The 560,049-nt window shown below is 48.7% G+C and overlaps 7 protein-coding genes, 3 long non-coding RNA genes and 4 pseudogenes across 68 annotated transcripts, besides 64 other annotated features; 8 read left to right on the top strand and 6 right to left on the bottom strand.

Annotated features, from left to right (window-relative positions):
• Positions 11,178-11,517: a silencer, noted in NCBI's record as "silent region_16723". NCBI's record gives its function as "represses an Ori minimal core promoter by ATAC-STARR-seq in GM12878 lymphoblastoid cells {active_cell/tissue: GM12878}" and the evidence as "EXISTENCE:reporter gene assay evidence [ECO:0000049][PMID:35858748]".
• On the top strand, positions 11,357-30,504 carry ZNF354A (zinc finger protein 354A). Of its 5 annotated transcripts, none has more exons than NM_005649.3 (5): positions 11,357-11,460; positions 12,943-13,026; positions 14,891-15,017; positions 16,545-16,640; positions 28,395-30,504. In NM_005649.3, the coding sequence occupies exons 2-5, from the start codon at positions 12,994-12,996 to the stop codon at positions 29,954-29,956; spliced, it is 1,818 nt and encodes a 605-aa protein (NP_005640.2). In that variant the 5' UTR covers positions 11,357-11,460; positions 12,943-12,993; the 3' UTR covers positions 29,957-30,504. The 5 variants fall into 5 exon arrangements, with proteins under 5 accessions (NP_005640.2, XP_016865280.1, XP_047273600.1 ...); XM_017009791.2 differs by having other exon boundaries at positions 11,357-11,486; XM_047417644.1 differs by having other exon boundaries at positions 11,357-11,950.
• Positions 11,588-11,817: a silencer, noted in NCBI's record as "silent region_16722". NCBI's record gives its function as "represses an Ori minimal core promoter by ATAC-STARR-seq in GM12878 lymphoblastoid cells {active_cell/tissue: GM12878}" and the evidence as "EXISTENCE:reporter gene assay evidence [ECO:0000049][PMID:35858748]".
• Positions 17,757-17,957: a silencer, noted in NCBI's record as "peak5604 fragment used in MPRA reporter construct". NCBI's record gives its function as "represses an SCP1 promoter by STARR-seq MPRAs in K562 erythroleukemia cells {active_cell/tissue: K562}" and the evidence as "EXISTENCE:reporter gene assay evidence [ECO:0000049][PMID:32103011]".
• Positions 18,173-18,673: an enhancer, noted in NCBI's record as "H3K4me1 hESC enhancer chr5:178150344-178150844 (GRCh37/hg19 assembly coordinates)". NCBI's record gives its function as "activates a minimal SCP1, AML or CMV promoter by ChIP-STARR-seq in naive H9 embryonic stem cells {active_cell/tissue: H9 hESC(naive)}" and the evidence as "EXISTENCE:reporter gene assay evidence [ECO:0000049][PMID:30033119]".
• A 4,039-nt stretch (positions 30,505-34,543) lies between the features above and the next one.
• Positions 34,544-50,482, top strand: MSANTD5 (Myb/SANT DNA binding domain containing 5). Of its 3 annotated transcripts, XR_007058568.1 has the most exons (7): positions 34,544-35,077; positions 44,321-44,430; positions 45,835-45,919; positions 46,418-46,729; positions 47,069-47,196; positions 49,423-49,505; positions 49,946-50,482. XR_007058568.1 is itself a non-coding variant. In XM_017010138.1 (5 exons), the coding sequence occupies exons 2-5, from the start codon at positions 44,425-44,427 to the stop codon at positions 47,305-47,307; spliced, it is 642 nt and encodes a 213-aa protein (XP_016865627.1). In that variant the 5' UTR covers positions 34,544-35,077; positions 44,321-44,424; the 3' UTR covers positions 47,308-47,444. The 3 variants fall into 3 exon arrangements, 2 of the variants coding, with proteins under 2 accessions (XP_016865627.1, NP_001382365.1); XM_017010138.1 differs by lacking the exons at positions 49,423-49,505; positions 49,946-50,482 and having other exon boundaries at positions 47,069-47,444; NM_001395436.2 differs by lacking the exons at positions 34,544-35,077; positions 49,423-49,505; positions 49,946-50,482 and having other exon boundaries at positions 44,255-44,430; positions 47,069-47,444.
• On the bottom strand, positions 79,163-79,848 carry VN2R2P (vomeronasal 2 receptor 2 pseudogene; annotated as a pseudogene).
• Positions 97,462-98,661: an enhancer, noted in NCBI's record as "BRD4-independent group 4 enhancer chr5:178070356-178071555 (GRCh37/hg19 assembly coordinates)". NCBI's record gives its function as "activates an origin of replication core promoter dependent on BRD2, P300/CBP, MED14 and CDK7 cofactors, and independent of BRD4, by STARR-seq in HCT116 cells {active_cell/tissue: HCT116}" and the evidence as "EXISTENCE:reporter gene assay evidence [ECO:0000049][PMID:35650434]".
• Positions 110,731-111,930: an enhancer, noted in NCBI's record as "P300/CBP strongly-dependent group 1 enhancer chr5:178057087-178058286 (GRCh37/hg19 assembly coordinates)". NCBI's record gives its function as "activates an origin of replication core promoter dependent on BRD2, BRD4, P300/CBP, MED14 and CDK7 cofactors, with strong dependence on P300/CBP, by STARR-seq in HCT116 cells {active_cell/tissue: HCT116}" and the evidence as "EXISTENCE:reporter gene assay evidence [ECO:0000049][PMID:35650434]".
• Positions 111,174-111,468: a silencer, noted in NCBI's record as "tiled region #2786; K562 Repressive DNase unmatched - State 20:ReprD". NCBI's record gives its function as "represses a minimal TATA promoter and a strong SV40 promoter by Sharpr-MPRA in K562 cells {active_cell/tissue: K562}" and the evidence as "EXISTENCE:reporter gene assay evidence [ECO:0000049][PMID:27701403]".
• On the top strand, positions 114,966-139,352 carry CLK4 (CDC like kinase 4). Its single transcript, NM_020666.3, has 13 exons — positions 114,966-115,070; positions 118,600-118,760; positions 123,238-123,460; positions 124,582-124,672; positions 125,068-125,134; positions 128,173-128,289; positions 128,377-128,543; positions 129,126-129,220; positions 129,471-129,600; positions 133,558-133,640; positions 136,634-136,713; positions 138,082-138,172; positions 138,259-139,352. Exons 2-13 carry the CDS (start codon positions 118,600-118,602, stop codon positions 138,397-138,399), a joined length of 1,446 nt encoding a protein of 481 aa, NP_065717.1. The 5' UTR covers positions 114,966-115,070; the 3' UTR covers positions 138,400-139,352.
• Positions 114,998-115,607: an enhancer, noted in NCBI's record as "active region_23746". NCBI's record gives its function as "activates an Ori minimal core promoter by ATAC-STARR-seq in GM12878 lymphoblastoid cells {active_cell/tissue: GM12878}" and the evidence as "EXISTENCE:reporter gene assay evidence [ECO:0000049][PMID:35858748]".
• Positions 114,998-116,020: a biological region, named in NCBI's record as "H3K27ac hESC enhancer GRCh37_chr5:178052997-178053677".
• Positions 115,340-116,020: an enhancer, noted in NCBI's record as "H3K27ac hESC enhancer chr5:178052997-178053677 (GRCh37/hg19 assembly coordinates)". NCBI's record gives its function as "activates a minimal SCP1, AML or CMV promoter by ChIP-STARR-seq in naive H9 embryonic stem cells {active_cell/tissue: H9 hESC(naive)}" and the evidence as "EXISTENCE:reporter gene assay evidence [ECO:0000049][PMID:30033119]".
• Positions 122,018-122,288, top strand: RN7SKP70 (RN7SK pseudogene 70; annotated as a pseudogene).
• Positions 151,422-151,621: a silencer, noted in NCBI's record as "silent region_16721". NCBI's record gives its function as "represses an Ori minimal core promoter by ATAC-STARR-seq in GM12878 lymphoblastoid cells {active_cell/tissue: GM12878}" and the evidence as "EXISTENCE:reporter gene assay evidence [ECO:0000049][PMID:35858748]".
• On the top strand, positions 151,623-504,398 carry COL23A1 (collagen type XXIII alpha 1 chain). Of its 11 annotated transcripts, none has more exons than XM_006714933.4 (30): positions 151,623-152,112; positions 181,268-181,334; positions 435,097-435,141; positions 451,647-451,654; positions 453,666-453,692; positions 471,653-471,679; positions 473,260-473,286; positions 474,683-474,709; positions 478,692-478,808; positions 479,764-479,799; positions 480,268-480,294; positions 482,269-482,295; positions 484,449-484,493; positions 485,088-485,150; positions 485,619-485,663; positions 486,990-487,067; positions 489,419-489,472; positions 491,911-491,955; positions 492,810-492,899; positions 493,762-493,824; positions 494,185-494,241; positions 494,464-494,490; positions 495,563-495,625; positions 495,709-495,762; positions 496,048-496,074; positions 499,622-499,675; positions 499,888-499,974; positions 501,478-501,555; positions 502,837-502,875; positions 503,316-504,398. In XM_006714933.4, the coding sequence occupies exons 1-30, from the start codon at positions 151,819-151,821 to the stop codon at positions 503,316-503,318; spliced, it is 1,701 nt and encodes a 566-aa protein (XP_006714996.1). In that variant the 5' UTR covers positions 151,623-151,818; the 3' UTR covers positions 503,319-504,398. The 11 variants fall into 11 exon arrangements, with proteins under 11 accessions (XP_006714996.1, XP_011532990.1, XP_006714997.1 ...); XM_011534692.3 differs by lacking the exon at positions 151,623-152,112 and adding an exon at positions 165,710-167,121; XM_011534688.3 differs by lacking the exon at positions 453,666-453,692.
• Positions 152,277-153,177: an enhancer, noted in NCBI's record as "H3K27ac-H3K4me1 hESC enhancer chr5:178015840-178016740 (GRCh37/hg19 assembly coordinates)". NCBI's record gives its function as "activates a minimal SCP1, AML or CMV promoter by ChIP-STARR-seq in naive H9 embryonic stem cells {active_cell/tissue: H9 hESC(naive)}" and the evidence as "EXISTENCE:reporter gene assay evidence [ECO:0000049][PMID:30033119]".
• Positions 158,991-159,490: an enhancer, noted in NCBI's record as "H3K4me1 hESC enhancer chr5:178009527-178010026 (GRCh37/hg19 assembly coordinates)". NCBI's record gives its function as "activates a minimal SCP1, AML or CMV promoter by ChIP-STARR-seq in naive and primed H9 embryonic stem cells {active_cell/tissue: H9 hESC(naive and primed)}" and the evidence as "EXISTENCE:reporter gene assay evidence [ECO:0000049][PMID:30033119]".
• Positions 178,699-179,208: an enhancer, noted in NCBI's record as "H3K4me1 hESC enhancer chr5:177989809-177990318 (GRCh37/hg19 assembly coordinates)". NCBI's record gives its function as "activates a minimal SCP1, AML or CMV promoter by ChIP-STARR-seq in primed H9 embryonic stem cells {active_cell/tissue: H9 hESC(primed)}" and the evidence as "EXISTENCE:reporter gene assay evidence [ECO:0000049][PMID:30033119]".
• Positions 179,361-179,888: an enhancer, noted in NCBI's record as "H3K4me1 hESC enhancer chr5:177989129-177989656 (GRCh37/hg19 assembly coordinates)". NCBI's record gives its function as "activates a minimal SCP1, AML or CMV promoter by ChIP-STARR-seq in primed H9 embryonic stem cells {active_cell/tissue: H9 hESC(primed)}" and the evidence as "EXISTENCE:reporter gene assay evidence [ECO:0000049][PMID:30033119]".
• Positions 179,889-180,417: an enhancer, noted in NCBI's record as "H3K4me1 hESC enhancer chr5:177988600-177989128 (GRCh37/hg19 assembly coordinates)". NCBI's record gives its function as "activates a minimal SCP1, AML or CMV promoter by ChIP-STARR-seq in primed H9 embryonic stem cells {active_cell/tissue: H9 hESC(primed)}" and the evidence as "EXISTENCE:reporter gene assay evidence [ECO:0000049][PMID:30033119]".
• Positions 187,425-187,983: an enhancer, noted in NCBI's record as "H3K27ac hESC enhancer chr5:177981034-177981592 (GRCh37/hg19 assembly coordinates)". NCBI's record gives its function as "activates a minimal SCP1, AML or CMV promoter by ChIP-STARR-seq in primed H9 embryonic stem cells {active_cell/tissue: H9 hESC(primed)}" and the evidence as "EXISTENCE:reporter gene assay evidence [ECO:0000049][PMID:30033119]".
• Positions 197,654-197,948: a silencer, noted in NCBI's record as "tiled region #11707; HepG2 Repressive DNase matched - State 22:ReprW, and K562 Repressive non-DNase unmatched - State 21:Repr". NCBI's record gives its function as "represses a minimal TATA promoter and a strong SV40 promoter by Sharpr-MPRA in HepG2 and K562 cells {active_cell/tissue: HepG2 | K562}" and the evidence as "EXISTENCE:reporter gene assay evidence [ECO:0000049][PMID:27701403]".
• Positions 214,889-215,637: an enhancer, noted in NCBI's record as "H3K4me1 hESC enhancer chr5:177953380-177954128 (GRCh37/hg19 assembly coordinates)". NCBI's record gives its function as "activates a minimal SCP1, AML or CMV promoter by ChIP-STARR-seq in naive H9 embryonic stem cells {active_cell/tissue: H9 hESC(naive)}" and the evidence as "EXISTENCE:reporter gene assay evidence [ECO:0000049][PMID:30033119]".
• Positions 216,014-217,213: an enhancer, noted in NCBI's record as "BRD4-independent group 4 enhancer chr5:177951804-177953003 (GRCh37/hg19 assembly coordinates)". NCBI's record gives its function as "activates an origin of replication core promoter dependent on BRD2, P300/CBP, MED14 and CDK7 cofactors, and independent of BRD4, by STARR-seq in HCT116 cells {active_cell/tissue: HCT116}" and the evidence as "EXISTENCE:reporter gene assay evidence [ECO:0000049][PMID:35650434]".
• Positions 238,614-239,114: an enhancer, noted in NCBI's record as "H3K4me1 hESC enhancer chr5:177929903-177930403 (GRCh37/hg19 assembly coordinates)". NCBI's record gives its function as "activates a minimal SCP1, AML or CMV promoter by ChIP-STARR-seq in naive H9 embryonic stem cells {active_cell/tissue: H9 hESC(naive)}" and the evidence as "EXISTENCE:reporter gene assay evidence [ECO:0000049][PMID:30033119]".
• Positions 239,115-239,615: an enhancer, noted in NCBI's record as "H3K4me1 hESC enhancer chr5:177929402-177929902 (GRCh37/hg19 assembly coordinates)". NCBI's record gives its function as "activates a minimal SCP1, AML or CMV promoter by ChIP-STARR-seq in naive H9 embryonic stem cells {active_cell/tissue: H9 hESC(naive)}" and the evidence as "EXISTENCE:reporter gene assay evidence [ECO:0000049][PMID:30033119]".
• Positions 269,176-303,378, top strand: LOC124901148 (uncharacterized). Its single transcript, XR_007059080.1, has 2 exons — positions 269,176-283,920; positions 291,454-303,378. It is a non-coding gene; the product is annotated as an uncharacterized LOC124901148 (long non-coding RNA).
• Positions 272,554-272,705: a silencer, noted in NCBI's record as "fragment chr5:177896312-177896463 (GRCh37/hg19 assembly coordinates)". NCBI's record gives its function as "represses an EF-1alpha promoter that drives an FKBP-Casp9 reporter gene in an ReSE screen in HepG2 liver carcinoma cells {active_cell/tissue: HepG2}" and the evidence as "EXISTENCE:reporter gene assay evidence [ECO:0000049][PMID:32094911]".
• Positions 275,816-276,696: an enhancer, noted in NCBI's record as "H3K4me1 hESC enhancer chr5:177892321-177893201 (GRCh37/hg19 assembly coordinates)". NCBI's record gives its function as "activates a minimal SCP1, AML or CMV promoter by ChIP-STARR-seq in naive H9 embryonic stem cells {active_cell/tissue: H9 hESC(naive)}" and the evidence as "EXISTENCE:reporter gene assay evidence [ECO:0000049][PMID:30033119]".
• Positions 277,691-278,190: an enhancer, noted in NCBI's record as "H3K4me1 hESC enhancer chr5:177890827-177891326 (GRCh37/hg19 assembly coordinates)". NCBI's record gives its function as "activates a minimal SCP1, AML or CMV promoter by ChIP-STARR-seq in primed H9 embryonic stem cells {active_cell/tissue: H9 hESC(primed)}" and the evidence as "EXISTENCE:reporter gene assay evidence [ECO:0000049][PMID:30033119]".
• Positions 304,373-304,876: an enhancer, noted in NCBI's record as "H3K27ac-H3K4me1 hESC enhancer chr5:177864141-177864644 (GRCh37/hg19 assembly coordinates)". NCBI's record gives its function as "activates a minimal SCP1, AML or CMV promoter by ChIP-STARR-seq in naive H9 embryonic stem cells {active_cell/tissue: H9 hESC(naive)}" and the evidence as "EXISTENCE:reporter gene assay evidence [ECO:0000049][PMID:30033119]".
• Positions 323,009-323,898: an enhancer, noted in NCBI's record as "H3K27ac-H3K4me1 hESC enhancer chr5:177845119-177846008 (GRCh37/hg19 assembly coordinates)". NCBI's record gives its function as "activates a minimal SCP1, AML or CMV promoter by ChIP-STARR-seq in primed H9 embryonic stem cells {active_cell/tissue: H9 hESC(primed)}" and the evidence as "EXISTENCE:reporter gene assay evidence [ECO:0000049][PMID:30033119]".
• Positions 354,337-355,155: an enhancer, noted in NCBI's record as "H3K4me1 hESC enhancer chr5:177813862-177814680 (GRCh37/hg19 assembly coordinates)". NCBI's record gives its function as "activates a minimal SCP1, AML or CMV promoter by ChIP-STARR-seq in naive H9 embryonic stem cells {active_cell/tissue: H9 hESC(naive)}" and the evidence as "EXISTENCE:reporter gene assay evidence [ECO:0000049][PMID:30033119]".
• Positions 356,280-357,096: an enhancer, noted in NCBI's record as "H3K4me1 hESC enhancer chr5:177811921-177812737 (GRCh37/hg19 assembly coordinates)". NCBI's record gives its function as "activates a minimal SCP1, AML or CMV promoter by ChIP-STARR-seq in primed H9 embryonic stem cells {active_cell/tissue: H9 hESC(primed)}" and the evidence as "EXISTENCE:reporter gene assay evidence [ECO:0000049][PMID:30033119]".
• Positions 357,097-357,914: an enhancer, noted in NCBI's record as "H3K4me1 hESC enhancer chr5:177811103-177811920 (GRCh37/hg19 assembly coordinates)". NCBI's record gives its function as "activates a minimal SCP1, AML or CMV promoter by ChIP-STARR-seq in primed H9 embryonic stem cells {active_cell/tissue: H9 hESC(primed)}" and the evidence as "EXISTENCE:reporter gene assay evidence [ECO:0000049][PMID:30033119]".
• Positions 357,915-358,732: an enhancer, noted in NCBI's record as "H3K4me1 hESC enhancer chr5:177810285-177811102 (GRCh37/hg19 assembly coordinates)". NCBI's record gives its function as "activates a minimal SCP1, AML or CMV promoter by ChIP-STARR-seq in naive H9 embryonic stem cells {active_cell/tissue: H9 hESC(naive)}" and the evidence as "EXISTENCE:reporter gene assay evidence [ECO:0000049][PMID:30033119]".
• Positions 358,733-359,551: an enhancer, noted in NCBI's record as "H3K4me1 hESC enhancer chr5:177809466-177810284 (GRCh37/hg19 assembly coordinates)". NCBI's record gives its function as "activates a minimal SCP1, AML or CMV promoter by ChIP-STARR-seq in naive H9 embryonic stem cells {active_cell/tissue: H9 hESC(naive)}" and the evidence as "EXISTENCE:reporter gene assay evidence [ECO:0000049][PMID:30033119]".
• Positions 360,773-361,579: an enhancer, noted in NCBI's record as "H3K27ac-H3K4me1 hESC enhancer chr5:177807438-177808244 (GRCh37/hg19 assembly coordinates)". NCBI's record gives its function as "activates a minimal SCP1, AML or CMV promoter by ChIP-STARR-seq in primed H9 embryonic stem cells {active_cell/tissue: H9 hESC(primed)}" and the evidence as "EXISTENCE:reporter gene assay evidence [ECO:0000049][PMID:30033119]".
• RN7SL646P (RNA, 7SL, cytoplasmic 646, pseudogene) lies at positions 363,796-364,092 on the bottom strand (annotated as a pseudogene).
• Positions 367,627-368,126: an enhancer, noted in NCBI's record as "H3K4me1 hESC enhancer chr5:177800891-177801390 (GRCh37/hg19 assembly coordinates)". NCBI's record gives its function as "activates a minimal SCP1, AML or CMV promoter by ChIP-STARR-seq in naive and primed H9 embryonic stem cells {active_cell/tissue: H9 hESC(naive and primed)}" and the evidence as "EXISTENCE:reporter gene assay evidence [ECO:0000049][PMID:30033119]".
• LOC105377757 (uncharacterized) lies at positions 372,512-378,958 on the bottom strand. 3 transcript variants are annotated; one of them, XR_007059077.1, is made up of 4 exons: positions 374,462-374,552; positions 374,221-374,299; positions 373,225-373,397; positions 372,512-372,692 (listed from the first exon to the last, which is right to left on the bottom strand). It is a non-coding gene; the product is annotated as an uncharacterized LOC105377757 (long non-coding RNA). The 3 variants fall into 3 exon arrangements; XR_007059078.1 differs by having other exon boundaries at positions 372,641-372,714; XR_007059079.1 differs by lacking the exons at positions 372,512-372,692; positions 374,462-374,552 and adding an exon at positions 375,955-378,958 and having other exon boundaries at positions 373,319-373,397.
• Positions 374,111-374,695: an enhancer, noted in NCBI's record as "H3K27ac-H3K4me1 hESC enhancer chr5:177794322-177794906 (GRCh37/hg19 assembly coordinates)". NCBI's record gives its function as "activates a minimal SCP1, AML or CMV promoter by ChIP-STARR-seq in primed H9 embryonic stem cells {active_cell/tissue: H9 hESC(primed)}" and the evidence as "EXISTENCE:reporter gene assay evidence [ECO:0000049][PMID:30033119]".
• Positions 374,713-375,704: an enhancer, noted in NCBI's record as "H3K4me1 hESC enhancer chr5:177793313-177794304 (GRCh37/hg19 assembly coordinates)". NCBI's record gives its function as "activates a minimal SCP1, AML or CMV promoter by ChIP-STARR-seq in primed H9 embryonic stem cells {active_cell/tissue: H9 hESC(primed)}" and the evidence as "EXISTENCE:reporter gene assay evidence [ECO:0000049][PMID:30033119]".
• Positions 377,689-378,681: an enhancer, noted in NCBI's record as "H3K4me1 hESC enhancer chr5:177790336-177791328 (GRCh37/hg19 assembly coordinates)". NCBI's record gives its function as "activates a minimal SCP1, AML or CMV promoter by ChIP-STARR-seq in naive H9 embryonic stem cells {active_cell/tissue: H9 hESC(naive)}" and the evidence as "EXISTENCE:reporter gene assay evidence [ECO:0000049][PMID:30033119]".
• Positions 389,954-390,493: an enhancer, noted in NCBI's record as "H3K27ac-H3K4me1 hESC enhancer chr5:177778524-177779063 (GRCh37/hg19 assembly coordinates)". NCBI's record gives its function as "activates a minimal SCP1, AML or CMV promoter by ChIP-STARR-seq in primed H9 embryonic stem cells {active_cell/tissue: H9 hESC(primed)}" and the evidence as "EXISTENCE:reporter gene assay evidence [ECO:0000049][PMID:30033119]".
• Positions 390,494-391,034: an enhancer, noted in NCBI's record as "H3K27ac-H3K4me1 hESC enhancer chr5:177777983-177778523 (GRCh37/hg19 assembly coordinates)". NCBI's record gives its function as "activates a minimal SCP1, AML or CMV promoter by ChIP-STARR-seq in naive and primed H9 embryonic stem cells {active_cell/tissue: H9 hESC(naive and primed)}" and the evidence as "EXISTENCE:reporter gene assay evidence [ECO:0000049][PMID:30033119]".
• Positions 391,035-391,574: an enhancer, noted in NCBI's record as "H3K4me1 hESC enhancer chr5:177777443-177777982 (GRCh37/hg19 assembly coordinates)". NCBI's record gives its function as "activates a minimal SCP1, AML or CMV promoter by ChIP-STARR-seq in naive H9 embryonic stem cells {active_cell/tissue: H9 hESC(naive)}" and the evidence as "EXISTENCE:reporter gene assay evidence [ECO:0000049][PMID:30033119]".
• Positions 391,575-392,115: an enhancer, noted in NCBI's record as "H3K4me1 hESC enhancer chr5:177776902-177777442 (GRCh37/hg19 assembly coordinates)". NCBI's record gives its function as "activates a minimal SCP1, AML or CMV promoter by ChIP-STARR-seq in naive H9 embryonic stem cells {active_cell/tissue: H9 hESC(naive)}" and the evidence as "EXISTENCE:reporter gene assay evidence [ECO:0000049][PMID:30033119]".
• MRPL50P3 (mitochondrial ribosomal protein L50 pseudogene 3) lies at positions 396,499-397,199 on the bottom strand (annotated as a pseudogene).
• Positions 410,146-410,752: an enhancer, noted in NCBI's record as "H3K4me1 hESC enhancer chr5:177758265-177758871 (GRCh37/hg19 assembly coordinates)". NCBI's record gives its function as "activates a minimal SCP1, AML or CMV promoter by ChIP-STARR-seq in naive H9 embryonic stem cells {active_cell/tissue: H9 hESC(naive)}" and the evidence as "EXISTENCE:reporter gene assay evidence [ECO:0000049][PMID:30033119]".
• Positions 428,905-429,407: an enhancer, noted in NCBI's record as "H3K4me1 hESC enhancer chr5:177739610-177740112 (GRCh37/hg19 assembly coordinates)". NCBI's record gives its function as "activates a minimal SCP1, AML or CMV promoter by ChIP-STARR-seq in naive and primed H9 embryonic stem cells {active_cell/tissue: H9 hESC(naive and primed)}" and the evidence as "EXISTENCE:reporter gene assay evidence [ECO:0000049][PMID:30033119]".
• Positions 435,066-435,577: an enhancer, noted in NCBI's record as "H3K4me1 hESC enhancer chr5:177733440-177733951 (GRCh37/hg19 assembly coordinates)". NCBI's record gives its function as "activates a minimal SCP1, AML or CMV promoter by ChIP-STARR-seq in naive H9 embryonic stem cells {active_cell/tissue: H9 hESC(naive)}" and the evidence as "EXISTENCE:reporter gene assay evidence [ECO:0000049][PMID:30033119]".
• Positions 454,290-454,834: an enhancer, noted in NCBI's record as "H3K27ac-H3K4me1 hESC enhancer chr5:177714183-177714727 (GRCh37/hg19 assembly coordinates)". NCBI's record gives its function as "activates a minimal SCP1, AML or CMV promoter by ChIP-STARR-seq in primed H9 embryonic stem cells {active_cell/tissue: H9 hESC(primed)}" and the evidence as "EXISTENCE:reporter gene assay evidence [ECO:0000049][PMID:30033119]".
• Positions 454,835-455,378: an enhancer, noted in NCBI's record as "H3K27ac-H3K4me1 hESC enhancer chr5:177713639-177714182 (GRCh37/hg19 assembly coordinates)". NCBI's record gives its function as "activates a minimal SCP1, AML or CMV promoter by ChIP-STARR-seq in primed H9 embryonic stem cells {active_cell/tissue: H9 hESC(primed)}" and the evidence as "EXISTENCE:reporter gene assay evidence [ECO:0000049][PMID:30033119]".
• Positions 455,379-455,924: an enhancer, noted in NCBI's record as "H3K4me1 hESC enhancer chr5:177713093-177713638 (GRCh37/hg19 assembly coordinates)". NCBI's record gives its function as "activates a minimal SCP1, AML or CMV promoter by ChIP-STARR-seq in naive H9 embryonic stem cells {active_cell/tissue: H9 hESC(naive)}" and the evidence as "EXISTENCE:reporter gene assay evidence [ECO:0000049][PMID:30033119]".
• Positions 485,639-485,829: a silencer, noted in NCBI's record as "fragment chr5:177683188-177683378 (GRCh37/hg19 assembly coordinates)". NCBI's record gives its function as "represses an EF-1alpha promoter that drives an FKBP-Casp9 reporter gene in an ReSE screen in K562 erythroleukemia cells {active_cell/tissue: K562}" and the evidence as "EXISTENCE:reporter gene assay evidence [ECO:0000049][PMID:32094911]".
• Positions 494,027-494,076: a silencer, noted in NCBI's record as "silent region_16720". NCBI's record gives its function as "represses an Ori minimal core promoter by ATAC-STARR-seq in GM12878 lymphoblastoid cells {active_cell/tissue: GM12878}" and the evidence as "EXISTENCE:reporter gene assay evidence [ECO:0000049][PMID:35858748]".
• Positions 495,462-496,011: an enhancer, noted in NCBI's record as "H3K4me1 hESC enhancer chr5:177673006-177673555 (GRCh37/hg19 assembly coordinates)". NCBI's record gives its function as "activates a minimal SCP1, AML or CMV promoter by ChIP-STARR-seq in primed H9 embryonic stem cells {active_cell/tissue: H9 hESC(primed)}" and the evidence as "EXISTENCE:reporter gene assay evidence [ECO:0000049][PMID:30033119]".
• Positions 501,032-501,151: an enhancer, noted in NCBI's record as "active region_23745". NCBI's record gives its function as "activates an Ori minimal core promoter by ATAC-STARR-seq in GM12878 lymphoblastoid cells {active_cell/tissue: GM12878}" and the evidence as "EXISTENCE:reporter gene assay evidence [ECO:0000049][PMID:35858748]".
• Positions 503,152-503,201: an enhancer, noted in NCBI's record as "active region_23744". NCBI's record gives its function as "activates an Ori minimal core promoter by ATAC-STARR-seq in GM12878 lymphoblastoid cells {active_cell/tissue: GM12878}" and the evidence as "EXISTENCE:reporter gene assay evidence [ECO:0000049][PMID:35858748]".
• Positions 503,207-503,880: an enhancer, noted in NCBI's record as "H3K27ac-H3K4me1 hESC enhancer chr5:177665137-177665810 (GRCh37/hg19 assembly coordinates)". NCBI's record gives its function as "activates a minimal SCP1, AML or CMV promoter by ChIP-STARR-seq in primed H9 embryonic stem cells {active_cell/tissue: H9 hESC(primed)}" and the evidence as "EXISTENCE:reporter gene assay evidence [ECO:0000049][PMID:30033119]".
• On the bottom strand, positions 503,348-507,978 carry LOC112267937 (uncharacterized). 2 transcript variants are annotated; one of them, XR_002956238.2, is made up of 3 exons: positions 506,818-507,978; positions 505,416-505,600; positions 503,348-505,257 (listed from the first exon to the last, which is right to left on the bottom strand). It is a non-coding gene; the product is annotated as an uncharacterized LOC112267937 (long non-coding RNA). The 2 variants fall into 2 exon arrangements; XR_002956237.2 differs by having other exon boundaries at positions 503,348-505,600.
• Positions 503,881-504,554: an enhancer, noted in NCBI's record as "H3K27ac-H3K4me1 hESC enhancer chr5:177664463-177665136 (GRCh37/hg19 assembly coordinates)". NCBI's record gives its function as "activates a minimal SCP1, AML or CMV promoter by ChIP-STARR-seq in naive H9 embryonic stem cells {active_cell/tissue: H9 hESC(naive)}" and the evidence as "EXISTENCE:reporter gene assay evidence [ECO:0000049][PMID:30033119]".
• Positions 506,925-507,004: an enhancer, noted in NCBI's record as "active region_23743". NCBI's record gives its function as "activates an Ori minimal core promoter by ATAC-STARR-seq in GM12878 lymphoblastoid cells {active_cell/tissue: GM12878}" and the evidence as "EXISTENCE:reporter gene assay evidence [ECO:0000049][PMID:35858748]".
• Positions 508,980-509,389: a silencer, noted in NCBI's record as "silent region_16719". NCBI's record gives its function as "represses an Ori minimal core promoter by ATAC-STARR-seq in GM12878 lymphoblastoid cells {active_cell/tissue: GM12878}" and the evidence as "EXISTENCE:reporter gene assay evidence [ECO:0000049][PMID:35858748]".
• Positions 508,980-509,789: a biological region, named in NCBI's record as "H3K27ac hESC enhancer GRCh37_chr5:177659427-177659965".
• Positions 509,052-509,590: an enhancer, noted in NCBI's record as "H3K27ac hESC enhancer chr5:177659427-177659965 (GRCh37/hg19 assembly coordinates)". NCBI's record gives its function as "activates a minimal SCP1, AML or CMV promoter by ChIP-STARR-seq in naive H9 embryonic stem cells {active_cell/tissue: H9 hESC(naive)}" and the evidence as "EXISTENCE:reporter gene assay evidence [ECO:0000049][PMID:30033119]".
• Positions 509,194-534,872, top strand: PHYKPL (5-phosphohydroxy-L-lysine phospho-lyase). 35 transcript variants are annotated; one of them, NR_103510.1, is made up of 14 exons: positions 509,194-509,524; positions 510,150-510,347; positions 510,493-510,611; positions 511,917-512,076; positions 512,296-512,318; positions 516,587-516,661; positions 517,287-517,374; positions 517,452-517,568; positions 519,082-519,164; positions 519,436-519,661; positions 526,586-526,740; positions 527,131-527,220; positions 530,046-530,126; positions 533,101-533,542. NR_103510.1 is itself a non-coding variant. In NM_001278346.1 (13 exon segments), coding segments are annotated over 11 exon segments (1,230 nt in total). In that variant the 5' UTR covers positions 509,194-510,347; positions 510,493-510,556; the 3' UTR covers positions 530,096-530,126; positions 533,101-533,542.
• Positions 509,470-509,789: a silencer, noted in NCBI's record as "silent region_16718". NCBI's record gives its function as "represses an Ori minimal core promoter by ATAC-STARR-seq in GM12878 lymphoblastoid cells {active_cell/tissue: GM12878}" and the evidence as "EXISTENCE:reporter gene assay evidence [ECO:0000049][PMID:35858748]".
• Positions 528,931-529,040: an enhancer, noted in NCBI's record as "active region_23742". NCBI's record gives its function as "activates an Ori minimal core promoter by ATAC-STARR-seq in GM12878 lymphoblastoid cells {active_cell/tissue: GM12878}" and the evidence as "EXISTENCE:reporter gene assay evidence [ECO:0000049][PMID:35858748]".
• HNRNPAB (heterogeneous nuclear ribonucleoprotein A/B) lies at positions 530,853-537,483 on the bottom strand. Of its 6 annotated transcripts, NM_031266.3 has the most exons (8): positions 537,276-537,483; positions 536,970-537,201; positions 536,006-536,174; positions 535,126-535,284; positions 534,791-534,922; positions 532,569-532,686; positions 531,744-531,884; positions 530,853-531,463 (listed from the first exon to the last, which is right to left on the bottom strand). In NM_031266.3, the coding sequence occupies exons 2-8, from the start codon at positions 537,176-537,178 to the stop codon at positions 531,393-531,395; spliced, it is 999 nt and encodes a 332-aa protein (NP_112556.2). In that variant the 5' UTR covers positions 537,179-537,201; positions 537,276-537,483; the 3' UTR covers positions 530,853-531,392. The 6 variants fall into 6 exon arrangements, with proteins under 6 accessions (NP_112556.2, NP_001424886.1, NP_004490.2 ...); NM_001437957.1 differs by having other exon boundaries at positions 536,970-537,483; NM_004499.4 differs by lacking the exon at positions 531,744-531,884.
• Positions 536,510-536,919: a silencer, noted in NCBI's record as "silent region_16717". NCBI's record gives its function as "represses an Ori minimal core promoter by ATAC-STARR-seq in GM12878 lymphoblastoid cells {active_cell/tissue: GM12878}" and the evidence as "EXISTENCE:reporter gene assay evidence [ECO:0000049][PMID:35858748]".
• Positions 536,950-537,059: a silencer, noted in NCBI's record as "silent region_16716". NCBI's record gives its function as "represses an Ori minimal core promoter by ATAC-STARR-seq in GM12878 lymphoblastoid cells {active_cell/tissue: GM12878}" and the evidence as "EXISTENCE:reporter gene assay evidence [ECO:0000049][PMID:35858748]".
• Positions 537,080-537,299: a silencer, noted in NCBI's record as "silent region_16715". NCBI's record gives its function as "represses an Ori minimal core promoter by ATAC-STARR-seq in GM12878 lymphoblastoid cells {active_cell/tissue: GM12878}" and the evidence as "EXISTENCE:reporter gene assay evidence [ECO:0000049][PMID:35858748]".
• Positions 537,600-537,669: a silencer, noted in NCBI's record as "silent region_16714". NCBI's record gives its function as "represses an Ori minimal core promoter by ATAC-STARR-seq in GM12878 lymphoblastoid cells {active_cell/tissue: GM12878}" and the evidence as "EXISTENCE:reporter gene assay evidence [ECO:0000049][PMID:35858748]".
• Positions 554,645-557,511, top strand: GMCL2 (germ cell-less 2, spermatogenesis associated). The gene has a single exon (NM_001358008.2). It carries the CDS (start codon positions 554,717-554,719, stop codon positions 556,295-556,297), a length of 1,581 nt encoding a protein of 526 aa, NP_001344937.1. The 5' UTR covers positions 554,645-554,716; the 3' UTR covers positions 556,298-557,511.
• Positions 557,512-560,049: the final 2,538 nt, after the last annotated feature.

Below are 560,049 nucleotides of genomic sequence, written 5' to 3'. Positions count from 1 at the left end.
TCTTAATACTATGGTTTGAATATGGTTTGTTCGTCCCCACCAAATCTCACGTTGAAATTTGATCTAGTGTTGGGAGGTGGGCCTGGTAGGAGGTGTTTGGGTCATGACTGTGGATCTCTCATGAATGGCTCGGTGTCCTTCTAGGGTTATTAAGTTCTCCCTTTTTCAAGACTGGCTCAGTCCTCAGGGGAATGGATTCATTCCCTCGGGAGTGGGTTGTTATAAAGCCAGGACGCCCCATAGGTTTGAACATGCCCACTTTCCCTTGGACCTTCTCTACCGTGTTTTGACACAGCCCAAAAGCCCTCACTAGAAGCCAAACAGATGCTGGCACCATGCTTCTTGTACAGCCTGCAGAACTATGAGCTTAAATAATTCTCTTTCTTTATAAATTACCCAACCTCAGGTATTCATTTATAGTGACACAAAGCAGACTAAGACCTTTGGGATATTAAAAAAATACTTAAAATTTCAAAACAGGATTTCAAATGTGGCAGACAAATCAATGCTTCTAACACCAGAAATCCCACAAAGACTCTGTGTAAAATCTCATTTGGAGAGGAGCTTAAAATCTTACATGTGGGGCCCATTGTGTAAGAGTGAGGCCTGAGCTAACTGGCCTGGCTCTCCCTGTGACAAGCATGGGCAGCCAGACAGTAGAGCTGAGCCTGGGTCTTTTGTGAACACTTAGAAGGGGGAGCAGTGATGATTTGGAGCTTTGGCTGCAAGAACAATGCCCTGAAAAATGATATCTTAGACAAGATAGTTTCTGTCTTGCTCACAGAAAAGAAACCTGGAGATAAAGCAATCCAGGGCTGGTGTGGCAGCAACAGGGCCAGAAACGGGCACTGGTTTTGCTGTGTCCTGTGTGTGGCTTCTATTCCCAAGGCCACCTCACAGTCCAAGAATTCTACCTGGGTCTAGTCATTATATCACCATTCCAAGGCATGATGGAGGAAGGTGAGAGAAGGAATGTACCCCCTCCCTTACAGGATTTCCTGAACTTAGCATGCAACACTTCTTCACACAGCTCATTGGCCAAAACTAGTTACATCCTAAGCTGACTGAGAGGGAAGATGGAAAATACCATCTTTTAGCTAAATAACAATTTATCCTGCTTTAAAATATTCAGGATTCTTTTACAAGAAAGTAGTGGGGAGAGGATTTAGGAGGCAAAGAGCAGTTACTGCCACAACCAGTAATCCTTATGTCCGCCTGTTTCACAAGTTCTTGGTCCAGTCTCACATTTACTTTCCCTCACTGCCTGGCCATCTGACATAACTCTGCTCTAGCTGTTTTCTCTGTGTTCCTCTCAACTGTTGTTTGCTACTGATATGATTGCCAGTATATAGATAGAATCTTAGTCCACAAAGCATGGTAGATTAGAAATGGGATGTTACAATATCACATTTCTTTGTACCCACTCTCTTAGGGAATTCAACTTCTAGTTTTCTTTGAGGACCCTGCCCAAGAGACCTTACCTAGCACTAGTAATTCAAGTGGTTTCACTGTCAAAGAATAGACATATTTTTTCTGTCTCACTTGCTTTGATGCCTCCTGCAACCAGTGCGCAGTAGATGACGTATGTCTCAATGTATGTCTCACTGATCCCTGCTTCATTCATGGATATAGTTTATGCTGGCATTAATCATCTCATGCAATTCTAGGACTTCAGAGTCTGCCAACTAGGGCAGTGGGGTGATGCATTGCAAAGCCAATTGGTGTTTCATAATACAATCGTTTTGGTGGAATATCTAGTTCTCCAGGTGAAAGGTCCTTGAAGTTCTTAGTTTCTACTGATTTTAATTGAATCAGTTTAACCACATAGATGTGTTTTCATCCCGGTATGTGTGCAGACCATCAGGAAATGGAATCAGGAAGAATAAAGTGCCATCTAAGAAGAATGTAGAGTCAGGGCCGGAGGGAAGGTTGCTGAAATGTTGCATTCTCCTTGGAGGGGAGAGAGAGGCTGACTGCCCAAGCATGAATTGCAGAGATGCTGTGTAGGTGGGAGTGACCACTCGGTGGCCAGCTGTCAGGCACACATCTGAGCCTCAGCTCTAGAACAGCCAGGACTCCTGCTGGCTGTCATTACACCCCTAGTCATCCACTTTCTCTACAGTATGATTTCTTTAGTGGGAGAGAGAGGGAGAGGTAGAATTTTAGTTTTGCTTCTGGGAATTTCACAACAACTTGAGTATGCTCAGGGGATACTATTTGAATATCATCTGTCAGTGTGTGATAGGTCAAGAAAATTGAGAATTGTGAGTTTGGAGAATTATAGCAATCTTTATTAGGGTTTCATCAAGGCTCTTGACAAGTTTACACACGATATTCTTGAGGATGAGGAAATGTAGCATGTTTGAACCTGATTGAATTAGCATACGCAGTAGGTGCTGATTAATAGCGATGGGTGTCTAATGGGGGGGGTCACTAGGCTCTGTCCTTGTTTAATGAAGACACAAGATATGCTAATCAAGGTTTCAGATAACATGAAATTGGCAGTGATAACTAATATGCTAGAGAATAGGTACGATAATCAGGATCCAAAAACATCTCAGCAATCTGAAAAAATGTACTGAACCTAACAACAGGAAGGTTAGTGGGAAATAAATGCGACATCCTCTCTGGAATCCAAAACGTCAAGTTCACACATACATGTAGAAGAAGACATGCTTAGGTGCACCTGTTTGACCAGGATTTCAACTGCCATTCATTCATTTTCATACCCCCAGTTTACAGATGAAGAAACTGAAACTCGAAAACATAAGGCACTACTCTTACATGGTCCATATGAGGCACAGTCAGGATTGACTAGGGCTGAAGTTCTTAGCCCCTGCTCCATCACCTGGAGCCAGAACTATCACTTCCCTACTTTTACGAATATTCATTAATTCCTTCCTTCATTGGGCAACAAATAATTTTCAAGCCCTTTGTTTAGTGCTTTAACAAAATTCCGGGATTTAATGACGAGTAAGACAGACACAATTCATTTCCTTATGGAAACAATTAAATATTTCTTATTTGTTTCTTAACAATAAAGGGTGACACATACAATGGCAGAATAAAAATGGTATCGTATGTAATGCATGGGAATTCAGGGACGTTCACCTTGAGGGAGTGACATTAAGGCTGACATCTGAAGGATAAAGAGGAGTTAATCTACCAGACAATGGGGAGAGGAAAGAATATTTCAAAAGAAGGAACAGCATGTGTAAAGACCTGGAGGCAAAATGACATAAAACATTGAAGGAATGGGAGAAGGTTCATGACTACTCTGGCATAAAGGTTATGGGGTGTATAATGAGTGATGAAACTGGAGAGGGAGGACAGGGAGGATTGGAGAGGGAGGCCTGGAAGAGTTTTGCAATGCACTTAAAGACATTGGATACTATTTTCATGGGCTGGGAAACCATAAAAAAGTTTTAAGCAAAGAAGTGACTTAATCAGATTTTCATTTTGAAAGCTTCCAATTGGCTTTACTCTAGATGAGGGGAGGGCAGGACAGGAGCAAAACTACATGCCTGGTGACCTGTGAGGAGGCATTACAGGCATTCAGATGAGAGACACTGGTGGCCTTCACTAGTGAGAGTGCAGATGGAAAGAAGTGGACACACCTGAAAAATATACAGTAGAGAAATCAAGGATATGGTGATGGTTTGAATGTGGAGGCAACAGAAGGATTCAAGGGTGACTCAGCATTTGCTCTTGAGACAACTGAGTGGATTGTGAAGCCATTTTCTGATTTTGGGGAACAGCAGGAGAGGAGCATATTTGGGAGAGCAGGTGATGTATTCAGGTTTGAACATGTTGAGTTTGAGGCAACCAGGAGTTGTCCAAGTGGTTGGTGTACAGCAGGCAGTTGGATATAAGAATCTAGAACCCAAGAGAGAGAGGTGTGGGCTGAAGATACAGATTTGGGAGAGAAAAAAAAAACCCTGAGAGCCAACAACAAGAGTAAATTGAGTCCTCCACCATATTCGTAAAAGTAGGGAAGTGATAGTTCTGGCTCCAGGTGATGGAGCAGGGGCTAAGAACTTCAGCCCTAGTCAATCCTGACTGTGCCTCATATGGACCATGTAAGGGTAGCACCTTATGTTTTTGAGTTTTAGTTTCTTCATCTGTAAATTGGGGGTATAGAAACAGCTACTGCATAGTGTTTTTGTAAGAAAGAAGATGATAAAAAATAAAGTGCCTAGCAGAGTACCTGGCACACAGTAAGTGCTGAAAAATTAATAAGGATTATTATTGTTGTTGTTGCTATTATATTTTACTTGTTGTTTGGGTGAATTTACTTTAAGAGGGCCAGGTTGTCAGTGCTTTCTTGAGAGGAGGGACTGAAATTTTGTCACATGATGAATGCTGAAAGAGCCTAGGGTTGGTCAGCTTGCTGTGCAGGAGGTTTAAGGCAGCATTTTTCAACTACACAAAGGAATTCAAGAAGAAAAAGAAGATAGATGCGGAAATTAACCCTCCTAAGACTGAGCCAGAAAGAAGTTGATTCCCTGAACAGACCAGTAACAAGCTCCAAAATTGAATCAGTAATAAATAGCTTACCACCACCACCAACAACAGCCCAGGACCTGATGGATTCACAGCTGAATTCTACCAGATGTACAAAGAAGAGCTGATACCATTCCTATAGAAACTATTCCAAAAAATTGAGGAGGAGAGACTTCTACCCAACTCATTCTATGAGGTCAGCATCATCTTGATACCAAAACCTGGCATAGACACAACAAAAAAAGAAAACTTCAGACCAATATCCCTGATGAACATTGACGCAAAAATCCTCAACAAAATACTGGCAAACCTGCTCACTTTGGCAGCACATATACTAAAATACTGGCAAACAAAATCCAGCAGCACATCAAAAAGCTAATCCACCATGATCAAGTAGGCTTCATCCCTGGGATGGCTCAACATATGAAAATTAATTAATGTGATTCATCACATAAACAGAACTAAATACAAATACCATATGATTATCTCAACAGATATAAAAAAGACTTTTTCGAGGCTAGCCTGACCAACATGGAGAAACCCCGTCTCTACTAAAAATACAAAAAAATCAGCCGGGTGTGGTGGTGCATGCCTGTAATGCCAGCTACTCGGGAGGCTGAGGCAGGAGAATCACTTGAACCCAGGAGGCGTAGGTTGTGGTGAGCCGAGATCATGCCATTGCACTCCAGCCTGGGCAACAAGAGTGAAACTCCGTCTCCAAAAAAAAAAAAAAAGACTTTTGATAAAATTCAACATCTCTTCATGTTAAAAACTCTCAATAAACTAGGTATTGAAGGAACATGCCTTAAAATAATAAGAGCCATCTATGACAAACCTACAGCCAACATTGTAATGAATGGGCAAAAGCTGGAAGCATTCCCCTTGAAAACTGGCACAAGACAAGGATGCCCTCTCTCCCTAATCCTATTCAACATAGTATTGAAAATCCTAGCCGGAACAATCAGGCAAGAGAAAGAAATAAAGTGTATTCAAATAGGAAGAGAGGAAGTCACTCTGTTTGCAGATGGCATGATTCTATATCTAGAAAACCCCATAGTCTTGACCCAAAAGCTCCTTCAGCTGATAAGCAACTTCAGCAAAGTTACAGGATACAAAATCAATGTACAGAAATCACAAGCATTCCTATACACCAACAACAACCAAACTGAGAGAAATCAGAAATCAAAATCCCATTCACAGTTGCCACACATAAAATACCTAGGAATACACCCAACCAGGGAGATCAAAGATCTCTACAATGAGAATTACAAAACACTCCTCAAAAAACTCAGAGAAGGCACAAGCAAACGAAAAAAACATCCCATGCTCACGGATAGGAAGAATCAGTGTCAATAAAATGGCCATACTGCCTAAAGCAATTTACAGATTAAATGCTATTCCTATCAAACTACCAAAATATTCATCACAGAACTAGAAAAAAAAATTATTTTAAAATTTATATGGAACCAAAAAAGAGCCTGAATAGCCAAGACAATCCTAAGCCAAAAGAACAAAGCTGGAGACACCACATTACCTAACTTCAAACTATACTACAAGGCTACAGTAACCAAAACAGCATGGTACTGGTACAAAAACAGGCACATAGACCAGTGGAACAGAATAGAGAGCCCAGAAATAAGGCCACACATCTACAACCATCTGATTTTTGACAAAGCCGACAAAAGCAATGGGAAACGATTCCGTGTTTTATAAATGGTGCAGGGATAACTGGCTTTCCATATGCAAAAGATTGAAACTGAACCCCTTCCTTACAGCACATGCAAAAATCAACTCAAGAAGGATTAGACTTAAATGTAGAACCCAAAACTATAAAAACCTGGAAGACAACCTAGGCAATACCATCCTGGACCTAGAAACAGGCAAAGATTTCAAGACAAAAACACTAAAGGCAATCATGACAAGAGCAAAAATTGCCAAATGGGACCTGCTTAAACTAAAGAGCTTCTGCACAGCAAAAGAAACTATTATCAGAGTGCACAGACAACCTACAGAATGGGAGAAAATATTTGCAAACTATGCATCTGACAAAGGTCTAATATCATATAAGGAACTTAAATGTACAAGAGGAAAACAGCCTCATTAAAAACTGGACAAAGGACATGAGACACTTCTCAAAAGATGACATGCATGTGGCCAAAAAGCATATTAAAAAGCTCAATATCACTGATCATTAGGGTAATGCAAATCAAAACTATAATGAGATACCATCTCACACTAGTCAGAATGGCTATTAATAAAAAGTTAAAAAACAAAACAAAAACAACAGATGCTGGCACTGGCAAGGTTGTGGAGAAAAGGGAACCCTTATACACTGTTAGTGGGAGTGTACATTAGTTCAACCATTGTGGAAAGCAGTATGGCGATTCCTCAAAGAGCTAAAAGCAGAACTACCATTTGACCCAGCAAATCCTCTGGGCATATACCCAGAGGCACATAACACATTTTAGCATAAAGACACATGCATGCAAATGTTCACTGCAGCACTTTCACCATAGCAAAGACATGGAATCAACCTAAAGGCCTGTCAATGACAGACTGAACAAAGAAAATGTGATACATATATACCATGGAATATTATGCAGCCATAAAAAAGAATGAGATCATGTCTTTTGTGGGAACATGGATGGAGCTGGAGGCTACCATCCTTAGCAAACTAACGCAGGAAAGGAAAATCAAATACTGCATGTTCTCACTTATAAGTGGGAGCTGCATTATCAGAACTTATGCACACAAAGAAGGAAACGACAGACACTGAGGCCTATCGGAGGGAGAAGGGTGGGAGGAGGGAGAGGAGCAGAAAAGATAACTATTGGGTACTGAGCTTAATAACTAGGTGATGTAATAATATGTACAACAGACCCCTGTGGCACATGTTCATCTATGTAACAAACCTTCACATGTACCCTCAAACCCAAAATTTAAAAAAATTAGCCAGGTGTGGTGGCACCCACTTGTAGTCTCAGTTCCTTAGGAGCCTGAGTTGGGAGGATTGATTGAACTTAGGAGGTTGAGGCTGCAGTGAGCCCTAATTGCACCACTGCACTCCAGCCTGGGAGACAGAGTGAGATCCTGTCTCAAAAAAAAAAAAAAAAAAGGTAGAATTTCCCCCATGGGTCCCTAGAAGGGCAAGTAGGATGAATCAAAAGGAGTTTCAGAGAAACTGACCTCAGCTAAATATAGTGGGAACCTTCTAATAGCCAAAGTGCCAAAGTTCTTAGGATAGAATAGTTTTTTGCTTTTGTTTTTTTCAGAAGTACAGACTTCCTCATCTCTAAATTAAATTAAATTGCAGTTAGATGGCCGGGCGCGGTGGCTCATGCCTGTAATCCCAGCACTTTGGGAGGCCGAGGTGGATGAATCACGAGGTCAGGAGTTCAAGAGCAGCCCGGCCAACACGGTGAAACCCTGTCTCTACTAAAAATACAAAAAATTAGCTGGGCATAATGGCGGGTGCCTGTAGTCTCAGCTACTCGGGAGGCTGAGGCAGGAGAATCGCTTGAACCCAGGAGGCAGAGGTTGCAATGAGCCGAGATCACGCCACTGCACTCCAGCCCTGGTGACAGAGTCTCAAAAAAAAAAAAAAAAAACAACGAGTGATACCTGTTGTTGGGGGTAAGGTTGCATGTGGCCTTGCTGGCTGCAGAGCTAGGGCCTAATTTGAATGGGGTGTTTAGGGCCTGGCATCCTCAGCAAGTTCATTAAAATTTATGAACATTACATTACAACATTCATTCTCACACTTGCAACCATAAAAGAGATTATTTTCTTCACTGAGTAGGGCAGGGGGTTAGGATTTTTTATAAGCAGCCTCTCCAATAGCCTGTATCGGCCTCTAAGTCCCAAATGCATGCAACATGGTGCCATGGGTAAAGGGCACAGAACTGTCTGGGAGTGCTGTTGTGAGGTTTTGTTTTCCACTTCCCCTCACCCCATCATTATCCCTCCCCAGCTGAGATGTCTCCTCCCCCTCAGCCCTTCCTCCAGGGTCCAGCTTCAGGAAAGGCCCCGTGCTAAGTAATAAATAGGAGGTGCGCAGGATTTTAAATCTCACCACCTGGGTTTATTTTCTGATAGTAAAATGGAAGAAAAATAGAGTGAAACCTCCATGATTTATGGGCTCCCTTGCTTTCGGAGGTTTTCCGGTTGCATCTTTGTGCTATGCTTGACATTTATGATATAAGATATTAATATCTGCACAGAAGAGCTGCCGGTGCTAATTATTCAGACCTGCTCTGACAGCGAACTAGTGAGCAGCACTCATATGTCAGATCCCATCTATGCATTAAGCCTTTCACTTAAAATAGGTGGGAATGACGAGGCACTATGGGCCTTAGCTGTATAAACTGTGCAGAAAGTCTATAGGATATATTAGTAAATCAACTATGATAGGGCTGCTGAAAAGCAAGCCAATACCTGTCTGATAAATAGAATCCCCAGGAAAGTCTTTGATTTAGGAAATGTGCCAGAGACATAAAATGATATGAGGGAAAATGCAAATAATGAAACTAGCTTTTCCTAATTCAGAAAGGAAAATGTTTGCCTCTCCTTCCAGTCCTTCAGGTTGTCAGATGTGCCTTGTTTCTAGCAGCTATTTATAATATTAATCATTTTAACAGTATCAAACAGACTGGGTTTTTACACTTGATAAATTTTTGATGTTGAACCTTTGAAAAATGCAGTGATGTGATTTTTTTCTTCCTGAAGAGTTTCTCCCCAGAAGCCAGTGTTAATTTGCAGATGCCAACACATGACTAATGGTCTTATCTCAAAAGATTAATCCACACTAAATTAACATAGGACCAAGGCCTCAGGATTGTATAGCCTTTCGTCGTGAGAGATTCCAGGCTTTGTGATTCTGACAGACAGGCTGGCAGTTGTCTCCTCATAAGGGATGGTAGCTGGTTAGTTAATTGGTCAGTCAGTCTGCCTGGTACACCCTGTTACTGCCTGCCTAACAGTCACTGCCCTCCTCTTCTTTGTCAAGAACACCAATTTTGTTCAGTGAGCAATGCGCTCAGCTCCAGATGATGAGATATGATGGAGCTGCTTCAGTTCAGGTGAACTAAATTCCCTGTGATTGGTTCAGAGGTGAGGAAGTGACCTAATTCTGGCCAATGAAATGCAAGAGAAGGATGGAAAGGAGCTGAATGGGTTGGAGGAGGAAAAGGGATGGTGGCTTCTGGAAAAGAAAATAAAAGGTGATCATCATGTGGAAGTTAGTCCTTTTTGTTTCTGTAATTTCCTTCCTGATATTGGATGTGGCTGTGAGAAAACTGGTTCCTGGAGCAGCAGCTATGCTGGGCTCTTGAGTGGAGACCATAGCCAGAACTTTGGGTGGCAGAGCAGACAGACGGAAAGACACTGAGCCCTCGCTGATGTCATCAAGCCACCAAACCAACTGCGGTCAGTTCCTTCTGCCTACCTCTAGATCGCTTTTTAAACAAATAATAAATGTCATGATGCAAGCCACTGTTAGCAAAGGTTTCTGTATGTTGGTGCTGGAAGTATTGCTAATGATACAGCCAATTTTGCAAGCCTGGAAATTGTTTTCTCTCTTAAAAGCATTCATGTCATACATGCATATGGTAAAGCAAAATGTTGAAAAGTATATCAAGGTGTTAAATAGCAAGTGCAAGTATTATTCCAGCTCCCAGTACCCTCCTCAGAGGCAACTACTTTTTTTTTTTTTTTTTGAGATGGAGTCTCGCTCTGTCGCCCAGGCTGGAGTGCAGTGGCGCAATCTTGGCTTACTGTAACTTCCGTCTCCCGGTTCAAGCAATTCTCTGCCTCAGCCTCCTGAGTTGCTGGGACTACAGGCGCCCGCTACCACGCCCAGCTAATTTTTGTATTTTTAGTAGAGACGGGGTTTCACCATCTCGGCCAGGCTGGTCTTGAACTAACGTCGTGATCAACCCGCCTCGGCCTCCCAAAGTGCTGGGATTACAGACATGAGCCACCGCCCCCAGCCAATTAAACGTTTTTTTTAAAAAAATAAATGCAATGGAATGCAATGAAGCTATCAAAAATGCCACTGAGGGAGAATATTTATTGACAAATTCAAATGTTCAAGGCATATTCTTAAGTAGGGAAGCGCCAAACTTTCTAAATGGAGCCGGTGTTCTTTTTGTAACTGAGAAGATTTAGTTTAAAAAAAATATATATATATATACACACACACACACACACATATACATACATACATCCGTTGGCTTCACAGTAGCTGGCACCTCCCTCCCCTTTGCTTCAGGCACTTCCTGGGAGTCCTCGTCCATTCTCACCTCAGCGACGAAACCCCTCCACATACCCTGTTTCTCCTCACATTTATCCCCGAAAATGTTATATAATTATGTGTATGGCTTATTGTCTGCTCCCTACCCCCCAAAAAAATGTTCTCCAGGGCAGTGACGTTTCTTTCATTGATTGATACATGTGAAACCACTTGCAACCGTGCTTGGCACACAGCAGGTGCTCAGTGCCCCTCTGGTGAATAACTGAGGGGCACTAGGTCTGTTCTGGGCCGTTTTCCTGCCGCCCACGCCCTCCCTCCCGAAATTCCCACAGACACAGAGTTGCAAGTTACTGCCCTCAGCGAACCTCCCCTTATCTTCCCTATAACCAGGAACCTGGGGCCCTCCAGCTCACAGGGGCCCTCTTGTGGCATGTGGGCGCGTAACAGCTCAGCCGGGACCCCGCCTCAAACGCATGGAACTACACTTCCCCGAATGCAGGTGTCCTCTCGTGGACTCCATTTCCCAGCGGCCTCAGCGGCTGCCCCGCCCCTCCTGGTCCCCGGCGCGCCGCGGGGTGAGCGGCGCCGGGCCTGAGGTCGCCCAGACGCCGTCGGGGCGGAGCCGGGTCGCGAGGCTGCATCCCGGCCGGCGGTTCCGGAGCCTCGCGGCTGGGGAGGCGCGGCCCGGGACGCTCGAGCTTAGGGAGGTGAGCGTCGGCGGCAGGCCAAGCCGGTAGGAGGCGGCGCCCGGCACGGGGACTGCCTGCGGCTGCCGAGGCTCCGAAAGCCTTTGTGGGCGCTGGCGGGCACCCCCGCGTCTGTCACCGGCCCCCGCGCCGGGATCTGGACTCTCGCCCCCCCGCGGGGCGCTCCCTCGCCGTTGCTGGTGCACCCGCGTCCGGCTCGCCGTGGACGCCGGGCCTGGCGTTTCCTCCCGGGCCCGTCCTGCCCACTCCATGTGGGCCTCGCGGACTCGGGGCACCGGGACCCCGAGGGCAGGGCGGACGCAGCCGGGCCCCGGTTTCCGAGTCCGTCCCCAGGACGGCCACCCCTCCCGCCTCGGGACACCCAGCGCTTTCCTCTTCAGAGCTGGTGTTTGGCCGGGCGCGGTGGCTCACGCCTGTAATCCCAGCACTTTGGGAGGCCGAAGCGGGTGGATCACGAGGTCAGGAGATCGAGACCATCCTGACTAACACGGTGAAACCCCGTCTCTACTAAAAATACAAAAAAAATTAGCCGGGCGTAGTGGCGGGCGCCTGTAGTCCCAGCTACTTGTGAGGCCGAGGCAGGAGAATGGCGTGAACCCAGGAGGCGGAGCTTGCAGTGAGCCGAGATCAAGCCCTGCACTCCAGCCTGAGCGACAGAGCGAGACTCCGTCTCAAAAAAGAAACATCGTGTTAGAAATGGGATACATGGGGTCGGGCGTGGTGGCTCACGCCTGTAATCCTAGATTTTTGGGATGCCAAGGCGGGCAGATCACCTGAGATCAGGAGTTCGAGACCAGCCTGGGCAACACGGTGAAACCTCGTCTCTACTAAAAATACAAAAATGAGCCGGGCGCCTGTAGTCCCAGCTACTCGGGAGGCTGAGGCAGGAGAATGGCTTGAACCCGGGAGGCAGAGCTTGCAGTGAGCCGAGATCCTGCCACTGCGCTACTGCACTCCAGTCTGGCCAACAGAGCGAGACTCCGCCTCAAAAAAAAAAAAGCCGTTTTCCGTGGAGTCGGGAGATGATTCGTTGGCGGGAGAGAGAGGAACCGGCTGGGAAAGGCTTGAGGCGGAGGGAAGTCGTCCCGGGGCCGTCGTGGTGGGAGTCCCGGCCCGCCTCGCAGCGGCGTGAACGGGGCAGGTGCCCCGGCGCTGCCTCAGTTTCCTGAGCGGTGCAGTGGGTGCTGGCAGTGCCAGCTGGCGCCGAGGAACTCAGCGGCGTGGGGCGAGCCCTGGCCCTGGTGGGCTCAGCGGGTCGCTGCTGCCACTGCGGCTCCAGCGTCCCCTCCGTAAGCCCCAAGCCTGTGGGGCCTGGGCCTGGCCGGGCGGCCCAGCGCTGCTCTGGTCCGCGGGCTCCTGGCTCCTCCCGAATCCCTGTGAGGGCGCGCGGGGTCCTTCTCAGCGGGAGTCGGGGTTTTAGAGCTGCGGATTCCAGGGCTGGAAAGCAGAAGGGGTTCTTCCTGGCTCCCTTTTTCTTCTCAGATCTGCCTTCTGGAGACTGCGCCGTCCTCCCGGGAGAGCCAGAAAGAGGACATGGCTGCTGGGCAGCGGGAAGCGAGGCCCCAGGTGAGCTCATTGCCCTCCCAGATCCCAGTGGATGGATTTTCCCCACTAACTGGAGTTCTTCACCCGGGACCATCTCCAGCCAGGATGGAGCCCAAGTCCTTTTCTCTTGGAGGAGCTGGTCCGCCCTCATGAGTGGTGGATTCTGTAGGGAGGACCACCCACCCTCCCCACCCGTGTCTAGTGGTTCTCTTTTTTTTTTTTTTTTTTGAATCTCGCTTTGTCGCCCAGGCAGTGGCGGGATCTCGGCTCGCTGCAACCTCTGCCTCCCAGGTTGAAGCAATTCTCCTGCCTCAGCCTCCCAAGTAGCTGGGATTACAGGCTCCCGCCATCACGCCCGGCTAAGTTTTTTTTTTTGTGCTTTTATTAGAGATGGGGTTTCACCACGTTGGCCAGGCTGGTCTCAAACTCCTGACCTCAGGTGATCCACCCGCCTCAGCCTCCCAAAGTGCTGGGATTACAGATGTGCGCCACTGCACCCAGCCCGAATAAATCATTTTCTGTACACATTTATTTGTGTGTGTGTGTTTGTGTATGCATGTTACCATCTATGTTACCATTTTAACCTTTTTTTATTGTGGCAAAATATATATAACATAAAATATACCATTTTAACTTTTTAAGTGTATAATTCAGTGGTATTTTAGGTACTTCCGCATTGCTGTGCAGCCATCATCGCTATCCATCTTTATTGTGTAGATTATCACATTTATTTCTTAACCCTAAGGGGCAGGCATTAAAAGGCAGTTTTACAGAGTAGTTAAGAATGCAAGCTCAGTGAGACATCTGCTGGATTTGAATTACACAAGAAAAAACAAAGTCACAGAGAGGATACAAAATTTGTAGAAGTCAGCCGGCCACAGTGGCTCACACCTGTAATCCCAGCACTTTGGGAGGTCGAGGCCGGCAGATCGCCTGAGGTTAGGAGTTTGAGACCAGCATGGTGGAACCCTGTCTCTACTAAAAATACAAAAATTAGCCGGGCATGGTGTCTAGCACCTGTAATCCCACCTACTCAGGAGGCCGAGGCAAGAGAATCATTGGAACCCGGAAGGTGGAGGTTACAGTAAGCCAAGATCATGCCATTGCACTCCAGCCTAGGCAACAAGAGCCAAACTCTGTCTCAAAGAAAAAAAAAAATGTGTACAAGTCACACAGCTGGTCAGTGACTGTGTCTGTGTGACCTGGACAAATTTCTTATCTTGTCTGTGACTTTGTTTTCTCTTGTGTAAAGTGGCAACAATAATGGTATCGTCTTGATAGGATTGTTGTGAATGTTAAATAAAGATTATACACTGCAAATTAACATAAAGCTCTAAGATCAATACTTGGCCCATAGAAAGCCTTCAATAAATTATAGCTATTTTACTTTTCGTCATTACTATCCTTAAGCTTGAGTAAGCACATAGAGAGTACCTTCAGTTGCTTAACCTAACCTCCATCATTAAGTATTTAGATTATTCCTGGTTTTTTGCTCTTAAAAACACCATGAATATGTTTGTGTGTACTTTTGTGCACTGTTCATTATCGTACAAATAGAGTAATTGGTACTTTAAAGAGTATACTTTGAGGGTTCTAATATGTATTAGCAAATCGCCATCAGAAAGAGTTTTCTAATTAACACTCCCACTAATGGCCGTAATTCCTCTACCCATCTCTTACAGTGGCTGCACTAGGCCTGAATCTCACTGTGTGCTGCTCAGTATACATTTGTTACTGGCCAATTATTCATTAAACGAATGATCTGGAACCTTCAGAAGCTTGAATAGTATGGGAAGTGTTTCACGGGTAGCGTGTCTTTCCCACTGCCGCCCCCTCTGCTCTGTGAGGGTGGTCCTGGGTGAGCTGGAACGACTTGTCCTTACAGGTGTCACTGACGTTTGAGGATGTGGCTGTGCTGTTTACCCGAGATGAGTGGAGAAAGCTGGCCCCTTCTCAGAGAAACTTGTACCGGGATGTGATGCTGGAGAACTATAGGAACCTGGTCTCACTGGGTAAGGAAATTTTCCCTCTAGAAACAGAATTCAAAAATTGGGATATCTCAGCACCTCCTTCCCTGAATAAAAGCGGTTGGTCACTGAAAAATTTGAGCTGAGTGTGTGAGGATTGTACAAATCAGATCTTTATAAATAAACATTAAAAACCTATTCCCCCTTATAGGCATGAAATTGCCCTGTGTCTGGGAATGGAAGAGGTGGTATTGATAATCATTCCTCTCTCTCTATGTAATCACACACTCCAAGTTTGTCCATGATTCAGGCATCGTTTCCCAACGATTCTGTAGTTTGCTTGTCTCCCAACAGGGAGCTTCATTCAGCCTCTAGGCCTACCACCTGCCTTTCCCACTTGTCTTTTCCAGGGATTAGCAAACTTTTACTATAAAAAGCCATGTAGGCTGGGCATGGTGGCTCACACCTGTAATCCCAGCACTTTGGGAGGCCAAGGCGGGCAGATCATGAGGTCAAGAGATAGAGACCATTCTGGCTAACGTGGTGAAAGCCTGTCTCTACTAAAAAACACAAAAAAAATTAGCTGGGTGTGATGCCGGGCGCCTGTAGTCCCCGCTACTTTGAAGGCTGAGGCAGGAGAATGGCGAGGAGCTTGCAGTGAGCCAAGTTCCCGCCACTGCACTCCAGCCTGGGCGACAAAGCGAGACTCTGTCTCAAAAAAAAAAAAGCCACGTAGTAAAGACTTTAGGCTTTGTGGGCTGCGTAATGGTCTCCGTAACATATTTCTCTTTTTTTTTCCCACCATTCTTTGCACAGGGCCATACATAAACAGGCAGTGGTCTGAATTTGGCCCATGACCCGTAGTTTGCTGATCACTGCCATCCTTAAAAGGGAGTCACATAGGCCGGGCGCGGTGGCTCACACCTGTAATCCCAGCACTTTGGGAGGCCGAGGCGGGCAGATCACAAGGTCAGAAGATCAAGACCATCCTGGCCAACATGGTGAAACCCTGTCTCTACTGAAAATACAAAACTTAGGCGTGGTGGCATGTTCCTGTAGTCCCCGCTACTTGGGAGACTGAGGCAGGAAAATCACTTGAACCCGGGAGACGGAGGTTGCAGTGAGCCAAGATTGCGCCACTGCACTCCAGCCTGGCAATAGAGCGAGACTCCTCCTCAGAAAAAAAAAGCGGAGTCAGATAGTGTTTTCTCGTTTTAGACAAGCTACCTGGTACATAATCCTTTTCATAGATAACCTACTTAGAAATTCTAATCAGTCTGTATATCTTAACATTTCCTCTTCTATAGAAAGCTAGTGGTATCCTATTACCAATACTGCATGTTGATCATATTTTCCTAACCTATAATTAATTGTCCCAGAGTCATGTCCTACAAGTCACTTGTCTTTTCCTCACCCTACCGCCTTACCCCCTTACCTCCCAGGGGCACAACTGAAGCCCTACACAGAAGCTCTTTGTACCATCCTGTGAGTTCTGTATTTAAATTTGGGATAACTGTATCAATACAAAACCAAGTCTGATTTGTTTGGTTGTGGTTTTTTGTTTATGTGCAGGGCTCCCATTTACCAAACCAAAAGTGATCTCCCTGTTGCAGCAAGGAGAAGATCCCTGGGAGGTGGAGAAAGACGGTTCTGGCGTCTCCTCTCTAGGTAAGTGGGTGGCCCGAGGTGCGGAATGGCCGCAGACAATGGTCTGGTTAATGAGAGGAGGTAGGAACGTTGGTTGGGAAACTCCCTTGAGAATTCTCAGGCCTCAAGAAGTGATGGGGAAGCGGAAGCCCAGGCTCTTAGGCAGGATTCACTTCCCCATGAATCTCTCAGAATCTCTTTCTTACTCTTTCCTGTTGTTTTAGAATAGGGCTGTATTTTCATGTATTCATTCAGCAAACATAGTCTATTTAAGGAATTTCAAATAATCACTCTGGCTGAAGCTCAGGGTGTATTTGGGAAAGGAGGAGGTGAGGAAGGAAATAGCCTAGAAAGCTAGGGAAGGGCCGCGTGGTAAGTGCTTGGGCACGGTTCTAAGAGGTGGAAACTGTCCCATGGAGCACTGGAAATAATGGAAGGATTTGGGCAGGAATCATATGGTCCTTGGTATCTTAGAAAAGTTGGTGTGAATCAGAAACAGCTGAGTCTCCATCCGTGTAAGAACAGCTAAGGGACCTGTGAGCATCACCACCCTGAAAACAAGAGTCCAGGGACGTGGACAGAGCTCCCAAAAAGTTACAGAGCATTGTTAGGACGCCACCATTTATGTCTAATGAAAATTATGTGTATGTGTAATGTGCACATAAGCAGAGAGAAAGGTTAGGAGGACACACCTTAGCTGATGACATTAGTTACACTTGGAATGGGATTGAGAATGGGTCCATGGAAGGGGGCATTACTTACATGTAGTATTTTAATGTTTCACAAAGAGAATATATTTGTGACGTTCTTATGTGATTTGAATTCACAAGAATGGTCACTTTGGAAGCATCGTGTTTGAAAGTGAGGCAGAACGCTGGGCACGGTGGCTCACGCCTGTCATCCTAGCACTTTCAGAGGCCGAGGCGGGCGGATCACCTGAGGTCAGGAGTTTGAGACCAGCCTGGGCAACATGGCAAAACCCTGCCTCTACTAAAAATACAAAAATTAGCCAAGCGTGGTGGGGCAGGCCTGTAATCCCAGCTACTCCGGAGGCTGAGACAGGAGAAACACTTGAACCCGGGAGGCGGAGGTTGCAGTGAGCCGAGATTGCGCCACTTCACTCCAGCCTTGGCGACAGAGTGAGACTCTGTCTTAAAAAAAAAAAAAAAGGCGGGAAGCCTTGCAGAGCGATTGCAGTCATGGAGGGAGGCAGGAGGTGGAAGGGCCTGGATGAAGGCACTTGCCGTGAGTTCGTGAGGGAGGAGGCGGCGCCCACGTGATCAGGGTACAGGAGCAGTTGGGTGTGGGATGGATTTCACTTGAGATGTGAGTGAAGTCGTCAGGTGGGGAACCCTGGTGGGCAGGTGTGTAAGTGACAGGGCCGAGACTCAAGGGAGGTCAGGGAGCCCATTAGCATGATGGGCATTAGAAGCTTGGAGCTGGCCAGGTGAGGGGGCCAAGTGGAGGCCCGAATTTCAGGAAACAGCATTTGCGAGGTGCTTAAGCAGGAGGAATCTGACAGAGCCCGAGAAGTAATCAGAGTAGAGAAACGGGGAGGGGCCATCGTGGCAGTGGGGGACTGAGAGTGGTTGAACTGGGGGGGCTCTGGCTCTGGGGGATCAAGGTTGAACCCTCGCCCACAGCTTTGTATAGCATTGGGCAGAAAGGGACACAGGTCTCCTGCTTCTGGAGTGCACGATCTAGTGGGGGACAAGGTGAACACACTCATTGCACACAAGGCACAGAAGGACACATTCCAGTGAGGACCACGTGGGAAAGACACTCGGTGCTGTGAGAGTGCAGAGCAGGCAGGTGGCGTCAGCAAAGGCTTCCCTGTGGAAGGGCCTGGGATCAAAGGACTGAAGAATTGCTCAGGCCTAAAGAAAGGTGTTCATGAAGGTCCAGAGAAGCAAAGCCAGCGAGGAGAAGGTGGAGCACCCGAGAGAGAGCCACGGGCCCTGTCACAGGGTTTGGTTGGTGCTTGAGAGCCAGGCACAGGTTCTGAGGAGCCGTAAGTAGCCCAGGGCAGGCCTAGGCTGCTTTCTGCAGCCGCCAGCCCATGTGGAGAACCTGACGGCCACAGTGCAGGGCTTGTCAGGTCCAGAGGGCTCAGTGATGGCCCCTTATGCCATGGGCCCAGCAAGGAGCTGCAGGGCAGGCAGCCTCGGTCCCCACAGCCCCTGTGCTGGGGAGAGCTTTCTCCTCCCTGAAGAAAGGTGAGATTTTTTTATATGGGAACCACACTTGTTTATCTTTTTAACTCTCCTTTGGGAGAAATACACTACGTGGTCTGGCCCTGGCTACCTCTTCACTCTCAGCTCCTTCCACTCTGCCCTTCATTCGAGGCCTCTGATCACCCTTGGCCGCCCTGCAGTGTGTCATGGGGGGCGCCAAGCAGGCCCCCACTCAGGGCCTCTGCCCTGCTTTTTCTGTCTGGGACTGTTCTTCGTGGCGGTCATGCGTCCATGTGGCTCGCTCACTTCCTTGTGCTGCACAGGCTTCGGCTCACACAGGCACAGATCATCTGACACGCAGCCCTGCAGCCCCCACGCCATCTCCTCACCGTGCTTTATTTTCCCTCCTCGTGCTTAGCGCTGTGTAATAGATCTGTTTCTTCATGATCTGTCTCTGCCTCTGCATTGTAAGCTGCTGTGGGAGGGGTTGCCTGTTTCATTCACTCCTGTTTTCCAAGAACCTAAAACAGTCCCTGGCCAGGGTATGCGTCCAGTTGTATAATGAATGCACGAGTGACTTGGACTAGGTTAGTGGTGTTGGAGACAGAAAGAAGTGAACCAGTCCCAGGGATGTCCAGGAGATACAGCCAGCAGGACTGTTAGACATGGAAGATAGAGGAGATGGGGTAACAAAGAAAATAAAAGCAAACAAAAGGGAGATGGGGTTGTCAGGGATGCTTGCTTGGTTTCTGGTTTGTTCTGTGACGGTTGGTGATGTCATTCAGTGAGATAGGAACACTAGAAGGAGATCAGATTTGGAGATGATGTAAATTTGGTTTTAGATTAATTGAGCTGTTTTTGGTTGACCTAGTTATCCCAGTGGCGATGACAAGTAGTGTTGATTTCGGAGTACAGTACCTCAAAATGTAGACTGAGCTTGAAATGTAAATTTGGGAGAACCTGATCAATATAGGGTGATTGAAATAATGGGAGAGGATGAGTTGGCCTAGGGAGAGTGTTCACATTACAGTAAGAGTAAGAAAGAGCCTAAGACTGAATCTTGAGGAACTCCAGCATTTCAGGAAGCCAGGCAGAGAGAAATGAACCCATAGGGAAGACAGGTAAAAGCGTACTGTAAGGAAAATCAGGAGAGGCAGGTGACATTGGAGGCAAGGCTCATGATGGAATGGTAGCAGTAGATGGGGAAAAGTAGACGAATGTGAGGCAGATTTAGATGGCAGAATAAACAGGTCTTGGTAATTGATTAGATGAGGGGGCTGAGGGAGGGAGAATTATTAAGGATAACTCTTAAGGTTTTGATTCAGAGGTGGTGCCATTTACAGAGACAAGGGGTTGACCAGGTCGGAGGGAAGAATCGTGAGTGTGGTTTTAGGTGTGTTGACTTTGAGGCATCTGAACTGCTCTTTTGAGTAGGTCGTCTGTAAGGGGGAGTCGAGTATGGGAGATATCTTGCTTAGAGGATGAGTCTATGATTGAAGTTGCCTGTGGAAAGATGCAGAGTGAGAAGAACTGGGGGCCTAGAACTAAAGCTAAGGCACTCCAAGGATGATAAACTGTGGTACGTCCACACAGCTGTAAAGTGGAATGAGGAGGACCTCTGTAACTTCTACTATGGAGTGATCTCCAGAATGTGAGAATAAGTGCAGAACAGCACAGTTAGTACTGTTATCTAAGAAAGGTGGGTGGGAATACCAAGAAAAGTGTGTGTGTATTTACTTACACTGTCATGGAGCACATAATGTTTCAGTCAATGATAGCCTACATATATGATGATGCTCCCATAGATGATAATACTGCATTTTTCCTGTCCCTTTTCTATGTTTTAATATGTTGAGATGCACAAATACTTACAATTGTGTTACAGTAGCCTACAGTATTCAGCTAAGTAACATGCTGTATAGGGGTATAGCCTAGGTGTGTAGTAGCCTATACCATCTAGATTTGTGTAACACACTCTGATGACTGCACAACATCGCCAACAACGCGTATCTCAGAACATATCCCAGTCATTAAGCAGTGCAATTATTTTTTTTAGAAAGATAAAAGCAAAAGAAAAAAAAGGAGATCAATAAAAATGGTTATCTCTAAGGTGAAGGAAGAAAAAGGATGGAACAGGGGTAGAATCTATGACTTTTTGAGGTCTCAAAATTTTGACTTCAGAACTATAAAAATGGTTTATAAAATTATAAGACAAAATTAAACAAAAATGAGAAAGTACCCCCTACATATTGAAAGCAGAATGAAACAACCCTAATTGTGTTCCAGGTTGGTGGCTTAGCCACAAAAAGAATTATTTGAATTGCCTTTACATTGCAGCAGTTTGACTTATTAGTGTAGGTATTCTAGGGGCAAAAGTAACTGCAAGCAGTGGTGTTAATTTTGATGGATGTGCTAAGAGCGGTTTTGATGTTTTTACAGATGAAATGATTTTGCTGTCTGGGATGTGCTCTAGCATAACCTAGTGGACGAGATGAAAGGGTTTGTGTTAGTTTGCTAGGGCTCCATACTGAAGTACCACAAGCTTCGTGGCTTAAAACAGTAGAGATTTACTGTCTCACAGTTCTGAAGGTCAAAATCAAGATATTCGCAGGGCCCCGCTCCCTCTGAGACTCTGCATAGAATTCTTCCTTGCCTTTTGCTAGCTTGTAGCGATGGCCAACTTGGAGATCTCCGTGGCCTGCAGCTGCATCAGTCCTATCTGTGCCTCCGTCTTCACACTGTGTTCGCCCGGTGTCTTCACATCATCTTTCCTTCTGGATGCCTGTGTCCAAATTTCCCCAGTTTACGGGGACAGCAGTCACGCTGGATTAGGGCTCACCCCAATGACTTCATCTTAATTTGATTGAACGTGCAAAGACCATATTTTAAAGTAAGGTCACGTTCTGAGGTCCTGGAAGTTAGGACTTCTACGTCTCTCTTTTGAATGATGCGGTTCAGCCCATAACAAGGTTGTCAATAGAATAGTGTTGCTGGTTATTGAAACTGGCTGGAGATTCACTGTACAATTCACACTACTTTTACATATGCTGAAAATTTCTATGTTAAAAGCTTTAAAAATAAGAGTTACCACAACAACATTTCTAAAACAGCTTTTCTCTTTTCCACCAGCACAAAGATGATAGAGGATGTTTACAAATAGGCAGTACTACCCCCATCATGGTTTATGTGCAGTTCCCAGCAGATTGCTCCTTGAGTTCTCTGACTCTAGAAAACCTTGTGAGACTGCAAATGCAAGTGACATTTTTTTTTTTTTTTGAGACGGAGTCTCGCTCTGTCGCCCAGGCTGGAGTGCGGTGGCGGGATCTCGGCTCACTGCAAGCTCCGCCTCCCGGGTTCACGCCATTCTCCTGCCTCAGCCTCCCAAGTAGCTGGGACTACAGGCGCCCGCCACTACGCCCGGCTAATTTTTTGTATTTTTAGTAGAGACGGGGTTTCACCGTTTTAGCCGGGATGGTCTCGATCTCCTGACCTCGTGATCCGCCCGCCTCGGCCTCCCAAAGTGCTGGGATTACAGGCGTGAGCCACCGCGCCCGGCCGCAAGTGACATTTTTATAGGTGGAGCTTTTACTCTGACTAGCTATAGGATAAGGTGGGGGTGGATACTTCAGCAAATAAGTCTGGAAAACTGACTTGCATTCAAAGACTTGGGTGCTGCCTTCAGCCCTTGTGCTACCCCTTCATCTAGCCTATGGCGATTCCTTTCACATCCTATCTTATATGTCAATTCTTACGAAACACTCCAGCAGCGTCCTGCTGCACCCCTTTTCTACCTGCACCCTCACTATCTAAGGACAGTTGGATATGATTCTAAGCTCGTGTTCACGTCCATTTCTAGCTTATGTTTCTATTGTAGAAATTGTCACATTGTATTGTGATTACCTACTGATGTCTTCATTTCTAATGTCTGACTATAAACTCTCTGAAGAAATCAACTGTTCCTTTTAATTACTGGATCCGTAGGGAACTGTGGATCACCGATGCCTAGGATAGAGCCTAATACATAGTAGGTACTTTTTAAATATTTGATAAATTAATAAAGTAAGGCGTGACCAATGCTTTTTGAAATAACATGACCAATTCTGTGTATTAAGAGGGGTAAATCCAGTGGGAAATAATACTGGAAAGGCAAGAAACAGGTCAAAGGAATAACTTAAGATCAGGAGCAAGTCACTCTACAGTGAGGAGATCCTGAACTTAGACATATTCACGATGGCTTATTAGAGACATTTTAGTGATGAGATTTAAGAGAATGTGCAGCCTGGGCAACACAATGAAACCCTGTCACTACGCAAGATAAAAATATTAGCCAAGCTTGGCAGTGTGCACCCGTAGTTCCTGCTGCTCAGGAGGCTGAGGTGGGAGAATCGCTTGAGCCCTGGAGTTTGAGGCTGCAGTGAGCTATGATGGCACCAGTGCATTTCAGCCTGGGCAACAGAGCAAGACCCTGTCTCTCAAAAAACAAAAAAATGAAGATTTTGATGACTGCCTAGGGAAGAGAAATTCTAAGATAAAACTAAGAATTTACGGTAAATTAACTGAAGAGATGATGGTGTCATTTTGAACTGGAAAACATATAAAAAAGGTTTGAAAAGGAATGCTCTGGGTTCAGATTTGGACAGGCTGAATTTAAAAAGAAAGATACACAAGTGGAAATTCTAACCGGCAGTTGGAAAGACCTCTGTAAAGTATTTTTCAGGATAGTCGTACACATAAGAGGTGTGGGAGTAAATGAAATCATCCAGGGAGATAGGGTTGAAGAAACACTCTCTGGGTGTAGTGAGAGTCCAGGTGGAAGAGTCTAGACCTGATAACAGGAAGTGGTCAGGGCAGTGGCCATCAGCAAGATGATTCTGGCTTCTCAACTTCTGACCTAGGTCTTCACCTTGTTTAACAGGTAGCTGAGGACTGGGCTTGATTCTAGGAGGAAGCAAAGGTTGAACTGCACCTCAGGAGACCTATTTGTAGGCCTCTAGAAAGTTCTAAACAGATCATAAGGAAGAGTCAGGATATCCACAATCCAAAACTTACGTCTGCTTCTGTGAAAAACATGATTTCAGGACTAAAATATTGGCACTTTAGAGTTGGGATGAGTTTTCCAGAATTGATAATGGACTTCCGAGTCGTAATCATATCCATTAAAAAATAAAAGCTCCCCATGTCACATTTGCTTACTCTCCTTTAGAAACTGTTGAAAAGGGTTTCTGCTCTTGATGTTTCTATTTTCTCACCTCCCATTGTTTCCTCCATGCACTCCAGCTGGGCTTTCTTCCTTATAATTCCACTGATAGCTCTGTTATTAAATCCCAAACAACCTCCGTCTTGCCACAATCAGGATTAAGTTTTTAGTCCTCAAATTATTTGCCACAGTTATTCACTCCTCCCTGAAGTACTTCTTCCCTTGGCTTCTGGAACACTGTACTCTCCTGATATTATTCTTCTTAACCTCGTAATATTTCAGTGTCTAAGTGATTCCTTTCAGTTCTTCAGCTTTAAATCAAACCCACATGCTGCTGACCCCCAAATGCCTGTCTATAGCTCTGACCTCCCCCAGATCTCCAGAATAATAAATACAATCTAGTATTTCAGTATCTTCCTGCAACTCTATTAAGGCATCTCAGCCATCACAAACATACCAGAAACAGAATGCCCCCTCAGCCTTGCCCCTTTCCTGGTCTTCCCCTTCTAGCCTTGCCCCTTTCCTGGTCTTTCCCTTCTTGGTGGTTGGTGGCAGCTCTCAGAATTCTGGCTAGAAACCTAGGCATGATCCCTAACTTTCCTGTTTCCCTCTCAGCTTCCTGGGAGTCCTGAGTCTTGTTATTCTTGGTCCCGCTAGCTCTTCCTTCACTGTACAGCCTGGCATAGTCATCTGTACCTCCAGCCCTTTCTCACGTGAAGAGCTGCAGTAGCTTCTTCAGTAGCCTCTCCCCTCCCTGCTTCCACTGGTGCCCCAGCGTAGTCGGTCCACGCAGCAGCCAACTCAAATGAACACATAATTCCCCAGTGGCTTCCCGTAGGCTTAAATTCCAGTCCTTAGGATGACCTGGGCCTTAGAGGATTTGTCCCCCACCTCCTGCTCCACTCTTTTGTTTTTTATTTTTTGTTTACTTTTTTTTTTTTTTTTTTTGAGATGGAGTCTCACTCTGTCGCCCAGGCTGGTGTGCAGTCATGTGATCTGGGCTCACTGCAGCCTCTGCCTCCTGGGTTCAAGCAATTCTCTGCCTCAGCCTCCCGAGTACCTGGGATTATGGGCGTGTGCCACCACACCCGGCTGATTTTTGTATTTTTAGTAGATAACAGATTTCACCGTGTTGGCCAGGCTGGCCTTGAATTCCTGATCTCAGGTGATGCACCCACCTCGGCCTCCCAAAGTGCTAGGATTGCAGCTGTGAGCCACCACGCCCGGCCCCGTTCCAGGCTTATTTTATCATTTCACCATTTTCCCTCTTCTCGCTCTACTCTGGCCAGTCTCTCTGCTGTTCCTAAGTCAGCCTCACTTTTGTGTGTGTTGGTTCCTTTGCCCAGGGAGCTCTTGAGCACTTTCTTCAGCTATCCACATGACTTTTATTACGTACTTGTTATTTGTCCCTTCATCCCCCTCCTTCCCCAGCACATGCGCACACTCCAAAGTATAAGCTCCTTAAAGGCTGGAACCCTGTCTTATTGAATACATTATCTGCATTCCCCAGAACATTACCTGGCCCATAGTAGGCACTTAATGAGTACTTGTGAATGGAAAGGATGCTGCCAGCATATGTAAAGATAAACAAGTCAAGTCATGGAGTGCTCCTGAAGCTGCATGTAGTTCAGCATACCTGGCAAGAAGCCAGGGAAGAGGGGGTGAGGACAGGTGGATAAAGGTCAGATCAGATAGTACTCTATTCACCATGTTAAGGACGCCTAAGAGTCTTCAAGACTCTTAAGAGACTTCAGATGTGAATCATTGAAAATCTATTGGAGGACCTTAAGGAAGTTTGCCACATAGTAAAATATTGATCTTAGAAAGATTGGCCGGGCATGATGGCTCACACCTGTAATCCCAGCGCTTTGGGGAGGCTGAGGTGGGCGGAACATGAGATCAGGAGTTCGAGACCAGCCTGACCAACATGGTGAAACCCTGTCTCTACTAAAAATACAAAAATTAGCCAGGTGTGGTGGCGCACACCTGTAATCCCAGCTACTTAGGAGGCTGAGGCAGGAGAATCACTTGAACCTGGGAGGGGGAGGTTGCAGTGAGCCGAGGTCGCGCCACTGCACTCCAGCCTGGGTGACACAGTGAGACTCCATCTCAAAAAAAAAAAAAACCACAGAGATTATTCTGGCTGCAGTGTGGAGACTGAATTGGCAGAGGGCAAGACTAGTTAGGAGATTATGGTAGAGATAGTAATGCATGGCAAACAAAATACCACTTAAGTACCTGATCCCCGTGCTCAGGGCTGTAGCAAAGGTGAGGGACCTTTCTTTACACTAGGCCTAAGGCAGGTTCTGTATCATTGCCTTACAAGCTAGAATCCAAGTTGCAGAATCTTGCTGCTGCCTTCTTCCCAGCACATATATTAAGCCTAGAAACAACGACCGATATTCACAGGGAAAAAGCACTTCATTTTTGCCACTGCCCCCTCCATATATTTGGCCTAAATAATGTATTAAAATTTGATCACTTAATTTAGCAAGACTGAAACGGAGAAGGAACTAGGAAGGTGTTAAGCATAAAGTTAAGAAACTCTGCTTTCCCTTACAGTAAATAGTATAAAGATATAAGGCATGTGAAGTTAGTCAGGGAGGGTGTGTGGAGTGAAAAAAAAATCCAAAACCCTAGGGAATACCATTATTTAAAGAAGGAATGGAAGAAGAGTTATCCATGAAGGGAACTAGTAAGTGAACACTAATAAGGGAAAAGCAAGATGTATTGTGTTTGTTAAGCAGAAGTAATTTGTAGATGTGTGAAAGTGACTGTCATACAGGAATCGCAAATACAGTGAGACACAAATGGTCCCTTTAAACAGTTACCTCTACCCCAAGAGAAGATGCTAAGACTATGTGCATAACCGTTCCCCTGAGAGAATTTACTATCTATTGAATTGTGTTCTTATCCAATTTTAATATTTCTTCACTTCTGTTCTTTACTTTTCCATGTTAACCATGCTTTATCTTATATATCCATGCCTGTCTTATTGTTGATCTTTGACTCTTTTCAGCCATCCCATGTAACCTCTCTTGCTTGATGCATGAGTAGGCTGCCTTCCTATCTTGCACCTCTTGGCTCTAGGCCTGTCTTGTGGCACCTCTTGTCGATTAATTCAATAACAGGGCCCTCCTGTTTGAACTGGCCCTGAAACCTCTCTAATCACCCATGTACTGGCCTAGGAGGCAACTTCTACAAGGGTCTGAAATGTGTATGTGTATGTATGTATAACACATGTGCATATTTGTATATATATGAAGTATGTATGTGTATGTATGTATAACACATGTGCATATTTGTATATATATGAAATACGTAAGAATATTTGACATTGTTCCAGTTAGGAATGTATAAGTAATTAAGGCAGATTAACAAAACATACAACTTTTGTATATAATTGGAGTGCTGTCAAGAGGATCTGTAGGAAAATAGGGCATTCTGATCTGCTTGTGAAGAACAGTTACTTCAGAAAAGGAAAGTGAGATACATACAGACATAGATATAGAACTATAATATACTATATATGTGTGCATATATTATAAAGGTCAGTAATACATATGTTTAATACTCTGGTAAGTGCTATAGTAAGGAGAAGGGACCGTGGCTGCTCAGAGTCAAAGGATTGAGAGAGTCCATTTTTGAACTGAATCTGAAGGATATAAGGGAATTTGACATGGGGTGGAGGGACTTTCCAGATTAAGAATAATTATATAAAGGCTGAGCACAGTGGCTCATGCCTGTAATCCAAGCACTTTGGGAGGCCGAGGTGGGTAGATCACTTGAGGTCAGGAGTTCAAGGCCAGCCTGGCCAACACGGTGAAACCCTGTCTCTACTAAAAATACAAAAATTAGCCAGGCATGATGGTGGGTGCCTGTAATCCCAGCTACTCAGGAGGCTGAGGCACAAGAATTGCTTGAAGCCAGGAGACCGGTTGCAGTGAGCCGAGATCGCGCCACTGCACTCGAGCCTGGGCGACAGAGTGAGACTGTCTCAAAAAAAATTACACAAAGAAGATAAATGTCAAAAAAAAAAAACAAAAAAAAATTAGGATTCCATCATGGGTTTTGGGTCCTAACCCCAAACTTCCTCTTTCAACTCATGATCCCTTTATAACCCTTTTCTCTGTTCTTCATTAGCCAATTCTTCTGGTCACTCTTTCTCACCCTCTTTAAATGGGTTTGCTTTATTTTATTCTTCACCCTAGTACTTAAATTGCTGTCAATTATATTTTATTATACTGTCTAACTGTCCTATTTTTTCTTTTTGCAATTTTTTTCATACAGATATCAGGGTCTTATTTAAATGTCACCAATATTTATTCCTTCTACACTTTTAGTCTCAGTAGTCAGATGCTATGATATCACATGAAACATTTTTGATTTTTTTTTTCCCTCCAGGATCGAAGAGCAGTCATAAAACCACAAAGTCAACGCAAACACAAGACTCTTCATTTCAGGGACTGATACTGAAAAGATCCAACAGGAATGTACCTTGGGATTTGAAATTAGAAAAGCCTTACATATATGAAGGCAGATTAGAGAAAAAGCAGGATAAAAAGGGAAGTTTTCAGATAGTTTCAGCCACCCACAAAAAAATCCCCACTATAGAAAGAAGCCATAAAAATACTGAATTGAGCCAAAACTTCAGCCCAAAGTCAGTGCTTATTAGGCAACAGATACTTCCCAGAGAAAAAACACCACCAAAATGTGAAATACAAGGAAACAGCCTCAAACAGAATTCACAATTACTTAATCAACCAAAAATTACAGCAGATAAACGCTATAAATGTAGTCTGTGTGAAAAAACCTTCATTAACACTTCATCCCTTCGTAAACATGAGAAAAACCATAGTGGAGAGAAACTATTTAAGTGTAAAGAATGTTCAAAAGCCTTTAGCCAAAGTTCAGCTCTTATTCAACATCAAATAACGCATACTGGAGAGAAACCCTACATATGTAAAGAATGTGGGAAAGCCTTTACTCTCAGTACATCCCTTTATAAACATCTAAGAACCCATACTGTGGAGAAATCCTACAGATGTAAAGAATGTGGTAAATCCTTCAGCCGAAGGTCAGGCCTTTTTATACATCAAAAAATTCATGCTGAAGAAAACCCTTGTAAGTATAATCCGGGTAGGAAGGCATCTAGTTGCAGCACATCCCTTTCTGGATGTCAAAGAATTCATTCTAGAAAGAAGTCCTACTTATGTAATGAATGTGGCAACACCTTTAAGTCTAGCTCATCCCTTCGTTATCATCAGAGAATTCACACTGGAGAGAAGCCTTTTAAATGTAGTGAATGTGGGAGAGCCTTCAGCCAGAGTGCCTCTCTTATTCAACATGAAAGAATTCACACCGGAGAAAAGCCCTATAGATGCAATGAATGTGGGAAAGGCTTTACTTCTATTTCACGACTTAATAGACACCGAATCATTCATACTGGAGAGAAGTTTTATAATTGTAATGAATGTGGTAAAGCCTTAAGCTCCCACTCAACACTTATTATTCACGAGCGAATTCATACTGGAGAAAAACCATGTAAATGTAAAGTATGTGGAAAAGCCTTCAGACAGAGTTCAGCTCTCATTCAACATCAGAGAATGCATACTGGAGAAAGACCCTATAAATGTAACGAGTGTGGGAAAACATTCAGGTGTAACTCATCACTTAGTAATCACCAGAGAATTCATACTGGAGAGAAACCATATCGATGTGAGGAATGTGGGATATCTTTTGGCCAAAGTTCAGCTCTTATTCAGCATCGAAGGATTCATACAGGAGAAAAACCCTTTAAATGTAATACATGTGGAAAAACTTTTAGACAAAGCTCATCACGTATTGCACATCAGAGAATTCATACTGGAGAGAAACCCTATGAATGTAATACATGTGGGAAACTTTTCAACCATAGGTCATCCCTTACTAATCATTATAAAATTCATATCGAAGAGGACCCCTAGAAAGTAGATTTGTATGTGTGAAAGCCTTAAACCAAAGCTCATCGAAGAATACATCCTTGAGAGAGATGTAATAAATGTAATGGATGTGAAAAAAACTGTAATAATTTAGCCCTCATTAGGTATTTAATTCCATGGATAAACCTCAGCTATATAATAGATATGAGGAAAGTGTTTGTGCCTGTCAGACACTTAAAAAAATAACCTGAGATGAAGAATTTACAATTGAAGACATTGACTTTAGCCATTTGTGAAATGGGTTTGCTTTTTCCCTTTTCCTACAGACGTATATGCTAGATGTCACGTGATCATCAGAAACAGATATCCGAGTGGGTGGGGAGGTGTGCTTTAGATTTCTCATTAGAAGACCACCAAACTGGTAATATTTTTATAGCATTTTAATAGCTTGATCAAATTGTACCTTTTTAGAGAAAAGGACCAAAATAAAAGAAAAATGAATTATGAACTACCTCTCAGTCTCTGGGGTTTGTCCTTTTCCTACCCTGATGTCAAACTTATGCATGGATTTCATTAAAAAAGAAAAAGAAAAATCTGGTCTTTTGTTCTAGTAGTTGTGAATTTTCTACTCAACTGTCTTAACTTGGTTTTGGATTTTATTTCTCTGAAGTCATTTATTAGGTGTACCAGTTATATGCCCTGAACTGTATTAGATAGAAAAACAGGCAATAATTTCAGGTTTAAAGCTACTAAATATGTATGTATGTATTTATTATTATTATTTTTATTTTGAGATGGAGTCTCTGTCACCCAGGCTGGAGTGCAATGGTGCGATCTCGGCTCACTGCAACCTCCGCCTCCCAGGTTCAAGCAATTCTCCTGCCTCAGCCTCTCGAGTAGCTGGGATTACAGGCACCTGCCACCACACCCGGCTATTTTGTATTTTTAGTAGAGACAGGGTTTCTCCATGTTGGCCAGGCTGGTCTTGAACTCCTGACCTCAGGTGATCTGCCTGCCACGGCCTCCCAAAGTGCTGGGATTACAGGTGTGAGCCACCGTGCCCGGCCACCCTAAATATGTATTTTTTAAATTTATAACGAACACATCAGAAGAACTTTCGCAAATCTAACACCTGTGGCAAACTCTTGAAAAGGACATTGCTATGGTCTCAATGTTTATGTCTCCCCCAAATCCCTGTGTTCAAATGCTAACCTCCAAGGTGATGGTATCATGAAGTGGGATGTGTGAAGAGGTGATCAGATCAGAAGGGCGGAGCCCTCAGTGCCCTTATCAGAGAGCCCCAAGGGAGCTTGTTCTGCCCTTCAGCCATGTGAAGGCACAGTGGTAAGATACCTTCTTTGAATCAAGATGGCCATAACCAGACACCAAACCTGCTAGCACTTTAAATGGGTTTCCCAGCCTCCAGAACTGTGAGAAATATTTTATTAGTTACCTAGTATGATGAGGTTATTTTGTTACAGCAGCCCAAACAAGACATGTGAATTGTTTCATAAACTTAGTGTAGTGTGACAGATCCCCTACCAGGTTACCTAAGGGTTTATATCCACTACTTGAGCCCTGAAGTCTGGACAGTAAGCAGAGGCCATGGTGCCCAGCTGAGGAGCAAGTGTCCCTGAGAACCCAAACATCCCAGAGTATCTGGGAACACACTAAGCAAACAGTCCAATCACACACGAGGCAAAGAGCCAGAAAACTGGCTTAAAAGCAGCTTAGAGGTGCGAGGTGGTGCAGATCTCCAGAGCTGTCCTGCTGCAGTCCAGGAGAGCCCTGTATGGAAGTCATAATAAACTCATCTGCTCATCAAGCTGGACTTGTCTGAGTCATTCTTTGGTCTCTCGGCTCCTTCCCAGTTTGAGGGGGGACATTACAGTCCTAAGTTTTTCTCAACAGTAAATATTTTTTAACTTTGGAGCAGGTACTATACAAGTTTACAAGTTTTAAAACTGTACAAGTTTTAAGACAGACACAGGCTTTTCTTCAAGAAGCCATGAATTGGGAAGGGGATGGAGTTGGGCTAGCAAATGAGCAAGCAGATTATATTGCAGTTTTTGTTGTTTCAGTAGGCAAATAAGTTATGACAATATGTTCCACTATGAAAATATTGTAAAGATTTGCACAGGATGAAGAAAGAGACTCATGAAGAAAGCCTGGAGACATCAAAGCTTTCCAGGGGCAATGATGCCTGGGCTATATTTGGGGAGAATAGTAGGAACTCCGAGGGAGACAGAAGCATTCCGATTAAGAGGAAACAGCATGCGCCAAACCACAGGTGGATAATAGGACATTTGGAAAACTTAATTTAGAACTAGTGAGCAGGAAAATGACAAATGTTAAAGCTCGAGTAGAAGGCAGAAGCCAAATCACAAAAGGCCTTATTTGCCAAGCTAAGGAGTTTGGATTTTATGGTAAAATCGGTGGAGTCAAAGATGGTAAGCAAGGGAAATTCCATAGAAGATAAGCGTATGGGGTTGAAGAAAGCTGATGACTGATGCCACCCAGGAAATCTGGGCTGTTTAAATTCAAGTAATAGGTAAATGAGGGTTCCAACTCAAACAGGGACAGCATTGATGGAGAACAGGAGACAGATAATCATGTATTAGAATAAATAAGGCATGGTTTTCATAGGCAAATAGGTGAGAGTGGCAAGTGAGGAGAAAGCTGACTCACAGGTAGGGTTGCCAAACGTCCTGTATTTAATGATTTTGTCCTGAATCCTGTATTAACTTTGTTAGGATGCCTTAAATGTATTCAGGGTTTCTCCCCTCATTAATGAAAAATCAGCACTTTGAGCTACGGTTCTGCTTCAGTAATTGGCGCTTAAATCGCTTAAGTGGCAATACAAGTTGGAAATCATACCTCCACAAATAAAGATCTGAACCATCTCTTATGTTTTATCCTATGTGTTTGACTGAGGGAAGGCAAAAGGGGGAAGTGAGAATAAAAGTACTTGTTTTCCGTATTAAAGAAAGGAAAAGACTGTTCTTTTGGCCAAATTCCTAAGTTGTAAAATAATCCCCAATAATTAGATCTTTGGATCAGTACACGTGGTCTGAAAAATCAATGATGGCCTCGCTGCCAGCAGCCATGCTTCTGAAATCAACTTCCTGACAGCCTCCAGCTTCTGAATGCCACTTGAGTGCTGCTTCTAGACCACGGTTGGTCAGCAAGTCCCTCCTTCCAGTGACCGTGCTTCTGGAAGTTAGCCAGTCGACAACCGTCTAATTCCAGTGACCACACTAACACGCTTGAAAATCTAACAGTCCATAAACATCCCTGCCTCTGAAAATTCGCCAGTCCCAGACACTGAGCTGCTTAAAATTTTGGATAAGATCAGCTCTGGCTTTCTTCAGGGATCCTGTTACTGCAAACACAGTTCTCCCTTGCAGGCATGCATCAAGTTCGACTTTTCTGTGTCACATATCAAGTTCAAGTTTATTGTTAGTTTGTAAGCTTCCAACCTTTCAATAGCTCAGCCTCAATTTATTGGTAATTATGCTTCACTCTTGTGAGTGAGATGATCGAAATTAGTATTTTCAATTATTGTTATTAACTTATTTTTTATTTTATATTTTGTGTTAAGGATACTTAATATGAGATCTACCCTATTGCCTATTTTCATTTATGTATATTTGAATCAAAATGCAAGTATAAGTTTCATGATTAATTTTTAAAATATTTGGTATCAGAGAAAAGATGTTTTGAAGCTCTTTCTACAGTACACAATTGTTCATTCAGTATTGAACATATTGGAAAGTCAGATATAAGGCAGGATATACTAACAGCTAAGCCTAAGTGATAGATGATTTCCTCAAATAGTGCTAAAGAAACGGATAAAGTAACAAATTTTCCGATGAAAGGAAATTCAGATAAAAATAAAACAACCATAGCAGAAATTGTAATGACTTTCCACACTCAATCTTTTCAGCTCAAATGACCAATGGAAACACACCAAAAGTATTTCCTGCTTCCAAAATTGCAAACGAATTTTCAAGTGCCAGGATAAAATCTGCAGTAATAAAAATGTAATCTTTCTGTTTACTATTAGAGACTATATAAAAGATCTAAAATGTCTCTTTTTACAGTATAACCCCAGATGCAAATAATCACAATGAGAATTTTTTTTTTTTTTTTTTTTTTTTTTTTTTTGCCTCTGCAATGTTTTTCTTTTGAAAACCTGTGCTTATAAAGCTATCTTATCCCTTCTAGATGAGACCTGGGAAATTGAAGCTTTTTGCAGAAACTAAATTGAGTTAATAAGTCAAATTGTATTCCTTTGGTTGATATAATACAAATACAAATTTATGTAGATGTGTAGAAGTGCAAACAATTTTTTTTTTTTTTTTTGAGACGGGGTCTCGCATTGTCGCCTGGCCTGGAGTGTAATGGTAAGATCTCGGCTCACTGCAACCTCCGCCTCCCGGGTTCAAGCGATTTTCATGCCTCAGCCACCCAAGTAGCTGGGATTACAGGCACCTGCCACCATGCCCGGCTAATTTTTTTTTTTTTTTTTTTTTTTTTTTTGTATTTTTAGTGGAGATGGGGTTTCACCATGTTGGCCAGACTGGTCTCGAACTCCTGACCTCATGATCCACCCGCCTCAGCCTCCCAAAGTGCTGGGATTACAGGAGTGAGCCACCGCGCCCCGCCAGAAGTGCAAACAATTGTTATTCAAAATTAAAGCAAAGCCTGAAGTAGGCTGTAGAAGGTGTCCTATCCATATTCTGCGTTTCTGCATGATGCTACACAGACAACCTCTGATAGCCATCCTATTGACACTGAAGTCATCATGAAATTGTTCCCTTCCTCGGCATTTAAACTGTTTAAACTGAGCAGTTAAAGGACTTTTGTGATTCTGTTGTCATTCGATATTCTTCTATTCTTCATTCTTCAATTCTCTCTTTCATTCTCTAGCACTCAGAAATTTGTTGGAACCCCCAGTTTCAACTACAACATGCAAACGGCTTGGAAGTAGTCACCCCTATCCTTATAAGAAAAAGCTAGTCAAGCTGAAAAGCAGTGACTTTTATCTTTCTGAGAACTGAAGTCACAACTGTGAAATCTGGAGAGACGGGTGTATCCAGAGACACAGCTGAGATCTGTTTACTTGGAGCCCACTGGAGCCAAAACTGGTCGGAAAACTAACAGGTAATTTTGATGAATTGCTGGAGGTTGAATATGGACTAAACTGAGAATGTGGAACTTCTGGGTCCATAGTCATAACGGGTCCCGCATACCGCCACTGCCATTAGCTCCAGGAATCCCAGCAGATTCCCAAGGTCATGATCTGAGAAATATCCCCTGAGGGCTGTGGCAGAAGAAGGGGAATCATTGTGAAATACACCCAGAGTCTTCTCCATAAAAGCCGACACTCTAGGGAAAAAAAGCTTGCCAGAGTCTTATGCTAGCTGGAGGAAGGACATTCCCCATTCTCTCTATCCTTCCTGTCTCACCTAAGGGAGAGGAAACTGTCAACATGGCTCAACACTTTGAGGATTCCAGTAGATTGGAATCCTGCAAGCAGGAGAGGGAGGGCAGGGCAAGGAGGCAAAGTTATACCACTGGAGAACACTTGAGTAGGTCCCAGCCCTTGGACACACGAGTACTGACAGATTTAACTGGAAGATTATAGAATGCACCCCCTCTGCCACCATCCCAGCAGAGCCGCAGTGCAACAGCGCTGGGTTATAGCAGACAGAGCCACAGACTGTCCCCGAGGAGGACCATTTGGGGAAATTCAGTTACAAGTGGAGATGAAAGCAAGGATACTAGAGGAATTTGAAGCCCCTGGCACCTATGGCTAGGCAATTTCTACCAAAATTAATATAAATAAAGGAGCTAATGAAAATGATTACACATCATGAACTTCTGGGATTTATCCCAGAAGTCCAATGTTGGTTCAACATATGAAAATCAACCACACCACATTTAATAGAATGGGTAGGGGGGAATGTGTTTATCTTCAGGCGGAAAAAGCATTTCACAAAATGCAGCTAACTCTACAGTTACACCAAGGTTGGGATTTCAGCACTTCCTCTTTCACTGGAAACTCAGTGAGGTCGAAAAGAATTCAGAAATAATGGATGTTCATTCGTGCAAAATAAGACAACCTCTTTTTTTGTTTTGTTTTGAGACAGAGTCTCACTCTGTCACTCAGGCTGGAGTGCAGTGGTGTGATCTCGGCTCACTGCAAGCTCTGCCTCCCGGGTTCACGCCTTTCCCCTGCCTCAGCCTCCTGAGTAGCTGGGACTACAGGCGCCCACCACCACGCCCAGCTAAGTTTTTGTATTTTTAGTAGAGATGGGGTTTCACTGTGTTAGCCAGGATGGTCTGGATCTCCTGACCTCGTGATCCTCCCGCCTCGGCCTCCCAAAGTGGTGGGGATTACAGACGTGAGCCACCATGCCCAGCCAAGACAACCTCCTATTTTGCAGTTGGGGATACGGGGCCCAGAATCCTTCCAAATCCTTGTGCAAGTTGAAGGCAGTCACACCCTCACCCAGGTATCCAATCAAACCCTGGATTAGGCGCTGCCCTGAAGGGATTTGGCTGATGCCATCAAAGTCCCAAATCCTTAAGCTAATCATCAGGGAGTACATCTTGGAGGGTGAGATATAAGTTCTCCTTTTTTGCAGGGGAAGACACGGGGACCCAGAGAGAGCAGAGGATGTGCCTGAGCTCACAGAGCAAGTGAAAGTGCTGAGACTCAGTCTCAGACTCTCATTGAGAAGCAAGGTCTTAGGCCGGGCGTGGTGGCTCATGCCTGTAATCCCATCACTTTGGGAGACCGAGGCGGGCAGATCACGAGGTCAGGAGATCGAGACCATCCTGGCCAACATGGCAAAACCCCATCTCTACTAAAAATACAGAAAGTAGCCAGGATTGCTTGCGCATGCCTGTAATCCAGCTACTGGGGATGCTGAGGAAGGAGAATTGCTTGAACTTGGGAGGCAGAGGCTGTAGTGAGCCAAGATTGTGCCACTGCACTCCAGCCTGGGTGACAGAGCAAGATTCCGTCTCAAAAAAAAAAAAAGAAAAGAAGAAAACCAAGGTCTTGATACCCAGCACCCACTGCAAGTCATGGCCTCTTCCTTGACATTGGGGCTGGCTTCTGCCCCCAGGCCTTGTGCTCCCGTCCGGCACAGCGATGGTCACTGCCTGGAAAAGTGCCTGTGGCCCCTCTGTCTCCACTCTCCAGTCTCATCCCCTGTGCCTGCCTCTCCTTCCACGGCTGGGTTAAGAGTGTGGAAGTTCTCTCTCTGCTCTCAACTTCTGTTTCCTGACACTTTATTGCTATCCCTAAAATACTATATTCTTTTGTCACTAAAACAGTGACTCCTTATCTGCAAAAGCAACTCTTCCGGTTCTCATCCGTAGCTCAGGGGACACTTCTGACATTCCTGTAGACATCCGCAATTTCTGACTTGCTCCCCAAATCTCTTCTGTTGACAACTATTTCTGCCCAGGAACCCTGATATCACTACATACCCATTTGTTTTAGTCCATTTGGGCTACTACAGTGTAATTCCACAAACTGGCTATGTTATAAAAACAGAAATGTATTTCTCACATTGCGGAGGTTGGGAAGTCCAAGAGGAGGCTGTGGTAGATTTGGTGTCTGGTGAGGGCCCACTTTCTGGCTTATAGAAGGTGCCTTCTAGCTCCTTCTTCAGGTGGTGAAGGGGGAATCAAGCTCTCTTTGGACTCCTGTAAGGATCCTAATCCTATGCAGGAGGGCTCCACCCTCATGACTCAGCTAGTCTTAATCATCTCCCGGGGGCCTCATCCCCTCACACCATCACATTAGGCCATGGGGTTTCAACACATGAATTTTGGGGGTACGCAAGCATTCAGATGTGACACACTTAATTCTCAATTACTTTTGTCCAATGACTTCATTCCTTCCAGATCCCCTTGAATTGCAAAACTGTGGCTGTGTGAATTATTTGGGATTGGTATTGAAATAACTGGTGATTTTCTTTTAAAAATTTTTTGGGGTATATAAGTGATAATTTACTACATTCATATATTTGGTAAAAATTAGATCAGTATAATTGGGATATCAATCACCTTAAATATTTGTCATTTCTTTTTTTTTTTTTTTTTGAGACGGAGTCTTGCTCTGTCCCCCAGGCTGGAGTGCAGTGGCGTGATCTCGGCTCACTGCAACGTCTGCCTCCTGGGTTCAAGCAATTCTCCTGCCTCAGCCTCCTGAGTAGCTGGGACTATGGGCACGCGCCACCATGCCCAGCTAATTTTTGTATTTTTAGTAGAGACGGGGTTTCACCATGTTGGCCAGAATGGTCTCGATCTCCTGACCTCATGATCCACCTGCCTCAGCCTCCCAAAGTGCTGGAATTACAGGTGTGAGCCACTGCACCCAGCCAAATATTTGTCTTTTCTTTATGGTCAAGACTGTCAAATTACTCTCTCATAGCTATTTTGAAATATACAATAGATTATTGTAAACTGTAGTCACCCTACTGATCTATCAAACACTAGGTCTTATTTCTTTATCGAACTGTATATTTGTACCCATTAATCAACCTCTCTTCTCTCATAATGTTGAAAATAGAAGCAGCTCCAAGCCATGATGAAATTCACTCCCTTTATAGGCATATACTGGACCATTAGGCTTGAAAGTCGCAGGCTTTGCCCTAGAGAGGGGCCCTAGAAAGAATCCTGGGCTAGAATGGAGGACCAAGTCTCCTCAGGATTTTCTCTCCTGTGTTCCAGCTCACACTTATGAAGGGAGTGACTCATGCAAGCCAAGCGCATCACACTGTGGAGCAGGCCAAGCCCAAGCACCCTGACACGGGACCCTGCCCGTGGGCGCCCTCCGCACACCTGTGCACAGGGCTTGCCATGGGAGCGTGCCCACGCCTCACTCCTGCTGCTCCTCAGCAACAGGTGGACAAAGCAGCAGCCCTGAGGACCTGGCCTGGCCTCTCCTGTTCTGAGTGCACATGGCCTCTCCCTCAAGGCTGAGAGCCAGAGAGGAACATGATGTCTTCATGGAATCTGTTCTCTCGGGTGCTCTCTCGTGTGTCTTTGGCATGGGAAAGGCTGGGCTCTGTCTGCACAGTGGAATCGCCCTGTGTGTTTGTCTCCGTGACTGCTCTCTTCTCTGGCCTGTCTCTCACCTACTACTTCAGATCCTCTTCACACCATTTAGGGGAAAATTGACATGGGCCAGGCACAGTGGCTCACATCTGTAATCCCAGCACTTTGGGAGGCCGAGGCGGACAGATCACGAGGTCAGGAGTTCGAGACCAGCCTGGCCAACATGGTGAAACCCCATCTCTACTAAAAAATACAAAAATTAGCCGGGCGTGGTCGCAAGCACCTGTAATCCCAGCTACTCGGGAGGCTGAGGCAGAAGAATTGCTTGAACCCAAGAGGCAGAGGTTGCAGTGAGCTGAGATGGTACCACTGCACTCCAGTCTGAGCAACAGAGAGAGACTCTGTCTTGAAAAAAAAGAAAAATTGGCTGGGTGCGGTGGCTCACACCTGTATTCCCAGCCCTTTGGGAGGGCGAGGCAGGCGGATCATGAGGTCAGGAGGTCGAGACCAGCCTGGCCAATATGGTGAAAGCCCGTCTCTACTAAAAATACAAAAATTAGCTGGGCGTGGTGGCGGGTGCCTGTAGTCCCAGTTATTTGGGAGGCTGAGGCCGAAGAATCGCCTGAACCCAGGAGGCGGAGGTTGCAGTGAGCCAAGACAGTGCCACTGCACTCCAGCCTGGGCGACAGAGAGAGACTCCATGTCAAAAAAAAAAAAAAAAAGAAAAAAAAAGAAAGAAAAATTGCCACGTATTCTCTGCCAGCATTTCTTTCAAACTCCCTTGTTGCATAATACTTCATTGCTCTTAGATCGATTTCCCTTTGTCACTAGGGAACCTGAAAAGACTCCATTTCGATTTGCAAATAAAATACTTCCTTGGTACATCAGAAACTACCACTGGCTCACCCTGTCCCATTTCTTTTTTTATTTTTTTTTTTTTTAGTTAATCCAGGGAAGTTCTTTGCAATTTTTATTATTTTAAAAAATATTCGGCCGGGCGCGGTGGCTCACGCCTGTAATCCCAGGACTTTGGGAGGCCGAGGCGGGTGGATCACCTGAGGTCGGAAGTTTGAGACCAGCCTGACCAACATGGAGAAACCCCGTTTCTACTAAAAATACAAAATTAGCCGGGCATGGTGGTGCATGTTTGTAATCCCAGCTACTCGGGAGGCTGAGGTTGAACCCGGGAGGCAGAGGTTCCAGTAGGCCAAGAACACACCATTGAACTCCAGCCTGGACAAAAAGAGCAAAACTCCATCTCAAAAAATATATATTTTTAAAATAATAAATATATATTTATAAATATATAATATATAGATATATTTATATATTTAAATATATATATATTTTTGAGATGGAGTTTCACTCTTGTCACCCAGGCTGGAGTGCAGTGGCGCAATCTTGTCTCACTGCAACCTCCGCCTCCCAGGTTCAAGAGATTCTCCTACCTCAGCCTCCCACGTAGCCGGGATTACCTGCATGCACCACCATACCTGACTAATTAAAAATATATATATTTTAAATTAATCCAGGGAAACCTGTCCAGTGTGTGACCTGTGCGGACCTTCCTTCACATAGGGCACACCTCATTACTTTCAGTCACTTTCCCCCAGTATTCGACCTTGTTGCCCTACTAGTTTCCAAAAATCCAGCCAAAATTAATCATATATTAATTTTTTACACTGAAACACTGAAACAGTATCCCCTAGATTAGATGATTTTCCCAAATATTTAAAACTGAACACCCAGCTGGGCATCGTGGCTCACGCATGTAATCCCAGCACTTTGGGAGGCCGAGGAGGGCAGATCACGAGGTCAAGAGTTGGAGACCATCCTGGCTAACACAGTGAAACCCCGTCTCTACTAAAAAAATACAAAAAAAATTAGCCGGGCGTGGTGGCGGGCGCCTGTAGTCCCAGCTACTTGGGAGGCTGAGGCAGGAGAATGGCGTGAACCTGGGAGGCAGAGCTTGCAGTGAGCCGAGATCGCGCCACTGCACTCCAGCCTGGGCGACAGAGCGAGACTCCGTCTCAAAAACAAACAAACAAAAAACTGAACACCCATGTTTCCTCACCCTTGAAAAGACAAGCAGCCCTGAAAATGTGTGAAAACCATTTCTTTTAAAGTCATACTCTCCTGTCTAATCTCAAAGCTCAAGAAGTCTTTCCTAAATCAGGTCCCAATCTCCTGCCCTAGGCCCCAGAGATTCCGTGGCACTTACGTCTGTTGTCAGAAATAAAAAGGTCCCTGGCCTTCCGAGCCTCTCCAGGCTCAGCCTCTCCAAGCTCAGCCTCTCAGCCCGGATTATGCATCAGACCCACCTGGGACCCTCTGAGCTCCTCGTGCTCGGGATCAACCTGGATGGTCACACTGGAATCTCTGAGAAGGGACTCTCAGGATGGTCACACTCTCTCGGGAGTGCTAGCCTGAAGCCTGGCAGTTCTAATCTAATCTAATCTCCCACCTCCCAGGGGCCCAGTGAGGTGGGGCAGGACCAAGGTGGCCCCTGGACTCAGTGTAGTTCATGGCAAAGCCCGTGATACTCCTTTAAGGCAAAGAGCTCATGCCAGACTAGCGTTAGAATAACCAGAGGACTTTTCTCCACAGTGACCAGCCCAGGATAACTAAATTTGAATGATTGGAATTGGCCTTTGAGAAAGCCTTCCAGCTGATTCCATTGTAGAGTCAGGACTGGGAAGCTGTCCTATCACGGGATTCACCTGTAGACAAGATCCACAATTTCACTGAACGCATAGGCCAGTGGAAGAGCTAGACTTGACCAGGGAGTTGTGTTGAAATGTACTGTGTCCAAGTTGAGGAGAGCATGGCGAGGCAGCACCTGTGAGGAGTGCCAGGGATGGAGACGGCCCCCATGCCCAGGGCGACGGGGGCCTGCAGGAGGAGCGGGCCTGATGGGTGACTGGTGATGGGAGCAGAGCAACGAGCAGAAGCAGCAAAGGCCCCGAGGCCACACAGTGCCCAGTGTGTTCAGGAAATGGGAGAAGCCTGGAGCCCGGACAAACAGAGAAAATCAGCTTGATCTGAAGCTGCCCCAGAGCCATGGAATGAAGAATGTCTGTGCTGGAAAGCCACAGAAACAGGCTTGGTGCATATACCGAGGACAAGATAAGCAGGGTCCCCATTAGAAGCCACAGAAACAGGCTTGGTGCATATACCGAGGACAAGATAAGCAGGGTCCCCATTAGAATGCAACAGCTGTTGTCCATGGAAGTAACCTTGATGCCTGCACTATTTTAATTTCAGCATGAATAAAAAGTCAGTTAATGGTACTTATTTAGAAAATAAGGTATCAGGCTGGTTGTGGTGGCTCAAGCCTGTAATCCCAGCATTTTGGGAGGCCAAGGTGGGTGGATCACCTGAGGCCGGGAGTTCAAGACCAGCCTAGCCAACATGGTGAAACCCTTCTCTACTAGAAATATGAAAATAAGCCAGGTGTGGTGGCACGCGCCTGTCATCCCAGCTACTTGGGAGGCTGAGGCAGGAGAATTGCTTGAAGCCAGGAGGCAGAGGTTGCATCACTGTACTCCAGCTTGGGTGAGAGAGTGAGACTCTATCAGAAAAAAAAAAAGAAGGAAAGAAAATAGGCTATCAGTAATTTCTGATTGAGAAGAAGCTGTCACTGAGAAGATAAAGAATTCAGGAATTATTTCTGCATTTCTGTTTTTGAAACAGCCTGGATACAGTTGCCATTTATAGCAGGGCAGAAACCCTGAAGATGAGTTGAATGGGAGGTGATGCTGGGGGTGAACACGCTGAGTGCAGGCTCCTGCTAGATGCAGGGCTGAGGTGCCTAAAGTTTCTATTTGCCTCCAGCAAGACAGAGGGCTCGAGCCTGGGGAAGAAGACGGTGTTCATTAACATTTGGGGGAGAGGAAGGAATAACTTGGTCAGATTTTTGTCTCAGATGGTCCCTGAGGCAGAGTGGGGGTGTATTGGACAGGCCCAAAGTGGGAAGCACAGAGAAGAGTTTCCTGACCATATGGGCATCAGGAAATGGAGGCCTGAAATCTGTCTGTGGAAATGAAGAGATGGTGGTATTTTTAGATGACATGGAAAGAAGCAAAGATTAGTCTTAAGCCACATGGAGTTTGTTCTGACTTAAGGTACCACTAGGCCCAGCATGGTGGCTCACACCTGCAGTCTCAGCACTTTGGGAGGCCGAGGCAGGAGGATTGCTTGAAATGAAGAGTTCACAACCAGCCTGAGCAACGTAGTGAGACCCTGTCTCTACAAAAAAAAAAAAAAAAAAAAAAGGCCAAGCATGGTGGCACAAGCACCTGCAGTAATCCTAGCTACCTGCGAGGCTGAGGCAGTAGGATCACTTCAGCCCAGGAGTTTGAGGCTGCAGTGAGCCATGATCACGCCACTGCACCCCAGCCTGGGCAGCAGAGCAAGACCCTACCTCTAAAAATAAAAAATGGGTAGAAATAAAGTACCATTCACTGTAAAGCCCCCTTCCCTGTCTTCTCAGACGCTATCATGAGCTAAAAGCTGTGAATCTTAGGATTGTGCTGAGTAGAGTGGAATCAAGCCCAAGAGTTAAGATTTGTTCTGAGGGCATCCCTAATCCTGGACTGCATCTGAGATTCTGAAGCCAAAAAGCAACCTAGGAGTTGCTTCCCTCACATGCTGGGCACTCAGCACACTCCTTCTCCGTCCCCACCGTCACTTACTTGCCCAAACTATTAACCACCCTCCAATATCCCTCTGCTTCCTCATTTCTGTATATGTAAATCTCAAGTCTGTCCTCTTGTAAAGCGAAAGCTCTGTTCGCCTCTCTCTTCCCTACCCTAAACTCCTTTTTAATCTGAGCTTCTCATAGAGGGTCCCACATCCATAACTGCCATCCATGCCATCCATTCACCCTCAACCAGCTGAAGCCTAGTCTCTTCCCCTAATCCTTACATCGCAATTAATCCTCAGAGGTCAAACCCTAAGGACAAAGCTGACCATTCAGCACGAACTCAGGGGGAAGGGGTAATTTATCTATAGGAATGTAACAACCCATCCCTTTGCATCTGGAGATGCTGGTCTCAGAGACCCTTAGAACCCCTGCCGAGTTGATCTCCAATTTCCCTGTTGCAGTTATTCAATCAAATTCTAGTCTGGATGAAGGGATTTTGTGGATGTGATTAAAGTACTAAATTAGTTTATCTTTAGTTAATCCAAAGTCTCCAGGTTGGGTGGGTCTGACCCAATCACATTTAAGATATTTAAACATGTCCGATCTGCATTGGCTTCAGAGACCTCCAGAAGCCGACAGAAGCAAGCACATTTCCACACTCGGGTTCCTCCTGACTCTCCTAGGTTCCACTAGAGGAGAGTAAGTGCCAGTGTTCCGCCAACTCAGGAACTGACCAGACCCTGCAGGCACAGTGAGAAGACTCCCGGGAGAAAACTCAGGAGTAAAAATGGAGGCAAGTTGAAGGGCGCCCGCTTGCTGTTTCGTGGGAGGATGGCTGGGGTTGGCTTTCATTTCATTTCACAAGAATTTTTGCAGCCATTGAAATGTGTGCTGTTCCTTTTTATTTTTATTTATTTATATTTTTGAGACGGAGTCTCGCTCTGTCGCCCAGGCTGGAGTGCAGGGGCGCGATCCCGGCTCACTGCAACCTCCGCCTCCCGGGTTCAGGCCATTCTCCTGCCTCAGCCTCCCGAGTAGCTGGGACTACAGGCGCCCGCCACCACGCCCGGCTAATTTTTTGTATTTTTAGTAGAGACGGGGTTTCACCGTGTTAGCCAGGATGGTCTCGATCTCCTGACCTCGTGATCCGCCCGCCTCGGCCTCCCAAAGTGCTGGGATTACAGGCGTGAGCCACCTTATCCTCTAAGGCACCCGCTTCCTCTGTATGTTCAGCCACAGGCAGCCTTTGGAATTAGATTGATGCTTTGGGGGATCGTTTTGAATCTTTGTTAGTTGGTATGGGAAGAAACTTCAGTCTGTGGGTAATTTGACCCCACTGCTGAGGCGCTACTCTCCTAGCACTCTCTTCAAAGCCCCTTGGACTAGGCAGACTTTTTACTCCAGCTGCGGAGACTCAGATTCTTCACCGCCCAGAGTGACCCCAGGAACTTTCCAGCCTGCTCCTTTCTCGCGGTGTTTTCCCAGCCCAGGCAGTTTCCTCTCATTCATGCTCTGATCTGCTTGGACAGGGGACTTCCCAGTAGATCCACAGAGCTCTCTCTGCTTCCCTCTCTCCACCCTCTCCCCAGTACTGCTTCTGTGTCCTGTACTTGCCACTGTGAGGTCCAGCAGACTCTCCCCAAGTTCTCAACTCAGGAGAACACACGCTCTGCTTGATTTCCCTCTCCCTGCTCCCAGCCTGGAAATTCCGTGCGGGTTTGAGCTGGGTACTTGCAGGAGCCCCAACCCTTGTTTCCTGCCTTCACTCCACTGTCCCACGCGCCCTTGTCCAGTGTCTAAAACCACTGGGTTCATATCGTTCATCTGGCAGTTTACTTTTTAAATACAAGGGGGGCTGGTCGCAGTGGCTCACGCCTGTAATCCCAGCACTTTGGGAGTCCAAGACAGGCGGATCACTTGAGGTCAGGGGTTTGAGACCAGCCTGACTAACGAGGTGAAACAACGTCTCTACTAAAAAAACACCAAATATTAGCCAGGTGTGGTGGTGCGTGCCTGTAATCCCAGCTACTTGGGAGGCTGAAGCAGGAGAATCACTTGAACCCAGGAGGCAGAAGTTGCAGTGAGCTGAGATCGTGCCACTGCACTCCAGCCTGGCGACAGAGCAAGACTCTGTCTCAAAAAAAAAGAGAGAGAGAGAGAGAGATTCTAATATGTATTTATCTTTTTTTTTTATTAGATAGTAATACTTCCCACTGAAACTACCATAAACATCCAGAAAATGGAGCAGGAAAACACAGCCCAGGGATCAGAAAAGCCCTCAGGTACAGTGTCCTCAGAGTCTTACATGTAGTAGAGAAAATTTTCCAGCCCACCTCCATCTTCTCGAGTCTGATACGCTCATCCAAGCCCCAAGAGGGGGCATCTCAGGGGATTCCAGGGCTGCCCTCAGCATCCCCTAAGCTCCCTGCCCACAGCTCAGGTGACAGTAAAAGGCCCCACAGGGATGGGATGTGAGTCCCACATCAGGGGAGCACTCTCAGGCAGCAAATATGCCATCACACCCTGTCAGTAGCCTCTGAAACATTTTAAGGAACTTGAGCAAGACCCAGGCTCTCAGATGTTTCCTTGCCTGTCCCAGTGACTGGATGTGTCAGGCGTCAGGACTCAGGCAGATGCTGAATCTCTCACTTCTCATTTAAGGTCCTATTATCTCCCATAACTGAATAAAGTCAAGTTTGGACCTGTCCATGTAGAGGCAGGATCCTGCACATGTGCAGGTGAGTTATGCCAAGTACATCCATATTCCTCTTTCCTTCCAGTCCAGTCAGTTAAACCTTGGAGTGACCAGGAAATCCGGAGTTTCCTGCAAGAATGGGAATTTCTTGAACGTGAGGTGTACAGGGTGAAGAAGAAGTATCACATAGTATCAAAAGCAATTGCTCAGCGTCTCAAGCAGAGGGGTATCAACAAGAGCTGGAAGGAATGTCTCCAGATGCTAATAAGCTTGCAGGACTTATACTTCACTATTCAGGAGGCCAACCAGAGGCCAAGGTGCCAACCCTTGCCATGTCCTTATGGTGAGGCCCTGCACAGGATTCTGGGGTACAGATGGAAGATCAGCGTCTTCTCAGGTTTGTGTCTTTTGTGTTCATCTCCATGGTCTAGTGAGTGCCATTGTCTTCCCCCACCCCACCCCCACCATCCTTGTGCCCTGAGTAGAGCAAAGAATGATGGGACAGGCCCCTGCCCAGAGTCCCTCGACACACAGCACAGGGGACTTGCTGCTCTGATGGGCTGCCTGCCTCTATTTTTCCTTTTTATTCTTCCCCAAAGTAATAATTCTGAGGACTTTGTTCGTGGACTTGTTCAGAATGGACATGGCCCTGGGGCTGGGTGAGGTCACAAGCAAGGATTCAGGTACAGGGTGGGTGATGGCTTCATGAGCCCTCCATGTGTCTTCTCTCTCTCAGGTCCTCCCTGTGCAGATGTGGTTAACCTCGCACCTCCCGAGCACCCGCCCCAGGCCTATGGCGTTCCCATAGTCTTTCAGGAGCCGATGTGGGCCCCAACACCTGTGATCTATGTGGAAAATCCTCAGGTACCCGGATGGGAGCCCTGGAACATGAATGGTCATGTTCCATATATGTATCCTGCTTTGCCTCCGGCAGCCCCAGGCCCCCTGACACAGTGGGCCATCTCTACTGACTGATCCAGGTCTTGAAGACATTTAGAATCTGGATCCTGATTCATCAGAAAGACTGAAAAACAGCACAATCTGTGTGTGTTAGTGAATGACTCCTTCCTCTCCTCACCTGGTGCAATGAGAATAAATGTGAAATAAATGAATGACCGTGACCTCATCCCTTTCTGGCTTGTGCTTGTGGCTTGGGTTGAACCTTTAATTGTAGAAAGACCATGGGACAGGGAGGGAGCTCAGCCCCCCAGTGATCTTGGACCCGTCCTTTCATTCCTGCATCATGCTTCCTGCATGGAAGCTCCTTTGTAGTAAGGGATAACTTTTACCCCAGAGGTAACTGCTCAATCCTGCCTTCATTTCCTGGCTGTGTGATCATAGAATCTTTTTTTTTTTTTTTTTTTTTTTGAGATGGAGTCTCACTTGGTTGCCCAGGCTGGAGTGCAGTGGCATGATCTCGGCTCACTGCAACCTCTGCCTCCTGGATTCAAGCAATTCTCTGCCTCAGCCTCCTGAATAGCTGGGATTACAGGCGCCCGCCACCATGCCCAGCTAATTTTTGTATTTTTAGTAGAAATGGAGTTTCACCATCTTGGACAGGCTGGTCTTGAACTCCTGACCTCAGGTGATCCACTCGCCTTGGCCTCCCAAAGTGCTGGGATTACAGGCGTGAGCCACTGCGCCCAGCCAGAACTTTTATTTCATGTTTCTGAGCCTCCAGATCCTCGTATTAAAATTAAAGCTGATATCTTACTTCAGGAGATAGTTTTTGGATAAAAACACAGGTGGCATAATCACTGTGTGTTAAGTTCATTTTTCCACATTTGTGGGTGGTCTCATTGAGAGGTGAATCCAGCTGGGCTTCTGGGTCGGGTGGGGACTTGGAGAACTTTTCTGACTAGCTAGAGGATTGTAAATGCACCAATCAGCACTCTGTGTCTAGCTAGAGGATTGTAAATGCACCAATCAGCATTCTATAAAAATGGACCAATCAGCACTCTGTAAAATAGACCAATCAGCAGGACATGGGCAGGGGCAAATAAGGGAATAAAAGCTGGCCACCAGCGCCAGCAGATGCAAGGTGCTCAGGTCCTCTTTCGTGCTGTGGGAGGTTTGTTCTTTCTTTGCTCTTCACAATAAATTCTTGCTGCTGCTCACCCTTTGGGTCTGCACCACCTTTAAGAGCTATAACACCCGCGGTGAAGGTACGTGGCTTCATTGTTGAAGTCAGTGAGACCAAGAACCCACTGGAAGGCAGAAACTCCGGACATATCTGAAGGAACAGACTCCGGCCACACTATCTTTAAGAGCTGTGACACTCACCGCGAAGGTACATGGCTTCATTCTTGAAGTCAGTGAGACCAAGAACCCACCAGAAAGAATAAATTCCGGACACATTATTATATTTTTTTGAGACGGAGTCTCACTATTGTCCCAGCTTGGAGTATGGTGGCACAATCTTGGCTCACCATAACCTCCGCCACCTGGGTTCAAGCAATTCTCCTGCCTCAGCCTCTCAAGTAGCTGGGATTACAGGCGTGCGCCACCATGTCTGGTTAATTTTTTTGTATTTTTTAGTAGAGACGGGGTTTCTCTATGTTGGTCAGGCTGGTCTCAAACTCCCGACCTCAGGTGATCCGCCCGCCTCAGCCTCCCAAAGTGCTGGGATTACCGACGTGAGCTACGAACCCAGCCCGTGGTCTTATTTTTTAAGGAAACATTATTTTGAGATAATTATAGTTCTACATGCTGTTGTAACAAGTAGTACAGAGGGACTCTAGAGAGATCCCTTAGGCCCTATGTCCGGGTCCCCCCAGCTGTAACAGCTCAGAAAACACAGTATCATAACCAGGATATTGACATCGATACAGTCAAGAGAGTCACCAGAAGAAACCCTCTCACTGCCCTTTATGAGGGACATGCACGTCCCTCCCGCCCTCAGCCCCTCCTTAACTCCTGGCAACCGCTGAAATACACTTCCTTTTTATAAGTTTGTTATTTCAACAATGTTATATAAATGGAATTGTACGGTATGTAGCCTTTTGGGAATAGCTTTTTTCAGTTACTCATTAGAGATTCCTCCAGGTTGTTGCATGGATCAATTGTTAATTCCTTTTTCTTGCCATGTAGTGTTCCACTGGGTGGATGTAGAAGAAGCTGTTGAACCCTTCGCCCAGTGGATGACATCCGGGATGTTTCCAGTTTGGACTATTGTGAGTAAAGCTGTTATAATCCTCCAGATACAGGTTTTGTGTAAACACAAGACTTCCTTTGGGATAAATACCCAGGGGTACAATTTCTGGGTGTATAATAATTGCATGTTTAATTTTTTTTTTTTTTTTTTGAGATGGAGTCTTGCTCTGTCATCCAGGCTAGAGTGCAGCGGTGCAATCTCAGCTCACTGCAACCTCTGTCCCTGGGTTTCAAGCAACTCTCCTGCCTCAGCCTCCCCAATAGCTGGGATTACAGGCGCCTGCCACCATGCCTAGCTAATTTTTGTATTTTTAGTAGAGAGAGGGTTTCACCATATTGGCCAGGCTTGTCTCGAACTCTTGAGCTCAGGTGGTCCACCCACCTCGGCCTCCCAAAGTGCTGGGATTACAGGCATGAGCCACAGCGCCTGGCCTAATTTTTTTTTTTTTTTTTTTTTTAGAAACTGCCAAACTCTTTACCAGATGGCCGTGTCATTCTACATCCCCACCAGCAATGTATGAGTGAACCAGTTTCTCCATATCCTCACCAGCATTTTGTTTTGTCACTATTCATTAAAAGGCGAATAGAATGGCCTTCAGAGTGTCCATCGCAGAGGGCCTTAGCAGAGCTTAGAATGATGGGACTGGCCTCTGCCCAGGGCCCCTCTGCACAGCATGACAAAGCGGTGATATCTACTTATGGCTTCCATTTTCAGTTCCCTGGCGGCTGATGATACGGAGCATGTTGTATGCCTATTTGCCATCTGCATATCCTCTGCAGTGACATGGCTCTTCATGGTTTTGGCCATTTTCTAATTGGATTTTTGTTTTTACTGTTATTATTTGAGAGTTTTTTAAAATATATTCTAGATATTCGTTTTATGGGATATGGGTGTTGCAGATACTTTCTCCCTGTTTGTAGCTTGTCTTTTCATGCCCTTCTTATGGGCTTTCACAGAGAAAAGACTTTGTGAGGTACAATTTACCAACATTTTAATGGGTAGTGCTTTGGGTGTCAAATCTAAGAACCCTTTGGTTAGTCCTAGATCCTGAAGACTTTTTCCTATATTTTTCTTTTTCTTTTTCTTTTCTTTCTTTTTTTTTTTTTTTTTTGAGATGGAGTCTTGCTCTGTCTCCCAGGCTGGAGTGGTGCAGTGGCATGATCTTGGCTCACTGCAAGCTCCGCCTCCTGGGTTCACGCCATTCTCCTGCCTCAGCCTCCCGAGTAGCTGGGACTACAGGCGCCCGCCACCACGCCTGGCTAATTTTTTGTATTTTTAGTAGAGACGGGGTTTCGCCGTGTTAGCCTGGATGGTCTTGACCTCCTGACCTCGTGATCCACCTGCCTCGGCCTCCCAAAGTGCTGGGATTACAGGCTTGAGCCACTGTGCCCGGCTGACTTTTTCCTATATTTTTCTTAAAGTTTTATAGTTTTACATTTTGCATTTAAGTCCCTGGTACATTTGAGTTAAATTGTGATTAAGGTTTGTGAAGTTTAGGTTAAGGTTCATTTTGTGTGTATGTGCCTGTGAATGTCCAGTTGCTCTTCTCTGAAGAGGCTATCTTTTCTGCGTTGAATTTCTTTTGCATTTTTGTGACAAATTAGGTGGGCATATTTGTGTGGTTCTTGTCATGGGTTCTCTACCTTGTTCCATTGGTCTGCACTCTGCTAATATCACACACCCTTGTTTACTATAGCTGTATAAGTTATTAAATCATATAAATTAATTCTTCCTACTTTGTTCTTTGATTGATTTTTCAAACATTGAACCAGCCTCATATCTCTGGAGTACATCAATTGTCCATCATATAATTTTTTCATCTATTATTGATGTATTAGTAATGTTTTATTAATGATTTCTGCATCAGTATTCAAGAAAGATGCTGTTTTACAGTTTTGTTGTACTGTCTTTTTCTGGTTTTGGTATCAGGATAATACTAGCTTCATAAAGTCCATTTGCAAGTGAAATAAGCTAGCCACAGGAAGATAAATACTGCATGCTCTCACTTATATGTGGAATCTAAAATAGTCAGACTCATAGAAGAGAGTAGAATGGTGGTTTCCAGGGCTGGAGGGAGGGAGAAGTGGGGGGATGGGGGGATGCTGGTCATGAGTGTAAATTTCCGGTTACTCAAGATGAGTAAGTTCTGGAGATGGAATGTACAGCATGGTGACTATAGTTAACACTATTGTATTTTATACCTGAAATTTGTTTAGAGGGTAGATCTTAAGTGTTCTCATCTTACACACACACACAAAGGTTAACTATGTGAGGCGATAAATATGTTAACTGACTTGACTATGGTGCTCATTGCACAATATATACATATATAAAAAATCAAGTTTTAAAATCGATACCTTTTTTTGAGACGCAGTCTCGCTCTGTCACCCAGGCTGGAGTGCAGTGGCGCGATCTCGGCTCACTGCAAGCTCTGCCTCCTGGGTTCACACTGTGACATGGGGCTGGAGAGTTGATCTAAACTGAGGGAGGACAGTGAAGGTGTCCCTGGCCAGCTGAAGGCAAACTGCTTCAGGTGGGCCTTCTGGACAGGGATGGAGAAAAAGGTGTGTGTCAGATCAATAGTTACATACCATGTACCAGGATATGTGTTAATTTGCTCAAGCAATGAAACAGCATCTGGTACAGCAACTGCAATTAGAGTTATCACTTGGTTAAGCTTCTGGGAATCCACCATCATTCTCCAGGATTCATCTGTCTTCTGCACAGGCCAGGAGAGTTGGACAAGGATGTGGGGTAGGAATCACCACCCCTCCATACTTCAAGTCTTTGATGATGGCACTCATCTATATCATTCCTCCAGGAAGGCAGTATTGGTGTGTTTTTTGTTTTAGTATTTTTCTAGGTAGAGATGGCTGTAACGCCTTCCATTTGTCCTTTCCCATCACAATTGCCCTCACTTTATAGCTCAGGGAACCCGTGTGGAAACTCTGCTAGCTGCTGAACACGTCTGTTCCAACTACACATCTGGACCCGGGAAATGACCAGAGAATGGGTTCCGGGACCCGCTGGGCCCACGGTGAGTTGGACCTGAGTTAAAGCTCCTGGTACCAAGATATGGAAAAACCTCTTTGACTGTCTTATTTCACTGGAAAACAGTATGGAGTTTACTCAAAAAAATTAAAAATAGAACTACCACATAATTCAACAGTGCCACTTCTGGGTATGTATCCAGGATCTGGAAGAGAGATCTGCATCTCACGTTCATTGCAGCACTATTCACAGTAGCAAAGATACGGAAACAATCTAAGTGTCCACTGACAGGTGAATGGATAAAAAGAAAACTTGACACACATACACACACAGCGGAATATTATTCAGCCACTTTAAAAAAGAAGTCCTGCCTATCAACAACATAAATGAACCTAGAGGGCACTATACTCAGTGAAGTGTGACAGAGACAGACAAATACTGTATGGTATCACTTATATATGGAATCTAAAAAGAAGAAACATTTCCAACTCATAGAAGCAGAGAGCAGAGCAACCTGGTGGTTGCCGGGAAGGGAGGTGGGGGAGGAAATGGAGAGATCTTGATCAAAGTGTACAAACTTTCAGTTATAAGATGAAGGAATTCTAAAGATCTAATGTACAGCACGGTGAGCATAGTTAATAATACTATATTTTATACTGAAGCTTGCTAAGAGAGTAGATCTGAAGTGTTCTCACCGAAAAAGGGAGGGGGTAAGTGTGGGAAGTATTGGGTAAGTGCTGTGGTTTGGATATTTGCCTCCAAATCTCATAATGTGAAATGCAATCCCCAGTGTTGAAGGTAAGGGCTAGTAGGTGTTTGGGTCATGGGCGTGGATCCCTCATTAATGGCTTGGTGCTGTCCTTGAGGTCATGAGTGAGTTCTTACTCTATTAGTTACCAAGAGATCTGATTGTTTAAAAGGGCCTGGCATCTCTCTCTTGCCTCCTCTCTTGCCATGTGACATGCCTGCTCCCTTTTTGCCTTCCACCAACAGTAAAGCCTTCCTGAGGCCTCCCCGGACTCCCAGCAGTTACTGGTGCCGTGTTAGTGCAGGCTGCAGAACTGTGGGCCAAATAACCTGTTTTCTGTATAAATTACCCATCCTCAGGTATTCCTTTACAGCCATGCGAAACAGACTAATGCAGCATGCTAATTAACTTTATCATGGTAATAACTTTATTTTATTATTTATTTACTTAGAGTCTCATTTTGTCACCCACGCTGGAGTGCAGTGGCACCATCTCAGCTAACTGCAACTTCTGCCTCCCAGGTTCAAGCAATTCTCCCATCTCAGCTTCCTGAGTAGTAGCTGGGATTAAAGGCACATGCCACCACACCTGGCTAATTTTTTGTATTTTTTTGGAGAGATGGGGTTTCGCTGTGTTGCCCAGGCTGATCTCAAACTCCTGGCCTCAAGTAATCCTCCCGCTGTGGCCTCCCAAAGTGCCGGGATTACAGGTGTGAGCCACCAGGGCTGGCCAGGGTAATCATTTTAAAGTGTTAACATATGTGAAATCATCAGTTGTACACCTTAAATAGATACAATTTTCTGTCAATTATGCCTCAATAAATTGAAGAAAATAATTTTTTTCTGGATATATTTTCTGAAAACTAAAGTGATTTAAGTTACATAAACAGAAAATAGTATCAAACTGAAAATAGACCCAAATTTTAACAGTTTTTATTTTACTAGAAATAATACTCTTTAGTTTTTCATTTTGTTTTTATATGATCATATATTTCTTTCTTTTCTTTTTTTTTGAGACAAAGTCTCGCTCTGTCACCCAGGCTGGAGTGCAGTGGCGCGATCTCAGCTCACTGCAAGCTCCTCCCACGTTCACGCCATTCTCCTGCCTCAGTCTCCCGAGTAGCTGGGACTACAGGCGCCTGCCACCATGCCCGGCTAATTTTTTGTATTTTTAGTAGAGACGGGGCTTCACCATGTTAGCCAGGATGGTCTCTATCTCCTGACCTCATGATCTGCCCGCCTTGGCCTCCCAAAGTGCTGGGATTACAGGTGTGAGCCACCGTGCCCGTCCATAATCATATATTTCTATCAAAGTAGAGGGAAATCCGGCCAGGTGCGGTGGCTCATACCTGTAATCCAAGCACTTTGGAAGGGCGAGGCAGGAGGATTAACTTGAGCTCAGGAATTCAAGACCAGCCTGGGCAACATGGTGAAACCCCGTCTCTTCTAAAAAATAAAAAAATTTAGCCAGGCGTGGTGGCGGGCACCTGTAATCCCAGTTACTCTGGAGGCAGAGGCGGGAGAATCGCTTGAAACCGGGAGGCGGAGGTTGCAGTGAGCTGAGATCAGGCCACTGCACTCCAGCCTGGGTGACAGAGAGTGAGAGCTTGTCTCAAAAAAAAAAAAAAAAATGTTGAGGGAAATCAAATATACTCAAAACCTTCTCTTGTAGCAGAGTTCATGAGAGGAAAAAAAAGAAAAAGAAATTTTTTTTTGCACAGAGTCTTGCTCTATCACCCAGGCTGGAGTGCAGTGGGGCGATCTCGGCTCACTGCAAGCTCCTCCTCCTGGGTTCACGCCATGCTCCTGCCTCAGCCTCCCGAGTAGCTGGGACTACAGGCGCCCGCCACCACGCCCGGCTAATTTTTTTGTATTTTTAGTAGAGACGGGGTTTCACCGTGTTCGCCAGGATGGTCTCGATCTCCTGACCTCGTGATCTGCCTGCCTCGGCCTCCCAAAGTGCTGGGATTACAGGCATGAGCCACTGCGCCTGGCCCAGAAAATGAAAAATTTTAAAAATTATCCTAGAAATTGTCAAATAGCTGATTTCAGACCAATTATCTTGCTAAAGAAACGTAGAAAAGTCAGTCAAAACAGAAAACATATATTTTTGAAGGAATTAAGGAGCTCTTAAGGCAGCCAAGACGTTGATGGGGCTTCTTTTTTTTTTTTTTTTGAGATGGAGTTTCGAGCCCAGACTGTAGTGCAGTGGCGTGATCTCAGCTCACTGCAACCTCCCTCCGCCTCCCAGGTTCAAGCGATTCTCCTGCCTCAGCCTCCGGAGTAGCTGGGATTACAGGCATGCACCACCATGCCCGGCTAATTTTGTATTTTCAGTAGAGACGGGGTTTCACCGTGTTAGCCAGGATGGTCTCGATCTCCTGACCTCGTGATCTGCCCGCCTCGGCCTCCCAGAGTGCTGGGATTACAGGCGTGAGCCGCCGCGCCCGGTCACGTGATGGGGCTTCCATCACAGACAGGAGGGAAGCCCTGAGAAGCCAGCCTGGCCTTTGGAGTGACTTCTCCCCTGTGAATATTTGCCGCTTGGAAAGCAGGAGCTGAGAGGCAGAAAATCTGTGCACAGTAGAGACAAAAGCCGGAGTTCAGGGGCCGATAACACCGCAGGTATTTAGCTGTGAGCCTTGTAGGTTTACACCCTAGCAGCAGGGCTGAGCTTGACATACAGTGAAGACCAATTTGGATCCAGCTCAATGAGTGATTGGATTAAGGTGGGCTACCTCTTGCCTATGTAGATAATTAACTAAATGTAAATGGACTGGGTATTCTTGGAAAGAGAAACTTTCAACTACATGCATATAGTAAGAAAATATATATGTGGCCTCTGCCCCAGTGTCCTGACGCACAACTTCTAAAGCCCTCGGAATCTCCAAAGCAATTTTGTATGCTAATGACATGACGGGTGGCTTGGGGCTCCTGGACGGCCTCAGGACAGGGGCTGATTGCCAAGGGAACCAACCTGGTGATTAGAGATTTGGAACTTTTTGGCCCATTCCCCAATCTCCAGGGAGCAGAGTTAATTACCAACAACCAATGATTTAATCAATCCTGCCAATATAATGAAGCTGTCATAGAAATCCTAAATGATAGGGCGTGGAGAGCTTCTGCTGGCTCCCCTCCGTCACCGACTTGCAGACTCCCAAGGAGGGAGAAGTATGCATCCCCGACCCATTGGCTTTGAGTTTGGCCACGAGACTTGGTTTGCCCAATGACTAGTAAGCAGATGTTATAGTCACTACTTCTGAAGAGAAGCTTTAAGAGCCAACGCCGTTGCTGCTTTCTCTCTGCCAGAGAATGACAGTTTGCTCATTCAGCGCAGGTACTGGAATACCTCAGACTGGGGTAAAGAAGACATGTGTGTTACACAGGAACGGAGCTGCAGCTCACAAGTAGCAGGTAAGAGAAATAAAACCTGTCTAACGTAAGCTGCTTAGACTCGGGACCGTTTGTGATTGCCGCAAAGCTAACTGATAGAACTTGCATGCAGTAATATGCAAACATAAGGCATTGCCTTTGGGTCCAGACAGCAGGTGGCTAAGAAACCTATTGGATGATATCAAGTTGACAACCCATGTCGTGTAGTGGGAAACCTTTTTGTAAAACTGTATCCTGCAATATTATAGAAGGCATGGACCTAAAAAGTTAGCTTTAAGTAAAGAGGCTGAGAAATACATGATTACTGGTGTGGTTTATTTATTTGTTTATTTATTTATTTATTTATTTATTTTTGAGACAGAGTCTGGCTTCATTGCCCAGGCTGGAGTGCAGAGGCACCATCTAGGGTCACTGTACCCTCCGCCTCCCTGGTTCAAGTTCAAGTCATTCTCCTGCCTCAGCCTCCCAAGTAGCTGGGACTACATGTGTGCGTCACCATGCCTGGCTAATTTTTTGTATTTTTAGTGGAGATGGGGTTTCACCATGTTGGCCAGGCTGGTCTTGGACTGCTGACCTCAGGTGATCTGCCCGCCTCGGCCTCCCAAAGTGCTAGGATTATAGGCGTGAGCCACCAAGCCTGGCCTTGTGTGGTTTATTTATTAGTTGGTTCTGCATTTGACAAGGAACTCTGAAGGAAAGATGAATCCAAAAAAATTTAGCAAGCAGGGATTAAAAAGAAATGAGAAGACCCAAATAATCTAGGACTGGCAAGTGTGAAAGATTCAAATGTTTCTCATTGTATAATATGTTTCTCAACTATGTAAGATAAAGCTGAAAATCTTTGCACGAAAAAGGCTAAACCACAATCATTAAGATGGACAAAATGATTCACTGGAAAGAAGCTAGGTCTGTAATCCCTCAGAAGTTTCTTAACCTCAAAGTATTAATACTAGCTGACATGGAAAATGAGCAATGAATCTTAGCTTTGAGATTTGGGGGATCTGATGAGCATAACCTAATCAAGGCAATAAAATGGATGAAATCTTTCAACCATTTACTATTCCAAGAGACGATCTTGACGACTTCTTTCTCTTCAGTCCCTCCACACTTCTTTACTGGATTTGGACTCACTTGATAACAGTGTTTTCTACTTCAGTGAAAAAGGGAAGAAATGAAAAGAGAACAAAACAGAATTTCTACAGCTCCTATTACCACATGGACACAAGTACCCACATCCTCATCCTTCCTGTTACCACAGATCTGTGCTCTTCTGTACAGTAACCACTAGCTGCAAATTTAAATTAATTACATTTTATAAAATTTAAAATTCATGTATTAAGTTGCACTGGCCACATTTCAACTGCTTAATCGCCACAGCTGGCTCGTGGTTGCCATATCAGGCAGCACATATACAAAATGTTTTTATCGTCACAGAAAATGTGGTGGAACAGAGCTGCCATTCACTCTCTTATCTAAGGCCACAGGTGCGATAGTTCCCATCCCTCTATCCCACTCAGATACTCTGACCTAGTGAATTTTACCTCTCTCTTCTACCTTGTCCAACTTTTTCCTCTCTATTGATTCATTCCCATTATAAATGTGTTCTAATATTTCCAACTTAAAAATTTTCCCCAGACTTCACTTTACCCTCCAGCTAACACTTCATTTACTCTATTTTGAAAAAAAGAAAAAAAGTCTTTAAAGAATTTTCTAGATTTTCTTTCTTATATATATGTGCTCTTACCTTCCCTTAGACGAAATCCAATCTGGTGTTACTCCCCCACTCCCTTACCCTTAACTGAATCACAATCTATTATTCACAATGTCAAGGGTAAATTTAAAAACAATTATTGAAATATAAAACAGAAAAACATGACCTATTCTAAAGAAAAAAAGATCAAAAATTTTTAAATTATCCAGATGATGGAGTAGCAGATAAGAATTTTTAAGTAGGTATGATAACTAGGATTAAGAAAGTAAATAAAAACATGCTTGTGAACAAATGAAAAACTAGAATATCTCAACAGAGAAAAAGAAACCAGTGTGAAAATGAAACAATGTTTGACTTTAAAAATATACTATCTGGCCGGGCGTGGTGGCTCAGGCCTGTAATCCCAGCACTTTGAGAGGCCGAGGTGGGTGGATCACCTGAGGTAAGGAGTTCGAGACCAGCCTGGCTAACGTGGTGAAACCCCTCTCTACTAAAAATACAAACATTAGCTGGGCGTGGTGGTGCTTGCCTGTAATCCCAGCTACTCAAGAGGCTGAGGCAGGAGAGTTGCTTGAACCCAAGAGACGGAGGTTGCAGTGAGCCGAGATTGATTGTGCCACTGCACTCCAGCCTGGGCGACAGAGTGAGACTCCATCTCAAAAAAAAAAAAAAAATGCAGTATCTGAAAGAAAACTTCACTGGATGGGCTTCACTACAGATTGGAGATGACAGAAGAAAGTGTCAGTAAATTTGAAGACAGATCCAAGGAAATGCTTGTCTGAAGGATAGTGGGAAAGAAAGAAAGGGCTCTGTGGAAAACATAGAGTTTAAAAATCTGTGTAACTGGTGGGTTAGGAGGAGAGAAGAAAAAAAAATTTTAAGAAATAATGCACTCTTTTTTTTTTTTTTGAGAGGGAATCTAACCCTGTCGCCCAGGCTGGAGTGCAGTGGCGTGATCTTGGCTCACTGCAACCTCTGCTTCCCCAGTTCAAGCAATTCTCGGCTTCAGCCACCCAAGTAGTTGGAATTACATGTGCCCACCACCATGCCAAGCTAATTTTTGTATTTTTAGTAGAGACAGGGTTTCACCATCTAGGCCAGGCTGGTCTCGAACTCCCGACCTCATGATCCACCCATCTCAGCCTCCCAACGTGCTGGGATTACGGGTGTGAGCCACCGCACCCAGCTGCACTTGTCTTTTCAGAGGCTGAATACTATTCCATTTTAGGTATACACCGCATTTTCTTTATCTGTGGATTTGGAATACTTAGGTTGTTCCATATCTTGGCTGTCGTGAGTAATGCTGCAATAAACATGAGAATGCAGATATCGCTTCAAGATTCTGATTTCGATTCTTTCGCATATACCCAGAAGTAGGATTGTTGGATCATATGGTAGTTCTATTTTTAATTTTCTTAGTAAACTCATACTGTTTTCCGGTGAAATAAGACAGTCAAAGAGGACAAATACTGCGTGATTCCACTTGTGTGATATATCTAAAATAGTTAAACTCGGCCGGGTGCGGCGGCTCCCGCCTGTAATCCCAGCACTTTGGGAGGCTGAGGCAGGCAGATCACAAGGTCAGGAGTTTGGGACCAGCCTGGCCAACATGGTGAAACCTCATCTCTACTAAAAATACAAAAATTAGGCTGGGTGCAGTGGCTCGTGCCTGTAATTGCAGCACTCTGGGAGGCCGAGGCAAGTGGATCATTTGAGGTCAGGAGTTCAAGACCAACCTGACCAACATGGTAAAATCCCGTCTCTACTAAAAATACAAAAATTAGCTGGGCGTAATGGCAGGTGCGTGTAGTCCCAGCTACTCAGGAGGCTGAGGCTGGAGAATCGCTTGAACCCAGGAGATGGAGGTTGCAGTGGGCCGAGATCACGCCACTGCACTCCAGCCTGGGTGACAGAGCAAGACTCCGTCTTGGGAAAAAAAAAGGCTAAACTCATAGAGACAGAGGGTAGAATGGCGGTTGTCAGGGGCTGGGGGGCGGCGTAAATGGAGGTGTACTGCTCAGCAGGTGTACAGTTTCGGTTATGCCAGATGAGTATGCTCTAGACAGCTGCTGCACGACACCGTGCCTATATTGACAATACTGTGTTGTGGGCTTAAACATTTGTCAGGAAGATAGATTTCATGTTAAATGTTCTTACTACTTTTTTTTTTTTGAGGGGACAGAGTTTTGCTCTTGTTGCCCAGGCTGGAGGGCAAATGGTGCGATCTCGGCTCACCAAAACCTCCGCCTCCCGCCTCCCGGGTTCAAGCGATTCTCCTGCCTCAGCCTCTTGAGTAGATGGGATTACAGGCGTCTGCCACCATGCCAGCTAAATTTTGTATTTTTAGTAGAAACAGTGTTTTGCCAGGTTGGCCAGGCTGGTCTCGAAATCCTGACCTCAGGTGATCCACCCGCCTCGGCCTCCCAAAGTGCTGGGATTACAGGCATGAGCCATGGCACCCGGCCTTTTTATGTTTTATTTTTTTTGAGATGGAGTCTTGCTCTGTCCCAGGCTCAAGTGATCCTCCCGCCTCAGCCCTTCGGAGTAGCTGGGACCAGAAGTGCATGCCACCGGGCCTGGCTAATTTTTTCTTTCTTCTTCTACTTCTTCTTCTTTTTTTTTTTTTGTTTTTTTTGGTATTTTTGGTAGAGATGGAGTTTCGCCATATTGCACAGGCTGGTCTCGAACTTCTGAGCTCAGGCGATCCACCCGCCTCAGCCTCCCAAAGTGCTGGGATTACAGGCATAAGCCCCATGCCTGGCCTTCTTAGTACAATTTTTTAGAAACGAAATGAAACAATGTCCCTAGATTTTTCAATGAATGAAAGCCATAAATTTAGAGAATCACATTACAGGATTAAAGGAAACCTCACTTAGGCACATAATAGTCAACCTACTACAAACCAAAGATAAAGACAAAATGTTGAAATCAGCCAGAGGGAAATGGCACATGTCATACAAGGAAACAATAAATGAAAATTACCACTGACAGTTCTTTATCAGAGGGCAGAAGAGTTGGGTAGACCTCTTTAAAAGAGCAAAACTGTCAATCAGCATTCTATATCTAGTACAATTATTCTTCCAAACTGAAGAGAAAATAAAAATACTTTCAGGTAAAAGAAAACAAAGATGATTTCTTGCCAGTAGAGCTGCATTGTAATAAATGCTAAAGGAGGCTGGGCGTGTTGGCTCACACCTGTAATCTCAGCACTTTGGGAGGCCGAGGCGGGTGGATCACGAGGTCAGGAGATCGAGACCATCCTAGCTAACATGGTGAAACTCCATCTCTACTAAAAATACAAAAAAATTAGCCAGGTGTGGTGGTGGGCGCCTGTAGTCCCAGCTACTCGGGAGGCTGAGGCAGGAGAATGGCGTGAACCCGGGAGGCAGAGCTTGCAGTGAGCCGAGATCACGCCACTGCACTCCAGCCTGGGCGACAGAGCGAGACTCCGTCTCAAAAAATAAATAAATAAATAAATAAATGCTGAAGGAGATATTTTAAGGAAAATGAAAGTAGATGCAACAAAGCACAACAAAACGGTAAATCTATGAGTAGATATTTTTAAATTGTTCTCTTAGTTTATCCAAAATTTATATAAATAAAAAAGTATGGTATTGTATTGTGGTTATACATGTAACTGTGGTAATTTTTTTTTTTTTTTGAGACAGAGTCTTGCTTTGTTGCCCAGGCTGGGGTACAGTGGCGTGATCTTGGCTCACTGTAACCTCTGCCTCCCCAATTCAAGCAATTCTCCTGCCTCAGCCTCCTGAGTAGCTGGGACCACAGGCATGCACCACCATGCCTGGCTAATTTTTTGTATTTTTAGTAGAGCTGGGGTTTCACCATGTTGGCCAGGCTGGTGGTCTCGAACTCTTGACCTCAGGTGACCCACCCACCTCGATCTCCCAAAGTGCTGGGATGACAAGCATGAGCCACCGCACCTGGCCAACTGTGGTATTTATAATAACTATGTTATAAAGGATGGTGGTCAATGGAACTATAGAGCTGTAGGGTCTCTACCTATGATGTGAAGGTGGCATAATGTCAACAGTTATACTAAACGTTCTAATCAGTAGGCACAGATTGCAGTAATGAGTGAAAAAGGAAAGACTCAACCATTAGATGTCTATAAGAAATCTGCTTTAAACATAGGCATAGATATTTGAAAGTAAATGGAAGGAAATCTATAAACCATATAAACATAGCATATAGGCAGGCGTGGTGACTCAGACTGTAACCCCAGCACTTTGGGAAGTTGAGATGGGAGGATCGCTTGAGCCCAGGAGTTTAAGACCCACCTGGGCAACAAAGTAAGACCCCATCTCTACAAAAAATTTTAAAACATTAGCTGGGCGTGGTGGTACATGGCTCTGGTCCTAGCTACTCAGGATGCTGAGGTGGGGGCATTGCTTGAGCCCAGGAGTTTGAGGTCGTAGTGTGCAATACCCATACCTGTAAATAGTCATGGCACTTCAGCCTGGACAACATGGTGAAACCTTGTCTCTACAAAAAATACCAAGATTAGCTGGGCGTGGTGGTAGTGCCTGTAATCCCAGCTACTTGGGAGGCTGAAGTGGGAGGATCGCTTGAGCATGGGAGGTCGAAGCTGCAGTGAGCCGAGATGGTGCCACTGCACTCCAGCTGACAGAGTAAGACCCTGTCTCAAAAAACAAACATAAGCATAATATACCTAATACTAATATCAAATAAATTTTAAGGGCTGGGCACAGTGGCTCATGCCTGTCATCCCAGCACTTTGGGAGGCTGAGGCAGGTGGATCACCTGAGGTTAGGAGTTCGAGACCAGCCTGGCCAATATGGTGAAAGCCCATCTCTACTAAAAATACAAAAATTAGCCGGTCGTGGTGGCGCCTGCCTATAATCCCAGCTACTCAGGAAGCTGAGGCAGGAGAATTGCTTGAACCCGGGAGGTGGAGGTTGCGGTGAGCAGAGATCACACCACTGCACTCCAGCCTGGGCAAGAGAGAGTGAGACTCTGTCTCAAAAAAAAAAAAAAAGGGACTTTCAGATAAAATATGTTGTTAAAGACAAATATTTTATAATTATAAGAGGATCAGTTGACTAGGAAGACGTATCAGTCATAAATATGTATCCATCTAATAACAGAGCTTCAAAACACATGATGAAAATGGAGAAGGTCGAGAGACGAACTTCTGAAATGGCTGAGTTAGGAGCCCCACCAATCATCTCCACAAGAAGCAACAATATAACTAGATAAAATTGGCAAAAACAGCTATTTAAATGCTGAAAATGTACCAAAGGGGAACAACAAATTGAGAATCATTTACTCAAGAAAATCTACTGACGTTTGGTCAGAAGATAGAGAGTCTAGGAGTTCTCCAATCACTGCTCCCCTTCCCCTGTGGTATGGATGTTCTATCCAGCCGCAGGCCAGGTCCTAAGGATCGGGAGCTCTCCTGTCTGTCCATAGCAGAGCATGGAAAATTCAATGCCCAAGGGTGTTGTAAAAAACAATAGGGATCTTAGTGGCAAACAGTCACATAAAGCCAATATTGCAGCTATCCTGAGGTCAAGATATTGGTTGGGACAAGCATCCAAATGGCAGGCCAACCAGGAATTTAACAGGGATAGCCAGTGGACGAGACAGCCAAGGAGGGACGTTTCAGATCCAACTTACCCCGAGGGTCTGGAAAGATGTGTATACACTAAGTCGTGCTAGTTCAGGGCAAGTGAGGGAAGGCCCCAGTGATGGGTAAGTATGGGGTGTTAAAAGAAAAGCTTCAGCCAAATTAATTTAAAGAAGTTTAATTGAGCAATGAACAATTTGTGAATCAGGCAGCCCCAGAATCACAGCAGATTCAGAGAGACTCCAGGGATGCCTTGTGGTCAGAACAAATTTATAGACAAAAAAAAAAGAGAAGTGCTATACAGAAGCCGGCAGTGAGCTACAGAAACAACAGGATTGGTTACAGGCTGGCGTTTGCCTTGTTTGAACACTTAGAAATCAGCAGTGAGGTACAGAAACAACAGGATTGGTTACAGGTTAGCATTTGCCTTGTTTGAACACTTAGCAATCTATGAGTGTTTGAAGTATGACCTCTGGGATTGGCCAAGACCCAGCTACTGTTACAGGAGCATACTCCCAAGTTAGGTTTGCAATCTTGTCTGCCTATTAAGCTAGGTTACAGTTTGTCCACAAGGACTCAAATATAGAGATATGGAGTCCTTCTCAGGCCATATTTAGTTTGCTTTAACAGGAGCCTTTCAAAGAAGAAAAAATAAAAAAATTAAGTACAGATAGCAAATAAGCACATTAAAATATGTTGAATATCATTGGGCATTTGGGAAATGCAAATTGAAACCACAATGAGATATTACTACACACTTATCACAATAAACTAAAATTAAAAAACAAAACACCAAATGCTGGCGAGGATGTGGAAAAGTTGGATCTCTAGTACACACCCGTTGGGAAAGTAAAATGGTGCAGCCAGGCCGGGTGCGGTGGCTCACGCCTGTAACCCCAGCACTTTGGGAGGCTGAGGCGGGTGGATCATGAGGTCAGAAGATCAAGACCATCCTGGCCAACATGGTGAGCCCCGTCTCTACTAGAAATACAAAAATTAGCTGGGTGTGGTGGCACGTGCCTGTAATCCCAGCTACTCGGGAGGCTGAGGCAGGAGAATCACTTGAACCAGGGAGTTGGAGCTTGCAGTGAGCCGAGATCGCGCCACTGCACTCCAGCCTGGTGACAGAGCGAGGCTCCGTCTCAAAAAAAAAAAAAAAAAAGGTGCAGCCACTCTAGAAAAATAGTTTGGCAGTTCCTTATAAAACGAAACATGTATTTCCTATACAACCCAGCAATCACACTGTTGGGCGTTTCTTTGTGAGAGATGACAACTTGTGTTCACATAAAACTTGTACACAAATGTTGATGGCAGCTTTGTTTGTTTAAAAAAAATGAAATAACTTGAAGTCCTTCAATGTGTGTGTGAATGGTTAAACAAACTCTGGCACAACCATAGAGGAGAATACTTCTTAGCGATAAAATGGAATGAACTATTGATGTAATCACCAACCTGGGTGAATCTCAAGGCATTGTACTTACTGAAAAGAGTCAAGCTGAAAAGGTTACAAAGTGTACGAGTCTATTTATATAACATTCTCAAAATGAGGAGCTGTAGAGACGGAGAACAGATGAGTGGTTGCCACAGGACAGGGACTGAGGGAGAGAGAAAAACTGGATAAGATGTCATATAGTTAACAGTATTGTACCAACATCAATTTCCCAAATTGGTTTTGCACTACAGTAATATAAAAATGTCACCATTGAGGGAAGCCGGATGAAGGACACAGAGACATCTATTTATTATTGCAAATTCTTCTGCATCTACAATTACTTTAAAAAAATAAATATTTTTAAATCTCTCCCTGCAAAGGAAAATCCAAGTTGAATGGCTTCACTTGCAAATTCTGCCAAACGTCTGAAGAAAAAATATCAATCCCTTTGCAAACCTGTCCAGAAAACAAAGAACAGAACATGTGTCAACTTGTTCTATGAGACCAGTACTACCTAGTACAAAGCCAGACAAAGACATCACAAGAAAACTATGCTAAAGATTAATATCCCTCATGAATCTACAAAAATTCTCAACAAAATACTATCAACCGGAACCTACCAACATATAAAGAGGGTGATTCACCGTGACCAACTGAAATTTATCCCTTGTATACAAGGTGGGCTTAACCCTCAAACATCAATTAATGTAATGTATCATATTAATGGAATAAAGAAAATAAACCCATGATCATCTTAATAAAAACAGGAAAATAATGGACAAAATCCAACAGCCATTTATAATTAAAAACTCTAAACAAATCAAGAATAGAAGAGAACTTATTGGCCAGGCGCGGTGGCTCACGCCTGTAATCCCAGCACTTTGGGAGGCCGAGGCAGGCGGATCACGAGGTCAGGAGATCGAGTCCATCCTGGCCAACACGGTGAAACCCCGTCGCTACTAAAAATACAAAAAATTAGCCTGTAGTCCCAGCTACTTGGGAGGCTGAGGCAGGAGAATCGCTTGAACCCAGGAGGCAGAGCTTGCAGTGAGCCGAGATCTCGCCACTGCACTCCAGCCTGGGCGACAGAGCGAGACTCCGTCTCAAAAAAATAAAATAAAATAAAATAAATAAAAAAAGAAGAGAACTTCTTTAACTTAAAAGGGGACATATACCAAAAAACCAGCAGCTGATATCATACTGAATGATGAAAGACAATTCCTTCCTCGTGAGGAAAAGTATCTGTTCTTACCACTTTTATGCAACATTGTACTAAAACTTCTAGCCAGTGAATCAAGTGAGAAAAAAAATATTTAAAAAGAAAAGGAAGAAGTAAAACTACCTTTATTTACAGACAACATGATCATGTATATAGAAATCCTAAGGAATCCACCCGAAAACATTAGAACTATAAATGAGTTTAGCAAGTGTTTTGAGTTGAAGTGTGTCCCTACCCCGCACCCCGCCCCAAATGCCCTGCCACCCCAGTACCTCAGAATGTGAACTTACTTGGAAATCATGTCATTAATTAAGACCGGATCATACTGGAGTAGGGCGGGCCCTTAATTCAGTATGGCTCCTTATAAGAGGAGAAGAGATCTCAGCTCGCTGCAACCTCCACTTCCCGGGTTCGAGTGATTCTCCTGCCTCAGCCTCCCAAGTATCTGGGATTACAGGCGCCCACCACGCCTGGCTAATTTTTTGTATTGTTAGTAGAGACAGTTTCACCATGTTGGCCAGGCTGGTCTCGAACTCCTGGCCTCAGGCAATCCTCCCGCCTTGCACCCCAAAGTGCTGGGATTACAGGTGTGAGCCAAGGTGCCCAGCCTTAACAGATTTCAAAAGATTGAAATCCTACAGAATATGCCTCCGACTAGACATTATTCAATTAAAATAAAAAACAAAGGGTTATCTAGGAAAACCCCAAATATTTGAAAATTAAAGAATATACTTCAAAATATTCCATGAGTCAAAGAAGAAATCACACAAAATTAGAAGCATTTTGTAGAATGAAGCTAAGACAGAGCTTGGAGGGGAATTTATAGCCATAAATGCTTTGGTTAGAAAAGAATCTTTGAAATTCCTTTCATTCTTCCCCTTCTTGTATGTCCATTTTTTACATGTTTTCTCATTGTCCCACAGTTCTTAGATAGGCTCTGTCTTTTCCATTCCTTCTTCCTCTTTGCATTCCTCCAGGTGCACTGATTCTGTTCTCAGTCATGTCTAATCTTTTGGTAAGCCATCAAAGGCATTCTCCATTTCAATTATAGTGAGTTTTTCTTTTTATTTCCAGCATTTCCTTTTGATTTTTTCTTAAAGTTTCCATCTCTCTGCTTATATTACATATGTGTTGGGAAAAGCTGAGTGTTGGGAGAAGCTGAGGCAGGGCTTGCATGTCTGACATAATGTAAAAGAGTCTTGGAACATGTCCGGGGGCCAGGGTCTAAAACCTCTTGTGGCCTTTGGAACACCCAGTTCTGTGCTAAAGGGTGGAAGGCTGCCCTGTCACACCGTAGTCTAAGCCCAGGGCATAAAACCCCTCATGGCTTGGATACAGTCCAGGTCTCGTGGCTCTAGAATGTGTCTAGACTTGCTGGCTCCTTGCTCTTTGCTCTCCCAGGATCGATTGTATCTTGAATTAAAAGAACCTGCTCTCCATGATCACAAGTAGCAGAGCAAATGCTAAACCATCACAGCTGTAAATCATGTAAATCATGTGCTCGATGCAACGCGCCCTTTTGACCTCCACATTCTCACCACCTGTTTCTTTGTTGGATTACCAATAAGTAGCGTGGGGTCCCAGCGCTCAGGGCCTTCGCAGCCTCCATACACTAGTGATGGCCCTGTGGTCCCACTTCTCTCTCTCATAGACTGTCTTTTTGTCAATCCTTTGACTCCACCAGGCTTCGTCGCCCCCACGACCTGGTGTTGGGTCTGATCACCCCAACACATATGTGTTCTCACATCTTGTCTACTTTTTCCACTAGAGCTGTTGGCATATTATAGGTTTGTTTTTTGTTTTTTTGAGATGGCGTCTGTCTCTGTTGCCCAGGCTGGAGTGCAGTGGCATGATCTCGGCTCATTGTAACCTCTGCCTCCTGGGTTCAAGCGATTCTCCTGCCTCAGCCTCCAGAGTCACTGGGATTACAGGTGCCCACCGCCACGCCTGGCTAACTTTTTGTATTTTTTAGTAGAGACAGGGTTTCGCCATGTTGGCCAGGCTGATCTTGAACTCTTGACCTCAGGTGATCGACCTGCCTCAGCCTCCCAAAATGCTGGGATTATAGGTGTGAGCCACTGCACCTGGGCCAATTATAATTTTAAGATGACAATCTAATGACTCCAACCTCTGCCATATCTGAGTCTGGTCTGATGCTTGCTTTGTCTCTTAAAACTGTGCTTTTGTCTTTTAATATGCTCTGTAATTTTTTGTTAACAGCCAGACATTTTGTCCTGGGTTAAAGGAACCGAGGTAAGTAGGCCTTCGCTGTGAGGTTTTGTGTTTATCTGGCTAAGACCTAGGTTGCATTTACTATGCTGCAGGCATCAGAGGCTAACATTCCTTCTGGTGTCCTTGCTTTGCCTCCCCTGTTGTCTTTGGGTTTCTCTAGAGACCTCTTCCTACATAATGTCTGAGACACACAGTGTTTTCAGTTGTCCCCTGCTGAGCCCTACTGATGTGATGGTCAACTCTTGGGGTAGGGAAGCCTTCTGAAGTCTTAGGATTAGGTCTCAGCCTGCGAATGGGCCTGTGGCCCCTGGGCTGTGACCTTCACCACACTTCTCTGTTGTGTTTCATTTTCCCTTTCCATGAGACAGGGAGGCTGGTGTGGGTGGGCGCTGGGTATTTCCCTTCTTACTGCTCTAGTTACTGCTGGCGCCCTTGCCCCGTTCTCCTTGTTTTCTGGAGTTCTAATAACATTTATATTGAACCTTTTGATTGTGTCCCACATTTATCTTACACTCTCCTCTTCATTTTAATTTTTTTCTTTTAGTGTTTCAGTTTGGACCCTTTCTATCATTTTATTTTCTTATTTATTAGTCCCATATTCTTCTCTTTTCAATCTCTGCCATACCCTGTTCTATTTCCAATAAGTTCCTAATTATACATATTGTGTTTTTAGCTTTAAAAATGTCCATTTGACTCATATATGTATATATGAGTCCTATATATAAATTCTAATTCTGTGTTGAAATTTACTGCCTTTCCATCTATTTTGTCATTCTTTTCTATTCTTCTGAACATATGATTATTTTAAAGTCTCTTTATGACCTGTGTATCTGCTCCTAAGTCTGCTTTTATTCTCCCAGGCTTTATTCACAGGTTCTGTCTCTGCATTCCCATAACATTCACTAGTGCACTGGGCATTGTACGTGAAATACTGTAATAACCCCAGATGTCTTCATCTTCCACCAGTCCACCTTCCAGAAGGTAGACTGGGTGAGATCTGATCATCTGAGTTAAACAACAGACTGGGCTGAGTCAAATCTTTGTTGCAGTTCTGGCAACATTCAGTCAGTGTCTGCTTCATCCTGTTCTTTAGATTTGGCCCTCCTGAGCCCAGTGCATTTTTGTCTTCTGGGGCTTAGGGAATATGTGAATTTTTGCTTGGCCTCAGAGAGAACTGTGGCTTAGCTCTTTGTCTTTCCACTCATGCAGCTTCAGAATTCTGCACATCTCCCTACAGGGGGATCACGTTGCAACATTCAACGCTGGGCTGGATTGTCTGTCTCCTTATAGTGGCCTTCTTCCCAGGCCAGGCTTAGATTCTCAGCCTGTAGCTGGCGCTGGATAACAGATGCTTCCAGGGAAAGGCATTTTTGTGATCAACAGCCTCAATTCCCCATTCCGTCTGGGGCGCTCCACTCTCTCATTTTGTTCTCACAGGCCCTGTCCTTCGCAGGCCTTTCTTACCTAAGCACCAAGAGACAGTGAGAAATTCCCCTCTGCTTTTCTGAAAAGAATGAATTTCCACTTAGCTCTGAGAATGACAAATTTCCTTTCTCCTACAAAAGAACGAATTTTTCTTTTGCCATAGCAACAGGTTACTATATGAACCAGTGGAAAACCCATTCTAATTTGTCAACAACAGGGTTTTTACTTATTTGTCATTTACCAGTCCACACACTTCTGAAATGCAGCCAATCCATGATAGAAGAGCAGGCATCAGCCACAACCACAGTCTAGGCATCGTGCTAAAATTCCGACAACTCCTAAACACATCTGCCTCTGATGGTCCACAAATCCCTGAACTCCAAGTGAGATAGAAACCATTGTTCATGACAACAGATTCCTCTTCACTGCCCGGAGATCACTTAAGCCAGACTCCTCTCCACATGCCCTGTGGGAGAAAATGTGGGAAGCAGCTGTGTAGTGATTGCGAATATTTTTATCTAAGACAGACTGAACTCCAACTCAGTGGGTGTCCCAGAGTGTAGACGGGGCTATACTTTAGCCCAGCCCGGATCCCCAGCTCTGTGGTACGCAGCAATAGAGATGCTTAATTTGAAGTCTAAGGAATGCAGGTGGGTTGAAATTCATAACCCCCTCGAATCTATCTGCAAATCGTGTGTATATATGTGCAGTTTTCTGGCAAAAGATTTCACAGCTTTTATCACATTTTTAAGAAGTTAGTGCTTCCAATGGCTAAGAATGTCTCAAATGAATAAATGAATAAGCATATCCTGCATCTGCGTCTTCTAGGGTGCCACAAACATGGTTACTGAGTGTGGAATGCATTCACCCCTTCCCTTATCCACTCAATCTCACCGAGTGGCCCCCGCTGTGAGTTCACAAGGAGAGGAACTTTGGGGTCTAGGTGTGAGTCGGATGTGTGCCCTGTCTCCGGGGAGCATCAGGGAATCTGAGACAGAGGCTGAGCAAGGGAGCGACCAGAGCAGTCAGAGGAGAAAGGAGAGAGGTGGACGATGCCCACATGAAGAGGAGGCAGCATTTGAAATGGGCTTCGTCAGAAGGAAGTCGGGATGCCAGGCAGATATTCCTGGCAGAGTGGGAAGATACAGCATCTGTTCAGGGAAAGGAGGCTGTTCTGTTGGATCAAAGAACATCTTACGTGTCAGAAAAAAGCAGGAGATGGATATGGGATCAGAAGAACTGGATTCTAGCCCCAGTCAGCCCTAGCTTGTTGGGTGAGCTAGAGCCAGCCCTTCCCTCCCTGTGCCTCAGAGCCCTTCTGTGTACACTGGGGATGGTGGAACATGCCATCCCGAGAGCTCTGTGGTCTGTCCACTCAAGACAGCAGACTGGGGCTGTTGTTACTGCTATTATTACTGTCATTGCTCTTGTTCTTACTGCTGACCATGATGTCAAGTCTCTGTCAACTCAGCTCAGAAATTCTTACTGTGACCTCCAATGTGGTGTTGAAAAAAAAGAAATTCCTGTGACACCTCCACTTTGACGTCTAGACATCTCGAGCTCAGTCCAGAGCAAAACTGAGGGTCTTCCCCCGCAGACCTGCTGTTCTTGTCCACAGCCTTTCCTGTCCCAGCTGAAGGCAAATCTGCCTTTTCAGTTGCTCAGGCTGTGAACACTCGTGCCCTCTGATATTCCCGCAAGCATCCAGTCTGTGAAGGAATGACGGCTGGACCTTCCAGATATTTCTCTTCTCACCCCATCCACTGCTCCCCATCTGGTTCAACCCACGTCATTTCTCCCTGGCACTCTGTAACAGTCTCCTAGTGGGCTTTCCTGTGTCTACCTTTGTCCCTTAGTCTATTCCGTGACATGCTCAGAGCTCTGCACATTCTCCCCTAAATCAAGCAGAAACCAAAGCCCTAACACGAAAAATTTGTTCCACGTTGCCTTTGAATTGCTCCTTGACCACTCTCCCCTTTGTCCACTTTAACCCCACGGGCTGCAGCCCCAACATACCAGGGAAAGTTCCTCGCCAAAGCCTTTGCTCTAACAATTCTTTCAACCTGGAATGTGTGTCCTCCAGACAGCGCCGTGGCTGGCTCTGTGGCTCGCTCCGTGTCTTCAATCCTCGCTCAGCTCTTGCCTTCCCACAGACCTTCTCTGACCACCCATTTCCATGCTGTCACTGAACCTGCCCCTCACATTCTTAGACCCCGTTTGTCACTCCTCTTCTTCTCTAAGCCCTTATCACCTTTTAGCATCACGCATTTTGTTCACGATTTATTTGCACTGTCTGTGTTTGGCCTCTCTTGCTAGGACATTAGCTAGAAGAAGAAGAGACATTTGTGTCAATCACCAGTGAGTCCCGGGCACCTGCAGGCTGCGTGGAATAAAGTAGATATTCAGCAAATATTTGTTGGAAGAGTGAATCAGTGAATGAGAAAGAGGAAACTGTTTAACAAGTGAATAAACTAATGGAATTAGAATTTGATAAATCCCTACACTTTACGAAGCTCTCCAGGAACAGCCAAGTTGAGAGCAGAAGTGAGTGGGAAGAGGCATTTTCATGTTGGGGTGATGCTCTACATGTTTCTTACATTGCTGTGGCACTCCATAAGACAAGGGCGCAACTGTAGCTGCAGGAGTTACATTCCCGAAGGCCGGAAGACAGCAGTGCTTGGTGCACTGGCGGATGAGCAAGGAAGTAAGTGTGGCTGCCCTGCAGTGGAGGGGAGAACGCTAAGAAACGAGGCCACAGGCTGTCAGGGCTCACATTTTGCAGAGCCACGGTGTTATGGGTTGAATTGTATCTTCCCAAAATCCATGTGTCAAAGTCCTAACCCTCCATACCTCAGAATGGGATCTTATTTGGAGATACGATCTTTACAGGGGTAATCAGATTAAAAGGAGGCTATGACAAAACAAACAAAAATGAGGCCATTAGGGTTGGCCCCTCATCCACTATGACTGTGTCCTCATAAAAAGGGGAAGTTGGAGATAGGGAGAATACCACATGAAGATGAGGGTGGAGATTGGGGTGTTGCCTCTAGAAGCCGAGGAATGCCAAAGCTTGCCAGCAAACCACGAGAAGCCAGGCAGGCGGCGTGGAGCAAATCCCCTCTCACAGAAGGAACCGGCCCTGCCATCACCTTGATCTCGGACTTCCAGCCTCCAGGACCATGAGACAACACATATCTGCTGTGTAAGCCACATGGTTTGTGGAACTTGGTGACAGCGGCTCTTGGAAACAAACACACATGGCAAGAAGTTTTAGATTTGCTAGGCGTGAGGAGGAGCCTCTGGAGGGATCAGGGGTGTGATATTTTATTATTATTATTATTAATTTGTATTGTGGTAAAAAATGCAGACTATAAGCCTTATCATCTTCACCATTTCTCAGTGTACATGCAGTGCAGCAGTAAATATATTCACACTGTTGTACAACCATCAGCACCATCCATCTCCAGAACGTTTTCCTCTTGCAAAACGGCAACTCTGTACTTGTTAAACAACTCCCTGCTCCCCCTGCCCCCAGCCGCTGGCAACCACCATTCTGCTTTCTATAGAATGCTCTGTGTTAGAATGCTCTAGGTATCTCATATAAGCGGACTTATACGGTATTTGTTCTTTTGTGACTGGTTCTTTTCACTTAACATCATGTCCTCAAGGCTTCTCCGTGTTGCGCCAGAATTTCCTTCCTTTTGAAGGCTGACATGTTGAAAGATTGCACCGACTGCAGTGTGAGAACTGGTGGGAGGCAGGTAGAGCGGTTGGGCAGCCTGTCGGAGCAATCGTCGCTGCCTCTTCCCAGAGCCCGTTGAATGTGGCTGTGGATGGTGAGTAGGGATGACAGCTCATCACTGCCCCTGCAGCTCCTTCCACCAGCTCCCTCTCTGGCAATGGGGGATATTCACGCAGGGTGAATTCTAACTCCCTCCTCAGACCAGCACCTGCAAGTCGATCTGGAGTTTCCTAACCTGTGCCTGAGCTGCTGCAGGTCTCTGCGTTGCTGGCACGTGCCAGCTTTCTTTCTGGGGCTTGAATTGCTCACTGCCTTTAGCCCCCTGTGATATATGTGACCACATCCCCACGTGGCAGGTCCTCATCGCATGAGTGTCACTGCGTCTGCAGCTCCTTGGTCCCAGTGGGATCTGGAACATGGCACTTTGTCTCCTGGGGCCCAGCTTTCCTCATTCAGGCAGTGGGCCTGTATCAGCACCGATTCCATGTTAAAGAAGAATTTTCCTTGCTCGAGTGTATGACTGCTTTGCTGAAGCTGGTAGACTTATTCACTAAAAACAGCCTCAAGAAAAGAGGACCTTGAGCATAGGTGAGAGAGAAATGCGCTAACAATCCCGGGAGCAGGCTGCCTGGCAGTTTTCTACCACCAGATAAGAAGACTCTGGCTGTGCCTGCAAAAGGTCACAAGACACTCACCAAGACAGCAGTGATGAACTGCCTGCCTGGGGCTGCGCGCATAGCTGCTGTTGCAAAGAATGCTTTGATCATCATTTGCGCTTCCCTAACTTCCCTTAAAAACCACTGATCTAGAGACACAACTCAAAGAAGGAGTCTTTGAACACACATCACTGCCTCCTCCTGGATTGCCCACTTATCACATAAAGCTAACTTTCTTTTACTGAAGCTTGTCTCTTGAGTTTTGCCTTCAAGTGATGCGTAGCCCAGATGTGAGTTCACTTACAGGTCCCTCCTCCTGGCTGGTGTCTTGTAAAGTTTTTTTTTTTTTTCCAGGGTATTCTTTATTATTATTATTATTATTATACTTTAAGTTTTAGGGTACATGTGCACAACGTGCAGGTTTGTTACATATGTATACATGTGCCATGTTGGTGTGTTGCACCCATTAACTCATCATTTACATAGATATATCTCCTAATGCTGTCCCTCCCCTAGCCCCCCACCCCACAACAGTCCCCAGTGTGTGATGCTCCCCTTCCTGTGTCCAAGTGTTCTCATTGTTCAGTTCCCACCTATGAGTGAGAACATGTGGTATTTGGTTTTTTGTCCTTGCTATAGTTTGCTGAGAATGATGGTTTCCAGCTTCATCCATGTCCCTCCAAAGGACACGAACTCATCATTTTTTATGGCTGCGTAGTATTCCATGGTGTACATGTGCCACATTTTCTTAATCCAGTCTATCATTGTTGGACATTTGGGTTGGTTCCAAGTCTTTGCTATTGTGAATAGTGCCACAATAAACATACGTGTGCATGTGTCTTTATAGCAGCATGATTTATAATCCTTTGGGTATATACCCAGTAATGGGATGGCTGGGTCAAATGGTATTTCTAGTTCTAGATCCCTGAGGAATTGCCACACTGACTTCCACAATGGTTGAAATAGTTTACAGTGCCACCAATAGTGTAAAAGTGTTCCTATTTCTCCACATCCTCTCCAGCACCTGTCGTTTCCTGACTTTTTAATGATCGCCATTCTAACTGGTGTGAGATGGTATCTCATTGTGGTTTTGATTTGCGTTTCTCTGATGGCCAGTGATGATGAGCATTTTTTCATGTGTTTTTTGGCTGCATAAATGTCTTCTTTTGAGAAGTGTCTGTTCATATCCTTCGCCCACTTTTTGATGGGGTTGTTTGTTTTTTTCTTGTAAATTTGTTGGAGTTCATTGTAGATTCTGGATATTAGCCCTTTGTCAGATGAGTAGGTTGCAAAAATTTTCTCCCATTCTGTAGGTTGCCTGTTCACTCTGCTGGTGGTTTCTTTTGCTGTGCAGAAGCTCTTTAGTTTAATTAGATCCCATTTGTCAATTTTGGCTTTTGTTGCCATTGCTTTTGGTGCTTTAGACATGAAGTCCTTGCCCATGCCTATGTCCTGAATGGTGTTGCCTAGGTTTTCTTCTAGGGTTTTTATGGTTTTAGGTCTAACATTTAAGTCTTTAATCCATCTTGAATTAATTTTCGTGTAAGGTGTAAGGAAGGGATCCAGTTTCAGCTTTCTACATATGGCTAGCCAGTTTTCCCAGCACCATTTATTAAATAGGGAATCCTTTCCCATTGCTTGTTTTTGTCAGGTTTGTCAAAGATCAGATAGTTGTAGATATGCGGCATTATTTCTGAGGGCTCTGTTCTGTTCCATTGGTCTATATCTCAGTTTTGGTACCAGTACCATGCTGTTTTGGTTACTGTAGCCTTGTAGTATAGTTTGAAGTCAGGTAGTGTGATGCCTCCAGCTTTGTTCTTTTGGCTTAGGATTGACTTGGCAATGCGGGTTCTTTTTTGGTTCCATATGAACTTTAAAGTAGTTTTTTCCAATTCTACAAAGAAAGTCAAACGGAGTCTTGCTCTGTCACCAGGTTGGAGTGCAGTGGCACGATTTTGGCTCACTGCAACCTCTGCCTCCTGAGTTCAAACGATTCCCCTGCCTCAGCCTCCCAAGTAGCTGGGAATACAGGCATGCACCATCACGTCTGGCTGATTTTTTGTATTTTAGTAGAGATGGGGTTTCACCATGTTGGCCAGGATGGTCTTGATGTCCTGACCTGGTGATCCGCCTGCCTCAGTCTCCCAAAATGCTGGGATTACAGGCATGAGCCACCATGCCCAGCCTTGGAAAGTTTTTATCTAGTGTCTGGCATATACCAAACCCTCAATAAGAGTAAACAGTGACTATGGCTGTTAATATTGTTCTCCCTATATTGTGTCTGGATATCAGAAGGTGAGGCCATTATGTGTGTTCCCACAGTGGAGTCACATGGATGGTGAGTAGGGATGACAGTCAAGAGGGGTGCCCAGTGAGGGCTTCTCTCTCTCAATCTATGGGGTCAGGAGTCATCGTGGAAAGAGCCCTGGAGGTGCTTGAACTTCCTCCTGTTAGTGATCATGGCCATCACTCAGCTGCTATCTAAAATGATCAGTAGGATCAGCCTGAAACCTACAAGGGCTGAGAAGTCATCTTTGAAGTTAGAAACAAAGAAGGGTTAGCGATGGTGGAGGACCCTGAAGTCAGCACTGGGGAGAGTGAATGGGGGTAGACGCTGGGGAGGAAAAGCGGACTGCCCAGTGACTTTAACAGGAAAAGAGAACATGGGGACCAGGTCTGGGGCCAAGAAGAGGACCTTGAATGGAGCAGTGGACTCAAGTGGCAGCTGTGGGAGGCTTCTAGGTGCCAAGGCCTTTCTGGCTCCTGTGCTCAGATTCTGCTCCTCAAGAACAGTCAGGACTGCCTGGGGTGCCTGGGCCACTCCCAGCAAAGCTGAACTCCTCGGCCTCTCAGCCCCTCAGCTTAACCCCTGTGGCATCTGAGTGACCCACTTATCTCCAGCCTCATCCAGTCCTAACCAGGCCCCTCTCTCCCTGTTGACTGGCCACCATCAGCTGAGGTTGACTCCCACATGAGCAGGCACAGGCTAATCCACTAAGAGGTCTCAGTAAAGAATGAAGCATTTCACAAATGTGAGGAATGAGGCCAGGTGCAGTGGCTCATGCCTGTAATCCCGGTACTTTGGGAAGTGAGGTGGATAGATCCCTTGAGCCCAGAAGTTTGAGACCAGGCAACATGGGGAGACTCGGTCTCTACAAAAGTATACAAAAATTAGCCAGGTGCATTGATGTGTGCCTGTAGTCCCAGCTACTACAGAGGCTGAGGTGGGAAGATCGCTTGAGCCCAGGAGGTCAAGGCTGTAGGTCAGCCAAGATTGCACCACTGCACTGCAGCCTCGGTGACAGAATGAGACTGTCCCAAGAAAAAAAAAAAAGCAAGAAATGGTTATTGGGATAATATATGTTCAATTCTGTCTACTATCAGTCTGCATCCTAAGACTTCAACCTCATCATGCCCATTTAGATGACACCAGGCAAAGATAATCAATGCTCACCAAATATCAAGGGACGTATTTTGACACACATGAGCCCATTTCATCTTCGGAACAGTGCTACACACTGACTATTATTACCTCCATTTGGCAAATGAGACAAAATGAGGTTCAGAAGTGTTTTGTGAACTGTCCAAGGACATGGACTAAAGTAAATCAAAGAATGCATATGTTGGCACCACCATCTGCCCAGCTTCAAGGCGTGGCCTGAATCCACATCACTGTCAGGGTGACCAGCCATCCTGGTTTGCCTGGGACAGTTCCATCTTCAGCACTGAAAGATCTGTGTCTTGGGAAACCCCTCAGTCCCAAGCAAGCTGGGATGGTTGGTCACCCTAACAGTGTGCTGTTTCCTGGCTGATGACGGGATATGAAAGGGTGCAGAAAAGAGTCTGCTAAGTTCAATGCACAGTGAAAAGTACTGAAGCTCAGCAGGGCACAGGGGCTCACACCTATAATCCCAGCACTTTGGGAGGCTGAGGCGGGTGGATCATGAGGTCAGGAGTTCGAGACTAGCCTGGCCAACACGGTGAAACCTCGTCTCTACTAAAAATACAAAAATTAGCTGGGCATGGTGGTGTGCGCCTGTAATCCCAGCTACTTGGAAGGTTGAGGCAGGATAATTGCTTGAACTCAGGAGGAGGTCGCAGTGAGCCGAGATTGCGCCACTGCACTCTAGCCTGGGCAACAGAGCAAGACTCTGCCTCAAAAAAAAAGAAAAGAAAAGTATTGAAGCGCCGAAGGAATGCATGCATGGCTCAGGTATTAACAGTGTGTTCTCTAGTGGGCTCTAGAGACAACAAACAGAAGGAATTAGAGAAATATGTCTCAGGACTGTAGGCAACCAGACTGTTGTCTAAAGATACGGAGGGAAATAAGCAGCTCCCACAAAAGAACAAGGCAGAGAAATGATAAGACTATCCATGGCCTGATACGTGGCACACCAACAAGTCTCAAATGTTTTTGTTCTGAGGTGAGCCTCATGAGCATTGGTGTGTCCTGGATGGTTATGACAGGAGAATTCTCTCGTCCTGAGAGAATATAGATAAATCTTAAATAGAAACAAGATGTACAAGTATAGCAATGCTCCTTTTTTCTCCGAGATGCTCATGATTTGTGCAAACATAGTCAAAGCTCCCGAAAATATGCTGTTCCTCAAACCGTCCTTCTTTATAACCAAATTTTGGTCTGGTCTCAGCAGGGTTACGTAGCATTTAGGAGCAAATACGCATCCCAGCAGCCCCGGGCTGGAGGCCAACATGGAGACCTCCCTGACCCCCATGGCCTTGCCCCTGGTGCGCAGGTTGGCGAGCAGGAAGGATACCCGGTCACTGTGGGACCACGGGCATGCAGAACATTAGGAACTTGGCCTCACAGAAGGTATCACAGAGGTTTCCAGCTGCAAAAGTGACAGAAAAGCTGACCACAGCCAGGAAGCAGCCAGGACACAGTAGGAGGCAGTGACTGGCCCCTCACTGCCCTCCAGGCTGATGTGTCCAGGCTCAGATAAGGGCCTGCGTCTGGGGAGAGAGGAGGGTTCACTAGCCACCCCCATAGAGCATCACGTGGACCAGGGAGCAGGTGAAAATGCAGGAGTTAGAAGCTCTGGGTGCTATGAGCTGCCAGATGCTGCTCCCTGGCCTTACGGTTTTACAGACCAGAACCACAACGATCATCTTCTGACATAGTGGGAACAGCTCCTGGGAATATGATTCCAAGGGTGGATGGTCTGGAGAGGCAGGTCGCTGTGGTAGGACTGTCAGAGGCGTCCGAGCCAGAGCGACTCCATGTTGAATAGGGACTGGGTAAAACAAGGCTGAGGCCTCCTGGGCTGCATTCCCAGACGGTTAGGCGTTCTAAGTCACAGGGTGAGATAGGAGATCGGCACAAGATACAGGTCAGAAAGACCTTGTTGATAAAACAGGCTGCAGTAAAACAGCCGCAAAACCCACCAAAACGAAGATGGTGACGAGAGTGACCTCCGGGCATCCTCGCTGCTCCACTCCCACCAGCGCCATGACAATCTACAAATGCCGTGGCAACGTCGGGAAGTTCCCCTCTATCGCCTAAAAAGGGGAGGCATGAACGATGTACCCCGTGTTCAGCATATAATCGAGAAATAATTATAAAAACGGGCAACCAACAGCCCTTGGGGCTGCTCTGCCTATTAGAGTAGACATTCTTCTAATTCCTTTACTTTTTTTTTTTTTTTTTTGAGACGGAGTCTCGCTCTGTCGCCCAGCCTGGAGTGCAGGGGCGTGATCTCGGCTCACTGCAAGCTCCGCCTGCTGGGTTCACGCCATTCTCCTGCCTCAGCCTCCCGAGTAGCTGGGACTACAGGCGCCCGCCACCACGCCCGGCTAATTTTTTGTATTTTCAGTAGAGACGGGGTTTCACCGTGTTAGCCAGGATGGTCTCGATCTCCTGACCTCGTGATCCACCCGCCTCGGCCTCCCAAAGTGCTGGGATTACAGGCGTGAGCCACTGCTCCAGGCCTAATTCCTTTACTTTCTTAATAACCTTGCTTTCACTTTATGGTATGGATTCACCTCAAATTCTTTCTTGTGCGAGATCTAAGAACCCTCTCTTAGGGTCTGGATTGGGACCCCTTTCAGGTAACAGGACCCCCAGAGAAGAGCAGGGAGCAGAGGACACAAAGGGAATGAGGTGAGGAGAATGGATTTAGGTTGGTGCAAAAGTCATTGCAGTTTTGCCATTAAAAGTAATGGCACCAATCTAATAGCTGAGAGACCAGCTGTGGACTTTGACAATGGGAGTGTCTCAGTGCTTCACAAAGACCTCAGAACCAGGGCTGTGAGGAGAGAGAAGGACAGAGCTGCACAGGCTAGGTCTTCCCAAGGGTTCTAAGTCCAGGAAGGTGGTGGCCATGGGCAGCCAGCGATCCCTTGGCCTGCGGTGCTGGGCACATCTCACACCTCCCCAAACCGGGAAAGGACAACAGGGATGAGTTCAGAAATAGCATCTGGAGTCTGGGCACGGTGGCTCACACCTGTAATCCCAGCACTTTGGGAGGCCGAGGCAGGCAGATCACCTGAGGTCAGAAGTTTGAGACCAGCCTGGCCAACCTGGGGAAACCCCATCTCTATTAAAAATAAAAAAATTAGCTGGGCGTGGTGGCAGGTGCCTGTAATCCCAGCTACTCGGAAGACCGAGCTTGCAGTGAGCCGAGATCGCGTGACCGCACTCCAGCCTGAGCAACAGAGTGAGACTCGGTCTTAAAAAAAAAAAAAAAAGAAAAAGAAAAGAAAAAAGAAGTAGCGTTTGGACCATAACTAAAGCAGCCCAACTTAAACTGAGTGTCTGCTCAGCTCTTTCTAATGCCTGCTGTTTCCTGTCTCCTCCTCTGGGCCTACAACCCACCTCCGTGGGCTCATGCCCTTGAATCCTAGTCTGACTGTAACTCGTCCCTTCAGACCAAAGACATCTATTTCTTTTTATCTTTATTTACAGGAATATGATTTGATTATTTTGGATTTCTCTTCTTTAAACATCTCGGTCTCTATGTAAAGTTACAGAAATCAATCCATTGCAGGCACTGTGCTGAGCTTTCAGGTTAACTCTCTCGCCAAATACTCATGGGAAGCCTGTGAAGGAGGCCTCAGGTGTCCCAATTTACAGACAAGAAGGCTGAGGCTCTAAAAAATGAAGGACCTCGGCCGGGTGCGGTGGCTCACGCCTGTAATCGCAGCACTTTGGGAGGCTGAGGCAGGTGGATCATGAGGTCAGAAGATCGAGACCATCGTGGCTAACACGGTGAACCCCCGTCTCTACTAAAAATACAAAAAAATTAGCTGGGCGTGGTGGCGGGCGACTGTAGTCCCAGCTACTGGGGAGGCTGAGGCAGGAGAATGGCGTGAACCCCGGAGGCGGAGCTTGCCGTGAGCTGAGATTGTGCCACTGCACTCCAGCCTGGGGGACAGAGCAAGACTCCGTCTCGAAATAAATAAATAAATAAATAAATAAATAAATAAGGACCTCATCCGGTCCAGCCAATGGCTACCCTTTGCTGTTAGAAGAAAGGCCCGGGCCCTAAGATGCCCAGAGGATCCAAAATGAACTGGCTTGTCCAGCCTCACCCTGTACTTTTCTCTTCTCCTTCTTTATCCCAGCATCAGGGGTCTTCCTGCAGTAGCTCAGATGCAGTATGTCCTTCCCTCTGCCTGGAATGCTGTACCCCAACCCATCCTTCATCTCATAACCCACGCTCTCCCCATTTTCAATGCGGCTTCCTCCGAGAAGCCTCCTAAAGAGGCTGATCAGGTGCCCTGGGCCACGCCCTCAACACCTACCATCCTATTCTCTTCCTCACCCTTAGCACCAGGTTTTGACTAGACACATATTTTATAGATGTTTGCCTCCACGACCCCGGGAGAGGAAAGTCCACACAAGCAGGAATTATGCCTTTTTTCCCTCACTGTATTTTCCCTAGCACTGAGTACAATGCCTGGCCTGCTAGTAGGTAATAGTTATGATGTAAGTAATGAAGGGGTGAATGGATTAATTCTGTAGTCAGAAACGGCTTTTATTTCCAATTTTGACATTTAATGTACAAGTGAACTCACACAAGGGACATTTTCATTCTAAAGTTCAGTTTTATTATCTAAAATGGGGATCATAATACTGACCTTATAACATAAGCATGAGTAATATATGTGACAGTGCATGTAGAAGACCCAGCAGAAGCTCTGGCAGGTATTAAACACCAGCAGCTGGCGGCCGCCATCATTGTCACATCCATCATCATCTCCACCGTGACCATCGTCACAAAGGCTGCCTGCAGATGGGTGTGGTGGCTCTCACCTGTAATCCTGGCACTTTGGGAGGCCAAGGCAGGTGTATCACGAGGTCAGGAGTTCAAGATCATCCTGACCAACATGATGAAACCCCATTTCTACTAAAAATACAAAAATTAGCCGGGCGTGGTGGTGAACACCTGTAATCCCAGCTACTCAGGAGGCTGAGGCAGGAGAACTGCTTGAACCCGGGAGGCGGAGGTTGCAGTGAGCCAAGATTGTGCCACTGCACTCCAGCCTGGGTTACAGAGCAAGACTCCATCTCAAAAACAAACAAACATACAAACAAACAAACAACAAACAAAATCAAAGGCTTCCCTGTGATTCATCAGTCAGGTCCAGCTCTCTCCCTGTCCTGGCTAAATTCTGGATCCAGTGCCTTCCCAAGTCTTCTGCCTGTCAGATCCTTTTCCACCTGAGATTCGTCAGTCTCAGTTTGTGTTACTCTGACAACCTCAAATCACCTGTCCTGAAGATCACATTAATTAGGCACGAGCCCCATCTTCCCTGTGTGCACACAGGACCAGGAGGAAGACATGGGCTCCCTAGAGCTTCCCTCCCTCACCAGGCTGCCCACAGGAGGAGCCGACAGTCAGACATAGGCTTGGCCTCATAAAAATGAAACAATAAGGGGAGTTGGTCTTTGATATGCCAGGCTCTGGGGTTAGGTGTGGGGCATTTTCTCAGGATTAGTAGTCATGATCCCACCTTCGGTTCTCAGGTGAATAGTACCTCAAATTCTCTTCCTAATCCCACATCCAAACCTGCTCTCGAGTCTCCTGTTTCACTTGAAGTCCTCCTGATTCTGTAACAACCTACAGGGACACTTTCACAAGAGTTTTATAAACTCTGTAGTGAACAGATGGACGTTCAGACAGACAGATGTTTGGACCCATTGACATTCAGGAAGGCAGGCAGGGGGACATTAGGACAGAAGAACATACATTCAGATAGACAAATGTTTGGAGAGATGAACAGACATTTTGATAAACTGATGTTCCAACAGATGGGTGTGCCAACATGAAGATGTTCAGACTTAAGGATGGTCAGACACGTGGATGGGTTCTCATACAAACACATTCAGACAGATGGATGTTATGACAGATGGGAATTCCAACATACAGCAATTCCAACACATGCACACTCAGACACATGGATGCCCAGACGGACAGGCAGATGTTCAGGCAGACAGGTGTTTAGGCGGATGGACAGAGTTGCAGAGAGATAGACATACAGAGAGATAGACACTGGAACATACAGAAAGTCGGCTTGTCAGACAGACATTCCCACGTACGAGCATCTGACACACAGGGTATGTTCTGTAGGCACGCCTATCTGCTGGAATGGCCTCTGTCTGCCCAAACGTCCATTTTCCTCACTGTCCTGTCATAATGTCTGTCTGTCAGAATGCATATCATCTGTCTGAACATCAGTCTACAGGAACAAGCATTTGAACATCCATCTGTCACAACTGCTGTACATTGGCACGCCCTTCTCCCAAAACACCTGTTTGTCTGAACATCTGTCCACCTGCAGACCTTCAGATGGATCCAGTCTGTCTATCAGATACTCAGCCTATCTGCTTGAAAAACCATCTATGTGAATGTCTGTCCCTATGTCCATAAGTCCATCAGTCTGAATGTCTGTCTGTTCATTTGTCTGAATGTTGTTCTGTCTCAACAGCCATCTGTCTGTCAGGGCATCTGGGCATCTGTCCAAATATCTATCTGTACATCTGGCCATGTGTCTGAATATCCAGCTCTCTGACACTCTGTCTGTCTGATGCCCATCATTCTGAACACCCCTCCATCCTCCAATAACGTCTGAATTTCTGTTTGTCAGAACATCCACCTGTAAGAACATGTGTGTGTCTGAACATCTTTGTGACTGAGCGAACATCTGTTTGAGCACCCACCTATCTGAATGTTTCCTCCTGTCCATCCATCCACCATCTGTCCATTTGAATGTCTTCTCAGAATGCCTGTCTGCCAAAACACCCACCTGCCAGAATATCTGTTCACGTGTCTGAATGTCCATCAGTCAGTATGCCCATCTGCCACAATGTGTGTGTGAATCTTTCCACCTGTCCCAAGGTCTGTCTGTCCAAATGTCTATCTGTCTGAATGTCTGTCCATCTGTCTGAAAGTGATCTGTCTAAATGTCTGTTGGCCTGCCCAAATGACCTCCTGTCTGAATGTCCATCTGTCCAAATATCTATCTGTTTAAGCATCTATTGGTCAATGTGTCCATCAGTATGAAGAGCTATCCAATCATCTGTGTGTCTGCATTTTTGTGTGTGAAAACACCCATCGGTAGGAACATCTGTCTGTCTGAAAGTCTCTCCTTTGGGAACATCCATTTACATCTTTCTGAACACGAATCTGTCGGAATATCCATACGTTGGAAAGTCCATCTCTGACCATCTGTGTGTCATAACGCCCGTCTGTCAGAATGCACATTTGACAGTCTGAATGCCTGTCCATCTGTTTCAACATCCATCTGTTGGAATGTCCGTCTGTCTGAACTTCTGTCCATCTGTCTAAATGTCAGTCCGTCCAAACATCTGTATGAACATCTTCTGTTGGAACTTCTTGTGTGTCAGAATGCCCATCTGCTGGAGTGTCTGTCTGTCTAAACTTCTGTCCATCTGTCAGAATATCTGTCTCTCTGAATGGAACATCTGTCCATGTGTCTAATCATCTGTGTCTGAACATGCATATTTCTGATTCATGTGTCTGAACACCTGTCTGTCAGAATGTCTGTCCATCTGTCAGAATGCACTTGTCTGTTTTCTATTTTTTATTTTTTGAAACGGAGTCTCGCTCTGTCACCCAGGCTGGAATGCAATGGCACGATCTTGGCTCACTGCAACCTCTGCCTCCCGGGTTCAAGCAATTCTCCTGCCTCAGCCTCCCGAGTAGCTGGGATTATAGGCGCCCGGCACCACACCCAGCTAATTTCTGTATTTTTAGTAGAGATGAGGTTTCACTGTGTTAGCCAGGCTGGTCTCCAACTCCTGGCCTCAGGTGATCTGCCTGCCTCAGCCTCCCAAAGTGCTGGGATTACAGGTGTGAGCCACCCACCCAGCCAGAATGCACTTGTCTGAACATCTGTGTGTCTCTCTGAATGTCTGCGTGTCTGAACATCCGTCTGTCAGTACACCCGTCTGCAGGAAAGTCTGCTGAGGGAGGCGTGTCTCAGTGGGGCCATATTTGGAGAGCACAACCCTCCTCAGTGCTCCGTGGCTCTGCAGCTCCTTTGTTTACTGCTCTGGGACGGAGGGCTACCTCCCTTCTCTCACACATCTGGCTGCTGCAGGATTTCCATTTTTGCCATAGTGTAGGGGTATGTGGCCACAGGGTGGTAATAAGTACTTTTGAGATTTAAGGCCTGTTTTAATTTTTGTATGAATCGTCAGGATTCTGATTCAGGATTCTGTTTTACTGGTTTCCTTGTAGCACTTAAACAGTGCTGCCAAATCAGTTTGGAATGTGTCGTCATTGGAATGCAAAGCCGTACCTCACACTGGTCTAAAGTGGGTGAAAGCACCCCGGGTTAGTGCAGGAGGGAGCAGGCCTTCCTCAGAACTGAGGGTGCACACACCACGCACACATGCTGCTCTTGTCGGATTTTCCCGGCAGACACACAAGCGATTAGGCACCAAAATAGCCAACAAAAATTGCCTTTATTGGAAGGGCATGGTTTACAGTTCCCAGATTCTTTTTTTTTTTTTTTTTTGAGACAAAGTCTCACTCTGTTGCTCAGGCTGGAGTGCAGGGGCGCTATCTTAGCTCATTGCAACCTCCGCCTCCAGAGTTCAAGCAATTCTCCTGCCTCAGCCTACCAAGTAGCTGAGACTGCAGGTGTGTACCACCATACTCAGCTAATTTTTGTATTTTTAGTAGAGATAGGGTTTCACCCTGTTGGCCAGGCTGGTGTTGAGCTCCTGACCTCAGATGATCCACCCACCTTGGCCTCCCAAAGTGCTGGGATTACAGGTGTGAGCCACTGCACCCGACCAACGGTTCCCAGATTCTTAATCCAACAAGAGTATGACAGGCTTGTAGCTGTTGTCCGTTTCTTCCTGCTCACCTTTCTCATGGAAGGAATTTCAAAAGAAACCACGAGGTGTTTGTATGTGTTTATCTTTTGGAAGAACAGAAGTATGGGAAATGTATAAATTGAAATGGCTTCTAAACTAAATAGTTTTTAAAAAAAAGACAGCTATATTTTAGCATAAGAAACAGTATTAGATTGAAGAGATTCTCTACATAACACTTTGTTTAGTATAAACAGAAATTAATCTGTTCATGGTCCTAAATTGGGCTCAGAGTTTCTCTTAGTGAGAAACCCATCCGTTTATACTTTCCCATATGCCATTTTTGAAAGATTCTACCCTAGTAAACTAAAATTTTACGGTTTATGAATAATACTGTTAAGCTTCCTTTCGGTGAAGAAAGCTACTACTTTAGCTGTAGTAATCAAAACGGTATGGTACTAGCCTAAAAATGGACACCTAGACCAATGGTGCCGAGTAGAGAAGCCAGGAATAATGCTCTTCCCCATACACATGGTCAACTTACCTTCAACAAGGCACCAAGAAAATAAAACAGAGGAAGGATGGTCTCTTCAATAAATGGTGTGGAAAACTGGATATCCACAGGCAAAAGAATGAGACTGAACTCCTTTCTTACATCATACACAAAAATCAACTAAAAATGTATGAAGGATTTAAACGTAAGACCTGAAACTGTAAAACTTCTAGAAGAAAACGTAGAGGAAAAGCTCCTTGACATTGGTCTTGGTGATAATTGTTTGGACATGACAACAAAAGCACAGACAACAAAAGTAAAAATAAACAAGTGGGATTATATCAAACTAAAAGGTCTGCAGAGCAAAGGAAACAATTGAAAAGAAAACCTACAGAATGGGAGAAACTGTCTGCAACCCACATACCTGATAAAAGGTTAACAACCACAATATACAAGGAACTCAAACAGTTCACTAGCAAAGAAACCTCCAAATAACCCAATTTAAAAATGGGTACTGGCTGGGTGTGGTGGCTCACGTCTGTAATCCCAGGGCTTTGGGAGGTCGAGGCGGGCAGATTACTTGAGGTCAGGAGATTGAGACCAGCCTGGCCAACATGGTGAAAGCCTGTCTCTACTAAAAACACAAAAATTAGCTGGGCGTGGTGGCGCATGCCTGTAACCCCAGCTACTTGGGAGGCTGAGGCAGGAGAATCGCTGGAACCTGGGAGGTGCAGGTTGCAGTGAGCCGAGATTGCGCCATTGCACTCCAGCCTGGGTAACAGGAGCAAGACTCCGTCTCAAAAAAAAAAAAAAATCATAATCAGAGATCACCTCATTGGGAGGATGGCTATTATATTAAAAACGAAATGGCCGGGCGCAGTGGCTCACGCCTGTAATCTCGGAACTTTGGGAGGCCGAGGTGGACGGATCACCTGAGGTCAGGAGTTCGAGACCAGCCTGACCAACATGGAGAAACCCTGTCTCTACTGAAAATACAAATTAGCCAGGCATGGTGGTGCATGCCTGTAATCCCAGCTACTCAGGAGGCTGAGGCAGGAGAATCGCTTGAACCCGGGAGGTGGAGGTCGTCGTGAGCCGAGATTGCACCATTGCACTCCAGCCTGGGCAACAAGGGCAAAACTCTGTCTCAAAAAAAAAAGAAAAGATAAGTGTTGGCGAATATGTGGGAAAACAGAAACTCTGATACATTATTGGCGTGAATGTAAATTGGTACAGCTATTATGGAAAACGGTGTGGAGGTTACTCAAACAATTAAAAATAGAACGATCATATGATCCAGCAATCCTAATTTTGGGTATTTATCCAAAGGAACTGAAATCAGGATCTCAAAGAGACACTGCCCTCCCATGCTCGCTGCAGTGTTATTCACAATAGCCAAGATATGGAAACAACCGACATGTCCATCGACGGAGGAATGGATGAAGAAGCATGGTATGTATATGCAATGGAATGGGGTTCAGTCATAAAAACAGAAGTGACATTCTGCCACTTGTGACAATTTGGCTGAGCCTGGAGGACATCATGCTAACCGAAATAGGCCACATACAGAAAGACAAATACTGCCTGGTTTCAGTGTGATGAGGAACTTGAAATGGTCGAACTCATAGAAGTAGAGAGCAGGACGGTGGTTGCCAAGGGCTGGAGGAGGAGAAATGGAAAGTGATGGTCAAAGGTACAAAATTTTAGTTATGCAAGATAAATAAATTCTAGAGACCTACTACAGCATAGTGCCTATAGCTAACAATACTGTCTTGGATACTTAAAATTCGCTAAGAGGGCAGATCTTCTATTAAGTGCTCTTACCACAAAATAATAATGATAATAAAAAAGGGGGTGGGAGGAAGCTTGGGAAAGTGATGGGCATGTCTATGGCCTTGGTGGTGGTGATGGTTTCACAGGGGTATACTTATGCCTAAATTCATCGAGTTGGATACATTAAATATGTACAGCTCTTTATATGTCAATCATACCTCAATAAAGTGGTCTTAAAGGAACAAATACTTTTTATACTCCGTCTTTAAAATAATAAAAGGGAAAGTCTTATTCTTTTCATAATTATATGGCTCTTGGGAAAGATACAGTAAGCAGGTGTACCCTGCATGGCTGAGAAACTGAGTGGAAGTGTGATTTACTTTTATTTATTTATTTTTTCTAAGATGGAGTCTCACTCTGTTGCCCAGGGTGGAGTGCAGTGGTACAATCTTGGCTCACTGCAACCTCCGCCTTCCGGGTTCAAGCGATTCTCTTGCCTCAGCCTCCCGAGTAGCTAGGATTACAGGCGCATACCACCACGCCTGGCTAGTTTTTTGTATTTGTAGCAGAGACGGGGTTTCACCATGTTGGACAGGCTGCTCTCAAACTCCTGACCTCAAGTGATCCACCCACCTCAGCCTCCCAAAGTGATGGGATTATAGGTGTGAGCCACCCACCTCAGCCTCCCAAAGTGCTAGGATTACAGGCGTGAGCCACCGCCCGGCTGGAAGTGTGATTTATGTGTTTGATTTACTTCCATTGTTCTGTAACCCATTCATTCACTCATGTCTTGCACCCACTTTCATAACATGAGTTTAATAATTTGTAGCAATTGTCCTAAGGCTGAGTATTGGCTTCTATAGAACTCGTTTCCTTTAAGTACCTTGAAAAAGAATAGATGGAATTTGTAAGGCTTTTATGACTCTACATTAGAGGATGTTCAATGACTTATTATATTCCTTAATGGCACATTTTTGAAAAAAAGTTTGTTTTGTTTGCTTGCAAACATTCCTCTTATAGTAGCCTCAAATTAATGTATATTACTTTGTATATGAAAAGCTTCCCATCAAAACACTGAAATGCCACATGACGGTACAGAGGCCCTTACGATTACCTCTCACCTCAGCGGTATTCATGCTGATGACTCATTAACATCAGCATTAATGCTATTCTCTGTGTAAAGCTCATATTTTCATATAATCTGTTCCCAGAGAATCATCACTGTTAGCAAACAACAACGGTGCCAACAATAATAATAAATGAGACTAGTGGGGCTGCCAAAAAGGGCAGAAGATTCATGAGACTGGGATGCCATGGGACTTACAGCATGATGTCAACAGACACAGAAGATGAACTTTATTTATGATGGAAAAATCAAAAGGGATGGTTGTAGAAAGCAGGAATTATGACTGATGTCCCCAGAAGTGCCCCATGGGTACACAGGGGTTGGATGAAGCCCAGCAAGTGCAGTGAGGACTCTGCCAGGCACAGGATGCTCCCTTTGACTCTTGCTGGAGTTTTGATTTATTTCCTCCCCCACTATCTCCCCTCCATCCACCCCCATGACTGTTCTCAAGGATGACTGTGTGTTCACCCACTCACCAGATGCAACTAAATGGCACATGGTCAAAACGCCGATTAACAAAATGTTTGAACATATCTCATTTTTAAGCTGACAGATACCAATAAGGGTACCTGGGGAGGAGTGTATGGTCACAAATCTGTGGGCACACGTGTGTGGTGGACACATGTACATGAGTATACATATGTGCAAGTCTGTTACATCTGCATGTGTGTATTACTCCAGTGAGATACACTTTTGTCAAAAATGACATTACCAGGGGCACAGGGATGCCCTCTAGGACCTTGCTACTAAAATTGTGACCCTTGAACCTGGAGCAGCAGCAGCACACCACCTAGGAGCTTTTCATTTTTTAATTTTTTTACTTTTTAAACTTTTTTTCGTAGAAACAGAGTCTCAGTATGTTGCTCAGGCCAGTCTCAAACTCCTGGGCCCAAAGTGCTGGGATGATGGACGTGAACCACTGCACCCTGCCTTTGGAGCTTTTTAGAATGCAGACTCTCAGGCCCCAACTCATACCTACTGAGCCAGAACCTGGATTAACAAGATCCCTTACGCTTCATGTGTAGATTAAGTGTTGATCTAGAACAATATTTTTCAAAGAGCTTATTCGTGACTCATGAAATCATTTAGCCTGTTGTGACCAGCACTTAAAAGAAAGACAGAGAGAAGGAAATGGAAGAGGAGATAGAGAGGAGAATCAAAGCAAATCAAGAGGCGAGAACACATTGCACACAGAAAGGATCCGTATTGCTTCATGGACGTGTGGTTTCCAAGGTCACCATAGCAGAAGAGGAGAAAAGGAGGCCAAACACTGGCTCTTTATTGCCTCAACCTGAAAGTGATGCACCCACAGGCCATTGGCCAGAACTAGTCATGTGGATTCAGCCTCACTGCAAGGAAAGCTGGGAAATAGAGGCACTCATGGACGTTTGGTGAATACTAACAACTCTTCCACAGCCTGTGTGCTGGTTTTGTCTGTGAGGGCTGCTGTGGGATCACTAGCCAGGGAAGTAGTGCCTGGCACAGTCTGCCCTCATTAAATGTTTAGTGAATGAATAAATGTATATTTCCCATTAATTGAGATAGATGCGGAGATTACAAAAACAAATCTGATGTGGTTCCTGTTTTCGATGAGCTCTCAGGATTCTTCTTTCTTTCCCTCGTGTTTTAGGGGGAAACTGGCCTCTCTCCTCTTCAAAAGCTCCACTTGCCACCTGTGCCTCCCCTAAGAATGTCCTTTGGCCCTGTCTCCATCAACCGTCACTGTCTCCCTGACGACCCCCTTCCTCTCCACTGACAGGTTACCTCCTCTTGCTCTCCAAGCAGCCTCACATCTTCTCAAACCTGAAATAACCTCTCAGCATTGCTTCCCCTTCATCACTTTGCAACTCCCAATCACCCTCAACATACCACACCCAGGATCCTGGCCTCATCACTCGTACTTGATTAAAAATGCTTCCTCAAAGCTACTGGTGACTTCCTAATTTTTTAAACAGCTTCACTGAGCTGTATGTTTCATATACCATACACTTCACCAATGTGAAGTTCACAATTCAATGGTCTCTAGCATGTTTCTCTCACCACAAAAAGGAACCCCACACCCTTTAGCTTTCACTCCCCATACTCCCATCCTCCTCCCCTGACCCTAAACAACCGCTAATCCGCTTTCCTTCACTGTAGATTTCCCTGCTCTGTACTTTCATATGAATGGAATCATACCATGTATGGCCTTTTGTGACTGGCTTCATCCACTCGGCTTAATGTTTTCCAAGTCCATCCATGCTGTGGCATGTGTCAGCACGTCATTCCTTTTTATGGCTGAATAATATTCCACTGTGTGGAAAGACCACATTTTGTTTATCCATTCATCCATTGATGCACATTTGGATTGTTACACTTTTGGACTATAATGAATAGTGCTGTTATGAACATTCATGTATACGTTTTTTGTGAACATGTTTTCAATTCTCTTGGGTATATAACAGGAGTGGAATTGCTGGGTCATATGATAACTGTTTAATCATTTGAGCAACTGCCAGACTTTTCTAAAGTGGCTGCACTGCTTTACATTCTTATCCATGTGTGGAGGGTCTAATTTCGCTACATTTTTTTTTTTTGAGACAGAGTCTCACTCTTGTCGCCCAGACTGGAGTGCAGTGGCGTGATTTCGGCTCACTACAGGCTCCCCCTCTCGGGTTCACACCATTCTCCTGCCTCAGCCTCCCGAGTAGCTGGGACTACAGGCGCCCGCCACCACGCCTGGCTAAGGTTTTGTATTTTTAGTAGAGATGGAGTTTCACCGTGTTAGCCAGGATGGTCTCGATCTCCTGACCTCGTGATCCGCCCGCCTCGGCCTCCCAAAGTGCTGGGATTATAGGCATGAGCCACTGCGCCTGGCCTAATTTCACTGTATTTTGCCAACGCTTGATATTATCTAATTTTCATTCTAACCGTTCTAGTCGGGGAGGGAAAATTGTAGCTCGTTGTGGTTTAAATTTGCATTTCCCTGATAACTAGGGACTTTCTAATTTTTTTTTTAAAGTAGAGATGGCATCTCACTCTGTCACCCAGACTGGAGTGCAGTGGCACAGTAACAGCTCACTGCAGCCTCGACCTCCTGGGCTCAAGCAATCCTTCCACCCCAGCCCCCTGAGTAGCCGGGACTACAGGCATACTGAGCTAATGGACTTCCTAATTTTTTAAATCACTATCTTCTTATTTCCTATCTAACATAGTCTTCCTTTAGCTTTTCACACCACTCTTGATGCAATTCAGTTCCCTCCCTTATGCAGCTCCTGAGGTCTGCTCCTCTCTGGCATTCCCTTCCTGACTTTCTGGCCTCCTTCACGGACTCTTATTTCCACCCCACAAATTCTGTTGCTCCCAGGGCTTCGTCCTCAGCCCTGTTCTTGCTCTGCTGTGACCCTGCTAACCCTGTTCACCCCTGTGCCTCTCACCAGCACCCACATGGAAGACCCTTGAATGTAGACACTTCCCAGGTCTTAGTCCCCATTCCACTTCACACTATCCTTCATAGAAACTCAATGAAAAGTTCAATCCAATATCAATAAAGTGTCTATGACTAAGATGCACAGAAAATATTGTATACTATAATTAGTAATAATGATTCCTTCTTTCAAGTATCAGTTAAAAATAAGTAGATGGGCCAGGCGCGGTGGCTCACGCCTGATATCCCAGCACTTTGGGAGGCCAAGGCTGGCGGATCACTTGAGGTCAGCAGTTTGAGACCAGCCTGACCAACATGGTGAAACCTCCTCTCTACTAAAAATACAAAAATTAGCCAGGCGTGGCGGCGGGTGCCTGTAATCCCACCTACTAGGGAGGCTGAGGCAGGAGAATCACTTGAACCCAGGAGGCAGAGGGTGCAGTGAGCTGAGATCGTGCCATTGCACTACAGCTGGGTGTCAAGAGCAAAACTCCATCTCAATAAATAAATAAATAAATAAATAAATAAATAAATAAAATAAAAAATAAGTAGATGACTTGAGCCCAGAATCCCAGCTACTTGGGAGACTGAAGCGAGAGGATTGCTTGAGGACAGGCGTTCAAGATCAGCCTGGTCAACATAGTGAGACCCTGTCTCTACGAAAACTTTTTAAAAAAAAATTAGCCCAGCATGGTGGCACATACCTGTAGTCCCAGCTACTCAGGAGGCTGAGGCAGGAGGATTGCTTGAGCCCAGGAATTTGAGACTGTAATGAGCTATGATCATACCAATACACTCCACCCTGGGAAACAGAGAGAGATCCCATCTCTGAAAAACATTAAAAGGTAGATGGACACTAGTAATATTGAAAGAAATTCCCAGGGAAAAAGCATTGTATTATAGCATATTGTTTTCTCAGGTTCTTTATGGTATAAGGAGGCAGTTCACATTCTAGGCCAACGGTGAGTAAACTCGTGCTCAAAGAACCAGAGACTAAATATTTGAGGCTTTGCTGGCCACAAAGTCTCTGCCATAACTAATCAGCTCCACCTTTGTAATACAAAAGCAGCAGACGATGTACAAATGAATATGCATGACTATATATTTTTATCTTTTTTACTTTTTGCAAATTTTCAATACAGATAGGGTCTCACTATGTTGCCCAGGCTGGTCTCGAACTCCTGGGCCCAAGTGATCCTCCCACCTCGGCCTCCCAAAGTGCTGGGATTACAGATGTGAGCCACTGTGCCCAGCCATCATGACTATATTCTCATAAAACTTTAAAAACATCTGGCCAGCCAGTAGGCAGCACTTTATGGATCCCTGATTTAGCCATCACACCTGCGCTATACCCACGGGAGGAGGGCAAAGAACAGAAATGTACACCGTCTCCATTTAGGAACATTTCTACTTACTTGTTATTCCCTGGAACTAGTTACAAGGCCTTACCAATCTGCAAGAGTCAGAGACATACAATCTTTCGGCTAAGTGACTAGCAGCAGCTAACTATTGGGTAGGAGAACTACTACTGAGGAAAAAGGGGAGATTAGACATTAGGACTTTAGAAGTCTCCATATCAGTTAGCTAATTTTACAAGAGTGTGTATAACACCCCAAAACTCAGTTGCCCACAGTAAGCCTTTATTTCTCACTCACACATCTGCAGTGTGGCTGTGTTTGGCTGATCTTGGAGGGGCCCAGCTGGGTTTGAGTCCAAGCTGGGTTTTGGGTCTATGCTGGCTCCATGAGTCTCTCCTCCTCCCTGGACCAGTATGTATCCAAGGCATATTTTGGTTGAGGTGAAAGGCAGGAGTGTAAGAGGGGCATGGGAAACATGCAAAACACTGTAAGGCTTACGCAGTGGCCCACCGTCACTCTTACCTACATTTAATTGGCCAAGTGACATGGTTGAGGCCTGTACCAATAGAGCAGGGCATTATCCTCTTCCCATGGACGTTGATAGAGAAGGAGTGAATATTTAGTAAACAATAATGTAATCCACCATGCTCTTCCTCAACTAACAAAGGTGATTAAACATACTTATATCCACAGGATAACCCTGGTTTTTCCTGAATCCCTACGGTGTGTGTGCACACAACATAAGCGCACATGCACACACACACACACAAACAATAACAGAAAGCAGAAGATGACATATTCTAAAATCAAGAATATTAGATTACCATCACAACACTCCTCTATAGCTCCTGCATAACTAGTAATACTTTTCCTAGATTCATTTTACATTGAAATAAAGTGAGAACAGGTACTTTTATTAAATAATCAAACCCACTTATGTTGATTTAGTTTCTTTCTTTTCTTTTTTTGAGATGGAATTTCGCTCTTGTTGCCCAGGCTGGAGTGCAATGGTACAATCTTGGCTCACTGCAACCTCTGCCTCCTGGGTTCAAGTAATTCTCCTGCCTCAGCCTCCCGAGTAGCTGGGATTACAGGCATGCGCCACCACACCCGGCTAATTTTGTGTTTTCAGTAGAGATGGGGTTTCTCTATTTTGGTCAGGCTGGTATCGAACTCCCAACCTTAGGTGATCTGCCCACCTCGGCCTCCCAAAGTGCTGGGATTACAGGCATGAGCCACCACGCCCGGCCCGATACAGTTTCTTTTCTTAAGTCTCTCCAGTCACCTTTCCCTAGGCTTGAGGATTGGCATAGCAGGACAGAAGTTACGAGAACAATGCAGGCCCTGAAGAGAGGGCTCCTCTCCTTCAAGCTGTGGGGCATGTAAGGACATGGAGACGAGGACCAGTGGCAACAGAGTTCTTGGCAGAATTTCTTAAGTAGAAAGCATTTCTTATTTAGGGAAAATAAGATGAAGGTGCACAATGCCACTTCGTATCAAGGGTGGTGATGGAGCGGGGCCCACCCTGCACTAGATCCAGCCAGTTCTCCACATGTTCTAATTGGAAACCTGTGCCCCACAGTAGCAGATGTTTCCCAGCTCTTCCAACCACATTCCCCACAAAGTACTCTCTACCCTACAGGAAGGAGAACAGAAAGGACGGGAAGTGAGCTATTGGCTGTCAGGACACAAAGGCAGCTGCAACCTAGTTGAGGAGATCAGAAAGACCTACGTGATCCCCATCCAGCTAGAAAATGCTTGGGAGAGCAGGAGCTACCAAGCTCCCTTTCACTGAGCTTCCTCCACTCTCCCCTGAAATATCCTCTTCCTACCTCTCAGATTGCCACCCTTTCCCCATATGTGTCTGACAGCCGAAGTTTCCTGTGACTCAGCTCACAACATGACACTACCCCCGCCCTCCTTCTCAGCTACTTAAAAAGGCAAAGATTTTAACAGAGTCAGGTGGAAGAATATGCATCAACCCCAGCTGTAAGGATGAAGAAGCAAGCCAATGCTCCCATCACCCTTGCAATATCATGCATTACCATGATCCCTTCCCCTTCATTCACCATCACACACACACACACACACACACACACACACACACACACACACACACTGGGAGGGGCTGCAACCACTACCCCTTGTCACTCCCCAAAGGACCCACCGACCACCCCTGTCTTAGGCTCTGGCACACTGTCACTCCTACCCACATGTCTGATTATAGGCATGTCATCACAGCTGCTCTCAGTGAACAAGTTCATGTACACAGACGTCTCCATCTCCTCCTTCTGGGAGTAAAGCTCTCTAGGGATCCTTCTGCTCATCTACATGCCTTATAACTGACCCCCACGGTCGCTGTTCCAAACGTACTATGCCCCCAAATAGTAAACATGTTCTCTTCCCTGCTCTCACCTTTTCTCCCAGCAAGTCACCTCTGGTACCCTTCCTGATATTAGAGATGTTGTCCTTGTTCCAACGTCATGTCTCCAGTGCAGAAAAGGGCTTTTCAGGTCACCTTTGATGACCCCCAGACAGCCACCTGGTGTTCCTCCTTGAATCAAGGAATTTGCCTGCAGCAGCATGAAGGGGAATAAAAGAGTGAGGTGAGATTGGTGGGCTCCAGGTTTCCCACGTGTGACTCAACTAATCCCCAAACCTAAATTACAGGCTGGTGTGTAGAGCCTTCACCATGAAGGCCCTTGGCAAATATTTAGATTGGTTTTAAATAATCAAACAATTATTTATAGGAAGGCATAATAATTATATATATGTTCTCAGGATGAGTGGATAGCTGCTAGGTTTTCTTTCTTTTTTTAGATTGAGAGATATAATACATATACAAAAAGAGCAAATTAAAATATATGGTAGAAAGCAGGGCTCAACAAACTTCTTCTGTAACTAGCTAGATAATAAATACTTTCATCTTTGGCGGGCCATACATTCTGTCATAACTATTCGATTCTGCCACTGTAGAGGGAAAGCGGCTATAGACAAGAGGTAAGTGAATGGGTGTGGCTGTACTCCAGTAACACTTCACTTACAAAAACAGTCAGCAGGCCAGATTTGGCCTGTCTGGCCGTAGCTTTCCTATAGTGTCTTAGTCCATTTATGATGCTATAAGAAAATACCACAGACTAGGTAATTTACAAATAACAGAAATTTATTTCTCACCATTCTGGAGGTTGGAAATTCCAAGATCAAAGTACTGGCAGGTTGGGTGTGCCTGGTGTGGACCTGGTCTCTGCTTTCAAGATGGCGGCATGGACACTGTTTTCTTCGGAAGTGAGAAAAGCTGCATCTTCACTTGATACAACAGGTAGAAGGGGTGAACTCATCCCCTCAAGCCCTTTAATAAGGCACTAATCGATTCATGAGAGCACAGCCCTCATGGCCTAATCACCTCCTGAATGCTCCACCTCTTCATACTGTTGCTTTGGGTATTAAGTTTCAACATGAACTTTGAAGGAGACAAAAACTTTCAAACCATAGCACATAGAGTTGAAAACTCATAAAACAAATACAAAAGCAATCACTAAGCCAAGAAAGAGAACATGGCAAGTACTCACAGGACTTAGACATAAGAATAGTAGAATTCCAGAGAAGGTTGGATGCTCAACTCCAGTAGGTTTACTATGCCAAAGTCAGGATCCTAATTGGGAAGGAATAGGAGCCTGACACTGGAAATAGGGATATCTGTGTTGACGCACTAAAAAATCTTGCATTATTAGATTGCTCTGAACCTCCTGGGTCTGCAGAAGTGGCCCGTTCTTCCCTGTTAAAGGTCAGTGCTGCTTCCATGCTTGAAGATGTAAAGAAGATCTGGAGGCTTCTGCTTTAAAGGAAAGCATGCACCCTTCTCAGGATCAATCCCCTCTTCCCCAGTCCCAAGACCAGTAACTAGGGTCAAGCTACAACATAATCTGGCCAGGCAAGTGCTGGGCCTCTTAAGGGAAGGAAAGAACCGTAGGCAAAGGAACTGCAGGACCTTGCCAACAAGTACTTGCAGGACAGTTCTGCAGATGGCCTTGGACCAACCCAGTTCTCTCCTCTTTCTTACTTGCAGTTCTCAGGAAAAACCATAGAATGTGCTGGGAACACAACAATGTGAGATAAGGAGAAGCTGGCTGGAAAGGCCTGGGCTCTGTTCCAGTCCCCCCTACCCCAGAAACAGGATGTCCTTCAATGCCTTATTCCAGTGAGTCATGTTGCCCTGGGGCATAAAACCCAGGTTGCACTTTCTTCCATGGCCCTTTGGCTGCAGTCCAAGTGGAGCATACACACCACAGCAAGACTCCAATCCAACCTCAGGGGGCTTTCCTGAGCCCTGGGGATTAGCTTCCAATGAATCCTGGGCTTCCGTTGTCCCTTGCTTCCTATGAGTAAGTAACAAACCCTCTTCATGTAATTTATATGTGGGTGTTCTGTCTTACCAGATTCAGACAGTGTGGTAACTAGAGCACAGTGAACTTGCTTCACAGCACTGGCAGGAGCTGAAAGAGGAAACATGGGCTGGATCCCAAAGGTGCTCATTGAGAGCTGTGCAACAGAAGCCTGGGAGGGCGAGTTTATTGATACGGGAGCCCTCTGCTGTGACACAGGATCTAACACCGAGGCAAGGCCCCTGGGAGACAAAGCTAACGTGCTGCTACAGATGAAGCCTGGGGAAAGTGCCTGTCACCCTGCAGGAAGTGCAAATGCTGCAAATGCTGTGGAAAATGGCAGATGAGGGGAACATAAGACCCAGAAGGAGATATGCTAGAGGGTGTGCTCTACTCATCAGCTGACTCTGCCTTGTGAGAGGGCCTCGAAGAGGCTCCATCCTTCAAGGAGATAAGGAAAGTGCCGATGAGAAGGTCACCAGCATAACCGAGAAGCTCAGTGGGGGCCGTCCTCTGAGGCCAGCCATGACCATAGGAGAAGCTACTCGGGATTGAGACCCAGAGCGGGAAATGACTACGGAGCAGGTCTCAGCTTTGGTGTACACAGCCCTGTCCCTTGGGCTATAAAATCTGGAAGACCCTACAGTATTAGAGATATCTGTGATGTGGCAAAAACACCACGAGGAGAGTCTGTGCTTTGTTTCCCCACAATTCTACACTCTGTGGGTTGAGAGGTCTCAGGTCTCAGAGGGACGATGCAGAAAGACACAGAAAATGTCCCATTAAACTTCAAGCTACAGCTGACCTGTTGCCCATTCATTTGAGCGTCTTGTGCCGAGAGATTAGAAGGCAAGAAAAAGAGTCAAGATCCCGCCAGAGGTGACTAACCCTGATGATCAGGAGGAGGCCGGACTGCTGTTACACCATGGGGATGCGAAGGATAAGTGAGACACTGAGCAACCCATTCGGGTGATCTCGGTACCCTCTTTCCCAGCCTTTGTTTTTTTTTTTTTTTGAGACAGAGTCTCGCCCTGTCGCCCAGGCTGGAGTGCAGTGGGGTGATCTCAACTCACTGCAACCTCCGCTTCCTAAATTCAAGTGATTCTTCTGCCTCAGCCTCCCGAGTGGCTGGGATTACAGGTGTGTGCCACCATGCCCGGCTAATTTTTTTGTATCTTTAGTAGAGATGGGGTTTCACCATGTTGGCCAGGCTGGTCTTGAACTCCTGAGCTCGTGATCTGCCTGCCTTGGCCTCCAAAAGTGCTGGGATTACAGCCATGAGCCTCCATGCCCAGCCTCTTTCCCAGTCTTAACAGTAAATGGACAAGAAAGTAAGCCGTGGCCTGAGAAGGACGAGGTGACTAGAGGCTTAGAACACACAGGGTTGAGGGCCTGGGTTACCTTCCCAGATGAGCCGCCAAGACCAGCAAAGGAGCTAGCCACAGGTGCAGAGAATCTAAGCTGGAAAGTGGAGGGAGACAGTGGGTACCAGCTGTGGCCTGGAAACAAGCTGCAGCAGAAGGGGCCAAACCTCATCCCATTAACCCATCAGGAAAAGAGACCAGCCAGAAACCTGGAAGAGTAGCTCCAGATGGCAAGGGCTTACTGCAGTGGAAGGGTGGCCTGCAGTGGACACGGTGCTGTGCCGCCCATATCCCACTTCAGGACCAGTGCACTCACTGCTCTGGTTGCCAGCTTACAGATGAGTCATTGTCTAGAAACTGCCCTCAACCTAAGGAAGCTTCTTTCTCAAAGCTACATGCCTTCCCTGGGGTCAGCCTACCTCTAATGACTGGTCAACGTTGGAATATAAAGATCGGGACCTCCTAACTCAACTGGGATAACTGTGAAGGGTGACTTCAGACCCAGATTTCCTGAGAGGACCAGCTGAAGCAACACATGTGCTCACCTCAAGGTGCTCTTCCTGAGAATACTCCTTATGAAACTTCGTGCCACAAATATCAGAGTCTCGGAATCTTTTCCGGAGGCACCCGGCGTATGGAGATCTGTTCCTGGGCTCTCTGTTCTGTTCTGTTGGTTTACTTATCTATCCTTGTGCCGACATCATGCTGTCTTAGTCACTATAGGTTCACTACAATCTCTGTTAGAGCATGTGCTCTCGCCTTGTTCTTCTTCAAGTCACTTGGCGAGTCGTGGCTCTTTGTAGTTTTATCACTTTTTTTTAGAATCAGCTTCTCAGTTTCTACAAAAAGCCCCATTGGGATTTTGCTTATAATTGATCTAATGGATCAATTTGGAAAGAATAGGGGGCAGTATTTTTAATATTGAGTCTTTTACCCAGTGAATTTGGTATCTTTATGTAGGTATTCCTGAAGATCTCTTAGTAAAGTTTTATCATTCTTACCATAAGGTAAAATGGTAGAAATGATAAAACTTTGCTAAGATATATTGTTGACAGAAACATATTTGATTTTTTTACACTGATTTTATATCCATCAACTTTGCTAATGATTTACAGGTTATGTTGTGCATTTTCTCTTTCTTTCTCTCTCTTTTCTTTCTTTTTTTTTTTTTTTTTATTGAGACAGGGTCTGGCTCTGTTGCTCAGACTAGAGTGCAGTGGCACAATCTTGGCTCACTGCAACCTCTGCCTCCCAGGCTCAAGCGATTCTCAAACCTCAGCCTCCCGAGTAGCTGGGACTACAGGCCTGCGCCACCACGCCCAGCTAATTTTTTTGTATTTTTTGTAGAGATGTTGTTTCACCATGTTGTTCAGGCTTATCTCAAATTCCTGAGCTTAAGCTATCTGCCCGCCTCGGCCTCCCAAAGTGCTGGGATTATAGGAGTAAGCCATCATGCTGGGCCTTATTTTGCATTTTCTTTTTTCTTTTTTTTTTTTTTGAGATGGAGCCTCGCTCTGTCGCCCAAGCTGGAGTGCAGTGGTGAGATCTCAGCTCACTGCAACGTCCGCCTCCTGGGTTCAAGCAATTCTCCTGTCTCCGCCTCCCAAGTAGCTGGAATTACAGGCACGCGCCAACAGGCCCAGCTAATTTTTGTATTTTTATTAGAGACGGGGTTTTACCATGTTGAACAGGCTGGTCTTGAACTCCTGACCTCAGGTGATCCACCCACCTCGGCCTCCCAAAGTGCTGGGATTACAGATGTATTTTCCATTTTCTACACATGCAATGATAACATCCACAAATAATAACAGTTTTTTTTCTGCAATTCATTTATTTATCTTTCTTGTCTTAATGAACTAGATAGGCTATCCAGAAAAACATTGAGTAGCACTGAAAAAGGCTGAAGGTAAATGGAGAATAGCATAAGATATACCAGATTTTGTAAGGCCTTGTTGGCCGGAATAATGGTTTTAAATTTGTTTTAAATAAACTTAGAAAATTTTGATAGCTTTCTGTAGAGAAGTAATGAGTTCAGTATTTCTAAGACTTTTCCAACTTCTGGATGGATAATGAATTACAGGAGAATAAAGAGTGGGGGCCAATCTCATTCATGGACATAGACACAAAAAGCCTTTAAAAAATTGCAACAATGACCCAGAAAAGTATAGTATATAAAAGGTTTTTCCACAAAGTAGCTTAAAGTTAAACTCTAAATGTAATTTTATATTACTATAAAAATCATGCAATCATCTCAAAAGAAGAATAAAAAGCAAATAAAATGCTCACCAAGAATGTGAGTGTATGAATTTGAAATGGAAAGGAACCATCTCAATCTAATGAAAAGTTGCTATCAACACCTGTTACGGACAGCATTCTTAACAGCAAAATGTTAACAATATTTCTTGTAAGCTCTGACAAGACAATGTTGCCCACGATGACTGCTTCCATTTGTAGCTGTACTGGTCGCCTTAGGTAGCACAGTAACAGAAGAAAAATAAATAAGAGGTGTAAAGACCAAGAGGTGAAACAAGCCCATTATTATTTGCAGATGATACAATCTTTTACCTAGAAAGCCCCAAATAATTTAAAGACAGGAAATTAGACATGACGAGAGAATTTAGCAAGGTGACAACACATAGGATTAATATCTAAAAACCAGCAGCATTTCTTTACTCTAGCAACAGTTAAAACTGTGTGTCCAATCTTGTAGCCACTAGCCAATGTGGCTATTAGGCACTGAAAATGTAACTGGTTCAAATTGAGATGAGCTGTAAGTGTAAAATATATATCAGATTATAAAACCTTGGTACGAAAAAAAAAAAAAGAAAACAAAATACTTCATTAATAATACTGATATAGGCCAGGCACAGTGGCTCAGGCCTGTAATCCCAGCACTTTGGGAGGTAGAGGCAGATGGATCACCTGAGCCCAGGAGTTCAAGACCAGCCTGGGCAACATGGTTAAACCCCATCTCTACAAAATAATAATAACAATATTGATATAAATTACATGTTTAAATGATATTTTTGATATATTAGATTAAATTAAAACAGAAAATTTTGAATTATACCCATGGGGAGCTTCTAGAAGAACAGAGAGAGGACCTTTACACATTCTCTCCCAAAAGCAGCAACTAAAAAATAAATAGCAAATTACTAAAAACAATTACTTTGGAACTCTGGAAATTAAGCAAAGGCATACAACAAGCTGAAAATCATTTATTCAAGAGAAACTATTGAACCTTAGTAAGATCAACAAAGTGTGTGACACATCGTCTTAGAACTGCTCCCGTTCTCACTTCCCCCTGCCCTTGCCCCAGCTCCATGGTGCAGTGTTGGTGGGACTGGCTGCCTTACTGGTGCCAAAAGGGGCTGAAATGATTTGGAGCTTCAAGGAAAAGCTCTGTTTCCTTGGTTTTTTGAAAACAATAATATTTGGTAGCAATCAGAGGCCGGCAGAGCATGGAATCTCCTAAGGCTGTGATAACAGTTGGGGCAAGCAAGCAATCAGCAAAACATTTAAAAGGGAGATCTAGGGAACAAGACAGGCCCCAGTTTATACTCGCATGTGACCGACCTCGACACCCCGTACAAGCAGGAAGTGAAAGCTGAGGCAGATTTGTTAACCTGTTGAACGTTGAACACATTCCTCAACCCACACACAGGTTCCCTGGGCAATGGGTGGAAGCCTGGCCAGCTCAAATCGTTTAATCTTGTGTTAAAGAAAGAGCTGATGAAAGGGTCATCCCTTTAAGTATCAAGCAATTCTTAAAAGGGACAACCTTGCTTGTGAAAATAAAAAGAAACTCTGGCCCGGGAGCGGTAGCTCATGTCTGTAATCCCAGCACTTTGGGAGGCTGACGTGGGCAAATCACCTGAGGTCGGGAGTTCGAAACCAGCCTGGCCAACACGGTGAAACCCCGTCTCTACTAAAAATGCAAAAATTAGCCAGGCGTAGTGGTGCATGTCTGCAATCCCAGCTACTTGGGAGGCTGAGGCAAGAGAATTGCTTGAACCCAGGAGGTGGAGGTTGCAATGAGCCAAAACCATGCCACTGCACTCCAGCCTGGGCGACAGAGTGAGACTCCGTCTCAAAAAGAAAGAAAGAAAATAAAAAGAAGGCCGGGCACGGCGGCTCACGCCTATAATCCCAGCACTTTGGGAGGCAGAGGCAGGCGGGTCACAAGGTCAGGAGATCGAGATCATCCTGGCTAACACGGTGAAACCCCGTCTCTACTAAAAATACAAAAAATTAGCCAGGCGTGGTGGCAGGTGCCTGTAGTCCCAGCTACTTGGGAGGCTGAGGCAGGAGAATGGCATGAACCTGGGAGGCGGAGCTTGCAGTGAGCCGAGATCTTGCCACTGCACTCCAGCCTGGGCAACAGAGCAAGACTCCGTCTCAAAAAAATAAAATAAATAAAATAAAAATAAATTCTGAATTGTAATGGATGATTTTTATGACACTTGCCACTGCTATCTTTTGAAGTGGGTTTTGAAGAATTTTATTCTTTTACATAGATTTTGATCAAGAGATGTAAAATAATACTGAAGAATGGAAAGTTATTCCTTGAAAGATGGTATTATGTGCTTCAATGGATCAAATTGGAAGATCAGTTTTCAGTTATTAATTTTATGATAACAGATGTTCAATATATATGCAGTATGGATATATAGCTGTATATGTGTGTATACATATATAGCTCATATTAATGTTGAGAGTATTTTCTCATTAATGAGTTAATAGACAAGAGAATGAAACAAGTTGATACGACCACTGTAGAAACTATGTAACAATGCAAATGGAACGTAGATTGTAACTGCAAGGAATTTTATAAGCAAATTCTGCAAAACTAGGAACTGTTAAGGAGAGCCAAATCATCAGGGAAATACAATTAAAGAGAGAGCACTTAGATACTTAGAATTTATTTCAGATAGGAGGCCGGGCACCGTGGCTCACACCTGTAATCCCAGCACTTTGGGAGGCTGAGGCGGGCAGATCATGAGGTCAAGAGATCGAGACCATCCTGGCCAACAAGATGAAACCCGTCTCTACTAAAAATACAAAAAATTAGCCGGGCGTGGTGGCCGGTGCCTGTAGTCCCAGCTACCCGGGAGGCTGAGGCAGGAGAATGGCATGAACCTAAGAGGCGGAGCTTGCAGTGAGCTGAGATCGCGCCGCTGCACTCCAGCCTGGGCGACGAGCAAGACTCTGTCTCAAAAAAAAAAAAAAAAAAAAACAGGATTGACTGTGTATAAATATTTATTGGGGTGAACATATTTCCACAACATACTGAGAAGAAAAGTTATAACATCAAACTTAACTAAAATCTTGAAAGTGTTACCAAAACTAAGGCTGATTTGATAAAGTTTTATTGGAAGCCAAATGTGAGGATTGACCTGGGAAGACACACCAAGAAGGCTGGCACATTCTAGAGTGTGCTACAAGGTGGAAGGCTTTTATAAGAAAGTTTAGGAGAAGGGAGTGGACTCCTTCCCAGAGGAGTTGTACCCTCTGCATTGGAGGGTACAGTATAGAGATTACAATCATTGGCTACAGATGACTGCATGCAGGCTACAATGTTCTACGTGCAGGACAATCAGTAAAACTTCAGGATTCAGAAACAAATCAGTGTCTTGTTCAACGTCAGTGGGTTATGCATTAATTAGTATGTCAAGAATCTGAGGAACTCACAAGAAGATTCTTTGCTCAGGACAGAAGTTCATCAGGAACCACAAGTCCTCCCCAGGCAGGTTAATTTGGAAGCCTGCCAAATATGACCTGTAGGTATTAGAAGAATTCCCTTCGCAAACAGTGATAAGGCAAGGATGCCCATTATCATTACTTCTAAGGGAGACAAGGTGGTAAAATAGGAAAAAGAATATAGCCCTTGGATCTAGAAAAACTCTCACTGGTGGTGAACTGGAATGAGTTCCAGGTGGAGGTGAAACATTGGCTGATGCAGTAGCTGGAGGCACTCGAATAGCATGGGGGCAATGGCAATTATAAGAATTGTGTAAGAGTTGTCTGCTTTTGGTTATTTTTAAAACTTTGAGGCCAGGCTCAGTGGCTCACACATGTAATCCCAGCACTTTGAGAGGCCAAGGTGGGCAGATCATTTGAGGTCAGGAGTTCGAGACCAGCCTGACCAACATGGTGAAACTCTGTCTCTACTAAAAATGCAAAAAAATTAGCTGGGCGTGGTGGTGCATGCCTGTAGTCCCAGATACTCAGGAGGCTGAGGCAAGAGAATTGCTTGAACCCAGGAGGCAGAGGTTGCAGTGAGCCGAGATCATGCCACTGCACTCCAGCCTGGGTGACAGAGTGAAACTCCGTCTCAAACAAACAAACAAACAAAAAACTTTGAAGAAGGAAAATGACAAGCTCAGGTCAGTCAATTGTAAGTTAAAGCACATTGTAGAGACAGAAGGCCTGTTGCGGCCATAGGGAACATTGTGTTGAAAATCAGACCAAGGATTTAGCTGTCGGGTGGCAAAGCTGCAGAGGAAACGGAATGCCGAGCCTCAGTGGTCTCCTATTCCAAGTTCAGACCTCTGAGAAGCACATCTCCAGTGTGTTTCATATATTGTCCTTCCAATCTTTCCTCAAGTCACTTACTCAGTCGTACACGTGGCCTTGAAAATATGTAGGGTAGTTGTGGGTTTTTAAATATCCGCAAAAATGGTTTTGTAAATCGCGAGTTTTTTTCTCCACTCAACATTAAGTTTCTTAGGTCTGTTCATATGCTATACATAAATCTAGTTCATAGCTTTTAACCGATATGCAGTATCCATATATATTTTCTAGTTATTCATTCCCCTAATGATGGATCTCTACTTTGTTTCCAAGTTTTTCTTCCTATGACAAACAAAACTTCCATGAGCATGCTCACAATTTCCTCATGGAGTTCAATGAGACTCGCAGGAGGTTTTTATCCCATCCTTCACATGTCTGGCTTCCCCTTTTCCTTTAGCTTCAACTAAAACGTTACAGCTGCCAAGAGCCCTTTTCTGAGCAGCCCACCTAAAATAAGCCATCCTCAGTTATTCTTTCAGTCTCTAGTTTGTTTCTTTCATAGCACATGTAAAACATTGAAGTATTTTATTTATTTCCATTTTTTTCTCTCTCCCACTACATCCTAACCTCCATGGCGATAGGCACTTTGTCTTATATACTTTTGTATCTTTAGCGTCTAGAACAGTATGTGGCATACGTAAGTGCCCAATAAATACAGAAGGAAAGAAGGAAGGAAGGAGGGAGTCTGTCGGTCAGCTGGAGTGCAGTGGTACCATCTCGGCTCACTGCAACCTCTGCCTCCTGGGTTCAAGCAATTCTTGTGCCTCAGCCTCCTGATGTAGCTGGGATTACAGGTGTGTACCACCATGTCTGGCTAATTTTTCTAATTTTAGTAAAGACAGGATTTTGTCATGTTGGCCAGGCTGGTCTCAAACTCCTGGAATCAAGCAATCTGCCTGCCTCGGCCTCCCAAAGTGCTGGAATTAACAGGCGGGAACCACCATGCCCAGCCAAAAGGAGAGAGTTCTTGAAAGAAAATTTGAGAATGATTCAAAGGAACTTGGTTGGTTGGGACCTAAGGAGAGAAAGGCCAGTAAGAGATGACCCTATTTAATGGGGAATGATTTGGCACCTTCAGAATTGTGAATTCTGATACTAAATTTTAAGCTGTTTTCACTTCTGTGCTGTACCCACCCTCCAGTATCTCAGTCCCCTCTTATCGTCAGTGATATGTTCCAAGACCCCCAGTGGGTGCCTGAAACCACAGACAGTACTGAACTCAGTTGGCATCGATTGGAATACGTTTCTGTTCATGTCTCCCACCCACAAATGTAATCCCTTTTCCATCTTCACTAAGCACTCATCAGGCACTGTGGCTATAACTTATGCAGTTTGAGGTACAATAGCAAAACTAGCATGAATTTCTTTTTCCTTCACAATTTTACAAATAGAAGACTTGCTCTCGTTGTAGATCTTGGCAATCTCAGGATATGATTTTACTTTCTTTCCTTAAGTCGAGAACTTTCACCTTTCCACTTTAACGAAGCACTTTGCAGCCTCTCTTTGGCATACCCAAATTGCCAGCATCACTACTGTCGTGCATTGGGGCAAGAATTATTATGAATAAGGGGTACTTGAACACAAGCACTGTGATATCCTCCCAGTGGATCTGACAACCCAGATGGCTACTACGTGACTGTCAGGTAGGGGATACAGCAGGGATACACCGGACAAAGGGAGGATTCACCACACGGGCAGGAGGGAGCCAGGCAGTGCAAGATTTCACGAAACTACTCCCGACAGTGTGCAATTTAAAACATATGAGGTTTTATTTCTGGAATTGTCCATTTAATATTTTCTGACTGCAGTTGACTGCGGGTAACTAAAACCATGTGAGGTGAAACCGAGGATAAATGGGATGACATGGCTGGCTCTGGGTCCTCACCCAAATCTCATCCCAAATTTTAATCCCCTTAATCCCCACGTGTTGAGAGAGGGACCAGGTGGGAGGTGATTGGATCATGGGAGTGGTTTCCCCCATGCTGTTCTCCTGATAGCAAGTGAGTTCTCACGAGATCTGATGCCTTTATAAGTGTTTGACAATTCCTCTTTCACACACACTTCTCTCCCCTGTTGCCTTGTGAGGAAGGTGCCTGCTTCCTCTTCTGCCATGAGGCCTTCCCAGCCACGCAGAACTGTGAGTCAAACTTCTTTCCTTTATAAATTACCTAGTTTCCAGGAAGTTCTTTATAGCAGTATGAAAACGGACTAATACAAGGAGACTCTTGCATCCTCAAAGTTTTAAGCCTATTCCTCATTAAAGCTATGTATTAATAGGCTTTGGGAAATAAAGGACAAAGGATCTGTGTCCATAGTTGGCACAAAACTTTATGAAGTAAGGACAGCAATTGCAGATGAGATAGTATAGGGGAACTGAGAGATGGAACCAGAACAGAAATCAGAGTAAGCCGTGATGGGGGCTACCAGAAAAGTTAATAGCCTCTCCAGAAGTCATCAGAATACTCTGAAGGATGCTGTACTTCCTATAATTACATGAAATAGGACATTGATATTTATACATTAAAATAAAGAGTAACCCTAGAAGATTGAGAGACAAATATGTTACATATTTTCATACTTTTATGTAGGATTCTACAATGTTCCTTAAATATTTAGGATTTAGGTAAATATACTTTCTCTTTAATGGTTTCATTGGATGGTTGAATAGTAAACCCTAATTTACTAATGTGAATGAGAAATGGCCTCTAAAGCTGGGCGCGGTGGCTCACGCCTGTAATCCCAGCACTTTGGGAGGCCGAGGCGGGCGGATCACGAGGTCAGGAAATCGAGACCATCCTGGCTAACACGGTGAAACCCCGTCTTTACTAAAAAAAATACAAAAAATTAGCTGGGCATGGTGGCGGGCGCCTGTAGTCCCAGTAGTCCCAGCTACTTGGGAGGCTGAGGCAGGAGAATGGCATGAACCCAGGAAGCAGAGCTTGCAGTGAGCCGAGATCGCGCCACTGCACTCCAGCCTGCTCTTGCAAATGTCTCTGTATATCCAGGCTTGTCCAACACAGACCTATAGATTGTCCAAGACAATCACAGTCTTTAGTCTGATATCTGATCTACAATGATAACACAGTCAACCAGGAGACTTTTATAAGAAGGTTTAAATGCTGGGGGAAAATCACTAAGTAGATTCGTCAGAGAAAACACATCTGGGAAAATTTTTTCAATGTGATTTGAATCAGATCAGTGTTGGGGTACAATGACATAGGGTAATAAGTGACAGACATTAGGAAATCAATAAGACATTTTAGGGACTGCTCTGAAACCCAGGGACTCCACATCAAGCCAATAATTGAAGTTGACAGAAACAAATCTCAGTTCAATTCCTGATTTTCTATATCAATGGAGAGGGATGATATGGCTAACCCACTGCAGCTAAGAACCCATTACTGAGTCTGCTTAAATTGTTACTTCCTCTTTCAAGGGCGTTTGGGCATGAAATGGCAGGACATATGTTAAATTGTTGATATGCTACAGTTTCTAGAACCAATAGCATGAGAAGTCCTGAAGGTTACTGCAGTCTGTGTGGCAGTTGTATCCAAAAGGCACATTCGGCTGTGACTCAGCTCTGAGACCCTTTCCTTGGTGGTAGCAGAAACTGACAAGGAGGCTGGAAAGACCAGCCTATCATATTCCCCTACACAACCTCTGAGCTAAATCCCTCCCTGGACCCTTCCACTCCCCACCTCACATGTACACTGCGAAGTGTGCTGTGAACCAGAGAATGCTTCTAGCACCGTTTGGTGCCACTGAATCTTGCTTTATAGATCAGGAAACACTGGAGGCAGCTGGGATGTTACTCATCTGGGACAGTGTGGGATGCCTGGGAGACCCTTTGTGACTCAGTGTTAAATAGCAAATAAGGCACTGAGACTTTTAGTGACCTTGATGTGCTGGAGATAAACAGATCCATTGTGTCATCGTGAAAAGCCTTCAATGATATATTACCTTGGAGAGTGGTTTTTTAAGACACACCTTTGATCTTGCTGAAAGATGGACTCAGCATGTTTGCTCTAATGACTAAGTGAAGTAAGTTGCCACGTACTTTGTTGTGTAAGTTGAAGCAGTCAGTAGAAAGGATTAAATGCAAGAGCTTTGGAGCAAGCAAGATCTGGGTCTGAATCCTGATTCTGGGACTTGATAACTGATCTAGGGCAGATAACCAATGATCACTTGATAGGATTCAGATGATTAAATGAGATCATGTATATGAAGTGGTTAGCATAGAATGAGCATTTGATAGCTAAAAGCAAGTCTAATTAGTAAGTATCAGTAACCAGCAGCTAATAACAGAGGCTATAACTGCAAAGGTTTATACCTTTGTAAAGGTTACTCTATACGGTAATAAGCTTTTGTTTAATTTACACAATAATTTAGACTTTTACTCTAAAACCTGGCTCTCATATATGAGTGTTTTTGATGTCTGAAGTTAAGCATGTCGTATACATATCCTAGAATATGTGATAAGAATATTCCTTTGGTTGCTCTTCAAAGCTAAAAATTTCTTTTTTTTTTTTTTTTGAGACAGAGTCTTACTGTTACCCAGGCTGGAGTGCAGCGGCACGATCTCAGCTCACTGCAGCCCCGCCTCCTGGGTTCAAGCGATTCTTCTGCCTCAGCCTCCTAAGTAGCTGGGGGTACAGGCACCCGCCACCATGCCCAGCTAATTTTTGTATTTTTAGTAGAGACGGGGTTTCACCATATTGGCCAGGCTGGTCTCGAACTCCTGACCTCATGATCCGCCTGCCTCGGTCTCCCAAAGTGCTGGGATTACAGGCGTGAGCCACCGTGCCCAGCCAAAAAAATTCTTAAACTAGTTCTTTTTGTTTTTGCTTTTGAGACAGGGTTTGGCTCTGTCACCCAGGCTGGAGTGCAGTTGCACGATCTTGGCTCACTGCAACCTCTGCCTCCTGGGCTCAAACCATCCTCCCACCTCAGCCTCCCGAGTAGCTGGGACCACAGCCATGCACCACCATGTCCAGCCAATTTTTTTTCTGTATTTTTTGTAGAGATGGGATTTCACCATGTTGGCCAGGCTAGTCTTGAAATCCCAGGCTCAAGTGATCCACCCACCTCTGCCTGCAACCTGAGATTACAGGCGTGAGCCACTGTGCCCAGCCTTTGACTAGCTGCTTGGACACATCAGTTAACTCAAAGGTTTTTTTGGACATACTGTTCTTGTGTAGAGATGAAACCACTGGATTAGGCAGTGTTTCTGGTATTGGTAGTAGATTCTCAGAAATTTAGATAAACCTTTTCATTAAGTCTTGCCAGGTAACTGACTTAATAGGAAGGGTTGAGGCTGCCACGAAAGGGTGGTAAGCTAACTGGTGCAGTGATGCTGGGATGAAATGTCTACCTTTAACTTACTCACTTTGACCTTAAACCAACTGAGCAAAATGGCCCAAAGCAGCTTATGTAAACAACCTACAAATATTTACTGGGTTCTAGGCCTGAGATACCAAAGACAATATAAATCAGGTCCTTGTCTCCAAACTCAGCACAAAGCCACAGAGAGTGACTAGGGGCACCATAGTGCTGCATCACATAGCATAGAGGTGCTAGTCATTCTCAGCTTCCTTCTGATCACTACACACTTTTAAACATTAGACCTTTTGGTGGCATACAAATTAAAACACTAAAGCGAGATGAATGTAATTACAAAGCAGACTCTACTATTGGGTAACAGTGTGTGTGACGTCTATAATATAAAGGCCTCTGTAGGTGGCATTTCAAGTGGCTGCTTTTTAACATAGTGTTGCTTTTTTGAGCAGAATTGTGGGCTGTCCTGACCACACTTTCTTATAACCCCAGGAGGCAGGATCTCTCCTACTCCATGAAACAGGAGAACATTCTTTGGTGCCAGCTTGAATTTACATTCTCATATGCTGCAATTTGAGCCCCACTCTACCTTGTATTATCGCCCAGACCAGTCAGCTCAACATTCTATCTAATAGATTCCCTTGAGACGGGATGTGTAATCAATTGTAGAACCAATACATTTCACTCTTTGGGCAAAATCTGTTAGCATACCAGGTGGCTCCAAATACTCCACTATTTGAGGACTTCACATCTAACTGGAGTAGTCAGGAGCCGGGAAATGGGTGGGAACTCATGTCAGAGACAGCATCTTAAAGAAATGGCCTTTCAAGGATGAGTAAGATTTAAATTTGTAGATGCAAAAATGGTGGCTATTCTAGATGAAAATAATATCATTTGTTTCATTCTGTAGCATAAAGAGTTTACCCTTCCAGTTTTCCAAGTTTCTTTTCAACTTCGCTTCTTGGAGTGCAATCTCCATGAAAATTCAACTTACTTTTTGAAATGCTGTACAATCTCCGAGATTTATCTAAATTTACCCTACTTACCCAAACCAGATGGCACAAGTTTCTATCATGTTAGATCACTAAAGGTATTTCCGTTCCCTCCTTTCACCTAACAGGATAACAGGTCTCCCACATGCTACTGGGCTAATACCCGCAAGAGTTCAACCCTACCCTCCCAAATTTGATTTCTAGCTTTCCCTTTTATCCAGCGAATCCCCGTCAGAATACAGAAGCCAACCCCCACCCCGCCCGCCGTCCCCCCCCACGATCTTCAGTCTCACCTAAACCCTTTCCCTCACTTACGCCCTTCCTTGCTTTGACACCCTATTCTTGGTTCTCCTCCTCTGCTGATCATTCCTTCTCAGGCCCCTTTCCCTCTGGCCCTTGAGTGTTCCCCACAGGGCTCCGACTTTGACCCTAATATTTCTCATGTTACATACTTACACGGGGGAACTGCCTGAGGGTCCTCAGAACTGCAGAATACCTTATTTGAGGTAAGCAAGCCCCATAACGGACTATCACTAGCTCAGAGACATTTTTCAGCCTTGAATAAAATCAGCCCGCAGGGACAAAAAAAAATGGGGAAAACTTCGTTAGGGAAACTTCCAGCGACCTTAACTGCTCAGGAGGTAGGGATCCTAACAGGAAAACCTTGTCAGGAGTCTCCATTGAAACCTCCGGGTTTTTGTTTTGTTCTGAATAGGAGCACGTGCCTTGAAAAGATTAGCACCCCTTGAGCTTGTTTTCTGAGACAGCCTCTTTGTCCGAATCCACCTTAGACTGGAAGCGCCAAGTGGGCAGGACAAGCACCCAGTCCAGGGAACAGCCCAGGGACCAGCCAAGGCCCGCCCTAGGCGGTTTTGGGGCCGTTGTCGGGTGCCGGCTGCGGGAGTTGAGGTCCCGGGGGAGGGGGCAGACACGCGGTACACACTGAGGGCGGGACACGGGCGTTCCTTCCCGGTTCCACCCGAGCCCGTAGAGAACGTAAACACCCTCCCGGCCTAGAGGCCCCGGGACCGGGTGGGCGGGGGGGGGGGGGTGGAAATGCTTGGGCCGCGCAGCCGCAGTGTGGAGGCTCGAGCCCCGCTCTTACGTCACGTGGAGCCCCGCCCTTAGGTGGAGCGGCGGGAGCGCGCAAGGTTCTGTCACGCAGGCGCGTTCGCGCGGCGTAGGTGGTGCTAGAGGCGACTCGGGGGATTCTAGGGCGACGGCGCTGCCGCCATTTTGTGGGGTGTTTGTCGCAGCGGCCGAGGAGGGAAGACGGCAGTTTGGCGACATTTCTCGGCCGAAGGGCCATTTGCTTTTGCGGAGGTAGGGTTGCAGATGGTGTGTGCTGGGACAGGCGGCTGTCGGTCTTTAGGTCTCCGAGCCAGGTGTCGGAGAAACGACCGCGTTAGGGGCCTGGGCTTCTGGAGCTGAGTTGGGAGTTCTGCGAGGCGCTGCTCGGCTGGTGCACGCCGGCAGCACCGAAAGTTGCTCGGGCGTCGCGGTTCTGCCGCTGACCCTTCTCTGAGGGCCCTGGCCGCTCGCGTCGCGGCTCCGGAGGCCGTGGGCTCGCGGTCCCCTGCTGCCTGGCGAGCGCGGCTGTTGGTTAACCCTGTCGGGACCTCTTCCAGCCGGCGGGCGCTAGGACCTGTCGGGAGACCCTTCGAGAGCCGTCTCTGGCATTCGTGTTGTCGGAGATCAAGTCTTCCCCTGGATTCCTGGCCTGGGCCGTTTGTAGCGTTTCGGGGGTTTTCCAGAGTCAAGCATTTGCCCCTGTCTTGAGTGCGCCAAAGGCACTGGCCGGGTGCCCAGGAGCCGGGAGGTGGGGACCGGGCGTCCGTGCAAATCCAGGTGGTTGAGGGCAGTAGCTGCTTGTGAGAGGTGGAAATTTGCGGAGGCTAGTCCTCTGTGCTATGCTGAACACAACATTGTTGCAGCGAACCTGCGTTTCTGGTGGTTTTGCATCTTATTATCCCTGGTTGCCTAAATAGTCCAGATAGGCTTATCCGATCCTTAGGAAACCGCCCCGCAAACTGAACTCGCCAGCCACTTTGTCTTGCCTCATAGCTGTCCTGTGCGATTGTGCTTTTTACACACCCCTACAGGCTTGTAACCCATTAAATGCAGTCCTCTTGGAGCCATCCAATCCTAAACTTATAACCTGTTTCGATGTTTTTAAGCCATGTACGTAGCGTAAAGTTGTCAAGAACTACAGGATCTTAAGGGCAGTGGCGATGGATCTACATATGAGATCCATTGTGTCATTATTTTTTGAAAGATACCTACTCTAGCATGTGGGATGCTTTATTAGAGGCAGTGTCATGATTCTAGATAGCTTTTCTTTTTTATGTATGCGAAGGAACCTTACCACGTAGAACGTGGGTCGGGTGATCTTTGTGCCTCCAGATAAAATATTTTTGAACATTGCAGGGTGAGTGGGGGAGGTCAGAGGCTGGGACTAACAGCTGAATTACATTTGAAGTAGTGAACTTGAGAAGAATTTTGGACTCTCACAACGGAGCTCGTTCTTATTTTAATGTTTGCATATTAACTGATAATTTGAGAGTTCTGTTTTGCTGGAGGTTAGCTGGTTGTAAGCAGACTTACAGTAGAAGAGGAAAAAACAAAACTGAAGAAGATACATAAGTCTTGAAAAAAACTTCATAGTAATGGAGGGTCATAATAATAACGCTCGGTCATCAGATGTGATTTTGCTTGCTATGATTTAAAAATGCTTAACCAAGCTGAGTTCCTGATGTGGTTAAAATACAACTTTGGTATTTGACGGAACGCTTCAGAAGAACTGCACTTGAAATACACATTTTCTTTTTTTTTTTTTTTTTTTTTTTGAGACAGGGTCTCACTGTCGCCCATACTGGTATGCAATGGCGTGATCATGGCTCACTGCAGCCTTGACTTCCTTGGGCTCCAGTGATTGTCCCAGTAGGTGGGACTACAGGCTCGAGTCACCATGTGCGGCTAATTTTTTGTATTTTTTGTAAAGGCAGGGTTTCGCCGTGTTGCCCAGGCCAGTCTCGAATTCCTGGGCTCAAGGGATGAGGCGCCACTGCGTCCAGCCATAAATTTTTCTTGATAGCTCTAATGAAGAAAGTTTGTGTTTTGGCCTTTTGCCTCAAGTAAATGTGTGCTGTTATTCATGTCACGTTCCCATATGGAAGTGACTCCATTTGTATCAAACCGGAATGCTCACTTCCATTGAGACGCTAACAAGAGTTTTAGAATTGCTGTTTGGCCTGATCAGTGCCTTCTCTTCCTCTGTAAAGTGAGCTGAGAGCCACCTTAGAAGGATGCTTGATGGGTATAGAATTAGAATCAGCAAGAGAGTGAATTAAAATATCTGACTATCTGGTGGCAATCAGACTCTGATGGCGTGACACATACTTTCTTGTGGAATACCTCCCAGAAGAATTGAAGCTGCCTCACTCCAAAACCTTTAATCCATTTAAAATCATTTAAATTTCTGCTTGCATTTGTTTGCTTATTAGTCATTTGGGCAAGCTGAATGAGGTTAACTGAGTGGGTTTTACTCCATTTTAGCTTTTTTCAGCTCCTTGCTGAATTGTGAAATTCTTCTCTTTTTACCATTTAAACTCACCCTGTTTAGGAGAATTTGGACCTGACTGTTAAAACTTAACTGTTTTGGAAAATAATTAAGATGGGGAGAGACAGATAGGGGTTATATTGTTTGAGCGCAGATGCTGAGCCTGGAAGGAACCCAGGTTATGCACTGGAGTTTGTAAATAAAGTCAGCTGTCACCGTTATCGTTTGCTTTCACTGTGACCATGCTTCAGTGTGCATCCTTGTAGGTTGAGTTCTTTTTCAGAGTTACTCCAGATTTACTACAAATAGATTTTAAGGTTAAGAATAACTGCTGGATAAGAAAATGAACTTGTTGGATAGAGAAAATGAGTTCATAAAATCACATAAACATTTAAAAAAATTTTTTTTGTAGAGACAGTTTCACTATGTGTAGCGCAGGCTGGTCTCAGACTCCTGGGCTTGGCCTCCCAAAATTCTGGGATTACAGGCATGAGCCACCGTACCCGGCCTAAAATCACCTTTTTATATCTCTTCAGTTTCTCTGTTGAATATTGTGTTCTATCCACACAGAACTAATATTCTCAAAGCTTAGAGTCATTCTGAGATTTAGAGAAAAGAACTATGGAGAATTTGAGAAAAAGAAGCTTCATCATTGAATAGCTCTTTACCATTAAAACAAAGTCACCTCCCATATTTAGTATCCCTAAGTGTTTTTGTCTTGCACTTCAGTTATTTGTATTACAGTACTTTGCCAAAGCTGCATGACACTGATATTATTTCTCCTTAAATCAGCTCACATTTTAATGTTAACATTTTTAAAAGAAAATATGTCAATAACTTAATTGGAAAATCACTAATAAGTAGAAAGTAACAAAATAAGATAAATAAAAACGTTACTAATTTTTAGCTAAATACTCTTGTCTGCTGGAAACACTAGGCCTGAACCTTTTTATTTGCCCCCCCCGGCTTTTTTTTAATTTTTAAAAAGGCAGTTAGCAAGTGTTAGTTGAAGACAAGCACCAAGCTGAGAATTTGTCCTGGCTGTAATCAGAATTCAAAAAAAAAAAATGTCTTAAGGTATCAGTATTACCCACAATTTAATACTAGATCTCTATGCCTCTTAGCAGTCATCTGACATACCAGTGCCTTGGGAAGCATTACCACCTAAAAAGATTTTGGAGCCTGTAAGACCCTGTGTGTTGGGTTTTGATAACTTAAATAATATTAATATATAATAATTTACCTATCACACATCTGTAACCTCCACAATTCCCTTTTCATTTCTATCAACAGATGCGGCATTCCAAAAGAACTCACTGTCCTGATTGGGATAGCAGAGAAAGCTGGGGACATGAAAGCTATCGTGGAAGTCACAAGCGGAAGAGGAGATCTCATAGTAGCACACAAGAGAACAGGCATTGTAAACCACATCACCAGTTTAAAGAATCTGATTGGTAAATTAACTCTTGAACTACTAGCATTTTAGCTCTAATAGTTTTAAATGATTTGTCATTTGCTTATATAGCTTTCATCTGTCAAATTGTTTTATAATTCAGTCAACAAATATTCGTTTAGAAAATATTTGAGTACTTATTTTAGATAGGCGCTGAGGCTACAGCTGTAAATAAAACAAAGTTCTTATCCTTATGTATGTCTGTCTGCCTGGGAGTGGTAGGAGACAGTTGATCAGTAAGTGAATGTGAAATGTATTAAATAACATGGTGAGTCCCAACTGCCAGTAACGTGATTAGGGAGATGACACACAAAAAGTTAAGTAATAGTGATAGAATGCCCAATGAGTACCTTTAACTTGTATGTAGGAGGGAGATGGGTATGTTGTAGTGCTCATTGTTTCAGAAATAAGGTAGGGTTTTATAGGGGAGGAGTTATTCCAACAGAGAAAAGCAGCATGTATTATTAGTCACTTATACCATGTCGTACAGGTTATATTTGTAGATGAGGCCAAGGGATATGTTTGGGATTTTTAGAAGCTGGCTTTATTTAAGAACTATTCTTTTGCATAGGTAGTAGCTAGTAATTTGGGAAATGGCCTCAATAAAAACTTGCAACAGCATGTGTGCTGTTTTATTGTATTCTTACCAGTGTACAATTTGGAGGTAATATATTTATATAGAATTAAAGGAATCTTAAAGTTCTAAATGATTAAAGAAAGGCTAGGTAAGTTTTCACTCTTTCATTAATTTCCCTTTTTCGTTTGTTTTGTTGGTTCTGTTTTCTCGTTTTGTGCAGATGTTCCATTGGGACTGTTTACCAGATTGCTTTCTAAATTAGCCAGCTGGGGTTACTTTAAAAAACAGTATGTAATTTCTTTCCTTCTCCACGTTAACAGACTTGTTCTGCCAAACAGCTTATTTGTAGTCAGTGCAGACAAATCATGCTTCATACGCATTGTTATATAAGGGGAAGGGGGAAGGTTTATGACAGGATTTCAGAGACCAGAGATAATTAATAATTAATGTACAGTACACTAAAAAAAACCATCTGTACCCCACTATTAATAAATACAAAAAACCCTAAGGCTTAACGTCATAGTACTGGTTATTCATAGGATAATTATACGTTGTATATATAGAAAGGAAGTGATATGAGTGATGAACAGTTCATTTGTGCTCATAGTTAACTACGTAAACATGATACTGAGTCCAGTTAACCACCAGGCCAGTGCCTGCTTTGATATTTGTACCAGATGTGTTTGGTGGTCAGCGTTTACCATGATCCAGAATATTCTAATTTTTGAAGGTCAAAAACTTTGAGTGTTTTTATAAAATAACAAAAAACTGAAAAATGCAGAAAAGTATAAAGATGGTAATCTCTGTAGGAAATTAGTCCCCATTATTTAGCTGTAAAATTATAATTAAAAAAAAAATCTTTGTTTCTAAATCTTTGCCACTGATTATTTCCTGAAAATACACTCCAGGAAGAAGCATTTTTAAGTTAAAGCATGTGAACTCTTATTTCTTGCTACAGGTTCATATTTCTTTTTCTAGAGAGTTTGCCAAATTATACAACGTGCTCCTTCATGCTCTCACCAATCTTGGCTGTTTTGAAAGGCCAAGCATAATGTTTTGATTAAACTGAATTTTTAAATTTCTAACGAATTTGTCCGCTGTCATATATTTATTGATCATTTGAACATCTTTTTATTCTTAGCCTATTTATTAAAGTATTTTTATTGATTTAGAAGAGCTTTTTATTACAATATTTTAACCATTTGTCATATATATATTGCATAGTGTCTTTTCTTTATGATTTGTCTTTTGGAGGTAGCCTGTGAATTGGTCTCCCTTTCTACAGGCTTAGTTAATCCATTCTGCATTAGAAAGACTGATGTGGCTGTAAACCCTACCTTTATATATTGTGGTCAGAAGCCTGTAACATAAAGTATCAAGTCTTAAACCAGTGATTCTCCAACTTTAGTGTGAATAAGAATCACCTTGGAGGTATGCTGACCAGATTTACAGTCAGTGAGTATGACCTAAGGCCCAGGGTTACCATTTTTAATAAGAACTCCATATTTGATACTGTTGATAAATAGACCGTCCTTTGAGAAATAATACTCTTTAGCCTAGCACGCAGGGTTTTTAATGATGCTATTCTCAGCTTACTTATTTGTCTACATTCCCCTATGTGAAAATTGCTCTTGCTGGGATTGTCTTTTTCCTGAGTAATGCATAGACAATTCCATCTCTAAGCCATTGTGGCTAAAAGTGCCATATGAATTTAAGATGGTAATATGCCATTCTTCTCCCCCGGAATTTCTTCTGTATTCTACTTTTTCCAAATCCTGGCTTCCCTTTAAGATGCAACTCTATTTCCATCTTTTTTGTAATTATTCTCTGACCATTTTAAACAGATTTTTTCCCCCATCTCTGACTCTAAGCACTCATGTGTTGTAACCTTTTAGAATTTCCTACATTGTTGGATTTTGTTTCATTTTTATGTGAGTAATCTCAAATTGTTCATTATTTGTTGGCAGGGACTTTGCCTTATATAATTTTTTTTTTATCTCCCACAGGACCTGTGTGGATATAAAAACGAATGCCCTTACCCTCATCCGTCTTGGCTATTTGAAAGGCTATAGTGAAATATTCACTGGGCATTCAGTGGATATTTTAAAAAATTAAATCAGTCTGTTCATCCTGTCTACCCTGTCCATAGCCTGTGTAATTCTGTAGACTTTGTTTATATAATCTCTCAGCCTTGGTCATTGGCCATTATCTATTGAAGAGACTCTCATCCTTTTAGTTTGTCCTCATGGTGTTCACTCCATGTTTTGTTACTCTATACGTTGTTTATGGCTTAGCAGCTCTAATTCCATGCAGTATTCCAGCTAAAGATTGTTAGTGCTAGTTTTTTCTAATAGAAGGATTTTGGACTTTTATGGGAAGGATGCCCTTAAGAGTATGGTCACGTCTAGCTTATTGTATTGGTGATCTCTCCCTGACAGTTCCAAGCCAACTGATCAGATATCTGACCTAGACTACCCACAGTCTTACCCAAATATCCTGAGTTGTTTCTCCAATAAATACAACTTAAAGCTGATGCTAGGGAAAGAGAACCGGGTTTCTGTATCTCCCCAGCCTGGATTTGATGCTAGCCCTATTGGGTAGTAGTTGTAAAGATGCTTCTATTTCTGCCTAAACCAGCCCCCTGGGAAAAAGAATGACAGCATATTCTGGGGAAAGGAAAGGGGTTGGTGAGGGCAATCTAGTCAACATCCGTCACTCCATTGCTTGTTAGGCTTATTTTAGCCGATGTGTCTGACTGGGCAGGTGTCCCCTCTCTCCCTCAGTGCTCCATGTGCATCCCTCTTGAAGCTTCGCACTCTGTTGAAGAGGACACTCATCCCAGGTAGAGAGGGGGACGGGAAACTGGGCCAATTGAATCTATGTCCTTTTCTTTCCATCAGATCAAGGCCACTTAACTGGGATCCATTGACATCCTGAGGCCCATGACCTTTGAAATTCCTTGCCAAGTTTTGTTTATGTGTTTCTTAGGAAAGAGAGTCCATGGCTTTCAGCAGATTTTCAAAGGGATCTCTAGATTAAAGCACGATGGCACTAGATGATGGTGTTTTCTGTTGTTTCTTAGGTATTTCTCAAACAGGAATGACAGGAAATTAGAAATGCAAAGGGAAGTAGGGTGGTGGAACTATTGTAATGCTAAACTACAGGATCCCTTTCTTATTTTAGGGGGATATATTTTAGATGCCTTTGGCACATGAGGCAGTCCTCAAAAGCTATGTTTTCTATTTCTCAAACAGGAATAACAAGGCTAGAAATGCAAAGAGTAGAGGAGACATGATAGATGCTGTGTGTAATAAAATTGGCCTGTATAATAGTGGTTTGAAAATATTTTAGTTTTTGTCACTAATGTTGTTATACAACCTTGGTAAATCATTTTTCTTCTAGGGATCTTAATGTAGTCGTCGGTAAAATGAAAGGGCTGGAATACATTTAAGGCTCCTTATAGCTCTAATATACCTTTCATGAAGGAATTCTCTCTGTGCCAGGGATATCTAAAATGCTCTTACATTACAAGAGAAAGGAATCCTTTTTGCCTGCCTCTGATTGTACCTCTGTGAGAGACTAAGACAGCTTAGATACAGGTGCAGAAGGTAAAGGAACACTTAATCAAGTAAACACTAGACATGAATTAATGATTTGACTCAAGCTTTATTCCTTGGTGTGAAGTGCTTGACAGCAAACTCTATAATGGGCCCATTTGCTTGTTTGTTAAAGTAAAATTATTTCTTAAGCTTTATGAGATAAATATAAATGCTAATTCATCTGTTTGAATTTTTTTCTTATATTGAGTTAGCTGTTTAAGAATTTCTGAGAAAATGTTTTGTTTGAACCACATTATTGCAGAATGAAGAGAATAATTTGAAATCTTTTAATGTGTTTGCAGTCATTATTTAGAAGCAAGGTCCTTGAATGAGCGAGATTATCGGGACCGGAGATACGTTGACGAATACAGGAATGACTACTGTGAAGGATATGTTCCTAGACATTATCACAGAGACATTGAAAGCGGGTATCGAATCCACTGCAGTAAATCTTCAGTCCGCAGCAGGAGAAGCAGTCCTAAAAGGAAGCGCAATAGACACTGTTCAAGTCATCAGTCACGTTCGGTATGATTGGTTTTGTTTTCAATTTGAGTGGAGTTTTATTTGTGTGTACTCTTAACGAGCTGATAAGTTTCTAATTTTTTATATATATATATATAAAATACTATTTGGATATATTATAATTGTATTTATATTACTTAAATCCTTAAAGGAAACCTCCAAATTCTTGTAGCTGATCTGTATATTTATTAGCTAGCCCTCATTTGCCCACATTTCCTCATATTCTGCAGACCAGATAATGAGTTTATTGATTTTAATAATAAAACTATTTTTTTATTTGTAACATATTCTTATGAAAAAATCATGCACCCATATCTTTTCTTTCATCTTAAGCATTTTTTTTTTCTTAGAAACCCTTTATCTGGTACTTGAAAATAAATGTGAAATATTGCACTGGTGGACACCTGAATGTTACTAACCTGCATAGAGCATAGTTCCATAGTCCAGTGCATCATTGTCTGCAATGAATTCTTTTGAAGTTGTGAAAATGGGTGCTGAATGGGAAACATCCAAAAAGTCTGCCCCCCCCTTTTTTTTTTTAACACTCAGACATCTTCACCTGCTTGAACAGTGAACTTTGAATTAGTTTCTCCCCAAGTTTTCTTCAGTAAAACTAGTTTTTATTAGATTGAACATTGAAATTAACTAGCCTTTATTTTCCCCTTTTATTTTAATCATGTATATTTTAAAATATTGCTAAATTAGAATAATTTCAAATAGTCTTGACATTTTAAAACATTTTTCTGAAAAACTAGACATCTCAATTCACAGCATATGCTGTTTATAGCAAGAGATAAGTAAATCATGACATTGCATTCTTTAAATTTCAGACTTCAATTAAATCAGTATTTTAAAGAGACAATTGTGTTGTTTTTTTCTATTGCCACTTTAAGTATCTTATCTGAAAATCTGTTCCTTGCCATGTTTTTCTTCTGTAACATAAACTGTGCCCTGTGAATTTCTGGGGACTGAATTTGAAATTGCTCCTGCCAACTGTTCGTGGCCTGGTGCTTATCTGAATGCCTGAATATCTCCCCGCTGAATGAATTGCGTATTCTGCCCTGAATTCACTCTGATATATTGATTGGCTGGACGATCTTGGTGCTGCCCACTTGCCGTTCCAGAAGAGCCACCGAAGGAAAAGATCCAGGAGTATAGAGGATGATGAGGAGGGTCACCTGATCTGTCAAAGTGGAGACGTTCTAAGAGCAAGATGTATAGAATATTTTTCAACACTTTTTAAACTTTGCAGAAAGAATAATCTTTTTAAGAATAGTTTGTCAGCGGGGGGCTAAAGAACTCTTCATTGCTTTTTTATTTTGCTTTTTGTGGGTTTGTTTGTTCTTTTATATTTCTTCTTTTCTGTAGAATTTAAATATTTCTATTCTAAAGTTCCAAAATAATCAGTGGAATTTGAGATTAGAGCAAGAAAGATAGCTCTATCTAATTGTTTTTGTAGCAGCTGAAACTAAAATAATTTGAGTGCTGAAACCTTAGTTATGCTTTGTTAGAGATCATTTGAAAATATTCCACACTTAAGCATTCATTGTTTGAAGAACTAGACAGTTTGTACTCAGGTACTTACACCTCTTTTTCCCTCCTCACTCTAGATGAAATCGTGGACACTTTGGGTGAAGGAGCCTTTGGCAAAGTTGTAGAGTGCATTGATCATGGCATGTAAGTTTGTTTTTTCCTTTTCAAACATTCTGATGTTTTTGGTGGGGAAAGATTCATAATTCAGATGAAATTTTATTTATTTATTTATTTGAGATAGGGCCTCTGTTGCCCAGGCTTGAGTGCAGTGGTGCTATCTTGGCTCACTGCAACTGCCGCCTCCCGGCTTCAAGTGATTCTCCTGCTTCAGCCTCTCAAGTAGCTGGGATTACAGGAGCCTGCCACCACACCTAGCTAGTTTTTGTATTTTTAATAGAGATGGGGTTTCACCGTGTTGGCCTGGGTGGTCTCGAACTCCTGACCTCAAGTGATCTACCCGCCTCAGTTTCCCAAAACGTTGGGATTACAAGCCTGAGCCCCTGTGCCCGGCCAAGATGGAATATATTTTAAATGGTAGCCACGTGTTTTGGGGGGTAAATTACTCACCAAAGTTTCTTGAACTTTGTATGATTTATTTACCGTGAATGTGGATCTTAAGAATGCTGACTGCCGGGCACAGTGGCTCACTCCTGTAATCGCAGCACTTTGGGAGGCCAAGGCAGGTGGATCACCTGAGGTTGGGAGTTCAAGACTAGCCTGACCAACATGGAGAAATACATTCTCTACTAAAAATACAAAATTAGCCAGGTGTGGTGGCACATGCCTGTAATCCCAGTTGCTTGGGAGGCTGAGGCAGGAGAATCACTTGAACCCAGGAGGGGAGGAAGGCGGAGGTTGCGGTGAGCCAAGATTGTGCCATTGCACTCCAGCCTAGGCAACGAGTGAAAATCCGTCTCAAAAAAAATAAAAATAAAAAAAAAGAATGATGACAAATTTCAACAGGGGGAAATCATTGAAATTAAAGTGGATGTTCAAGTGAAGGAATTTCCCAGAACTCCAGAACTGAGGCCCTTGACCCTGTATATAAGATTTGGCAATTTCGGATTACAGAGGCAATAAAGCATGTCTAATCTTAAATGTTAAGAGTTAGCTTCCTAAACTATAAAGACATTTTATTATCTAGGGCCTAGAGAATAAAGTTTGTGATTTGACCCTTTCTGCCTCATTTTACCGTTTTCCTCTAGGACCTCTATTTTGTGGCTTGAAAACTTTTGTAAGAGAAGCTCTTAGAACTTTTGCGAAACTTCACATTTCTAAAATGACAAAATTTTTTATCATAAATTATTTGGGAAGGATGTAATTTCCAACCTGTTGTAAATATTAATATTAAAAAATAAAACTTACCTCTCTCTAAATGCATTTCAGGGAATCTAAATACCATAGCAGCTTGATACCTACCATCATCCATAAACAAACTCTTCTTGAATACTTAGAAATGTTTTATTATTGAATTTATTGTCATTTCACTTTCCATAAATACTATCCTAAATTATCCCCACATTTTGCTTTTCTGCAACAAATATGTGAATGTAAATTGAACTTTAAAGTATTTTGAAATATTTTCAGACTTACAGAAAAATTGATAAAATAGTTCAAAGAATTCCCATATATTCCAAATGTTAACCTATTTTCCAAATGTTTACATTTTATAAGATTTGCTTTATCATTATACATACATTTGTTTTCAAATTTTGCCAACTAATCTGCAGACTTTATTCAGATTTCACCAGTCATCCCATTAATGTCCTTTTAGAATTTCTTGAAAGTCTAAGTCTTGGTGTATTTAATGAAATGTATCTTAAAAAAAATTTTTTTTTAATGAGATGGAGTCTCACTGTGTTGCTCTGGCTGGTGTGGAACTCCTGGCCTCAAGTGATCCTTCTGCCTCAGCCTCCCATAGTGCTGGGATTACAGGTGTGAGCCTGTAGTCACGTGTGGCACACACCTGTACCACATCTGGCCTGGAATGTTTCCTTTATTGGGGCAGTTGAGGCCTCTAAAAAAATGAGTACATATAGCCATAGATAAATATCTGACTGTCTAGCATTGTATGTTTTCTTTTTTCATTTTCGTGGATACAAGCACTGAGAAAACTTTTTGGTCATATAATTAAATAGATAGGAGTAGAAGCTTTGTCACAGTAATCTTATTAGAGTTCTTTTAAGTCTTGAGGTATATGCCAAGCATTAAAAAATTTTTTTAGTGACTTATCAGTTCACATTCGTTGGGGCCTTGTTGAAAGCAATGAACTGGAAACCACTGGATGTGGAAAAAGGTTTTGTATCCAGCCATTAGAATACGTGTTTGTTTGCCCCAAATGTTTTTATAGCCTAGGGCATACATCCTGTTACACTAGTAAGAGATGGGTATGGTTTTGTAAAGTGGAAGGGTCATAGTGAAAAAGAAGGCTTGAATGCTGGCTCATCTGTAGGTAGATTAGGTTTAAAAAGGAAGACAAAAATAAATTGAAGATTTGCAACATTTATGGCTCTATACTTTTTAGGAAGCATTCTTACAGATGCCGCAGTCTAAAGCCCACTGCCCTCCCCTGTAGCTGTTTCTGTATACTGGCATCAGTGCATCTGCTAAGGTTTTTCTGGGCTTCATTACTTAGAGTTGGGGTCTCCTTTACCTGGATGTTTCCTTCCCAATCTGACAAACTCCCAGCTATCTTTCAGGACTCAGTTCTGTGTCACCTCTTCTGTGAAGAAGTCTAAGTTGTTTCTGTGTCTGTCTTTTCCATTAGACTTTGAAGTACGTAGGGACACACCCCGTCTTTTAATCACTAATATCTGTGCATTGCCTGGCACAGAGTAGGCCTAGCCTGGTAAATGAATGAATGCTTTCAACAGTAGCATATCCTATTTTTGGTTTACATTTGTATATATCTTTTAAAACTGTTGTTGTATAAAATGTAATTAAATTTAAAATTCTAGGAGCAAACGTTAAAACTCATAAGTATTAAGGGAATTATCACTTCATATAAAGTATTTTATCAAAATGTTTTAAGAAGATGTTATATGGAATCTGCTATAATATGTTCTGAAAGATTATTTTAAATGGCATAGAGGAATTGGTAATTAAGACTATGCTTTAGAGCATAACATGGCTTCAGCTCACTCTTGTACATTTATCATTTTTATCTTAATTTTATTTTTAAGGGATGGCATGCATGTAGCAGTGAAAATCGTAAAAAATGTAGGCCGTTACCGTGAAGCAGCTCGTTCAGAAATCCAAGTATTAGAGCACTTAAATAGTACTGATCCCAATAGTGTCTTGTAAGTATAACTTTCACCTAGGAGCCATCATATTACATGAAATATTCAGGTTTCCATAAACTGAATTATTATTTTGCTCTGTTTTAGCCGATGTGTCCAGATGCTAGAATGGTTTGATCATCATGGTCATGTTTGTATTGTGTTTGAACTACTGGGACTTAGTACTTACGATTTCATTAAAGAAAACAGCTTTCTGCCATTTCAAATTGACCACATCAGGCAGATGGCGTATCAGATCTGCCAGTCAATAAATTGTAAGTACACTTGATAAATCTTTATTTTTATTTATTTATTTATTTATTTATTTTGAGACGGAGTCTCGCTCTGTCACCCAGGCTGGAGTGCAGTGGCGCTCTCGGGTCCCAGCAAGCTCAGCCTCCCGGGTTCACGCCATTTTCCTGCCTCAGCCTCCCGAGTAGCTGGGACTACAGGCGCCCACCACCATGCCCAGCTAATTTTTTGTATTTTTAGTAGAGATGGGATTTCACAGTGTTAGCCAGGATGGTCTCGATCTCCTGACCTTGTGATTGCCCCCCTCGGCCTCCCAAAGTGCTGGGGTTATAGGCGTGAGCCACTGTGCACAGCAATAAATCTTTATTTTTAAATATTTTTTATGTTTGTACCTCCTTAACAATTAAGATAAATCTTTAAGCACCAGAAAACTTGTTTTTATTATACAAGCTATATATCCAAATGTTGTCACTAAAAAAACAGACATTTTACAAGTAAAGATGAATCGTCTCTTGACCACTATATCCTTTGCCAGTCCTCCTTTCCCTCCTAGTACAAATTAAGTTTGTAAGTGAAACTAATAATGTGCTTTTGTTCTCTTGTAGTTTTACATCATAATAAATTAACCCATACAGATCTGAAGCCTGAAAATATTTTGTTTGTGAAGTCTGACTATGTAGTCAAATATAATTCTAAAATGGTAAGTTAAAGACTTGTTTTAATTTGGGTGGTTGTCTTTAAAATTAATTTAACTTGATGATCTTTGGATGAGGAATTTCACTTCTGAGCCTTATTATATCCTGTTGTTTAACCAAAAAGAAGTAATCCTTCTTTGCCTTTCTCATGAGCTTACTTTGACAATCAAGAAGATAATTCATGTGCTGGCCTTTTGAGTAGCGCTATAAAATGTATCTATTGAGTTTCATGTTTACTCAACTGTGTCTCTCTAGAAACGTGATGAACGCACACTGAAAAACACAGATATCAAAGTTGTTGACTTTGGAAGTGCAACGTATGATGATGAACATCACAGTACTTTGGTGTCTACCCGGCACTACAGAGCTCCCGAGGTCATTTTGGGTCAGTAGACACCAGGCTTTCTAATATTATAATTGAAGAAGAGATTTTTGTTCTTTACAGCTTTACTGGTGGGGTGGGGAAGTATGATCTTCTCAGCAGGATTCAGAAAACGTTTTCTATTTTCATAAAAAATGTGTGGACATTGCTATAAATACTTTTCCTGAGTGGTAAACATGTGATACTGTCTGGGAAAGATATTCCAGGTGGTGGTTATTTTTGAACAAGTAAATCTTAAATGATCATAAGAGAACAGGCTGTGTTAGCTAAATGCATCAAAGAAATGTGATTTTGAAGTTATATGAGTACCTATTTTCATGCCATCACAAAAGCACATGGCTGGTAAAAATACTGAGGAAACTGGTTGGCAGATGTCTAGAATATAGGATGGATAAAGGTCAAGAGAAGAAAGAGGCTTCTCTAAGAGCTCCTGTGATAACCCTTGATGTGAGAAAGTCTGGGAAAGAAAATGAGTTAAGGTGCAGAGTTTTCAAATAAGAAGGGACTTATTAAGGGAGTGTTATGCCTCAACATTAAAAGTTATAGATCAGGTGTGTTAATAAATCAGGGAAGTCAGAGATTGGCTTGGGAGCTTGGAGACATTGGGAAACATTCAGATCAGGCATATCAAGAGAGTTGAATGTAATAAGCTGATTACTTAGCCTAAAGTTAGGTCCAACTGAGGTTAGATTGTAAAGCATTTTTGTGGAATCGTATTTTAATACTTTTTACTTTTTTTGTGTGTCCAACGGGACTTGGTAGTTCAGAATAGGAGTGTAAAAGCAAACTCTTGATACTTACCTAGAGTAGAGTAGTAAAGGAGTGAGGAAATCAAGAATCCTGTGCAGCTCTTGCCCACAGAACTTCCCTTGATGACGGAAATGTTCCATTTCTGCACTGTCCCATATGGTAGCCACTAGTCACTGTGCGTGACTGACTACCTTGTAGTGGGGCCAGTGTGACTGAGGAGAACTGAGTTTTGAGTTTACATTAATTTTATTTCAGATTTAAACAGCCACATGTGGCTAGTGGTTACCATATTGAACAAGCACAACTCTAGAGCTTGTCTTTTAAATGCGTAATAATAGGGTTTCTGCGTAGTACAAATTGAAAGGAGCTACTGTGTAAGGGTAAAAGAAAGCAATATGGGAAGAGATAGTGGACAGAGAGGTATTTTCAGAGATTAGAAGGCAATAGATTCCTCATTTTAAGAATCAGATTTTTCCCCAAATATTTGGCATTTTTTCTTTGTTATTGGTATATCAAACAGTGGTGCATCGTACAGTGTGCTATCCTAGATTGAGTAAAATATAGTATATAGTAACCCCCCCCTTTTTTTTTTCTTTGAGATGGAGTTTCACTTTGTCACCCAGGCTGGAGTGCAGTGGTACCATCTCGGCTCACTGCAACCTCCACCTCCCAGGTTCGCGCGATTCTCCTAACTCAGCCTCCTGAGTAGCTGGGATTACAGGTGCCCACCACCACACCCGGCTAATTTTTATAGTTTTTAGTAGAGATGGGGTTTCACCATGTTAGCCAGGCTGGTCTCGAACTCCTGACCTCAGGTGATCCTCCTGCCTCGGCCTCCCAAAGTGCTTGGATTACAGGCGTGAGCCACCGCGCCCGGCCAAGGATTTTTTTTTTTTAATTTTTATGTTTTTTATAACAGAGACAGGGCCTCACCATGTTGCACAGGCTGGTCTCGAACTCCTGGGCTCAAGTGATCCGCCTGCCTTGGCCTCCCAAAGTGCTGGGATTATAGGTGTGAGCCACCGCACCCACCAGAATATGGTCAATCTTATTAATAAAGTTCCAAATGTGGCCAAGCAAGGGATAGTACAAATCTGAAATTGGAGTCCCTGGCCTTGAGGAGAAAGAATCAGGAGATTGGGAGAATAGAAAGGTCCTTTGTTTGTGGAGTGAGGATGAAGGCATAATGCAATTGGAGGGGAAAATGTAGTCAGGTGCTAGAGTTGAAGTAGGCAGTTGGCCTTATGTTGGGTATAAAAGCTAACTCATCCAAGAATGAGATGATTTAGAATGGTGTACTGCAGAAGATTACAGTCACCTGGGAAAAGACTAAATTGGGAGATAGGAGTGGTTGAAAAATAAAACTTTTTTTTTTTTTTGAGACGCAGTCTTGCACTGTCACCCGGGCTGGACTGCAGTGGCACGATCTCGGCTCACTGCAACTTCTGCCTCCCGGGTTCAAGCGATTCTCCTGTGTCAGCCTCCCAAGTAGCTGGGCTTACAGGTGCCCGCCACCACGCCCAGCTAATTTTTTGTATTTTTAGTAGAGATGGGGTTTCACCACATTGGCCAGGCTGGTCTCCAACTCCTGACCTTGTGATTCACCTGCCTTGGCCTCCCAAAGTGCTGGGATTACAGGTGTGAGCCACCGTGCCTGGTTGAAAAATAAAACTTTTATGAGGTCCAAGCTCTAGCATTTACGGATTTTGTATGTGTTAATAGGTAGAAACCATGCTCCATTATTTATTTATTTATTTTTTGAGACAGAGTCTCACTCTGTTGCCTGGCCTGGAGTGCAGTGGTGCAATCTCAGCTCACTGCAACCTCTGCCTCCCGGGTTCAAGCGATTCTCCTGCCTCAGCCTCCTGAGTAGCTGGGATTACAAGTGCACACCACCACACCCAACTAATTTATATATATATATATATATATATTTTAAAATTTTTATTATTTTTTATTTTTGTTATTTGTTTATTTATTTTTTTGAGATGGAGTTTTGCTTTTATTGCCCAGGCTAGAGTGCAGTGGCGCAATCTCAGCTTACTGCAACCTCTGCCTTCCGGTTTCAAGCCATTCTCCTGCCTCAGCCTCCCAAGTCACTGGGATTACAGGCGTCTGCCACCACGCCCAGCTAATTTTTTTGTATTTTTAGTAGAGACGGGGTTTCACCATGTTGGTCAGACTGGTCTCGAACTGCCAACCTGGTGATCCACCCGCCTCGGCCTCCCAAAGTGCTGGGATTACAGGCATGAGCCACCGCGCCTGGCCCATGCTCTATTATTATCCATTTGTTCAAATGACAGACACTGGAGCGGATGGTTAACAAAAATGACTTAAGTCATTATATATTGACTTGAATATATTTCTTCTTTTATCTTTAACTTCAGTGATAATGAAAGTAATTGAAATGTCTTTGAATGTAGATTTTATTTATACATTTTTTAACTAAATATTTGATCTTTGAAATATTAAAATATCTATGTGGTTGGTTCTTTCTCCTTCCCAGTCAGTATAGATTTAAGAAGGCTAGATGTTTTATTCTGATCTGAATAATACTGTCATTGAGAATTCTGAAGGAGAAAGTATATAAAATCATGTATAGACAGCGCCGATGTTTATGTATAGATCCCTCTCTGAGCTCCAATGTGTCTGTAATTTCTGCTTATAGGTGAAACTGCTTAAAATTCCCATTATACCTTTTATACAATTTGTGCAAAACGGTAATATTTCTCTTAACGGAAGAAGTAAACTCATGCATCAAGCTGATGATAATTGATAAGGCATTAGTAATTTCATTCTGAGGATAATTATAAACCTGTATTTGTGCTAATAAAATATAAAAATTCTTGGACTAACCATGAACTGAGCATAATAATGGTTTTAACAGCAGTGCTCTCCCATTATATAAACAGTTCAGAGACTATGGAATATTTGCACGAATTGGTTGTATACTTGGAAAATGGTAGCCCCCTTTTATTTTACATAACATGCACCCCTCCCTAGTTAGAATACTGTGTCTTGATGTGAGCATATGGACTATGGAGTGTGTTGAATAGCATTTGCTGTAAAACTAGAACTATAAACCCTGAATTTGGTGTCTTATTCTCCCAAATGGGTTCTGTAAAGGGAGCACTCATATAGGGAAGGATTTAATGTACTGTCAATTAAAAGTTTTTGCATAGTAAAATGTTTCTATTTGTTTTAAAATAGCTTTAGGTTGGTCTCAGCCTTGTGATGTTTGGAGCATAGGTTGCATTCTTATTGAATATTACCTTGGTTTCACAGTCTTTCAGGTACGTGGCTAGTAAATTCCATTTAATAATTCATAACAAATTGTAAACGTTAAAGGTATGCTAAAGTTTTGACTTCCATATTGGAAAATTGCCATACATCATTATTCTTGAGATTAAAACTTAGGCAAAATGGTCATTCTTTAAAACCACAGTTGAATGAAATATTACTATGAGTGAGTGATCATAGTTAATTTTGCATGTGATTAGTGTTTGTAACACATGGTTCATATATGGTTCATACTGTCTCCTTTTTTAAATTGTAGAGCTTCTTCATAAATTTGCAGTAGTGTTAATGTGGCCAGTTTTCAGTTATAGTTATGTTGACTATCAATATGGCCATGAACGAGTCACTTATTCCTTTTTATAAAAGAATTCAGAAACAACAAGGGATTGTATTTTACTCTTAAGTATTAAGCATCTATAATGTCTTAGGCATTTCTAAGTATAAGTACATAAAGGTGAAGAGACAACATCTTTCTCAAGTCATGCAAAAGACATTGGAAAGTTATCGCAGTATAGTGTAGCATTTGCTGTGATGGAACAACGTAGAAAGTGTAGGTAGGGAGGGCCAGGCGGGGTAGCTCACACCTGTAATCCCAGCACTTTGGGAGGCTGAGGTGGGTGGATCATGAGGTCAGGAGATCGAGACCATCCTGGCTAACATGGTGAAACCCTGTCTCTACTAAAAGTATAAAAAATTAGCTGGGCGTGGTGGCGGGCGCCTGTAGTCCCAGCTACTCGGGAGGCTGAGGCAGGAGAATGGCGTGAACCTGGGAGGCGGAGCTTGCAGTGAGCGAGATCATGCCACTGCACTCCAGCCTGGACAACAGGGTGAGACTCTGTTGCAAAAAAAAAAAAAAAAAAAAAAGACAAAGTGTAGGTAGGGAGAACCCAGGAAAGGTTAATAATTACTTTAGAGAAGGCGTCACTGAGAACATAGGAAGAGGAGGAGGAGTTAGAAAACTGGAGTGCAATGGGCATATAAGGAAGAAGAAATAGTATCTGTAAATGCACAGAGGAGTAAAGGAACATATTCTACTCAGGGAAGAATAGCGTTGTCAGAGTGTCTTGTATAAATGGGAAAATTATAACAATAGGCAAGGATCAATTCATAAAAGACTTCGCAAGGTATTGGTTTGATCCTAGAAGTCAGTGGATTCCAAAAGTAGACTGGTCCAAAATGAAAATGGTTGTCTAGGTTTGCCATTCTGACCCTTATTTAGAGATTATCCCTCCTGCTTTTTTTTTTTTTAATGTCTCTTTTATGTAATGATAGTCATAGTTGTTGGTAGTTTGCTTTTAAAAATAAAAAGTCCTTAATTGGTAAAACAAAAAGTAGGAAACTCTACTTTCTTTTCCACTCTGTCCTTAAGTTGTACTTACATCTGAAATCTTAATTTTTTTTTTTTTTTCCCTGAGATGGAGTCTCACTGTGTCACCCAGGCTGGAGTGCAGTGGCGCAACGTCAGCTCACTGCAACCTCTGCCTCCCGGGTTCAAGTGATTCTCATGTCTCAGCCTCCCAAGTAGCTGGGATTACAGGCACGAGCCACTACACCCCACTAATTTTTTGTATTTTTAGTAGAGGGTTTTGCTGTGTTGACCAGGCTGGTCTCGAACTCCTGACCTCAAGTGATCTACCCTCCTTGGCCTCCCAAAGTGCTGGGATTACAGGTGTGAGCCACCGCACCCAGCCTGAAATTTAAATTCTTGAAAGCTTTAGGTGATGCAACCATTGAAGAACTTTAAATAGGGTCATGGTATGATCGAGGTGTTGTGTTGTTTTGTTTGGGGAAGAGGGGCTGGAGATCCCAGCTAGTACTGTTGAGGTTGATTTGAAGTTAGAGCAGTGCAGGGGGCATGCAGCTATGATGGGCTAAGAGTCACTTAGGCAGCTGTTGCACAATGATGAATTCCCTGTTCGTGGGGCACCTCGCCAGATTTCTGTTTCTGTCTAATCTGTAGAGATCCTGTTGAAAAGTACTCTGAGTTTATAGATAAGTTTGATGTCTTAGAATCATGGTTATTAATCAGTTCTGGGAGGTATTGTCTGGTTTTGCAGTGGTGAGCTGTAGGGTCAAGAAAAAGTTAAGCAAAGTGAATGCTTTCATCAATCTGACTAATATGAAATGGATGCTTCCGGTGATTTTGTGATTATAAATCACTTTGAGTTTTAAATGAAGTATATATTATTTGAGAGGTGGTTTATATTTTAACTCCACCCTGCAAAATACTCTTAAACTAAGGAATTTCTTTAAAATGTGAAGCTAGTATTACTTATTCCTGTCATGTATCACAACGATTTGGAAGCAATATGCAAGGCACAGTAGTTGATAGATTTCTTTTAAAAGTGTTGCATACAGCCTCTGCTCTCCAGAACAAGGGTTAGCAAACTTTGGCCCATGGTGAAATCCTGCCTGGTGCCTGTTTTTACAAAAAGAAGAAGAGTATGCAATAGGGACCACTCATGACGAGCCAAGCCTAAAATATTTACTATCTGGCCCTTTACAGAAGTTTGCCAACCTCTGCTCTAGAAGCATACCATTCCAGCTGTAAGTTTGACCGTTTTCTGTATTCTACTTCAGCCAAGCCTCCGTTACTAATTTAAGGATATGTGCTTTGACATGGGTTGATAGCTTAACTTTCCTCATATATGAGCTATATGACTTTGAGGTAGTATCTTAACCTTTTTGAAATTCATGTTCCCACATACCTAGCTCAGAATTGTTTAGAGAATTATTGGGACTGTATGTATGTCTGTTGCCTGGGAGTAGTAAGTGTTAACAAGTGAACTATTCATTGGGTACTGGATGTTAATTTTGGTTAAGCAGCTGATTAAATGAGGAGACAGTTTTTCTGGTAACCTTGCCCAGTTATTCTTTAAACAGTGTAAGAAGTGCAAATAAAGAAGGAAACTAAAATTTTAGATTAAACAAGTTAATGTGTTTGTAGGGAAATGGAGAGTACTAAATTTCTTTTTCTTACATGTTTTAGACTCATGATAGTAAAGAGCACCTGGCAATGATGGAACGAATATTAGGACCCATACCACAACACATGATTCAGAAAACAAGGTATGTTTTAAGATTCAAGACTTTTGTTGGATATGTGCAATAGCATATATTCAAACTACAGAAAACCCAACGTTGTTGTAATACTGATTCCAAGGACTATAGATTTTGACTTTTTTTTTTTTTTCTGTACTGGAGGTAACTTCTAACTTCATCTTACTCCTTTTTTTTTTTTTGAGATGGAGTCTCACTCTGTCACCCAGGCTGGAGTGCAGTGGCACGATCTCAGCTCACTGCAGCCTCTGCCTCCTGGGTTCAAGTGATTCTTCTGCCTCAGCCCCCTGAGTCGCTGGGATTACAGGTGCCCACCACTATGCCTGGCTAATTTTTGTATTTTTAGTAGAGATGGGGTTTCACCGTGTTAGTCAGGCTGGTCTTGAACTCCTGACCTCAGGTGATCTGCCTGCCTTGGCCTCCCAAAGTGCTGGAATTACAGGTGTGAGTCACTGCACTAGGCCATGTTTTTAAAAACTAATATAATAAAAAATATTTACCTTGTGATCTAGTGCAGGGGTCCCCAACCCCTCGGAACTGGGCTGTACAACAGGAGGTGAGTGGCGGGTGAGTGAGCATTATTGCTGCCTGAGCTGCACCTCCTGTCAGATCAGCAGTGGCATTAGATTCTCATAGGAATGTGAACCCTATTGTGAACTGCGCACGTGAGGGATCTACGTTGCATGAAGGTTCCTTATGAGAATCTAATGCCTGATGATCTGAGGTGGAAGTTTGATTCCAAACCATCATCCCTCCTCCCCGGATCTGCTTCCATGAAACCGGTCCCTGGTTCCAAAAGGGTTGAGGACCACTGATCTAGTAAACAAAATGGCTTTTGGGTTTTTTTTGTTTTTTTTTTTTTTTTAACTCAAGTTTACGTTTGCATAAGTGTTTTCTTAAGGCGATGTAAAAATAATACATAGAATATGGAAAAGCTTGTGTTTTGGAATCATATCACTCTAAGTGTGAAATTTATTCTGTCCTTAACCAGCTGTATATTCTTAGACAAGGTGGTATTTCCAAACACAGCTTCATCGCAGAAGCCACCGAGGGAGTTCTTTAAAGATTTCCAGCCCCATTCTAGATCTAGTGAAAACAGAATTTTAGGACTGGATCCAGGGGGCCCCTAGTTTTAAGCTGACATTGTTCCATATGTGATAGGAACAACTTAGTTGAGAGACTAAAACCTCACAGGGTGGAGGATATGAGGTGTCCGATATATAATTGTTGCTGAGGTTTTTAAAAATTGTATGCATCTATATTATATAAGTCTATACACTTAGAGAGAGCTGCTTTCCATGTCTCCCCTCATGGGTGCAGGGTAAAGATACGACTCTTGTTATTTTACTAATCCAGACTTTTTTTTTTTTTCTGTAGAAAACGCAAGTATTTTCACCATAACCAGCTAGATTGGGATGAACACAGTTCTGCTGGTAGATATGTTAGGAGACGCTGCAAACCGTTGAAGGTAAAAGAAAAAAGATTAAAGGTTAAATAAACCACGTGTTTGCACTATTAATAATTTTTTTTAAAACAAAAACATTTCTCCCCCAGGAATTTATGCTTTGTCATGATGAAGAACATGAGAAACTGTTTGACCTGGTTCGAAGAATGTTAGAATATGATCCAACTCAAAGAATTACCTTGGATGAAGCATTGCAGCATCCTTTCTTTGACTTATTAAAAAAGAAATGAAATGGGAATCAGTGGTCTTACTATATACTTCTCTAGAAGAGATTACTTAAGACTGTGTCAGTCAACTAAACATTCTAATATTTTTGTAAACATTAAATTATTTTGTACAGTTAAGTGTAAATATTGTATGTTTTGTATCAATAGCATAATTAACTTGTTAAGCAAGTATGGTCTTGATAATGCATTAGAAAAATTAAAATTAATTTTTCTTTTTGAAATTACCATTTTTAAATACCTTTGAAATATCCTTTGTGTCCAGTGATAAATGTGATTGATCTTGCCTTTTGTACATGGAGGTCACCTCTGAAGTGATTTTTTTTGAGTAAAAGGAAATCTTGACTACTTTATATTCTTAAAGGAATATTCTTTATATACTTCAAATTTAGAACTTAACTTTAAAAGTTTTTCTTCTGTAATTGTTGAACGGGTGATTATTATTAACTCTAGATAAGCAGGTACTAGAAACCAAAACTCAGAAAATGTTTACTGTTAGAATTCTATTAAATTTTAAGTGTTGTATTCTTTTTCATTGGGTGATGTCAGGGTGATAACCAGACATTCATGGAAAGGCATGCAGTTTGTCCATTGTGACAGTTTGTTTAATAAAACCACATACACACTTTATTTAAGATTAAAATCTAACTGGAAAGTCAGCTTGGAAAATGGACATTTCCAAGTATGTTTGGTGAGTCACAGATATAAAAATAGAAATTCTGATGAGAGGTTTCAGTTTTTAATACCAAGTCCTTAGGAGTCTTAACATTGGCCAGCATCTGTTTATCAAATGACATAAATACGTAAACCTATAAGAATTAAGTTTATTAATTAGGCAATTTATGTCTGTGATAATTCTTACGGGAGAAAGAGGATTTGATTGGAAAGCAGTTTGGGAAGAAAGTGCTGCTGAAATTTCCAGAATTTAATTGATTGGTTACATAAACTTTTTGACTTCAGCGTTTGTTGTTGTTGTTCTTTTACTGTCCTTGTTTTCACATAAAAACTATATGGAGCCAGGCACAGTGGCTCACGCCTGTAATCCCAGCATTTTGGGAGACCGAGGCAGGCGGATCACCTGAGGCCAGGAGTTTGAGACCAGCCTTGCCAACATGGTGAAACCCTGTCTCTACTAAAGATACCAAAAAAGTGCTGGGTGTGGTGGCGGGCGCCTGTAATCCCAGCTACTCTGGAGGCTGAGGCATGAGAATTGCTTGAATCCAGGAGGCGGAGTTTGCAGTGAGCTGAGATTGTGCCACTGCACTCCAGCCTGGGCGACAGAGCGAGACTCCGTCTCAAAAAAAGAAAAAACAAAACAAAACAAAAACCCGGTATGTGGTAAATTACTTAATTGGGCAAAAGAAAAAAATGTCTGTTGCTATGGTTCAGTCAGCCAGGTAGGAATATTTTTTGTTGTAGAATTCCTAAGTGCTTATTTCCAGATACAGGTGAATTTTTGTTAAAAGTATCCCTGTTTCATAAGTGCATTACACAAATATTGGAGTTTTATCTGTTTAGGTTTTGTTTTTTTTTTAGACTGAGTCTTGCTCTGTTGCCCAAGTTGGAGTGCAGTGGCGTGATCTCGGCTCACAGCAACCTTCTTCCTCCTGGGTTCAAGCGATTCTCTTGACTCAGTTTCCCGAGTGGCTGGGATTACAGGCATGTGCCACCAGGTCCTGCTAATTTTTGTATTTTTAGCAGAGGCAGGGTTTCACCATGTTGTCGAGGCTGGTCTCAAACTCCTGACCTCAAGTGATCTTCCTGCCTCGGCCTCCCAAAGTGCTGGGATTAAAGGCATGAGCCACTATGCCTGGCTAATCTGTTTATGTATTTTAAACATAAAATGCATGGGATTTTCTTGTAGGACAAATAATGAAACCAAGCTTGGTTTTCTATGTTACTTAGGGGCAACATTTGTCAATACAGTAAGGCTGTGTTCCTAAAGTAGACTAGGAGTTTAAGAAAGCTGAAACAAAAAGTTTATTGTAGAATGACTGCATACATTATGTTTAGGCCTCTGATATAGTCCAAATACAGTGACTTTATTTCAGAATAGTTGAACTGTATGTGATAATTTTTTTAAAGAAGCATTTGATGTTTAAAAACAAGGTTTTTCCTGAGTTTACCAGTGTAGCCCTACAGATTAAGGTGTTTGCTATCCTTTATTTTCCCCTTCATTTTATTTTTCCACTGCCATTGTACTACCCAAGCCTCCTGTCCTTTCCCCCAATAAGTGCTTCAAGTTCCCAAATTAGTGTTTACTTTCTATGAAAAACTCAGAGTAGCTGATCTCAGGATATAGGAGGAAAGAAAAATATTCACATTATTTCTTACTAAGAAGTTATTGATTGCTAACCCCCTGTCTCTTCTGAAAATTTACGTTCTTCACAAAGGGTATTTGCTAATTTCTAGGCCTAATTCATGGAATTTCGGGAATTAAAACGAAACTTTAAAAAATTAGGATAGATGCAATGCTTAGAGGTTAGGGCAGTACCTCTGGGATCATTGAGTGTCTTTTGTCAACCTTCCTTCCCCTCTTCTTTGAGCTTTCAAGTTCCTACTCTTAATTGCCTTTTTTCCTTGTATTTCTGAACTCATTTTGTCAAGTTCCAAGGTTTTTTGTTTTTTTTTTTTTTTTGACAGTGCCTTGAGCTTCAACACTAAAAGGGAAAAAGATTTAGAATGGCCAATGCACATGAATCCTTTGTAATTTAGGTATTTTTCTTAATAATTTGATACCTCATAGAATTACTATTTCTAGAAATTCCATTGAATTGTTTCTAGAAATTCCATTGAAGTCAAGCTTGATTTTTTTAGGAGGCATTTGTAAAGTGCAGCTAAGTAGATTATTTCCAGCTTGCTGCTGCTGCTCATTTTCTTGAGGTTTTTTTTCATCCATGCATTCATGAAAATTTTCAGAGTAGTTGAATTCAATTGACTCCTGCTGACAGCAAGGGGACAAACTACTAACAATTTTATACTTCATAAAATTGAAAACTACTCCTCTGAGTACTCTAGAAGGGCTGTATACTAGAGAAATTGGAAGTGACTTGGCCAAATCTCCCAGTAATTGTGACTTAAATTCAGGTTTGCCAGATTCTACCATTGTGCTTTCCTGTAATAATACATTGAGTCAGAATGATCAGTTTGACTTCTTATTCACAGCTCTACTCTGAAATGACTCCGAGTGAAATGGAATAATAAAACCCAGGTTTTTGGTGGGTGCGGTGGCTCACACCTGTAATCCCAGCACTTTGGGAGGCTGAGGCGGGCGGATCACGAGGTCAGGAGATCAAGACCATCCTGGCTAACACAGTGAAACCTTGTCTACTAAAAATATAAAACATTAGTTGGGCGTGGTGGTATGCGCCTGTAGTCCCAGCTACTCGGGAGGCTGAGGCAGGAGAATCTCTTGAACCCAGGAGGCTGAGGTTGCAGGGAGCCGAGATCGCGCCACTGCCCTGCAGCCTGGGTGACAGAGTGAGACTCCATCTCAAAAACAACAACAACAACAAAAAAACCCCAAAACCCCCAGGTTTTTATTACTTGTATTTCATTTATTCAAAATTTTCTTTACTCAGTTAAACATTGCATGGCCATTTGAAAACTTCTATTTTAAATGATAGGCAGATACCAATATTTAAGTCTTAACTTTGACATCCTGGAATGAAGAAACACTTTGGAAGTAGGAGACGTGGGTTTTTAACTGTCTTCCAGTTTCAAAATCCTGATTCCCACAAAATTTGGTGCAAGTGAAATACTTTACACATCTAGTACTTGATTAACAAAAGCTACATTTTCAAATATTGTAGTCAGAAGAATTCATTATCAATAATAGCCGACAGTTGTAGTCTTAGTAGAGTTCATATTTGCAAACAATTCTAATTCTTAAAGGTTTTTTTTTTTTAATCATTTGATCACTGTTTTTAAGAATTTGATCTCTCCACCCAAATCCCTAAAAGGTCTTAATATAGTTTTTTGAATGTGGTTGGTTGATTGGTTTTGTTGGAGTTCATTTTGTTTCTTTATAGAGATGGGGTCTTGGTTTGTCACCCAGGCTGGATTGCATTGGTGCGATCATAGCTCACTGCAGCTTCAGACTCCTGGGCCCAAGTAATCCTTTCACCTTAGCCTCCCAAAGTTGCTGGGATTACAGGCATGAGCCACTGTGCATGGCCTGTTACGTTTTTCAAGTAAAGGGAATGTAACGTTCAAAAGTCAGGTTAGTTTTATAATTGTCAATCCAGCCTTTTGGAATATAGTTAAAAGAGTAAATTCCCCTAATATGAATATACTCTGTTTAAGTCATTTGAGAGAGTTGGCCAGTTCTATATTAGGGATTAATTTTTAAAAAATAGAATGCAAAAGTCAAACAGAATAATGAATTTCTATATACATAAAGCCCAGCTTCAAAAATTAAAAACATTTTGCAAATTTTGTTCCTTTCCCCCAACTTAATTTCCCTGTTGTATTTAAATACAAATGCCAGATACCATATTATGTCACTCATTTTTTTATTATGAGTTTTAATCATTTTAATTAAAATAATTTGATAAATTATTTTTATTTTAATTATGAAATAGTAACAATATGGTATCATAATATGGTATTTCATTCCTAAAATATTTTTAACAGATAAGTTTTTTCTCATAATGTCACTATCATATCTAACAAAATAATTATTTGTCTGATATTCAGTCCATATTTAAAGTTTCATGAATGTCTGAAGAAAATGCCATTTATAGTTGATTGGTTTGAATCAGGATCCAGTCAAGATAGGGGACTAGAAGAATGAATGTCACTATGATGAAATGTTGAATATGGGAAATGCTTTAAGACAAATGACCCAGTTTTATTACCAAAAAAGTAGAATGAGGTTGGAAGTGGAGAATATACATACAATGATTAAGAGCCCTGAGACATAGTAGCATGTGTGGGCTCTGGTCCCGATTCAGACAAATTGACTATAAAATGATATTTTTAAGTGGAATTTATTCTAATAAATACAGTAGGGATGTTAGACAATATTGCAACTTTTAATAAAATAATGGATCCAGGCACCTAATCATCATCAGATGCGGAATCATTGGGTGAAAATTGGAGGATGTATTAGTCCATTTTTACACTGCTATAAAGATACTACTCGAGACCTCGTAATTTATAAAGGAAGGAGGTTTAATTGACTCACAGTTTTGCATGACTGGGGAGGCCTCAGGAAACTTAACAATCATGGCAGAAGGGGAAGCAGGCACATCTTACATGGCGGCAGGAGAAAGAGAAGTGAAGGGGAAGGAGCCCCTTGTAAAACCATCACGTCTTGTGAAAACTCACTATCATGAGAACAGCGTGGGGGAAACTACCCCCATGATCCAATCACCTCTCTCCCTTGACACATGGAAGTATATTTCGAGATGAGATTTGGGTGGGGACCGGGAGCCAAACCTTATCAGGGGACTTTATCAGGAGGATTGGGCTGGCAATGCCTGAACTCAGTGATCAGTCACAGCCTAAGATTGATAACCTGATGGTGTACTTCTTGAGGTGATGAAATGAGAAGTACGCAGCACCTGTGACGTATCATTTTCTTAAAAAGTTGTACCTGGGATTAAGCCTCTAGGTTGAAGCTGTAATATAAAGGTTTTAGCTCTTTCTGCCTTTCATTTCTTATTTATCATCTACTTCCTTGAGGTAGCAGCTTAGTGTATTGAAAGGACTTGGATTTTTTGCACCATGGTTAGAACCTTAGTCCCAGATCCTCTCTGACACTCAACCAAGTAAAGTAATTTTACTTTGTTACTTGGGGTTACTTAGAAGTAATATCCATGTTACAGCGTGATTAAAATCATCTAGCAGATTACCTGGCATTTGGTAGTTCCACTAGGAAATAGCAGTTATTTTTTCTATAAATGTTTTAAACCCAATTTGTTTGTTTGTTTGTTTGTTTTTTCTTGAGACAGAGTTTTGCTCTTGTTGCCCAGGCTGGAGTGCAATGGTGCGATCTCGGCTCACTGCAACCTCCGCCTGCCGGGTTCAAGCGATTCTCTTGCCTCAGCTTCCCGAGTTGCTGGGATTACAGGTGTGTGCCACTACGTCCAGCTGATTTCTGTATTTTTAGTAGGGGTTTCAACATGTTGGCCAGTCTAGTCTCGAACTCCGGACCTCAGGCGATCTTACCTGCTTTGGCCTCCCAAAGTGCTGGGATTACAGGCGTGAGCCACTGCGCCTGGCCAACTTCTTGTTTTTCAAGTAATGTTAATTGTTCTTGATGGCACCAGAAATTACTGTCAAGAATTCTGTTTTTGATCCATTAACAACCCAGTTTTTATTGCAGCATTTCACTGAAATTGGAAGGAGTAGAACTTTCAAAGAAATTTGTATTTAACAATCAAGTATGTTCACTATTCAGATTTTTTTTTTTTTTTAACATTCACTCCTTTTTTGGTTTTAACAGTTACAATTCTGGGGAGAAATCATATCTAATTAAAAGACTGAGGAGGCTAGGCACAGTGGCTCACGCCTGTAATCCCAGCACTTTGGGAGGCCAAGGCGGGTGGATCACTTGAGGTCAAGAGTTTGAGACCAGCCTAGCCAACATGGCAAAACCCCGTCTCTACTAAAAATACAAAAATTAGCTGGGTGTGGTGGTGGGTGCTTGTAATCCCAGCTACTCGGGAGACTGAGGCAGGAGAATCGCTTGAACTTCGGAGGTGGAGGTTGCAATGAGCCGAGATTGCACCATTGCACCCCAGCCTGGGCAACAAGAGCAAAACTCCATCTCAAAAAAAAAAAAAAAAAGACTGAGGCATAGATTTAATAAAGAACACCTGAATTAAATACCCTTTGAGGCTGGAATGTCATAGGCCAGCAGTCAGTGTAACAAAATGAAGTAAAGTTTAATAGATTTTTGGAAGATCCCCCTGCCCCAGCCACTCAGGTGACTTAAAAATTTTTCCATTATAAACAGTTTTTAAAGCAGAAAAAATCAAGTGTCTTCAAAAGCTTCTTGGTTTACCCCTAGCTAAAGACAACATGAGGAAGTACGGTTTTGAGAATGACCAAAGCAAGCCTTTATGATATTTAGAGTATCTCGTTGATAGGGAAGTTTACTTTTAAAAGACCTCACTATTTATACTTTTCAGATTACTCTAGAAACATTTAAATATTTAGAGTGTCCTCACAACAACTACATGAGAACAATATGGTCTGCTTACCAGCAGAGTTCGTTGGATTCAGACTCTGTTGTCACCTGTATTATGTGGACAAGTTACATAATCTCTCTAGTCTCCTCTTCTTTGAAGTGGTGTACTAACAACTTCCTGAGGGTTGTGAGGATTAATTGAAATCATTTACATAAAGTGCTAGTGAATAGAAGCTATTATTTTCACCGTTTCTTGATCTATTCCCCCTAGGTTTATACAGTATTCTATAGCCTACAAATAATTTTCCTGTTATTTTGCTTTTCACCCTATAGGAATTATATAAATGAGTGAGTGCAAATAGAGATTATCTCGATTTTAATGTTAGCACAATACCTTTTTCTATGTGTGTACTTTTAATTTTTTGTGTCTTTAAAATGTTTCTTATAGGCAGTATACAGTTGGATATTGCTTTTTTATCCTATCTAACAATCTTTGCCTTTTAGTTATGTTTGGACCACTTACATTTAGTGTAGTTGTTGATGTGGTTTGGTTTAGATCTGCCATCTTGATATTTTCTGTTCCATTTGTTCTTTATTACTATTTTCCTCTTTCTCTGCCTTATTTTGGATTATTTTTCTGTAACTCCACTTTATCTCCTTTGCTGGCTTATTAGCTATAACTATTGTGTGTGTTTAGCAGTTGCGTTAGAGTTTATAGTATACATCCTTGTTAAAAACCGTCCATGTTAAAAACCCACTATATATACATACATATCTATATACGTATATGTGTATACATACGTATATATGTATATATGCATGTGTATATGTGTGTGTGTATATATATAGCTTTAAACCATTGATTATCTTTAAAAGAGATTTAAATAATAAGAAAAGAAGCCTATATTTACCCACAGAGTTAGTATTTTCTATGCTCTTCAGTCCTTGTGTAAGTTCATATTTCCATCTGGCATGGTTTTCCTTCTGCCTGAATTACTTCCATTAACATTTTTAAAATTGTGGGTCTGATGGTGGATGAATTTTTTCAGCTTTTGTATGTCTAGAAGTCTCTCTTTAGCCTTTGTTTTTTGAAAGGTAATTTTGCTGGGTATAAAATTCTAGGTTGACAAAAGATGTTGCTTACCTATCTTCTGGGTTGCATTGTTTCCAACAAAGAAATCTGCTGTTATCCTTGTTACTGTATTTGTGTCTCTTTTTCTGGTTACATTGTTTTCTTTTGCTCATTTCAAGCATTTTGATTATAATGTGGCTTGTGCAGTTGTCTTCATGTTTCTTGTGCATGGGTTTCTTGAAATTATTGGATATGTGTGTGGGTTTATAGTTCTTATCAAATTTGGAAAAGTTTTTCAGCCATTATTCAAACATTTTTTTCTGCCCTCTTCCCCAGGGACTCCAGTTATACATACATTAAGCCACTTGAAGTGATTGCACAGATCACTGACGCTCTTCATTTTTTTGTCTTTTTCTCACTGTTTCATTTTGCTTATATTGATATATTTTTAAGTTCATTGATCTTTTGCCCCAAGTGTCTAATTTGCCTTTAATGTGATCCAATGTATTTTTCACCTCAAACATTATCGTTTTAATTTCTAGAATTTTAAGTCTTTTTAAAAGATATCTTTCATACCTCTACTTAACATGTTAAATCTTCCCTTTAGTTCCTTGAACATATGGAATACAGTTACAGCTTTTAATAGCTTTGCTTACTACTAATTCTGTTATCTCTGTTATTTCTGGGTTGGTTTTGATTGATTGCATTTTCTTCTATTATGGGTCATATTTTCTTGCTGCTTTGCATGCCTGGTAATTTTACCTTTTGTTTTACCTTATTGGGTAAAATTCTGTGTGCTTTATTGTGGGACATGATTAAGTATTTGAATTAGTTTGATCTCTTCAGGTTTGGGTTTTAAGCTTTGTTAGACAGGACCAGGGCAGCAATTAGTCTAGGGCTAGTATTTTCCCCACTACCGAGGCAAAAACCTTTTGAGTACTCTACCCAGCGTTCTCTGAGTTACCAGATTTTCCACACTGGTTGGTAGGAAGAACTATGCCTGGCTTTGTGTGAGCTGTGGGGTTTGTAGAGTCTAATCCTTTTGGGTTATTCCGTCCTGGCCTCTGGTAGTTTCCCCACACATGGATGCTGGTGAGTCCTCAGGTGAAGGCTTCAGGGGGACCAGCTGCAGATCTCTAATTCTCTGTGCAGCTCTTCCCTCTCCTGTCCTCTCCTCTGTAAATTCTAACTGCTTTGGCCTCCCTGGACTCAGCTTTCTCTCTTCACCTTCAGCTGGCTCTACCTGCACTGTGTCCTGGAAAATCTCTCCAGAGTAGGAACCCAGGGCAGTCCTTGGGTTCACTTTGTTTCCTGTCTCCAAAGGATCACTGGCCTTTAATGCCTGATGTCTGGTGTCTCGAAAACTGCTGTTTTTATACAGTTTTTTTTTTTTTGGCTTTTTAGTTGTTTTAAATAGTCAGATAGTAAATCTGGTCCATGTCAACATCTCTGTTTTAAAAACAAAAAGGTGGCCAGGCATGGTGGCTCACCCCTGTAATCCCAGCATTTGGGAGGCCGAGGCAGAAGGATTGCTCGACCCCAGGAGTTCAAGAGCAGCCTGGGCAATATAGCGAGACCCCCACCTCTAAAAAAAATAATAATAATAAATAAATAAATAAATAAAAAGTGAGGGTCTATAGCTTGTTTCAGTTTATACTGTGAGATATTAGTGAAGCCAGAACTAGAATCTGGGCATTGAATCAAAACCTGGTGCCTTTTTTAACATTGCCTTCTTAAAAAAATTTTTTTAAATAACATTACCTTATATAAAAAAAACACAACACCCTTTGCTATCCCTTTAAACCTTGTGGCTTAATTTAAACAATTTTCTGCTGAAAATTTTTATAAACTGGATTACATATCCATGCCTTCTTGAACAGCAGTTTGAACATATTTGAACCTTTTCATTATTAACATTCCTTCTTCAGTGGTTGTCCATCCTATCTGACCCAAATAATCCCTATTTTATAAAATAGTTTGATATGCTCCCTTTATCTCCAAGAGTCTGAGCGTTTGTAGATCATCAGGTCAGGGTTGCTACACATTTTTGTTCCAGTTGCAATTGGGCAAAGGCGTACCATGAGGTGCCTGGCCTATTCTTTCCTGCACCCTGTATGAAAGCAGCCCTACCTCTTCCTCCTCATTAGGGTCAATTGCCTCTGCCAAATGGTGCTGTCTTGATTTCAGGTCCCTATATACAGAGTTCAAAGTGCCCTGGGTGGCAGCAATAGCTTATAGTTTAATGGAACCCCTACTGTGTCCCCTGGCAAGAATGTAACCCCTTTGAGAACTAGGACCTCCAACTCTCTAACAGGAAGCATAACATCCCCCATGGGGTCATGGGGAGGGATGGCTAGTGCTTCTACCTGTGGGTTCATGGACTCACGTATTCTTACTGGGAGCACAGCATCATATAGAGGTTCCTGATTTAACACACACACTACATCCTGAGAGATGGCACTAAATCCTTCAGGGAGTGGCCCCTGAGCTGGTGCTTCATCTGTGCCTTCAGAAGGCAGTTCCAGTATTCTGTGAGGCTGGTTGCTCCTGACCAGTGCAGGATGCAACACAACCAGTGGATTCCTTGGTCCATGGGTTCAGCCCCAGACCTTTACTGTAAAATGGGTGCCCTGGTTGGGTGTGGTGGTGTGTGAGATCCTGTACCTGTGGGTTGGGCATTCTGTAAGGATAGCAATGCTGGCTGAGGCTCTGCAGGCAGGAAAGACAAGCCCACACCTGGTGCTGTCCCTGTGAGGGGCAAACCATTGGTCCTTGCAGGAAGGAGGGAATCCAAAGTAGCTGTTTTGCCACCACGTGGCCAGTTAGTCTGCCTGAGGAGTACCTTGTTTAGTCTATTGCTGACAGGTTAGCCATTCATAGGCAGCAGTAGCGGGATTGGTGTAAGTGCTGTCTACCTGTTAGGTGATGCTACACACGATAGGTTAGTGGATATTCTTTTATTCCCCCTCAAGATCTGCCCTTCTTCCTTCTGCCTCTGCTCTCTGCCCTCTAGGAGGCTGGCCCCTGCCCTGGAGGTTTGGTCATTGGAAGGCCCCAGTAGATCAGAGAGCAGGAGAGAGCAGTTGAGTATTTATTCTGTGAGCTCCCTCCCTTTCAAGCCATGGCTTTGCAGAGGCTGTTCCCCTTAACCAAGGGCCACAGGTGCTGTGGAGCAGCCCTCTTCTATAGCTCCAAGTTCCCCAGGGTTCCCAGTTAGGGATGGTAATGGCCTCCCACTGTCAATACCCGCAGAGTGCTGCTTCGGCCTCCCCTGCTGGCCCCTCTGATCTCCACTTTGTGAAGTGGCTCTACATTCAGGCTGTCTTGAGTCACCCTCTCTGAGGATGCCATCTATTCTTCCAGGACCCTAATGGACACAAGTAAGTCATTTTCTTTTTCGCCTTTTAGAATGAGTTGCAGACAGTATTTCCATCTTAATTCAGCCGCCCCAATTCCCTGATTAATCTTGTGGGCCACCTTAAATTGGGCAGTCTGGGAAGATCTTTTAGAAGCAGTGAGGTTGAGGACCTTGACCTGGAGGATGAGGAGGGGCTTGCCGTTTAACGATCTGAGAGCAGGAATGCAGGTAGTGAGGTGGTAGGCAAGGGCAGAGGCCCAGGGGCCAGTGAGCTTGGCTTTTTCAATACACAGAAGCTTCAGGAACATGGCAAACAATACATGCAGTAACATTAACATAGGTAGGTGGTGTGCAGTTTATGTGCCTGTAAGAAATGTAGTGCTGACTTGTAAGAGGGTGTTGGCCTCTTTTCAGAATGAGGCCAACTTTTCATTCTATTGGGCATACACCAGACTTTAGCACAGAGCCAAGTCTATCAACCATAACCCCCGGCCATCTCAGGGGTTCCCCTCTGAATTAAGGGAAGGAGATGGAACATGTTAGCCAGAGGCACTCAACAGTTCTAAAAGGTGAGTATCCACAGAAATGAGACAACCAGAAGATATCCAGAGTGAGAGGGAAGATGGATATAACGTTATTTTTCTTAAAAAAAAATGGTTGGGGGGTTACTCAAATCACAAAGATCTGAACTGCTGGTTTGTTGTTTCATTTAGGTATTACAGGAGTTAGCGAAAGAGTTACTTGGGACCCATTTAGGACATGAATATGCCTGGTAGGAATCTGAACCCAGCCTGACTTCCAGCAGTTCTTCCCTTTCCTGCCAAGACTTGTTAGTGCCACTCATTCTGTTCTCTGGACCCAGGCTGTACGCCACAGCCTTCTTGCCTCAGCCCTGTGATTTAAATTTGCAGCAGAATCGCAGTACAGGTTAAGTGTGGTGCATACTAGATCATAATTTTTGGCCAAGTTGTGCGTCTAATACAGAATTAAGTCATCAGTTGAACAAGACTTGAAGTTCATTTTCTGAATCTTTCCCATTCGTTATAGTCTCAGTTTTCTCAAAAGCCCTCTCCAGGCCAGAAACAGTCTTACCATTTTTGTTTCCCGCACCGAAGTCCGGCAGCTAAGAACTCGTGAGAAGATTCTAAGGGGCGTATTTCTGTTTGGCGCAATCTCGACCCTGCCTCTCTAAATGTGAGTGCGCAGAGGTCGCTTTCCGCCACGAAGCGGCGCTAATCCACCACCGAGGACAGACCCACTCAGTTTTTTGCAGGATTTGAAGTTTTGAACTTTTACAAGTGTCAGAAAGGTAATTCACAAGTTTAGAGGAATGTGCTAAGGCACGAGTGGTGGGTGCTCCAGCCAGGGGTGGGCTGCAGAAGGGGCGCGGTGTCGCCGGGCTCCCCTCCGACCTCTGGGGTCCACAGTGCGGGCTTGGGCTGGGGAAGCCTCAGAGGTGCGTGCGGGGGCGGGTGCCGGCGCCCGGGCTAGGTGAGGGCAGAGGTGCGCGCTGCGCGTGGGATCAGCCCGGCGCCGACGGGTGGCTCCGAGGAGCTCGCTCCTTCCTCGCCCCCGCCCCCTCGCCGCGCGGGGCCAGCCCGGCCGCTCCTCCCCTGGGTGGGTCCCTGCTCCTTTTCTGGCAGGGTCTATTTGCATAGAGGAAACTGCCCAAAGTGGCCGCTGTGGAGGAGCTGGCTGCGGCGAAGGGGGCGTGCGCGGCGATCCGCTGCTACCCGGAGGCTAACCCCCGCGCCCGGCGGACCTCGTGCCTCGGGCTGTCCCGCCTGCTCCTCTCGCACCCAGCCTCTGCCCCAGCAGCACCGCCCCCTCGGAGAGTCCACGCGCGACGAACGCGCCATGGGCCCAGGCGAGCGCGCCGGTGGCGGCGGCGACGCGGGGAAGGGCAATGCGGCGGGCGGCGGCGGCGGAGGGCGCTCGGCGACGACGGCCGGGTCCCGGGCGGTGAGCGCGCTGTGCCTGCTGCTCTCCGTGGGCTCGGCGGCTGCCTGCCTGCTGCTGGGTGTCCAGGCGGCCGCGCTGCAGGGCCGGGTGGCGGCGCTCGAGGAGGAGCGGGAGCTGCTGCGGCGCGCGGGGCCGCCAGGCGCCCTGGACGCCTGGGCCGAGCCGCACCTGGAGCGCCTGCTGCGGGAGGTGAGCGTCTTGGCGCGTGGCTGGGGCGGACTTGGGTGTGTCGGGTTGAGGGTGGCGGTACGCTGGGAGCCGGGGGCAGCGTGCAGGTCTCTGGGAGGAGGGTCGCCCGCCGGCTGCGTGCGCTCGGGGCCGTCCCAGAGATGGGCACGTCTGCGCCAAGGCGGAGGCAGGGGGTGCCGGCCCCAAGGGGTTTTGCGGTCTCCGCTCCGGCCTCAGGGTCCCGTGCCAGGCAGGCGGCCGCGAGAAAGGGGAAGGAGAGACCAGGGACTTTGGAGTAACAGACCTAGGGTCAGTCTCCACGGGGTGTGCGCTCGGACACGCCGCTTCCCGCCGGCGGCCAGAGTCGGGGATAAAGATGAGGCTCGTGGGAAGTATCTGGTGACTGTGACCAGTAGCACCTACTGTTCCTAACCAACGCTGGTACACCTGGAGAGGCGGTGGTCACGGCGGAGGAAAGCCTCAGACAGGCCCGAGGGCTGGGCCCCGCTGTGCTCCAGTGTGTCTCCAGCAGCTCAGGCCCCAAGACTGAGCGGTCACCGTCGCACTGAGGCCTCGGGGATGGGGGTGGGGGCGCCCACATGACTTGGTAAGATGAGAGGAAGGAGAAACAATCGGGGGTGGAGGACCTGGATTCTGGTTTCAGGCGGTGCCATCTGGGGTGTGGGCTCGCAGGACATCCGGAGTTTCCCGTCCCTTACCTGGGAATCGCGACTTCCACAGCTTACTTGAAAGCTCATATGAGGCTCTGTGACACTTCTAAGGGTTAAGATTGCTGCTGTGTGTCTTCAAAGAAAGAGCCACCTTTGGGTCCTCCAAGCCCTCACCCAGCATGTTGGTCAAAGCCTCCGCCTTTTGTGTGCGGCATGTGCGGCAGTTCCCCTCCCCACGAAACTGGACAGGCCCTGGTGGGCTGGCCAGAGCCTCCCCTGCCGAGCCTTCCTCCTTCTCCTGGGATAGATGGCTGCTCCAGACCCCAAGGTCGCTGTCCAAGGGCGCATCCTCAATTGCTGTGTGAAAACAGGCAGGGTTTCAAGGTGGAGGAGAGGGAGCACTGGCCTGTACACCCCCAATTCCCTAGACTGCCCAGCTGGGATCTTTATTAACGTATCCAGCTGTGTTTCCAATGTTGAGTTCCTTTGGATTCCAAAGGAAAGTGGGAGAAGATGACTTGCGTACCACACCTCCTTGTTCACCCCACCTGTTTCTTAGTCACTTTAATTTAAGCTAGGATCACATCTCTTCTAGCTGGGTTCTGGGTAAAATTGCTGCTTCATGAAATGATTTCCTATTTTACCCTTGAAAGGGCCTGCAGACTTAAAACTCTCTCTCAGCCCTGCTGGAAACTCCTGGCGATGGTTTCATAATTGCCGCCCATTAGCTTTTGGCAAATGCCTGGAGACCAGGGTGTTGAATTGATTTATAGAGGGCCAGTAAAGTTTCTACCTGTTAGCGCTATAAGTGTGGCTGCTCTTTCTCATAGGAGGCCTCTCTTATTTGCTAAAAATAAACCGCAAGCCCTGATTGAGTAAATCAGAAGTCCTGATACAACCATTTTACAAGGAACTACAAATTGTGTCTATTTTAGGAGGGAGGGGCATCCTGGGCAGGCAGCCACTGCTGGGAAGTGTTGATTTTTGAGTCCTGAACTTCAGCGGGAGAGACTGCAGTTGCTCTCCCAGGCTTCCCCCCTCCCGGCTGCACTGAATTTTACCTGGGTGAACTACAGTGCTTGAACAATGAGTTATTGGACAGGGTGTGTGTTCTCTCTCTCTCTCTGTTCTTGATTAGAAAGGCAAGAGAAAAATTTAGAATCCAGGGAACCCTGTATTCTGGAGAATTTGCCGTGCCATTCACACGTGGTCCTGCTCGCTAATCCCAGCTGGGTATCTGAGGCGCATGCTGTGCGTGGAGTGTAAGCTGGCTGGGTTTTCCCGCCAGTGGAGAGTCAGAGATGGTGCAGTATGAATGCAGTTGGGGCTGAACTTCTGGTTGTTTGGGTGGCCCCTGTGAGACAGCTTCTCTCTCTTAGGGTACCAGCCTGTTTCTGCTAGGAGCTATTCTTCTTGTAAATGTCACTGGATGGGAAATGTACACAGCCTGGCCGGTAACAATGAGTTCCTTGGCTGGGAGGAGAGCACTGTGGGAGGCACATACAGGGAGTGAGTAATTAACTCTAATTAGATGTATAGATACTTTTTCAAGCCATTAGATATGAAAGCCAAATAAATATTGAACTCAAAATCTCGGAAGAAAAGAACATTTGTACTTGAAGCTGTTTTTCAGTTCTGATTTGTTCTCAGTGAAGCCTCTTTTCCGTGTATGTGAGTGTGCGGGCAGCTTGTCCTACAGCAAACTTGTTTCCAGAGAACCAGAGGCAGAAACCATGTCCACATTAAAGAAAAGACATCCTTGCCAACCATACATGGCTTTAATGTCAGGGGGAAAGAAGCCAACAAAAGCCACTGTGAATATGGGACCCACTCTCTTTGTTCCCTTGGGAACAGAACTGTGAAATAACTTTTTCTGGGACCGGCTGATGTGCCCGATAATGAAGATACAGAAGCTACAAGAAAGGAATATTCATGTCAACTCATGATCATTAAAGACCCTTCCCATGGCACACAAAGGAAGAGATAAACAAGATTTCTGAGTAAGAGCCATGAACGATCGTATCTTCACTATGATGTGAAAATATTCATGCAAAAAAATCTAATATTTTCCTCTTAAAGTGCTTTAAATAGGTTGCCTAAGTAATCAATCCCCCCATCTTATACCTATAGTTACAATGTTATAAAAGCTTAAAACTTTAGAATACATGGCTTTCATAATACAGTAAAAAATGTAATGCAAGGATTAAAGAAATATTTAGTTGTATTCAGAGGAGACCATGCCAGCTTACAATGGATTTATTGTTGGCTGTTGGCCTTCCATTGTCCAGACCAATCAGTTTGAAAACAAGAAAAGCCCAGAGACTCGAGTAAAGTTTACGCATTTTCCTTTTCTCTTATCAACTCTGTATATTGGTTAAATACTGTCAACCCAGAGTCAAATGGAGATTTTTCAGCCTCTTTGGTGGTTTGTCTACTTGTCAGGGCTGCTCTCTGCTGTCAGTTTTAATTAAGATGCCTATTTTTGAATTCCATGGCACAACTGGAGATGCAGTGTAAATCATAGCTACATTTGTTTCCTTGACATTTCCTGGCTCCCAAAACAACAAAAAAAAGTTTCCTTTCAATGACTTCTTGGCATGTTCACTTTCTCTCTCCACTCTTTTCTTGTCCTTTTTTTTTTTTCCTTGCAACAGTTTGGGAGAGCTTTATAATAATAGTAGCATGTTTAGAATGAGCCAAGGATTGGGGCGTTCCTTTCACAGACATATTTTGTCATTTTGGATTGGACTTTTCCACATCGGCTTTGAAAATTTGAGGCATGGCCCCTGAGGTTGGGGAATCTGTAAGCTGAATGAATTTATACCAGAGGCAGAGCAGAGCAGACCATGCCTGAGGTTTCCTATCAGCAGAAGAGAGTTTGAGGCCTGGTCCCACCATTTACCAGCTCTGTCATCCAACCTCTTCCACTGCCTCTCCTCTGATAGTGTGGTCACAGCTCCCATGTATGCAAATATGATAACAGACAGGAAAAGTACAGGATGGTAAATATGCTTTTGATGGGAAGTAACAGAATATCTGAGTGTCCTTTCTTAGCACACACTACAGGAGAAGCTTGGAAGACGGTCAGCGCATCCTGGGTCTGTCAGCGACTTGGCCACACCTGAGTACCACTCAGTCTCTGCCGTTCTCTTGTCCTTTCCTCATGGTCACAAGGTGGCTGCTGCAGCTGTGAACCTATGTCTTCACCCAAGAGTAGCCTGGGTAGAAGGGAAGGGGGCAGGGAAGAGAGCGGTCTTCTTGAGAGGTTGTCTCTTTAATTTCAATTCAGGGGAAAACTTTCCCACCTTTCGGCAGACTTACAGCCACTAGCCAGAGCTAGGTCACAGGGTCGCCATCCCCTTCACTGGCAAGGGTAATGCGATCGCCATAGGAGGCTTTGGCCAATCTTGACTCATCCCCTGAGGCTGGGCGTGTTGCCGCTGGAACAGAATCGAGGCTTTGGTAGGAAGGAAGACTGGGCATGGCTACTGGGGAGCAACCAACAGGGTCAGCCAGGGCTGTGGAGTGTTACCCCAGCGCCATCCAGGGCTGTAGGGCATTACCCCAGCGCCATCCAGGGCTGTGGAGTGTTACCCCAGCGCCATCCAGGGCTGTGGAGTGTTACCCCAGCGCCATCCAGGGCTGTGGAGTGTTACCCCAGCGCCATCCAGGGCTGTGGAGTGTTACCCCCAGCATCAACCAGGGCTGTGGAGTGTTACTCCAGCGTCATCCAGGGACGTGGAGTGTTACTCCAGCGTCATCCAGGGCTGTGGAGTGTTACCCCCAGCATCAACCAGGGACGTGGAGTGTTACCCCAGTGTCAACCAGGGCTGTGGAGTGTTACCCACACATCAGTCAGGGCCGCGGAGTGTTACCCTAGAGTCAGCTGGGGCCATAGAGTGTTACCTGAGCGTCAGCCGGGGCCACAAGTGTTACCCCAGGGTCAGCCGTGGAGTGTTACCCCAGTGTCTGCTGGGGCCATGGAATGTTTCTGTTGTCACCCCAGAGGAGGGTGGGGCAGAGCGGGGGTTCAGTCATCCACTGGCCCGCCTAAGTTCTCATAACTGGGCCTTCCTTCTGCTTTGGTGTTTCCCAAGGACCACATTTTGGGAACATTCTTCAACCACAAAATTTCTGCCTCCCCTGGGGCTCTGCTGTCCAGCTGTGCTGCCGGCCACAGCTGAAGGGAAGGTTGATGGGTTTGGGATTGTCTCTGGCACAGTCCCGTTGGTTGCAGTCTTTGGCCTTTAACCCTTGAGCAGATGCTGTTCTGCCCCCGAAGTGAGTGACTAAGGGTGGCACTCTAGGACATTGCTTGCCAGCTTTCCCATATCATAGCACATGCAAAGAATGGTAGCACTTCCCTCACTGCAGGAAGGGAAGAGGACACTAGGCTGGAGGTGACCAGCCACTCCCCAGCCCCGAAGGACCAAGGTAGTCAGTCTACCAGAGACCACATACAGTGCACCTGCACCCACTCGGTGTGTCTGGGAAGCTCTGTTACCCCCTACTATCCTGCCTTTCCCCCAGCTCCTTGGCTTTCTTAGCAGCCATATCTGACTGTGGCCTCCAAATCCCCTTCCAGAGCAGGTGCAGTTACAGTCATGGTCTCCAGAGCAGGCTGTCCCTCCTTCCCTCACCGAGCAGCAACCCATTAGCTTCAACCTTTCTAGATGCCTTTGGATCCTTTTACCCTCAAATAGCAATGTGACATGACTCCAAGATGGTGCAGCTTAATTTCAAAGAATTCAGGCTGGGGCGTGGTGGTTCACACCTATAATCTCAGTGCTTTGGGGGACCAAGGTGGGTGCATAACTTGAGCCCAGGAGTTCAAGACCAGTTTGGATGATATAGCAAGACCTCGTCTCTATTTAAAAAAAAGAAAAAAATTTATATGTATTTATTTCTAGGTGTGTGTGTGTGTGTGTGTGTGTGTGTGTGTGTGGCCAGGTGCAGTGGCTCACACCTGTAATCCCAGCACTTTGGGAGGCCGAAGTGGGTGGATCACCTGAGGTCAGGAGTTCGAGACCAGCCTGGACAACATGGCGAAACCCTGTCTCTACTAAAAACACCAAATTTAGCCAGGCATGGTGACATGTGCCTGTAATCCCAGCTACTTGGGAGGCACGAGAATCACTTGAATCCGGCAGGCGGAGGTTGCAGTGGGCCAAGATCATGGCACTGTACTCTAGCCTGGGTGAGTACATCTCAAAAAAAATAATAATCAGCTGGGCATGGTGGCGCAAGCCTGTAGACCAGCTCCTCGAGACACTGAGGTGTGAGGATTGCTCGAGCCCAGGTGTTTAAGGTTGCAGTGAGCCATGATTGCGCCACTGCACTCCAGCCTGGGTGACAGACTGAGGCTGTTTCAACAACAAATAAAAATTGGGGAGAAAGCAGGGGGTTATTAATTAGCTTGAGTAACGGAGAAGTCCAGGCTAGTGTCTGTGTAGGCCCGGCTCAAGGTGCCTGGATTTTGTTTCTTCCTCTTGGCTCCATATTTCTCAAGGATGCCCTCACTCTCCCCATAAAGTGCCAGGGAAGCTTCCAGCAACTCCAGATTCACATCCTTAGTGTTAGTTTCTGTTTTCCAACAGTCCCAGCAGAAATTCCCTAATTCCCTCTGATGGACCAGTGTGGATTGCCTGCATTTATCAGTACAGACAGCCTGCATCTAACAATACGGATTACCCGTCCTGGTCACTGAGACCCGCAGGGCAGCCTCTCGATGGGCGAGGCTCAGCTGCGTCTGTGTGTGTGTGTTCATGTGTGTGCACGATCAACCCCACTGGAGCTCTAGGGACCAAGAAGTGAAAGCTGATCCCAAAGGACAATTTGGAGTGGTGTTATTGGAAGAAAAGGGAGAGGACATGAGGCCGGCAAAACCAGTAGGTGACCATCCAAGGAATAGGGTGAGAAGCTTGGGCTCTAAGCTGGAGCTGTGTTCTAGAGAAATTCCACCTCAGTGGCATGAAACTCAATGAAAGGATTTTTGATCCAGTGGGGAGGCCAGTGGGTGCTTGTTCTCTAGGGGTTTATGTACATTGATAAATTTGGGTTTATCGGTAGCAGTGTCGAAATCTGTGTTTCTCTGTATATACTGTGCTTACAAAATGTCAGCTTTACAAGTTACTTCAAATCCTAAAAGTTGCCCACAACAGCCTCATGAGATGTACAGACAGAGGTTACTGACATTGTTTTACAGGGGGAGAAATGTCACAGAGGCGGAAGAGCACGCAGGGCCAGGCCTGAGCTCCCTTAGGTTTGCAGCCTGCCTGGGAAGAAGGGAGTGAAAGGGACGAATGTCTGCGAACCCTGTGTGTGGGTTTGGCACTCAGTCTGGGACAGTGCGGGTGTGCCCAGGTCAGGCCACCTACTCCCAGGTCCCTGTTTCTCTGCCCACTTTCATCAGCTTCCTGGGGAATGTTCTCACGGGGAGTGTTCTCAGAGGATGTCTCTGGCCTGGTTGGGGAGTCTGGGGAGTACCCCAAGTCCTCGGGACCTGGAATGGTGAGGTGCATGTAGCCTGGGGGTAGTCACGCCTTGCTTGGTGCTTTTGGAGGGCGGAGTCTGGAAGAGGAAAATGCTGAGGGCTGGAGGGGAAGGCTCTAGATGAGGAGCCTGGGGGCCTCTCTGAGCCTCAGTTCTGGCTGTGAGGTGGGGCTGGCGCAGCCAGGGGTGCGCTGTGAGCCCTGTGCCCCGCTGTCCTCTGCTTTCAGGACCTCGCGAAGTGTGGATGTGATCCTGCACCTTCAGAGGAGCCCTCTCTGCCCCACAGATTTCTACGTTGCTCCCTTCTCTCGAAATAATTCTGAGTCCCTCCCTGGGGCAGTGGCGGGTGTTGGGGAGGTGGAGATCCTTCACAGTGCCCTCCTCCAGGCAGCTGCACATCGCATTCTTGCCCCTTGACGTGCCCATTAGCGCTCCAGCTCCTGCTGCCGCTGAGCTGTGGCTGCCTCCTTTACCTAGACTCTCAGGTCGGGAAATGGCATAATGGCTTGCCCATCCTTCTCTCCCTTCCTTTTTTTTTTTTTTTTTTTTTTTTTTGAGATAGAGTCTCGTCCTGTCTCCCAGGCTGGAGTGCAGTCGTGTGATCATAGCTCACTGCAGTCTTGAACTCCTGGCCTCAAACAGTCTTCCTGCCTCAGCCTCCCAAAATGCTGGGATTACAGATCTAAGCTACTGCACCTGTTCCCCCTGCCCCGCACTTTTTTCTTTTTTAAATAACCAAGCTATGTCTTGATTTAGCATGATGAATGTTACCCTATAATCTTACCATCCTAAACCAAGGGCTGTTTAACTTTCTGCGCAATCCTTTCTCATCCATCATGTAGACAGATATTTGCTTACCTAATTTTAACCACAGAATGCATACCATTTTTACCTTGCTTTTAAACTGTACATCAGACACATTTTTCCAGGTGATGGCTCATCTTTAGGGTCATGTGTGATGACTGTACCGTATATCCCATCAAGAAAATCTTGCATATCCCATCAAGAAAATCTGCATCCTACTATCAACGTGGCATACACCCTCCCCCTATTTTTGTTAGTGCAGATAATGGTACAGTCAGTGGTTTTGAGGGGAAAGTTTCTTTCTTCTGTTATTCTTTGGGATGTGGAGTAACTGGATACAGAAGGATGTCTTTCGGGCTTTGTTTTTCGTTTTAATTTTTTTTTTTTTTTTTGAGACGGAATCTCACTCTGTCGCCCAGGCTGGAGTGCAGTGGCATGATCTTGGCTCACTGCAACCTCTGTCTCCCGGGTTCAAGCGATTCTCCTGCCTCAGCCTCCCGAGTAGCTGGGATTACAGGTGTGTGCCACCATGCCTGGCTAATTTTTGTATTTTTAGTAGAGTTGGAGTTTCACCATGTTGGCCAGGATGGTCTTGAACTCCTGACCTCAGGTGATTTGCCTGCCTTGGCCTCCCAAAGTGCTGGGATTACAGGCATGAGCCACCACGCTCAGCCTCGTTTTAATTTTAGAACATCTGAGTTTGAGACAGACAGGTTTCTCCTCCTGTGGTATTCGGAAGCTGTGGGACCATTATGAAATTGTGCTTCAAGTTTTATAATGGGCAACGTGGATTCAATATATCTTTTAGTTGAATTTTTAATTTCAGTTGGATTTATCATTGTTGTCGAAAGCAAAAAGCAATTGATAACAAAGAAAGCCTTTAAGTTTGAAAGTTTCATTTCAGAATGAAACCCCTGTATCAGTTTGGTGTGGAAACTTTATTTCTTTTTGAGATAGAGTCTCGCTCTGTCACCCAGGCAGGTGTGCAGTGGTGTGATGACAGCTCACTGCAGCCTCCGCTCCTGGACTCAGGTGATCCTTCCGCCTCAGCCTCCCGAGTATCTGGGACTACAGGTGAGCACCACCACAGCTGGCTAATTTGTAAAGTTATTGTCTTGCTGTGTTGACCAGGCTGGTCTTTCACTGCTGGACTCAAGCAGCCCTCCCACCTTGGCCTTCCAAAGTGTTGAGATTACAGGCATGAGCCAACCACACCCGGCCAGAAACCTTTCTTGAGCAGCATTTAGTGGTGCCAGGCACCGTGCTTGGTCCTCACTGTGATTTGTCGTTATGTGAACGAATGTAATTCAGTTTGGGAAGATTCTCCAGAGGCCACACACCACCTCCAGCTTTCTCCCTTATGCAGTTTTCATCATGTGTTGAATCAGGATTAATCTTTAACTGTTGACATAGGCACGCAGAGAACATCCCTTCATCATGTCCAGAAACATATTTCAGGACTAAGCACGAACCATTGGGGAAAAAAAAAAAAGCTTGCAGATGTCCTCTGAAAGTCACGTGTCGGCGTACTTCTAGAGGCTATAGGAGAAACAACTGTGTGCGTCCCATGTGTGTCCTGGGCAGAGGATTCACATGTCCTCTAGTTTCTTTCTTTCTTTTTTTTTTTTTTGAGATGGAGTCTCAGTCTGTTGCCCAGGCTGGAGTGCAATGGCACGATCTCGGCTCACTGCAGCCTCTGCCTCTCAGGTTCAAGTGATTCTACTGCCTCAGCCTCTGGAGTAGCTGGGATTACAGGCATGCGCCATCACACCCGGCTAAGTTTTGTATTTTTAGTAGAGATGGAGTTTCACCATGTTGGCCAGACTGTTCTCTAACTCCTGATCTCAAGTGATCCACCCGCCTTGGCCTCCCAAAGTGCTGGGATTACAGGTGTGAGCCACCATGCCCGGCCTCATGTCCTCTAGTTTCTCAACAGCCTCCTCTCTCTACAGCTGCTCTATCGTGGGTAAGATGGGATCCAGCCTCCCAGAGAGGGGCAGCGATTGGCCCCTGGTGGCAATGGGCACCTGAACCTAGGTGACCCAGTAACCTCACTCCTAATCCCTAGCCCTTTCCACAGCCTCATGGCAGACCTGGTGGAAACAATGATTTGGCTTTGAGCAGCAGCTTTTTCTGCGAGTGTGGACATCCTTGTAGACATCTGTAAGTGATGGATGCGTGGAGTGGCAGGGAAGACTTCAGCCTTGGCCAGACGCGGTGGCTCATGCCTGTAATCCCAGCACTTTGGGAGTCTGAGGCAGGTGGATCACAAGGTCAAGAGTTCGAGACCAGCCTGGCAAACATGGTGAAACCCCGTCTCTCCTAAAAGTACAAAAATCAGCCGTGCGCGGTAGTGGGTGTCTGTAATCCGAGCTACTCGGGAAGCTGAGGCAGGAGAATCTCTTGAACCCGGGAGGCAGAGGTTGTAGTGAGCCGAGATCTCGCCACCACACTCTATCCTGGGCGACAGAGCAAGACTCCGTCTCAAAACAAACAAACAAAGACTTCAGCCTTGAGGACACCCAGGTTCACATCCCAGCACTGCTATTTTCCAGCTGTGTGACCTCCGGTAAATGAGTGTTTTTCCAAACCTCAGTTTGCCCATCTGTTAAACAGGGATTATAGTACTTGTCTCACAAAGTTTCTGTGAGAATTAAACAAGGGGATGTATCCCAAGCGCTCAGCATGTCGTGCACACCCTGAACATGGCTGCTGGTATTAGAGTTTTTTCTTTGACTGAATTTGGAAGGAATGTCTACATCTGTTTGCTAATCGAGGTCCCATGGTGACACGGCTGACTTTAAGATTCTTTTAACACCGGGATTCTGCCATCCTATTAAGGATATACAGAAGCAAAAAAGCTGTTAGCACATGTCCAGCCTCTGAGTCAAGGAGCAGAGAAATGTGAGTTGGTTGTTGAAGAAATGCAAAGACTGAATTTGCTTCATGACCCCATTTTTTGGTTTATCATTTGAGCAGACTGAGACTTTCCATTAATTTTAAAAAGTCATGACCAAAATAAAAATAAAATTATTCATGAAAATAATTGTATGGATTTGTCATTGTGAAAGGGCACACAAATACCTAATCAATTTGCTTTAATTAAGAGAGTCCTCTGTCTCAAAAAAAAAAAGTCTGCTTTTATAATCATGCGGTATGGCGGCAACACGGCGAAATGCTCGTGGTTAACCTGGTGAGCTAGAGGCTTCACACACATCTGCTTCGCTTCACACTGGGAAATGAGAAAATCTATTCTCCTGATGTAGCCACGGAATTTTTGGGGGGCAGGGGTGGGTGGGGGAAGGCGGTGCTTGCAAATGGGTAATGGCAACTTCTAAAATGGAATTTGTTTCCAACTCTGAGCTGTGAAACAAGGCATAAAGCAATTAGAATGTATTTGAAAAGACAGTTTAAATAAAATCTACTCAACTTTGGGCCTCCCGGGAGGAACATCACACAAAAAATGCCGGATCTGCTCATTGATTTGACTGTGCTTTAACTGCGCCTTTTTGCGTGGGGCTTGGGCGGTTATATTACCTCCTGCAGCCTCCTTTCAGACCAGGCTTGTGGTGCAGTCAGGAAGGGAAGATTCCCATGATGTCAAGGGGACTCGAGTGTGTGTGAGCGTGAGCTAGTGTGAGGGTGGAAGTGTGTATGTGTGTGCCAGGAGAATGCATGCATGTGTGTGTACATGGGTGTGTGTGCACGTGTGTGCCAGGAGTATGCATGTGTGCATATGTGTGTGTACATGGGTGTATGTGTGCACGTGTTTCATGTATGCATATGCACGTAAGTATGCCTGTGTGTGCATGTGTGTGCATGCATGTGTGTGTGTGCATGAATGTGTGCATGTGGGCGTGTGCATGCATGTGTGTGTGCATGAGTGTGTGTGTGCATGTGGGTGTGTGCATGCACGTGTGTGCATGCTGTGTGGGCACTGTACAGGCATCTCACTTAGACAGTGAGAGACTTTATAAGGTCCCCAGATGGGACCAGCCTGACCTTATCGCCTCACTGTGGAAGTTATCCCGTCCAAGTGTCCCCGAAAGACCCTGTAGCTGGGCCCTGACGGCTCATGCAGTGGGCTTTAGAATTGGGAAGCCTGGGTCTGAGTCCAGAGCTGCCTCTGAACCGGCCAGCGTCCTGGGACAAGTTGGTTGACCTTTCCGAACCTCGGCTTCCTCTTCTGGAAAGGGGCTGGCCGAATCCGCCTCGCTGGTCTTGGTGAGGACTGAGCAATGGCCCTTCTGGGGCTGCCCCGCGGGGGCGCAGCGCGGCCAGAGGAGCCCCCTTGACACTCGCTCTGGTCTGGGCTGGTACAGAGACCCCATCCAGGCAGCGGGGGGCAGGCGCGGGTTCTGGGAGGGCCCTGGGCTGTTCCCCAGGTCTCCTCCCCAGGCCCCGCGCGCCAGGCCCTGCTGAAAGCCCCAGCGGATTCCCCGGGTCCTGTCCTCGGTGAGTGCCTGAGCTTCCCCCTACAGCACCACGCCGAGGTGGCGGTGTCATGGGCTGAATCGTGTGCCTCCTTCCCGTGGCGAAGTCCTCACCCCTGGGCCTCCGGATGCGGCCGCCCTTGGGGATGGGGTCTTTAAAGAGGCGGATGAGGTGGCACAGGTCGTTGTGGGGGGGCCCTGATCCAACAGGGCTGGTGTCCCGAGAAGAGGGGAGACGCGGCCAGCACGCTGGGACCACCAGCCGCAGGGAGAGGGCTCGGGAAGAAGCAGGCCCCGCCAGGACGCGGGAATGAACGGCGCGCCGCGCCCCGGGCTCCGGACCACCCGCGGGATCCCCGGACGGCAGAGCAGGGACCCGCTGGGCCTTGGGAGTTGGGCTGAGCGAGGAGCGCCGGGGCCTCGGCCCACAGGGCGCGGAGGCGCAGACGGCGACAGGGAGGACCCCGGCGGGGAGTCCTCAGGCAGAAGCAGTACCGCGCTAGGGACACAGGCGCCGGCCGCTGCCCGAGGAGGGGCCGCTCCCCGGGCGCTGCGCTGGGGCCGGGGCGCAGCGGGGAAGACGTCTCCGCGGGGCTGACCCGGCAGAGCGGCCAGCGCCGCGCTGCTCGCCTGGTCCAAAGCCGAACCCAGGCGGCCTCCCGTGCGCGCAGGGGGAGGGGCGGCGCTGCCCGAGAGGCCCGCGCTGGAGGCGGAGGCCTGGCGCCTCGGAGGACAGGACCGAGAGGCCGGCGCGGCGGTCGCCGGGGGACCCGTTGGGGCTTTTCGCAGGGCCTGGCGCGCGGGGCCCGGGGAGGAGACCGCGGCCGTGGGGAGGAGAGAGTTCGAGGATCAGGAACAGCCCGGGGCCCTCCACGACCCCGCGCCTGTCCCCGCTCCTACCGCCTGGATGGGTCTCTGCGCCAGCCCAGCATGGTGAACCCTGGAGGGCGGGTTCTGAGAAGCCGTGTGTGTCTTTGAAAAATAATGAGGACGGGCTCGGTGGGTGGCTCACGCCCGTAATCCCAGCACTTTGGGAGGCCGAGGCGGGTGGATCACGAGGTCAGGAGTTCGAGACCAGCCTCGCCAGTATGGCGAAACCCCGTCTCTACTAAAAATACAAAAATCAGGCGTGGTGGGGGGCGCCTGTAGTCCCAGCTACTTGGGAGGGTGAGGCAGGAGAATCGGTTGAACCCGGGAGGCGGAGGTTGCAGTGAGCTAACATCATGCCACTGGACTCCAGCCTGGGGCGACAAGAGTGAGACTCCGTCTAAAAAAAAAGGATAATGAATGGCAACGCCAGTGGGCTATTGGGCAGCAGGGCAAGACTTTTTCAGCCAGTATGCTTTAGGGAACTGAACTTTGCTTGAAAAAACTACCTTCGCAAAATCACCCCCAACGGCTGTAAGTTGGAGCTCCCAGCATCGACTTGCTGCGCAAGGAGAAACACAGTCTGAAGGGGTATTGAGGGACTGCCAAAAGCACTGCGGCTTCGTGACCGAGCCCCTCTCGACATCACTGTCCAGGCCAATTTGAGTTGGGTTTTTATCCATCGCTACTAGAGGAATCAATGGATTGACTTGCTCGCTTGGAAGATTGTGAAGTAGTTGTGGCTACGGTCATATTCCGAACACCTGGTGTATGTGAGTTTCTCTGAGGACACATATGCCTGGCAAAACTCGGAGCAAGTGAAGGTGGACCTGGTCTCCGCTTCCTTCCTGTCCTGCGCCCCTTCTCCTCACCCCCAACACAATGGCTCATGCACTCTTCTTGCCTTTCCCAGGAACTGTCCTGCGTTCTGTTTCTGCTCTCACAGCAATCAGTCTCCTGAATAGTGAGGACCAGGTGGCAGGTGCCTTGTCTATGGGAAGAGCACAGGACCTGCTGTGGGAAGACTTGCTTTTTAGTTCCAGCTTTGCCACTGCCCATCTAGGTGGTCTAGGTGAGCCATGGAACTGCTTGAGATTTATCTTCCAAAAAGATAGGTGGAAATAATGATAATCCATGATCTTCTGCAGGAGCTCCTAGTGAGGGCCTAAGGAGGTAACACATAGGAGTGTGTTGTGAACGGCAAATTAACACGAAAAACATGTTGCTGTTAATAAGCAGCTGAATGTGTGGCTTTCCTTGGGAAATGCTGCATTTTCAAAGGGGGTCTTTGAAGAGGGGCCACTCCTTCATTCCCTACACGAGCGAAGCTGTAGTGGTGGAAAGACAGCCTTAGGAAGGGTTGTATTATTTTGAGGTTAAGAGGTGCTTCCTAACTGCCCAATTATCCCTTAGTTTTGTGGCTGACTTCATTCCCAGGATAGTAGTTAAGACCTGGAGGTTCCTGTTTCCTAAAGGAGGACACTTTTCTTTTCATTAGAGGATATTTCTGCAGCACTCATAAGGCAAGAAGTGGTGTTGAAAAAGGATGGACCAAATGAACAGCCTGGCTCCCCTTGACCCTAAGAGTACAGGTGGGGAGCTGTGCGGAGCTGTCCTTTCCTTCTTCTGAAGGAAAAAGCGACTGACACATAAAAGATACCAGGATGAAGATTGCTAGTTAATGACTGCTAAGAACTTGAAAGCAAATGAAGAGTTGTCCCAAAAGAATGGGCTGGAAGTACTGATCTCACATGCCAAATCAGGTAAGTGCCTGGATTCCTATTGAGCAGGAGTGCTGGAGAAGGGACTCTGGTTTGAAGAGAAGTCAGGTGGATGGTGTCCTCATTCTCTCCAACTCGGAGATGCTAAGCTGAATACCTTCAGCGTTTAGCATTCATGAAGTGGGAAAGACAACATAGATTGTCTTACGTTTCTTGACACTGCAAACCGGTTGCCGCAAGAAACAGAATGCTGTATTTTTGAGCCACCCTTTTGGAGTAAGCTTCTCTCTCACAGTGTGTATATTTGTGGGGAAACAATGTATGTTATCTGAATGTCTCCCTGCAAGGAGCATTAAGCGGCTTCCAAACATTTCCCGGGAGCAACCTTTTCATTGGCGTCTGTGTAGCATCCAACCCCGTGGCGAGTAGAATGCTTGGACAAATGGAGGGGCTGGCACGGTTTCCTTGTGGGATTCCACTGAGAATTTCCCTCCACATCCTGCAACTTACTTTTTTTCTTTTGTTCTAACTCTTAAAAAAGAAAGGATATAATTTACACACAATAAAATCACAGATTTTAAGTGTAGAGTTAGATGGATGTTGACAAATATATGCGCCCATGACCAGCATCTCCAATAAGTACAGAATATTTTTAACATCTCAGAAAATTCCCTATGCCCCTTTCTTGTCTCCACCCAGAGGTAACCGCCTTCTTGCTTTCTATCACCAATAGCTCAGTTTTGCCTGTTCTAGAACCTCATATAAATAGAACCCTCAGGTCCAGGTGCGGTGGCTCATGCCTGGAATCCCAGCACTTTGGGAGGCTGAGGTGGGTGGATCACTTGAGGTCAGGAGTTCAAGAGTAGCCTGGTCAACATGGTGAAACCCTGTCTCTACTAAAAATACAAAAATTAGGCGGGCGTGATGGTGGGCGCCTGTACCCCCAGCTACTCAGGAGGCTGAGGCAGGAGAATCGCTTGAACCTGGGAGGCTGAATTTGCAGTGAGTGGAGATTGCATCACTGTACTCCAGCCTGGGTGACAGAGCGAGACTCTGTCTCAACAAAGAAAAAAAAAAAGAACCCTATGGTATGGTATGTCTTCTTTTATGTGTGGTTCCTTTGCTTAAAATAGTGCTTTTGAGATTTATTCATGTATTTGCACGTATCAATAACTCTTTGTATTATAGAGTAGTATTTCATTGTATGACTATATCACTATTCATTCTCCTGTTAATGAGCATTTGAGTTGTTTCCAGTATTGGGTTATTATTAATAAAACTGCTGTGAATATTTTCTACAAAAATAATTTTAAAAAATAATGAATGTGAATGTGAATGAAGGATTACTGAGGAATCCCATTTGTTTGTAGACCAACCCTTTCAAAACATGTTAATGTATTTCAGGACCTATCAGGGACCCTTGAGGAAATGCGTTTGCTGACGTGGTTTGAAAGAGAGTCACTCAGTGTGCCAATGGGAGTCACTGATTAAACCCACATTCTTAGAGAAAAGCCAAGTGGCTCCTGCCAAGTGCGGTGGCCGGGCCAGACGCTCTCACAATTGGCCTTTGCCATGACTCTGCTGGGTGCTTTACCTGTCACCGAACCCAGGCAGAACCTGAGGCTCAGTGTGATGCCTTCTGTACCCAGGACACACACTCTACCACCCACCAAGTCTGTAGAAGCCGCAGCCTGGGATTTTTGTTGTTTGCCTTTTTTTTTGAAGTATAATTGACATACAGTGAACTCCACAAATTAAAAATGCACAACTTAATAAATTTTGACATCTGTGCACAACTATGAAACCCTCTCCACAGTCTAGATAGGGAATGCATCCCTCACCCTCCAGAGTTTCCTCCTGCCTCGTTCAGTTCCCTCCCTTCCATCCCTCCCTGCCTGCCACCAACGTGCCACTGATTTTGTTACTATTGATTTCTGTTCATTTTCCAGGATTTTTCTCTGGGTGGAATAACACACTCTTTGTTCGTCTGGTTTCTTTCACTCAGTGTAGTTATTGAGAGATACTTTAGTATGTTTATGTAGTGCTTATACAAAGAACTGCTTTTGCACAATAGTTAATTCATTCTTTTTCATTACCGAGTATTACTTCACTATATGGATATACCACAATTTGTTTATCCATTCAGCTATTGATGGAAGTTTGGATTGTTTCCAGTTTTTGTCTATTGTAAATAAAGCTGCTATGGGTATTCACGTGCCAGTCCCTGTACGGATTTATTCTTTCATTTCTCTTGGATGTAAATACCTTGGAGTGGAATGGCTGAGCATATGATATGTGTATTATTAACTTTTTAAGAAACTGTTGCTGAAGGCCATCGCATCATTTCAGATTCCCACCAGCAGTGTAGGACAATTCCAGTTGCTCATGTATATGTCATTTTTCTCTGACTGCTTTTAAGATTTTCTCTTTATTGCTGGTTTTAAGCAATCTGATTATGATATATCTTGGTGTCGTTTTCTTGATTTTTTTTTGTGTGTGCTTGGGTTTCATTGTGATTCTTAGATCTGTGGATTTATAATTTTCACCAAATTTGAAAACACTTTTTGACTATTCTTCAAAATTTTTTTTTCTATTTTGCTCTTTCTCACTCCTCATTTGGTGACTCCAATTACACATATTTTGACCACTTGAAGTCCCACAGTTCACTAGTTGTCTTCTTTGTCTTTTCCTTTTAAAAATAATTCTCTGTGTGTTCATTTTAGGTAGTTTCCATTGCTGTCTTCTAGTTTATAATCTTTTCTTTGGCAATGTCTCATCTGCCATTAATCCCTTCCATCATATTTTTCATCTCAGACCTGGTAGTTTTCATCTCTGGAATTTCAGTTTAGGTCTTTTTTTTTTTTGTTTTGAGAAAGAGTCTCGCTCTGTCACCCAGGCTGGAGTGCAGTGGCGCAATCTCGGCTCATTGCAAGCTCCGCCTCTCAGGTTCACGCCATTCTCCTGCCTCAGCCTCCCGAGTAGCTGGGACTACAGGCGCCCGCCACCACACCCAGCTAGTTTTTGTATTTTTAGTAGAGACGGGGTTTCACCGTGTTAGCCAGGATGGTCTCAATCTCCTGACCTTGTGATCCGCCCGCCTCGGCCTCCCAAAGTGTTGGGATTACAGGCGTGAGCCACTGTGGCCAGCCCAGTTTAGGTCTTTTCAATACTTTGTTGTCTCTGCTGAGCTTTCTGCACATAGGCAGTACGGTTATAATAATTGCTTTAATGTCTTTGTGTGCTAATTCCAACCTCTGTGGCAGTTGTGGGCCAGTTTCAATTAATTAATTTTTTTGTTCATCATAGGGCCTATTTTCCTGCTGGTAACTTCTTATTCTTCTGCCAGACATGATGACTTTTACCTCATGAGATGCTGAATATTTTTGCATTTGTATATATATTCCTGGGCTGGAAATAGTTTGGTCCTTTAGGGTCTTGTTGGGATCCATTAGGTGGGACTAGAGCAGTGTTTCACCTAGGCCCTAGGGTTAATTCTTCCCTACTAGCAAGGCAGGGCCCTTCCTGGTGCTCCCCTAAGTATTTTATTTTTTATTTATTTATTTATTGAGACTGAGTCTCACTTTGATCACTCTGTCACCCAGGCTGGAGTGCAGTGGTGCGATCTTGGCTCACTGCAACCTCTGTCTCCCGGGTTCAAGCGATTCTCCTGCCTCAGCCTCCCAAGTAGCTGGGATTACAGGCACCTGCCACTATGCCCGGCTAATTTTTGTATTTTTAGTAGACACTGGGTGTCATCATGTTGGCCAGGCTGGTCTCGAACTCCTGATCTCAGGTGATCCTCCTGCCTCGGCCTCCCAAAGTGCTGGGATTACAGGTGTGAACCACAGTGCCATGCCTCTCCTCAGTACTTTCTCATGGTGGATTATGAGGTTTACTGGCCTGGCTGGTGGGATCGGGCATTCTCCCGGCCCCAGTGTGAATGCTGTCTGCGGTGCCCTAGAATCCTTTTCGGTGGTTCGTTCCCTGACCTCAGTCATTTCCTTGCCTGCAGGGGCTGATTAGGCCCTCTGCCTCCTACTCGAAGGGGATCCTCAGCAGATCTTGGTGGCTTTCATCTCTCCAGTCCTCTGTTCCGCACACTCTGACTGCCTCGGCCTCCCTTGGCTCTCAGCTCCATGTCTTCAATTCGGGAGGCTGCCAGGCACCACCCGCGTCCCCCCTCCATGTGCTCAGCCTGGCCACTCCCCAGGTGGGAAGCTAGAGCAGTTGTTGCCTGTCTCAAAGATCACTGTCCTTGCCTGCCTGTCCCTAGCATCTTCAAAATTATTGTTTTATATGCAGGAATACATTTGTGGCTTTTGTTGTTGATGTTGTTTAGGCAGAATGGCAAATCTAGTCATTGTCACTCTATGTTGCCTATAAGTGTAAATTCATGATCTGGTCTTTTTAAAATGTGGGGATGATTTTAGGTTTGTAGAAAAACTAATGTACTAATGTAGAAAAACATATGTACATAGTGTACATATGTACATAACCACAGTACATTGGTCAAAAGTAAGAAATTAGGCCAGGCACAGTGGCTCACACCTATAATCCCAGCACTTCGGGAGGCCGAGGCAGGCACAGATCACTTGAGCTCAGGAGTTTGAGATCATTTTGGGCAACATGATGAAACCCAGTCTCTACAAAAGATAGAAAAATTAGCCTGACTTGGCGGCACCTGTAGTCCCAACTACTTGGGAGGCTGAGGTGGGAGGATGACTTGAGCCCAGGAGGTCGAGGCTGTAGTGAGCCATGATGGTACCACTACACTCCAGCCTGGGTGACAGAGCAAGACCCTGTTTCAAAGGAAAAAAAAAAAAAGAAAAAGAAAAAGAAATGAACTGTGATACTCTGACAGGCAGAGTTCTAAGATGGTCTCCAACATTCCCGCTCCCTAGGGAACATGCTTTATACAATTCCCTCCTCTCCAGTATGGAGAGGGTATGATGGGCTATCTTCCTATGATTGAGTTACGAAGGAATCACTTGACTTTGAGTTAGTGAAAAAGGAGATTATTCAGTGGCCCTGACTTAACCAAGTGAGCCCTTGGAAGGGATGAGGACCCTCCTGAAGTCAGGGATGTGCAGCATGAAGGGGTGTGGAGGGGCTGTGTGGCAGGGAACTGTGAGCTGCCTCTGGGAACTGAGAGTACCCAGCCAACAGCCAGCAAGAGAATGAGGCCTTCCTGCTAAACCAGGAGGAACCACATGAACTTGAGAGAAGACTCAGAGCTCCAGGAAGAAACCCCCAGCTGACTCATTGATTTCAGCCTCGAGAACCTGAGCAGAGACCAACTGCAGTTATGCCCAGCCTCTGACCACACAAACTGTGATATAGTCAGTGTGTATTTAAACTGCTAACTTTGTGGCATTTGTTATACAGCAATAGAAAACGAATACAATTACTGTTAACTAAAGAGGATCAGATCAAATATATTAGTAACAATATCCCACTTTTAATGTAGCAAGATCTCAGTAAGGACTAATGTGAAGACCAGCACGAAACCATTGGAAAACTTCCACCAACGTTCAAGATGATGTTAACACGCTCATATTGCGTCTTGGTTGGAGGTGGTTAGAATCCTGATCAAGAATTTACGTGAGAAAATATTCACAAATCCTATATCTGATTAGGGTCTAGTATACAGATTCTATAAAGAGCTCCTACAGTTCAACAACAAAACTACACACAACCCAATTTTAACATGGGCAAAGGACTTGCACAGACATTTCTTCAAACAGGATATACAGATGAGCAACAAACACACGAAAAGTATCTCGACATCATTTGTCATTAGGGAAATGTAAATCAAACCCACAATGATATACCATTTCACATCCACCAGGATCTTTTGGCAAAAATGTGGAGAAATTGGAACTGTCATACGTTGCTGGTGGCAGTGTAAAATGACTCAGCCACTGTGGAAAAGAGTTTGGTGGGATCCTCAAAAAATTAAATGTGAAATTACCATATGACCCAGCAATTCCACTCCCAGGTTTATACCCCAAAGAATTGAAAACAGATACTCAAATAAAAGTAGACTCATGTTCACAGCAGCGCCGTACACAACAGCCAAAAGGTGGAAAGTGCCCAGATGTTCATCAGTGAATGGATGAGCAAATGGTAGTGTAGACACCATGCAATATTATTCAGTCATAAAAAGGAATGAATGATCCACGCCAATGTGCATGAGTCTCAAACACATCATGCTGAGTGAAAGGAACCAGACAAAGGGCAAGGAAATCACAAGTGGTGTTGATTCTGCTTATGTGAAATATACAGAATAGATAAATCCCACAGAAACAAAGCAGACTGGTGGTTGCAGGAGCTGGGGTTAGGGAGGAAAGGATACAGGAGTTCCTTTTGGGGTGATGACAGTGTTTTGAAAATAGAGGGGGTGATTGTATAACATTATGAATGTACTTAATGCCACTGAATTGTTCACTTTAAAATGGTTAATTTTATGTTAATGATTATGTGAATTTCACCTCAGTTAAAAAAATAAATCCATTCTAAAAAATAACAAGGCTATATCTTATTTGGTGGTAAGTGACTTTGTGATTATGCTTTTTTTTTTTAAAACTAAATTACACCTTAGATTTCACCCATTTCTTCTCTCTAATGTCCTTTTCCTATTCCACGGTCCATCTAGGACACACGTTGCATTTGATTGTGCTGTCTTCTTAGTCTCTTCCAATCTATGACCATTTCTCAGTCTTCCCTTGCTTTGCATGGCCTTGACAGTTTTGAGACATATTAAGCAGGTATTTTATAGAATGTCTCACAATTTGGGATAGTCTAATACTTCTCATGAGGAGCATTTGGAAAGAATACCACTGAGGTGGATTGCCATGTTCATGGCATCCCATCGGGGGCCCATGGGGCCAGCATGAGGTATTCCTGTGACATGAACCTTGATCACTTGGTTGAGGGAAGGGAAATCTGCCAGATTTCTCCATTATAAAGTTATTGTTTAAGTCTAGCCCATATCAAGGGGAGGGGAAGTTAGCTTCACCTCCGGGAAGAGGGAAGTATTTACATATATTATTTGGAATTCTGTAAGGAAGTTTTATCTCTTCTCTCCATTTATTTATTCAATCATTTATATCACTGTAGACTCAAGGATATTTAATTTATTCTTTGCGTTATAAGACCACACAACATTATTTATTTTGTTGCTTAAATTGTTCCAGCTTTGGCCATTCTAAGCTCTTTCAGGTTGGTTTTCAGGCTGGAGTGCAGTGGCACAATCTCTGCTCACTGCAACCTCCGTCTCCCAGTTTGTGCCTCAGCTTCTCAAGTAGCTGGGATTACAGGCCTGATCCAACATGCCTGGCTAATTTTTGTATTTTTAATAGAGACAGGGTTTCACCATGTTAGCCAGGCTGGTGTTGAACTCCTGACCTCAAGTAATCTGCCCGTCCTGGTGTCCCAAATTGCTGGGATTACAGGCGTGAACCACCACACCCAGCCTTTCAGGTTGGTTCTTATGTTTCTTTGACGAGTGCCCCTGACCCCAACCCCTTTGTAAAGCACTTCCTTACTTTCGGGCACTGTAAGACTCCAGGCTCATCTTGTGTTTTTTCTGCCTTGGCCCTAGAATTTCTCATTTCTCATCTCTCCAAGAAGCCCTGGTTCCTTTTATTGGAGAATGATATTAGAGACCAAGATCTGGGTACTGTGTGTGCTTGTTACTACTAGGGTATGACTGTTTGTAGAACTTCTCTGCAGACAGAGGGAGGTGTAGAAACATGTATATTGACTCCTCTATATGCACATATCTGTGATGATTTCTGTATGTATCTATCTGTGTACAGAACATGAACATGACCTCATGGTTATGTCTTCGATACTGATTCAGCACCACAGGGTTCACTGTAGCTTTCCTCCTTTGCTTATTTGTAACTTCTTTCTTGGACAGTGAGAAACCTGGCTCTCATTACTCATAATTTGTTTACTTATCTGTTCAACCCTAATGTGTATATAAAGTAGTTTCAAAATTGCTAACCTGAATCCCTGTGAGAAACATCTTTACCGCCTAGCTAGAGTACAGTGTTTACATCAGATTCCTTTTGTCTTCAGCCTTAGAGTTTTCTTTTCTTTCTTTCTTTTTTTTTTGAGACAGAGTCTCACTCTGTCGCCCAGGCTGGAGTGCAGTGGCACGATCTTGGCTCACTGCAACCTTCGCCTCCCGGGTTCAAGTGATTCTCCTGCCTCAGCCTCCCAAGTAGCTGGGATTGCAGGTGCACGCCACCATATCAGGCTAATTTTTATATTTTTAGTAGAGAGGGGATTTCATCATGTTGGCCAGGCTGGTCTCGAACTCCTGACCTCAGGTGATCCTCCCGCCTCTGCCTCCCAAAGTGCTGGGATTACAGGCGCGAGCCACCACACCTGGCCAGCCTTAGAGTTTTCAATGAAAACACCATTTTGCAACGTTACTTAGGTGAGCTACACTTTTCCCCAACCTTCAGTGAGGTTATGCCATACAACTTTAGTATAGTTAGATTTGTTATTCTAGCCTGGGTTTCTCCAGCATCCTGACTTTTGGTTTGTAATTGGTATTCATTACAGGTCACTCTTTGGGATGGACAGTGCTGTGGTTTTTGACAAATGCATAATCATGGGTCCATCATCCCAGGACCACACAGAACAGTTCTGTCACCCTTAATCTCCTCCATGCTGCCCTTGTAGTTAATTCCTGTCACTCTCCCACCCTTTTGCAGACACTGTACTGGTTTCTATCTGAGTTATGTATGGCTTGGCTTCTGATAGCAACTTTATTGTTATTTTTAATTTATTTTTTGGGATGGAGTCTTGCTCTTGTTGCCCAGGCTGGAGTGCAATGACATGCTCTCACTCACTGCAACCTCTGCCTTCCGGGTTCAAGTGATTCTCCTGCCTCAGCCTCTTGAGTATCTGGGACTACAGATGTGTGCCACTACGCCCGGCTAATTTTTTTTTTTTTTTTTGTATTTTTTTTAGTAGAGATGGGGTTTCACCATTTTGGCCAGGCTAGTCACGAACTCCTGACCTCAGGTGATCTGCCTGCCTCGGCCTCCCAAAGTGCTGGGATTACAGGTGTGAGCCACCGCGCCCGGCCCTGATAGCTTTAAAGAATGTTTGTAGATAGGAACATTACTTGAGAGCAGAGGTTGTCATCTATGATCCATGTCAGTTGCTACCAGGATTTAAGTCCAGCCCTGACACTTCTCTTTCTGTCTCAATTTTCCCATCTGTAAATGGGTGTAATAAGAATCCCAGCCGCGTGGGGGTTATCAGGAGGAATAGATAAGATAATAGCAATTGGCGCAGTGTCTGGCCCATAATATGTAATCCAGTCTTGATAATAATACTTCAGTTGTATTTGTTATCATCATCATCGTGGTGGGGTATCAAAAGAGAACGTTTAAAGGGGTCAGGAAAAGGAGTCTCCTCGGGTTGCTGGTGGTGGTGAGAAGGCTTGAACTGTCTCTTCGTAAGCAGGTAGAAGGGGAGCAGAGAAGCTGTGCCTGTGGTCAGCATTTGGTTCTCGACAAGCCCTTCCTCTGGTGTTTGTGGTGTGCCTGTACTCACAGGATGGACCCTGGAGCTGGGCCTCCCTGAGGAGACAGAGTCTGTCGCTCCGAAATTGCCCTCAGCGGGGGGATTTCAAGGGTTTACATTGTCTCTTCTACTTCCAGACTTTTTTGTTTTTCACTGAGAAGATGATATCACAACAGCCCAGAAAGAAGAAAATCACCATCATTCCAACACCCATGTGGGTTGTTTTGTTAGTTGCTGTTCCCCCATGCCTGTGTTTCTACGTCAATGTAGACATTTTATTTATTGTAGCATAAGCATTTTTCCTTGTTGCTACACAGTCTTCATAATCCTATTTCCTGATGTGACAGTTGCGTCAAGGAGATTCCACATCTTTCACTAAACCATTCCCACTGTTTTACGGTGCAACTTCTGCATAAATATCATGTTTTGCTTCTGCTGATTTATTCCCTTAGGATATATTCTCCAGAGTAGGAATTTTTAGTCAAAGGATAGAAATGTCTTAATTATTTACAGCGTTTTACAGGAATAAATCATTGCATCTTTCTTTTCTATGTCAATCTGTATTTCCTCAGAACAAAACCACTTAAGGATGTGATCAAACATCTGGTGAAGTGTTCAAGACTAGTGCCCCGACAGATCGTTAATAAACGTATCCTCTGACCATGTCATGAATGCTTTTCTAAAAACCAGGATTTCCCTGATTCCCTGAGCTCTTGCCGCCCTTCCCCCAGACTTCAAGTTCTCCTTCCCAGTACTTCTAGAAGGGAACTTGCCCAAAGTCTCTGGTCTTTTTCTCAGAAACTCATCCTTTATTTACTTTTAGAGTCAGGACTTGTTTGCATATGTAAAACCAGGACCATATTGTTTGCAGATGCTGGGGGTGCTGCCAGATAATTGAATGTAAAATGCTGAGGCTTTTAAGTCATTTTTACAAACCTGGACACAAAGGAATATTTTCTTAGGATTAAAAAAAAAAAGAGCATGAAGTAAAGATTGTGAGATTGGGTTTCTAATTCAAACATTTCACTTTGTATTCTTAGTAGTCAGGATACAGAAAGTGAGGGGCCTGGAGGTGGGGGAGAGGTGGGGTCCGGGAGAGAAAACTTTACAGATTCACCATCTAATTGAGAGAAACAAAAGCACAAAAGGAGTTAGGATAAATGACCAGCACAATCCCAGTAACCTGTGATCCCGCCGCTAGCATTAACAGTACCTAGCTTTTTATATTAAGGTGAGAGTAGCTCAAAAGTAACTGTGTTTCCTATCAGTGTTGATAAAATCCTTCTCCCCCTTCAGGGAGAGGTTCAGATGTGATAGCAGTAGCCCAAGTGTGACAGCAGTTGTTAAAAGTGAATTGTTTTTGGCATGAAATGCTTTTGTTTAAAAAATGAAATCAGTGTGGAAGTCCTTTCTGTCCTGTCTAGCACTGATAAAAACAGATGAGAGTTTCTTACACAGGTTGACTGGCTTAAACTAAAATGTTGGGTTTCTTCTCCAAGTACGTTTTGAAATCTGCCTTAATATCTGCGAATACAATGGGGAAAAGCGTGAGTTCTGGCTGGGCGCGGTGACTCAACGTCTGTAATCCCACACTTTGAGAGGCCAAGGCAGGAGGATTGCTTGAGCCCAGGAATTTGGGACCAGCCTGGGCAACATAGTGAAACCCCGTCTCTACAAAAAATTTAAAAATTAGCTGGGTGTGGTGGTACCTTCGTGTATACTCAGCTACTCAGGAGGCTGAAGTGGGAGGATTGCTTGAGCCTGAGAGGTTGAGGCTGCAGTGAGCGGAGATGGTGCCACTGCATTCCAGCCTGGATGACAGAGTGAGACCCTGTCTCAAAAAAAAAAAAAAAAAAAAAAAGTGAGTTCTGAGGTCCGGCTCAAGGGTGCAGCTTTTGCGTGGGCCCCCCATTCAACTGGGACAGGTGTGGCCAGTGTGCTCCATTCTGCGCAGAAGCCTCAGCCCCTCATGGACTCCACTCCAGGCAGCCCTGCTGGGAGTGGGGATTAGTAGGGGTGGTGTCTGCTGCGCCTGGGTGGAGCAGCTCTCACTCACAGGCTGCGGGGGGCCTTTGGAAGCTGGGGGCTGGCCCAGGCTGCTCACAAGGGTCCTGTGGGACAGCTGGGCAGCTCCATCCAAAGCAGCAGGGAGTGGCAGGTCCAGTCCCTGCAGGAAGCTGGAAGCCTGGCATCCAGAGGCCTAGCCAGGTTCCGATTTACAGGGCAAGTCAAGGACTTGCAGAGTCAGGGCTGGGGAGTGCAGTGATGATGGAGGAGTGAGTGCGCCTAAAGGCACCCCCTGGAGTACCCTCTGGCTGCCCTGGTATTGCTTTTGAGAGGTGAAGCCAGCTGGACTTCCTGGGTGCAGTGGGGACTTGGAGAACTTTTCTTACAAGAGGTTTGTAAAATGCACCAATCAGTGCTCTGTAAAAATGCACCAATCAGTGCTCTGTAGCTAGCTAGAGGTTTGTAAAATGCACCAATCAGTGCTCTGTAAAAATGCACCAAACAGCGCTCTGTAGCTAGCTAGAGGTTTGTAAAATGGACCAATCAGCATTCTGTAAAGTGGACCAATCAGCACTCTGTAAAGTGGACCAATCAGCAGGACATGGGCGGGGACAAATAACGGAATAAAAGCCCGCACCCCCCCCACCACCAGCCAGCGGCAGCAACCTGCGTGGGTCCCTCACCTTGTGGGAGCTTTGTTCTTTTGCTCTTCACAATAAATCTCCTTGCTGCTCACTCTTTGTGTCAGTGTCATCTTTAAGAGCTGTAACACTCACCAGGAAGGTAGGCGGCTCCATTCTTTTTTTTTTTTTTTTTCTTTTTTTATTTGAGACGGAGTCTCTCTGTCGCCCAGGCTGGAGTGCAGTGGCGCAATCTCGGCTCACTGCAAGCTCCGCCTGCTGGTTTCACGCCATTCTCCTGCCTCAGCCTCTGGGGTAAGCTGGGACTACAGGCGCCCGCCACCACGCCCGGCTAATTTTTTGTATTTTTAGTGGAGGCGAGGTTTCACCATGTTAGCCAGGATGGTCTCGATCTCCTGACCTCGTGATCCGCCGGCCTCGGCGTCCCAAAGTATGAGTGAGCGAGCCACTGTGCCCGGCCCGCGGCTCCATTCTTTTTTTTTTTTTTTTTCTTTTTTTGAGATGGAGTCTCGCTCTGGCATCCAGGCTGGAGTGCGGTGTCGCGATCTCGGCTCACTGCAACCTCCGCCTCTCGCGTTAAAGCAGTTCTCCAGCCTCAGTCTCCCAAGCAGCTGGGATTATAGGCGCCTGCCACCACGCTGTGGCTTCCTTTTTGAAGTCAGCGAGACCACGAACCCACCGGCAGGAACCAACTCCAGACACACTTTGACCGTGGTAACTTCTTCTGTTTTAGGATCTGCTTCGCTCTCTGCGCCTCTTGTTGCCCGTCTGTAAAATGAGGCTGAAATGGCAGGTGGAGTGGAACTGTGAAGCGCCTTTCCGGTGGCTGGAGGTGCCCTGGTGAAGTCTCCCGGTCCTGGGCTGTTCCAGTCAGAGGCAGACAGGGCCTGGCTGAGGTCTTGTCGTCTGTGCAAATTCTCTCCTCCTCTAAAGCAGTGCCTAAAAATACTGTTTAATGTTTGAACAGGAAGCCCTCGGTTCTCATGGTGGCGCTGCACTGTTCACTTAGGTCAGCACAGATTTGTGCTCTTTGTTTTGCTTTTAGGGGGATTTTTTTTTCCCCTAGAGAAAGGTTAAAACTGTGTGTCTTCATTGGGACTCAAGTTCTGGCTAGTTTTGGGATTTGGGCCAATTGCTTCATTCCGCTCAACCTAGATTTGGGATGTGGGACAAATTTCTTTTTTTCCAAGCTTGCGTTCCTCATCTGTGGGGCAGGGACCGTTTGTTCTGGCCTCAGGGGTGCCCATAGGGTTCCATCGGGCCAGGAGCCTGCCAGAGCAGTCCCTGCATTGTAGGGGAGCTGTGCCTTTTGACCCTCGTTCTGTGGTAATTCTTTTCCTCTCACCCAAATCTGGCACAGGGCTGGGCATGTGTAGGGATTCTTGTTAAATTTTACCGAACCAAATTTTCTAGGCCAAGGATCCCCACTGGTAAGAGGAAAGGAAAATGGAAAACAGAAAACAACAAAGGAAAATGTTTTCATCAGGGTGATTCAACCCGGGCCATCAGGTCCCAGGCTGGTGGGCTAGGAGGGGCTGCAGCCATGGGGTTTTGGGACTTCCCGGGTGTGGACGGGGTGGCCTTGTGAGTGCAGAAAGCCGCCTGGAGCATTAACTTTGATCTGCCCTCTCCAGGCCTCCCTCAGCCCCAGCCTCCCTCCCTGCAGGGCTGGTGGTCGCTGTGGCTTTTGACTTGCAGGACGCTGTTTCTGTCGTAACTCTTGGTATTCTATTTGAAAATGCTGTAACAAAGCAGAAACCTGCCACCTTTTCAGGGACTCACCAGTAACTGTTTAGTGTTTGTGTTTGTTTTTCCTCATTCTAAAATTCCCTGTAGAGTTTAAGGATCTTTTGAGAGATGGTCTCACAGACAGCCCCAGCACTGTAGATGGTTTAGATACATTTGTTTTTGCTGATGTTTCCACTTTTACCCCTCTCTGTTCTGAAACTCATTCTCTCCTCGTTTTTTTTCTTTTTTTTTTTCCGGCTCAGAAGTTGGACGGACTAGCGAAGATCCGGACTGCTCGGGAAGCTCCATCCGAATGTGTCTGCCCCCCAGGTAAGTGAAGGTTGAGCTCCCTTCTGGCTCCTGCGTTCGGCCGCCGTTTGCTTGGGATTGCTGAGAACAGCATGGTCCGGAAGGTGGACTGGGGTGTCAGGCTGTCGTCTTCGTGCACTGGCCTGGGGCCTTTCTTTCCCACATTGACCCTGGCAGGCTCTCTGGTCGGTTTCCAGCAAAGTAAACGGACTCGGTTTGCTGGGTGGTATTGGTGGAGGAGCTAAGACATTGTCGGAGATGACTTAGCTGCCTGAAGATTTAGATGGTAGGGAAGTAGCAGCTGGCCCATTTCAAAGATGGAGAAAGGGGTGTGAACTGATGGGAGGTGACAGCCTGGAACCCCAGTTGCCACCACTGTACCAACATTGCAACCAGAGCTCTATGTCAGACGTGCAGAAGGTAGATAAATAGTGGACGTAGCCTTCTTGTTTTCATTTCTTGCGGTGGAGGCAGAGGAAGGAAACAGGCAATGAGGTCTGAATTATTCAAATTATCATAGACTCTCTTTGGTTTTGCTGGTGCAGACCAGGATGGCTGTGAATGAAACCAGGAATTGTTGACTTCTAATCCACATGGCTCAAATCCAGGCTCATAACAGGTCTCCTGGGTGTCCTCAGGGGAGCTTTGCACAGGCCATGGCCCAGTGTGTGGTCTCTAACACTGGTGTTTTCAGGGTTAGAATGACCCTCCCTTAGAATGGTGTCTGATACCAGTGGATGAGTGGAAAATGGTGATGTGTCTCAGACTTCCCGACGTGCAGGGAAAGGTGACTTTTGGGTGATGTGTCTCAGACTTCTCGACGTGCAGGGAAAGGTGACTTTTGGGTGATGTGTCTCAGACTTCTCGACGTGCAGGGAAAGGTGACTTTTGGGTGATGTGTCTCAGACTTCTCGATGTGCAGGGAAAGGTCTCTTTTGGGTGATGTGTCTCAGACTTCTCGACATGCAGGGAAAGGTGGCTTTTGGGTGATGTGTCTCAGACTTCTCGACGTGCAGGGAAAGGTGACTTTTGGATGATGTGTCTCAGACTTCTCGACGTGCAGGGAAAGGTGACTTTTGGGTGATGTGTCTCAGACTTCTCGACCTGCAGGGAAAGGTGACTTTTGGGTGATGTGTCTCAGACTTCTCGACGTGCAGGGAAAGGTCTCTTTTGGGTGATGTGTCTCAGACTTCTCGATGTGCAGGGAAAGGTGGCTTTTGGGTGATGTGTCTCAGACTTCTCGACGTGCAGGGAAAGGTGGCTTTTGAGTGATGTGTCTCAGACTTCTCGACATGCAGGGAAAGGTGACTTTTGTTATTGGTCCAGAGAAGACAGGAGCTGCGCAGTGTCCCTTGTCTTCTCTCTCATTCCTTCCATTAGCCAAGTGTCCGGAAACCAAACTCACTGAAAACATCCCAGGGTTGGGAGATGCCCCGAGATTTCTGCAAAGGTATATCTCATGGTGTGAAAATTCCGTCTCTGAGGGCCAGGTGGGAGAAGAATTTTATGGTTGAGCTTGAGCTAGCCTTTATAGGACCTCTGAGATTTTAATACGAGAAAGAGGATTTGACAAGGGAATGACTCCATTCACAGATCAAGAAGTCAGAAACTGTGGCCGGGCGCGGTGGCCCACGCCTGTAATCCCAGCACTTTGGGAGGCCGAGGCAGGTGGATCACCTGAGGTCAGGAGTTCGAGAGCAGTCTGGCCAACGTGGTGAAACCCTGTCTCTACAAAAAATATAAAAAATTAGCCAGGCATGGTGGCGCATGCCTGTAGTCACAGCTACTTGGGAGGCTGAGGTGGGAGAATTGCTTCATCCTGGGAGGTGGAGGTTGCAGTGAGCCGAGATTGCACCATTGCACTCCAGCCTGGGTGACAGAGCGAGACTCCATCAAAAAAAAAAAAAAGTCAGAAATTGCAATTACATGGGAGGAAAAATTCACATCCACAAATGGATTTTTAGATGATCTGCAAAATGTGTAAAATGCCAACAGTCCTTCTTTTTCGCTCCCCTCTTTCTGAGTGTTACTGGGTGCATACCTGTGTGTGTCTTTTGAACTGGGAGTCACGCCCCATTTGTGAGACACCAAATCCGTTTAGTGGGTTGCCGCCAGCAACCACCAGCATGAAATTGTGAGCTGGCACAGAAGTCTGGAATAAAAAAGGCCCGAGTGAAATTTTGGTTTTGGCTATTAATATTTGTAGATTGGACTTGGATGGTGTGAGATGGGTTTCTTGCTGTGGGTTACTAACAGAAGGCTTGAAAGTCCCCAAGACAGATGATGGCTGGAGAGTGGGAGAAGGGGGACACAAGCTGGCATGGAGCTCCCGGATCAATCAGAACTGGAGCCACATCTTGGGTCTGCCCCTTACTAGCACTGAGGGTCTTTATCAGTAAATGATAACATCTTGAAGCGGGCTCTGGGGGGCTTTCTGAGGTTATGGAGAAGGTATAAGTTAAAGCCAGTGACTACAGATGGACCTGTGTCCTGCCTTCCATCAGGAGTGGGGAGCAGGGAACAGGGGTCCTGAACTCCTCTAGAAAGAGGCCCCCAAGAAGGTCTTGGGAAGACCATGGGGGACTGAAGGGCTGGTCAGAGCCTCTAGTCCCACCGAGAGGAAGGCTTGGTAGACTCCCCGGCTCCCTGGGGAGCCCTGATCATCAGCACCGTGCTGATGCTGTCCCAGGAACTCCAGGCTGTGATGGAGGCCATCCTGGTAGGTGTGGTCAGTGTGGCCTTGGGGTGCAGCATGACGACCCTAGCCAGACCCCTCAGCACACCCCTGTCCATGCCTGCACTTTCTCTCCTGTCACCTCGAGAGCCCCTTAGACCAGAACCTTCATCAACACTAAACCCCAGCAGGCCGGCCCATGAGCCCCTTGTCTTACAAAGAACAGAGGCCCTGTCTCCAACACCAGAAGTCCTAACTCATTCCTATTCTTCCCGGCTCCAAGGCTCCAAGGCTCTCCAGCGTGTCCCTCGGGCTTTTGGAGTGTGGAGACATAGACCACATTCTGCAGTGGGGCTCCCTGTCTGATTATAGCTGGCCGCAGCTCCCCACCTAGCAGCCCGGGGAGTCAGCGGAATCTTTTGTTGGATCCTAGCATGCAGCAGGCAGATAAGGAAGGCCAGAGGAGGGGCGGCTCTTCTGGATGTGCCACCCATTGCGAGGCTGAGTGTGGTGGCAGGGGCTTCTCTCTCGCCCCAGCCAGTGGATATCGCTGGCAGGAGGACTGGCGGGGGGCCCTGAGCTGGCTCTGGTGAGCCTTGCACCCATCCTCAATAAAATAGTGTAGTGGGTTGAATCCTGTCGCCCTCAAAAGATATGTCCAAGTCCTAACCCCCAGTACCTGTGAATGTGACCTTTGAAAATAGGGTCTTTGCGGGTGTAATTAGGGATCTCAGAATAGGTCATTCAGCATTTAGGGTGTGTCTACATCCAATGCCAATTGTCCTTAAATGAGGCAAGGAGAGATTTGAGGCAGAGACGCACAGACCAGAGGGCTAGGTGACAGCGGAGTGGGGATTGGCGTGCTGCGTGTGCCAGCCAAGAAACACCAAAATGCCTGCAGCCACCAGAGCTATGGAGGGGTGTGGGAGGGACTCTCCCTGAGGAGCCCGCCCCGCAGACACCTTGGACTTCTTGCCCCTAGAACTGGGAGGGCTTGTGGTAATTTTTTGCCACGGCAGACCTGTGTCTTATTTTATTTTACTTTACTTTTCATTTTTTTAATTTATTTATTTTTGAGATAGCGTTTCACTCTTGTTGCCCAGGCTGGAGTGCAATGGCGCGATCTCAGCTCACTGCAGCCTCTGCCTCCCGTATTCAAGCGATTCTCCTGCCTCAGCCTCCCGAGTAGCTGAGATTACAGGCTCCCATCACCATGCCTGGCTAATTTTTGTTTTTTTAGTAGAGACGGGGTTTCATCATGTTGGCCAGGCTGGTCTCCAACTCCTGACCTCAAGTGATCCACCTGCCTCAGCCTCCCAAAGTGTTGGACTACAGGCATGAGCTACCACACTCAGCTTTTTTATTTTATTTTATTTTATTTTATTTTATTTTATTTTATTTTAATTTGACAGAGTTTCGTTCTTGTTGCCCAGGCTGGAGTGCAGTGGTGCGATCTTGGCTCACTGCAACCTCCACCTCCCAGGTTCAAGCAATTCTCCTGCCTCAGCCTCCCAAGTAGCTGGGACTACAGATGCCTGCCACCACGCCCAGCTAATTTTTGTATTTTTATTAGAGACGGGGTTTCACCATGTTGGCCAGGCTGGTCTCGAACTCCTGACCTCAGGTGATACACCCGCCTCGGCCTCCCAAAGTACTGGGATTATAGGCGTGAGCCACCATGCCTGGCCCATTTCAACTAATTTTAAAGTAGTAACTCCTCCTCCTCCTTCTTTTTTTTTAATAACGCAACAGTTATCCCGCATTGTTTTTCATGGGCTGCCTTGTTCATGGGTTTGCCCTTTCTCTTTGAGGTGGTCTGTGCCCGTCTGTGTATCCGAGATAGCTGCTGCCTTGTTTTGGTCCAGGAAAGAATCTGGCCATGCTGTTGGAATGTCCTGTAATGCACTTGGCCAGTCCCCGCCAAGGACGTTTGGGTCATTTCCGACCCTGTGTTATTCAGACAGGGCTGCGTGTGTGCTGTGATGGAGGGAAGAAGGCCTGCTGTGTAGCCTGTTGTCTGACTTCCTCGTGCTTTGTTCTCCCAGGCACGCTGCAGGCCTGAGGGTATTGACTGAAGGACGGGAGCCCTCAGTCTGTGGGGAGAGGCTGGGCTTTACCGCAGCAAACACAGGTTCCTGCAGGGAGGCTCTGGCCAGGTGGGTCCTGAAGCCTCCCCCTGGGAGCTGCCCTATGGTCCGGCCTCCACCGTCTGTGAACAGTAGTGACTCGGGGGCATCCCAGGGAACTGGTGAGGGCCGGCACCTTGGAGCCTGGGAACCTGGACTTGAGTCTTGACTCCGCCTTGTAAATAACTGCCCTGTGGTCCCACTCCACGTGTCCTGGAGCCAAGGGTCACTGTGGCCCTTGCATTCACTCACTCTTTGGGTTACAAGCATCAGAACATTAATTAGTGTTCTGATCACCCTGCACTAATAAAGCGAAAAAGGAAATTTTTAGTGCAGACAACTAGAAATGGAAAGGTCTGAGGTGCAGCTGGCTTCAGGCCCATCTGGGCTCAGGGCTCGCTCTCCTCTCTCAGCTCTTCTCCGCTTGTCTTCAGACAGCCTCTGCTGGAGTGACCTATGCTTGGGAAGGTGGCCGCCAGTATAGCTCTAGGTGTATATCACATGTGCTCAGCAACCCCAGCAGATACAGCACTGTTCTTTCCCGAAAGTCTCAGAATTGGGGCATGGGGAGTGTTATGGGTTGAACTGTGTCCTCCCATATTCGTATCTTGAAGTCCTAACCCTCAGGGCTTCAGAATGGGACTGTGTTTGGAGATAACAATGTTCCCTTGGAGAGTAGGTGACATGAGGCCTTAGGGTGGGCCCTCATGACCGCTGTCCCTGTAATAAAAGGAGATTTGGACACGTAGACCCATGCAGAGGGCAGGCCATGTGAAGACACGTGGAGAAGACACTTTTGCTGAGCCATGAGCTCAGAAGGAAATCAGCCTGACGGCACCTTATCACATTTCTGCTGTTTTAAGCCGCACAGTCTGTGGTACCTTTTTATGTCCACACCCAGACACTAACCCAGGGAGTTATTGTTTAAGGGGCACCTCGTTTCTGTTTGGAAAGATGAAAAGTCCTGGAAGTGGATAGAGGGGATGGTTGTTGTGTTTAATCTTGGAACTTCGTGCTTTAAAATGCTCAGGTTTATGTTATATGTATTTTACCATGATTTTTTTTTTTACGTCCCAGAATGGATCCCAGTTTGCCTGGCTTGGGGCAGGTGCCTCTCCTTGAAAAATTGCACTGACTTGGAGCATGGGACACGTTGATGGGCCAGGTCATTGGTGGATCATGTGACCATTCTTGGAACCAGGGGAGACAAAGTGGGGGAGGGTTGGCAATACCAGAAGCATGTGGTGTCGGGGAGGGTGGTTCCTTCATGAAAAATTAGGATCTTTTCCCAGAAGAGAGAACGAATATAGCTGGGCACAAGCAGTAGGTGACCAGACTCTTCCGGTGACGGCTGGCCCAGTCACCGCCAGGTGGTTTGCAAAGGTGTAACCAAAGGGTTGGCTCCACTTAAAGCACACCAGGAGGGCTGGGCGTGGTGGCACACATCTGTAATTCCAGCACTTTGGGAGGCCGAAGTGGGCAGATCACCTCAGGTCAGGAGTTCGAGAGCAGCCTGGCCAACATGGCGAAACCCCGTCTCTACTAAAAATGCAAAAATTAGCTGGGCATAGTGGCACACGCCTGTAATCCCAGTTACTTAGGAGGCTGAGGCAGGAGGATTGCTTGAACTCAGGAGGCAGAGGTTGCAGTGAGCCAAGATTGAGCCATTGCACCCCAGCCTGGGTGACAGAGCGAGACTCCATCTCAAAGAAAAAAAAAAAGAAGAAAGGAAAAAATAAAACACACCAAGAGGCAGCGTGGCCCAGGGGAAAGTGTGTTGACTTCCCATCTAGGCTGCGTGGCCCGATTCTCTGTTGCTCACCGGCTCCGTGACCTCACACTTATCCTCCTTGTGCCTCGGTTTTCCACCTGTGAAGTGAAGTGGGGTTTCTGAGAGTAGCTGTGTCATGGGATGGTTTTGAGGATCAAATGGGTTCACATGTGCAGACAGCTTAGAACGAGGCCTGGCACTGCGTCCTCAGAGCTTGTCTGTTGTTAGGTCCGTCGCCATCAGTCGGGAGCTGCCAGAGAGGAAGGGAGAAGAGACACAGAGTAGGAGGCCACTGGGAATCTTCAGGAGGGGAAGAGCGAGGGCTTGGCAGACTTTACTGGCACGTTCTTCTAGGACGTGGGTATGAAGATGCTGGCGATGCTGGAGTGAGAGAAACAGAAAAGGAAAGTGTGTGGCCGTGAACCCTCATCAGCCACCCACGTGCCCAGAAGGCCTCGAGCAGAGCTGGGCTTCTGCCCGTCACGCTGTTTGCACTTGTTACTAACCAGGCTCAAACTGCCTGGACATTGTCAGGAACATTCCAGAATGGTATCATCCTTTTCGTTTTCTTTTTGTGTCTTTTTGGATCCTTGCAGAATATTGCAGAGACATTGTGCTTGGTTTCCAAGGATGGGCACTGTACTTGCAATGTCGGGTGATTTTCCAGAAATGAATAATAATCCAGAGTTTAATGCAAGTCAGAAATCCTCTGCTCCATCAAAACATTTGGCAGTTTGCGTAGAGGAGTGAAACTCCACTTAGGACCGTAGAAAGCACAATGTGGAAGTTATACAGAACCTGATACATTTCGTTGATAGTTTATGGAAAATGTCACAGAGCGGAACAGAAGTGGTAAAAGTTGCTCATATTCAGCCTGTTTACTGCCTTACTGCCTTTGTTGGCTGGAAAAGAGCCTAGCGAAGGGCACACGCTGTCTTGGGACTTTTTTTTTTTTTTTTTTTAAGATAGGATCTCACTCTGTCGGCCAGGCAGAAGTGCAGTGGTGCAGTCACGGTTCACTGCAACCTTGAACTCCTGAGCTCAAGTGATCCTCCTGCCTCAGCCGGGATAATAGCTGGGACCACAGGCGTGTGCCACCATGGCTAATTAAAAAAAATTTTCCTGGCCAGGCGCAGTGGCTCACGCCTGTAATCCCAGCACTTTGGGAGGCCAAGGCGGGGGGATCACAAGGTCAGAAGATCAAGACCATCCTGGCCAACATGGTGAAATCCTCTACTAAAAATACAAAAATTAGCCAGGTGTGGTGGCACGCGCCTGTAGTCCCAGCTACTCAGGAGACTGAGGCAGGAGAATCACTTGAACCCGGGAGGTAGAGGTTGCAGTGAGCCAAGATCGCACCACTGCACCCCAGCCTGGCGACAGAGTGAGACTCTGTCTGAAAAAAATTTTTTTTTTTTTTTTTTTAATTTTTTTTGGTGAGTTAGGAGCTCACTTTTTTGCCCAGGCAGGTCTCGAACTCCTGCTTTCAAAAGATCCCCTCCCAAAGTGCTGGGATTACAGGGGTGAGCCACCTTGCCCAGCCTCTCATAGGATTTCAATGCAAGAAATTGTTACCCTTTTTGGGATTATTTTTTATAGAATTTTTTAAAATGATACACGTATATATTTATAAGCATTAAATCTCAGTCGACTTGAGTTTATGGCAAAATTGAGTGGCCTATAAGGCAGCTACCTTGGTATGTCAGACTCTGCCAAGTGAAAGGAGGTCATTTGTGTGTCTGATTTTTTGGGGGGCACGAGAATACTCTGGAGGCTGGTTGCCATTCCCTCGCTTCACTATGCATAGGTATTTGTTCATTCATTCATTCATTCATTCGTCTCTCCTACCCTATTTTGTGCTGGTCCTGGGGGAGCTATTGACTAAGATTCTTAGAGGCAATTGCAGACCCAGTTGTTAGAGGAAGGCAGGAGAGGTACAAGACCCATAACAGATGCGGAGAATAGGATGAGCCCTGAGGAAACACCAGTCCTACAGAAATTACAAGGAGAGATCACTTCGGGTCAGGAGGATCTGGGTTGGAGGAGGGTCCTTCCTGGGGAAGATGATAATTGGGCAAGGTTTTGAAGACTGGTTGTCAGGTTAGCCACCTGGGATGGGGGATGCATTCTGAGAGACTGACATCCTGAGTGGAGGCAGAGGGGAGCTCCGAGCACCGGTGGGAACTCTTGTTTGCTTGGAAGGTGGCAGTGGGAGGGGAGGGTGAGTCCAGGGTCTGGAGAGATTGAGGCTTTATTCCATGGGACACAGTTGATGGTGTCTGAGTGGAATTTAGCTTTAAGACGAGGGCTCTGGAAACAGCATGAAGGACAGACTAGATCATACTTGGTTCCAACAGAGGGGCCCCTGAGGGGGTGCTCAGGGCAGGAGACAGCTTGCCTGGTTCACTGCAGCATCCCCTAAATCCAGCACGGTGCCAGGCACGGGGAGGAGGGTTGATAACGCCCTGTCGAATGGCCATGAGAATTGATAGCCGGGAACAGCTGTGAGAGGCACTGGGTCATGTGGTGGACAGAACTCACAAACTGGGTGGGTGGGCACAGGAGAAGACAGAGAAGCCTGAAGCAGCATGCCTTTGGGGAGGGGAAGCTGCGCAGAAACAGGAAATCCCCAAAGAGGGATCAATTTGGAAGAGAAGATGGTAAGCATGGTTTTGGGCAGTGGACCTTAAGAACCAATTTGTAAGACCCACTGATGAAAGGAAAAAAATAATTAGAAGTCTTCTCTTAAAGCATAGTTTAACCACCTGAGTCTATCAATTATAAAATGTGTCATGTCCTATAAATAAAGATCTTGAAGTTTCTGTGCTGACCATTGGAATCTGGAGATGTTCTTGTGACCACTAGATGGAGCCCATTATACTCATTAAATTCTATAGAAATTGAACAGGAATGTAAAAGAAAAATAATTTATATATATTTAAATATATAAATATAAAATATATTAATATAATATATAACATATAATATATTAATATATATTTTAAAATTACTAGAAAGCACACAAAAGTTCAAACCAAGAGCAGTGACACACAAAGTTAACCACCTGCTCTGGTGTTTCTCTCCAAAAATGGAAGACCCTCAGAATTTTCCAGATGGTTCCAGAATCAAGCGGTTTGCTGTTGGTTTGGGGAGATGATGAAGATTCTGTGAAAGGTAGACTATCTGTTAGAAAACAGATTTCTAGAACATTTGCCACTGACCCAGTACTTACAGAGCACCATCAGGTTTAATTGTAGTGGAGAATCCCTGAAACTCTGGGAAGACAAGACCAGAGCTGTCTTGACCCCAGCTTGGCCAACTCCGTGCCAACTATTGAGTGACAGGTGCAGCCTTTTACTCTGTGGGGTGTCATTATCACACGCCCCCCTATGCCAGGAGCTCACCCACATGCTGTAGCGGCCTTTCCTGGGGGACAGGTTCAGTGCAGTAATACTATCTGGCTTCTTACCTGACTTCTTATGCCGGGGTATATTCCACATGGATTGAAGATCTAAATGTAAAAAATACAACCATGGCTGGCTAGACAAAAATACGATACATCACTTTTTAAAATTACGCAGTAGAAACAGATTTTATAAGCCTGGCACTGAAGTCAGAAACCATAAAGCCGTGCTTCTCAACTGGGACTGTTTTGCCCCCAGGAGGTCACATGGCAGTATTTGGAGACATTTGTAGTTGATCATACTTTGTGGGTGCTACTGGCATATGGACTAGGTAGAGGCAGGGGTGCTGTTGAGTGTCCTACAAAGCCCAGGACAGCCACCACCACAAAGAACTATCCGGTCCCAAATGTTAGTAGTGCCCAGGTTGAAAAACCTTGCCATAGAAGAAAACATTTCCTTGAACATTTTAAGCTTAAAAGGTTAAATTTTCTGTATAGACAGAAAAATCTTCTTTAGTTTACATATTTGGGCAAAAACTAAGTGAAGTTATGTGAACTCAGATCAGCTCTCACAGATAAAACAACTTGCTAGGTTTCCTAGTTTCCTGGGAGTAGAGCACTTCAGATTCCAGAAATGATATATTTGCACATTATGGTAATTTGCTAGAAGCAAGAATGGAGTCTCATGGAGGTATCTGATCATTCTTTTGCCCAACCAGATCCTTTCTTTACTTAATATTAAAAAATAATTTTAATTTTCATTACAGAATGTTTCAAATATATAAAAAAGTACAGAGAAGAATATAATACTGATGTCCGTTTCATCTAGATTTAATGAATAACATCATTTTCTCATGTTTGTTATTTTGTTGTTAAAGAAATTGTTTTTGTTTTTGTTTTTGTTTTGTTTTTTGAGACAGGATTCTGCTCTTGTTGTCCAGGCTGGAGTGCAATGGTGCAATCTCGGCTCACTGCAACCTCTGCCTCCCGGATTCAAGCGATTCTCCTGCCTCAGCTTCTCACGTAGCTGGGATTACAGGAGCACACCACCACGCCTGGCTAATTTTTTGTATTTAGTAGAGACAGGGTTTCACCATATTTGTCAGGCTGGTCTCAAACTCCTGACCTCAGGTGATCTGCCCACCTCAGCCTCCCAAAGTGATGGGATTACAGGCATGAGCCATCGTGCCTGGCCAAGAAATGAAATGTTTTAGACAGAGCCAAGGTACCAGTTCCTCTCCCATTCCCCTATTCTCTGCCAGGCAACAAATGTCTTGAGTTGGTAGCTATACTTTTTCTGCATGTTTTCTGTATATTATATTTTATTAAATATGTGTACCATGGCAATATATTTTATTGTCCTACTACTTGTTATTTGTGTGTCTTTTCATCTGTTTTATCCCTTCATTTTTTTTTTCAAGAAGTATTTGTATGGGTCCGGGCATGGTGGCTCATGCCTGTAATCCCAGCACTTTGGGAGGCCGAGGCGGGTGGATAACCTGAGGTCAGGAGTTCGAGACCAGCCTGACCAACATGGTGAAACCCCGTCTCTACTAAAAATACAAAAATTAGCCGGGTGTGGTGGCATGCGCCTGTTATCCCAGCTCCTCGGGGCTGAGGCAGGAGAATTGCTTGAACCTGGGAAGCGGAGGTTGCAGTGAGCCGAGATCGTGCCATTGCACTCCAGCCTGGGCAACAGAGCGAGACTCCATCTCAAAAAAAAAGAAGTATTTGTATGGATGCTTGCAGGTCTAGTCATTTCCTGTGACTGTCGTTTCTACAATGGAGCACTGCAGCATGCCATCGCAGTGTATGAACATACTACTATTCATCTCGTCTGCTGCTGATAGACATTTATTTTTATTTAAGTTTTTGTTGTTTTTGCTATTAAAAAGCCTTGATGGACATTTTTAAAAATTCTGTATAGAAAGCAAATGCCACCTTAAGTTTGAAAATAAGTGACAAAATGAAAAAACAATTTCAACACATACAACAAATACATAGTTAATATGCATGAGATATAAAGTGCTCTTATACAAGAATAAGGACAAGCCAGAGGCTCTAGTAAAGAATGGGCAAAGATGGGAAACAGAGGTTGCAGGGAGCCGAGATTGCGCCACTGCACTCCAGCTTGGTGACAGAATGAGACTCTGTCTCAAAAAAAAAAAAAAAAAAGAATAGGCAAAGGATGTGGATAGGGATCCCCACAGGACATTGGCAGGACGTGGAGGTGGACTGAGTGAGGGGGAGCAAGGGAGAGGGAAGATCGGGTGACTCCCGGTTTTTGGATGATGCCCAGATTTTTGAGTTGGGAACTCACTGGTGCCACTTGCCAGGATGAGAGCAGGACCAGGATGGGGACGATTAAGAGTTTGTTGAGATCTGTTAATTTTGGCATGACTGTGGGACATATGAGAGGAGATATGCAATCAGCCCTTGGATTAAATGGCCCAAAAAAGGTGGAGGCAGCAGTGCAGGGCCCGGCCGGAGTGGGCATTTGTCACAGTGATTCTGACTACATCTGTACACACGGTGCCGGGAGTGATGCTGCTATGCTGGCTGCCTTCCTTAGCCCAGAGTCCAGCAGGCCTCTTTGTTCTTTACAGAGTTTGCCAAGGTTCCCCAGAGAAACAGAACCAATAGGGTGTGTGTGTGGGGGTGAGGGGGGGTATGTGTGTGTGGGTGTGGGGGTGGGTGTGTTTGTGGGTGGGTGTGTGTGGGTGGGTATGGGGGTGTGTGGGGGGTGGGTGTGGGTATGTGGGTGTAGGTGTGTGGGTGTGTGTGGGGGGTGGGTGTGGGTGTAAGTGTGCGTGTGGGATGTGTGTATGGGTGGGTGTGGGGTGTGGGTGTGTATGGGGGTGTGGGTGTGGGTGTGTGTAGGTGGGTGGGTGTGGGGGTGTGTAGGTGGGTGGGTGTGGGGGTGTGTGTCAGTGTGTGTGGGGGGTGTGTGGGGGGTGGGTATGTGGGTATAGGTGTGGGTGTGGGGGTGTGTGGGGTGGGTGTGTGGGTGTGGGGGGTGTGTATGGGTGTGTGTGTGGGTGTGTGGGGGGTGGGTGTGTGGGGGGTGTGTATGGGGGGTGTGTGTGTGTGGGGGGGTGTGGGTGGGTGTGTGTGGGGGGTGTGTGTGTGGGTGGTTGTGGGGGTGTGGGTGTAGGTGTGTGTGGGGGTGTGTATGGGGGTGTGTGGGTGTGTTTGTGGGTGTGAGTGTGTGGGTGTGGGGGTGTGTATGGGGATGTGTGGGTGTGTGTGTGGGTGTGTGGGTGTGTGTGCCCACACGTGCATGCATAAAGAGATTTATTTGAAGGAATTGGCTCACGTGATTATGGGGACTATCAAGTCCAAAATCTGGCCCAGGAGAGCCAATATTCTTACCCATGTTCTTTCCCATGTTCTCGCCACCCGCCTTTTTTCTCACTGCCGGTCATAGAGGTGACTTGGGCCAGGGCTCGGCTCTGCTGAGTTCCGAGTGTGCCCCAGGGGCTGATGATTGAAAGTCATTTGCATTTAGCTCGGTGCTGGCGTGAATCAGATACTGTCGGGGTACTTGCCACTCAGTGTCACGGAAATGTATTCCCTACGGGGAAATAGTTTGGAAATACCTTCCCTGAAAAGCCTTCTCTACCTTTTGCAGCTGACATTTCCTGTTTTACTTCCCAAATTGCCTGAATTGAGCAGAGTTTGGGAGCTCTGTGGACCCAGGCGCTCCCAGAAGGATGCCCCCCAAGCTTGGAAGGCCACTCTGCATGCGAGCGGCTTCCCTCCGGCTTCTCTGCCCTGGAGCCCCTGTGCCTCCTCCGTGTTCCTCCAGGGGCCTCACACAGGCCCCTTGTGCTGCCCCACAGCTCGGGTGCCCCTGGCCTTGCAGAGATGGTGCCCACAATCTCTGCTGTGAGCCTGCCAAGCCCACACCTTTGGCACGGAGTTGCCTCAGGCTGCCTTCTGTCCTTGTGGGGCTGATGGAAGCGGGTGTCACGGACAGAAATAGCTGCCCTTGCTACATGGTACAAATAGGACTGGCTGTGGCAGAAACCTGGACAGTTTTCTGTTTTCCCTTCATCCTTGCATTTGGTTCCCTCATCCCAGTCCCACTCTGCCCTCGTGAACCCTCAGTCCTTTTACCTCATCGTCCAGTAAGTGTTAGTGGCGCGTCACCGCAGCCAGGCCCTGGGACGGCCCCCAGTGTCAGGACGAGGCAGCTCTGGGGGGCAGACGGCCAGCTTTGCAGGGTCTGCACCCTCATCCTGGGAGCAGAGAGGAGGGAGGGGATCCAGGGAGGGTCCTGGGAGAAGAGCTGAGATGGCTGGTGAACAAGTTAGCATCCTGTGGTTGCTGGCAACAGAAACCAGCTCCTCTGCCTATCTAGACAAAAGTGGCGAACAGTGGAAGAAATGCATGAGGATTGAGGCTTGGGAAGGATGGGGTGCAGGGTGGTTCCGGAATTTAGGCAGGAACGGGATCTAGGAATGGAGGGGTGATACCCCCACCTCGGGAACAGGAGGCCTCTTACACATATCTGCCCCCCGCCACCCCATATTTCATGTGTGCATGGCTCTGTTTGAGGTGGAGGGGAGATAGAGTCTTACTGGCCAGGTGGGGACCCTGTGGCCACCCCTCAGCCTGAGGCTTCCAGGGCAGGGCTGAGACATAGGGTGAGCACCTCCCGGGCAGCCTCCCGGCTCCTTGGAATCTAGGGTGCCTCGTGGAGGAGGGGTGTCAGGGTTTGGATGCAGGTGGGCCCAGCTCTGGGAACTTGAGCCAGTTACCTAATTCTTAAAACTCTCCAACTCCTTGTGCATAAAATGGGGTAATACGATGTACCCTATGGGTTTGTTTTGAGGATAAACTGAGGCAAGTTTATGTGGAAATGCTTGGCACACAGTAGGCATCAAATATGTCTGTTCATGTATCCCTGTGGGAATCGACCTGTGGACCTCAGGCAGTGGGATGTGGGGGTGATAGGAGGGAGCTGTGCCTGCAGCTTGTGCCAGGGTGCAAGTTCCTTCTGTGGCTGCCCTGTGGAAAAGCACATCATCCCTGCTTAGACCCTCGGTTCACTTGGGGCCAGAATCCCTCAGCAGACCTTCTGCTCAATCATGGAGAGAAAGCAACTCCTGGCTTTTAGGAGAGCCCTTGAACTCGAGGTTCCTTTTGCTGCCCTGTAGGTTATTGGCAGGCCGAGTGTTAAAGTCCTTTTCTTCCGTGTCCCCTTGCAGTTTCCCAAAGGCTCTTGTTCCTCCCCGCCCCTGGCACCCACTGTTCTTTTCATTCTTTTCAGTTCTGCCTTTAGAAATAGGACTGAATGCTGGGAGAGCTGCCTTCCCTGTGAGGTCATGAGTTTCATGACACTAATGGGCTTGAAGTGGCCTGTTGTCCGGTCATGTCTTTAGAAGTAGCCTCGTGCGGAACCTGAGCCCCCTGTTGGGCCAGCACAGGGAGAGGCTCAAAGTGCCGTAGCCTGAGACTGTGAGGGGCGTGGGGGCTCAAGAGGAGGGCATAGCCCAGGGAACAGAGGATGCCCAGACCACCCATGAGGGGCACCCGCCTCCCCCATCAGGAACTAGAACACCCCCCACCCCCTCTATGGCCCTCATACTGTGGGGAATGTACTACTTTATTTATTTTTATTTATTGTTATTGTTTCCTTAGAGTCAGGATCTCACTCGGTTGCCCAGGCTGGAGTGCAATGATCACGGCTCACTGCAGCCTTGAATTCCCGGGCTCAATGATCCTCTTACCTCAGCCTCCCAAGTAGCTGGGACTACAGGCACGTGCCACCACACCTGGCTAAATTTTGTTAATTTTTCTTTTTTTGTTGTTGTTGTTCTAGAGACGGGGTTTGCTGTGTTGCTCAGCCTGGCCTCCCTGGTCTCAAACTCCTGGGCTCCACCAATCCACCCGCTTTGGCCTCCCAAAGTGCTGGGGTTACAGCTATGAGCCACCACGTCTGGCCCGAACGTACTACCCCAGTGGCACGGGGGCAGCAGGTGACCTGGAGGCTGAGCCCACAGTGCCTCTGAGCTTTGCCACTTACAGGACTGGAAGGTGACCGCCCCTGATCGTCACCTCCCATTTGTGGCACCGCCCGTCTCACAGTGGGGATAGAGGCCGGCTGTGCTGGCCAAAGTGCTTGCTCACATGTCAGCTGTACCCAGGAGGGACATGCTTCCTAGCTGTACCTCTGGGCCTCAGAGTACTCACAGCGGGGGTGGCCACCGGTCTTGCTGTTTTCTGGGGCAGGTGGAGAGAACAGGGGACCCCATCTGAGGGAGACTGCTCCCCACCGCCATGGCAGGTCTTGGGCTTAATTTTCAGGAGGGCAAAGTGGTGCCTCCCAGCTCCCCGGCCCTGCGCCTGCGTCCTCCCTGAAGTGCGCATCCGCCGACTTGCCTTCCCCGCCTTGGGATCCAGGAGCTCCAGCAGGGGCTGGGCTGGGGGCTCTGTAAGCGGCGAGCTCTGTTCCCTGGGCACTAGTCCCTTTACTTCAGTGGGAGGTGGTGGGGTGGGAAGGGGAAGGAAGGGTTGCATGGGAGGGGACTGTGTGGGGTGATAAACTCAGGTGGGAAGAGTGCTTGCAGGAGGAGGGAGAGTGTAAGGAGGGACATGCCCCGGAGATTATGCTGTGGACTGAATCTTGTGTCCCAAAGTCATATGTTGAAATCCTAATCTCCAAGGTAATGGTGTTAGGAGGTGATTAGGGTATGAGAGTGGAGCCCTTGTGATGGGATTAGTGCCCTTAGAAAAGGGACCCCAGGGAGCTTTTTCACCCCTACGACCCTGTGAGGTTATAGGGAGAAGGCATCATCCATGAACCAGGAAACGGCCTCACCAGACGCTGAATCTGCAGGCGCCTTACAGCCTCCAGAACTGTGAGCAATACATTGTCCTTGTTTGTAGGCCACCCAGTCTTTTTTGCAAGCCACTGGTAGGTTTTCTTAGAGCAGCCCCCACAGACTAAATCTGTAAGCCATGCAATTCATAGTATTTTGTTATAGCAGCATGAACAGGCTAAGACAGGCCGTTTTGGTGAAAGAAGGTGGAGGTGATGGAGGAGGAGCTGAGAGATGCAGGCCCAGGTGTACTGGTATCTGCCTCCGCCACCCACAACACCAAAGGTGGAGACTCAGACCCTGCAGCCGCCTGTGGAAGGGTCACAATCCCCCGGGGCTCACTCCAGGCATTGTTTAGGACTATTAGGAGTGGCTTATTTCATAACTGAACACGCCTTTTTCTTCTTCCTGAAGAACCCCTATGGCCCCAGTCTTTTGAGCAGGCTGTCATCCTTTTATTTTTTTAAAAAAGGACTGTTATAAAAACCAACTATAGGTCAGGCGCGGTGGCTCACGCCTGTAATCCCAGCACTTTGGGAGGCCAAGGTGGGAGAATCACCTGAGGTTGGGAGTTGACGACCAGCCTGGCCAACGTGGTGAAACCTTGTCTCTACTAAAAATACAAAATTAGCAAGGTGTGGTGGTGCATGCCTGTAGTTCCAGCTACCCGGGAGGCTGAGGCAGGAGAATCGGTTGAACCTGGGAGGCGGAGGTTGCAGTGAGCCGAGATCGCGCCATTGCACTCCAGCCTGGGCGACAAGCGCGAAACTCCGGCTCAAAAAAAAAAAAAACAAGCCAATTATGCTCTCAAAAGGATCTCACTCTCCAACCCTCGAACACACACAGCTCCACAGTTAAAAGAAAGTCTCCCTGTACTCGCATCTCACCACCCCATCTAATCCCATGCCCTAGGATGTCAGTATTGTATGAGTGTAGTCTGTGTTCTGTCAGAGCTTTTGCTGTGCTTTAACATATGATACACATTTTAATTTTTACAGAAATAAAATAATGCATGGTATAAACACACTTTTAAAAATTGTTTTGACTTCGCAGTATAGGAGCACCATTCTCTGGCAGCCCAACCTAAATGAACCCCAGAGGCCCGGCCGTTCTTACTCAGAGACTGTTCAGATTTACACCAAAACGCCATCAAAGGAGTCAGAGAGGGAACTCTCCCCAGAGCTCCCAGCCCTCCCCTCCCCCTTCCTCTCCACCTTCCCATTTTTCTGTCTAGAGCTCTGGTATTTTTTCTTCCCTGCCTTCCTGGACCTCTTCCACATTTCTTTCCACACCAGTAGTTTTCACCCTTTCCGATGTAAGAGCCTTCTGGTTTGTTTCCAGCACTCTCTCACTCTGGTCTTTCTGTTCTTTCCCCCGGTCAGCCAGAGGGATGGCTGCAGTGACCAGCGCAGGCCCTTCCTTCAGGGGCAGAAAGGCAGAGGGTCCTCACACACTTAATATTCTGTGACTCTGCCACCCATTATAGCTTTTGTCACTTTAATAAACTTATCAGTACCTCTGATGTCTGCCGAATTTTTACAAACTTTTTATTAAAATGTAACCAGCTACAGGGCCGGGCACGGTGGCTCACTTTTGTAATCCCAGCACTTTGGGAGGCTGAGGCGGGCGAGACCAGCCTGGCCAACGTGGCAAAACCCCGTCTCTAATAAAAATACAAAAATTAGCTGGTTGTGGTGGCGCGTGCCTGTAATTAGTTGGTTGTGGTGGCAGGTGCCTGTAGTCCCAGCTACTCGGGAGACTGAGGCTCGAGAACTGCTTGAACCCGGGAGGCGGAGGTTGCAGTGAGCCAAGATTGTGCCACTGCACTCCAGCCTGGGCGACAAGAGTGAAACTCCATCTCAAAACAACAATAAAAAGATGTAACCTGCTACAAGCAAGAGCACATATCGTAAGTTTGCAGCTCACACCTGTGTCCAGGCCAAGAAACAGCACCTGGCCAGACCCCCACAGACTCCCCTAGTGTCCCCAGGGCACATAATCCCGATTTCTCACCTAAGAGACTGGTTCTGCCTGCATTTGAACTTCATATAGAAGCACGTGGTATGGATTCTTGTGTCTGCAATTCAGCATTGTTTGTGAGATTCATCTATGTTGCTGCATGCAGTTGAGGGTTATTCATTTGTGCATTGTTGTTGGGCATTTGGGTAGTAACCAGTTTTTGTCGTGAAGAGAGCTGCTGCGAACAATGTAGTATATGTCTTTCAGTGAACATACGTATGCATTTCTGTTGTGTACAAACCTTACAGCAGAATTGCTGGGCGTAAGGTATACATATGTTATGTTTAGTAAATAGTTCCAAATCTTCTGAGACAGAGTCTCACTCTGTCACCCAGGCTGGAGTGCAGTGGCAAGGTCTCAGATCACTGCAACCTCCACCTCCTGGGTTCCAGCGATTCTCCTGCCTCAGCCTCCCAAGCAGCGAGGACCACCACACCCGGCTAATTTTTGTATTTCTGGTAGAGACGGGGTTTCACCATGTCGCCCAGGCTGGTCTTGAACTCCTGGCCTCAAGTGATCCACCCGCCTTGGCCTCCCAAAGTGCTGGGATTACAGGCATGAGCCACTGTGCCCGGCCCCAAATCATTTTTGAAAGAGGGTGATAGTCCCACCCAGTGTGTTTGACAATTCCAGTTGCTCTGCATCCTCCCCAACACTTGGATTTTCTGTCTCTTTTCTTTTAGTTATTCTGGTGGCTTTGTAGGTCTGTTTTTGGATCTTTTTGCTGTTCTGTTCTATTTGTCTATCCATGTGTCGATACTGTTATTTTAATTCCCAAAACTTGATAGTTAGTATTGATAATAGAATAGAGGTTAGATTTTCAGGATTGCCTTGACTGTTCTCAGTCATTTGCACTTCCATAGAAAGTTTAAAATGTTTGACAATTCCCTTAAAAATAAAAAAGATAAACAGCCCTGCTGAGATTTTTAAAAATTATTTCTTTGTTTCATTTTTTGAGACAGGGTCTTGTTCTGTCCACCTAGGCTGGAGTTCAGAGACGTGAACATGGCCCGCTGGAGCCTGGACCTCCCAAGCTCAGGCGATCCTCCCACCTCAGCCCCCTGAGTAGCTGGGACCACAGGCACTCACCAACACACCTGGCTTCCTTTTGCAGAGATTTTTTTGTAGAGATGGAGTCTCACTGTGTTGCCCAGGCTGGTCTTAAACTCCTAGGCTCAAGCCATCCTCCCACGTCAGCCTCCCAAAGTGCTGGGACTGCAGGCATGAGCCACCACGCCCAGCCACCCTGCTGAGATTTTGAATGAGATTCATTGAATATGTATTAATTTAGACAGAGTGACATCTTTACACTCTTCAGGCCTCCGATTCATGAACATGGTATCTCTCTCCATGTATTTGAGTCTTCTTTAATTTTGTTTGATAATGTTTTATAGTTTTGAGAGTAGAGGTCTTACACATCTTTTATTAGATTTATTCTTAGAATTTAATTTTTTGTGTGTGAACTTGTGTAGATAGGTAAGAATTTAAATGTTGTGTGAATATTAAATAATAATATTTTTAAAATTTGCTTTCTGTTGGTGATGACTTTTCATGTTGGTCTTGTATCTAGTTACCTTGCCACATGTACTTGTTAATTCTAATATTTTTAGATTTTCCATGTATCTTCTACCATACCATCTATAAATAATTAGAGTTGTGTTTGTTCCTTTCCAATTCTTATGCCTTTTGTTTCTTTCACTTGATTAATTGATTGTCTAAGACCTTCAGTAGTGCTGAATAGAATTGGAAATAGCAGGCATCCTGGTTTCATAACTGAACTCAGAGGAAATATTAAAGGGCTTTTGTAAAAAGTGATGATTAGGTGTTACAGTTTGTCAAATAGTGTTTCTAAATTTATGAGATGATCATATGACTTTTCCCCCTTTTTTCTGTCAAAACAGTGCATTATATTAATTGATTTTTAGGATGGTAACCACGCTTGCATTCCTGGAATAAACGCCAGTTGGATGGGATATATTATTTTAATATGTTGCTGGATTCAATTTGCTAATCTTTTGTTTAGGATTTGCATCGGTCTTTATAGAAAGATGGTCTAATATGTGTTCTTCTGTGGTCCAGTTTTGGTATAAGGTTATGCTGGTCTCAGAACAAGTTGGGAAATGTTACCCCATTTCTATTCTCTGGAAAAAAATGTGTAAGGTTTAGTGTTGCTTTTTTTCTGAAGTGTTTGGAAGAATTCACTGGTGAAAATATCCAGGCCTAGAATTTTCTTTAGATTTTAAGTAATTAAGTCACATGTTTTAATAGAGAACTCTGCTTCATTATTTCTTTTTTTTCCCTTTCTTTCTTTTTCTTTTTTTTTTTTTTTTTTTTTTTGAGACAGAGTCTTGCTCTGTCACCCAGGCCGGAGTGCAATGGCGCAATCTCAGCTCACTGCAACCTCCGCCTCCCGGGTTCAAGTGATTCTCCTGCTTCAGCCTCTCAAGTAGCTGGGATTACAGGCACTGTCACCATGCCCAGCTAATTTTTGTGTTTTTAGTAGAGACAGGATTTCACCAGGTTGGCCAGGCTGGTCTCGAACTCCTGACCTCAGGTGATCCATCCACCTCGGCTTCCCAAATTGCTGGGATTACAGGCGTGAGCCACCGTGCTCGGCCTCATTATTTCTCATAACAGCTTTATTAAGATTGAAGTCAGACACCGTACGGTTCATCTGTTTAAAGTATGCAATTCAGTGGTTCTTAGAGTATACACAGAGTTGTGCAACCACTTCCACAGTTATTTTCAGAACATTTTCATTGCCCCACACAGAAACCCTGTCCCCTTAGCCGTTAACCCCTAAGCCCCTTCCTACAGGCCCTGCCAACCACGAATCTATTTAATTTCTCTAAAGCCTTGCCTTTTCCGGACATCTCATGGAAATGGAATCACACAACATGTGGCCTTTTTCATCCGGCTTCTTTTACTTAGTGTAATATTGTCAAGGTTCATTCGTGCTCTACTATGTATCCATACTTGATTCTTTTTTTATGGCTGAGTAATGTTCTGTTGTATGGCTACTCCACAGTGTGTTTATCCTTTCATCAGTTGATGGACATGTGGGTTTCCACTGTTTGCTTATTAGGCATAGTGCTGCCATGAACATTCTTGTACAAGTGTGTGTGGGAACATATGTTTTCATTTCTCTTGGGTAGATAGCTAGGACTGGAATTGCTAACTCACGTGCTTCATTATTTTTTATTGCTAAATAATAATAGGGATATACCAAAGCATATTTAACAGCTACCTTATTGATGGGCATTTAGTTGTTTAAGTTTGCTGTGAAACAGTGCTCCAGGCTGTGCTACTCAAAATGTGGTTTGCAAATGGATGCCAGCCCTTGAACTGTTTGTTATGGTTCTCTAACAAGATTAGAATAGAAATGGAGAATGTGTGGAAACTTTTATGAAAGCAATTTAAACAGTAATTTTATGTCTACTGAATCTAATTTTTTAATAAAATGGGCAAGTACTTTTATGTTTTTGGTTATTTAAATTTCATTTTTCTACCCCATCATTTTAGTGTATTTTATAAAAGCGTGGGTCCCTGACAAACTGGAAGTTAGAAAGATAAAAAAACAAGCAGCTTTTCACTCCAGTTAGGTAGAGAGGCGTTAAGTTTCTTCCAGTGTGAGCTTCTGCGGGAATCTGCCTAGAGGTGGAATGCCCAGCCCTGAGCGGTAAACGAGCCCTCTGGGGCTCTTGTGTGAGGAGGAGGGAGGAACATCTCCCCTTCAGCTCCTCTGTGCTCAGGATGATGATGAGCTGTAGCACAGATGAATAGACAAACAGAATGCAGCATATCCATACAATAGCATACGATTCAGCCTCAGAAAGGAAGGAAATTGTGGCACAGGCTGCAAACGTGGATGAATTCGACTAAGCCAGTCACAACAGGACGGATACTGTGTGATTCCACTCATAGGAGGTACCTGGGGTGAGTGCCAGGGGCTAGCCAGGGAGAACGGGGACAGCTTCTGTTTGGGAAGTTGAAGAGCTCTGGAGGCGGACGTGGTGATGGTGGCACGACAGTGTGAATGTACTTACCGCCACTGAGCCGTGCACTTGTGGCTGCCATGGGAAACGTCATGCCACGTATTTTACCACTTAAACGTCGTGCCGCGCACGTTTCACCACGTAAACGTCATGCCGTGTATATTTTACCACTTGCACACACAGTTTCAGTAAAGAAGGCGCCTGTCATGGCCTTGCCCTGTGGCTGGATGCTGCCCCACAGCCGCCTTCGGCAGACCGTGGTGTCCATTTTACAGAATTGTCACCCAGACAAGAGAGGGACAGGTCCGGCCCTCATGTCTGCTGAGTGGGGAGCCCATGCCAGCACCCCCTGCCACAGACTCCCTCTGAGGACACCCCTTGTCCTCCGTCAGTCCCAGGCATCTGTGGACACTGTTCTCCTCTCCTCGGTACTAGTTCTATGACCCAGGAAATATCGCTTGCCCTTCACCCAGCCCCACCCGGCCTCGGTTTCCCCATCTGTGAGCTGCTGAGGCCAGTGGTTTCTGACTCTGAGTGCTGGAGCTCTTTCTTCTGGCAGAATCTGAATACGACCCCGGGCCTCAGGCCCACACTGGCAGACCCTGAGGGTGCGGCAGGGAGGGGGCCTCGCAGGAACCTGATGGCACGTCTACAAGCCCCAGACCCCCCTAAGAGAAGTCTAGAGATGGGGACACGGGTGGTCAGGGGTGCTCCTCTCCCTGTCACCCCCGGCCTGTATGTGGGACCCCCTCCCTCTACGCCTTCCATGGAAATCATGTCACCCGCTGTGTTCCACAGCTCAGAGGTGTGAGGAGTCTGGCCCAGGCCAGTGCCGTATGTGTCTCTGGAAGGTAAGCAGGAGTGGACCGGAAGAGCAGAGGAGCAGCCGTCGGCGGTGAGGATGGGCCTGTGTGGCTCTGCAGGGTCAGATCCTAATGGCTGCTCCCAGTGCAGGCCCCGTGGTAGAACCATAAATCAGCCCAGGTGTCACCAGGGCCTGGGGCGGAGGGCTCAGTAGAGCTGTGGCTGCCAAAAGCTCACATCTGGCTCTCCAGCTCTGACCCAAATGTGCATCCTCCACCCCCTCAGCACATGCCCCACCTCCCCGGGAAACCTCTGGGCTGTCCCAGCCCCTCCCAGAGCCTCTGTAGGGTCATCATCGCTTTCAAGAATGGGACCGAGCCGCATAGGGATGCCCTCATCGCACCCTGAATGGGCCTGTGCAGCAGGTACCGGAGCTCAGGGCCTGGGACTCAGTGCTGTGGGCCTAGAAGTGTGAGGCCATCAGGCTTGGGAGGCTCCCAGCAGGCCTCAGACCTTGCAGGGGACTGAGGGTGACTGACTGCACCTGTCCATGGTCTGGATGATGCATCCGGTGATTGGTCCTTATTGTACAACCTGTAGACAGTGTGGACACTGAAGCAGAGGAAGCAGCCACACCTGGGACCCTGACATCAGATTCGGGCCCTGTGGGTTTTGTGAGCATAGCGAGGAACTGTGCTAGAGTTTCCCGGTGATGTGGTCGGGATGTGAGAGGCTCTCTAAGCCCCACTGGGGCTTTCCACGCCGGTCCATCCCCTGGTCTGTCAGGGTGCTGTTGTCTCCATCTCTTCGTGGTTCTCCCGTGAGGAGGCAGGCAGACCGGGGAAGCCACACTCCCCGAGCACCCCTGCGGCATGAGCCGCGTCCCCAGCCGAGGGTGACGACAACCTTGTGGGAATGGCAGTGAATTGTTCCTCAAAGGAGATTTCTGTATTGAAGGCCCATCCTCCGTAGTGGCTGCCTTGCTGGTGGCCTCAGAGCCAGGGACAGCCTCTGGCAGACCAGATCCCTGGGGACAGTTTCCACCTCAGAGGGTTGTCAGCATTTTACCTGGAGGAAGGCCCGGGGCCTGGCCCTTGCCCTGATGGGTCATGACCCTCTCGGGTCCTGGGAATCCAGGGGTCAGAACAGACAATGGCAAAAGGTGGCCGGAATCCCCTGACCAGGACCCTCACACTGGGCCAGGCACCTCCCTTGCCCCGCAGATAGGGCCTGACCTCAGGGCCACATGGCGGGATGCCCACCCTCTCACAGCCCTCTCCACGATGGGGCTGGGGACTCTGGCTCAGGTGAGCACTTGGGACCTCCTCTCTTGGCTCTGTGCACTTCGTGCTGGGCACACGGCGCCCTTCAGACAGGATGCAGGGTGATGGGTCTGCCTCCAGCTCCTGGAGTCACGTCCCACCCCTGGTTCTTTCCCAGTGTTTGCATGTTCCTGTGACCACGCCTTGTGTTTCTGTAGCCCAGGCTTCTGACCCTGGCCTGGAGGGGCTGAGGCACCAGGGTTCCCTGTGAGCCGCCAGCTGGGCCTCTGGGCTGCGCACTGCTGTTCTGTGCGTGGGAGAGTGATGCCTGGCATGCGGTATACAGAGCGCCTTCAGAGTCCTTGTCTTGTTTGGTGCTCACAGGAGCATGCTCAGCTTGTGGCCTTGCCCACACCCACGGAGTGCTGGAGCCAGAAGGGAGCTGTGTGTAACCGAGGCTTGGCAGCCTGTTGGAGTAGATAAGGAAGCCAGGGCTCTGAGAGCGTCAGGGCCTTCAGCATGAGTTCTGGAGTCAGAAGGAAGCTGTGGGCTGGGCACGGTGGCTCACGCCTGTAATCCCAGCACTTTGGGAGGCTGAGGCGGGCAGATCACTTGAGGTCCGGAGTTTGAGACCAACGTGGTCAACATGGTGAAACCCTGTCTCTGCTAAAAATACAAAAAATTAGCCGGGTGTGGTAGCAGGCGCCTGTAATCCCAGCTACTGGGGGGAGGCTGAGGCAGGAGAATCGCTTGAACACTGGAGGCAGAGGTTGCAGTGAGCCGAAATCACGCCACCGCACTCCAGCCTGGGCGACAAAAGTGAAACTCTGCTCAAAAAAAAAAAAAAAAGAAAAAGGAAAAAGAAGGAATCTGTGGATTTTAAGCAAAATTATGTGTAATAACCTCTTTTAGTCAACAGGAAAAGTGCTAGCTACCTGGTAGAGTTTTTATGGGGATTTAATGAGAGTGTGGGGCAGGGCCTGTACTGTAATCTGGTCGTGCACATGTGCTCTGTGCACTGTTTCTTTTCTGTTCTTTTTTGTTTTTTGGAGTCTTGCTCTGTCGCCCAGGCTGGAGTGCAGTGGCACGATCTTGGCTCACTGCAACCTCCGCCTCCCGGGTTCAAGCGATTCTCCTGCTTCAACCTACCGAGTAGCTGGGATTACAGGCATGAGCCACTATGCCCAGCTAATTTTTAGATTTTTAGTAGAGATGGAATTTCACCATGTTGGTCAAGCTGGTCTCAAACTCCTGACCTCGTGATCTGCCCGCCTTGGCCTCCCAAATTGCTGGGATTAACAGGTGTGAGCCACCGCCCTGGCCTCTGTGCGCTATTTCTGACTTGGCCAGTGAGCGATGGGGCTGAGCCCAGTGCCCCCTCCCTTACAACATGTGATGGACAGAGTTTTATGTCCCTGCGAATTCGTACAGCAAAATCCTCACCGTGAAGGCGGGGGTGTTGGGAGGCGGGGCCTTTGGAAGGTGGTTAAGTCATGACGGTGGAGCTCTCATGAGTGGCATTATTGCCCTTAGGAAATGAACCCCAGAAAGGCCTGTTTTTCCTTCCACCGTGTGAAGGTACAATAAGATGGTTGTCTATGAGGACTCAGACCCTCACTGGCCTCTGAGCCTGTGGCACCTTGATCTTGGACTTCCCAGCCTCCAGAACTGCAAGAAATAAACATTTATAAGCCACCCAGTCTATGGTATTTTGTTACCGCAGCCCCAGTGGCCTAAGGCATGCAGAATTTGGCCATCCAATATTAATGGAGAGACTGTCAGGTTATTTGTAGCCTGTGGGAGGCAGGACCTGAGAGTGATTTGAAGGAAGGAGAGAGAGAGTTTGCTGATACTGGACCAAACTCCAGTGTGGGAGGAAGTCTGTGTGTGGGGTTCACACTGGGTGTCCACTGAAGCCTCCCTAAGGAATGAGCTTCCTTTTCAATAGACGAATGATACAAAATATTTTTATATATTATATATTCCTTCAGTGGAACATTATTCAGCCTTAAAAAGGAAGGAAACGGCTGGGTGTGGTGGCTCATGCCTGTAATCCCAGCACTTTGGGAGGCTGAGGCAGGCGGATCACGAGGTCAGGAGTTCAAGACCAGCTTGTCCAATATGGTGAAACCCCATCTCTACTAAAAAATACAAAAATTAGCCGGGCGTGGTGGTGCACACCTGTAGTCCCAGCTACTCGGGAGGTTGAGGCAGGAGAATCACTTGAACCTGGGAGGTGAAGGTTGCAGTGAGCCGAGATCACGCCACTGCACTCCAGCCTGGATGACAGAGCGAGACCGTGTCTCAAAAAAAAGAAACTCCGACACATGCTACAACATGGATGAAGCTTGAGGATGTCATGCTGAGTGAAATAAGCCAGTCGCAAAGACACACACTGTAGCATTCCACTTCATGAAGCAGTTAGAGTAGTCCTGGAGAAGGAGTGGAGTCACGGTTGCCACGGGCTGAGGGAGTTATTCCATGGGCACAAAGTTTCCGTGTGGATGATGAAAACGTTCTAGCAACGGATGGTGGTGATGGTTGCACAACATTGTGAATGTACTTAATGCCAGTGAATTGTGCACTTAAGAATAGCTAAAATGGTAAATTTTATGCTGCATACACTTTACCGCAATAAAAAAAATAGTTTCATCTGTACAGCCTCAGAGCTTCCTAGTTCTCAGATCTCCAAGGTAGTCACAATCTCATTTTTCCTTAGAATCCCCTGTAGGGCAGGCATTTCCCCATCTTACAGACAGGGAAAGTGACTCTCAGAGGGGCTAAGTGATGCTCCAGCAAGGCAGGGGTTAAGGGAGAGAGCAGAGGAGCTTCCAGCCAGGGACCCCACAGCTCAGGGCTTAACCAACAGCTGTTGATTCCACACAGTTCTGAAGGCTGGGGGTCTGTGATCAGGGCCAGCGTGGTCGGGTTCTGGCGAGGCCTCTCTTCCTGGCTTGTAGGCAGCTGCCTTCTTGCCACATCCTCACGTGTCAGAAAGAGAAGCTGCTCTTGTCTTTCCTACCTCTTCTTGTAATGACCCAAATCCCATCACCGGGGCCCTATCCTCATCATTGCATGTATGCCTAATTACCTCCCAAAGCCCCGCCTCCAAATGCCATCATCACAGTTGGGATTAGGGGTTCAACACGTGCATTTTTCTGGGGAACACAACACCCAGTCACGGTGCCCATTCACTTGCATGTGTCCTTGGAAAAGTCTCTTAAATGCCTCAAGACTCAGTTTCCCCTTCTGTAAAATGGGAACAGTAATAGCCCCTCGCCTGTATGGGGTTTCTGTTTGACTCGAGTGAAGTGCCAGGTGCAGATGGCTCTGTAAGCTGCATCTTCTCGGGGCTCGGCTGAGTCTGTGTCTCTGGACTGTTGTTTCTTGGGGCACCTTGGGGGCCCTTGTAGCTGCATATGGGCAGCATTTGGTCCGAGGACAGTTCTGCTGCTCCCTTTCTTAAGGCTGCTCCTAAAAAGGCCACTTCCATCCCCAGGTTTTCAGCCACAAAATGAGCCTCTCCCAGGGGCCTTGCCCAAGACATGGTTACTAAAGTTTCCTCTTAATGACCTGATTGTTTCTAAGGAATAACCTGATTAAGTCAACAGGCTGGCAAACAATGTGCCTGGAGCACATCCCTCAGTTGGAGGCTCAGCTTTTCGATTCTGGATGGAGGTCACTCAGATCTTGGCTGGAACAGGACCAAAAAGGGGAGTCTCCGAGTGAGCTCTGCCCACGTCGGCAGATGGCACACCCCAGCCAGCCTGCACTCATGGGATGTGGCTGGTTGCATCTTTCCACTGGGGGCCACCCTGCATCTGGTTGTCAGCTGGGGGCTGTGTCACCTGTCATGTCTCACCCTTCTGAGGACTCAGGCAGCCCACCTTGAGTTTGGTGTTGTGGTTCGGTGACTCCAGGACTGAGAGGAGAACCAGGCTCCTCTCATGCTGCACTGGCCAGAGGGAGCGTGCAGGATGCCGGGGCAGGGATCGCTTAGAAGGCCGAGGATGGGCAAGGATGCACTCGCTCGCAGCAAGGGCAGCCTAGCAGGGCAGTGGGAAGCTCTCTCAGCTTGGCCCCTGGTAGTTACATCTCAGTTACATGGTTTTTGGCAACAATAACAAAATAAGTTGGAAAGACCACAGTAGGAACTTTGAATCCAGTGCAGTCTGAAAGCCATCCTATCCGTTGGGCTTGCATTTGGCTGCCGAGAACAGAATCCCTAACTTAAACACGGGGGGATTATCTTCTTGCAGGATGATAATTCCAGAGGCGGAAAGTCCGGGGCTGGTGTATCTGCTCAGGGGTGTTTCAGGATCCCAGGCTCTTTTTATCTTTCCATCTCTCCATCCTTAACAGGCAGACCTTCATCTTGACAGAGCTAGGTCAGGCCACAGGGGGTTTGGAATGAGAGTTGTGTCAGCCCCAGGCAGGTCATGCGGAGAGCACTAGATTTGCCATCAAGAGACCTGGGTTCCCACCCCACACTGGGTCATGTTAGGGCAAGTCGCTGCCATCTTCTGGACCTTTTCCCATCCCTCAAATGGGAGAGTTGAACTGTATTATCTCTACAGTCCCTTCCATCTTGTTCCCGTTACCTACTGCTGTGGTACAAATGATCCCAAAAGTTCATAGCTTAAAATGCTTATTTCAGCCAGGCACGGTGGCTCACACCTGTAATCCCACCACTTCGAGAGGCCGAGGCAAGTGGATTACCTGAGGTTGGGAATTTGAGACCAGCCTGACCCCATGGAAAAACCCCGTGTCTACTAAAAAATACAAAATTAGCCAGGCGTGGTGGCGCGTGCCTGTAATCCCAGCTACTTGGGAGGCTGAGGCAGGAGAATCTCATGAACCCAGGAGATGGAGGTTGCAATGAGCTGAGATCGCACCACTGTACTCCAGCCTGGGCGACAAGAGCAAAACTCTACCTCAAAAAAATTAATGCTTATTTCATTCATGAATCTTCTATTTCATTAGGGCTCAGCAAAGATAGCTGGTATCTGCTGACTCAGTGTCAGCTGGGAGGGAGGCTAGAACGAGGTTGGGGCTGGGATCCTCTGAAGGCTCGCTCACTCACCTGTCTGGCAGGTTACGCTGGATGGTGGCAGGGACCTCAGCCGGAGGGAGCTGTGGCTGCAACATCTACACCTGGTCTTTGGTCTGGCTGCTTGGCCTCCTCACAAATTAGCCACTGGGTTCTAAGTGTGAAGGAGCTGGGAGGAGGCTGCATCGCCTTTCCTAAGTGGCCCGGGAAGCCATGCAGTATCACTGTGTCACTTTCTCTTCATTAGAAGCAAGTGATTCTGTCTGGCTCATATTCAAAGGGGACAGAAGTTAGACTCTGCCTTTTTTTTTGAAACAGGTCTTTCTCTGTCACCCAGACTTGAGTGCAGTGGCATCAACTTGGATCACTGCAGTCTCCACTTTCCAGGGTCAAGTGATCCTCCCACCTCAGCCTCCTGGGTAGCTGGGACTACAGGCACGCACCACTGCACCCGGCTAATCTTTTTTATTTTTAGCAGAGACGGAGTCTTGCCATATTGCTCAGGCTGGCCTTGAACTCCTGAGCTCAAATGATCCTTCCACCTCAGCTTCCCAAAGTGCTGGGATTATAGGTTGAGCCACCACACCTGGCCCACACTCTGCCTTTTGATGGGAAGAATCTCAAAAGATGTGTGGACCTGCTTAAAACCGCTGTGCATCTGTAGGTTTCAAATTCAGTGTTCCTATTCCTTCACGCTGATTTTCACTATTCCAGAATTCAACAGAGGCTAGACTTCTCAGGGCAAGACCGTAGAAAAACTGTTATGGAACAGGCTTTATCAGATAGGCCTGACTGCTAGAGCGGGATCTTCCTTCGTCTTAAAAGTAAACAATACCTGGTTGATTTTGAGAGATGCTACCTTACAAAACAAGACTTTGAGAGTCATTATACAGCAGTGTTTGAAAGGTACACTATGATCACAGTTCATCCACACGCTTCTACTGGCCCTTTCTTGTGTGCCTGGCACCATGCTGGACACGAGGAGTTTAAATCAGGCCTGAGGTCTGGCCCCACTCACGGGAGATGTGTAGTTTCGCTGGGGAGACAGAGGCCTGGGAGCGCTTCTGCCTGTGAAGTCAGCGGTGCCTGCTTTCAGTCTATGCCCCTCGTGTCCACTCTGGGCTTGGCACAGAGGGACCGTCTGTCCCTCTATTGGTCAGTGACAGAAACTTAACTCTGAGTGGCATGACAAAATAAAGCAAAAAAATGAATTTTGTTTGTTTGATTTTGGTTTATGTAACTAGAAAGGCCACGGGTAGATTTCTCACTTCAGGCATCACTGGGTGCCAGGACTGAAGGGAGATTCCTCCCTGCACCTCAGTGTTACACAGTTGCACTTGGGGCCCCAAGAAACCAGGCGTCTGATGGTCACGCCACGTGCAGTTCCCTCCCACACTGACTCTGGGCTTCACGCCACGTGCAGTTCCCTCCCACACTGACTCTGGGCTTCACTGTGATTTGTCTGGGCCAACTGGACACTAGCAAGTGTGATACAAGTAGAGGCTGGAGGAGCCGCTTGCTCATTATGGTTGTCCTCTTGCAACACATCCTCACGGAATCCAGCCACCCAGACGTAAAGAAGCCCAGGGCTAGACTGTCGGCTGAAGAGACGCCACATGGAGAGAGTCCTTGGACGACAAGGCCATATCAGACATTCCAGACATCTTAGATAACTCCCTAAGGAGAACAGCCGCGAGGGACCTCAGCCGTAGCTCTGCGGAGCAGAACCGCCCAGCCCTGCGAGGCCATAGAATCCTGAGAAACAATACATTGATGCTTTAGGCCACTGAATTTTGGGTCATGTTGTTTTGAGGTGATAGGTAACTGATACACCGTCTCTAAGCAGTGGCAAGACAGCTGCCAAGAACTCTGGGATCAGAAATCCCAGTGGACACAAAACACCTCTTCCCTTCATTTCGGGAGAAGTGCAAGCATTGAGGGATGGACTCACTTGTTTTATTGAGATGGAGTTTCACTCTTGTTGCCCAGGCTGGAGTGCAATGGCGCGATCTCAGCGCGTCGGAACCTCCGCCTCCTGGGTTCAGGCAATTCTCCTGCCTCAACCTCCCGAGTATCTGGGATTACAGGCACGTGCCACTATGCCCTGCTAATTTTGTATTTTTAGTAGAGATGGGGTTTCTCCATGTTGGTCAGGCTGGTCTCAAACTCTGACCTTGTGACCCACCCGCCTCGGCCTCCCAAAGTGCTGGGATTACAGGCGTGAGCCACTGCGCCCGGCCTTGACTCACATTTAATGAGTGCAAGTCACTTGCTCATCTTGGAACTCATCACTGTGGCCAGGGAGTGAAGACCAGCCCAGAGATGTGTGCCCATCCCTGAAGCGAGTGGGGAGTGGGGTCAGTCCCACTGAAACCTGTGACCTGGGATGAGGGAAGGCAGGGAGAAAAATGAGGCTGTCATTAGCAGAAAAGGGGGCAGCGGAGACAGCAGAAACCACCACAGGTCTCCCCTGTAGGGAGTGTGTGAGATGGTGAAAGGGTGAATGAGTGATCGTGAGTGGGCTTAGGTGAGGAAGAGCTTTAATGAGGGCTAATATTTAAGCCAGGACTTGTCACAGGTGAGGGGCAAGGGTTTCCAGGAGGTGAGCAAGCTGAGGGGTAGAACAGGTGGCAGGAGGCCAGAGGCGGGGACTGGGGCAGTCCCAGTGCCCAGGGAGCAGGAACCGCATCTGAGGTGCACAGATGTCACAGCCAAAAGCCCCGGTATTTGCCAAAATGCCAAATGTGTTCTAGGCCTTCCCCTTGAATGTGAAATTCGGTTTTATTTTAAGAAAAGTGTCCAGGTGTTTCTGATTCATGTACACTTAAGTCATCCTTTTGTGTGTGTGAATGTGGGGAGCTATTTCATGCCAAGAAATCCTGGAAAGGTTTTATCTTGGCATTTTCCATTTCGGGCTGTATCTGAGGAACAAGACGCTGCATTTGCCTGGGGCCAAGCCCATCAGGCTTCCGCCAGGTTTCCAGTATCCAGGCTGCAGGGAGCCTGGCAGGGGCGTGGGCAGGGGCGTCTGAGTGGCAGCTTGTAGTGGAAGGCAGTGGGGTCCCCGGGAGCACACACAGCATGCACTCAGGGCTGACTGAGGTTGTGCCCCACTGGGGATGTGCAGTTGTCTCCAGGTCTTGGCAGAGGCCACCCCTCCCCTGGCCCCTCGTTGGTAACCGAGTCATGAGGACAGTTTGTACGTGGTGCTGTGCCCAGGCAAGCTTGGGACACACCATCCACCCGGGCCAGCCGCTTCCTGGAAATAGAACCTGAGCAGGAGACGTTCTCTTAGAAGGCTGCGGGGTGCCTGGAGGCCCCTTGGAGCTGGCAGAGCCCCAGGGAAGAGAGATGAGGGGGTCAACCGCTGATCTCAGGACAGACAGATGGAAAAGGCCAAGGCTCTTCACATAGAAAGTCAGGAGGCTGCAGGGACGGTGTGGAAACATCTAGACCCCGGCTCCTTCACCCCAGCACAGAAGGGAGAGCTCTCAGGGCGAGGGTGAGTGTCAGTCAGCTCAGACCAGCCCCAGGTCCAGCACTTTTGCTGCCAGCATGCCTGGTGCTGTCCCCCACTCTCCTCACCGAGGGCCCCCCGCCTTGCTGCCTCCCTGAGCCCTGCTTGTCCACACCCATCTGGGCTCCACTTCTGGGGTCCAACTTCCCCCTTTTTTGACTTGGATTTGACCCCCTTCAACACCAAGTGCCCTGCAAGATGTGGCTTGGCTTCCGGACTCAGCTTCCCCCTCCCCGTCCTGGCTGTAATTGGCCTGGGCCCTCTCCTGCCTACCACGGCACCCTGGGGTGCTAGGACAAAGGAGGCCGTCTTTTTGGAAGGCAGCGGTTTGAATGAGTAAGGATAGGAACAGTTTCATACGGCAGTTAATGGAATAAACAGGAGTGCAGGAGCGTGCGATGGACTCATTCTTTCACCCTTACAGCTGCCATTTATGGAGCCCCATGTCTGGATAGCAGAGGAGTGAGGCTGAGGGAACACTGGGGGCTGTAGTCTGAGTTTGAATCCACATTCGGGGCTCAGGTCCTTTGTGGCTTGCCTGAACCCCCTCTATCCTTGGCCCAGCAGTGGAAACACCCCATTGTAGACTCGCTAGCCCCTCTCTTCCCCCAAGAAGCTCCACGGCAGCATCAGACTCTTTTTATTGCAGATGACAGAAACATGACTCAAACTGGCTTCAGCCAGTTCAAAGAGAATTTACTGGGCTCTGGAGTTTACTGGTTTCAGGAGCCGCAGATGCCCTCCTGGTGGGCTTGCTCGCCTCTGGGTTCTGCAGTCCTGTGTGTTGGCCTCATTCTCAGGCAAACACTTCCCCACCAGGCCCATGTCCTTCTCGCTCAGCATGCCAGCAGAGTCCCATAGAGGACGTTCCCTGGTCCAGCCACAGCTACATGTCCCGTGAGCCTGTCACTGTAACTGAGAGGGTGTGGGGCTTTGCTTGGCCCCCCAGGTCAGGGGATAGAGTCAGCTCCCTGCAAACCCACATGGGCTGATCCAGGCAAAGGGGCAGTTCCCGGGGCAGCCAGAAGGGTACTACTGGAAGTATGGGAAGGATTTTGGAAAGGCAAAACCCACAGGAGTCGACCCCAGGGCCTACTCTCTCCCACATGCCTTTCCTGCTCATTCCCTGGCCCTCTGCCCTCTCTCCTTCAGGAAGCCCTCTTGGGTTACTGCAGCCCTTGTGCTTTCTTCCTTCCCAGCACTCCGAGGACACTCGCCTCCGCTGGGCCTGCCTGTGCAGTGCTGACTACCTCAAGCTGTTACCATCTTCAAGTTTGTATGAGTTTGCTTTCCCTCTAGAGGTATATGGAGGTCTTGAGGTCAGGCCTGTGTTCCTAAGGCAGCTGATGAGGTGTAAAGAGTTTTGGGCTCTTCTCCAGTGCTTCTGGCCTAGGCCGTGCTTTGCCTGTGGATACATTTTACCTGATCTTCATTTTTCATGTTAATGAAGTTTTTCCTATGAGCCTTGGACACATTATCTTTTTCCATTTTGCACTGAGTGTTTTAGATAAAGCCTTCGGGTCCTGGGGTCTGCGCGCTGTGTCGCCATTTCTTACCAGCCATGTGAGCTTAGCCTTCGGGTCCTGGGGTCTGCGCGCTGTGTCGCCATTTCTTACCAGCCATGTGAGCTTAGCCTTCGGGTCCCGGGGTCTGCGCGCTGTGTCGCCATTTCTTACCAGCCATGTGAGCTTAGCCTTCGGGTCCCGGGGTCTGCGCGCTGTGTCGCCATTTCTTACCAGCCATGTGAGCTTAGCCTTCGGGTCCCGGGGTCTGCGCGCTGTGTCGCCATTTCTTACCAGCCATGTGAGCTTAGCCTTCGGGTCCTGGGGTCTGCGCGCTGTGTCGCCATTTCTTACCAGCCATGTGAGCTTAGCCTTCGGGTCCCGGGGTCTGCGCGCTGTGTCGCCATTTCTTACCAGCCATGTGAGCTTAGCCTTCGGGTCCTGGGGTCTGCGCGCTGTGTCGCCATTTCTTACCAGCCATGTGAGCTTAGCCTTCGGGTCCTGGGGTCTGCGCGCTGTGTCGCCATTTCTTACCAGCCATGTGAGCTTAGCCTTCGGGTCCCGGGGTCTGCGCGCTGTGTCGCCATTTCTTACCAGCCATGTGAGCTTAGCCTTCGGGTCCTGGGGTCTGCGCGCTGTGTCGCCATTTCTTACCAGCCATGTGAGCTTAGCCTTCGGGTCCTGGGGTCTGCGCGCTGTGTCGCCATTTCTTACCAGCCATGTGAGCTTAGCCGAGTTATTTAACCTCTTGTTGCCCTAGTTTCTTTCTTCATCTTAAAATGAAAACACGTAGCATAAAGAGTTACGCAGTTTAGGTGGGTGGTGCGTGTGTAAATGGAGTCCCGCAGAGTGCTGGGCTCCCAGACAGCTGTTGAATGAATGAATGACTGCATTGCTGCGTGAGTGAGTGAGCGAGTGTGTGAGTGAGTGAGTGATCTGTGGGTCTGTTGTGGAGCCACATGGCCTGTTAGGGCTCTAGACAGGGGCCCTTATGAAAAAAGAAGGCCCTGCTTCAGGGGCATAGGAGGCGTCAGGCAGGCAGCAGGGCAAGAGCCAGCCCTGCCTCGGGTCAGCGTGGCCTGGAAGTTGGCCAGGTCTGCAGGAGAATGGGCAGGTGTGGCCAGGTGGTCCATGGGGGAGGAGGCTGGTACAGGCCAGAGCTGGTCAGGTCAATGCCCGACCATTTCCAGGACCTTTGCCTGTGCTGAGCATGGGTTATTTTTTTCTGGATACATCCATCCCCCATCCTTTCTGTGACAGTTCCCTGATTTCCCTTTGGGTAAAGCCCCTACCCCATTCCCAAGCTATGTATCTTGGGATGGGCTGACCCCACCACCAGGCTCTGCTGATACCCATGTGACCCAGTTATTCTCATAAGAGACAGATTCTAGGATTTTCCTGGAACTTCTGAACTAGAGAGGGTCTCTTTCCACTGGGGAGAGCGGGCAGGATGTGGTCTGGAGCTGCGGGGGGCCACAGTGTGAAGAGGGCTCCCCTGGGAATGAAGCCAACATGGAGGAAACAGAGCTGACAGATGGGGAAGGAGAGAGCCCTGGTGATGTTATTGGAGTGCCTGGATCCAGCCAGACCTGAATCTTCCTGGATTTTTCAGTCAAGAGGGGCAGTACGTTCTCTTTGTTATTTAAGCTAGCGTGACCCAGGTTCTGACCCTTGGAGATAAAGGTCCTGGCTGATACACCAGAGACCCTCCCGTATGACACAGAACCAGTGTCCCCGCAGACGCTCATTCCTGTGGAGGTTTGTATTTTTGAAGTCCTTGTCAGAGATCATGAAAAGGAAGGGTCGTAGATAGGAGAGGTCTCAGGAAATAGTGGTTGCAGTGAGTGACAGCCGTGTTCAGAGCCCAGGTAGTGTAACTTGCCTCTCCCCGTGTAACAGCTCAGGTTGTGTTGTGGCTGCGTCCCAGCAGTGATTCTTGGGAGAACAAGGATGTCAGAATCTGGAATGTGCGTTGCCTGCATTGAGCAGAGTCTCCTTCCAATTGTTCATCATTCCGGGTTTCAATGAATTTTTTTCAGAGTGTGCAGGTTTACATATGCTGTTCGGTTGGTGATGGAAACACTTACGGCCACTGATAAAGCAATAAATGAAAGGAAATGACAGGAAAGCACCATCCTCGAGCTTCCATGGACACAGAGATGAAGATTTCCATCTGTGGCTAGACAGGCGCAGAGCTTTGGAGGTGCTCCTGGCCCGTCGGTTCCCAGTGACGTGTCTTCAACTCCAGGCCGTGTAGATTGCTCAGAACTTGTGCACATCATAGAGGTTTCTCTTTCTTTTTCTTTTTTTTTTTTTTTTTTTTTTGAGACAGAGTTTCGTTCTTGTTGCCCAGGCTGGAGTGCAGTGGAGCAGTCTCAGCTCACTGCAACCTCCTCCTCCCAGGTTCAAGCGATTCTCGTGCTTCAGCCTCCCAAATAGCTAGGATTACGGGCGCGCACCACCACACCTAGCGCTCTCTCTCTCTCTCTCTCTCTGTCTCTCTCTCTCTCTCTGTCTCTCCCTCTGTCTCTCTCTCTCTCTCTCTCTCTCTATATATATATATATATATATGTGTATATATATATATATGTATATATATATATATATATTTTTAAATAGAGACAGAGTTTCATCATGTTGGTCAGGCTGGTCTTGAACTCCTGACCTCAGGTGATCTGCCTGCCTCAGCCTCCCAAAGTGCTGGGATTACAGGCATGAGCTACCACGCCTGGCTGGAGTTTTTTTACATTCAGTTCTGGACATAGATGGGAGGCTGGGCCAGAGAAATAGAGTATAGGGCAGGGGATGCCCAACTCATTCCCGAAATGATCTCTGTGTTAAAATTGTACCATAAAGCCACGCTTGGGGTCCATAGCATCAAGGTGGATCTTCTTATCAGAGACTGGGGGGAGACTTGAATGGGAAGGATGCCCTCGGGCAGAGCTCACTGGCAGTCCCCGTAGGCCACGTCTGGTCCTGGGCAGTGCTCTTGTATGGGTGCTTAGCGCTTTCTTGGATCACATCTTTTGGTGTTGGTCCTGTCATCAGACTGTGGGAGGATCACAGACAGCGCGTCTATCGTGCCCTCCACCACTGTCCCCGTTGTCCTCAGATACAAGCGCATTGCCTGCCCTTGGGTACATTCTTTCTCCAGTGACCCCCTTGCTTCATTACATGTGCTGACCACCGGCTCGTCACAATCTCGGGCAGGCACAGTTGTGGGCTGAGGGCAGCTGTGGATGGTTGACTGGGGTTAGCATTTGTGCAGCTTTTGAACAATCTCTTGGCTGAATGGGGAAGCGTGGCGAGTTATTCCCCGGTCCTAGGGTGTGGTAGATGACTTCTCCTGTTGCTGTGATGTCTGTGCGGACTGGGACTCACGTGGGCTAAATATGTATGTCTTCATTTGAGAGGACCAAAACACGATTCTAAGGTTGGTTGTTTTCCAAAGGCAGTAACTCGCCTGGTTAGTTTTTCTCTTTTTCCTCTCTCCTGCCCCCAAATTACATAAAGCAAAACATCCAGGTCGTTTCCAAATTTCATTTCATAAACCGAAAACACGTTTTAGGTCTCAAGGGGCAAAAGACACCTTCATCCAGTTAACTCGGAAAGTTTTTAATGTTTATATGGCACAAAGTTCTTTCTTTTTTTAGACAGACTGGAAGAATCCTTCCTTTGCTAAGACCTTATTCTTTTTCTGGTTTGTTTGAAATTTTTTTGTTGTTGTGGTAAAAAATACATAACATAAAGATTACCATGCTAGCCATTTGAAGGGTACAATTTGGTGGCATGAATTACATCCCCAATATGTTGTGCTACCATCACCACTACGTATTGCCAAAATTTTCCATAACTCCAAACAGAAACTGTGTAACCATTAATAAATAACTCCCTTTATACCCCTGACCCCAGCCACTGGTAACTTCTTAACTGCTTTGTCTCTGTGACTGTGCCTAGACTAGATATTTCATATACATTGAATCATAAAATAAGTAGCCATTTGTTTCTGACTTTCACTTAGCATAAGGACTTCAGGGTTCATCCATGTTGTAGCATCCATCAGTGCTTCATTCCTTTTCATGGCTGAATAATATTCCATTGCATGGTTAGACCACATTTTGTTTATCCATCCATCAATTGATGCACAGTTTACCTCATTCTTAAATGTTGGCTTTAAATAGTTTTTTTTTTTTTTTTTTTGAGATGGAGTCTTGCTCTGTCACCCAGGCTGGAGTGCAATGGCGCCATCTCGGCTCACTGCAAGCTCCGCCTGCTGGGTTCACACCATTCTCCTGCCTCGGCCTCCCGAGTAGCTGGGAATACAGGCGCCTGCCACCACGCCCGGCTAATTTTTTGTATTTTTAGAAGAGACGGGGTTTCAGCGTGTTAGCCAGGATGGTCTCCATCTCCTGACCTCGTGATCCACCTGCCTTGGCCTCCCAAAGTGCTGGGATTACAGGTGTGAGCCACCGCGCCCGGCCAGCTTTAAATAGTTTTAGCGAGTAAATGTAATAAAGTCATGTGCCCCATAACCACATTTCAGTCAACGATGTACCACATATATGATGGTGGTCCCGTAAGATTATAATACCATATTTATATGTTTAGGTATGTTTAGATATATAAATACTTTCACCACTGTGTTGCAATCATCTATGGTATTCAGGACAGTGACAAGCTGTGCTGGTTTTGTAGCCTGGGGGCAATAGGCTACACCACGTAGCCCAGTGTGTAGTAGGCTCTGCCACCTAGGTTTGTGTAAGTACATGCTATGAAGTTCACACAATGACAAAATCACCTAAGGACACATTTGTCAGAATACAACCCTGTTGTTTAGTGACACAGGACTGTGACTTCCTCTAAATTATTCCTATAAATTCTTTGTTTCCTAATACCGTCTGGACAACTGAATGGAATGAAATTAAACTAACATTGATGGATTGTTTGCTATAAACCAGGCTGTATGCTGGGGTCGTGCACAGAGTGTTATCTCATTGAATCCTCACCAGCATGGTAGGAAGTGGATCGCCTGACCTCATTTTACAGATGGAAACACTTAAGCTTCACTTAAGGAGAAGGGATTTGCTCAAGGTCACATAGCTAATATGTGGCTGGGCTGAAATTGGAACCCTGGTCCACCTCACTTCTGAACACATGTGCTCCCCTCCTGTCTGCTTTGTCTCATTGATCATGGATGGGGCAACCTGGTTCATGGCTTTGTCACATTGAGAGATGTTTCACAGGTGCTTTCTTCCCAAACACATCGACAGAGCCCTGAGCCCTGGTCCAAAATGGCCTAGCTTTTGTCCTTTGGCCTTAGTAGCTTCCGTATCAGTTCTTCAGTGATGAGGAGAACATGTAGGAGTCGTATGAGGTGTTGGTGCAGTTCCGAAGGGGTCTTGGAGGAACTGATAGATCTGTCTGCAGTACAGTTGGGGAACCAATGACTGGCTACCTCCACCGAGCCTCTGCTCTGGCAGCAAAGTCAAGGACTGTCCAATCTTACTAGTCACACACTGATTCCTTCCCAGTCTTCCCTCCTTCCTTACCAGCCATCCATCCATCCTTCGATGCATTCACCCGTCTGACCATCCAACATGCATCTGTCCAACCATTCAGATGCATCCATCCATCCATTTATCAGACCATCTATCCATCTAACCATCCTCCATCTATCCATCCATCCATCCATCCACCCATGCATCTGTCCATCATCTGACCATCCATTCACCCAACTCTCTATCCATCTGACCATCTTCCATCTATGCTTCATCTGTCCACCCATGCATCTGTCCATCTATCCATCATCCTTTCATCCAACCATCTGTCCATCTGACCATTCATCCATCCATCTACCCATGCATCTGTCCATCATCTGACCATCTATTCACCCAACTCTCTATCCATCTGACCATCCTCCATCTATCTGTCCATCTATCCTCCCATGCATCCATCTATACATCATTCATTCATTCAACCAATAACCACTACACCAGACAATATTTATCACAGGCCTGGTGGCTGCTATGTCCTGTGCTAGGCTCTTAGATACAGTGATGGGCAGCACCAGTGACCAGTGAGACAAACATCCTTTAACACAGGCAGACAAGGGTTTGCAAACTGACACCTGTGAGATGCATCCAGCTAGGAAAATGTCTCAAAAATCAGGAAAATTTATTTTAAAATCATGATTTCTGGCTTCTCTTGGAAAAACTGGGAGATCAGACCACACAGGGCCCAGTTTTCCACCTGGCAGTCCCTGTCAGAATTGTGTGGCATTGTGCAGGGCGCGGCCACTTGTTCCCCACAGCCTGATACTCCCTGCTGTATTGCTCCTGGACCCTTCATGGACGCACATTGTGTGCCTGGTCATGGGAGACTTGTGAGTCTGCACACCCCACAGCAGCTGGGTTTGCAGCAGCCATTGGCTTTATGGCCTGTGAAGGTAGACAGGGCACTGGCCTCCCGGTCTGAGGCCTGGGCTCTGTGCTGACAACGTTCTGCCCCTGAGCCCACAGTTTCCTCATCTACAAAATGGGGCTGCGGGCAGAGAGGGAAGATGATAAAATTGGTGAAAAGGACTGCAGACTACAAGATGCTGTTCAGCAGAAAGAACTGCTGTTGAGAAGGCTCGAAGGCGCCGCGGGCTGGGGTCGGTGGCTTAGGGAGCCCGTCCGGCCATGGTGGCCGCGGGTGGTGGTTGGCGCGGCTGCGCTGCGGCCCGGGGCAGTGCGGAGCCGGGACAGTCGCGGCGCTGACGCCCGCGGGCCCCAGCTGCAGATATGAAGCGGAGCCGCTGCCGCGACCGACCGCAGCCGCCGCCGCCCGACCGCCGGGAGGATGGAGTTCAGCGGGCAGCGGAGCTGTCTCAGTCTTTGCCGCCGCGCCGGCGAGCGCCGCCCGGGAGGCAGCGGCTGGAGGAGCGGACGGGCCCCGCGGGGCCCGAGGGCAAGGAGCAGCCGCCTGCCTTGGCCTCCCAAAGTGCCGAGATTGCAGCCTCTGCCCGGCTGCCACCCCGTCTGGGAAGTGAGGAGTGTCTCTGCCTGGCCGCCCATCGTCTGGGATGTGAGGAGCGTCTCCGCCCGGCCGCCATCCCATCTAGGAAGTGAGGAGCGTCTCTGCCCGGCCGCCCATCGTCTGAGATGTGAGGAGCGCCTCTGCCCCGCCGCCCCATCTGGGAGGTGAGGAGCGTCTCTGCCCGGCCGCCCCGTCTGAGAAGTGAGGAGCCCCTCTGCCCGGCCAGCCACCCCGTCCGGGAGGTGAGGGGCGCCTCTGCCCGGCCGCCCCTACTGGGAAGTGAGGAGCCCCTCTGCCCGGCCACCACCCCGTCTGGGAGGTGTGCCCAACAGCTCATTGAGAACGGGCCAGGATGACAATGGCTGCTTTGTGGAATAGAAAGGCGGGAAAGGTGGGGAAAAGATTGAGAAATCGGATGGTTGCCGTGTCTGTGTAGAAAGAAGTAGACATGGGAGACTTTTCATTTTGTTCTGCACTAAGAAAAATTCCTCTGCCTTGGGATCCTGTTGATCTGTGACCTTACCCCCAACCCCGTGCTCTCTGAAACATGTGCTGTGTCCACTCAGGGTTAAATGGATTAAGGGCGGTGCAAGATGTGCTTTGTTAAACAGATGCTTGAAGGCAGCATGCTCCTTAAGAGTCATCACCAATCCCTAATCTCAAGTAATCAGGGACACAAACACTGCGGAAGGCCGCAGGGTCCTCTGCCTAGGAAAACCAGAGATCTTTGTTCACTTGTTTATCTGCTGACATTCCCTCCACTATTGTCCCATGACCCTGCCAAATCCCCCTCTGTGAGAAACACCCAAGAATTATCAATAAAAAAATAAATTAAAAAAAAAAAAAAAAAAAAAAAAAAAAAGAACCGCTGTTGCTGGCCAGGCACGGCGGCTCACGCCTGTAATCCCAGCACTTTGCGAGGCTGAGGCGGGCGGATCACGAGGTCAGGAGATCGAGACCATCCTGGCTAACATGGTGAAACCCCGTCTCTACTAAACATACAAAAATTAGCTTGGCGTGGTGGCACGTGCCTGTAATCCCAGCTACTTGGGAGGCTGAGGCAGAAGGATCGCTTGAACCAGGGAGTTGGAGGTTGCAGTGAGCTGAGATCATGCCACTGCATTCCAGACTGGGCGACAGAGTGAGACTCCATCTCAAAAAAAAAAACAAAAAAAAAACTGCTGTCACCGAGAGTCTGAGCCCTAAGAGAGAGTTGAGGGAGAGAAGGGAACCTGTCGTGAGGCTAAGGTGTCATTAGGTTGGATTTAACAGACTCTCCTGTTAGCATCCTTCCTGCACACTGCCTAGCACTGTTAGTGACAGGGACATGGGCCCTCTCCCTCCACAGTGCCCGTGTATAGACAGATCTCAGGGGAGCATTCTAAGCCCTTCCACTGTGCCTTTGGTGTGGGGCTATTGCTTTTTTCATTTCTCACACGCCAGTTAGGGATACAGGTTTGCTTTTATCCACTTATCCATCCCTTTAACAAATCTTTGTTAAGCCACATGTTTGCCAGGCACTGTTCTAGACATTGGGAATACAATAGTGGAATAAGACTGACAGCTGTTAGGGGCTTGCAGTTCCTTGGTATGGCTCACCATGCCTTGCTGGGCACTTCTGTCTGTTTCTTGGCTGTGGGCAGGTGGCGGATGGATGGGAGGATGGATGTGGTTGTGGCAGCACCCCGCAGCCTGGAGGCCCCGTCCCCACTGAGTCCTGGCCCAGTGTGTTGATGTGGAGGCATGCCCACCTCAGTGACAGGCGCTTTCCACACACAAAGCCACAGATATTGCAGCTTTCTGCGCAGGAAGCCCGCTCCCACCAGCTACTGGTCGCACACACAGCCCGTAATGTACCCTCCTCCTCTTATTTAACTACTGATTAGTTTGCTTCAGGATAGGTGTGAGGTGCAGGGATCATGGGGTGGACAAGGTGGGCACGGTCCCTCAAGGAGCATCTGGGGAGCCTGGGGGAGACTAGGAGGGGCACCCGCCAGGCCTGAGGAGGCAGAAAGCTTCCAAAGGGAAGCAACACCTGAGTTAAGAAAGGAAAAGGCAGGAATTGGCAAGTGGATAAATGCACATCTTCTCTAGTCAGACCAAACAGTACGTGGAAAGAGACAGGGCCTGGCGCGTTCCAGGAAATAAGATTTCAGCACGGTTAGAAGGTTGAGTTTATGCCTGGTGGTGGCAGGGGGCTGGGGAGGGGACAGGTCAGGGATGCTTGGAGGGAATGCCGGAGAGGAGGGGAGGAGGCACACCGGTGCTCAGAGCCTCTGTCCTTTCACACTGTGGTCAGGAGAGGTGAACTTAAAACCAGAGAGATCTGGCAGAGAGCCGTCATCGGGCAGCGCCTTTGGGCACGTTGGCATCTGAGCTGGGTGCGGGTGGGATGTTAGGAGGCCAGGCCTCAGTGGGGCTGTGGGCGAGGGCCAGCCTGCTCAGCCTCTGGGTACCAGAGACGCAGGAGCTGGGCGATTCTTCTGCAGGTGTTTGGGTGTCATTAGACAACAGAGGGGAGAGGGGCAAACAGTGAGGGAGGTTTCTCAGAGACTGGGCTGGGAGGCCCTGAAGCACGGGAAGAGGGGTAGGGTGGTGGAAATGAGGACGAGGACGGGGCAGGTGGAACGCCCAGGGTGCCGTGGAGTATTTGGTTCTGAAGCTCAGGATCTGCCAGGGAGGTGAGGCCTCCAGACAGCTCTGCAGAGACAGAAAGAGACACAAAAAGAGAAACTCTGGAACTGAGCCTGAGGAACCCACCAAGACAAGGGAAGGGCGTGCAGAGGCGTCTGGCAGGGTGGCGAAGGCCCGGGTGACCCCGAGCACTGGACCGGGTCCAACTCCATCCAGCAGCTGAGAGCTCCTGTGAACACTTGGTGCGTTACTGGGGGAGTGGGTTCAGTGTGGGTGGGAGCTGTGGAAGGGAAGGAGAGCAGGCGAGTGGGCTGTGGAGGAAAGGGGCACGATGCAGGTGGCAGGTTCAAGAGGGAGAAGCCCTGAGTGTGCAGGAAGCTGAGGGCTCTGTAGCCGCAGAGCCGGGACAGATGTAGACCTAGGGTCCAGCAGAGGCGGGGAGCGGGGGTCCGAGCTGAAGGAAAGGTAGGTATTAGAGGCTGAGAAGGTTGCCCAAAGGCCTTCTGTTTTCCTGGGTGAAGAAGGAGGGGTGCTGAGTGCACCAGGATGGGCAGGTAGGTCGGAGGCCTGAGGAGCCTGGAGTGGGATGGGCAAGAGCAGGAATGATTTCAGGCACTCGAGGGCCAGGGAGCGTTTGTGGACCTGACATGTCCCTACTCTGGCTGGTTAGTGGCTTCCACCCCGTGGAAACCTCTGCAGTGATTCTGTTCTGGTGCTGCCCCTGGGCGGACCCTACCCAGCACAAGGACAGGCTCACACCCAACACTCACCGCTTCCTGGGGAAGGCAGACTGCAGAAGGAAACTGCCTGGGCATGGAGGCTGCAGGGAGGGAGGCTGGAGGCTGCTGCAGATGGGGCAGTGCAGAGGAGCAGAGGAGGCCCTGGGCAGGGTGGCTTCCAGAGGGAAAGTCCTCTGTAGCAGATGTCCCCAGGAGGGCTGGGTGGGATCTGAGCCTGGCACAGTGCCCTCCTCCCCATCTGCAGCTCAGCTGCCTCCCAGAAGCATGCACAGCACATGGCTCTTGGGTGGGATCCATTCCAACCTGCGTCAACTTTCTTGAGCATGTGGAAAAGTTTGCTTCGAAGAGAGTGACTTGTCTTTCACTGGACTCTGGAGGGAAATAGCTCTAAATATAAGTTGGAACCTCAGCAGAAAACACAAACGAGACTTGGTCCCTTTACTGAGCTTTGTTCTGAATTTTAAGACAAGCTCTGAAAATGCCGCATCATAATTTGTATTTCTTGCCAGTGCTTTGTATTTGTGGATGAGAGTAACTTGGGCCCTATGAAGAATTGGGATTCTGAGCCTGGGAAAACGTGACTAGTTCCTGGAATGTGGTATTTTTCCTCCCATACATGTCAGTTACAAATTTAGATTTTTCTGTGCTGCCCACACCCCTGAAGTCCCAAAGTGGCCCCTTTGTGCATTGTCGGGGCAGCAGGCTGCTGTGTCAGCTTCCCCCCTGGGCTCTGAGCCCCAGTTCCGTTCATCTTTGTGGCCCCAGGCCCTGTGGCTTCAGGATGTGGACCAAGTATGGTGAATTTTAGGGCACAGGTTGTGGATTCAGATTGCTGGGCTTCCACATACAAAATGGAGCAGCCACTATGGAAGACAGTATGGAGGATCCTCACAAAATGATAAATGGAACTATCATATGATCCAGCAATCCCACTGTTGGGGATATACTCCAAACAGTTGAAAGCAGGGGCTTGGAAAGAGGTTCCCATGTTCACAGCAGCCCTAATCACAGTCGCCAAGACGTGGGAGCAGCCCAAGTGTCCGTTGATGGAAGAAGGGATAAGCGGTCTGTGCTACAGGATATTCAGACAATGGAATAGTGTCAGCCTTAAAAAGGAAGGAGATTCTGACACATGTTCCAGCATGGATGGACCTTGAGGACATCATGCTGAGTGAAATAAGCCAGACGCAGAAGGACAAATACAGCCTGAGTCCATTTATATGAAGTACCCAGAGCCATCAAATTCATCAAGACAGAAAGTGGAATGGTGGGTGCCAGGGGCTGGGGGAGGAGAAAGTGGGGAGTTACTGCTTAATGGGGACAAGGTTTCAGTTTTGCAACATGAAGAAGTTCTGTGGGTGGATGGATGGATGGTGGTGATGGTGGCAAAACAACGTGAATGTGCTTAATGCCATTGACCCGGACAATTATAAATGGGTAAGATGGCAAAATTTTAATCTTACATATATGTTACTGCAATTAAAAAAAATAATTTTTTAAAAAAGCAGAAGATGATGGAAAAAGTTAGGCAGGAGACACACCCTGAGAAGGACTCCACCTGCCTGTGCTGACCGTGAAGATGGAGGGAGGGGCCTTAAGCAGTGGCCTCTAGGAGCTGGGATCCACCCTCAATTACTGCAGCACAAACATGGGGACCTTAGTCCTACACCCATAGGAACCGACTTTTGCAGTGGTCTCTAGGAGCTGGGATCCACCCTCAATTACAGCAGGAAAAACGTGGGGACCTCAGTCCTACACCCACAGGAACTGACTTTTGCTAACCACCCAGATGAGCAGGAAAGAGATACTCCCTGAGCCTCCAGGAAGAAACATAGCCTGCCTACACCTTGATTTTAGCCTGGTGAGACCTGTACTGGACTTCTGACCTACAGAACTCTAAGATAATACATCTGTGTTGTTTTAAGCCACTAAAAAAGTGGGGCTGGGTTCAGATCCTCTCTGCTGCTTTCCAGCTGTGTGGTCTTGGGCTAGCTACTTAAGCTCTGTGCCTCAGTGTCATCATTTGTAAACTGAGTCCCTAAACGTACACACCTCGTAGGTTGCAGGGGGGATGTAAGTGAGTTAAGAAGGGGCAGCACTCGGCACAGTGCATGGTAGTGCAGTAAAGCCTCAACACATGTTAGCTATTATCGCCACCACCTCTGTGGCCATCATTTCCTCCAGGGCCCAGCTGAAGCTCATCTCGTCCCAGGTCTGCGCCCTCTGGAATGAGGTGGTCAGGTGCTCAGGAACATCCAGCCTTCCTCCTCTCCATCTGCTCTCTCATGCATGCTGTTCCCTGCAGCTTGAGCCCCTGGAATATGGCCTTCTCTTTCTCAAGCTCCCTTTGCCACTGGGCACGGGTTAATGCCTGTGAGTGTGGAGTGGTGGGCACACACCTCTAGATTCAAATCCCAGCTCTGCCTCTTACTAGCTGCATGACCCTGGGTACTTCCCTGACCTGGAAAATGGGAGGTGTGGATGAAAAGATGCATGTGCTTGTGGCAGGAGCAGAATAGGCATGGAGTGGATGTCAGTCCTGTCAGATTGGGTCACGGGTACTCAGTGAGTGCTCTGTTGTCCTGACGAAGCCTGCTTGGGGCTGCGTGGAAGGGGGCGTGAGAATGTCTCTTTTTGCAGTTGCAGATTACGGCAGAATGGAAGTCATTCTCTTCTGCACCTATCCAGCCTCATGCAAAGCTCTGTCCTCTCTCTGAGCTGGGACACAGTGAGAGGGTGCCGCCCAGGGCACCTTCAAGATTCACTTTAGAATCTGAGCAGGGCTGCTGACATCCTGGCACACAGTGGCACACCTGACACCTTTCTGTTGCCCCTTTCTCCCTGGCACACTCTGTATCTGTCTCTCTCCCTTGCTGGACAGGGACGATGTTAACTCACATCTGCACCTGCCACAGGGTGGACACCCGGGATATATCTGGTTCAGGAAAGTCCATAAATGATTCACTCTTTCTCAAATTGGATACCACAGATATATGGTACATTTATATCTTTGTCTCAATGTATAGATAAAGTTCTCACAAAACAGAGTTACACAGTAAACATTATTGCACAAGATATCCCAACGTTCCATGACCATATTTTATGTGATCAATTACAATTCTACAATACCACTAATGCTAAGAGACCATTGAAAGAGTGTGCCAAAATGCGTTTAACCAGTCTTCTACAGGTGGACGCTTAGGCTGTTTCCAGTTTTCTGCTTACAGATAATTACTATAGTGAAGAGCCATGTTCATACACATTTGTTCATATATCCCATTTCCGTATAACATATGCCCAGAAAGGAAATTGTTGGGTCAAATGACACTCAGGTTTCTGAAGCTTCAGTTACACTTAGTATTTCCAAATGGCCGTCCAAAAAGATAGTTACGAAATCTCTACTCCCAATAGGAATGTGCAAGAGTGCCCATCTTCATCTGGCAATGAGTGGTACCAATTAAAATTTTTTTTTTGCCAAATTGGTAGGTGGTATCTGAGATGCTAACACATATTAATCACTGCAGTGTTCCCGGATGTTGAAAATCACCACCTCATTTAACTTGTGGGGAAAGCATCAATGTCCTCAGTTTACAGATGGATGAATGGTCTCAGGGAGGAGGCTCAGGAGCTGCTTGGGGGTCCTGTGCAGTTTGGTGGGAGGACTGGCAGCTGTCCACTACAGGTCACTGTGTCTCAGGGGACCCATGGTCACCAGTAAAGTGAGCCTGAGCCCATGCCTTCCTTCCAGAGTTTAACCTCCTCCAGGGCTTACTCCGGGAACTGGGATTGAACTAGAGATTCCCTATGAGCAAAGTGCTGTGGAAAGCAGAGTAAGGGTATTTTGAAAGGTTTTTCCTTCTTTTAACAAGCATGCATCCCATTGCATTCTGCAGAGTCTTATCTTAGCAGGGATTGGGGAAAGAAGGAATGACAACTCACAGCCGGAGGTGAAGAATGAAGGTCTTCTCTTTCAAAGGAGTAGTTTCCAGCCTGGAGACCTCCTTTGACCTGTAGCTGCTGAGAACTTCTCAATGTTGAGACCTGGGCTCTTAATTCAAATGTCACAGAACTGTCAGATCCCATATACTGGAATTATGAATGAACCTGCAAAGAAAATGGGCTTTGATCTGTTCCTCAGTGAATGTCCCACGGTGATCTTTGAATCTTCTTTTGGTGTCACTAAAGAACGTTTTTAAAAATTTGATGAAAATTTAGCAAAATGAAAAAGTTGGGGGAAAAAAACAAGAACAGGAAATTCAACCCAGTCTCCCACGTTACAATAATAATTTTAATAAAATATAATTTCTAGTTCCTTCCTTTTTAGCTCTTGTTTGCCTATATGAGTTTTAATCCTAGCATATATTTATTCTATAGCCTGATTTTCTTACCTAGGGTGAAATAAGCATTTTCCTCTATTTGAACACAGCCTTTCTAATGACTTCACATGGCTCCGTGGGAGTCCGTCAAATGGATGTGCCACGCTTCAGCATGTGGCATTTACATTATATCCAGGTTTTTGCTTGTACAGATATGACTCTTCATATGAATAAACTTCTACCTTTCTTTAATTAAGTTACAAAGTTTCAGGAGTGGGCTTCCTGGAGGCATCTTTGTCCCATCTGATGCATTGCCAATGTGTTTTATTTTCTTTTCTCTTTTTTTTATTTTTTATTTTTATTTTTTATTTTATTATTATTGTACTTTAAGTTTTAGGGTACATGTACACAATGTGCAGGTTAGTTACATACGTATACATGTGCCATGCTGGTGTGCTGCACCCATTAACTCGTCATTTAGCATTAGGTATATCTCCTAAAGCTTGAGACAGAGTCTCATTCTGTTGCCCAGGCTGGAGCACAATGGCACGATCTCAGCTCACTGCAACCTCCGCCTCCTGGTTCAGGTGATTCTCATGCCTCAACCTCCTGAGTAGCTGGGGTTACAGGTGTGCACCACCACACCTGGCTAGTTTTTGTATTTTTAGTAGAGACAGGGTTTCACCATGTTGGCCAGGCTGGTCCGGAACTCCTGACCTCAAGTGATCCGCCCGCCTCGGCCTCCCAAAGTGCAGGGATTACAGGCGTGAGCCACCATGCCCAGGCGCCAATGTGTGTTCTAATTCTGTCAACTTAACTGCAGCGTGTGAGTGCCAGTTTCAGGGCAATCTCTCCAGCACTGGGTATTGATTAAGAAGAAAAATGTTTTCTTTTAAAAGGTAACAGAAAATAATAGATTCACTTATCCTTTTGAAGATCATAAATCATAGCATTTTCTCATGATTAACTGTAGAGACACAAGGAAGCTGTGTGCAGAGCACTTTCTTGGTGTAAATGGTGAAGGCTTTGCGTACTTCCTACGTGCAGGACCAGATGGTGAGCACTAAGGACGGAAATGTTGATCTCAGCCCCCCGTGAGCTTTACAGGAGTTGTCACATCCTGGGTTTCAGAGGAGATATGAAACTTAATAATAACACATGATTTATGGTTTAAATAGTAGCTGAAGAGAAAGCAGACAAGCTGTCCCTGGACGGCACATGATTAATGGCTAATGATCCAGTGTACAGTTGTTTAAGGGGCCCAGAGGCTCCCTCCAGGTTGGGTGGTCGGAGGAAGCTTCACACTTGGGGCGGGGCGGTGGTGGGATGGTGCTGTGCTTAGATGCTGGTTAGTGCCGTGTGGCCACAGCGGGAAGGTCAGTGTGTTTTGGCAGTGGTGCGGAGGTGGGAAAGCCCACGATCATTAAGGTCAGAGCTGGAGGTGGCCTTAGAGGTCACCAGGAGCTTTGTTTTTCAATTTCAATGTGCCAGATCTCAGCTGGGGTCTTGTTAGAATGCAGGTTCTGGCCGGGCACGGTGGCTCACGCCTGTAATCCCAGCACTTTGGGAGGCCGAGGCGGATGGATCACAAGGTCAGGAGTACAAAACCAGCCCGGCCAAGATGGTGAAACCCTGTCTCTACTAAAAATACAAAAAAATTAGCCGGGCATGGTGGTGGGCGCTTGTAGTCCCAGCTACTAGGGAGGCTGAGGCAGAGAATTGCTTGAACCTAGGAGGCAGAGGTTGCAGTGAGCTGAGATTGCGTCACTGCACTCCAGCCTGGGCAACAGAGTGAGACTCTGTCTCGAGAAAAACAAAAAAAAAAGAATGCAGGTTCTGATTCCGGAGGTCCGATGCCGGTGGGGTGGGCGGGGGTGGGAGGTGCCTGAGAGTCTGCATTTCTGACAAGCCCTCAGGGGCTACTGTAAACCAATCATGGAGAAGCTGGGATCTAGACCAATTTTTTAAAGATGGGGAAACTGAATCCCAGAGAGGGAAAGGTACTTGACCTTGTGTTATTTTTGTTTCACTTTGGCATCTGAAACATATTTTTAAAGGCTTCAAGTAACTTCCAGTCCTGGAAAAAGAGGAGAAATATTTTCTCTGTTCCTCCTAAGTGCAACTGAAAGCCCTGGACATTATATATAAAACAAACATAAGAAGACTGTTATGATGGGGAGAAGAAGGCAGGCAGCTAGGGACCCTGGGACACAAGGAATGACACAGTGGTGACCTCACAACAAAAGCCTGCTCTCTAGCCAAAGGATCGGGAGAGGGCTAGCCTCGCCAGATGCACTTGTTTAGGTAAGAACTGCTCTGCCCTAACCAAATACCAGCCCTTCTCCATGGTGTTGGTGGAGTGGCCTCTCCCGGCCACGATGGTATCAGTAGTGAGGAGATAGAACTCCCGGGAACTCCCCACAGCAGTACCAAAGAACCTCTTTCTTCTTTGGATATCAACAAAGACCAAGTGGGGAACCTGGTGTCCACCCCACGTGACAGCAACACAGTGGCACCCCCCATCTTTTCCTGCCAGAGTGGTGTCATGGGAGCTGGCTAAGATAGATTAAACAAGATCCAGACTCTGAATATTTTATAATACTCAAAATGTCTAAGTTTCAATGAACAACTACTTGTCATAACAAGAACCAGGAAAATTTCACCTTGGATTAAAAGAAAAACAGCACACACCAACACTGAGATGGCAGAGATGTTGGAATTATCTGGAAAGGACTGTAAAACAGCCATTATAAAAATGCTTCAGTGAGCAATTACAGATGTGTTTGGAACAAATGAGAAATTAAGAATAGAGTCTTAATACAGAAATGGAAAAGATACAAACAAAATGAGGGCTTTAGAACTGAAAAATGCAAAAACCAAAATTAAAAACTCAAAAGATGGTATCAACAGCAGGACAGAGATGACAGAGAAAAGAATCAGTAAACTGGAAGATAGGATATAACAGAAATTTCCCAATCTGAACAACAGAGAGAAAATAGACCAAAGGAAGAAGAAGAAGAAGAAGAAGAAAAAATAAAAAGAGAGAACGGAGCCTCAGAGACCCATGGGACTATCATAGACGATCTAACATTTGTGTCATCAGAATGCTAGAAGGAGAGGTGAAGGGGATGAGCTGACAAGAATTGAAGAAATAATAGTTGAAATGTTCCAAACTTGGCAAAAAACACAAACCCACAGTTCTCAAGAAGCTGAGCAAATCCAAAATACGATAAACAAAAAGAAATCCACATCAACACAAATCCACTTTCCGAAATCTGATGACAAAGAAACAAACTTGAAAGCAGCCAGGGAGAAGCAACACTTTACTTATGGGGAGACAGCAATGTCAATGACAGCAGATCGCTCCTCAGGAACTATGGAGGCCAGAGGAAGTGGCATAAGAAGTTTTCAAACGCTGAGAGAAAAGAACTATCAACCTAGAATTCTAAACTAATGAGGAATCAAGATTCTCAGATGAAAGAAAACAGCAAACATTTATTGACTGTCGACCATGCACCAGGCCCTTTTGAGCTGTGAGCTAGAAACTATTATTATCAGCGTCTTACAGAGCAGGGACCTGAGGCTTTGCACGGGAAGTGGCCAGCTAACGGTTTCACAGTGAGGGGGAGGATTCAAAATGGAGTCTTCCCAAAAGCATGAACTTACACGTGAACAGGACTGTACCTTGCAGCACTCTTTGTAAAGCTAAAGATCGGAAGTTTCTCAAGGATCCATCCAAGGGACTGGCTGGACAGTGTCCGCCCACTCTGTGGTGTTGTGTGGGGCTGTAAGAGGCAATGAGGAGGGACTCTACTATCACCACAAAGTTACTGTCAGGATATTGCCGACTGGAGGAGCCCAGGTGCAGAACTGTGTAGAGAATATGCTGCCTTTTATATAAGAAAAAGGAGGAAATAGGAGTGTGTCTACATATTTGCTTTTATTTTGAAAAGGAGACAATGGAAGAATAAACCACAAGGCTACAAACAGAAATGTACCCTGTTTTATAAGCTGGCTTTGCAACGCTGCAAGTGTTTTTTAACTAGAAAACAAAATTAAACTAAAACGAATAAAAATCATCTCTTAATATTGAAAACAAACGGTCCTGTATACAAAATTGATGGCTTAACCTCACAGAGAATTGTTTCAAGTGACTTTGAACGCAGTAATTCGTGCATTCCAAGTGGGACAAAGAGACAAAAAGAACCACAAATAAAACCTAAACTGTGTTCAGTAGTCTCATTGTTGGTAATAAAAATGGTATTGTTTTGAAACTATGATATATACAAATTTACATATGTGACCATAAGTAATTGTATTAATATCTTTGAGAAGGTTTTCATTGTGAGGGAAGAAGTATAAATTAAGTAAAATCTTGTCGTCATTAGTGAGAATTAGAAACAGCAGTGTTAAATCCTTGCTTTATTCCACACATAATTGCGTTAATATGGTCAGGAGTGACCACAGCCCCACACCAGGCCTCTTGCTCCCATCCAGACCCTACTTCCCACCTCCCACGGAGTTCCTTGTTGGCCCAGGCATTGCTCTTTGCTCATGCCTGCCCAGGGGGATGTTCCTTGGTTGGATGGGGAGGAATAGGCTATATCCATGGCTTCTGCTGCCCCTGAAGCCAGCCTGCAGATGTACCCTGGGGTCCCCTGGTTTCTGATCAAGTCCCTGGAGTGCACGCACCAGCTGCTGCCCTGGTGTGCAGGCTGCAGTGGTGTGGGGCACCCAGGAAGCCTGAGGCCTAAAGAACTGTCAGTCATTTGGTAGGCCGGAAACCACCCTCGCCCAGGACTGGAAAATATCCTCCAGGCTGAGACCTGACTGCCAGGACAGGCTGCAGCCCAGGGGGAAGGAGTGACATGATCATTCGGCGCCGGCCCAGAGCAGGCCTGTGCTGTTTTTTGTTTTTCTCTGTTTGTTCAACCCTCCTCCTCCCGGCCTTCAGCAGACCCGGCCTACCACGTGCTTCACCGGCTCTGCTGCAGTGCAGAGTGGGTATGTCCTATGGGAAACCTCATTTATAGTCTGAAGGCCCCAACAGCCATGGACTTGGGGGGCTGGTTTACCTGTAGGTCTGCTTAGACTCACCGTGGGTCCTGGCCCTTTGTGTCTTCTCCTTGGGGTCTGCTGTCTCAGAAGGTGTTTGCACCCTCACTGACAGGCTCTGTCTGGCACAGGTCCTTCACTTTGTCCAGTTCCAATGATTGGACACCCTGTCCGTGGCTCTGGGCCCATTCTGGATGCCTCCCAAGTCCCCACCATAGTCCTCCTGGGCCTCCATCACTGCTTTGTTTGTCTGCAGATTACCTTCGTGTTATGGGTTGAATTGTGCCCCTTCAAAAAGATGCTGAAGTCCTAACTTCTGGTACCTGCAAATGTGACCTTATTTGGAAATAGAGCCTTTGCACATGATCAAGTTAACATGAGGTGATTAACACGTGCCCTAATCCAATATAACCGTGGCCTCATGAAAGAGGGAAATTTAGGCAGGGGCATGGTGGCTCACATCTGTAATCCCAGCACTTTGGGAGGCTGAGGTGGGCGGATCACCTGAGGTCAGGAGTTTAAGACCAGCCTGGCCAACATGATGAAACCCCGTCTACCAAAAAATATAAAGAAATTAGCTGGGCATGATGGTGTGCGCCTGTAATCCCAGGTACTCAGAAGGCTGAGGCAGGAGAATCGCTTGAACCCGGGAGGTGGAGGTTGCCGTGAGCTGAGATCGTGCCACTGCACTCTAGCCTGGATGACAGAGCAAGACTCTGTCTCAAAAAAAAAAAGAAAAAGGGAAATTTAGACACACACACACCCTGGGAGAATACCGAGTGAAGATGAAGGTGGAGATGGGGTAAGCCACTTACAAGTCAAGGAACGCCACGATTTCGAGCACACCACCAGAAGCCAGGCATGGACCAGACCCCTCCCTCAGCCATGAGGAGGAATTAACCCCTCTGATGCCTTGATCCTGCACTTCCAGCCTCCAGAAGTACCAGACAGTCAACATGTGTTGCTTTAAACCGGTCTGTGGAACTTCGTTATGGCCACCCCAGGAAGCTGATGGTGCTCAGTAAGGAGGTCCCTATTGGGGCCATCTTGTAGTTGTCAGGCCTGCCTCTCATTTTAAGGTGCTTTGAGCCAACACTTCAGAATCCTCACAGATCTCATGTAAAACTCGGATTTCTGGTTTCCCTTGGAGAATCAGAACATCTGCCAACACGGGGCCATTCCTACTTGGCTGCAGGTGGCTGGAGCAGTGCTGGCCACCCCCTTGTTTGCCAGATTCTCTCACCTACGCAGTGCATGTCAAGGCACACACACTGTTGGCCAGCGCACTTCGCCTCACACATGCCTGACTTCTCTCAGCGGGGACCAGCTTCTGAGCTTCTGACCTTTGCTCTAGGACCTGCAGATGGGGGCTGCACCTCCCCTTTCCCCACACCCACTTCCAGTCCACATCGCAGCAGCTGTCACCATCACCCACTGAGAGCCCAGCCTGTGCCTGAGCCCACACCTCAAACCTTGCTCTCTGGCTAGGACGCAGCCCTTTCCTGTGCAGGGACCTCGAGGGTCCCACCTGTTGCCTGTCCCCATCCTCTCGTTTTCATCTGCTGCTGCTCCCAGGGTCCGCCCCACCATGGGCAGCCTCTTGACCCCCAGGCCAGGCCTCCTGAGTCCCAGAGCCAGCAGCTGACCCTCTCACCAAGGGAAGGCAGGTTTTTTTTTAATTGGCATTTTAAAACTCAGAGCAGTTAACTGGTCTGTCTGCCCAACTTAGCAGTTTCTCTTACACTTCAGTGCCTCCTGTCCCCGCCTGAGAATATCGGAAATCGGGGGTCGGGGGTGCGATTGTATGGGAAATTGTGGGGGATGAAAAACAAAGAAGATATGTGACTCATTTTATGCCTCAGACGAAAAGATGACAGGAACTCAGGCCACAGCAATTCAGAGCTCCACCTGGTACAGCCAGGAATGTCTTTCCTGAGATGAGGTGAACTCTTTTTTATCTTTTGCAGCATATTACTTGATAACATACAAAAGATAGTGTCCAAGTCACAAAGCAAAATGTGATCATGAACACCCGAGGACCTGTTTCCCAAGGAGAGACACACAGCAGGGAAGCCCGCACCCTCCCCTCCGGACCTAGCCCAGGGCTCTGCCCGCTCCGCCTTGGGGAATCCTTACCTGGAGTTTTAATTTGTATGCCCCTTCCCCTTCTTTTTTTTTAATGTTTTATTTAAAATAATTTCAAATTCACAGAATTTGCAGAAAAGTTGCAAAGGTTTAAAAAAGTACAAAGAACACCCATATATCCTATACCCAAGTTCACCTTTTTAAATTTTACCCCATTCTTAAAATTATTTATCTCTCTCTCCCTCCCTCCCTTTTCGCACACACAGGCACACACATGCGTTTACATACGTGCACATAATTGTATCAGAACCATTTGATGTGGTCACCTTATGTGCAGCCCCTCACCCCTAAATACTTCAGGGTGATGACAGGAATATTCTCTTACACAACCACATTAAGGTCACTAACTTTAGTGAATTGACCTAATTATGCCGTTTTGTAGCATTTTCTGCCTGCAATACAGGAGCCAGTGATATGTCCTCAGCACTGCCTAAATCTGTAGGAGCATTTTCACAGACTGTCTTTGTCTTTTACATCATTGACTTTTGTTTTTTTTTGGAGACAGAGTCTGTTCGTTGCCCAGGCTGGAGTGCAGTGGTGCAATCTCGGCTCACTTTAACCTCCACCTCCCAAGTTCAAGTGATTCTCTTATCTCAGCCACCACGCTTGGCTAATTCTTGTATTTTTAGCAGACGTGGAGTTTCACCATGTTGGCCAGGATGGTCTTGAACTCTGACCTCAGGTGATCCACCCGCCTCGGCCTCCCAAAGTGCTGGGATTACAGGCGTGAGCCACTGTGTCTGGCCAGCATTGACGTTTTTAAAGAATTTATCTTTCCTCCACTTTCTCTCCTTTTTATAAAATAGAAAGCTCATTGTTCTGGGTTTTTCTAACGTTCCTGACTGTGCTCGTCTGTGACTGGCATCGTGTGTGGGGTTGGCCCGTGCTGCTGGTGGTCGGGAGCTGTCACTCATTCAGTCCTGGTGCTGTGCTGTCACACTGCGTGCAGCGTGTGCTGCGGTTCAGGGGCGTGTGGGCGTGATGGTGGACTTCGGGTATTTCCAGTTTTTTGTTACAGTAAACAGTGCTGCCGGGAACGTCTCTGTGCACGTCTTCTGGCGTGTGTGAGAGTTTCCTTAGGGTTCATGCCCAGAAGTGGCGTTGCTGGACCGTCAACTATGTGAATGTTCAGCTTTTCAATATGATTCCAAAATGTTTTCCAAACATCCTAACGTTCATTTGCAGTGAACAAGACTTCCTGTTGCTCCACATCCTCTCCAGCACTTGATGTGGATGAACTTCTTACTTTCATGACAATCTAGTGTGTAAATGGCCTATGAATTATTGTCTCTTTGTGGTTAATCCAAACCACAAGAGTTTCTCTGATTACTAAGGACACTGAGGATCTTTCCATGTGTTTAGAGTGTATGTGTGTCACATCCTGTGAAGCAGAAATAAGAATACCAACTCTTGTTGGCTGGGCGCAGTGGCTCACGCCTGTAATCCCAGCACTTTGGGAGGCCGAGGCGGGCAGATCACAAGGTCAGAAGATCGAGACCATCCTGGCTAACATGGTGAAACCCCGTCTCTACTAAAAATACAAAAAATTAGCCGGGCGTGGTGGCGGGCGCCTGTAGTCCCAGCTGCTAGGGAGGCTGAGGCAGGAGAATGGCGTGAACCTGGGAGGCAGAGCTTGCAGTGGGCCGAGATCACGCCACTGCACTCCAGCCTGGGCGACAGAGCGAGACTCCATCTCAAGAAAGAATACCACCTCTTGTTTGCTACTTACCATATGTGAAAATGATTTTAAGTACAGATCATTGATCATGGAAGCAGCTTAAGAAGGTAGCGTGATTCTTATCTTCTTTTCTATGCTTGTATTTTGCCTATTCCCTATCAGATTGTCGGTCTTTGTCCTATTGACACCTTCTTAGTGCCCTTCTGTTTTAGCCGTCCTTCCCTGACACGGCCCTGTAGGGGAAGGGTGGGTGCCGCCCACTGCGGGTGGAGGTGGAAGTCCAGGCTCCCCGCAAGGCCTCTGCTGACACCCAAGGCAGGGCCCTGATTAGTGCTGGGCTGGCTGGGTGGGAGTTCCTGGTCTCCAGTGGTGCCCCAGGTGGGGCCTTGTCACTGGCCTGCTCACATGAAGGCCCAGCTCCCTACTTAACCTTGTCTGAGGCTACCCCAGCAGGGGTGTTGGCGTACCTCAGCACAGCCTCTTGAGGGACTAGAGTGGCAGTTGCCTAATGCCCTCTATCATACCAGGATGCCCCTTCCCTGGTCCTTTGGCTAGAAAGAGCAGGCTTTTGCTGGGACTTTTTTTTTTTTTTTGAGACAGAGCCTTTCTCTGTCACCCAGGCTGGAGTGCAGTGGCACAATCTGGCTCACTGCAACCTCCCGGGCTCTAAGCGATTCTTCTGCCTCAGCCTCCCGAGTAGCTGGGACTGCAGACGCCCGCCACCATGCCTGGCTAATTTTTTGTATTTTTAGTAGAGACATTTCATCATGTTGACCAGGCTGGTCTCGAACTCCTGACCTCAGGTGATTCACCCACCCAGGCCTCCCAAAGTGCTGGGATTACAGGCGTGAGCCACTGTGCCCGGCCTGTTGGGGCTTTTTTTGGTCTGTGCCTTTTAGTGTTTCCAGGTTACTCATTTCCTCAGCTCCAAGTCTGGGAAATATGAGGTAAAAAGAAAAGCCAGAAAACTGACTGCTGTATCATTCCTTGGGTCCCAAGGTCCCTAGTTGGCCTGTCTTCTCTTCATGGTAAGAGTCTTCTTACATTTTTATATGCATATTTTATAGATAATGCCCTGGGCTTTTATTTGTGCATAGTGGGAGAAACAGGGAAAACTATATCTACTCCATCTACCTAGAAACTGGGCCCTATTGACTTGTAAGAGTTCTTTATGTATTGTGAATACTAATCCTTAGTCGAGAAGTCATGTTACACCTATTGAAAATATTTCGCAGTTTGTGACTTTCTTCATTGTATTTTTGACATCTGTTTTGACAGATGTTCTTGATTTTAATCTAGTTGCACTTATCTGTCTTTTGTTTGTTTTTTCATTTTAGGGTTAGTGCTTTTTGTTTCTTGTTTAAGGAACATTTTCTTACTCCAAGTTTAGAGAGAGAATCTCTCATAATTTCTTCTAAAAATTTTAATGTTTTTGCTTTTCACATTTAAGTTGTTTATCTACCTGGAATTGATTTTGGTGTATGTTATGGGGTAGGGATCCAATTTCTTTTTTTTTTTTTTCTTTTTCTGGGTTTTGTTGTTTTTTGTTTTGGTTTGTTTTTTGAGACAGGTTCTTGCTCTTCCTCCCAGCCTAGAGTACAGTGGTGCAATCATGGCTCACTACTACCTCGAACTCCTGGGCTCAAGTGATTCTCCCACCTCAGCCTCTCAAGTAGTTGGGACTAGAGGCAGGCACCACAGTACTCGGCTAATTAAAACCATTTTTTTTTTTTTTTTTTTTTTGTAGAGATGGGGTCTTGCTTTGTTGCCTAAGCTGGTCTCCAACTCCTGGCCTTAAGTGACCCTCCCGCCTCGGCTTCCCAAAGTGTTGAGATTATAGGCCCAAGCTACCACACTCAGCCTCAATTTCATATTTTTAAACAGTCTCATTGAAATATAATGGAAAATTAACATTTAAAGTGTACAGTTTGGTAAGTTTGACATATATGTATACATACACTCATGAAACCATCACTACAGTAAAGAAAATAAACATATACATCACCCTAAAAGTTCCTTCCTGCCTCTTCGTTTTATTTTTTGCTTCTCCACAGAGTAAGCTCTGCCTCCTGCCTCTTTGTAATCCTTCCTCCCTGTACCTCCCCACCCTCTCTCCATTCCCAGGTGACCACTTACCAACTTTCTGTTACTATAACTTATTATGGGCTTCCAAGAAGTCTATGTAACTGTAATCATACAGTATGGACCATTTTGCTTGATATGGTTTCTTTCATTCAGCGTAATTATATCAAGATTCACCCATGGTGTAGCATTTATAAATAATTTGTTCTTTTTTATTGTCAAGTACTATTCTATTGCATGTCTCTAACACAATTTGTTTATCCTTTTGCTAATTGATAGATATGTGGATTGTTGCCAGTTTTTTATCTATTACAAAGAAGGCTGCTAGGAACATTCTTGGACCAGTCTCTGTATGAACACATGCTTTCATTTCCTTGGAGTCAAATGGTTGATCATTTATTAGGTATACGATTAACTTTTTAAGAGACTGACATGACAGTTTGTGTGATGCCACGTTACAGTCGTGGTCATATCTTCCTGGGTTCCTCTTAGCTGTGATAAATTCTCAGACTTTGTTTTTGATGACCTTGACAGTTTTGAGGAGTACTGGTCAGGTATTTTGTAGAATGTTCCTGAACTTGGGTTTGTTTGATGTTTTTCTCATGGTTGAACTGGGCTGATGGAGATGTAGGAGGAGGGTCACAGAGGTGAAGTATCCTCATCACAGTGTATCAAGGCACGTAAGATCAGCGTGACATCGCTGCTGATGTTGAGCTTGAGTCATCTGGTGGGGCAACGTGTGTCTGATTTTTCCGCTGTAAAATTATCCCTCCCTTCTCCTCCTTTTCAGGCAGCGAGATCTCTTTCATCCTCTAATTTTTAAAATAGCACCATGTCCGGTTTCATAGGCGCGTTTAAAAAATCTCTCTGAGAGTGTTGATATTTTTGTGGGGTTTTATGTGTGGGTGTTTTTTCTGTTTTCTTTCCTTTTTTGGCTGATATTAGTCAGATGTGTTTTTAAAGCTTTTTGCTTTTATTTTATTTATTTATATTTTTGAGATGGAATCTCACTCTGTCACTGAGGCTGGAGTGCAGTGGCATGATCTCAGCTCACTGCAACCTCCGCCTCCCAGGTTCAAACAATTCTCCTGCCTCATCCTCCTGAGTAGCTGGGATTACAGGCAAGGACCACCATGTCTGATTAATTTTTTTTTTTTTTTAGAAGAGATGGGGTTTCACCGTTGGCCAGGATGGTCTTGAACTCCTGACCTCAGGTGATCCACTCGCCTCAGCCTCCCAAAGTGCTGGAATTACAGGTGTGAGCCACAGTGCCCAGCCACTTTTTGCTTTTAATATGTCTATGTCCTTTATGCGTTAGGCATGTCTCCTGTAAACAGTACATAGTTGGATTTTTTAATCATCCAATTGTCAATCTGTTTCTTTTACCTAATAATTTTACTCTACTTAGATATGTAGTATTTATTGATTTATTCGGACTTAAAAATATTTTAAAAATATTTCCAATTGTCTCACTTTTTCTAGGCTTATCTAGTTCTCACCTTTATAATGATCTTATTTTGTGTTTATATTCCCTTCTTTTCATTTGTTTCTATCAGTTGTAATACACACACTCTACTATTTTTCTCATTTTTTATTGAAGTAAACTTAATAAATAGTAAGATGCACAAAGCCTAATTGTTAGTTTTACTGGACACATAATTTTAGGCTGTCAGATACTTTTTTTTCAACACTCGGAGGATATTCTACCATTTGCTGGCTTCTAGTATTTGTGTTGATAAATCTGTTGTCATTCTAATAGTCATGCCTTTAAAGGTAAAATGTGTTTCTTTAATTTTTTATTTTTATTTTTTTATTTTTAAGTTCTTTTATATATATATATATATATATATATATATATATATATATATATATATATATATTTAAATAAAGACAGGGTCTCGCCATGTTGCCAGGCTGGTCTCGAACTCCTAAGCTCAAATGATCTCTCACCTTGGCCTCCCAAACTGCTGGGATTATTGGTGTGAGCCACCGCACCCAGAGTCTATAAATACTTTTAAGATCTTTTCTTTGTCTTGATGTTGGGTACTGTTGTTGTACATAGGTGTTGATTTCTTTTTATTTATCCTGTTTCAGATGTTTTGCTTCCTAGAGTTGTGAATTTATTCTTTTTCTTCAACTTGGTCATAGGAAATTTATATATATTCTCTTTTAAATATGCCTTTTCTCCAATTTTTTTATTCTTTCTTTTTGGGACTCATTCTGTTCTTCATATGTCATTTTTATTTTCCACATTATGTCTTAATAAAATTGCATTCTTGGTAATATATTTGATATATGTTCCAGTTCATTAATTCTTCAGCTTTATCTAATCTCCTATTTAACTCACCCATTAAATGTTTTTATTTCAACCATTATACTTTTTGTGTATAGATGCTACATTTCCCCCAAAACTTCTTACTCAGTCCTCGTAGTCTCTTCTTGTTTCCTTATCTTTGTGATTACATGTTTCTGTAAACATTTTATGTGTAGCTGTTCTGTAATTCCATTTCTGGTCATTTCGGTATGGAGGAGAGACATCTTTGTTGCTTCTTGTTTCTCCTGACTCTCATCCACAGGGCCTTGCCTTCTTCCACGTTAATCTTTGATTATGAGCTCATTGCTTGACCATCATTTGTGGGACTCCTTACTCTAAATTGGAGAATTTTTCCTCCAGGTCAGATTTGCTTCTCCAACGGCCAGCAGCCCTGGGGATACACTGCTGTGGAACTATATGAGCCATTTCTGAGGATCTTGATGCAGCAAAGCTGGACATTCCAGCCCAGTTTCCTTTGCTGTTGACTTGAGGCTCTGTGTCCTGATAGCGATGCCTCTGTTGCCATTAGGACCGCGTGGCTCCTCAGGTTCCTTGCTGCTCTGGCACTGCACAGCTCATGGTTTTGTTTTCTATGTAGTGGGTGGGATCCTTGACAAACCATTTGCTTCTTTTGGTAGCAGTACTGACTCAAAGAGTGTTTCCTATCCACAGAACACCGTGACAGCCATTATACCAGACGTAGAGTTCTGAGATGAGATTTTTCAGTCCTCAGCCAGGAAACCAAATGGAATTCTAGGAGCTTAAGACAATGTGTCTCAGGAGGACAAGGATCCTCTCAGAGAGGCCCAATGAAGCCACTGGGCCTTAAAAATCAGGTCTCACGCTCCCATGTTTCAGAAGGCTATTAGTCACTGTGTTTTTTATGTAAGATTTCACATGAGAAATTTCTTTCAGAATTGAGTGCCAGGAAAAGCTTTGTTTTGCCAGAGGGATTAGCCTACTTCCTCTGTCTATGGCAAGAGCTTTGTAATACATCTTATTTCCCTTTTTGCCCAAGCTGCCAGGAAGCAGTCATTGATTAAAAACAGATGCCAAATCATATTGGCTTGTTTAGTCCTTAGAATGGGCTTCCTCCTCTTTGTCATAGTCATGATTTCTACTTGTATGTCTATAGTAACATTTATAGCATATCTACCTAAATAGCTCTTTTATGGGAAGAGGCAAGTTATAAGTAAAATAAGTTAAAGTTTATAAATATTTTACATTTACATTTTCTTCCCATGTATTCTTAAAATATCAAAAAAGATTAATCTGAAATATTTATGCAAATTAGTCCGGCTACAACTTCTGAAGCTTCATCCCTAAGACATGAGTAAGTGAGCGTGGCTTCCCGTAGAACAAGAAGGCATTCCTTTCTCTGCCCTTCTTTCTCATGGGCAGCTGTGTCCAGACTGTTCTGAACTGGAGTCTCCATTTACCTCCCTTTCCCTTCATTGTGGAGCAGGGGCAGAGTGAGTGGCTTCGGGGCCTCATCTTGTTTAAGATTAAAAACTAAACCGTGTATATACTAAGACATTTCCCCAGAGAGTTGAGAGTATACTAACACACATTCTGTTCCCAGCAGGTGAAAGGGGGTCGGTATTTTAATCCCTCATATTATGGATGGCAGCACTCAGGTACCCTGGACAAGCTCGTTCAGTGAGAATCCTGCCTCCTACCCTGTCCCATGCGTTGATTCAGTTATTGACTATCCCTTCTGACCAAAGGGGTGAAATGAAGCACTTAAGAACATGGGTTTGGAGCTCGACTGCCTGGTTCGTATCTCTCTGCCACTTACCATAGACTTACTTATTTCAGCAAAGTTACTTCCCTCTCTGGGCTGTAGTTTTCTCATCTGAAAAATAGGAAAAGTAATAGTGTCTATTGCCCAAAGTTGTCATGAGGACTAAAAGACTCAATATAGGGAAGGTGCTTGGAACGGCTAGAAAGCATTCACAGATGTTAACCATTGTCAATGCTATGGGGATTCCTTCCCATCTTTTACTTACCCTGTCTCCTGAGCCTCTCTAGCTCAGCCCCCACTATTTTCATATTGCAGCTTGCTGTTTCTTGGTCCCCGTGCCCTCTCTCCTTCCTCCCCCTTCCCACTCTCCTTGACCAGCTTCTTCCATCCCTATGGTTCTAGCCTCCCTCATAATCTGAGGCTAGCAAATTCCTTCCCAGTCTGTTTTCCATGCATTGGTGCCCTACAGTCAACTCCCCACCCTTCTCCCCCATCTCAGAGTGGCATCTAGCATCTCTCCAGAGGATTCGGGCTGTTAAGTTTAAATGTTCTTACATTCATTCATTAATTCATTCATTCCAGTAGTGCCTCTGGGTCTTTCCCTCACTGAAGTTCACGATTGGCCTCAGGTCTGGGGCTATGTCAGACCATCCTCTATGCCCTTGACTTTGATCACTTATGATTCTCACCATGAGCAGAATATTAACCTCTGTAACCCAAATTCATCCTCTCTGAATTACAGTTCATCATGGCCTCACTAGTCCCATCTCAGGCTGTGCAGAGGGTGCCTCTGACATCTCAGCCACACCGGGAGCCCTGCTGCTGATGGGCGGGGTGCAGGGAGCCTGCAGTGCAGGGAGCACAGCTTCATGCCTGGCGGCAGGCTGATGTCTAACAACTACCCACATGGAGACTGAGTGCCAGGGTCCTGGGCAAACCTCAACCTGCAGGCCCAGGAGGAGGCTGGTCCCAGACACTGGCAGTGTCTCTGGTGACCCCAGCTTTGCGAGACCCACATCTGACTATGGGCATGTCATTATTGGGGCTGAAAACTCTGTACCCTCACCTACCATTTGATGCCATCCACATGTGTCTCTGGGCGTTCCGGGACCCAGAGGCAGATGTGCGTGTGCTGGTGCAGGTGGGAAAATGTCATTGTTCCCTGTGGCCCACCTCGATGTCAGGGGTCTTCCAAAGCCTGGCTCAGGAGGGCAACTGCTGTGACTAACAGAGGAGGGCTGCTAAATACTGGATGAGGTGGAAAGGGGCTGTTTGAAGGTGTTAGGGATGTACCGGGGAGCAGAGCCTTCTTGTTTGGGGAACCAGGCAGCAAGTCACCTCTCACCCAGCACTCTTTTGTTTGAGATGGATGTCGCCCAGGCTGGAGTGCAATGGTGCAATCTCGGCTCAGTGCAGCCTCCACCTCCCGGGTTCCAGTGATTCTTCTGCCTCAGCCTCCCAGGTAGCTGGGATTACAGGCACGTGCCACCACGCCAGGCTACTTTGCATTTTTAGTAAAGACAGGGTTTCACCATGTTGGCCAGGCTGGTCTCGAACTCCTGACCTCAGGTGATCCGCCTGCCTCGGCCTCCCAAATTACCCAGCACTTTTGATGCAGAGGTGTCCCTGTGGGGAGCAACCCCCATCCTCCCAACACATCACGTTCATGGCATGTGACCTGCTGCTATTGGGCCAGTCTCTGCTCACCTTCCCATCTCTCCTAGGAAGGGCTGTGTGCTGTCTGGCTTGGTCGTCTCTCCAAGTGTCTCCTGAACCAAAATCTCACATGTCCTTGTCGGAGAATGAAAGCTCATTTTTCAGAGGAATGTTGTAAGATTTTCACAGCCTCCTCTTGATATAAGTGAGACACTGTGGGGTATTGCAAAACAAGATGTGATCCACACTCCCGTATAATGTTCACCCCTGCCTAATGTGATTTTTCTAACAGTTGGATTGGAAACAGATCTGAATGCCAAAACAAACCTTCATGTTCCCACATACAGGAGAGAGGGGCTTAAATTCCAATTTCTTAAGTAGTGGCAGCTACATTCACGCTAGTGGCTCATACCTAATAAAAGTCTGTTCTGGGATTTGTGAAAGAGTAGGTTTTGGATTGGCAGTGACTTGTGGCCTGTCACGATTGCATGCATTGACATTTGCTGGTGGGATTTAGTTTCCCCTGCAGAAGACCCTGCCAAGGGCCAGGGGTCCTCAGTGCATCAGCCCAGGAAGATGGTCCCCGAGGGGTTCGGCAGCTTTGCTTTGGAAAGGCCTGTAATCTTTTGCGTGCAGCCACTGTATTTCCAGATGTCAGGTCTGCTGGCCACCTCTGGCCTACCCGGGCCTGAATGGGCCAACAGAGAAAACTCTTTCCTTGAACTTTCCTCTCTGGAACCTTGGAGGTGTGGAGATGGCCAGAGCGGCTGGCAGGGCCTTGAAACTTGAGGGCTGGTCTTCAGAGGTTACTCCTGCAAAAATGAGTTAATGCTGGTGTGAGTGTCATGTGCAGAGTAGGGCAGGTGGCTGACCTGGAGAACTCTGTGAATGAGGCTGGGTGGCCCACGTGGATGGAGGCCTGCAAGGCACCATAGGGTAGGTCCTACTTGCCAGCGGCACCCTTGACCCTACCTGTTTCCTACATTGGAATAGCCCTGAGGCCACTACAAAGCATGAGTCCTTTGCAAGGCAAGTTGGAGGCCTGGTGAACTCCGTGCCTCGTGGAGCAGGGTTCAGTGTGGACTGAGGTTCAGTGTGGGCTGGGCCCACAGATAGATAAGGAATGGTGTATGGCCTGGGGAAGAGATTTCTATGTGTCCTGGGCTCCCAGATCCACAGAAGATGGGAGCTGAGGGTGCCTGGAGATCACCTCCTTTCCCTCACAGCGAGGACCAGAATCTCACTCATTCAGTGCCTGATGCTGGAGAACAGGAATAGCTAGTCAGAGTCCCTGTGCTCAAGGAATTTCTATTTAAAGGGTGAGAGACCAACAGTCAACCAACAACTAAAGCTTTCCTTAACAGATCACACTTAAGAGCAGCTTACCAAGGGCCAGGCACTTTCTAGAATGAAGTCATTTAGTCCTTTCCATACCCTGTGAGGTAAGTGCTGTCATTACCCGCATTTCACGGACAAGGAACTGAGGCACAGAGAAGTTCAGCCACTTAACCAGCGTCCTGGGATTAGAAACTATGGAGCTGGCATTCTACTACAGAGAGCCTGGCTCTGGATCTGTGCTCCCAGTGCCCAGGCCAGACACCTCTCAGGAGCCTCTGTTGTGAGGTGGGGCCTCTATGGGAACAGGTGATGGACACTGGCCTGTTCTGGACATTTCGTGTACGTGGAGTCATACGAGATGTGGCCTTCTTGCCTGGCCTCCTTCACTTCGTGTAACATCCTCGAGGTGCATTTGCGTTGTGGCATGGATCACTGCAGCGCTTCATTCCTTTGTATGGCCTGGATTTCTTTGCTTGAGCTGCCATAACAAATACCACAGACTGCACAGCTCAAACAGCAGAAATGTATTGTCTCATAGTCTCAAGGCTGGAAGTCCAGGATCAAGGTGTTGGCAGGGTTGGTTTCATTTTGAGGCCTCTCTCCTGGCTCGTAGACGGCTGCCTTCCCTGCGTCCTCACACGGCCTTCCCTCTGTGTGTGTCTGAGTCCTAACATTCTCTTCTCAGGAGGACACTGGTCCCGTTGGGGTAGGCGCTGCCCATACTCCCTCCTTTGACCTGAACTCCCTCTTTAAACAGAGGTACTGGGGATTAAGACTTCAGCATATAAATTTTGGGGGGACACAATACAGTTCATAACATGGCCAAATAATAGTTATTTTTACTGATTCAAGTATTTTTATTCAAAAATAATAATATTGAGCACTTTTCTCTAGTAATATTGAATACAATTTCAATGCTTCTTCAATTCAAAATTATTTGAATAGAATATTAAATTCGATTTGTATTAATTGAATTGAATATTTAAAAATTGAATAATTGGCCTGGTGTGGTGGCTCATGCCTGTAATCCCAGTACTTTGGGGGGCCGAGGCAGGTGGATCACCTGAGGTCAGGAGTTCAAGACCAGCCTGGCCAACATGGTGAAACCCCGTCTCCACTAAAAATACAAAAATGAGCTGGACGTGGTGGCAGGTGCCTGTAATCCCAGCTACTCCGGAGGCTGAGGCAGGAGAATTGCTTGAACCCGGGAGGCGGAGGTTGCTATGAGCCAAGATGGCACCACTGCACTCCAGCCTGGGTGACAGAGTGAGACTCTCTCTCAAAATAATTAATTAATTAAAATATAAATGAATTAAAAAATTGAAAAAAAAATCAAGATGTTTCATTTTCACCAGAACACCTTTCGAGGGGACGTGGAATCTCCCTTGCCCCAGGCTCTGTGGTCCGCTCTCTGCTTGTGCTCCTGTCCCAGGCCACACCCTGTTATGACCCACCCACATTTCAGTTTTCATCCTTGGTTTACACAGAAGCTTTTGGGCCAGATTTTGAGGATCCTTAAATGTAGTTCTGAGGGTTTAGCCGTTGTCTGTAGGCAGTGGGTGGCTCCACCGTGCACAGTTCCCTTCCTCTGCAGAAAGTCATGTCTGTGCTGCTGACTGCCACCAAGTCAAGGCTAATTGTCCTGGGAGTGAGCTCACGTGGGAGGGGCTGTCCTTCTCAGGCAGTTCGTAATGGAGGACAGAAGGAGAACTGTCGTCCTCTTGGGGTCACCAGCTTAGACCGTGTAATTAGGAGAGGCTGGAGAAGAGAGGAGATGGCCACGAGGATGAGGGGCAGGTCTTGAGTTCTGGGAACAACACACTGTCCTTTAGTAATCTCCCCCCTCCTCGTTCTCTTCTCTCTCTTTCCCTTTCTCTCTCTTCTCCTCCTATCTCTTTGTCTCCTCTCCTCCGTGTCTCCTCTCTCTTTCCCCCCTCCTCTCTCTTCTCTCTTCTCCTTCTTTCCTCTTTTTCTCTCTCTCTCCTCTCTCTTCTCTCTTAGCTTTCTTTGTCTCTCGCTGTCTCTCCCCACTCCCCTCAAGCAGACAAGCCTAGTGGAATAGAATAAAGAAAGAATGAATTATAACTTTTCCCTGAAGATAGAGGTTGTTTTAAAGTCAAGCTCCTCGAGGTATAATTTACATGCAGTAAAATTCACTCTTTTTAGGTATCCAGTTCTATCAGTTTTTTATATGCATTTTTTACTGTGGTAAAACATACATAACATAAAATTTACCATTTAAATCTTTTTTTCTTTTGAGACAGGGTCTCGCTGTGTCACCCAGGCTGGAGTACGGTGGCACAGTGATAGCTCACTGCAGTCTCAAACTCCCAGGCCGAAGCAGTTCTCCGGCCTCAGCCTCCCTAGTAGCTGGGACTTCAGGTGCACACCACCACATCTGGCTAATTTTTTTAAAGATTTTTTTTTTTCACTATGTTGCCCAAGTTTAAACCACTTTTATGTGTACAGCTCAGTGGCATTAAGTACAGTCACAGTATTGTGCAGCCATCACCACCATCCTTCTCCAGAACATTTTCATCTTCCGCAACTGAAACTCTGTACCCATTAAACGCAACTTCCCACGCGTCCTCCCTTCAGCACCGGTAACCTCTATTCTACTTCTGCCTCTGTAAATCTGTCCATTCTAGATACCTCTTCTCAGTGGAATTCTACGGTATTTATCCTTTTTGTGTGGCTTATTTCACTTAGCTTAATATCCTCAAAGTTTCTCCATGGAGTAGCATGTGTGAGAATCCCCTTCCTTTTCTCTCTCTCTCATTTTTTGTTTTTTGTTTTTTGTTTTTTTTGAGATGGAATTTCACTCTTGTTGCCCAGGCTAGAGTGCAGTTGTGTGATCTCGGCTTACTGCAACCTCTGCCTCCCAGGTTCAAGCGATTCTTCTGCCTCAGCCTCCTGAGTACAGGCGCCCACCACCACACCCAGCTAACTTTTTTGTATTTTTAGTAGAGACAGGGTTTCACCATTTTGGCCAGGCTGGTCTCAAACTCCTGACCTCAGGTGATCCGCCCGCCTCGGCCTCCCAAAGTGCTGGGATTACAGGAGTGAACCACCACACCCAGCCACCCTACCTTTTTTAAGGCTAAGTGATCTTCTCTTGTCTGGATAGTCACAAACTGCTTATCCATTCATCTGTTGATGGATATTTTGGTCCTTTCTACCTCTTGGGTATTGTAAATAGTGCTGTTAGGAACATGAGTATGCAAATACCTGTTCAAGTCCCAGCTTTCATGGCCTCTGGGTCTGTATCGAGGAGCGGAATTGCTGCATCCCGTGGTGAGGTGCAAGAAGCTGGGGTCAGAGACCTTGCTGCAGTTTGGTGCCCGGTGGCTGCATCTGCTGCACCTCCCACCCTCCCGACTTCCTAGCCCCTCTCTGGGTATCTTTGACAGTCCGCAGCCTTTATTCCTGCCTCTCCCCCAGCCCCAGTCTGTGATGAACTGCTTCCTGTGCTGTAGTTGTCTGGGTGCTCCAGAGGGACTGAGCCAACAGGATACATGTGAAAGAGAATTTATTGGGAAGAATTGACTCACATGGTTGCGAAGGCAAAGTCCCATGACAGGCTGTTTACAAGCCGCAGAACCAGAGGAGCCGGTAACGTGGCTCAGTCCAAGTCTGAACGCCTCAGAACCAGGGGAGCCGACAGTGCAGCCCCTAGTCTGAGGCTGAAGGTCTGAGAGCCCCCAGGGGGTTGCAGAGTCCAAAGGCAGAAGGACCTGAAGCCTGATGTCCAAGGGCAGGAGGAGAAAAAGTGTCTCCCTCCAGAAGGGAGGGGAAGCAAGAGGGAGCTGAATGTTCCCCTTCTGTCTGCTTTGTCCCTACTGGGCCCCCAGCCGTTGGGTGGTGCCCACCCACATTGAGGGCAGATCTTCCCCTCTCAGCCCACTGACCTCCATGCCATCTCCCCTGGAAACACCCTCACAGACACACCAGCCATCTAGGGACCCCTCCATCCAGTCAGGTCGACAGCAATAGGCCACAAGGATGAGGGGCAGATCCTGAGGGGCAGAGCCTTCCCAGGCGCTGAGTTTGGTTTAGAATGGTCTCTGCAGGGAAGTGCAGTGAAGCACCCGTTGGAGAGCTGGTGTGTTTGCACCGCTGCTCAGCGACTGCTCCTGTGTTTGCTGACCTTGCAGAAGTCCAGGTGAGTGCTCAGACACCACCTCTTCCTTCCTAAGCCTGGCAGAGCCCATCCCATTTGCTTCCTTAGCTACCCTCACGGAGCTCCAGAACTCTCGTCTGGTGCCTCCTTGAATTTACATTCATTGAATGTATACATTAAATATGTACAGTTGTTCATGTCAATCATACCTCAAAGCGTTTTTTTTTTTTTTAAAGAGTCATAGGCATATATGTGTGCTTCAAACTCCACGCACCGTTTTGTCTATAAAGTGGCGGCCTGCTGTGCAAATCTGAGTTTGGGGATAAGAAGAGAAAATTGGTGCAAGACTTCAACGATAGGTCTCATGTTGCATTTTAAGGAAAACATTGAATATAATTGGCGTCTGATGGCGGTGGCGGTGAGGGAAAGGAAGGAATACTGTATTCTGCCTGGAGAGATCACTAGAAATCTTCATGTGCCACAAAGGGAGAGGAGGTCACACGCAAATTTAGAGATTCCGGGTCTGGGGTCAGGGATTCTGCTCTGATCTGTGAGAGCCTTGAGGATGATGCTGTGAAAATTCAGCAGCTCCCCATCAGGCAGGTGACAGGGGAGAGGGCTATTCCTGGGCAAATCTCTAGCAGGCTTTTCTTGGGTTTATGTCATCTTCCCTTAATTGAATTCTGACTTTTCATATAAATTGAGAGGCCTGAGTGCACCAGATCACCCAGACCTTGCCAAATAAGAGCTTCATCTCAGGTTTGTCCCTTCTAATGAGGAGTGAGAACAATAGCTCCCCGGAGTGCTCCGTGTGTGCCAGGCACCCTGCCGTGGGCTTAATGCATTATTCTCATCATTCTCACAGTAGCCCAGTGAAGTCATGCCTTCATATCCTTGTTCTGCAGTTTCAAGGAGGTTAAGTAACCCAGCCAGGGTCTCACAGCCAGCACTGTCTTATTTGTTCTTAACCCCCAGCCACAATGTGCTCTTCTGCACAGAGCTGATGGGGCAGGGACACCAAATTAGAGAAAGCTGATGACCTAGAGCAGAGGCAGTTTCAAATGTGGCTCTTGTCTTCCTGTTCCAGTGACCCAGGGTTTTCAGTGGGATCTGGCTGTTCCGAGTTAGGATGGAACTGGGTATGTAGTTATCATGAGTGAGTTAGGGAAAATGCTGAGCAGCTAAACTGAAGTTTCTCTGCCTCCACTGTCACTTATCCATCCTCCCAGTTTTCCCAGGAGAGATAGGAGACGCTGTGGCAGTTGGGTCCCAGGACTCTCCGGAGTCATTCCCCGGACAGGCATCACATTGGGAACCTTACAGCCCCATAAATGTCTGGCCATCCTGGGGACTGCCTCATTTCACCCCATTTTAAAGTTTAACCATTTTAAGTTCCTTTAAAATAATACTGAGGCTGATACAAAAATTAGCTGAGCATGGTGGTTGCACGCCTGTAATCTCAGCTACTCAGGAGGCTGAGGCAGGAGAATCGCTTGAACCCAAGAGGCAGAGGTTGCAGTGAGCTGCGATCACACCACTGTACTCCAGCCTGGGCAACAAGAGCGAAACTCCTTCTCTAAATAAATAAATAAATAAATAAATAAATAAATAAATAAATAAATAAAACTGAGGCTGGTACCATGACTGCCTTCAGAGATTGATTTACCAGGGAAGCCCTGGCCTGGGCTGGAGATAGTGTGTCAACTGGGACTTGGACCTGGCCCCAGCCTGGAGCCTCTAGATTCTGAGAGCGTCCTGTGCAGAACACTCAGGCACTGAGGTGTCAACTGGGACTTGGACCTGGCCCCAGCCTGGAGCCTCTAGATTCTGAGAGCGTCCTGTGCAGAACTCTCAGGCACTGAGGGAGGAGCATGATCTGTGTAGGTTGATTCTGGAATGCATGAGCTACCAGTGGATAGAGAGCGTCCAGTTTTAAGTCCTGTGCCATTGATGTGGCCGAGGGTGGGGTGCAGCCTGGAGGTCCAGAGGAGGGATGTTTAATTTCAGCACCCCCGTCAGTTTCCTTCGTTTCCCCACTCAGGGTGTGAAACGCCATCTTAGCATCAGCTTGAAGTCCAAGGCGAGACACAGTAGGTTCCTGTGAGTCTTGCTTACACTCTTAAGTGTGCCTTCCAACTGGTCCTACTCACTTGGGCTCCTTTTTAGATACAGAGCCTCTTGGCCTTGGCATGTCTGAAGTACGCTTTGGGTTTTCTTTGGCTGTTTAGCTTCTGTCCTTCCTTTTTCACCCGGCTCTCCCTGTGGGCTTCATGTTTGTGGTCCAAGAGTCACCTCTGCTTTCACAAAACCACCCAACTGTCTCTTCCTGAAAGAGCCTCTTGGAATTTGCCAATTATTCGTTTCTTTTTTTCAACCCTCCCAGTTTCCTTTTCTCGTTGAGCGTAGTAACCGTTCGGCTTTTTGCTAACGGCCGTGTCTTGTCAACGTTTTGCTTTCTACACGTGGTAATTACGCAGTGCGCTCTGAGACTTCTCATCACGGTTCACCCTCGGGTATTCTCTGCGCTGGATCTTACTTATGCTGCAGGATTTCTTTGCCTCAAGAGTACTAAGCCTCCCTGGGCTAAGAAAATGCTGACCTTTCTGCTCATCCCGGTGAGGGGCCTGAGCAGCTTGAACACGTCACCCACTGACAACCGTCCTCATTCTGCAGCTGCCTGAATCTTGTCGAACACTCCCACATCTTCAGGACATTCAAGGTTGTTCACTTCTAGGGTGTTTTCAAAACTACCTGGTTGAAGTTTACAAGAGTCAAATCTGGTACCCAGCTTTACATGTGTATTGCACGTCCACATCAGAAAGTGACCAGGTCATTTCAAACAGTTTTAACTACCTAGCCAAGTGATTTTAACACAGGACATCATCAGTTGAGGGCAGAAGTCTTTGTTATCTTTCAAAGGTCTAGGAATATGCAATTTGTATTTGCAGCTGCGATTCTTTTTTCTGCAAAGCACCCCGGCACCCCTCCCACCACTGCTGCCCAACACAATGAACAGCTGGAGCTGAGGTTCCCCTGGCCACTCAGCTGGGGCAGATTTTCTTCTTAATGTCAAGTTTTACTCTGTACTCAGCTTACTCATCCTGACATTTCTGTGTTTTTTTTTTTTTTTTTTTGAGATGGAGTCACTCTGTCACCCAGGCTGGAGTGCAATGGTGTGATCTCGGCTCACTGCAACCTCCACCTCCCAGATTCAGGTGATTCTCCTGCCTCTCAGCCTCCCGAGTAGCTGGGATTACAGGCACATGCCAACACACCTGGCTAACTTTATTTTTTTGTATTTTTAGTAGAGACAGGGTTTCACCATGTTGGCCAGGCTGGTCTCGAACTCCTGACGTCAGGTGGTCTGCCCACCTTGGCCTCCCAAAGTGCTGGGATTACAGGCATGAGCCACCACACCCGGACTTTTTTCTTTTTTTTGAGACAGGGTCTCACTTTTGTCACCCAGGCTGGAGTGCAGTGGTGCAATCCTAGGTCACGGTAGCCTCAACCTCCTGGGCTCAAACAATCCTCCCACCTCAGCCTGCCAAGTAGCTGGGACTACAGGCACACACCACCACGCCCAGCTAATTTTTCTGGTATTTTTTGTAGAGATAGGGTTTTGCTATGTTGGCCAGGCTGGTCTCGAACTCCTGAGCTCAAATGATCCGCCCTCCTGGCCTCCCAAAGTGCTGGGATTACAGGCGTGAGCCACCACATCCTGCCTATCCTGACATTTCTTTACAAACAAAACTACACCAATTTCATATTGTTGGAATGAGGTGGGGAATAAAGGCATAAGCTAACCAATAGCATATTGCTGGAATTTTTGGAGTACATTTTTACACATTTCATTAATTTTTTAGGTCAAGATTGCCAGAGCCGTAAGCGAAGTCCTCTAAATTTATTTGTCTGTTCAACCCACATTTATTGGATGCCCACTTTGCTAGGCACTGGGGGTCCTTGGCCAGAACCTAACATCTAAGGGACACTTCCGATATGCTGGACTCTTTACAAATATGGGCTTTTATTTATCAGAAAGAAAGAAACCATTGTGTCTGGCCTCACTGCTCTTTTTTTTTTTTTTTTTTTTTTGAGACAGAGTCTTGCTCTTTCACCCAGGCTGGAGTACAGTGGCGCGATCTCAGCTCACTGCAACCTCCACCTCCCAGGTTCACACCATTCTCCTGCCTCAGCCTCCTGAGCAGCTGGGACTACAGGCACCCACCACCACGCCTGGCTGATTTTTGTATTTTTACTAGAGACGGGGTTTCACCGTGTTAGCCAGGATGGTCTCAATCTCCCGACCTCGTGATCCGCCCACCTCGGCCTCCTAAAGTGCTGGGATTACAGGCGTGAGCCACCACGCCCGGCCCGGCCTCACTGTTCTTACAGTTTCGGGAGCCAGACACACTAGTCACATAAACAGTCATAATGTCCCATGGTCACTGCTAGTGGTCTCTTGCATGAGGATCCTAGGATGAGGGGACAGCTAACTCTGTGGGGTAAATCAAGAAGGGCTTCTGAGAGGGGACCTCGGAGCCATCCTTGAGGGACACCCAATCTTCGTTCTTTCAACAAAATGCTGTTAATTTTCTTTGGTGCATTGTGCCTTGCTTAATTTTTAATAGATTTAACATTAGAATAATCCCCAAAACAGAAAAAATGAAAACAAACTTCTTTTGAAAATCTTGGTTGGGCGTGGTGGCTCACACCTGTAATCCCAGCACTTTGGGAGGCTGAGGTAGGCGGATCACCTGAGGTCGAGTTCAAGACCAGCCTGGCCAACACGGTGAAACCCCATCTCTACTAAAAATACAAAAATTAGGCAGATGTGGTGGCATATAATCCCAGCTACTCAGAAGACTGAGGCAGGAGAATCGCTTGAACCTGGGAGGTTGCAGAGAGCCGAGATCATGCCATTGCACTCCAGCCTGGGCAATGAGAGTGAAACTCTGCCTCAAAGAAAAAAAAAAAATCTTGCCTAGCACAGAGCCGGTACCCAGTAAAATGTGCTCTGTAGTGAAAGGAAGCAAGTGCGCGTTGCTGAGTGTGTACATCCCTTTTCTTTGTGCACTTCCTGCTGACAGCATCACAGTTTTCTTTGAAGAGGAACCCCGCTGCACGGGCTCCACGTGCTTTGTGGGTAAAGATGGCCGCATTGGAGATGGGCCCCGTAACCTAATACTGGAGGGAGAAACCCAAATAAAATCCAAAGAAAAGGAAAGAAAACAAGTATGGGAGAGGGCTTCATGCCTAGGAATAGAAGTGAAGCTTTTCTGAACATGCCTTGTGGTTTTTAGGTTTGACTCGGGAAACGTAAATATTTTTATGTAATTATTTAAAACTGTAATAATTTTTAAAGACTGGAACTCATAATTTTTTCACATGTGCCTTCCCACTTCTGAGTTGTAGTCAGCTGGGGTGCTGGAAAGCCAGGAGAAGGGGAAGATGTGAGCAGAGAGAATCTAGAAATGCTGTGTCTTGAGGGCGAGTGGATTCCCGGAGGTCTTTTGTTTCTTGGAGCGGAATTCTGACAGTGTCTTTCTAGGGATGCCTCTAGCACCAAGATTCCTACCATTCAAGATTTTTTTTTTTAATTCCTCAGTTTTATGTGGCATCTAATGCCTTCTCCATATACTTATCTCCCCAGTAATTCAAAAGGGACTCATTTGAAGAACTGTGTGAAATTACATGCAAATATTTAACTCTAGATATCTGCATAACATTGCCTTAAGATGGTCATCAGTGACCTGCTTATTTATCCTATTCACATTTTAAAATTTTGGCACAATGTACATAACATAAAATATGACATTTTAGTTTTTTTTTTCTTTTTCTTTTCGAGACAGAGTCTTACTCTGTTTCCCAGGCTGGTGTGCAGTGGTGTGATCATAACTCACTGCAGCCTCAGCCTCTTGGGCTCAAGCAATCCTCCTGCCTTAGCCTCCCAAGTAGCTGGGACTACAGGCAGGCACCACTAAGCCTAAGTCTTTTCTTTTTTCTTTTTTTTTTGAGATGGAGTCTCTCTCTGTTGCCCAGGCAGGAGTGCAGTGGCGCGATCTCTGCTCACTGCAAGCTCTGCCTCCCAGGCTCACACCATTCTCCTGCCTCAGCCTCCTGAATAGCTGGGACTACAGGCACCCGCCACCACGCCCGGCCGATTTTTTGTAGTTTTAGTAGCGACGGTAGCAACGGGGTTTCACCATGTTAGCCAGGATGGTCTCGATCTCCTGACCTCGTGATCTGCCCTCCTCGGCCTCTTAGAGTGCTGGGATTACAGGTGTGGGCCACCACGCCCGGCCAGCCTAAGTCTATTGTAACCATTTTTAAAAGTACAGGTCAGTGGCATTAACTGCATTCACATTGTTGTTCAGCCATCACCACCATCCATCTCAGAACCTTTTTCTTCATCTTCCCCAACTGAAACTCCATACCCATTAAACGATAATTCCCCAATCCCCTCTTTGCCCCGCCCCCGTTCTACTTTCTGTCTATATGAGTTTGCCTACTCTAGATACTGCATATAAAAGGAATCATAAAATATCTGTCCTTTTGTGTCTGGCTTCTTTCAAAAGCTCATTAGCAAAATACCTTCAAGGTTCATCTGTCTATCTAGTAGCATGTATCAGAACTTCATTCCCATTTAAGGCTGAATAATATTCCACTGTATGTATACACCACAATTGGTTATTCATCTGTTGATGGATATTTGGGTTGTTAACCTTTTGGCTGTTGTAAATAGTGCTGCTGTGAACGTTGGTATAAAACTATCTGTGTCTTTTGGGAATATACCTAGGAGTGGAATTTCTGGATCATATAGTAATTCTGTGTCTGACTTTTTGAGAAACTACCAAATTGTTTTCCACAGCAGCTGCGCCTTTTTTTTTTTTTAATTATACTTTAAGTTTTAGGGTACATGTACACAACACGCAGGTTTGTTACATATGTATACATGTGCCATGTTGGTGTGCTGCACCCATCAACTCGTCATTTACATTAGGTATATCTTCTAATGCTATCCCTCCCCCCTCCCCCGACCCCATGACAGGCCTGGTGTGTGATGTTCCCCATCCTGTGTCCAAGTGTTCTCACTGTTCAATTCCCACCTATGACTGAGAACATAGGTGGCAGCTGCACCATTTTTAATGCCCAGCAGTCATGCACCAACTTCCCCGAATTCTCATCCATGCTGTCATTTTCCCTCTTTTTAATCATAGCTATACTAATGGGTATGAAGTGGTATCTTGTGGTTTTGATTTACGTTTCCCTAATGGCTAATAATATTGAGCATCTTTTCACGTGTTTACTGGGCATTTGTATACCTTGACCAGGTATAAATGTCTATTTAAGCTCTTTGCCCATTTTTTAATTGGGTTGTTTTGTTTTGTTTTGTTTTTGTTATTGAGTTGTCAGAGTTCTTTATATGTTCTGGTTATTAATCACTTATCAGATATATGACTTGCAAATTCTCTGGGTTGTCTTTATACTCTCTCAGTAGTGTCCTTTGATACACAAAAGTTTTTAATTTTGATGATGTTCAGCTTATCTGTTTTTTCTTCTGCTGTGTGTCATATCCAAGAAATTATTTGCCAAATCCAGTGTCATGAAAATTTTCCCCTATGTTTTCTTCTAAGAGTTTTATAGTTTTTACTCTTAAGTTTAGGTCATTGATCTATATTAAGTAATTTTTATTATGGTCACATTGTTTTTTCTTTCCTTCACAACTCTGAGGGAAAGCTTGTAAGTCACATTTTCTTTCTTTCTTTTTTTTTTTTTTTTTTTGAGAGACAGTCTCTGGAGTGCAGTGGTGCGATCTCGGCTCGCTGCAGCCTCCGCCTCCCGGGTTCAAGCAATGTTCATGCCTTAGCCTCCTGAGTAGCTGGGATTACAGGTGTGTGCTACCATGCCCAGCTAATTTTTTTGTATTTTTAATAGAGACAAGGTTTCACCACATTGGCCAGGCTGGTCTCGAACTCCTGGCCTCAAGTGATCCTCCCACCTCAGCCTCCTAAAGTGCTGGGATTACAGCCGTGAGCCACCGTGCCAGCCCAGCCCACATTTAATGTTGATGTTAAGAATGTCTGTGGATATCCCTGACATATTATACAAAGATGGATTCACACAGTCCAACCTGTGAAAAGCAGGCTTTTTGCATCCTTGTTGACTAGATACCTAGAGTAGGTATTATCCGTGACCATTACATTTTGACTTACCTTGTTCATTTTCCCTGTGAAGTTTCCTTTTGGGTTTGAGCTGTTGAACACAGCATAAGGGAGACACCACTGCTGACTGCATATGAGACAACACAGAGACGTGCCATGCAAAGCAGGAGGCTGAAAAATATCTGGGGTCATTTTCAATTGTTAATAATGAAAGAATGCTCACAGGCCTGGTGCTTTCAAACTGGGTTGCAATGGTGTTAGTGGGATCTTGGGATGGGCTTGCGGGTGGGAGGTGCACCAGGTTCAGGAGCTCTGGGAGACTGGGCCCTGCACCAGCATTTCACTATTTGAGAACTCCTTCTGGCTCCTGCGGAGGGAAACTGTGAAGACTCCGAGGTGACCGGTGGATCCAGGGCAGCAGGATTAGGACCTCCAGAGTCCGGGTCTGGAACCTGACCTGTCTGAGGGAGGCAGAGTTTTAGTTTGGTTTGGTTTGGAGAATAATCTTTGGATTCCTCCCCCAGCTTCAACAATTATCATCAACTTCCTGATCAGGCTTCATCTATCTCCTCCACCTATTTAAAAAATTTTCTTTTTTTTTTTTTTCTGGAGTACAATCATGCACCACAGAGTAACATGTTGGTCAACAGTGGGCCACATATATGACCTGTGGACCTCTACAATTATAATACCATCGTTTTACTGTATCTTTTCTGTGTTTCGATACACACATACCTACCGTTTTATCTCAGTTGCCTATGGTACTCAGCACAGTAACAGGCTGTACAGGTTTGTAGCCAGGAGCAGTGGGCTGTGCCACACAGCCTGGGTGTGCAGTAGGCCGCCCCATCTAGGTTTGTGTAAGTTCATTCACTCTATGATGTTCACACAATGACACAATCGCCTAAGGACATGTTTCTCAGAATGCATCCTGTCATTAAGAGAGGCATGACTATATTTTAAAGCAAATTCGGACGCCTTATATTTCACTTACAAGTATTTTGTTGTTCATCTCTCAAGGATTAGGGCTTTTTTTTCCTTCCTGCATAACCACAACGTCATTATCACACCTAAGATTAACATGAATCCTTAATATTACAGAATTTCAACCCCAATTCACATTTCTCCACTTGTCCCTAACATGTATCATCTCATCCTGGCATTTCCCAGACTCCCTCTGGCCACTTCCTGGGAACGGGTCCCATGTACTCTGGTCTGAAGGAGCCATGTGTCTTCCTGGGGTGTATTAAAGAGCTGTGGACACCTGGAGGGGAGAGCAGCCTCACCGGCCGCTGTGGCGCATGGGTGAGCCGGCATCTCCATGGCAGGTGATAAGAGAAGCTGCCCAGTAGAGGAGGCAGGAGGGACATCAGGGCAGCAGCTCGGGGTTTTTTTCGTTGCTGTGGTTAGGAGCACAGGCGTGGGAGTGAGAGCCTCTGTTCAGGTCCTGGCTCCCGACCTCCATAGCTGTGTGATTTGGGGCAGGGGGCTTTACCCCTATGAACCTCCATTTCTTCAGCTGTAAAATGGGTATGAATAAGGGTACTTGCTTTCTAGGAAATCCTGCACATAAAGCGCCTGATGGTGTTAAGTATCTGTGAGTGTTGGCTGTTGTCATTACCACGGTCATCATCATCATCATCATCATCATGAGGGTGATCCTTGTGTCCTGATGAAGGTCCTGGGCCACTGAGATGGCTGCCCTGGCACATGGCTGTCTCCCTGGGCCTCACATGGCCCAGGAAGCCAGGGTGACAAGAAAACTCAATGTTTTTAGGAGTAGCTCCTCTTCTCACACTGACAGCATTTTGGAGCCCAGTATGGCACCCGAATCCAGAAATTCTGGCAGAGTCTGTGCCGCATGCCTTTCTGGAGCCAGGATCTCTGTGCCTTTATCCTCTGGGGTAAGTCTTCTCATAGAGTCTTCTCTGAAGCAAGAGGGCACCCAGAAGGCTCTGGTACCCTCAAAAGGCCCATCAGTGTCTTTCCTGGCTACTTTGCTTTAAACCCAAGAATATCTGGCATCAAAGATAAAACAACTGGCCTCGGGTATTTTTCCCAAATATTAATTGAAAACATTAACTTGATTTCTCCAGACACTCTCTCTGTGGACACAGGAAGGGAGGGGTTGGCAGGCACAGGAAACGTTTGCCGCCCAGCTGGGACCCATTTCAGGGGAGCCCACCCAGATGTTTCCCGGACTGTGGGCCTCAGTGCTGGTGTGGGGGATACTGGATGGAAAGCACAACTTCCAAGTAAAAGGGAACAGAGCTAGGAAAATATGCAGAATCTGGGCAATGAAGAAGTGACATGTAGGTTGTATAAGAAATGGCACTATCGTTTTGAGTCTGGAGGCCAGTTCCTCTGCAGTGGACTCCTCATAGCCCAGGGGAACAGTTGTTCCAGTTAGTCCCGGATAACCCTAGGTTGCTTCCCAGGTGTCTCAACCCCTCACTGCATTCTCCTGACCCTCCAGGCATCTTGGCAACCCACTGATTCTCCTGGCCAAGCCCTGGTGAAGATGGCATCTTCCCATCTCACACATCAATCTCCTGTACAGAGCTCGGAAGGGGCTTTCATCTTTAATGCTCCAGTGAGGTTCAGGGAGGCCTGTCGGGGGCCCGCAGGCACTGTCTGGCTCAACTGATTGAGGCCCTGCAGGACCGCCCCACCCAGGCCCAGCCTCTTCCCTGCCTGTTCTCTCCGAGGCTAGAATCCCATGCTCCCTCCTCCCACACCCTGGGACCTCCCTCAGGTGGCATGAAGGGCCTAGGAGGAGGCTGCCTCTCTGATAACTGGCACCTGCCTTCTCATGTCTAGTTTTGTCTAAGTCTCAATTTTCTCATCTGTGAAATGGGGTCAATCACTCCTACCTCCTACGGCTCTCGCAAGCATCAGAGTGGCAGACTTCACCCATTAGCACCAGCATCCGAAAGAATCCCAGCCTGTGAAGCAAATGACTCGGGCTGTATTTCAACAAGGCTTTCCTCTCCCTATTCTACCTTCTCCAGGGAAGAGCGGGAAGGAAGGAGGGGTACGTTGACAGTTGCACACATACATGTTTTCACTCGCAGAGGGTTCAGGCTGTTTTGCATTTCTAACACGAACTTCGGGTGTCCTTCAAGGTTTTTGCTTCCTGATTAGGCAACATGCACAGTGATTAACCACTTCTCCCTTTGGGTACAAACTGTCTAAAAGACCCACTGGCGCCTAATAAGGAGACATGAAAGACACTCTTTTGAGGACGTTCTGCTTCTGCTGTCTGCTTTTCATTTAAACAAGCCATTTGTTTTCAGTCAAGATGGATTGCTGGGTTACATTGGTGACTCAGCACCCTGCATAAATATGGGTAAAACTAGAAGATTCTGTGACTCCAGTGGGGCAGGGAAGATCCATGCCTGACAAGCCTCTCTGCCTCTGCCATAGCATGAGTTGATGCCTTCCCCAAACCCCAGTCCCTGTTTCTCCTGCTCAGAGCTCTGTGAGCCCCAAGATGACTTCATGGTTTCGTTGTTTTCTGAATCCTTGGGTTGCCCTGAAAACAACCTCTTCCAGTAAATAGAAATAAAAGTGCTTCAAAGTCATGTCAACAGCCGCTATCTCTCAGCCTCTTATGGCGCTTTACTGTTTCCATGAGGCAGATCCAGCCGTCATTGCTTACAGAGCCCCTTCCACAGCCCCTGAGAATATCCGAAGCCACATATTCTGTTAACCCTACTATAGGGATGGGCAAAGTGAGGCCAGAGGAGTTGGGTAACACAGGTAGAAAATAACAAAGCTAGGATTGGAAACCTGACTTTCTGACACTTTGGGTTCAAACCCTGGCTCTACCACTTTATATTTGGAATCTCAGAGAAGTAGTTTAAGTCATGTGAGTCTTAGTGTTCTCACCTGCATAACAGAGAAGTTAACAGTGTCTGCACCAAAGGGAGGATGAGATGACATTGCACCTAGGAGGTCCCTAGCATGGTGGCTGGCACAGAGCCAGTGGGCCCTGGCACTGTCTCTGATCTGGCCAAAGTGGCCCCGCCCATGTTGTTGACAGGCACACACCACGCACATCCAGGGCCCTTGTGGAGTTCACAGAATGCTGCTGGTTACAGCGCCACAGTGGAAGAGGAGCACGGCAGGCAGAATCTAAGACAGCCCCGAGATTCCTGCCCCCAGCGCACACGCTTTGTATTCTCTTCCCTTAAGTGTAGGCAGGTCCGTGGATATGATGCGGTATTACTCTCATGATTATGTTACATTATATAGATAAGGGAATTTGCCATTTGTTCAGTGAAAGGGCAAAGCGGCCCCCAAATACCAAAGGAGCCAAAAAACCAAAGAAGAGGCACACAAATCCAGATTGTCAGTAAAGGTTGATTTATTGGGGAACTTACAGACAGAAGCGTGGTCTTGGGTGGCTGCAGGACAGGTAGATCTCCACTCTGTTACTCAACAGACCAAGGGCTCTTATACCGCTGGGAAAGGGGTATGTGCTCCAGGGAGACAGTGGGAGGCAGCCCTACAGAACGGCAGGCATGCTGTATGCGCCATTTCCTATTATGACGCCTATTATTTGTGGAGTAGCATCAAGGTTGACATGTTCTTACACTAGGGACAGTAAACAAAGTAGAAATCAGGGGACATTCACAGGACTAGGGCTAATCAGAATTCAACATGGCAGATTAGCGTCCAAGATGGAGTCACTGTTGTGTCCACACCAATTGTAATTAAGTTTACTAATCAGTTGACTTCAAGTTTGCCGAAAGGGGGATTATTCTGAGTGGGCCTGACCTAATCACATGAGTCCTTTGATTCTGGGTCTAAAGATCAGAGATAGACGATGTCCAAGGAATTCGAAGAATTAGAGGCCTTCGCAGGGGTCCTCCCAGCCAGGAGCTGTGGGCAGCCTCCAGGAGGTATGAGTGGCCCCCAGCCAACAAGCAAGAAAAGGGGGCATATGTCCAACAACTGCAAGGAACTGAATTCTACCAACAGCCACAAAAGCTTGAAAGAGGCCTCTGAGCTCCAACAAGGAGCACAGCCCTGCCAGCACCAAGATCTCAGCCTCGTGTGACCCTGAGCATAGACTTGTGACCTATAGAAACTGTGAGTTAAGCTTTAAGCTGCTGAGTTTATGGCAATTTGTTATGCAGCAACCGAAAACTAACACAACAGGCAAGGCCACTATTGGGTAATCGCATACATTTTATATTGCCGCAAACAAATTACTGTAAAACATAATGGCTTACAAAGCAAGCATTTATTATCTTGTAGTTTCTGAGAGTCAGGAGTATAGGCACAGGGGCTCAGCACCTCTGCCTCGGGGTCTCTGCCTGTACCCCCTTCACCAAATGTCCCCATGGCTCATTCCTTCACTTCATTTTGGTTTCTGCTTCAATGGCATCTTTTCCAAGAGGCCCTCCTGGACATGCCAGCACCCATCACTCTCTGTCTCCCATATGGCCACTTAATTTTGTTTTCAAAACACATGTTATGTGTTAAATTTAACATATCCCAAAAGATATGTTAAAGTCCTAACCTCCATTGCATGTGAATATGACCTTATTTGGAAAGAATGTCTTTGCAGAGGTAATCAAGGTAAGATGAGGTTGTACTGGATTAGGGTGGGCCCTAATCCAATGATTGCTGTCCATTTAACACAAGGGAAATTTAGACGCAGAGACAGATACACAGGAAGAATGCTGCCATGTGACTGTGAAGGCAGAAATTGCAGTGATGGATCTACAAAGCCAAGGAATGGCAGGGATTGCTGGCAGCCACAGGAATGTAGGAGGGGCAAGGAGGGACTCTCCCCTAAGCCTTCAGAGGGAGTGGGGCCCTGCCCACACTTTGATTTTGGACTTCTGTCCTCCAGAACAATGAGACAGTAAATTTCTGTCGCTTTAAGCCAGAAAACTAATACAGTGCTTATTACTATCCGCTCCCCGCCTCCTGTTCTGTCTAGTTTATGGTTTATAATCTGTGTTCCCTGCTGGAATGCAAGCTTCTTGGGAGCAATTGATTTTCTTTTGTTTGCTTTGGAATCCCCTGTACCTAAACTGGTGCCTGGAAAAAAGGACTCAATAAAAATGTACTGAGTGAATCGATGAATATTTATTTAGTAAAAACGTGTTCAAAGATAAGTCCTCTGTATGCCATGTTCCTCTACAGTTAGAAAGGTTAAGAAAGAAATACGACAAATTCACTGATTTGTTTCAATACAAATTTTTTTTTTTGACATCTCACAAGGAGAGAGAAGATACTGTGTTTTAGGAAGAAATATTTTCAATAAAAACCTCAAAAATGAAATCCAGTAAGTTAATTATTTAGTTATGAGTAAGACCAAGGAATAGGACCTTTTACCATTTATTTTATATGTAGCCCACTGCTATATTATCATAAAATATTTGGGAACTAAATTTCACTGACTGCGTGTTTTTGGAGCAGGTCACAGTTTCACTGAAAACAAGGAAAGAAGAACTAGGCGGGATAACCCTTAAAATCAATGATGAGAGAAACTGAGACAAAATTCTGGCTTTCTGAGGCTCCTTTGAGAGTCTGATGAAAGCCAAGGACTTGGACAGAGCTGCGCATTGATGGGAAGTCACACGTGTAATTTAAGGGTTGTGAAGATTTCCTGTAGCCCAGGTTAAGAACTCTTGCTCTGGAGAATGTTTCAGAGTAACTCCGTGTTCCTTGCTGCGAACACCCTCAGTTCTCTTGATGACGTCAGCTTTCCTGTGGCCGGGGGTGAGGTGGGTAAAGTGTGTCTACATTAAAGCTCAGCACAGTTTCTTTAGGTTGCAGGGAAATAAAAATGATTTGACCCCTATTAAGGGAAATTAACTCATTTGAACACAAAATTCATAATCTGGTCTGGTTGTTCAGCATCTTTCTTTCGAAGCTTTCAAAGTGCTTCTTTTTAAAGCAACCATAAATAAAACCCCATAGGGGTGCTGGATGACAGTGTCAGCGTTCATGAGAGGCCCACTCAGTGAGGTTTTGGGAGTGCAGGGGTTTCGCTAGGGTAAGGCTGATCATAGGTGAATGTTGGAAGAGTAGAAACAGTATAGTCAGTCGTCCCTTGGTATCTTCAGGGCATTGGTTCCAGGATCCCTCATAGGTACCCAAATCCAGAGATGCTCAAATCCCTCATATAAAATGGCATAGTATAATCCCAGCACTCAGGGAGGCTGAAGTGGGTGGTTTGCTTGAGCCCAGGAGTTCAAGACCAGCCTGGGCAACATGGCAAAACCCCATCTTCACAAAAAATACCAAAAAAAAAAAAAAAAAAAAAAATTAGCCGGATGTAGTGGCTCATGCCTGTAGTCCCAGCTACTCTGGAGGCTGAGGTAGGAGGGTCATTTGGGCCTGGGAGGTCAAAGCTGCAGTGAGCTGTGATTGTGCCACTGCACTCCAGCCTGGGTGACAGAGTGAGACCGTCTCTACAAAAATAAAGTCAAATGGCGTGTACTTGCATTTAACCTAAGTACATCCTCCCTCATACTTTAAGTCTCTAGATTACTTATAATACCTGATACAGTGTGAAAGCTATGTAAATATTGTTCTACTGTATTTTTATTTGTATGATTTTTTGTTGTGTTGTGATTTTTATTATGATTTTTTTTGGGGGGATGGCGAAGAGAGTCTTGCTCTGTCACCCAGGCTGGAGTGCAGTGGCACAGTCACAGCTCACTGCAGCCTTGACCTCCTGGGCTCAAGCGATCCTCTCGCCTCAGCTTCCTGAGTAGTTCGGATCACAGGTGCGTGTGACCACATCCGCTAATTTTTTAATTTTTGTAGAGATAGAGTCTCACTCTGTTGTCCAGGCTGGTCTTGAACTCCCAGGCTCAAGCAACCCTTCTGCCTCAGCCTCCCAAAGTGTTGGGATTACAGACATGAGCCACTGTGTCCTGCCTGTGTATTTTTTAAAAATATTTTCAATCTGCGGTTGGTTGAGACCGTGGATGTGGAATCCATGGATATGGAGGGCTGACTGTTCACTGGCTTTTGGATAAAAATCCCAGCTCTTCCACTGACAAGCTGTGCGATGCTGGGCAAGTCACTTAAGCAGCCAGAGCCTCACATTTCCCATCTACAAAATGGGAATACTAACACTTACCTTTAAGGGGTGGAAATTAGGACTGATGCATTATAAGCACCTGGCACCCATGGATGCTGCTGCAGCCGTTGCTAATATTATTAATATTGACAGTGCCTTACCTTTCATAATGTATAAGCCATATCTGACTGTGCATCAGAAATAGCTGGGAAGCATTTAAGAAAAATTACTGGGCCCCATCCAAGAACTCCGGAATCAGACTTTCTTGGAGTAGAACCAAAGCATGCTGGCACCTCACTTGCTCCTCCAGGTGCGCCCCACACCCTTATCCACCTGCTCTGGGCCCCAGGAGGCTGACTCCCCATTGGGACAAAAGTGCACATTGGGATAGACTGTGGCTCCCCATTGGGTCTCAGTTGATTCGACTGAGAGTCAGGATGGATCAGCAAAGGGATGTTCCTTCAAGCCCCTTTCCCACAGCTTTTCCATGCAGCTTCCTCTCTTCAGCGCCTGCAGTCCTTGGGGTTGTTTTAAACAATACCCAGGATTTTTATTTAAGACAGGGTCTCACGCTGTTGCCCTGGCATGATCATAGCTCACTGCAGCCTCGACCTCCCCAGGTCAAGCCATCCTCCCTCCTTGAGCTCCCACAGCACCGGGATTAGAGGTGTGAGCCACCAGGCCCGGCCTGCACCCAGGATTTTAATCAGCCATGGATTAAGATGACAACCATGGAGACAACTGCTTGAAAGAAGAGTTTCTTACTGACGATTCGACAGCACAACAGGACCATATGGGGAAGCACCGGAGTCAGTCAGGGGGTGGAAGGAGCTGGGGCATGGACTGTGGGAAGGGAGGGGCGAGGCAAGCTGAGCAGGGTTCGGATTGGCCAGTTCAAATAATTCCAGTGGGCTCTGGGCTACAGGGCTGGTCTCTAGCTGTCACATACCTGGCCCATGGGTGATGAGGGCAGGGGTGTGAGAGTTACATAAAGCGGGTGGTTGGGGCACAGCTTTGGCTTGGTTGGTTTGATAGGGAGAGGCAGGTCCAAAGGCAAGGTGCTTGCTATCTCTAGGAGTTAGCTAGCCCCAGGAAGGGAGTCTCTCCCTGGCCAGCAAGGCCCAGAGATGTTTCACAGCATCAGAAAATATAAAAAGCAGGCCAAGGCACAGTGGCTCACACCCGTAATCCGAGCACTTTGGGAGGCCGAGGCGGGTAGATCACCTGAGGTCAGGAGTTCAAGACCAACCTGGCCAACATGGCGAAACCCCATCTCTACTAAAAATACAAAAATTAGCCAGGTGTGGTGGGTGCCTGTAATCCCAGCTACTCAGGAGGCTGAGGCAGGAGAATCACTTGAACCCAGGAGGCTGAGCTTTCAGTGAGCTGAGATCGCACCACTGCACTCCAGCCTGGGTGACAAGAGCGAGACTCTGTCTCAAAAAAAAAGAAAGAAAACATAAAACGCATGATTACTCAGGGGTGATAAATGCACCCACTGTTCCAACCTCTGGGAACTGCACTGTCCCTTGTGCACAGCTTCCTGAGTAACTCTCTCTTAACTGCTCTGCAAATTAGCCATTGGGGTGCCCTCTGTTTCCTGCAGGGACCTGACCAATACACGAGGAATCCCCAGGTGATCCCAAGGCAGCCAGGCACTGGAGCAGATGCTTTTTCAGAACCACTTCGTGCACTGCACAGAGCTGAAAGTTAGCAAAGCTCAGAGGGTCTGGTTGGATCTTCACAGTAAGTCTATGGAAGGAATATTTAGGAATGGACAAAAGTGCACACTCTGGGGCTCCTGAGGGTTCCCAGGTGACCGCAGCAGCCTTCACACAGGCTTCTCCAGCGCAGCTCTCAGCATGAACGGCCGCTCAGTGGGGCCCTGGAGGCGGTGGGCTCCTTGAGACAGGAGGTATCTGGGTCCAGTGTCTTATGGGAAGTGCCACTGTATTCTGTGGGAGCCTTGATGCTTCCAGGAATACTGGGGAAATTTCGGGATTTCCAGCCCAGCAGGCAGGATGCTTGTGTCGTATGAGCGGGTGTTTCCCCCATGGCCTCGTCTTTGACCCACGTGCTGGCTTCCATCCCCTCCCTGTCTTGCACCTCTGTGTTCTCTCTCACCCTCTGGCCTGTTAATGAGCTTAGATTTAGACCTTCCCAGTCTTCCTGCAGGGGCCCTCTGCTCGACACTGACGGCTTGCCGTGGCTTCTGGCTGGGGTCTGGGTGGGGAGCTGGGAGTCCTCACGTCCTGGGTTTTAGGTGGTTTGTCTAGGCAGTCTTTCCAGTGAGGAACAGTTCTAATTGGCGGTGGGTTTCCAGGGGTCTGCTCGGCTTATGGGCACTGTGCTTGCCCAAGGACACTGGCTCCTGGCTAAGGGAAGACATGGGGCAGGGGGCGTGGAGCCAGGTGGAGTCAAGAGCTCACGGTAGCGGACCAGGAGGGACAGACGCTGGATGGCCAGCTCAAAGCAAGCTTCGTCCCTGAGAAGTGCCTGGAGGAAGAGCTGCACCAGGTGTTGACCAACCAGGACTTTGCATTAATTTATGTGTTTAGCCCGCCAGCTGCTCTGTTAGGCAGATGTCTGCAGGCTGAGCCTCTCAGTGTCTGGATATGGAGATGATGGAGTACTTTGGAATTAGCAAGATAAAGTTTTAAAGGGACTGATTTAGCTGGCTAGAGTGACTGCTTGCACCGGTAGACAAATGGGGTGGAAATACTTTTAAATGAACTGTGATGATTGCCATGAGAAAGACCAGTGAGAGGAGGTGCCTGGGAAGATAAAAATCAAACCCAGTTAGCATGACGAAAGCTCCCTTCTGGCCTCTGCACAGGGGATGAGTGGTTGGAGACGGTTCCGTGGCCCGACCCTGCGAGACCATTAGGACTTTCAGGGGGAATGGCCACCTCCTCCCCACGACCGATTCTGGTTATCACCAGCGGCAGGCAGCTTCCCTCGGCGAGGGTCCTCTTGATGGCTCTGCAGACAGGACGGGGGCTCTCTGAAGAGGGGAGGTACTGGCGGAAGTCCCCTGGGCTCCATCAGAAATGTGGTTGGACATGAAGGCAGGTCCCAGCTGCCAGCTGCCCGGGGGAGCCCAGCTCCCCCGAGAGTGCTCAGCTGTGGTCTTTCCCCGGGGCCCCAGCTACAGACTGCCCATCGGCCCCTCACCATCGAACATCTACTCTTGGAACTGATGCACCTGCAGAATTGGAGTTTCAGCCTTCAGCATGTGTGTGTGATGGAGCTTCGTAGAATGTGGTGGGGCTTAGAACAACAGTATCTCAGAGGAAGGATGTGCATCTCCCAGGCCAGGCTGGGACCAGGGAGGGATGGACGGGAGAGGAGCCGCAGGAGCCTGCTCACTGCGCAGTGTCCCAGGGGTAACAAGCTCCTGCCTAATCATGTTCAAAGTTAGGAATTCGTCCCCTCCTAGGTATACCCCCAAAGGAAGAACACGGAGACCCAGACAGGTATTTGTACACCTAGGTTCAGGGCAGCATTGTTCACAGTAGCCAAAAGGTAGGAGCAACCCACGTGTTTATCAGAATGGATAGACACAATGTGGCCTGTCCACACAACAGGATGCGGTTCAGCTTTCAGACGGAAGGAGATTCTGACACGTGCTGCAACATGGACGGACCTTGAGGACATGGTGCTGAGTGAAATAAGCCACACACAGAAGGACAAACACGATATGATTCCACTTATGTGAGGCACCCAGTCATCAAATTCATAGAGACGGAAACCAGGATGGTGGGTGCCACAGGCTGGGGGGAGTGGGGAGTTGGTGTTTAATGGGTGCAGAGTTTCAGCAGGGGAAGATGAAAACGTCCTGGAGGTGGAGGGTGCTGATGGCTGCACAGCAGTGTGAATGCACCTGATGCACTGAGCTGTACCCGTAAAAATGGTGAAGATGGGAAATTGTATGTTATGCATATTTTACCACAATACTTTTTTTAATTTGAAAAGTTGGGAATTTATAAATTAAATGTGGGGTCCTGTGCCCCAGAACACAGTTGAGGAGAGCTGCAGGCTCCGTGACCTCGGACCCGGCCCTTCCCTCCAGGCTGCCTGGGGGGACTCGAGGGGAGGGGAAGCTGCTCTGCGTGTGGCCTGCAGCCTGAGGTCAGCTCAGAGGGACGGGGCCGGGTGAGGCCTGGGTGTGAGCAGATGAGGGAGGCAGGGTGAGGATGAAACGAAATAATCATCTCGTGCCCTGCAGGCAGTGTCTAGCCCACAGGAGACGGAGCCGTGGTTGTTGATATTCTTGCATTCACCATCATCACACTGACCCCTAGCCCAGTCCATCGCCCTTTGACCCACGTGCTGGCTTCCATCCCCTCCCTGTCTTGCACCTCCGTGTTCTCTCTCACCCTCTGGCCTATTAATGAGCTTGGATTTAGACCTTCCCGATCTTCCTGCAGGGGCCCTCTGCTCGACACTGGCGGCTTGCCGTGGCTTCTGGCTGGAGTCTGGGTGGGGTCTGGGTGGGGTCTGGGTGGGTGTGTTCATCCTCCGTGAACACACAAGCACACCCCAAAGCCGGCGCTCTCTTTCTGGCACTCAGATTTCTCACCATCTTTTCCAGCTATGGAAACCACTCCCAACATAAGGAACACACCGCCCCAGAGGCTGTTAGGTGATGCGTGGGTGGGATATTAAATACGCCTGTCCGCTCCAGAGAGCATCGCCGCCTTCCAGTTCCTTCTCAGTGGTGTCAGGAGAAAGGCTCCTGTTGGGGCCCGTGTGTCGCTAACGCCTCTGCAGCGCCTGCAGTTTCCCTTTGTCACTAGCATGGAAGGCAGGCCTCGGACTCCAGCCTGCTGCAGTATCCGCTTATAATTTCATAACTTCCCTTCTTTGTATTTATTTTTAGAGTTTCTTTCTATTTTTGGCAAGTGGAACTGGTTTTTTGTTTACCATAGTGTATAATGTTTACTTTAAAAATAACTTTTAAAAATGAGTCAATTAAAAAGAATTAAATCAGTACTAGGAGAAGAGGTCTGTGGCTCTGGCAGAAATCACGAAGCGGGTGTGCCGTGGGGTGGGGATTTGGCAACACACAGCTGCAAGCTTGAGAGACCTAGAGAATTTCCACACATCCTTCAAACCCTCGCACAATGGGGACCTCCTCTCTGTGGTTCCCTCCGACTACCGCCCCCTAAACAAGACAACACACATAGCTATTAGAGCACAGATTGCACTCTACACAAACTGCCTCCGTGTAGTCCGGCTAAAGAACACACTTCCTAAGGCAGGGAGTGGGGTAGGGTCACCCTGCATCACCAGCCCCCAGCTTAGCGTGGCCCAGAGCAGAGTCAGGGAGCGTTTGTCACTTAGAGGCTGCTGGCCAAGGGGGTGGAAGGGTCTCCACCAGGGGCAGGGAAGGGCAAGACCCACACATTTCTACAAGGAGAGGTCAGCGTCCCAGACCTTCCCAAAGGCCTCAGTGGTTCAGGCAGCAGAAGTTCCTGTTCCTGTCCCTAAAGATGTCAGGTCAGAAAAAGAATACTGAGCTAGCTCCCTGTGCAAGTGAGGGGACATAAAAGAAGGACCCCAGCTCAGGGTTCAGTCCACATGTCTCAACTCACCTTCTCACGAGTTTCTCCAACTTAACCTCGTCGTAACAGCAGTTGTATGTGCTGCCACGGCATTTTACGTATATATATACATATAATGTCACTTATTCTCCAAAATAAATCAACAACACAGGGACTATTATCCCCATTTTACAGCTGGGGAAACTGAGGCTGTGGCTTCCCCTGCAGTCACACAGCTAGGCTAGGGACACAAATCGACATCTCCTAACTCCAGTATCCATTCTGCTGCCTTCCTCGGACTTCCGTGTGCCCAGCTGACCCCCAGACGTGGCTGTCCTTCCACCTGGCCAGCCTGGCACGGCCAGAGCTGCTCCAACAGTCCTTCCCAGCTGGGCTGGAAATGTAATGGATCCCATACAGACACCCATTTGGCTCCAGATGAATGGTAACCATGGCTCAGGTGTTTTCCAGCATGGCCAAGGGGCTGCAGGCTGCAGGGCCATCCCCCGCAGCAGCAGGGACACAGGAAACAGCAATACGTGGGTCCCTGGACTGGTGAGACCCAGAACCTGGGGCCTCTGACATCAGGGCTCAAGGTGAGGGTGCTGCCTCACATCCTGTTCCTCTGGCCCCTGGAAAGTAGTAAGGCCAGGGATGCGCAGACCTGTCTCAGTTTCCCGTAGCTGAGTTTGAGAGCTGGGACCTTCCAGCTTAGGAAGCCTTAGAATCAACACAGGACGAAAGGTCCAGGCTTGCTTTTGTGACGGCTTTAAGAAAAAAGAACTTGACTTTTTCAAAACAAGCTACTATGTCAACAGCAATGGTGACAACTACCATTGCTACTACCAGTGGCTAGCAAGCGCTGCTCTGTGCTCTGCAGATGCATCAAATCCTCACCACCCCCACAGGTCCTGTCAATGCCCCCATTTTAAAGATGTGGAAGTGGAGGCCGAGAGGAGGGAGGAGGCTGGAGAGGCATTTAGAAGGCCTCCAACACCGGCGAAGATGGGAGTGAGTTTGCGTTGCAATGCCTCTGAGGCCCACGGCTTGGAGGCCGATGTGTGTCTCCCAAGATGAGATTCATGGGGGTCGTTCACCAGGATGGGATTCAGGAAAGAGGTGGCGCAGAGGGGAGACTGAGGGACCAGGGTGATGTGGACACGATGGCCTTGAGGTGCACTCACCCCGAGGCTCTACTGTGTTTTGTGTCCTGAAGTGTGCGCTGAGTTAGACTCGCCATCCGGAGCAGGCAGGAAGCCAGGCAAGCGGCGAGTCCACACCACCGCTGGTTGGTACTGACCACCCCACATCTCCCTGCCCCTGCACGCCAGTCCCTCAGAGGACTCACTGCTGTTGAATCCCCAGGACAGTCTACTTCTTTACCGTGTGTAGCACGATCACTCTGCCTCCCCATCTCGTGAGGACGTGACCGCCACCCCGCGGGGACTTTGCTCTTCTGTTCACTGCTGCGTTCCCGACACCAAAGGGCTCAGAGCCTGCTAGAATATTCTAGAGAGGGGCAGAAAGCACGCTGAGGCCAGAGTGGGCCTCTTCCTATTTCAGGCTCTGAAAGTGGCCCAGTCTTGCCCTGGGTGCTGTGGGCCTGTCCACCAGGAGGGCCTCCTCGAGGCTGCACAGCAGGCTTGCTCGGAGGCCCATGTCAGAGGGGTTATCTGCCTCTGTGTGAAGAATGCTTTTAAACCCATGCCTGGGTTCCTGACCTTCTGAGAGAGAAAACAGATGCACCATTTAACCCTCCTTGCTCCAGAGGAGCCCAGCATCTCCAGTTTTAGGGAGTCCGGTCACGCTAAAGAATGTCAGGCTTTTGCACCCTAGGGGTTAACGACAGCCTGGTGTTCTAAGTCCCAGAGCTCGCTGCAGGATCTCCGAACCCCCAGCCTCTGAAGCTTTCACCTGTCAGCGTTCTGATTAACAACTGGAAGGCCGACCCCTGTTTTCTGATGGGTTCCGTGTACACGCTGTGCAAGGCTGTGAAGGTGGAAATGCTATTTTCTTTTGCCACTGGGAGGTCAGGAGCACTTAATAAGACCCCTGGCCCCACCTGGCTGGGCTTTGGATATGATTTTTAAATCAAGTGAACTATTTTTAGGGCCCTACTCAAAGCTACCTCTTCATCCATGTTAATGATCATGCATCAAAACCGTGTTGTCATTTACAAGGCGTTGTTCCATAGGCAGCAGTGGCATTCTGGAAGGAGACTGAGCTTAGAGCTGAAGACTTCCGTTCAAGCACAGAGCCACTGTGTGACCTTGGGCAACTGAGTTAACCTCTCTAAGCGCTGCTTCCTCATCTACAGAACTCTGCCACATGGAATTGTTATAAGGCTGAGGCCTCACGGGATCTGAGAGCTACACCCAACATCTGGGGCAGTTTTGTTTGGCTTGCAGTGTCTTAAAGCATTTGAATCATTAACCATTTAAAAATTTAGGTGCCCTTTAAAAATCCAGCTTTTTCTATTGTTTAATGGTGAAGTGGGGAAGCTCTAGCAGCACGGAGCCGGCTTTCCTGCACTTCCACGTCAGGGCTGAGTGACGGCCGCAGCCTTCACAGGTAACCTGGGGCTGGACCTTACGAATAGCAACGTGCTTGTAATCATGTGTGTTACACCAGGAAGAAGCTATTTATTGTGTCTAAGTGGGGTACGTGCACATTGAAACCACTCAAGTGACCATCAGCGGCTGAATGGATAAAGAAAATGTGGTATATGCATATGATGGAATAGTATTGAGCCCCTAAAAGGAAGAAAATTCTGATGCATGCTCCAACAGGGATGAACCTGGAGGATATCATGCTAAGTGAAATAAGCCAGACACAAAAGGATACATACTGCACGATTTTACGCATAGGAGGTCCCTAGAGTAGTGAAATTCATAGAGAAAGTAGAGTGGTGGGTGTGGGCTGTGGGAGTGCCGAATCGGGAGTTAGTGTTTAATGGGTATAGCATTTCAGTTTGGGAAGATGAAAGAGCTCTGGCAGTCGACGTGGTGATGGCCACAAGGTATCGCGGATGCACTTAATGCCGCTGAGCTGTACGCTTAAACGTAGTTAAGATGGTACATTTTGTGTTATGTGTATGTTACGGCAGTAAAAGGGGGTAGGTGAACAGCTCCTGCCAACTGGTGTTGGGGAGGCGGCAGATTTCTCCCCATGAGCCTGTGGTTGTGCTCACGCCCGGCCGGGAGGCCCACAACAAGAGGTTCGTTCTGCAGCCTGAGGTCTCTGCACGCCCAGGCTGGTTTCTGAAGAGCAGCAGGCCTCCTGGTATTTACGCTGCATGGACCAGGCAGGCCAAAGGGCTCATACCTGCACAGTGTCCGCAGCCACAAAGGGAGGACCAGATGTTTGAGCTCTTCCTTGTTTATAAACAAAACGTCCGTTCCCATCCAGACCCCCTGTGTTTACACCGCGGCAGGGCTGGGGGCCACCGTGCACATTTGGAAAGCATCCTTGGGGAAGCCTGTGTCCCGCTCGCCTCTCAGCTGTGTGACGGAGTGAGTTCATCAACTTCTTCTCCCCTGGCATCCTCATCGGCAAAGCAGAGACACTAACAATACCTGCCTCATAGGTTGGGGTCCCAGTGGCGGTTTCCAAAGTGCGGGGGACAAGGTGTGGCATGCAGGGAGTGCTCCTATTATCGTGATTATTGTGGTTTTTCCTGCATCTTTTCCTGCCCTTTCCTCCCATCCTACTCCCACACCTTTCCAGACCCGGTAACAGTTTCACTCCACCTCACGGCCTCAGCCCAGGAAGAGAATACCAAATCCACATACATCTTGACCTTTCTCAGAAAAGAAACTTATTTCCACACATCTGATGAAAAGCAGTTTTCTGAAACACTTAAAATTCAAAAATGCTTATTTATTTTCTGGAAAGAATAGAAAGAAATCCTTAATTTACTTGCATCTTACCTAGCCTGAAGTAAAAACGGTGCTTGTAGCTTAAGGGTATGCAGCTCTCAAGATAACTGGAATCTTTGGAGCAAAAAAGCCCATCCGTGCTGCTGAAGTTCAGATGCACTTAAAAAAATAGTTCCCTTTGTGTCGCTGCGCGGTGAGGCGTGAAATTGCACCTAACCATCTGCTGACGTGGCCTTTGCACATTCCAGCCCTTGCAACCTTTGGGTAAGGTACATGGTGCCAGCCTTCAGCTGGTTCTGCTTTGCTAATTATTCCAAATAAAGAGCAAACGCCGCCTTCCTGTTTCTCTCCTCCTCGTTCCGCAGTCATCTGCTGTCCGTAAATTTTCACCAAGTTTCACACCAGTTTCCATTTTGGCTCCAGCTCTGAAGACGGAACCATGGGGACATTTGTTAATGAAAAATCTGGGAAATTTGATGTGGGAAACGTTCTTTTGCTACAGGCATCTAATTGTTGAGAGGATCTGACTCGTAATTTGTAGTTAAATTTGTTAAATCCCGGAAGGTTTTGATTTTTTTGTTTTTGTTGTTTCAGTAATGCAGAGTCAAAATTAAGTTAAAAAATTGTTCTACCTTTGTATTTGGCCTGGTCGTGCATTTTCATCAGCTGTTATGGATGGAGGATACTGAATAGCACAACAATAGTAATTTGGGGATTACTCAATGGGGGTGATTTATAGAAACTCGAAGCTCTTAACATAATGTTTTGTTAAAAATGCTTCCTCTTGTTGTGCCTGATTTAATACAGATTCTTCTCTTTTGTTCTTTATTCCTTTAAATGACTGAAGTAAGTTAAATGCATACAGGTTTATCTTAGCCTCAAATGCAAAGATAAAAGGAATCAATATGAAAAGCACCCTATAAGTTACATCAGTGACAGAAGAATGTTGAATTTTCATTACTGACCAGAGTAAATGCCTCAGCTGCTTTTGTTTAAAAGCTGTGTTGGGGATTGGGCCTGATTGCTGGGTGGGGGGGAACCTCTTGGAGACTCCATGTCATCTGTGAAATGACAGTAATAAAACCAGAGTTAAATTATGTGGAAATGTTTACCATGCATGGCACAGAGGAAATGTTGAGTAGATGGCTACTTATATCACAAGCCCCTCCTCCCATCCTTCCAAAATGCTTAATAAGCTCCTACTATGAGCCAGCAGCTGTGCTGGGTGCCAAGAACACAGTGCTGTGCAAACTCACCAACTCAAAACCAATTTGCAGTGCACCGTCTGATTGCCTGGGCAGGAACTTTCGCGGCAGCTCCTTGAAGTACCACAACTCATCCGCCTCTTCCCTGACATTTCCTTCTGTTCTTGAACTTGTGTAGAATTCATTGTCTGTGTTCTCCAATTTGCACCCCTATATTTTCCTCCAACATGCCATTGCTGTCTTGAACCCCTGTTATTTCGAATAGGATAAAAAACCCTACCAGTGTCCTCAATATGTACGGAGAACATGTTGTGTGCTTGCCAAGACTTCATTTTATCCTCTCACAAACTCCCTGTTAGGTGAATATGGTTCTCTACCTTGTATTACAGGTGAGGAGACTGAGGCAAATTGCCCAAGGCCGTGAGCCAGCAGGAGCTTCTGTTTGTAAGGACTGTTGCATGCTGGCTACTCCGGTCTCTCCAAGTAGACAAATCATTTAAAATACCCTCAAAGCATTCCCACAGTTATCTAAGCTATTAAAAAATGGTTTGTACTTTCAGAGGGCATTGCCTGCTCACCATGATGCCGAATAGGCCCTCCTTGGGTGGACTCTCCCTGTGGCTAACCAGGCCCAGCGACTGCTAGAGCCCAGTTTGAGAAAGCTAGAGGCACTGGGGATGGCAGGTCCCTTGGCCTGACTCTACTCAGCTCCTCTTCCAGGCCTGTGGGTGATGGGCCTGTCTTTGCCGCGGCTGCCCCTTGTGGTGGAAACAGCCATTACAGCTAGGAGAGGTCACCAGGACATGGCCAGGCTGGACTCGTGGCGGTGGCCAGCCTGGGCACACACTGATGCTCCTGTGGAGAGTCCTTGTGGCCACAAGGTTGGGAGAAGTGACTTGTTCTTGAGGGGCGAAGCAGCACGAGGAATTCGGCTCCTGGGCTGCAGCCAGTTCCCATCTCTGCACAATTTCGTGGAAGTCCCCTGGTCCTGCTGCCAAAAATGTAAAGTGGCTTGTTTCTGTTCCCCAACCTGCCTTAGAGGGCAGCTCTCTTAAAGGGCTGCCATCCGACTTTCCCATGGGAGTTTATGCTATTTATTTCTTTACGTTTAAAAAAAATGGGGGCATGAGCTGAGACCCCCACAACTTGAATGTTATAGAATAGGGGAAGGGGCAATCTTGGGTGTCTCTCTTCCCTCCCGCACTGACTGAAGACCACAGGGCAGCATGGTCTGGGGCTTGTTTTTTTATTTTTGTCCATATATCCTAGCAACATACGGCTGGTAAGACCTTTTATAAAATGTGGAGGCCAAAAAATGTCCATGCATGCCAGGGGAACAGGCATAAGATAAGAAAAGCAGGGCAAAGGGATTCCGTGGATTTTCACTGGAAGCAAAAGGCAGCCAGCTAGGGTGGGATACTTGTCAGACTGCATGGAAAGCATCTGGGAAGCCGAGGCTGCTCAACAGTGGGAACCTGAAAGCTGTTTTCCCGTCTAGAAGAGGAGAGAGCCACACCAGGATTTGGACATCTTTTACTATTTCGCCCTCTCACAGAAGCTCTTCTGAGAGCCCAGATGATGTTTCCCAGTTTGGATGAACAGGTTATTAGGATTATTTTCTCCACTTGACAGAGCTTTCCTTACAGATCCCAGCAGCCCACCTGGCACTGCCCTGTCTCGGTGGCTAGACGGCTGGTCCATCCTACTGGGATGGGCAGTGCCATGCTCATCTTTGCCAAGGGCTTTTTTCTTTGTGGTTATTTTCCCCTTGGGGTAAAGAACTGTGGGTGCCATCTGTCTGTGCCTGGGGAAGGTGCTTCTGTAGTAGGTCTGCTGTGAATTGTTTAGTTGATAAAATCTGGGGGTTCTGCATGGCAAATCCTCTGAGTTCTTGGCTGTTCAGGAGACTGTTGGAAGTGATTAGGAAAAGCAGAAATAAACACACTATGAACATCACAGCTGGGCTTTCCCTAACAAATCCCAGGTTCGATGCTTTTAAAAATCTATTTCTATAATTATAAACTAAGGCATACACATAATAGAAAACAGAAAATATAAAGAAGGAGATTTTAAAAACACCCATTATACCACCATAAAGAGATAACAGTTGTTATTAACATCGTATTGAATTTTCTTCTTTTGGCTTCAAAATTGTATGTGTGCGTATAACAAGACAGAACACTCTCTATTAGTTTTGTAGCTTTTTTCCATCCTGGCCATATCATGAACATTTCTCCATGTCATTAAATTGTTTAGGGAAAAAAATCTTATTTGAAATGTCTTCTAACCCTTTTTATATTAATTTTTTGAGACAGCATCTTGCTTTGTCACCCAGGCTGTAATGCAGTGACACAATCTCAGCTCACTGCAACCTCCAACTCCTGGGTTCAAGCGATTCTCCTGCCTCAGCCTCCCAAGTAGCTGGGATTATAGGTGCACGCCACCACGCCCGACTAAGTTTTGTATTTTTAGTAGAAATGAGGTTTCACCACGTTGTCCAGGCTGGTCTCAAACTCCTGACCTCAGGTGATCCACCTGCCTTGGCCTCCCAAAGTGCTGAGATTACAGGTGTGAGCCACTGCCCCCGGGCCCCCTTTTTATTATGGAAAAATTTCAAACACTGTACGAAAGTAGAATGATGTGAGCCCCACATACCAGTCACCTGGTTTCTGCAATTACTAAATCACAATTCTTCTTGTTTCATATGTAAACATCTTGTTTCCCACCTATTAGCCACCTGGGTAATTTGGAAGCAAATTATAGACATGTTTATTGTTTTGGCAAATATTTAGTATAAATATTTAAAAGTCAAAGGCATTTTAAAAAATCACCAAAATACCATTTATTACACGTAAACAAATTAAAAATTAACAAATATTTAATTTCCAATAGCAATCCAGTTGATGTGCAAGTTCCCCAACTGTTTCATGATTCTTTGGTGGTTTGAATCAGGATCCAGTCAAGGTTCCCATATTGTGATTGGTTCTTGAGTCTGCGAAGTCTGATTTAGCCCACAGGTTTTGCCTCCTTCCCTTTAATTTTTTCTTACAATTTATTTGTTGAGAAAACTCAGTCCCTTGTCCTGGAGTTTCCCACCACCTGGATTTTGATGATTGTCTTCCTGTGGTGTCATTTAATAGATTCCTCTGCCCCTGTATTTCCTGTAAACTGGTGGGTAGATCTGCAGGCTGCATGAGCTTCAGGTTTGGTTTTGGGGGTAAGAATATTAAGTGGTGGGGTGCACGCCCCACAGGAGGCACAGAATGAAGGTGTTCCTTTTTGTGACGTTCACTGCTGTTGATCATGCTTGCCCAGATCCATTCTATAAGGATTTGTAAAATAATGGTATTTTGATCCTTTTACTCTTCTTCGTTGTTTTGTTTATTTTTTGTTTGTTTGTTTGTTTGTTTTGTTTCTTGTGTTTTTTTTTTTGGAGACAGAGTCTTGCTGTGTTGCCCAGGCTGGAGTGCAGTGATGCAATCTCAGCTCACTGCAACCTCCACCTCCTGGGTTCAAGTGATTCTCATGACTCAGCCTCCTGAGTAGCTGGAATTATAGGCGTGCACCACCATGCCCAGCTGATTTTTATAGTTTTAGTCAAGACGGAGTTTCACTATGTTGGCCAGGCCAGTCTCGAACTCCTGACCTCAAGTGATCCACCCGGCCTCCCAAAGTACTGGGATTACAGGCATGAGCCACCGTGCCCGGCTCTGTTACTCTTCTTTCTTTATTATCTGGAATACTTCTACAAAGAGAACTGCACCCCCGCCCCCTGCATCCACTGTTCAGCTACCCTGTGGTACAGTTCACTTAGGAACAGCAGGATGGATGTTTTTATTTTTTCTCCCTTATTTACCAATTTTCCAAATAATGAGTTTGTTCCCAGCATCCTCCAGAAGTGAGGTCAATCGCAGTTATTTCTACTGACACCCAAGGGTTCTCATCTTTGGACGGTGGGAGCTTCAGGGTGGCATGTGAGTCCTTTTGACATGACCCTAATTGTCCCTGGTAGTTTCTTTGCTTCCACTATGACAAGATGGTCCAGACTGACCTTATCTGTTCTTTTAAAGAGGAAATATATAGAGACCACAGTGAATATGGGTGCTGTGGATACCCATTGAAACTCATTAGTTATTAGGCCTTTTCAGCACAGAACTAGAAAACGTTTGCCTATTTGTTTTTAAGATAAAATGCATCTTAAGTGCATGCTGCTGTTTTCAGTTTAAATTCAAGGCTACCTAGTTTTACTTAACATGATCTTTTACTCTGGCTGAAAATCCTGCCTCTCAGCAGCAGCACCTAACTCACTTGCTTTATTCCATGATACACATGCAGCAGTCTGAGGATGATAATCACAGCACTGCCTCCAACAATCTGTGAAATTGTGTTACCAAACGCAATTTAAGTGGCTTTTGGTTTTGTTTGGGCACTTCTTTTTGTTATTAAGGAAAACCTTTTTAATGGGGGCATAATATTCCATATTTGAAGTAAAATTTTTTTCTACTTTTGAACATTAAGATTACATTGAAATTTTTGCTATTATAAAGAACTCTGTGGCCGGGCGTAGTGGTTCGTGCCTGTAATCCTAGCACTTTGGGAGGCCGAGATGGGCGGATCACTTGAGGTCAGGGGTTCGAAACCAGCCTGGCCAACATGGCAAAACCCCGTCTCTACTAAAAATACAAAAAATTAGCCGGGCGTGGTGGCGGGCACTTGTAGTCCCAGCTACTCGGGAGGCTGAGGCAGGAGAATTGCTTGAACCTGGGAGGCAGGGGCTGCAGTGAGCCGAGATTGTGCCACTGCACTCCAGCCTGGGCGACAGAGTGAAACTCTGTCTCAAAAGAAAAAAGAAAAAAAGAATGATGTGATAAACATCTTCACCTTTGACTTTTATTTCTGTTCAATCTTTTAGTCCAGACTCTTAGACTGAAGTGAGATAGTGAAAGAGAGTAGATGTGTTTAAGTGCCTCAGACACGTGGCCCACACCTTTTTTGGAACAAGGTGTGCATGGAAGGGCCTGTATCCCTGCACCATGATTAACATTTTTCATTAACTGTAATAGTAATGAATGGTTCTTTACCAAACAAACCCAAAACAGGGTGTGTTGTTTTATCTCTGCATGTTTACATTATCAGCCATAGGCTTGTTGGACGGTTATAGTTCCATTTTGAATTGTCTGTGGAGGGGAAATCAGGGAATTTTCTTGCTTTTCTTACTGATTTGCAAGACATTTTTACTATCTTAAGAAAAACAATCCTTCGTTACGTTTGTTGCAAAAATTTTTCTCACTTTGTCACTTGCCTTTCAGTTTTTATCATTTTTTTTTCTAGTACAATTTTAAAACTTTAAACTCTGGAGTTTGTTTATTTTGAGATGGAGTTTCGCTCTTGTTGCCCAGGCTGGAGTGCAATGGTGCGATCTCGGCTCACCGCAACCTCCACCTCCCGGGTTCAAGCAATTCTCCTGCCTCAGCCTCCTGAGTAGCTGGGATTACAGGCATTCGCCACCACGCCCAGCTAATTTTGTATTTTTAGTAGAGACGGGCTTTCTGCATGTTGGTCAGGCTGGTCTCGAACTCCCGACCTCAGGTGATCCGCCCAGCTCAGCCTCTCAAAGTGCTGGGATTACAGGCGTGAGCCACCATGCCCGGCCAAACTCTCGAGTTTTTTGACTGTTTCTCTCATTGTCCAGTCCCATCTGATATCGGTTACATGTTTCGCTGTATTTCCTTCTGGTTTAATATAAAGCTTCATTTATTTTTTCCATTTTTATTGTTTATTCCCTCACTACAAAAGTAATCCATGTTTGCCATGGAATTATAGAAGCCTAGGGAAGTATAGAAGACTTCATTTATTTTTACGTATAACTCTTTGAAAATCTGTAACTTATTATGGTGGCAAGGTTGAGGGAAGGATATGACTTGAGGATCTTCCATATAACTGGTTGTTCTAACACCATCTGCAGAACAATCTGTGTTTCTCTCCTATTGTACCCGAAATTGTTTGGTATATGAGAGTCTTTTCAAAATCTGCACCAAGTGCCCATTTGTTTCAATTCATGTGGTTATGTAATCCACCTTAACAACTCAAGTCCCTTTCTTGTTATTTTTCCTTTTCAAAAAATTGTCTTAGCTACTCTTGCCTGTTTATTCTTCGAAATACACCTGAGAATTATTCATTAAGTTAAACCATCTCGGTGGTCTATTGATTGGAATGGCCTTAGGTGGAGTCTGGCTTCCTCCTGATGGGCGGGCGAGCTGAGGGAGCCAGTGTCAGACATAGGGCCACTGTAGAGGGCTGGTCCTCCGCTCTGACCTCCTCGTGGAGCCTGGTGGGATGGGTGGGCAGGGGATAGGTGCCAGCTCTCGGCCTTGAGGTGCGGTCCGTCCGCGTGGCAGAGAGGAAACACACAGAAGCGATGGCGGAGATGCCAGGGAGGGCCGGTGTCATGCCTGGATGTGGAGGCTGATGCAGGGGGACTCCCGTGATTCTCGCTTGGTCAGCTGGGTGGATGGTGCTTCCCAGGCTGAGATTCTGGGGTTCTGTGGCCTGAGAGCTGCCTTATTCATGCAGGTGGCCAGGTGTTGTTATTACTCTCTTTACACAGGAGGACCTAAGCTTACTTAGTTGAGTGACTTGCCCTGGCTGCAGCCCCCCTGGGGTTCCACCCTGCTGTGTCAGCCGATGCCAGGGTCAGGCGGGCAGCCCTCCCATGCTGGTGCCTGTGGCCTGGCCCCCAGCTGTCACTCTGCACCAGGACTCCTCCCAAACGGGTTGGAAAGGTTTAGGGCGGGCCCACGGGCAGGCCCGTGCGTGACTTTTCACGCCTTCATCGGTGACCCAGTCAGCGACTGCTCAGTGGTACGGGTTGAACTGTGTCCCCCCCGGAAAGATTGCAGGAGTTCCTCTGAATGTGACCTTATTTGGAAATAGGGTCTTTTGCAGATGTAATGAGTTAAATGAAGTCAGACTGGAGGGGAGCAGGTCCTTAATCCAACCTGACAAGACTGCGTGGCCACCGTTGTGTGCACGTCACGTGCATGGGGAGAAGCAGAGAGGAGCGGCCCAGCTGCTGGCCAAGGACACCAAGGATGGCAGGCGCCTCCACAGGCCGGGAAGGGGATGGAGCAGTCCTAGCCAGGGGCTCAGAGGGAGCAGGCCCAGCCGACACCTTGACTCCGGCTTCCAGCCTCCAGAACTGAGAGAGAATGAGTTCCTGCCGTTTAACCCACACCATTTGTGGTATTTTTTAACAGCCACGGGAAACTAATACACGCAATAAAGGATTAATGAACACGCCTGCACACCGGCGTGGAATTCACTCTTCAGCCACTCTGGCAGGCCTTCCTGGTTGCACAGGAGTGAGGATGTGGTCTCCAGGGGCCTGTGGTTATCTTGTGTGTTGGGAGATAGGGAAGGGAATCCCGGGAGTCACTGCTGGGAGCCTGCTCTTCTGAGTCTCATAATTCTGCCCAAAGGTTGTGATTATGCCCATTTCACAGGCGAGGCAACTGAGGCCCACAGATGTTAAATGCCTTGCCAGGAGACTGCAGGCTTTTCCTCCTTTCTGGTCACCCCAAGCCAAGCCAGGCCTGCCCCCACCCACCTGGCATCACCTCACTGGAGAGCAATGCACATCCTGTTCCTGGAGGCATGTTTTTAGCTGACAGCACGCAGCCTGCAGGCCTAGGTTATCTGCACTATTTGATAACCATAGAGAAAGTGACCATTTGTTCACTTTTTGATCTGAGTTGCTTTTCATAGGCTTTTAAATTTCAAAACGTTTGAATGAAGTACTCTATGAGCTTTTTCATTTCATGTCAGCAATTCTCAAACATCGCCTGGCTTTGTTAACCTGGTCCTTGAGGTAAGATTGAGGGTGGGTGGGCAGGGTATTTTAGAAAACAGCCCTTTTAACTTCATCTGTGATCACTTTTCAGGGCTGTTGCTTAACTGTCCATATGTTGTGTTTCTGTGTAATTGTTTCTGTGCTCCACCGTATGAAGACGGACAGAGGGCTTGCAAAGACAAAAATAAATACGTCTCTTTTTTTTAAGAGTGTGATATTTAAACTTTTTCTATAAAATGGTTTTATCTTACAAACTTTGGCCACAATATCTATACCCCTGCTCCTAGACCAAAGGCCCTGAAAAACTAGGAACTATTTTTTTCTTTTATGTTAATATCTCTGGTCTGGCACAGGCATGGCATGGAGTAGGTTTTGAGAGTCAGTATGGAATCGTGGTGAGAAGTGAGACAGACTGCCTGGGTTTGAATTCCTCGTCTGCTACTGCTACTGAAAAAGTGTGTGACTGTGAACGAGTCGTTTCACCTGTCTGTGGAATGGGGAGAAGAGCATCCTCATCTTTGCCCTCATCTGCATTGTGGAGAGCTGGTTGACTGAAGGAACCAATGAATTGAATCCACAGAAGTCTACTGTGGGCCAATCTTAAGAACCCTCCTAGCTCTGTACTTTGGAAGTCTGTGAAAGTGCAAACTTTTAAATTAAGGGGTAGATTCCTTGGTCAGCTGAAGCGTGGGTGCTTCAGGATGAATCCTGCAGTTAACAGAATTGAGGGAAATTCCAAACCCGCATGGCCAGTCTCCTCCCAGCCCTTACAACAGCACCACAGGCACGGGAATGACTCAGAAAGTGAGTGGCTAGTGAGACAAGAAGAAAGGGTGCTCCATCATGCTCTTTCTTCTAATAGCTGGAAGAACATGATACCCCCAGGTCATCTCTTCACGGGGCTAGAGTAGGCTGCACTGTGTATGCTGGTTTCCAGATGTCCTGTTCTCTTCCCCACTGAACACTAGAGCTTTGGTTTCATGCAGTGTCCCTCCAGAGATAATGTTGTGTGTGTGTCTCTTGTTCTCCTTTTTTACAACACACAACATACGGCACTTACTGTTCTGCACCTTGTTTCTTTCACTTAACAGCATGTCATGGAGATCCTTTCCCTGTGTCTCTAAAGAGCTTCTTCATTGGTTTTTCTCGCCGTGTGGGATTCCTTGGCATGGATGTGCCCTGGTTTCTTTAACCAGACCTCTGCTCATGGGCATTCCAGTTGTGTCCACTCTTTTGCCATCACAGACAATATCATGGAATTAATGTATATATCCATTATTTCCTGTACATGTAGGTACACATATCTGATTAGGTCCTAGTGGAAATCGTGGGTCAATTAGCAGTTCTGATTTTGACGGACATTGACAAATTGTTTATTATCAAGGTTCTATTTTATGCTCCTGGTGCACCATCCCCTCACCTCCATGTATTAACAGGTATTGGATCTGGGCCATTCTTTTGGGTAAAAAATTGTGTCTTGGAGAAGTTTCAATTTGCAGTGCACTTATTATGAGTGTGGTTGAACCTCTTTCCCTTTTCTGTAAATTGTTTGATCATAGCTTTTGTTTCTGTTGCTGGTTTTTAAAGCAATTTGTCGGCACTCCTTATGTATTACAGAAATAAGCTCTGTTATGAATGAATGGAGTGTATTTCTTCCCAGTGTGTCATTAGCCTTTTGATTTTGCTCATGGCAGTTTCTAGAGATACACATGTTCTTAATTTTTATCTAGGCCATTTTATCAGTCTTTTCTCTTATGGTTCCTGGATTAGAAAGATTCTCATCACTGCAAACTTCCAAAAGCTTTTTCTCCTGGTTTCTCTTAGACCAGTTTATGGTCTCAGGTTTGCCTTTAAACTCTGATCTGCTTGGAATATGTCCGTGTAAAGTAGGAAATGTGAATCCAGTTTCATTGTTTCAGGTGGCTTCTCAGTTGTTTCAACTGATAATTGAATATTCCATATATTTCCCCTATTAGTTTGCAGTATCACCTTCCTCATAAATTAAATTCTTGTCCACAGTTTTGTCTACTTTTGGACATTTTATTTTGTTCCATTGATCTGTCTATTCATGTGTCAATGTCACCCTTTTAATTACCTAGACTTTATAATACATCGTGGTATCTGATAGGACTTATCCTCCCTTGTTACTTATTTTTCTTTTTGGAATTTTTCTAGCTACTTTTGCATTTTTAGCTTTCCATATGAACTTTAGAATAAGTTTGCCCACAAACTTAATTGGTATTTTTTTGTGTGAATTATATTAAATTTATAGATTAACATAAGAATTATTATTTCTATGATGTTTCCTACTGAAAAACGTGAACATGAAATGCATCTCCACTGTTTCAAATCTTACTTTTCATCTCTTAGGAGATTGAAACTTTTCTTTCATGTAGATATTATAAGTCTTAAATTTATTTCTAGGTATCTTGTATTTTAGAATAAAATAGTCTAGACTGTGAAAGAAATAGGATGTTTTCTTTCTTTAGATCTAATCACTGGCTGTTGTCTTTACCATAGGAAAACTATTGATTTCCGTGTTAATTTTTTTTTTTTTTTTTTTTGAGATGGAGTTTCGCTCTGTCGCCCAGGCTCTAGTGCAGTGATGAGATCTCGGCTCACTGCAACCTCTGCCTCCCGGGTTCAAGCAATTTTCCTGCCTCAGGCCCCCGAGTAGCTGAGATTACTTATGTGCCTACCACACACCCAGCTAATTTTTATATTTTTAATAGAGACAGGGTTTCACCATGTTGGCCAGGCTGATCTTAAACTCCTGACCTCAAGTAATCTGCATGCCTTGGGCTCTCAAAGTGCTGGGATTACAGGTGTGAGCCACCGTGCCCAGCCTGTATTAATTTTTTAATGTGACCATATTACTAAATTCTTTCATTGCTTCTTATTCTCTTAGGATTTCTAGAGATCAGAGTGTTTGGGGTAAAATTCAAATAGTAAAGGAATATGGGAAATAATTGTACTGATTAAGAAAATTAGAAGTTAAATGATCTTATGTTTCTCCTCTAGGGGGTTTTGTCTTGAAAATACCAGTTCTTAAAATGTAAATAATTGTTCGATAGATTTAAAGTTTTCCCTCTTTTCCACTTTTTTAACAGGAAAGCTTGCTTTGAAAACAAAGTCCTTTTTAATAGAAGTTGATAATTGAGTTCTGCAAGGATTTAGTTTTAATAACATAGAGACCTATAATTCTTTATTCTATTTGTGCTGAGAATTAACCTTGACTTAAGTAGTACGTTCTTAGAAATAATTTAGAGATAGAAAGAAAAAGTTGCTAACTTAGGGCTAGTACCCAGCACAGGGTAAGGGGAGGAGCCCTGAACTGGGTGTTCTTATCCTGGCTCTGTCTGCAGTTCATGATAACGTTGCCCACTTTCTTGGGCCTTGGTTTCTCCATCTGTAAAACAGGACAAATGGTCCCTACCTCCCAGGCTGTTGTGAGGAATTAAGTGAGATAATACATGGAGAGAGCACCTAGTCTACTGCATGGCACGAGTTTGATATTCAACAAAAGCTGGCTATTGTTACTATTAACATGTCTGTTAATTTCAGCCACCCATGGTGTGTTAGGATTCAGGTTGGGCTGCTATGACAGAGACCTCCAGATAGTGAAGCAAGATAGATCTGTTTTCCTCTTTCGTAACAGCACAGACACCGGTGTAGCGGCTCGGAGGCTGTGGACACCCAGCTTACTACTGTTCTGTAGCTCCCTCGTTCTCAGCGTGCGATGTCCTCTCCTGGCCCCCGCTGGCTGCTCCAGCTCCTACTCCTGGGTCATCACTCAGCCTGCAGGAAGCAAGAAAGGAAAGGGCGGGGTGGCACGCACCTTCTCTCAAGAGTGAGCCCGAGAAGGAAGCTGCTCCCATCTGTTCCGCCAACTGCAAGGGAATGTGGGACCAGGAAGGCTTATGCCATCCTAACGTTTTTCTTACCATAGAAGAAGGGGAAAACGATCCTTGCGGACAACCAGCAGTTAGAGCCCTGCTTAGCACCTGGAAACGACACTTCTCACCTACACCAGGTGGCCACATACCTAGGGCTGCTTGCTGGATGGGAGGGCTCAGGGTCTGGCATTATGTTTTATTTCACCATAGGGCCGTGAGGGTATGTAATTCCCACATCTAAATCAGCCTTGTTCCTGCTCCGGGGCTGGCTTTGGAATGCTGCCATTTCATAGTAAACAGGTCCTACAGTGACAAGGTGTCACCTGGAATCTGGTATCTGAACTTGCTGAGGTGTGGCAGACACTGTTAATGGAGGTCAGGTGTTGTTCTTCTGCGCCGGGTATACGGTCAGCAGATGGCTACTAGACCAACGTGGGTGAAAGGGGCATTTGGACACAACGCGTGAAGTCCAGTTCCTGTCACTTACTAACCGGCGCTGGATGCCACTCAGTGCCCATGCCTTGTCTCTAGAGCTCTGCAAAAGGGTGCTTTGTGTATAATTTTCTCAGAAACATACGAGACCAGACAACAAAAGCTCTGCTGTGTCTCGGGCCACTTCTCTAATTAGGAAAAATAGTAAAAAGGTGGGGTGGGGTGGGGGAGGTGCGGCATCGTTGGAGGTTGAAAGCTGTGTTTAGTCCGGGACAGTTCTACCTTTAATTATCCTGTCTGAGGTGACTTTAATGAGCATTATTTTTAATGCCTTCATTTAGGGGGGTGGGGGGAATGCTTTTTGCATCCAACCATAGAAAACAGCTTTATTCATGAGGCTTGAAGGACAGCGTCGTTGCTGTCGGGTTTGTAGTGGTTGTGAGCGAGAAACCTCTCGGTTTGTAGCGGCTCTGAGCCAGAAACCTCTTATCAGAGTCATGACCAGAAGGCGAATGGCCAGTTACTATCAGGGAACCACAGGGTTCAGGCTGGCTGGGGTGCCTGCTTCCCATGACCATTTCCCAGCGGCAGACGTGGGGGAAGACAGGGCCAGACACAGGGCAGGCAGGGTTGGCCTCCCAGGGGCCTCCCAGTTCCTCTGATAGCATCTCAGTCCACTTGGGCTGCCATAACAAAGATAACTTAGACTGGGTAATTTATACACAATGGAAATATATTTCTCATAATTCTGGCCTGTAATCCCAGCTACTTGGGAAGCTGAGGTGAGAGGATTGCTTGAGCTTAAGAGTTGGAGGCTGCAGTGAACTCTGATCGTAACACTGCACTCCAGCCTGGGTGACAGAGGGAGACCCCATCTCTAATCCATTATTTTATTTTATATATATTTTTAAATTATTTTAAAAAGAAAAAAGAAATGAACCTAAGTGACAAAAAAGCATGGTTTATTTAAAAAAAAAAAAAACTTTATTTCTTACAGTTCTGAAGGCTGGGAAGTCCAAGATCAAGGTGCAAGCAGATTCAGTGTTTCTGAGGGCTGATCCTCGTGGGGTGAGGTTTATGAGGGTGCTGCTAGGGTTTGAACGTGTTCTCCAGACTTCATGTGTGGGAAACTTGATCTCCAGTGCAGCAGTATACGGAAGTGGAGCCTAATGGGACGTATTTGGGTCTTGGGGGCACTGCCCTCATGAATGGATTAATGCCATTATTGCTGGAGTGGGTTCATAATAAAAGGATGAGTTTGGTCCCTTCTTGCTCTCTCTCTCACCTTGTAATGCCTTCGACCAGCTTATGATGCTGCAGGAAGGCCCTTGCCAGATGCTAGGTCCTCGATCTTGGAATTCCAAGCCTCCAGAACTATGAGCCAAATAAATTTCTGTTCCTTACAAATGACCCAGTCTCGGGTATTCTGTTATGGCAGAACAAAACGGACTGCGACTAGCACTAACAGAACAAAACGGACTGCGACTAGCACTAACAGAACAAAACGGACTGCGACTAGCACTAACAGAACAAAACGGACTGCGACTAGCACTAACAGAACAAAACGGACTGCGACTAGCACTAACAGAACAAAACGGACTGCGACTAGCACTAACAGAACAAAACGGACTGCGACTAGCACTAACAGAACAAAACGGACTGCGACTAGCACTAACAGAACAAAACGGACTGCGACTAGCACTAACAGAACAAAACGGACTGCGACTAGCACTAACAGAACAAAACGGACTGCGACTAGCACTAACAGAACAAAACGGACTGTGACTAGCACTAATCCCGTTCACGAGGGGAGAGCCCTCATGACCTAATCTAAGCACCCCCACCTCTCAATACTGTCGCATTGGGGGTAACAATATGAATTTTGGGGGAGCACCAACACTCAGACCCTCGAGTGTGGGTTCCTCCTGACATGCCATGAAATCTCTGTTCATGCTCCAAGTTAAGGCATCATTATCAGCTCATTGCCCCAACCAGAAACGGGAGTCAGCCCCTTTAAACCTGCCAACCCCCACATTCCAAAGGTCCCTGCCAGCCTAGGCAGTACTCTACCAGCCTTACTTCACACCCTTCATATTCTCCTCCTTCCAACAGATTCTCCATCTTGCGGTCTAATTTACTTTTTCTTCTTTTTCTCTTCCAGATATGGTCACATGTAGCTTAACAACTGGGATGCATTCTGAGTAATGCATCAGTAGGCAATTTTGTCATTGTGTGGACATCAGCGAGTGTACTCACAAGCCTAGATGTTAGAACCTACTACACACCTAGGCTGTGTGGTACAGCCTGTTGCCCCAGGCTACAAACCTTAACAGTATGTTACTGTACTGAACACTGCAGGCAGTTGTAACACAATGGTTAGTATGTGTATATCTAAACACACCTAAACATAGAAAAAGTGCAGTAAAAATATGGTATTATAATCTTAAGGGACCACTGCCGTATATGCGTCATTGACCCAAATGTTATGTGGCACATGACTGTATAATGTTTCTAAAGAATAAAGGTGGTTGGGCACTTTGGAAGGCCGAGGTGGGCATATCACTTGAGGTCAGGAGTTCAAGACCAGCCTGGCCAATATGGTGAAACCCCATCTCTACTAAAAATACAAAAATTAGCCTGGTGTGGTGGTGCACACCTGTAATCCCAGCTACTCGGGAGGCTGAGGCAGGAGAGTCGCTTGAACCTGGGAGATGGAGGTTGCAGTGAGCTGAGATTGTACCTCTGCACTCCAGCCTGGGTGACAGAGCAAGACTCCATCTCAGAAAAAAAAAAATAATAATAAAAAAAGAATAAAGGTAATATAGCTGCATTTGGAAAACAGAAATAAGGAAGATATAATCACGTGTAATTCTATGTCCTAACAGCCATCATTACTTTTTATGTTTCCTTTTGGTGTTTCTTAACTATGAGCATGATTTATTCTCATAATTAGAGTTTATAAACAATCATTTTCTCTTGGTTTTCTCTCAACCTGTTAAGGCTTTTCCTAAAAATTCTCTTGAGTCATTCAGTAGGTGTGTACTATTTAACCACCCTTCTGTTATACCATGGTTAGCTTCTAATTTTTCACCTTTACAAGCAGTATTGCAGTGAACATTTTCATGTGCATAACTGTTTCAGTATTTTGAACTGTATTTCTTTGGGATAGATTCACAAGGTCATAAAACATGAAGTTTTGTTGCAAAATTGGTGATCAGATGTTTAGGGCATTTCATAGTGCTGTCAGCAATGTTTAAAAATGTCAGACTTCATAGTATCTATGACAGCGGTGGCTATCATTTTTCTGATTTTTTTTCTCCTGTTTTGAAAATGTATATAGAAAAAAAATTTTTTCTCCTAATGAAAGAAGTAATACAAGCTTGTTGTATAAAATTTAGAGAAGCCAAAAGAAAATTAAAATCAACTATATAATCTTGCTTTTTCTGTGTGATAAACACTGGTAATATTATGGGCTGTATCCTATCTGAATTTTTAAAAATATGTATATATAATTTCTTTTCCTTTTATTCTTTCTTTCCTTTTTCTGTTTATTTCTTTTGTTAAATTGAATAACATTATTTTTCATGTAGTTTTATGCTTGTGTGAACATCTTTTTAGGATATTAAATATTTTTCACAAAATTCCCCATTTGTACAAATTTAGATTATTTTCAGTTTTTGCTATTTTAATTAATATTGTATGACCATGTTTATAGCTACATCTTTGCACATTTTAAAGCTCTTCTATTTAAGAACGCCCCTGTACTGGGTGTTATAATGTGTTTAAAAATATATATATATGGAAATTTTTTGATTAAAAAAATTTTCTTGTTTAATTTGAATTAACGTAATTAAAGAGGTGGCAGACTTTTTATATGCTACTAGACAGTCATAGTTATTTTGCTAATTATTTGTGTAACTTTTTTCTCTTTTACATCAGACATTTCAGCCCCTTCCAGGTGATAAGGAAAAGATTTTTACACATGGAAGATATTAATCTTTTGTCTTGAATATATATTGCAAAATGGTTTTCAGTTTCTCAGCTGCCTTTCAATTTCACTTAATCTTTTTTTTTATTTTTTGATTCTAAACATGTTTCTTCATGGCATCTGTCTTTGGTGTCATATCCTGGAAAGATTCTTTGCCCTCCTAATAGTAGAAATATTTTCTTCTAGTGCTTCTAAGGTTTAATTTTCTGTAGTTAAATATTTAAACTCTCTGTACTTCATCTTTTCGATGTAGTTTCTAATCTACTTTTCCTCTCCAAATAGGTAGCAAGTCGTTCAAAGTGGTGATGTCATAGAAATGACTGGTTGGCTACTTTAGATGTCAACTCTTTTCAGTTTCATATATAAATTTAGTACGATTTCCATCAGAATCGTAATGGGACGCTTTGGGAATTTGACTACATAATTATAAATTTCATCTAGGAGAATAAACATGTACAAATGGCCAAGAAAATTTCAGAAGGGAAAAATTCAAAGGGGAGAGACACTTAGGGCATCTGATATTAAAATATCTTATAAAGCTATAGTAATGATAGTGAAAACAGATGTTACCAGTATAGGAACAAACAAATCAGTGAAACAAAGAAATGTCTGAAACAGACCCCAGTATAAAAAATAATTTAGTACAATGTATCATTATAGTGACATATTTCAAATCACCGGGAAAAGGAAAGATTCTTAAATGAATGATTTTGACTAATTAATGTCGTAAGTTATATTAACAAATTTTATAATATAGAGCCATCCTTGCAATCCTAGAATAAATACTACTTGGATCACATGTATTATTCTTCTAGTCTGTGTTTAAATCAAATTTGCTAATGTTTTGTTTAGGATATTAGGTACTAGCACTAGCCAGGCAATGTTTTTTTTCTCAGAAATAAATAGCAAGTAACATTTATTGAACACACGTGATGTACCAGAGACTTTACTAAGTGCTGTGTATACATTGTGTAGCTTAATCCTCACATGAGGTAAGCTACTGTATTATATTTATATTTCCCCATTTCACCTACGGGGAAAACTAAAGCAGAAAGGGCTTAAAGAACTTGTAGTGTGGGTTTTTTTATTTGTTTGTTTTGTTTTGTTTTCACAAAAAGTCTCACTCTGTCGCCCAGGTTGGAGTGCAGTGGCGCCATCTCAGCTCACTGCAACCTCTACCTCTCAGGTTCAAGCAATTCTCCTGCCTCAGCCTCCTGAGTAGCTGGGATTACAGATGTACACCACCACACCTGGCTAATTTTTTGCATTTTTAGTAGAGACGGCTTTTCACCATCTTGGCCAGGCTGGTTTCGAACTCCTGATCTCAGATGATCTGCCTGCCTTGGCCTCCCAAAGTGCTGGGATTACAGCTGTAAGCCACCACACCCAGTCTTGTCCTGTGTTTTGCCACTAAAGTGCACTGTCTCACCATCTCATGTCATTTGCCTCTCATTTTGAAAATAAGAGACACAGAGGAAAACTCTAATACAAAACTACACATATCCAAAGTAGAAGTTTTAGGAGGAGAGAACAGAGAAAAACAAATATGAAAGAAATAATCAACAGAGTTCCCTGAGTCTTCAGATCAAAAGGCCTCACTGAATATTTGGCAAGATTAATAAAACAGAACTACCTAGATATTTGGGGGGGATGGGATTTGTTGACATTTTCTTTATATCTTGTTTGTTTACTTTTTTATTTTTTATTGAGACAGAATCTTGCTCTGTAACCCCGGCCGTGGTGCAATCACAGCTTACTGCAGCCTTGACCTCCTGGGCTCAAGGGATCCTCCCACCACAACCTCCCAAGTAGCTGGGACTACAGACAGGAATGTGCCACCACACCTGGCTAATTTTTTTATTTTTTGTAGAGGCAGGGTTTCACCATGTTGCCTGGGTTGGTCTCAATCTCCCAGGCTCAAGCGATCCACCTGCCTCAGCCTCCCAAAGTGTTAGGATTACAGGCGTGAGCCTCTGTGCCCAGCCCATTTTCTTTATATCTTAACATAATATATTTTTATAAGTGGCCATATGTTAGATGACAGCATAGTTCAAAATCAGAAATTACATAGGTCCCATTATTTAACCATTAGGGTATACAATCAGGAATAACTAATAAAAAAAAAATGCTTAGAAATTCAAAAATAAGGCCGGGCTCGGTGGCTGACGCCTGTAATCCCAGCAATTTGGGAGGCTGAGGCAGGCGGATCACTTGAGGTCAGGAGTTTGAAACCAGTCTGGCCAACATGGTGAAACCCCGTCTGTACGAAAAAAAAAAATAGCTGGGCATGGTGGCGAGCGCCTGTAATCCCAGCTACTTGGGAGGCTGAGGCACAAGAATCACTTGAACCTGGGAGGCAGAGATTGCAGTGAGCCGAGATCGTGCCTCTGCACTCCAGCCTGGGCAACAGAGCAAGACTCCATCTCAAAAAAGAAACAAAAAACAACAAAAAATTTACAGAACTGGACATCCCCAGAAGAAGAAGATTTTCGTTTTTCGTAACTTTTGAAAACTCTGGCCAGAATCTGAACAAAGAGGAGCTGAGTGGCTGCAAGACATTTGGCCTTTGTGTGTCTGGTCTTGAATCACCTTCCAGAGTAGAAGTCGTTCGGATCCGGTTAGGAAGAGCGCTCGAGGCTCTGAAGTTGCAGCTCACTGAGAAAGTAGGGTTCGTTTCCTGCCTTGAACCAAAGTGGCACATGGTAAGTGTCTTCACATGGGTTCTGCCGCAGTGACTTTAATGGGTTTCAGGGAAACGCTGTAGGTGGGTGGGGTGAGGACGTGCAGGTGCTTCCTCCCACTGAGGACTGCAGGCCACAGAGCTCAAATGAAGGCAGTGGGACAGCGAGACCCCACTGGGACCACACAGATGCACAAGCTGCTTCAAACCTTTCAGGGCCCTTAAATTCCCAGCAACTAAAAGGAAACAGGCCGCCTGGGGTGCTGGAAACCGCCGGCCTGGAGTCAGCCGAAGGTTCGGTGAGACCGTGGGAGGCCACCCTTTGGTGGCTCATTCTCCCCTGCTTGTGAAATAGGGATATGGGAGGGGGGCAGAACAGACCACGGGTTCCCAAGCTGGGCTCTGGAGAGTTCTAAGGGTGGCAGAGGCCCTTCCCCAGCAGGGGTGGCGAGGGGGAGTACAGCAGGTCAGGTCTTGGCGCCTGTGCTCCCTCCAGCCAGAGCTGTTCCACTCCGATTCTTCTCTAGCCTGGCCTCTCCGAGATGCCTTCTGTTTAAAGAGCAGCTTCTGCTGCTTTAAAGTAAGATTTTAATCATCAGGGGACTGAGCGATTTGTGAGGCCCCTTTGGCGCCCTGGGTTTCCCTGAGTCAGCAGGAAGCACGCTGGTGCTCCCCGAATGGCAGACTGGGACCCCAGCTGTCAGGGAGGGAGACGCTCGGGCCTATCATGTTAGATTCATAAAGCTTGCACTCTGGGAAATTGCTTTTGACATGCTCAGGGGTAAAACGTTTCTCAAAAGAAGCTCCACATAATTTAAATGATGACATTTTAAATCATGTGGAGATGGCGGTGATCTTTAAAAAATGTTCCCATCTCAATTTGCAAACCTGTTTGGACAAACCAGTCAAAGGCAATTTTCCTCATGGAATTACCAGCAAACAGAACCTTTCATAAGACTTCTGTGCCTCAGACAGGCCTCTCCCTCTTTCCTGACCACCCACCCATCCCAGCTTTCCTAAGACAAAGAGAGAGAGATGGAGTTCAGACTGTTTTTTTTTTAATCATCTGGGGACCTTGGCCAAGGGGAAGAGGAGAAAGCAGGGGCCAGGCTCGGGGTCTGACCAGGCTGCAGGACTCGGCGTGCGTGGTTTCTCAGTTGGACGTCCCAGAGGGCCAGGCCCGTGGGTGGGGACTCAGGTTGAAAATCAAAGCCTTGGCCAAACAGATGAGGATTTGGGGCAGGGAAACTGAGGCATGAGCCACTGGACCCTCTGCCTGGTCATGCTTAGGCTATGAAGTACACGGTTTCTTCCACAAAACCCCAGTCCTCCTGTTATTGATGACTTGGGGCCCACAGGTTTCCTTCATTGCTGCCATCAGGTTGGGGTTGGTGGGATTCTGAGATCTGGGCAAATGGCACAGAATGTTTAGCCCAAAGACAAGCAGATGAGGTTTGTGGTAGAGCCAAATGCTGATTCTGCCCACCCCGCGTCATCACCCCGCGTCGTCACCCCGTGTCGTCTGTTAGGGGTTCCTTGACTATTTTGTTTGTTTCAAAAGCATGTTTGTGTTTGTCTTTCTCCAAACATCAGGGTGAAATGGGATCTTAAGAACCATTAAGGCAGCCCTTTGAAACTCTAGCCCCGCATCCCCCCATCTCTGTCTTTATAATTTGGGGTCAGCTTCATCAGCAAGCCCCTGTGCGCCTGTACCGAGAGGCCTTGAATTTGGTTTCCGGCTCTGCAGTTGCCCTCTAAAATTCTCAATAGTGTGTGAACAGGGTCCCACACTTTGATTTTGCAAATTACGCAGCCTGTCCCATGTGGAGTTTTAGATTTGAATTATTATTTTATTAGTATTTTTAGGCTATATATCTTCACTCTAAAAAATGCACGTGTATGTATTAGTTTTATAAGTGAGATTTACAGCAGTCATTGAACTTCTTGCAGAGCTTTGCTGCCAGTCTTAACTGTAGGGTGTGGTCTGTCAGCCAACAAACAGCTTTTTAAAGAATGTTTGCATGTTGTGTGAGAGGGAAAAAAATACGACACAAAGGGCCTTTAATCAACATGCTTGCAAAGCCACTCTCACAGAGTAGACGTCTTATTGGGTAATTTCTGGGTCCCAAGCCCCATGCTGACCACAAGGATACAGAGAGAAACAGAGCACAGCCCCTGCCCTCAAGGAGTGCCTTGTCTAGTTGAAATCTGTTTCGTAACTTTCTAAACCTCAAGCCACTCTAAGAAATATGCAACCCAGAATTCAGTACACATAGAGATAATACACACATAGAAAGATGAAACAGTAGGCCGGGCATGGTGGCTCATGCATGTAATCCCTACTTTTTGGGAGGCCAAGTAGGGTGGATCACCTGAGGTCAGGAGTCCGAGACCGGCCTGGCCAACATCATGAAGCCCCATCTCTACTAAAAATATAAAAAATTAGCTGGGCATGGTGGCGGGCACCTGTAATCTTAGCTGCTCAGGAAGCTGAGGCAAGAGAATCGCTTGAACCTGGGAGGCAGAGGTTACAGTGAGCCGAGATCTCACCACTGCACTCCAGTCTGGGCAACAAGAGTGAAACTCCATCTCAGAAAAAAAAAAAAAAGAAAGATGAAAACAGTCATCTCATGAAATAAGGTACTTACTGTATACACCGCATTCTCTTTTCTATTGTATTTCATTTTTTAAAATACTGGTTAGAGCACAGTTGATTTCACAACCCATTAGTGTGAGTTTTTAAAGCACTGCTCTAATGAGAGAGATTGATTTTTGCTAAGCATTATCCTAGCGGTGGTGCAGACTTCCAGAGGAAGCGGCATTTGCCCAGAGTGTTGAAGGATGAGATGGAGCTTGCGGTGGAGAAGCTGGCGGTGGTTATGAGGTGAATTCCAGAGGGGGTCATGAGCCTGGAGAGAGTTCCACGGGGCTTGGGTCCTGGGGAGTTGGTCCCGGAAAGGCAAATCTGCAGATGGTGGAGCACATTGGGTGTCCAGCAAGATGCTGTACTCTCTCCTGTGTGAGCCATAGGAAGTGGTTTGTTTTTTTAACAGCTTTATTTGAAATATACCATAAAATTCACCTATTGTAAGTGGACAGGGCCATGATTTTTAGTAAATGTATGGAGTTGTCCAACCACCATCCAGTTTTAGAACATCTCCATCACCCCAAAAAGCGCCCTGGTGCCCATGTCCGTCAATCCCCGTTCCTTCCCCCAGCCCCAGGCAACCACTGATCTGTTTTCTGTCTCTGCAGATTTGTCCTTTCTAGAAACCGTGTACACATGGACTCCTACAATCCAGTCCTTTGTGTCTGGCTTCTGTCACTCAGCGTCGCATTTCTGGGGCTCATCCATGTTGTAGCATGTAGTGGTATTCCATTGATTGGCTACACTGTAGTTTCTCCATTTGCCAGATGATGGATGCTTGGATTGTTTCCAGTTTGGGGCTATTTTGAAGAACGCTTCTATGAGCATTTGCATCTGAGTTGTATGGACGTATGTTTTCATTTCTCCCGGGGAGATCCTAGGAGCGGAGTTGCTGCACTGCATGGTGAACGTATGTTTAACTCTTTAAGAAACTGCCTCGCTGACTTCTGAAGCAGCTGCACCGTGGCGTGTTCCCACCAGCAGCTTATCTCGTGTCTTCACATCTGCTGGAGGATTTGAGCAGAGGAGAGATGTGATGAGACTTGCTCTTCAGAAGATTCCTCCAGCTGCCGGGTGAGGGTCACTGAGAGGGAAAGGAAGAGGCAGGAGGGAGAAGTCTGGGTCCTAGGCTAAAGCTCCGGCTCTGGGTGGACCAGAGACAAGGAGCTGGAGTCCAGGGATGTGTTCAACAGGGTCTGGCATGGAAGGAGCAGGAGCCACAGAGACTTTGGTAACTGGCTCAGCCTCAATCAGCAAGTGGCTGAGAGAGAAAAGATGGAGGTGACTTGGGAGCAAGACTTCCATCTGGACTGCGATGATGGTGCCGGGGCCTCTGGCTCTTGCCTGTCCATGCATCATGCATGGCCAGATCAGCAGTCACATCCCTTCAGAAGGTTCCCACATCCTGTAAGGGGAGTGGCTCCCAGTCCTGGCTGCCCTTTTGAATCACCTGGAAAACTTTAAAATCTGCTGGCTGGGTCCTGATGTAACTGATCTGCGCACAGCCTGGGCATGGAGAGGTTCAAGCTCCCAGGTGATTTGAATGCACACTGGGCTGAGTCAAGCTCTCAGGCGCAGGTGCACACTGGGAGCTCCAGGGGAGTTTTACAAACTACTAAAGTGCTGAGTCCCACCCAGAGCTTTTGGTGCAGTTGGGACAGGGGGAAGCCTGTGCACTAGGAGTTGTAACCTTTCCCCGGGTGATTATAACGCGCAGCCACGTTTGGGGACTGCTGCTTGAAGGCAACTTGTTTGGACCCAAGAGTCAGTTCTGAGCAGATGCTTCTAATGCTAGCATTTCCTAAAAGAGTGTTCTTGATTCTCTCGCTCTTTATAAGTAGACCCAGAAATCTTTTTTTTTTCCTTCTCAATGTACAGATTATTTTTCTGAAGCATTTTATAGTACATGTTGCTAAAAAATAAAACCAGATTCCACTGCACGTGTTCTGTAAACCCATCTGGTTTACATAAAATATTTACAAATGCAGATACAGAGGAATTTCAAGGTATTTTTGGGTAAGGAACCAGCATGTTAGCTGTGTGTTGCCTGCTCTGTGGTCTCCATAGCATATGATACATAAACACCAGTCAGATACAGGGATGAACTGCGTTCCTACAGGTAAAGCGGTTTATTTCACCAGGACCCCAGATCTGGCTGGAAAGCTCACTTATGTTTACTTTTCTTGCCCAGATATTTTCAGATAGTAAATTTAAATAAACAATATGATAGCTCCTACATACCTTTTTTTCCCCCTCCAGGTGTTTGGCATTCTTGCTCATGTAACCCAAGTATCTTTTAACTCTTAAAGCAGTAACTTGAGGAGGGGCCAGAGCTGTGCTTTCAGCTTGATATTGTAAAGTTGGACTGTGTTACCAAGTGCCCTGGTGTCTTCAGTTCTCTAGGTGCTGTCTGTGTTCTTCACACTTAATCCCTTAATTCTTTGGTTTGGACCACAGCAGAGGATCTGAGGATGGGGACAGGTGCCACAGAGGAGCTGTGCCCCTGCACATCTTTGGCCCCAGGTCCTCTTCCAGGGAATTAAGACACATTAGCTGAGATTTTTTTGAGGCCTAAGCAGCAGCCCTGCCTAAACCTCAAGTTTAATCACTGTGGTGGTCAGGGGCCTCTGAGCCCATGGTGGGCACTCAGACCAGGCATGAGCAGCTCAGCCCAGCCGAGGCTGACCCCACATCCCACCTCCCCCCAGGCCCCTTGCTGGTTGGGGTCCTGGGTCCCGTCCCACAAGCACCCTCCAGGACTGGGTTTGCTTCTTGACTCCCGCATCTTGGCTGATGAACATTGGGAAGGAGCTGGCCCTGGGACTGATGGAGACGTAGGTCTGGCCACAGAGGGGCCAGGTGAGCAGCAGGGAAGTAGGGGAGTACGGGGCCATGACTGTGTGATCCAGGTGGGACAGTGGGTACCCTCAGGGCCTGGGCCCTGAGAACTCAGTGGGACCAGGGCCATATGCTCAGAGGCTGGACTGACCCCTGGGCAGGCCACATGCCTTGCTGGGCAGATAGCGGCTGGGGCCCAGCTCATACAGCCTTCTACCCTCCTCCCCACCACACATCCACTCATCCACTGGCAACTGTGGCATGGGAGGCTCCTGCTGGGCTTGGGGATTCCATAGAAGTGGACCAGATCCTGGCGACCTCCTGCTCCCTGGACCCGGCTCAGTTCTGCTCCTGCAACCTCTCCTGGCACCCTGTTTCATCCCAGGTAGGTCCTAAAGAGCCAGAGGTTGGGGAAATTACTTTAGGGTCACAGCGAGATTTCTGTGACAGCCAGTAAAGTAAGCTTTCTGTTTCTGGAACCAGATCCTGGAGCCCAGGACCCCTGTGGGCTGTGTATTGTATGTTTTTCTCTTTTAATCACCAGATGAGGTGAAGGGCAGGAACAGGAGTGTGGCTCACTCCCAGCTGAATGACCTCCTGGCCGAGGCTTGCTCCCACCAGGAATTAGATAAAAGAACAAGATTATACTCCACTGAGGTGGAGGGCAGGGTATTAAGAATATATGACTTGGCAATAGACAGTCCCAGGTTCAAATCCCTGTTCTACACAGCCTTGTGATCTTAGGGAGGGGGATCACCAGGAAACAAGCAATTCGAGAGATGAGGCTCTGAATGCGTTCTGTCAATTGTGCAGGCCAGGTCGACCCCAGCTCCACCGTCTACCACTGTGCAGCTTTAACTGAGAAGTGAAACCTCTCTGACCCCCAGTCTCTTCTTTTGCAAAATGGGGGTAACACTTCTCAAGAGTTTTTACCAAGCCTGCCAGGGGCTTGGCACTGTGTCTTCACATGGTAAGTACCCAATAAATGTTAGCTGTGAGCTCTGTGGCCTGGACGGGTAATGAGGAATGAGCAGAGTTTATCTTTGAGTTCCCACCTCTTTGTTCAGTAAGGAGGGCTTAGCTGGTCACCACCGCTGCACAGGGATGCCACAGGGAAGCAGCACCTCGCTCAGCATTCTGGAGCTCTTGTTCCGAGTCAGCCCTAGGGCATCCTTGACAATGGCACATTTTGGGAAGAACACACAGTGTGTTTCCAGGTGGTTTGGACCGTAGTTGGTGTTCTGTGCCTTCTCCCTTTGAAACGTACCCCACCCTCTGCACCTGCTCTTCCTGCCCTCCCCTTCCAGCCACCCCGACCCCACCCCCCAATGCAGCCTTGCAGGGTCCTGAGGTTCTTGCCCTCTCCCCGTGCTCGCCACAACCGCTGACCTGGACACCGGCTGCCTGGGATGGGGGCAGCCTCCTCTCTGGTCTTTCTGCCTCTGTCTCTCTCACTTCCCACACTGTCCATAGCACTAAACACCAGACATCTGGGTTTGGGACTCAGCATCCCCTCCTAGGATGGTTTTCAGGGGTCTGGGCTACCTCACCCCCAACTTTTCCAGGAGGGTCCTTGCTATGCCCCCATTTTGCTCATGTTGACCTCCCTCTCCCCTCCCACTCAGCCTGTTGAGGCCAGGCGCATCCTTCGTGCCTCAGTTAAAATGTCACCAGCTCCGTGAAGTCGGCCTTCAGTGCCCAGGCAGAATTAAGCATGCTTGCTGTGCATGCCCACGATGCCCAGCACATTTGGCGCACTTGTAATGACCGCTGTGTGGCTGCCTCCCTCTTGTTCTGTAAACTCATCCCGGGCAAGAGTCAAACAGTCCTAAAATGATGTGGCATCAACATTTTCTGTGCTACCTATGTGGCAAGCATCGTGTTAGACGATTCTGCGCGTCATCTGACTCAGTCCTCAGTGACAGGTCCGGGAAGTTGAGGGGGATGGGGGTGCCCTCTCCAGGGCCACCTCCAAAACATACCATCTAAGGTAAACAGGGCCCTGCATGCAATTGCGGCTTCAAAAGCAGCTTTCCCTCTCAACACCCTGAAACCAGATCACCTCCCTCCCCCTCGCTTTTCCTCATCAGAAATTCTGCAGCTGCCCGGGAAGCCCACGAGATGCATCCTGTAGTTATCTAGTTTTGCAGGTGAAGTAACTCAGTCTGAGAGAGCTCAGTAACTCGCCTGAGGTCAGGTGGCAGAGCTGGGATGGAACGCCACCATGGCAGCTGCTGTGAGCCATGCGTGGTCTGCACCCCAGGGCTGGGCTGCCTTTCTGTGCCCAGCTCAGGGCTCCGCACCCAGGTTTGCCAAGTGGAGGGTTGAAGTTGGGACTCCTGAATCACCCCACATATAGGTGAAGATCACTTGGGGCTCCAGTGGTGACACCGTGGTCCCTGAGCTCCATGTTTGCAAATGTCAGAGCCAGCCTGGGCCAGGAAGTCCCGTTCAGCTGGGAATGAGCCACACTCCCATTCCCTTCTTTCACCTCATCCGGAGATTAAAAGAGGAGAAAAAAATACAATACAGAGCCCACAGGGGTCCCGGACTCCAGGATCTGGTTCCAGAAACAGAAAGGTTACTTTATTAGCTGTCACAGAAATTTCACTGTGACCCCAAAGTAATTTCCCCAGAGAGAGGCAAATCTCCAGGAGCCAGGAATAGACGAAAAGATTATTGCTCGCCCCGCTGGGCACACAGCGCCTGCATCCGGTGCTGGCTGGAAATCGAGCGAGCGGTGCTGGACGGGTGCCGACCCCCTCCCTTGCAGCAGAGGCCCCTGGGAAACACAGTCTTGACCGGCGGCAGGGTCGGGGCTGGGCTGCCCTGCAAGGGCTGAGACCGAGGGTTCAGAAGTGGATGCCTGCCTTCCTGCAGCGGGCAGAGGCTTTGAAACCAGCCCTGAGCTGGAATCCCATCTCCATTAAGCTCTAGCACTGGGGCCCTAAGAAAATGATACCCCACAGCCCTCCACCATCCCAGGCCTCAGTTTCCTCAGCGGTGAAGTGGAGATGTTGGGGAGGCACCGGCCTCTAGAGGGGCACAGGTAGGGTCAGATTCTTCCCTCCCTCAGCAGCACCAGGGCCAGAGCCCCCCACTGTCTCCAGATTACCCACCTGGGATGCAAGGCCAGGCGCCCAGCTGGGGTCCCAGGAAGAGCGCCAGTGGAAGGCCCCAGGGAAGGCCCCAGGCTGGGGCTCAGCTGCCCCTCCTCTCCTTTGATCTTCACCCAACCTCACCATTTTACAGATGAGGTGTGAGGTTCAGACATGTGAGAGTCCATGCCTGTCACACAGCCGCCCAATGTCCAAGTCCTGGTCCAGGCATTTTGCCCGAGGCCACCGTGCTGCAGGGGCGCTGTCCTGGTGGGACCATGTGTGGTTGCTGCATCTGTCCTGGAGAACAGTGCCTCGGGGCCAGTGAGTACGTGAGGAGGAGGTACCCAAGAAGGCTGCAGAGGCCAGCAGAAAAGCCCAGCCTGCCACTGACCCACAGTGTGACCTGGGGCATCAGTGTGTGACCTGGGGCAGCCCACTTCTCTAAGCCTTGATTTCCCTATCTGGAAAGTGGAGAAGATGACAGTCGCTGTTTCCTGAGGCATTGGGAGGGTGTGTGAGTGTGTGCGCTGCCATAACAAAGTACCAGTTGGGATGGCATCAACAATGGACATTTATTTTCTCAGGCCCGGAGGCTGGAGCTCTGAGATCAAGGTGTGGGCAGGGCTGGTTTCTCCTGAGGCCTCTCTCCTTGGCTTGCAGGTAGCTGCCTCTCCCTGTGTCCTCACATGGCCGTCCTTCTGTGTGTGTCTGTGTCTTCATCTTCTCTTGTTGTAAGGACACCAGTCCTGTTGGATTAGGACACACGACCTCATTTTAACTTAATCACTTAAAGTTTCCATCTCCAAAAACAGTAATCTCCTAAGGTACTGGGGGTTAAGACGTCAATATGTGAATTTAAGGGGGCACAATTCAGCCATTAACAGAGGGTTAAATGAATGAGAGTGTGGTAAAAATAAGTATTTGGTATTTATCCCTGGTTCTGACACAGAACTCTAAAATCCTTGGACTATTCAGAGTGATAGGAGTGTCTTTGTATGTAATGACGTGACTGGTGGCTCAGGGCCCCTGGAGAGCTGCGGGTCAGAGGACTGGAACTTTCAGCCCCACCCTCCACTTCTGGGGTGGGGAAAGAGGCTGGAGGTTGAGTTTAATCACCAATTGCCAATGATCTGATCAACTGTGCCCGTAGTAAAGCCTCCATAAAAACCCTCAGCAACGAGGTTCCGAGAGCTTCCATGTGTTAGGAGGGTGGCGACCCCACCCCAACTCCACAGGGACAGAAGAAGCTCCTGCCTCAGGACCGCCCTAGACACTGCCCTGTGGACCCCCTCATCTGGCTGTTCATTTGTATTCTTTCTAAGCTGGTAAATGTAAGTAGGATGTGTTCCTGAGTTCTGTGAAACACTCTAGCAAATCACCGAGCCTGAGGAGGCGGTCGTGGGAGCCCCTGATTTATTGGCAGTTGGTGGCCCAGAGCTTACAGCTGGGTTCTGCGGTGGGAGCAGTCTTGGGGGACTGGGCCTTAAACCTGCGGAGTCCATACCAACTTCCAGTAGTGTCAGGATGGAACTGAACTGTGGGACTTCTGGTTGGTGTTGGAGGAAGGAGGATGGAAAAGACACCATTGCATTTGGTGTCAGGAGGGAAATAAACCTCTCGGAGAGGGAAACCAAGGGAACTCCAGCTACCATGGTCTCAGCAGTCCAGGGCTACCAGTAGTAAGGGGTGTGGTGGATTCGAGTTGCCAGAATTGGTTGGTGGGTGAAGGGAGCTCTGGGGAGTCCTAGTGACCACTGCAAGGGGGGTAAGGACCAAACAGGTCAGCAGAACAGCTGAAAGGGAGCCTGTGCCCAGGACCTCAAGGAAGAGCAGGGGAGGGCCCTGGGGCACTTGTCCCAGGCAGGCACTCAGCACGACTGTCCCAGGGCTGGGCCCTTACCAGCCCCAGAACATTGGCTTAGGGGTTCTTTGCCTTCTACTTCCTTTGGCTTCTGCCCAGCATCCTCTCCCTGCTTCCTGGCTTGAGTCTCTTCAGTTGGAGGGTGACTGAGGCCTCGCTCAGTCTGCAAGCCCAGCTCTGGGTGTTTCCTGCCTCCTTGTTCTCTGCTTCTTTCCTGCTCTGCTCCATGTGACAGACCCTGAGCCCTGTAGCTCCTGGGTCTTCTGACTTCCTGCCGGGAGCGTAGGAGGCAGGCGAGAGGGTGGGGCAAAGAGAAATGGGGTATTTCTCCCATATTTCCTGCCAGGGTCCCCACAACCTCCTGCCACTTATCACTCCAGCTGAGGGGTGGTAGTCACTATCTGCTGTTGCAAACCTGTGGGTCATTTAAAATGTCCTCTGTTTGGCTTTTCAATTCCTCCAACACCTGTGTAACGAGCCGTCTGCATTAAATTCCCTCTGTTGTAATTCCTTGGAGTGCTTTCTCTTTTCTTAGTTGGACCTCGTCCACATGAATAAATGTGAGGACTTTTTCCTGAAGGCTTTGAAATAAAAGGAAAGGGTTCTATAAGTTACCTTGAAGAATGCTGCAATGATTCATTGTAGCCAGAGTCCTAAAACACTCAGGGGACGTACCAGATTTTATTCCAAGACCTTACAAGCAGTTTGCAAAAGCCCCTTTCTATTTCAGCAGGACTTTTAACTTCTTAGATTTCGCATCAGAACTGGTAAATCATTTCTCATGGATTTCTGTTCTTTGCCCAGAGAAAGTCTGAGTCAGAGATTTTCCCCCATCCCGTGTTTAGTCTACTTAGCCAAAGTGACCACAGACAACTTTGATATGACTCTTCTCCAAGTGAGATATTTCGTGACTGCCAATGTGTGACAATTCAAGAAGGTGGCTGTATTAGTTTCTTGTGGACGCTGTAGCAAATTATCACAAACTTGGTGGCTTAACACAACACAGATCTAGTCTCTTAATGTTCCTGAGGCCGGAAGTTTGCAATGAGTCTTTTGAAAGGCTGAAATCAAGATGGTGGCAGGGCAGCTTCCTTCTGGAGGCTCCAGGGGAGAATCCGTTCTTTGCCTCTTCAGCTCCTGGCCGCTGCCAGCGTTCCTTGGCTTGTGGCTGCATCACTCCAGTCTCTGCTCCATGGCCACATCGCCTACTTCTCTTCTGTATCTGATCTTCCACTTTGACATTTGTGATTACGTCTGGGGCCAAACTAATCTAGAATAGTCTCCCCGTCTCGATATCCGGAACTTCATCACATCTGCAGTTTCTGTTCCCACAGAAGGAACCATTCGCGGGTTCTGGGGATTAGGGAAGGGCTATCTGTGGGGAGCCACTATTCTGTCAACCGTAGTGTCTTTGGGAACTTCACCATGGCAGCTGTGTCCCAGAACAGTCTGTGTGTGAAGAGGTGTCTGCCCCCAGAACGAGCTTTCCAAAACCAGCTCTGACCAGGACACACCCTGCGTGTGACAGGAGGGCAGTTCCTGAGTTTTGCAACCCCAAGCCCAGCTCCCCACTGGCAGCCTGGGCCCACTGGCCTTCCTGGGATCCTTCTCATGCCTCTGTCACTGTCATTCAGCATCCTCAGCCCACCCACTTGCCATCCCATAAGCTGGCGGTGCTCCCTCTATGTCTTTGCTCACACCGCACTTACTGCCTGGGGCTCTGGTCTCCCTCCCCTGCCTGGAGAACTCTGCTCCTCCTTCCTAGCCCGTCTCCCTCTGGCATCTCTTCCTCCACCATCTCCCTGCCCTGTGCTCCTGCAGCAGGCCGCTCATGTCTTTACGTCTGTATGAACTCACCCAGGGCATCACGTGAGGGCTGTGGGATGCTGCCTGACTCCCAGGTAGGGACTCACCTACCTCTGTACCCACCATACCTAGCAACCACAAGGCACCACCTATGCATGGCTGGGAGAGAATATCACAGACCCAGATCCCAGGGTCTGGGACACAGCACTCAGAAAATGTGACTAGTGTTGAATCAAGCAAATGGATTATTTTGTTCTCATTTTATCAGAATGCTCTATTTCCCAAGTTGCCATTGAAAGAAACCATCCAACTTTGTTAGTTTCCTTTCTCAGTCTCCTACCTGGACATCAGGCAGGAGCCCAGTATTCTCTGCACGCTCACACTCTGTGCTCACTCTGCTGCGCACGTCACACGTGGACATACATGGATCTTTCCCACGGAGGTGAGAGCCAGGGTATTGGCAGCCCCTAGGAAGAGAGAAGCTCGCCTCTCACGAGCACAGAACTACTCTTCTTTCCTTGTCTTCCCACGTCCCATTGTGTCCTTTCCAGGGGACTATGAGCCCCAGGATGGAATTGTGCAACTGGTGCCATTGATGTCCTTAGGAAATCGGAACCCGTTTCTGGAATTCTTGACAGTGAGTGGCAGAATTCCAGTGGGCAGAGACCCAGGAACCTGGGGCCCCAGTGAAGTCACCTGTGTGTCTTTGTTAATTGCTTGCATGGGAGAAATTCCTTATGGGGTGTGATCGTTCTCGGGAGACAGGAAATGAATGTCCAATCAAGATAATGCAGCATATTCTGGATTAAGGTCTCGAAGTGACAGTTCCACCCAGAAGTTTCTGGTGCTCTTAAAAGTTCAGCATGACAGGCTGAGGCACGTGGGTCTTTCCAGGTGCACCTCAGGGGACAGAGTACCTGGCTGACCTCCCTGGCTGAACATACTTCCTGGGGACAGGTTGTGAAAGCTGACTCCAGAGCCTGCCTGGACAAGGAACATGAAAGGGCGACCCTGCACAGGGAAAGGCACGGTCAGTGGGGACAGAACTGTAGCAGAGTTCTAGCCATGCCTGGGGAGTGGTGCAGAGGGAGGTGGGGTTAGAGCCAGGCCATAGGTCAGGGAAAGGAAGTAGGGCCACACTGTAGACCCTCTAAGCAGAGGCTCAGACACTTGGACGGTAGCCAGTAGGCCATGGGGAGCCATAGAGGGTGGTGCAGGGAGGGACACAGTCAGGGCCATGTGCTCAGATCCCTCTGGCGTCAATGTGGAAAATGAGCTGGGGGAGGCAGTAGGGAGTGTGCAGTGTCCAGGCGAGAGTGCGTGCAGCCTCACCAGGAAGACCAGGAAGCGGCACTCAATGAATCTACATTTTACGCATGAAAAGAAGGGAGTGAGGGGAGCCAAAATTCTGCATTCATCTCCCACTCACTAAATCTACAGTTTACACAAGCTAAAGTAAGCATGCGACACTGCAGCTATCTGTTTGGGAAGAAAAGGAAGGCAGTTTTTGCCTGACTCAGTTTCTGAGCTTAACTTTCGCTTTGGCATGGTGAGTTTGAGGTCCTGGCATTTTGTTTTTCTTTCACACCGTGAGGCTCAGGCCGGGGAAGCAGGGCAACTTTCTCTAGAGGAAGGCAGAGGAGGGGCCCTTCGCTCGTGGGGTGTGGAGGGGAGGCCTGTGGTGTGGTGTGGGGTGCTGGGCTTGAGGTAGACGGGCCTGGTGGCGCCCCAGCTCTGCCCTGTGACCTTGGATGAGTCCCGGCCTTTCCCGAGGCGCATGCCCCATCCACTGCAGGATGAGGTAATACCCACCTCCCCAGGCTGTGAGGAGCTGTAAAGGCGCTGAAATGCCCTGGTGCCTGGCATGGGGCCCAACATACCTAAGTATTTGCCTGGCCCTCCCCGCACCTGGTTTACAGAGCAGTCGCGTGCCCCAGCCAATCACGAGCAGAAAAGAAGGTACACCCGCACCCCGGGTGCTGGGCCTGGGCAGCACTGGGGTGTGGTAGGGTCTCAGGACACTCACGGAGGGCCTGCCTGTCTGTGTGCGGGTAGGGAGCTGGCTTGGAAACAATAGGGAGGCAAAGGCAGCCCTGCCCCCACCCCCACGAGGCACCACTCCAGGGGCAGAGTTGCTTGCAGACCCTGCTTGCACAGCCCCCATCTGGGCAGATGAGCAGTTAAAATCCTAACACTGAGCCCAGTTCAGGAACAAAATGAGGCCCTGAAATGAATGATCACAGGCCAAGAGAGTGACAATGTCCTGGAGAAGCAGAAAACATCCTGTCCCCAGCCCAGCCCCAGCACACAATCCGGGCGCTGACATAATGAGGTCAGGAGAAGAGGCTGCCATCCTGGCTCGGGGGCTAAAAAGGCCTGGGCCGGGCAGGGGCTGCCAGCCAGGAGGAGCATCCAAGAGGCCCCGCTGGGCACCCTGCCGCGGCTCCTGGACACAGAGCACAGGCCCAGCTGGCAGTCACTCCGGACACTCACTCAGTCCTTGTCACAAGGAGTTCCGAGCAGCAGAATGAGGAAGGGGCCCTGGAAGCTGCCCCTGGTTCCCTGTTATCTTGGTAGGTTTTGATCCAGGAAGGCTCCTCCTCGTGCAAAGAGCTGGCTCCATGGTCCTGCAGGTTCTAGAGGGGATGGCCAGCCTCGGGGACTGCCCAGGGCACCTTCTTGGCTGGAGAGATGGCATCTTGGGAAGCCAGAGACCCTTCTCCCAGGAAATGCCTCGGGGAGCCCACAGCAGAAGGCTTGGTCACCTAAGGGGACACGATTGCTCAGGACTTTGGATTCCTCGTTCTCTTTTCCCTGTGATATCTGAGCCAGTGAGCATAGATGTGGGCTTTTGATGATACCCTCATTGCTGGAAAGGCTGGACTGGAGGAGAGGGCTTGGACCAGAGCCAAATTGGCTTCCTAATACTCCTTCCTCCCTGGATCAGGGATCAACATCCCCCACCAGAGGGTACATTCCTTAGAATTAATAAACCAATGACATGCCATCACCCAAACTCCACAGTTAACATTAGGGGACCACTCCTGGTGCTGGACAGTCTGTGGGTTTGGATAAATACACAATGACATGTATCCACCATTATAGTATCATACAGAATAGTTTCACTGTCCCCCAAATCCCCCGTGCTCCAACTATTCATCCCTCCCTCCCCCAGCCCCTGGCAACGAGTGATCTTTTCACCATCTCCATAGTTTTGCCTTTCCCAGAATGTCATCTAGCTGGAATCACAGCATGTGGCCTTTTCAGATAGCTTCTTTCTCCTAATAATATGCATTTAAGCTTCCTCCATGTCTGTTCCTGGCTTGAGAGCTCATTTCTTGTCAGCATTGAATAATAGAATATTATTCAGTGCTAAATATTATGTAGCTAAATAATATCCCAAACTGTGGCTGTACCACAACTTACCTACCCACTCACCTACTGAAAGACATCTTGGCTGCTTGCAGGTTTGGAAATTATGTATAAAGCTGCTATAATCATCTGTGTTCAGGCTTTTGTATGGACATACGTTTTCAGCTTCTTTGTGTAAATACCAAGGAGCAAGATAGCTGGAGCATATGGCAAGAGTATGTTTAGTTTTGTAAGAAACTGCTAAGCTGTATTCCAAAGGGCCTGTACCCTTCTGCATTCCCACCAGCAATGGACGAGGCTTCCCAATACTCCACATCCCTGCCAGCATCTGGTGGTTCAGTGTGCTGGATTTTGGCCATACTCATAGGTATGTAGTGGTATCTCATCATCATTATTATTATTTTTTGAGACACAGTTTTGCTCTTGTCGCCCAGGCTGGAGTGCAATGGTGTGATCACTGCAACCTCTGCCTCCCAGGTTCAAGCAATTCTCCTGCCTCAGCCTCCCCAGTTCCTGGGATTACAGGTGCCCACCACCATGCCTGGCTAATTTTTTTGGTATTTTTAGTAGAGACGGGGTTTCACCATAATGGCCAGGCTGGTCTCGCACTCCTAACCTCAAGTGATCCACCTGCCTCGGCCTCCCAAAATGCTAGGATGACAGGCGTGAGCCACCACACTGGCCTCATCGTTATTTTGGATCTGCACTTCCCTGATGGCATATGATGGGCAGCGTCTCTCGTATGCTTATTTGCCATCATCTATGTTCTTTGATGAGGAATCTGTGAAGGCCTTTGGCCCATTTTTAACGGGGCTGTTCGCGTTCTTATTGTTGAGTTTTAAGAGTTCTTTGTATACTTTGGATAACAGTCCTTTATCAGATGTGCCTTTTGCAAATATTTTCTCTCTCTCTGCGGCTTGTCTCACAGTCCGGTCTTCAAATGGCTGCTTCGGATCCCGCAGCAGTAGGGAAGTTGGTGGGGTGGCAGGCTGCAGGGGGTGGTGTGCGGCATCCACCACTTCTGGCGGCTCATCTACAGGGATGGACCACAGCCAGAGCAGGATCTGCGCCCGGATGGCAGCACAGAGCGCGATCGCAGGTGGAAGCTGGTCTGTGTCCGGCAGTGGGACATGCGTGGGAGTGTGCACGAAAACAGGGTGGCCCAGGCATTCCCAATGGGGCAGCCACTAGACATGGTAAACACAGAGGTGAAGAAGCAACACAGAAAAACGTGGGTCATCTAATGAGGAAGGGGAGAATGCAAGACGAAAAGCGATGAGCTGAAGTTGAGACTAAGAGGGCATTTGCACAAGGCTGTAGACTAGGTAGGAATCCACAAAGATACGGAGAATTCTCTTGGGTTGATGGGCTTGAGGGTGGGTTTTTCTCTTTTTCATTTTTCAAACAGTGGATAATGGTCTTATAGATCTTTGTTTATGAAATAATTATTTGTATACAAAATGCCTGATGTCTAACATCTCTGCTGCCTTTCCTGACCACACTAAACGGAGACTTCTACAAAGACACTGAAGGAAGCGGCAGGAATGTGAGCCCCTTTGGTTGCCCCCCCTGCTGTGGAGAGAATAGAGGAGGGAGTTCCCACCTCAGAGGTGAACTCAGGACCCCACCGTGGCACCTTTTCTGGGTGTGTGTTCACCGGAGCACAAGTCCATCGGGAGCGGCTGGCCCCCAGCCCTCTGAGCCCCATGGGCAGGCAGTAGCAGAAGATGCCTCTGCCACGGCACTCTCAAGACACAAATTCATCAGGCTCTCCTGGTTAGTCAATATCAAAGCATCTTTCCAAGTAAAAGCCGAGAGCAGATAGCAAGACAGTCATTGGAGGCAGATGCTGGTGCACTGCAGCCATCTTTGAAGCTGCAGATGGCCGGCCTGCCATTCACCGCGGCTTCTCCCAGCCCCTCCAGTTGCCGGCAGACCCAAACTCTGCATTCATTGAGTACCACTGAATGCCAGACGTGTGTTGGCCGGTTGCACCACTGATATCTCGTTTGATTTCCATACATCTCAAAACTGCCCTGTGGTGTCAATGTTCAGATCCACCTTTTTGCGGATGAGGAAACTGAAACAGAGGTGAGCGCGGGAAACAGCCACCATTGGCTTTATTTTATTTTTATTTATTTATTTATTTATTTATTTATTTATTTATTTATTTATTTTGAGATGGAGTCTTGCTCTGTTGCCCAGGCTGGAGTGCAGTGGCGCGATCTCGGCTCACTGCAACCTCCACCTCCTGGGTTCAAGCGATTCTCCTGCCTCAGCCTCCCGAGTAGCTGGGAGTACAGTCATAAGTTACCATGCCCGGCTAATTTTGTATTTTTAGTAGAGACCGGGTTTCCCCATGTTGGTCAGGCTGGTCTCGAACTCCTGACCTCAGGTGATCTGCCTGCCTCAGCCTCCCAAAGTGCTGGGATTACAGGCATGAGCCACCAAACCGGCCGCAACCCTTTACCCTTTGCTTTGGATTTTACAGGCTGCTTTGCGTTTTTCTCCGCTGGCCAGGCATGCGTTGTCTCCATCTTACAGAGGAAGAAATTCTATGCCCCAAGGCATGTCAGTGGTCGGTGGAGAGAGGCTGAAGCCTCCAGAACTGGATGGCAGCCTGGGCGCTCGCTTCCCTGACAGTCCATCTCCTGAGGAGGAGGCGAGGCCAGGACCCCTCTTGGGTTTTCTCCAATGAGCGGGGTGCCCTAGATCACTTACTGAACCCCCTCTGTGTGGTATTTTTACACCCATGATAACACTGAATCCTCCAGAAGGCCTGGGGGAGTTGGGAGGAGAGATTATCATCTGCATTTTATGGATTCAGTGTCTGTAACTCAGAGGATAAATAACTTGCCAGGGCGGCCCAGCTAGTGCTGTCAGACCCTGAGCCATAACTGTGACAGCTCAGGTTTAATTGGGGGATTTTTACTTCAAGGAAGAAAGTCTAGGACCATTAGTCCTGACCTGCAGAACCGCGAATGACTACAACTGCCCTTATATTCCAGTTCTGAGCGTTGCCGGTGTGTCTTGTCCTGGCCCTAGCACTGCCTCCCTCTTTGTTCAGCTCCAGAGAAGAGCATGAAGTGTTCTCTCTCCAACTGATGTGCACATTTTACTGTCTGTCCGGGGGCAGCAGCAGAGCAGAGGACATGACTGGGCCCTGGATCAAAGGGTTTTCCCTGAAGCCTGGCTGTTCCGTGTGTGCGTCCCGCAGAGCACAGTGCTTGCCCTAGAATGCTGGGCGGGCAGGCCCAATTTCACATTCACACGACATTCCATGCCCAATGCGGCGAAGATGTTTTAACAAGCACCTCCATAGCCTGTAGGCTTCATCCTGGAGAGGACTGGAGAGTTGCTTTGGCACCTAATGCAGGGCAAGGCAGTGTGAATGAATGAATGCAGGATGCATGAATGAATAGCTGCGGGCCTGCAAGGGAGGCTGCTTGATTTTCTTCCTGTCCGCTGCCTTGGAGCAGGGAGCAAGCGCGTTACTTCCCCTAAGGCCAAGCAGCTGAGAAAGGGCCCTAGATAGGAAGGAAGAGGGCCTTAGGTTCTGCTATTTATTTGTGTGACAATGAGAAAGTCACTTAATTCTTCCAAGTGTCAATTTCCTCATCTGTAAAATGGGCTTTTTCCACCTGTTGGTCCTCAGCCCTCCTGGATTATCTGCTGGATTAGGGTGAGGGGCCACAGCTACCATGTTTGCAGACGCGCAGACATCTCTGTCTGGAGCACCCCAACATTAAAGTGAGCATTATTGTGAGGCACAGCGTCATGGGCAGGCCGGGATCCAGGCAGTGCTCCCAGCTCTAGGTCCTTGGTCTGCGGTAGCCCTCACCAAGCCTCAGTTTCCTCGTGGGTAACCTGAGGACGGTGATGAATGTGACTACAGGACTGCCGTGCTAGAGTAGGATCAAACAAGGAGAGGGGACGTGCCAGGGCTGTGTGTGTGTGTACATGTTTGCACTTGTATGCACAGATGCCCCTCGACTTACAGTGAGGTCACATCCCCATCCACCCATCCGAGGTGGAAGATGCATTTACTGCCCCTAACCTATCGAGCATCGCGGCTCAGCCCAGGCTACCCTCACAGGAGCCTACGCTGGGCAAATTCATCTGGCACAAAGCGTATCTCATAATAAAGTGTGGAATGTCTCCTGTAATGTGTTGATTACCGTACACCATAGATCACTGGTTCATTCTCATGATCACATGGCTGACGGGGAGCTGCGGGTCCTCCTGCTGCCAGGATTACCAGATAGTATTGTGCTGAATATCACTAGCCCAGTGAAAGATCAAAATGCAAAATTCAGGCTGGACCCAGTGCTTCATCCCTGTAACTCCAGTGCTTTGGGAGGCTGAGACTGGAGGATCACTTGAGGCCAGGAGCTCAAGTCCAGCCTGGGCAACATAGTGAGACCCTGTCTCTACAAAAAAAAATATAAGAATTAAAACTTAAAAAATTAGTCAGGCGTGGTGATGTGTGCCTGGGGTCCCAGCTACTGGGAAGGCTAAAGTAAGAGAATTGCTTGAGCCCAGTAGTTCCAGGCTGCAGTGAGCTATGATTATGCCACTGCACTCCAGCCTGGGTGACAGAGTGAGACTGTCTCTAAAAAATTAAAAAATAAATAAATAAACTTCAAAATTCAAACTGTACTTTCCACTGAATGTCATTCACTTTTGCACAGCCATAAAGTCAGAAAATTATAAGTCACATCATCATTAAGTCAAGGACTATCTATAATCATGATTTATAATTATTTATAATTATACTCAGTAATTATACTACAATTATAATGACATAGTCTGGTAATTTATCCTAACTGTATTGCCAGAGGACAAGGGACAGTTTGGGGTCTTCAGTGACAGTCCCCGGCGTTACGTGGAAATGCAGAGTGATTTTATTCCCTGCATCTTCCAGAAACATGGGGAGGCTGATGGATGGCGACCACGTGGGGGTGGGTGAGTGGGTAGGTGCTGACAGGTCCCGTCCCTCCCAGCTCCCGGCCTGCTGGGTTGCTGTGGCTCAGGGACGTGCAGACAGCGGGGGGATGATGTGCCTCTGAATGGGCCACCTTTGGGCACGCTTGCTTGTCTGAGCTGCCCACGTAGCTGCTACCTGCTGGCCCTCTGGCCCTCAGTCCCCAGAGCCAAATGTCTTTTCTGACTTGTTTTTGCTCTCAGTTGCTCAGCAGCTCTGTTACTGTCAAGGCTGACATCGTGTCTAACGTTAAGCAGAAGAGCCAGTCAGAGTGGCTTTTGGGAAAATGCAGCTGCCTGTGGGAAGTGTCAGGATTCGGGCAAGAACGTGCAGGAGCTTTGTACCTAGAAGGTGCTGGGTGCTGGGTGAGTCCCTTCAGACAGCATGTTCCTTGCACAGAGCTGGGAACTGTCCTTCTCGGAGCCCCAGGGGCTCACCTATTATCCAGACACTGTGCGCTCTTCAAAATCTTGCTTGGAGATGTGGGCATAAGGATTAGCTACGTTTTTATACAATCTCAGGACTGGGGAAAGTGAAGGGCCCTGAGATAAAGTCCTCATTTTACTGGAGAAGCTGAGGCCTAAAAAGAAAAGGCATGTCCGACATGACCCATGGAGGAGCTGTCAGGGCTGGGAGGCCCCCTGGGCAGCCTCAGCCCCGCCCATATTCACTCCACCCCCCGGCGTTCTTCACCTCACAAGCACCTTTTGCCTGTTTGGTGCCTGCGTGTATGCGTGTGTGTTTTGAGACAAAGTTTCACTCTTGTTGCCCAGGCTTAGAGTGCAATGACGCCATCTCAGCTCACTGCAACTTCTGCTTCCCGGGTTCAAGCGATTCTCATGCCTCAGCCTTCTGAGTAGCTGGGATTACAGGGGCCTGCCACAACGCCCAGGTAATTTTTGCTGTTTTTTGTAGAGACGGGTTTCACCATGTTGGCCAGGCTGGTCTCGAACTTCTGACCTCCGGTGATCTGCCTGCCTCAGCCTCCCAAAGTGCTGGGATTACAGGTGTGAGCCACTGTGCCTGGCCCTGTCTGCTCTGTTAATGGAGTGAATTTCTGTTTCCGACAAATGGCAGTGGGCAGGGCCTTTGGAAAACATCTGCATGAGAGGAGAAGGCAGACTTTGATGGTGTGGAGTGGGTAGCATGCTTATCTTGTGCTGAGACTTTAATCCATTACCAAATTCGGTTTCCCTACACAGATATAATTACTCCCACCTTATGGATAAAGAAAATGAGCTCAGAGAGGCTGAGTGATTTGAGAAACATCACACAGCTAGTAAGGGCGGGTTCTGGTTGGAAATCCAGGTTCTTCCAGATCCAAGTCCAGTGTCTGCCCAGTTACGTGTTGCTCTTCTCCTATAGAGAAATATTTTTCTTATTGCGCATACTCATTAGGTCAACCTATATCTCCAAAAACCAAATCATGACCGTTTTTACTGATATTGCACTTCAAAAACAGTTTGGGTTACACTGTGGGAACTTTTCACAGTTCCAGAACCTTTTTCCCCAGACCAGCCTATTTATTAAGAGAAAATGGAAACAAGGGAGCAGAGAGTGTTTTAAGCCTCCTGGTCAACAAAGAACACTAGTTATCCCCTCCTGGGCTGGGCCCTGCGGCTCCCTGGGGTTGGGATCCTGTGACCCCCCCACGCCAGGGAGGGAGACATTCTGTTTTTATTTCTGCTTCCATGAGGGTTTTCCTTGGGAATGGAACTCTGTTTCAGGTTCTACAAATAAATTGAAAATAACCAAGACCCCCATGAGGTCAGCCCTCCCCGCAGGATGGGCATGAAGACCACCCCAAAGTGGAGCAAGTTTCTCATTGTTTGGGAGATTCTTTGCCCTTTCAAGGCCCAAAGCCCACATTCCCCTTGTGCTGTAGCCCGAAGGACAGAGTCACATCTCAGGGAGGGGAGGGGGAAAGTGGGGGAGAGGGGAGGGGGAAAGAGAGGAGGGGCAGGGGAGGAGGGAGGTCACATCTCAGGGAGGGGAGGAGGAAAGGGGGGGAAGGGGGGAGGGGAAGGAGAAAGAGTGGGAGAGGGGAGGAGGGAGGTCACATCTCAGGGAGGGGAGGAGGAAAGTGAGGAGGGGGAGGAGAGGAGGAAAAAGGGGGGAGGGGAGGAGGAAAGAGCGGGGGAGGGGAGGAGGATAGAGGTGGGGAGGGGAGGAGGAAAGAGCGGGGGAGGGGAGAAGGGAGGTCACATCTCAGGGAGGGGAGGGGGAAAGGGGGGAGGGGAGGAGGAAAGAGAGGAGGGGCAGGGGAGGAGGGAGTGGAGGCTTCACTGACCACCTGTCCCATATGGCCTGTGCTGGCACGAGTGCTGCCCACGGGCGCTCTTGTTTGATCTGCTTGGCAGCCCCACGGAAGTGCATCTATTCCCCCCATTTCATAGAAGAGGAAAGTGAGGAGCGTGGTATGCTTTCCCTAAGCCGTGTGGCTGATAAGTGACGAGACTGCGGTAGAAACTCAGACTTGCTGAAAACAGTTCTTGGTTCAGCTTTTCCCTGAGACTGAAAACAAGTGTTAGAACTTCAGGCAAGTTAAATTTGATGGAGTTTACTTGAGAAAACAAAAAAGAGAAAAAGAAATGATTTGTGAATCCAGCAGCCTCCAGAATCACAGCAGATTCAGAGAGACTCCAGGGGTGCCTCGTGGTCAGAACGAATTTATAGACAAAAAGGGTAAAGTGACACACAGGAATCAGAGGTGCGGTACAGAAAGAGTGAGACTGGTTACAGCTCGGCGTTTGCCTTATTTGAACGCAGTTTGAACACTCAGCGGTCTATGAGTGGTTGAAGGATGGCCGCTGGGATTGGCCAAGACTCAGCTGTTGTTACAGGTGCATACTAGTAAGTTAGGTTTTCAGTTTTGCCTGCCTATTAAGCTAGGTTATGGTTCATCCACAAGGACTCAGATATAGAAGTACTGAGTCCTTCTCAGGCCATATTTAGTTTGCTTTAACACGAGGTGGGGAGAAGAGGAGGAAACCCCACACGCCGACATTAGGGACTGGGCCAGCACATGGGGAGGCATAGGGATGCCCAGTCTGCAACCCACTGCCCCCCAGCACTTTCTCATCTACAAAACAGGCTGATGCTAATCATAGTGACCCCAGGGTTTGCTGTGCAGATTAAAGGAGATAATTCAGGTCGTGGTGCCGAGCCCAGTGCCTGGCACAGAACAGGTTTGCAGTCAGTGTTTACTGTCGTTACCGGTGACCTCAGCTTTGCATGGGAGAGAAGGGTGGAGGCTCGCCTTGGCTCTGCTGTTCCTGTGTCCTCAGCCACTGACCCTCCATGCGACTGGCTCTTCGGCTTAACGTTAGACCAATGTCAACCTTGACGAGAACAGAGTTCCTGAGCAACTGAGAGCAAAAACCCAGTCAGAGAAGACATTTGGCTCTAGGGACTGAGGGACAGAGGGCCAGCAGGTAGCAGCCACTGAACTTTGGCATGGCCACAGCCACGTTAGACACCGGGTGATGCCCCTCACCTTAAAAGCGAGTGCCAACGCCTGGGTGGAGGAGGACAGGGAGCAGACAGGATGGGGCAACTGTGTTTGCTGCGTTCATTCCACAAGTGTTTCTTGAGCATCTGCCATAGGTCAGACTTCATTCCAAGCACTATGAAGTGGATGAGGCAGGCAGAGTCCTTGCTCTCCTGGGGCTTCCATTCTAGAGCTGTGGGGCAGGCTGGGGGTGGTGACAGTAAACCTGTAATTGCATGATCCTAGTCTTTGCATGATACCTGGATCTCTGCAGTCCTGCCAGAATCAGGGCCACATGGCTTACTGTGCAGGCGTAACAACCAAGGATTTAGGCCAGGCCTGCCTCCCAGTGCCGACAAGCAGAGGGTGCTGCACGGACTGGAGGCTTGTTTCTGATCTTCTCTCTCTAATCCTCTCCATCTCCAGCCTGCCACCTACAAAGGACTTGGTGTGGCCACAGCTTAGGCTCCACAGCGTGGGTCACTGTGGGGCTGGGAGGCTGGTGAAAGGGCTGGCCAGCCGCCTGGCACCCAAGCACCAGTGGGTTTGAGTGGGGGTTGAGTAGGTGGCTCTGCCTGAGGGCAGCAGGCCGATACCAGGCAGCTGGGGCAAGTGGCACTCATGCTAGAGTGAGACCCCATGGCCGAGATAGGTGCACAGGGGCTGGTTCCAGTTTCTTGCTAAGGGGACAACAGAATCAGGATCTCTCCAGGAAAGCTGGAACGTAGGGGAAGGACTCCACTGCATGGAGGAACTTCAAGCCTTAAGTCTAATAGGGCAAGAAAACTGAGGGTGGAGCCCACATGAGAGGTCCCAGCTAGCCGGATAATTATCCTGATGGTAGTAATAATAAGAGCCAACCTTCAAAGAATACATACAGTCTCATATTCTATGTGTATTATATCATTCAGTCCTCACCACCCTGAGGTAGGTGCTATCATTATCACATTTTACACATTATGAAACCAAGACACAGAGAAGTTAGGTAACTTATCCAAGATCACACAGTAACCAAGTGGCAGACCTAGGGTTTGAATCAGGGCACATGAGTGCCAAGTCCTCCAGACACTGGGTCCTCCACAGGCCTGACTTCTGCAGCCCCACTCACTGGCAGCCCAGGGCTCCTTCCTCAGGGCCCATCCTGAAGTGAGGAGAAACTCTTGACAGAGAGGCCCAGGACTGAAAAACAAACCCGAATAAATAATAGGCTCTGAATAAATGTTTATTAATTGAACTTGACAGAAAAAATGCAATTTTCTTTGGGCCCAAGTCAGAGGTTGTTGTTGCAGCCCAGGTTCAGAACGTCCTCGTTTCTGCGGGTATTTTGTGATCTTTATCCTAATGGTGGAGACAAGCCACATGTGTTCTGCTAATGAACTCCGTCTCCTTGGCCTGGATGAAGCGGGCAGCAAGGTGAGGGAGGCATAACTCCCTGTAGAAATGAGTATTCCCCGTCTAATCAGACGGGGCTGTTCTTGAGCATTCTTTCAAATGTCGCTTTATCGTTGAGGGTTGGATTTCCGTCTGATATGGATCCTGTGGTTTTCTGCTGTATAATGATATCTCGCTGGGGGAATGGGGGATGGAATGGGGAGGCAGGGCTGTGGTTTTCTCCCAGAGGGAGAATCCAGAATGTTGCGGGCGTGATTTCCCCCTTTGGGCAGTGATCGGAAGCACAGCTCTGCTACTAGAAAGAGGTCAGATTCTTTACCTGTAAAAATACTGGCGAGGTACACGTAGCGAGGAAGGCAGGACTTCTTGGCGTCAGTCTGAAGGCAGTAATCAGCAGGGTCAAGCCTCTGAGCTTAGATTGGCATGTGTGTGCACACATGTGTGCATGTCTGTGTATGTTTTGTGTGAGTGTGTCTGTTTACATCCTTCTGTTGAACAGATGCATGTGTGTTGTATGTGTTGTATGTACATCCAGAAGAGCCATCCGTTGGGAAAGACTGGCACCGCCTCGCCCAGCATTCCAGTAAGCACAAGCCTCCTTTCAGGACCAAACGCTGCTGACACTGCTGACAGTGCTGAGTGAATCAGATCGTGATTCATTCAACAAGCACTATTTGGTGGCAGGTCCTATGCTCATGCTGAACTGCACAAGGCCCCTAAGTCTCAGGAAGCTCCAGGTCTCCTGGGAAAGAATTATACCTGGGGAGGGCTGAGAGAGGAGAGGAGGCCAGATCTCGGGCTGTGGTCAGGTTGTGATGGGCCTGAACCGGAGGCTTTGCCATCATCCTGTGTGTTGACAGCCTGCCCTCACCCTCAGCTCCTCCCTGCTATGCTCTCCATCTGAGAATGCAGCCCCTGCCCTGGGGGCTGTGTGCTTAAACTAGATTCCGGGGTCATCCTTAGCAACTCCCACTCCAGATCTCATCAGTTACCTACTTAACTGTGTGACCTTGGACAAGTTATTTAATCTCTGAACCTCAGTTTCCTCATCTGTGAAATGGGAAGGATACTACTACCGGCTTGAAACGATTAAGTGAGATAATGTTCACAAAGCACTCAGCACATACAAATGATTTTAAAATAGGCATGGGTATGGTTAATCCTGTCTGCTGAATACCTGTGGAAGCCACCCATCTCCCTCTAACCCCTCCGTATCATCCTGGTCCAACTACATCTCCTCCTGGGCCCCACCCCTCCGGGCTCACTCCCAGCAGCCAGACCAGCAGCACTGCCTCCCTCGGGGTTTTCCCCAAGGCCAAGCTGATCCAGGCACCAAGGAGAAGACAGGTGCCGAGCTCCGGTCAGCCACGATGGAGGCCCGGGGAGCCTCCTGAGGGAGGCAGGCCAGCTGCAGGGCTGTCTCTTTGCGCATCTCTAAGACTGAACCTCTCAACAACCCGGATGCTCATCTCTTGTCTATATTGGGTCCCTGGCAACTAGTTGGTCATCATGTTTTACACATTATGTAAGCAATCCAGATGTACAACAACCTGGATGCTCATCTCTTGTCTATATTGGGTCCCTGGCAACAGTAGGTCACCAGTATGTAGTCAACGAGCGAATGAATGAATGAATGAATGAATGGGAGGGTTTAGACTCAGTGAGAATGGCACTGGGGCAGCTGATGTTTGGGACTCTCATGACTTGGCCTACTGTTTCTGGATCTCTGGCTCTGCCCCAGCTTCGTCCGCCCTCCCTGGTCCCATCCTTCAGGGCCCAGCTCTGACTTCACCTCCTGAAAGCTCTCTCTGGTCCCATCCAGCCCTGGAATCACCTCCCTCGGAAGCCCTCCCTGGCCTCACCCAGTACCTCCTCTCCCTTATCCTGCCCCTGATGTCTGCAGTTGTGCCCTCGAGGAGTTTTCAGTCTTTCTTGTTTGCCTGTCTACCTCCCGCTAGGCTGGGAGCTCTCTGTGGGCAAGAACCTCGTGCTCACTCTTCTGCATCCCCTTGTGCAGCAGGGCTCGGGCACAGATGTGGCGTGGGACAGTCTGCTGACTGCCCACCTCACCGCCGCCCGCACAGTCCCCTTGCCCTCATGGAGCCAGGGCGGGATGGGGGCAGCACTGTCCTCTGGTGCCAGCAGTCAGCACATTGGAAGTATCTGCAAGGGGCGTCCCTCGTGTCCTCTGGCTGTGGAGAGGTCAGGAGACAGTAGAAGTGTTCGTGGAGGCCGGCTGGCAGCAGCAAGCCTGTGCAGAGAGGCAGCAGGGTGAGCCGTGCTCCAGGGCCCGGGCCCGGGGAGAAAGAGGCCACAGCCTGTGCACTGAGGGTGGGGGGCAGGACGGTTTTTAGACGTTCGACTGATTTGGAGCACAGTGTTTACTCAGCCTGGTGGCTCAGTGTCTGCAGCACTCCCACTGTGGCACAGACCCACGTCACTCACCCAGCAAGGCGGGCTCGTCCCCACTGAGCACTGTAACTGGCACCATGTGGACCCCACTGGAGAAAAGAGTGTGTCATTGCACCAAGCAAGATGCCAGGATCCTTGACTGGAGCTCCTTCCTGGGAGAGTCAGAGGCTGAATCCAAGCAGCCCAGCTCACTGGGGCAGAGAGAACCAGCACTCACATATTCCGGGTTTCGTGCTGAGAAACTGAGGCACAAACTGTTTAAAAACCTGCCCTCATCTTATTGTGGAAGCAGAGAGGCAGGTCAGCAGCAGCTGCATTTTGGGTGCCATTTCTGGCTCTCCTTTCACCCCACTCCACTTCATACCCCCTTGTTACCTCCTCCCACTCCCCACCCCTACCCACACCTCCACACGTCATCACCTACCTAGGTGGGCTCGATGGTCTTGCTTTGCCTTCAAGCAGGGCTGTGGGATGTGGCTGCCTTAGCTGGGTTGGGTTTCTGAGAAGCAGTCCCAGGGACTACTTGCTTTCCTGGTTGCCTTTTTTTATTTAGTTGGAGTCTCACTCTGTCACTCATGCTGGAGTGTAGTAGTGTCATCTCAGCTCACTGCAACCTCCGCCTCCCGGGTTCAAGTGATTCTCCTGACTCAGCCTCCCAAGAGGCTGGGATTACAGGCACACACTACCATGCCCAGCTAATTTTTGTATTTTTAGTAGAGACGGGGTTTCACCCTGTTGGCCAGGCTGGTCTCGAACTCCTGACCTCAGTTGATCTGCCCACCTCGGCCTCCCACAGTGCTGGGATCACAGGCGTGAGCCACCACACCGGCCCTGGTTGCCTTTTTTTACACATTTACCTGCCTTTGGAGAAGTGGTAAATGGGAGGGAAAACAAGTCCTTTTTTTTTTTTTAAAAAAAGGATATTTGTAGTTAATGCCAGAGCCACGGCACTCTCCCAGACCCTCTGCCAGGTGGTGGTGGTGACATAAGGTACATACAATTCCTGCCCTCTGAGAGCTTGCAATCAAGTAGATAAATCATCTGCCAGCAGGTGGTAGATACTCATTTACAGCACTGCTGTTGCTGTGGGAATAACAAAGTCACCTGATGCTGTTGCTGATGCTGGCCCAGCACAGGGCGGAGTTGTTTCCCCACATGAGATCAACAGAGGAGAGCGTGACAGCAGAGGGCCAGGGTCCCCCTTCTCAGCTCCCTCTGTAAAGCTGGGAGTCTTCCCACTGCAGGACCGGAGCACACAGCAGCATGAATTATGTGCCCTCTTGCTGTCCTAGCCCCAGCTGCAGGCTGGTTACATCAGCTTGGACTTCATGCTTGGGGCACAGAGAAGCTGTCAAAAATGCAAGCAGATTGGGCTCAGATCTAAGGAGCTCCCAAGACCTTATCTGCAGATGGAAACAGACATTGGATAGACAAAAGAGGAAACTGACACCCACCCACCTCCCCAAATAATAATACTTAGCTTTTACAACAATACCGCACTTCCCCTAAGATTCAGGCATTCCCAACTTCTTAATAAATGCTGTTTCCTTTGCCTGGAACCCTCTGCTAACCTTGTCCAATTCCCCATCCCCACATAGGCTAATGAGACCTTCCCAGTTACCCCAAGCTAAGAGCAATCATGCAGCCTGTGATCCATCTCATCTGGAACTTCTCTCTTGTAACTGTCATCACTCTTCATTGTAATTACTTGATCAGCTGTCTGTCTTTCCCATTGAACTAAAGTTTGGTGAGATCAGAAACCATGTCTTATGAACTCCTGCATTCTCAGTGCCTGGCACAATTCCAAGCACTGAAGTAGAATAAATGGGAAAGAATCTTGAGGATAATTGAACATATGATATAAGAAAAGTTTACTGAGAAAGTTCTGTCTTTCTATCAAAGGACTCGTTGAATTCAAGGTAAATTGGAAAACGCCACCTGGATTTCATGTAGCAAGTTATTTTAATTTAAAGGGTAAAAATCTATTCTACAAGCATTCAAGGGGGAAAAAATCTACCATAAACAGTCATGTGACCAATATCTGCAAATTATCCAAAAGCAAAATAGCCTCAAATTTCTCCATGGTTCTAAGCATCAGAAGACAGTGGAACTGTGCCTACAGAATTTGTTTTGTTTTGTTGTTGAGATGGGTCTTGCTCTGTGTCCAGGCTGGAATGCTATGACAGTCATAGCTCTCTGTAACTTTGAACTTTTGGGCTAAAGTGATCCTCCTGCCTCAGCCTCCCAAGTAGCTGAGACTACAGGCAGACACCAGTATGCCCAGCTATTTTTTTTTTTGTAGAAATGGGTCTTGCTATGTTGCCCAGGCTCAGAATTGGAATAGAAAAAGTTGTACTCAACAATTCCATATATGGCTGTGCTGTCATTCTTGGGTGAAGACTGGAAACAACATTTCCAGATGATGTACAGTGTCTCAGGCTCTATATTACTTAGCATTTCTGAGAAAACTGCTTAGCATATGTAATCAGTCAAGGAAAAAAGGAATCAAAATCAGAATCCAGAGAGGAAAGTCTATGTGAGCACCAAAATCAATGAAATATATTGAGACACTGAAAATTTAAAATTATAGTCACAAAATCAAATCCAAAAATTATTTTTCAAAAAAAGAGTAAAATGTTAAAAATGTCATATCACTTGTGATACGTGCACTTTTATGTATATTATGCTTCACCAAAAAATAAAGAACTGTGCAAAAATATGATCTCTGTAATCCCAGATTACATTAATAAAGACTGGAAAATTAAGGAAGGGGTAGAGAAGTAAAGAAAGATATACAGAATTCCAAAATCATTGTGTGTAGAACAGACTTTAGAAGTTATTTTCTTCTTGACTTTGGGAATTGGAGAACTGTAAATTTGTTTATATTTAGTGGTAAGAAGAAAATTAGCCAGGATGGAAAAATGTAAAATGAAAACTGGGTTTTCTTTCCCTTCCTTTACCTCTAGTTCTTTTTGAGGAAAGTAGCCACAATTAACAGATTATTATATATCCTTACAGAAAAAAAATGTATCCATGCTCCACAAACTCACACAAATGAGGTCACACTACTCATACCTTATATTTTCAAAGAATAATATATCATAGAGATCACATTGTCACATGCAGATCTTTCTCATTCTTTTTAGAATAGTATTCCATTGTGTGAATGTACCATGATTTATTTCAACCACTCCTCAATTGATCGATACTTACGCTGCTTCCATTTTTACCATTATATACAATGTTACAGTTACACGTACATTCATGAGTGTGTTTATAAGGAAAAACTCTGTCAATGGACTTGCCTAGTCAAAGATGAAAACTTTCCCTTAAATTGCTGATAGTTTTGCCACATTGCCCTTAAAATGATGCCGACTTATTCTCTCAGTAACATTACACACAAGTTTCTATTTCCACACATCTTCATCAGCACAGAGTATTGTTAAACTTTAAATGTTCTACCAATGCTATAGGCAAAAATAGTATCTTGCTTGGATTTTAATGACTTTAATTATGTATGAGGTTGAATATTGAGGTGAAATTCATATAGCACAAAATTAAGTGAACAACTCAGTAGCATTTAATAAATTCACAGCGTTGTGCAACCACCACCTTTATCCAGCTGCAGAACACTTTCATCACCGCAAAAGAACCTATACCCATTGAGCAGTCATTCATCCCCCATTTCCCCCTCCTCCCAGCTCCTGGGAACCACCAGTCTGCTTTCTGTCTCTATGGCTTTATATATTCTGTATATTTCATGTAAGTTATACAACACCTTTTGTCTGGATTACTTTATTTAGCATATTTTTTTCAGTTCATCCACATTGTAATATGTATCAGTACTTCATTTCCTTTTATGGATAAATAATAATTTCATTCCATGTGTGTATCACAGTTTGTTTACCTATTCATCTTTTGATGGGCATTTGGGTTGTTTTCACCTTTGGCTATTGTGATTAGTGTTGTTGTAAACGTACATGTATGTATTTGAGTTCCTGTTTTCACTTCTTTGGGGTATATAACAGGGAGTGAATTTGCTGGGTCATATGGTAATTATCTGTTTAAGATTTTGAGGAACCACCAAACATTTTCACAGGAGCCGAACAATTTTACATTCCTACCAGCAGTGTACAAAGGTTCCAATTTTTCCACATCCTCATCAACACTTGTTATTTTCTGGGTTGTTATTGTTGTTGGTTTAACCTTCCTAGTGGGTGTGAAGTGGTATTCCACTGTGGTTTAGATTTGTGTGTTGCATGATTAATAGTGTTGAGCATCTTTTCATATCCTTGTTGGCTGTTTGTGTATCTTCTTCAGCAAAATGTCGATTCAAGTCCTTTGCTTATTTTTGAATAGGGTTGTTTGTATTTTTATTGTTGAGTTGTAAGCGTTTTTTAATTTGATTATATATTCTAGATATGTTCTGAATTACTATTAGTATTGTCAGATATATGATTTGAAAATGTATTCTTGCATTCTGTATGGTGTAGTATTACTTTTTTGATAATGTCCTTTAACACACAAAAGTTTTGATGAAATTGTACTGCATTTTGATGAAGGTTTTTCTTTCGTTGCATGTATTTTGGGTGTCATATCTAAGAATCCACTTCTAAGTCCATTGTCATGAAGATTTATCTGTGTTTTCTTCTAAGAATTTTGTAGTTACAGATGTTATATTTAAGCCACTGTTTCGCATTAATTTTTGTATTTGGTGTGAGGTAGAGGTTCAGTTTGATTCTTTGGCATGTAGATATTGAGTTTGACTCTCAATTCTCAATTTATCCATTGGTCTATATCTATCCTTATGCCAATGCCCCACTGTTTTGATTACCATAGCTTTGTAGTAAGTTTAAAAATTGGTTAAGTGTGAGTCTTCCAACTTTGTTCTTCTTTTTCAAGATTATTTTGGCTATTCAAGCCCTCTTGCTATTCCGTATGAATTTGAGGATTGGCTTCTCCATTTTTGCAGAAAAGGTGGCTGGAGTTTTGATAGGAAGTGCATTGAATCTGTAGATTGCTTTGGGAAGTGATGCCATCTTAACAATATTAAGTATTCCTATTCATAAACACAAAATGTGAGGTTGGATATTTTTCACAAATTTATTCTCATTTTGCTCTATGTAAATTGCCTATTCATATCCTTCGTCCTATATTCTAATAACTTCTGTTTTCATACTGTATTATGTAAGCATTTCTAATGTAGAAACTAACCTTTCATCATAGATGGTAAAACTGTTTGTCTCAATTTGATGTTAGTTGCATGACCCTGTTTATGATGGTTTTTGTTTTTTGTTTTTAAATAGTCAAATGTGTCAGTATTTTCTTTCATGAAATCCAGATTTTTATATCCTCCTAGAAAGCGCTCCTCAATCTAATGTAAATAAATTCATGAAGGTCTCATTCTTACAATTTTATTTATTTTATATTTACATTTATATCATTGATAAATTTGGAATGTATTTTGGTAAAATGACTGAGGTAGGCATCCAATTTTATCTGTTCTGAACAATCTATCCTTTAGCACTGATCGAAATGCCATCTTTATGCCATTCTAATTTCTCAACTGTATTTGGATCCATTTCTGAGTTCTACATACTTTGTGATTATATTGTCAATTTATTCTTCACTGCCAAATGGCTTTTTAAAATTTTACCTTTCATTTTCAAATAACTATGGATTCACAGAATGTTTCAAAAATAGTACAGAGAAGTCCCTTGTACTCTTCAGCCAGTGTTCCTCAATAGTTGCATCTGATGTAACTCTGGTACACTATCAAAACCAGGAAATTGACATTGTTGCAGTGTGCCATTTTATCACACACACACACACTAGTGTAAATACCACCACAGTCACTATACAGCACTATCATACCATGACAATGTTCCTAACATCTCCAACCTCTCACCACTCTTAACCTCTGGCAATCACCAATCTGTCATTTTAAGAAAGCTTTACATTTGTCATTTTAAGAATGTTTTAGAACTGGAATTATACCATGTGTGGCATTCGAAGACTGGCTTTTCTCACTCAGCATGATGCCCTTGAGATCCACCCAAGTTGGATGTATCAATAGTTCATTCATTTTTATTGCTGAGTAGTATTTTATGGTGCGGTTATACCACAGTTGGCTTAGTCACCTACTTATTGTTGGATATTTTGGTTGTTTCCAATTTGGGGCTACTACACATAACCCAAATACAAATATTATGAGCATCCATGTACAGGTTTTTGTGTGGACATAAAAATTTCCTATCTCTGAGATAAATACCTAGGAGTGCAATTGTTCAGCCACATGATGTGTGTGTGTGTGTGTGTGTGTGTGTGTGTGTGTGTGTGTGTGTGTATTTTTTTTTTTTTTTTTTTGAGACAGAGTTTCGCTCTTGTCGCCCAGGCTGGAGTGCAGTGGCACGGTCTTGGCTCACTGCAACCTCTGACTCCCAAGTTCAAGTGATTCTCCTGCCTCAACCTCCCAAGTATCTGGGATTACAGGCTCCTGCCACCACACCCAGCTAATTTTTGTATTTTTAATAGAGACGGGGTTTCTCCATGTTGGTCAAGCTGGTCTCGAACTCCTTACCTCAGGTGATCTGCCTGCCTCCGCCTCCCAAAGTGCTGGGATTACAGTCGTGAGCCACCGCGCCTGGCCTGATAAGTGTATATTTAGTTTTTTGTTTTTTGGGGTTTTTTTAAGAAACTCCCAAACTATTTTTCAGGGTGACTATACCAGTTTAATTGAAGTGTAGAAACCTTTCCTCCCATTACATTCCTTTACACTCCCCCATTTGTTACATAATTATCTTAAATGTTTTCTGTACATATATTGAGAACCACACTAGACGGTGTTCTAATTTTTGCTTCAACCATCAAATGTAATTTAGAAAACTCTGTAAAAGAAGACCTATTATATTTACCCATATTTTTGCTTACTGTGTTCTTTCTCCCTCCCTGATGTTCCAATATTCCTTCTTTAATTATTTCCTTCCAGTTTTGAATTTGCTTTAGGCATTCTTTTAGGGTAGGTCTGCTGGTGACAACTTGTCTTAATTTAACCTCACCTGAAAATGTCTTAATTTCCCCTTTATTCCTGAAGGATATTTTCACTAGATGTAGAATTTTGTGTTTTCTTTGAGCACTTGAAAAAATGTTTGCCACTTCCTTCTGGCCTCCGTGGTTTCTGAGAAGAAATCCACTGTCACTTTAATTGCTTTTCTCCAGTAAGTGAGGTGTCATTTCTCTCTGAAATATTTTTATTTGCCTTGAGTTTTCAGAAGTTGACTGTGATATTTCTTGGTGTAGAAATCTTCGGTTTCTTTCCTGTTGGATGTTTGCTCAGCATCTTAAATTGGTAGGCCCAGGTCTTTGGGCACATCTGGAAATTCCCCAGCCATTATTTATTTGAATACTTTTTTAGTCTCACTCCATTTCTCCTCTCCTCTTGGGACTCTTGCTGACACTAATGTCAGATCTTTTGTTTTAGTCCCACAGGTCCCTGCGGCTCTGTTCCTTTTTTTTCCCTAGTCTATTTTCTCTCTGTTTGTTCAGTTTGGATAATTTCTATTGGTTCTGCCTTCAAGCTCACTGATTCCACTGTCCTCTTCATTCTCCTGTTGAGCCCTCCATTGAAATTTTCATGTCATTTCTTGTGTTTTTCACTTCTAACATTTCCAGTTGGTTCCTCTTCATATCTTGTTTCTTTGCTGAGACTTTCTGTTTTTTCATTTGTTTCAGGTGTGTTCATAATTGCTCACTGAAGCATTTTTATAATGGCTGTTTTCGAGTCTGTGCCAGATAGTCCAACATTTCTGTCACATCAGTGTTCATATCTGTTGATTGTCTTTTCCCATTGGAGTTGAGGTTTGCCTGGTTCTTGGTATGATGCATGATCTTTTATTAAACCCTGGACATTTTGTGTATTGTGCTATGAGACTCTGGATTTTGTTAAATCTTGTGCTTCAGCTGGCCCCCTCCGACACCATGCTGATGATAAAGGGGGAGGGAGCACCACTTCATTACTTTCAGGTGGAGGGTGAAAGTCCAACTTTTCAACTGAGCTTCCATTGACACTTAAGGTGGTGAGGGGCTCCTTGTTACTATTGGGAAGGGATGAGAGTTCCACCTCCCCACTAGGCCTCCACTGATGCCACCCTTGCTGGGTGGGGCAGGAGTGCCTCATTACTGCTCCCCATGGGGCTTCCACTGACACTGTGGGTGTTTCTGAGTTACCAACTTATTTAGCACCCAGTTCTGCATATATGAGACCGAAACAAACAAGTAAATTCACCTCTCTGTCCTTTCTCAGGCCCCAGGTTGCCTAGCTGATCTGTTTCTCTCCATCTTTCAGGGTCTTCTTCATATGTATATATAATGTCTAGGGGTTTTAGCTGTACTTAGCAAGAGGAGTAGGGAAAGTATGTCTACTGTATCTTTTTGCCAAGTTGTTTTAATTATTGTAGCTTTATAACATTTTAAATTCTTAATCTGGCTAGTCTTTACTCATTACACTAATTTTTCAAAGTTATCAAAGCTATCATATGTGTTTTCTCCACGTGAATCCCAATATTATTTTAAGTTTTCAAATAAAGAGTGTAGGTAGCCAGGCGCGGTGACTCATGCCTGTAATCCCAGCACTTTGGGAGGCTGAGGCGGGCAGATCACAAGGTCAGGAGTTCAAGACTAGCCTGACCAACATGGTGAAATCCTGTCTCTACTAAAAATACAAAAATTAGTCAGGCATGGTGGCGCGTGCCTGTAATCCCAGCTACTCGGGAGGCTGAGGCAAGAGAATCGCTTGAATCCAGGAGGCGGAGATTGCAGTGAGCCGAGATGTCGCCATTTCACTCCAGCCTGGATGACAGAGCGAGACTCCGTCTCAAGAAAAAAAAAAAAAAAAGAGTGTAGGTATGGTTATTGGTATGTCATCAATTTTGGAGATTAATATAAGGAACATGAGCATCTTTTCAATGCTGAACATGTCTCTACTTCTCCAAGAACTAGCATGTCTTCCACTGTGTTTGCCTTCTCAGTATCCCTCAGGAGAGTTATTTTAAGCTTCCTTCATATACATCTTTTGATTTCTTATTGAATTTACTCTTAGGTTTTTTTTTATCTTGTTCTTTTAGTTATTAAAAATGGGACACTTCTCCACTATACCTTCTAACTGGTTATTATTTGTACATGAGAATGCCATTAGTTTTTGTTTGTTGGTTTGTTTATTTTGAGACAGAGTCTCACTCTGTTGCCCAGGCTGGAGTGCAGTGGCGCAATCTCAGCTCACTGCAGCCTCCGCCTCCCAGGTTCAAGGGATTCTCCTGCCTCAGCCTCCCAAGTAGCTGGGACTACAGTTGCATGCCACCATGCCTGGCTAATTGTTGTATTTTCAGTAGAGATGAGGTTTCACTGTGTTGTCCAGGCTGATCTCTAACTCCTGACCTCAAGTGATCCACCCGCCTTGACCTCCCAAAGTGCTGGGATTACAGGCATGAGCCACTGCGCCCAGCCTAGTTTTTGAATATTAAATATTCATCTATTCTCTTTACTATATTCTTCCATTACTCCTAGTGGTTTTTAGTTTGTTCTCATGGATTTGCAGTATCAAATCATACAATGTGTAAGTAATTGTATTTTTCATCCTCTTTCTTTCCTTTCTCTTGGCCTTCTGGAGAACTGTTCAGTAGTGGTGGTCGTCGTGCATCCTCATGTTGTTCCTGACTTTAATGGGGATGCTTTCAGAGTTTCAACAGTAGGTGCGATTGCATGTCACATTTGGGTATGTGATACTTTTTTTAACAATGCAAAGGAAAGGAGTCACCTCTTTCAATTCTCCCTCTTATCACAGTGTAATAAATGAGGCATTAATAATGAAAGTGTTTAAGCATACAAAAACCTTGCCATCTGGAGATTTACAATCTCCTAAAACTATTGGGTCAGAAAGAAAATACAAAAATTGAATCATAGTTTGTTTGAAGAACAATGTAAACGAGGACAGAGCTATATTAATCAGAAGTGTTGAAACATGTAACAACTTAAACTAGCTGAAGCAAAAGAGAACTTACTGACTCACAAAACCAAGGCAGAAACGTCAGGGTGGAGGTGGCCTCAGAGCCGGGCTGTGGTTTATCCATCACTTCCCAGAGCAAACACAGAACCAGACACGCTGCGGGCATGCAAGCCCATCTGGCCCTTGGGCTGCCAGTGTTTGTGGCCTGTGGTGCGAATGCGGGAGGTAGAGATGGGCTCCAAGGGATGCTTAGGGGGTCACCTGGCCAAGCCTGAGGAGGGATCATGGCGGCAGGGGCACCTGGTATGGGGATGTCATTGGTTATGTGTTATCCACAATAGCAAAAACACCAGGGTTTGTAGATGACTTCCTTTTCTATTATAAGTTAAAGCAAAATCAAGGTTAGCTGCATAGTGAGCTCATTCTTGTCCTGGTGTGCTGGTCCTAGGTTTGTCTTCCTGACTGGGAGAGGGAGTGAGACAGGGAAAGGGAGAGTTGCAGCTCGCACACCCCAGGGAATGCCAAGAGGTGTGGGCCCAGGTCTCTGTCAACCCTCAAGGCCTCCATCCTCAATATCACGTGAGCCTCTGCATCTCTGAGGGGACGGAGGACATGAGGGGTCTGGTTATCACACATGGTCTTCGTGCCCCTTGCAGGACCATTGGTCTCTGGCCAGCAGCATAGATTTATTGAGTGGCCACTATGTGCGGCAGGGATCAAGGTCCCAGGGACCAATGGAGGGGCTGGGCCAGGTTCACCATAAGGAATCAGCTGTATTTCCCTCAAATTTTCATGTTATTTCAATTTCATGCCTTGGTGCCTTTGTCTGTGTTGTTCTTTCTGCCTGGAGTGCCCTTTTCTTCCTGGCAAACTCCTCAAAGGACACAGCTCAAGAATCTCCTCCTGCATGAAGTGTGCCCTGCCCAGCAGCACTGGTTTCTCCCTCCTGGTGTTGCTGAAAACCTGGTGCCTGCCTCTCCTTGCTGCATCCACACCTGTGTCTTCTATTGGACTGTGGTCCTTCATTGTTAAATGAATGAATGATGGTGGCAGTGATTGCGATTGAGCACATTACTAAGGTGTGGCCACTCCTTGTGATGGGCATGGTACCCCACAAGGGGATCTGAAGAGAGAACGCCGGAACTGGAGGCAGATGCTGCCTGCACACAGTAGGCGCTCCGCGAATGGCTGCCGTCTTCCGGTTCTGACTGTTCACTACATGAATGGAGGCAGGGTGTGTGCAGGGCCATGGGGAGACATGGGGTGCAGGAGACCCCATCTGCCTGTCTTCCTTGCCTCTCTGTTCCCGGGAATCTCACCAAAGGCCAGAAAAGATCCTTTGAACTTCTCTTTAGAAAAATCCGTCATTCTTTTGAGGCTTTTGTTACGAGAAGCTGGACAAGCCTGTGGCTTCGAGGCCATGATGGGGGCCTCACAGGTCTGCCCTTCTGGGCCACCCCAAAAGGCTCACAAGCGCCTTCAGATCAACACTTCAATCAAGGTGTTTGCGTAAAAGCATTTGTTCTTTTCTTTCCTTTGGCCTCACATTGTCTTTCTTGGAAAGCGTTGCAGGTGTTGGGCACAGTTGGTGCACAGGGAAGCGGCTTCAAACAATGGTTACACATTTGTGAGGCATCTCAGCCAGGAACTATAAGGACCACTTGGGGCTCTGAAAGGTACCTGAAGATCTTGGCCTTTATTTCATTCTTAGGCCTTTTGCCTGGAAGTGGCGTTACACATTGTGAGCCCTGGCATATGGTGGAGGCTGGGGCTCAGGACAGGTGGGCCAGGCACCGGGGCCTCTGCGTCTCACTGGCTGAGTGGACACCATCGATGAAATAGGAAGAACAATCCCACCTTCAAGGGGCTGTTGCAATAATGGAGATAACGCGTTTGAAACTCTCCAAGGGAAGGAAGGGCAAGTAGCATTTTAGCGCCATATTGAGGGAGGCATGAGGTGTGTTGGATCCAGAACTCCTGGGTCAGGTCTGGCTCAGCCGTTGCTGGGTGCATGACCTTGGGCAGGTTATTCCTCCACTGTGTCTAAGTCTTGTCCTCAGTAAATTGGGGCTAATGTAAGGATTAAATGAGATAAAACACTGTAAACTGTATATACCACATCTGGCGTGCAGTAACAGTTTGATATGTGTCTGACTTGTAGAAGATTTCGGTAAATGGTATTTATTTTTTATTTATTTATTTTTTTTTTTTTTGAGATGGAGTCTCTCTCTGTTGCCCAGGCTGGAGTGCCGTGGCACGACCTCAGCTCACTTCAACCTCCACCTCCTGGGTTCAAGCAAATTCTCCTGCCTCAGCCTCCTGAGTAGCTGGGACTGTGGGTGCACACTGCCACGCCTGGCTAATTTTTTGAGTAAATAGTATTTTCATTCATTCACTCACGTTTTTGTGTGTGCTCAGAATTCATGGAACATTTCTCCTTTTTTGGATTTTTAATTCTATTTCTGAATTTTTCAAATTGATACATAACAGATGTACATATTTGGAGGAAACGTGATATTTTGATACGTTCATATAATGTGTAAAGAGCAAATCAGGGTTTATCCATCACCTTAAATATATATGTTTTTTCTTTCTTTTTTTAAGAGACAGGATTTTGCTATGTCCCAGGCCGTATTTGAACTCCTGGGTTCAAGTGATCCTCCTGCCTCAGCCTCCCAAGTAGCTGCGACTACAGGCATGCGCCACCACACACAGCCAGTTGCCTTAAATGTTATCTTTTCTTTTTGCTAGAAACATTTAAATAATTCTTTTCTAGCTATTTTGAAATGTGCAATTGGTTATTGTTAACTATAGTCACTCTACTGATCTATTAAATACTAGATCTTATTTATTCTAACTGTCTCTTTGTGCCCATTAATCAACCTCTCCTCATCCCATTCCTGCTTCCTAGACTCTGGGAGCCACCAGTCTACTCTCTGTCTTCGTGAGAGCTACTTTTTTTGGCTCCAAATATGTTTTTCTGTGTCTCTGTTTTTAGAGACAGGGTCTCACCACATTGTCCAGGCTGGCCTCCAACTCCCGGCCTCAAGCAATTCTCCCACCTCAGCCTCCCTAGGAGCTAGGACTATAGATGTGAGCCACCACGCCCAGCCAGTTCACTCATTCACTCACTTCTTATTGCTATCATTATTCTATTATTTAGATCTGACAACTAATGGATACTTTATGGGTTAAAAGACAAAGGCAGCTGGGCGCGGTGGCTCACACCTGTAATTCCAGCACTTTGGTAGGCTGAGGTGGGCGGATCACCTGAGGTCAGGAGTTTGAGACCAGCCTGGCCAACATCATGAAACCCCATCTCTACTAAAAATACAAAAATTAGCCGAGCGTGGTGGCAGGCGCCTGTAATCCCAGCTACTTGGGAGGCTGAGGCAGGAGAATCACTTGAACCTGGGAGGTGGAGGTTGCAGTGAGCCGAGATTGCGCCATTGCACTCCAGCCTGGGCAACAAGAGCGAGACTCCATCTCAAAAGAAAAAAAGACAAAGGCAATTAGCAATACCAAGTGTTGGTGAGATTGCAGAGCAACCAGAGCTCTCATATACTGCTAGGGGGATGTCAAATGGCATAGGCACTTTGGAAGACAGTTGGGTAGTGTATCTTATCAAGTTAAACATCTACTTCTATGACTCTGCAATTTACCTAAAAGAAAGCTATGTTCACACAAAAACCTGTATGCAAATGTTTATAGCGGCATTATTCATAATTACCCAAATTGGAAATAACCCAAATATCCCTCAAATGGAGAATGGGTAAAGAAACTGTGGTACATTTGTGCAGTGGAATACTATGCAGCAATAAACAGGAACAGACTATTGACACACACCACATGGGTGGATCTCAAATGCGCTATGCCAAGATAAGGAAGCCAGACTCAAAAATAGAAATCATACTACATGCTTTATGCTTCATTTCTATGACATTCTTATGAGGCAGAACTACAGGGATGATCCCTGAAAGCAGGGACTCAAACAGATGCTCGTACCCCAGTGTTCATAGCCGCACTATTCACAATAGCCAGAGGATACAAATGACCCAATGTCCATCAATGGATGAATGGATAAACCAACTGTGATCCATCCATACGATGGAGTATTTGCTCAGCCTTAAAAGGAAGGGAATGCTGACACATGTTACAAAGTGGACGAATCTTGAGGACATTATGCTAAGTGAAATATGCCAGACCCAAAAGGAGTTGGATGATATTGATTGATTTCACTGATGTGAGGTACCTAGAATAAACAAATTCATAGAGACAGAAAGTAGAGTGGAGGTTACCAGGCACTGGGGGAAATGGGAAATGGAGAGTTAGTGTTTCATGGGTACAGAGTTTTTGTTTGGGATGATTTAAAAGTTCTGGAGATAGCCGGGCACGGTGGCTCATGCCTGTAATCCCAGCACTTTGGGAGGCCGAGGCCAGTGGATCACCTGATGTCAGGAGTTCGAGACCAACCTGGCTAATATGGTGAAACCCTGTCTCTACTAAAAATACAAAAATTAGCCGGGCGTAGTGGCAGGTGCCTGTAATCCCAGGTACTTGGAAGGCTGAGGCAGGAGAATCACTTGAACACATGAGGTAGAGGTTGGAGTGAGCTGAGATTGTGCTCCAGCCTGGGCGATAGAGCAAGACTCCATCTCAAAAAAAAAAAAAGTTCTGGAGATGGATGGTGGTGATGGTTGCACACCGTTGTGAATGTACTTAATGTCATTGAATTGTACACTTAAAAATGGTTAAAATGGTAACTTTTATGTTATGTCTATCTTACCACAATTTTTAGAAAACTATAGAAACAGAGAACAGATCCTCCTACAGAGGACGAGGGAGTTTGGGGCTGACGGAGCTGTTCTGTGTCTCGATTGTCAAAACACAAAGAACGGTGCACCAAAAAGAATGCATTTTATTCCATGTAGACTTTTTTTTTTTTTTTTTTTTTTGAGACGGAGTCTCGCTCTGTCGCCCAGGCTGGAGTGCAGTGGCGCGATCTCGGCTCACTGCAAGCTCCGCCTCCCAGGTTCACGCCATTCTCCTGCCTCAGCCTCCCCAGTAGCTGTGGCTACAGGCGCCCGCCACCACGCCCGGCTAATTTTTTTGTATTTTTAGTAGGGACAGGGTTTCACCGTGTTAGCCAGGATGGTCTCGATCTCCTGACCTCATGATCCACCCGCCTCAGCCTCCCAAAGTGCTGGGATTACAGGTGTGAGCCACAGCGCCCAGCCTATTCCATGTAGATTTAAAAATAAAAATTTAAAAGATAGAGGTGTTCCAATTGGGCTCCGACTGTTCTTGCTGGTTCATTCATTTAACCAACAAATATCGATCAACTCCACTGTGCCCCAGCACAGTGCCAGGAACCCTGTCCCCAGGCCCCTAGGCATGGACGCGGGTGGATCCGGAGACAGATGAGCCGAAGGGAATGAGAACCATGCGGCCGTCGTTATTCTAACTGAGAGAACAATCATGTCAGTACATTTTTCCCTGGAGACCAAGTCTGAAGCCTGGCCGCTCTGGATACTTCAGTATCTCCTCGAGTGAGGTTTTAGTTAGAGATGTTTACTCCCCTCCCTCCTTTGGTCAGCCTCCTTTTGATGCTCTGTTTTTAAAAACCATCTTTGGTTTTGGCTTGCTTGTTTGTTTTGCTACCCTCCCCACAACCCTTGAGTAGGATTGTTTTAAAACTGGGTAAACAGCCCATGTTTGCAGAGCTTTTGGTGAGTCTCCTGTGCTTTCCCCCGTGCAGGGGCGTGGGCCTTGTGTTGACAGCCTGCCGTCAGCTGCTCCCTTCCATGTTCCCAGCAATCGGCTCAACAAGGTGGCCCAGTCACAAACAAGAGAGACTGGCTTCAACAAAAAGGAGAAGGTGCTGGCTCCCAAAATGTAAAAGTGTTGGACTGGGCTAGCTTCAGCCATGGCTGGATCCAGCAGCTAGTGAGTGCTGGCAGGATCCTCCGTCTCTGTCTATCTTTACTTTTCCTCCCTCTCCCTCCCAGGGGCCCTCCCTTTGACTCCTGACTCTCTCTCTTCTCTGTGCTGGCTGCTCACAGCTGCAGCTCCCCAGCACGTGAGGGAGGGAGGGGCAGCAGAAGGCAGGTCCTGGGGCTGCTGACCTCCTGCTCAGAAACACCACACTCCATGTCAGTGATTTTCCTTTGTGAGGAGCCATCTGATCAGGATGTATTTCGATGCCAGCATCCGTGTGCATGACCTTGGACCAGGTGCCCCTTCCAGCCCCAGCAACTGAAGCCCACAAGCCCAGGGCCCTCTGCCCGTGCACAGGGACCCTGCAAGGGCACTGCTGTACGCTGGAGCTGAGCAGTCATCCCGGAGTGACGCAGAATGCAGTCTCTCCACCCGTGTGTTTACCAGCGCCTGGTGGGGCAGCTCGTCAGTGCCAGGCTGTCTGGGTGCTGGGATGCAAAGAAGAAAACGCTAAGACCTGCCCTGAGCACTCACAGCCTAACGAGAGACATGTTGTTAGCACAAGACGTGCCTAGGGGATCCCTTTCCTATGAGAACAACGGGTCCCTGAAAGAGGCCTTTTAATTTCATAATAAATAGTGAACAAAGGTTTCCTTGGGACTAAATCTTGAAAATAGAAACCGAAAATTGTAAAAATGAATTAATTTTACATTTAACAATATTTAAGCTATAACTCTGGGAGAAGTATTTTTGGTGGGGGAACAGAGTCTCATTCCGTCTCCCAGGCTGGAGTGCAGTGGCTCAATCTCAGCTCACTGCAGCCTCCACCTCCCAGGTTCAAGCAATCCTCCCACCTTAGCCTCCCAAGTAGCTGGGACTATAGGCACGTGCCACCACGCCCAGCTAATTTTTGTATTTTTAGTAGAGATGGGTTTTTGCCATGTTGCCCAGGCTGGTCTTGAACTCCTGACCCAATGTGATCCGCCTGCGTCGGCCTCTCAAAGTGCTGGGATTACAGGCGTGAGCCACCATGCCCAGCTGAGAATTTTTTTAAATAAAAAAAAGAATAATTTTTTCTCTTTGGAGTTATTTTACAAATAAACGTGTGAAAGCACATGAAGACTGTTCACATCTGAACGCCACAGCATGTTGATAAAGGGAGTTATTCGTGCACAAATATTCAAAGGCTCTGTCACTTTTCCTATATGGCTTTCCTGATCTTTTTTACCCAAGTTGCTCTCTTTTGACATGGCCAACATGCCCTTATTATCCTCTTTGGTTAACTGGGTTCACTCTGCCAAGACCCAGCCCCATTTGTTGATGTCTCGGCATCAGACCCAGGCAGTGTTACAGCATCACTCACATCAACTTCATGAAATTCTGCAACTTTTTTTTTTTTGACATGAAGTCTCACTCTGTCACCAGGCTGGAGTGCAGTGGTGTGATCTCTGCTCACTGCAGCCTCTGCCTCCAAGGTTCAGGCTGTTCTCCTGCCTCAGCCTCCTGAGTAGCTGGAACTACAGGCACGTGTCACCACACCCAGCTAAGTTTTGTATTTTTAGTAGAGACGGGGTTTCACCATGTTGGCCAGGATGGTCTCAATCTCTTGACCTCGTGATCTGCTCTCCTCAGCCTCCCAAAGTGCTGGGATTACAGGCATGAGCCACTGCACCCAGCCGAAATTCTGCAACTTTTTACAACATCTGTGGCTTCACTTGCAGTGGATTCGCATCACATTATTACAGGCACAGATAACCTCCTCAAACAGCAGGTGCATTTATGGCATGTAACGGTTATCCAGGCGCTGTCTAACCAAGACAGCGGCATGAGTGGGGGCGGATGCCCGTGAACAGGCAGGTGTGTCTGGGGGCACTGATGTTAGAAGGGGCAGTATAGTTGTGAGTTCTGTGTCCTGATGACTTTGGCTTCTTCGTTAAGCCTCAGTTACTGAATCCTCGCTGTACTTTTAAGTTTTCTCCCCCGAAACATATGTCTGATCCGTTGCAGCTGTGGGTCCTTAAATCCTTGCCCCGCCTCACTCCTGCGAGAGGCCTGCCGGAGCGCCCCCTCCTTGCGTCTTGCTAACGCAGCATCCCTGCCGTTTTCTTTTGCTTTGTCTCCCCCTCAGCTCTGCCCCCGGTGTATCCGAAGTGCTGAGTGGATGTTGGTGGCGGCAGGAAGGAGTGAATTAATGACCAGGCCAGCCTGACTCCAAGGTGGTACTGAGTAGGTCCTGCCAGCCCAGCCATGCTGCCACTGAGGCCCAGCACAGCCCTTCCTGGAGGCTGGGTGCACAGCCAGGCTTGGAGCAAGCCGAGTCCCAGAAAGCCTCTGCGAGTCCTTCCTGACACGCAGAGGGGACTGCTGATGGTCTGACTCCCATCTGCTACACATGGGGACAGGTGGCCCCTCAGTGCCAGATCTTTGACGTTTGTTCACTGGACACCAGGGAAGCCCCAGATGCTCAGCTGTTCTGCTCTTTGAAGTCCACGCCAAACAGTCCTGGGCAGGAGCCCAGAGCGCCTGCCCGCCGGGGAGAGACTCTCGGAGGACAGCCGGGGCCGGAACCAAGCCTGGACGTTTGGAGCTGAGAGCCGAATGCCCAGAGCGCCTGCCCGCCGGGGAGAGACTCTCGGAGGACAGCCGGGGCCGGAACCAAGCCTGGACGTTTGGAGCTGAGAGCCGAATGCCCAGAGCGCCTGCCCGCCGGGGAGAGACTCTCGGAGGACGGCCGGGGCCGGAACCAAGCCTGGACGTTTGGAGCTGAGAGCCGAATGCCCAGAGCGCCTGCCCGCCGGGGAGAGACTCTCGGAGGACGGCCGGGGCCGGAACCAAGCCTGGACGTTTGGAGCTGAGAGCCGAATGCCCAGAGCGCCTGCCCGCCGGGGAGAGACTCTCGGAGGACGGCCGGGGCCGGAACCAAGCCTGGACGTTTGGAGCTGAGAGCCGAATGCCCAGAGCGCCTGCCCGCCGGGGAGAGACTCTCGGAGGACGGCCGGGGCCGGAACCAAGCCTGGACGTTTGGAGCTGAGAGCCGAATGCCCAGAGCGCCTGCCCGCCGGGGAGAGACTCTCGGAGGACAGCCGGGGCCGGAACCAAGCCTGGACGTTTGGAGCTGAGAGCCGAATGCCCAGAGCGCCTGCCCGCCGGGGAGAGACTCTCGGAGGACAGCCGGGGCCGGAACCAAGCCTGGACGTTTGGAGCTGAGAGCCGAATGCCCAGAGCGCCTGCCCGCCGGGGAGAGACTCTCGGAGGACAGCCGGGGCCGGAACCAAGCCTGGACGTTTGGAGCTGAGAGCCGAATGCCCAGAGCGCCTGCCCGCCGGGGAGAGACTCTCGGAGGACAGCCGGGGCCGGAACCAAGCCTGGACGTTTGGAGCTGAGAGCCGAATGCCCAGAGCGCCTGCCCGCCAGGGAGAGACTCTCGGAGGACAGCCGGGGCCGGAACCAAGCCTGGACGTTTGGAGCTGAGAGCCGAATGCCCAGAGCGCCTGCCCGCCGGGGAGAGACTCTCGGAGGACAGCCGGGGCCGGAACCAAGCCTGGACGTTTGGAGCTGAGAGCCGAATGCCCAGAGCGCCTGCCCGCCGGGGAGAGACTCTCGGAGGACAGCCGGGGCCGGAACCAAGCCTGGACGTTTGGAGCTGAGAGCCGAATGCCCAGAGCGCCTGCCCGCCGGGGAGAGACTCTCGGAGGACAGCCGGGGCCGGAACCAAGCCTGGACGTTTGGAGCTGAGAGCCGAATGCCCAGAGCGCCTGCCCGCCGGGGAGAGACTCTCGGAGGACAGCCGGGGCCGGAACCAAGCCTGGACGTTTGGAGCTGAGAGCCGAATGCCCAGAGCGCCTGCCCGCCGGGGAGAGACTCTCGGAGGACAGCCGGGGCCGGAACCAAGCCTGGACGTTTGGAGCTGAGAGCCGAATGCCCAGAGCGCCTGCCCGCCGGGGAGAGACTCTCGGAGGACAGCCGGGGCCGGAACCAAGCCTGGACGTTTGGAGCTGAGAGCCGAATGCCCAGAGCGCCTGCCCGCCGGGGAGAGACTCTCGGAGGACAGCCGGGGCCGGAACCAAGCCTGGACGTTTGGAGCTGAGAGCCGAATGCCCAGAGCGCCTGCCCGCCGGGGAGAGACTCTCGGAGGACGGCCGGGGCCGGAACCAAGCCTGGACGTTTGGAGCTGAGAGCCGAATGCCCAGAGCGCCTGCCCGCCGGGGAGAGACTCTCGGAGGACGGCCGGGGCCGGAACCAAGCCTGGACGTTTGGAGCTGAGAGCCGAATGCCCAGAGCGCCTGCCCGCCGGGGAGAGACTCTCGGAGGACGGCCGGGGCCGGAACCAAGCCTGGACGTTTGGAGCTGAGAGCCGAATGCCCAGAGCGCCTGCCCGCCGGGGAGAGACTCTCGGAGGACGGCCGGGGCCGGAACCAAGCCTGGACGTTTGGAGCTGAGAGCCGAATGCCCAGAGCGCCTGCCCGCCGGGGAGAGACTCTCGGAGGACAGCCGGGGCCGGAACCAAGCCTGGACGTTTGGAGCTGAGAGCCGAATGCTGCTTAGCATGACTAATTAGCTCAACTAATTCCCCTCAGCCCTTGCCCGAGACCCAGGGCCTTGTAATTCTAGCCCTGCTATGTCCCACTTGTGACCCTGGGGAGGCATACCATCTCTCTGGGCCTCAGTTTCCCCATGTGTAGCAGATGGGAGTCAGACCATCAGCAGTCCCCTCTGCGTGTCAGGGTGGACTCAGGAACCAGGAGGCTGAACTTGCAGCCAAATGCTAGCTAAGGATGATTTTCAGTTTACCCAAAGATGTGAACCTTCAGGCCACACAGTTTAGCTGTGAACACCATGTTGAGGCCGGAACATCGTGGCTTTTGAAATGAGTTAATTTCTTGGAGCAGGAAAAGTACCCCGTGCTGTCAATACAGTTGTCTTCCTTGGAGATCTTCAGGGAGTGAGCTGAGAGAGGGCTGGTGGGGCTGCCTCTGCATTCCTGGGGTGGGGCTGCAGGCCCTATGCAGCCTAGCAGGTGTTCTCCAGCTGGGAGTGGCTCCGAGTTGAGGGCTCAGGGTTGACTCACCCAGTGTGTGGCAGGCACTGTTCTGTGCCAGCCTCTGGGCTGACTGAGCATCAGGGCATGGGTTAAACCTGTACCGGACCTGCCCTCAGGAGGCTCCAGGCCTGCAGGGCAGGACAGGTGCAGATAGTGACTGTATGCTCTGCCTGTGCTGGAGCCCTGGGCCTCCTCCTTGCCTGTCCTGCCTCTGCTTCCTCCCTGAAGCTTCCCTTCCTCCTGCCCTCCCAGGTCTTTCGCTCCAGGTTTGATAGTCTGTGGCCACACTGAGCACCTGCTTCCTTGGGACCAAGGGGTTATGTCCCATCCTTCTGTCAGGGCACCTGGTGGGCAGGGTTGGGGTGGGTCCTCCCCACTCCTTGGCACCCTTGGAAAATCAGTTGAAAAGAGGGAAGAAGCCAGGCTTGGTAGCTCACACCTATAATCCCAGCACTTTGGGAGGCCAAAGCAGGTGGATTACTTGAGGTTAGGAGTTTGAAACCAGCCTGGACAACATGGTGAAACCCCATCTGTACAAAAATTAGCCAGGCGTGGTGGTGCACACCTGTAGTCCCAGTTACTTGGGAGGCTGAGGCAGAAAAATCGCTTGAGCCCGGGAGGTGGAGGTTGCAGTGAGCAGAGATTGCGCCTGGGTGACACAGCAAGACCCTGTCTGGAAAAAAAAAAAAAAGGAAAAGAGGGAAGAGAGTCTTGATTGATGATTTTTATCAATTTCCTTCCACATGCATTGGGAGCTGGTCTCACATGATCTGAATGGTGCCAGGGAAATTTTTTTATTGTAGTAAAACATACATAACATAAAATGTACCATCTTAACCATTTTTAAGTGTACAGTTCAGTGGCATTAAGTATATTCACGTTGTTGTGCAACCATCATCAGAACTGTTTACATCTTGCAGAACGAAAACTCTGCACCCATTAAGCCATAACTCCCCATTCCTCCTCCCCACAGCCCTGGCACCCACCATTTACTTCCCATCTTTATGACTTGGAGTACCCTGGCTTGGCTCATCCAGCATTTGTCCTTCCGTGACTTCTTCTTTGTGGCTTCTTTCATTTAGCGTAACATCCTCAAGGTCCATCCGTGCTGTCGCATGTGTCAGAATTTCCTTCCTTTTTAAGGCTGAAAACTATTCCATTTAAGGCTAATGCTCCCTGCCAGGGCCATCTCTCGAGCCAGATGTTTTATATGCATGCAACAAATCGTTTACTTCGGCAACAATGCACGGTTGGGAGTTCGAAGGCCTGAGCTTGAGCTGCTTTTCTGCCAGGCACCCGCTGTGGGTCCTTGGGCTCTTGTCCTGCCTGAGTCTCTCTGCAAAATGCAGATGGCTGAGCAGGTGGTTTTGAGCACCCAGTGAGGGAGGGCGTTCTGTACTGGTGAGGAGTTGCACTAACAGTGGTACTGCTGTCAGACACCTCCAAGGTGTTTCTCTTCAGCGCTGGCACACTCTTAGGTCTCCTTTCTCCTTTTCTTGCTTGGCCACGTTGGGTCTTGTTCTTCCTGAGGCCTCCTCTTCTAATGTGGCATTTTCTGTTGAACTGTCAATCTTCAGGTAACAATGTGGCTATTGGTAGGAGGGGTCTCACTATTACATTTGCAAGTGGTGAAAAGCTGAGCCGGCCATGGGGTAGCGTGATACATTTGGGAGCCGAATTTAGGCTGAGGGTGGCAGCAGGGACCATTGTCCGCTGGACCCTGCCATCCTGAGTGGACTTCCTGTGGCCTCGTGTCTCAGTAAGAAGGCAGAGAACACAGTTTCTGTCCCTTTGTGCTTCTGTGTGGATAAAACATTGCTGCTGTCCTGACAGTTAGCCAGGGCAATTCTGGAGGTGGCGTGGCCTTCTGTGCAGCCCTGTTTCGTTGTAAGGTTTTTGTGTTTCTGTTTGAAGATGTGTCTTGTAGATGCAGTTTCTTTAACATTTTAGAAGAAAGATGGGAATGCAGTAGGTGCATTGTTTGAAAGATATAAATAAGGTGAGTGTGCTCCGAGGACACCCAGGGCAGATTGTGATGCTGCGTCCGTGCGGGCTCAGCCATTCAGATTGCTTTTGCTTTATAACAATCTTAGGATATAACTCACTATACAGTTTACCCATGTAAAGTGCAGAAGTCAGTGGTTTTTATTATACTCACAGAGTAGTGCAACCAACACCACAATAAATTTTGGAACAATTCATCAACCAAAAAAAAAAAAAAAAAATAGCAGACACTCCTATTACTAGCCACCCATCATTTCCCCTCAAAGCCCCCAGCCCGCAGCAACCACTAATCTACTTTCTGTCTCTACAGATTTCCCTATTCCAGACATTTCATATAAATAGGATCATATAATACGTGACTTTCTGTGTCTGGCTTCTTTCACTTAGCGTAATGTTTTCAAGATTCCTGCATGTTCATCCCGGTGTCAGTACTTCATTCCTTTTAGTCTCAAATAATGTTTCATTGTATGAATATACCACATTTTATTTATCCATTGATCAGCTGGTGGACATTTGGATACTTGGACTTTTGGGCCATTTTTAATAATGTTGCTGTGAACATGGGCGTACAAGTGTTTGTATGGACAGATGTTTCATTTCTCTTGGGTAAATAGGAGCAGAATTACTAGATCGTATGGCAGTCTGTGTGAAGCCATTTGAGCACCTGCCAGACTGTCTTCCAAAGCTGCTGCAGCATTTTTTACATTCCCACCAGCTATGGATGAGGGTTCCAGTTTCCCCCCATCCTCACCAACATTTTTGACTGTCTGACTCTTTTATTCTGGCCATCCTAGTGGGAGTGAAGTGGTACTTTATCGTGGCTTTAATTTGCATTTCCCTGCTGTCTAATGACGTTTCCTATGTCTTCATGTGCTTAGTAACTATTTGTTTATCTTCTTTGGAGAAAGGTCCATTGACATCCTCTGCCTATTTGTCTTTTTATTGTTGACTTGTAAGAATCCTTTACGTATTATAGTTACAGGTCCCTTATCGGATATATGATTTGCAAATATTTTCTGCCATTCCATGGCTTATCTTTTTCCTTTTCTTCACGGTATCTTTTAAAGCAGTGGTCTCCAACCTTTTTGGTGCCATGGACTGGTTTCGTGGAAAACAATTTTTCCACAGACAAGGGTGGAAGGATGATGGTTTTGGAGGCATTAGATTCTCATAAGGAGTGCACAGCCTGGATGCCTTGCATGCATAGTTCACAATAGGGTTCATGCTCCTATGAGAATCTGATGCCGCTGCTGATCTGACAGAAGGTGGAGCTCAGGCGGTAATGCTCACTGTCCTGCCACTCACCTCCTGCTGTGAGGCCCGGTTCCTAACAGGCCACAAACTGGTCCACAGCCCAGGGGTTGGGGCCCCTGTTTTAAGGCACAAAAGTTTATTTGTTTTGAAATCCAGTTTATCTATTGCTCCTTTGGTTGCTTATGCTTTCGGTGTCATATTAACACACTACTGCCTAATACCAAGATCATGAAGATTTACACCTATGTTTTCTTCTAAGAGTTTGATAGTTTTAAGTCTTACATGTAAGTCTGATCCACCTGGAGTTAATTTCTACATATGGTGTGAGGCAGGGGTCCACTTTCATTCTTTTGCATGTGGATATCTAGCTGTGCCAGCACCATGTGTTGAAAAGACTGTTTTTCCCCATGGAATGGTCTTGGCACCCTTGTTAGAACAGACAAGTTTTAAAAACCTTATTGATTGCAGGACAGCAGCCTCCATGACAGGTGCTTGGTAACTCAGGTGCCCACAGATGGCACTGGGAGGCCTTGCAGGGGTCTCTATTGTGCTGTCTCTGCCCTTCATTGTCCTGTGCACTTTGGGGTGAGAACATGAGGGGGTTCTGTGCCAGGGGACCCTCGGGAGAGCAGCTGGTTAGAGGGGCTTGGTCAGCTCTTCTTTATGTGGCCATACCTTTCTGCCACACTGAGCCTGGAGTGCACCAGCAGGTGACCTGCCTCATGGCCATGTGCCTCCTTGCTCCCTGCTGTCCTCCTCCAGCCAGTTGTAGCTACAATGACCGTACATCCCACATGATCCAGACAGTCTCAGTGTATGCCTGTTCTTCCTGCAAGTTAGCCGGTCTCTCCCTCTCTTAAAATATCTTGGTTTGGATAGTAAATGATATATTCATCCTGGTCCTGTAGCAAGGACTGGGGTGAGAATGTCCATGGGGTTCAAACCAGTACCCTGAATCCAAGGCCAGCCTTCGTGGCCTCTGGTAGCTTTGAGAGGGAGAACAGAACTTTCTCAAAGCCTCAGCAGATGTGGCTTGGATCCCACAGATCCGTCCTGAGCACATTGTTGGCAGGACACATAGTCTCTGAGCACCCCGCTGCTAGCTCCTGCCGCCGAGCGTCTTTCCTGTAAGCATGTGAGATTAGTGGCAAGGGGGAGCTTACCGGTGTCTTGGCAGGGGCAGCCGGTGCCACTTCAGAACGGCTCAGGAGGGCTGGACGTAGCTGTTTCTCCACACACTGCCTGCATGTGCCCACCCGTCACGCAAGCAGTCAGCTTTGTATATTCATACCCACCTTGGGCTCACCAAGGCCACAGGGAGAAGCCATGTGACATGGAGCTCCTTGTCACTCTGCTGTCACTAAATGAAGAACAAAACACCTCTGGAGGAGGCCACAGACAGAAGGGAAAGGCACTTAACTCTACACATGGGAATCACATTATATACACATTTAACCAATGCAAGTCCACTTCTACGACTTGGGGGTGGAGGGAAGTCCAGCAAAACAAGAGATAACTCATTGAATTAGTGTCAGTGGGCACCCTCTGTGAGGAGGGATGAGAATGTGCAGCTCCCCAGTGGACATCAGCTCCTGCAGACCCTGTGTGAATGTCTCGCCATCTGGGTGAGGTCTGAAGCTTTTGTGCAGCTTAGTCGTGAAATGCAAACTGAAGCATCACTTTGACTAAATGCAGATGTTGCTGTGTGCTGTGAGTCTCTGTGTAACTGTCACACAGGGGAGAGTGTAGCCAAACCCACCTTTGGAAAGGGAATGGGAGAGGGCTTCCTGGAGGAGGTGGCCAGGAGGCTGTGTTGAAAGGGGCATTGGGACTTTGCTGGGTGGAGGAAAAGGAAAGCCGCTTCCAGGCAGCAAAAATTTTGTAAAGCCACACACTGAGGCAACGGGAGCGTGACAGCCAGGTTTGGGGAGTCAGTCAAGGCTGGGTTATGTAAAGCCACACACTGAGGCAACGGGAGCGTGACAGCCAGGTTTGGGGAACCAGTCAAGGCTGGGTTATGAAGGCTTCAATTGCCTTGGTAAGGAGTGTAAATTTTAGCCTTTAGTTAGTGATCCCCAAATCAGTGTCCCTGGAGCACCTGACTCATGAGATGTCCCTGCGGAAAGGGTTCCACAGTCACAGAAGTTTGGGAAATCTTATCGTATAATCCCCTCCAATCTCCACCTTAGAGAGCTGCAAGGGATGTTAGCATACTAAAGGCCCTGAGAAGTCCTGCAGTAAACTCCCTTTTGACTGGTTACTCAGGGCTTTGTGTTCTGAGGAAATAGGCAATAGGGAGCCACTGCAGGTTTCAGTGCAAGGGAGTGACAGCATCGGATGCCAGTGATGGGAGACAGGATGGCTGGGCTGGGCTGGAGGCAGGGAGGCCACTCGGTGGCCTGGTCACTGGATGAGTCAGAAGGCCCATCTCCACCGCTCCTGGATGTCTGGGAAGGGCCCAGCAAAATCACCAGGGGAGGAAGTTGATGACAGGCAGTGGGAGAGACAAGCAAGGAGACGGCCACTGATGCTGCAACCCACAGCCTCCTTCCTCTCCCAGCTGGGATCCCCTGGGCTGCTTCCAGGACTTGGGAGGAGCCGCTGAAGAACCAGCATTGCTTAAGTAAATGTAAGTCACTTGCTTAAGTAAGTGTAAGCCACCTCCTGAGCTGCCCCGCTGCAGGTTCCAGGGATACCTGCTTCCAACAGGCATATCTGGCCTTTCTTCACCTTTGAGAAGAGGGAACGTAAGATTAAATCCAACTCATCCCCATGCCACCCCAGCCCTAAATTCTTCAGCAGAGTGGAGAACTGGCTCTGCTGTGGGATTATCAGGACTAGCGCTAAAAGCAGGTCTTGCATCTCTGACAGACCTGCTTGCTGGAGGGAGACTTACATTTCAGGAGTCTCTGAAAAATTATCTGTTAAAGGCATTTCAGGGCAGGGAGCTTCTGAGACTCTGAGGCTGGGAACTTTACATCCAGCAATAACGGAAGGGCTCTGGCAGGTGAGCCTACTGGAAGAATCACACCGTGGAGAGCGTGCGCTGGGTGGACATGCCCTGAGGAGCAGTGTCGGTGGGCGGTGGCCATGGTGGCGGGGGGCTTTCTGCATCAATCTCCTCCCACTTGCCCATTTCTGTCCTTCACTGGCAGTTCTTGCAGTGCCACCACAGCTGCCACATCTTGGGAGGAGGCCTTGCAGGCAGGTTGCTTTTGGCTCCTTATTTTCTCCTTGGGCCCTCTTCCTTCCTGAGTATAAAAGCTGGGGGACAGAGGAGTGGGAAACTCCGCAAGCACAGCGCGGGGGAAAATGGCCCACACTGTCTGTAGGGAGAACTCAGACCCACTGCCTCATTGTCGTTCGTTCATTCATTAGCTCAGCGTGTATTTACTGAGTGTGTTCTTTGACCTTATCTTTGTATTCGTACTGGGGATAAAAGGTAAATGGTCATGAGCCTCTAGAAGTTATTGGTCCAGGAGGGGAGGCTCAGGCAAACCCCAAATACAGTCGGCTGTGAGGGCAGCCCTTGGAGCAGTGTGCAGAGCATACCCAGATGCAGCAGGCAGTTCCCGACCCTGCCAGGAGAGCTCATGGGCAGGGGTGCTCTGAGCTGCAGGAGGGCAGCAGGAACATGTCCGGTGGGTGGGTTTCGGGAGGAGCGCTCCTGTGGAGGGACCCACCTGGGCAAACGCACTGAGGCTTGACCCAGCAGTGTCTTAGAGACTTGTGAGCGGGTCAGTTTGACCAGGGCTGGACATTTGAAGGGCATGTGGAAGGAGACGAGGAAGAGAAGTGGGGAGTCTGGGCCCAGGCATAAGGGGTGATCACCAGGCTACAGAACGTGGCTTTCCTCGGTGAGGCTGTGTGTGGGGGCCATTGAAGACTCGGGCAGGGTTGCTGTGAGCTGTCAGCACCAGGATGGGTAAAATGAAAGAGAAAAGAGGGTGTTGTTGGTTCCAGACGGGGTGATGAGAAGCTGCCGTGGGAGAGAAATAAGGTGGGGGTGCAGAGTGCCAGGAAGTCGGACAGCAGGAAGCCTGGAGCGAGAGACGAAACCTGGAGCTGAAGTCCAGAGGCAAAGCCGAGGTCAGCCTGTGGGTATTTATTGCACCCATCCTAATAGTGCAATATTGGAAGCCACTCAAATGTCTGATGATACTGGGCAATGGCCGAGGAAGTTACCAGGCATCCGATCAGTGGCACAGCATAGAGCCAGTGAGCATCAGGGCAAAAGAAGGTCACCTCCCCACGGCCATAGGAGTGTGCGTCCTGTTCTCTCCCAGGCTCTTGCTCCCCAGGAACCGAGGTTCAGTCCTTTCTGCTCCTGGAGCCCATGGTGTCTGCTCAGACTCCTGACGGGGCAGGGGTAGGCGGCGGGGACCCTTCTGCGCTGATAACGCTTCCCTCCCACCGGGTCTCAGTGAGCTGTGGGGGCGGGGGAGTTCACGGAGGAAAACAGACCCCCACTTTATCAAACACTCACCCACCCCGACCCCCCTCTGGTGACACACAGACTCATATCCTCATCTCAACAGGCTGAAGCAAATGGCCAAAAATGGAAATATTTGTGCTAGGTTGGTGGGATTGTGAGTGAGTCTTATTCCTAATATTTCCTGAAATAGTGTATTGCGTTTTTTTTTTTTGGAGACGGAGTCTCGCTCTCTCTGCCAAGCTGGAGTGCAGCGGTGCAATCTCAGCTCACTGCAACCTCCGCTTCCTGGGTTCAAGCGATTCTCCTGCCTCAGCCTCCCAAGCAGCTGGGACTACAGGCGCATGCTTCCATGCCTGGCTAATTTTTTGTATTTTAGTAGATACGGGGTTTCACCGTGTTGCCCAGGCTGGTCTCAAACTCATGAGCTCAGACAATCCACCCGCCTTAGCCTCCCAAAATGCTAGGATTACAGGTGTGAGCCACGGCGCCTGGCCTATGTTGTATTTTTAATAATAATATTGGAAAAACATACCCACATACACGAAGCCCGGGTTGGATACAAGCATTGTATTATAGCCTGCAATGCAAGCTTTCATTTCTCCAGCTGCCTATTAATGCTGCTGTGGATCTGCAAATTCTATGCACTCTGCCTTCTTCTGCTTTGGTACTAGATGGTTAGGACACATGGATTTTCATTTCCCGAGAAATGTCAGCTGTATTACGACTGTAGGGAAAATCAGTGAAATATTGTATGAAATCCCAGACTAAAACAGGTTGAATACATCTTTTGAAAATCCTGGCAGCCGACACGGGAACTTTCTGATCCCAGAGGTCCTGGTTTTATTATCAGATGCCTTTGAAGGTGGGTGAGCTTAGCTCTGGCCTCTGTGGAGCATCCTCTTTGGATTGGGTGTTTCCTACGTCAGTTTGCTCTGTGAACCCAGGTGTGAGTCAACATCAAGCCACGACGTGTGGCAGATGATGCGCTTAACGTCCTCAGACAGCCAGTCACCAGTCTGTGGGAAGCTTCGGGGGAAGGGCATGAGAGTAACTTCCTAACGTGCACACGGCCAGGGTCACAGGGAGAGCAGGGCCACCCCGGCTCGGTGCCCAGCACCCTCCTGGAGGAGACCGGCCAGGCTCCAGGGGCTCCAACAGTCTGGAGCCTGGCTGCACTCACGTCCTAAGAGAAATAAGGGGCAAAGAAACTGAGTCAGGCACCAGCACAAACATTTCCATTTTTGGCCATTTGCTTCCAGCCTACTGACATGAAGACGTGTGGGCCTGTGGGGGTGGTGTTTGATAGAGCAGGGGTGTTTCCCTCTGTGAATTCCCCGCGTCCACAGCTCACTGAGACCTGGGGGGAGGGAAGCATTAGCAGCTCAGAGGGGTCCCCGCAACCCACCCTGCCAGAGCGGAAGGCCCAGTAAGGAGAAGAGTCTGAGAGGCTCCAGGAGCAGAAAGGACTGAGCCCCAGTTCCTGAGGAGTGAGAGCCCAGGAGACAGCAAGTCCCACACTCCTATAGCTGTGGGTGATAACCCCACCCCAATGCTTGTTCCCCAGCTGTGACAACATGAGTCCAGCCACCAGGGGCTGCCACAGAAGACTACCCCGTCAGGACCTGCTCAGGCTCTAGGGACAGAGCCCCCGGCGTGGAGTGGGCTGGGCAGCCCAGTGTGGTGGCTTGGATGGGGCAGGCAGGGAGGCTGGGCACAGGGAAGGAGCGGGAGCCTCGCCACCCATTTGACCTCTCACCGCGCTCTTCCTCCTTGCAGGCTATTTCCCGCTTTTCTGTTACGGACCTTTTAATGCTTTAGGAAAAGGCACAGCCATTTCCCTCAGGGGGACTCCAAGCCCCAGGCTGTTCTGGGCCGTCCCCGGGTGGTACAAGGGTCGTGGTGGCTGTTATATGTGCACCCTGTGAGCGCGCACTCTGATTCAGTGGGTGAGGCCCCCAGGAGGCTTCTGGCTCTGAAACTGGACGCATCTGAGTCCAAGTCCCGGCCCTGCCCCCTCTGAGCCTTGGTTTCCCATGTCAAACCGTGATCTCTGAGGCAGGAGCAGAATCAGCGCAGGAGCAGGGAGGGAAGTAAGGCACGCCGGCCCCTGCACAGTGCCCGGTGGGCCGCTGGAGAGGGATGCACTCAGCGCCGTCCACGTGGCCTCCAAAAAGCCGAGGGAGGGGTGGGCAGGGAGGAGAGGTCTGGCTTGGAAAGCCGAAGCCTGGTTTACTACCCGGATGAACAGCCCCGGGCTTTCCTGAGGCTTCACCTCATGTCAAGACTGAGCAGCCAACACCTCGTGAAAGCTGGTTTATGAGAAAACGCCAGGCAGTGGCCAGGCCGGGCCTCCGTCGCCGGATCCAGGTTTTGAGAACTGCCCTGGGCGGGGAGCTGCGTGCATTTGCGATCGCAGCTCAGCTCGCAGCAGCGTCTGGCTCCACGCTGCTCTCGTTGTCACTATCTTAAAAGTGCCGCCCCTGACCCTGCCTCTCGGTCTTCTCGATGGCCAGCCTTATTTTACCATCACCCCTTTCTAGAGAAGAGGGGTCTTTGCAGAGAGGTGGGACCTGCCTGGCCGTGGCAGGAGATGCAGCCCAGGCTTGCACAGGCCGCCTGGTGGAGTCCTGGGCCCCCGTGTCACACAGCGTGGCCTCGTTTGCTAACAGGATGGATAACAGGTTTCCATTTTGATCTTCTCTTAACTCTCTAGCCATTCATGTCTATCTTTTTCTGAGATTCTTTTCGTCTCTGCCTTTTTTTTTTTTTTCTATTTCTGTCGTAAGGTTTGCTTTTACCATGTCCAGCGTGAGGCCACGGGGAGGTGACCACACAAAGGAGTGCCTGAAGTCATGCACGGTTTTCCCAGAGGCCCTGCAGGCCATTTAAGGATGCCCCAAAACCTCACCCCAGGGGGCTCCCGGCTAACACTGAAGGACTGTGATTGTGCATGCAGACTTGGAGAACGATGCTCCAGCTCCAGGCCGAGGGCCCAGGTTCCCACGAAAAGTCCTGGGACACAAGTCACGGCTGATGGGGGGCTTCTCCAACCCCAAGCCCACCTCCCCAAGAAACAACGGGACAGTCTTCTGGGGCTGAGTCCCTGGAGAATGGGGTAACCAGCATCCCAAATTGGGTGCCAGGCCTGCAGGTGGCAGAGACCTTAGAGCTAACTTCCCTGGGAGCCGGGAAGGGGCCGGCTGGGCCATGACTGGGGAACAAGCTGGACCAAGGGAGCCACCCTTGACCCCTTAAGGGGACTTGTCCTGGTTTCCTGACCACAGACTGGGTCAGGGCTGGGCCCTTGTCTGTAGAATTCTGATCAGGTGGGGTAGAGATAAGGCAGGCCATCTCTGCGGGAAGCTGGTCCCAACAGGAGCTGAGCATGTGGCCTAGGACATGGTTCTCAAAGTGCAGTTCCCAGACCAGTAGCCGCAGCACCTAGGAAAGTTCCAGAAAGTGGAAATGCAAATGGCTGGGCTGCACCCAGAGCTGGAGGAGGGGGAGGGGGAGGCAGCAGCCTGGGTTCTGACAAGTCTGCCAGCAAGCTCCTATGCATCTCAAGTCCGGGAACCATGCACCAGCAGCCCCCAGCCCTGATCACAGACACCCCCTGGCTCCTGTCAGCTTTTCAGGAGCCCAGCCAGCCCCGACAGGTGGAGTCTCTCACCTCCCCAGGTCTGCACTGGAGTGGGCCCCCCTCCCTCCTGTCCTCAGCTCCTCCCCACCCCCTGGTTGCCACCTGGTTTCACTTGACTTCCAGGCCAGCCGAGGAGCCAGGCCTCCCCGAGTCACGGCTTACACTCAGCCTTCTGACTCCTGCCAAGGCGGTGGGGAGGGGTGTGTGGGCCCAGAGCCAGGGCGCTTCTGAACCGTCTCCCTGAGCTGTGCTTCTCCCTCTTCAGTGCCCCCGAGTCCTGGGCCTGGGGCTCTCTTTTCCATGTCATACCCCTCTGGGGCTAAGGCCCCATCTCCCAACTCCTGGGACTGGAGGGGCTTAAGAACATAATGAGACTTTGCGGGAGGGGACACAGTTTCTCCACCCACCTTTGGTGCTGGGCTGCCCTCCTCACCCCCCACTCTGGCCATGGTGGGGTATCGGTTCACCCTACTCTTCCCCGTCGCCTACCCTCAGGTCCCGCCTCCTCCAGGTCTCTCCCTGTCCCCTGCCCCAGCCTGGCATTAGGTGATTCCCACCTTCTAGCCCAGCCTCCAGAGGAGGAGGAGGGCGAAGGGGCGTTTCCAACATGATTCTCATCCTTTCTGTCCATATATATTAACACTAGGCCTGCCGGTGCCCACAGAAAGAACCTGATTCGGAAACAAACACAAAAGCCCTGGAGGTTGACCAGTTGACCCACCCTTACCACCCTGACACTCCCTCCAGGCAATGTGGGTGATGATCAGCCGCAGCAGCTGCAGCTGGGACTCTGTGCCCCCACCACTCTTGTGTGACCCTCAGCAGACACCCAGCCTCTCTGAGCGTCGGCCTCTCAGCTGAGAAACCTCAGCCCCCCAGGGACTGTGCCAGAATGCCCCACCCATTCCCCCCGAAGATTCCAGTGCGGACTGAGAACCGAAACCCAGAAATAGGCATCTCTGTTGGTCAGACCATCTCACATGGAGACTCGAGGGCAAGACTAACCTGCCCTCAGAATGCCTAGGATTCCCACCGGAGGGGGCACAGGCCAATTTGATCCAAAAATTCCAGGCAATGCTGGGTGTGATGGTTCGTGCCTGTAATCCCAGCACTTTGGGAAGCCGAGGCGGAAGGATGGTTTGAGCTCAGCAGTTCAAGAACAGTGAGGGCAATAGAGGGAAATCCCATCTCTACACAGCATTTAAAAATCAGCCGGGCGTGGTGGCACCCACCTCTATTCCCAGCTACTCAGAAGGCCGAAGCGGGAGGATTGCCTGAGCCGGGGAGTTCAAGGCTGCAGGGAGTCACGATCATGCCACTGCACTCCAGCGTAGGCGACACAGCAAGACCCTGTCTCAAAAAAAACCACTCCAGGCCAGATCACCCTCTGTGTGGCTAGGCCTGGGCCCGGAGACACAGAATTCCCATATGGCATGACAGCCTGCTGCTCTGTATACCATTCCGTCCTCACTAACACAAATGCATGGATAGATGGTAACAGCACAGCTCAGGTGAAACCACCCACAGACCAGCGACAGGCAGGACCCTCTCTCCCGGTGGTGCTGGTGTCCCAAGCAGCTGGTCCTGCTGGCATGGACACACCTTCTGCTCTGAGTGGCACTTCTCAGCCTTCTCGCCATCCCCATGGCCATCGTACTTGCTGGCCTTCCCCTGTGGAAGGTGGGAGTAGGGGAGCCGGCAGGGTCCCCTGGGCTGGTGCAGCTTCCACACTTCCCTACATCCTGAGGAGGGCCAGCTGCTGGCTTAACTGTTCTTCTTTCCCAAGTCCGAAGGGACCTTTGTAAGCCACCCCCTAATTATTTGTTGAAGGCAACGTCACCAATCCTCACAGGTGGAGTGGATGAGTGAGGGGCAGGGAGTGGCAGAACCCCACTCCACTTCAGTGACTGTGGCCATGCCAGACCCTCTAGGCCCAGGTAGGCCAGGGCCCCTTGATTTTCCAGGTGAAAACTTGCAAAATTAGGACTTGACGATGAAATCTGCCTGGTAGCACTGGCCACGGATCGGAATGGGCCTAGCTAGATGTGCCTGCCGGCTGGGTGGGCCCACACATCTCCAGGGTGCGTCTTTGCCCTGCCCTCCCCACTCCCCTGCCCTGCTCAGCCTTGGCCTCAGCTGTCCCCACACCCGCTGCCCTGGAAGGCTGTCCTGGCAGAAAGCACTCATATTGTGACCCTGCTCAGCAGGACGCTGGGGACAGGTGAAGTCCCTGCCTTTTCTCTCCTCCCTCTCACTGCGGCTGGTCCCGACATTGGCCCCGGACGTGATCCTCCCTGCCTCTGTCCCGGCCGTCCTCTTAGCCAGGGCCGTGCTGTTCATACCACCTCCTTCATTGGCTCAAATGCCACTTCCCATTCACTCATTCTGGTTTTAAAACGTTGAAAAACATTTCCACGTAGAAATGTATACATTCTGTTAAAAATAATGAATAATGAGTGAAATCAACTGCGACTGAAAAATCAAAACTTGGAACTCCTGATCAGCAGCTGTGGTGACAGTGCCTTTTCCCCTTCAGCAGAAAAAGAAAGAAAATATGAGAGAAGTACAAAAACAGGAAAAAAGCATACACACACACACACACACACACACACACACAAATGCATGCTCTAGAAATCCAAGGATAAGTTTTACGTGGCTGCACTGGAGTGTCCACATCCCACTGCTGGGCCCCGCCTTGGTGTGCCACATTGGACCCCCTCATCTAGGTCACCTGTGACCCAGAGTTGCAGTCCCCCCCAGCAGGTTCTGGTCTTCATCCTGCTCCAACACTAGGCAGCAATTGACCCATTGACTTTCCACACCCTGCTGTCTGTGGCTTCTACAGATAAATAAAACCATTCCTCAGTGGTAAAAAGGGCTTCAGCAAAACAGGCCACATGTAGAATTTTGTGTATAGATCATCACGGTTCACAAAACACAGGTCATGTTGGAGGCAGCATCGGTTCAGGAACTAGCCCTGAAAGTCTGTGGAGCCTGGTTCCAGCTCCAACCTGAGGCTGTGGGGCCTCCCTGACCTTCAGTTTCCTCATCTATAAAATAAGGTTGAACTAAATGGGTAGTTATTTTTCCTTGTTTTTGTTTTCTTTTTCTTTTCTTTTTTTTTTTTTTGAGATGGAGTTTCGCTCTTGTTGCCCAGGCTGGAGTGCAATGGCGTGACCTCTGCTCACCGCAACCTCCGCCTCCTGGGTTCAAGCAATTCTCCTGCCTCAACCTCCCTAGTAGCTGGGATTACAGGCATGCACCACTAGGCCCAGCTCATTTTGTATTTTTAGTAGAGACAAGGTTTCTCCATGTTGGTCAGGCTGGTCTCGAACTCCCGACCTCCGGTGATCCGCCCACCTCGGCCTCCCAAAGTCCTGGGATTACAGGTGTGAGCCACCACACCCAGCGTGTTTTCATTTTTATAGTTCTAGGTTTTTCTCTATTAATTACAGGGGTAATACATGAATTCTTGCTTACTGTAAACAAAAGTAATACAAAAAGTACCAAAATACAGAGAATAATGTGTCAAAGGCTGCCTTCATCCCTGCAAGACCCCTCTGCCCAGAGGTCCCACTATTACCAGATTCATGTGTGTCCATCCAGGCCTCTTTCTCTGCATGTACACACACAGAGGTACACAGTGCACGTAGAGAGTTTTGTTTAGTATTTTTCTGCTTGTTTCACTTTTCCAGTCCTAGCATCTACGGTCAACAGTGCTGACTCATGAGATACCTTTCAAGTTTTGGTTAAATGAATAAGGGTTTTTTTTAGTTGATCACTATGTCTTGGAGAGCTTTCTGGTTTGTTTGTTTTTTTTAATTGTCTCATAGATACACAATAATTTAATCAAATTTCTCTAGTGCAGGTTCACAATCTGTTAGCCAAACCCTTTGAGCTTGACGTGTGCAGAATTCAGAATCCTTCTGGGGCAGCTCCCATAACCAGACAGGCTAATGTTTCTGCAGTGAAATGTATAAACACACCCGCAAGTGAGATAAATAAAGTCTAGAAACAGCCTCACATCAATCTGGCTTGCCTCCAACTGAAAACTACTCCAGTTTAACATAAACTCTTGGCTCTTAGAGCTTTTGGGATTCCAAATAAGAGAAGGATGGGGTCTCTGTGTGGAGCCTCAGTCAGACCTGTTGGGCAAGCTTGGCCAAGCCTGGGTCTGCCTCAGGATCTTCCGTCCTGCGGCCGCTGCCACCTGCCAGCGGTCTCCATTCACCCTGTCCTTGAGCCTTGGTGATGAGGGTCCTTCCTCACCCTGAGGCAGGTGACCTTTCCCAGGAGGCACCAAACCTCCCTGGGCACTCAGCGCTGCTCCATCCCTGCGTATCCTGCAAACTGCCCGGCCCCACCCCACATCCCATCAGCTCTGTTCATTGTCGCCTCTGCGGGGGAACTTCTCCCATCTCCACGCCACCTTCTCCCTCTTGGGTTGGTGTTAGTGACCTCCAGCCCTAACCCTCACTTGAGCTCTGGTTTTACTACTCTGATCACACTGGATTTACCAAAAACCCATATGCCAATTCCCAGTTAGGCTTCCCAGCCCTGCCCTTCTTGCCACTCCCTCCAGTCAGCGGCAGAAGTACAGGTCCCATACCGGTATCGTCCTGCTTGAGGAGGCCCACTTGCTGTGGGGCATGGACTGCAGTCCTCAGGGGGTGCAGGAAAACCCTGAAATGGGGCAGACTGAGTGTCTGTGCACATGTGCATTTTCCCAGGGCTCTGTGGGGCCTGTTATCCCCTTGGAGAGCTACCACTGTGGCTCTTTTTACTTTTTAAAAGATGGGGTCTCACTATGTTGTCCAGGCTAGAGTGCAGTGGCTGTTCACAGACACAGTCCCACTACTGATCAGCATGGGATTTCAACCTGCTCTGCTTCTGACCTGGGCCGGATCACCCCTCCTTCGGCAACCTGGTGGTCCCCTTCTCCTGGGAGGTCACCATATTGATGCCAAACTTACTGTGCACACTCAGTCAGCATTGTGCACTTCAGCCCGGAGCTCGTGGGCTCACCGATCCTCCTGCCTCAGCCTCCTGAGTGGCTAGGAACACAGACACGTGCCATCGTGCTTGGCACACTGTGGCTCTTGAGTAAATCCCTTCTCCCAATGACCCCTGCCTGCTTCTCCAGTGTCTTCTCCACCGTGTGTCGTGGGCCCCAGCTCCTGCCACACACACAGGATGGCTCACCAGCCCCTAAAGCGCCTTCCACTGGCCACCTCTACGCAGGAGTCCCCTCGGCCTGCCCTGCACCTGCTCTCTCGGCCTCCCGGTGACAGACTGTGACCGTGACTCGCGCGCTTGTCCACACCACCTCCACGCCACTCCCATGGCTTCCCACACCCCTGAAGATCGAAGGTCCAGGGGAGGATGGCACCGCCTTGGAGATGGGGTTGGGATGGGGAATTGCACCCAGGGAAGTTAGGCTTGAGGATCCTAGGACACATGGCCGGTGGCAGAGGGTGAAGAAAAGGCAAAAGGCCCAGGATGACACGTCTGGCTGTGTGGTGAGTTTTCACTAGTGAGTTTGGGTAGACCCATGTCGGGACTGACTGCCGAATGCCTTGGGCTGATTCTCCAGAAGCAGTGGGGTGGCCCCGGCCCCTGGAGATGAGGGCCAGAATTTCACTTCTTAAAACACCAGGCAGTTCATGCCTTCCCTTGGAAAAGGAAGGAGGAACACACTGCCTTTGCACAGCCAGGAAGGAAAGACATGGCATGTTCAGGGGAGGCAGCTCTGTGTCTGACAGATGTGAAACACCAGCCCGTTACGGGAGAAGATCTGTTGGAATTACGTTAATCATAGCTCTGCTGGGTGGATGCTGGTTCCTACCCGCTGCCCACTGCTGACTCAGACGCTTTCCTGTGCGTGGCCCGCGTAGTCCCATCAATCTGCAACCGGCTCCCTGTCAGACCCCATGAAACAGGCTGCGGGGCATCGCATTTGTCCTTGAGACATCCTCCAGCCGGTGACCCCTTCAAGAGGTGATGAGTAGTCCAGTTTCTGTGGTTCCTGGTGTGCCGAGGGGAGGGAGGGCTTTTGTGCATTTATCAGCCTTTTCGGGGGAAGATAAAAGTGGCCAGGGTTCACTTTGATGAAGTCATGGGAGGCAGCCTTTTGCTATTTCCCTTTCACTCCTGTCCTGCTAAGCCCTAATTTAGCCTCCTTGGCACTTTTGTCCCCAGCAGTGCTTATCTTGGCAGTAAACAGGGCATGACTTTCGCCTTGCAGATGGCGGAGGGTCTCAGCTGCATGTGGAAGCTTGCACCCCTTACACAAAGAAGCATCTGGTTCCACTGTCTCCTAGCTGTGTGGCCTTGGGCATGTTCCCTCACCTTTCAGAGCTTCCGATTTCTCTTCTATTAAATGGAAGTAAGAGGCCTAACTTGCAGGATTGCTTGAGAATTACAGGTGGTGTATCTAAAGCACCTAACTCAGTGCCTGGTTCCTAAAGAGCAGCTATGGTCATCTGCTGCCCTTTGTCTAGAAGACCAGGGGCACCAATGCAGTGCAGGGGGTCTCCCCAGCACCAGGCAGTGGGGGGCCTCACACCCAACTCCCTGTCCCAGCTGTGGTCCCTGGGGCAGGTCACCTAACCTCTCTGAGCCATCATGTCCCACCTGAGAAACGGAAATGATAATACCTACTTCTCAGAGATGTGAAGACAGAGTTCCTTCTCACATGTTCACCGAGCACCAACCAATAGCAGAGAATACCTAAATAACAAAACAGACGGAAACCCGGATCCGATGGCATGCCCGTTTAGCAAGGGGACAGACAAATCATGAATATAATAAGCATGCCCTGTAGTACTTTAGAAGATGACAAGTGCTATGGAAAAGAGAAAGCACAGATGAGACTGTGCCTTCATCACACTGGGATGTGGCGTGTGCAGAGTGGGATATTAAATAGAGTAGGGAGGCAGGGCCAGGGGTCCCCCTGGGAGGAAGACATTTGAGCCACAACTTACAGCTGTAGAAAAGGGAATGGGAGCCGGGCGTGGTGGCTCACGCCTATAATCCCAACACTTTTGGAGGCCGAGGCGGGCAGATCACTTGAGGTCAGTAGTTCGAGACCAGCTGGCCAACATGGTGAAACCCTGTCTCTACTAAAAATACAAAAATTAGCCAGACATGGTGGCAGGCGCCTATAATCCCAGCTACTCGGGAGACTGAGGCAGAAGAATCACTTGAACCTGGGAGGCGGAGGTTTCAGTGAGCCAAGATTGTGCCACTGCACTCCAGCCTGGGCAACAGAGGCAGACTCCGTCTCAAAAAAGAAAAAAGAAAGAAAGAAAAGGGAATGGGTCAAGTGGATTTCTGGTGGAGACGGGGATCCAGCACAGGGGCCACCTCAGTGAGCAAGCGTTTGCCTGGTGAGACTGAGGTCAGCAAGGTGGGAGAGAAGTAAGACGGGAAAGCAGGAACGAGGCTGTCGGAGGGGCAGGGCGGGACCACGCAGGGCCTTTTGGGCCATCGTGAGGTGAGACCATCGACTCTGTGTGAGACAGAAAGTCATTGCAGGGTTCCGAGAGAAAGGCCAAGTTCTGATTTAGGTTCTTACAGGGTCACCCTGGCTGCCATGCGGAAGACAGGATGCAGGGCAAGGTGGTGCCTGGAGGCAGTCGGTAGGGTTTGGAGAATCCAGGGGAGAGATGTCCGTTTTAGGACCTTTTCATCCCCTGCGGAAGAAAGCCCATGCCCTGTAGCTATTATCCCCCACCTCCCCTCCTCTCCCCCAGCCCCTGCCAACCACGAGTCTACTTTCTGTCCCTGTGGATTTGTTCATTCTGGACATTTCCTAGAAATGGACTCCTGCAGCGTGTGACCTTCTGTGGTTCATGTCACTTCCCATCATGTTTTCAAGGTTCGTCCATGTTGTGGCAGGTAGCATGTTGCAGCTTTCGATGGCAGAGTGATATTCTGGTGTTCAGATCAACCACATTGTCTTCATCCGTTCATCAGCTGACGGTGATTTCGGTTGTCGCCACCTTTTGGCTGTTATACGTATGCTTCTATGAACATTTGTGTGCAAACTTTTTCTGGATATATGTTTTCATTTCTCTTTGGCTACTTGATTATGGGTTATTGGTTATTGGGGTTATTCAATAATTTGACTCCTGATGCCTCGAGGAGTGGAATTTCTGAGTCTCAGGGTAACTCTGTGCTTAGCTGTTTGATTAAGCTGCCAGACTGGCTTCCAAAGTGGCTGCACCATTTCACGTTCCCACCAGCCATGTATGAGGGTTCCAGTCGTGCCACGTTGCACCAACACCTGTTATTATCTGACTTTTGATTGCAGCCATCCTAGCAGGTGGGAAGTGGTTTTAACTAACAGGTTTTCAGCGCTTACTAAAGCTGGACACTGACAACACCTTCACTCATCTAAACTCTTACAGCAGCCCAGTGAGGTAGGTGCTGTTCTCATTTCACGGATGAGGAAACTGAGGCACAGAGAAGTCACAGGTGGCAGAGCTGGAATGCAAACCCAGGCAGTCTGGTTCCCAAGCCCATGATTTTAACCGCACTCAAAAACCTTACGGAGGCGTGGGGGGCACAGCCACGAGCTGCTGTCCACGGTGTCTGTGGTAAGGGCAGCAGCAGAGATAGGCAGGCAGTGGTGACCATTATGAGGCGTCAAGGAAGTGACTGTTGAACTGGGCCTGGAAGGGAGAGGAAGAGTTTGTGCAGTGGAGAGAGGTGGAGGGAAGGGCACCTCAGGGATAGAAGGGTTGCAGAGGGAAGGGTGTGCAGAGGCTGGGAGGAGCAAAGATTGGCTCAGGTTATCACGGAGCATCAGCCATGCCCTTGCTGCCACCATTAATGTACTCATTACTCTGTGATCTATTCAGCAGATAGCCTTAGATCCACTGTCTCCATCTTGGTAGAAGCTGGCGTGTGCTGAGAATTGTACCCTTGCGCATCCTTGTGAGTAAAATTGGACTCAAAGGTGCATATGACCTGTGAGAACGCGTCCAAATCAACCGACAGAGAAAACTGAGAAGTTGAAGGGTGCGGGCGCCGGTGCTGCACTTCCCCTCCGGCCCCACTCGTGCCTGCCCTGCTCTCCTCAGGCGAGGCCCTGCCCAGATATGTTCAAAGCGAGCTCTGACTGCCCTGCTCTGCCACACGGTGCCTGGTGACAACTTCGGCACCCACCTCTCCTGAGGGAGGCAGCCCCCTGGGACGAGGATGGGAGGAAACAGGGTGAGCAGCATGTCAGGATTATGCCAGCAACTGGGTTTTGTCCAGATTCATCTCTTCAGGTTAAAGTGCACGGCAGGGCCAAGGACGGTGGCTCACACCTGTAATCCCAGCACTTTGGGAGGCTGAGGCAGGCGGATCACCTGAGGTCAGGAGTTTGTGACCAGCCTGGCCAACATGGTGAAATCCCGTCTCTACTAAAAATAAAAAAAGTAGCTGGGCTGATGGCAGGAGCCTGTAGTCCCAGCTACTTGGGAGGCTGAGGCAGGAGAATCACTTGAACCTGGGAGGCGGAGGTTGCAGTGAGCCGAGATTGCACCACTGCACTCCAGCCTTGGGCAACAGAGGGAGAGTCTGTCTCAAAAAATAAAAATAAAAATAAAAAATAAAGTGTGGGGCAGGACACCTTGGAGGTTCGCGCCTGGGCTGCACTGAGAACGGCAGTCAGTTCTGCGGAACCCAAACGAGGGCGCTGCCCTTGTCCTGTGCCCATCTCACAGCCATGGCAACCCTGTGGTGTTACTGCTGCTGTGCCCATTTTATAGCTGAGAAAACCAAGGCCAGGAGAGGCACCAAACCCAGTGGGGGTCCAAGGGCACAAGGCCAGCTGGTGAGTGGCAGTCAAACCCATGTCAGTGTTTTGGGGTCTTGTTAAGCCTGTGCTTTTTACCAAGGGTTTGATTTCTTACTCTGGCAGTACTCATAGTGTTAGTTTCTTCTCAGAAATCTGAAGCTGTACTCGGGAGGCTGAGGCAGGAGAATCGCTTGAACCTGGGAGATGGAGGTTGCAGTGAGCCGGGATTGCACACTGCACTCCAGCCTGGGTGACAGAGCAAGACTCTGTCTCAAAAAAAAAAAAAAAAAGAAAGAAAAAGAGAAAGAAAGAAAAAGAAAAGAAAGAGAAATCTCTGAAGCTGGGGGCTGGGCGCGGTGGCTCACGCCTGTAATCCCAGTACTTTGGGAGGCAGAGACAGGCAGATCACTTAAGCCCAAGAGTTTGAGACCAGCCTGGGCAACATGGCGAAACCCTGTCTCTACTAAAAATGCAAAAAAAATTAGCCAGGTGTGGTGGTGGGTGCCTGTGGTCCCAGCTACACGGGAGGCTGAGACGGGAGGGTGGCTTGAGGCTGGGAGGTCGAGGCTGCAATGAGCTGTGACCTCACCACTGCACTCCAGCCTGGCCAATAGAGAGAGACTTTGTCTGGAAAAAGGAAAAAAGAAATCGGAAGCTGGGCTGTCACTCTCCACCTCACCCTCTCCCCTTGCAGGGACCGCAGCCCCCGCCCCCCAGGATTTCGTTCCTGTGGACGCTGCTTTGGTTCTCCAGCCCTGTTTTTTCCCTTTGGCATCGTCTGTCCTTCCTTCTTCATTTCCTCTTGGCTGTATATTTCTGTTTAATAAGGCCAGGGCTAACGCCAACACCAGAGTCAGCAACTACGCCCTCGGACTAAAAACTTTAATAAGAAACAGAAAACCTGGAGGAAACGGCGCTCCTGCCAAGTGTATAAATTGTGCCAGCTCCCAGCCACATCGGAGCCCAGCACCACTCTCCTGGGCAACACTCTCTCGAAGTGCCTCCCAGCACGCCCCGCTGTCTGCCAGCCCCCTGCGTCAGCCCCGTCTTTGGAGTCACCCCTGCTGCCCCATCACCTTATTTCTTCCAGAGGAACCAGAAATCCAGAGTTGTGTGTGAAATTGCCTGATTTTTAACTCTGGGCTATGAGTTCCCGTGTTTTAAAACACTCTGCAGACCAGACAAAACATCTGTGGGTCACGGCTGTCACTGTGCAGCCTCTAATCTAGAAAGGATCCTGGATTTCCTATCGCAGACTTGGCCAGGCTCAATTTTTCTTTTCTAAAATCCTTCTTAACTAACTTGTTAGATTTCAGAGCTGTAGTTCAAGCTGAGTCAGAAGGATTTCACTCTAGTTGGCAACAGCTAGAAAATGAATGCTTAGAAACATTTCCGCCCTCAGATTCACTCCGTGGAGCCCCCTGGGGCGGTGGGGGCTCAGCTGGGTGGCCGAGAGTAGATGACAGGAAGGGAAGGCGCTTCTACATTGGTGGGAAGCTCACCATCGGGAAGAGGGACCGCGGACAGGGCTGCCCTGTCACAGGAGGGAGAACTGTGCAATCCCCAGGGTGTGCGGGGTGGGTGAGCTGTGAGCCAGGCAGGGCGCCACAAAGGTCATTTGGCCCAGGGGTTGGTGACAGTGCCCCTGAGGGAGGCTCAGGCCCGTCGCCGCGTGTCCAGTGTTCAGGGCTGATACCAAGGTCAGGTAGCTCAGCCAAGGTGTAGGGGCGACTTTGAGGTGGGACTGGCGGAGTCTCAGCTGGAACCAAGCCCGCGAGGCCCATCCGACCCCAGAGCTGCAGCCGGCCCCTCCTCCAGTCGTCCTCCCTGCTGGGGCATGCCTGCATGTGAGGATTTGAGAGTCAACTGGGGCCATAGTCTGAGTGCACACAGCCTCTCACCCTCTAGGCCTGGGGTGCTGCCTGGTGACACTGGTCGAACCCATGTAGGATAGGGAAGTGGAGATATTTGGATGTGCGTTTCAGGGTCTAACTCCTCATCAATTCTGCACAGAACATTTTTCCTTTGGCATTTTATATGTATTTATTATGTATTTATTTTTAATTGACAAACATTGTCTATATGGTGTGCGGCATGATGTTTCTGATACATGTCTACATGGCAGAGAGAGACGTCAACCTCATGAACATCCATTAGCTCATGGACTTAGCATTTTTTTGTAATGAGAACACTTAAGATCTATTCTTAGCAATTTTCAAGAATACAAAACCTTGTTATTAACCACAGTCATCATGTTATACAATAGATCTTTTCTTTGTGAGACAGGGTCACACTCTGTCACACAGGCTGGAGTGCAGTTATGTGATCACGGCTCACTGCAACCTTGACCTCCTGGGCTCAAGGGATCCTCCTGCCTCAGCCTCTTGAGTAGCTGGGACTGCAGGTGCACACCACCACGCTGGGCTAATATTTATTTGTTTATTTATTTTAATATTTTTTTCCTTTTAAGCAAATTTAGGATGGACTAGATTGAATAATTTTATTATTCAACATTTTATTTTTCAAGAGAGATAGGGTCTCACCGTGTTACCCAGGCTGATCTCCTGGGTGCAACCCATCTTCCTGCCTGGACCTCCCAAAGTGCTGGGATTACAAAGGTGAGCCACCTTGCCCTGTGGACAGTAGCTCTCTTGAATTTCTTCCCCCTGTCTAATGAAACTCTATATCCGTTGGCCAATGTCCCCCAATCCCCTGCCGCCAAGTTTCTGAAGCCTCTCTGCTTCCATGAGCTCTATTTTTTTTTTAGATTCCACATATCAGTGAGATCATGTGGTGTTTGTCTTTCTGTGCCTGGCTTATTTCACTTAGCGTCATGTCTTCCAGGTTCACACATATTGTCTCAAATGACAGGATTTCCTCCTTTTGTAAGGCTGGATAGTATTCCATTGTGTATACACCACATCTCTTTATTCCTTTGACATTTTAAACACAAGGGTGAAGAAGCACGCCCAGGACCTGCAGGCCAGCGGCCTGGCTTTGCACTCTCCCCAGCATGCTCTTTTCAAAACCTTTTGTGAGTCCTTTGATTCCATCCAGACTGCACATCTCAAGAGGGTCATGCATAAGTGACATTGATTATGGGAACCTGCCGTGCAGACACGTGGCATGAATTTGGTGCTGGCCTTAGTTCTGGAACTGGCTGCCCTTTTCCTAGGTGCTGGTTGGGTGCTATTCTGCATGTGCCCTCAGTGGTTCCTCCAGCTGGGTTCCACATTAACGTGACTCAGTACTTCGGGCCACATCTAGAAGGGCCTGGAACCTAAGGTCTTGCCTCTTAAATCCTGGCCCGTGGCATGGTCATTTGTTTCAACCCTTGTTTTGTGCCTCCTTTTCATTCTACCCTGCTGAACTGTGTTAGTCTGTTCTCATGCTGATGATAAAGACATACCTGAGACTGGGCAGTTTACAAAAGAAAGAGATTTAATGGACTTACAGTTCCACCTGGCTGGGGGGGCCTTACAATCATGGCAGAAGGCAAGGAGGAGCAAGTCACATCTTACATGGATGGCAGCAAGCAAAGAGAGAGGAGCGTGTGCAGGGAAACTCCCCTTATAAAACCATCAGATCTCAGGAGACTTATTCACTGTCACAAGAACAGCACGAGAATGACCTGCCCCCATGATTCAATTACCTCCCACTGGGTCCCTTCCACAACACGTTCAATTCAAGATGAGATTTGGGTGGGGATACAGCCAAACCATATAATGGACTAACTTTATTATTGTAATTTCTCTGAGTGCTTTCTGGACAGAAGAAAAGACTTGAAGATGAAGCGTCTCTTGTTACCTGCCATGGAGGGGTGTTCTCTTCCAGTTTCCAGAAGGCCATCACCTTAACCCAGGTCACATCCTCTCGAGGTGTGAAGTTTCCTGGGAGCTGGAATTGGAGCCAGAGGAGTCTGAACAAGGACAGGAGGGTGGTGTGGGGGGGAACACTTCATCTCTCCAGGGGTCAAGGTGTTTAGGGCCCCAGACCTGTTCGTCTCCCCTGGACAGGACAAGATACACACCTACCAAGCCAGCCTCCCTGAGGCCTGCCTAGCTGTGCTCACATGACTGATGCTGTCCCTCCTGACCCGCACTGAATAGCTTCGGCCTCCCACCCCAGGGCAGAAGGGGCCGACGGATGCAGCCTAAGGTCCTCACCTCTGGCTGGGTCAAGAAGGTGGGTGTGCGGGGAGCTTGCTAAACCTTGAAGGGGCACACACACTGAGCAGTCATTCATTTCCTTGTCTCCCCCAACCCCATCTCAGGCTGCCCTGGCTGGGCTTTGCTGCCATGAGGAGCAGCCCTCGGGGTGCAGGGACGTGGGCATATCTGCCCTGGAGCCAGCAGGAATCAGTCAGGAGGGGGAAAGCAAGTCCGTGACCTTATAGCCCAGGAACAATAAAAAGGGGTTGGTGTCCTACTTGGCTTGCAGCAGTGCTAGCTGCACCTGGTCCTCCTGGAAGGAAGTCGCTGTGAAGCTTGCTGGCTGTGCCACTCTGGACTGGAGGCTGACGGCTTCTGGAGGCTGACGGCTTCTGGAGGCCGATGGCTTCTGGAGGCCAGGCTTGGCCCCACTCTTCCCCTGCTCAAGTCACTATGGTGTGGGGAGGGAGAGGTATATGGATGGAGCTTAGACTACTTTTAGGGCAGTGGAACTACTCCGTGTGATACTATAGCGGTGGCTACGTGTCATTACACAGTCGTCCAAACCCACAGGATGTATGCTACCAAGAGTGAACCCTAACGTACACTATGGAATGTGGGTGATGACTCGTCAGTGTGGGTTCATCAGCCGACAGACGTACCCTCTGGTGGGGATGCTGATCATGGGGGAGGCTGTGCGTTTGTGGGCTGAGGGGATATGGGAACTCTCTGCACTTTCCACTCTATTTTGCTGTGAGCCTAAGACTGCTTTGAAACCATAAAGTCTTCTTTAGAAACACTATGGTAGCTCCTCCCTGCCCAGCCCATGGTATTCCTCCCCCTTAACCCATGTCCTAGCCATGAGGAATTTATTTCCCATGTTGCCTTTCACACATGGAAAGTTCTAGACAAAACAAGTTGATCCAGACAGACTGAGCTCTTCCCAGAGCTGTTTCTTGCCTGCCCTTTCGACGCATCAAAATCCTCCCTCCCTTCAAGGCTCTGCTCACACACAGCCTTTCTGATCAGTCCTTCCCTGCCCCTCCATGCGCCACTGGCCCCGTGCATTTCCGCAGTGCACACAACGTCTCCCTTAGAGCAGCTCTCCTGGGTGCCTCCCAGGTCCTGCCACCTGGCCCAGCCCTGAGCCCCTCCAGGACAGCAGCTGGTCTCATCCTGCTCCACTCTCCACAGCGCCTGACCCAGGCCACGGCCTGAAGGGTGGCAGCCCGTACCTCTGGGAAGCCTGGACTCACGTGTACCTGCGCACCCACCTGCTGGTGCCCCAGGACAGTTTCTGAATCTGGGAGCGAGAAGTTCCCAGAAGTGGGAAGTAGGCGTTTGGATGATATGCTAGAAAGAAAAGAGAGCCACATTGTACGATGGCAGCCTGCATCTGTTCAGCAGCAGAATCCCATGGGCCCTCTGCAGCCTGCTCGTCCTTGGTTTGACCCCGCCCCCAGCCTCCCTAACATGTCAGGGCTCCCGGCTCGTACAGTGGGACCTAGTGTTCACCTAGGGTCTCCTCCATTCAACACGGTGGTGAGGCCAGATGTTGCAGCCACCAAGGGAAGCCCCAGTCTACCACAGTGGGCTTGGAGCTCTGTATAAATGTGCAGGACACTGACTGCCAAGGGTGCTTTGCATTAGCAAAATGGAGATCACTCCACCTTCCATGGGACCTTGCTGATACTCTGGCTGCTGCTTCTTGCCGCTCCAGAGGAGAAACGGGCACACAGAGAGGCGTGACCCACCCAAGGCCAAACGCCCCTCTCAGACGTGGAGCTCCCGTCAGCTTAATGATAGAAAATGCACTAAGCGCAGCAGCTCCCATCTGGACATCATCGGAAGACTCGGAGCGGATGCCATTGGTGGTTTCCAAGCAGATCAAGCTAGTGCTGATGTGTATTCCAGTGATACCCTCAGATAACGATTTGGCTAAAGGAAATGTCTGACGTGACCGCAACTGAATTTTGTCTGATAGCAAATGGACTGTTCAGCAGTCAGCCCAAAACCCAACCAGAGAAGAGTCTGAAATCCCTGCCATGTAAAATTCAGTTTCAACAAACACGCACCAAATGACCACCCCATTCCAGGTCCGTAGGAGACACCTGGAATGCAGAGGTGAAGAAAGCACAGCCCATCTGGTGTGGCCAGGAAGGCGAGCAAGCCAGCCACTCATGCCAAGTGGGCCACGTGGGGCTGCAGAGGAGGGCAGGACCCTGCTTCCTGGGTGAAGGAGTCAGAAAAGCTTTTATGGAAGAGGCGACATCTGCTGTGAGCCTCAGCAATAGATAATGATTTAGACCAGCAGAAGCACAGGCACGGAGGAGGAACGTGCTTCCGGCGAGGTTTGGGATGCTCAGTGTGGCTGCACCACCGTGGCAGCGGCAGGATGCTGTTTTGGTTCTAGGGGTAGCTGGAGAGTGGGTTGGGGGCTCACATAGAGAGACACGAGGACTTGTTCTAGTCACAGTGATCACCGACACATTTTCGCAGGGCGGGTGATCTGAAAGCACTCTGTTGGGGCAGGGTGGAAGTTGGTCTGGAAAGGTCAGATGGGAGTGCAGGTGCAGAAGACGCCGTGAGCAAAGATGCACAAGAGATGATGGCCCCAAACTGGAACCAGCCCAGGAGGATGCAGGGAAGGGCGGATGGGAGCTGGGAAGACAGACCCCAGCGACCAGGTGGAGCCACACCAGCAGGGCACCTGGAGTCAAGCTAACCTGGTGCACCAGAGGATGGAGGACGCAGCGCCCATCGTGGGGTGCAGAGGGAACCTCGGGCAAGGCAGCGGTGCCCCTCCCCACTGGACAGCCAAGCTGGGCTGGGAGCAGGCCCTTCAGCCAGCAGAGTTGCAGAGTGAACCCTGGGCTCCGGGGAGGAAGAGGTGAATCAGACCCAGCCCTGCCCTTGGGGACTCGCCTCCTCGTAGGGTAGATGGAGCTTTAACAGATGGTCCCCATGGGGCTGGGCCAGATGCTGAGGACACAGCGGCAGATGATCACCTGGCACTGGGGGCGTCATCTGAAGCGAGCTCAGATGAAGAGGTGAACTCACAGGCCGTGAGGAGTGACCCACTTGAGGAGGGCTGGAGTGGGGCTTGAACTGGGCGTGTCTGCTTCCAAGCCTGTGGTGCGCTTGACCATCCCCCCTTCCTGCTGTGTTCACTGACTCCAGATGTTCCCAGGCCTTGCCCTCGAGGAGCTCCCCATGTGGCCAGGAGACCATCACAAGCCAGTGCCCAGCGCTGAGGGTAGGGGGAGTGGGCCCCCTCCCAGGTCACAGAGGACTCCTGGGTGTGAGAAAGGTGACATCAGAACTGGGCGTGGAGAACAAGACATGGCTTTCCAGGCAGAGAACAGGAAACGCAAGGGTCTGCCGGGAACAGCACGCAGTTGTCGAGGAGAAGAGAGGGGCCACTGCATGCCTGGCGGGTGCTGGGCGGGCCGTGGGGTGAGGCTGGGGCATGTGGTAGAGACCAGGAAGCAGCCAGGTGGGCCCAGCCAGACCTGAGGACCCCTCATCCCTGCCAAGGAGGCTTGTGCTTGATCCTGTCGACATCAGAAGAAAGAGGGATTGGGTGGCGGGTACCCGTCAAAAGAAAGAGGGATTGGGTGGCGGGTACCCGTCAGACCTGAAATGCGTGAGTGTCCGGGAGGGAGGAGGCCAGTGGGAAGCTAAGCCTTGAGCTGCCTGAGGCCATATGCAGGGAGGACAGAGCCTGGGACAGCCACCGAGGTCTCAGTGCCTCCTAGGGTTCCTCTACCCCATGCATCAAAGCACAACCTCGCTCTCCCACACCATCTGCCTGAGCAGGGTTTCCTGTGCGCTGGGGCTGGACCCCATATCTAATGTTCCTGGATGGAGTCCCAGGAAAACAATTTTGCTTATTTATCACACACACACACACACACACACACACACACACACGCACACACAGCAACATCATAAAGCCCACCCCAAAGAGAAATTACAAAGAGATTGTTATTGCCCCTACGGTTTATTCTTTACTGCTGTATCTGCTTGTGCATCTGTTTATTCGCCTGACAGGAAGAGCCCATTGCTTAATAAATTCAGGCTGTATTGGCGAGGGTTGTGAGTGAGCAGCTCGGAGCCCAGGCTTCCAAGCCAGTTCAGCCCCAGGCACTGGAAATGCTGGCTGTGCCTGCTGGAGGCTGGGGCCTGGGCAGGCTCCCTGCAGTGTGCCCTGAAACCTGCAAGGTGCCGGCTTCCCCATAGGTGAGGGGGAGCCCCTGTGCAGTTCATCAGCAGAGTCATGGGGGATGGGGGCACTTTTTGTAGATCCAGGTGCCTTAGGCCCACCCAAGACCTCGTGACTCAGAGCCTCTGGAGTGGGGACAGGAAAAGCTGTCCGGGTGATTCTGCTAATCAAAGGTGCAACTGCTGGGCCGGGTGAGTTCCCAGGCGCCTCCCCGACCACCCTTCTAGAACTATAATTCGGTGTCTGCTGATGTTGGAGATGGGAGAGGCAGGATCAGATAGCCTTAGGAAGACGGCCCGTGAGGGATGATCATGGCCTCAACTCCACCAGATGAACAAGCTCCTGCATCTCAGGGGACCAAGGCTGAGTACTCTCTGCACAGGCGGGCCCCACCTGTGGGCCTGCTCCACCCTCAGCTCACCCTCCTGTGGGCCTGCTTCACCCTCAGCTCACCCTCCTGGGGGCCTGGAGCTGCCAATCCCAAACCAAGAGATTCAAAACCTAGAAATGAGGCAAGCAGATATCAGGAGGAAGAAGGAAGAAGACGGACTTCCTGTAAGGGGCGGGGGCCAGGCAGTTCTGGCCATGTGTGGAGCTTTCTTCTCAGACTTACAAGGGACGTGGGCTTAGGCGGGAGGGAGGGAAACAAAGCCAGGGAGGGGCCCAGAAACCAACAGGCGGAAATGTGCAGAAAAGCACACGCGGCTTTAAATGTCCATGTGGCACAAGATCAAAGAAGAGCTCCCCATGTGACCCGGGGCGGGACCGAGGTGGTAGCCAGACCACTGGTGCCTTGAGTCCTGGATTGCCACTTTTACCTCAGGTGGAGGGGTCTGATGGGGAACAGTCAGGAGGGCCGCAAAGCGAAGGGTGTGTGGGGAGGTTCTAGGAGGTTCTCCCACATAGCAGGTGCTGACCACGTGTGACAAATCCCATTACGTGAACCTACGTGTCCACACCCAGATGGGTTGTGCCAGAGTGTGGAAAGGACTTGCTAATGTGATCATAGAAATAGGCTGTGTCTTTGAGGAAGAACAGAGGGTGATGGATAGGCCATCAGAACCATGCCAGTTTCCAGAGGGATGGATTCGGGAAACTCTAGCGCAGTGAGCCAGTGTCAGACCTGCAGCCGACACCCACAGCCGGTGGGGAGGTGAAGCAGCCATCGGCTCTGTGGCCGAGTGACGGGGCGCTCCTGTGGGACTGTGGGTCGAGGGAGTGTTTAATTCCAGTGTATTTGGACTTCATATGGGTGCTGACCAAAACGTCCTAATGTGTTTTTGTCTGAAAAGGAGACATTTGGGACCAGAGTCTGGCTGGGAGTGTAGCTGGTTGGTTAATAGTCACACAAGTCTAATTAGAACTATGACTGACCCGTAGTAGGACTCAATAGATACTGAATGAATGAAGGAGTGAGTGAATCAGTGAATGAGTGAGTGCACTGTGTCAGCCAGGAGGTATTTCTTCTTCTGGACTGTAGGTTCTACACTTAGGCTATCCTGTCAGTGTTTTCAACAACTTGGAGATGCAAAATGTATACAGTGATCAAATTAGCAGATAACAAGAGGATGATAGGTCCTATAGGAGAGGCCAGAATTAACATGTGATAAAACCTTGATACACTGTAACTCTAGGGCATGGGCTGATGCTTAGTGCCCCGCAGTTATGTTGTCTGACTCCCTAAAAATACTGCTCACACCTGTTAGGACACTGTTGCTTGTCATAAAAACAGCCAACTTGAATTGACTTAAAGCCAAAAAACAAAACAAAACAAAATATGTGGGGTTGCTGTGGGAGTGGGTTGCTGTGGGAGTGGATTGCTGTGGGGGTGGGTTGCTGTGGGGGTGGGTTGCTGTGGGGGTGGGTTGCTGTGGGGGTGGGTTGCTGTGGGAGTGGATTGCTGTGGGGGTGGGTTGCTGTGGGGGTGGGTTGCTGTGGGGGTGGGTTGCTGTGGGGGTGGATGTGTCATAGATTTGGCTTCTGTAGGGTGGGTCGGGCTGCTGGGCTGTGCCATGGGCTGGGCTGTGCCATCGGGCAGCCTCTCCCAGTGCTTGGGATGCTTTCCTCTGTGCCGGCTTCACCTTCAGGAAGTGGAGTCTTCAAAGTTCTAGCCTTACTCCTTTCTTGCAGCTGCAGGAAGAAAGCCTCTTGTCTAATAGTTCCAACAGAAGTCCCATGGCGGAGACTCCTGGGTGACATTTTACACTCTGAGCCAGTCATTGCAGCCAGAAAAATGAGGGTGTGCCCGTGAGCCAGGCCAGAGTCACCTGCCGGTGGCAAGGGTGGGTGGGAGAGGCTAAGACTTAACAAATCCAGGTGGACTGAGAGTGGGGAGGGTGGCTCTTCAAAGGAAAAGTGAGGTGCTGGTGGCAAAAAAAAGAGAGAGTGGCTGCTTGGCAGGCCACAGGCACCCCTCGGTGAAGTGAGCTTAGCCTGGATTCGGTATCAGCCCAGAGGCTGGTGTCGTGCTGTGGGCCCACTGAGACACAGAGCTGTCCATGGTTCAGTGGGACATGCCCCCACCAACCCCGGGGCCTGTGGTTGAGCCGCTATTCGGACCCACAGCCGCCTGGCTCCAAACTCAGCCTCCCTCCATTCACTTGGGCTCTGGGTGGAAATGGGAATGGTGTGTCTGTCTAACAGTTCACAGGCAGGGACAGGAGGAGCCGCTCTGCACACCACCTCTCACCAGCTGAATGTGTTCCCACCTCAATGCCCTGCCACACCTGCAGCGACGTCCGCTAAAAGTTGGACCTAGGAAGCCTCCTTGTTGCTTGTAACAATGACCCCGTATCTGCAGGAGGGGAGGAGGGAAGCTTTGCATAAGCATCACTACTCCTTTATCTCCCACTCAGCATTTCCTAGGGGGCGTCCAGTGACTCCCTGTGTGATGTCAGCTTGTGGTTTGGAGACAGAGTTCCAGAGTGAGATGGTGGAAAATCCCTGGAGGGGAGGCGGGAATGTCAGGATGTGGAGCCTGCCCGCCTGCTGACTGGTCTTGCTGGACCTTACTTAGCTCATCTGCAGCAGGAGACAGTGAGAGCCGGTGCATGGCTCAAGCACACATAGGGAAAGCACCTGTCTTGGAGGTGACTGCGGTTCCCAAGGGGTCACAGGTCCAGCATGGAGTCGGTGATCCCAGGAGAAGAATTGGGAGCCGTCAGGGTTGGGGTGGTAGTGATGGTGGGAATGTGCTGTGCAGAGGTTCTGGTGGAGGCAGTAGGAAAACATGAGTCCTGTAGGGGGGTGTATGATGGAGACAAGGCCAGGGGGCCAGGGGTTGGGTTGAAGGTGGAGGTGGGGAGAAGGGCCCTGTAGGAGGGAGGTGGAGCCCGCAGAGGAATGGTGAGGAGACATGAGGAGAGCGAGACTCTAAGAGCATCAGCTTCTACCCTCCTCAGGCCACATGTGCCCACATTCACACCAAGATCATTCCTCAGAGCAAGGGCTCGAAAGCCTTAACCCAATATTCACTCAAAGACAAGTGACTCCACAGGAGAAAAGCCTTCAGATCTCTCCCAATCCTTCCAGCTGACTCAAGAGATCGTCTCAGTTTGTCCCTAGTGCCTCTTTAACACTCCTTTAATACTTGTCAATTTCCTTTTTGACAAACAGAATAGACCTTATGGCAGGGAAGAGTGGTTTTCCTTTTGTGGTAGTAATTTAGGTTTCATTTTAAAATATATTTTATTTAAGTAAGAAAGTTTAAAGAAAAAATGTTTTTTAAAAACATGGTGTGAGTGGCACAAGAATAGCTAGAGACCCAGCAAAGACCCTGACAGCAGCTCCAGGCAGCCTTTGCTTGGATGTAGCAAGGATGTGGCCAGAGTGTGTCCCTGAGACGTGTTCAGTCCAGCCCTGTTTGCCAAGTCCAAAGCCGAATGTCAAAAACGTCTTCTGTTGTTCTTCAGCGTCGTGTTGGCCTGATAAAGCCCACACAGCTGCTCGAGGTTAAGCCCCAGGTGCGTAGCATTTCTCTCCCATCACATTGGCTCTGTTGGCCCGCCCAGGGACGTGGAGCTCTTTGGGTCCCCCGGTTCCCTGAAGGATGTCACAGCAGAAGTATAGCAGCAGCCGGTGCACCTGCTCCGTGTGGGATGAGGACAACACCTCCTGAACACTCCATGACCAGGTGTGCCATGCAAGTTTCTAGTATGTTTCTCATTCGAAACATATTATGTTTCATGACCCAAATAGGGAGGTGTAATTCTCACTTTTAAGGTGGGGACACCGAGGCTCAGAGAGGTGTTTGCCAACAGTTCTGCATCTGGCAGTCTAGTGAGGGATTTGAACACAGATCTGTGTGCGGTCAGTTCTCCTGCTCTTTGCCGGGCAGGCCCCTAGGCACGACTGCAGCCCTCCATCCCCCCCCACATGAGGCCCAGCCTGGCTCCCCAGGAGCATGCGGTTCCCATGGCAGCTTCTCCCTGGATGTGTGCGTCATCCTTGCAGGGCTGCCGCCACTTTAAATTGACCTGTCCCCGCTGGGAAAAGATTTTGCAATCTAATAAAGAAACGTACTTTCCTTGAAAAAAAGCTTCGCAGTTTCTATTCTTATTCTACTTTCTGTGAAATTCAGTGACTAGGTTTTCGCAACTGAGAAATCCCTACACTTGGTCTGATAAAGAATTTGGGGCCAACCGAGAAATCTCTGTGCTTGGTCTGGCGAAGAATTTGGGGCCACTTCTGGGCAGGAGAGGCTATCCCTGGAGATGTGGTTCGCATGTCAGCAGGCTGGCATCCCAGGACATTTGAGAAGCTTATGGGACCACGGAAGAGAATTGTGGGGTGGGAGTTGCCCCCAAAGACCTATGATGCGAGCGGCTGCTTGTCTCACCCGAGGCTCTGGCCTCAGGAAAAGCTTTTCCGCTCCCGTAAGCTCACCCTTAACCCCACCCCTGCTCCACGGACCTCCTCTGCAGCCCTCCTCGTTCTCCACTGGGCTCCTCTGCTCCCTCTCCCTTCACCCTTGAGGAAGATGCTTAGTTTCTGGGAGCCATCCCAGTCCTGCTCCATCTTCTCCCTAGAAATAGGCTATTTCTGAGTTTCTGTCTGTCCTCCTTTCCCTTCAAAGAAGTGGCCTGGGCCCCCTCCCAGCTTGGGCTTTGCACACAAGATCTGAGCTCTGCGACTTTACTAAGTGAACATTTGCTGGACATACAGAGCCAGCGTGCAGCAGGAGAGAAATGTAGACTGGGTTTTCACTCCACACCTCTCTCGGGAATCTTTTTATTTAACCAGACAAGGAAAATGAACACTTATGAGCAACCTGCACTCTGACAGGGGCCATGACAGTCCCTTCATGATCTTTTTTTTGAGACAAGAGTTTCGCTCTGTCACCCAGGCTAGAGTGCAGTGGTGTGATCTCAGCTCACTGCAAACTCCACCTCCCGGGTTCAAGCAATTCTCCTGCCTCAGCTTCCCAAGTAGCTGGGATTGCAGGCACCCACCACCACATCCAGCTAATTTTTTGTGTGTTTTTAGTAGAAACGGGATGTCACCATTGTTGGCCAGGCTGGTCTCAAACTCCTGATCTCAAGTGATCCACCTGCCTCGGCCTCCCAAAGTGCTGGGATTACAGGCGTGAGCCACTGCACCCAGCCCCCTTCACTATCTTATTTCGTCTTGGCAGCAACCCAGAAGTGGGGTGTTGGTGGAAACCGAGGCTGAGAGAGGTTAAATGACTTGCCCAGGGTTGCATGAATATTTACTGCAGTGCCAGAATCAAAACTGAGCCAGACCCCCAAGCCCCTTTCAGCCTGGAGAGCTGCCATCCTGCGACTCTGTGCTTTCTGTCTTTATAGATCACCCTTTCCTCTTCCAAAGCAAATCAGAAGCCTTTTATTAGACAGTTGGATTTGACATCTGGTTCTGAACAAAAATTTACACCAAATATTAACTACAGTCATGTAAAGGTGATGGAATCTGGATCATTTTCTCCCTTTATTTTTAAATTGTTTTCACAGGAACCTTTATAAACAGGCATTTAATATATAGGTGCAGATTTTATATGAGTGGGGGCTTATATACAAATCACACATGGGTATATCATGTTTACACACATACACATACACACACATACACACACACAGATACACACACAGATACACATACACACATACACATACACACATACACACATACACATACATACACACACATACACATACACATTAGACACATACACACGTACACATACACACACACACTAGACACATACACACATACATACACGCATACACACATACACATACACACACATACACATACACATTAGACATACACACGTACACATACACACACATACACACACTAGACATACATACACACATACACACATATACACGCATACACACACATATATACGCATACGCACATACACATACGCATACATATACACACATACACACATACACATACACACACATACACATACACACATACACATACACATACACACATTAGACATACACACGTACACATACACATACACACAATACACACATTAGACATACATACACATACACATACACACACATACATACATACATATACGCACACGCATACACACATATACACACATATACATACACACACATACACATACACACATACACACATTAGACACACATACACACGTACACATGCACACACATACACATACATACACATACACATTAGACATACACACATACACATACACACACATTAGACGTACACACGTACACATACACATACACACACATTAGACCTACACACGTACATACACATACACACAATACACATACATTAGACATACATACACATACACATACGCATACACACACATACACACACATACATATACACACACGCATACACACATATATACACATACACATACACACATATACATACACACACATACATACACATACACACATACACATACACACACATTAGACACACATACACACACACGTACACATGCACACACATATACATACACATACACATTAGACATACACACACATACACATAAACACACATACACACATACACACACACATACACACACACATACACATACACACATACATACACGTACACACACACATACACGTACATACACACACACACACACACATACACACATTTTAAATCTGACCTGACATTAAGCAAAATAACAACTGAAAATTTCAGCTGATGGGTAAATTCCTTTATATTTGGGACAAACATGTGAAAGCAAGGGTGATACCCATCAGCCTAGAGTCAAAGGCTGGCCCCTGGAGGCCGCCTGCCTCTTGGTATCATTCAGAGCAGATTCCAAAATATGTTTTCCTTCAAAGAACTCACTTGTTTCCCCAGCGGACGGTTAAAACCTCAAAGGCGCACAGTTCCCCAGTGTGCTGTTCCCAGCAAGAGCCTGCATGCCCGGCCTGATTTCATTGTGAGTTCTCTGAGTCGAGGCTGTGCGGCCCCAGCCCTGCAGCCAAGCTGACCCCCCGACCCCAGGGGGCAGAGGCACTTCCGCCGGCTCACAGAAAAGGCATTCTCCTGAGGGCGTGGACAGACCAGAAGCCTGTGAGAAGGGAAGGAGGTCACCATCTGAGGGGATGCACTACCCGGCACTTCAGAAAGCAGGTCACTGGGCAGGCGCCCTCAAGGTCACTTCCTGCTGGGAAGCCCCAGGTCACCAGGGAGGGAACCCGTGCTTAATGCAATTAGATACTGAAAGAACAGAAGGGAACAGGAGAACAGCATCGAGTAAAGGGAAGTACATCTTTAGCTCCGTTCATTTTCCTTTCTTCTGCAGACTTTAGACAATACTTGCATTTGACTCGAAGCACTGTTTGGAAAAGGCCAGCCTAACTTTTGTTGAGCATCCACGAGCGTCAGGCTTTGTGTTAGACTTTTTTTTATGCAGCATCTCTAATTATCTGGAGAGGTGGGCACGGGTGTGCTGGGTTGGAGAGGCTCAGTGCGCAGACCCCAGGGGGTTGCAGTGGGGACCAGCACCAGGGTTCCTGAGGCTCGGAGCCCTGGCATCTCCTCCTGCTGCATAGCCAATCTCGGTGCCAGGCGGCCGGGGGAGGGTGCGTAACTCCTGCCCAGGCATCACTCTGCTGGGTTTGGCGCGTGCCTCCTCCTCAGGCAGCCAAGCCGGCTCTGCTCCGGCGGCAATGGCTACTTTAATGTGGGGACTGGGGAGGCGCTGACTTTTGCTTTCCTTTGCCTTTTTTTTCCTGTGTCTCGCCTTCTCTCCCTTAACCCTTTGCACCCTGCCTTTCTCTTTCTGGGAAGAAGGAATGCATTCCTGAGGCAGAATGCCTCCTCCCACCCCTGCCTCCAGGGCTCAGGCCCCTCTCCTGAGGCAGTCGATCCTGGTGTCTTCTGGTTCTCCCCAGACATACCTCAAACAAATGCCCCCTCTTTTAAACAAGCTGTGGAATGCTTTACCCCCTGTGCTGCGCCTTGCCTTTTTTCATAACAGCTTTATTGATATACAGTTCACAGACCGCAGACTCCAGCTGTTTAAAGTGCACCACTCGTGGTTTTCAGTGTGTTCAGAATTGTGCAGCCAGCATCACAATCAACTTTAGACCATGATCGTCACCCTAAAAGAAGTCCTGTACCCATTGGCTGTCCTCCTCCCCTCCGCAACCCCAGGCGGCCACTCCTCTGCTTCCCGTCTCTGTGGCTTTGCCTATTCTGGACATTTCTTAGAGTGGGGCCCTAAGCCTGGGGTCTTCTGTGCCTGCGTCTGTCACTGAGCACCATTTCAAGCTTCATCCATGCTGCAGCGTGCTCAGCACCTTGCGTTTTATACTTCAAGAAATCTTGGAAATCATCCCATATCAGGAAATAGAAATCTGCCTCAGTCTTTTTATTTTACTGTATTAATTTTAATAGGTAAGATATTTGCTCACTCAACATTCAAGTGGTATAATCACTGCACAAGTTGGTGAACATGTTCACTAGCTCAGTGCTGTCAATCATTTCGCAATACGCAGTCAGCCCTCTGAACCTGCAGCTCTGCATCTGTGGATTCAGCTAAACACAGATCAAAAAAAATTCAGAAAAAAATACAAACAAGCCTGTATTCCCAGCACTTTGGGAGGCCGAGGCGGGCGGATCATGAGGTCAGGAGATGGAGACCATTCTGGCTAACATCCTTGGCGGCGTGAGCCTGTGGTCCCAGCTACTCGGGAGGCTGAGGCAGGAGAATTGTTTGAACCCAGGAGGCGGCGGTTGCAGTGAGCCGAGATCGCACCACTGCACTCCAGCCTGGGCAACAGAGCAAGACTCTGTCTCCAAAAAAATAAAAACAAACCTCTTTTCTTTATAAATTACTCAGCCTTCGGTAGTTCTTTATAGCAATGCGAGAACAGACTAATATACTATGTAACCCAGGCTGGAAAACTGCATCTATTTTAGATGTATGACTTAATGTTTCCATATCTGTATAGCGTTGTGCCTTAATATCCATGGGGGATTGGCTCCAGGACCCCCCTGCAGATACCCAAATCTGGACTGCTCAAGTCCTTGATATAAAATGCTTGTTTATTTATTTTATTTATCTTATTTTATTTGAGGTTCTTTGTGGCCCAGACTGGAGAGCAGTGGTGTGATCCTAGCTCACTGCAGCCTTGAATTCCTGGTAAAATGTGTAGTATTTGCATATAACCAATACACATCCTCCATATGCTTTAAGTCATCTCTAGATTACTTATAATGCCTAATATGATGTAAATGCTATGTAAACAGTTACTATTCTGCATTTTAAAAATCCATTTTTTTTTTTTTTTGAGACAAAGTCTCACCTGTCTCCCAGGCTGGAGTACGGTGCTATGATCTCCACTCACTGCAACCTCCGCCTCCCGGTTTCAAGCGATTCTCCTGCTTCAGCCTCCCGAGTAGCTGGGACCACAGGCTCACACCACCATGCCCAACTAATTTTTTGTATTTTTACTAGAGACGGGGTTTCACCGTATTGCCCAGGCTGGTTTCGAACTCCTGAGCTCAGGCAATCCATCTGCCTCGGCCTCCCAAAGTGCTAGGATTACAGGCATGAGCCACCACACCCAACCTAAAGAAAAGAGGGTTTAATTGGCTCGCGTTTTCACAGTCTGTACGGGAAGCATAGTGGCTTCTGCTTCTGGGGAGGCCTCAGGAAACTTACAATCATGGTGGATGGTGAAGGGGAAGCAGGCACATCTTCACATGGCAGAGCAGGAGAGAGAGACAGCGAAGGGTGAAGTGCTACACATTTTTAAACAGCCAGATCGCACGAGAACTCAGTCACTGTCATGAGAACAGCACCCAGAGGATGGTGTTAAACCATTAAAACCACCCCCATGATCCAGTCACCTCCCACCAAGCCCCACCTCCAACACTGAGGATTACAGTTGAACAGGAGACTTGAGTGGGGACACAGATCCAAACCATATCACATGAGAAAACCCTGTCTCTACAGAAAGTAAAAAAAATTAGCAGGGCATGGTGGCATGTGCCTGTAGTCGCAGCTATTTTCGAGGCTGAGGCAGAAAGATCACTTGAGCCCAGGAGTTGGAGGCTGCTGTGAGCTATGATCACGATTGCACTCCAGCCTGGGCAACATAGGAAGACCCTATCCCAGTCAATCAGTCAAGCAATACCATTTTTATTTGCCAATTATACTTCAATAAAAATAGGGGAAAAGAATTATAAAACTGAAAAAAAAAAGATTCAAATGGTATAAAACAGTATCCAGTGGGAAAAGTCCCAACCACCCCTGTCCTTCAGCAACCACACTGCCTTGCCTGGGTGCCAATCACCCCTGCCTCCCGGGCAGGGTGTTTTAGGCTCATGCAAACAAACACATATGTAAATCCAGTCTTTTCTCCCTGTTTTTTGTTGGGGTTTTTTTGGTTTTTTTTTTTTTTTAACTCAACGGTAGCACAACATACACAGTTTTGTCTCTTGTTTCTACATCGTGGTCTATCTGAGATGTTTTGTCTCCCGCATGGAATGTCCTAGTTTTTTTTGAATGGCTGCGTTAAATGACACTGGGGTGAGTGCATGGGAGGGATAAATTCCTAGATGTAGACCTGCTGGGTCCAAGCGTCTGTGATGATACAGCGCTGATTCCCATCCACGGAGAGATGTCACCCACACCCTGGCCTCCTCTGTGCAGCTGAGGATGTGCTTCCCAGGAAGTGGGTACTATTTCATGTTACTACTTTATCCTAAGAGAGGAGAAGCTGCGTCCCAGGGAAGAGGTCATTTGCGATTCTCTATGACTAAAGGTGACTTGGGTATGTCTCAGAGAAACTTACGTTTCCTTTTCGGCAAATGGCCCAGTCCTATCCTTGGTTCACTCTTCTTTTGGCTATTCACATCTTCCTCACCGATTGCTAGGAATGTTTTAAGGAAGTTTTCATGTGGGTTGGAAATATTTTCTCATAGTTTTATACTTTTAACTACTTTGGGGGGTTTTGTGTTTGCATCATGAAAAAAATTTTCAATATATTCCCATTTATCAGTCTTTTATGGCCTCTGAGGTTTGTGTCATACATAAAGGGCCTTTCTCAAATCAGACATAAAAGAAATTTATAGCTTTTTTTTTACTACTGTTATAGCTTCATTTTGCTCCATTCTTTTTAAAGGCTGCATAGAGTTTCATTGCATGAGTATGCCATAATTCACTTCACCCATTTCCCATTATTGGGCATTGGAATTGTTTCCAGTCTTTTTCTATTAAACGTGACGCTGCAGTGATTCTCCTCATACATCATGCTTTTGTGCATATGTGGAAGTATATCTGAGGATGAATTCCTCAGAGTGGAGTTGCTAGATCAAAGCGTATGTGCATTTGAGATTGTGGAGTGTACATTGCCAGTTACCTTCTGAAGACGTTCTCATATATTTTCCCCTTTCAATGGTATGTGAGAGCAGCTTGCCAACTCTTCTTTTCTCAAGTGGGAAATAATTCCATTATTTTCTCCCCAAAATATTCGGTGTGAGGAGGATGGACAAACAGACGTGCTGGGCCTGGTTCTACACAAGTGTGAGAGACGGAGACTCCCCTCTCAGCAGCCCTGGGGGGCAGTTATGTTTATCTCATCTTGTACCTGGTGAGCAGGCAGACCACTGCACTCAGAGGGGCATGCTTAGAAAGAGAATGCATCTTCCAGAGTTTTTAGCCTACATTGTCTATTAGGCCACGAGAAACGGATCGCCCTTGTCTCTTAGCTGGGTGCAGCATTCCTCTCTGGAGAGAAGGTAAAGAGGTTTGTCTTTGCTGTGTATTGAAAAGAGGTCAAGAGGAGCTGTGCTTCTATATTTTATCTATTGTAATTCAAACTCCTCTTTACAATGAACTGTTGCTCCTTATGAGAATTGTAAGCGCAGTTGCTCTAAACACCTAAGGTCGTGGGGGTTTGTCTCATCTCTTCCCTCCTCCACGTTCATTCTTCAGCAGAAGTTCTCACTTCATTGGCTGAACTCTTTTTGTTTGTTAAATTTCTTTAATAGCATTTGCATCTTGCAAATTTCAAAAGTGGTCATTTTATCTGTCTCTTCTTTTAAGAGAGAGAAGATCCAAAGCGCTAAGGTGTTTTGACAACTGTGCCGTAGCTCTGCAAACTTGATCCAGTCACAGAACCGCCTGCAGCTTCTTGAAGTCTTGCACCTTCTTGGTGAGACCAGGACAGCGAGGACGATGCCCCCCTCACAGGGCCGCCCGAGAGCTGAGTAGAGAAGCCAGGATGAAAGTATCTAGCTTAGGGCCTGTGCCTTAGTCTGCTAGGGCTGCCACAACAAAATCCCACAGACCGGGTGGTTTCAACAACAGAAAGTTATTTTCTCGAAGTTCTGGAGGCTGGACATCCAAGACCAAGGTGTCATTAGAGTTGATTTCCGGCGAGGCCTCTCTTCCTGGCTTGTAGGCAGCTGCTGTTTTCTTACCTGGCAAAGACACAGAGAGCTCTGGCCTCCCCTCTTCTTATAAGAGCGCCAGTCCTTCGGGGTTAGGGCCCTGCCTTATGACCTCATTTTATTTTAATTGCCTCTCTAAAGGCCTCATCTCCAAATATAGTCACAATGGGGACTAGGGGCTTCCGCATATAAACTGGGGGGGCACAATTAGTCCCAAACAGCCTGGAACACAGAATGCAGCCCAGAGGCTGTGCACCAAGAAATCAGCACTGTCCCCAGCAGGATCCAATCTGAGATCCCCAGATGACCCCAAACCTTGCCCCGGCCTGCGCTGCTACCTCGTGTCTCCCCCACACTCCAGACGCTGTTTTCTGTCTCATCCTTCCTGTTAAAGAAACAGTGGGCCGAGTGCGGCCTCACTGGCCCCTGGGGGTCCTGTGGCAGCTCACCAGCCCTGGGGGTCATTTCTCTGCTGGCTGTTTTCACTGAGCTCCCAGTTCCCTGGGCAGAGGCTGCTGAGACAGGTCCCCAGCAAGGCTCGCCAAGGCACCAGTCACACTGTGCACACCCGTTATTGCTCATCCAAAGGTTTGCTTCTACAGCGGGAGAAAATGTGGTTCCTGCTCCCCGTCCTCATCCGCCAGGTAACTGCCAGCACGGGAGGCTGAGCCTGCTCTCCCTCACTCCTCCTCTTGCTCCCTTTCTCCCCACCTAGATCTTTCTCTAGAGCCAGAATCCCCCTGCTCACCTCCAGAGCCAGTTGCAGCTGCACCTCATTCATCGTGAGCGTCCTGACACTCAGAGGCCCGTCTCCGTGTCTCTTGCTGGGCATGAGTGCTGTGCCACCCCGCGGGGACAGTCAGTGGAGCTGCGAAGCGTGACTTTCCTGCCTGAGCAGCCCCGGGGCTTTGGCCTTCTCAGGGTCGGCAACCCCAGGAGACCACCCCCGCTGGCCCTGTCCTTGATGTCAGGTAGGAAGTGGTCCCTCCCTGGTTGGGAGGATTCCGGCCTGGGACATGACTGTTGGATAGATAGCTGCTGTCAGGCCATTCTGCACCTCGGTTTGTTAAAAGTGAAGATCAACATAGCTGGCCCAGAGTCAGGAAGAGAGGCTTGCGTGCTGCAGGGAAAGGCCCTCGGACAAGAAAAGTGACGCAGCTTCAGTCAAGGCCAGGGGAGTAGAGCGGGCAGGCCACACACAGGGCCTAACGGGCTGGCACAGCAGCAGGGCTGCCCAGGGTCTCGGGCAGCCTGGTCCCATTAACAGATGCCCCCCAGCAAAATGAATCACTCCGCCTTCAATGCTGTCATTGCAACATATCCACACTTCCTCTGTGGCTCTTGGAACCCGGGGTTATAATTATCTGGTGAGGAATCCTTGGGGCAGCCACACGCTACCTGTGCCAGATTCCTCCTGATTGCTCCCCACATTGCAGAGTCCTGACATCGCGCTGGGCCCAGCCACCCCTCTGTTCATCCAGCCTTGCTTCCTGACGGCCCTGCCCTAGATGCCGTGCTGGGTGCTGGAGTGCCATGCCGGCCACTCCCCAACTTCACGCAGCCACACAGCCAACTTGCTGTGTACCAGGCACTGTGCTGGCTGCTGGGACCCTAAAAGAGCTGTCAGAGGGTGAGCTGATGATATCCAAGCGCAAAGGACTGAAATGGAGAAATAGAAGCACGCTTCAGAGCCAGGCAGGGCTGGGAGCAAGAAGGAACAGAGAGGGGCATGACCAGGTGGGCGTCCTGGAGGAGGTGGCATGGGTGCTCGGCCCGAGGACTGAGTAGAAGCTGACTGCGTGGGAAAGTGCTCAGTGTAATTGTAGGCAGGGGAAGAGCATGGCACAGGCTTGGTGTCCCTGGGCACAGCCAGCTTGCATTGTAACCTGGTTTTAGGGTGCCTGGAGAGGGGGCACAGAGGGCCTGAGGACCTTGAAGGCCAGGAGACTTGATAGGACCCGAGACCCTGGGTGCACATGCACTGGTGCCTCATTGTAGGTGGGAATTTTCCCAAGTCCTGCCCACCTTCTCCAGGCCTGGGAGGGAGAGAGTACCCCAGGGAGGTACCAGAGGTCCCCCTCCAGTCAGGGGCCACTGCAGGGGGCGGCCTCCTCTAGATCACACCCACTAGTGGAGCTGAAGCCACACAGACCTCCCCCCACTCTCACCCCTGCAAGGAGGAGCCTGGGGCCCAGGTGAGGGTTGGGGGACCCCAGTAGGACTTGGTCCATCATTCATTCACTCAGTCAACACTCTGGTGTGGAGTCCATCTTCTTGGGGCTCCCCCCAAGGGAGACAGAAGACAAAAAAAAAGGAAAGCCTCCCATTACATTGGACGGTGATAGTGCCGTGGAAAGGTGAGGCAGGAAGCGGGAGGCACGGGAGGCCAGGCGTGGGGCGTGGGGGGTGGCCCTGCCTAGGGAGGGCCAGGTGTGGGGCATGGGGGATGGGCCCGCCTAGCGGAGGGCCGGAGGGGACCAGCCACTTTTGTCTGCTGCCAAATCTATTGTGACTTTAATAAAGTGAGAAAGGAAGCCAGTCACAGCATCACCCGGGTTATCAACACCGGTGTGATTCTCCTGGGCACCCGCCGCAGTGGGCCTCTGCCTCCTGCCAGTCCTCAGTGGGGAGGGGCTTCCTACCCCGACCTCTGTCACATCTTTCAGCTCTGGTTCCCCTCACCCAGCTGCCTGTGCCCCTGTTATTTCTCTGGTCTCAACTCATTGCTGGTTTTTACCTTGGGGGGAAAAAAATCCAAGCATGGAAGCCTCTTAATACAAACCAGATGAGGGGCTGGTAACAATGTTTTTCTCCGCATCAATCATCCGAGTTCTCGCTGTGCTGAGAATTTGGTAAGCCCTCGTCGGCTCTACCGAGAATCCCTTCCAGACTGCCCGGCAAGACGCAGGAAGACAATGCCGCCTTCTGTGTTAAGTTGAGCAGAGCACCTTTGCACATGTGTTCACCCCACTCCTGCTTGGGTTCAGGTGGGATTTGGGGGTCGGCCTGTGCTGCTGACGCGGGTGGGGGAGGCTGACCCTCTGCAGTGGGACGAGCTGCAGCCCTGAATTTGATCTCCCTCCCTGCTGGGGGGTTGGCCTGGGCCGTGTGCAGAGAGTGGCTGGGCCTCAGATGGAAGGGCTGAGGAAGGGCTGGATTCAGAGCAGGTGGAGTGGCAGGACCCAGGACCTCTTGGAAGTCCCTCCCTAAATCAGACTTAGGAAGGTGGGAGCCACTGGGCACCCATGGGGGCCTGGTCCTGGGAAGGGGCTCTGCAGACCCCTTTCCCCTCCTGAGGCAGAATGCTCTGCAGCCAGGCAGGGAGCTCAGCCCAGAAGCCAGGTAGTAAATGGGCGTGAGGCACTTTGTTAGCAGGGAAGCCGCTGTGAGGGTATGCCTGCTGGCCCAGCGCCGTTCGGAGCCCTGAGGCCACACACCCAACCCTGACTGCCAAGGGAGGTAGCCATGAACATGGAAAAGGACCAGAATGCAGCATGACAGGGCTGCGGTGGGGGTGGGGGAGACAGGATGGGGCCTTGACCCTGCCAGGGGCAGTTTAGGGTGGCCTTCTGCCTGAGGTGTCCCCTCCTCAGTAAGAAAAAGCCATTAGCAATGAGGTAGAGGAGGGGTTCTTTTCAGCAAAATAATGAGAAGAAAGCAGGTGATCATAGCCCAGAGTCGCCCCGAGTGCGTGGGAACACAGAGGTCCCTGCAAGAGGCAGAGCTGCTGGGAAGAGCCCGCCCAAGCCCTGGGCGGCAGGTGGAGAGGCCAAGGCAAGGCCAGTCGGGGGGCGGCGTCAGGGCAGCTGGAGCTGGATGGGAACAGGGGCGGGGGTGAGGTCACAGGCCATCAGGAGGCACATGGAGGCATGCGAGACCCCGAGGGGCACTGCTGGGGCTGGGAGGCATGAATCCAGGACAGGGGAGGATGATCAAAGTTCTAGACCACTCCTCTAAGTTTCTAGAACTGTGCTAGCCTATATGGTAGTCACTAGTCCGTGTGGCTATTTAAATTTATTCTTTGTTTTTTTTTTGTTTTGTTTTTTTGGGTTTTTTTTTTTTTTTTTTGAGACAGAGTCTTGCTCTGTCACCAGGCTGGAGTGCAATGGCGCAATCTCGGCTCACTGCAAGCTCCGCCTCCCGGGTTCAAGTGATTCTCCTGCCTCAGCCTCCCGAGTAGCTGGGATTATAGGCGCCCGCCAGTGCGCCCAGCTAATTTTTGTACTTTTAGTAGAGACAGGGTTTCACCATGTTGGCCAGGATGGTCTCGATCTCTTGACCTCATGATCCGCCCGCCTCAGCTCCCAAAGTGCTGGGATTACAGGCGTGAGCCACCACGCCCGGCCCTATTTTTTTTTTTAATAGAGATATAACACAACATAAAATTCACCATTTAAAGTGTATGACTCGGTGGTTTTTAGTGTATTCACACACTGTGCAGCCGTCACCACTGTCTGATTCCAGAAAGTTTCCATCACCCCAGAGAGAAGCCCTGGCAATCCCTCCCCATACCCCTCCCCCCATGCCCGTCCCCCAGGCTCTGGCATCCCCGTGTCTACTTCTTTCAGTCTCTCTGGATTCGCCTGTTCGGGACATTTCCTGTGAGTGGAACCATACACAGTGTGGCTTTTTTCACCTAGCACGTGTTCAAGGTTCATTCGTGGCTATTTAAATTTAAAAAGTTAAATGAAAGATAAAATCCAGTCCTTCGGTCACACTGGTCATATTTCAGGTGTTCCACGGCCACCTTTCAGTTTCCGTGTGGGTGGCTCAGCGGACGTTTCCATCCTTGCAGAAAGGTCTCGGGCCAGTGCGGCTCCCAGTGCCTCAGTGCGCGGTGAGGACAGGGAGGGAGGGGGAGGCGGCCTCAAGCAGGGCCACCAGACCCTGCTGGGCCTCACCCTGCTCACCAGATGGGCATGGACTCAGGTCCCCTTTTCAGGTCCCTGGAGGCCGTAAGGAGACCCACCAATGATTTTTGCTGTTTCACAACCTCTGAGGAAAATCATGCCTTGGTGAGGTATCAGCCTCCCAGGCCAACCCAAGGCTGGGTCGCTGGGATTTCCGCTGGAGCTTTATCAGCCCAGTGTGAGGCTGGTGTCTATCTGCAGCCTTCAGAGGCTCCGACGGGCCGCTGCATATGACTCTGATTAATCATGATGGGAAAACAAGTTAGCTGTTGCTACGTAAATGCAGCTTGGGACACATGATCTTTTCGGGGGGAAGGAAAAGAATGAAAAGGGCCCTTGTGTGATTTCAGCATCTACAGGCAACCATTATTAGCATTCTTGTTGATAGCCTTCAAGAGTCAGATTGTGGGGAAGTATGTGAAGGGGCATACATAGAAACATGCATGTATGTATATTAAGACGTATGTACATATGTCTGTTTAACTTCAAAAGATCAATTTGTGGCCAGGCCTGGTGGCTCACACCTGTAATCCCAGCACTTTGGGAGACCAAGGCGGGTGGATCACCTGAGGTCAGGAATTTGAGACCAGCCTGGCCAACATGGTGAAACCCCACCTGTACTAAAAATACAAAAAAATTAGCCAGACATGGTGGCAGGCCCCTGAAATCCCAGCTACTGGGGAGGCTGAGGCTGGAGAATAATTTGAACCTGGGAGGTGGAGGTTGCAGTGAGCCGAGATCGCACCAATGCACTCCAGCCTGGGCGACAGAACGAAACTCCATCTTAAAAAACAAACAAACAACAACAAAAATAAATAAATAATAAATAAATAAATAAAAAGATCAATTTAAACCCATAGCTTTTCTTTCATTCCTGACAATTTACAGCGATTTTTTTTTAACAAATCTACTTTAATTCCAAAAGAAATTAATCTAGAATGGTCAGTAATATACAACATGCTTTTATGTTTATTTTATAGATATCTAATACAAGTTTATTTGTATATGTGCAATGTATAATAACTCTATAACTCTATCTTAGATATGAGTCCTAACAGGATGAAAATATTTTCTTGTAACTACTACTTTATGCCTATGAAGGGTGTGAACTTGCAGTGTCCTCCTGTCTTAAACCCAAGTGAATGACCATGTCCTCCCAAAATTTTTCATAAATTATTAATGATCTAATTTCATTTTAAAATGGTTTCAAAAAGTCCGGGCGCAACGGCTCATACCTATAATCCCAGCACTTTGGGAGGCTGAGGCAGACAGATCATGAGGTCAGGAGATTGAGACCATCCTGGCTAACACGGTGAAACCCTGTCTCTACTGAAAAAAAAAAAAATACAAAAAATTAGCCGGGCGTGGTGGCGGGCACCTGTAGTCCCAGCTACTCGGGAGGCTGAGGCAGGAGAATGGCGTGAACCCAGGAGGCGGAGCTTGCAGTGAGTCGAGATCGCGCCACTGCACTCCAGCCTGGGTGGCAGAGCGAAACTCTGTCTCAAAAAAAAAAAATGGTGTCAGCAAATACGAAAATAGAAAGTCCTGTTATTTGCCCATTCATAATATGAGAAAAAAAAAAGAGATGATACATTTCTCTATAGAACAAGTGTGTTTAGAGAACAGTTCTGGTAGTATTTCACATGGTGAAGTTTCAAAAGGTCTAATAAGCAGGCCCCTTGCTCAGGGAAAAAAATGATTTCAATGTGTTTCTCTTCCGAATTGCTCCAAGTGATTTTCAAACTAGGGGGCAGATTACTGGCACCGAGTTCATCAAATTTAGGTCTGTCTTGAATAGGGACATTATAGAAATCAAGAACATCTCTAACCCCGCACATCTGGTGGAGTCTGGAGTTAGAGACTACGTGACCCAGGCCATCAGCTAAATGTGCCAAGAGATTGAACTTTAGATGACCATCTTCCTGGGAGATGTCGTGCCAATTACCAGGAAGAGATGAACCAAAAGCTTCTTTAACATAAGATTCCAAATGACTCTGGAGATCTCCAGGTGGTGAGTATCCTCAGCTTCATGAGGGTGGACACACTGCAATAGGTTCCTTTTTCACCTCTTCTGTCTCAGCAACCACTGGCACTTTCTCTTTTCTGGATCGAGACCCAAATTCTCTACGTGTTGTCCCTGAGACTGTCCACATGAAGACTCTTCTGGTAATGCCAGACACAGATCGCCCCGCCATCTTCAATGAGATCCATGGGCCTGAGCTACAGTGATCTTAACAAAGAGAAATTTGGAAACTTTCTGGAGGCAACGGGCATACAGTAGGCCCTCTGTTTCAGTAGGTTCTGTGTCTCTGGTTTCAACCAACTGTAGATCAAACATATTAGGAAAAAATGGGTAGTTGTATTTGTATTAAACACAGACCTTTCTTTTTTTTTTGAGACAGAATCTCGCTCTGTCGCCCAGGCTGGAGTGCAGTGACATGATGTCGGCTCACTGCAACCTCCGCCTCCCAGGTTCAAGCGATTCTGGTTGTCCTGCCTCAGCCTCCTGCGTAGCTGGGACTACAAGGGCACGCCACCAGACCTGGCTAATTTTTGTAATTTTAGTGGAGACGGGGTTTCACCATATTGGTCAAGCTGGTCTCCAACTCCTGACCTCAGGTGATCCACCCACCTTGGTCTCCCAAGGTGCTGGGATTACAGGCGTGAGCCACCACGCCCGGCCACAGACCTTTCTTCTTGCCATTATTCCCTAAACAACTGTGTAAAATACAGTGTAACAACTGTTTACATAGCATTTACATTGATTAGGTATCAGAATCTAGAGACAATTTGAAGATGTGTGTAAGCTATGTGCAAATAGGACATTATCTTCTGTAAGGGACTTGAGCATCCATGGATTTTGGTATCTTTTGGGGGTGCTGGATCCAATCCCCCACAGATACCAAGGGATGACCATACTTATATTACTGCAAAATAAAACCAGTTTCTACACGTTCATTTCTTTTCTAAAAGTTCAAGTGATGGGCATAATGTAAAAATTAGGGATAGACAGCTGTCTTGGACTTTTGGAGAAGAGAGAAATTTGGGTTCAGAATGGTCTTTTAAAAAACATTTTAGGCCGGGTACGGTGGCTCACGCCTGTAATCCCAGCACTTTGGGAGGCCAAGGTGGGCAGATCACGAGCTCAGGAGATCGAGACCATCCTGGCCAACATGGTGAAACTCCATCTCTACTAAAAATATAAAAATTAGTGGGCCGTGGTGGCGTGCACCTGTAGTCCCAGCTACTCAGGAGGCTGAGGCAGGAGAAGTGCTTGAACCCAGGAGGCAGAGGTTGCAGTGAGCCAAGATCACGCCACTGCGCTCCAGCCTGGGCGACAAGAGCAAGACTCCGTCTCCAAAAAAAAAAAAAAATATATATATATAATGGAAAAATTCAGATGTTTGCACAAGCAGAACAGTGTCATGAACTCCCATGCACGGACCCCACATCCAGCTTCAAGAAATTTCAGCTGTATCCCATCCACACCCCTTCCTCTTCATTCCTCTGATTTATGACTTAGTTGTCTTTCTTCTAAAAAGCCTGTAGCTGGATTTTGGCTTCTATCCAATCAACAGTCTTTGCCTTTTTACCGACAAGTTTATGGTTTCAGCTTGTCCCCTGCCTTTTCTAGGTTTCTTGGTTAATCCTTTCTTTTTATAAATAAAAATGTTATCCATATGTTCCTCGGTCACATGACTGCTCCCTCGTGTCCCAGGATCTCCCCTCCACCTAGTCCCCATCCTGTCACTCTCTTTCTCTTCTGGATCTTAGCTAATTGATGGGGGTGGAGGCGGGAAACAGTCTTCGCTTCGGAATCTGATCACCCTTTGATCTTCTCATGTCTTGAACCATGTGCTGGTCCTGAGTGTTTCCCACGTGGGTCTTTATGTGGCCAACTTCTAGGGCCTTCTGTGGTTGAGAATGTGTTGGCCATGCCCTCACACTTGGGTGACAGTTGGCTGGATGTAAAATTCAGGGTGCAAAGTTCAGTACTCAAAATTTCAGTGTTCACTTCGGTACTCAAAACCATTATTCCTCCCCTGTGGCCTTACAGTCCATGTGGTTGTTGGAAAGTGTGGTTCTGTCCAAGTCTTGCTCCTTCGTCATGTTCTCTGCTCTCTGGGGACTTTTAGGCATCTCTCTATCTCTGATGGTCTTAAGTTTCACTCGAATGTGTTGCAGTATAGATTTTCTCTTACTTCTATTTGGAATTCTATGGGCTTTTTCTGTTTGTTTGTTTTTTTTTTCTTGACAAGAATGAGACTTTAATCAGTTTTAAGTGGAGTTTATAACACTAAGAGATAAAGGGTTGTTAACAAACACAATCACAAATGGACATGTGATTGGGATGAGGCATTATCCTGTACACATCATATTGGGATTTTTGTGTATCCTCAGTGCCCAGCATTTACACACAGAGCCACTGCTGCACAGCCAAACTCAGCAGGGAGCTTCAGATGCTCTGGCCGGTGGGACCTGGGAAATGGGGCATCACTCAACCCAGGGAAGCTCAACCCAGAGCAGCAGCCTGTGTCTCCGCCCAGGAAACTGCAGGTATCAAGGGGGCCTTTGAGCCACTGCCCAGACTGCCCCTGCCAGCCTGTGAGGCCACCTTCGGATGAGTGAAGGCCAGGTGGGTGAAGACATGGAGCAAACAGACTCAGGATGATAAATGCAGGAGGGGAGTTGTGGCCTGAGAAAAAGGATGCCAGGAAACCACCTTGGTGCTAGCGATTCCACATAGTGAACTGTAACCAGCTGTCACCCGGCCAGATGGCAGTCCCCATCCCAGACCTGCTGGAGCTCCAGGTGGGAGACACTGTCCTAAGTGCAAATATTCCTCCATCGTGGGCCATGTGGGAACTGCAGCCGCACTCAGCAGCCTTCCGCAGAAGTGGTTCAGCAAAGGAATCAAAGCACTTCCTGGCTCAGAGCTGGGCACTGAGGAGATGATAACACAGCAAACAGCGGTCCCCCTGCCATGGAGCTTTCGTTGTGGTTAGAGGAGACAGGCGGTAAATGAGGGTTTCACAGGTCCGAAGGTCGGTGTGTTACGAAAAATGGTAGGCAGGTGAGGGCAATCTCCAGTGCCGGGTGAGAGCGAGGGTGGCAGTTTTCCATGAGAAGGTGGCATGTGAGCAAAGACGTGAAGGCAGTGAGGGGCTCGCCAGGTGCTGTCTGGAGGAAGACAGGCCCCAGAAACAGGAAGAGCCAAGGGTCAGGTCCTGAGGCGGGCGGGGTGCCGGCTGCTGCTGGAGCAACAGAGACTACTGTGGCTGAAACGGGGATGAGGGAGAGAGGTGAGTGGGAGACGAGGTCAGGGACAAGAGGCCCAGGTCTGCCAGCAGATCGGGGGCAACCTGTGGGCAGGTGGGCAGGCCACACCTGAGACCCTGTGCTGGCTCCCCAGCCTCTTCCAGCCTCACCCACCCAGGGCCCAGAGCAAAGCCCAAGGCAGAGCCATCCGTGGAAAACATCTGCCTCCCCACCCTTGTCCTGTTTGCTTGTAGATTTTGAAAACAAAACCTTCACTGGGGGACCCCTTTGCTCAGGTCAGAAGAGCCAGGCTAGCCAGGCCCTTCCTCCTGTGCTCTGGGGTACCCGATTGGAGCAGGGGTCCGGGAGAGGGCCACCAAAGTGTGCCCTGCATGGGAGGCCTCAACTCAGGGAGGCTGAAGGAAGTGTTGACCGACCTATCTTGGGTTCCCCAGCCAAGGTTCTTATTCTCCTTGTAAAGACCTGACGGGTCAGGCATGGTGGCACGCACCTGTGGTCCCAGCTAGTCCAGAAGCTGAGGCGGGAGAATTGCTTGAGCCCGGAAGTTCAAGGCTGAAGTGAGCTCATCGCACTACTGTGATCCAGCCTGAGTGACAGAGACCCTGTCTCAATAAACTTTTTAAAAAAGAAGACCTAGTGGGGCAGGCACTGGACAGGGAGTGGGGGGATGCAGCCAGGCCCTGCTCCACCATCAGGAGCCATGTGGCCCACAAAAGGTCAGCCCAATTGTCTCAGCTCAAGGGACTCAGTTCCTCCATCTTCATAATGGGGGAAATAGAGCTGGTGGGTATGGTCAGTATGAGGTCTAAACCAGCTGATCTCTGCCTGGCAGGACAGCCACCCCTGCGGGGTCTGACCTTGAGCCCCGCGCCCATGCACATCAGCCATGCTGCCTGGCCTCACGCTTCATGCTTGCAAAGAGAGCAACAGCATGGCTTTCTGGATGGAAAGTGGGAGCACCATGTAAGAAAAGCCAGGCCTTGCCCCGGCCACCTCCATTCCCGCCCACCTCCATTCCGGTGAGACTCCCTCACTGCCCCTGGGAGGGCCGAGGACTAGAATCCCCGGTGTCCAGTTTGCCATCAGCCAAACACATGCAGAGCCTTGATGGGTATTCCCTGTGTGCTCTGGGACCATCAGCTTCTCCTGAGAGAACTTCAGGCCACTCCTGACCTCTGCGTCAGCCCCTGGATTTCCGCAAGATTCCTAGATGGTTCGCATGCACCAGGGATTTGAGAAGCTCTGACCAAACGGAGCAGCCCACACTGTGGGCTTCAGATCCTTCAAGGCTGGAGTGTAGCTGGAGTCGTGGTGTGGAGCTGGGCTCTTCAGTATCTAAGGCAAAAGCAGAAGTGAACGTTAATTGCCAAGGAGACCAGCTTTTATTTCCCCTTCTACCCCTCCTGCGCTGGAGCCACCAGCAAAGCTGTTCTGACACATGCTTCTTGGATAATTGTTTTTCTTACATGAGCACATTTTTTGGTGAGGCTTATTGCTGGTCAGAAAGGTGTCCTTGTTCTCAGCCAGGCCCATCCCTGCAGCAGGCTCCCTGCCTAGGAACTTTCATAGGTGCATTCCTCATGAGAACGCTGTGAGGAGGGAGTATGATGCCCATCTCATGGCTAAACATGTGAGATGCCCAAGGTCAAACAGCTAGAGACAGGCAACACCAGAATTCATCTCCCTAACCCGTCCATCCATTCATCGACCCCTCATCCCTCTACTCATCTCTTCATCCCCCAACAGCCACCCGCCACCCACCCATCCCACCACCTAATCATAAGTCATTGTTGCAGAATCACATTTTAGGTGGGATTTTTATTCTTGCATAAGGCAAAAATTGTACATGTTCCAAATCACTCCTGAAAATCTCTCAGGTTACCCATGAAAGCCAGGAATGCTTCCTCTCTCTGCCAGCCCCACAGAGCTCCAGTGCTGGGGAAAAGCAGCTAGAGCTGGCATTCAGAAGCCCTTGAGTTCAAGAAAGTCTTCATCACCAAACTCCAGAGTTCAGCTGGAGGCTCCCACCCCATACAAGGCAGTGGGAAGTGAGGCCCACTGAGGCGCTGGCAGATTCACGTCCCCCCACTCATGTTTACTCCAGTGCATAAAGGAACATATCCTCAGTGCTTACATCATTTTTCTCTTATTTTCCCCCACACATGCTAGCTGGCTGTGAGGTCAGTGAGAATGCCTCTCCACCACACAGCCAAGGATAGGCTCAGTCCCACGCCATCCCCTCATGGCTTCAGCTGCCTGCTGGTCAGTGCAGGATCTGAGGCTGTAGTAACAGGAGCACAATGCCTTGAACAAGGGAGGTGTTTTTCCTGCCCTGCTCTGCTCTGAGGCTTAAGGATCTCATTTCGGGAGTCTTAGTGCAGAGGGACAGAATGTATTGGATGGGGCAGGGCCAGAGAAGGTTTTCAGGATGGCGGAGGCTTGAGGAACACACACCCTGTAGAGATAATTCTGGAAACTGTGGTCGTGGCTTTGCCTGTCCATCTCTTAGGAGGTTTTGTGAGGAGAGGTTGGGTTTGTTCTGTATGGCCCCAAGGACCCAGACGAGTGCTGAGTGGACCTGAGGCAATGGGTTTTAGTTCAGTGGAGGAAGAGCTCTCTAATAGGCAGAGCTATCCAAAGACAGCATGAACCTCTCTTTGAGGTAGTGAGCTCCCAGTCAGGGGAAGTGTTCAAGGGGAGGACACATGAGCACTCCTCTGGAGGCTGGAAGGGAATTCCTGCCTAAAGCAGGAGCAGTGAATTCATGACCCACAGGCTCATGCAGCCCTGAGCTTCTGTTTCCAAGCCCTAAGATGTGTTGTTGATAGAGACAAGCCTCAGCCTGTCTCTGGCCTTCATTCAGCTGTGATAGTCTCATCGGGTTTACATGTAATTTAGACAGATTCCTGTTAAGCCAGAAGGAAAAAGAGGCAGAGGATCCCCCTTGTGTGGGCACTTGGTCGCCCTCTCTTCTGATGCCCTGGATCTGCATATCCTCAGCTGGTCTCTGTTCCCCAGGACCCCCCCATTAACCAAATCATCTGGAGTTTAAGTACATGGTTCCCACCAAACACAAGCCGACTTCTCTACCCGATGCTGGCCAGTGACCCAGGAGCAACACCTTACCCGGTGCTGGGTGACCCAGGAGCTACCCCATTCCCGGTGCTGGCCAGTGACCCAGGAGCTACCCCATACCCGGTGCTGGGTGACCCAGGAGCTACCCCCATTCTTGGGGGAGCAACCTGCTGCGCTGCTGTCATTAAAGGGCTTCCAGGATGACGGCAGCGGCGCCCCAGCTTGCACCTGAGCCACAGTACCATGCTCTTTGCGGGAAGGCAGTCCTTGCTGAGAGTCCTGTGGGTTGTGGGATTAGCACCTGCTGTCCCTGGGGCTTCATTCTGAGGGCTTGACCAGCCTTTGCTATCTCACTGTGCCCTCTGGACTGTGCCCTCTGGACTTCCTGGAGATCAGGCCCTGAGACTGACACCGTCCCTCTCTGGCCAGCCTGGTTCTGAGGTGGGTCTGTCTGACTGTGCCAGCTGTGCTGTCTGCCTGGGTCCCTGGCAAGGCTCAAGGGACTTTCAGAAGCACCTGATACCAAAAAGTCATGGCTAACAGCATGGACCCTGGAGTCAGACCGCATGGGTCAGTTCCCCTGCCCATACTCCCAAGACTCCCAAGATGTGTGGCCCCAAGTACAGCCCCTCCGTTTCTCAGCTTGCTCTAACATGGAGATAACAGTGGCTGCCACTTCACGGAGTTGTCAGGAGCCTGGGTGAAATGATACACGCAAAACACAGTGCCTGGCATGAGGTCACTGCTCCATAAATGTCAGGGATTATAATTTTAACAATAATAATGAAAAAATATATAAACAAATAGATTGTATAATATCATAAAATATAATAATGATTAAAATTATCATTTTTTTGACTCCTCCATGACCCCATGAGCCTGTTTGTTTCCATCACCAGACGCTAATGGTGGACAGTGAGTGATGCTTTCGTGCCAGGAAGATGGGGGGTGTCTGTGGAGCAGCCTCAGTCTCTGGGGACAGAGGAAGCCTGCAGTCCTGGATGGCGGGGAGAGCAGTGGCTCCTGAGTGTCCCCAACCTCCTGCCCCCTCTACAGCGCCTCCCCCAGCCCGGCAGAGCCCACCTACCCCCAGAGCAGGGAGTCTGGCCCTGGAAGGATGCTCTCCATAACCCTGCACCCCACTCCGTCTCTCTGTCTTTCCACCCACTCTGGATGTGTGGAGAGCCTGGCAGTCAGCCCAGTTTCTGGAAGGGTCTCATGTGTTTGAACTCACTCCAATTTATGGAACCAATTTTCAAACTAAGGAGAGGTGACGTCTGGACTGTGCCATTAGAGCCCGCCTCCAGAGTGGAAAGGTGGGTGAAATCTGTTGGTTTACAAACGCTCCAACTCCCACGGGAACCTCTGCTCCTTCCCGGGGTCTGGCCGGGGATCACCGGGACAGGAACACGCATGCTCTCCTCGCCCTCACACGCGGGTCTCTGCGCTCCAGCAAGTGCACGCAGGCTGTGGGGAGGATGGCTCCACACTCAGACCCCTCTCAGATGAGCGAGGCCGGCCTGGCGCAATGTGTCGTGGCCCACACGTGCAACTTCCATGCTGCACATTCCCTGATGTCCTCCGCAGGCCCCCCTCCCATGGGAAATCGAATTCCAATAGGGGGCAGGGACAGACTGGAGAGATCTGCGTGATCCCTGTTTCCGCCGCTCTGAGCAGCTCGCTGGCTCCGGGGAGGAGTGTATTTACTCTTTGCAAGTGCAAACCCACGCCTCGGTATAGCAGAGGCCTTGGAAAAGCAGCTGCAGGAAAGTTGCACTTGTTTCAGCTTTGCCTTTTTTTGTTTTTTTCCTTCTACCCTCTTAGGAGAGCCAGTTTTCCCTCCTTTTAATTTTTGTTTTTAAAAGCACCGTTAAGTCCAAGATGAAACAGATTGCTCTGCCAAAAGGAAGACGAACTATTAGCTGGATTCTTTTTTAAAATTATTGAAGTGAAATTCACATCACATAAAATTAACCAGTTTAATGGAACATTTCAGTGGGGTTGAGTACATTCCCAGTGTCACACCACCGTCACTTGTATCTCGTTCCAAAGCATTTCAGCACCCAAAAGGATACTCCTCCCCTGTAAGCAGTGGCTCTCCCCGGCCTCTGCGTGGCAACCACCAGTCTGTGCTATCTCTGGTTGACGTATTCTGTACTTTTCATATAAATGGAATCACACAATCTGAGGCCTTCTGTGCCTGGCTTCATTCACTTAGCACAATGCTTTCAGGGTTTATCCATGTCATAGCATGTATCTGTACTTCATTCCTTTTTATGGCTGAATAATATTCCATTGTATGGATAGACCATGTTTTGTTTACCCATTCATCAGGTGATGGCCATCTGGGTTGTTTCTGCCTTTCGGCTGTTGTGAATAATGCTGCTAGGAACATTCGTGTACAAGTACTTGTTTGAACACTTGTTTTCAGTTATTTGGGATATATACCTAGCAGTGGAATTGCTGGGTCATATGGTAACTCTGTGTTTAGCTTTTTGAGAAACATCTGAATGCTTTTAGATGTTATTGAACACCTAATGTGTGTGCCAGCCTGTGCCGGGTTCTTACTTCACCTCACCCTCCTCAGAGCCCCAAAACTCTAGGCTTCCCTTGGGCACCTGGCTTATTCCACTCATGCTAAAGAGGGCTTCTTCGTCCCCATTAGCCTGCCACTTGGATAAGGCAAAACGAACCTCAGAAACAGACACCAAACATAGCCACCTAAAAGCTGGTGATACAGCAAGGCTATTTGCTTATCCCAAATCCTTTGGAATTCTTGGCAAAGACATGGTAGATCAATTGTAGCTCAAATATAGTGAGCAAACTGGCATTTTGCAAGAACTTTGCCAGTGAACTTTGCAACTTTGCAAGAACTGTGCAAGAAGTTCGCCACAGTGATCACTTTGCCAGTGATCACAGTGTCCTAGGTCTAGTTCCTAGACCTGGGAGCTTGCTGCGGATCTTCCTCCTTGAATTGTCCATCTATGCTGAAAGCAGGCAAGGCAGAAACTCCTTTTTGGTCTCTCCTCTTCATAGGGAGATACTGAAACTGCAGTCTCTATATGGCTGGAAGGACTGGCATATTCTAGCACAAGGGTCTCCAGATACACATGGACCAGGCCACCTGCCCTGGCTCAGTTTCAAGAAGGAATATCTGGTACATGCCCAGGCGCTGCATATTCAGCTCATGAAATAAGCAGGAAGTCATGTGATCTAAGCAGCTGACATCTTTTTGTCTTCCTTATTCCTTCTCCCGGCGCAGGGGGACCGCTCTTCCTATGGGACTGGATTAAAATTCAATTATGCCTCTTGAAATTCCTGGTTACCATGAGGTAACAGAAAGCCCTTCCATCACTTTAAATCACAGAACACACTTGTGATTTGTAAATTATGTTATCCACTCCAAAATTATTATGAACACATCATTTCTCTTCAAAGATCTGAGTGGCTAGAGGGTTTAAAATGTAGCATTCCTGTGAAATCCCACCTTTCATTTTTAATTAGGAAACATTGCTGCTGAACACGCCTCCTTGGTTGGCGCACCAGGGCAGGCCCTCCTCAACTTCCCGTTACTGTGTTTGGTCTGTGGCCCTGAGCCGCTCTGAGACTTCCCACTTACCAGGCTCCCCAGCCTCAGGGCTGCTCTTAGGGACGCCTGTGGTCTCCACCTATGGAGGAAACCCTTCGTGCCTTGAACAGAATGTCGGAACGTGCTCATCAGCCCCATCCAAGTCTGGGGTGTGGGGGAGGCACAGGCTATGTGGTCAGCTGCCTGGATCTGAGGATGTCACCTCATTACCCACTAAGTGTGTGACACTAAGAAAGCCACCTCTTTGGGCCCTGTCATCTTACCTGTAAAATTACTAATAATATTCCCACCTCCTAAGACTTGGCGGAAACGTGTGAGACAACATATGTGAAAATACCCAGACTACACCAGTCCCTTGGTTCGTGTCATCTAGTGGGGTTCGTGTCGCTGTCTTTAAGTGCAGATGGCAGGTAGGTGACAAGACCCATGTAGGTAATTTTCTTGGGAAGTGTCTCTCCCTTGAGATTTCCCATGTGTAAGGGAACACACAACTTGGGGAAATCAAACCATGGGTGCCGCTAGGTAACACTCCCAGCGGGAAGCCCTCACATGTGCAAGCAGTAATCACCGAGTTATGGTCCTCTTTGAAATGCTAATGTGGACTTGTTCCCATGAGCTTATTTCATTTGAGGAACCAGAGGCACGAAGAGGGTGGCCTGTGCCGGCCGGTGCCGCCCGGTGGCCCCCTTCCTGCCCACAAACGGAAATCATTTCTTTCGGCAAAAGGGCAGGATTGGCTTCAGGGGCATGGGCTCGATCCAGGCATGTGCTTTGGGCACGTCATGAGACTGATCTCAGAGAATTGTTGTGGGTCGTCTTGCTGATGTGGACACACCCAGCACTGCGCCGGGCACACAGTGGGAGTTTAATAAACGTGAGGTGAGGCTGCTTAGAGTCTGGGGAACTGAAACGCATCACAGCCGCACTCCAGAGAGCAGGAGGGAGGCAAGTCTGCAGTGGAGGGCAGAGAAGACCCAGGGTACCCTTAGCCCACAGCCTTGAGGACCCGGACATCCCCAGGGCATGGGGTGGAGGACAGGGAACTTGGCTGCAACCTCCCCAGCTACTCCCCTGTGGAGAAAGGGAAAACCTCTCTCCGAAGGTGCACAGGCATTTCCAAGATCTGGAAGGGGGACTGACCAGGGGCTCACGCACTGGACAGTGAGTCCAGCTGCCCCTTGGCTACCTCACGGGCCCTGTCCAGGTCTGGGGACCTCATATCACTGAGACAGGAAGAAGCAGGGTGGATCAGCCTTCCCCGTGCTGCGTTCTCTAAACTCACCCCAACACCCTGTTCTACCAGGATGGATGCTCTTGAGACCCCAGGAGCAGCCCACTTCCTCAGGGGGCCAGTCACAGGCCAGGCTTGTTCTGCAGATGGACGTCCTCCCAGGCCCGGCCTGGGGGCAGAGGCCCTGATGATCACCACCCAGGATGAGGAGCGCCAGGATGGAAGGGTGTGCAGGGGACTGTGGGCGCCTCAAGACTGAAGCCTCGGGTCCAGGAGGCAGGGGATGCCTTTCACAAAGGGCTTGATCACTGGGACCAGGCCGCACAGGCATGTTGCCAGGCAGAGGAGTGAGGACATGAAAGGGCGTGGCTGGGTGGGGAGGCAGCCTGGATAAGGGACAGAGATAAGAACTGTGGGTCCCTGCATGCAGGGATGGTGAGGGAGGACGCTGGATTCATGCCAGGGGCCCTAAGTGCCATCATCAAGAGCTGGAACTTAACCCTGCAGGCCATGGCCACAAAGGCAGCCACAGGCCAAACCCAGACTTGGAAGGTGCTGACCTTCCAGGGCTTTTTTGGCCTGCATGGTGTTTTTTAAAACATGAGTCGGCCGGGCGCGGTGGCTCACGCCTGTAATGCCAGCACTCTGGGAGGCCGAGGTGGGTGGATCACGAGGTCAGGAGTTCAAGCCCAGCCTGGCCAAGATGGTGAAACCCCGTCTCTATTAAAAATACAAAAATTAGCTGGGCACGGTGGCAGGCGCCTGTAGTCCCAGCTACTCTGGAGGCTGAGGCAAGAGAATCGCTTGAACTCGGAGGGTGGAGGTTACAGTGAGCCAAGATCGGGCCACTGCACTCCAGCCTGGGCAACAGAGTGAGACTCCGTCTCAAAAACAAACAAACAAAAAAAAACAAACCATGAGTCAAAAATGAAAAATAAGAGATATTTCACATCAAAATCCCGATGTCTGGCTTCTCTTGAAAAATGGAAAGATCTGGAAACGGTCAGTGTGAACTATCTAGGAGCCACTCCCTCTAGATAGGATATCCCGTCTCCAGGGCATCACAGTCCCCTACTCCTGGTGTCCCTCTGGCCTGGAAGTCGAGCGTCGATCACCATTTACCATGGGGCTTGCATGCTTTTTTTCTAATAAAGGTGACTTGGAACCACATCTCTGTTAAAATCAAACATAGACCAAGTGGGCTGCCTTGTGATTTTAGCTGAACGAGTCTGTTTCTTGTGTCTGTGTAACCTGTGTATCCCTGTAGGCAGCGGAGTTTGAAGCCCTGCCAGGGAGTCATGAAGGAGTTTCTCAGGATTTATAGTTGCAGACGGCAGAATCCACTGCAGCCAGTTTAAGCCAAAAGAAAAAAGGGTAGTGGGAGGTTATTCAGGGGTCCAGAGACCTCAAAGAACAGTGCCTCCAGGAATGGTTCCCAAGCTCTCCTGCCAGATCTGGAAGCTGCCTCCCAGCTGCTGGCTCAGGATCATGCTCTGTCCCCACCCAATTCTGCCGAGTCCGAATCTCACTGAGACACCTCTGATGGGTGGACCGTAAATCACACCTGCATCCTAGCAGCCAAGGCAGCAGGGAAATGTGCAGTGAGTGCTGGAAGGTGGGGCTTGCGCTGTGGAAAGCATCCAGGTGTGGAGAGGGTGACCAAAAGCTGCAGACGACCACTCCAAGCTCTGGAAAGGGAGGTAGCTTTGGTGTCTGGGGGTGTCACCAGCAGGGATCTAGCCACGCCACTCACTTTGCACCCTGGGGTAGTCCCGGAGCAGGACCTTCACACCGCCAGAAGGCTCCTGAGCACACAGTGCCAGGCCCAGCTCAGAGAGAAGGTCACCCCCAGTCTCCCAGCAGCCTCAGAGCCTGGGATGGTCCCTGGCTGGCTAGTCAGCCAGGCCTCCAGCAGCCTCCCGCAGCTGTGCCCACCCTCTAGCCAAGTGGCTTTGCTTGGCTTTTGCGTGCCTTCCTCCTGGCCTGGCCCTGCCGGCTGACTGCCCGGGCTGCCGGTCAGGACAGCTGTGTCACTATTTCGGAACTCTTTGTTCTCTTTGTGGAATTCAGAGGAAGCCTGTGCCAGCTAGGAGACTGGGCTCAGCTATTTCCCAGCAGCTGATAACAGCTGGGATTAAAAGATGAAAAACTCTGCACATGGCCCAGCCCTGCCTGTAACCCAGAAGCCAGGCGCATGTGTCTAAACTCAGGCGCCCTATGGTGTTTACTCCTGCCCCACCCTCCTGTCGGTGGCTGCCTCTGTCCTCAGAGCCTCGCCCTCCCTGCTCCGCACCCTGCCCCGAGGGCCGCGGATTCCTTGGGGACCATTTACAGGGCTCTGAGGCACCTGGCCGGGTGCCTGCTATGCAGGGCATCATATGAGCCTCACAACAATCCAGAAGACAAGTGCCATGTTATGCCCAGTTTACAGATGGGGAAACTGAGCCTCAGGGAGTGTAGGTGGCTTGCCCAGGGCCATGCAGCAGGTGACTGGAGAGCTGGGACCCACCCAGGTGTGTTTGGCCTCAAAGCCTCCACCTTCCATGACCTCACTTTCCTCTGATTTGTAGGCGCTGCAACTGCCTCTGCCAGATATACCCAGAAGGGTCATTTCTGCCTTCCAGGAGGTTCCTTTGACACAGAGCCACCCACAAGCCGCCCAAGCCAGTACCCCAGAAGGGAACATAGCATGACAGCGGAGGCAGTGCCTCTGCCAGCTTGCAACTTGGGGCCAGTCACTCCTTTTGTACTGGGCATTCGTGTTCTCATTTCACTTATTCAGCCAATACTTATGAAGCTCCTACTGTATGCCAGGCACTGGGAAATAAGAGAGACGAGGTTTATCCGGCTGAGAAGTCTGCATTCTAGCAGAATGGAAACATGCAATGAGCCAGGACAGGATGTGACAGAGTGAAGGCGGAGCTTGTTCAGTAGGACTGCCAGTGGGTGCCTCTTTGATGAAGTGACACTGAGCTGAGACCTGAGTGACAAGAAGTAGCCAGGCTGGGGAGTGGGCAGGGCTTCCCAGGCACAGAGCCCACCTGCCCTGAAAGAGGATTGTGCAGCTGGGGTGAAAGAGCAGAGAGGAGGTCCTAGTGGTTCACTGGGTAGAGGGACCTGAAATGAGAACAGAGACGTGTCAAGGGACAGATCAGACAGGGCCACACAGGCCAAGGTGAGGTGGCTGGATCTTTTTTTTTTTTTTTCTTGAGAGAGGGTCTCACTCTGTCACCCAGGCTGGAGGGCAGTGGTGCAATCTCGGCTCACTGCAACCTCAAACTCCTCAGCTCCAGCTATCCTTCTGCCTCAGCCTCCAAAGTAGCTGAGACTACAGGTGCACACCATATATGTACATATATAGTATTTTTTTGTAGAGACGAGGTCTCACCATGTTGCCCAAGTTGGTCTTGAGCTCCTGGCCTCAAGTCATCCTCCCGCCTCGGCCTGTGAACTACTGGGATTACAGGCATGGGCCACAGCGCTCAGCCATAGCTCGATCTGCACCCGTGTGCAGAGGGAGGCTTCAGACGGCTTGACCCAGTCAGGAGGGAGTAACACCACACAGGGTTGCTGTGAGGACTGAGCACCAAATAAACTGAAAGAGGTCAAAGCCGACAGAATACAGTGCGTGTGTGAGTTGAGCCTTCATAAATGGGCAGGAGACCCTAGGCCCTTCTTCTGCAGGGAGGGCAGCAGTCCCAGGGTCCCAGGGGCCCAGGCTTTTCAGGGGAAAAGCCTGCAGGGAGCATCTCTCCCCCCTGAATACTCTCCCTCCTGGGACCTTCCAGCCAGAGGACGCTACCCAGGCCTCCGCCGCCTGGATCTTTCAACTGATGGCGCCATAGTCACAGGGGATGAGGACACCAGGGAGCAGGCCACTGGTAGCTTCCATGTGAGCCTTTCTTTCTTCTTTTTTTTTTTTTTTTGAGACAGAATCTCACTGTGTCATCCACGCTGGAGTGCAGTGGCGCAATCTCGGCTCACTGCAACCTCCGCCTCCCGGGTTCAAGTAGTTCTCCTGCCTCAGCCTCCTGAGTAGCTGGGACTACAGACTCCTACCAGCACGCCTGGCTAATTTTTGTATTTTTAGTAGAGATGGGGTTTCTCTATGTTAGCCAGGCTGGTCTCGCACTCCTGACCTCATGATCCGCCTGCCTCGGCCTCCCGGTCCTGGGATTACAGGCGTGAGCCACTGGGCCCAGCCATGTGTGAGCCTTTCATCCTGCATCCAAGTGTGGGTGGACTGCGATGGCCCAGAGAGAATCTTGAGGGGACAGGTGTGACTCGGGGTCCCTAAGAGCCTGGTGGGTGCGGGGCGTTTTTGGACTTCCCTTGGCCCTACTTCTGGCTGAGAAAACAGTGGCCATTCCTGGTGGGGGTGGGTAGGCATGGGTGCTTTTTGGGGTCTGTGGACTATCTGCCTCCTGGCTGGCAGGGGGAGCCTGGGGCCTGGCTTGTGGAGAGTCTAGGGCTGGCTGACAGACTTGAGGCCCCACTCTCTTCATCTGGCTGGGATGCAGTGGGAACTGGGGCCCCGTCCAGTTGTCTGAGCAATGGAAGCCGACTCGGGTGAATTCGAAAGTCAGACAAAGCGGATTTCCATGTTGGCTGGGTCATCTGCAGAAGAAATCAGATACAGTAGTTTTCACCTGGGAATAAATTTGTTTCACGAAATTTGGAAATCAATTTGGCAGTGAACTTTCTAGCAGGCTATGGGGGACAGTGAGCAGAAAATCCAGCTGACACTTGAAACCTGAAATTGGCCACCTGGAGGGGGGCTTTCTGCCTGACAAAGGGGCTTTGAGCTGCCAGAGCTGACAGTGCTCGTTGGCTGGGGAGCCTGAGGTCTGATCCAGCACCCCCAAAGCTAGAGCCTCCCGGGGTTGGCTGTGTTCGTGCCCATTTCTGTATCGGCAGGTAGCCCTCATTGTCTGCTTCTCAGCATTCTTATTGTTGCTGGTGTTTCCTTTCCTGACCTCTCTGCCCTTCTGGAAGTAGTGAAAATGAATTTGTACATTCAGTCTCCACCCTTAACTACCAGGCTCCTCTTATTTTTCTAATAGACCCCTTGCGTTACCTCTATAACCGTCTAGAACTAACGTTGACGGGGGTTGGTTTAGGTTGTGTGTCGGCACCAAACAGTACATTGTCATCTTTTTTTTCGAGTAATTAGTTGAGCATGCACCCCCTTAAACGAAAGACTTCAGTAGAGGCTTGAACACAAAATGACTCCTTCCTTTCTGAAGCATAGTTTTGAGGGAAAGCCTTACTTTATACTCAGCCATAATGCTAACAGCTGCTCCCTAAGAAAGCCATGAATAGACCCATTTCACAGGTGGGAAAACTAAGGCCCAGAGCCGTTGAGTTACCCAAGTTCGTGGGAATAGCCTATGAAAGAGTCAGGATTTGTACCTGGGTCTCTCTTTACCAGGCTGCTCTGCGCTAAGAAGGTGGCCGTGGACTTTGGTTTTGTTCCTCTAGTGGAGACTGGCCTGGCTAGTGTTAGAAAGGCCCCTTGGATGAGGATCAGGGAGAGGCTGGATGGAAAGAGCAGAGCCTGGGGGAAGGGAGGCCCAGAGGTGAAAACGCAGTGGGGCGTGTGGACAGGGACAGGGGGGATGAGGAACAGGAAATTCAGTGGGGACGTGTGGGAGTGGATGGCAGGAAGGATGGCCCCAGACATTCGCCGTGGCAGAGGAGGAACCCTTGGCCAAAGGGCAGAGGGGCCGCCCTGCCCTCCGCACCCAGGCAGGGAGGCTGGGTCTGCCAGCTCCCAGGGTTCTTGGTTGGACCGTGCCGCTCTCCACAGGATCCAGAGCCCAGGCCTGGCCAGAGCCTGGAATTGGGCACGCACAGTCTCTGCTCTGCAGGCAAGGTCCTCGTTGTCAGTCCTTCAGCCCTAGCTGGGAAAGCGAGGTGCTGAGACACAGCAGGGCTTGCCGGGGTCCTTTGAGCACTCAGTTTCCCACACAGGGAGAGCAGCTTGTCTGCCAGGACTGTTCGGGTAGCTCTGAGCTGTGTGGGGCGCAGGGAGAGTCCTGACCCCAAATAGTCGGACCTAGGTCCTGAACACCCAGGAGGCCTTCAGAGGGGAGCAGGTAGCCCAGTGGTTGGTGCTGTCCTGAGGGCCACATGCACTGTCTGCACCCCTGGACAGAGGGTGCAGAGGGCCACGTGCACTGTCTGCCAGTGTTCAGACTCCAGCACGTGGGCTCTGCTGCGCCTCACCCCTCCAGTCGCCTGAGCCCCGGTCTCCTCCACCGCAGAGTGGACCTGGCAACACCGGCCCCCCAGGACTGCTGTAGGAATCACTAAGGGAGTGGCGAGTCTGAACCAGCCCATTCCAGAAGACCATTCCTGGCAGATAAGGTCTCCAAGGCCCTGGAGTGGCCATGAAGTCTGATCTACCCCAGGTGGCTGCCTCACTGGTTCTGGGAGACAGGGAGAGGTGGGCAGGTTTTCCATAGGTGTTTTCCGTAGCCCCTTCTGTACCCAGAATTGTTCCCAGGCATCAGCGCCCGTTTCCCGACACCCAGGGCACCTGCACGTGTCTCTAATAGCGTTTCCCACACTGTGCTGTAATTGGCTGTTTGCATCTTATCTCCCAGATTATTGTGAGCTACTCAAGGGCAGGAACTGGGATGCACTCACCGAAGTATCCCAGTACCTTGCACAGAGTGGGTCATTAGTACATCTTTGATGGATGGCTGGTCAGAAAGACGAATGAACAAAGATTGCTAATTTAATGGATGGATGAATGGATGAACCAATATGCAAATGGATATTTGATTGTCTGGATGAATAAAGTCATTCATTCACCCCCGAATAAGAATTGAGTCATTTTTGGCCCGGTGCAGTGGCTCACGCCTGTAATCCCGGCACTTTGGGAGGCCAAGGTGGGCGGATCACGAAGTCAGGAGTTCGAGACCAGCCTGACCAGCATGGTGAAACCCCGTCTCTACTAAAAATACGAAAATTAGCCAGGCGTGGTGGCAGGCGCCTGTAGTCCCAGCTACCCAGGAGGCTGAGGCAGGAGAATTGCTTGAACCCAGGAGGCAGAGGTTGCAGTGAGCCGAAATCGCGCCACTGCACTCCAGCCTGGGTGACAGAGCGAGACTCCGTCTCAAAAACAATAAATAAACAAAAAGAATTGAGTCATTTTTCTAGGGCTGGAGAAATGGATGAATGATGAGGTGGGGGAACGTGAGTGGAGGGAAAAGAAAAAGGAGGTCTGAGGGAGGGAGAAGCAGATAGAATAACAGGTGAATAAATAAAGAGAGGACGAACTGGAGAGATGCCTGCGTGGACAGATGGCCAGGGCCCACATGTTCACGGTTTCTTCTCAGGGTGTCATGTCTGTGAGCCGAAGGAATTATTCCAAGGTCCCAGCAAGCTGGGGCTGGGAGTAAGAATCCACAAGCACTCTCGTTCGGTCTTTTTTTTTTTTTAAATGTTCTCTCTAAATAAACTTTGAATCCACTTCCAAGTATGTTTGGAAAGAGCAGCGATGGCTTTCATGGAGGGTAAATTATAAGTGCTTCAGTCAGAGCTGTGTTTAGGGACGTTCAGAAATACACGCATTCCCCAGAGCCAGTGCTAAAGTGCGTAGGAGACAAGAAACATATGCTGGCTATGGGGCCGTCAAGCAGGCTTGCCGCGAGCACGTGTGCTTCACTGTTGATGGAGTATTCGGCAAGTGTTCCAGAAAGAGATCTTTCCTGAAATGGAGGTCAATGAGAATACTCCCCCGCTCATAAATCCTTGGGAAAAAAAATGGGCCTGTCTCCCACACACATGGAGCTTATTATCTGGGGTCTCGGGTGCTCCCTGGGGAGTGGTTAAGAGCCGTTTACTAGGGCTAGATCCACTCAAGTGGTTTCCAACAGCCCTGGCTAGAAAGACCCCGGCGGCTCACCCTTGGTTCATAAACTGGCATTTCCCACCGCAGTGGACAGACTGGGCAGGCACAAGCGCAGGCACGACAGTTAAAAAGGGAAAAAGGCCACATGCTCTCCATTCCCAGTGCACGGCAAACATCAGACCCAGGCACAGGCCGCTGTGGACACCCTGGAATTGGGAGCCTCTTTGCATGGTCATTGGTGAATGTCCACCTTGGTCCTGTTTAGCAGGATTCTGCCTGGGCCTGGGCCACTCAGAGGACCTAGACCAAGCCAACACGGTCCCAGCTTTGGGGAGCTCGTGGTCTGGCAATGGGACTGATGGGCAGACGGCTCCATCCCAGTGTGCTAAGTAATCACTGTAGCAAGTGGATTCCCTGGCCCAAGAGTAAGCAGCTGGGAAGGCTAAGACATAAGTCCATGTCCTAGCTGGGTATTGTAGGATGAGTAGGAGTTTTCCTGGCCAAAAAAAAAAAGAGGGAGAAAGGATGTTGGAGACTTGAGTAGCACAGCTCAGGGGGTGTAGCATGTCCAGGCCAGGTGTCTGGCTAAAGGTGGGCTAGGAGTAACTCATGGAGGGCAAGTGGAGCTGGGCGGAACGGGCTGGAGAGGGAAGTCCAGGCTGGCCAGGGAGCGCTGTCCCAAAGACAGCGGGGAACCTGTGGATGCCTTTAAAGGGAAGTGGCATGATCCGATCTCTGGCCTAGAAGGATGGCCCTGACTAAAGGGTAGGGAATGAGAGGAAGGAGGCAAGAGAGGAAACGGGGCAGGCAGTGGGGAGGCAGCGACCCTGGAGCCTGGAGCCTGGGGAGACGCTGGTATTGGACCTGGAGGGGACAGAAGTTCAGCGTCTGGTTCTTTCTCTTCCTGACTGCGTGACTTTGAGCGGGTCACTCAGCCTCTTGGGGCTGCAGTGCACAGCTGCAAAGCTGGGAATAGTGATAGTGGCTGCTTCGCGAGGTGTTTGTGAGGTTCATGGTTAATATGCCTAAAATGCCCTGTAGGGCCAGCGTGCAGACAGTGATGTAGAAGCTCGGCTTTGCTGCCACTCGGATCTGGAGGGGTGGGCAGGAACTGTGGATGTGATGGGGCCACCTGCAACCCCCGCCGAGCTCCCAGGTAGGTGGCGATGCTGCTCACAGAGCCTGGGAACTCAGTCAGAGAGATTAGCGGGTGGGGAGAGGACCTTGGTTCTGGCCATTCGACCCATTTCCGTTAGAACTGGTGAGGCACTTCTGTCCCAGCTCATTGAATCCTGAGGCTGGGTGCGCGCTTGTGGCACGGACCACCTGGGGCGGAACCCCAGCCTTGTGGTGTGTGTGGCCTCGGGCCAGTGACTCGCCCTCCCTTGGTAGAGTGAGAAGGTGGTGGCTTCTGCCTGGGAGGTGGCTGTGAAAAGCAACGGAGCGACTTGCGTGACAGGGCTCAGAACAGGACTGGGCACTGCTCCGTAAGCACACCCCACGCAGCAGCGGTCGTGGTCATTGTAGTAGAAATCCTCGCCGGCGGTTGATGAACCCAGAATGGGTCTCCCTGGTTTTTGCAAACTCACAACTTGACTCCAGCCATCCTGAGCGCATAAAAGACAACACAGCACGGTGAAAAGCACATGAGGCTGGAAATATTTCGTAAAAGAGAAAATAATATTTAAAGACAGAGAAAAGGAAGCCACTTGGTTTTCAGAGTGTGTTTACCAGACCAGCCCGGCATAGCGTGTGAACTTGTTGAAAATGCAAATTCTCCAGCCCCACTGAATCTGAAACGGGGGTGGGGCCAAGCACCCCCTGCACCTTCCAGAGTAACCCCAGCCCTCGTGCCCCCAAAAGGGCCTCAGCCCACCCACACCCCTCACAGCACAGGACCTCAAGAGGGAAAGGAGCTGCTTGTGTCCAGGGCCGCCCAGGGACCTCTGACTGGACAATGGCATCTGAATAGATGGAGAGACCCCAGGCCGTCACATTTCTTTTTCTTTAAAAAAGAAAAGGCAAGTGCTTTGGAATTGAACACATCCGGGTTTTCATCCCAGCTCTGCCACATACCAGCTGTTCCAGCTGTGTGACTTGGGACATATCACTTCTCTGTGAGCCTCTTTTGCTTCATCTGCAAAGGAGGGTTGATGCTACCTCCTGGCAGGGCTGCACGGACTAGAAGAGCAGACATCTGGACAGCCCAGCACAGCGCATGGCTCATGGTAGGTCCACATGTGGGAGCCACCTCCCTGCTCCCTGCAGCGTTCCAGCGCCCTGCTCCAGGGAGAAGGGTCTTCCGAAGAGCTCTAGAAGCAGCCAAGGTGACGGTGGCATCTCTCTAGTGCAGAAGCCCAGGCTTGCACTGGATGCAGGACCTGGGACCTGCAGGATGGGGCTGCCACTCCCAGCAGGGGCTCCCAGCTTCCCAGCAGATCCCCCTTAGCCTCTCCCCAGGAAGGACCCTCTGCGGTTAGCCCAACCCCACTCAAAGCAGCACAGGACCTAGGGAGGAAATGAAAGGGACTGCTTGTGTCTGGGGAGACCAAGAACTCTCTGACCACACTATAGCATCTGAATGGATGAGAAACAGCCCCATGCAGTCCCCAGGGTCCCCACAGAGTAGGGGCCTTGGGGACTGGGGATCAGAGCAGGGAGATCAGTTACCACAGGGCCCTTTGTGGGCAATGAAATGGGTCTGGAAAGGGCAAGAGCTCAGGACCACGGACATTCCCTGTGCATCCACCCTTTGCCAAGCCCCAGAGACAGGCCAGCGAGGGCCCTGCCCTCCAGGACCACAGGGCATGGTGAGGACCATTTGGGTCTGATAACCACACACAGCTGGGCTGCCCTCACCCCCAGGCTCAGGAGCCCCTTCTGCTGCCCCAGATCCAGGCCCCTGCCCACTTGCGACCCCCTACTCCTACAGCGCCACATGCCACCCCACATCCTCCACCCCGTCCTGCTTAGCCTCCCTCCGAAAGAGCCAAGTTTCCAGACACCAGGAAGGGCCCTGCAGATGGAGACTGGCTCTGCAAGGGCATGAGCACCCCTGAGCTGCCAGGGACAGCATGTCCTCGAGTGGACCCACTGGGGGCACAGCCCACCGAGCTATCCGCCTGTCCCCAGCCTGCCTTCCCATGCTGCGTTGTGGTGCATGCCTGTGTTGGGAGTGTTGCTGCGCATGGAACCCCAGGGACAGGGCTGACCCAACTCCCGGTCCCTAGTGCCTGCAGGGCCTCCCGTGGGTGTCCCTGGAATGACCACATGAGTGACAGGCCCTGGGATTGGGTACAAATGCCCATTTTGAGACGGAGGAAAGTGAGGTGTGAGAAGTTTAATGTCTGCGGTTACCTCGGCTCATCTTCACATGACCTGGAGAGGGGTCAGGGACCCCCAGGCAGGAGCCAGCTCGTTTGGCAGCCCCCAGGCAGGAGCCAGCTCGTTCCAGGTCACACTCACAGAAGCAGCGCGCAAATCCAGATCTTTCCCCTTTGGGAAATGGCCTTTGGGATGGTAGGGATTCTGCCTCTCCTGTTCACAAGGGAACAGATGAAAATGATCTTTTGAGGCCACATGCAGCGGCTCATGCCACCAACACTTTGGGAGACCAAGGCAGGTGGATCACTTGAGGCCAGGAGTTCAAGACCAGCCTGACCAACATGGCGAAACCCCGTCTCTACTAAAATACAAAAAAAATAGGCGTGGGCCAGGTGCGGTGGCTCACGCTTGTAATCCCAGCACTTTGGGAGGCTGAGGCAGGCGGATCACGAGGTCAGGAGTTCAAGAACAGCCTGGCCAACACAGTGAAATCCCGTCTCTGCTAAAAATAGAAAAAATTAACTGGGCGTGCTGGCGGGTGCCTATAGTCCCAGCTACTTGGGAGGCTGAGGCAGGAGAATCGCTTGAACTCAGGAGGCGGAGGTTGCAGTGAGCTGAGATCACACCACTGCACTTCAGCCTGGGTGACAGAGCAAGACTCCGTCTCAAAAAAAAAAAAAAGTTAAAAATTAAAAAATAGTCAGGCGTGGTGGTGCACACCTGTAATCCCAGCTACTTGGGAGGCTGAGGCAGAAGAATCACTTGAACCTAAGAGGTAGAGGCTGCAGTGAGCCAAGATCGTGCCACTGTACTCCGGCCTGGGTGACAGAGTAAACGTAGTCTATCCATGCAACAGAGTATGATTCAGCCTTAAAAAGGAAGGCTACGGGGCCGGGCGCGGTGGCTCACGCCTGTAATCCCAGCACTTTGGGAGGCTGAGGCGGGTGGATCACAAGGTCGGGAGATAGAGACCATCCTGGCTAACACAGTGAAACCCCATCTCTACTAAAAATACAAAAAATTAGCCAGGCATGGTGGCAGGTGCCTGTAGTCCCAGCTACTCGGGAGGCTGAGGCAGGAGAATGGCGTGAACCTGGGAGGCGGAGCTTGCAGTGAGCCGAGATCGTGCCACTGCACTCCAGCCTGGGCAACAGAGCGAGACTGCATCTCCAAAAAAAAAAAAAAAAAAAAAAAAAAGGGAAGGTGACCTCGTCATCACAGGTTATAACATGGATGGACCTTGAGGACACCATGCTCAGGGAAACAAGACAGTCACAGGACAAATGCTGCTGAGCTCCGCTTGTATGAGATACCCAGAGTCATCAGATTCAGAGGCAGAAAATAGGATGTGGTTGCTAGTAGCCATGGGGAGAGAGGATAAGGAGGTAGTGTTTAATGGGCAGAGAATTTCAGTTTTGCAAGATGAGGAAAGCTTTGGAGAGGGATGGTGCTGGTGGCCGCACAACAGCGTGACTGTGCTTGATGCCGCTCAACCGTCCACTCAAGAATGGTTAAGATGGGACCTTTCATGCTATGTATTCTACCACAGTTTTTACAGAATAGTTTAGAAATTTACAAATACAGTGTAATCTTCCAAAAACCACTGGATGAACTGTATGGTATGTGAATCATATCTTAATAAAGCTGTTTTTAAAATCCTGCTGCCCAAAACACAGCTGGACACACTGTGGCTGCCCTCTCAGGGCAAGGACAAAGAACCACCTATGGCTGAGCGCACAGCCTGCCCACACCCCACCTCTGGAGTGCGCAGGAGGCAGGATCCAGCTCTGGGCCCATGCGACCTCCAGGCCCACAGAAGGCCCCCACAGCGGAGAGCTGTGGCTTTAGAGGGAAAGGAGGGTGTGAGACACCGGGAGGCACCTTCTGCTGACAAGGGCCAGGCACATCAGACCCGGCCCAACAGCTGAAACTCTTTGGCGGAAGCCGGGCCTCAGCCCTGGCCCTGGGGGTCAAAAAGAAGTCATGAATCACCCCAAGTCCCCTGGGGTGCGAGGCAAGGATGCGTGGGAACTGGGCGGGCCTTGTAGCCTCATAGGCCAGGATTTGGGAGCAGCTCCTCAAGCCCCCCAATCTTTCACCCTCGGGCTCCTCCAAAGCTGTGGTCTGCAAACTGCACAGCTGGCGCGGCTTCCTCAGACCTCAGCATCCTGCAGAGCTGGGCAGCTGAGGGGCCAGGCGTGGGGGCCGCGTGGGACCTGCTCTGAGAATGAGGTGAGGGGACGCAGGGCTGTGTCTACCTGTGCACAACCTGGCTACACACTGCCTGGGGTCATAAGGGCCTCATCAGTGCCCACTTCTTCCCGATTCAGGTGGCTCTGTGCCAGCGAGGCCAACCATTGTTCCGGCCTGGGGACCCAACACCTTGGGGTCCCCACTAATGGCCCCACTCAGGGGCTGCAGCCACGAGCCAGCGTACAGGAGCCCTGCCCTCAGGGAGCTGATGTTCCAGCAAGAAGAGAGAAACCATAAACTCTGAAAAGCACATAGAATAAGCTAGGCAATTTTCATAGAAATAAGTGTCTGGAAGAAGATAAAAGAGGAAAATGTGACAACAAATGCATGAGGCAGGCACTTGAAAATTGAGGCTGGTGGTCAGGGAAGGCATCCCGAGGAGGCGGCAAGCATTCAGCCATGCAGGAATGGGCAGAGGAGAGCCCTGGACAGAGGGAAGCTGGTGCAGAGGCCCCAAGGCAGGGCAAGCCTGGCAGGCCTGAGGAGTGACGGAGGGGCATGCGGCCGGGTGCAGGGAAGCAGTGGGCAGATAGGGCGGGGGAGGCCTCCCTTCTTACAGATGCCCTCGGAGTGACCCGCAGTTCCAGTTTGCCTAAGACTGACCTGATTTCAGCACTGAGAGCCCAGGGAAACCCCTCAGTCCCCAGCAAACCGTGACAGTCGGTCAACCCAGTGCCCACTCAAGCTCCAGGAGACGTGGAAGTTAAAACTGGGCCATGCCGGGCTGCTGCACTCTTCCCTCAGGAGGGCGCTGGTCCACGGTTCCGAGGAACCCCGAGAGTTCCCTGTCCAAGGCCTGCAAGGGTCAGCTCGGCTGGGAGCGGACGGCGCATGTTGCATGCCCAGCTTCTCCTGGCAAGTGCCTGCCAAAGGCCTTGCCCACGCCCACCGGCCATGCCCCAGGCCTCACCTGCCCACCTAGAACCTCTGAGTAGGATAGGGTGGGGCTTTTAGCAGGCAGGTTACAAGGAATTCTCATGAAAATCAAAGCTCACACGAATGACCTTTTAAGTTTAAAAAAAAAAATAGAGCTTTTCATTCTCTGAAAGCAATAAATCCTGGCCTTCGTTAAGTTCAGAGGAGTACATGTGTCAGTGATTAAGACTCGGGGTGAATGGAGAGTTGAGGAATTTGTGATCTTTGGGGTGTGCTGGTTTACATGCGCCTCTCTGGAGCCTGTTTTCCAACAGGAAACAAGATCCCAGGAGATGACAGGCTCTGGGGCAAAGCTTACTTGCGCTAGCACAGATCTGGGTCTGACCAAGCCCAAAGCCACAGGCCACCAGCCCATGTAGCAAGAGCCATATCCCCAGCCCCCCACCCACCGCTGGCCACCCAGCACCGACACAGCCTGCACCATGGCTGTACCTGCCGCCTGTGAGGGTACCAGCAGTCCTGCTGCCAGCGTTGGCAACATGCTTCTTTGTAGCCAGCACCTGCCTTCACCTGGCTACAGGCTCTTTAAGTATTCAGGTTCACCTGACCTCCACCCTTGAGAGCCCCTTTCCTTTTTTTTTTTTTTGGAGATGAAGTCTTGCTGTATCGCCCAGGCTAGAGTGCAGTGGCACAATCTCGGCTCGCTGCAACCTCTGCCTCCCAGATTCAGGCAATTCTCCTGCCTCAGCCTCCCGAGTAGCTGAAGTTACAGGCGCCCGCCACCACACCCGGCTAATTTTTTGTATTTTCATTAGACATGGGGTTTCGCCATTTGGGCAGGCTGGTCTCGAACTCCTGACCTCAGGTGATCCACCCACCTCGGCCTCCCAAAGTGCTGGAATTATAGGTGTGAGCCACCGCGCCCGGCCGAAAGCCCCTTTCTGGAGTCGCCCCACCCCTCCCCTTCCTGTCCAGGTCTGCTGGCTAGTCCGGCCCCTTCGGCCCTTCAGAGATGTTCTCATGGCTCTGAGCCCCTGTGGGCAGGAAGGGTCGTAGTCTCAGGCACGCTGAGGGGCTTTCCCCTCTTCCCATCGGTTTTGCTCAGTCCTCCCTTCAGCTGCCTGGGCCGAAGGGTCTGGGGAGGGGCTCTGCCAGGCCTGAGAAATGGCCTGTGGCTTAGCTCCCCATCGTGGCACCCACGTGCCTTACATCTGCCAATCAAAAGGAGTCCCAGTCAGTACCTCTCCCTTTAAGTCTCTGCTGGAAGGCACCGAAGGCTGGGGGCTTTCAAAAGGCAGTGCTTCTGACCCCACAAATGTGTGAGAAAACCCAGCACAGGTGCCTAGCCTATTCCTGCGGATTCTGGAAACATGAACAAGAGGGCCTTTTTTGGTAGATCACTGAAGATTTGTGGTTATTCATGACATAGCATAATTGTGGCAACAGTTGAATGATCTACCTGTGGCTCTCTTTGTCCCTCCCTGATACGGTGTGGCTGTGTCCCCACCCAAATCTCATCTTGAACTGTAGCTCCCATAACTCCCACGTATTGTGGGAGGGACTCATTGGGAGATAATTGAATCACGGGGGTGGTTTTCCCCATACTGTCCTTGTGGTAGTCATCGAGATCTCGTGGTTTTATATAAGGGGTTTCCCCTTTTGCTTGGCTCACATTCTGTCTTGCCTGCCACCATGTAAGATGTGCCTTTCACCTTCTGCCATGATTATGAGGCCTCCTCAGCCACATGAGTCCATTAACCCTCTCTTTCTTTATAAATTGCCCATTCTCAGGTATGTTTTTATTAGCAGCATGAGAACTGGCTAATACGCTCCCCAACCCATTGGCAAGGCATAACCTGGGCGCCACTCTCAGAGATCTTACAATGAAACATGAAAGAGGAGTGTTATTCAGTAGTGGCCATGTTTACATAAGAAAAACAAAGCATGGTCTGTGTCTTCAAGATGTTCATGATTGTGTTGATAAAGAAAATCTGCATACCTCCAACAAAAGGTAATTTTGATCAGTGTATCTTGACTAGTGGCGTATATTGGTGTTGCTGAAGAACCTTTTCAAAATGTGCATGTTTTGGTGCCAGGCAGGACTCACTGAATCTAACAATTCTAGGGGTTTGGCCTAGGGATATACATTTTAGAAAAGCAACTCAGGGAATTCTAATGCCCTTGCCTGGTTAACAACCAACAGTAAAGGCTAAATAAAGCAAACAGGATATTTGTGCATAAGTGCAAATGAGTGAAGGAGAAACATGAGGTTAGTAGAGTCCAGAGTTGTCTGTCCTGAAGGGCTTAGAAAGGTGGGATCTGCACAGTCCTTGAAGAATAATAGGATTTAAATAAATAGAAAGACAGGTGGGGAAGCAGGCAGAGAGAATATCACAAACTCTAGCATGTGGATTGTAATTAATATGGCATGACTAGAACAGAGACTGACTTATTTATGAATGTATTTATTTATTCTGTAAGCATGTCTTTAGCATTTACTGTGTCAAACATTAGTCTGAGTTTTTTAATAAATATTAACTATCATAACAAAACTATGAGATAAGCAGTAGTATCAGTCTCACTCCATAGAATAAGCCGACCAGAGTGGAAGACTCGTATACTCTCTAGTGATGTAACTCACTCAGAATTTTGTATTTGATAGAAAAACTGTTAATGCCAAGCAACGTTTTTTTTTTTTGCAAAGAAGTCCACAGACTTCAATGTTGCAGTCCACTACCTTGAAACTAGATCTTACTGTTATTATTAGTTTGTTTGAGCGTATGTGGCTTACAAAAAGAGATGGATAAAAGCTAAGAAAGAGAATAAAACCATTTTAAATATCACTGTGGTTGGAATTTTTCCTTACTATAATTCTAGTTAAAATAGTTTGATTCCAATAAACAAGATCCCTCTTCCTAGAAAATGTATTCATGCTTTACTCCATTTATAAAGGCATGAAGGCACAGACTTCTCTTAGTAAGTGAAAAAAATCGGGAATTCTGTCTGGATAGGAGCACTTCTAAGCAAGGTAATTATCTAAGGAAAGAACTGTTCAATGAGTCTCCAAAGCTCCACACTGAATTTGATGAAATCCAGCCAAGGCTTAATTTTAATCGTTCAAATTTCGTTAAAACTCTGTATATCATAAATATTTTATAGGATACATATTTTCTTATTAAACTAATAAGAGTCATTCCAACCTTACGTTTTTCATTCTGGAAATCTCTAGACAGGTTACATTATATTAAGAAGGTAACAAACCCAGACGTATTTCATATATGTTTCTTTGTTTTTCAGAATACTTTCTAACTTCTTTAGGTCTATCTAATTGATTCCTATCTAGAAGTAAATATCTAAGAATCATCGAATTACGAACGTGTATTAGTGGATATAACATAAGTTTATAGTGCTGGAATGACCATCCGTGAAGACCAGTTGGATTCTAAGTAGAATTATATTTAAACTGCTTAAACAAATACCTCTCTAACTTTTCTTCACACAGCTTCAGAAGAAAAAAAATTTAACACAGTTTCCGCAGTAATACATTCTCTGGGTTTTATGTTCAGCTAAGATATGCTGTATTAAAAAGTAGGTGAATAAAACCTATTGTTTACCTCGTAATAATTTGAGACTACAAGATTGTTGTAATCTAATCAAAGGAATCAAGCTAATCAAGGAATACAGTGCTTGTTTTTTTATTAGCAATTATCAGTTTATTTTCTCTGGAGGATACCATGACTATGAATAAAAGATTATTTGTCTTGAAAAAAAAAAAAAAAAAAAAAAGTCAGTGCTTCTACTAGAAAACGTTGATGCTTTTCCTCCCTGGGCAACCTCAGCCCCTTGACTGGAGGCACTGACAAGAGCTCTGACAGTCTGATCCGGAGACCGTGACCAGCCCTTGTCCCCTTCCCGTGCCCTGCCCCTTCCCGTCCTTCTTGTTGCACCCTCTGGGTGGGACATTCCATGTTTAGCTCTGGTGCCAAAACCACAGTCATTTCCCTGAAAAGGAAGAACTTAGGAGGGCATCACTGGTGCAGGCAAACGCCCTGGCCTGACCAGCTCTGAGCCTTGGATGGTCCTTTTGCCTGTGGGCCTCAGGGTTTTTATCTGTAAATGGGGCCAATCTTGTACATCTCAGAATTACTCGAGAGGATTGAGGAGATGGTAAAAGCCCCCAGCACGTGGCCTGCTGGGCTCAGCCCGTCAGCAGGTCCTACCATCCCCAGCCCACCGGGCACCCCCTTGCCTGAGCCCTCCAACCGGAGCCCTTGGGGAGATGCTCTTGGAGCTCCAGAGAACACGGTGTGTTGGGGCTGCAGCACGGCTGGTATGTCACCAGGATGCGTCATGGGTCCGGACTCCTTAATCCCATTGGAAAAGCTTAACTAAATCCGCTCCTAACTCAGGGAGAGGAACCAGCCCAGAAACTGCAGGCATTTTGGATGGCACAAGGAGGGCATGCTATGCATAAAGGGGGCTGGAGTCGTCTCGGGTCTCCAGGGCTGCCGATCACACTGGCCTTGTAATTAGACATTTAATTCACAGACCTCTGAGAGACATCCTGGGCAGCTTAACAAATGCCAAGAAGAGGTTATGAAAACCGTGGACTATTTAACCTCTCTCCTTTAATAAGTATCTTCTTCAATGAGAGAGAGCCAGGCAGTGTTTAAGGACATGACTCTCAATCAGAACTGCGTGACTCTACCGGCTACCAGCGTACGGCCTCAGAAAGCCCATTAACCTCCCTGTGCCTCAGTTTCTTCATCTATAAAATGGAGATAACAGTAACAGCCTTCCTCATGGGTTTGAGGTCAGGAATATGTGAGTTAATACCGTAGACTCGAGATTGGGGCCAAGTGTAAAGTTGACACTCGATAAATGGTGCCGGCGGCTCTTGCTTTTATTAAACACTGTTGCAGGCCGCTGTGGTTGTCTGGTATCTGGTGCTGTCAGCTCCTTTGTAGAGCACATGAATGTCCACATTTGAGGCCCTCTGTGAATGTGACACTGGGGACACCTACCACCCCAGCCCCTCCTAACAGGGCCCTATTCATTCATCCACCGAATGGCACCGTGTCCAAGCCACCTTAACCAGCTCTGGTCACTGGGGTGGTCGGGGTCTGTCACCAGCCTGGACAGTAACCGTTGTTCCAAACAAACATGACGAAGACGAAGACTATGGCGGTGCCTTAAAACCCTGGCAGCCTGTGGTGTTGGCTTTCCAGATGGCTTCAGGACTTTCCCACAAGCAGCAGGACCCAGCGCTGTTCGGCTCCCGGTTCAGCATGATGGATGGTGGAAGATGACTCTGGGGGGGACGTAAGCAGCTTCGGAATGAACTGTATTTGTTGAGCAAGAGGCTGTGATTTTAATTCCTGGAGGACCACAGTGCCCGCAGCACTGGCTGAACCAGAGCAAGCTGGCCAGCCTCTCCGGGTCTCAGTGTCCCCTCCAGGAGCAGTAGGGTCCCCAGGCCCACCTTAGAGACACCCACCGGGACACACCTACTCCTTCACTCCTCCAAGGGACAGAGGGCTTTGTGAGGCCAAGCTGGGAATGTGCAGAGAGAATGCTCCCTTGTTGGGCAGTTTTCAGCTCTGAGGTTGGTCTGAGACTTGTAAAACAAATGAAATGGTCTGGGGAGATGTTTTAATGATCTGGTCTCGGAAGCTCTTTTCCAGGGACCTCGCTTGCCTTCTCTGCTCAAGGTGCACCCCCTGATGGCCCTGAAGCCCCAGCAATCTCATAGAGCTCCAGACTGAAGGTCTGGGAGGATTCAGGCCATCTCACCCCACTTCCTCCCAAAGTTCTGGGAAGAGGGTCATATAAAGGGGCTTCCAGTGGTGTTGAGAAGGACCAGGTCTGAAGGGACACTCGACACGTGGTGGGATGAGAAAATCTTGGCCATGGTCACACTGGAAATCACACACAGATGTTCAGGGGACAGACTCCGAAGTCACACAGACCCGGGTTCCAGTTCCAGTTCCGCCATTTCTCCACTGTGTGACCTTGGGGATGCCATCCTCTGTGACTCCACAGTGCCGGGCTCCTCACACGGGACACTGCTGTGGCTGCCAGCAGCATCCCCACAGTCTCCATCAGGACGGCCCGGCTCACAGCCTCGCTCAGGGGTAGCTGAGACCCCTGGGGTGTTTGTTTTGTTTTCTTTAATTGTGATAAAATACACATACCATAACATTTCCCGTCTTAACCATCCTTAAGTGTACACTTGAGTGGCATTCAGTATGTTCACATTGTCACGCACCCGTCACCACCACCATCCCTCTCCAGAACTCTTCATGTTGCAAAACGGAGTCTCTGGGCCCACCGACTTCCCAGTCTCGCCTCCCCTAGCCCAGCCCACCGATGGCACCCCCTATTCCACCTTCTGCCCCTGTGAATCTGGCGACTGCAGGAGCCTCCAGAAGTGGAATCCTTCCGTATTTGTCTTTCTGTGTCTGGCTTACTTCCCATCGCGTGACGTCCTCCAGGCCCATCATGCTGCAGCGTGCGCAGGAACTCCTTCCTCTCCAGGGCTGACTCACGTCCCGCTGTATCAGTGCACGTTCTGTTTGCTCATTCTTCTGTCCGTGGACGTTTGGGTTGCTTCCACCTTTTGGCTGTTGCGCCTGGTAGTAATTCTTGACTTCTGTGGGGCTCAGTTCCCCTGATCTATAGGAAGAAAAGAGTAGAGAGAAATGAAAGCACTTCACAGACTGTTGTGTGGATTCCATGAACCCCCTGTCCTCAGGGGCTGGCTGAAGGGAGGATCAGGGTTGGGCTGAGGGCGGAGCAACCAGTCAGGAGCCCACAGGAAGCAGCCAGGCCAGTAGGGTGAGAGGGAGAGGCCTGGGCAGGCTGTCCCCAGTGCGGCTGAGGTGGGGTGGCTGCAGGTTTGTGAAGGGACCTTGATAAGACGGGCATTGCTAGAGGGGACGTCCTTGGGGAGGGAGGTGCCGGGAGGGCTGGGCGGGGGGAGCCACTTAGAGAGCCAAATCCTTGCAGCTCAGGCCTCAGAGGAAGCCTGTTGGGGTTCGAGGCCCCCCTTTGGAGTTGATCAGCGGCGTGAGTTCTCCACCCCAACCAGAGATGAGATTTTTATGAGTTAGAAATGGTTTCCTTTTGTCTGGCCTCCAACAGTGCTGAGAAAGCCGTAGGCCTCCCTGGAGTTGTTTACTGTGCTGATGCTGCTCTCAGACGTCCAGAGTCATTGGGCAACGAGCTGGAGCCCTGGCTGGCCTGTGCTAGACCTGGCACCCTGAAATTTCATTGAGAAACCTCATTCCCAAAGAGCTCAGCCTCTGCATTCTCATCCAGAGGTTCACAGACAGGCAGTGATTAGGGACACGGGAAAGCTCCCGGCTTCCCACGGGGCTGCCCTTGCACTTTGCTCAAAGTGCAGTCAAGGGCTCCGTCGGCGTCTCAGCACCTCGAACCTGCCTGCAGTGTTGCTGAGGTGCAGTCACTGTGTCTCCAGCTTCACCCACCTGGGGACTCATAAGAACCAGTTACGCAGGCCGGGCGCGGTAGCCCACACCTGTAATCCCAGCACTTTGGGAGGCCGAGGCAGGTGGATCACCTGAGGTCAGGAGTTCGAGACCAGCCTGGCCAACATGGTGAAACTCGGTCTCTACTAAAAATACAAAAATTAGCCAGGCATGGTGGCGCGTGCCTGTGGTCCCAGCAGCTCGGGAGGCTGAGGCAGAGGAGTCGCTTGAACCTGGGAGGCGGAGGTTGCGGTGAGCCGAGATCACGCCACTGCACTCCAGCCTGGGCAACAGAGTGAGACTCCGTCTCAAAAAAAAAACAAAACAAAACAAAACAAAAAACAGTTACACAGTGGCTCAGGCCTATAATCCCAACGCTTTGGGAGGCCATGGTGGGATGATCACTTGAGCCCAGACGTGTGAAGCTGCAGTGAACTGTGATCACGCCACTCCAGCCTGGGTGACAGAGTGAGACCCTGACACACACACACACACGAAAGAACCCACTTACATTAAAGCCCCGCATTACACACACACACACACACACACGCGCACACACACACACACACACACAGAGGAAAGAACCCACTTACATTAAAGCCCCGCATTGTGATGGCCCAGAGGCCCCTGCAGCCAGTTATTTCTTGGGGTCCCAAAGAAGCACCCCTTTTGTACCCCAGGCTGGTGTGTCTGCTGCCAGCTCATCTGGTTCATGATTCCGCAAGGCAAGTCTAGTTGCCACCACTCCCAAACCTCTATCCTCCCGAGTTGGAAACTCTAAGGTTCAATGAGGTTGAGTAAGTTGCTCAGAAGACACAGCTTCCCCACCAGTCAGGTTCTTCCCCTCCTGCTCTGGCATACCCCTCGCCCCAGCCTCTGAAAAGAAGTTTTGCAGATGCCACTGTGGTGGCACCCACGGTGAAATACTGTCGTTCCCCAGCAGCCAGCCCCTAGCTCAGAGCCGTGTGGGTCCCATGCAGAGTGGGGGACAGTGGCCTTCTCCCAGCCCAAGGTGGTCTTCAGCGCTAGACCCTCTAGCTGGGACAAGTTTTCCAGCAGCATCCGTGGGCAAGACCTGTCCTATCCCTTGCAGCCTCAGTTTCCCCTTCTCCACATGAGCAGATCAATCAAGACAGACTCCCAGTGCCTTCCTGAGTGTCTGAGTCTCAGGCAGCAGCAGGAAAGGTTCTTCTGCTTGTAGAAAGAAGAAAAACAAGAAACAAGCAAAAACTCTGAGGCCAACCACCTGGCCAAAGGCCTGGTTTTGCTTGTTGGAGCCAGGTCTTAGCTGCAGCCAAGCTGGCCCTGCTCTCCCAGGGGCCGGGGCAACCTGCTCCACACCAGGCCCAGATGCCCTGGGGCACAGCCAGCCCCAGCAAAGGGACCACATCCCCAGAGGAACAGCCTCCCTGGTCGCCAAGGCCGCCTGCCCGGTAGCTCAGCATATGGGACACAACTGTCCTTGCACTTGGGAGCCACAGACTATGAAGGGCTCCAGGAGGCTCTAGCAACACAGCCTTAGGTGGGCCCCTTCACCTGGCTTAGCCCCAGAGTTCTCATCTGTGCAGGGAACACTAGCACCTTCTTCAGAGGACTGGCGAGGCAGAAGGTGAGCCTGCGGGGCGGGCACAGGGAGTCCTGGAGGAAAAGGGTCCCAAGTTCATGCTCACTGGGTGAGCAGCCGGCTTGGCACCCAGTAGATGTTGAACCCAGGTCACTGCCCATGGTGGGCTCTCGGCACCTGATAGTCCAGAGACTCAGGAGAGGCCGTCCGTCCTGCCCCCACTCCTGCGGCTCCTGCAATCCAGTCTCCAAGCCCGCCTGGCCTCTCTGTTGGTGGAAGCAGTGGAGTGGGAGCCCACAGTCAGCAGGGAGTGCAGCTCCGGCACACTCGCCCTCTCCCAGGGCCTCACCGCCTGTCTTCTCGCAGTCCGGGAAAGGAAGGGTGGAAGGCACTCCCTATCTCACTGGCACGTCACATCAGACCAGGTGGCCCTGTGTCTCTCCTAAGCCCTGGAGCTTGCTGGACTTGCAGTCTTTTCAGGAGAATCCCAGAAGCAGTGAGGAGACCTGAGGCCTCCCTGCCTGTCCCCTTCTCCCTCCCTCCCTCTCCCCCCCGCCCTTCCTCCCCTGAACACACATCACTTGGTCGTGTCCTGCAGTGGGAGTTGGGGACACAGAGCTGCCTGAGATGCAGAGTACATACTGCAGGAGGTCCTTTGTGCCAGGAGGGAGAATCGAGCACAGCAGAGCGAGTGGCAGAGTGGGGGACTGAGTGCAGGGGCAGCGTTCGCCTGATGCTGAGAAGGAAGGGGTCCAGGTTGGGGGCTGGGGCAGGATGATGCCCGGGGGGGGGTCTCTGGCTTGACTGCTTGGGTGCTGCTGGGACCTGCAGGTAAGTAACAAGGGAGGCAGGGGGCGCGTGGGAAGTCGGGAGGTGAGCTTGAGTTTGGAAGTGGTGCCTCCCAGTGGAGTTGGACATTTAGGTACAGAGCTCAGAATAAAGGGTAGACCGCTTGTCCATCTGCAAGTCGGTCACATGGCGCCCCCAGCACCGTGCCTGGTTAGGATCAGCCCTCAGGAGTGTGCATGACCAGCTTCATTCTCTCCCTCCACGAGGGCCCTATTCAGTCGGGGTCACATCCAGCCTGCCTGGCCTGCGGCTCACAGGCCCTGTATGCTCAGCAACACCCCAGTCCTGCCCAGCTCCAGGCCTGCAGGGGGCATCGCCCAGTGACCCTGGGAGGCAGGCACCCTACCCTGCCTGGGCAGCTGCCCACCCTGCCAGCATCCCTCCCCATCAGCCTCTGCCTAACCATGCCACCCAGGAGAGCCACCAGACAAATCCGTTAGTTCAGCTGCCCCAACACAGGCAGATGTCTTCATCTGGCTTCAGTTACCCAGACGGAGAACTTCCTAGTCGTACCCAGTGATTCCCATCAGGAAAGCACAGTGCTGCATTGCTTCGGATCTAGCAGAGTCTGGCTACTTCCCCCATTCCTGGCCCCTTTCCTGCCATGCCCCCTCACTCTGCCTGGGGCCCGGGGCCTACTGCTTCGCTGGGCCGAGCACAACCTGAGGCCTGGCAAGAGCCCCGAAGCTTTGTGGGTGGCCACTGGGCCTTCTTCCTCCTACAGCCCGAGGAACATGGTGCTGCGTGTGCCGGGGGGCTCCCGTTCCCGTACCTCGCTCTCATTGAAAACAGGCCCAGAGAGGAGGAAAGCCCCCCCCGAGAGTGCTGACCTGCCCCCCAAACCTGGGGCTTAGTTAATAACCAGGGCCAGTCATCCGGTGTGACTGGCTCTGGAGGTTCCCAGGCACCATCAGCCCCGCACAGGGCACTGGGGAGGAGACCAAGGCAGGTGTTTGGGCCACAACTGGTCTGAGATGCTGGTGGGACAAGCACGTGGAGATAGGAAGGTAATTGGCCGGACAGTGTGGGTGTCGCAGGCCTCGGCCAGGAGCATGGGCCTGGAGGTGCCTCATAAGCTGTAAACCCACACAGTATGAGGAGCTGTTGTCTGTTCTGAGGGTCCCAGAGTCCTAGCCTCACCAGCTCAACACAGCCCCTGGCAATTCCAGCATAAACCCCAAATTCAGGGTCTGTGTCCAGGATGGGAGAAAACCAAGGGCTACGTCCCTGGCATGCACTTTTGCCCTTAAAACTCAGGGGAGCAAGAAGTAACATGTTTTTCATTTTTAAGTTTTGTTTAACAATCCTCACCTCAAGTCCCCTGTCCCTGAGGCTGGCAAGAAATTCATTCTCGCCTCACCCCTGGGCCTGCAAATCTTTTGACGTGTCGTGTAGCACTGAGGGCCCCTCTCCACCTGAAGGGATCTCTTCTCTCTCGCTGTTTCTCAGAGACTGGCCCTCCCTCCTCCCCTTCCCTTAACAAAAGTCGAGAAGCACCTCCCACAGGACACACAGACACAAACATACATACACAGACACACACACAGAAACACAGACACAAAAACACAGACACACACATGCACACAAACACACATACATAGAGACACACACAGACACATGCAAACAGACACACACAGACACCCACACTCATTTTTCCATCCTGCCACAGACGCGATCGGGGCCAGTCTCCTGCATCTCCTTCGTGGTTGTTCTGGAAATTCTTGACGGGGTTTGAGGTTGGCTTTTGCAGGAAAGGGCAGTGCCTTGTCATAGGGTCACAACCTGTCCCACTGTCGCCTCCAGGCCCAGCCCAGATCCTGGCATACAGTGGGTGAGCAAGACGTATCAAATGCCATTTACACATTGCAATCTTGTACCTGCACCCAACTTCACTGAAACAGGGGCGAGAAGGGGCGCCAGGAAGGATGGCAGTGAGCGCCACAGAGGTGAGGGGAGGGAGAGGGAGGCCTCAGACCTCTGCTCCCACGGCCAGAGTCAAAGCGTCTCCTTCAGCGCTGAGGTTACTCTGGTCTCAGGGTCTGATGTGGGCAGAGGGCCAGAGGCGGAGGTAGGGGGTTCTGCACCGTAAATTCAGAAGGGCTTATAGCGCGCGGATGGAGGACAGACGTGGACAGGAAGCCCAGAAGGCGGCTGAGCAGCTCCCTGGCTCTGGGGAAGGAGGAGCTGGAGGCCCCAGCGAGTGGCGGAGACTGCAGGCGGATCGTGTAGTGCCTGTCATGAGTGGATTTCGGCGCTGCGCGGCCGTGATGGCCTCTTTGTTGTGTTGGCTTTGTTGTTTTACTTTAGTGAATATGAAGCAGCGTTTGTCAGGGCTTTCCTAAGATAACCCACCCTTACTTTCCTCCTAAGTCTGAAGTTTCTCAGCTGCAAACGCATCTGCCTCAGGAGCCTCCCATGGGAATCTTTGTGATTAGGGGAGGGCTTAGGAATGACTGAGTGAGCCGATGATTGAATGACAGAATGGGTGCGTGGGGCATGAGGGATGCGGCCACCTGGGGAGGGGGGTTGGCGGAACAGGCGAGGTAGTGGCAGAAGGAAGGGGTTTCTCCCCACGCATCTCCCCCTCCACAGCCAGCAGACCCCCTCGGGCAGGCCACTCCCAGAAAGCTGTTGCGAGCGGACAGGTGGGTGGCTGGGGCATGCCCCACGCAGCCAAGTCCACTGGCTTCCCTTCTCAATGAATGCATTCTTGTTTTCCTGTCTAGGGCCCCCTGGACGGCGCGGCAAGCCTGGGAGAAGAGGCGACCCTGGTGAGTCCCAGGTTTTCTCAGCTCCTAAGCCAAGGCTTGGAAGCCACCATGGCCCCAGGCTCTGACTGCAGGGCCTGGCCACCTGCTGCCCACCCTGAGTCATGCCTTGGTCCTGGGCAGGTGCTCCTCCCCCTTCCAAGTCCAGCTGCCGTTTCCTGAGGCCGCAGCACCCAGTACTGCCTTTCCGGGGCTTCTTGGCATTCACAATTCCAGGACTGTCCCCTCTGCCCCCAGTCATCCCCCGAACCTCGTTGTTGGCCCCTAGTCCCCCACTCCAGAGCAGCCCCCTCTCTCTGAGGCAGAAGGTGATGACTCCGCCAGCCACACCCTCCCCCATGGGTCCTTCAGCACAACCGGGTTCTCCTGTGGGTTTCATCCCTCCCCAGACGTGGCCTGTCCTTCCTTGGCAGAGCCGCCAGGAGGAGACTCCCCCACCTCCCTTCCCTGCAGCCCACAGAGGCACCTGTATTCACCACCCTTCCTTCCTGCTGTCTCTGCTTCACCCAGAACTCCCCCTACCCAGTCCCCAGCAGATTGCCCCCTTCGCCCAGGGACTTCCCTAAGCCCCTCTGACATCGTCTTAGCTAAAGTCATGCTGACCTCTGATGGCCACACTGGATGCTTTGCTGTCTTTCTCTTTCTTGACCCCCACCCTTGGCCACTCCCCCATGCTGGGCAGTCCCGGCTGTCTGGGCTGCGCTTCCTCCCTGCGCTTCCTCCCTCATCTGTGACCCGGGCTCCTTTGCCATTCTCACGGGACCCACCTGCCCCGTGAATGAATCTCCCTTGGTCGTCTCCTCTCCTCTCTCCCACAGTCTCCCACTGCTGTGACACTGACCATGTCCTCTCCCTGCCTCCAGCCACATCCTCTCCTCCGGGTCCCCGAGGTTGGACGTTGCCCTGCCGAAGCCAGCATCTCCCCCAGCTTTCTTCCCTGGGCTTCCCCGTCACAGGGAGGAGGCATCTAGCCACCTGCTTCCCTGTGTAGACACCTGGCTGCATCCTCGATCCCTTCCCTGCCCACGCCAAGTCCCCATGAGCCTCCTTCTCCATGTCTCGGACCCATGTCCTCTTCTCTCTTCTCACTGCCGTGACCTCCTGCAGCTCTCATCACCCCCCACGCCATGTCCCCACCTCCAGCCTCACCATGGATGTCCAGGGCTCTCCACCTTCTGAGCCTTCACTCTTATGTCTTCCCGCACCCAGAACATCTCCTCCTCTACCTGGACTCCCACCCCAAGATCATTACCCTTTGTCCTTCAAGCCTAGCTCAAGCATCTCCTCCAAAAAAACCTCTAATGGTTTTGTCCAAGAGGTATCGCCCCACACTCAGCACGGGCAGCCCCCAGGCATGTAAATGCACAGAACAGCGAACGAATGAATGCCCAGCCCCTAAGCAACTTCACAAGGTGGCCATGGTGACGAAGCCAGGCTGGCTCACCACCAAGAGGACCCCGGGCCAACTGGGCCCAAGGGGAGGCAGTGGCACGTTTTCTCCAGGCCTCAGACTCTTCTCCCTGGAGCTGGGCGCAGGCTTTCTGCCTCCTTGTTCCACTGGTTTGCAGTGTCGAGTTCCTTACGCAGAGACCCTCCAGATACACTCCTTAGCGCTCACCGGCAAGAAGCACCCTTCATTTCTCTCTCTGCCTTGACTTCTGGAAGCTGAAGCCTGTTTTGAGTTCAATGGCTGGAGCTTCCTTTAGCCTGGCTTCTGTGTGTAATCACCCGAGACCCTGCCAAATACACACTTTATTACTCAGCTCTTATTTTCTACCCTCGTAAAGGGTTTTATTGCCTTTTATTATAAGTTCCTGACATGCTTTTTGGAAGGAGATGAGGAACACAGAGTCATTTTTTTAGGACAAAGTATGATATTATTCAGCTTACTCCAAAATCCATTTAACTTATGACTCAAGTTTAAAACAACCTCAAAGTCAAGGAAAGATAGACTCACTGGGTCCGTGGCCCCGTGCTGGGCTCTTTCAAGTCCTTTATCTCATGCGATCCTCAGACACTGCAAGATAAGAATATGTTATTATACCCACTTGCTGATGAGGAAACTGAGGCTCCAAGGGGTACAGTACCTTGCCAGAGGCCAGCTGCTGGCCAAGGGGTGGGCAGGATCCCTCCCCCTCATTGTTTTTCCAGTGTGGTGTCCCGATTGTCTGCCTATCCAAAAACAAAGTGAGCTACACAGAACAGACGTGCCTCTCTGATGGGCCTTGTCTGGGCCTTGAGTTTATTTCTAGATAGTTACACACATATGCACATCCTGGCTTTCATGCCTTCCCTTGTATAAGGAGGCCGGAGGCCTTTTTCCTGTGTCTCTTGGGAGAAAGCCTTTTTTTTTTTTTTTTTTTTTTTTTTTTGAGACAGTCGCTCTGTCACTCAGGCTGGAGTGCAGTGGCACAATCTCAGCTCACAGCAGCCTCTGCTTCCCAGATTCAAGCGATTCTCATGTCTCAGCCACCTCAGTAGCTGGATTACAGGCACGCGTCACCACGCCCAGCTAATTTTTGTATTTTTAATAGAGACGGGGGATTTCACCACGTTGGCCAGGCTGGTCTTGAACACCTGGCCTCAAGTGATCCGCCCGCCTTGGCCTCCCAAAGCTCTGGGATTGTAGGCGTGAGCCACCGCGCCCACAGAGAAAGGCTCTTTTTTGCCAGGTAGGGCAGTGCCCGGCTGGGATTCCTCCCTGAGGCCGCTGCAGGCCTGCAGATAGGGTGATCCTGCCTGCCTTCAGTGCAGTAGCCTCCCTAGTTCCCAGCAGGAGCTCCACAGTCCTGCAGTGTTTCTATGTCTCTATCTGAAATGGGATGGATTTCCCACCTTCCCCTGGCTGGCTTCTTAGCTGGAGAATCCCAGAACTGTGCCTGCACTCTGGAGTCATCTTTCTTTCTAAGGGCTTTGGAGGATCCTCTCTCCTCCCAGACCCTCTTATCCCCAAGAGTGTCCATCACTCTCCCCTTCTCTCGCAGCCCTGGACACCTCCCTCCATCTCAGCGCTTCCCACACCTGAGGTGTTGGCCTGGTCTGCAGAGTTGTCCTGCTTCTCCACCAAAGCATGGGCTCCTCAGGGCAGGTTAGGCCCCCACTCAGGAGATGGTCCATAAATGCTTATTGATGGGAAGGAGGAGAGAAGGGAGAGAGAAAGAGGCACTTGTGGGCAAATGAAGATCACAGAAGACTGCTTGGCCAGTGCCTACACAAACCTACAGAGACAAACGGAGGCACTTCCCGGGTCTCCGCAGCTGCTAGCCTTCGGGCAACAGTGTCTGTGCTAGAGTCTTTTATCTGCCCTGATCCCAAGAAACTCTTTCTAAAAATCCAGTGGAAGAAGCACTTCTGGAATGGCGGAATGAGGACTTCTAAAGATCTTCTCCATAAAGGAGCAAAAACAAGGGGGAAGATGGACCTTTTCAGAACTCTGGAAATGAACAGAAGTTTTGCCACAGCCCAAGAAATGTTTATTCAGGAAATATCTGAATTTTGCTCTTAACAAGAACAGTAAGATTTGTAGCATTTTAATTTTCTCCTCTCTCAAGCTCATGGTAGCCTTAAAAACCAGCTTTAAAAACCATGCATGGCACACACATGTAATCCCAGCACTTTGGGAGGCCGAGGCAGGTAGATTGCTTGAGGCCAGGAGTTTGAGACCAGCCTGGCCAACATGGTGAAACCCCATCTCTACTAAAAATACAAAAATTAGCCAGGCATGGTGGTGCATACCTGTAGTCCCAGCTACTCAGAGGTTGAGGCACAAGAATCGCTTGAACCCAGGAGGCAGAGGTTGCAGTGAGCTGAGACTGCACCACTGCACTCCAGCCTGGGCAACAGAGCTAGACTCTGTCAGGAAAAAACAAACAAACAAACAGCAGTGTCACAACCACAGTACTTGTTTGTGAAAACTAGCAGCCACTTGGAGGAAGCAGAACAGGTTTGAAGCTTGCAAATGCTCATCCCCAGAGAACTGTCACTATTTGACTTGTCTGGCAGCTCCATGGAAAAGCACCATACCCAAGGCTTGTCTTTAAGTGACCTATGCACAGCTTGCTTAGAACAAAGAGCCCTGTCCCCAGGATGCTTAACAAAAATAATCAGCAGCAATTGTTGAACATTGAAGCTGCTTGAGGTGATAACACCAGTGGATGACTTGAAAACTTACAATAAAAATATAGGGAATGAGATGTTCAAAGGAGCTTTGAAAAGCTCCAGCTTATTCTAGGGTATCTGGAAGGCACATCAGCTATGTACATGTCCATTAAAAACCTGTCTTGGAGCCCCAGTCTCTCACCTCTGGCTGACCTTGAGATTGTTCAAGCAGGAAATGAAGACAAAGGCAGAGTTGTAATGTGGTGGAGCATCGAAGCCGTGCTCCAGCACACACAGAGGTGCAGCATTGAAGCCGTGCTCCGGCACACACAGAGGTGGATTGAAGCCGTGCTCCGGCGCACACACAGGTGGATTGAAGCCGTGCTCCGGCGCACACACAGGTGGATTGAAGCCGTGCTCCGGCGCACACACAGGTGGATTGAAGCCGTGCTCCGGCGCACACAGAGGTGGATTGAAGCCGTGCTCCGGCGCACACAGAGGTGGATTGAAGCCGTGCTCCGGCGCACACAGAGGTGGATTGACGCTGTGCTCCGGCGCACACAGAGGTGGATTGAAGCTGTGCTCCAGCACACACAGAGGTGCAGCATTGAAGCTGTGCTCCGGCGCACACACAGGTGGATTGAAGCCGTGCTCCGGCGCACACAGAGGTGCAGCATTGAAGCCGTGCTCCGGCACACACAGAGCGGCACACACAGAGGTGCAGCATTGAAGCCGTGCTCCAGCACACACAGAGGTGGATTGAAGCTGTGCTCCGGCACACACAGAGGTGGATTGAGGCTGTGCTCCGGCGCACACAGAGGTGCAGCATTGAAGCTGTGCTTCGGCGCACACAGAGGTGAATTGAAGCTGTGCTGCGGCGCACACAGAGGTGGATTGAAGCTGTGCTGTGCGAGGTGCAGCATTGAAGCTGTGCTCCGGCGCACACACAGGTGCAGCATTGAAGCCGTGCTCCGGCGCACACAGAGGTGGATTGAAGCTGTGCTCCAGCACACACAGCCCGCCAGCACAGAGTGGGAGACGTTGGATCAAGGCATTCAAGGAAATCTCTGTCTAACCTGACCACTAAGCTAAACAAGCAGAGAAGTCAGTAGCTGCACATGACAAAAAAGACACACTTTAAAGAATTAGTCCAGGAAAGGCCCTCAACGGAGAGCAACAACAATAAACAGCAACAACAACAAATCCTGGAAAGGAGAAGAGGGATCTGATTTCCAGAGTAGCCACATTAGATTAGTTTAGATGTCCAATTTTTAGCAAAAAATTAGAAGACAGGAAAGTAGGGCAGTAAAAAAGGAAAAAGTACAGTCAATAGAAACTATCCCTGAGGAAACCCAGATGTACTTGCTAGAGATGTAGTATTGGTTATTATAAATATGTTCAAAAAACTAAAGGAAACCATGTTTGAAGAAATAAAGGAAAGCATGAGAATCATGTCCCTCTAAATGGAGAATATCAATAAACAGATCAAAAGTATTTTTTAAAGAACCAAATAAAAATTCTGGAGGTGCAAAGTACCATAACTGAAATGAAAAATTCAGTAGAGGGCTTCGACAGTAGATTTGGGCCGACAGAAGAAAGAATCAGCAAACTTGCACATAGGTCAATTGATATCATCCAGCCTAAGGAACAGAAGGAGAAAAGAATGAAGGAAAATGAACAGAGCCTCAAAGACACTATCGAGTGTCCCAACATACACATAATGGTAGTCCCAGAAGCAGAGGAGAGAAAGAAACAAAGGAATATTTGAAAAAAATGGCCAAATCTTCTCAATTTTGAAGAAAACCATTAATCTACACATCTAAGAAGCTCAACAAACTCCAAGGATGATAAACTCAAAGAGATACATACCTAAGCACATCATAGTTGCATTGCTAAAAGCAAAAAAAATGAATCTTGGCCAGGCATGGTGGCTCACGCCTGTAATCCCAGCACTTTGGGAGGCCAAGGCAGGAGGATCACATGAGGTCAGGAATTCAAGACCAGCCTGGCCAACATGGTGAAATCCCATCTCTACTAAAAAAAATAAATAAATAAATACAAAAGCTAGCCAGGCGTGCCTATAGTCCCAGCTACTCAGGAGGCTGAGGCACGAGAGTTGCTTGAATCTCTCGGACCTGGGAGGCAGAGATTACAGTGAGCCAAGATCATGCCACTGCACTCCAGCCTGGACAACACAGTGAGACTCTGTCTCAAAAAAAAAAAAGAATCTTGAAAGCATCATGAGAGAAATAGCATATCACAGAAAAGGGATGCTCAATAATATTAACAACTGGTTTCTCATCAGAAACCATGAAAGCCAAACGGCAGTAGGATGGCATATTCAATAAATGACAAAAGGAAAAAAACTATCAACAAAGAAATCTATACCTGGCAAAACTATCTTTGAAAATTGAGGCCGGGTGCAGTGGCTCATGCCTGTAATCCCAGCATTTTGGGAGGCTGAGGCGGGTGGATCACAAGGTCAGGAGTTCAAGACCAGCCCGGCCAAGATGGTCTCTACTGAAAAAAAAAAATACAAAAAATTAGCCGGGCATGGTGGCATGCACACGCCTGTAATCCCAGCTACTCCAGAGGCTGAGGCAGAGAATTGCTTAAACCTGGAGGAGCGGAGGTTGCAGTGAGCCAAGATCTCACCACTGCACTCCAGCCTGGGCAACAGAGCGAGACTCCGTCTCAAAAAAAAAAGAAAAAAATTGAAGGAGAGTAGCCAGGCACGGTGGCTTATGCCTGCAATCCCAGCACTTTGGGAGGCCAAGGCGGGCGGATCATCTGAGGTCAGGAGTTCTAGACCAACCTGGTCAACATGGTGAAACCCCCTCTCTACTAATAATACAAAAATTAGCTGGGTGTGGTGGTGGGCGCCTGTAATCCCAGCTACTCGGGAGGCTGAGGCAGGAGAATCGCTTGAACCCAGGAGGCAGAGGTTGCAGTGAGCCGAGATCGTGCCACTGCACTCCAGCCTGGGTGACAGAGCCAGTCTCAGTCTCAAATAAATAAGTAAATAAATAAATATGAAATAAAAATTAAAAAATAAAAGAAACTAGAAAAATAAGAGCAAACTTAACCCAAAGCAAGCAAAAGAAAAAAAAATCATAAAATCAGGGTAGAAAGAAATGAAATGGAAAATAGAAAAACAGTAGAGAAAATCAACAAAACCAAAAGTTGATTCTTTGAGGAGATCAACAAAACTGACAAACCTTTAACTAGACTGACCAAGAAAAACACTGGAGTCTCAAATTACCAAAATCAGGGCTGAAAGGAAGGTACATCACTAGCAACCTTAAAAAAATGAAAAGGATTAAAAGGAAACACTAGTAACAATTGTATGCCTACAAATTAGATAACATAGGTGAAATGGACACATTCCTAGAAAGACACAACTGCCAAAACTGATTCAAGAAGTCAAAAATCTGAATAGACCTGTAACAAAGAGAAAGATTCAATCAGTGATCAAAAAACTTCTTACAAAGAAAAGCCCAGAATCGGATGGCTTCACTGATGAATTCTAACAAACACTTAAAGAAGAATTAATAACAATCTTTCACAAACCCTTTAAAAAATAGAAATGGCGAGAACACTTCTCAACTCATTCTGAAGCAAGATTATCTCTGATACCAAAACTAGACAAAGACATCACAAAAAAAGAAACTATAGACCAATGTCTTTTATGAACACAGACATAAAAGTCCTCAACAATACAAGCAAAGGAATCCAGCAAAAGGATTATAAACCAAGTGGGATTTAACCCAAAAATTCAATGTTGGTTTAATATCCAAAATCAATCAATGCAGTACATCATATTATTGAATAAGAGATAAAACCACATGATCGTCTCAGTAAATGCAGATAAAGCATTTGATGAAATCCACAAGTTTTCTTTATTTTAAAAAACTGACTCAGGCTAGGCACAGTGGCTCACTTTGTAATCCCAGCACTTTGGGAGGCCAAGGCGGGCAAATCGCTTGAGGTCAGGAGTTCGAGACTAGCCTGGCCCATTCTGCTCCTTTAGGGAAAAGTCCCTGAAGGTTGTTGTCTTTATTCTGGGGATGGGTTCATGCTTCTGAGAGCTGGGAGCCAGGGTGCAGCATCTTACCTGAGCTGGCTGAATGGGAGAGGAAGAGAGGCTCAATCAGGACCAGGGAGAGCAAGTCACAGGCAGAGGGGAAGTTGGGAGTCCAGGGGCAACAGAGAGGAGCAGGTGTGGGGCTGTGAGCAGGGACAGTGACCCTGGCAGCCTCAGGCCACTGAAGCCAGCCCTCACCTCCTGGTGTGTAGGCCTGGCCCCTGCCAGGCTATGGGAAAGACTCCTCCCCATTTGCATTTCAGGAAGGCTGGACACACCCTTTGGGAAACACTGGAGACATGATTGTTCCCAGAGAGGCTAAGAGCTTAAGGTGGGCATCGGGGACTCTCAAGATCACCACGCACCTCTGCTTACCTGGTAACACAACAAGCAGCTTGCCCACCTGCTCCTAACCCCGAGGTGTGAATGGGCAAGGTTCCCAGTTTGAGGAACTCTCTTGGGCCACATCCATTCAGCCTAAGAGGCCCCAGAATCATCAAACCCTCTACTTCATCAGATGCTTTCACGTATTTCCCAGGTCATCTGGCTTTTACTGAATTGCTCCCACATTCCTGACAGCAAAGTCAGTGGAACCATCCTATGCTTGGAACACATGTTTGAAGGCCGTGCGCAGAAGGGCTGGACCTCGGGACACCACCATATGGTCACCTGGAAGCCCTGCAGCCAGCTCGCTTTCTAAGCAGGAACCCCTGGCTGGCGTGGACCAACCCCTCTGTCACATCCATCACTGTTGGATGCCCAGCTTGCTGCAGGCCGTACAGTCCATCTCCAGAGGCTGTGGCAGCCACAGCACAAACCTAGTACAAGAAGTCAAGTGCAGAGGGCTCCGAAGATGTGACGGCCTCCAGGTGCTCTTGCCCTCTTCAGCCCTCATCCATTCAGCACATGCTGACTTAAGTGCTTGTGCCTACCCAGCTCCAATCTGGGCAGCAAGGAGACAATGAACTGGGCAGATGTGGTCCCAGGGATATGGTCCCTCTTAGGGAAGTGCCTTTCCGGGGGCTGACAGAAACAGTCCCCGACCCACAAGTAAATAACCACTACCGATTGCAACAGTGCATGGAAGGAAATAACCAGGGAAAGATGATAGAAACCAATGGGGGAAGGGTGAGGAGACATCTTTGTCTTTGACATCTCTGTTTTTTGTTTGTTTTTTTGAGACGGAGTCTTACTCTGTTGCCCAGGCTGGAGTGCAGTGGCCTGATATTGGCTCACTGCAACATCTGCCTCCCAGGTTCAAGCGATTCTTCTGCCTCAGCCTCCTGAGTAGCTGGGATTACAGATGCCCACCACCACACCCAGCTAATAATTGTTTTAGTATAGATGGGTTTTTGCCATGTTGGCCAAGCTGGTCTCTAACTCCTGACCTCAGGTGATCCACCCGCCTCGGCCTCCCAAAGTGCTGGGATTACAGGCCTGAGCCACCATGCCCAGCCTTGTCTTTGACATCTTTGGATGTCACAGTCGTGGAAGGTTTGTCCAAGGCAGTGGCAGTGGAGCCATGCCATGCCGGCTGCAGGAACACAGCCAATGTGAATGTCTAAGGCTGAAGGGAGCTGGCAGCTTGGGGAACTGAGAGGGAAGGATGGAGCAGAGCACCGTGCCCAAGGGCATTGGAGACTGGCAAGGACTGGGCCATGCAGGAAGGCTGGGCCAGGAGTTGGGATTTCATTCCGTGTGCCGTGGGAAGCCCTGGAAAGGGGTTGGGCATTTTGTAAACGCCCCTCTGGCTGGTGGAGTTGGGTGCCCAGGAGGAGGAGTCGGATTAGGAGGCTGTGACGCTGGTGCTGGCATGAAGCAATGGTAGCCTGGTGACATGGTGCCAGTAGGGCCCAAGAGAAGTGGTGGGCAGTGTGTTTTAAAGTCTTGTAGATGAGCTTGAGGTGGACTGTCCCACGAGCAACGAGATCAGTCTCCGGAACGCTGCCATTCCCACTCTGCCACCCCTCTGGAGACCATGGATGGTGCCATGGGTTTAGGGTCCTACGGGACTGCCTCTGGCTGGACTACCGCCTCACCAGCCGGGTGATTCAGACACACCACACACCCTCCCGGGGACCTCTGGGGAAGCTCAGTACACATTACCGCTCTTTCTGTGGTAGGAAAAAAAAACGGCGTGGCCAAGAAAGGGGGCCTGGGTCCTCCCACGGACGAAAGTGCCTTCCCAGCAGCCCCTGCGTGGGATCCGCGGGGGTCGTGAAGTGCGTATCTCACCTCTCTCTGCCCCAGGTCAGAAGAGGACATGACCCTGGGCATGGTAGCCTTTCTGGGCCTCAGTTTCCTCATCTGTAAAATGCACCTAGTGAGGTTGCAGCAGGGGTTACATGAAATGCTCTGGGGAACGCATTCAGTGGAGCTGCCGGTGCACGAGGAGTGCTCAGTGAGGGAGCGATGTTGACTCTTACAGCCCCTCCTTCGTCTCATCTGGGCTGCACTTCACGCCAGTCCCCAGGGCTCTGCTCTCAGGACCTCAGGCTCTCAGAATAATAATCCCAGCCTGAGCTTCCCTGGAGGCAGCTTGGACATGAGTGTGAGGAAAGGCAGCAAAAGCTGGGAGGAGCAAAGACACAGAGCTTTCTCCAGCCACTGTCAAGTTCAAGTGTGTTGACGCTTTTGACTCAGTGAGCTATACACAAATATCCAATGGTGTGAAAGAGCCCAGGGTGAGAGGTCAGTCTCCCTGCTGCTCCTGCCCTCTGGCCATTTGGCCCCCCTACTCAGAAGCAACCCTGATGACCACTTCCTTGCACCCACACCTAGAGATGTCCTGTTTATACAAACAAAAGTCTACAGATCATTTTTACTACATGCCATTCTATACCCTTTTAAAATGCAGCAATACACCCTGGAGATAGTTCCATATCAGAACTTACAGAACATTACCTTTTTCATGGCTGCATAGTATTCCATCTGCAGCTGCACCATCCTCTATTTAATCAGTTCCATCTGTGCCATTTCTAATACTTTTACTATCTCAACACTTCTGTGATGAGGACTGTTTTTACACCACATCCTTTTACATATGTGTTAACATAGCTGCAGAATACATTTCTAGGAGGATAATTGCTGTGGCAATTGGCACATACATTTTAAATCTTAGTATTGCCAGATCACTCTCTAGAGAGAAGGTTCCAATTTATCCTCTCACCAGTGTGTGAGGTGACTGTCCTCATTGCCCTTCACACAGTAGGTCATGAGATTTTTTTCATTTTTTTGATCTGATATGATTGTAATTTTAACCTTCATTTCTTTTATTATGAATGAAGATTAGCACTTATAGCTACAAAAGTTAATCCTCGTTCATAATCCAGATATTTCAGGGCTATTTGTATTTTCTGTTCTGTGATCTCTTCATTCATATCTTTGGATATCTTGTTTCTACTAGGTTGCTGATGTTTTGAGAGATGTCTTGTAGGAATGTTTGTATGTCAAGATATCTAGCCTTTGTGACATGAGTTAGATAGATGTTTCGTAGGTTGGCTTTGTTTTTGAGCCAGAGTCTCACTCTGTCACCGAGGCCGGGGTGCAGTGGTGTGATCTCGGCCCACTGCAACCTCTGCCTCCCAGGTTCAAGCAATTGTCCTGCCTCAGCCTCCCAAGTAACTGGGATCACAAGCACACGCCAGCACACCCGGCTAATTGGTTTTTTAGTTTTTTGTTTTTTGTTTTGTTTTGTTTTGTTTTGTTGTATTTTTAATAAAGACAGGGTTTCACCATGTTGGCCAGGCTGATCTCAAACTCCTGACCTCAAGTGATCCGCCTGCCTCGGCCTCCCAAAGTGCTGGGATTATAGGCGTGAGCCACCGCACACGGCCTAGGTTGGCCTTTGACTTTGCTTCCGAGACTTTTTGCCTTGCAGACATTTTTTGGGTTTATGTGGTTGGATCAGACCTCTCTTTTATGGCTTCTGGATTATGAACCATAGGTGGAAAAGCCTGCCCTCTCCCAGGCTAGAAAGGAATGTTCCCACATTTTCTTCTAGGATTTTTATGGTTTTCTTAACATGTAAAATCATTGATCCTTTTGGAATTCATCCTGGTTGATGCTGAGGCAGGGATCCAATTTCATTTTTTTGTGATAACTAGTGGTTATAACACATCTCTCCTTACTGTTTCCAGAGGCTCAGGTGTGGGGCACTGGGGAAGGAGCTCGGTAGTGATTTGGGGAGGGAGCTCGGTAGTGATTTGGGGAGGGAGCTCGGTAGTGATTTGGGGAGGGAGCTCGGTAGTGATTTGGGGAGGGAGCTGGGTAGTGATTTGGGAGGGAGCTCGGTAGTGATTTGGGGAGGGAGTTCGGTAGTGATTTGGGGAGGGAGCTCGGTAGTGATTTGGGGAGGGAGCTCGGTAGTGATTTGGGGAGGGAGCTGGGTAGTGATTTGGGAGGGAGCTCGGTAGTGATTTGGGGAGGGAGCTCGGTAGTGATTTGGGGAGGGAGCTCGGTAGTGATTTGGGGAGGCAGATCACCACGTGGAAGGCACCACTGGGTTCGGGCCATTGTCTTAGGAACAAGACAGTGAGGAGGGAAGTGTCAGGATCAGATCTGCATTTTGAGAACTATGACCCTGGCCCCAGAATGGGAGACTGGGGTGGTGATGGGGTGTCATTCTAGAAGCCATCTCTGATCCCACGTGCACCCACCTCATTGCTAGTCGGTTCCAGCCCCTGGGTCACCAGCCCTCTCTCCCACAGTACTTCTGGGTGAATTCCTGTGAATCTTGATAGCCACGTAGAAGCCCCTTACACAGCCTGGCCTCTGGACTCCGTGGCCTCCTCTCCTCTGATAGACTTGGCCTCCTCTGACAACAGCCTGTCCCTCCAGAGGTCTTGCCCGATATAAATGCAGCATCCACAAATTCTCAGTTCACAAATTCCAGCCCATTCCCTCTTCCTGACCCCCACAACCCTTCCATCTCCAGCCTTCAGATCCATGGATCCCAGCCCCTTGCCCCTCACCCCTCCAGCTGGAATCCTGCCAGCTTCCCCATGCCAGACCTCCCTGCCCCTCCCTCCTCCCTCATTCTTACTCAGCAAAAGCCCCACCCCAGACTGAACCCAGTCCCCTCCACATGCTCCACTCCAGTGCGTGCAGATTACCCAGCTGGAGAGAAACACCCCCAGCCCCCGTGGCCCTTTCTGCTGCCTGGCTGAGGCCACATTGTCCAACCCACTCAGCCTCTCCCGCTCAGTCCCCGAACACCTCCTGCAGCATCATCACCTGAGGCTGACGGCCTCGCTTCCTGCTTCACTGAGAGAGTTGGCACAATCAGAAGAGAACTTGCCCGAACTCCCACCTCCATGGCACATGCCTAGCAGCACCAGGCACTCTTCCTCCTGCCATCTCCACAGATGGACTGTCCAGGCCCCCATCTGTGCCAGCGCCAAGAGCCAGCCCTTCTCACCTCCTCAAGAATGTGGCTCTAGGACTCTCCCCTCCTCCCCCACACCGAATCCTCTCTCTCTGCTGGACCACTCTCATCCTACAAACATGTGGCCATGTCTCTCATCCTAAAGAAATACCCATATCCATCTCCAGGCCCCACTCCCACAAAGCAACTGTTCATTTCCTCCCCTTTGCAGCAGAGCTCCTCCAAAGCACCCACTGTCCACATCCCTCAACCCCCTTCTCTCTGAAACCCTCTCCCATCAGACCCCCCTCCTGTCACTCCCTGGACATGCCTCTGCATTGCTACATCCAGTTCCTGGTCTTCTTACTTGACCCATCAGCAGGGCAGTTACTTCGTCCTGTGCACAGGCGATCACTCCCTCCTGAGACACTTTCTCTACTTTGCTTCCAGGACTTCTTGATCTTCTCTTTAACTTGCAGCAGTGCCACGTGTGCCAAGCTTCTGACCCCTTCAGCCAAGCCTGCCCCACTACTATCTCCCCACCTCTGTTGACGGCAGCCCCATCCTTTCAGTTGCTGAAGCCAAAACTAGGGAGATCCTCTTGGCTGTGCTGTCAGAATCAATCCAGAACCCAACCACGTCCACCACTTCCACTGCCACCACCAGCTGTGAGCCACTGTCCTCTCTCCCCTGCAGCATGCAGTAGCCTCCAGGTTCTACCCCTGCTACCCCACACGGGGATCTTTAAAATATGAGCCAGGTCTCACCCTCTCTCTGCTCAAGGCCCTACCCAATTGCCCCACATTGCCCCTCTAAAGCCACCTCCCACTGTTTCTTGCTGTGAGGGAGAGAGCAGAGGAAGGGCAGGAATAGAACGGGGTGTGTGATCAAGGGATGGCTTTGCCAGCCGAGGAATTAGAGCATGTTTCAGAGCTGTTGGGCAGGACTTGCATGAGAGGGCAAGTGTGACTAAGATCCAGAGGGACCGTAGATGGGGCCAGGCTCTGGGCAATACAGAGGGGACAGTGGCCTAATTGAAGGTGGGTCAGTTCTTCCGAGTTAACCTGAAGGCATGGAGAGGAGGGCAGGTGCAGGGGCAGGTGCGGGCACAGGCGCAAGTGCTGGTGCAGGAACAGATCGAGGAGGAGGGGCAGGTGGAAAGGCAGGTACAGGTATAGGCATAGTTGCAGATGCAGGCGCAGGCACGGGGGAGGTACAGATGCAGGCACAGGCTGAGGTGCAGGTCCAGGCACAGGTACAGGCACAGATGTATACAACTGGTGTTGGAAAGGCGATGGCGAACCTATCCGGCAGCTTTTGTTTGCTTTGGAAAATAGGAATCAAGGTCATTGGCTGACAGTGAGGAGTCAGCTCAATGGGATGTCCAAGCTGCCAGCATCTTGCTCTGTTCCGCCCTGATCTAGACTTGGGGAAAGCACTGTCCCCCATGTCATCATTCTGGGGTGTGAGTACATCAGTGTTTCAAGCCAAAAATCCTTGTCATCTCTCTCCTTCCTCTATGCATCGCTACTGTGCGAGCCCCATCTCTCCCCTGACCAACATCTTCTGACTCTCTCCACTCCCCCCTCACCCACCAGCACCTGCATGGGGACACCTCAGCGCATCTCCAGGTGCACTCTTGCCCCTCCCCATCGCTCCTCCTTGCAGAGCCCTTCGCTGACTCCCCTTCACCCTTAGAACCAAGCCCCCCAGACCATTACATGGAAACAAACCCCCGGGCTTGGCTGGCCCTGCCTTCTCCGGCCCTCCCGCTGCTGCAGCAGCCTTCACTTCTCCTGGATCCTCAAAAGCCCGTGATCTTGGCATGTTCTGAGCTTGTCCATCTCTGCAACACTCCTCCCTCCTCTTTTCTCACCCTCTGGACTCGGCCCAGCCTGGGTCAGGGCCCTTGTGCTATGCATGGAGCTTCCTGGCCTTCTCCTTGTGTAATGTCCTCTTAAGGATCTGTCTGCTCAGTCAACATTCATGAGCCAGGGCTCTTGCCTCTTGCACTCACTACTGGTCCCGTTAGTTACCCCCATGGCTCCTGGCTCATACTTGGGACGTATAAATCGTGCTGGCCGCTGACTGCCGGGTGCTGCCTCCCCGTGTGGCCTCATTCTCGAGTGAGGTTCGGGGTCTGGTTTGGCAGCCGCGTGGCTTAGTGCACAGAGCCTAGGGGTGGTAGAGTTGGGAGACCTCCTTCCATCCAGCATGCGCTCACTCCACCATAATCAACGATGTGGCCCCACACAAGTCGCTGCTCTGTGAGCCTCTGCGTTATCAGCTGTCCAGTGGAGATGTTCATCAGACCTCTCACAAAAGATGGTTGGGAAGGTCAAATGCAATAACGAGTATGCAACATGCTTCACAAGCTGTGAGGTGAAGCCCCTGTGGGCCTCATAAGGGTTCTCTGTGAGCCCTCATCTGGTAGACAAGCCTCAGCTGCAGCCCCAGGCCCTGCTACTCCTCATGCATTTCTAACCCTGGAGCTGGGCAGCAGGAGCCCCCTCCCCCAAAAAGCCTGTTCAGCCACACCCATTTGCCATTCCTCCCAGTATTCTCTCTGTCCAAAATGTTTGCTCCCCCAGTCTGCCCTCAATAGAAATAAACCATCCCCTCAGGAGCACCAGAGCTTGTCCTTTAAGTAGGAACATGTTCCAATTCCTACTCAGTGCCAGAACCCAAAGCTGCCTGGTGACATGAATGCATGCACCCATGCATGTGGGAACTGTCACCACCACCCCCGTGACCATCCCGGCCCCTCCAAGGGCAAAGGTGCTCCTTCTGCTCTGCCCCCAGCTTCAGGCCGTGGCAGGAAACAGCCATGGCAGCATCAAAGCCTTCCGGGGAGAGGTGGCCAGGAGCCGTGCTGAGGACAGGTGAGGGGACCGTGCTGAGGACAGGCGAGGGGACTCTGCCTTCCACACTGACTGTGGCTTCTCTGCTTGTGTTTTGCAGGTCCTCCAGTAAGTGTCCTGGACTGTGCTGTCTGCTTCTGAAAGATAAGATGTTTGGTTCTCTCTCTGTTGCAATTCCATGAACATAATTTTGGTTAGGGAGGTGTGTCCTCAGAAAACATCAGTCCTATTAAAAAGTGGCCAGGTGCGGTGGCTCACGCCTGGAATCCCAGCACTTTGGGAGGCCAAGGTGGACAGATCACTTGAGATCAGAAGTTTGAGACCAGCCTGGCCAACATAGTGAGACCTCGTCTCTACTAAAAATACAAAAAATAGCCAGGCGTGGTGGCGGGTGCCTGTAACCCCAGCTACTCAGGAAATCGAGGCACGAAAAATTGCTTGAACCCAGGAGGCAGAGGTTGCAGTGAGTCGAGATCGCACCACTGCACTCCAGCCTGGGCAGCAGACAGAATGAGACCCCGTCTCAAACACAAAAACAAAAACTCATGTGTTTGGGGGGAAAAAATCAGTCATACAGGAGTCATGTTATATTTTAATTTGTAGATGAATGCAGGCACAGAATTCCACAGGCTTGACCTGTTCGCCGGAACGTTCTGTGACCATTTTCCTAGCAAGAGAGCCAGCGCACAAGCCTGGTTGTTCCTCACCAAATCTTGGGCTCACCTTGGTACACGGAAATGCTAGCACCATGTCCGTAGCTTTAAAATGCTCCGTGACAGTTGACGTTTCTAAATGCTTCAGTGTCCCGTGCTTTGGCAGAAAGAGCTGTAGAGTCGGGCAGTTGTCCCAGGAATTAGTCGGGCTTGACCACTAGACCCTGGGGTTCATTTTTCTTCTTTGCCAGAATGTGGATCAGACAGCTGAGACCTTGTGAGCACACCTGGCTGGTGAGGGCATGGCACTGGAGCAGGAGGAAAATGTCACTGCATTTGTGAGGGGTGTGAAGGGTATGAGGGAAGCACTGGGCAGCTCCCTTGAACTTCTCCTGGCCGGCCAGAGGCAGGTTTGAATGCAGGGGATTGCAAGTGGTCCTAGAAATCCCATTCATTCTCCAGGGCAAAGGATGTGCCTGCCTTTGATTCATGCTGTCAGTTTTTCAGAGCCCGGTAAATCCCAGTTAATCCACTCAAGAAGCACATTGACAGTCAGAGCCAAAATCAGCCTTCTCAAGGAATTCCTTTCAGATGAGCCCTTTTATTTTTTACTTCCGTGTACCATGATTGGTTTCCCGATCAGTGCCCTTCGGAATCTGGGCTTCTCGGTGCATGCAGCCCCACCGTGAGCCAAGCAAGACAGCAGGATTGTGTTGATTTATTGGCTTCAAGCGATGTTTGGCAGCTGAGTTCTTCCTGGCTGTCTCAGGGAGGCTAGCGTGTGTGAACTTGCTGAAGTACCTAACGCCGGGGGCTATAGAGTGTTTTTTTTGTTTCTTTTTTAACTTGGCAGTTAAAATAGTAAATGAATTAAACAAATGCAGAAATTCTCAAGCTGCAACCTGGAAGGGTCTGACCTGGGAGATGGGTGCCCAAGTGTGGAACACAGGCAGGGTGGTCACTGCTCCAGGGTCTGGAACTAGGGGGCAGAGAAGCATGCAGCCACAGTGAACGCCCCCCGATATTCCTGGCTTCTAAGGCTCTCTTTCTTGGTTCACCCCATCCCAGTGGCAACTGAGAGGAAACAGGCTCTCTTCCAGGCCTAGTTTAAGGAGCATTTTCAGTTCCTGGTTGGTCGTGTGGTTGTGGCTGCACCCTCCAGAACCCCACGTCCCCACGTGGCATTTACCCTATGCCTGGCCAGCGTGGGGAGGGCACACATGTGACTGTGCCCGGAGCCCCGATGAAGCCCTGAGGCTCTTGGTCCCTCCAGCCTGGCCCTCTGAGGCAGGAAAGGGCTGCTCTGCCCCCAAGACCCCTGGAGCCCTTGAGTCCTCCCGCTGCAGAGGAAGTCACCAACCAGCTGTCGGGGGGCGGGTGTGGGTCTGGGCCCTGATTGAGCTCTAAGTGTTGCCATATGGTTTCTGCCGAAACTCTGATTATTAATGACATATTAATTACCACAGGGGCAATCAGGACGAGATGGCTACCCGGTAATTTGTCATTTATTTTTTTGCTCTCTTCACCCTTTTCTCTTAAACCAATATTCTTTCCCTGAGCCTTGATTTAACTCTGTCTGCGCTCCTGTCTCTTCTGCTCCTCAGCAGCCGTGGTCTTTCTGTGGAGGCGATTAGCGTGAGCTCTGGGGAGGTAAAGGCTGCACAGATCTCCAGGGCTGCCCTGGAGGCAAGGCAGAGCACCTCGAGCAGGTGTCTGGGTGGCACTGAATCCACCTGCCACTGCTTCTTCAGTAAGTCCAGCCAAGAGCCAACAGTCCAGCCCCCGCACTGTGGCGTGCTCCACTGGAGGGCTGGGCCTCTTCCCAGTGGGCAGAGGACTCCCTGTCCCAGCCACCGCTCCTCGTCATCACTCGATAACAGGAGACTGGCTGGTTCCAGTTTGGCTGTGGTGTCATCCCTTGGCAGATCTCTTAAAATTAACCCAAAAGCTAGCGCATTCCTGGGATAGATGTCCTAGCCCCGGCCAAGTGAGCACCACGTCAGCAGCAAGACGCAGCGTGGCTGTGCCGCTGTCAGGTCCTGTGCGGGGGTTGAGGGTCGTGGCAGCAGCATCCGGAGGTCCTGGGATGTCAGAAAGAGTAGGGGGAGCCCAGCAGCAGAAGAGATTGGCAGGGCCGTCAGGGGAGGGGCAGATTCATTTTGTGCCTCCAGGGCAGGAAGATGCAGGGAGGGAAATGCTGGCTGATTCGGGACAGATCTGTGCAGTCAGGACGGCTGGTGATAGAGAGCGGTGGTCCCCGGTCCTGCAGCGGAGGAGAGGAGGCCAGCCCCAGCACCAGGGAGACTTGACGTGGGGTCCACTCTGCTTCCTCTCGGCTGAGTGACCTTAAGAGAAGGTGCTCACCTTCGCTGAGCTTCAATTTCCTGCTCTGTGAATGCAGAGATGAAGGCACATGATGTGTCACAAACCCAGCCCTCCAGGACTTGGTGGTAACTCTGGGGAACATTGACTTCATGCTGGAGTGGCCCCGTGCTGGGCTGAGTCAAGTTTGGGATCTCCCAGGCAGTCCGGGCAGCTCCCCCAGCAATGAGCAGCCTGGCCTCTCAGACTCTGCGGAAGTAAGAATGAAATGTGAAAACCAGCTGGGACCCACCCTCATCCCATGGCACACCTGGGGTTAGGGCCCTGCCGCAGTCCCCAGCTGCTCTTCTGATTAGGCAAGGGTCAGGCTCCCGTCTCCTGCACACGGCAGCCCGGACCTTTGGGCGTCCAGCATCTTGGGGAAGCACAGGCTTTCGCTGGAAAGTTCAGCCCCGCATCTTGGCATTATTCGCTGTACCAGTACCGGCTCGGGAGGACCGGAGACTAACAGAACCACTCCTGGCATGACGCAGTTCCCTTCACCCCGGGTTACTCTGTATTCACAGGTCCAGAGGGGAGAGGGTGGGGTGTAGATGAGTGGTTTCCTCCCCCTCTTCTCCATTGTTTCCTCTGAGCAAAGTGACCCAGCGGTCCGGTCCGTTCCCCACCAGCCTCGAGCATCGGAGAGGATGCTGCCTGCTGCCCCGGGGGAGGGGCAGGGGGCTTGTTCTCAGCCACACCAGAGCAGGTGCCAGGGTCTGCGTCCCACAGAGGCCTCTTCTCCCTCACTCCTTCCTCCCAGGACCCAGTTGGGTGCCGGCAGCTGGCCCTGTGGCCGACAGGCAGGAGGCTGGGTGCGGATGGAGTAGCTGGGCGTGGCTCTCATCTCTGCAGCTCACTCGCTGTGAAGCCTGGGGAAAGGAAAGCCCCTTGGCTTAGAGCACCCAGAACGCGAGCCAGGCCAAACCCGGGGCTGCTGTCCCTGGGGCCATGACAGGACTGTCGGGAATTAAAGACGAAGCTGAGTGTGGGGGTGGTATCGGGCTCCCTCACACCTGGGCCTGGCCTGGAGAAGGGGCGCTGTGACTGTCGGGGCTGGGAACGGAGAGAAGGATGTGTGTGGAGCCCCGCGGGCGTCCCTCAGGCTTGACACTGGGAGCTTTCTTGGAAGGAAGAGAGCTGGGGTCCAGCAAGCCCCCCCACTTCCTCTGTGTAGGCAGCTCTGGCAGCCGTGCCCCTGGTCCTACCAGCAGCTCCCCAGTCACTGGGAGGCCTGAGCAGGCTGGGCCTGGTGAGGGATGAGGGCACCCTGTCAACGTCTCCAGGAAGCTGGTATCACAGCCCATGATGGCCTTCTTCCTGAGGTCGCCCAGCCCCAGCTTACACACAGACCCCCATTTCCACACGGAGGTAGGCGTCTTCCCTGGGTGGGCTGGATTCAGGGCGTTCACGTCGCCAGCACCAGGAGCAAGACCAGCTGTGTGCCTCCAGACCCCTCGTTCTCACACCACCACCTGGGCCACTCCTTCCGTGAGACCCACAGGGTGGGGCAGACACCCCGCTCAGCTTCCCCATTCGAGGAAGGGGAGGACCTTTCGCAGGCTCCTGGGGCCCAGTCCTGAGTGGAAATTCCTATCTCTTGGCCTGTGGAGGACAGGAGGGCTCTGCCCGGCTCTCAGCCTGGGGTATATTTGCAGATGGCTCCATGTGGTCATCCCAGAGGCTGGGGTGACTGCCTCGTGCTGAAGGGCCTGGGCCACCTCGGAGGCCCCTCATGTGCAGAGGATCACCGTGGCTTTGAGTCAGTCACCTGTGTGGACTTGGGCAGGCTACTTGGGCCTGGGGAGATCACACCTGCAGAGCGGGGTTAACTGAGTGTGAGACACAGAGGCCATTTCCAGTCCTGTGTGTGGCAGCCCTTCTATAAATATCACTGTCTTTCCTCATCGTTGACAGTCTCAATAGAAGAAAAGATGGGTTTCAGAAATCATTCTAACCTACTCAGTATAAATTTGCAATATTTGGAAAGAAAAACACCTTTGAGAATGGTCGGTTTTAGAAAAAGCATTTTTTGGTTTTTTGTTTTGTTTGTTTGTTTTTTGTGTTTTTTTGTAGCTTAGTAAACTTCAGGACCAGCCTCAGGGAGGACTTACTTTTTTCTCTTTGTGCCAATATCTTATCACTTTCTAAGAGCAAGGATAGAGTCTGGCAGGAGACTCTGGTGGTGGAGACTGTCGGTGCTTTTCTGGATTAACTCAGGCCAGCTGCCTCAGCTGAAACCAGGTCCATGTGTGGACCTGATAGGAGTGGCTGGAGGACACGGGGCATAGGGGCCACCCACATCTGTGGGGCAGGTTGTGGACTTGAGGAAGTCAGAGCCGACAAGGGCCCGGCTCGCCCTGTCCATGCCCTCCGTGTACAGAGGCTGGCCTGTCCTCTCTGCTCCCGAGGATGCATTAACAGCCTCTTCTGATTACAACAAAAAGCATGTTTATTGTAAAACATTTGGACAATGGAGAAAAACACAAGGAAAAAGCATCTCTAATTCTGCCACTCACAGATAAGTCCTCTTATCTTGGTGGTGGTTCTAGTATTTCTTATATCCAAGTTTGCTTTTATATTTATTGCTTTAAAAATAGAATTACAAGTGCCTTCTTAGTGCAGTGGGCAGCACGTCAGTCTCATAATCTAAAATACAATTACATTGGACATACTTTTTTGTACTATTTTTTTCACTAAATATAGCATGAGACTTTTCTGCATCATTAAAAATCCTTAGAGAATGTAATGGCTACATTGTATTTGATCCGATATATCATTTATTTAGTCTCAAAGTTAAATTATTTATATTGACAATTTTTCACCCTTACAGTCAACATCCTGGGAATAAATATAGCTTATTTCCATGATTATCTCCTTAGAATAAATGACTAAAAGTGGAATTGCTGCACCAAAGGGTTTGCACATGTGTAAGGCTTTTGATGTGTATTGCCAAATTGCCCTCCAGGAGACTGTACTAATTTACATTCCCACCAACAATGAATAAATGCTGTCTATTTCCCCAAATGCTGGCCAACTGTGGGTATTACACTTTTAAAGCTATGCCAATATAAGTTTTAAAATATATACATATATGTATGAATATTGTTTTAATTTAGGGCATATTTTAATTAGAACTAGTCAGAGATTAAACTAGTTTTGATAAGGTTTGTGTAATCCTGTCACCTCGTGGTAAAGGTTGGAATTGCAGGCATAGAGTTTAAAGAGGAAATCACCCGTGTTTAAGAGCTTTTGGATCCCAACTGGTCCAGGGACGGAAGACATCATAGAATCAACAGCATAGGGATAATTCCTAACTCAGAACATTGTGGATCAAAAGTTGAGCCTTCAGAGGAGCCCTAGGCACGGCACTCTTGCATTTTGGGGTAGTAATCAGTATTTATGTGGATAAAGTGATTTGCCCATCTCAGAAATAGGAGGCTTGGCTGTGTTCAACAAATCTGGTGGGTGTCATACCCTGGCCTGGGCACTGGGGTGGCACAAAGATGGATCAGGCCCAGTCACAGTCTTTAGAGAACCATATGGGAATGGGAGTTTGCCCTGGGATAGAGAGGAATGAATAATTAGAAGCTCAATGTCATCTTCCCGGAGGTATCTTGTTTATCATGAGCGCTTTTTCCTCTCTAAACTGTGGCATCTGACTAAGATGAAACCACCTGTCACTCATGCAGGGCTTAATCTTGCCTGAACTTTGACTTACACAGAAAACATTAGACTTTCTCATCATCTCCTATTTACAATGTCACAATGTTTGCTTTTCCTCTTCTTTGGTAGTTTGATTGTCTTAACTCTTAACATTAAGCTTTAGTGACTTTCTGGTTTGTTTTACACATTCAGAAAGCTATTTAAACATTTCTTCGATATCATTTAATGTACTTACAAGAGAATAAAACAAGGATGTGATGAGAGTGTTGGCTGGGTGAATGGACAGGTATAATTTGGATTAAATAATCAGAAGGTTCTTGAGGAAAGTAACATTGAAGTGAGATTTAAATGATGAAAAAGCTGCAGAGATCTTGGGGGAGATCCCGGCAGAGGAAAAAGCAAGTGCACAGGTCATGAAGTTGGAGCAAGCTTTGTGTGTTCAGGTACACTCAAGGTCAGTGTGGCAGGAGTGAGTGAGCAGGTGACAGGAAACGATAGGAAGTGAAGCCAAAGAAGCTCCCAGAGCTGCACCAAGTAGAACCAAGACAGAGGCGAGGGCTGGGGGATGGAACTTGACTCTGTGTTTATAGAAATCACTTGTCCCGGCCGGGCGCGGTGGCTCACGCCTGTAATCCCAGCACTTTTGGAGGCCAAGGCGGATGGATCACTTGAGGTCAGGAGTTCAAGATCAGCCTGGCCAATACGGTGAAACCCTGTCTCTACCAAAAAAAATAAAAATAAAAATACAAAAACTAGCCAGGTGTGGTGGTACATGCCTGTAGTCCCAGCTACTTGGGAGGCTGAGGCAGGAGAATCACTTGAACCCAGGAGGCAGAGGTTGCAGTGAGCCAAGATTACGCCACTGCACTCCAACCTGGGTGACAGAGCAGAGCGAGACCATGTCTCAAAAAAAAAAGAAAAAAGAAAAATCACTTGTCCCCAGAGATAGACTGCCAAGGGGTTGGAGATCCCCCACTCATGGTGCTTCCTTTGGGAACAGAGAAGAAAAGACTGTCACCCTTCATCTCCCAAAGCCCTTCCAATGTGCCAGGGAAGCAGGTGCAAGTATTGAGTGCTTGCTGGGTGCGCACTCATGCATGCCGTCTCACCATGGGAGGCTAGTGGTTTCAACCCTACCTGACAGATGAGAAATCTGAGCTCAGAGGGTGACAGGACTTAGCTGAGACACACGGCCTGCTTGCATGCCAAAGCCTGGATTAGCACCCAGGCTATGTGACCCTACTCCCTCACACCAACCAGCCAGCCTCTCAAGCTGTCTACAGTAGCAGGGCCGGGGCCAGGATGGGCTGCTTATTGGCAGGAGAGTGCTTCTCAGACCACCCCCAGAAACACATACTTGGAGAGGATGTTTGGTTTCTCCTGCTCATACCTGTCTGTATCCAGCCCTGCTGCTCCCTTCCCAACTATTGTATTCCACCCCTGGTATCAAAGTGTTAGGATGCTTTCCTGCTTTACGAAAAAAGAAAAACAAAAACTAAGTCTAACTTAAACTTAAAAGTCCATTTCTTCATTTCACCTCCTCTCCTATTCCTCATTCATACCTCCGTGTCATAGCCGTTATTAGAAATTAGGAAGAATTTCTAAATCTTCCCCTGGTAATGAAATGTCCAGTTCTGTATCACTGTGCAGGGTGTCCCTGCAGAGGAGCAGCTGAACGGAGCAGGGCATGCTCAGCCTGGGCAATATGGCAAAACCCCATCTTTTTTTTTTTTTTTTGGAGACAGTGTCTTGCTCTGTCGCCCAGGCTGGAGTGCAGTGGCATGATCTCGGCTCACTGTAACCTTCGCCTCCTGGGTTCAAGTGATTCTCGTGCCTCAGCCTCCCAAGTAGCTAGGATTACAGGTACGCACCACCACGCCTGGCTGATTTTTTTGTGTTTTTAATAGACACAGGGTTTTGCCATGTTGCACAGGCTGGTCTCAAACTCCTGAGCTCAGGCAATCTGACCACCTCGGCCTCCCAAAGTGCTAGGATTACAGGCATGAGCTGCCAATCCTGGCCGAATCCCCGTCTGTTTTAAAAAATAAAATTTTAAATCAATCAATTAATTATTAAAAAGTAGAAAAGGCCTCCTTGGCTACAGGGCAGAAACTGGAGGAAGGGGTGCGGGTAGGAGGCGGTTGCACTAATTTGCTGGTGAAGCCTGAATGACTAACAGAAACGAGGGCTGGCAGGCGTCACAGGTCAGCTCTGAGCACACCCAAAACCACACGCACGGCACCTCCTGGGCCCCGGAGCGCCGTGCCCAAGCCCCTCTGGAGTCGAGGGAGCGGTGACTGCACTTCATCTCCGGCCTCAGTCCTGGGAGCAGCGACAGCCGGGGCCCCAGGGGACTGCGAGAGCTCTGGGCTGAAATGTGGTCTGTGAGACGGGGCCTCGGCCTGGGACCAATTTTGAAATGAAGGACTCGGATGGACGGTTTGGAATTAATCAAGTGAACAAGAAAGGCCCATGGAGCACCGCACGTTCACACGCTCTCTTGCACTCTTGTAGTTCAAAAACAGCTTTGATTATAAAAATGTAATCAGTTAAACGATTTATCTGAAATATCCCAAATTCATCTGTTTTTAGATTTCAACATCCTCCATCTCATTTCCGTCTGACCCCTACAGTGCCACCCCACAATCCCCAGATTCTAGTGAAGCTGAGACCGGATGAAAGCCGACTCCGGAGTCCCTGATAATGGCACGCAGACTGGAACCTCAGGGAGATGCAACCAGGGCCACCATGCTGGCCGTTCTCCCCAGGGCCCTAAGTCTCTTGAGTCCAGCCTCTTGTCTTGGTCCAGCACTGTGTCCCCAGTGTCCCCGTGAGTGTCCCATGTGGGGCAGCCCATTCACAGGAGGCGGCCACCCCAGGTCAGTGGGGCCCGAGCTGCTGCTCCGCCCTCGGCTCCCAGATGCCTCCTGTATCTGCTGCAGTTTTTTGCATCCTCCTGGCAGCAGCCCAGGTACCTCCTGTCCACACCTAGCTCTGGGAGGAGACTTAGCAGGGACAGCAGTGTAGGGGGCCCAGCAGAGGGGGTTGGTCCTGCGCTTTGCTGTTTTGCCTGTGATATGTTTGCAGCGTGGTCACTGGCTGGAACCGCCTCCCACTTCCCCAGGCAACAGACCAGCCCCACAGCATCCTCGCCCCATCACATGGAAGAACATGTTCACAGACCTGCACAAAGTCACCGAGCCAAGCCCAGGTCTTCGAAGCAAATAGACTAAAGAGAAAGCAGTGATTTTGGTATGAAGCTGCCCCCGACCAGGACCCAGGGCTGGCACGATGTCCAGCCCATGCAGTGGAGACAGAATGGGCCCAGGGGTCTATAGTCCATGTGGCCTCAGGCACGTCCCTGGCCCCGCCAAGCCTCGGCCCCTTCAGCTATTGGGGGAACCAAGGAGATGACGCAGGAGAGCTTCAGAGTTGGGCACACGGACTGGGTTCAGGGACCGTTCCCACTGCTCTGTCCATTACCAATGCCAGCCAGGGAAGCCTGTGAGGCTGAAGGCGCCCCTTTTGGGCCTGCATCCTCAATGGCCAGCGTCCTGGCTGATCGCCCAGGCTGTGGCCCGAGGGCGGGAGTCCAGCGCAAGAGTCCGCCAGGGCTGGAGGCAGCCTTCGGCAGGTCAAGCGCGCCCTCTAGTGTTCCCTGGCCGGGCACGAGAGCCAGCAGGATGGACGTTCATTCAGAGAATCGTTCCCTTCACCGTTGTTGATCCATTCAGCGGGTATTTACTGTGTTCTCGTTATGTACGAGGCGCTTCGGCATTTGGGATACGGTAGCAGGAAACACATCCAGGGGTCCCTCCCCACTTGGAGCCTGTGGTTGAGTGGCAGACAGAACAAAAAACTCCCACAAATTCCAGCTTCACTATGCCTCGTGGCCAGGGCTAGGAGGCGGGGCTCCCGTTACCCAGACCTGGCCTGGTGGGGGTCAGGGGCACCGCCTTGAGGAAGGGAGGTGTGAGTCGAAGTCAGAAGGTGAAGAGGATGCTGATAAGTGGGGAGTTTCAGGGGGAACATCCAGAGAGGGTGCACCCAAGATGGGCCGGGATGGTAAGGGCGTAGGGGGAGGTGAGAAGCCTGTGTCCCTGGAGCACCCAGCCTTGAGGAATTGGCCATCTCTTGTCCACTCTGGAGTTCCACCCCGGGTGGCTGGACAAAGGGGCCCACAGCCCCACCCACCCAAGCTGAGAGCCCTCCCTGGGCTGGAACCTGAGGCCTCGTCTTCCCAGCCACGTGGAGGTTCTGGGCACAATTGAACCAGGCGCTGCAAGGTGGAGGGTCTAGCCTGAGAAGGACCAGGCTTAAACAAAATCTTTGCAAACCCCTCAGTCTGCCCGGGGAGCAGTGAGTTCCACATCACCAGGGGTGTGCGAGCCAAGGCTGCACATCCTCCGGTCAGGAAGGGCATCTGTGGTGGGCACTGGAGCCATGTGGCTGGTCACTGTGGGAGGAGAGGTGGCAGGAAGACAGAGCAGTGAGTCCATAAGTGAGAAACTGGCGGGGGCGGGAGCTGAAGAAGGCTCCTCAGAAGAGGTGACACGTGAGTCTGGAAGGAGGCGCTCAGGAGGAAGAGGTTGTCCTTGAATGCCAGGCCAGGGGTACAGCTTTGCCCTGAGGGCAGTGGGTGAGGGTGTGCCAGGTGCTACAGCAGCCAGAGGAGGGGCAGTCAGCAGGCAGGGCACAGGGCTCGAGCAAAGCTTTGGGCTGGTGTCCTGGCCTCTCCGAGCTCCAGATCTTCATCTGTGAAATGGGGATGATGAGGCTTCTGCCTGGCCGGTCTGTGGTCAGGGCCAGTGACATCTAGATAGGGAGGGAAGGGCCCACATTGCTTCAGCTCCACTCTGTTCCCTGGCTTCATTTACCCCAGGGCTGGCCCAGCGCGTCACAGCTGCTCTCATTAACCCACCCTTCCCCTGCTGCCTGCTGTGAGCCCAGATCCAGGGAGCCATTCCATCCGCAACACACTCAGTTTGCAGAGGAGGAAACGCGCTCCAGGGAAATTCAGCAGCTCACTCCCAGGTCTACGGGGCAGGACCTCATCATCAGGATGTACCCTGCTCCTTCACTGTGCAGGAAGGATGGGTATGTGGGGCAGGAGGTAGGGGGCCTGGCGGAGGCTGGCCCAGGAGGGTGGGAGGACTGGAGAGATGGACCTGAGCTAGAATTGCAGGCTCACGGGCTCACTGACGCTTGCAGCCGCCGGCAAGTGAGAAAATAGATGAGGCTGGTTGGGCGCAGGAGAGCAGAGAAAACGGCAGGGCCTGGGGTGAATCGGGGCACCCGCCCCATCGGGGTGCAGTTCCGCACATGCAGTCATCACTACCACATCTTCCAACATTTCCAGAGAAGCTGGAAATCCAAATTCTATAAAAATCCTTTGCATTTTTAAGGGTTTCAACCAGTTCTTTACCAGTGGGTGACAATTGTCTGTGGAAACCAAGGAGGGCCCACCCCACAGCCTAGGGGGCAGCTCTCAGGGAGGCTGGGAAACCAACCATGCCCCAAGGGTGGGGCAGGAGGGCAGAGCTTGGCCTGGGCATGGTCCAGGGGCCACAGGGCGAGGCAGAGTGACTGCAGCTTCAGTGTGTGCTGCGAGCTGTCCTGGTCACGCTGTCTCCCTCTAGACTGCCTCGTGGAGTTTGGCCACGCTGTGGCGGTCACCCTTCTGTGAAGGTCACACTTCCCGTCAGCTGCTGCTCCCTACTCTGGATTTCCACCCCATCCACGGCTGGCACCAAAATGAGCTGATGGTGTGTTCCCCCAGACTTCCTTCCACCAGAACAGCCCTCTGTGCCTGAGCTGGTGACCTGGGCAGCTCAGTCAGACACATCCCGGCCCGCCGGTCCCATCCTCCATCCTCCCTCACCCCACGGGGGTCAAGCTCTTTCCTCTCTGCCACCTTAATGAGGAACAGTATTTTCTGATACCTGACAGGGTAATCATGTCTCTCCCCACCAGTCATGGGCAAATGTGTCATTTCAGCAGGTATTTTTGGGATCGGTTCAAAGGCACAGTGCTGTAAACACCACCTCTGCTAGCCATGATGTGTGACATGGACATACATGTAATTACTTCCAGCACACTCAGGCATCACCGAGCAGGTCCTCTCCCCAAAATAGAAGCCAGCCGGTTTCACAGCCTCACAGCATCATAGAGCTGAAAGGGCCCTGGGAGACTTTCTAGGCCAAGGGTTACAAATCAGATGCCCTGCAGAGCTGGCGAGTCACCTCGCCATGGGCAGCAGGCTAGGCGTGAGACCACAGGGAAGGGTGGAGCCTGTGGACCAGGGTCTGCGAGATCTCCCGGCTTTTCAAGAAAAGCCCAAACTCTGGACGTTTATGTAAAAGGTTGCAATTTTTAAATGTGACTAATTCATTTGGTTTGGGGTTCTTTGTTTTTTTGTTTGTTTGAGACAAAGTCTCGCTCTGTCACCCAGGCCGGAGTGTAGTGGTGCCATCATAGCTCACTGCAGCCTCAACCTCCACGGTTTAAGCAATCCTCCTGCCTCAGCCTCCTGAGTAGCGGGAGCTACAGGCATGTGCCACCACACCCAACCTTTTTTTTTTTTTTTTTTAGAGATGAGGTCTCACTATGTTGCCCAGGCTGGTCTTAAACTCCTGAGCCAGGGTAATCCTCCTACATTGACCTTCCAAAGTGCTGGGATTACGGGCATGAGCCGTTATGCCCAGTCTGGGTTCTTTTAACTGCACGGATCAAATAAAACCTGGCTCCCAGAAAGACATTGCCCAATTCCAGCCCCTCACACTACAGATGAGCAGCACAGAGGGCAGCAGCCCAAGCAAGGCCAAGGAGCACATGAGGGGCAAGTCTCTGACCTTGGTGCAAGCGCTTGGGACCCCACCCAGCTGAAGCTCCTACAGTTTGCTGAGTTGAGGTGCATAGGTCACTACAGAGCCCACTCTACAAAATGCCCTAGGTCCCAGGAAGAAGTGCTCCAGGAGGAACATTGTGCCACCCTCAAGGCACCAGCAACAGCTGGGCTGAACCTAACTTTGAGGGTCTTTTCTTCCTTTCCCTAGCACAAAGAATTTGAGTTTGGGAAATTGCTAAGCCCCGGACAGTCTTGCTGCAGCCCATGTGTGTACAAAGAGCCTAGGCTGAGAAATCAGAACCGTATGGTGCTGACCCGCCCTGAAGGGGGCTGCCCACCCACCCCTTATCCACCAGCCGGCTCTAATGAGAGCTGGGAGGAGGCTCAGGGAACCTTCACACAGGAATGTGCACTTCCCAGGCTGGGACCTCAGGCCCCACCAGCCTTGTAATTTGATGAATTGTCAACATCTGGGGTGTAATTACTAGGTCCTGGCCTGATAATCCTGGTAAGCCCTTCTTCCAGGGGCCTTGTCCTAGTGCATTTTGAGGGCTCCGTTCCCTCACAGGAACCGTCAGCATTAATTACAGCCAGAAAGCAAGACAGGCCCCCAGCTCTGGCCGATTTGAGCGTTTACTCCTGTCTGCTTCTAAACGCGGCCAGTTTATTTGTTTGGTTCAGTTCAGCAGATGCTGGAGCCGATCTTGGGGAGTGCTGGGCCGCAGTCAGGAGGACAGGGCCAGCCCTGGACCTTTCCCTAACATAGAGCAAGAAGAGCAGCACAGGCTTTTCCCGGCAGATGAGCATCAAGACACTCCAGGGATGGAGCCACCATACTCCACATCCCGAATGTACTTCACCAGGAAACCTCCCCTCTGTAGCCACACGGTTATAGGACCACCAGTTTCAAATGCCCGCTGCGTTAGTACCAGGCCAATTACACTGAGACAGCAGGGTTTGCTGCAGAGAAAGAGTTTAATGATTGCAGGGCACCCAGCAAGGAGATGGAGGAGACCCTCAAATCCATCCCCCCAAGGAGTTCTGGGCCAGGGTGTTTAAGGGGATCATGGAGGGTGAGGGGCTGGAAAATTGGGGTCATTGATCGGTCAGGACCGGGGGGCTGAAATCAGCAGGATGTGGAGACCGCACTCCGGTGAATCAGCTCCCGTGGGATCCTTCCGACCAGCTGACTTTGTAGTTTCACTGGTGTGCAGGCTCTGAAAGAGTAGGGAAAAGGTAGTTTTTTACGTTCAGATTGGTATCTACGGAGCAGTTAAGGGGAACCATGACCCTGTAAGAGAACCTGCGCGATTCTGAGGCAGCAGGAAAACAGTTCCGAGAAGGGGTCAGGGAGCACGCTGACCTCATGATGATGCTGAGTGTGCCACAAGCTTGGTTTATTTTTGTTCCTCCCCCTCCCTTCTTCCCTAATTAACTTTATAACGTTTATAGGGCTGGTTTCAACACTTGTTAATATGCCTCAAAAGATGGCTCTGTGAACCCGGCTTAGGAAATACGCGACAGGCCGAGGGAGGGAGAGAGCAAAGCCTCAGCTTCACAGGTGGCAGAGCTGGCGGCACCGTCCAGGGTCCTGCTGCCGGCCTCTTGGAAGGCCACACACGGGTCGCTCCCAGCACTGTCCCCCAGGGCCAGGGCAAACCCTAATCCAGTGTCTGCTTGCCCGTGGGGCTTCGCATCTTGCATTGGTCTGGGAAACAAAGGCCACTGACCTGGGACCCAATTTGAACTTGTTGTTTGAGAGGAGAATGGCATGACCTGCATTTCACAAATGAGGAAACTGAGGCTCGGGGACACCCCAGTCCCTGAGCAAAGCAAGGGACTGAGGCAGCACCAGGGCTGGGGGAGGGCTGCCCATCCGGGGTCCCAGGACAGGTGGCCGCCTGGCCTGCTGCTCATGTGCAGCCCAGAGCTTTGTTTGTTTCTCACACATCCGGAAACATCCCGGAGCCCGGCTGATCTCCATGGGGAAAGAGTGATTTAAAGCAGAACCAAGGCTTGTAAACAGCTGTGGGGTTTCTCAGAGGGCAGAAGGCGTTGAAAACCTCTGGTGGATTCAAGGGCTTTGATCAGGCAGGGGAGCGAGCTGGACAGTCATGAGCATCTCCAGGCACAGTGCTGTGGCATCCATAGATGAGGAAGCTGAGGCTCAGAGGAGGGATTTGAACCTGGGCCCTGCAAGGCTGAGCCCTGGCCTTCGCTCTGTGAGCTGGTGGTAAACCTCCCCGAGCTACTTTCCTTCCCACTCCTTCTGTGGGAGATGCTGGGAGAGGAACGGGGCAGCTGATGGCCGGTGCCCTATTGTCTGGGGCAGGGGAGGGCTGCCTAGATAGGGGAGACCCCCCCCACACCCAGCCAACCACCACCCAAGGCATGCCCCCGCCCAGTCTGGGGCTCTGCCCTTCCAGACCGCCCAGCTGCTCAGAACAGCCCTCATTCTCCTCAGAAGGACTTCCCTCGGGCTTAGACACTTGGACACTTGCCCTGCCATGCCTCTGTCCAGCCTGACCACGCCCCCCACCCCATGCATTCCTTGGCTCCATTCAGACCAGCCCCAGGCCCTTCCCTGAGGCGCTTGTCCTCCTCTCAAGAGCACCCAGAGCCAGGCTCAGCCCCCACTCCACCAGTAGAAACACCTGGTTTGTAGATGGTCTGCACAGCCTCACGCCTCAGTTGCTTTGCGTGACTCAGCCAGGCACTGAGTGCATTGAGGCTGAGTCCACTGAGCCCATTGCAGGGGTGGAAGGAGCACTGTCCTTTCAAAGACCCACAAACTAAAATGACGGCTCAGACAGCCCTGCAGGAAAGAAACCTGTTCCGCAGAGTGTAACCCAGTGTTTCTCAGACTTACTCAACCGTGGAATCCCTGTCTCCAGGCAAGCCTGTTGGCACCCTGCAGGGCAGTGTGCTGTGGGACACCAGTTTGGGAAAGGCATTCTGTAGGGTAACTGTGGGCAGGGTCCATCCCCTGGAGGTTCACAGCCCAGGGTCCTCCGGCCCAGAGGGCTGGCCCAACTTCCCCAGGACAGGAGGGGAGGTCAGAATCACATCCCCAAGCCAGGTAGGTGCATCTGACTCCAAAGCCAGGCTGTTCCTTCCCGGCCCACCTCGGAGTCCCCTCCTCAGTGACCATACCCACCCAGCAGCTTCTCCAAGGTCAGCCACTGCCCCACACAGAAAGCTCGGGGGCCTGGGGACAGCTTTCTTGCCCAGGTGTCATCCTGGCTGTGGGTCGGCTCTGTCCCAGGGGCTGGCCCAGCCCCGTCTGCTGTGTCAGTTTTCACACAGGGAGCTTCAGTGCCGGTGCAGGCACAGGCTCGGCTTCCGAGAATTGGACTTGACTTCCCTTCAGCCCTTGGTGGGGGCTCCCGGGAGCACTGCGCACACTGCACCCTCTGCCTCTATTGGGAAGCTACACACTGAATTCACTTGTAAAAACTCCCAGAGCTCTCTGATCACAAATACAGGCAGGGCGTTTGGTGTAAAAATTGGTTTTCTGTCACGGACGGGGCTTCTCACACATCAGAAAGAAGCCTCGGGGACCAAAGGCTGCGCCATCAGTGACCCCCCAGGAACAGTCCTAGCTTGACAGAGGGCAGCGTCCAGCTCAGGAGGCAGGAGGCCTGCAGCCATAATAAGGTCCAGTCGGTGGACACTTCCAGAAACAGCCGGCAGCACTGAGATGCTCCCTCTGGGGTTGAGGCCAAGGGGACAGCCTGGGCTCCCTTCCACGGGCACTTCTAGAAAGGCAGAGCCCTGTGGCTCTGCGTGCTTCACATCCAGGGGGCCTTGGTTGCAGGGAGGATTTAACAGAGGTTTCCGAGGCCTAGAGCAGGAGAGAGCGGCCGGGAGGCCAGACAGCACCGCGGCACGGGCCTGCAGTGCAGACAGGATGGAGACCCAGGGCCCAGACCTCTCCAGCTGCATGGCCCTAGGCAAGGTCTTCCCCTCACTGGGCCTCAGTTTCCTTCTCCGTAAGATGGGGATGATGACACGTACCTTACAGGGTTGCTGTGTGACTGAGACTGAGTGGGGGCCACGAAGAGCTCCTTGAAGAGACCCAGGAAGGACTGGCGGCCATGTGTGTGGGGTCAGGCCTGGGGGAAGGGTCCAAGGTGGGGATGCCTAGTGGGACGCGACCTTGAGGACACCCAGCAGGGCTTGGGTCGGGGGGTAGGGGGACAAGGGGCAGGGCCAAATTTAGTGTACTACCGAGGGCAGAAGGCCTGGGGGTGTGGACCCCAGGATCAGGACAGCCGGGAACTGGCAAGAGGACACTGTCCAGCTAGGGCAGCTCCTGGGAGGCTCATGGCAAGGACTAGAACTATGCCTGTGATGGAGGCTGAGGCCCTGACCCGGGGCCCCCAGGGCCTGAATCCCCAAGACTTTGGAATGCCCCCACTCCCACTCTCCTGGGACCCCAGCTGTCACCAGGCCATCACTCTGATGGCCAAACCCTCAGCGACCATGAGACTGGTGGCCAGAAGCCCTTTGACACCAATTTTTAGAACTGCCTGGTTTCCTGCTGCCAGCAAGGCCCTGGCCGCGAGCCCCACGTGGAGTGGCCACTCTCACACCGTCTGGGAATGGGCAGATGGGCCATCTCCATACGAGGCAGTCTGGAGGTTGAGCCAGGGAAGCCAGCAGCTTACCTCCTACCTGGCAGGCACGAGGCCAGCTCCCAGCTGTGTCCAGAACCAGAGGCCAGGAAAGTCTTCCCAGAGCAGGAGGCTGTCCCGGGGGACGAGCTGCCTCTTACCAGCTGGAAACGCAGGGAAGGCACTCCAGGCAGAGGGAACAGAGAGCCGAGGGATGAGGATGGAAAGGAAGCCAGAGAGCTCGGGACGGACAGGGGTGCAGAGTGACCAAATGGCTGAAGCTGGCCCTAACCACAGAGGACCCTGATGCTGGGCCTGGGAGTCCGTCCTCAGCCAGCGGAAGCCCAGAGAGGCAGGGACAGCCTGAGCGAAGGCTGCGTGAAGGCCACCGGTCAGGGGCCTATGAGAGGCACTGAGGTTAGTGCAGCCCCTCTGCTCCTCCACCACCTACAGGGTCCCCCATCCCGCCTTGGCCAGGCTGCTCTCTTTTGCTTACAGGGCCCTCCCCGCCCCCACACACACACTTGTTAGGTCCAAATACCCCAACGTTACTGTCGCCACAATGCGCCCTGCCGGCTAGGAGCTGGCAGAGCCTCTACCTCTCCACCTCTCCGCCTTCCCTTTCTACTGTGCAGTGCGTGCATTTGCAGCATTATCGTTCTTGCCATACTTCCTTGGTTTGACTTCGCACACATTTTCTGGGCACATGCTGCCTGCCAGGCCCCATCCAATACCAGAGGCACAGGGATTAGACCCTTTTCCTGACTCTACAGGGGAAGAGTTGTGCAGACCCTACATTAACAACAGGTCATGTCACATGCGACAGAATATATGTGGTGGGAACAGGGACAGATGGCCTGACTCTGGGAAGGAGAAAACCCTAGAAGGCTTCCTGGAAGAGGAGGTAACTGAGCTGAAGATGGACAAAGAAGGGAAGGATGTGCCCGGCAGGTGGACAGTGTGTGCAAAGGTTCAGAAGTGTGGAGCTGTGTGCATCGTTGCTGCGGCCAAGAGTGAAGTGTATGTGGGGGTGAGGGGACAGTGGTGGGGAGGAAGAGGGGGCTGACAGAGACCAGGCAGCCCTGGTCCCAGCATCCCTGCCAGCTGGATTCCTCCCCACTCCCACACGGAGGGGAGCTAGGCGAGGCTTTGTTGAGTGAGTGGTAGGTGGACAGGGGAAGGGGTGTCTGGCACGGGCTGCTGTGCAGCTGGCCCTCTGCAGACTCTGCAGGGGGCCTGGAGGTCCCTGAGTGCCCCCACTCTCTGGACCCACCCTGGTGTGATTCGGCTTCTCTCCAGCTTTACTGTTGTCTGCAAAGGCTGCAGCAATGTGGGAAGCTCAAAGAGCCTTCAAGACTCTGCCAGTTACAAATGACAGGAGCTCAATTCAAGCTGGCTTAGTGAAGGCAAAACAAAAGTATTGATTAGCTCTCAAACTGATGTGTGCAGGGGTAGTTTCAGCTTCAGGCCCTCGACGCTGTCTTTCTCTCTGTCTCTCAGCTCTGCTTTCCTCCCTGTTGGCTTATTCTCAAGCCATGTGGTGGTCCCTGGGAGCTCCAGGCTTAGCCCCATCAGAAGAAAGCCTCTAAAGCCCCACCATTAAGTCCCAGGCAAGATGCTCATGGCTCGCCTTGGATCCCAGGCTCATCGCTGACCCCGTCACCCTGGCGGAGGGAATGCGGTCACATGCCCACCCCAGCAGCCCACCCAGACCCCATGGGTTGAGATGGGGGGTGGTCTTTAGAGAAGAACTGGGCTCTCTTGTCAGAGGAGGGGATTCTGGGCAGCAGACAACACACAGATGCCTTCCCCTCCCTCAGCCCCAGGCCACATGGACTGAACCCAGACGCGGGGCTCCCACAGGCTTTGTTTTCTTGTCACTGAATAGTGCACCTGGGTCATAAGACATGGAGGAAGTGTCATCCCCGTGTGTAACCTGTGTTCTCTCTCTCTCGTTTTCCAGGGACCCCTGGGTTTGGATGGCAAGCCCGTAAGTGATGACAGGGCAATTCCAGGGGGTCCTGGGCTGGGGCTGCCACCGTGGGGCTAGGAGTGACCAGCAGGCACTGGAGGGAAGCAGCCACTGGAACTTGGTTCAGCACAGAGAGAAGCCTTTTGGGTGTCAGACTTGAGTTCAAATCTAACTCCACTACCTGCTGACGGTGACCAAGGGAGGCCTCCTTAACCTCCCAAGCCTGAGGCTTCTTGTCTGTCAAGTGGGCACATGAACCCCTCTCTCATAGGAGGGGTGGACCTATGGAAAACTGTGGACGGCACAGTCCCTGGGGTCTAGTCAGCCCTCAAAGCATGCGAGCACCTCCCAGCAGGCACAGGCACAGTGTCCTCACTACGTTCTCAAGACTGCCCTGGTGGGCATCAAGCTGAGTTCTCAACATCTGGGCCAGGAGCCTCAGCAGATGAGCAAAACATGCAGGGAGACATAAGCACAATTAAATAAGTAATTTGAGGTGGATGGATGGATGGGTGAGTCGGTAGATATATAGATGGATGGATGGATGGATGGATGGATGCTGACTGGATAGATGGATGGATGGATTGGTGGGTGGTTGGATGGATAGTGGATGGGTAGGTGGGTGGATGGATGGATGGATGGATTGGTGGGGGAATGGGTGGATGGATGGATAGTGGATGAATGGGTGGATGGATGGATGAATGGATTGGTGAGTGGATGGGTGGATGAATGGATGGATGGATGGATGGATGGATGGATGGATTGATGGATGAGTGGGTGGGTGGATGGATGGATGGATGGATGATGGATGGGTGGATAGATGGGTGGGTGGATGGGTGGGTGGATGGGTGGATGGGTGGATGGGTGGGTGGATGGGTGGGTGGATGGGTGGATGGATGGGTGGATGGGTGGATGGGTGGGTGGGTGGATGGACGGGTGGATGGATGGTTGGATGGATGGGTGGGTGGATGGATGGATAGATGGGTGGGTGGATGGGTGGGTGGGTGGATGGATGGATGGATACATGGATGGATGGATGGATGGATGGATGGATGGATGGATGGATGACTCATACAGGGATGGACAGATGGAACCCATACTCCAAGGAGCTGCTACCATTAAAGAAGAGAATGCTTTTTTTTTTTTAAGAAATAAGAAAGGAAAAAGAAGAAGAGAATGCCTATGGAGAGAGAATCTCTGTCTACTGCCTGCTTCTCAGATTCCAGAAAGATGGCTTGGGGGCAGTGGTCTCCCACTGACAATGACAGGGCGGGTGCTGAGCAGTAGGGAACTGACCGTGTGTGCTCTCTGGGAGGAGTGGCCAGTGCATGTGCCCCTTTCTCTGCTGCGAGGATGCCAGTGGGCCCTTGCTGGTCACCCGCAATTCCCCCGTATCCCTCATGCTGAGGACTGAGATGTGGAGCTTCCTTGGGCCAGCCAGGGCAGCTCTCATTGAGGGCTGAGAGCTCATGTGTAATTTTCCACTCAGCCGCCCAGCATCACGGGCCCTTCTGCCCTCAGAGGTATAGGGAAGCCAGAAGGGGAGCCAGCCTAGGCCCCTCACTCAGGTCTGTTCTTTCTCCACTTTCCTTTTCCAGGGACTTCCAGGCCCGAAAGGGGAAAAGGTAAGTGATGCCAGAGGCTGTGCAGATGTGGTAGGCAGGCGAAGAATCCCAGAAACCTGCCTCCGAACGCCAGTTCCAGTGTGCCCTTGAGCACATCACAGCCCCTCCTAGAGCCTCAGTTTCCCCATCTGTAGAGTGGGAATCACAGTGCCTACCTTCTAAAATGATTACAAGGCTTACATTTGACAATACGGCCTGCCCAGAGAGTTGAGTCTTGAGTTCTCCTGGGACCAAAGCATAACCAAACTCGGAGGCCCGGTGTTCCCAGAATGACGAGTGTCCAGAGGACTTCATGGTGAAGGGGGGTGCCAGGAGGGCTTGGGGATTGAACCATGACTGTTAATGGTATTCTCTGTGGGGAGGACACCCATCAGGAAGACAAGGCGGACAGCTATCTCTGCGGCCCCTTGGGAGGAAGGCTTCCTTGGTATCAGGCACTAAAGCCCCCTAGAAAACAGGGACCAAGTGTCTCAGAAAGGGACAGAAGAGACCTGTGTTACCCACGGTAAAATCAGGGGAGGGACCAGAGTAGGCCTAGGTGTGCCAGGGCCAGCCGGGTGCTCCCACAGCTGGACCATGTCCACCCCCGACCCAGAATTTGGAAATGGGAAGTGAGATCTGCAGATGGGCCCTGCTGTGATTCCGCAGCTCAGGCCAGGCAGGCAGGGTTCCCGCCCAACCACCAGGGCTGCGGGAGCCGTGGGGAGGCATGGGAGCTGGTGTTCAGAAGCTCGGCTTTGCATTCCAGCTCCACCACCAACTGTGTGACCTTGGCCAAGTTGCCGGGCTGTGTGGGCCTCAGTTTCCCCATCTGTAAATTAAGACCAATCTCACGGAGCCACAGGAGAGATTGCATGAGGTCATGGTCTCAATGTTCTTGTCAATGAAGAGACTAGTGCAGTTGGCAGGTGTCCTGATTACCTTCCTGCCGGCCTTGGCTGATGCCACCGTGTCATAGAAGTGATTCCATCAGGGGCTTTGAAACCAGAGAGAACTGGTGTCTTGGTGTCTATTGCTGCTTAATGCACTGCCCCAAAACTTGGCCGTGTAAAGCAACATTTACTCATTACCGTCCCTTCCAGAGGACACAGTGGGAGGGGCTGTCTCTGCTCCACAATGTCTGGGGCCTCGAATGGCTGGGGCTGCCCCCTAGATAAGGGGACACCTACCTGCCTTCAAGTCCTGGATCTGCTAGCTGTGTGACCTTGAGCAGGTTAAGTGGCCTCACTGTGTCTGCTTCCTCGTTGGAAATGGAAATAAAAATAGGGCCTGCCTGCTATTTTTGTTGGAATTAAGTCATACCATGTCTATGAAGCACTGGGCACAGATGCCCGACGGGAAATGTGAAGAAACGATGAAAGCAGTGGTGATGCCTCTCCCTGTCTTTTGTTCCCAGGGTGCACCAGGAGACTTTGGCCCCCGGGTAAGAACCAGGCATGACCTCCCTCACTGCCCACATGGTTTGTTTTGTGTAATAATGAGGCATAACTGGCGCTGCTTCTGGGTCCCAGCTCCCCGCAGCTCATCACAGAAAGAGGCCAAGAGGGCTCTTCCCCACCCATAGCACCGGTGGAAGCCCCCAGGGACCTGGGTTGTGGGGCTGCCCCTCTTGCGCAGGTGGAGTGTCTCTGGAAGACGGCCAGGTCTCCATGCTTACCACTGTGGATGCTGGACAGTGGGGCTGGCACGTGACCCCAGACTGGAGACAGCGTCCTGAGGACAGCTGGCACCCCAAAAAGAGGGAAGGCTCTGGGGTCAGCAGAACTGAGCTCAAAGCTCAGCTCTGCCACCTGCCAGCTGAGTGACCCTGAACAAGTCACTTTGCTCTCTGAGACTCAGTTTCTTCAACTGTGAATGGGGGAACAGCCCCCACCCCAAGAGGTTGTTATGGGAAAGAAAAGGTAGTGGGAGCCGCAGTGCGGAGAGCGGGGCTGCAGCTTGTGGTCAGAGCTGGCCGGGCGCCTGCTCCGCACCTCCGCGGCCCTGAGCTGTGAGCAGGAGCAGGGAAGGGGGCTGGCCAGGCCAAGCCCCTGAGCTGTGAGCACGAACACAGCTGCTCTGTGCCAGCCACATAAAGCTGGTGAGATTGTTCTGCAGTCAAAGAAAGGGCGCTCATGCTGAGTTTTAGCTGCTGAGAAAAATCCTTCTGCTTGCTTTCCTGGTGGGTGTGTGGAGCTGATATTCCAAAAGGGGATGCCCTCTCTTCAACAGACTAGAAGTCCTGAGGCCCAGAGGTCATGAAGAGTGGATCTCCTCCCAATCCCCCAACCCTCCTCGTGGATACCCTCCCTATGGTCCCAGTGTCCCAGTCATCGGGAACACCACCCCCCAACACACACACACATATGCGCACACACACACATGCACACACAAAGTTTAGTGGCTTAATGGCCGGGCGAGGTGGCTCATGCCTGTAATCCTAGCACTTTGGGAGGTCGAGGCAGGTGGATCACTTGAGGTCAGGAGTTTGAGACCAGCCTGACCAACATGGTGAAACCCCATCTCTACTAAAAATACAAAAATTAGCCGGGTGTGGAGGTGTGCGCCTGTGGTCCCAGCTACTCGAGAGGCTGAGGCAAGAGAATTGCTTGAACCCAGGAGGCAGAGGTTGCAGTGAGACGAGATGGCACCACAGCACTGCAGCCTGGGTGACAGAGCGAGACTGTCTCCAAAAAAAAAAATTTAAAAAGTAGTGGCTTAAGACTCCAATTGCCATTATCTCTCATGGCCCCTGGGTAAGGGTTAGGCTCTCTTGGGAGGTTGCAGGCAGCCAGGCCGGGAGCCCTGGGTGATGGCACCGTCACATGGCCGCAGGTGGCGTGGATGCTGGTGGGCGCTCAGCTGGTAAGCAGCCATCCTTGGAGAAGGAGTCTGCACACCTGATCACCTAACTGCCTTTCTCTGGGCTTGGTTAAGTGGCTTTGCCTCCAGGTTTCAAAAAGCCTTGTAGTTCTTCAGATCACCTTCCTGCCTTTCTGACCACACAACCTATCTGCTGACTAGATGGTTTTCCCACGGCTCAATCCGGGCTTTATAAGTAGAGACCATCACCTGTACAATCGCCGGATCCTCAAGGTAGACTGGCTGAGTGGGGGTCTGGACCTGATGGCTTGCTGTGTTACCCCCAACTCACCCCACGTTTGCAGGGTTAGACCTCAGCCATCCAATCCCTGAGGGAGGAGCAGGCAGGCTGGCCAGGAAAGAGCCTAAGAACCTCTCCCAGGATCTGCTCCAGTGTCAGGCCCATTTTCTGCCTTAATAAGTAGAGTCTAGGCCAGTAGTTCCCAGCCTGAGGCCCTTTATAAAAGGAGCAGCAGGGAGCTAAGGGGGTGTCTTCAAATTCTTCCTGCTTCAGTGCAAATTAAAACAGGAATCACCCGCCACCATCACCACCCATACCTGGTGACCTAACCAAACTGTCAGTTTTCTTTCCTTTCCGCTGGAGCTGTAATATTTTGATCAGGACCCTGGCCCTGCCAGACCAAGGGGAGGACCTGAGTGGTGGGTGTTGAGAACTTCTGCTGATTTTTTAATTGGGAAAGCAAGTGAATTTGTGTTAAGTGCAGTTTGCTAGAGAGGTGAGCTATATCAGATCAGGGAACATCTGTGGATGAAAAGAAGTGTCTCAAAGGGACCATGTGCCTTGGCAGTGAGAGGAGCCTCTGCCTTCCCTGGCTCTGTAACCCTGGGCAAATAATCCCCCACCCCAGCCATTCCTTCTGTAAAATGGGACAATAACAGTGAACTGGCCGGCTCATCACAAAGGTTGAATAAGATCATCTTCAGCGGGGTGCAGTGGCTCACGCCTGTAATCCCAGCACTTTGGGAGGCCAAGGCAGGCAGATCAGTTGAGGTCAGGAGTTCGAAACCAGCCTGGCCAACATGGTGAAACCCCGTCTGTACTAAAAATACAAATAATAGTAATAATAATAATAATCCCACCTACTCGGGAGGCTGAGGCAGGAGAATCGCTTGAACCCGGGAGGTGGAGGTTGCAGTGAGCCAAGATTGCGCCACTGCACTCCAGCCTGAGCGACAGAGCAAAAGACTCTGTCTCAAAAAAACAAACAAAAAAACATCTTCAGGATATCCTTGCTAGCTCAGTGCTAGGTCTTCCTTTCTTTGTTACAAGAGGGTTGGGAGCCACTGGCACCATGACCTGGGTGTACTCCATTCCTGTGGCTCTGCCCTGTGCGAGTGTAGGGTGGGCACTGCTGGGGCAGTGGGTAGGTGCCAGTCACAGTGATCTCCCTTCCTCTCGGGTTGGGCCATGAGGTGGGGCTCCGGCTGCCTGAGGTCTGACCCCAGTACTAACATCAGGTTCTAAAGTTGGGGATTTACTGCTGCATGAGAGAAACCATGTGGCCCTTCATCATCCTTTTTTTTTTTTTTACTTTTATTTTGAGATAATTGTAGATTTACATGTAATTGTAGTGAATAACACCTGTGTACCCTTCATCCAGTCTCCCCCAATGGTGACATCTTGCATCTCTGTAGTACAGTCTCACAACAGGAAATTGACAATGATACAATCCACCAACCTTATTCAGATGCCCCCACCTGTACACACACTCGTTTGTGTGTTCTGTGCAATTTTAACACACCCGTCGATTTGTGTAAGCCCACAAAGGTCCCTCATGCTGTTCTTTTGTAGTTACAATCACCTTCATCCCCCCATCCCTAACGCCTGGCAACCATTATGGGCTCTCCATCTCTTCAATGTTGCCATTTCAAGAGTGTTACGTAGATACAGCCACACAGTATTAAGCTTTGGAGATGGACTTTTTCCACTTAGCATAATTCTCCTGAGATGCATCTGAGGTGTTGCATGTGTCGTGCCCTGTTCCTTTGGGTTGATTGCTGAGTTGTGTTCCATGATGTGGATGTACCCCAGCTCCTTAACCTTCCACCTACCAAAGGACTTTCGGATTAGTTTCCAGTTTGGGGCTGTTACTAATAAAGCAGCTGTGAACAAGGATAAATGCCCAAGAGTGCCCCTCCATACTTAAATGAAGTGGGAGTTGACCAACCAGGAAGGTCCTTCAGGAGACACTCAGACCCCGTTCTAGAAAGAAGAGGGGGCAGCTGGACACACGTGCTGTCTCCCACATGCAGCGTGTGCCATCTCTCTCCTAAACACTGGATCTGGGCTTCAGGCGCTGGAGAGCTGGCACATTCCTTGGCATGTAAAGGGTCCTGTAGGGCCTCTTACACCAAGGTATGGGGACCTGTTCCTTCATGCAGCTCCCAATAAGTGGCAAGAGGCCCAATAACAAAGCCCTCCCCTTTGAGCCTGCCCAAGGGCTGGGGAAGGGGATGGCGTGGGGCTGCCCATCTGAGGGAGCCTCTCTCTGGAGGCTGGACCCCCTCCCCCTCAGAGTCATGCCAAGCCCCATCTCTTTCAGGGAGACCAAGGACAAGATGGAGCTGCTGGGCCTCCGGGGCCCCCTGGACCTCCTGGGGCCCGGGGCCCTCCTGGCGACACTGGGAAAGATGGCCCCAGGGGAGCACAAGGCCCAGCGGTAAGAGAGGGCATGGAGTTGGGCCACGCAGGACTTGACCAAAACCCCAAATCCTGATTCCAGAGCCAGCCCCATCCCCATCCCCATCTCTAGTGCAGACCCCACACTATCCTTAACCCTAATCCAGACACTGAACCTGGGCCCAAACTTAACTCCAACCAAGATCCAGCCCCAATTCAGATCCTGACCCTGACCCCAGACCCAAACCCAACCCTAACTTCAACCCAGACCCTTAATCCCATTCGAACCTTAAATCTAACACTAACTGGGTCTCTGATCCCAATCAAGACCTTGACCTCTAACTCATTCCCAAATCCTGGTCTACGCCCCCAATTCAGACCCTAACTCTGAACCTTACAGACTCTGACCCTGACTCCCAACCCAACTCTAACTTCAAACAGACCCAGAGACCCTAAGCTGACCTTAGTTGCAATCCCAGTCCCAATCCTGACTCAACCCTGAGCCTGAGACCCTTCTGGGGACACTGTCTCTGCAGACCTTTATCAGCCCCTCCCCTCATGCTCCCCAATAGTATCTCAGCCTCAGCTTTCCTCCCAGGGTCTCCAAAGTCTAGAGGCCAGGCCCCATCCTACTACCCCTTTCCCTAACCCAGAATCCCCAGCCTGTCCTTCCCTTCATTGTGGAGCCCATGCCACCACCAGACTGCCACCAGGGTCCCCCCCCAGTCAAATGGATCCCCACCAAACTGCTGCCAGATTCCCCCAGGACAGCTGCTCAGTTGGCTCATCCATTACTTGTCACACCGGGCCAGTGGCTTCCCCAGCCTAACATTCTCATCTGTGGAGTGGGGACAGTGATACTCGCTCTTCAGGTTTGGCGAGAATGAGATAAGATAATGTACTTAGAGCCCCAGCCCGGGGTCTGGCCTGAGATTTGGGCTCAGTTCAATGTGACATCCTGCATCCTTCACTGCTGTCCCCTCACACTTCCGCAGGGCCCCAAAGGAGAGCCCGGACAAGACGGCGAGATGGTCAGTATCCAGGGCATTCCAGAGGCCTGGGCTGCTAGGATCATGGTTCCCAGACCTGGAAGCCCCTTTCCCACACACGCCGACAGCAGGGTCACGCGCACATGTTTATGTGTGTGCGCGCGCCTCTGCATGTACGTGTCTGCATGTGTGTGGACCCCTGTGCACCTGCCCCTCCAGCCACCCTGGGGAAATGGCTGGGTGAGGCACCAGCCAGGGGGATTCCAGTAGCTCCACATTCCTGTGCGGAGGCTGCGGTCCACTTGCCACCACCTGAGCCCTAATGCAGAAGCTGTCCCAGGCTTGAGGAGTCAGGCCCAGGGTGGGCAGCTCCAGCCTGCTTCTGACGGCAGCCCAGCCTCCTGCTCTCTGGGATTGGTGTCACCTTTTACAAAGCCAGGATGCTAAGAAGGACAGGCCCAGGAGCAGCCTCCAGTATGACATTTAACACCTTCTCTTCTCTTGTTCCAGGGCCCAAAGGGACCCCCAGGGCCCAAGGTGAGTACTCCTTATTCCCCATGCCCCTCCCCAGATCTGGTGGGATGGACTCCCCCACCACCACCTCCACTTCCTGTCTCTTCCCCCCACCCCTAGTGAAGCCAAGGCAGCAGGGTCAGGAGATCAAATTCCTGGACCATGGGCAAGTTACTGCATCTCTCTGGGCCTCAGTTTAGTCATCTGTTAAATGGAGGCACAGTAAACCTTTCCTGCCTTTTTCACACTGAGTTGCGAGGGTTGAATCATAAAACACATTAGCCTTTTGGTTTCAAATAGATTTTCCTTTTTTTTTTTAATTTTCTATTCTTTTGAGGCAGAGTCTCACTGTCGCCTAGGCTGGAATGCAGTGGCACGATCACAGCTCACTGCAGCCTCCACCTCCTGGGTTCAAACAATTCTCCTGCCTCAGCCTCCTGAGTAGCTGGGACAACAGGTGTGTGCCACCATGCCCAGCTAATTTTTTGTATTTTTAGGAGAAATGGGGTTTCACCATGTTGGCCAGGCTAGTCTCGAACTCCTGACCTCAGGTTATCCTCCCACCTCAGCCTCCCAAAGTGCTGGGATTACAGGTGTAAGCCACTGTACCTGGCCCAAATAGATTTTATTTTTAGAACAGTTTTTGTTTCACAACAAAACTAAACAGAAAGTACAGAATTTCCATATCCCCCTCCCCCGCTGTGGACATCCCCCACTTGCTACAGATGACCCACCTGTGTGGACAGACCACCATCACCCAGATGCCGTCGTTTACATTAGGGTTCACTCTTGCTGTGGTACACTCTGGATTCGGACAAGTGTGTGTTGACAAGTATCCACCACTGTGGTGTCATGGAGTATTTACCCTGCCCTAAACATGCTCTGTTCTCCGCCTGTTCATCCCTCGTTCTCCCTAGCCCCTGACACCACTGATCTTTTATCTTTTTTTTTGAGATGGAGTCTTGCTCTTGTCGCCCAGGCTGGAGTGCAATGGCACAATCTCAGCCCACTGCAACCTCTGCCTCCTGGTTTCAAGTGATTCTTCTGCTTCAGCCTCTCAAGTACCTGGGATTACAGGCGTGCGCCACCACACCTGGCTAATTTTGTATTTTTAGTAGAGATGGGGTTTCACCATGTTGGTCAGGCTGGCCTCGAACTTCTGACCTCAGGTGATCCACCCACCTCAGCCTCCCAAAGTGCTAGGATTACAGGCATGAGCCACCGTGCCCGGCCACCACTGATCTCTTTTCACTGTCTCCATAGTTTTGCCTTTCCCAGAGTGTCATCTAGTTGGAATCAGACAGTGTGTGGCCTTTTCAGATTGGCTCCTTTCACTTAGTAATACACATTGACCTTTCATCCATGTCTTTTCATGGCTTGACAGCTCATTCCTTTCTAGCACTGAATGATAGTCCATGTCTGGGTTTATTATTTATTGAATGATAAGCCACAGTTTATTTACCCACTCACCGACTGAAGGACATGTTGGCTGCTTCCAGGTTTTGGCAGTTTTGAGTAAAGCTGATGTCAGCGTCCATGTGCAGGTTTTCACGTGGATGTGGTTTCCCACCATGTTAGCTTGTCCAGCCTCTGCAGATGCCAGCTCTTTCATTTTCGCCCTCTTTGGGGAGGGTGTGGGTGGGGAGGCGGGCTCTGGTCCTCGCTGACGGAGACGGAGCCTCTGGCCTGAGGAGGAAGGATGGGAAAGAGCTTGCTTAGCCAGCGCCTCATCCTCCAAAACCCTCTGAGACGGCAGGAGTCACCTCTCCACTTTCAAGAACAGTGCCTTGCCCAGGGTCATTGAGCTTGGGAGTGAGTGGCTCAGAAGTGGAATTCAAGACTGTCCGCCGCAGCTCTCTGAAGCATTCAGGGGTCTCTGGGCTGGCCCTGGGCACGGGTCATCAGTGCCACTTCTACCCGAGGAACAAGAGGTCCGGGGTCCGGGCCACTCTCCTATGGTTTTGACCTTGCTCTTGAACCCCCCATTGCCTCCCCCAGGGTGAGCCTGGAGTACCTGGAAAGAAGGTGAGAGGGGCCAATGGAGGAGCTTCCGGGTCAGTGTTGGGAAGTGGCTGGAGAGAAGGGCAGGGGCTGGGACGGAATGGGGATGGGGATGGGGACGGGATGGGCTGGGAGCCAACCCACAGGGAAGGCGGCCTTCTCTCCACCAGCCCTGAGCCCTCACTGCAGGTGGCTGCCCTGTCCTCGCTCTCCCTGAGGCCAGAATTCATTTCATTCATTCATTTATTCACTCACTCATTCTTTCCCTTCCTCGAACACATGAAATTCCTGCCCACTTCAGGGCTGGGGGGCACTAGTTCTCAAAGTGTGGTCCTGGGGCCCACCAGACCCACTGAATCAGAGACTCTGGGATGGGGCCAGAGTTTGTTTGACCAGCCCCTGGTGCCACTGATGTGAGCTCAAGCTTGAAAACACTGAATGAGCATTATCCTCCCCGGCCTCTTCTCCTGGGCCAGCCTCCTCCTTCACCTCATTCAGGTCTCAGCAAAACCCTCCTCCAAGGCCAGCAGGCACACTGGCTCATGCCTGCAATCCCAGCACTTTAGGGGGCCAAGACAGAAGGATCACTTGAGATCAGGAGTTCAAGACCAGCCTGGCCAACATGATGAAACCCCATCTCTCCTAAAAATCCAAAAATAAATTAGCCAGGCGTGGTCACAGGCACCTATAATCCCAGCTACTCTGGAGGCTGAGGCTGGAGAATCACTTGAACCCAGGAAGCGAAGGTTGCAGTGAGCTGAGATTGCGCCACTGCACTCCAACCTGCTGGGCGACAGAGTGAGACTCGTCTCAAAAAAAAAAAAAAAAAAAGACCACCCTGGACAATACACCAAGACCTCATCTCTACTAAAAATCAAAAATATTAGCCAGGTGCAGTGGCATGCATCTGTAGTCCCAGCTACTTCCAAGGCTGAGGTGGGAGGATCGCTTGAGCCCAGGAGGTTGAGGCTGTAGTAAGCTATGATTGTGCCACTGCACTCCAGCCTGGATAACAGCGCGAGACCTTGTCTCAAAAACCAAAAAAAACCAGACCCAGAGCGGTGGCTGACGCCTGTAATCCCAGCACTCTGGGAGGCCGAGGCAGGCTGATCACGAGGTCAGGAGATAGAGACCATCCTGGCTAACGCGGTGAAACCCCATCTCTACTAAAAATACAAAAAATTAGCCGGGCGTGGTGGCGGGCGCCTGTAGTCCCAGCTACTTGGGATGCTGAGACAGGAGAATGGCGTGAACCCGGAGGCAGAGCTCACAGTGAGCCGAGATTGTGCCACTGCACTCCAACCTGGGCGACAGAGTGAGACTCACCTTACAAAAAAAAAAAAAAAAAAACCTCTCCCATCTTCCAGGAGACCTTCCCTGGCCACCTGCTGAAACAAGCCCTCCCTGCAGTCCCTCACCACCAGGCCATCCTCTTCTCTTCTCCACTTCCTGACATGGTGCCTAGAATTGATTTGCATGTGTATATATATATATATATATATATATATTTTAAGACAGGATCTCACTCTGTCACCCAAGCTGTGATGCAGTGGCATGATCACAGCTCCCTGCAGCCTCAGGCAGTTCTCCCACCTCAGCCTCTCAAATAGCTGGGACTACAGGCATGTGCCACCATGCCCGGCTAATTTTTTATTTTCTGGTTTTTGTAGAGATGGAGTCTTGCCCTGTTGCCCAGGCTGGAGTGCAGTGGCTGTTCACAGGTGCCATCATGGGGCACTACAGCCACAAACTCCTGGGCTCAAGCAGTCTTCCCGCCTTGACCTACCAGAGTGCTGGGATTAAGGCGTGAGCCACAGTGCCAGCCAACCTCGTATTTATTTGAATATTTTCCTTGGCCTCCTCTGACCCCACCTGAGCAGGGACCTCAGCTGCCTGGCCCACAGGGGGAATGAATGGATGAATGTACCCTCATTCACCTGCCCATCCGTTCTTTCTGCAAATGCCAGCCCTGGGCTGGTGGGAACAGGGGACACACAGAGATGGGTCTGACCCCACACCTGCCCTGGAGGGGCAAGGAGGGTGGGGAGGAGCTGCCTGGTACCATGTGCCAGTGCAGATGCCAGGAGCAGACTGGTGTGCTGGGAAGTCCAGAGGAGGGAGGGGCCCACTGGCCACCCGAGGGTCTGACCGGCAAGCCCCAGGTGTCCTCTCCTCAGGGCGACGATGGGACACCAAGCCAGCCTGGACCACCAGGGCCCAAGGTGAGTATCTGCCCCTCCTCTCGTGGCCCCCTGCCCCCACCTCCCATGGTTCCCATCTACCTGGTGAAGTCCCTACCCTGGACCTTTGGCACCACGGGTTCCTAGGCCAGTGCCCAGCGCAGGCCGGAGAGAGGCAGAGGAAGGCCGCGGCCCCACCACACAACAGGCCCAGCGTCTCACCCGGGCCATGTGCCTCCCTCACTCCCTCAAGCCCTCTTGTTTCCATCTTAGGGGGCCTCACTCTCTGCCCTGTCCCCAAGCCAGGAACTGGGTGTCATCCTCATGCCTTGCTCCCCCAACCCCTCGCAACAGCCACCAAATCCTGGCCAGCCAGTCTCCAAAATGTCCCTTGAGCCCCTGCGCTGCCCCAAGTAAGTGCCAAGGCCCACACCAGAAGGTGGCGGCCGTGGTCCTGAGTCCCCTGGGCTAGGGAGAGGCCTGAGGTCCATCCGCCCACACCCCCCATGGACTCAGTAACAATTTGCCAGGAGGCCTAATCGCGAGGCTTCAGGCAACCCCGAGGCACGCCCCCCTCCAAGGCACCCGCCACGTGCCGTCTCACACTTGCTCTCACTGCAGCTGTGTCTGTTTCAGGGCGAGCCAGGGAGCATGGGGCCTCGGGGAGAGAACGGTGTGGACGGTGCCCCAGGACCGAAGGTGACATGAGAGCTCTCTGCTCTGGCGCCTGCGGGCCCCGCTCAGACCTCCACCCAGTCGGGAGTGGGAGATGTGGTTTCAGCTCTCATTTGCCCTTTTAAGTCCCAGGAGGGCCTGACCCAGGGGTCTCCCTCAGCACTCTCAGAAGCTGGTGTGGGGGCAGCGGTGGTGAATCTGGGTGAGTGGCAAGGCCTCCACTGGTGCCCAGCTTTGTGGCCAACTCACCATGCAGCCTCAGGCTCCTGGACACCAGCGTCCCCATCTCTATACGAAGTGATGTCAGAGGAGGGTCTCGCAGGCCCCTGGAGGAGCCCCGTTCCTGGAGTGCTGTTCTCATACATTTGGCTATTAGGGTTCCAGCACTCGGGCCCTGGGCCCTCCTGGGAAGAGGGGACTGGGGGCAGGGTCGTGGGAGGTGTGTTTTGGCTTCACAGCTGCACCTCTGGCTGCAAATGCATGTCTCCACAGGGGGAGCCTGGCCACCGAGGCACGGATGGAGCTGCAGGGCCCCGGGTAAGCTGCCGCCCCTCAGGCGAGGCCTCAGGGATGAGATCTAGGGGCCCCATAGCTTCAGAAGCCCCTGTCCCCACAGAGACCCCAGAGGAGCAGTGGAGCTACAGGAACTGGGAGTATTTTACTTTTTAAACTCATTTATTCGTGATTTTTGAAAATCCAGAGTACATGCTTTTTTGGGGTAAAATGTTCAAATATGGAGGTACAAAAATAAGAGTCCTGACCTGCTATTATGAAGCCAGATCTCTCTCGGTCCCCTCAAGCGCATGTCCACCTAAATTCCTTTCTTTATGTATTCAGACACAGGTCCTCTGTTTGTCGTATGCCTGATCCTGCCACAGTGGGCCAGGCCTTGCCTTTTCCCCACCCCACAGGGAGGTTTGTCCCTGCCACCAGGAGCACAGCACCCCAGCCTGCCCCAGATCTTTTGTGACCAGCCCCTATCAACATACCTTACCTTTAGGGTGACGTCCGGGATCCTGGCCTCGGCTCTGTCTCCTCATGCTCCCAGAGGCTGGCTTCTTCCTCCAAAAAAAATGGATCTGAGCCCCCGCCTGGCTGTGCAGGTGGTGGGGAGCGGGAGGGGGTTGGATTAGGCAGCCAGTGAGCCAGGCAGTTCTGGGCAGGCTGTGACTGGGGACGGGGGAGGGCTGGCAAATGAGGCCCAAGCAAGGGTCTCCAGCCTGCACAAGGGATAGGCTCGGGTCTGGACCAAAGTGCTCCCCAGCCTTCACTGTACCCCAAGCAAAGAGCAGCCTGGGTGGGGAAGTGAGGTTCACAAGGGAAGGGCTGGCCAGCAGCCATGCGTGCACGTGTGAGTGTGCACAATGAGTGTGCAGCATATGGACATGGGCATGCTGACATGCACCTGTAACCAGGCGGGAATAGGCGTGTGGGTGCTTGGCGTGTGCAGCCGCTCCCAGAGGCTGGGAAATGGAGGCACGGGGGCCAGATCCAGCCTGCTCATGTCTTTGTGTTTTGGAGGGTTTGGGGCTTTTCTGTTTGTTGCCAACATTGAAAAATCTGAAGAGCGTCACATCAAAATCAGGCTTTCCATTTGCCCCCGAGAACTCAGGGGTCAGGCCTGAATGCCCACGTGAGGGCAATTACAGCCGCCCCTCAGACCAGGTGGAAACAGGTCTCTCAGCTGGCCACAGGGCCTGCCTCCCGTTCCCTCCATCCACCCTGGGGAGGGGCATGCGTGCAGCCTGGGTGACGAGGCTCTTCCATTGCTTTCTCTCTGGATGTGATGCAGGGACAGCTGCCACTTCACCTCCAACTCAGTGTAGCTCTTCCCTGAAATTCTTACTCTTCTTCCTGCCTCAGGGTGCCCCAGGCCTCAAGGGCGAGCAGGGAGACACAGTGGTGATCGACTATGATGGCAGGATCTTGGATGCCCTCAAGGTAGTGTTCCTGGTGGGACCAGGATGTGCCTTAGATACGATTTTTCCTTAGGGAATAATCACTCCCTTTGTGATTAATCCTGCACTTTTTTACACAAGGGACCAGAGGCAGCTTAGCACAAAGACCCCGGCTGTTACTAGGCACCCAATGTGGAAATCAGGGCTATGTTGAGACCCGCCTCAGAGAGCCCCTGTGAATGTGGCCCACGTGGCCCCGAGCTCCCTAGAGGCCAAGTCAAAAAGGGAAGCTCCCCACTCAGGGGCAGGAGGCAGAGTATTTCCTGGGGTCTGTTCCCACCGGTGTCTCCTGGGACCTTCCCAGAGGACACTGGCTGGAGGGCTAGGTCTCCTAATGATGCCATGGGGAGGATGAGAGTGGCAAGCTCTGCCCCCAGAGCCTTGGGAGATATGTGACCTCCGAGCCCAGTCGCTGGTAAACTTGGGACTTACCACCAGTGGAGAGAGGCACTGGGTGCCAGCAGCTCATGGGTACCCCAGAAGGAAAGTGGGTGAGGAAGGAGTGGTCACCAGAGACCAGACTGGGAAGGGGGCCCTGGCCCCACCTGAACATCATTTCCAGTTATCTCCCACAGGCTTTGGGGAAGTACAAGTTGGCAGTAACTGTGGCACCCACCCCCAGGCATGCATGGTGTGGCGTGGCGTGGCGTGGTGTGGCGTGGCATGGCCCAGACGGCAGGCACATGCATGATGTGTCCCAGGCTGACCTAGCCTTGTGGGAGAAGCCCTGTGAGTGCAGGGAGTTGGGAGATGGACTTCGTTTTGTTTTTGTTTTTGAGATGGAGATTCACTCTTGTCGCCCAGGCTGGGTGTGATCTCGGCTCACTGCAACCTCCTCCTCCCAGGTTCAAGCAATTCTCCTGCCTCAGCCTCCCAAGTAGCTGGGACTACAGGCATGCGCCACCACACCTGGCTAATTTTTATATTTTTAGTAGAGACGGGGTTTCACCATGTTGGCCGGGCTGGTCTCAAACTCCTGACCTCAAGTGATCCTGCCACCTCAGCCTCCCAAAGTGCTGGGATTATAGGCGTGAGCCACCACGCCCAGCCAGAGATGGACTTTGGATGCCAGACTGAGATGCCGACTCAGTTTGATGGGCAGCGGGCAGCCATAGTCCATGCAGGGCATGATGTTAAAAAAATAAAAACACGGCCGGGCGCGGCGGCTCCCGCCTGTGATCCCAGCACTTTGGGAGCCCGAGGCAGGTGGATCACGAGGTGAGGAGTTCGAGACCAGCATGGCCAACATAGTGAAACCGCGTCTCTCCTAAAAATACAAAAATTAGCCGGGCATGGTGGTGCGCGCCTGTAGTCTCAGCTACTCGGGAGGCTGAGGCAGGAGAATCACTTGAACCCGGGAGGCAGAGGTTGTGGTGAACTGAGATCGCACCTCTGCACTCCAGGCTGGGCAACAGAGGGAGACTCCATCTCAAAAATAAAAAAAAAATAAAAAATAAAAACATATTGGGGGAAGGCTAGCTAGGGAATGATATGGACAGTGAATGAAAGCAGGTGTTGGAGCAGGGAGCAGGGGGACCCCAGGCAGGGAGGTCCTGGGCCTGGGCCTGGGGGAGGGTAGATAAGATGGAGGCCAGGGACATCTCAATGGGACACCAACAAGAAGGGCACAGGATAGGGAGGTGGGAGGGGAGAGACCTAGAGCTTCCGGGGCAGGGGTGGGGCAGGGGCTGGGCAGGGTGCAGTTTTTCAGAAGGGAGGGGAGGAGTGTGGAGGCTGAGCAGGGGGCCAGCTGGGCCCTGGTGGCAGGTAGCCTGCAGAAAGCCTGGATCAGGACAGGAGCTTGAGAGTGGGGTCGGACCTGGAAACACTGGAGACCCCACCCCTACCTGCGAGACTAAGGAACTCCCTAGGCCCAGCAGATGGCAGGCAGCAGAGCCAGAAGGTCAGAGAGCTCACAGGACAGTCAGAGACGGTGGTGCTGGGCCACCATTGGGGATGTCATTCTTGGCAGGCCTTGAATGCCAGCAGGGGATTTAAGCTTGCTTTGAGAGGCAATAGGGAGCCAAAGCAAGATCTTGAGCAGGGGAACATCGTGAAGAAATCTGGATTGGGGCAGAGGGCCGTCCATGGCAGCAGACACTGGTGTCTTGTCAAATGCTGGGTGTCACCTCCTGGCCTCCCCCAAGCCTGGGAGGCCAGATAAAGCCTTGCACAGTGTGGCCTGACCTGACTGGGGAAGAAGCAGTCCCCAAGGACCCTGCCCCTGCTCTGCTCAGCTGGACGGGGACTTGATTCCAGGTGGGGAGCTGGATGGGTAGCGAAGGGAGGCCCTGCCTAACCCATGACACTGACCGGCTTCACTCTCACACACAGGGGCCTCCCGGACCACAGGGGCCCCCAGGGCCACCAGGGATCCCTGGAGCCAAGGTCAGTGCAGATGCAGCTATGTGGTCCCCCAAGCATTTGTCTCCAGGGCCCACCTCCCTCTTCCTGTCTGCTCTGTGACCCTGTTCCACTTCCCTCCGGGTGTCCTGGCCTGGCTTCCGGGAGCTCAGAGAACGGGCCTGGGCTCCCAGGCTGAGTGCCTTCTTCCTGGGCTCGATCTACTCTGGGAGATTTCCCTGGGAAGCCTTATTCATACATTTAAACTGAAAATTCATGCAGCTATAAAAAGGAATGAAATCACGTCCTTTACAGCTACATGGATGCAGCCAGAGGCCATTATCCTAAGTGAATTAATACAGAAAAGAAAATGGGCTGGGCGTGGTGGCTCACACCTGTAAATCCCAGCACTTTGGGAGGCCGAGGCAGGTGGATCACCTGAGGTCAGGAGTTTGAGACCAGCCTGGCCAACATGGTGAAACTCTGTCTCTACTAAAAATACAAAAAATTAGCCGGGCGTGGTGGCACATGCCTGTAATCCCAGCTACTTGAGAGGCTGAGGCAGGAGAATCGCTTGAACCTGGGAGGCAGAGGTCGCAATGAGCCAAGATTGCGCCACTGAACTCCAGCCTGGGCAACAAGAGCAAAACTCTGTCTCAAAATAAAAAAAAAAAAAAAAGAAAAGAAAATGAAAGAGAGAGAAAGAAAGAAAAGAAAAGAAAACCACATACTGCATGTTCTCACTTAAAAGTGGAAGCTAAACATTGGGTACACACAGACACAAAGATGGGAATAATAAATACTGGAGATTCCAAAAGGGAGGAGCAGCTATGTGGTCCCCCAAGCATTTGTCTTATAGCTGCATGAGGACAAGGGTTGAAAAACTACCTATCAGGTGCTATGTTCACCCCTTGGGTGACAGAATCATTAGAAGCCCAAACCTCAGCATCGTGCAATCCCATGTGACAACCCTGCCCGTGTACCCCCTGAATCTAAAACTTTTTTTAAAGCTATAAATTTTCCTATAAGCATATCTGCTTTAGCTGCATCCTACAAACCTTGATAAGTTGAATTTTATTTTTATTCAGTTCAACATAATTTCTAAGCTCTCTTTTGATTTATTCATGGATTATTTAGAGAATACTTGGGGATTTAGAAATACTTGGAGATTTTTTTCCAGGTATCTTGCTTTTTTGTTTTAGTTTTTTTCATATTTAATGTATCCAGCTGACCAGATATTTTATTAATTTCTTATTTAATTATCTTGCGGCCGGGCACGGTGGCTCACGCCTGTAATCTCAGCACTTTGGGAGGTGGAGGCGGGTGGATCACAAGGTCAGGAGTTCAAGACCAGCCTGGCCAATATGGTGAAACACTGTCTCTACTAAAAATACAAAAATCAACTGGGTGTGGTTGTGCGCACTTGTAATCCCAGCTACTTGGGAGGCTGAGGCAGAAGAATTGTTTGAAACCAGCAGGCGGAGCTTGTAGTGAGTCGAGGTTGTGCCACTGCACTCTAGCCTGGGAGACATAGCAAGACTCTGTCTCAAAAAAAAAAAAAAATTATCTTGCGATTAGAGAACATACTCTTTTTTTTTTTTTTTTTTTTTGAGACGGAGTCTTGCTCTTTTGCCCAGGCTGGAGTGCAGTGGCACCATCTCAGCTCACTGCAACCTGTCTCCCGGGTTCAAGCAATTCTCCTGCCTCTGCCTCCCAAGTAGCTGGTATTACAGGCCTGTGCCACCAAGCCCAGCTAATTTTTATATTTTTAGTAGAGGGGGGTTTCACCATGTTAGCCAGGCTGTCTCAAACTCCTGACCTCAGGTGATCCACCCACCTCAGCCTCCCAGAGTGCTGGGATTACAGGTGTGAACCACCATGCCCAGCCAAAACATATTCTTTTTAATACAATATTGATCTTTTTAATGTATTAAAACTTGTTTTAGAGTCAAAGTGTTCTTTCTTGTTGAATGTTTTATATGCACACAAATTAAATGTATATTTAGCTGCTGTTGGGGGTAGTGTTTTATAAATATCCACCAGCTAAAAATAAAGAACTGAAAACCCAGCCCCTGTGACAGCACACCAGTCTGGCAGGTGGACAGCTTGCACACCCTGTGGCCTGCACCATTCGTTTGCATCCTGCCCATTTATCTCAAGAGAAAGAGCCAACAACTTTGAAGTCAGGCAGATCTGGTCCCGGCATCGTTGTTCCTGGGCTCTGTGACCTGAAGCAAGTCACTTAACCCTCCAAGCCTCAGCGCCCGAATCTGTGACATAACAACTTACAGGTGATAGCCATGGGCTACATCTGCTCGTGATGGGCTGAGGAAACAGAGGAGGCGGTGGGTCCTGGCACAGCTAGAGGTCCAACTGCAAAGACCCACCCTGGGCCGGGTGCACAGTGTGTCCTGGCCCTCTGGCTGCTGACACCTCTTTAGGAAAGGAAGGCATAACCCCTCTTGCCATCTCTTCCCTTCCAGGGCGAGCTTGGATTGCCCGGTGCCCCAGGAATCGATGGAGAGAAGGTCTCTGGGCCTTTCATTTCCTTGGTGATGCCAGTGCCTGGTATTGGGCTCTGTGTGTGTGTGTGTGTGTGTGTGCGTGTGCATGTGTGCACAGAGTTAGAGAAACACCATGTGTGAGAAAATCAAAAATCATGGATTTTGGCACCAGGCTGCCTGTGTGCAAACCCTGGTCTGCCCTCCGGCCCTGGGCAAGTTGCCTGCTCTCAGGCAGGGCTGAGTAACTCTGTGTATGGAGAACACTCAGTGCAGTGCCTGGCATGTGGTGAAAAGCCACAAAGGCTAAGAGCATTGTAGGTATTGCCCCAATTCGAGAGAGAGAGAGAGAGAGAGAGAGAGAGAGAGAGTGTGTGTGTGTGTGTGTGTGTGTGTGTGTGTGTTATCCTATACAGACGTAAGCATATTCGTGGGGTCACTTGCTATTCGAGGGTGAGTCTTTCCCACTGGGTCCGCAGTGTGTGTCTCATCCTGGACATAATGTAATTGGTTGAATGGAGGGATTCGGTGGCTGGAAGAGTTTGTGGGGGTGGGGAGTCCCACCACTAGCTTCTGAGATGTGAGCACAGAGCTGGCCCCATGAGTGCCCCCAGAGGGGCAGCTCCAGGCTCACATGATCCACCCATCTGCCCCGGCCCCTGCCCTGCGGTGCCCACACCCGGATGCAATGAGCCAGGAGTGGCGTGCCCTAGCCCCACACCCACTGCATCCGGGTGAGGCTCCCAGCCACTGTGGCTGGAGGTGGGGACCCACAAAGAGAAAGTGGGGCCCTAGCATGAACTAAGCTCTGGGGACCTGCTGGGGGGAGAAGGGAGGGGACCTCCTGAGCCCCACTCATCCCTTGTGCTTATGGCTTTCAGGGCCCCAAAGGACAGAAAGGAGACCCAGGAGAGCCTGGGCCAGCAGGACTCAAAGGGGAAGCAGGCGAGATGGGCTTGTCCGGCCTCCCGGTATGTGGCTGGGTTGGGCCACACATTACGCCTCCTGTGTGGAAGCCCTGAGGTGACTGTGTGCCCCCCGTGCTGTGGGGAGGCCAGGGCGTGACCCTGACAGCCCCTGCGGTCTCAGTGCCCAGCCGGCCGGGGACACTCTAGGCTCTGGGCCAGCGCTGTCCTCCTCTCTCCCGGCCTCCACTTCCTCGTCTGGAAGAAGCCTTCCACCTGCCTCAGATGGCAGCTAAAATCAGGAGCTGTGGCCATGGGAGCGCGTTGGCCAGGTGGTTATGCCACGTGCTCTGACCTAAACTGCCCAAGTTTGCATCCAGCTCCGTCCCGGCTGACTCTGGAACCCTGGGCGAGCAACCTAACCTCCTGGGGCCTCGGTTTCCTCACCTCCAAAGTGGGGGTGATCATTCCCCTCCCTCAAGGGCATGCGTGGCTGGGCTGACAGTGGTGGCTGGCACACAGCAAATGCCCACTGTTGTCCTCATGATTTTCGTTGCTTTTGTGGCCCGACTGGAAGAGCCACCAGCTGTTACGCCACCACTGGGACACTTCCAGTGTCCATCCCTGATGGTCACTGGGCTAGAGGGGGCACTGGGGTTTGACCCCGGGGTCTTTGCTTCACAGCCCCCGGTTGCTCCCTGCACCCCAGGAAAACAATGTGTGCGGCTGCTCGTGTGCTTTCTAAAGCCCACACTGCCCACCACCCGGGGCGTGGCACATGGATGTAGGGAAAACTTTTCAGTTGCAACAGCTAACTGATGACTGCTCTCAGGAGCCACATGGGGGAAGGAAGGGAGGTCACTAAGCACCGTGGGTGGTGATACAGGTGCTGGACACAAAGGACTCACAGGCCATTGCCGTCCTGCAGGGCGCTGACGGCCTCAAGGGGGAGAAGGGGGAGTCGGCGTCTGACAGCCTACAGGAGAGCCTGGTAAGGGGGTATGGGGGGGTCAGGGCTTCCCCCAACACCCAGTCCAGGCTGGGTGGGGACCCTGAGCCTTGGGACAAAAAGGCCACCTGGCCTGAGCAAACCCAGGGCAGTAGGGGAGGGAGAGTAAGGGGAGCGAGACCCCTCTGAGAACAGAGTCTCACCATGTCTCCCAGGCTGGAGTGCAGTGGCACAACCTCGGCTCACTATAAGCTCCGCAGACCAGCTGCCACCTGCTCACCAGACTCTGCCCTCTGGGGGGCAGGAAGGAGACTCTCGATCCAGCAGTGTGCGATGAGCTCGGGTGCGGGTAGGTGAGGGTGACAGGCGGTGGGTGACTAACCTGTCTCTCACCCTCCCTAGGCTCAGCTCATAGTGGAGCCAGGGCCCCCTGGCCCCCCTGGCCCCCCAGGCCCGATGGTAAGGACGGTTTGCTTTGGTTTGGTTTGAAGCAGCCAGGAAACCAAGAGGCGGGGTGGGGGCTAGGTCCCAGAGCCATGACCCAGGAGAGAGCGGGCTTCTTCGTTCAGGGAGGGGCACATGGGCAGAGGGCAGAGCCCAGGACAGGGCCCCAGGGGCCAGTGAGTGGCCACTGCAAGAGGGTCCGGAGCCAGCCTTCTTATCTGCTTCCTCCTCCTGCAGGGCCTCCAGGGAATCCAGGGTCCCAAGGTGAGTGGGCACAGACCCCTCTACTGGCCTCAGACTCACCGTCTGGGCAGTTTCCAAGAGCCTTGCCAATGGGCAAAGCAAAGGGCCTGACGCTCCGCCCTGGCCCATCCCTGAGTCTTCCCAGCGCCTGAACGTCCCAAGTCCCCAGGGCATAACCTCCCCGATGTCGTTGAGGCCAATGCCCCCCTCTCCACCCTTGAGGCTCTCCTCTCCCACTTTCTCCCTCTGCCCGGGACCCCAGTCTGTCCCTCTCTCCTCCTCAGGTCCACCACCGTTTCCACTGCTTGTCCCCTTCTCCTTTGTCTGTGCCTGTCAGTTCCTTGCACTGTCCCCACCTCTCCCCATCCCAGCCCGCCCCACACACATCTGTCTCTCAGCTGCCACAGTCTAAGCACAAAGTCTTGGGCTTGGTGTATATTACATGATGGCGTGTTCCCTGCTCTTACGTTAAGTCCTCGAGTGTGGCCTGCCTGCATGCCCTGCCCCAGGGAGGCAGACACAGAAGGGGAGGCCACCTGGCCTCACTCCTTGTCACACCACCCTCCTGGCGTGAGCAAATCTCTGCTTCCCCAGCTCAGAGGCCAGATGTGGGACTGAGAATCGTGGAAGCCCAGGCCCGAGCCTGCAGCCCCACCAGGTGCTCTGCTTCTGGTTCTGCTTTCTCTTAAGGCCACCACAGTTCATGTTTCAAAGAGGCAGCTGCTATCAGGACAGGGTCCAAGGCTTGCCGTAGAAGCCTGATGGGGACCCAGCTCTGCTGCCTCCCGCTGTGTGGCTGGGCCTGTCCCCCCCCCCCCGCCCCCCGTCTGCACCTGCTTTCCTCATCTTTGGAATGGGTGTGACCGTAATCACCTTCCATGGGGCTGAGGGAGCCTGTTCTGGAAAAGGCGCAATGCGCATGGCCAGAGCTCCTCCTGATCACCCTCACCAGGGAGTAAGCTGGGGCCAGGCCTGGGGGAGCCTCGATCTGTTCCTCTGTCCACATCCCAGCTCCCTTGCAGTCTCCAAGCTTGCCTGTCCTACTGTCTGTCTAACCCCTTCCCCTTGACTGATTTCCCTCCTTTGCCTCCAGGGCTTGGATGGAGCAAAGGGAGAGAAGGGTGCGTCGGGTGAGAGAGGCCCCAGCGGCCTGCCTGTGAGTCTCACAAGCGTTGTTTGTCCCAAAGGTGTTAATTCCTGTCACTAGCATGCCTCTTGACTCATTCCTTTTCTATCCAGGGGCCAGTTGGCCCACCGGGCCTTATTGGGCTGCCAGGAACCAAAGGAGAGAAGGTAACCGCCTCATTCGGAACTCCCTCTCCAACCGTGGCCACCTGGTCATGGTGGCGCTCAGCCCGGGGACCCCAACCCTGTACCTCACTGGGTCCCTGCACTTCGCAGGGCCAGAGTTCAGGCTCTGTGGATGCCAGGTCTGTCCTGGCCTCCATCTATGCCTGCGTGGTTGGTGGGTCTCCTTGCCCCCATGTCTGTGGCCAACCCACAGGGCTGGACTTCCCAGCAGCTGTGCTCCCAGCACCCCTCCCCAACCCCTCTCACCCACTCTGTGTCTCTCCTCAGGGCAGACCCGGGGAGCCAGGACTAGATGTAAGTGTCTTATCATCACTTTGAGTAATTGGGTGCCTCTTGTGTGTATCTTCTGCCCTCATGCAGTAACCTGATCTGGCTACTCAAGTGTGACCCCTTTCCCCAGGGCTGGGACTGCAACTGACTGGTTCCCCCTGTGTCCCCATTGCCAAGTCCAGTGCACGACCCAGAGTAGGTCCTTTGTGGATAGATGAATGGATTGTTGATGGATGGATAAATGGATGGATACATTGGTAGATGGAGGATGGATGGACAATGGAGGATGAATCGATGGATGGATGAATGCATAATGCAGGATTGATGGATGGATGGATAAATGGATGGATGGGTGGATGGATGGGTGAATGGATGGATGAATGAATGGATGGATGGGTGAATGGATGGATGGGTGAATGGATGGATGGGTGATGGATGAGTGGATGATGGGTGGGTGGATGATGGGTGGGTGGATGATGAATGGATGATGGATGGATGGGTGGGTGGATGGATAATGGAAGAATGATGGATGAATGGATGGAGGATTGAATGGACTCATCCATCCATTCATCTATCTATCCACTATGGATGGATGGATGGATGGATGGATAATAGATGAATGATGGATGGATGGATGGATGGATGGATGGATGGATGGATGGATGATGATGGCAGTGGAGGGATGGATGGATGGATGATGGATGATAGATGATGAGTGGATGGGTGGGTGGATGGATGGATGGATGGATGATAGATGATGAGTGAATGGATGGATGATGATGGCAGTGGAGGGATGGAGGGATGGACGGATGGATGGATGATAGATGATGAGTGGATGGATGGATGATGATGGCAGTGGAGGGATGGATGGACGGATGGATGGATGATAGATGATGAGTGGATGGATGGATGGATGATAGATGATGAGTGGATGGATGGATGATGATGGCAGTGGAGGGATGGATGGATGGATGGATGATAGATGATGAGTGGATGGATGGATGATGATGGCAGTGGAGGGATGGATGGATGGATGGATGATGCATTGTAGCAAGGAAGTGAAGAGAGCAGTGAGGAGCCTGTTGCAATATCCTGGTGACAGATAATAGGGCTTTAGCTAGAGCAGTAATTTGAGAAGAAGAGGAAGGGAAGTATTAGCCCAGGCTGATTATGTCAAGTCTCTTCTGGTAGCATACATAGAAAACATAGTTTAAACTGGCTTAAAATTACTCATAACTGAAAAATCTGGAGGTTCAACACATGGATCCAGGGCTCAACTGTGTCAACACAACTCAGCCTTTCACCCTGTCTTGTCTGCTTTCCCTGTGGAAATCAAGTTCCACGTGGTGGTGAGGTAAAGCCAGCAGCTCGAGACCAGCATCCTGCCAGGCCCAAACTAAGAAGAAAGAAAATTTGACTCCAGAGTAGAACTCCAGTGTTCTACAGGAAGTTTCATGGGCTCTCCCTGGTCCCAGTTAGGTCAACGCTGAACTGTCACTTAGCCATAGGAATGCAGTGCCCTGACTAGTGAGACCATGGACTGGGGTGGAATCAATGGGTTATGAGAAGGAGGTTGTTCTCAGGAAAATCAGGTAGCTATTTTGAGGGACATAGGCCCAGATGCAGGGCTGCAAGGACTCTGGTGCCCACCCTAGACTTTAAAAAGAGAACATTACCGGCCAGGCACGGTGGCTCACACCTGTAATCCCAGCACTTTGGGAAGCCGAGGCGGGTGGATCACGAGGTCAAGAGATAGAGACCATCCTGGCTAACACGGTGAAACCCTGTCTCTACTAAATATACAAAAAAAAAAAAAAAATTAGCCAGGCATGGTGGCGGGTGCCTGTAGTCCCAGCTACTCAGGAGACTGAGGCGGGAGGATGGCATGAGCCCAGGAGGCGGAGCTTGCAATGAGCTGAGATCGTGCCACTGTGCTCCAGCCTGGGCAACAGAGTGAGACTCCGTCTCAAAAAAAAGAACATTACCTGGGAGAGCAACTGTGGACGAGGGAAAGGAAGAGCTGTAGCTTGGGTTTCTGACGGGGGTGCTGGGTTCCATCAATGGGAAGGGATGGGAGAGGACAATGCTGAACCAGCTGCAGGCTCTGGGCCCAGTTGAGGGTGGAGCTAAGGAGACTCCATGCCACCATGAATGTGGCCACAGCTGCCTTCCAGGAGGCCTGGTTCTCAGGGTGGCATCTCAAAGCCATGCCCACCTGCTCTACCTGGCAAATGCCAGGCTCCTCCTCAACCCCAGAAGGCCCAACTATAATGAGGACCGTGCTGAGAAACTCCCCTTGACCCCCACCTGTGATAGAACAGCCCTTCCCTCCAGAATCCCACCACCCCTATTTCACACCTCTGTCACTGAGCATTGACTGTCATCAGCACTCTCTTGCCTGCCCCGTTACACGTGAACAAGGGACCATGTCGAATCCAATTCTCTTTTTAAAATTGTTTCTTTTTTTTTTTTTTTTTGGAGATGGAGTCTCACTCTGTCCACCCAGGCTGGAGTGCAGTGGCATGATCTCGGCTCACTGCAACTTCTGTCTCCCGGGTTCAAGCGATTCTCCTGCCTCAACCTCCCAAGTAGCTGGGACTACAGGTGCACGCTGCTAGGACGGCTAATTTTTTGTATTTTAGGAGAGATGGGGTTTCACTGTGTTGCCCAGGCTGGTCTTGAACTCCTGAGCTCAAGCAATCTGCCTGCCTTGGCTTCCCAAAGTGCTAGGATTACAGGCGGGAGCCACCATGCCTGGCCTCTTTGTTTGTTTTTTGAGACAGAGTCCCGCTCTGTCGCCCAGGCCAGAGTGCAGTGGTGCGATCTCGGCTCACTGCAACCTCCACCTCTCAGGTTCAGGCAATTCTCCTGCCTCAGTCTCCCAAGTAGCTGGGATTACAGGCGCGCATCACCATACTCGGCTAATTTTTGTGTTTTTTAGGGTTTCGCCATGTTGGCCAGGGTGGGTCTCAAACTCCTGACCTCAGGTGATCTGCCCACCTCGACCTCCCAAAGTGCTGGGATTACAGGCATGAGCCACCATGCCCGGCCACAATGAATCCAATTCTGTGTCCCCAGTGTCCAGCCAACAGCCCGGTTCCTAGTGGATGTTAAGCCACCTTGGTTGGGTGGACGGACAGATAGATGAATGGACAGATGGGTGTGCAGGAAGTTGAGCCAAGGGCACAGAACAGAGATCACCATTTCTCATCCCATCAGACAGTGACATAACTTCCATGGTTTCCGGGGTCTCTGTCCCCAGCCAAGCCTAGACCAGTGCCAGCCGCGTCTGTGATGTGAGAGACAGCCCCTTGCCAGCAGCTCTGCCTGAGTGTTGGTGTCCAGCGACTACTTTGGAGCAAGCCCAGCTGGCATCGTAAATGCATGCTCTTCCTACATCAGCCTTGTACCCAGCAGTGTATCACCTACAGCTAGGGCTAGGCCAGCGTGTGCCACGAATATGCAGGGGGGAAAGTGGGCGTGTGGATGGGAGAGGAACAGAGATGAGCCGGTAACAGAGGGGCAAACCTCCAGCCTCATTTTCGGGTTTAGCATCTAATCCTTTTGTCAGGGTTTCCCTGGACCCCGAGGAGAGAAAGGTGATCGGAGCGAGCGTGGAGAGAAGGTGAGGGCAGCTGGACGGGAGCTGGGGCAGGAGGAGAGGGGGAAGGAGGCAGGTGGGAGTGGAGGCTCAGGTGAAGCAGGTAGAGAGAACCCAGGCCGGGCAGGTGGGCGGAGGCAGGGGGAGGCTGGCCCCACGCGCTTCTCTCGGAGAGATGTTGGAGGTTCCTAAGCCTGGCAGCCATGACCAATACCACCATCTCCCCTCCTGCACAGGGAGAACGAGGGGTCCCCGGCCGGAAAGGAGTGAAGGGCCAGAAGGGCGAGCCGGGACCACCAGGCCTGGACCAGCCGTGTCCCGTGGTAGGTGTCGGAGGAGGGCCCTGCCCCAGGTCTTTTTGGCCTCCAGCCAGGGTCAGCCCAACATCTTCCCTGTCCTCGGAACTCAGCTGCAAGTCCCAGAGGCCCCACTGGTCACGCACTGGCCTTCCTCACTGTCAGGGCCACTGCTGCTGCTACTGCCATCATCGCGGTTCCCCTTGCTCTGGTCCTAACCACCCCCAACCATGGGCATGACTCAGGGAACCCAGCCCCTCTGTAGAGCTGGAGGCCCAGCCCCTCATTCTTCACCCCCAGGACAGGCCTGGCTTGAGTAGGAACCCACTGTGGGCCATCTTGGGCTGGAAGTGGACAGGGCCTAGACCAGGAGTGGAGGGGCTTTACCTGGAGTCATCAGCACCATCAGCGGTGCCCTGGGAGGGGGCTGGGCCCTGCGGAGGGAACCAAAGTTAGCACAGACACGCTGCCGCTGGGGGCGGAGGCAGTGAGTGCCCAGCCCCATCGCTGTGGTCTGGCTGCCTGGGGTGGAAGTCGGGGTCTGACTCCCACTGGGCCTGAGGCCAAGCTGAGCTGAAACTCAGCTTCCCCAAGCACAGACGGTGGGACCACCCTGACCTCTCTGGCTGGCTGTGCCTCCCCTTCCTTCCTCCTTCCCAGAAGAGTCTCTCTGGGCTGGGGCAGCACCTCCCTCTTCCCCACATCCCCTCTGCCTACCCCCACACCCTTCCTGTACCTCTTTCTGTGCTCTCTCAGTGGCCTTTGGCAGCCCACCAGCCCCAGTGGTTTCAGGCACTGGTGCCTGAAACAACCACAGTTCAAAAGTCAGCTCCATTTATTTCTTTTCGGAGACAGAGTCTCACTCTGTCGCCCAGGCTGGAGCGATCATGGTTCACTGCAGCCTCCATCTCCCAGGCTCAAGTGATCCTCCTGCCTCAGCTTCCCAAGTAGCCAAGAACTACAGGCATGCACCACCATGCCCAGCTAATTTTTAATTTTTGTAGAGCTGGGGTCTTGCAATGTCGTCCAGGCTGGTCTGGGCTCAAGCGATTGTCCCACCTTAGCCTCCCAGAGTGCTGGGACGACAGGTGTGAGCCACTGTGCCCTGCCTAGTTCCTTTTTCTAGAAAGTAGGGAGGGTTTACATGTCACACTCTTCCGGTGGAGCTCAGAAAAGACAGGAAAAACAGAACAGCTGGGTTTTCGTACTAAAACTGGACAGATATTCAGACGTGGCCACTCCAGCCACGGGGATGTGTGCAGGCCGGCCTCAACCTCCAGCGGTGCCAGAGTTAGAGACCCCCTCCCAGACCTCTGGCCTCTGTTCCTCAGTGTCCTTATCCCTGCAGTGGGGGATACCGCTCCCCTCGGACAGTTTTGAGAAGTCAATGAGAAAAGGACTTGAAGAGCGAAGTGGTCAGCGCACAGAAAGGGCGGGGACAGCAGGGGCAGGGTGGCCCAGCCCCGCAGCTCCGGGGCCTGGCCCAGGACTCCCCTCCAAATCAGTAAGCCCTTGTCTCCTTTGAAACAGGAGAATCCCACGTGCGGAGGCCGGAGAGGGGCACCAGGCTGGCGGGGCCCTGCGAGGGGCAATGGGCCATGCCCTGCGGTAGGCGGCCTGGCCTGCTGTGTGCCGTGTGCCGTGTGCTGTGTGGGCCTTCGGGGCAGCCAGGGCCCTTGGCTCTGCCCCGGCCTTCCTCGCTTCTGCTTCCTTTCCATTCTGCCCCCCTCCCCACCTTCCCTTTGGTGCCTAGCCTGGTCCCTGGTGTACACATGGGAATATTCCAGGGGATGCCCAGTGTCTGAGGCTCATTCCTGTGCTTTGGAACAGAATGACATGTTTTGCGCCTTGGTGTCCCTGATGAGTCAGTCTTCGTTCCTCTCCAGTTTCCCCACCCTCCAGGCTGCCTGAGGAAACCCGGCCCCTGCTTATGTCTGGCTCCTGGGTGGGCACCACAGGTGCCGCTAGATAGCCCTACCCCAGGCCCAGCCCCAACCCCCAGCAACCTGAGCCTGCCCTGCTCCAGCCAGCACAGGCTGGAGCAGGATGCCAATTCCTGGGCCATCCTTAAAACCCTCCAGGAGCCATTCCTGCCCAAGGCCTGAAAGCTCGCAGGCCCCAGGGTGAGGAGCCAGAGTGACCGTCACATCAGGCAGGAAGCCACACGGCTCTCAGCAGGACCCAGGCCAGAGTCACTGTCACATCAGACAGGAAGCCACACGGCTCTCGGCAGGACCCAGGCCAGAGTCACTGTCACATCAGGCAGGAAGCCACACGGCTCTCGGCAGGACCCAGGCCAGAGTCACTGTCACATCAGGCAGGAAGCCACACGGCTCTCGGCAGGACCCAGGCCAGAGTCAGTGTCACATCAGGCAGGAAGCCACACGGCTCTCGGCAGGACCCAGGCCAGAGTCAGTGTCACATCAGGCAGGAAGCCACACGGCTCTCGGCAGGACCCAGGCCAGAGTCAGTGTCACATCAGGCAGGAAGCCACACGGCTCTCGGCAGGACCCAGGCCAGAGTCACTGTCACATCAGACAGGAAGCCACACGGCTCTCGGCAGGACCCAGGCCAGCCTGTACATGTCTGGCACAATGCTCATCCCTTCCTAGTGCCCTCCTGTTCCTGCCCACTGCACAGCAGTCCCCACAAAGCACAGAGGGAACACACTCAGGACAAGCTCAGTGAGAGGCCGTCGTTCCCCATGACCCCATGACCCCACTACCTGGGTGGACAGAGGAGGCATTGTGCCCCTGCCTCAGTGGGGCCCAGCAGTCTCACATGGCCGCTCCCTGGCCTGCACCTCCCTACAGACCAGGGGAGGGCATGTGGGGTGTAGAGGAGCTCCCCAGGCCCCATCCCCATCACTGAAACCTTCTTCCTTTCCAGGGCCCCGACGGGCTGCCTGTGCCTGGCTGCTGGCATAAGGTACCGTGCAGGGAAGTCTCCAGGGCAGGCTTGGGAGAGGCAGGGGAGGGTGGGGGAATGGGAGGGCCCCAGAGCCTGGGTGCTGTCACTCAAACCTCTGGGTGTCTGCGGCTTCTCGCACAGTGACTGAATAGCCAGGTTTCCCATCATGACCCTGGTTTTGACTCTCCCATCTTGCATGTGAGGCGTGGGGCTGTGGTCCTGGGTGATGGTGTATAACCCATCCTGTGGGTCACATGGACTCAACTGACACCTGGACCAGGCAGGGCAAAGCCATCAGTGCCCCCTGGGATATTGTCCCAACTGGCCCACTGAGAGGGAGTGGGGGGAGGGAAGATAGGAGGAAATGGGCAGGACCGGGGAGGCCAGGCAAGGTGGCCTGGATGGGGGCGGAGCTTCTCGGGCTCCTCGTCACCTTCAGTCTCTTCCTCCTTTTCCAGTGACCCACAGGCCCAGCTCACACCTGTACAGATCCGTGTGGACATTTTTAATTTTTGTAAAAACAAAACAGTAATATATTGATCTTTTTTCATGGAATGCGCTACCTGTGGCCTTTTAACATTCAAGAGTATGCCCACCCAGCCCCAAAGCCACCGGCATGTGAAGCTGCCGGAAAGTGGACAGGCCAGACCAGGGAGATGTGTACCTGAGGGGCACCCTTGGGCCTGGGCTTTCCCAGGAAGGAGATGAAGGTAGAAGCACCTGGCTCGGGCAAGGCTAGAAAGATGCTACGTTGGGCCTTCAGTCACCTGATCAGCAGAGAGACTCTCAGCTGTGGTACTGCCCTGTAAGAACCTGCCCCCGCAAAACTCTGGAGTCCCTGGGACACACCCTATCCAAGAAGACCCAGGGGTGGAACAGCGGCTGCTGTTGCTCCTGGCCTCATCAGCCTCCAAACTCAACCACAACCAGCTGCCTCTGCAGTTGGACAAGACTTGGCCCCCGGACAAGACTCGCCCAGCACTTGCGGCTGGGCCCGGGGAGCAGTGAGTGGAAATCCCCCACGAGGGTCTAGCTCTACCACATTCAGGAGGCCTCAGGAGGCCAGCCTGCCATGAGAGCACATGTCCTCTGGCCAGGAGTAGTGGCTGAGCTCTGTGATCGCTGTGATGTGGACCCAGCTCCAGGGAGCAGAGTGTCGAGGATGGAGGGGCCCAGCCTGGACTGACTGCTACTTCCTGTCTCTGTTTCCATTATCACCCAGAGAGGGACAAGATAGGACATGGCCTGGACCAGGGAGGCAGGCCTCCCACTCAGAGTCTGGGTCTCACTGGCCCCAAGTCTCCCACCCAGAACTCTGGCCAAAAATGGCTCTCTAGGTGGGCTGTGCAGGCAAAGCAAAGCTCAGGGCTGGTTCCCAGCTGGCCTGAGCAGGGGGCCTGCCACCAGACCCACCCACGCTCTGACGAGAGGCTTTTCCACCTCCAGCAAGTGTTCCCAGCAACCAGCTCCATCCTGGCTGCTTGCCTTCCATTTCCGTGTAGATGGAGATCACTGTGTGTAATAAACCACAAGTGCGTGTCTGGGTGTGCCTGTCCTTGTGGACTGCCCCTGGGGCACCTCTGGCTGTGGTTTCATCCTGGCCACTGCTGGGTGGGGAGGGAAAAGGGGACCCTCCCTGAGTAAGAGCCATCCCAGAAACCAAAGGAGGAAGTTCAGGGTCAGGGCAAAGATGGGATTTGGAGTTCGGAAGACACAGATTCACTGCCTGGTCCTGCCACACATCAGCTGAGTCCTCTGGCAAGTCACTACCTGTCAAATTGAGCCCCTGTGTGCTCCTCTATTGCGGTTAGCAGACTGCTGCATAACAAATCTCTCCAAAACTTGTTGCCTTAAAACAATGGCGATTTTGGCCAGACACAGTGGCTCATTCTTTTAATCCCAATACTTTGGGAGGGCAAGGTGGGAGGATCACTTGAGCCCAGGAGTTCGAGACCAGGCTGGCAGCATGGTGAAACTCCATCTCTACCAAAAGTAAAGAATTAAAAAACATTAGTAGGGTGGGTTGATGTGTGCCTGTGGTCCTAGCTGCTGGGCAGGCTGAAGCGGGAGGACTGCCTGAGCCCAGAAGTTAAAGATCAGCCTGAGCAACATAGAGAAATTCCTCTCTTTAAAAAAAAAGAAAGAAAATCATTTTGATTTCTCTTGTGCAGTCTGTGGTTAATGGGCTCAGTGTGGGTGCTTCTCACTCCGACTCTCACATGGTTGCTTATGGCTATAGCAGGGACCTCAGATGGCAAATACTTATTTGTGGCCTCTCCACGTGACCCAGGCTGCCTCCCACATGGTGGCTGGATTCCAAAAGTGACTGTCCCAGGTCAGCCAGTTGGAAGCTGTGTCACCTTTTAGGGCCAAGTCTCAGAAGTCATGTGGTGTCACTTTCTGAAAGAGTGGAGGGAGGAGAGTTAGACCCCACCTCTCCACGGGAAAGTGTCAACATCATATTTCAAAGAGAAAATGCGGAATCGTAGATCTTGTTGCAGCCCTCTGAAAAAATGCAAACTGCCACCTCAGCTGTGAAACGAGAGGGCACTACTTACCACTCAGATTGTGGTTCCGTGAGGATCCAGTGCAGAGTATGCGAAGAGTATAGGGTGTGTCCCTCACCCAGAAGCACCCTCAATTCTGATTTTCATCTCTCCTCCTGACTCCAAGGCTGCTGAGCAACAGCCACAGTCCTGCAAAGTGTTCCCACTTCTGTCATCACAGCTGGTCCCTATAACAACTAAGAGAGGGACCGTCTTACAGATGACAAAACCAAGCACATCCAGGGTGGTCTAGGCAAGAAGGGCCATGGGCCGGGCGCGGTGGCTCACGCCTATAATCCCAGCACTTGGGGTGGCTGAGGCGGGCAGATTACCTGAGGTTGAGAGTTCGAGACTAGCCTGACCAACACGGAGAAACCCCGTCTCTACTAAAAATACAAAATTAGCTGGGTGGTGCATGCCTGTAATCCTGTAATCCTGTAATGCCTGTAAATTAGGTGGGTGGTGGTGCATGCCTGTAATCCCAGCTACTCGGGAGGCTGAGGCAGAAGAATCGCTTGAAACCAGGAGGTAGAGGTTGTGGTGAGCTGATGTCGCACCATTGCCCTCCAGCCTGGGCAACAAGAGCGAAACTCCGTCTCAAAAAAAAAAAAAAAAAAAAAAAGGGCCTGCAGTGATGGTGTCTCTGATGGTGGTGGTGCATTGCACTGATGGTGTCTGAGTCTCCAAGGACTGAAGCCTAGGGCAGGCCACAGTATGGGTGGTCACCCTCAGACTTCTGTGACATGGCCTTGCTAAGCAGAAGAGGCTCGGCCACACACTGGCTAAGGAGGGAGAGATATATCCAGTCCCCTCCTCTGTCTCCCTAAGGAACTGGCAATAAGTGGAAGGTCACATCGCTCAGCCAGTTGTCTGGGTCAACAGGGAAGCCAGTAGTGGGAAAAGGAAGAGAAACACAGTGGGGCTGTGATGACTGATGGAGGTCACTGGGTGTCCATGCCGCCTCTGGAGTTCCAGCATAACCTCACCATCTGCATGCTACACTTCACAGTTCCCTCCTTCCTCCATCCAGGAACCTCACTTGATCCCCTCACCAGCCCTGCGAAGCCCAGGGCTTGTGTGATAGGTGTCGATATGCCCATTTTACATAGGGGAACACTGAGGCTCAGAGAGGGTAGTCACCTGGCCAGGGATGCACAGCCAGGACATAGTGGCAGGCTTGGGACTGCACCTAGGCTCTTGGGTTTGTCCTCTAATACGTCCTTCTGAAACTTGTCTGGCAGAGCATGGAATCTGATAGGCAGCTCCATGATGCTGTGTGATTGGCAGGTAGATCCTCGTGGGGTAGAAGCCATGTGTTCCCCCCACTTCCCCAGTCTTCTGAGGGGGTCTCTCCTGCTCCTTTAGGCAGGATGGGGCATTCTTGGCCCACTGCTGCCCCCTTGCGGTCTCATACCTTGTATCCCGATGGCTGCAAACGTTTCAACTGCAAGCTTAAAAATGTAGAGTCGGCTGAGTCCTCAAAGTGCCCGGGGAGAGCACAGAGGCGGTAGAGGGTTCAATGATTTGTTCAAGGTCCCAGCCGAGACACTGGGGAGCACCCTGCTTCACAGCTGAGACTCAAGGACTGGGGGGCCTCAGGCCTCCTGCCAAGAAAGGCAGTACAGCCTCAAAGTACCCCTTTCTGGAAGAGAGAGAAGTACATTTACTGAGTCCTGCTGTGTCCCATGACAGCTAAACTAACCACAAGGATGACGATCCCTTTTTATAGATGAATGTGAAGGGGACTTACCAGGTCTCTTTCCTCCTGGTCCCTAGGAGACCACTAGGAATACATGGGATGCTTCTGGTTAGCACAATGATTGCAGGACACCTGGGCATTCAGGGGACAGGGCCAGGGATAGCAAACACCTAAAATGCATAGGACAGTCCTACCCAGTGACAAATCATCTCAACAAGAATCCCGGTGCCAACCCTGTTGAGAAACACCATGCCCTGGGTTCAAATCCTGACTCAGCCACTTCCATCCCCTACCCTCTTGGACTCCAACATTGCCTAGAGGGCCAGGCATGAAATAAAGGACAGATGAGTGCCTGGCACAGGGCCAGAGACAAGGAGTGGGCTTTTCTGAGCAGGAAGAAGGTGAGGCCTCCTGGTGTTCTGTGCCATGCTATAAGATACTCCTGGCCCAGGAAATGGCTCAACCTGGTCTGACCTCCAACTATATCACCTCTTGACCCAGGAGCAGGTGAGATGTTAGCCGGGCCCAGCTACAGCCTTCTCACCCTCTGCCTTAAAGCAGGAAAAGCCCCTGAGCCAACCTGATTCCTCTGAGCTGCACGGGGCCACAGCTGTGGCTGGAGTTTGGGCTGCAAGACAGGGCTGAAAGGCGGGGCCCAAATAGGACTCACACACACACAAATACACACACACACACACGGTCTGTGAGGTCTTGATCCTCAGAAACGAAGTACAGGCTGGGTATGGTGGCGTGCACCTGTAGTAGCAGGTACTTGAGAGGCTGAGATGGGAGGATCACATGATCCCAGGGAGGTAGAGACTGCAATGCTGCACTCCAGCCTGAACAACAGAATAAGACCCTTTCTTTAAAAAAAAAAAAAAATACAGGCCACAAGCAGTTAACCTCGCAGTTAATTTGGGAAGAATTTTTTCCAAAAATCATGTAAAATATTCAATTCAGCTTTACAGTTAAAAATAAGAAATTCCATTCTTTTAGGGAAGATGAAAAAGTCCTGTTGCATGGATGGTGGTGATGGCTGCACGACGATGTGAATGTACTTTTGCCACTGAATTGTATCCTTAAAAATGGTTAAAATGGTAAAATTTTGTTATGTATATTTTACACAATAAAGAAAAAAGAAACTCCAAATGTTCTTTAATAAATGCCTTAAGCGGCCGGGTGCGGTGGCTCACCCGGCCTGTAATCCCAGCACTCTGGGAGGCCGAGGCAGGCAGATCATCTGAGGTCAAGAGTTCAATAAATGCCTTATGCATCTTACAACTGTATTGGGAAGAGAAGAAGAAATCAGCAATGAGGGAGTGAAGCAGAGGCCTGGGAATCATGATGTGGACAGAAAGAAGGGACAATCAGGAGCCTCCCCTGCACCTGCTGCAGTCCCAGGCCCGTGTTCCAGGGTTCTTCAAGGCAGAAAGCCCCAGTGCCTCACCCCAGGAGGGGGCTTTTCTCTCATATCCCAGCCCCTTGGGAGGCTTTTTCTTCTCACTCCCTGGGCTGGGAGTCAAGAAGACCTCAGTAGGAGTCCAGCCTCTGCAGCCTTGCTGCGTGTCTGACAACAAAACCCTTTCCCTTTCTGGGCTTCAGGGTCACCGACATGTACCACAAGGAGGATTCCCAACCTCTCTTCTTGCCCAAACGCTGCATGATTCTCTCAGCGACGATACAGCTCGTCCGGTTCACCCTGCCTAGATTCTAGCAGGAACTATGGTGCCCTGAAGGTCAAGCCCATGGTGATCTCCTTGGTCAGCCCCAGAAGGGACCCTGGGCTCTCCTTCTGCTCTTCCTGCTGCCCCTTCATGGGGCTGGGAAAACCTAGGACCTGCTTCTCCCACCCTGAGGCCCCTACTGTGTACCAGGCCCGGGTAAGGTACCAGTCACATACTCGCACTTAGGCCTCACAGTTCATCCCATTTTATGCACAAGGCGACTCAAAGACTGAGTCTGGCCCAGAGAAGGCCTGCAGGAGCTCCGAGCCCCGCCTGGGCGCCGGGAGCAGGGGCGGGGTCGTCCGGGACCCTTTCCCGGAAGGGAGGCCGCAGGGGCCTGCGGGGCGGGGCCTGCGGGGCGAGGCCCGGGGCGCGTCCCGGAACCAGAGACGGGGCAGCGCTCGAGTTCCTGCGCGGGACTGCCAAGGCACGACCACGGGCCGGAAGGCTGCCAGGCCCAGTGGGCAAGCGAAGAAATGAACCACCGCAACGCGGGCGCTTCGGGGCGGGGCCGAGTGCGAACCTGAGCCCCAAATCCCGACCCAGGCAGGGGCGGGGCCCGGAGCGGGGCCTTGGAGGCCCAGCCCGCGCGGCGACGTCTCCGCGTGGCGTCACGGCACCGACTGACGGCCACCCACCATGGCCGCAGACCAGCGCCCGAAGGCCGACACGCTGGCCCTGAGGCAACGGCTCATCAGGTACCCGGGCGGGGGGCGGGCGGCGGGGGGCGCGGGGCTGCGCGGAGAGGCACGCGCACGCACGACGCACGCACGCACGCACTACGCACGCGCCTCCGGCTAGGAAGCCGCTGCTACCCATCCCGTCCGGCCGCTGCCCCGGCCCCGCTGGAGCTTCTAGGGCCCGAGGCGGGCGGCGCCGTTGGGCAGTCCCGGCGGGTGGTCTCCGGGGCCGCCTCCCCGACAGCGCCGTCTCCAGGCCGCCCAGTTCAGGAGACGGCCCCGCCCTCACCGCTGTTCGGCTGTGTCAGCCTCGCTTGGCAGCCTTTACTCCGGAGAAGACCTTCACCCTGGCGCCTGAGAGGACCTCACCCAGGGTGGCCCGTCAGCAGCACCTGGGCCTGGCTCGAGAGTGACCTGGGAGGGGGCTGAAAGGGCAGACAAGGGAGAGTCGGGGGAGTCGGTTCACAGGCAGCACACTTGACCTGTGAGGGGGCCCTCGGTGGGACGGTGGGTGAGGTCGCCTCCCACTGGAGCTTAGGGCTGGCACCCAGCGAGGGGCAGCAGGGCCACGTGGCTGGCAAGGAGCTGTTTAGGGCTGAGAGCCAGGCACCTAATGTTGGTGCCCTGGCCCATCCCATCGAAGACACGCGGCCTTATGGAGTCCCCATGGGACGGGGCAGCCACCTTTTCTCAGGATCCGGGAGACTGACGCGGACACATGCAGAAATGAGCAAGGAGGCCACAGAGGCTGAAAATGCTTTCAGAAACAATCCGAAGTTTCAGCGACTTGTTACCCCATCTGCTTCCTGCTTTGCAACCACCTGTGGAGTGGAGAGACAAGGCAGGGAAGCAGCACCTTGCCCTTCCAGCTCTCATTTCCCCCCCGCCACCAGAAACTGGGAAGGGGTGGGCGGGGGTCTGCGATGAGTAGACTTCACCCTTTCGGTCTTCAGACATGGCTGTCCACTCCTTGCCTGTCCCCACAGCTCTTCCTGCAGACTCTTTTTTCCCGAGGATCCTGTTAAGATTGTCCGGGCCCAAGGGCAGTACATGTACGATGAACAGGGGGCAGAATACATCGATTGCATCAGCAATGTGGCGCACGGTCAGTATCACACCTCAGGCTGGCAGGGCAGGAGAGGAAGGCAGTGCTGTGAACCTGGTCCCAAGGTGACCTGAGATTGCCGAGAGGTGTGGAGAACCTGGGTGGAGTTGAGGCACTGTCAGTATGCAGAGGAGGCTCAGCCTTCGCAATATAGCTGTGGAATTCTGCAATCTGGAGCTGTGCTAAACCAGGCAGGGGTCAGCAATCTAGGTCTGTGAGTCTAGTTCCACTTGGGACTGATGATGAGCTCACAAAGTGGCAGATGGCCCAGCTGTGACCAGCAACGTAGCACAGTGCTGGCCAAGTGCTGGGGTCATGGCAGTGCTTCAGCCCCATTGGCCATCTCAGGTGCTAGGCAAGGGAGCTGAAGTAGGAATTCAGTCATCTTGATGAGGCTGCCAGAGCTGATGGAAAGAAAGGGAGTCTGAGACTCAGCAGGCACATGGAAGATGAATAAAGTTGAGGTTAAAAAAAAAAAAAAAGCAGAGACTCTAGTCTTAGACTGCTTGGGCTCAAATCCCTGTCCCCTACTTACTAACTTGTGATCTCGGGCAAGTTACTTAATTCTCAGTGCCTCAGTTTGCTTATCTGTGAAAGACATAATGATACTAGGTACCCACTTTAAGGTGTTTGGAGAATTAAGTGTGTTAATTTATGTAGCTTGCTCTGAATGTGCCTGGCACATGGTGAGCTCTCAGTACATATTCACTGTTATTATCCTTGGCCTTTGACAATCAAGATTACCACCAGCCCCCTTGGCTGGTGAAGTGAAACCAGTTGACAGTCACCCCCCACCCCACCTTTGTCATACAAGCCTCAAAAGGCCTTCCAGCCTGGGCAACATAATGAGACCTTGTCTCTACCAAAAAAAAACTTAAAAATTAGCCAGGCATGGTGACTGGTGTCTATAGCCCCACCTGCTCAGGAGGCTGAGGTGGGAGGACCACTTGAGCCCAGGAGTGTGAGGATGCAGTGAATGCCATGATCACACCATACACTCCAGCCTGGGTGACAGAGTAAGGCCCTGTTAAAAAAAAAAAAAAAAGTCCTCCTTAAAGACATGGGCTTTCTAGACAGGGTTCTTCTGCTGAAGCGGCTTTCCTTCTGCCAGAATCTCAGGAACTCCTGGATCTGCCTTTCCAGAACCAGCTTCTCTCTCCCTGCTCTGCCTTCAGACTGCCCTCTTTCTACCTCTCCCTCTAGAACTACATCTCTTCTGGCTGGGTTTATAGCTTGGGGCTGGGGGAGGCCCAGTGGGACTGGCTGAGTGGAGCCAGCCGTGTGACGGAGGCGGCCCTCTTCCAGTTGGGCACTGCCACCCTCTCGTGGTCCAAGCAGCACATGAGCAGAACCAGGTGCTCAACACCAACAGCCGGTACCTGCATGACAACATCGTGGACTATGCGCAGAGGCTGTCAGAGACCCTGCCGGAGCAGCTCTGTGTGTTCTATTTCCTGAATTCTGGGTAAGTGGACTGTGGCCAGCCCCCGGGAAGAGGGTGAGACGGTAACAAAGACAGTCACTCACATGGGCCCAGTGTAGTGTAGCTGACCGAGTGTGGACTCGGAGAGGCAGCCCCCACTGCACCAGGCTCCTGAGATTCCCGGCTGTAGGCCCTGATGCTTTCTCTGTTGGATCCAGTTTCCTTGTCTCTTATTGAAGGATGTTATTACCTCCTTTCTAGGATCATTGCTGGAGCTTAGTGAGGTAATATGTTCCTTTATTTCTGCCTTAAGGATACAGCCAAAATCCCTGCCTGTGGGTTGCTCAGTAAGGAAGGAAAACATCAAGTGATTCTTCAAAGAAATACAGAATTGCAAGGAGGGCTCTGGAGGAAGTGTACAGGGTATCATGAGGCCTAGAAAAAGTGAGGGGACCTGACCTGGGGGTTCAGGGAAACCTTCCCTGAGGAAGGGCTGTTAAGCTCAGAGCTGACTAGGAGATAACTAGAAGAGGAGGAAGGAAGGGTGCTGCCACTGCATCAGAAGTCTCGTCAAGGCTGGGCACGATGGCTCATGCCTGTAATCCCAGCACTTCGGGAGATCGAGGTGGGCGGATCACCTGAGGTCGGGAGTTTGAGACCAGCCCGGCCAACAGGGCGAAACCCCGTCTCTACTAAAAATACACAAAATTTAGCTGGGCGTGGTGGTGGGTGCCTGTAATCCCAACTACTCAGGAGGCTGGGGCAGGAGAATCGCTTGAACCGGGAGGCGGAGGTTGCAGTGAGCCAAAATTGCACCACTGCACTGCAGTCTGCAGGACAGAGAGAGGCTCTATCTCAAAAAAAAAAAAAAAAAAAAATAGTCTCATCAAAACTCTTGTCAAGGTTGGTCACCACACAGAACTGCCTGTGGAAAGGCCCTGTAGCAGGAAAGGATATGGTACCCAGCACACTTGAGGAACCGAAAGAAGTCCACGAAGGGAAAGCAGAGGCTGTGAGCTGTTGGGAGGCAAGCAGGGCGCATCACCTAGGGCCTTCTCCGCCAAGTGGGGAAGCTGTCTTTATCCTAAGAGCATTGGGAAACTATCGGAGGCTTTAATCAGGAAACGATGTCTTAAAGGGAACGGAGTGCAAGAGTGGACACTGTTAGGTGCCAGTTCAGTGGCCAGGTGAAAGGTCATGGTAGCTCACACTAGGATCGGCAGTGGAGACAAACAGGCAGGCGATTACAGTGTATCTGGGAGAGAACATTCCAACAAATCGTAGGTGGTGGCGTTGAATTATAGTGATGATTACTGTGGCCACTCACACAGTACAGACATCTGCCCCCCAGATAATTTCTAGGAAGTGGAATTCACCATCTTCATTTTACAGGTGGGGTAACAGCAGTTCAAAGAAAGGAACTTGAGCCCAGACATTTGCCATGTCAAGAGCTGGAGCCTCTGGAAAGAGAAGGGAGCTGGTGCTTCCTCAGTGGTGGTGGAGGAGGGGCATTCTTATGCCACCAGCTTTATTCTGTGTGGATTCCAGGGACTTCCATGTTGCCAAATCCAAAGCAATCTCTTTGCTGCATTGTCTTACTCTGTCCCAGCAGTAATTGACAGTTACCACTCTCCGGAAGTGGTCTGTCATCTTGCTTCCCGGGCACTGTGCTCTCCTGTTTTCTATCAGCTTCTCTAGCCACTCCTTCCCTGTCTTCTTTGCTGATTCCTCCTCTGTTCCTTGGGGCTGATCCTGGGCCACTTTTCTCTCTGAGCCCTCTCCTCAGGTGATCTCTTCCATTCTCTTGGTATTACATAGCATCCATGTGTTGGTGACTCACAAATTTTTTTGAGCCCAGACATGTCCCATGTGTTCCAACTCGAGGTTCTAACTGCCCCTGTGACATCTGACAAACATCTCCAGCTTCATGTGTTCAAAAGGGCAAGGGTTGATTGGACCATGGTACTGTTCTCCCTCACCTGCCCAAGAAGGCTATCCCCACTCACCCCCGCTCATCTTGCCTTGTAAAGGGCATCACCACCTATATCTGCTCCAGGCAGAAACCACACGCTCCCCAGTCCTGCATCAATCCTGCCTCCTCCATCTCCATGATGCCTCTTAACTCCCTCCACCTCTCCATCTCCATGGCCACCACCTGCTCTCACCTGGCGTCCTCCTCCTTGGTCTTCTCCTTCTACTTTTATTCTTGTCAACTCCATTAGACACAGCCAGAGGCCACCTCCTAAAATAGGAGCTGACTTATGTCCCTTTTCTCATTAAAACTCTTCAGTGGCTTCACATGGCACTGAGAAGAAAACTCAGGCTCCTTCCCAGCCCTGTGCACATGTCCCCTGCATGTCTCCCCACTTCCTCTCCTACCCTGCCCTCCTTAGGCCCTGGCCTCCCTCATCTTCTCCTGGTTCCCGGAGCACACTGAGCTCTTTTCCTTCACAAGGCCTTGGAGCATGCTGCTCCATCTGCCTGGAAACCTCTCCCTCAAGACTCAGTACATGAGTCACCTCCCCATAGACGCTTCCCCTGACCCTCTGTGTTGGTCTGCTCTGGCTCTCATAAGAAAATACCAGAGACTGAGTGGCTTAAACAAAAGACATTTATTTTCTCACAGTCCTGGAGGCTGGAAGTCCAAGACCAAGGTGTTCGCAGGGTTGGTTTCTTCTAAGGCCTCTCTCCTTGGCTTGGAGATGGCCCTGGTTGGTCTTCTGAGTGCAGGTGTCCCTGGTGTCTCTTTGTGTGTCCAGATTTTCTCTTATAAGGACACTGGTGAGATTGGATGAGGGGCCCCCTGACGGCCTCATCTTAATGTAATCACCTCTCTTATCTCCATATCCATTCACATACGGGCCATTGCGAGCTACCGGGGATTAGGGGTTCAACACATAAATTGGGGGTGGGGGGGTGCAGCTCAGCCCATAAACATGCCCCCTCTGGCTCGCTCTCCCAGGGCATCCATCGTAGCACTTAGAAAAATGATCACTTCTTCTTTTTTGGCTTTGTGGTGGCGTGTGTGTGTGTGTATTTGTATATACACACATATATATATAAATACACAGACACACATATATACAAACACACGCATTCATTTTCGTCCACAGTTCCTGGCTCATAACTCCCACAGCCCTTGTTACACTCTTTTGTTACAACATTGGGTGTGTCAGGCCTCAGGAGACAATCACTCTAACCTCCTGCCCTTCCTTTTACCTGCCCAAGACAGGACTCTAATCTTCCCTACCTTTCTGATGGTGGGTCATAAAACTCATTCCAGAGACGGTCCCACCCCATATCCTGCTAGAAGGAATGCTGCTGTCATGAAGCTTCCATAAAAACCAAGGGGACTGGATTCAGAGAGCTTCCAGATAACTGAACATACAGAGGTTCTAGAAGGGTGGTGCGCCCAGGGAGGGCACAGGAAGCTCCATGCCCTTCCTTCATACCTCACCCTATGCATCTCTTTATCTGTATCTTTTATAATATCCTTTATAATAAACCAGTAAATGTATTTCCCTTAGTTTTGTGAGCCACTCCAGCAAATTGAACCTACAGAGGGAATTGTGGGAACCTCAACTTGAAGCCAGTCGGTCAGAAGTTCCAAAGGTCACCCGGGCGCGGTGGTTCACGCCTGTAATCCCAGCACTTTGGGAGGCCGAGGCGGGTGGATCAGGAGTTTGAGACCAGCCTAGCCAACATGGTGAAACCCTGTCTTTACTGAAAATACGAAAAATTAGCTGGGCATCGTGGTGGGCGCCTGTAATCCCAGCTACTTGGGAGGCTGAAGCAGGAGAATTGCTTGAGCCTGAGAGGCAGAGGCTGCAGTGAGCTGAGATCGCGCCACTGCACTCCAGCCCGGGCAACAGAGTGAGACTGTCTCAAAAAAAAAAAAAAAAAGAAATTCCAAAGGTGGCCAGCATGGTGGCTCATGCCTGTAATTCCAGTACTTTGAGGCCGAGGTGGGAGGAATGCTTGAGCCCCCAGTCTGGGCAATATAGTGAGACCCCATCTCTGCAAAAAAAGAAGTTCCAGAGGCCCAGACTTGCTACTGGTGCCCAGGGGGCTGTGGGGCAGCTTGGGCATTGAGCCCTCATGCTGTGGGATCTGATGCTGTCTCTAGGTAGATAGTGTTGGAATTGAATTGGAGGACACCCAACTGGTGTCCGCTGCAGAACTGATTGCTTGCCTGGTGGTGGGGAGAAATCCTTACATATTTTTTGGAGTCACAGAAGTCTTCTGTGTTGATTGTTGTAGTGTGAAAGCAGAGGAAAAACAATGGTTTGGGTTTTTTCAAAACAACTTTCATGACACATACGAGAATGTAAATTCCAGAAGGGCCAAGGCCATGTCTGTTTTACCTACTCTTTTTCCCCCAGCTTCTAGTACATAGGAGGCATTTGATATATACCAAACAAACAAGCAAGTGACTGACTAGTTGATGTCCTGAGAATCTTCTTGCTGCTGGAAGGGTCCTCCTGCCCTCAGCATTTCTCTCTGGGAAGCTCTTAGACTACTCTCTCAGTCATGCCCACCTTTTCGGTCATAGGTCAGAAGCCAATGACCTGGCCCTGAGGCTGGCTCGCCACTACACGGGACACCAGGACGTGGTGGTATTAGATCAGTAAGTGCAACTCACAGCCCTACCGTTCCCAGAAGCCTGGCCCACAGGCTTCTTGGTGATCCGTGAGACTGACTCTGGGTGCCTTAGGCAGGGAGGATAAGGGGCCTGGGCTACTGAAGACAAGTGTGGCAGGCAGAGGACCAGGCCTGAGACCTCCCAGAGGCTCTGTCACCCTGGGCCACCATTCTGGGAAGGCAGCTCTGGGGAGCAGAGTGCGCTTTGTAAGAGACTCAAAGGTGGTCCCACAACATTGTACATGTTCAAACTACTCCAGCAGTAGCTCCCATGAATTGAGTATGTGATGTGCACAAAGCCGAGGCTGACAATATCAACACATTTAAGATTCATTATAAACCAGAAGGAGGAAATCCCACCTCATTTCACAGCAGAGAAAACAACCGAGAGAGATTAAATGATGAGCTGCTGTCACATAGCCAGTCAGCAGTCTTGCAAGAATTGTTGCTGACTCCAAAGCTTGTGCTCTTTCCCAGCCCAAGAACTTGGGGGCTCTGTCAGGAAAGTTGGCCTCCCTTGTGTGTCTTCAGGGGTGGGGAGACGATGGTCAGACTGGGCCAGGGAGTAGGTGCTGCCCGGACCCGAGCCTACCCTCCCTTCTCCTCCCCAGTGCGTATCACGGCCACCTGAGCTCCCTGATTGACATCAGTCCCTACAAGTTCCGCAACCTGGATGGCCAGAAGGAGTGGGTCCACGTGGTATGCACTGCCCAACTCAACAACAGGTCGGTGCCTGTCCCCAAGCCCGGATAACATGGCGCTGTCACTCCCCACAGGCACCTCTCCCAGACACCTACCGGGGCCCCTACCGGGAGGACCACCCCAACCCAGCTATGGCCTATGCCAACGAGGTGAAACGTGTGGTCAGCAGTGCACAGGAGAAGGGCAGGAAGGTAACCGTGTCCGCGCCTGTCCAATCCAGCCAACAGTGAATGTCACCTCCGTTGTCACCGCCACTGTGCTAGATGCTGGGAACCCAGAGAGAAAACCAAACGAGGCCCTGCCCTCCAGGAATCTGGGATAGGGGCAGTTTGGGCTCAGCAGAGAGTCTGAGTGCACGGCCTAGCATGGGCGTGGTAGCCAGCCAGAGCCTGAGCAGGCCTTGGGAGGTACCAAGCGGGGTCCTTGGAGGGGGTGCTCTCTGACACAGTAGGGGTCAGCCACTCCAGGTGGGGTGGGGAGTAGCAGAGGAAGGGCATCCCACTGGGTGGCTGAGGAACCGTGTGAATGTGTGGCCAGGAGCTGATCCTGGAGAGGCAGGCAGGGTCCACATGCCAGAGGGCACCGGAACTATGCTGGGCGGCAGCAGTTCTGCCCTGGAGGCCCCCGGGAACCACCAGAGTCTTAAGCAGGAGAGCGCTAAGACCTGGGGCCGGGGCTGCTCTCTGACTCCAGGGCTATGTGGAGGATGGATTGGAATGCGGCGGCTTGAGGTCAGGTGACCGTGAAGTGGCCAGCAGGCCCCAAGTGAGCTGTGGGGAGGCCTGACGGGGGCAGTATGGTGGAGATGGAGTGGAGGCGCAGACATAGGAGAGAGAGGTGTGTTACCTACGGTGACAACAGAGGGAAGACTGTTGGCGACAGGTGAGGGCTCTCTGAAGGCTTCACTGAAGGAGTGACAGAGCCAGACACAGGAGGTACGACAAAGAAAGGCAGCCTGTGGGGCCAGAAAGGTTAGCAGAACCCGACCAGGGGAGCCTTGCCTGTGTGTTTCAGGTGCTCTGCGACCACTTCTATAAAACCTAAAAAAGGAGATTGCTCTGATTGCAACAGGTGTGGGGGACCAGTATCCCATCCCATTGGCCCTGCCCTCCCACCTGTAAGGCAGAATATGGTTGGGAAATCATTGCCATATGCAGAAGGGGTCACTGAGGGGTTTTAAACAACAGTGACATGCTCAGTTCTCTGGGTTGAGGCATCATCACCCTGGTGGCCATGTGGAGGATGGACTGGAAAAGGCATTCAGTTAGAAGACCTCTGCAGGAGTCCAAGGAAGAAACAGGCAAATCTGCAGGAGGCAGGCATGTCCAGGCAGAGGGCAAGGAGTAGGTTTAGAGAGGGGGCTGAGGTAGAATCCTTGGGCAGTGCTGACTGATGGGTTGAGGGAGGAGGCGTGGATCAAAAATGGGGGACAGGGAAGGAACTGGCTTATGGTGGAAAAATCAGTGCATGTAGTTTGGGGCATGCCAAGTACTAGGGGCCTGGAGGCATCCAGGTAGTAAGAGTTGGCTGGAGGCCTGAGAGAAAACTGAGTCACAAACCTTCAGATGTAACATGGAACCCAAAGTAGGGGTGCAGCACTGATGGTGACTTGTCTTGCTTGGACTAAGCCAGCACTAGCAGGGCACGCTAAGCCGGTCACTGCACAACCCCATGGTCGTGTTCCCAATGTCCATCTCTTCACAGATTGCAGCCTTCTTCGCTGAGTCTCTGCCCAGTGTGGGAGGGCAGATCATTCCCCCTGCTGGCTACTTCTCCCAAGTGGCAGAGTGAGTAGGTGGGCGGGGTCTGCTCTAGGGAGGGCAGGGGTCTAATGAGGTTTTCCAACCTCTGGTCCAAATCCCAACCTCAGCCTGTCCTGACTGCCAGAATTTTGAGACAAAGCCCTTAAAGAAAGAATGGCCCAGAGAAGGCCAGCCATTGCCCAAGGTCCCCACCTTACTGCTGGCAGAGCCAGGGTGCAAAGCCCCGAGACCTCCTGGGTCCTGATCTTATCCCTCTCAACCACAGCCCCCGTGTCAGTCATCTCCTCTGCCACAGGCACATCCGCAAGGCCGGAGGGGTCTTTGTTGCAGATGAGATCCAGGTTGGCTTTGGCCGGGTAGGCAAGCACTTCTGGGCCTTCCAGCTCCAGGGAAAAGACTTCGTCCCTGACATCGTCACCATGGGCAAGTCCATTGGCAACGGCCACCCTGTTGCCTGCGTGGCCGCAACCCAGCCTGTGGCGAGGGCATTTGAAGCCACCGGCGTTGAGTACTTCAACACGGTGAGTGATGGCTCTAAGTCAAGGGAGCAACATGGGTTCTGATAGGCCCCCGGTGATCAGCCTGTCCTTAGTCAGCAAAGGCTACAGGGCTAGCACTGTGCCCAGCACACGCTTCCAAGACGCTGTCCTTAAGGAGATTATAGCCAGGTCAGGTAAGAAAACATAAAACATCTTTTAAAATTAGTGTCAATCCAAAAGCTGTCACAAGGGACCATGTCTTATAAAATATATACAAAAATAGGAGTCCCTGTCTTCCTTTCAGCAGATGCCACCCATTCTGTGCCACGCCCTGTGTCAGGTGCTGGAACTTGAGCTGGTTAAGAGTTGTGAGGAGTGTGGTGTGCTTGGGTAACACATGATCTCAGAGCAGAGTTCGCATTGCAGTGGCTCCCTGTCTTTGGGGTACAGGGTCAAGAGCTTTCCCTGAGTGAAGCTGACACATGGCATATTCAGTGGCCCTGAGGCAGCAGTTGCAGGGTAGGTGAGAGGATGGCAGCACGAGCCCCACAGGAAAGAGCCGAGGAGTCTCACTGATCTTGAAGAGTGAGGACCACAGGAGGGTTTTAATCCTGGAGAGAGTACTCTTTGGAAAGATCTCTGGTGCTCAGTGTGGAGAAAGAACTGGAGGAAGGCAGACTGATCCAGGGAGGAGAGGAGGAGGCCCAGAGGAGGAAGGGCAGGGACAGAGGGTTGAGAATTCACTGTAAGTTCCTCAAAAAGAGCCAGTTTGAATTGGGGACTAAAACATGTCAGGATTTGGCAAGATAGATAAGGCAAGATAATGTCCTTAGGGGTGAGGGAAGTGACACTTTGGTGCATTCAGCCAAAAACCATCACTCTGTCCATGTGACACATAGAGCCTCAGAGGAGCTCACTGTCGGGGAAAGACAGGCTCACAGACACATGGTCATGACAGCGTGGAGGATGAGTGGAAGTAGTGTGTTCACGGTGCTGTGAGAGCACAAAGGACATCCCAGGCAAGAGGTGGGTGAAGAGCTGTGGGACAAGCAGTAGAGGCTTCATAGAGAAGGCAAGACCAGATCTCAGTCTGGAAGGCTGAGCAGGAAATCAAGTGGGTTGTGTAAGGGGAACAACAAAGGCCCAGTGGAGCAGCATCCTGACTTTTGTTTATTTCTTTGTTTTACTTGACCCTCAAGTGTACATAATTAGATAGAATCCTTGGTTCATGGAAGACTCTCAACATCTGTCTGTGCATAGCCCTCTTCTAGTTATTCAGTTAACCTTTATTAATGTTCTAAGCACCTGGGAAGCCAGCATCCCTAATGAAAGCTTAGACCTTGATAATATCATGTATCTCTCCAGATGTTCCCCCCAATTCCCTCTTGTTGCCTTCTCCACCCATCACTCTGAATAACCATGGTAACCATCACTCTCAATCCCATATTATTTAGTTGTTATTTGAGTTTATATGAAGTCTATCATGCTGTATATACTCTGGGGATTTTTTTTTCTACTAACATATCACTAAGAATCCTCCCTATTGCCTGTCACTGAAGTTCATTTGCTTTGACTGCTTTATAATCTTTGTATAAATGTACCACAGTTCAGTCATCCATTACTATTGCTGTGCTTTGAGGTCGTTCCATGTTTTTTTTGTTTTTTTTTTTTTTTTGCAATTATGAACAGTGCTGCTTTGAATAGTTTTCATAAGTCTCTGTTGTACATGTAGCAAGAGTTTTTCTTAGGACTGTACCTGAGGGTGGAATTGCTGGCCCATATGGTATGTGTTTACCCTTCATTTTAAAAGATAATGACATTTGTTTTCTAAAGTAGTTCACAAGTTAACACCCCACCAGTAGTGTATATAGTGTATATCCTTTTTTGTTTTTGTTTTTTTGAGACAAGAGTTTCACTCTTGTTGCCCAGGCTGGAGTGCTGTGGCGCGATCTCGGCTCACTGCAACCTCTGCCTCCTGGGTTCAAGCAACTCTCCTGCCTCAACCTCCCCAGTAGCTGGGATTACAGGCATGCGCCACACCTGGGTAATTTTGTATTTTTAGTAGAGATGGGGTTTCTCCATGTTGGTCAGGCTGCTCTTGAACTCCTGACCTCAGGTAATCCGCCCGCCTCAGCCTCCCAAAGCACTGGGATTACAGGCATGAGCCACTGCATCCGGCATTCTTTTTTTTTTTTTTTTTTTGAAACGGGGTCTCACTCTGTCACCCAGGCTGGAGTGCAGTGACGCGATCTCAGCTCACTGCAGCCTTTACTTCCAGAGCTCAAGTGATCCCCCCACTTCAGCCTGCCAAGTACCTGGGACCACCGGTGCATGCTACCATGCCCAGCTAATTTTTTGTATTTTTGGTACAGATGGAGTTTCACCATGTTGCCCAGGCTGGTCTCAAACTCCTGAGCTCAAGCGATCGGCCCACCTCGGCCTCCCAAAATGCTGGGATTACAAGGCATGAGCCACTGCACCCGGCCTATATCTTCTTCAGTGCCTTTTAATTTTTGCCAGTCAAGTGGAGCGTAAAACAGTAGCTTGTATGGTCTTGATATGCCATTCCCTGATTTCAGATTACGTGAAGTATCTCTTCATATGTTTATTGACCATTTGTTTGCTCTTCAATGAAATGCCCATTTGTGGTCGGGTGCGGTGGCTCACGCCTGTAATCCCAGCACTTTGGGAAGCCGAGGTGGGCAGATCACGAGGTCAGGAGATCGAGACCATCCTGGCTAACACGGTGAAACCCCATCTCTACTGAAAAATAGAAAAAATTAGCCGGGCGTGGTGGCGGGCACCTGTAGTCCCAGCTACTCGGGAGGCTGAGGCAGGAGAATGGCGTGAACCCGGGAGGCGGAGCTTGCAGTGAGCCGAGATTGCGCCACTGCACTCCAGCCTGGGCGACAGAGACTCCATCTCAAAGAAAAAAAAAAAAAAATGCCTATTTGTGTCTTTTGTGTCTTTTGCCCATTTTTTTTTTATTGAGTTACCAGTGCTTAATTTTATTTGTGGGAGTTTTGTGTCTGTTTGTATGTGTGTGTGTCTGTGTGTGTGTGTATATACCAACACATACATATCTATTATGCTAATCCCTTGTCTATTGTGTATTTGTGAATATGTTCATCCAGTTTATAACCTGTCTTCACTCCCTTTACATATTTATAAAGTTTTAAATTTTAACATTGTCAACTCTTATCATTTTGTTTTATAGACGGTGTTTTTCATATATTGTTTAAGATATCTCTCCCTACTCCAAGTTATAAAATATATTCATTTATGTTTCCTCTTAAGTCTTTTAACATTTTGTTTTGACATATAGGTCCTTAATCCATCTGGAGTTTATTTTTGTACACGATGTGAATCAGGAATCCAATTACATCCTTTGTGCATGTCATACTACAGTGTTTTCCTTTACTTTTTTTTGTTTTTTGAGACGGAGTCTTGCTCTGTTTTCAGGAGTAAAATGTTGGCTCAAATTTTTTTCTTATACCTTGGGTTTTGGTAACTGGGTCCTACTAACCTTATAGAATAAATTGGGAAATATTTCTTCTTTTTCTTTTACATAAAATTGGGATGATCTGTCCTTTGAAGGTAAAAACTCACCTATAAAGCCATCTGGGCCTTGTGTTTTGTGGGAAGATATTTAACTGCTGCTTTAACTTCTTTAAAAGTTATGTTTTAGTGAGTTCAAGATGCTATAACTATAACAAAATACCATAGACTGGGTGGGTTATAAACAGATTTCTCACTGTTCTGAAGGCTGCAAATCTAAGATCAGGGCACCAGCATGGTTGGGGTTCTGGTGAGAGTCCTCTTCCGGGTTGCTGACAGCCAGCTTCTCGCTGTACCTCATATTGTCGAAAGGGTGAGCACTCCCTGGGATCTCTTTTAGAAAACCATATTCGCATTCATGAAGGCTCTATTCTTGTGACCTAATAACCTAAAGGCCCCACCTCTTAATACCATCACATTGGAGGTTAGGATTTCAACACATGAATTGGGAGAGACACAAACATTCAATTCACTGCAAGTTACATAGGGTTTTTAACGTTTTCATATTTGTTCTGCCCCTTTCCTCTCCTTCTGGGACAGTCATTTGCATGTTGGTATGCTTGTGTCCTTGGGTCTATATGACTGTTTTTCTTTTCTTTCTTTTTTTTTTTTTTTTTTTTTTGAGACGGAGTTTCGCTCTGTCACCCAGGCTGGAGTGCAGTGGCGCGATCTCGACTCACTGCAAGCTCCGCCTCCCGGGTTCATGCCATTCTCCTGCCTCAGCCTCCCGAGTAGCTGGGACTACAGGCGCCCGCTACCACGCCCGGCTAATTTTTGTATTTTTTAGTAGAGACGGGGTTTCACCGTGTTAGCCAGGATGGTCTCGATCTCCTGACCTCGTGATCCGCCCGTCTCGGCCTCCCAAAGTGCTGGGATTACAGGCGTGAGCCACCGCGCCCAGACATGACTGTTTTTCTTTATTCCTTTTTCTTTCTGGTCTTCAGACTGGACAATCTCAATTGACTTTTTTTTTTTTTTTCTGAGACGGAGTCTCGCTCTGTCGCCCAGGCTGGAGTGCAGTGGTGTGATCTCGGCTCACTGCAAGCTCTGCCTCCCGGGTTCACGCCATTCTCCTGCCTCAGCCTCCCGAGTAGCTGTGATTACAGGCGCCCGCCATGATGCCCAGCTAATCTTTTGTATTTTTAGTACAGACGGGGTTTCACCATGTTAGCCAGGATGGTCTCGATCTCCTGACCTCATGATCCACCCGCCTCAGCCTCCCAAAGTGCGGGGATTACAGGTGTGAGTCACCGCGGCCGGCTGACTTTTTTTTTTTTTTTCACTGATTCTTTCATCTGCCGGCTTAAATCTGCTGTTGCCAGGTGCAGTGGCTCACGCCTGTAATTTCCTAGCACTTTGGGAGGCTGAGGTGGGCGGATCACTTGAGGTCCCGGGTTTAAGACCAGCCTGGCCAACACAGTGAAACTCCGTCTCTACTAAAAATACAAAAATTAGCCAGATGTGGTGGCATGCACCTATAGTCCCAGCTAGTTGGGAGGCTGAAGCACCAGAATCGCCTGAACCTGGGAGGCGGCAGCTGCAGTTTGCTGAGATCGCACCACTGCACTCCATCCTGGGTGACAGCGAGACTGTCTCAAAAAAAAAAAAAAAATCTGTTGAGCCTCTCTAGTAAATGCTTCATTTCATTTATTGTGCTTATCAACTTCAAATTTTCTGATTGATTTTTAATAATTTATCTATCATTAGACTCTGTTTTGGTAAGACATCATTTTCATGCTTTGCTTTCAATTTTTTAAGTATAGTTTCCTTTAGGTCTCTTAACATATTTGGTTTTGGGGTTGTTTCTGTTTGCTTGTTTGGATACAGGGTCTCACTCTGTTGCCCAGGCTGGAGTCTTGGCTCACTGCAGCTTCAGCCTCTGGAGCTCAAGTGATCCTCCTGCCTCACCCCGCAAGCAGCTGGGAGTACACACATGTGCCACCACGCCTGGCTATTTTTATTTTTTGTAGAGATGGGGTTTCACCATGCTGCCCAGGCTGGTCTCGAACTCCTCACCTTAGGCAACTCACCCATCTTGGCCTCCCAAAGTGCTGGGATTACAGGCATGGGCCACTGCACCCAGCTAACATGTTTGTAACATCTGATTTAAAGTCTTTATCCAGTAAGGTCAGTGTCAGCTTCCTCGGGCGCAGTTTGCATTGATTGCTTTTTTTCCTCCCGTGTCTGGGCCATGCTTCTTTGCATGTTTCAGAATTTTGTTAAAAGCTGGACATTTTAAGTAACATAATGTGGCAACTGTGGAAATCATATTCTCCTCCCTCCCCATGGTGGTTCCTTTTTCTTGTTTAATGTCTTTTCTGAACTAATTATGTAAAGTTGTGTTCTTTGTCATGTGTGGCCACTATAGTCTCTGCTTGATTAGCTTAGTGGTCCTCTAACCATTAGATCTCCTTAATTGCCTGGAACCCGTAAGTCACTCAGCCAAGAGTTTATAACTGCCTTAGACTTTACTTCCTCATTCTGCAGAGGCTCAAGGTAGCCAGTGGTGAGAGCTTAGGGCTTTCTAGATCTTACCTGAGCATGCACACAGCACTGGGCATAAGCACATCCCTATGCATATGAATGGCCTTCTAGACTCCCAGGAGTACGTCACAGCCTTTCAAAGCCCCCTGTAGCCATCTCATAGTAACAGAAAGCAGATCAGTGGATGCCTGGGTCCAGTAGTAGCGGGACGGTTGCACAGGAAGTGATGAAAATGTTCTGCAACTTCACTGCGAGGGAGGTTACACAGGTACATACATTTGTCACCTCACGTTGAACTTTATACTTTAAACACAGTTTATATATAAATTATACCTCAACAAAGCTGATGTTTTTAAAGATGTAGTTTAAAAACGAAACAAAAAACGTGGTTTGCAGGAGACACCTTGCTCGTGATCCTCTAAAACACAGGTCTCCACTCAGATACCTGCAGGATGAGGACAGGGTGGGCGAGGGAAAGGAGCCAGAGCCCTCCAGGGGTGTGAAGCAGCTTTTCCTGGGTGGGGCTTGGCGTGCTGCGCTCACTCTCCCTGGAGGAGGAAGTGCCTAATCCAGTCCTCTGGGTCTGGGCCCAGGAGATGGGGCCTTAAAGCCTCTCTTGGTAAAGACTAGCCCTGTGGGAACAAACAGGACACCCTCTCCTCTGATTCTGTATCTTCTAGGGGCTCCTACTGTACTTCAGGGATACCTGACCTGAGTTGCAGTCACATTAGCTCCTGGAAAGCCAGGACAGCCCATGTTGAACCCCACTTACTACTGCTGAGGACTGTGCGCCCTAAGGGGTTTGGGGCCTCTGCTCTTGCCACTGGCCTTGGAACACGTGTGGCAGTTCTTCTGCCTCACCCTCACTCTGGGGCATGGCCCACTCTGCCAGGGCATCTGACATGTTCTTTGTCCCTGGCTCAGTTTGGGGGCAGCCCAGTGTCCTGCGCTGTGGGGCTGGCCGTCCTGAATGTCTTGGAGAAGGAGCAGCTCCAGGATCATGCCACCAGTGTAGGCAGCTTCCTGATGCAGCTCCTCGGGCAGCAAAAAATCAAACATCCCATCGTCGGGGATGTCAGGTGAGGCTCTGGGGGCAGCAGTCACCACCCACCTGCCAAGGCCCAGTGTGGTACCATTTTCTTCACCTCCTAACAACCTGGGATGGTGGGGTTATGTCCGCTCTCAAGAGGAACTGAGACACTGAGAGGTGCTATTGCCCAAAACGGCTCTCCTGGGGAGGAGAAAGCTAGGACATGACCTGATCCCTAGCTACCCCTGAGCCTCTCTCCTCTGTCCACACCAAAGATCTCTCCCAGCCCAGTTATTCCCTGAAACTATTCTCACCACCTTCTGAAGGTGCCTCCTGCACTCAGCCCCCTCAGGAGGCACAGGTAGGAGCCCAGAGGCTGAGGCCAGCACCCTGGCCCCTCAGGCCTGGCCTCCTGAGATGTCGTCACCTTCCCTTGCAGGGGTGTTGGGCTCTTCATTGGTGTGGATCTGATCAAAGATGAGGCCACAAGGACACCAGCAACTGAAGAGGCTGCCTACTTGGTATCAAGGTATTTTCTTCTTGAAACAAGTTGCTTCCTGGAGTAGGAGACACCACAGGTACCTCTTTGCAGGGCCAGTGGAAAGGAGCCTCATCTGTACCCCCAGCACTCTGGGCCACAGACTTGATTGAAAGAGGGCTGGGGCTGGCGGGTGGGGGCAGTTGTTGGGGGACAGCTGATCCTATCAGCTGAGGACAGAGATAAGTGGTGTTAGCAGTTCTGTACCCAGTGCCTGACTACAAAGGCTGCAGATGAGACACAGGCTATTCCCAGACCAGAGCAGCACCTCTGCCTAGAATGCCCAAGCTAGCAGGGCACTCAGACCCAGGAACCCCTAATGCCACCTTGGCCTGGAGAAGGGAAACACCTTCTCTATTCATACCAGGGAGCTGTGGCAGCACTAGACTCAGGGTTCCCATGCCGCACGACAGGTGGTTGGGATGGACAAGACTCCTGCTCCTAAGCTGGGTCGGGGGTGTCTCAGAACTCAGACTCCACCGGTCCCAATGCCCTGGTTTGCTTGTCCTTTCACTTGGACCCCAAGTCCTCAGGACTTCTTCTCCTTCTAGTTGAATTGTTATTCCCTTTTATCTCCATTCCCCAGGCCTACCCCTTCCCCCACGCCCACCATGGAAAGCTCTTCTGGTATTTGACGTGTCCTTATTCAAATTGTGAGACACGCGTGGTATTGATGTAAATCTCTGTGCTGTATTTGAACTTGGCCTTTCCTGGTCCCGCCTTCTCTCTGCTGTCAGTCACATCCCCAGCTTACTCCTACCCCCCTCCCAGGAGCCTCAGGGATTCGGAATGGTCAGGTGGCATGGAAGGAAACAGATCCCAAGTTCAGCCCGTGTCTCACAATACCCTGGGGGTGCTTTTCCAGTTCAGTGAGGAAATGGGTAAGTCACCTGCAGTTACCCTGCTAGGTGGCAAGAGCTAGATCTGGCCCCAGGGCCGTCTAACTCCAAAGTCCAAGCCCTGTTCTTTCTGGCGTGGCCATGGTCAGTGCCAGGAAGACTGGGACAGGAAAATGAAACCAGAAGGCACACTCCCCACCCCCAAGAAATAAAAATAACAAGGTTTACAAAAGAAGGGGAACAATGATCAAAGAATATAAACACAATCATGCAGACCCCTCATCTCAGAGATGAGGTTAGACTGTGGACTAAAAGTGATTATTAGCTACAAATGATGTTAAGATAAAGCCATCTTCCTAAGAATAATTGGACATTTTAAACTGGAATTGTAAGATAACCCGGAAGACAGGGCAGGAAGATGCCTGAAGCTGGTGAGGGGCACGTGGAGCTCATTACACCAACTGCAATGTTGGACATTCTCTATATAAGGAAACAATATACATCACGTAAACCACACAGAAAACCAGAGAATGCAGGTGACTCTTGCAGTCTGGCGTTTCCCTGTGGCCATTCATTCTTGGCTTGGACTGTGGCTCCAGGGTTAGGTGAGGCAAGGTGCCTGTTCTGTGGGGCAGCAGGCTCAGGGCCAGGTGCAGTGCACTCCAAGCAGGCTGCTGTGGGCCAGATGCACAGGACTCTGGGAGAGGTGACCAGTAAAATGACCTGGCAGGAACTGGCCCATGGAAGGCTCTGAGGACAGTGTGGCTGGAGCACTGGACATGAGGCCAAGGCCAGGCTGAGGAAGGCCTTGAAGGCCATGTGAAGGGGTGTCCTGTCCTCACAGGCTGAAGGAGAACTACGTTTTGCTGAGCACTGATGGCCCTGGGAGGAACATCCTGAAGTTTAAGCCCCCAATGTGCTTCAGCCTGGACAATGCACGGCAGGTGGTGGCAAAGCTGGATGCCATTCTGACTGGTGAGCTTGAAGCCTGAGCTTGGCCATATCTCTAGAACTCAGCCTGAAGCCAGCAACTAGAGCCTCCTAGCATGGAACAGGGAGGGGACAAGAGTCCAAGAGCAGAGGCACATGTCCTCTGGACAGGGCAGGGAGCAAGAGAGGGTCTTTCATGGCCCAATCTGCTCCTATTCCTGCCTGTACCTAAGAGAGCTTCCTGGGCTGTCAGGAGGTGGAAGGTGAGCCACCACCCAGCCTGCCTGAGCAGGCATCAGATGTATGCAGGACAAAGCAGTACTGGGCCTGAGAAACAGGCCATAAGAACTACAGTGGGAGTTGAGACCCCATTACCGCCAGCCTAGGATGTAGAGATGGCAGGAGTTTCATTCTGTACATGAGACAGGTCACACAAGGCTGCTGGGTGGCTGAAAGATTGGTACCACTGAGGACTGACGGAACTCAAAATGAAAACTCTACCCCACATTCCCCATCACCTAGGATGGTCGTGGTCAACCCAGGGTTCCCCCTAAATCCACTTACAAGGAAATCTCATGGCTGTGTTGCCATTTACAGCTCAGTGAGACCCTAAATAGGCACAGTTGCATCTCACAGTAGAGATCACAACTGCCAGCCAAGCAACCTGTGCCCTCCTACCTCTGGGTGATCACTGCTACCCACAGGTATGCTTAATCCCAGGGCTCTGGAGCTGGGGGAGGCCCATCCCTGCTAGACACAAATTGGAAGTGGTAGGGATATGATGAATAGGAGTGTGTTTGTGGAGAGCAAAGGCTGGCCACAGAACAGGCTTAGGGATCCTGGACAGAGCCTACAAATCTCAGGAGAACTGAGGGCTGGCTTTGTTTTTCAGGAAACTGCTGCCACCCCTTTGGGGAATGGGACATGGGTGTGGATAGCCAGAGGGCCCAATCTCTAAACTGTCCTCCAGTTTGGACACTGAAGTCAACAGGGCATCTTCAGCAGAGAAAGGTGACTGAGTCGGCATTGCTTTGTGGTCTTTTTCAGACATGGAAGAGAAGGTGAGAAGTTGTGAAACGCTGAGGCTCCAGCCCTAAGCCAGCCCTGCTCTGCCTAAGTGTACTCCAGGTGAGTGGGCCTTGCTTCTTACTCTTGAAGATGCACAGCGGGTTCCTTACCATCAGCAGCAAGCAGCCTCGGCAAGCTGAGCCTTTTTTTAAGACTTTTTTTTGTTCTGACTGATGCTCCTTCCCAAAGGTTAGTTTCTTCAACACTGGAAATTCTCCAATGCTTAGCTTGCACTTGATGGCAGGAACAGCTATATCCTCCCTTGAAACCTATGGGGCTGTATCCACGTGGAACCCCAACCCACCCTTGCCTCTTGTAACCACCTAGTCTTATGCCCTAAATACCAGACCTGGAGTTGGGCTCCAATCCAGCCAATAAACATCCCCTGCCAGAGCAGGCTTTTCTTCACCAGCCAGGAGGAGCACTATTGTGCCCCAATTCAGACGGCCCTGGCACTGCCCTAGTGTGTAAAGAATCCCATTTTTTCATTCATCAGCCAAGAAGGTTGGTGTTCCAAGGTGTCCCAGGAGGGGACATGCCTGCTGGGGATGTAAGCCCTCATCACTGCCCCATCCTCACTCCCCATAGGCCTCTCATTCCTTTCTTTGAAGGGGGGCTCAGCCCTAGGCAGGGCAGTCCTTAAAGGATACCCCCACAACTGGGCCTGCAGCTGGAAGAGCCTGCTGCAGGAGAAAGCCCCAAGTCCAGGGCACCTGGCACCCCCCCCCCGCCTCCCTCGACCCTGAGCAAGAGGTCTCACACAGCATATCCCACACTCACCCAGGCTTGGGGGTTTTTAAATTTTATTTCAAAAGCTTGGATAGCTTCAATATCCAGGTTGTGGCAAAATCAGGACACGTGTAAAATACCTTACAATACATTAGATTCCCAAAAGGTACCAAAAAGTACAGTAAAATTAACACTTCCGTTACAGGAAATGTATGACGCAAATAATATAAAATTAAAAGGTGAAAAAAAGGTGACACTGGTTTCCTAAGATACAATTTACTCTTTACAACCAGGGTCCACAGGTCCAGGCTGCAGAGCGGCAGCAGGAAGCAGAGCCTCCCACCTGCTTCTGGGGGACCTGGTAATAAAAATCAGCCCATGATGGCGCTATGGCCTCTCAGACACCACACGCTGCCTAAACACCTAGAGCTCTGGAAATAGTCAACAGGAGAGTGATTTCCATGGGGGAAATTTTAAATAAGATGCACATGGGACAGGCAATAGAAAGTTTGCCAAGTTAAATTTGGTACATAATTGTGTTCACTCCATATCCAAACAAAGCATGTGTGCGATCAGTTGGTCGCTCCTGCTGCCGCCTCAGTATGGCTTGTAGTTATTCTGATGGCCACCACGTCGCTGGCTCTTGCCGTAGTTTGTACTACCCTGACCTAGGGACGAGAACAACCATAGCAGCTACTATTTACAAGCATTTGCCCTGTGCCACGCGCTTGATATGCATCTTCCCAGGACCCTCACCAGCCGTGACAGCAGAGACTGCCTTCCTCATGTTATTAAGACCCCGAAGTCTAAGGCTCAAAATCAAGTAGCTCCCATGGCTGAGCCAGGCCTGTCTGACTCCAAAGCCCCTGCTGCCAGTGGCTCCTACACTGTCCTGCCTCCCCTGGGGACGAGGGGTGAGCGGATGGGGCCTCCCTCTCTCCTACTTACTGTAGTCGTAGCCGGGGCCGTAGCCGTAATAGCCATAGGGCGAGTAGTCGTAGCCGCCATAGCCAGGCCCGTAGCCCTGCTGGTAGCCGTAGCCCTGGTTCCAGTAGTTGCCGTAGCCCTGATTCCAACTCTGACTCTGACCTGTGGGGGGAGCAGGGCACAGGGGCCCGTGGACCATTTAGCATACGCAGGAGCTAGGATGGAGGAAATCCTGCCCTTTGGGGTGGCAGGGTTACTGTGGCAACTCAGGCAGAAGCCAAGGGGCTGCTGTTCTGGTGTATAAGGGCCCTGGGCCCAACCCTGCATCTGAGAGACCCAAGCAGAGGATCAGAGACCAGGATGCTAACTTTACTTGGGGCAAACAAGGCAGCTCACTCACTCAGTCACTCTCTGATCACTCCCACTCTCCTTGGCAGCTTAGCCTTTAAAAAGATGCAGTTCAGGCTTTGGAGTCAGAGGGGCCTGGGATGGAAGGGGATAAATGCCTGGCACAGCTCTGCCCTACCCACCCTTCTGCCTACCTGCTCACAGGTGTACCAGACTCAGGACATCCACAAAGCCAAGACACCCATCACATCCCCTCCCCCAGAGTGTAACACAAATGCTCTCTCTGCCCTGGGCACCCAAGCCATTCCAAGGGGCAGCAGCAGGCAACAGCCTCAAGCATACAGCCCTGACCCAGAGCCGTTCCTATTCCTGTTCGTCCCCAACCTCACACAATCTGCCCACCCCTGCTGCACAGCACCAGAGGGAGCCCCAAGACAGGCTTGGAAGGCTCCATGTAGGCAGGGAAACAGGACCTATCTTCATCCACGTTCCACTCACCTCCACCTCCACCACCACCTCCGCTGCCTCGGTTCCCTCGGTTGCGGTTTCCACGGCCCCCAGAGCCATACTGCTGCTGCTGATAGACTTCTTTGGGCTGGGCCACCTTGATCTCACACTAAAAGTCAAGAGGACAGTGGTCAGGCCAGTAGGACAAACTCAGGGCAGTGACTGCCCAAACACCTTCACTGCGACAAACATCAAATGGTGGATCAGGTCCATTTGCTGAGAAACAAAATATGCTAGTATGGGAGGCCACCTTTGGGCTAAAGCTCATGGAATCCCAACTAAAACCAAAGGCCTTCCAGCAGAGAACCCTTCCGACAGAATGCACTTGAGATGGGCATCTCAGCCCCAGAGCAACTCCGTATCTAATGGAGGCAGGCAACTGGGCCAACTGCAGCCCAGGGGAGCAGAGGACAGGCTGGGACCAGGCACCACACCTTGGTCCTGCTGGGCTAGAGGGTCAGACAAGACTTCTCAGATGAGGGGCCTTAGACAATGAGGTTTTAACATCTTTTTCTCTTTACAGAAGAAACTCATCTCATCCAAATACACGCTATTGAGAAGGCGAGCCTGACCTCCCTCTTACAGATAAAGTCAGCTTTCAGAGGCTCAGGGTGGGGGGGCCTGCCCGAGGCCATAATGCTACCCACCCCCTCCTCCTAACCACTGGTCTGTTGGAATAACCCAGATGTCTGCATCCCCTCAAGTCAGTCAATTTCCTTTCTGTCCACTGGGGGTGGAATGGGGTAGGGTGGGATACTTTAAAGTGCTCCTGCTTAAATAAATTAGACCAGACCAGTGTATTTCTAAAGAAAATCCTGACATGCACACCCATTAAAAATAGTACATTTTACAGTGTCCCAGTCATACTTTTAATTGGCAAATTAAAATAATGCAATCTGATATATTCTATCCTACTAAATTAAAAATACTGAATATAACCAACTAAATATACTTACTCCTAAGACTCACTACCAGTAGTTTCACTTAAACTCTGCCTTAGAGGCTCTTCCCACCCATTTCCCATTATGGCACATAGAGAAAAAGGCCTCTATCACTGTCCACTGGAGTAATAACCACTGCTTCCCCTAACTGCCTCAAAGACTGTCATTTTATAGAAAATTTAAGACTATCCTAATCCACTCTTTCCAAACTCCCAGCCAGGATAGAGACTTCCAGGAGTTCCACCTGTCCCACCTTATCTGGCTGCCAACTCCTGCTCAGAAACAGAACCTGCCACACCCTGCCACTGCAGGCCGCACCCTCAACTCCCAACTGCCAACTTGAAGCCTGAACTACCCTTTCCCTGACCAGAGTTCAGGAGGGGAAGAGCTACACCTCCCTGCACATGAATCCACTCATTTGAAAGCACAACTGACCCTGGATTTAAGCTGGCCAGGACCCTGGGAGATCTTTGGAAGGATTTTTGCCTGGGTTTAGGGTTAACTTAAAGAGGTGCCCAGAAGACCAAGTGAGGCAGTTCATGCCTGTAATCCCAACACTTTACAAGGCCAAGGCAGAGGATGGCTTGAGCCCAGGCAACATGGTGAGACCAGGCTTTAAAAAAACATATGAGCCAGGCATGGTGGTACATGCCTGTGGTCCCAGCTACTCGAGAGGCTGAGATGGGAGGATCCGGTCCGCCCATGAGGTCAAGGTTGCAGTGAGCCATGATTGTGTTACCGCACCCCAGCCTGGACAACAAAGCAAGACTCTGTCTCAAAGCAAAAAAAAAAAAAAAAAAAAAAAAGTGCTCAAAGTGGATGGAAGTGGACAAAGACTTGGTTGTAGAAGGAGGTAGAAAGGCTCTGGAATAAGAAAAACTTCACCACAGAGGAGAATCAGTGAGTTGCAGAAGTTCTAGGATCTTCTGAGACCTTAAACTGCAGGCTTCATACCCCTGGACTCAAGAATCTAGAACTGTCACCTCTAGCTTTAAGTGAGGAGCTAAAGAGGCTACTCAACCTGCTCTATTCACAGAGGCCACCTTCTCCTACCTCCCTCACATCCTGTGTTGTTTATTGGCAGTCCTCCCAGCCTGAGAAGTCTTTCAAGGATTGGAACACTGCCCCAATCAGGGCAGCATACGCTTCAGAGAAATAGTAAAGTCTGACCAACCTGGAGAGCTCCTGCATGAGGCCCAACCCCTAACCCATCCCTCTAAGGGCCAGCTCTCCAGCAGCACAGGAGGCCAAGCAGAGCTGGGAACACCTTACCTTGCTTCCACTGACAGTATGGAACTTTTTCTCCAGAACCTTCTTCACGGGTTCTTCTTCTTTAAAGGTGATAAACACAAAACCTCGTCTTTTGTTCAACTTTGGATCCATTGGCAATTCAATGGCCTCAATCTGCAAAAAGCATAGGCAAACTCAGGCCCAATACCTCCCTACCCCAGAGCATATAGGGGACTCACAGGAGAAAAGACCCCATTGAAGACAGAGGGTGAAAAATAAGCCCTGCCTGGGAGGGTCTAGCCAGCCAAGGATACCAAGGACCAGAAAGAAGGCAGCCTTAGGGGCAGCTGATGGGCTATTCCCAGAGCCACACTCACCTCCCCAAACTCGCCAAAGTACTCCCTGATCTTTTCCTCAGTGGCTTCAGGATTCAGACCCCCAACGAAGATTTTCTTCACCGGGTCCTTCTTCATAGCCATGGCCTTTTTAGGGTCAATGACACGGCCATCCAGCCTGTGCTCCTTCTGGTCTAGGACCTGTTCCAACAGAAAGGGGTCAGGCTGACTCAGCAGCACGAGCCAGACAAGGCCCTTCTCTCTAAGCCATAAAGACACCAGTACAGATACAAACATGTGTTTCACCCCCTCCAAATTCTACCCCAGCTTAACCTCCCAACCCAATTTTCATCAAACCTCAAGTACAGCTGGTTTACCTCGACACCTAGAAAACAGTCCTCACACTTAAGCCTTTGATCATGCTCTTCCTGCCCAAGCAGTCCCAGCGTGAGGCCCATCTCCAGAAGCGAAGCAGCAGGGACTCGGAGCATAGGCTGAAGATGGGCCACAGGGGAAGGAATCCTCCCTCCACTCCCTACTAGCTGTGACCTCTTCTACTTACATTTCTGAGCCTTAGGGTTTTGGTTTTTGTCCTGTAAAATGGGGCTAAAAGCCTATCATACCAATCATGGACTCTCTTGTAATCCTCCCAGATGTTTAGCGCCGTACCCAGAATAGGCACATAAAAGGTAATGAATGTCAACTGTCATCTTCCCGAACCACTCCAGCACATTCTCTCACTCCCAGCTTAATCTGTATTTTCATCCCCTCAAAAACCGGAACATAACCTCCGGCTTTGGGTTTTGCCCAAAGCACTTAAATCACATGCAGACCACACAAACTAGTCATGCTTTAAGAAAGGTGTCCTCTTAGAATTCAAATCGTTTCCACTGAGACTGCTGAAATCCAGTACCCAGCTTACCTTCTCCACACTGGCTGCATCTTTGAACAGGATAAACCCAAACCCTCTTGACCGTCCAGTGTTGGGATCCATTTTTATTGTACAGTCAACGACCTCTCCAAATTTAGTAAAATAGTCTTTTAAATCTTTTTTGCTAGTATCCCAGCTCAGGCCACCAACGAACATTTTTCTGAAATGGTAGGGTGAGACACACGGCAACAAGTCTTGTAAGCAAGCTGTGATTTTGGAAAGGACTGGCCCTGGCAAAGTTCTCACGAAGTCTACAGCTACCCTTAGAGTCTGCAAGGAGCACCTTAGAAAGATGTTAAATCTCCACTACCCTCCAAATTGAACTCAACCAGGACCCTAACGAGGCTTAACAAGGCTCTGCAGCCCCAGCCTGTGAGAAGCAAAGAAGGGACCACCTCACCAGGGGTATGGGACCTAACCACTCATAACTGGAAATTCATGTGTTCTACAACCATGTAGCAAAGGGCCAGCGTCTCCACCAACTCCTGAGAACTCGTTTCAAGGAACTCGATGTTTCCGGGGACCAAGCCCGCCCAGGGTTCAGACCGTGACTCCGCCCCCGGGAGAGGCGGAGGAGGGAGGTCCGGGCCCCGGCTCGCGCCAACTCCGCCCACGCAGCCGCCGGCGCGGCCCAAGACGCCGCCGGGCCCCGGGTCCGAGCGCTTTCCCTCTTCCGGGCCATCCGCCCGCCCCTGCGCCGGCTCCGGCCCTGGCCCTGGCCCTGGCAGCGCGCGAGCGGCCCCGGGGCGGCGCCAAAGTCGACCCAACAAACTCCCGCAAACTCCAGCGCGAGTGGCAGCGCCAGGCCCGGCCCGCGAACGCAGCGGCGACAGTCCGCGGGCCGCACCAGCCCCGACCCGGGCCAGGCCGCCGCCCCTCCCCCCGCCGCGTGGCGCCAACAAAAGGCGGCCCCGGAACAAAGGCGGCGCCCCCGTCCGCCCGCGGCCGCACCTACCCCGCGTCCTCCTCGTTCTTGCTGGCGTTGATCTGGTCGCCCTCGGCGCCGTTCTGATTCCCGCTCGGGGGCGCCGCGGTCGCGCCTCCAGCCCCCGCCGCGGCGCCCGTGCCAGCCCCGGCCGGCGACTCGCCTTCGGGGACGGCCTCATGTCCGTTCTCGGTGGCGCCCGTCGTCTCCATGGGCTGCTCCTCGCCCGCTTCCGACATGCTAGGCCGAGGCGCGGCGGCTCCTGCAACCAGCGGCGACAGCGCGTCAGGCCGGCGCGGCTCCCGCCAGAGCTCCCGCCCGCCGGCCGCCGCTCACCTCGCCGCCGATGACGCCGCGGGGCCCGCTCGTCCCCACCCGCAGGGGAAGGCGCCGCAGGCTCGGCCGCACTCAAGCTCGCGCTGCTGAGGCCTCGCCCCAGTCAGCCCACGGAGCTGCTCCAACTGTGTCTCCTCCTCCTTGGCCGCCGCCGCACGGGAACCCACCGACCAACAGCCAAGCTCCGTCCCGCGCGGTGCCGCCGCCTGACAATGCCGACTCGTGGCGCCCTTTATAATGCCGGAGCCGGGTGCCACATCGCAACAAACTGCACACTCATTGGCTGCTCAAGTCCGTCACTCAACCTAGCTTCAGCGTCCCATTGGCCGCCACGGCGCGCGCGCTCTAGACCTGGGCGGGCTTTGTCCTCATTTTAGAACGCGCGCGAGTCCGGCCGCTACGGAGGGCTCCCGAAGCCGGGCGGGACGGCGCCGGGTCCAGGGCGGCGGGCAGCTACAGCACATCGGTGGGAGGGCCTAATCGGATTGTAAGCTCGTCGAGGCCGCTGGTCTCTTGCTCTCGAGGACTCCATCCCAGCATTGGCAGCCTCCGCCTCCCCATGTCCCAAAAGAGGAAACTGGGCTGGAGAAAGTTTCGCAGCCCAAGGACGCGTGGCTGGAAGTGGCAGAACCCGGGCTTCCGAGGTTGGGCGAGTGGGGTCCTCCAAGGCCCTCAGCACGGGTCGGAGGGATTGGGACTGAACCCGCCATCCCCCTGGACCTTGGTGCCCTCCAAGCCCCGCGCTCGCGCCCTGTCCGTCGCCTCCCCCAGAGATGCTCTGCAGGGACGATGAGACCTTGGTGTTCCCCGGTTCTCTGTCCCCTGGCACCACCTGAACGATTGACATCGCATTTGTACTTTTGTTTACTTAAATTTTTTCCTGTAAATCATTTGTCTTTCTTTTTCTTCCTTTTTATTATTTTTTTTTTTTTGATGGAGTCTTGCTCTTGTCGCCCAGACTGGAGTGCAATGGCGCGATCTCGGCTCACCGCAACCTCCGCCTCCCGGGTTCAAGCGATTCTCCTGTCTCAGCCTCCCGAGTAGCTGGGATTACAGGCATGCGCCACCACGCCCGGCTAATTTTTTTGTTTTTTTAGTAGAGACGGGGTTTCACCATGTTGGCCAGGATGGTCTCGATCTCCTGACCTCGTGATCCGCCCGCCTGGGCCTCCCAAAGTACTGGGATTACAGGCGTGAGCCACCGCGCCCGGCCTTTTTTTTTTTTTTTTTTTTTTTAAACAAATACGGAGGCCGGGCGCGGTGGCTCCCGCCTGTACTCCCAGCACTTTGGGAGGTCCAGGCGGGCGGATCACGAGGTCAGGAGATCGAGACCATCCTGGCGAACATGGTGAAACCCCGTCTCTACTAAAAATACAAAAAAATTAGCCGGGCGTGGTGGTGGGCGCCTGTAGTCCCAGTTACCGGGAGGCTGAGGCAGGAGAATGGCGTGAACCCGGGAGGCGGAGCTTGCAGTGAGCCGAGATCTCGCCACTGCACTCCAGCCTGGGCGACAGAGCGAGACATCGTCTCAAAAACAAAACAAAACAAATACACCACTCGTGAACTCACGAGGTAAAGGACAGGGTGGGGGCGTTGTTCTCTTCCTAATACACAAAACTCCTTTATATTATCTCCTTGACCACAAAATTTTAAAGGCCTCGGTAATCCCGTTATTCCTTTTAATCATATGGGTGGTGGGCCCCAAGGCAAGCAGGATTACAACCTCTGGAGCCTGCAGGTTACCAAATAGCAACCCAGAACACAAGGAACTAGCGTTTCCAGTGGATTCCTGCAGCCAGGACCAGTGTGGTGGGCTGGGCATTCCATTTTCTCTTCTGTATCTTAACAACCAAAGTAAGGTGGTATGGTCACCAATTTTATTTATTTTATTTTTTGACACAAGGTTTTGTTCTGTAACCCAGGCTGGAGTCCAGTGGCACGATCACGGCTTACTGCAGCTTCAACCTCCCGGGCTCAAATGAGCCTCCTGCCTCAGCCTCCCAAGTAGCTGGAACCAGAAACGTGGCCACCACGCCAAGCGAATTTTTTGTAAACACAGGGTCTCCCTATGTTGCCCAGCTAGATCACCAGGTTTTTTTTTTCTTTGAGACGGGGGTCTCGCTCTGTCGCCCAGGCTGGAGTACAGTGGAGCCATCTCAGCTCACAGCAACCTCCACCTCCCAGGTTCTAGCGATTCTCCTGCCTCAGCCTCCTGAGTAGCTGGGATTGCAGGTGTGTTCCACCATGCCGGGCTAATTTTTGTATTTTTAGTAGAGATGGGGTTTTACCATGTTGACCAGGCTGGTCTTGAACTCCTGATCTCAGGTGGATCACCAATTTTAAATGAGAAAACTGAAGTCAAGAGCAGCGGCCCAAAGCTACACAACCAACTCAGGCACTAACTCCACCCAGGCACTGGAGTTGCCCTGAGAATGAAAAATGAAGATACGTGGATTTCAGGCTTCTCTAGGAAAGTCCGAAGATTTAGCTCACACTGTACTGCCTTCCCCCAAAGTAACAATCAAGTGCAGCTGGGATACCCATACCCAGGTGGGCAAGTGCCCTCTGGTTCACCCCAAGGCCACTCTTCACTGTCCCAGGCTAATTCCATAACAGGAAGTCACATATTTCCACACGACCTTACTCATGTCACTGAGATCTGGCAGCAAGGCTTTCAGGGCGGTCTCTAACAAACTGCTCACCCCACCTCCACCCCAGCCCTTGCCAACCCACAGAAATGAGGGCCAGGGCTGTGGCCTGCAGGAGATGATGGGCACAGCTCCCCAAGCAGTGAAGGTAATTCAGGAAATTAAGTTCAAAGTCAAATAGTGTAGGTGCAGCCCAAAGACATTACTGCAGGCATAAATTCCCTTAATCTTCCACGTGGATTTCTTTAGCACGACTCAGAAACACTTTCAGTGACGTGTAAAGTCTGAGGATACAACATTTGGACAGCGCTTAGCAGTTTGCAAAATGCTTTCACCAACCTTGCTTTACTGGAGCTTCAAAATAGCTTTGTGCAGTTACCCATATTTTATACACAAGAATACTGAAACCACAGCTAAAACTGTGGCCATGAAACCAACACGTCCAACTCCACATTGGGGATTGTTTCCAGGGCTCCTGGCTACTGTGGGACAAGGTGTGTCTGAGCTTCTGAGTTCCTTGATGTAAATTAGATCTCCTATCAAAGATCTAATTTATTCTGAGGCTCAGCTGGGCGTGGTGGCTCACGCCCGTAATCCCACCACTTTGGTAAGCCAAGGCAGGAGAATCCCATGAGGCCAGGAGTTTGAGACCAGCCTGAGCAACATGGTGGAACCCCCATCTCTACTAAAAATACAAAAAAAAGTCTGGGCATGGTGGCCCAGGCCTGTAGTCCCCCCTGCTCGGGAGGCTGAGGCACAAGAATCACTCGAACCTGGGAGATGGAGGTTGCATCGAGCCGAGATCGCACCACTACACTCCAGGCTAAGTGACACAGCGAGACTCTGTCTCAAAATAAATAAATAAATAAATAAAGAATCCTGAAGCTCAAATAAGGTAATGGCTTAGAAAACACTTCATAAACTAGAAAGAACTGCAGGCAGGTAGGGGTCAGTCTCAGCAAAAAATAAAAAATGCCGGGCCGGGTGCGGTGGCTCACGCCTGTAATCCCAGCACTTTGGGAGGCCGAGGCAGGCGGATCGAGACCATCCTGGCTAACACGGTGAAACCCTGTCTTTACTAAAAATACAAAAATTAGCCGGGCGTGGTGGGGGGGCGCCTGTAGTCCCAGCTACTCGGGAGGCTGAGGCAGGAGAATGGTGTGAACCCGGGAGGCAGAGCTTGCAGTGAGCCGAGATCGTGCCACTGCACTCCAGCCTGGGGGACAGAGCCAGACTCTGTCTCAAAAAAATGAAATTACATAAATAAATAAATAAAGCCTTCATATTGTATCCAAGGGTGTTTCTGCCAGAGGCAAGGCACCACACTGTTTGGGAAACAGCAGGAAGTCCTTTTGACACAAGCCTCCCTACTTTTGTTATTAGGTTCAGTTACAGACCCTGAGTAGAGGGCAATTCCATGACAGTGAGGTTCTCAAGTCAGCCAGGAGCTCAGTTACCCCTGAAAATCTCTTAAAAGGCCCATAGAGTATACACTCCCTGGGTTTGGGCTATTCAGAATATATGCATAAAATGTGGACAATCTCCAATCTAGGAAAGGACATACACAAAATGCTTTTGGATTGTTTTTTAATTACATGAATTGATTTTTCTCACATTCTTTTTTTCGGTTTTTTGGCTGAGCCTGCAAGGTGGAAGTTGCATGAGTTAACTACAAATATATCGTGCCTCTGCTGTGGCCAACTCCCGCTGCAGCCACTTTCCCCGCTCCACCAAACTCCAGCTCCCCTGCTTCAGAGGAGTCCTCTAGCCAGATGAATCTTTCTAAAACACAAGTCATAAGATCTGAGAGCTACAGTGAAAAAAGGAAAAACTGAAAATGCAAGTCCCATCTTGTCACTACCTCTGTGTGAAAACCCTGGCTGACTTCCCAGTGCTGTCAGGATGAAGTCTTAGCCTTGACTTCGGGTGAATACGAGTGGGACAGACAGTTGGGGCTCCCAGAAATCTGTGCCCCCACCTTGCCAGCCTCCCCTGCTGTGTGGTCTGTGAGTGGAAGAGTTCCTTTCAGGCTGGGGCCATGGAGACTGGGGGCCTTGTCCAGACTTCCCTTCACCCCGCGACCATGTGTTCTACACGGCTGAGCTACCTCATGGAGAAGAGCTGTTCGGCCCACATCAGATTTGACACAAGCTGAAAATGAACCTGTACTGGGCCTGGCACTGAGATTTGGGATTTTTTTTTTCTCTCAAACTGTAGCCTGGCCTACTCTCACCCTCCCACCTGGCCTATAAGGTCCAGCATGAGTCGCCTCAGCTGCACCTCCTTGCCACTCTCCACTCCAGCTGTGCTGAATTTCTTTTACTTCCTAGAACTCACCAGTGCCCTCCTGCCTTTGGGCCTTTTCACCTGCTGTTTTCTCTACCTGGAACAGTCTTCCCAAATGTCACCTAACTACTGTACACATTGGGAGTTGAATTGTGTGCCCCCGCAAAAGACATGTTCACAGCCGGGCATGGTGGCTTACTCCTGTAATCCCAGCATTTTGGGAGGCCGAGGTGGGCGGATCACGAGGTCAGGAGATCGAGACCATCCTGGCTAACAGTGAAACCCCGTCTCTACTAAAAATACAAAAAATTAGCCAGGCGTGGTGGTGGGCACCTGTAGTCCCAGCTACTCAGGAGGCTGAGGCAGGAGAATGGCGTGAACCCGGGAGGTGGAGCTTGCAGTGAGCCAAGATCATGCCACTGCACTCCAGCCTGGGCGACAGAGTGAGACTCCGTCTCAAAAACAAAAAAAAAGTTACGTTCAAATCCTAACTCCTGGTGCCTCTGAATGTGGCCATACTTGGAAATAGTCTTTTCAGGTGGAATCAAGTTAAGATGAGGTCAAACTGGAGTATGAGGATTAAAGGCCCATATGGGAGTAGGGTGGGCCTTTAATCCTGTATGACTGGTGAACTTTGGAGGGGGAAAGACAGACACACGGGAAAAATGCCACATGACCACGGAGGCAGAGATTGCAGTGATGCATCTATAGGCCAAGAAGCACTGAGGATTGCTGGCAACACCGGAAACTAGGAGCGGGGCAAAGATCCTCCCTTGAAGCCTTCAGAGGGAGCACGGGCCCTGCTGACAGCTTGATTTTAGACTTCCAGCCTCAAGAACTGTGAGAGAATACAGCTGGGTTGCTGTAAGCCACCGGGTTGCGGCACTTGATCACAGCAGCCCCAGAAACCAAACACAACATCCAACAGACTTCCTCCTCCTCCTATGGGAAGTGTTGTGTCATACCCCGAGGAAGGGTGCCCCTCAGAACATGGGCCACACTGTTGACATTGACTGTGAGCGCCCTGAGACCCTGCATCGGGTCTGTCTCCTCCACCCTGACTCCTACGGTGGGCACGCCAGTGCCTGCAGAATGAATACGAGATCTTTTTTTTTTTTTTTTTTTTTGAGACAGAGTCTCGCTCTGTTGCCCAGGCTGGAGTGCAGTGGCATGATCTCAGCTCACTGCAACCTCTGCCCCCTGGGTTCAAGCAATTCTCATGCCTCAGTCTCCCGAGTAGCTGGGATTGCAGGTGTGCGCCACCACACCTGGCTAATTTTGTACTTTTAGTAGAGACAGGGTTTCACTGTGTTGGCCAGGCTGCTCGCAAACTCCTGACCTCTGGAGTTCGGCCTCCCAAAGTGCTGGGATTACAGGCGTAAGCCACTTCGCCCAGCCCCAAATCTCATCCTGAATTGTAATCCCCATAATCCCCATGTGTCATTGGAGGGACCTGGTGGGAGGTAATCGAATCGTGGGGGCGGTTTCCCCCATGCTGTTCTAGTGATAGTGAGTACTCACGAGATCTGATGGTTTTATAAGCATCTGGCATTTCCCCTGCTGGCACTCATTCTCTCTCCTGCTGCCCTGTGAAGAGGTGCCTTCCGCCATGATTGTAAGTTTCCTGAGGCCTCCCCACCATGCGGAACTGAGTCAATTAAACCTCTTTCCTTTATAAATTACCAAGTCTCAGGTATTTCCTTATAGCAATGTGAAAACAGACTAATACTGTTTCAAACCAGCACCTTGTGGACTAAAGTTGACTCTTGAACCTACTTGCTTGCCCTGTACAGTGCTTTGTTCTGTTTTTGTTTTTGAGATGAGGTCTCACTGTGTCGCCCAGGCTGGAGTGCAGTCACTATTCACCTGCGTGATTGCAGCTCAGTGTAGCCTCAAACTACTGGCCTCAAGTGATCCTCCCGCTTCAACCTCCCTAGCAGCTGAGACTAAAATTGCACACCACCTCACCCAGTCCTACACAGTGTTTGGCTCATTTGAAAAAATTGTTTGCCAACATTTATGGATTATGACATTTCTTTCATATATACATATACACACATACACATATATATGTGTGTGTATATATACGTATATATGTGTATATGTGTATATATGTGTATATATGTATATATATAATATATACATATATATGCGTATATATGTACACATATATACGTATATATATACATGTATATACATATATATACACACACACATATATATACACATATATGTATATTTTTTAGATGGAGTCTCACTGTGTCGCCCAGGCTGGAGTGCAGTGGCATGATCTTGGCTCACTACAACCTTCACCTCCTGGGTTCAAGCGATTCTTGTGCCTTAGCTTCCCAAGTAGCTGGGATTACAAGCATGCACCACCACGCTAATTTTTGTATTTCTAGTAGAGAAAGGGTTTCCTCATGTTGGCCAGGCAGATCTCGAACTCCTGACCTCGTGATCCACCCGCCTCAGCCTCCCAAAGTGCTAGGATTACAGGTGTGAGCCACCGCGCCCTGCCGGATGATGGCATTTCTACACAAGGTTATACGTCCAGTTACTTTTGAAAAATTGTCAGCTAAGGTCACACTGGGCCACAGTGTCCTGTGTCCAGAATCAGTGGGAGCTGAGTCACAGTGACCCCCAGCGGATGAGGCAGGCACTGTCCAGCTAAACCCAGCCCCCACCATGTTCTAATGTCTTCCTCCAGGGTCCCACTAAACCTATTGACATTGACCAAGAGCATCTGAGATGTGGATCCCTAAGCAGACCTCCATGAAGTTCAGCTTCTTCATCTTTTTTTACATTTTTTCTGAGACAGGGTCTTGCTCTGAGTGCAGTGATGTGATCACGGCTCGCCTCGACCTCCTGGGCTCAAGTGATCCTCCCGTCTCAGCCTCCCACTTAGCTGGGACTACAGGCATGCACCACCACACCCAGCTTATTTATTTATTTAGCTAGGGACAGGGTCTCCCTGTGTTGCCCAGGCTAGTCTCAAACTCCTGGGCTCAAGCCATCTGCCTGCCTTAACTTCCCAAAGGGCTGGGATTACAGGCATGAGCCACAGCTCCCGACCTACTTCATCTTAAAAAAAAAGAGAATGGCACCTGTCTCTCCACCATCCTGCAGGGCTATGGGAGGACGGCTGCTAAGGGTTTAGAACAGCGCCCGCTGTGAGAGCTGCTGTGACTGCTAACAGCAACAGTGGAAGCATCCAAGGGAACATTCCTTTGCCTGCTGACACCCCCAGGCCCCCAGCCACCCCGCAACAATATATCTCAAAATACATCTCAAGTCAAATCCTTGAAACAGACAAGTAAGAGATCTGGAGAGAGAATCTGCTGGCGGCCTCCCTAAAATCACACATTCTTGCCACAGCCACCCCACGCCCTGCTGAGTCTCAGAGGCAGCCTCTGTCCATCAGAAACCAATCAGAAATGGCTAGAGCCCTATACTGGAATCAGTCCTTAATGAAGTATGTGATTCACATACAAAACCCTAATCCTCCCAGTTTCCTGGAGAGCTCACAAAGCTGCACACAGTGGGCACAGCTCACACAGGGGCCCGGCCTCATCTGCAACATTATCCCCTGTGTAGTCTTTGAAACTTCAGACTCCCTGACCTCTGGGGCTGGACTCTCACTTTTATGAAGCATTCTAGGCACCAGTCATTGGGACAGGGACAGATTTTAGGACTCACTACTGCAGATTAGGTGGGGAGAAAGCCTATTAAACCGGGAAATTTCTGTCTCCCTCTGAGAGGCAGCAGTGGCTCCTAAAAGAGGCTTTGTTTATGTTTATGTCTGCATTGCCACTAGGTCAGTGTGGACCTGCGGGCTCTTTCTTTGAGCCTCAGTTTCTTTTTTTCTTTCTTTTTTTTTTTTTTTTTTAGACAGGGTCTTACTCTCTGGCCCAGGCTGGATTGCAATGGTGTGATCTCGGCTCACTGCAACCTCCATCTCCCAAGTTCAAGCGATTCTCCTGCCTCAGCCTCCCTAGTAGCTGGGATTACATGCGCCCGCCACCATGCCCAGCTAATTCTTGTATTTTTAGTAGAGACGGGGTTTCGCCATGTTGGCCAGGCTGGTCTCAAACTCCTGACCTCACGTGATCCACCCACCCCAGCCTCCCAAAGTGCTGGAATTATAGGCATGAGCCACCGTGCCCAGATTGAGCCTCAGTTTCTTTTTTTTTTTTTTTTTTTTTGAGACAGACTCTCACTCTGTCGCCCAGGCTGGAGTGCAGTGGTGCAATCTCGGCTCACTGCAAGCTCCGCCTGCTGGGTTCACACCATTCCCCTGCCTCAGCCTCCGGAGTAGCTGGAACTACAGGCACCCGCCACCATGCCCAGCTAACTTTTTGTATTTTTTTTGGTAGAGATGGGGTTTCACCGTGTTAGCCAGGATGGTCTCAATCTCCTGACCTCGTGATTCGCCCGCCTCGGCCTCCCAAAGTGCTGAGACTACAGGCGTGAGCCACCGTGCCCGGCCGAGCCTCAGTTTCTGATTCCACAACAATTCATCTATTCACTCATGTATTTACTCAATTGAATTGTTGACGCTGCAATTGCCAGCAACATGCCCTTGACCTCCAGGACAGACTGGGTCTGTGAACTCTAAACCCTCATGCATAACTGTCCCTTAAACATCTTTACTGAGGCTAAGCAGGGGTTCTCCAGCAGAGATGGAAAAGAAGGGGTGCAGGCAGAGAAGACGACACAGCTCAGGTTCCAAGCTTGAGAAAGCAGAGGCTGCTTGGAGAACTGCAAGTTGCTCCACACGATGAAGAGGAGCTGGGACAGCGCGGCTGGGCAAGGGCTTTGGGTGCCACGACAAAGGGTTCAGATTTATCCCGCAGGAAACTGGAAGTCAGTGAATACTGCTATGGCGGTGGTCCAGTGGAGGAAATGGGAAGGAGGGGATGAACAGAGACATCGAGGAGGGTGAGTTGGCAGAACGTTGTGTTTGTGTGTGGTGACAACCCCCAACTCCATACATGGAGCAGGATGGGCAATAAGGCTGGAACACTGGACCAGAGCCGCTTGGTGGAGGGCCTTGGACTCAGAGGCTTGCTTCTCTCAAGGAGAAACCCTTTCACCCCCTGCTTCCTTGCTATGCCTCCTGCTGGTGGCACCAATTGTCTTGACCATTTTCTTCTAGTATATTTGTCCCTAAAGGCTAGAGAAGGATCAAGAAATGATGCATTTCCAAGATCAAGTCCAGACCTTTTGGTAACAAAGGCTGGCAGAGGGGAAAGTGAGCAGAGCAGCGCTGGGCTTCCAGCCTCCCCGTGCCAGGTCCTTTCACCTCCTCCACCACACCAGCCTTTGGTCTAATCAGACCCAAGGGAAAGAGACAAGGGGCACTCCGAGGTTTTCATCTTCCTACCCAAGTGCTGAGTCTGAAAGACCACAGAGACATAGACACAGAAAGCCTGCCTTTCTCCTGCCAGCCAAGAAATAGGAAGCCACAGACAGGACCATCCCCTCCGCACCTCCCACCTCCCTTCTCCCTGCACAGCAGAGGGGAAGGCAAAGCTGGCTCTGCGGGTGTGAACAGGAAACGCAAGAAGCCCCAGCTCTGGCCGTTCCCAGCACAGGGCCAGGCAAGGCAGGGCTCCCCAGGCAGGGCAGAGGAGGCAGCAGCGGGTGGGGTGTCGAGGACAGAGACTCAGCCTCCAGTCAACACAGGGAAACAGCCAGAGGCCTTCTCCTGCTGTGAAAAGAAAGGATTCTTGGCTTCTTAGGGCTTCATGCCGTGCATGTCTTAACATACAATTTTCATATTCTGCCAGTGAACTGGTCAGAGCCCTTCTCCAACAGGGGCCAGGATGTAGGCTTGGAGTGGAAGACAAATACATGCTGTGTGCTGATCCAGGTGGGTGAGAGACAGAAAGCCCTCAGGGCAGGGTCTCTCTCTTTCATACTCACCACTTGGCCAACTGCTTGGCAACATCTTGCTTTTTAAATTTTATTTATTGATTTATTTTTTATAGAGACGTGGTCTCACTATGTTGATCAGGCTGGTCTCAAACTCCCAGCCTCAAGCAATCCTCCTGCCTTGGCCTCCCAAAGTGCTGGGATTACAGGCATGTGCCACCATGCCCAGCCAACATCTTGCTTCTTGCCACCTGCCTTGCTGCACAGCCTCTTACAGATACCCTCAAACAGCTCAGTCCCCTACCCACAAAGCCTAACCACTCCCTCAACTCACTGCTGCAGAAGCTTCCTCAGTGTGTGCCTCCGTGAACCCTGCCCCTCCACTTCACCTTAATGAGATCCAGCTGTCCCTCCGTGATCCCACACTCCACTGCTGAACACCAGGCCACGCCCTTCCACTTCCCCCCGAGGCAAATCGGGGTCATCTCACTCGGGGCGCTCCACCTTCACTACTAGAGCAGCACTGTATACCAGATACGGATGCAAAACAGCCACAAGTGCAAACACACATGTCATTTAAATTTTTCTAATAGCCACATTAAAAAGTGACTCAACAGTGAGAAGATGCTATGGTTTGGATGTGGTTTGCCCCTACCAAAACTCATGTTGAAATTTAATTGCCAATATAACGGCATTGAGACGTGGGGGGACCTTTCAGGGGTGTTTGGATCATGAGGGATGGGCCTTCACGACAGGATATTAATGCAAGTCCCATAGAAGTGAGTTCTCACTCTCTTGGGTCTGGATCAGTTACCTTCAGAGTTGGGTTGTCATCAAGCAAGGTCGCCCCTCGTGTTTTCCCCCTTTCCTCCAGGTGCCTGGTCCGCCTTCCATTTCTCTGCCACATTTTGGTGCAGCACACAGCTCTCACCAGAAGCTGCCAGATGCAGCCGTCCAATCTGGAACTTCCCAGCCTGCAGAACCGTGAGCTAAATAAACCTCTTTTCTTTAAAAATTATCCAGTCTCAGATATTCGAACAACAGAAAGTGGACTAAGACAAAGTAAAAAAAAGTAAAAAAAAAAAGGGGGGGGGGTGAAGTTAATTTCAATAATATATTTTACTTATTCTGAGATATCCAAAATATAATCAACAAAAAGTTATTGGGATATTTTCTTTTTGTACTGTCTTCAAAATCTAGTGTGTATTTTACACCTAAGCATATTTTAATTCAGTACAGCCACACTTCTTTTTCTTTTCCTCCCTCCCTTCCCTTCCTTCCTCCCTTTCTCCCTCCCTCTTTCTTTTTTCTTCCTTTCTTATTTCTTATTTTCTTTCTTCTTTCTTTTTCTTCTTTCTTTCTCTTTCTTTCTTTTCTCTCTTTCTCCTCCTCCTCCTCCTCCTTCTCTCTCTCTCTCTCCCTCCCTCTCTCTCTCTCTTTTTCTTTCTTTCCCTGTCACCCAGGTTTGGGATGCAGTGTTGCAATCATAGTTTGCTGTAACTTGAAACTGCTGGGTTCAAGCCATCCTCCCACGTTAACCTCCAAAAGTGCTGAGATTACAGGTGTGAGCCATCGTGACTGTCCCTGGCCACATTTCAAGTACTCAATAGCTGCATGTAGCCAGTGGCTACTATGATGAACAGGGCAGATCTAGACCAGGAGTTGGCAAACTATGGCCCATAGCCCAAATTTTGCTTACTGCTTGATTTTATATGATCCCTGAACAAAGAATGGTTTTTACATTTTTAAATCATTGAAAAAAAAATCAGGCTGAGTGCAGTGGCTCACACCTATAATCCCAGCACTTTGGGAGGCTGAGGCAGGCAGATCACTTGAGGTCAGGAGTTCAAGACCAGCCTGGCCTTGAACATGGTGAAACCCCATCTCTACTAAAAATACAAAAAAATTAGCCAGGTGTGGTGGCATGTGCCTGTAATCCCAGCTACTTGGGAGGCTGAGGCAGAGGATCGCTTGAACCCAGAAGGCAGAGGTCGCAGTGAGCTGAGATCACAGTCTGGATGACAGAGCAAGACTCTGTATCAAAAATAAATAAATAAATAAACAAATAAATAAATAAATAATGAAAATAATAATATTTCATGACACATAAAAATTGTATGAAACTCAACTTTCAGCATCCATAAATTAACTTTGACATTCTGTCAATAGCAATCCCCCCAAATTATGGAAGTTGGTTTCATTTCTTGGTATGTACTTACCGACTTCATACCCTCGATTTTGCCTGTTGGCCCAAAGCATAAAGTATTTATTCTAGCCAGGCGCAGTGGCTCATTCCTGTAATCCCAGCAGTTTGGGAGGCCAAGGCAGGTGGATCACTTGAGGTCAGGAGTTCGAGACCAACCTGGCCAACATGATGAAACCCCATCTCTACAAAAAATTCAAAAAATTAGCCAGGCATGGTGGCACATGCCTGTAATCTCAGCTACTTGGGAAGCTGAGGCACAAGAATTGTCTGACCCTGGGAGGTAGAAGCTGCAGTGAGCCGAGATAGCGTCATTACACTCCAGCCTGGGCAACGAGAGTGAAACTCTGTCTCAAAAATAAAATAAAATAAATTAAAAATAAATAAATAAAATAGAGATCATAAGACTGACAAAACAGACTTTTTTTTTTTAGACAGAGTTTCGCTCTTGTTGCCCAGGCTGGAGTGCAATGGCATGATCTTGGCTCACTGCAACCTCTGGCCCCCGGGTTCAAGTAATTCTTCTGCCTCAGCCTCCTGAGTAGCTGGGAATACAGGCGCCCACCACCACATCCAGCTAATTTTTTGTATTTTTAGTAGAGATGGGGTTTCACTATGTTGGCCAGGCTGCTCTCAAACTCTTGACCTCTTGACCTCAGGTGATCCACCCACCTCAGCCTCCCAAAGTGCTGGGATTACAGGTGTGAGACACCGTGCCTGGCTCAAAACAGAATTTTTGTAGCAATAAGATGCCAAATTTCTACCTGACTCTGGTACATCACGTAACAGATAGCAGACCCTGAAGGGCATCAAAATATTTTACCCCAAAATATATTTATTTGACAATATTTTGAAATGGCCCTGCAAAGCTGTCTCCCATGGGGGAAATTTGCATCTGTAGAGAATTTCCATTAATGTAGCCAGGACTTTGTCAGATTTAGGAGAGATTCAATGAGAGTCTGAGACTTTTGAAGGTCTGAAAAGAGACATTCACTATCTATTCTGAGGGCTGCTACCTGGAGGCTTCATCTACGTAACAAGAACCTCAGCTTCCACAACCCCTTTCTTAACCCAAGCATTTCTTCCCACTGACTTCAACGCTTTTTTTTTTTTTTTTGAGATGGAATCTCGCTCTGTCGCCCAGGCTGGAGTGCAATGCAACCTCCACCTCCCTGGGTTCAAGCGATTCTCCTGCTTCAGCCTCCAGAGTAGCTGAGACTACAGATGTGTGCTACCACACCCAGTTAATTTTTGTACTATTAGTAGAGACAGGGTTTCACCATATTGGCCAGGCTGGTCTCGAACTCCTGACCTCGTGATCTGCCCTCCTTGGCCTCCAAACTGCTGGGATTACAGGCGTGAGCCACCATGCCTTCAACTCTTTATTTTATTTTATCTTACTATTTTTTTTGGAGATGGAGTTTCACTCTTGTTGCCCAGGCTGGAGTGCAATGGTGCGACCTCGGCTAACTGCAACATCCACCTCCCAGGTTCAGGCAATTATCCTGCCTCAGGCTCCAGAGTAGCTGGGATTACAGATGCATGCCACCACTCCCAGTTAATTTTTCTATTTCTAGTAGAGATGGGGTTTCACCATATTGGCCAGGCTGGTATTGAACTCCTGACCTCAAGTGATCCATCTGCCTTGGCCTCCCAAAGTGCTGGGATTACAGGTGTGAGCTACTGCAACTGGCCTGTTTTATTTTATTTTTGAGACAGGGTCTCATTCTGTCCCCCGAGTTGGAATGCAGTGTCACAGTCATGGCTCACCATAGGCTCGACCTCCTGGGCTTAAGTAATCCTCCCACCTTAGCCTCCCAAGTAGCTGGGACTACAGGTGCACATCACGATGCCCAATTAATTTTTAAAATTTTTTTGTAGACACCGGGTCTCACTACGCTGCCCAGGCTTGTTGAAAACTCCTGGGATCAAGCCATCCTCCTCGGCCTCTCAAAGTGCTGGGATTACAGATGTCAGTCATTGTACCCAGCCACTTCAACTCTTTAGACAAAGCTTAACTTTTTCAACCAATTGCCAATCAGAAAACCTTTGAATCACCTATGACCTGTAACTCCCCTGGAGTTGTCCTGCCCTTATAGGCTGAAGCAATGTGTACTTTACATGTATTGATTGATGTATTTGCTTGTAACCTCTGTCTCCCTAAAATGTATAAAACCAAACTATAACCCAACCATCTGAGGCACACTTTCTCAGGACCTCTTGAGACTGTACCCCAGGTCATGGTCACTCATATCAGCTGAGAATAAACTTCTTTTTTTTTTTTTTTTTTTGAGATGGAGTCTCGCTCTGTCACCCAGGCTGGAGTGCAGTGGCGCAAGCTCTGCCTCCCGGGTTCACGCCAGAGAATAAACTTCTTTAAACATTTTACAGAGCTTTTTTTTTTTTTTTTTTTTTTTTTTGGTCAACATAGACCATTCACCTGGCCCCTTAACTCCAACAGAAACTCCAGATTTGCCTTTGGAATCAGGAGGCTGAGCTTCCTGACTTCCCAACTCTGGGATTTAGAACAAGTCACTTTCCCTATTGAAACCTCTGTTTTCTTCATCTGGGAATGGGGCAGGCACTCACATAGGTTTGAGGAAGCCACAGGGCTGGTCACTCTTCACTTGTGTCCAGCGTCCCATCCACCTCCCTGGCATGACCTTGCCTCCCCCTGCAGCACTGGCCCATCTAGGGCTCCCCACACCTACATATCTGGCCCTGATGCCCCTCGCCAATCTCTGCCCCCACTGTACCAAAGATGGAGCCCCGCATGGCGACTCCTACATTGCTCTGGGGGCACAGACCTCCATCTGCCTGGAACAGCCTCCCACCTTCCTCATCAAGTCCTGTTTTCTTACAGGAAGACACCCACATGCCCCAGCCATCCCATCCCCAAGGACTGGCCAAGCAGTTCCAGCACACCCCTCGGGTGGTCTCAGTGTGTGCCCTTCTCCAGTTCCTCCGGGTCTGGGCCTGGGTCAGCCCTTTACACACACGGGGTTCCCAACAAGTAGCTTCCAGATGGCCTGGTGAGGCTGCAGGGCAAATTTCCAGGACCATGCCCCACTTCTCCACTCCATCCCCCAAGGACAAAAGCCTCCTCAATTCCGACATCCTAATCCTGCTGCCCCTGTCTCCACAGATCCTCCCCACAGAGAATCCCTGCCTATCCTGCCCAGGCCCTCTGCTTGCTTCTGCCTTCCCAGACCGGCTGCAGTGATCATTTCACCCAGCCATGGTCACTTTCACCATATTGGCCAGGCTGGTCTTGAACTCCTGACCTCGTGATCTGCCCACCTCGGCCTCCCAAAGTGCTGGGATTACAGGTGTGAGCAGCCACCGTACCTGGCTTGACTTCAAGTCTTTATTCTATTTTATTTTATCTTATTATTTTTTTCTGGAGACGGAATTTCGCTCTTGTCGCCCAGGCTGGAATGTAATGATGCGATCTTGGCTCACTGCAACTTCTGCCTCCTGGGTTCAAGCAGTTCTCCATTTCAGCCTCCCGAAAAGCTGGGATTACAGGCGTGCACCACCACACCTGGCTAAATTTTATATTATTAGTAGAGATGGGGTTTCACCATGTTGGCCAGGCCAGTCTCAAACTCCTGACCTCATGTGATCCACCCACCTTGGCCTCCCAAAGTGCTGGGATTATAGGCATGAGCCACCGAGCCTGGCCTATTTTATTTTATTATTTTATTTTATTTTTGTGCCTGGTCGCAAATTTACATTGGACTGGTTAGGCTCAAGCGTCTGGTACACACATTTTCCTTTGTCAGGTCTTGCAAATAAAACTTTGCTCCTAGGGAAGTGGTCCTTCTAAAACGGACCTTGGTTTTGGCTGCCAGATGAGAATTGCTTCCAGCAATGAAGAATGCTGTCCAAGGAGTTCAAGACCACCCGGAGAAACACAGTGAAACCTTGTCTCTAAAAGAAATTGTTTTAGGCCGGAGGCAGTGGCTCACGCCTGTAGTCCCAGCACTTTGGGAGGCCAAGGTAAGAGGATCACCTGAAGTCAGGAGTTTGAGACCAGCCTGGCCAACATGGGGAAACCCCGCCTCTACTAAAAATACAAAAATTACCCAGGTGTGGTGGCGGGCGCCTGTAATCCCAGCTACTCAGGAGGCTGAGGCAGGAGAATCACTTGAACCCGCGAGGCAGAGGTTGCAGTGAGCCGAGATCGCGCCACTGCACTCCAGCCTGGGCGACAGAGCAAGACTCCGTCTCAAAAAAAAAAAAAAAAAAAAATTGTGGGGGAGGGGTGCGGAGGTTGGAGGCGGCAGTGTCCGCTGCAACGGTTGGGGCTGCGCGTGAGAAGGTGGCGGTGTAGGCACCTGTGCTCGGGGAAGGCTGGCGGCGGCGGCCGGGCCATGGCCAGAGACCCCCTCCTCTGGGCTCCCTGAAGTCCTGGGGAGCCGTGACCCATGGGATCGTCGAGCAGCCGGGTGCTGGGCCAGCCGAGGCGAGCCCTTGCCCAGCAGGAACAGGGTGCCAGGGCCAGGGGCTCGGCCCGGAGGCCGGACACTGGAGACGATGCGGCGAGCTACGGCTTCTGTTACTGCCCGGGCAGTCACAAGCGCAAGCGGAGCAGCGGGGCCTGCCGCTACTGTGACCCGGACTCGCACAGGGAGGAGCATGAGGAGGAGGGGGACAAGCAGCAGCCGCTCCTCAACACCCCTGCAAGGAAAAAATTAAGGAGTACATCCAAATATATTTATCAAACATTATTTTTGAATGGTGAAAACAGTGACATTAAGATTTGTGCTCTAGGAGAAGAATGGCGATTACACAAAATATATTTATGTCAATCTGGCTACTTTTCTAGTATGTTCAGTGGTTCTTGGAAAGAATCCAGCATGAATATTATTGAACTGGAGATTCCTGACCAGAACATTGATGTAGACGCACTGCAGGTTGCGTTTGGTTCACTGTATCGAGATGATGTCTTGATAAAACCCAGTCGAGTTGTTGCCATTTTGGCAGCAGCTTGTATGCTGCAGCTGGATGGTTTAATACAGCAGTGTGGTGAGACAATGAAGGAAACAATTAATGTGAAAACTGTATGCGGTTATTACACATCAGTAGAGATCTATGGATTAGATTCTGTAAAGAAAAAGTGCCTTGAATGGCTTCTAAACAATTTGATGACTCACCAGAATGTTAAACTTTTTAAAGAACTCGGTATAAATGTCATGAAACAGCTCATTGGTTCCTCTAACTTATTTGTGATGCAAGTGGAGATGGATGTATACACCACTCTAAAAAAGTGGATGTTCCTTCAACTTGTGCCTTCTTGGAATGGATCTTTAAAACAGCTTTTGACAGAAACAGATGTCTGGTTTTCTAAACAGAGAAAAGATTTTGAAGGTATGGCCTTTCTTGAAACTGAACCAGGAAAACCATTTGTGTCAGTATTCAGACATTTAAGGTTACAATATATTATCAGTGACCTAGCTTCTGCAAGAATTATTGAACAAGATGGTATAGTACCTTCAGAATGGCTGTCTTCTGTGTATAAACAGCAGTGGTTTGCTATGCTGCGGGCAGAACAAGACCGTGAGGTAGGGCCTCAAGAAATCAATAAAGAAGACCTAGAGGGAAATAGCATGAGGTGTGGTAGAAAGCTTGCCAAAGATGGTGAATACTACTGGTGTTGGACGGGTTTTAACTTCGGCTTTGACCTACTTGTAATTTACACCAATGGATACATCATTTTCAAACGCAATACACTGAATCAGCCACGCAGCGGGTCTGTCAGTTTACGGCCTCGAAGGAGCATAGCATTTAGATTACGCTTGGCTTCTTTTGATAGTAGTGGAAAACTAGTATGTAGTAGAACAACTGGCTATCAAATACTTATACTTAAAAAGGATCAGGAACAAGTGGTGATGAACTTGGACAGCAGGTTTCTGACCTTCCCTTTATATATCTGCTGTAACTTCTTGTATATATCACCAGAAAAAGGAATTGAAAATAATCGTCACCCAGAAAATCCAGAAAACTGAAGATCTCATCAGTTGGAAACAGTAGCACTTTGAAAACTTTCAGGCCAGCTTTAATTTAATGGCCCTACTGATATTCACATCTAAGTTGACTAACAATGACAAAGGCCTTATGAACTGTACGGACAATACAGAAGACTATTCTTATCCTCATTGCATTTCTATGCATATACAAAAAAAATCATTTTAAAGCCAAGAAAATATCTGTCAAACCATTTCTGTCAGTACGATGTCAACTCATGCTTTTAATTCAGCATCAGCAGAAAATGACTGTAGGTAAATCTCACATTTATCTGCAACAAAATATAGATTTAATTTTTAGCTTAAACTTTGTTTCTACCTTATGTTAGTGGACCTCAGTTATCCATCTGTAAATTTATTTTTATTTGGCTAAAATAATCTAAAAGAATAATTTGGATGGCCAATTAGAAATGCTCTTTTGAGCTGGGGCATTTAAAGCTTTCCTTTAATATTTTTACCTGCTCATTATGATTCCTCCTTTTAGTCTAATATCTTTCCAGTTCATACTTGTTTTTAATCATTAAATACTTTCTTCCTGGTTTGGAGACTAAGCTGAGAAACTTTTTTTAAACTTAAGCATTGTCATATGCTATTTTTTAAAATTTGGCTTTCCTAGGATTTTAAGAACAATGAAAGTTAGCTTCACACCTTCAAATGATCTTGAATGCGTGAAAAATCAGTTTGATTCCAGGGATATTTCTTGTCTTACATGGTCTTTTCTTTGACAGTCTGTACACCTTTATTATTAGTTTTTGAGTTATTTATGTACCAGATATTATACTTTTAAATATTTTAATATTCTCTGATCTTTACAATTATTTATGTTCAAATTTTAGTTGGGAGTTTTGTTTCCTACTTAAGCTCAGGACTTGATACCCTCTGAGATGAGTGGCTTTGAGTGACATGCTAACAGCAATTTCATAGTAAATGTAAATAAGGTCAGAGGATCTAACATAGAAGCTGATGACGCATTAATGTAAAAATGGAACTTATTTTTGTCAAAAATAAGATGTACACTTGTCATGATTTATATATGTTGACCTTTTGTGTTTACTGCTGTTTTGAATAGAGCCATGTTCATTTTCTTTCCAGTTAGAGTAAGTACTTCTGTGGTTAATGTATATTTTTATTCTGGCTTTTAAAATGGGAATAATTTGTATGTATCTGTGCAAATAATAAATGCGCATTTGGAAAAAGATTAAGTAAGCTCTTATATGAAATGGACCAAAAAACCCCCCTTAATTGAAACCAACATTTTTTTTCTTTCTAGTTAGATTTTTTTCCAACTCCTTTTAACTTTTGGAATTTACTAATAATTTTTTTTCTTTCTTAATGATATGTCCATAGGTTCATAAATTGCTTTTTCTTTTAAAATTCATCTACTTGGTTTAACTTAAAGGAACCTTTTAAATGCCTCACCCTTGACCCCCAGAGCTGGAATTTAAATGTTTCTAATACAGTGATTTGGCTGTTATCAAGAGGTTACATTTCAGCTGGGCGTCAGCCGGGCATGGTGGCTCACACATGTAAGCACAGCACTTTGGGAGGCCGAGGCAGGCGGATCATTTGAGGAGTTTAAGATCAGCTATGAGCAACATGGTAAAACCCCATCTCTACTAAAAATACAAAATAAAAATAAGCCGGGCCTGGTGGCACACACCTGTAATCTCAGCTACTTGGGAGGCTGAGGCAGGAGAATCACTTGAACCCGGGAGGCAGAGGTTGCAGTGAGCGGAGATCGCACCACTGCACTCCAACCTAGATGACAGAGTGAGATTCCGTCTCAAAAAAAAAAAAAAAAAAAAAAAAGAGGTTACGTTACTTATTTTTGTATTTGACTATATTAGGCCTCTTTCACGGGAAGCTGTTGTTTTCTTTCCATCTCATTACCGTATAAGAGGTTCCTGACCCTTTATGTATTGAAAAATATAGAAATACCAAACTTAAATTATTTGGATAATTAAATTTTTGCAAATCTTGGAAGGAAAGATAATGTTTGAGTATATTAATGAATAAAGTTAACTGTTTCATTACACTTACATAAGTTAACTGGCCAAATTGGAATGATATGTGGTTTCATCCACTGGTTCTGTCCTGGCCACGTTGCTTATGTCACCCATAGACAGGATAATTCTTTCTTCAATCACGAGTAGGTTAATGTTCTTATTTGAGAAGTTGATCATTGTCAGCTAGTAATTCACACTGGTAGTAAACATGTGCTTTTGTTTTCTTACCAAACACTTTTATGTGTTTGCATAGTATATTCTTTTCAGCAGAAATATTTTCAATAGGCCGGGCGCGCTGGCTCACACCTATAATCCCAGCACTTTGGGAGGCCAAGGCAGGCGGATCACAAAGTCAGGAGATCAAGACCATCCTGGCTAACACGGTGAAACCCCATCTCTACTAAAAATACAAAAAAAATTAGCCGGGCGTGGTGGCGGGTGCCTGTAGTCCCAGCTACTCGGGAGGCTGAGGCAGGAGAATGGCGTGAACCCGGGAGGTGGAGCTTGCAGTGAGCCGAGATCGCACCACTGCACTCCAGCCTGGGCAACAGAGCAAGACTCCATCTCAAAAAAAAAGATAATAAAAAAATAAAAAAAGAAATATTTTCAATAAAGTGTTAATAGTGTAAGCTAAGATATTGTATAAACTATGGTTTATGAAAAAAAAATTTTTGTAAAATTACCTGGGCATGGTGGCACATACCTGTAGTCCCAGCTACTCAGGAGGAGAATCACTTGAGCCCAGGAGTTTGAAGCTGTAGGGATCTGTGATTGCACCACTGCACTCCAGCCTGGGTGACAGAGGGAGGCCCTGTCTTTAAAAAACAATTGTTTTTATAAGAATGCTAGTCAAGAAATGAGTTTCCAACAGGCACTCTTGGCCCCAATTAATGTTTCTCCATTTTGCCAAAAAAGTGAAAACTGGCCTCTCATGGGTGGGACCAGTGCACCCTGACCAGGTGCAACTGGCTGGGGCTGGTGTCACAGGCAGTAAAGGAATTTACTGAGACAGTCATAGGTAAAGAATGGCAGATTTATTTGAGAAAGTTCAAAGATACATTGCAAGGTTACAATGGGCAGCACAGCAGAGAAGGGGCTCTCTGCAAAGAGGCAGGGCTGGAGGGAAGTTTTATAGGGTCATGCTGGAGGAAGCTACGTGCAGAAGGAAGTTGTACTTCTGGGGCTACATGAGGAGCAAGGTATTTGGAAACAGGATGTTGTGCCAGCAGGCTGTCTGTGATTAGCTGTCTCTTGGAACAGTTGTTCCCCCGCACCTGGGACCCCTTCCTCAGTGTGGCTTCCCTATCAGGACTCCACACTAGGGTGGAAGCAGCTTTGGATGCCACAGTCACTAGATTATCTTTCTACATTCTAGCCATTTCTTCTGTTTTTGTCCCCCACGTTTTTACTGAGACATAATTAACATACCACAAAATTCACTTAGGGTTCACGATTCCATTGTTTTAGCATATTTGAAGCTGGGCAGTCATCACCTCACAGGTTTAGAGTGCTTGCATCACATACAAAATAAATCCTTTACTCGTTATCAGTCATTCCCCATCTCTACACTCCCCCGAGCCCTAGGCAACCATTCGTCTATTTTGTCTCTATAGATTTGCCTATTCTGGAAATTTTATATTAAAAAATGGTTTTTGTTTTTGAGATGGAGTCTTGTGCTGTCATCCAGGCTGGAGTGCAGTGGCGCCATCTCAGCTCACTGCAACCTCT

The sequence above is a fragment of the Homo sapiens genome, chromosome 5 (genome assembly GCF_000001405.40).
Source record: "Homo sapiens chromosome 5, GRCh38.p14 Primary Assembly".
NCBI classification, from domain to species: Eukaryota; Metazoa; Chordata; class Mammalia; order Primates; family Hominidae; genus Homo; species Homo sapiens.
The sequence above is the reverse complement of the archived record's forward strand: the minus strand, read 5'-3'. Positions and strand labels throughout refer to the sequence as shown.

Coding starts and splice junctions, on each gene's coding strand:
- PHYKPL (XM_011534669.3), top strand. CDS start 509,466: ATGGCCGCAGACCAGCGCCCGAAGGCCGACACGCTGGCCCTGAGGCAA. Junction 510,612..511,916: donor CATCAGCAATGTGGCGCACG/GTCAGTATCACA, acceptor GCCCTCTTCCAG/TTGGGCACTGCCACCCTCTC. Junction 519,165..519,405: donor TACTTCTCCCAAGTGGCAGA/GTGAGTAGGTGG, acceptor TCTCAACCACAG/CCCCCGTGTCAGTCATCTCC.
- ZNF354A (NM_005649.3), top strand. CDS start 12,994: ATGGCTGCTGGGCAGCGGGAAGCGAGGCCCCAG. Junction 13,027..14,890: donor AGCGGGAAGCGAGGCCCCAG/GTGAGCTCATTG, acceptor TTGTCCTTACAG/GTGTCACTGACGTTTGAGGA. Junction 15,018..16,544: donor TAGGAACCTGGTCTCACTGG/GTAAGGAAATTT, acceptor GTTTATGTGCAG/GGCTCCCATTTACCAAACCA.
- CLK4 (NM_020666.3), top strand. CDS start 118,600: ATGCGGCATTCCAAAAGAACTCACTGTCCTGATTGGGATAGCAGAGAA. Junction 118,761..123,237: donor CAGTTTAAAGAATCTGATTG/GTAAATTAACTC, acceptor ATGTGTTTGCAG/TCATTATTTAGAAGCAAGGT. Junction 129,221..129,470: donor TCAAATATAATTCTAAAATG/GTAAGTTAAAGA, acceptor GTGTCTCTCTAG/AAACGTGATGAACGCACACT.
- COL23A1 (XM_006714933.4), top strand. CDS start 151,819: ATGGGCCCAGGCGAGCGCGCCGGTGGCGGCGGCGACGCGGGGAAGGGC. Junction 181,335..435,096: donor CGAATGTGTCTGCCCCCCAG/GTAAGTGAAGGT, acceptor TTTCCTGTCTAG/GGCCCCCTGGACGGCGCGGC. Junction 494,491..495,562: donor AGGGAATCCAGGGTCCCAAG/GTGAGTGGGCAC, acceptor CTTTGCCTCCAG/GGCTTGGATGGAGCAAAGGG.
- GMCL2 (NM_001358008.2), top strand. CDS start 554,717: ATGGGATCGTCGAGCAGCCGGGTGCTGGGCCAGCCGAGGCGAGCCCTT.
- HNRNPAB (NM_001437957.1), bottom strand. CDS start 537,178: ATGTCGGAAGCGGGCGAGGAGCAGCCCATGGAGACGACGGGCGCCACC. Junction 534,923..535,125: donor ACTTTGGCGAGTTTGGGGAG/GTGAGTGTGGCT, acceptor TGCTTTTTGCAG/ATTGAGGCCATTGAATTGCC. Junction 531,464..531,743: donor CGGCCCCGGCTACGACTACA/GTAAGTAGGAGA, acceptor TCTCGTCCCTAG/GTCAGGGTAGTACAAACTAC.
- MSANTD5 (XM_017010138.1), top strand. Junction 45,920..46,417: donor GGGATCAGAAAAGCCCTCAG/GTACAGTGTCCT, acceptor CTTTCCTTCCAG/TCCAGTCAGTTAAACCTTGG. Junction 46,730..47,068: donor GAAGATCAGCGTCTTCTCAG/GTTTGTGTCTTT, acceptor TCTCTCTCTCAG/GTCCTCCCTGTGCAGATGTG.